This window comes from Polypterus senegalus, chromosome 8, assembly GCF_016835505.1.
Source record: "Polypterus senegalus isolate Bchr_013 chromosome 8, ASM1683550v1, whole genome shotgun sequence".
Classification (NCBI taxonomy): domain Eukaryota; kingdom Metazoa; phylum Chordata; class Cladistia; order Polypteriformes; family Polypteridae; genus Polypterus; species Polypterus senegalus.
In genome coordinates this window covers 175,175,369-175,592,868 of record NC_053161.1, presented here as the reverse complement: position 1 = coordinate 175,592,868, position 417,500 = coordinate 175,175,369, and the positions used below count along the sequence as shown (strand labels likewise).

General features: G+C 39.7%; 4 protein-coding genes, 3 long non-coding RNA genes and 1 pseudogene across 9 annotated transcripts; 4 read left to right on the top strand and 4 right to left on the bottom strand.

The window, feature by feature from the left end:
* Positions 1 to 4,557: 4,557 nt before the first annotated feature.
* On the bottom strand, positions 4,558 to 21,445 carry LOC120533465 (gastrula zinc finger protein XlCGF7.1-like). The gene is made up of 3 exons (XM_039760380.1): positions 21,372 to 21,445; positions 13,749 to 14,116; positions 4,558 to 7,517 (listed from the first exon to the last, which is right to left on the bottom strand). The coding sequence occupies exons 2-3, from the start codon at positions 14,077 to 14,079 to the stop codon at positions 7,018 to 7,020; spliced, it is 831 nt and encodes a 276-aa protein (XP_039616314.1). The 5' UTR covers positions 14,080 to 14,116; positions 21,372 to 21,445; the 3' UTR covers positions 4,558 to 7,017.
* Positions 21,446 to 31,103: 9,658 nt separating this feature from the next.
* LOC120533431 (zinc finger protein OZF-like) lies at positions 31,104 to 56,715 on the top strand. 3 transcript variants are annotated; one of them, XM_039760315.1, is made up of 4 exons: positions 31,104 to 31,185; positions 40,895 to 41,358; positions 43,194 to 43,274; positions 55,035 to 56,715. In XM_039760315.1, exons 2-4 carry the CDS (start codon positions 40,932 to 40,934, stop codon positions 55,751 to 55,753), a joined length of 1,227 nt encoding a protein of 408 aa, XP_039616249.1. In that variant the 5' UTR covers positions 31,104 to 31,185; positions 40,895 to 40,931; the 3' UTR covers positions 55,754 to 56,715. The 3 variants fall into 3 exon arrangements, with proteins under 3 accessions (XP_039616249.1, XP_039616250.1, XP_039616248.1); XM_039760316.1 differs by lacking the exon at positions 31,104 to 31,185 and adding an exon at positions 31,501 to 32,050; XM_039760314.1 differs by lacking the exon at positions 31,104 to 31,185 and adding an exon at positions 31,501 to 32,210.
* A 10,173-nt stretch (positions 56,716 to 66,888) lies between these two features.
* Positions 66,889 to 67,635, bottom strand: LOC120534719 (putative nuclease HARBI1). The gene has a single exon (XM_039762303.1). The coding sequence runs from the start codon at positions 67,633 to 67,635 to the stop codon at positions 66,889 to 66,891; it is 747 nt and encodes a 248-aa protein (XP_039618237.1).
* Positions 67,636 to 117,452: 49,817 nt separating this feature from the next.
* Positions 117,453 to 396,395, bottom strand: LOC120534718 (annotated as a pseudogene).
* LOC120533412 (gastrula zinc finger protein XlCGF26.1-like) lies at positions 146,946 to 227,409 on the top strand. Its single transcript, XM_039760277.1, has 6 exons — positions 146,946 to 147,046; positions 153,318 to 153,527; positions 157,202 to 157,653; positions 167,477 to 168,195; positions 177,774 to 177,788; positions 226,518 to 227,409. The coding sequence occupies exons 2-6, from the start codon at positions 153,508 to 153,510 to the stop codon at positions 226,881 to 226,883; spliced, it is 1,572 nt and encodes a 523-aa protein (XP_039616211.1). The 5' UTR covers positions 146,946 to 147,046; positions 153,318 to 153,507; the 3' UTR covers positions 226,884 to 227,409.
* LOC120533496 lies at positions 152,210 to 213,533 on the bottom strand. The gene is made up of 3 exons (XR_005634518.1): positions 213,510 to 213,533; positions 212,845 to 212,896; positions 152,210 to 152,235 (listed from the first exon to the last, which is right to left on the bottom strand). It is a non-coding gene; the product is annotated as an uncharacterized LOC120533496 (long non-coding RNA).
* LOC120533486 lies at positions 175,410 to 177,681 on the top strand. Its single transcript, XR_005634506.1, has 4 exons — positions 175,410 to 176,167; positions 176,271 to 176,423; positions 176,779 to 176,914; positions 177,204 to 177,681. It is a non-coding gene; the product is annotated as an uncharacterized LOC120533486 (long non-coding RNA).
* Positions 234,828 to 235,697, top strand: LOC120533493. The gene is made up of 3 exons (XR_005634515.1): positions 234,828 to 234,865; positions 235,221 to 235,356; positions 235,651 to 235,697. It is a non-coding gene; the product is annotated as an uncharacterized LOC120533493 (long non-coding RNA).
* Positions 396,396 to 417,500: the final 21,105 nt, after the last annotated feature.

The following is a 417,500-nucleotide window of genomic DNA, read 5'->3' as shown; positions in this document are numbered from 1 at the left end:
TATATATATAGATAGATATATATATAGATAGATATATATATAGATAGATATAGATAGATAGATAGAGATAGAGATATATATATAGATATATAGAGATATATATATAGATATATAGAGATATATATATATAGATATATAGAGATATATATATATAGATATATAGAGATATATATATATATAGATATATATATAGATATGCATAAATGACACTTCTTTTCAAAAATGTTTATTAAAACCATAAAAATTGTAGAAAATACAAAATTATGCACCTAAAAAGGCAACTAAACATAACCATATAACACCTACAATTAAATTCTGAAATCACAAGAAACAGTAAAAATCAAACATTATCCAATGATACTTCCTAACGATCTGAACACCACAACCCACAATACAGTTCAGAATGATGAGACTCTCTGTCTTCTGTAAAAAGGCACAGAATGGCCCACCAGCTGAATGTTATGGGGGCCAAACCCTCTGATTCTCATATTTTAAGTGGATATGGCGCACAACTAAACATGAATAAATACATTAAACAACAAAGAAAAAATCTGCCTTTGAGCTGTACGTTTTCAGCCCTGAAACCCCCCATTGCTTGTACTTCCTGTTGTTCTCCAGGTTTTTCCTATAAATCCAGGTACAGCCATGGAGGCCTCCTGAAATATCCTTTATGTTACGGTTTCACATTCCCTCCTTTGAGCAGCATAAAGAAAAGCAAATGATAAAATGATAAAAAGCACAGATACCTAAATGTAATTCTATGAGATGTCATACATTAATGTTATCCATGTGTGCCTGTGTGTGTGCCGTTTCAGTAGACAGACGTGTTCGCATTACAGTTGGACACAGCAGGTCACTTGAACTTATGAATGTGAACCGTTCAGACAGAAAAAAATCAGATTGTAGCAAAATATCAGAATTGAGCAATGGGGCTTGTGATGTGAACGTAGTCTTAGCGTCCAGTTTCTGGCAAAAGCTTAGGAACTGCAGGCCAGCCACATATCAGAATGTCAAGGTCGGGAATGCCAGCTGCTTTGTCATTTGAATTTTATTTTCAATGTGTAGTTTGGGAACTGCTGAGGTTTGATTCTTTCCATAGCTGTGCTCTCTGGGAGCAACGGCCTTAAGCCTTAGCCCTGCTCCTTCATTCATCCTTAAGTATTTTTGTGTTAATTTTGAATCAGATTCTCTCATGGCACAGTTCAATATTTTCAGTAGGTGTACATTATTTAAAAAAAAAAAAGAATGTTGCTGTTGTACACTTCTCATGCCTACATAAAAAAAATCTCTCACTAACCCCAGTTGGTTTTCTAGGTAGCTGCAGCTGGATCTGCCTAGGTTCAGGTCACCCACTAATAGAAAGTGAGTGAATATTTGAGGTTTAACCAGATTTCGAGAGCTGACACAATGACCAAACCTACACAGGAGCCAGATGGATTCCTGGTGTGTAGAGCATTAAACCCAGTAAACATGTCTCCTTGTAATGCTCCTCTTGTTTTTTTCACATTTGGGATTGTGATTTGTCACAGTGAAGCTACACAGCTGTCTGAAAGTCAACGGTAGGAGTGGGGAAACTGATCTGAACAGGGTGGACTTTATTCACTTGCACAAACCCAGCCACAGGGGATGCACAAACCAGTGTGTTTCTTTGTGCTGGTCCCAAGCCTGGATAAATGGGGAGGGTTACATCAGGTACCAGTGTAAAATTTTGTAAAATCAATATGCGGACAACAATACAAATTTCCATACCGGATCGGTCGAGTCCCAGGTTAACAACAACCACCACCAGTACAGTTAACGAACAGGGTACTGGTGGAAATTGGGCTACTGTTTGCAGAGGAAGGAGAAGAAGAGGGGGGAGACATGTCCAGAGGCATGACGAGAGGAAGAAGGTAAAGAGAGTGGAACTGTGTGTAGGAAACTTTGAATGGTGGCAGTATGACTGGTAAGGGGAGAGAGTTAGCAGATATGATGGAGAGAAGGAAGGTTGATATATTGTACGTACAGGAGACTAAATGGAAGGTGAGTAAGGCCAGGTGAATTGGAGGAGGGTTCAGATTGCTCTATCATGGTGTGGATAGGAGGAGAAATGGAGTAGGGGTTATTCTGAAGGAACAGTATGTCAAGAGTGTTTTCGGGGTGAAAAGAGAGTGTCAGGCAGAGTAATGATTATGAAGATGGAAAGTAAGTTGAGTGTGCGATGGATGAGAAAGATGATTTCTGCAGTGAGTTGGATGAAGTGATGAACAGTGTACCCAAGGGACAGAAAGTGGTAATTGGAGTGGATTTCAATGGGCATGTTGGTGAAGGGAACAGTGGAGACGAGGAGGTGATGGGTAGGTATGGTGTCAAGGAGAGGAATGAAGAAGGTCAGAGGATAGTGGATTTTGCCAAAAGGATGGACATGGCTGTGGTGAATACGTATTTTAAGAAGAGGGAGGAACATAGGGTTATGTACAAGAGTGGAGGAAGATGCACACAGGTAGATTACATCCTATGCAGAAGAGCTGATCTGAAGGAGATTGAAGACTGCAAAGTGGTGGCAGGGAAAGTGTAGTTAAGCAGCATAAGATGGTGGTCTGTAGGATGATGTTGGCGATTAAGAAGAGGAAAAGAGTGAGGGCAGAGCCAAGGATCAAATGGTGGAAGTTGAAAAAGGAAGAAGACTGCAAGGTTGAGTTTAGGGAGAAGGTGAGACAGGCACTGGGTGGCAGTGAAGAGTTACCAGACAGCTGGGAAACTACAGCAGATGTAGTAAAGGTGACAGCAAAAAGGGTGCTTGGTGTGACATCTGGAAAGAGGAAGAAGGAGAAGGAAACCTGGTGGTGGAATGGGGAAGTACAGGAGAGTATACAGAGGAAGAGGATGGCGAAGAAGAAGTGGGATAGTCAGAGAGATGCAGAAAGTAGACAAGAGTACAAGGAGATAAGGCGCAAGGTGAAGAGAAAGGTGGTTAAGGCTAAAGAAAAGGCATATGATCAGTTGTATGAGAGGTTGGGCACTATAGAGGGAGAAATGGACCGGTGGGCTAGACTGAGGGACCGAGCTGGGAAAGATGTGCAGCAGGTTAGGGTGATAAAGGATAAAGATGGAAACATACTTAAAAATGAGGAGAGTGTGTTGAGCAGATGGAAAGAGTACTTTGAGAGGCTGATGAATAAAGAGAACGAGAGAGAAAAGAGGTTGGATGATGTGAAGATAGTGAAGCAGGAAGTGTAACAGATTAGTAAGAAGGAAGTAAGGACAGCTATGAAGAGGATGAAAAATGGAAAAGCCGTTGGTCCAGGTGACATACCTATGGAAGCATGGAGGTGTGTAGGAGAGATGGCAGTGGAGTTTTTAACCAGATTGTTTAATGGAATCTTGGTAAGTGAGAGGATGCCTGAGGAGTGGAGATGAAGTGTACTGGTGCCAATATTAAGAATAAGGGGGATGTGCAGGACTGTAGTAATTATAGGGGAATAAAATTGATGAGTCACAGCATGAAGTTATGGGAAAGAGTAGAGAGAGCTCGGTTAAGAAGTGAGGTGATGATTAGTGAGCAGCAGTATGGTTTAATGCCAAGAAAGAGCACCACAGATGCGATGTTTGCTCTGAGGGTGTTGATGAAGAAGTAGAAAGAAGGCCAGAAGGAGTTGCATTGCGTGTTTGTGGACCTGGAGAAAGCGTATGATAGGGTGCCTCGAGAGGAGTTGTGGTATTGTATGAGGAAGTCGAGAGTGGCAGAGAAGTATGTAAGAGTTGTACAGGATATGTACGAGGGAAGTGTGAACGTGGTAAGGTCTGCGGTAGGAGTGACGGATGTGGGATTACATCAGGGATCGGCTCTGAGCCCTTTCTTATTTGCAATGGTGATGGACAGGTTGACAGACAAGAGTATATAGGAGTCCCCATGGACTATGATGTTTGCTGATGACATTGTGATCTGTAGCGATAGGTGGGAGCAGGTCGAGGAGGCCCTGGAGAGGTGGAGATCTGGTCTAGAGAGAAGAGGAATGAAGGTCAGTAGGAACAAGACAGAATACATGTGTGTAAATGAGAGGGAGGTCAGTGGAATGGTGAGAATGTAAGGAGTAGAGTTGGTGAAGGTGGATGAGTTTAAATATTTGGGATCAACAGTACAGAGTAATGGGGATTGTGAAAGAGAGTGAAGGTAGTGTGGAGAAGAGTGTCAGGAGTGATTTGTGACAGATGGGTATCAGCAAGAGTGAAAGGGAAGGTCTACAGGACACTAGTGAGACCAGCTATGTTGTATGGACTGGAGACGGTGGAACTGACCAGAAAGCAGGAGACAGAGCTGGAGGTGGCAGAGTTAAAGATGCTAAAATTTGCATTGGGTGTGATGAGGATGGACAGGATTACAAATGAGGACAATTAGTTGGTCAGCTCAAGTTGGAGGGTTGGGAGAAAGTCAGAGAGGTGAGATTGTGTTAGGGAGAAGGATGATAAGGATAGAGCTGCCAGGCAAGAGGAAAAGATGAAGGCCTAAGTGAAGGTTTATGGATGTGGTGAGAGAGAACATGCAGGTGATGGGGGTAACAGAACAAGATGACGAGGACAGAAAGTCATGGAAGAAGATGATCCGCTGTGGCAACCTCTAATGGGAGCAGTCGAAAGAAGAAGAAGAATGAATTCAGGGTCCCGCTGTGTGGCATGCACCCACAGACGTTTTTATACTCAATCCAGGCCACATTCAGGTTTTTGCCTCTCTTACGGCACCGGGTGATTATTTCTTTTAACAATAGTAGTTCTTTTCTTCAATATGACCTTTTTATTCTCCTTTTGTTTGTACACCCTGACTTACTATTACACTCGTCCATAAACTAGTGTTGGAATGTTAAGTACTTAAATAAGAAGTCGGGTATAACATGCACCCAGTTGATTTTAGTGAGCAGGAGCTCCTAATTGATTTCCGCGTCCTTTGATGTTACCCCAAGCCAATTAACTTCTTTCAATTGAATGTTTTCTTTTTCCATCTTTTCTCATCCATGTTGCTTCTTTGTGGCGTTCTTGAGCATCCTCATCTTTTCTCAAAAATATTTCAGTTTCTGTTGCCTGGTGGTGAAGTTCCTTCCCTGAACCTCCTATAGCACTTTTTGGGATTCCCCCAGAGTGGTCTGTTCTGTAAGCTTTTTGTTTGTACCTTCTTCACTTCTGTGCTTCTGCCTGAACTCTTCATTTTTTCCCCAAGGTGAAGTTCAAGTCCTCACATGTTTACATCCCGTTTTGTAATTTCCCTCTTTGTAGTTATGCTTTACAATCTCACATCTTCCATTTATGCTTTTCTCAATGCCACACACCATGCAGAATCGTTATTATTATTTGATTTCCATGTCATCCAGGGTGAAGTTCAACTTTGTCTAGGTTTCCTTCATTTGATTTACTTCTACGCTGTTACTTTAAAGGTGCCGAGTTTTGCTGAGTTTTGCTGCACACTGCAGGCTGCTCTCTGCTTCTGTCTGTTCAATGTTGTTAATTGTTTTTCTCCCTCAGTTCTGAACTTCTCCACCTTATTTGTAAACCCTGCGTTTGGATCTACTTAATGGTATTCTTAGTCACTTGTCTCTTCTGCACATTTGTTGATGTAGTCCAAGAGCTCTTCTTTCATTTCCTAGTCCTCTGTCTGCTCTTCTTGGGACGCTCTCTTTAGTTAGTTTCTTCCCTTTTAGATATGGGGGTGTGGGGGGGACTATTGATAGTCTTATTGGCTTTTGTCATTCTGGTTGCTCTTCTACATTGACCATTGGGCTGATCTTCCAATGATTTTTTATTTTTTTTTTTTATAAACTTTTTTTGTCACTTTCGGTCTACGGTACTTCCATTCCTGCATTTAACTCCTCCATTTATTGTTTGTATTTTCCTAGCTGAAAAAAAAAGGTTGCGTTTAAGGACATTTCACTTCCAGGTGATAATTTTCTAGTCACATATTTTTGGATTTGAGCCTTACGTTTTAATCTGTTTGTGAAAATATCAGCATTTTTCTTTAAAAATATATTCAGTTTGGATGCTGCTACCTTCACGGTGGTAAAGTAAATGCTGCTTTTTTCCATATTTGTTTTTTCGCTGTTCTTTGGGGTTTTCTTCAAATTTCTAATTACTACAATTGGAGACAGTAAATTTGGGTTAGTTATCCAATTTGGAAATCCCTGTTGTGAGCAAGCCACCCTGGTATATTCTTAAGTTAGGAATTTGGGATCAGTTCCATTGATATAACAGTACACGATGTCCTCTTTATCTTCAATTGACCACTAGGACTGGCATCTGGTCCTCTTAATATCTTACTCATGATACACTTGATCCTTTCATGACTCTGAAGAGTGCACTTGTGTGGAAACTCAGTCACATTCCAAACAGCAATGTGCTCCTCTCCAGTTAACTTCTCCAAATTCTCTTGGTGTGCTTACTATTAAGACAGGAGGGAACCGTCACTCTTGGTTCAGGACAGTTCAGTTGTACTACTTTATTTCTTACTTCCATAGGTTAACAGTAAGCATTGTGAGCAGGTCACCACTGTCTTGTGTGGACATGATTAGATGTTTACTTTTAGTCATAGTTACTCATGGAATGTTCATAAGGGGTTAAGTTCCTTGTCCACATGAGGCTATTCCAAAAGGGCTGCATCTTTAACACTATGTTTATGGTCTTGTCAATTGTTTCTTCTCTTCCAGTGGTTTAATTTTTTAAACTCTTGTTCCTACTATGTAGCAACCATCTGTACACAAACTGGTTGACTTTCTGTCATTCATTTTGTCAAAGCAGATGAGTAAGTTTGAATATGGAGCTCGTCTTCGGTTTACTTGATTTGTGGGTAAACACTTTTTCTACATGTGGTTCCTTAGAGTTTAATAAGGAAGTCTGTAGTCCAGTTTGCTAACCTAGAAGTGTAGTCAATTTCAGTTTCTGATGTTGGGATATAATCCCTCAGAATACAGCAGTTCTGGTAAAATTGTAACTAGGCAAGCAGCAGTTTTCTCACCTTGTTGTCTACTTTATAAAGATCATTTTTCAGCCAGTTGGTTATTCCAAAACCGTTGGAGAAGATAGAAACTGCAAATTGATTTTTAGCTTGGACTTTGTTACAAGCAGTGAGGGAGTCCTGGTGTGAATTCTGTTGTGTTTCCGAAGATCACTACTGCTACGGAATCGTTTGTCACATTCTGAACAGCAAAATGGCTTCTCTCCAGTGTGAATCCTTGTGTGTTTCTTAAGAGAACTGCTGTCACAGAATTGTTTGTCACATTCCGAACAGCAAAATGGCTTCTCTCCAGTATGAATTCTTGTATGGGTCTGAAGATTGCTCCTTTTCAGAAACTGTTTGCCACATTCAGAACAACAATATGGCTTCTCTCCAGTGTGTGTTTTGGTGTGCTTCCGAAGATCACTACTGCTACAGAATCGTTTGTCACATTCCAAACAGCGATATGGCTTTTCCCCAGTGTGAATCCTTGTGTGGATCTGAAGATTACACTTTTTTGAAAATTGTTTGCCACATTCAAAACAGCAGTGACGTTTGACTCCTGTATGAAGTTTAAAATGAAAAACAAAAGATTATTTCTCAATCCCCAGCCTCAATATTGACATTAAGGCACAAGATGTAATAAATGCTAGTTGAAATTATTAACAAGTTCTTCTTAAAATCCACAATAAAAATGCACTCAACTTGATCATTTTGCCAGTTTTGACAATTAGGGCATCAGCAGAATGACCGTTGTCAAAACATTTCAGTAACAAAATAAGCTGATCACGTGTGATTGACCCAACTGACGAGGTTATTTGGTCGCATTTTGATAGCTATATTAATGAACTGCACACTGTCATCATTTTCAAATAATATTTAAAATTATAGAACACTCATTTATCCATTTTAGGAGACATTTTATCTCTGGTTATACTGATATTGAATATCAACAGTGTGCCAAGCAAATCATGTGAAATGTATCTTTAACCTCCTTAAATCTCATCTTTCTACTGTAAAACATACAAAACACTAAAAGTACGAAGTCAGAAGTGCAGAAAGTATAATAATGACAAATAATAATAATGAATGATAATAAAAAATAAGGCTAATATTGTATATGCTGTCAAAATGTGTCATTTGTGTGGTATATCTTGAAGCGTAGTGAAACACACAATTCAACATCAGTCAGGACAATAGCAGTGCGATTCCTTGGAGATTTTCTTTCCAGACTGATCAACTTTTGAATAGCACACTGCACAGGTGCGAGTGTCACTTTCAGATTCATTAGAATCACTTTTGATTCCATTGTCCGTTTCAGTTTCACTGCCTGAAGACAGACTCACCTTGTCATCACTGTCAAGAGCGTGCAACACCTGGGCTGCTGAAAAACATTTCTTATGAGACGCCATTATGAGGCCAGGAGAAGACGTGTCTGCACCGTTGCCTGGATAACACTCGGGCCGGTTGCTTACACAAGACACACCTATATTGTTTCCCGAGCAACGCTTGACCCTAATGCTACTGGTAATTTTACAGCCCGAGTGATATTTGGGTCAAACGTTGAGGATAAATCCACTGAAATCCAAATTGAAAAAAGGTTATTTAATCACCAAAGTGTTAGTATTAGTATTAGTTCAGGCACAGGCTAAGATATGGGAGAAGAATTAGAGGAAGAGAAACACAGGATTTCCGCAATCTTTCAATTCACTTTTTTTTCGTCTATTGCTCCTGTTAAATGTGGTGTTCCTCAGGGATTAATTTTAGGTCCTAATTTATTTTCAATATATCTATCTTCATCCTACAGGAGCTACTTTTAGGAAGTTTATTGTTTCTTTTCACTATTATGCTGATAACATGCAGGTTTATATTCCTGTGTGCAACTCTGCAATGAATCGGTTGCATAACCGTTTTGAAGAATTAGGATCCTGGATGGGTGACAATTTTCTTGATCTCAATCAGAATAAAACAGAAGTGCTAATAGTTGGTCTTACAACCGAAGTTAAAGTTGGATTTAAATTTCTTGACACTTTTGTGGACTTTTATAAACCTCAAGTTCAGAATCTTGGGGTTATTTTTGACAGTAGCCTCACTTTTGAGAAACAGATTAATTCCGTGGTCAAGAGTTGCTTTTTCCAGCCTTATCTTTTAGTCTAAGGTAAGCCTTTTTTTTTTATCTCCTTGGGATCTTGAGAAAGCTACTCAGGGTTTTACCTTTTCTCGGTTTGATTACTGCAACTTGTATTCTGGGATCAACAAATCCCTGATACGCAAGTTGCGGTTGGTTCAGAGTGATTCTGCTTGTTTTTTGGTTGAGACAGGAAAGTTTGCGTCTGCAACTCCAATTTTAGCTTCTTTACACTGGCTGCCAGTTTTTTTCAGAAATGACTAAAATTTTGCTGCTGGTTTTGAAATCTTTACATGGATATGCTCCCACCTATCTGTCTGATGTGTTTTTTACTGGTCATCCAGGCAGCTTAGATCTACCGGTCTTTTGTCTCTTATGGTCCCTTGTACTAAATGCAAAACTAATAGGGACGGGGTTTTTGCAAACTCTGCGCCTCGTCTGTAGAATTCCTTACCTTATTACATTAAAGAGTCACCTTCAATTGATTTGTTTCAAATGAGGTTAAAGATCCATTTCTTTTTTCTAGCGTTCCGTGATTCTACCCTCTTAGTCATTGGTTTGTTTTAATTTACTGTTGGTTGTGCTCTTTTTTTATTGTAGTTTATTCCAATTACTTCTATTGTATGGTTATTGTGTGTAAATTGTAAAAACCAGCCATAGGGGATGCACAAACCAGTATGTTTCTTTGTGCCAATCCCAAGCCTGGACAGATGGGGAGGATTACGTCAGCAAGGACATCTGGTGTAAAAGTTTTCCGGAAAAATATACAGACAACAATACAAAATTTCCATACTGGATCATTCGAGGCCTGGGTTAACAATGGCTGCCAACCGGGTGCTGAGGACAACTGGGCTACCGTTAGCTGAAGGTGAAGAAGAGGGGGAAGGAGTGTCCAGAGGCAGGAGGAACATCAGGAGAGTGGAAGTGAGAGAAGGAACTTTGAATGTTAGCAGTATGACTAGTAAAGGGAGAATTTTAGCCAACATGACAGAAAGAAAGAAAGTTGATATTTTGTGCATGCAAGAGATCACATGGAAGGGGAGTATGTCCAAGGGTATCAAAGGTAGGTTCAAATTGTTCTACCATGGTGTGGATCGGGGAAGAAATGGGATAGGGGCTATCCTGAAGGAACAGTGTGTCAAGAGTGTTTTGTAGGTGAAAATATTGTTGGACAGAGTGTTGATTACGAAACTGGAAACTAAAGGTCTGATGACAAATGTTGTTAATGCATATGCCCCACAAGTTGGGTGTGAGATGTAGGAGAAAGAAAATCACTGGAGTGACATAGATGAAGTGGTGGAGCGTGTACCAGAGGGAGAGAGAGTGGTGATTGGAGCAAATTTAAATGGGCATGCTAGTGAAGGGAACAAAGGGGATGAGGAAGTGATAGGTAGGTATGGTGTCAAGGAGAGGAATAGAGAAGATCAAATTAAAGTGAATTTTGCAAAAGGGAAGGACATTCTATGGTAATGTAAATATGTATTTTAAGCAGAGGGAGGAAAACTGGGTGACTTACAAGAGTGGAAGATGCGGAACACAGGTAGATTATATCCTAACCAGGAGGGTCAGTCTAAAGGGGATTGGAGACTGCAAAGCGGTGGCAGGGAAAAGTTAACGTAGTCAGCATAGGATGGTGGTCTTTAGGATGATGTTGGAGATCAGGAAGAGGAGAAGAGTGAGGGCAGAGCGAAGTATCAAATGGTGGAAGTTGAAAAAGGAAGACTTCAAGGTTCAGTTTAGGGAGGAGGCAAGACAGGCACTGGGTGGCAATGAAGAGTTACCAGACAGCTAAGCAACTAAAGCAGAAGCAGTAAAGGTGACAGCAAGAAGGGAGCTTGGCGTGACACCTGGACAGAGGAAGGAGGACAAAGAAACCCGGTGGTGGAATGGGGGAAGTACAGAAGAATATAAAGAGGAAGAGGATGACGAAGAAGAAGAAGTGGGATAGTCAGACAGGAGACAAGGTAGACAGTTGATAAGGTCTAAGGTGAAGAGATAAAGTGTACAAGGAGTTATATGAGAGATTGGACATTAAGAAAGGAGAAAAGGACCTGTACCAAATGGCTAAACAGATAGACCGAGTTGGGAAAGATATGTAACAGGTTAGGGTGATTAAAGATAAAGGCTATTGGTCCAGATGACATACCAGAGGAAACATGGAGAGGTTTCGGAGAGATGGCAGTGGAGTTTTTAACCAGATTATTAAATGCAATCTTGGAAAGTGAGAGGGTGCCTGAGGACTGGAGATGAAGTGTACTGGTGCTTATATTTAAGAATAAGGGGAATGTGCAGAGCTGTAGTAACTACAAGGGGATAAAATTGATGAGCCACAGCATGAAGTTATGGGAAAGAGTAGTGGAAGCTCAGTTAAGAAGTGAGGTGATGATTAGTAAGCAGCAGTATGGTTTCATACCAAGAAAGAAAACCACAGATGTGATATTTGCTCTGAGGGTGTTGATGGAGAAGTACAGAGAAGGCCAGAAGGAGTCGCATTGCATCTTTGTGGACCTGGAGAAAGCAAATGACAGGGTGCCTCGAGAGGAGCTGCAGTATTGTGTGAGGAAGTCTGGAGTGGCAGAGAAGAGTGGTACAGGATATGTACGAGGGAAGTGTGAACGTGGTGAGGTCTGCGGTAGGAGTGACAGATGTGAGATTACATCAGGGATCAGCTCTGAGCCCTTTCTTATTTGCAATGGTGATGGACAAGTTGACAGACAAGATTAGACAGGAGTCCCCGTGGACTATGATGTTTGCGTATGACATTGTGATTTGTAGCGACAGTAGGGAGCTATTGAGGAGACCTTGGAGAAGTGGAGATATGCTCTTGAGAGGAGAGGAATGAAGGTCAGTAGGAACAAAACAGAATACATGTGTGTGAATGAGAGGGAGGTCAGTGGAATGGTGTGGATGCAAGGAGTAGAGTTGGCAAAGGTGGATGAGTTTAAATACTTGGGATCAACAGTACAGAGTAATGGGGATTATGGAAGAGAGGTGAAAGAGAGTGCAGGCAGGGTGGAATGGGTGGAGAGATTTGTGACAGACGCGTATCAGGAAGATGGAGGTGGCAGAGTTATAGATGTTAAGTTTTGTATTGGGAGTGACAAGGATGGGCAGGATTAGGAACAAGGACATTAGGGGTTCAGCTCAGGTTCAACGGTTTGAAGGCGAAGTCAGAGAGGCGAGATTGCATTGGCTTGGACATGTGCAGAGGAGAGATACTGGGTATATTGGGAGAAGGGTGCTAGGGATGGAGGTGCCAGGGAAGACGGAAAGATGAAGGACTAAGAGAAGGTTTATGGATGTGGTGAGAGAGGACATGCAGGTGATGGGTGTGACAGAGCAAGATGACGAGGACAGAAAGATATGGAAGAAGATGATCCGCTGTGGCAATCCCTAATGGGATCAGCTGAAAGAAGAAGTAGTATGTTCTATATAAGTCACTTTGGCCACAGCATTGATGAGGTGGTTTTAAATGTGCTCTATAAATAAACTCTGACATCGACTACAGAATAGCCTACGACACATTTCTGGGCAAAGAAAATCAAGGTTCAAAAAAGCACAACATTAACATCATGTCTGCAAAGAGAAACAGCTTGGAGAAAAAAACTGAGTTGAACACAGAAAACGAGAATAAGCCTAAGTTAATTTGTTCATTGAAACTGACACAACAATGAAAATATACAAGTGAAATAAAAGAGTGCTTAATAAGGAGATGTAGAGAGCAGTGCGCCAAAAATGACCCCTTACGTCTTGTGAATGTAGCTGATATTTTTAAACATTTGGCACACAAACATCTCAACCACCCTGACGTTCATTTGAGACATTGAAACAGTAAAGTGGCATAAAACAGTTGATTCCCGTTTGTCTTTCGCCGAGTCCTACCAGGCTGTATTACTAATCTGGGATGTTCATTGACATTATTTGGTGAAACTTTGACAATCCAAAGGGTGTATTTAGGGAGGTTCACCAGGTACTCAATCTGACAAGTCTATGGCGCTGAGGATTGAGCTTCTCTGCACTGCTATGAAGTTCGCTCATTCAACCCGACTTTACTCCTCTGTTCTTATCCTCCATAACTAACCTTAAACTTCTGTCTTAGAGGGTTTGGGAGTGAATGTAGAAAGTGCAGGTATAGTCAACAATCCCCAAGTGAACAAAAACTTCTCTCTCTCCATCTATCTAAGGAGGATGGGCCGGACATTTACACAAGAACTAAAGCTTTTACAAGATGGCAGGTTTCAGGGTCTTCTCTTAAACTCGCACTCCCACACTCACAGAATGCATTTCTATACATCCCAGAAGCATTCCTTCAAACACAACACTATTTGGGAATGACACCTTAGAACGGGGATCCTCATCCACAGTCCTGGAGGGTTGTAGTGGTGACATTCTCCAACGCCATAAAAACATTCTGGACAGTCTAATAAGCAGTGGCTTGAATCCTTTCACTGTTGCATATGAGTTCTAATCTTATGAACAAATTGCTTATATTACACTTGTTAATTCATCAATTTACTAAAAGAAAGCAAACAAATTCCCGCTTTTCAACATAAAAATATTAAACCCTGCAACATTTTCAAGTTTCACACAAAATATACAAAATCACTTTTTCAGGCCAATACGGCTCCCCTTAAAACCTCAAATGTATTTTCATTTTATACTTACTTATTTCAGAACAATGTGTCGGTTGATCTTCCCGAGTTCTAACACATGAAATTTCCTCAGTCCGGTTTACGTCAGACTGTAATGATTCAGACCTCGTCTTGACGTCGCCACACTGCAGAATTTTATGTCTGTGCATCTCGATGCTGAAAGACATCTCTTCAGCCTCTTCTTTAATGCCCACAGTTACCAGTTCATAATCCTCGTCCTTAATGCAGAGGTTCTCCTGGTTAGGGTCGAAAGGCTCCCCTTCACAGTCCTCTTCCTTAATACTGACAGTCCTTAACTCCATTGTATTTGTGTCAACCTCACACTCCTCCTTTTTCACGTCCATCTTGATGTTCCAGTAAAGAACAGCGGCTTCTTCCTTCCTGTTGAAAGAACACAATTTAAGTTCCAACAAAACTGCAGCATTGACCTATAAGAATATATAAAGGGTTGACATCAAGTCAGACGTTTAGAAAAACTCTGTGTTATAGCACATTGACAGTAACTCACCACTCTTTATAATGTCCTGACAGTGAGCTGGCTGGGAAATATTTGAGCAGAACTGGGAGATGAGCTTACAGTAAGTCAGTAAAAATGGGTTCAAGACAGGAAATTATAAATAGTAACCAAAGCAAAAACGTGAGATAAAATTTGAGTCAAAAATCAAACGAAACCTGCAAAGAGACTTTAACAGAGGCTTTCAAAGTAGATTTGCTATCTGCAGATCGGATAAAGAAATGAAGCCCTAGCCAGTCTTTTATCCCATCACACAGAAAACAAACAGACCCCAGAGGCCACGGATCTAAAGACGGGCACTCTAAATGTCAGTCATCAGGGACCTAAAATGGTGTCAAGACGTTACAAAAATAAAAACACAGCATCTAAGCTTTTAGGAATTTTAGGCAACTAATAGCAGAAATAACAACAATGTATTTCTTGTATAACCCAAATGTACACAAGGAATGTCTCAATGCTTTTACAGATCCTATTTGACTCTAAGATGAAAAGAAAAAAACTCCCAAAAGGAAGACAGAGAGAGGGAGAGAGACCCCCTGTTCTGTGCAGGTTGGGCATGCAATGGGTCTCCCAAAAAAAAAAAAAAAGGGGGTAAATACAACACGCAAAACATAACACAAGGAATCTTTGACTACAAGAAAACCCCAACTCTAGTACAAGATAATACCAAATCAAAGCAGAAGACATAACAAATTATCAGGTGTAAAAGAAACCTAGAAGTGGGGAAGGCAGCTGGAGGAGGACCACCTCATACTCTCGTGGCCCATCAGTATACATTACTTGGCTTACACATATTGTAGTTCAAATTACAAGTGCTGGATGGCAGCCCGTTTCCTCCGGGCGCTCCGGTTTCCTCCCACAGTCCAAAGACATGCAGGTTAGGTGGATTCTAAATTGGCCCAAGTGTGTGCTGGGTGTGTTTGTGTGTGTCCTGCGGTGGGTTGGCACCCTGCCCAGGATTGGTTCCTGCCTTGTGCCCTGTGCTGGCTGGGATTGGCTCCAGCAGACCCCCCGTGACCCTGTGTTTGGATTCAGGGGGTTGGGAAATGGATGGATGGATGACTGGATGGATGGCAGCCCACCAGATTTTCTTCACATATTCTTTTAACTTAAGATATGTAATAACAACTTGGTGCAAACCCAGGAACAGCTTGGGACATGCGGTATTAAGGTGAATTTACAGGCTGTCCTTATCTCGATCGCAACAATATTTTGTCATCATTTAACTTGGTCGGAATCCCAATTAATTTTACTGAATCAGCCCACAATCTAGGAGTTATCTTTGACTCTAGCGTGTCATTTAAAGCGCATATTACAAAGTTGTCCAAAACATGTTTCTTCCATTTTAAAAATGTTGGGAAATTAAGGCGCTTTCTAAATAAACAGGAGTGTGAGAAATTAATTCATGCATTTATCTCTAGTAGGATTGACTACTGCAATGCGGTGTTCACTGGCTATTCAAACTGTTCTTTATACAGCCTCCAGTTAATCCAAAATGCTGTTGCAAGAATTATTACAAGAACAAGAAAATATGAACACATAACTCCAGTTATTAAATCCTTACACTGGCTCCCAGTTAAGTTCAGGGCAGATTTCAAAATCCTCCTTTTAACATATAAAGTATTAAATGGCCAAGGTCCATCTTACTTGTCTGAACTTATAATGACTTACAAACCAGAACGCACATTAAGATCTCAAGATGCCGGTCTACTTATGATTCCTAGGATTAAAAAAGTAACAGTGGGAGGTCGAGCTTTTAGTTACAAGACCCCTAAACTGTGGAGTGGTCTGCCTGCTACTATAAGAGATGCCCCTTCGGTCTCAGCCTTTAAATCTCGGCTGAAGACTCACTACTTCAGTTTATCATATCCTGACTAGAGCTGCTGATTAACTGTACAGACTGCATCTCTGTTGTTAGTCATTAGCACTAAAACATAAGTAACATGATAATTATAATTTGTTACTAACCCTCACCTATTCCGTTTCTCTTCTCAGTACTCAAATGTGGCCCTAAGGTAAAGTCATCTCTGATGGAGGATCACAGAAATCATCGAGTAGAGAGATCCTTTCGTCGGATTGGCTGGCCCACTGCTGACTCAGCTGTGGAATGGTCAATTGGCTAAAGTCTCCAGGACCCTAAATAAATCCAAATCATATTATGTGATATCTTCTACTGTTCAATTCTGCTCCATACTTGTATATTGTTTTATTTTTATACTGTATTGAGAATGTTTTCTGTTTTGTGTATTGTATTCATTGTATTGTATTGTATTGTATTGACCCCCTTCTTTTTGACACCCACTGCACACCCAACCTACCTGGAAAGGGGTCTCTCTTTGAACTGCTTTTCCCAAGGTTTGTTCAATTTTTTCCCTACAAGGGTTTTTTTGGGAGTTTTTCCTTGTCTTCTTAGAGAGTCAAGGCTGGGGGGCTGTCAAGAGGCAGGGCCTGTTAAAGCCAATTGCAGCACTTCTTGTGGGATTTTGGGCTATACAAAAAATAAATGGCATTGTATTGTACTGTATTTTAGATTGCATCATTCACAGCCACTGCCATCACAAAGATTTTAAATACAAAAATCAAAGCAGCTAATTGAGTGGTGGGGGGATGCGACAAACAACAAAGACAGATATGAAGAAGAGTTGGAATTCAACCTCACAAACTTATACAGAGAGCAACAAAATTAGTTTTATAGGTCAACGGTCCAGAGCATGTACTTGGAATAATTAAAGGGTTCGACTCATTTAAGCCAGTAGGTTAACTGATGGGCTGTTTGCCTGCTACAATGGAGCTTGAGATAATTAGAAGGAATAAATGGGATCAGTGCTTCAGGAATCACTTCCAGGCACAGTACAAGCAGCAGTCTTTTTATAGAGGCTCCATATTTCTCATGATTTTTCTTTCTGAACGTATTTGCTACGTTTGCTATTGTTGACCTGGCTTGTTCATTATTAGTAGCTATTACAAATTGTATAAATTGATTCACATGGATTGTCACACGTGCATATGGGAGACAGCTTACAGGCGCAAATAAATGCATTTCTCAGCCGGGTGCAGGGTTAGCACTGTCCTCTAACACTTTCTCCTCTTTTCCCTCTGCAGACCATCAGAAGAACCCGTGGCCTAAAGAAATCACTTCCCTTGAACCCGAGTCCTGCCTACAGACTATATAACTTCCAGCTTGAAATCAGGTCTGTTGTCACACACGTGTACATGGAGAGAAAAAAAAAAAAAAGGATAATTCCATGCTGGACAAGGGGGATGGCAGAGTGCACAGATCCTTTCTCTCCACTCGGGCCCAAGAACACCACTTCTGCTCCTTGCCTTGATGACATCACTTCCTATTCTAGCCCAGATGACAATTTTCCCCTGCACAGCTTTAAATCTGCCATGTTTTTGCCTGCCTGCCTGTTCTGCTTTGGAGTGATGTCTGTAAAGACTTGTATTGAAAATTGAATAGTGAAAACAACTGTATTTTAAAATTGGTCGAGTTTTTACTAATGCTAGCTTATAATATCATGAACCTCTCCAGAAAATGTGGTCTTTGGTTTGTGAGTCATTGCTGAGCTATCATGACTTCTGTGAAGTGTGTGTCAAAACCTGCTGATGAACAGTAGTTAGTGATCAGTGAATGGTACAGGGTTATTAGGGCTCATGGAAACGAAGACTAAAGCCAGAAGTAGCAGTGAAAATATCATTTTAATTGAAATAAAAATTACAGTTAAAAATAAAATGACACCTTTTATTGGCTAACTAGAAAGATTAAAATATGCAAGCTTTCGAGGCAAGTCAGGCCTCTTCTTCAGGCAAGATGTAATACATTGTAATTAATACACTGTAACACGTGATACATTGTAATTAATACACTAAGACGTGATAAATTGTAATGAATACATTGTAACACATGATACATACGTCTTATCACATGATACATACGTCTTAGTGTATTAATTACAATGTATCACGTGTTACAATGTATTCATTACAATTTATCACTGTAACACATGATACATTGTAATTAATACACTAAGACGTGATACATTGTAATTAATACACTGTAACACGTGATAAATTGTAATGAATACATTGTAACACGTGATAAATTGTAATGAATACATTGTAACACGTGATACATTGTAATTAATACACTAAGACATGATAAATTGTAATTAATACATTGTAACACATGATACATTGTAATTAATACACTAAGACGTGATAAATTGTAATTAATACACTAAGACGTGATACATTGTAATTAATACACTAATACATGTAATTGCATCTTACCTGAAGAAGGGGCCTGAGTTGCCTCGAAAGCTTGCATATTGTAATTTTTTTAGTTAGCCAATCCAAGGTGTCACTTTGCTTGACTTCTCACTACATCCATAATGGCTAACACGGTACAACATCTTAGTACTTCAGTTAAAAATAAAATAAAAAGACAATAATGCCAAAATAACTAAAACAAAATAGAACTAATGGTAAAATCAGAATAGCTTTAGTTTTCTCTTCAGTTCACACTTTTGACTTCTTGAGAGACACTGGCCTACTAAAAATGGCCTTGAATTAAGTAACTCATATTTGAGATCACGCACTCCTTCATTGTATGTTTTTAGAATAAACACATCAGGTCTTTTCTCATACACTTGAAAAACACAAAAACTAAACTGAAACTAGATAAACTCTTAGACCGTATCTTTATATGAACTCATTAGTCGTCCGGTGGCAACTTCTAACTTCTTCCTCATGCTACTGTCAATCCCCTGTGCTTTAAGTTCCACATATGAGCTCTGCCCCACCGTTTTTCTTTTTACCGCAGATTCCCCAATCAATGACAAAGACAGGTTTAGAAGTGCCAATTCAACATTGTCAAATGTACCTTCATCTCCAGGGGGTTGAAGGACCAGCCATCAGTGTCAGGATCAGGGGGGTCTGCAAAGTCACGGCTTATCTTCTTGAGATGACATTTGAAAGGGTCACAGCAAGATTTCTGATGGAGTCTAAACAACCTCTGTCTACCGAAGACACTGTAAAAATGTATGCTGCTGCTCCACTAAAGATGAGGCTTTAATCTCCATAGGTAATCGACAGCATCGGTTATTGATTGATTCCACCTGAACGATTTTCACACTGCACTCCCCTCTGATTAAAGCAGGGCGCAGCATTGGCATTCATCAGCAGCCACATTGGGATGAGTCCTTTTCACAGCAGCCATTTTGACAGGCAATAGTCTGGCAAGCACAGGCATCATACTAATGACATTAATGACGCTTCTGTTCAATTTCAGTGCAGCATAACTGTAACCTTAATGAATGTCCTTACTTACACCTGTACTTGTAGTACTAGTTTATGGCAATATGGCTACTATGAAAAAGGCCCAGTAGTGACAAGAAACCACCTATAAGTAATGATAACTCAGCAACGACCCATAAACCAAAGACCAAATTTTCTGGAGATGTTTGTGACATTTAGAAAAAAAAAAAAAACCTCAGAAATTTTCAAATATAGGTGTTGGTTTTTTTTTTTTTGCTATGCAAGTTTTAATATAATCATTCATAACATGGTAATTATTCATTTCGGGGATAGCATAGTATTTAACTAAAATATAGAGGTAGAAAAAAGCTTTGAAACAATATGAGAACCATTTCTGTGCAACTTATATTTAGGGAACTATACCAATACCAATAAGTTCAAAGTTTGTTAGCTTAAATCTCCCTCAATAGTGATCCAAGCAAGAGCGGCGTTTGGGGGTGGCAAGTGGGGCGATCGGCCCAGGCATCGCTTTTGAGGTCTGCGTGTCCCGTTTGAGCGGATTTGTCAAGTTAAATTCTCCAGTTATATTTTGATGAAGTCTGCATGTTATCTTGCAATAATTTAGCTGAATACTGTAATGAGAAAACCCGGTGTATGTTAACATTATTTGTTATTAAATTCGCTCACAAGTTTATACTGTCCACACACACCGGTGACAGCACTTGACGTAAGTGCTTGACGTGAGGTTGGTCAGCCGTAGGCCTGCACACCCCTATGGCCGCCTCTGGATTCAAGTCACGTGCAATTTCAGTTCCACTCATATCAGCAAATCAACAAGCCAAGTTTCATTAAAAATTTGTGACGATGAGGTCCACAAGTGTGAGGATTTGACATGAAATGACCCGGGGAGCACCACATGGAGCAGTCCTGTCTCCTTCAATCGTCAGACTGCAAACACATCAGCAGGATACATCACTTGCAAAAGTGCTCTGATGACTCTGAACTTATGGGGTGTATTGAGAAAGGGGATAAGACTGAGGGAGAGGAGTCCGGGAGAGAACTTTGTTTTTCATTTAAAATGGCAGAACCTCAAAATATTGATGATTTTTTATCTTCAAAAATAAAGTGTATAAGCTATTATAGAGAGGAGGAAACTACAAAGTGTGTGCAATCTCAAGACGCAGATCAAGACTCGACAACTTTATTGGCTTGAAAATGTAACATATCGGTAGAAAATATTTATTTCCCAGTTGTGATTTGTGCTCTGGGGCTGCACGGTGGCGCAGTGGTAGCGCTGCTGCCTCATAGTGGGTTCGCTTCCTGGGTCCTCCCTGCATGGAGTTTGCATGTTCTCCCCGTGTCTGCATGGGTTTCTTCCCACATTCCAAAGACATGCAGGTTAGGTGCATTGGTGGTCCTAAATTGTCCCTAGTGTGTGCTTGGTGTGCCCTGCGGTGGGCTGGCGCCCTGTGCTGACTGGGATTGGCTCCAGCAGACCCCCGTTGTCCTGTAGTTAAGATAAAGCAGGTTGGATAATGGCTGGATAGCAGTGAAAAAAAATCACCCGAAAATTACTACAGCTTCCGACAAAGCGTATGGGTGGCCCGAGCGCTGGGGAAACGTACGCACTAACAGACACGAACAATGTGCTGGATGTTCGGATTCCAAAGCAGCACTCAGATTCCGGGCCAATATTTGCTCAAATTTTTCATTTGGATTCCAAGTTGTTTGAGTTCTGGGGCGTACAATATTGTATTTGTGTTTTTGCTGTCAAGCAGATGCTAAATTAAGTGGAGACTGTTAATTTGAATATAACACACAAGCAAACAATAAGCTGATATATATTTTTATCTTAGCACAACTTACCTAAAATTTGGACAATTTCTCGAAATTAGCAGCCAAAAATCCACGTGCCCGGCCACGACGACACTTCGCTTCCATCAGGCGGATGTAGTTTCCACTATGACTGCTAGATGGCGTGACTGGCGCTTCCAATATGATTCTTGGTACGTTTCGAATACACATCAACCGGTACTGGTGGGATACATACGCCACCTCGGCTGCATTCAGGCCGGAAGCGGTTGGAAGTGATTTTGCAACAGTTGTCTACAAGAGGTTACGATTATGCTGTGATGCTGTTCACCTATACTTGTTGAAACACGGCAATAGTCTCTAAAGTTTTGTAGATTAAAGTTGCATTAAATCAGTGTTCTATCTAGCGTCTTTTAGCCGGGCATTTAGTCGATTCATGATCTGTAGAGATGGCAAGGGACGAGCGGGCAGGTGGGAAAATACTTTAGAAGCACGATCACAAGTGGGAGAGGGATTATTATGATTATGATATTATTATTATTATGATCAGTATTGCCGATCACTCAATGGTTAACAAGCTAATAGCAGGGAATATGCGCAGCGGAGTTCACAAGCGGAGTATGGGGAGGTGGGCTTTCAAGAGGGGGCTGTACATGGTAATAGCGGGAACGTAACAGATTAATACAGCAGCAAGGAGTATGGGCGAGAGGGGGCTGTACATGCTAATAGCGGAGATGGAGCGGCGGTTCACAAGCGTAAAGGCTGTGGAGGTGGGCGGGCGAGAAGAGGACTAATAAAATGAATAAAAAAAGACTAGTGGAACAACTTATCAGATATCAGAAAAAGGGCGTCAGGAAGTGACATCTCTGTTCTCAGTGTCAGTGCAGTCTGTGTTCTTGTTCAGTACATAGCAAATCAATATATGCTGTATATGCGTATTGGCGCCGTCCTCATTCCCTACCACCTTCGCTAATCATTCTTGAGGTAGATTGAAGACTTAAGTGCCAGCTTAAGTGAAAAAATTAAAGAAAACGTAGTAAGTAATTGCAACACAAAAAATAACTTAAATCAGTTTTAACGCGAAAAGAAGAGAAGCAGCAGGCTGCTAGGGTGGAGAAAAGAAGAGCTGCTTAGGAAACAGCAAGCGCATCGACCTCTGAGCAAACGAATGGTAAACAGAGACAGAGAAAGAGGAAAACTAGGAATGCTCAAGTCAAGTGTATTCACTGCACGTTATCATGCAGTACGCCGTTACTGGTGTGTGTACACACACACACACACACAGTTGTTTAAGCATTAGGTGTGTTCTGTGTGCAAAAATCCTTGTAGCATTCACTGTTGTTCCTGTTAAAGTGACTCCCTCTACCGTTTTTATATTTGCTCATATTGAGGATTTTGTTAAAGTGACCCCATCTGCCGTTATTATATTTGGTCATATTTAGACCTACATCCCATATTGCAAAAGGTGTGCAGAAACCCTTGCAGCACACACTGTGGCCTGAGCAAAAGTTTTGTGACACTGAATTGCTGAGGGTTTTGTTAAAGTGGCCCATCTGCCATTCAATATTTTGTTCAGATCTTGCCCTGTCGTAGTGCAAGTGTGCATTGAATATCCAACAGGCTCTCACTTTCCCACTCAAAAGTCTTATTCATAGGTACTTTTAATTTTTTCCAAACGTTTTACCAGTATGAGTAAAAAAAAGTGTTCAGAAAACAACACTTCTCAGTTATTTCAGAAATGAGACGCCACAAACTAATGAAGGTGCAGCGTCAACTCCTGATGTGGCAATTTCAGACACAGTCTGCCAATTGATAAATCTAAGCACCACTTATCTGGCATAAACAAACAATGGTTTAAAGATTTTGATTGGCTAATGGTCAAAGAAAATGTTATGTGGTGCTCATTGTGCATGAAATATTCAAACAAACACCCCCGAAGGAGGGGCTACTTTGGGTAAACGTGCAGTGCACAAGAATTTGAAAAGAAAGCTTGGTGGACCATAAAAAAAGTAAAACACACATTGAGTCTGCTACTGACCTTTTAGGAAAGTGTGTACTAGAGCAAACTAGAATCGGTCAAATTGAAAGATCTGTATCTGTTAAATAACTTACAGAGAGATGCCTTTGTGGGAGCTTTAAGATCCATGTATTGGTTGGCAAAAAATGAGTCGCCACATACAACGTTATTTGAAAAGCTGTTGGAACACTGTAAAGAAATGGGTTGTTCCTTTTTATAACATCTCAATGTTGGTAAAAATGCACATTACACCTCTGAAAGAATAATGCAAGAGCTGCTGGATGTCTTTGCATCAGAAATAAAGTCTAACATACTGAAAAATATACATGCTGAAAATTTTTTCAGTATTCTGTGTGATGAAACCACAGACATCTCAGTTATAAAACAATTAATTATTTACATTAAATGTGTTTGCCAGGTCACTAAAGAGGTCAGAATTAGTTTTGTATCAACCTGCAATATGATTAATGGCAAAGCGGAGACTATAACCAACACACTGAGTGAGACATTGGACACTCTAGGATTGAAAACTGCTAATCTAGTTGGACTAGGGTCAGATGGAGTGGCTGTTATGATTGGGACACAGAAAGGTTTGGCAAAACTGCTTAAAGATAAAATATCTGGACTCTTGGTCAACTGCCACTGTGTAAACCGCCGATTGGCCATTGGAAGTGCCCAAGCAGCAGCTGCTGTACCTTATTTAACAAAACTGAATGACATCTTAAGGCAGCTGCTCTATTTCTTCCAAAATTCTTCAGATAGGATGGCTGATTTTTAACAGAAATCCAAAATACTCTGAACATTCCTCAGATTGAGCTGAAAATGGTCAGTGACACAAGATGGCTGTCTGATGACTTTGCGGTACAGTCACTACGACAGTGTACGATGAGTGTCATAGCTGCGCTGGAAAGAGAGGCCACTGAATGAAATGACACCACAGCTGAAGGATTAAGCAGATGTATTAAAACGTACAATTTTGTTTCCTCTCTGATGATGCTTTCAGACGTATTACCTTTGTTGTCCAAACTGTCTAAGGCTGGGCAAAGGCAAGATGTCAATCTTAACGAAAATGAGCCAATTTTGCTCCCCACAAAATTGTCCATCATGGAGTTGAAATACACTCCTGGGAAATATTTTCAAAGCCTTCATCATTGTTTGGCAGAGGAATGGTCAGATCTCTGCATTGTTTATACACAGAGTGATGTAATGCCATTCAAAACTGCAATATATGATAAATACCTAGAGACAGTTGTCAAGAACCTAAATGCAAGATTCCCTGACATGCCAGTTATTTTCAGCTTTTCAAAAATTTTCAATGCAGAAACTCACGATTGAAGTAAGTCTGCTGAAATTCTTTTCGATCATTACTCCAAAGTGGTAGCCCTCCAATTTTCAAATTTGAAAGTAGCAGGCAAGAATGGACAGTTGCATCAAAAATAACCAGAAGTCAGTAAAACAAAGACTTCAGTCCAAAACAGATTTTACTAAAAATGACAATGACATCAGAGCTCACAGTCGTTTCCAAATTTAGCCAAACTAGCTCATATTGGGCTAGTGATCCCAGTGAGCACAGCTGAATGTGAAAGGGGGTTTTCTGCCCTTAAAAGGATCAAGACATGTTTGAGAAATCGCATGAATCAAAGCACGCTAAATAATCTCATGCTGATCTCCTTGGAGTGCCCAGATCCTGTGGACTTTGATTATGGGAAAGCTGCAGACAACTGGGCCTCTAGGAAGAAAAGAAGAATAAATATTTAACTGAAGACACCTTCTGCATATGCAAGTTGGCTTTAAAGAATATTTTTAAATTTTTCTTCATTAGGTTTCCTATACTTTTTTTCATTATTTTCACTTTTCTTCCCTACTGCCACAATACGTGTGCCTGTTGGTCTATGTCATAACAATTGTTATTTAAAATATTTGTTAAGGTTGCCAGATCCTGAATTTGATACTTCTTGAATTTAATAAAAATATTCTGGCATGAGTGTCAAACCTTAAAAAAAAAGAAGTCATATTGAGCATTAGAAAATAATTAATAATAATTAACAAATAAAAATAGTGCACATTTAATTTTCCCCACCACCAAATTTCCCCATCCCCCCCACCCGGCTACTTTTTCCTGCCACCCGGCTGGAAAAAAATTTCTGGGGAGAACACTGGAGTGTATTTGATTGTTAATAAGGGGCATCATATTGATCATCCAGTCATTAGTTTATGAAGTAATTGTTGGGAAAAATCACAAGAAAGGTTTTGTTGGGTGTGTGGGTCTGCTGCATAATTGAAAATGTAACAGAATTACTGTATATTTTCAGTAAATCCTGACATACATGAAGCTAAAAAGGCTTCATGGTTATAAATAAAATACCAGATGGAGGACTTTATATCCTTGACTTCTGCCCACTCTGACAAGCTATTCTGGATCAAATGGCTCCTTAAAACTCCTTCTAGTAACTGGAACTGCATACTCGATATCAGGTTTAGTCAGGTTGGCAGGCATAGCTACCTGTGAAATCATCTGCTCGTCATAAACAAGTTTTAATGGGCCAGCTTTTACATTACAAAGGTCATTACTCTCTTTATGGGCCCCCCGCAACAATACACTTATTACCCTATTAAAAACAGATGCTGTTTTTTTTTTCTCTTATAATAAAGGAAACACACCAGTGTGGAGAGTTCATTGACTATAAATGGAGTTAACATATCAGACACGAGTTGTAATATTTGAACACGGCTCTTATTAACTCATAACACGGATACTCCAGTGACACATCAGTGGCCAAGTCGACCAAAGGACATGCTGGGGACTCCATCTGTAACAAAACAAAGTGGCACGACTGCAGCCCACAATACGGCACAGACACTAACCAGTTAATAAAACACGATACGAGACCCCCCCGACGTAAGAGATGCTTGTATATTCTGGAAAGGGGCTGAACGTTCTGTTCTTCACATAGATTTTTAACAGAGTATTTGTCAGCTAGTTTTGGAGAGGTCAGTTATTGAGAAAGAACTTAACAATTATTTTGTTCTCTTTTCAGAGCTGCTATATAGAATAACATTTTGATAATACAGCACCTCCATTAACTTAAATAATGAGATTATCAGTGAGTGTCTATCTGTATACATGGCCAAAGATAAGCACTAGATCAATAAATTATATCCATCCAGCCATTCATTTTCCAACCCGTTGAATCCAAACACAGGGTCACAGGGGTCTGCTGGAGCCAATCCCAGCCAACACAGGGCACAAGGCAGGAACCAATCCTGGGCAAGGCGCCAACCCACCGCAGGACACACACAAACACCAAGCACACACTATAGGGCCAATTTAGAATCACCAACTCACCTAACCTGCATGTCTTTGGACTGTGGGAGGAAACCCACACAGACACGGGGAGAACATGCAAACTCCACGCAGGGAGGCGAACCCGGATCTCCTAACTGCAAGGCAGCAGCGCTACCACTGCACCACCGTGCCGCCCTTAAATGATATTATCTAGCTAAATATATAGCCATAATATCGAATATACATGGTCTCAGATACACATTATACACTTAAGAGGAGGACACCATCTTTTACAGACTCTAGTCTTTATGCAATGTTTTATTGAATAATTTGACTACACTTTTAAGTTTGCAATCTGAATAAATTCAAAAAATTATTAGAACACTCTGGACAAGAACAGGCCATTCAGCCCAACAAAGCTCGCCAGTCCTATTCACTTGTATCCTCCAAGAAAACATCAAGTCGAGTTTTGAAAGTCCCTAACGTCTTACTGTCTACCACACTACTTATTCCAAGTGTCTATCATTCTTTGTGTAAAGAAAACCTTCCTAATGTTTGTGCGAAATTTACCCTTAACAAGTTTCCAACTGTGTCCCCGTGTTCTTGATGAGCTCATTTTAAAATACAAGTCTCGATCCACTGTACTAATTCACTTCATAATTTACAACACTTCAGTCAGGTCACCTCTTAATTCACTGTAAAGGCTCAGCTCTTTTAATCTTTCCTCATAATTCAACCCCTGTAGACCTGGAATCAGCCTAGTCGCTCTTCTCTGGATATTATCTTGCACCGCTATGTCTTTTTTGTGGCCTGGAGACGAAAACTTCACCCAGTACTCCAGATTAAGCCTCACCAGTGTGTTATAAAGACTTGAGCAGAACCTCCTGTGACTTGTACTCCACAGATCAAGGCGCTATATAAACGGATATCCTGTTAGCCTTCTTAATGGTTTCTGAACACTGTCTGGAAGTTGATAGCTTAGAGTCCACTATGACTCCTAAATCTTAATTATGTAAAACCACAAGGCTTTTCAACTTCAGCTAAAATGCTTTAGACTTTCAATGTTCCAGGAGTATATTTTTCCTTTTTAAGCTTGTACATTAAAAACTAAGAACTGTGGTCCCGATATTGATAATTGCAATTATGTTTGGTTTTTTTTAGTCATCACGGCCAAATCCCCCAGGCCGCCAGGTGGAGCCCTCCCTGCAGTATGGAGGTGCCTCGAATGCCAGCAGGGAATCATGGACAGTGAAGTTTTCCTTTACAGCCCTGCTGGATACCTTGGGGCCCAACAGAGGATGCTGCAGGGAGGCCCAGAGACTCGTACCTGCCCTATAACCCGGACGTACGTCTTAGTCACAGCAACAGAAGGAATGACGTACTTCTGGGATGAAAAGAAAACTTTTGATCTGACCTGGAAGTGCCAGGAAGTCACATGGACTCAGGGTTCGGAAGCACTTCCAGGTCACGGACTATAAAAGGACTGTGGGAGATCCCAGACATTGAGCCGAGTTGGGAGGAAGGGTGGCAAGCCATCTGGGAGTAGGATTGATTATTGTGTATGGTATATTTATGAGTATTGTGGAGTGGAGGGTGCACATTATTATTATAAAATAAATAATATTTGGACTTTTATCTGGTGTCTGATCTTTGGGTTCAAGGGGACAACAGTACCCCCTATCTGTCACAATATCTACCCAACTTGATCTCTATCCAGGGCTGGACTGGGAAGCTTATTTAAGCTGGGAATCCCAAGTCTATCCCCGGCCACACAATATTCAGCAGTTTTCTTGCACAGGCACAGACTCAAAAAACCAACAAACACCTTTTGTTTTCCCTGGAATTTTAGGTGAATGAGGAGACAGTAGATTCAGCTTTTCAAGTACATCTCACTCTTAAATATTAGTCTCAAGACAACCTCTGATCTGATAAAGTGTGGAACAGCACTTCATAAAAAAAAAAGTGAAAGAAGTGGTGAGACGGCCCTCTGCTGTTATGCACCTAAAATCTGGAATAGCCTGCCAATAGGAATTTACCAGGAGGAGCGCTTTAAAAAACTGCTGAAAACATCCATCCATTCATCTATTTTCCAACTTGCTATATCCTAACTACAGGATCATGGGGGTCTGCTGGAGCCAATCCCAGGCTGCACAGGGCGCAAGGCAGGAAACAAACCCTGGGCAGGATGCACACACATACACACTGGGGACAATTTAGGACCGCCAATGCACCGAACCTGCATGTCCTTGGACTGCCCTGCTGAAAACACATTACTTTAACATGGCTTTCTCTGAGCTTCATTTCAGTTTAATCCTGATGCTCTGTATATTCAATTAATTATCATTACTATTCATGATGGCTTCAAAATCCGTCCTAATCCCTACACTCTCTTCTGTTCTTTTTTCCGGTTTTCTGTGGTGGCGACCTGCTCCACCACCACCTGACCAAAGCACCGTGATGTCCTTACATTGATTAATTAAAGGCCAGATGTCCACATGACCGTCATCATCAAGTTCTTCCATGTGATCCCTGAATACAATGAGGACTGACTGAGATCATTTATGTTAGGTAGAATGCCCAGAGGGGTCTGGGTGGTCTCGTGGTCTGGAACGCCTGCAGATTTTATTTTTTCTCTCCAGCCGTCTGGAGTTTTTTTTTTTGTCTGTCCTCCCTGGCCATCGGACCTTACTTTGACTCTGTTAGTGTTCCCTTACTTTAATTCTTATTTATTTTTTTTCCTTTCTTCATCATGTAAAGCACTTTGAGCTCCATCATCTGTATGAAAATGTGCTATAGAAATAAATGGTGTTGTTATTCAGTCATCATAGCGCTAAGGTTTAGCTGTCAGAGCGCGACAGACGCACTTTCAAAATATTAAAATAAAATAAAAACAAGACATGTTCATTAACAAACTTAGCATGAAATAAAGAACAACAGGAGCATTTTAAAACATAAATCAAACCACTCACGTACGTGTTTCATTAAAAAATAAAACATTTCGAGTAGCCCATTCAGTCACTCTGACTGAAGAAAAAAAAACGTTAAAAATGCGACCATACGCTGCACTTCATTAAAATTTAATATAAAAAAAAACAGAATAAATACACGGTACCAAATACCAAAACCCCTACAACATCCAAATATAATTCAAAGTAAATTATACACTTTTAAACAATCTTCATATAGAACTTTAATCACAAAAGCACCAGACGTACGCACCTCTCATCAGAGCGCTCCTGTTTAACTGTTAAGAGCGCGAGACGCACGCGCAGTCAAAACAAGACTCGAACAAAAACAAGAAACCATCTAACCACAAACCAGAGAAGAAACCCTCCAACGTTAAACCGAAACGATTTGTGCCCACTACAGAGCAATAACGCCTGCTCGTTTTCCAGTAAAATAACACCGTTTATTTCACTGGTTGCTCTGAATCCCAGGCCAGGGAAGTTCCCGCTGATTGTAAACATCATTCCGACTCTGTCTCTTATCTATACATATCTAAAAAAAAAAATCACTTCGGGGATTAAAAATTAAACGATCCTACAATACATGTCTCGCACAAATACTCATTTAGTTTGAAGAGTTCAAATACACTCACGTAACTCAACGTAAAATGAGATCTTTACTTCAGTTGGATAAAATGTGTCTCTCTGAGGAGCTGTTCGGATGTTTGTGGAAATGTACAAGAATAAGGTTATTGTTAAACTGGTTGCCGGGCATTCCGGTTGACTTTTACTGGTGTTTTAATAGAAGTGAGGAAACAGGCGGAGGCTTACGTTGGACACTTAATCGCATTTTGCGTTTCAGGTTAAATTGCGGAAACACAATCAGCTTTTTTGGCATATTTGCGCTGTTACGTTGATCGGAAAAGGAGGTTGTGTGTGTGCTTTGTTTATCCGGTTTTTTTTTTTTTTTTTTGACGCAGCGGGCGTACTGCTTTCACGAATGTATCTTCGACTTAACGGTATGCAACGATAGACGTTTACTCACCAGACAGATAGATGATCAACCCATCTATCTATGGCAGTTTCTCAAAATTTCAATCTCCTCAAACCCAAATAATTCGGCGATCCCACGGTACACTGACAGAAGATACGCCGGCGACAACAAGAAGTGAGGCCACCCGATTAACTGTAAATGGCGAGTACAATGGGGAACAGAGAAATGCACTTGCCCGAGTTTCGAGTGGCGTGCTGTAACTCTGGATGAGGAGAGAAAAAAATATACAAAGTGCAGACCCGAAACTGGAACTACTTACATTCTGTCTCTAGGTGTCGTGATGCCTTTAAAAAGTCCGCTCGCTTGACAGCGACGATCCACCGTTTTGTCCCCTTCCTCCGGTTTACTAGAAGGTAAGAGACACGATGCGCGCGCCAACTTTAGTTTTCGTCGCCTTTGATGATGTCACAAGCGAGGCTTGTCGGGTATTGTCTGCAGTTTACGTGCACGCGCATTCGTGCACTCTCGAATCTCCAGACGGTCACGTCATTCTGGGCGACGGAAACAGAAGCCACGCTGTTGATTCGCGTTAGAAAGAACCCTACGGTATCACTGAGAGGCAGAGCGTAAGTATTTGTGTTCTGGTCATGACACTTTATGATCGTGAGAGGCTTTTATCCGCTCTACTTGGTTATTACATCAGAGGCGAGCAGCGCGTTCTTGTAAATTAACTCCCCAGTGGCGCGCGTGTCTTTGCTGTTTATTGGTGTGTCCGGGTGCTGCGCAAAAGCCCAAAACCAGTGTAACCTGGTCAGGTTTCAAAATGAAAATGTAACTGTTTTTTGTTGTGAATAAAGTTTTATTGAAAGAATTGGGACACCAGTTGTGGGGGTTGGGTAACGTTGAGTATATATATGGGTTGCCTTATTGAAGAAGGGACCGCCATAAACAGCAGATGTGATATAGTTCGGAGAGCTGAAACCAGGAAAAGAAAAGTATAGTTTCAGGCAAACCGCCGAAACAAGAAGAAAGAAAGAAAAGAGTTCGTTGCCAGAAAGAGTTGTAGTTTGAGGCAGCACGCCGAAACGAGACGTAAGGAAAGAGTTGCAGAAAGAAGTCGTAGTTGAAGCAAAACGCTGAAACAAGACAGAGGCGCTGTTGAGGCAAGACGCCGAAGCGAGACGGAGAGAACGACAGAGAAACGAGAGTCGTAGTTTGAGACAGCACGCCGAAACTAGACGTAAAGAAGAGAAAAGAGAGGCGCTGTTGAGGCAAAAAGCTAAAACGACAGAAAGAGAAAAGAGGGGCGCTGTTGAGGTAAAACGCTGAAACCAGAAAGAAAGAGAAAAGAGAGGCGCTGTTTGAGGCAAAACGCCGAAGAAAGACGGAAAGACAGAAATGGCGATCAGTGAGTAAAGAGGGTGTTTGAGAAAGAGGGAGACGGAAGCATAAAGGAGGTACCAGAGTATAATGAGGAAGATATCAACCAAGGTCGGTCTTTATTTTATTTTGTTTGTGTAAAGCTGCTTGAATAAACGTTCAAGTGAAGGGGCCAGTTTTTGTTTTGTTTGTGTGGCCACTACGCACCCGAGCTACGGCTGGGGCCCCAACGGAGCGAGTAACATTTACTGACTGCGTAAATAAGTCCTGGGTGAGCTCACCAGTAGTTTCGGACACATAATATATGTATTGTATAGATGTAAATAATTTAGCGTTTGTTTTATGTATTGTATGTATATATATATATTTGTAAATACTTTAAGTTTTGGGAAAACTGTTTATGTTCAAATTAAGTAAAGAGTTTGGTTTTATAACATATCTGAGTAACAGTGCTTGGATTGGGCATTACCGAGTTTAAAGTGGACTATAGTGAACCTGCCAACAATATAGGTGGCGACACCGTTATAAAGAGCTCAGGCCTTTGCCTACCGATGAAGGATTGGTGGTGAAAGGGGGTTACACCAGTAATGCCTCTCGATGATTAATAGAGAGGATAATAGACAATTGTTGTAACAGAATTAATTTTACGGTCTGTATGCAACTTCCATGTGTGTCTCATTGACATTACCAGCAAAAAACAATTTGCGTCCTCAGCAGGGTTATGAGATAGGCATTTGTTAGGAAAAATGGACAAAGAGTATGAAGAATAAAAACTTGCCCTTTTGTCCAATAACAGAGTGCAGATGGACGACTTCGCAGACTACGGGAGCGTCGCGGCGGCTGAGCCATTGACCGGCCGGGATGGCGTTATCGGTTTTCCACTCGTGCGCGTGCCTCCCGCGACCTCATAACGCTAGACGAGTGAGAGAACATGTGAAGCGTCGTAGTATCGGCTTGCCGCGGCTTAGAAATGGGATCCCGTATCGGCAGTGGCTCGGGGAAGGAAGGAAAGGAAAAAAAAGTGCTTTCTTTCAGTTTTAGGAGAGAAGCGCAGTCGCGTCACAAAAGCCGGCAGAGCTTTGCGCGCGCCGGCTGCTCACACTTTTATAGTAAACTAGCCGATTACACTGTTATTGGACAAAAGGGCTTCGCTCACTGAGTGCAAGGGGAAAAAAATTAAAATGTAGTCTATAAGTTATTAAACAGTAAAACATTAACCTGTAAGAAGTAAAGATAATGTGGCAGTTTCCGCGACAGTCACGTGGATGAATAAATAAAACTTCTCTGTCAGAACGCAACTGGCGGCGGACGGCTCAGCGCTGGAGGGCTGGGAGAGGGAGACGCGGAGCGCACTTCTATTGGATAGATCGGCGTGTTTGTGTTTACTTCTTTTCAATAACAGTAAAATAATTCTCGCACAAATAACAATTCGTAATAAAGATATAAAAATGGCGTCCACAAACAAAGTGATTAGTTCCTGTATTAAATGTTCTGTGGTCATACGTAATTTCCGTTTCAAACGCGAAAATAATTTTAGATTGTGCGGGGCGAGAGACGCCGCTCTTTGTAGACGCGTTCACGTAATCGTGCGCCTGTGGATGGATGACGTTCGAGGGCTTAATTGGTCGGTGCGAGGGTGCCGAATACAAAAGGGGAGTTTCCGGCCTCCGGTAGAACATTGTTTTGAGTTTACTGAGCTCTGCGACTTGTGCCTTGATTATTGTAAATATTTTTTCTTCTTATGTAAATATTTCTGGATTAGCTTTTATGGAGGTATTTATTGGGTTGTGGTTAATGGTGCACTGTTTATTTTAGTATATACACTTTTTCTATATTTTGAATATTCTTGTTTTTGGTAAATCCTGTATTGTACACAGTTTAGATGAGCTGCTTCCTGACTTGTATTACTGCGGAGGAAGGCAGCTTTATTTTGGATTTTTGTGTATACTAGGGGGCTCCGCCCCCCTGTTTGCTTCGCTCGCCCACCCCCGTGTTTGATTTACCTGATATACAATACAATAATTTTTTATTTTTTGTAAAGCCCAAAATCACACAAGAAGTGCCACAATGGGCTTTAACAGGCCCTGCCTCTTGAGAGCCCCCCAGCCTTGACCCTCTAAGAAAACCGGGAAAAAAATCAAAGAAATCTTGGGAAAGGCAATTCAAAGAGAGACCCCTTTCCAGGTAGGCAAAAAGGGGGTCAATACAGTACAGTACATAGAACATAATAAATCCTCAATACAGTATAAAAATAAAAATTCTAGAAGTATGGAGTAGAATGTCACATTAGATGATATCATATAATATGCTTTGGATTTGTTTTAAGTCCTGGATACCTCATTCATCAAGCTGCCTCCCCCATTTGGCCATTCCACAGCTGAAATAGTGCTAAACCGATGAAAGGACACCTCTTTCCCACGATTCCTGCAATCTTCCATCAGGGATGACTTTACCTTAGGCAGGCAATATACGCGTTGTGAAGGGGAGGTGTGTCTGAAAGTATGCTAAGGATATGCCGTCGCATCATCTGCTGCTGTCCTGCTGTTGGCGAGCTGCACGTTTTGCTTGTCTCTTGTCGTTGTTTTAAGAGCTGGGAGCACATGAAGCTTGTCTGACCGATGCAATCCAACAACTGCTAGGGTTAGATGTCTGTGGACCTGTTTTAAATGATGGCTCACTGGCTGGTCTTGCGTGACGTTCTAAAAACAATACTTGTCCCTTTTATTTCCGGCCCCGGGCGTGGTTAAATTCTTTCTTGCAGGATGTATAACGCGGTTCGCTCGCTCCCTCATATTAGACACCCAGAGTGTAGGCTGGTGTCCCCCAATTCCCACTACATGGGGGGGTCACAACCTTGTGTGTGTTTTTTTTTTTTCCTCCCACTTTCTATAGATGCTTGGGTTTAGTGGAATGGCAAACCTAAATTAGCTTGTTATGATTGTGGGTACCAATTCAGGTGCCCAATGATGACTCCTAGTTGGTGCCCTGCACAGTTTCCTGCCATATCCTAATGACTACAATTTGTGTTTGCATTGTACTAGTCAGGGTGCTGAGGTCAAGTTTGCCAGGTCCTTAACAATGCGTAGCCCAAGGACAGCTTAAAAAAAAAAATCGGCAAATTTGCCCCAAAAATGGACCAATACCTGAAGCAGATAAAATACCACCCTGAAAAGTGGAGGTGGCGTCAGATCAAGAGGGTTAGGTGCACACCATCAAAACCCTGGGGATCCCGTCAGAGGTGATTCAGAATGATAGAAAGGGTGTATAGCATCATACAGCTGTTCTCCCTGAGTGATGTTACAATCATTACGAACATACAGACTGAGGAGATCGTTCCTCCCCACACCATGCGACTCTTCAATTCCACCCCGTTTGTAAACGTTAACATTATATAAAGTTATTGTCTGTTATACCTGCATATTATCACTCTTTATTGTTTTCTATCAGTATGCTGCTGTTGGAGTATGTGAATTTCCCCTTGGGAATTACCTATCTATCTAATCTATCATATAGTGCCTTTCACATCTATCTATCAATCATATAGTGCCTTTCACATCTCTCTATCTCTATCTATCATATAGTGCCTTTCACATCTATCTATCATATAGTGCCTTTCACATCTATCTATCATATAGTGCCTTTCACATCTCTCTATCTCTCTATCTATCTATCATATAGTGCCTTTCACATCTCTCTATCTATCTATCATATAAGTGCCTTTCACATCTATCTATCAATCATATAGTGCCTTTCATATCTCTCTATCTATCACAAATTCAAATAGCAGCGGAAGGAGTGCCAGATGGATGACAAATATGGTAAAGATTGGGGGGTTGAAAAATAGCACAAAATAAATTTTTTTTTTTGAAGATCGGCAGGTTATTCATACAGGTGTCTGTCAGAAGACAGGGTGCAGTAAGCTGACCCAGGACAATTTCCTTTTTTTTTAGGAACGCGTCTGTTAGACACAGGAAAGATGACCTTTCCTTCTTTAGGGCCCCAAAGCAAAAACGGTTAGCCGATTTGCACAACATAAGATGAAATGCTTAGATAAGCGATATTCTGCTTTATTGGTAAGTAAGGGGAAGGGAGAGGGAGGAAAGATATGAAAAGCTGATCGAAAAAGGAGAACTTTGTTCTTCTGCTTTGCAACGCATGAATCTTGCTCACCGGTGACTGAATAAAAGAGCTGATTGATTGAACTACTGCTGTCTTCCTCGGAGAGCTCCATCCACACTGACAACACTGACAGGGACTTGCAAAGACATGCAAGTTTGGTGGAATGACATTGGAGAATTGACCTAAGTGCGTGTGTGTCTGTGATTGTGCTTCCACTCAGTGATGAACTGGCGCCATGTCCAGTTGTTGTAACTGCCTTGCGCTCGATGATTGCTGGCATAGGTACCCACTACCATGCAATTCTCTCTTGGGTATGTGAGTTAAAATGAAAGGATCAAAGTTTTCTGGAACCGCTTACTTTGGGGTAAAAAGGGAAAGTTCTACGTTGTTTCCATTAAGCTGTCATAGGCATTCAATGAGTGTAATTTATAGTAATACATTAATTAAATCCGGCAGCCTTCTTTATGGCATTTTTTCTTTTAAACTCTACTATCATCCAACCTTGTAATGGCGGTGCAATGAAGGATGTCATAGGAGTTCAGGTCAGGGCAATTAGAAACGTACTTCAGCAGTAGGGCAGCCCTTTGAAACGTATAATGGGAACAAGGGGTTTAAAGTCTGTTACAACAAACATAGTGATTGGCTGACCAGGTAGAAGGGTGTCTGTTACAACAAACGTAGTGATTGGCTGACCAGGTAAAAGGGTGACTGGGCAGCAACTTCATGATTTTTAATCATTTATCAGGCATAGATCTTTGTCTAATCTAGCAGTGAAGGTCAAAGGTGTCTATTACCGATGACACGTGTCACCCTAATATAGCAAGACCTTTATATCCCCAGCTCATTTTTTTTCCTTTGTGGTCAAAATGTAACATCTTATTAAAGGAAGAAATGTCGCCTAGCAGGACAATTCAGTAATCGGGCAGGAGAAAAAGCTGTTCATGGTGTCTTTTAATGACTCCTCAGCAAAATGCCTTGTAGGGAGAATTCATCAAAAGCAGTCAGTTACAGCCTGGCTAGAATGATCAGAGAAACAAAGAATAGAGGTTCATTTTATAAACTATTGAATTTACATACAGTGCCAATCAAGGCAGACATTTTACTCTGGCTGGTTCTTTGGTTTACATCCAAATGATTTATATAAAATAAAAGTCTATTATGTTATGTTCTGGTGGTTCTTATACCTTTTGAGATGCGTCACCACCCTTGAGATTTCTGTGCATATCACAATCGTCCATTCTCGTTGTTTATAGGACATCTGCTGATTTCTTAGTCCTCCTTCAGTACATTTTGTATATGACATCAACCTTTCTTCTGGCAAATTCTTTATTTACTTGGCCATCTCAGTATTTTTCCTAAACCAGCTCTTATATTTCAGTGTACATTTTGTTGTTCACCTGACCTTTATCTCGTTTCCTACATTTATTAACCCTTTATGCTATTTAAGATGAATGCCATGTTACCCTAAAATAATTCTTCCACACCTTTCAACAGCAACGATATTTATTTCTGTAGGACATTTTCATATAAATAATGTAGCTCAAAGTGCTTTACATGATGAAGAAAAGAGAAATAAAAGACAAAGTAAGGATTAGAATAAGTCAACATTAATTAACAGAATAAGAGTAAGGTCCGATGGCCAGGGGGCACAGAACTGGAGAGAAAAAATAAAATCTGCAGGGGTTCCAGGCCAGGAGACCTCCCAGCCCCCTCTAGGCATTCTACCTCACATAAATGAAACAGTCCTCTTTGGATTTAGGGTTCTCACGGAAGGGCTTGATGATGGTGGTCATGTAGACTTCTGGCTTTTAATCCATCAATGTATGACATCACGGTGCTTTGATTAGGTGATGATGGCACAGGCCACCACAGAAAACCGGGAAAGGAAACAGAAGAGAGAGTAGGGGTCAGTACAGATTTTAGCGCTACCATGAATAGTTATAATGAATTGAATATACAGAGTATCAGGATTAAATGGAGGTGAAGTTATAAAAAGGCCATGTTAAAGTAATGTGTTTTCAGCAGTGTTTTAAAGTGCTCTACTGTATCAGCCTGGCGAATTCCTATTGGCAGGCTATTCCAGATTTTAGGTGCAGAACAGCAGAAGGCTGCCTCACCACTTCCTTTAAGTTTTGTTCTTGGAATTCTAAGGAGACACTCATTTGAAGATCTGAGGTTACGATTTGGAATATAAGGTGTCAGACATTCCGATATATAAGATGGGGCGAGATTATTTAAGGCTTTATAAACCATAAGCAGAATTTTAAAGTCAATTCTGAATGACACAGGTAACCAGTGTAGTGACATCAAAACTGGAGAAATGTGTTCAGATTTTCTTTTCCCAGTTAGGATTCTAGCAGCTGCATTCTGCACTCGTTGCAAACGATTTATATCTTTTTTGGGTAGTCCTGAGAGGAGTGCGTTACAGTAATCTAGTCGACTGAAAACAAACGCGTGAACTAATTTCTCAGCATCTTTCAATGATATAAGAGGTCTAACATTTGCTATGTTTCTTAAGTGAAGAAATGCTGTCCTAGTGGTCTGATGAATATGCGACTTAAAATTCAGGTTACAGTCAACAGTTAGAGTTAAAGAACTTAGGGTTGTCTTGACTTTTAATCCTAATGCATCAAGCTTATTTCTAATAATCTCATTGTATCCATTATTGCCAATCACTAAAAGTTATGTTGTCTCTTTATTTAGCTTGAGAAAATTGCTATTCATCCAATTAGAAACACAAGTAAGACATTGTGTTAGTGAAATAAGAGTCGGGGTCATCAGGTGCTATTGATAAGTACAGCTGTGTGTCATCAGCATAGCTGTGGTAGCTCACGTTGTGCCCTGAGATAATCTGACCTAACGGAAGCATGTAGATTGAGAAGAGCAGCGGACCCAGGATAGAGCCTTGTGGAACACCATATTGGATATCCTGTGACTTTGAGATGTGATTACCACAACTAACAAAGAATTTTCTCCCTCTCAGGTAGGATTCAAACCAATTTAAGACACTGCCAGAGAGGCCCACCCATTGACTAAGGCGATTTCTAAGAATATTGTGATCAATGGTGTCAAATGCAGCACTCCGATCTAAGAGGATGAGAACAGATAAATGGCCTCTGTCTGCATTTACCCGCAAGTCATTTACTACTTTAACAAGTGCAGTTTCTGTGCTGTGATTTGTTCTGAAACTCGACTGAAATTTATCAAGAATAGAATTTTACTTAAGAAAGGCAGGTTAGAAATGGGCCTAAAATTTTCAAAAGCAGAGGGTCAAGATTATTTTTCTTTAGTAGGAGTTTAACTACAGCAGTCTTAAGACAGTCTGGGAAGACCCCCGTATCTAATGACGAGTTTACTATGTCAAAAATACTATCCGTTAGCACGCCCGATTCTTCTTTGAAAAAACTTGTTGGTATTGGGTCAAGGACGCAGGTGGAGGGTCTCAGTTGAGAAATTATTTTATGTAAATCGGGTAAATCTATCCTGGTGAGTGTTGGGGAGATGTACTATATTATTTCTAATATCATTCATTTTTTTGATTGAAAAATACAGCAATATCTTCAAGTTTCACTGGAGGTATTTTGGAGGCATTCCTTTTGTGTTATCTGGGTTTAGACGATCAATCGTAGAGAATAAGACTCTGATTACTAGCATTGTTATTTATAATCTTAGAGAAGTAGCAGCGTCTTTCAAGACAGACTGTGTTATTGTATTCTGTTATTTTAACCTTCAATATCTCATAGTGGATAGTTAGTTTAGTCTTCCTCCATTTACGCTCAGCTCTACGGCATGTTCTCTTTAAATCAGACACTCTTTGGGTCTTCCGTGGTATAACAATGCTAGAAGATTTTTTTAACTGCCTTTTCTGGTGCAACTATGTCAACAGCATATAACATCCACGTTACTATTTACATTATCCTCGCTATTATAGTTAGCACTATAAACGGACTGATTGGTTAGAATGTTTGTAAGTTGTAAGGCTGCTGATGATTCAAAGAAACGTTTTTTAACTATGCTTCTCATGAATGTTTTCTATCATTTCTATATTAAATCGTAAAAGAAAATGGACTGATAGACCAACATCAATGACCTGCTTTACATCAACTTTTAGTCTAATGTATGACCTGCTTTATGTGTAGGCTGATTAAAGAGCTGTCTCAAATCAATAATCAATTAGGTTCATGAATTCTTTTACTTTTTGGTCACACTGATTATCGTTATGAAAGTTAAAGTCGCCAACTATTAAGAGTTCACAAGTCGTGTATTCCAGCAAGTTAAGTTGCTCTTTCATCTGCACCTTTCTGACATGCATCTGTGTCTTAACACCATCTTGAGGCCTTACTTGTGTAAATACTCCTCCACACATTTCATAACGCACTTCCCAGACTCCAGCATCATTGTTTATTTAATCATAGCAGTGACTACTGCTAACCCACCATTTTACAAGATGCTCTTCTTCCAGCCTGTTGTACTGTCACTCCACTCCCAATGTTTTACTCCTGACAATTTGACGTGAAGAATGAGGAGTTGCTGTCAAACTGCTATGAACCGAAGGCGGAGTGATGGCTCTGAGGTTAGGGATCTGCACTGGCAAACGGAAGGTTGCCAGTTCGAATCCCGTAAATGTCAAAAGGGACTCTGCTCTATTGGGCCCTTGAGCGAGGCCCTAAACCTGCAATTGCTGAGCGCTTTGAGTAGTGAGAAAAGCGCTCTATAAATGCAAAGAATTATTATTGACTTGACATAAACTTTAACTGAGAGGGTGTTGTAAAATGAAATGTTTTTAGATCTGAATGATTTGAGTTTTGATGGAATTCAATCCTGTTCTTTCCACAGATAAAAAGAAAAAGTTGCCATTTAATATAACATTTAGATGGATATAAAAGAGGAGACGTGTGCAGCTGACCTAAATATCATGGAACAAAGGACTATAAATGTTAAGGAGGAGGACTGTGAGTGGGAGTGTGTCCGCCCTAAACAGGAGAGTCTGGGCATTAAGGATGAGGACTGTGAACTGGGGTCAGTGGGCATTAAAGAAGAGGCTGAAGAGAACTGTGTCAGCAGTGCAACTGACATCCATACACATGTGGAGAGTGTCAAGGAAGATGACCTTCATTATGGACATCCTGGTGATGCAGTGACCACGTTAGCCTCTTGTGAAAGCACACACTCTTCCTCTTCAGAGTCCTCTTTTAATGTGAAGTCTGAATCATTACAGTCTGACACAGAGGAGAATGAAGAAATTTCATCTCTCAGAACATGGAAAGATCAGCCGCTGCTTACAAAGAAGTCTAGAAAAAGTAAGTGAAAAATAAAAGGGTGTATGTTTTAGGGTTAAGGGTTATCCTCCTGAAGTGACAGTCTTGAACTTTTTAGGGGAAACCTAGAAATGCAGTGAAACTGATGAGTGTTATTGTGTGTTTAATGTAGTGTGAAAGTTCCTCTGTGATGTTATAAGTTAAAGCAGTTTGCTGCTCTTCATTTGAAGTTATAATGTGTGACAGATAGAGGGCGCTTGAACCATCAGATCAGACGCCAGGCACCAGATAAAAAAATCCAATAACTAAATTTATTGTAATAAATGTGCACAAAGCAGCCACCACTCCACAATACTCATAAACAATAATAATCACAATAATCCTCCACACCTCCCAGTAGCTCAGTCACCCTTCCTCCCAACTTGGCTCACTGTTGGAATCTCCCACAGTCCTTTTATACTTCTTGACCTGGAAGTGTTTCTGTCCGTCAGTCCTTGTGACTTTATAACACTTCCGGGTCGGGTAAAAAACTCCTTTTCTGCAGCCCGGAAGTACGTCATTTCCTCTGTCCCCTCGACTGGGAAGTACTTCCGTGCTACAAGGCAAATAGAAGTCCCTGGGCCTCCCTGCAGCGTCCGCCTGGCGGCCCCCATGGTATCCAGCAGGGCTGTGCATTAAAACTCCAAGGTCCATGTGGCCCTGCCGGAATTCGGGGCACTTCCATGTTGCAGGGAGGGCTCCATCTGGCGGCCTGGGGGTATTGGCCGGGATAACCTGCTGGCCATATCTCACAAATGTTACTCAAACACTCTAAGCCTGGAGTCCCGAATGAGGCACATTACCTGAGGTAATGTGACGCATTTCCTCGAAGGTGATCCGACTCATATGACCCTTATTGTTCGAGACCCGAGTGGCTGGACCAGGCCAAGGGGTCGCCCACGTAACACCTGGCTGCGGCAGATAGAGGATCATTTCCAAAGGGTGAGACTGGATCTCGTGTCTGCCTGGGGGGGTTGCCAAATGGGATCCTGAGCTGTTTCGTTGCATGGTGGGTGCAGCAACACACTGTACCAGTGTACACGCCCCAACTTGACTTAAGCCTGCCCTTGATAAAGAGTGCTACACGAAAGTACAGTTACAAGGACATTTGTGAATCTTTTGAGATTCCCTGGATTTCTGTGTTAGTTCTCCCTAATATTGTGGTCTGATCTTCACTTCAGTCCCAAAAACAGATAAACACATTCATCTGAAACATGAAACAAACAACTGGACTACTTCTCAGTCCTGCACACTTTGTTTAAACATTCACAGTCTAGTCTGTGATCCCCATCTTTATTGACGGGTTGACCCTCCTTTAGCAGCAATCACCTCCAGTAGACATGTCCTGTAGCTGCTGGTCAGCTTTCTATTTTAGCCCATTCATCCTTTCCAAAGGACTCTGTGCAATCCAGAGCTACAGTTTCCTTCTGATTACACCATCCTGTTGTTCATTTCCTTTTTTGTTTTGTAACGTGTGTTGTATTATTTGGTATTCATTTAAGCTTATAAGTAAGAAAGGGCTGTCAAGCAAGTAACAATAGAATCAATACAGTATGGTGTATATACTTAATCATGTTTCAATTTCTGAGTCATCTATTTCTCCATTTGTAAGGTATGTACTTGTCCTCCAGACATTTTTCACCATCTTTTACATCATATATTTACTCATACTGAATGTTAAAGCCTTGTAATTATATTTTAATATTGCCTTCTCCTATTGTAAAAATGCTCTGACAGGAGTATATTTTCACTGTATTGGCACATGCTCTCTGTATAAATAAAATAATAAATAGTTCTTTGAAAATAACTTTGTGATTATTTTTTTTTTCCGTGAACAGTTGGTGCAGCGAGGGGCTCACCCGTGACTACTCCAGAGCATTCGAAGGGAGGACAGTTGACCAAAAGAAAAAAAAAGGAAGGTAAGCTGAGAATGACTCGTTTTTATATTTGAATTCTTCAACACCCTATGTGAGTACTGTGGACCACCACTGTGGCCTTCCTTTAAAAGTGTGATAAGGATTGGTTGTATTCTTGCACTCTTTATTATAGATTTGTGTCACAGTTAACCAGCCATACCTGCATCTCTCTGATGTAAGTAAAAAAAAAAAAAATACATAGGTGGCACAAATAATTAGCAAAAATTAACAGAGGAAGGAAAAGAATCAAGTTGCAACGGATTTGCATTGGTGATTTGAGGAATGAAAGATTAAAGGAGGATCAGGTTAGAATGTTAGAAAAAATCGTAGATGAGAACAGGCCATTTAGCCCAACAAAATTCTCCAGTGCTATCTACTTAATTCTTCCAAAATAACATCATCAATAACAACATTGAGTTTTGAAAGTCCCTAAAGTTCGACTGACTACCATTCAACCTGGTCACTTATTCCATGTGTCTGTGGTTCTTTGTGTAAGAAAACCTTCCTCATGTTTGTGTGAACTTTCCCCTTCACAAGATTCCAACTGTGCCTCCATGTTCTTGATGAACTCATTTTAAATTCACCGTCTCGATCCACTGGACCGATTTGCTTCATAATTTTAAACACTTCAGTCAGGTCTCCTCTTAATCTTCTTTTGTTTAAACTGTAAAGGCTCAACTCCTCTTTCCTCATAATTCAACCCCTGTAGCCCTGGAATCAGCCTAGTCGCTCTTCTCTGGACCTTTTCTTGTGCTGCTGTGTCCTTTTTGTAGCCTGGGGACCAAAACTGCACACACGACTCCAGATGAGGCCTCACCAGTGTGTTATAAAGCTTGAGCAGAACCTCCTGTGACTTGTACTCCACACATCAAGGCGCTATATAACCTGACATTCTGTTTGCCTTCTTAATGGCGTCTGAACACTGTCTGGAAGTCGATAGCTTTGAGTCCACAATGATTCCTAAATCCTTCTCATAACGTGGACTCTCGATTTTCCGACCGCCCATTGTGTATTCAAACCTAATATTCAAACCTAATATTTTTACTTCCTATGTGTAATACTTTACATTCACTGACACTAAATTTCATCTGCCACAAATCTGCCCAAGCCTATATGCTACCCAAGTCCTTCTGTAATGATATAACGGATTCCACATTATCTGCTAATCCACCTATCTTGGTATCATCTGCAAACTTAACCAGCTTGTTACTTATATTCCTATCTAAATCATTTATGTATATTAAAAATAACAATGGCCCCAGCACTGACCCTTGCTGGTCACCACTATTAACATCAGCCAGTTCTGATGAGGTTCCTCGCACCATCACCCTCTACTTCCTGTGTCTGAGCCAATTCTACACCCATCTAAAAACATCACCCTGAACTCCCACTTCTTTTAATTTGACGCCCAACCTCTCATGTGGCACCTTATCAAATGCTTTCTGAAAGTCCAGATAAATAATATCATAAGCTCCACTTTGATCGTATCCTTTTATTGCCTCCTCATAGAATTCCAACATGTTAGTAAAACATGACCTTCCTCTTCTGAACCTATGCTGACTGTTCAGAATAACTCCTGTCCTTGCCATGTGTTGCTCAATCTTATCCTTTATAACCCCTTCTATTAATTTTCCTGTGATGCTTGTTAAGCTTACTGTCCTCTAGTTGCTCTGATCTGCCCTGTCACCCTTTTTATATAATGGGATGATATTTTCCATTTTCCAGTCCTCATGAATCTCTCCAGTGCGCAGTGACTTCCTAAAAATATGTGTCATGGGTTTATATCTGTACTCACTAGCCTCCTTAAAAACACGAGGATAAATATCTGGTCCTGGTGATTTGTTTGATTTCATCCTATTTAATCTGATCAGCACTTTTCCCTCTACAATTTCCAAATAACTCAGAACCTCAAGTCAAGTTAAAAAGTTTAATTATTTAGCACATTTAAGGCCACGGAAATAATTTCCAAAGTGCTGTACATGAAAGTAGAAAAATAAAGTAAAAAATTATATAGATATCAAACAGTAGATAAACAAAATAAACAGCTGACAAATAATAATTAGTAACACATTAAGAGGTCAAGCAAAGTGACACCTTTCATTGGCTAACTAAAAAGATTACAATATGCAAGCTTTTGGGGCCACTCAGGCCCCATCTTGAGGCAAGATGTAATTTGTAACACATAAAAACACATCGTGAGTAACTAAAAGCGAGAGAGAGAGAAAGTATGTTTTCAGCAAGGGTTTTAAAATTGACCACGTTTGGAGCTGATCCTATCTGAAGTGGTAGGCTGTTCCAAAGCCGAGGAGCAGTCACTGTAAAAGCACGATCACAAAAACAACAAAAAACATTTATTTCTATAGCACTTTTTCATACAAATAATGTAGCTCAACATGCTTTACATGATGAAGAAAAGAGAAATAAAAGACAAAGTAAGGATTAGAATAAGATAACACTAATTAACATAGAATAAGAGTACGGTCCGATGGGCAAGGAGGACAGAAAAACCAAAAACTCCAGATGGCTGGAGAAAAAAATAAATTTTGCAGGGGTTTTGAGGCCACCCAGCCCCCTCTAGGCATCCTACCTCACATAAATGACCTCAATCAGTCTTCATGGTATTGAGGGTTCTCATGGAAGAACTTGATGATGACGGTCATGTGGACTTTCGGCCTTTAATCCATCAATCAATCCATCAGGGTTTTAATCAGGTGGTGGTGGCGCAGGTTGCCACCACAGAAAACTGAAAAAAAGAACAGATGAGAAAGTAGGGGTGAGTACGGATTTTGGAGCCACCATGAATAATCATAATAATTAATTGAATATTCAGAGCATCAGGATTTTAACTAAGATGAAGCTATGAGAAAGCCATGTTAAAGTAATGTTTTCATCAGTTTTTTTTTTTTTTAAAGTGTTCCATCGTATCAGCCTGCCGAATTCCTATTGGCAAGCAATTCCAGATTTTAGGTGCATAACAGCAGAAGGCCGTCTCACCACTTCTTTTAAATTTAGTTCTTGGAATTCTAAGCAGACACTCAGGTTACGATTTGAAGTGTAAGGTGTAAGACATAAGATGGAACAGATTATTTAAGGCTTTGTAAACTGTGAGCAGTATTTTAAAGTCAATTCTGAATGACACAGGCAACCAGTGTAGTGACATCAAAACTGGAGTAATCTGTTCGGATTTTCTTTTCCTAGTTAAGATTCTAACAGCTGCATTCTACACTCGTTGCAATCTCTTTTTTGGGTGGTTCTGAGAGGAGTGTGTTACAGTAATCTAGTCGACTGAAAAGTGTGGATTAATTTCTCAGCATCTTACAATGATAGAAGGGGTCTAACTTTTGCTATATTTCTTAAGTGGAAAAATGTTGTCCTAGTAATCTGATTATTATGTGATTTAAAATTCAGGTCAGAGTTAAGTTACCCCTAAATTCTTTACCTCTGTTTTGACCTTTAATCCTAATGCATCAAGTTTATTTCTAATAACCTCATTATATCCATTATTGCCAATCACTAAAATTTCTGTTTTCTCTTTATTTAGTCTGAGAAAATTTACAGTTCATCCATTCAGAAACACAAGTAACACCTCCATGCTTCCACAGGTACAGTGCTATGTAAAAGTTTCAGGACCCCTGATAAAGATCACTCTCACTTAACACTAGAATTATCAGAGCCAACAAAAAAAAACTGACAGTTTACCTGCTTATCCAGTTTAACACTAGAATTACCAAAAACTTGTGAATCCGGCCCACCTTAACTCCCTTCACACCTTTCCATCAGCGTCTTTTGTCTTGTAAATATGTTGATAAGCCCAAGCAGCAAGCAGCCTGCTTTTCCATCCCCCCACCACCTCAGAATGGGCAAGAAGTTCTCCCAGTTCCTGCCTTGATTGATTATCTGGGAGTGACCTACCCAGAATTGTAAGGGGAAATAATTTGAAGTGTGTTTTGTGTCTACAACAATCTTTGTAAACACATCGTTAAAACAGAAACGTTTTTCATGTTTTAGTAATAAATAAGAAAATGTAGACATGAACTGTATAATGTGTGAAGGCTGATGGCCAAATATCAAATAAACACTTTAACAAAAGGTGCAAGTACAATATGACAGCTTCCGTGGTGCAGCAGTTAGAACTGCTGTTTTATAATCCGGAGGTCGTGAGTTTGAAACAAGCTCCTCGGCAAATTTACCATTTAGAGTAGTGAGCTGCTCTTCTCGTTAATATTACACAATACAAACATACATTTGATTTGTGTCTGTAACAGCCGCTGTAAATTAATAGCACTTGTAAAAGTTGGCTCTTTTTTTCACTTTTATTCTCTGTCACGATCACGATACAACACCCACCCCAGATCTGACGCAGTTACTTTTTATCTGAAACTGGGAATAACTGTAGATGTGAGTGGAGTTTTGAGACAATGGAACTGGAAATCCTCTGATCTGGAGGGATAAAAACTGACACACAAACGCTGGAATCTGCTTTATTCGTATCTCACCATCACTTGAATTTTTTTTATTTAGTTTTACTCACGCTGAATTAGTATGCACCTTATTGTCCATGATGTCAAAGCCGCACTGACAAAAAACAGACATGGGTGTATATATGATATTTGGAATAACTCATTTTATGACCTGTGTAGTACATTTCGGAAAACACTGTGGCACTGATGCAACGTTATTCATATTATTCATATTCATTTGCACGCCTTCTTGCACTTGTAATCAGTGACTGCATGTTTATTTTTTGATCTTGCCCGTGCAGTCTCCACTTTTTGCTGTATGGTGCCGTTTCTTTTGTACTCCTGGACATGCAGAGGAAGGAATAGTACAGAGAGGTCAGTGCAGTGCTATATGCTACCATCAGATTCAAATGTTAACAGTTCCCACACTTGAGGACCGTCCTTTTTACGTTTAGGACATGTGTACCTGTTGCAATGTACACACTTCTCTCTGTGCTGTGTTACTATTACACTAAAGAGGCTGGGGAAGCGGCGGTCATGGAACAGAAGCTTGGAGATGTTGCATCCTCATTTGCTTTATCTATTGCTTTTTCTTGTAAGAAGCAACGACGAAGCTCCTCTGCAAGATGAGCCATGAACACTCTTCTTTTCTCAGTGGCCCCCGTGCATGCCTTATATAGTACATGTGCGTTCATCGCTGCCGAGTCAAGCGTGTTATAGCACAAGCAACTGGCCACCTGCATGCTTCTGCTCACACTGAATAAGCTCACACCTTCTGGTGCCCGATGTCAGCGCAGCACCCGGGCACTGTCTTTACTTCCTCCTTGCTAATCTGTTGCACTTCCTGATTCACTATCTCCACATCATCCAACATTCTGTCTCTCATTCTCTTCATTCATCAGCCTCCCAAAGTACTCTTTCCATCTGCTCAACACACTCTCCTCACTTGTGACTACGTTTCCTTCTTTATCTTTTATCATCTTAACCTGCTGCTCATCTTTCCCAGCTCGGCCCATCTGTCTAGCCATTTGGTACAGGTCCTTTTCCTCTTCCTTACTGTCCAATCTCTCATGCAACTCCTTGTACACCTTATCTTTTGCCTTTGCCACCTCTCTCTTCACCTTACACCTCATCTCCTGTCTCTCTGACTATCCCACTACTTCTTCGCCAACCTCTTTGTCTGTATACTCGCCTGTACTTCCCAGTTCCACCACCAGATTTTTATCCTCCTTCCTCTATCCAGATGTCACACCAAGCCCCTTTGTAGCTGTCGTCTTCACTGCTTCTGCTGTCAATGCCCACCTATCTGCCACCCTGTGCCTGTCTTATCTCGTCCCTGAACTCCATCTTAGTCTCCCTTTTCCAACTTCAACCATTTGATCCTTGATTCTGCCCACACTCTCCTCCTCTTCTTGATCTGCAACATCATCCTAAAGACCACCATCATGAGCTGCCTACCTACACTTTCCCCTGCCACCACTTTGCGGTCTCCAATCTCCTTCAGACTGACTTCTGCATAGAAAGTTATCTACCTGTGTGAATCTTCCTTCATTCTTGCACGTCACCCTCCTTCTTCTTAAAATATGTATTCACCACAGCCATCTCCCTTTCGCAAAATCCACTACCATCTGACCTTCTGCATTCCTTTCCTTGACGTCATACCTACCCATCACCTCCTTATCCCCTCTGTTCCCTTCATCAACTTGTCCATTGAAATCTGCACCATTCACCTCTCTCTGTCCCTTAGGTACACTCTCCACCACTTTATCCAGCTCACTTCAGACAACAATACAATGCGGACAATAATACAGATTTCCATTATTTTTTTTATAAATTTTGAAAATAAACAATTTTCAGAAAATGGTTACACTACTAGCATCTAGTGAAATCGGGTGGCTCAATAAAACAGTAAGTGATTTGTTTAGCTCCCACCAAGAATAGAGGAGGTAAGCAGTGAATGAACCAAGCCCTTAAATCTTATGGTAACCTACTGACAATTCAAGTTACCTCATATGTCCCTTTTCTGCCTTTCCAGAATTGTCAATTTTCCCCACACTGTCATTAAGGCAAATTAAATCTACTGTATAATAAAATACTCAAGCCTCTGTGTCCAGTCTTCAGAGCAATGTGATTGGTGAGTTGGCTTTGGTCATGTGACAAAAGAGGAAGTGAGGTGCACAAAGCTGAGTAAAGGCATATGAGCTACACTCAGAGAGTTGGGTTCAAAGGCAGCAAGTATAAAACCAGACAGGAGGTGAGAAAGGCACCTCTAAAATAATGACAGACTTTGCGAAGCAGAGTTTTTGGGAATGTAACTGAGATGGAGCGACAGTGAAGAGATGTTAACATATAGTCATGTGAGAAAGAATGTACACTCTCTTACAGTTCTATGGTTTTACATATCAGGACATAATTAAAAAACATCTGATCCTTCCCGGGTTCTAAAATAATTTAAATATAACCCCAGGTGTAAAACAACACACAACCTATTCCACAGTGTCACTATTTATTTATAAAAAGAAGTCAAAATGGAGAAGGAATATATGAAAAGTAAAGTATACCCCATGATTCAATAGCTTGTAACCGCACCTTTAGCAGCAATAACTTGAAGTCATCATTTTCTATCTGATTTGAACAGAGGAGTTCCTGGTCAACTTAATGACTGCTAGGTGCTCAGGTGCTGAGGCTGAAAAATAAGCCCAAATCATCAGCCATCATCATCATTACCACTGTATTTGACAGTTGGTATGAGGTGTTTGTGCTGATATGCTGTGTTTGGTTTTCATCAGAGAAGGGGCCTCATGTATAACTCCGTGCATAGAATTCACACTAAAACATGGCGTATGGACAAAGTAACACACGTGCATGCGCCTGCTGTCCCACCCTGACTCCTCCCAGAATTTTGTATATTTTAATATGCAAATCAATATAAATATTGCCTTCCCCGTTCAGCATTTGGTTAAAAGACAATGGCAAAAGCACGTGAAAAAAAGAATTTCAGCGAATGCGAAGAGGAGGCAAAGAAAAAGGTACTATTTGTTGGCTTAAGCAGTGGTATAAGCAACAAAAGGAAGTTGATCAAGTGATACACAAACTCAAAAGGTCAAGTTCAGAAAGTCGCACAGTGCCCAAAATAATAAGAAGAGGTCTGATATCAAAGTCAACCTGAAAAGGTGAGTCGCAGCCCACCGTCTGAGTGTCATACGGAAGCGTATTAGAGTACAGAGAAAAGAAAGAAAGGTTGAAATGTTAATTTTAATATTGTAGTTTATTTTATCAATAAAGTAGAACGTCATACACTTGATCTTAAAATCAATGTTTAATTTACTAAAGTTTCCCCAATCCCATCGTAACTAAAGCAGCACGTTAAATACTTCATATTGTGTGCTCTTCTATGTATTCTGTGTTTATGGATCACTACGTGCTTCTTAAACCGGCTTTCTCTTACACCGACAGGACACACAATTCATTATATTCATTATATTACAGCTCTCTGAACAATTTAAGTACTAAGATATATACTTGATATCATTTTCATGATGAAATGAATTAAAGCATGTATTAAACATGGGGGCATGGTAGTGAGATTGTTCCTGCCTCCCACAAGATGCTTTCTGGGACGTACTCGACCCTCGATAAAATAATTTTAATGCAACTGTACTGTCTCTCAACCCCAATGCCTGTCCTTCCTTTTCTTTCTCCACGTAATGAATCCCCACATAGTCAGCTCTGTAATAAATCCTTTTACTCTCAAGTTTCCTCACAGAAAGACCTGAGATGGGTATATGTATACTCGTATGACTTCCACTGGGTGCTTATAGTTTGTTTCTTCTAGTGGATTACAAAGTTGCCTCAATGTGCTTTAGAGGTGCAAAGCAGAAGACTCACCATTATTTGTGTGTGTTGGGTACCAGACATTTATTTTTAGTATTTGTCCTTTTTAGATACTGTGAATTCAGTGCATGAAGGTGTACCATCACTTCAACATTTATGACCTCTAACAGGAATGATGATAATGTTTTGTAGTGTAGTTAACAAAATGTTACCATTAATCTTCTTAATTGCGCCTATCATATGTGATCTGTTTAGTTTTTCTATTCCAGCTTCTTTTCTAAAATGATTGTGCTTGTGTTGGGAATATCTGGAAAACATTTGTTGCGTAAGGAAAGCCACTCAACTTGTTCTCTTTCTTTTTTTATATTACAAATGCTTATTCAAACTAGTGCTGGATGGGTATACCGGTTCATACCGAAAACCGATTTTTATTTTTGTTATGATGTGGATTTTTTTTTTATACCGCAACACCGGTTTAAATTACCTAAACGACATTCGGAACGTGGCGCAGTGGGAAACTGTTCAAGTGGGGACCTTTTTTCACTGCTACACCGCTAATCACAGAGGTGTTGCCTGGGGGCTGTGTTTCACTGCTACACCGCTAAATAGGTAGTGGTAGTGTAGGTATTGTGCGGTGAAAATGGACAGAGAACATTAAGAAACTGAAGCTGTAGCTGACGCTAAAATTGAACATGATGACACAGAAGAACTTTTGCCGAAAAAAAGGAGTCATGTCCGTTACCTGGAGATACTTTGGTTTTAAAATGTCGGATGTGGACAATTATGTTCAAATGTGTAAATACTGTTTCTATACTACTGGATAATACTGCAAGCCAAGTTGTACTTGTTTTATTTGTTTTCAATACAGTGTAATGTACCTGGGTACTGTGTAATAGTGTGACGACATGTTGACTTTATTCTCGACATTTCTACTTTATTCTCACTGTTTAGATAGATAGATAGATACTTTATTAATCCCAAAGGGAAATTCTTGTTTATGTCAAGATTAAAGTCGACATCTTGACTTTATTCTCGTAATTTGTCATTAAAGTAGAACATCGTAAACTAAACTTCATCATAAAATGAATATTTAATTTACTAGATTTTCTCAAACCCTGTCATAAGTTATATAGCACATCAAATGCTCTATGTTGTTCCCCGAGCCATGTTAAATCGGTATGTGCTCCTTAAACTGACTTTCTCTTGTACTAAGGAGGCACCAGCAGCGATCGCCGCACAGAATACATTCACTTCATAATATTCCTGCTCTCGGAACATTTAGAATGCTACGATAAATACTTGATATAATTTTCATGATGAAATGCATTAAAGCAGGTATTAATCATGTGGTGGACATGGCAGCATGGAGGTTGCACTGCTGCCTCGCAGCAAGGGTGTCTCGGGTGGTCCCTGCCTTGAATTTGCATGTTTTTCTGGCGAGTTTACTCGGCGTGCTTCGGTTTCCTTTCAAAGTCATTTAGGATGTGGGGTTTTGTTATGCTATATTAACCCTGCTAGTGTATGTGTTGCTCATATTCACCCTACGATGTGCTGACGCCACGTTCAGGATTTCCTCCTGCCTTGCACACAATGCTTGCTGGGATGGGCACAACCTTCAATGGATGGCATAATTAAGCACGTATATCGAAGATATTTTTAAAGTTCTGAAAACTCTGTGGTCTAAGTTTATCACTAGTTTTAATTTCACAAAGACGTTTATCGTGTAGTGATTGGTTATGTGGAGAAAGAAAAAGGAAGGATAGGAACTGGGGGTTTGGTACATCAGACAGACAGCACGCGTACAATGAAGAAATCCCGTTCAGAAGAACATCCATTGAATTCTGTGTTCGTGTCTCCGACCACCAGATCACAAACCCAACATTTACACCATATTTAAGTTAAACCTTTGCGATACCCATTCATATATCTAGTTTTTTGGTGCCTTGTCACATCTGCCATAAAGTTCTCTACACTGAACATACACCTGGGCATCCCTTACTGCGAGGAAGCAGCACTACCGCCTCACTACCATGCATGTTTAATAGATGCTTTAATGCATTTCATCATGAAAATATCAAGTATTTATCTTAGCATTCTAAATTTTCAGAGAGCAGGAATATCATGAAGTGAATAGACTCTGTGCGGTGATCGCTGCCCGTGCCTCTTAGTGCGGAGGAAGTCAGTTTAAGAAGCGTAGTGATTAACAACTGGGTCGGGGAACACAACACAAAGCATTTAATGCATTAACTTATGACGGGGTTTGAGAAAATCTAGTAAATTTAAACATTGATTTTAGGATGAAGTTTAGTTTATGACATTCTACTTATAAAATAAACGGCGAGAATAAAGTGGAAATGTCGCCTTTAATCTTGACATAAGCGTCAAAATCAAAGTGGAAATGTCGAGAATAAAGTCAACATGTCTACTTTATTCTCGACATATAGTTTTTTTTTCTTCTGTGTCCGTATTTTTTTTTTTTCTTCACCGTGGCCCTAATACGATCCCGTAGGGCTATACCACAAATAGCATTATAAATGCAAGTTGCACTTTTATTATTTATGTATATAGCTTAGCTTGAAGCAATTTCCATATTAATGCAGTTTGCCTAAATGATGGTTCAGTTGGTAAAAATGACATCACCAAGTTGCACTTGTTTTTATTTTATTTTAATTAGGTGAATACTGTGTAATACACCTGGGCTTGAAGTCTTGAAGTAATAGTGCAACTATCAGTAATAATACTATTATTCATTTTATTATTATTTATAAGTTTAAACATTATGCAGTTTAATAACGGTAAAGTTGTTTAAAAAGTCACTTTAACGTGTCAGTGGACAGAGATTGTTAACATTAACAGAAAGTGTAGTTGGTTCACAAAATATATTTTCTATTTATTACTTTTCTAAGACCTATTCAGTGCAATACAACTTTTGACAAGCAACTTTGGATATTTGACTAAGTCTAAATGCCTCTTTGGATGGTTGAAAATATGTTGTCAAAATTATAGTTTAAGTTTTTGTAAAGTTTGTTCAATAAAAAGGTTCTATATTTTGACTGCATCTGTTATACAATGTGATTCTTTCTCTTCATTAGTGCCACCCCTTTGAAAACTATCACTTTATGGGGCCATGCAAACCTGTATTAATACTTGTGTGCACATTAAAATGATTTTTTTCTACAATGCTCATGTCAGTGGAATTGGTTATTCTTAGCCAGTCTGCTGCAGTAATTGCAGTGGAAAATGTGGTTAACATCCACTCATGTATGGGGAAAAAATACCGTTGAATACTGTGAAACCGGGATAATTTTGAAAAATACCATGATATAGAATTTTGGTCATACCGCCCACCGCTAATTCAAACGTTGTTCACAATTTCAACCAGCATATATTTAATGTTGTGACTTAATGTCTATATTAGAGCAGTGGATTAAGAAATAAACTTTTATTTTTTATTTTTAACTTTACACAGGAAACATATACCACTCCTCTTCACAGTGTGATGAACAAGTCAGTAAAAGGAGTACAGTTGGGAGCATCAACACAGCAGAGAAGCCATATTGCTGTTCTGAATGTGGCAAACAGTTTTCACAAAGAAGCTACCTTCAGAGCCACAAAATAAGTCACGTGGGAGAGAAGCCATATTGCTGTAATGAATGTGGCAAACATTTTTCACGAAGAGGCCATCTTCAGACCCACAAAAGAATTCACACAGGGGAGAAGCCATACTGCTGTTCTGAATGTGGCAAACAGTTTTCACAAAGGAGCTACCTTAAGAGCCACAAAAGAATTCACACAGGGGAGAAGCCATTTTGTTGCTCTGAATGTGGCAAACAATTCTATCACAAGAGTGGTCTTCGGAGCCACAAAAGCATTCATATAGGAGAGAAGCCATATGGCTGTAATGAATGTGACAAACGGTTTTCACAAAAAAGGAATCTTCAACTCCACCAAAGAATTCACACAGGAGAGAGGCCATTTTGCTGTAATGAATGTGGTAAACAGTTTACACAAAGAAACAACCTTAAGAGCCACAAAAGAATTCACACAGGAGAGAAGCCATATTGTTGTTCTGAATGTGGCAGACAATATGCCTCTTTAAGCAATCTGAAGAGACACACTGCACTTCATGTGAGAGAAGGAGGAAGCCTTGAAGGAGTAAATTGTCAGGTGAAGAAGGAAGAAATGTAACTCTCCCAGCTATTCAAGTCTTTATAAGTACCTTTACATATGTGGTCGGCTTGATTTGTATAAGATCCATACCCAGTCTCATCAAGGTAAACCTACTGTAATACTTTAAAAAGAATCCAAGAAAGTAATTAATTCTGGGCACTCATCTCCTCGGATAAACTGGTGCCTACCCTCTGCCTGAGCACCGTAGAACAAAGTAGGCATTGCTCATTCAACTAGGCCTTAGTGGCACTCTAGGCCTGTTAAGAAAGCAGATTTATCCGTGATGCATGCATTCAGCTGCAACTCCGCCATTTGCATCTCAAGCTAAGTGATTGAACTCCAGCTTGTACCAAGATCTGCCTGAACTTCTTCTGATAATAAAGGTGTAAATCTGATGTTAAGTTGACATCGTTCCAGATGCCTCTCTGCAGACGTCTTGAGGCAGAAGGCACAAAATAAACTCAAGCAAGAAGAAAAGAGCTGTAAATTGATGTATGATGACTCTGATGGACAGAACTCGCCCTTGAGAACATACTGATTTTGTAACTGGAAGTACCTTTAATCTAATCAGAAGAAGTTGCACATTGCCTTCAAACTAGTTACACTCACCCCATCCTGGATATTCTCTGGACACTCTCACTGAACTCCTTGGGTATTCTCTCAGAGGAGTGGGGACTCTTCAAAATGATTAAAAAAGTCTGAATGTTAAAGCTGATGAGACGTTCTGTATTTGTGGAGCAGAGAACTGATGATCTTTCTCATTTTGAAAATCTCTCTGCCAAGCTGTGGGCTGAAAAGGCTTAGAAGGGAAGGGAACGTCATCATCTAAACTCTTGTGCTGTTAAGTTGTAGATGATACAACAAAGGGCCCAAGAGCAAAAAGCAAGTGGAGAAATCGGCATCAACGAACACCACAAACAAAGGATTACGTAGTAAACAGGAGGAGTGCACTCCAATGCAAGGAGGATCCTCCACTTGAACTTGGAGAAGGAAAAACTCCACGGAACATCAGACATCACTGTTAAAGACTTGGTATCATTAAACGTTTTATCTGTGTCATAAAGTAGATCTCTAAATATCAATTAAACAGCCAGCCTCTCTGTTATATGTTTGTCAGTCTAGTGTGTCTGCATCCTGTCTTACATATCAAAATATATTATGCAGTTATTTCTATAATGCTTGTGTTTATCAATAAATTGTATTATCATGTGCTTAGGTTACCTTAAAATAAGTTTTAATGACTGGTGACCCGCCTCCTACAAGAAAGAAAGGTAGGTAGGTAAAGGAAAGAAAGTAGGAGCCTTACCGACTTATTTGAGTAATTACCAGTAAAGACTAATAATTACCCAAATTAAAAGTAATCGTTCCAATTCCAATGTTTATTGGTGTCCCAATGGGTGGGTGTCTTATTAATGATCAATTCCTACATCCCTTAGGGTACAGTAGGAGATGACGAGATGATGACTTCCAATGTGGTGGCAGAACTGATGGACAGTGTCTCTGGCCCCACCACAGTGACACTTTGGACATAATGTGTGATCCAGACTCTGAATTCATCCATTGTACTGCCCAGAGAGACAAGTTACATCATCCTGGTTCATCTTTATTAACTCGGCAATATAAATGGTTCATTCTGTTACTAATATTCTAAGGCTGAACCTTTCTGACCCTGGAATGCTGAGGATTCGTAAATGTCTACCAGCCTGAAGCATTTGTTTACACCACAAGCTGGATCTGCTCTTCAAGTTTCAATACATCTTCTTATATAATATGCTACTGTGGCTGTCCATTTGTCTGTCCAGGATTTTAAATCACCTGCAGCTCATAAATCGTTTGACCTATTGACCTGAAATTTCATACACATATACTACGTGACCTCTACTGTCTGCTTTCAGGGTTGATGATTTTTATTGCTCCTTTTATTTTTATTTTATTGTATTGTAGAATCGATTCTCTGCAGAATGGTGGCCGTGCGGTGCTTGCGTATGGGCGCCGTTCTCATCACTACCACCTTCGCTGTCTCTTCCCCTACCTCTTCATATCTTAAGTCATTCTTGAAGCAGTATTTGCAACACAAACACCGATTTAATCCGTTTTAATGTGAAAAGATGCCGACGAAAGAGAAGAAGCAGTGGGCTGCTAGGGTGGAGAAAAAAAGAGCTGCTCAGGAAGTAGCAAGTGCATCAACCTCTGAGCAAACGAATGCTAAACGTACAGAGAAAGAGGAGGAAAACTAGGAATGCTCAAGTCAAGTGTATCGTGCAGTGCGCCATTATTGGTTTAAATATAAACCGGTGGTACAACTGAGGGAAGTCTGACAAGCACACTGCCTCTTACAGGCCTGTTATCGTTGGCAGACTCTCTCTTATTATCCAAGCCATACACTCTTATGTGTGGTTGGTGGTGGTTTGTTGGTTATATTTAGATTCTTCTTGAGCGTTTGTAAAGTTTTACTTTCTCCTTTGGAACAAACAGACAATACTTTATCCATCCAAACCTTTTGCGGTTGTTTAAGGGTTTCTGGATGTTTCCAGTTGTAAATAGCTGTATGTTTAGCTCTATCCTCCTGAAATATCATAACCCAACAATAAAATTGAGTCAGTGTGAAATTCGAGGCATTTTAATAATGAATTCGTTTGGGGTTTTTATTTGAACTTTTGTAACTTCCCTGATAGGCTGGTTCATTTAAGTAGATGTGAACCTGCCATTGGCACTCTGGTGCAGTCCACAACAAATGGACTAAGGACCTTTGGTATGGGTGGTCTCGGTGTGATGCCAAGCATGAGATATGAATGTAATCTGACACTGGACCAATCTAACTGAATGAAATTCTGTGATTTATGAGTGAAATTGTGTGTGCTATGCTAGGCACACCAAGTGCTTTAGTAATTACGAAATATCATTCACAGTGGTATGACTCGAGGGTTAATGTGGAGCATTAGAAAGTTTTCCGTCAGGGATTAAAGTATATCAAATTCAAAACAATGGAAAAGTAAAAATAAATATGCATGTAGGTACAAATGTAACACGATTCACGTAGAACAACTCGCACAATTCCTCATCCAATCGGAGCATCCCTATCACCTGTTTCAGGCTTGCAGCCTCTCATGTGTGATGAGACAGCATGATTTATATTAATTAAAAAAAAAAATTTAAAAGGGTAAATCCACTTGTGATCAGGACGATCAAAACACATACAGAAGTGTTGAGAAGCGATTAGCACTGCCCTGCAAGTTCAGTGGTCAGACCCCCCAAAATCTTATACCGTGAAGTGATGTGTGCAGGTGGAGCTCCGTCCAATGCACAGACTAACTTTGCCATACGTAGTAAATGTTAATCAAACCAAGCATTCCAAAATTGAACAATATTAACAAATATTTACAAGAGTTCAAATGGTAGATGTCATGGGAGATAAACTAAATTGAAGGGATGTTTCATGTGGTGATAGTCTTACTGTGTCCAAAGTATAATACAGTCAGATGAAAAAGTTTGGGAACCCCTCTCAGCCTGCATAATAATTGAGTCTCCTTTCAACAAAAAGCAGTATAACAGTGGTATGTCTTTCATTTCCTAGGAACATCTGAGTACTGTGGTGTTTTCCAAATAAAGATTTTTAGTGAAGCCGTATTTAGTTGTATGAAATTAAATCAAATGTGAAAAAACTGGCTGTGCAAAAAATGTGGGTCCCCTTGATATTTTGCTGATTTGAATGCATGTCACTGCTCAATGCTGATTACTTACAACACCAAATTGGTTGGATGAGCTCATTAAGCCTTGAACTTCACAGACCGGTGTGTCCAATCATGAGTGGTAAAAGGTATTTAAGGTGGTCAATTGCAAGTTGTGCTTCCCTTTGACTCTCCTCTGAAGAGTGACAGACAGCATGGGATCCTCAAAGCAACTCTCAAATGATCTGAAAACAAAGATTGTTCAGTCTCCTGGTTTAGGGGAAGGCTACAAAAAGCCATCTCGGAGGTTTAAACTGTCAAGTTTCAACTGTAAGGAATGGAATCAGGAAATGGAAGGCCACAGGCACAGTTGCTGTTAAACCCAGCAGGTCTGGCAGGCCAAGAAAAATACAGGAGTGGCACATGCAAAGGATTGTGAGAATGGTTACAGGCAACCCACAGATCACCTCCAAAGACCTGCAAGAACATCTTGCTGCAGATGATGTATCTGTAAATCGTTCTACAATTTAGTGCAATTTGCACAAAGAACATCTGTATGGCAGGGTGATGAGAAAGAAGCCCTTTCTGCACTCACATCACAAACAGAGTCTCTTGTTGTATGCAAATGCTCATTTAGACAAGCCAGATTCATTTTGGAACAAAGTGCTTTGGACTGATGAGACAAAAATTGAGTTATTTGGTCACAACAAAAAGCACTTTGCATGGCGGAAGAAGAACACCGCATTCCAAGAAAAACACCTGCTACCTACTGTCAAATTTGGTGGAGGTTTGATCATGCTGTGGAGCTGTGTGGCTAGTTCAGAGACTGGGGCCCTTGTGAAAGTCGAGGGTTGGATGAATTCAACACAATATCAACAAATTCTTCAGGATAATGTTCAAGCATCAGTCATAAAGTTGAAGTTACGCGGGGGTTGGATATTCCAACAAGACAACGACCCAAAACACAGTTGGAAATCTACAAAGGCATTCATTTAGAGGGAGAAGTACAATGTTCTGGAATGGCCGTCACAGTCCCCTGACATGAATATCATTGAAAAACTATGGGATGATTTGAAGCAGGCTGTCCATGCTCGACAGCCAATAAATTGAACTGAAGAGATTTTGTTTGGAAGAATGGTCAGAAATACCTCCATCCAGAATCCACTCTCACACTCTATAGGAGGCTAAAGGATGACAGCGTCTAGAGGCTGTTATATTTGAAAAGGAGGCTCAACTAAGTATTGATGTCATATCTCTGTTGGGTTCCCACATTTATGCACCTGTCTAATTTTGTTATGATGCATATTGCATATTTTCTATTAATCCAATAAACTCAATGTCACTGCTGAAATCCTACTGTTTCCATAAGGCATGTCAGATATTAAAAGGAAGTTGCTACTTTGAAAGCTAAGCCAATGAGAAATGAAAATCCAAAGAATTAAGAGGGGTTCCCAAACTTTTTCATATGACCGTATGTACATTTTGAAACAACCGCGAGTGAAATGTGTTTAAAAATGGGTGGGAACAATTACACAATTTACAGACTGTCACATTTCTAAACCAATCCAACGCCTCATGAAGACGGTACTCATGATGGGTGCAGAGATCTTGAACTGGAAAAAGCAGAGGTGCGCTCGTCAAACTGGGCCAACAGACAGCAAACTTTTGATTATGGCAAACTTACTTCAACTGAATAAAGTCATTACTGTGGTCCACTGAGTTCAAACTTTCAATATCTGTGACCCATCCTTGAGCTCAGCGATGTCAGTGTTAGACTTATGAATTATTATTAATGCTCCTCTTTATGCTGTAGCCTATGATTAACCCCTAGTGTTCATAAGAAGTCAGCGCTGATGGTCTGCTAAATTCATAAGGTCACTTGTTGTTTACTGTACTTACATTATGGCGTCTTCAAATGGGAACATGTGCCGGTGACCACCTCTGAGGGTGTGGACAGGCGGTGGGCGTCTGACAGTCTGCAGGCCCTCATCACAGATGTTCTCGCTGCCCACACTTCTTTGTTCTTTTCAGTTAAACCTTTGACCCTCATCTCCTGCTGGTCAGAGCAGACTCTCCAGTTTCATGCCGTGGTGCCTCTCTGGCTATTTTGACCTTCCCTTTAAGAAAAACATTCACACAGATGTTTCAGTGACATTTTATAATAAAGTATTCTTTATAAGGTGAGTAACAGACTTTTGATAGTGCTTAGCACATCTTACTTGATGTAGATTCAAGTAGTTACCAATATAGTATCATATATTACACTTTAAGTCATTAACAAACATGATATGCTGCTTCATTACATCTTATACAGAACCTCATCTAAAACTGAAACTACATACAGTATCTATTGGAAATGTTTTTATGGAAAGTTATTAGCTGATTATACTTATGTTACTCATTTTTTAGATCAGGGGTCTCCAAACTACGGCCCGCGAGGCCCTCTCATCCGGCCCGTGGAGACTTTTTTATCTACGGAAAAAAACTACGGAAATTTACGTGTATCCTGCCAAGATCAGCCACCGCTTACATGGACGTTACGTTTTTACCGAATTAAAATAGAGGCGCGCAGTAGTGTGTTATGTTTTTCAACCGATCACTACATTGCAAAACCTTATTCGCTGCTTACTTTTTCTACTTCTGTTCACAGAGATGATATAACGCCATCTAGTGGCAGAGTTTTTAAATGGTTTGCTGCTTGTTCAAGACTTGATTATTTTGATCACAGTTTGCCAGTGGCGGTTGACTGCTGCGATGAGGAGGTGTTGGTGTCAGTTGGCGTCTAATTGCGAAACATGTTGCACTCTATTTTATTTAGTGATAATTTCCTTCGCGTAATTACTTACCAGTGTGTATAAAGTATTGGGAATGTCGTATAGTTTAACAAGAATTTTCCGAATATTCTGAAGAGGAAACATTAAAAGCAACAAACTCTCTACCATAAGTGGATATATTTGCAGACTATATTCAGGTAAGTTTAACTTAAGAAATCATAAAAATTTTTAAAAATTGTTTCGGGTCATTTGCAGCTATAATTGTGACGAAATTAGTTTGCATAATCAGGTTTTTTGAGCGATATTGTCTGCAAGATACTTTCAGTTTCATTATTTATTCATGTTGAAGTCACTTTATTTTAGTGGCCGAGAAGAGGAAAAGATGAGTGTCTGCAGTTTCAAGAAGAATGGAGTTTGAAATACTTCATCAAATCCGGTGAGAAAGCATTGTGTGTGATTTGCAACAGAACTGTGGCTGTGATGAAAGAATACAACCTGCGCCCTCATCATCGAAGCAAACATCCGGAGAAATATGCACAGTTGGAGGGTAAAGTTTGTGCCGAAAAATTTTCTAAATTACAAAATAACAACAACAACAACATTTATTTATATAGCACATTTTCATACAAACAGTAGCTCAAAGTGCTTTACATATTAAAGAATAGAAAAATGAAAGACACAATTATAAAACAAAATAAATCAACATTAATTAACATCGAATAAGAGTAAGGTTCAATGGCCAGGGGGGACAGAAAAACCAAAAAAAACTCCAGACGGCTGGAGAAAAAATAAAATCTGTAGGGATTCCAGACCATGAGACCGCCCAGTCCCCTCTGGACATTCTACCTAACATAAATGAAACAGTCCTCTTTGGATTTAGGATTCTCACAGAAGGGCTTGATGATGATGACGGTCACGTAGACTTCTGCCTTTTAATCCGTCCATCATTGTTGGAGCATCATGAAGCTTTGAGTAGGTGGAGGTGGTGCAGGCAAAAATCAACTTACATCTCAGAGGGCATTGTTCAGTAAATCCTCGAATGAAAATGAATCCTTAACTAAGGCCAGTTATAAAGTTGCCTACGTCCTGGTTAAAAGTGGCAAACCACTTACAGATGGTGAAGTAGTGAAGGAATGTTTGTTGGAGGTGGCTGAGGAACTTTGCCCAGAAAAGTCGAAACAATTTTAAAAATGTAGCTTTGGGTGCAAATACCATTGCCCGCCATGTTGCAGACATGGGTGAAAACATTGTGACTCAAATAGCGAAAAATGCAAGCAAGTTTTGCCATTTTTCAATTGCAATGGACGAATCGCTGGACGGATGTTCCACCTCTCAACTGCTTGTGTTCATTAGAGGTGTGGATGAAGACATGAACATAACACAAGAGCTGGCTTCCCTACATAGCATGTATGGCACTGTTACCGGAGAGGATATATTCAGTGAATTGAAAAAAAAACATTTGCTGATTATAACTTGGACTGGACTAACCTCAGTTGCCTGACTGTTGATGGAGGAAAGAACACAAGTGGCATAAAGAAAGGCTTGGTTGGACAAGTGAAGCAGTTGTGTAATGAGAAAAAACATTCCACAACCAATGTTCCTGCACTGTATTATTCACCAGCAAGCTTTGTGTGCTAAATATGTGGACATTAGCAGTGTTCTGAATCCTGTAGTAAAGATGGTGAATTTAATAAGGTCACATGGGCTCAACCATAGACAGTTCAGAGACATGTTGAAAGATACTGACACAGAATCACAAGATTTACCATATTACACAGCAGTAAGATGGCTAAGTTGTGAGAAAGTTAGGAGCAGAGTATTTGAATTAAGAAAGGAAATAGGGGACTTCCTGGAAAGTAAAGGCAAGCCACAGCCATTACTATCTGATGAAGAGTGGGTATGGAAATTGGCCTTTGCTGCAGACATAACTAGTCATTTAAATTTTCTGAACCTAAAACTACAAGGAGAGAAAAATCTAGTTTCTGATCTATACACCCACCTTAAGGCCTTCAGATCTAAACGTGTCTTGTTTTTGGAACAAGTACAGGCCAACAACTTGACGCACTTTTAGCAGCGCAAGGTCTTCATGGCTGAAGCAACAGCGGAGTTCCCCACGTCATTTGCATGCAAGATCATCAAAGACCTCCAGCTGCAGTTTCAGGAGCGGTTTTCTGACTTGGATTCAAAGGCAGAAGAAGTGAGACTGTTTCAAAACCTACTTGAAGCAGATGTGGCCAGTTGCCCAGATGAACTGCAGCTGGAGGTCATTGAGTTGCAAGCAAATGACTTCCTTAGGGACAAGTTCAAAGAAGGACTGGTGGGTTTTTACCAGTTTTTGCCCAAGGAAGACTTCCCTAATGTCAAAACTTTTGCATCAAGGTACCTTTCAATCTTTGGAACAACATACTTGTGTGAACAAACATTTTCAAGAATGAAATACGTGAAGAACAATTTGAGAACAAACTTGTCTGATGATAATCTCAGGTCACTGTTGATTGACCTCGAGTGTGTAGTCGGCCCCCAAACTGCTGTTTGATAGTTAATGCAGGTCTCGGGCTGAAAAGTTTGGAGACCCCTGTTTTAGATATATATTTTTTTGCCATCATATTTTTTCCCCACAATATTCCACACATCTGCTCCTGCACATTCCTTTAAACATCGATTGACTTTACCCGCTAGATGACAGCAAAGACCATAAGATGAACTGCGTGTGTCTCATTTCTTTAATACACTCCATCATATTCCGGCTGTCCTCTGTTGCAGTAGTTCAGAATCGTGTTGATTACCTGGGGGTCACTCGGCCGAATAAGTATCGCGTGAATCAGCCTAGTTTTCTAATCGAGGCTCAATTGGTTCCCCAAAGTCAAAGTGTTTCTTATTAACGCGAGACAGCTGAGACAATCCCGGGTGACCTGTGAGATTTAAGGATCCGTCAGAACTGATCGTCGACAACATCTGTAGTGGTGCAACATGACACAGAGGAGAGAGCAATATCTGTGACTTGGTGTGAACGTGATGCAATGGTGTATTATGGCATGGTTTGGGACATTTTGGAGTTTAATTGACATCACCCAATTATAAAAGGAAATCCTGAGATGAGACTTTTTCAAAGAGATAATTTCAAGTCCCGCTAGACGAGACTTTCGCCAGGGGATTCTTTTCAAGTTCCACCCTCCTCTCCACCATTTTCAACCACACACACGGCCCTGTCACTTCTCATTTGTGTGAATGCTTTTGTCAGACACAGTTCCTGCTCTCTCAGCTCTTATACATTTTGTTTTCCTCATTTTAAATTCCCAATTAAAGAAGACTTATTGGCCCAGTTTCCCGTTAAGGGCTTAAAATAAACCAGGACTAGGCTAATTCTACTTAAATTAATCCACACTAAACAACTGACTTTCTGAGATGTTGCTTAAGTTTGGATTAACTAGTTCTAGACTACAGAGTCTCAGATTAAGGTAATCAAGGACAAGTGAGATCATCTTTTGGAAACCCGATTAGATTAATGGCATGCACATGTGGCTAAGGAGAGGTTGCTATAAAAACCTGGTATGGCATACTTGTAATTCATTAGTCTTAAGGAGTGTGTGGAACAGGAGTCATTACACTTAACCAAAAAATGGATAAAGACAAAAGAAAACGCTCAAAAAACTTCAGTGAATTTGAGAAGACCCTTTTTAAACAAATTGTATCAAACTATCCTGTAATTGAAAACAAACAGCATGATTCAGGTACAGAAAACAAGAAGAAGAAAGCATGGATTTCCATATTGAATGAATTCAACTCAAATGAAAAAGTAACCAAACGGACACTCCAACAAGTTCAGGTATGATTTATTGTTGCCCCATTCTTACAAATCAGTAAATTATAAATGTTTTCATCAATGAAATGTAAAAAGAAAACAATATTATGTAGAACTCCAACTTCAGAGTGTATATTATCTTGTAAAGGTCCTGTGGAAAACATAAAAATAAACCTGAAAAACAACTGCTGCTACGCGTCAAGAGCGTTTCAAGACAGGTGGGGACTTCCAGTTCCACCAGACACAGAGGAGTTGGGGACTTGTTGGCTGGGATTATTGAAAGTCAGCAACCCCTGGAAGGTATTCCAGATGATGACCATTTGGACAGTTCAGGTGAGGAATCTTTCAAAGACTCATTTGATAGGACATGTCTCATTTACAGTAACATGTGTTATCCCATCCAACATACAGTAATTAAATGCAAGTCATGTCTTGTAACAAAAATGACGTAATGACCTTTATTGTTGAAGTCAAATGTAATACTAGATTTTTTCTTCCATACAAAGATGACCTGATCTTCACCCAGGACTTGGGGGGCGCAGGGAACAGTCAAGAGGCTCAAATGAATCCATCAGCAGCCAGCACCAACATGCAGCAGCATCCAGTCTCCCGGTAGCATTAGTCAGCATCCAGCAGTCTCTAATCCAGGCAGCAGGTCAAGAGGGAAAAGGATGACCATTCATGAGAAACTTGCCATAGAGTTCCATGAATGTAAATTAAAATATTTAAAAGAAGAAGAACATGAAGTCAAAATGAAAATTCTTCATCTTGAGTTGTCTATGAAAGAGAGAGAGATGAAGCAGCAGCAGTGTCAATTGTCTTTGGAACCAAACCTCAGTTAAATAAAAAAAAAATCCTGAAATTTTTTACCTGTCTATGCCAATCATTTATGTATCATTCAAGGCACATTTATGAGAAGTGCTGCAAAGCAAAAGCATCTCTGTAAGCAAGTCCATTTCTGTCATTGGCTAGCTCAGGGATGGGGACATGTTGGTCATCATCTTCAATATCAGGGTCTGGGCAGCCGCACCGTTTAAGAAAATTATGAAGCACTGCTGTTGCAATAATAACAATGCAGCACCTCCTAGGTTCAAACCGCAGTGTATTTCGGAGACACTGGAAACGATTCTTCCATACACCAAACATGCGCTCTATTAGCCCTCTGGTGAGAATGTGAGCTTGGTTATAGCGCTGTTGCTCTGGTCTGACTGGATGGGGATAAGGGGTGAACAAGAAGTTTGTCTGCGCATACCCACTGTCACCAAGTAGAATTCCAGAGTGTTGTCTTGCTTCAAACTGAGTATATAAAGAGGAGTTGTGGAAAATCCTTGAGTCATGAGTTGAACCTTTCCAGCGTGCAACAATATTGGAGAACTGCATAGTGGGAGTGCACACTCCTTGTACATTTACTGAAAACCAGTTTTTACAGTTTCTGAATTCCTCAGCATCTGCTGTAGAGGGACACTTGATGGGAATGTGGCAGCCATCGGTACAACCAATGACTCCAGGGAAGTTCCCATATTCATAGAAATCTACCTTGCAGGTGGCCTGTTCAGCAGCATTTGGGAACTTGATGAAATCCTTTTTCAGTTCACATATAGCACTGCAGACTTTGTGTACTATTTTGCACACTGTTGATTCACCAACACCACACATCCCCAGTTTCCTGATGGTAGGTTCCACATGCCAAAAACCTTAAGGTAATTAATATTTGTAAGGCAGGAGAAATAGGGGTGCCTCTGACTAAGTCACCTGTAAGCTTGGGCTGCAGCAAACCAATTATTTCTGTTGCATTTTCCTTTGACATACGGAAACGGTCAAGAAAATGTAAATCATCAAAATCATTTAGTGGGTTGCTCCTGTCTTTTAGCAACCTTCTTTCTGGTCTTGGTGGTGGTCTCTTACTGTCATTGAAATAGTCAAGGTAGTCCATTTTTTGCTACTGTGGACATGAGCCTTGAGGCAAGCAGTTTTTAATCTGAGGTTAAACCTGCTTCTGACCAGGTTTAATTTAAGACTTAATTTAGATCTGGATTAGGTCTAATTCTACTTCTAGAAATCCAATTGTTTAAGTCAAGACTAGTGCAAGTCTGAGACTATTGTAATCCATGTGTGAGAAAGCTACTTCAATAAATCCAGGTTTAAAATGACATTTAGTCTACGACTAGGCTTAATCCCTGTACGGGAAACCGGCCCATTATGTCCAAATCTTATTGATGAATTTCATCCTGAAGGGTCATGAACAAAAGAAATGAGTATGCGGGCAAACCATAGCACCGAGAAAAGATGAAGTCAAACGAATTAACGCGAAAAATGCCGATCGGTTTCACGGCAAATTGGTTAAATGCGTAACCATAGACCATGGTGAAACAGTTGGTGGTGATCATGTGGAAGATGAAAACATCAACTTACGATGTCACGAAGAATATCTGCAACAGATAAATACTGTCCGGTCTTCCACTGGCTGAATTACTGTTAAAAGAAGGATGTATCCAAGAAAGGTAATGTAGTACAACTTCAGGGGATCGCATTAAACACCAAAGGAGATCTTGATATGCCATTCGTATTAAAACGTTTACAGTTTCCCATTAGAATAGCTTTTGCAAAGACAATTAGCAAATCACAGAGACAAACATTCGAAAAAGTCAGTTTATTTAATAGAGAGAAAGAAACGAAATGGGCGGTGCTGCCTCGCAGTTAGGAGACCCGGGTTCGCTTCCTGGGTCCTCCCTGCGTGGAGTTTGCATGTTCTCCCCGTGTCTACGTGGGTTTCCTCCGGGCGCTCCGGTTTCCTCCCACAATCCAAAGACATGCAGGTTGGGTGGATTGGCGAATCTAAATTGGCCCTAGTGTGTGCTTGGTGTGTGGGTGTGTTTGTGTGTGTCCTGCGGTGGGTTGGCACCCTGCCCAGGATTGGTTCCTGCCTTGTGCCCTGTGTTGGCTGGGATTGGCTCCAGCAGACCCCCGTGACCCTATTCGGATTCAGCGGGTTAGACAATGGATGGATGGATGGAAGAAACGAAATTCACTCAAGAGTTGTGTTGTCACGATGTAAGTCCAAACACGGAATCAAAACTCAATGCGATGTTGACAAAATTTAATTCAAAAAGTTGATTTTACTGAAGTATTACAGTAAAACTTTAAGTTTAAAAAGTATTTGCGTGTTAATTTCAAATCCAAACAGAACGAAATCGTATAACGCAACGAATACCTCTAACGCAACATGAAACAATTTTCTTTCAATTTATTACGTTTTACTATTTTTTAATATGGTTAATTACTCACTGTAATGTAAAATAGTTAGTTTTATTATGCATATGTAACAATTCCCATGAAAATAATCTGTTTAAATTGTACATCCACATCCCCATATGCGAGCAGCAGAACCGCAAAGAGGCTCTCGTGTAGCGCAGGCACTGAGGTTGGCGCTCGAAGCGAGAAGTGGTCAAAGACCCCTAATAATATAGAAGAACACATAACAGTGTGTTTTCTCCGGCAGTTGATCAAGAAATAGTTTATCTGTAGTAACACAAAAAAAAAAAAATCGTCCGCTATAAACAAACAATCTGAAGAGGCTGCGTGCAAATCTAAAACAAATCAATGCCGGGATACATGGCATTTCTGTATATGTGCATTGCATAATTAAAGGTTAATTGTATTACTCAGATTAATGACATTTTTTAAAAAGTTTCCGTTGAACTGATCGATTTAGTTGTAAACGTAGTAGTTTGCAAGCGTCAGACTTGAAACACGTAAACTAATTACGTATGCAGTAGTGAAGTTTAGCGCACAGTGATTTTATAGTCAGAATCGCTGAAATGGCGCATTTCCTGTTCAAATATAGGGGAGAAAGACGAGGTGCTGCAGCGAGTCTCCCCTCACCTCGGACTGCGCTCTCCTTCTCCTCTCCGTCACACACGGGGTTGACGTGTGCAGTAGGCGCATGTCTGTTGCTGTCTTACTGTATGTTGCCAATATAATTGTTTCCAGACACGTTTGTTATACACCTTGATTTTCCAAAGTTTGGCTAATATCTTTAATGAATGTGTGTGACATATTTAGTTTTGTTGATCGGACATAAAACAGCAGTGAAAAGGTTCAAAGTGAGCCGACAGTACCGTGCCGGCCTGAAGGGGGCGGATGTGAGCCCAACAGGTGCTTGTTGCTGCCATAGACATAGAATAACTAGACGCCTCCTGACCAGCCGAATCGTACGTCAACGTCGCCGCCATATTGCGAGTGGCACTGCTGTGGAGTGAAGTAATAGAGAAGATGCCTCACGCATGTTCTGCTTGGGATTTTACAAACCGCTGTACGCTCCAAACCAGATCCCGGGGGATTATATTTTATAGGTAAGGCTGAACAATTGTTTTGGTTATATTTGGCCATTAGAAAATCTCGTTTTATAATCTTAACTTTAGCTACACCAGGCTAAGCTAGCAAAGCTATGCATTTATGTTCTTAAGTGAGCCTCCAAACAACGTTTTGGCTAAACTATTTAGTCACTAACTATGTAGATTGTTGTTAGCTGTTAACATTTCCCAAACCTGATGATGTGTTTTTTCTGAAGGAGCACATTGAGGAAACACAGTATGAAATTGACAACCATCATTTTATGTTCATGTCTTTAGTTGTCTGTCTTCCACAAACTAAGGCTGCACCATATTGTCAGACTGAATACTCTCAAATTACAGGATCTGAGGGAGCGAGAGGGAGTGTACGCTCCCGTTTGGAGGAGATCAGTGAGGTAGGGGGAGCTTTAAATGTTCAGAGCGGTATTTAGTATTGTATTCTGTAGTTAACAGGGAGCCAGTGAAGTTGAGAGAGAATCGGTGTGATATGTTCAGTGGATTTAGAACAGCAGGTTATTATCCTGGCAGCAGAATTTTGAAGAAGTTGTAAGCGATGGATACGTTTTTGTGGGATGCCAGATAGAATAGCATTACAGTAATTTATACGTGAGATGACTCAGGCATTAACCAATACTTCAGTACTGTGTTATGTAAGAACAGGATGAAGTCTAGAAATGTTTCAGAGATGGAAGAAGGCAGTCCGAGAAATGTTACTTATATGGGAGGAAATATGTAAACGATACTGTTTTAAACGTTATTGTTTTTTCATCAGAAAACCCGGTTTCCATGTCTACCTGTGTTAGTTTAAATGGCACTTTTGCGACTCGCGATAAGGCTGATGTGCTGACATATTATGTCGACTGGGAAACACAGTGAATGCGGCTTCTAGCTATATATGTCTATTGTTGCTGCTGTTCTTCTTGGCGATAATCTCCATTGAAGCGGAGAGACTTTTAAAACTAAAGGAAAGTAAGGAGGAACTTTTACAAGAAAGTGACGGAGATTTTCGTGGAGAAGACTAGGCGCATGGACTTCATTTACAAATAAAGGTAAGACCATGAACAGTTTTCAGTTTTATAAAAATGGGATCAGACTAAAAAAAAAACAGTCCAATAATTAAAAACTTAATCTTGACCTTAAAATATTTTTTTGTTTTTCTTGTTATCCTTTTGTCGATCCGTTTGTATTAAAATTGATTAAAGCATCAGAGTTAAAAGCTTTTAAAAACAACTAAATATTTCAGTTATGGTCAAAATTAAAATCCATTTTTTGTACCGCACTCTATTCTTTTATTTGTACTGAATGAGTACGAAGTGTGGAATTGCAACGGCAGATTTAGAACACAGGGAGGTGCCGAGCAAATGCGCTCTCTCGCCGCTATAAATGTGACGTATACGTGCCTTCCCTGTGTGTGTGTTAAGAATGCTGATGAGATATGAAACAGAACCAGTAGTCACTGTGCATGCTGGCTGCCAATTCAATAGTCAATAAGCTACTCTTTGGGTTCATATATTTGTAAATCAGACCCTGACGGAGTCACCAGCCATGAACCTCAGCGCTGATTACATGTGTGTCCACTTCCATGAGATTTTAAGGAGAGGAGCACATCGGCGTTGATCCTAGGAGGTCTTGAAGTGTCCATTACATTACTATGAGTGCTCCTTTAGTGTTGGAGGTTCACCGACTTAGAATCGCTACTTTATAATTCACTACTAGCCAACGTATCCGCCGTTTCCAGGTCTACAGGTGCTGGTCATAAAATTAGAATATCATGACAAAGTTGATTTATTTCAGTAATTCCATTCAAAAAGTGAAACTTGTATATTAGATTCATTCATTACACACAGACTGATGTATTTCAAATGTTTATTTCTTTTAATTTTGATGATTATAACTGACAACTAATGAAAGTCCCAAATTCAGTATCTCAGAAAATTAGAATATTGTGAAAAGGTTCAATATTGAAGACACCTGGTGCCACACTCTAATCAGCTAATTAACTCAAAACACCTGTAAAAGCCTTTAAATGGTCTCTCAGTCGAGTTCTGTAGGCTACACAATCATGGAGAAGACTGCTGACTTGACAGTTGTCCAAAAGACGACCATTGACATCTTGCACAAGGAGGGCAAGACACAAAAGGTCATTGCTAAAGAGGCTGGCTGTTCACAGAGCTCTGTGTCCAAGCACATTAACAGAGAGGCGAAGGGAAGGACAAGATGTGGTAGAAAAAAGTGTACAAGCAATAGGGATAACCGCACCCTGGAGAGGATTGTGAAACAAAACTGTGGGGGAGATTCACAAAGAGTGGACTGCAGCTGGAGTCAGTGCTTCAAGGACCACCACACACAGACGTGTGCAAGACATGGGGTTCAGCTGTCGCATTCCTTGTGTCAAGCCACTCTTGAACAAGAGACAGCGTCAGAAGCGTCTCGACTGGACTGCTGCTGTGTGGTCCAAAATAATGTTCTCTGATGAAAGTAAATTTTGCATTTCCTTTAGAAATCAAGGTCCCATAGTCTGGAGGAAGAGAGGAGAACACACAGAATCCATGTTGCATTGAGGTCCAGTGTAAAGTTGCCACAGTCAGTGATGGTTTGGGGTGCCATGTCATCTGCTGTGTTGGTCCATTGTGTTTTCTGAGGTCCAAGGTCAACGCAGCCGTCTACCAGGAAGTTTTAGAGCACTTCATGCTTCCTGCTGCTGACGAACTTTATGGAGATGCAGATTTCATTTTCCAACAGGACCTGGCACCTGCACACAGTGCCAAAGCTACCAGTACCTGGTTTAAGAACCATGGCATCCCTGTTCTTGATTGGCCAGCAAACTCGCCTGACCTTAACCCAATAGAAAATCTATGGGGTATTGTGAAGAGGAAGATGCAATACGCCAGACCTTTCAGTTGGCCAACATTTCTAAAAATCCTTTTTTTGCATTGGTCTTAATTGTTATTCTAATTTCCCAAGATACTGAATTTGGGACTTTCATTAGTTGTCAGTTATAATCATCAAAATTAAAAGAAATAAACATTTGAAATACATCAGTCTGTGTGTAATGAATGAATCTAATATACAAGTTTCACTTTTTGAATGGAATTACTGAAATAAATCAACTTTGTCATGATATTCTAATTTTATGACCAGCACCTGTATAGAATGCAGTAAAGAAAGAAAGCAGAGGTTAGCTGTCCCGTCTGTCATCCACATGCCTCTCTAACAGGTTTCTGCTCTCACGAGTCGGGAATTTGTTCTGAGTCCGATCAGATTCCTGAATTACACCAACTCCTTGCTGGCTTGTAACCATAAACACCGTCATGTCTGACTTATTCTTAGTTTATAGTACTTAAATTATAAATGACAGTCGACAAAGCAGGAGTTAACCTGCAGCCTTTGGGTGGCGCTGCAGTTCCACTTTCGATCGAGCCTCAGCCAACACCCCCCAGCAGAACTGCACACAATTCCTTTGTGTTTTCAGGTTCAGACGTTTAACTTCCTCTGAGAGAGCAGGTGGCCCTGGTGTGAAGACCGAAGCCCACTGGAAAAAAACAAATAAGAGACACTCGGGTCCCCGTCAGTCAAAGGCTGTGGGATTGTTTTGGAAATTCTAGTTTATAGAGCGAGAGTTTAGCTTCAAGGAACACACATTTTTATTTTCATATCTTATCCTTTTGCCTCTAACTAACAAAGACCAAAAGAAACGAATGCAATAATAATTTAAAAGTAATAATTTACTAATTCTTGGCATTTCCAAAAGACAGTATAGGTATTGAGCAACATATATATATGGAAGAGAAGGTCTGTGATACGGTTTGCATATTAGCAGTTATGATACGTGATTCATTTTCTCCCTTTGTGGATCTCCAACTGCTAATATATATATATACACACACACAAACACAAACACACACACACACACACTAGGGGGTTCTCCCCTGCTCCCTTCGCTCGCCAACCCCCCCCCCTTCACTATGTGCCAGGCACTTGGCGTCTCTGCTGCTCATGTTGTGAAGAGGGCGGCTGAACTCGCCCTTAGGAGATGCGGTTGCTCCTCCGAAACCCTCTCTTAGACGGTGATACCATGGGAAACAAATTGTTATTTTTTTTACCTCCTCTATACTCAATCAGCTGCTGTCTTGCTGTTGCTGCCGTGCCATATGACCTGCTTTTCGTGCGGCACTTCGAACATTTAAAAGCCTGTATAGCACCTGAATATTCAATCGTATCCTCGCAAGATTTTTTTTTTTATGATAGAGAGAAATGACTTTCTGTAGGCATGTTATTCATCCATCCATCCATTATCCAACCCGCTATATCCTAACTACAGGATGACGGGGGGTCTGCTGGAGCCAATCCCACCCAACACAGTGCACAAGGCAGGAAACAAACCCCGGGCAGGGTGCCAACCCAGCGCAGGGCACACACACCAAGCACACACTTGGGACAATTTAGGGTCGCCAATGCACCTAACCTGAATGTCTTTGGACTGTGGGAGGAAACCGGTGTGCCTGAAGGAAACCCACACAGACGAAGGGAGAACATGCAAACTCCACGCAGAGAGGACCCGTGAAGCGAAACCGGGTCAGTTACTACTAATTACAAACACAAACTATTAATACAATATAAATAAAATGTAAAATAAAAATCCAAAGTATCCATATGGTCATGTTGTACACCATGCTGAATTATATTAAAACGCTACCCACTGCACCACCGTGCTGCCCTCTTTTATTCATAGTTTGTTTAAATTTTATTTATCATTTTAATAATCAATATATCGTAAAAGCAAGTGAAAACAAAAGTTGATGTCTGTGAGGTGGAGTTGAGTCATCAAGAGGACGGACTCGGATGCTGCCTTGCGCTGAGCGAAGTACTGCGGGTAGAATGAAGAAGGAGAAAGCCTGGTTGTTTTCACTGTCTGTGTAATTGTCTCTGCAGTTCTTATAAGGCGGGTGAGAAAAGTTCGGTTTCGCTGTGTTGTGAATTGCCTGAAACCAGTGGCGTAGCTAGGGGCGGGCGGAGGGGGCATTCCGTCCTGGGCGGCACATTTTTGCGGGCGACATTATTGGCCAAAAGGCTCAGTACAATTCGTGTGTAAGCAGCAGGGTTTGGAAAAATATCACTCATGAATGAAAACAGTCAAATTCTCTGATTATTTTCCACAAACGCTTCAAAAAAATTTTTCAGACTTTCCTTCTGTGATGGCATCAAATACAGCAGCTGAAATTTATGAGGCAAACATAAAAATAATATAAAATAACTATGTTTATAACAAAAATAAACAAACATTACACTGATAAAAATTTCTAGGAAGATAAACAACTATTTTACAATTAATAATTTTCGTTTCGTTGTCAATCCGAATGCGTTCTTGCTCTGCGCAGAAAACATCCCCACCAATCACGTGTACACTACACTGGTTGTGGTTTTCGCAGCGTAATTAAATTAAACTTATAATTAGAACAAATTAATTATATGTAAAAAATTATTCCTGTAACTCTATAGATGAATACATCTATGCAAAATTTATCGTAAATTTTCTCTATATGTCATTTTAATTTTCTATTTTAATTTGGTTAACATATTCACAAAGCACCGCCCCGCCCCGTGCAGCATGAACTCGAGCTATACGCCACCACCTGAAACATCCATTGGGGATTAATAAAGTATCTATCTATTTATTAAATTCCCAGGACACCTTGTCACAATATCTATGAAAAGGATGTTTAATGATTTCATCCCTCAATCCAGTGATGTGCCCATTCTAGGAAGCATCGGGCACAAGACAAACACAATCCCTGGATGGGGCATCAACTCATCGCAAGGTGAATACAAGCACTCGCATACACTGGCGTCATTTTAGTGTCACCAAATCTGCATATCTTTGGAAGGAAACCAGAGCCCACTGTGGAAAATCAGCAGGAAAAACACGCAAACTCCAGGCAGGAAACACCAGCGACGTGACTCCCTGCAAGGCAGCAGTGCTACTGCTCTGTCACCGTGCCACACCAACATGTGTAATTATTAACAGTATTCATTGTTTAAATGAAGTTAACGACTAATCTGTAAAATGTAACATACATTTTTTAATGCATTTCCACATGAAAGTGATATCCAGTATAAACCTAAGGATTCTAAATGTGCAGAGAGCTGGAATATCATAAATGTAACGTGGGCTGTGTGGCGATTGCTGCTGTCCGTTCAGGATGAAGCCCCAGAAGCTCATAGCGATTAACAACTGGGTCGGTTTTAAGATGACATTTATGACGGTCTACTTTAATGATGAAGTAAACTACGAGGCTAAAGTGGATATTTCGAGGTTAAAGCCAAAATATCCGCTTTAATCCCAAAATTAGACCTCTTCACCATGTCCTTAATTTTTTCTCTGTGGCTCAAATACGCTGCTGTGCAATATGCGATTCTTGAATATCAAAGCACCACGAATGCATTTTTGTGTCGGCATTGTGCTTCACCACATCAAACCATTCAGCAGACATCGCAGCAGGCACATCGATCCCGGAGGATCCACAAAGCGGCTTTCTGGCACATGTAGATAGTAAACAGAGACTGTGAGGTCACATTCAGACATCCAGTGACCAACTTCAGTATTGTAACTTTGTGATTAGTAGATGTGTAAGATTTAACAACGTTATCTATTTTCCTTTATGTGTAATTTGAGAATTAAGAATAGTTTAACTTTTTATTGTCGACCACACACACTTGTTTGTATGCCTAAATCTGCAAATTAAACTTTGAATGTGAAATCTACTTTTCAAGTGTTTACTATTCCTGCACAACCACAAGTCCTTTAGTTGTTCCTCTCTTACAGTTCATGTCCGCACGCTCCCCTCTATGCGTTTCTTTAAGATCGTAATGTGAATTTTGAACGGCATCACCTCGTGTTTTTATGGCTGGAACAAAAGGCGACTCATTCACCACGGCTCTTGTTTTTGTGCCAACCACTTGTAAGGGGCGTATTTTCTGACCTCCTTGTATCTTCGATATCTATACTAATAAAAGGCAAAGCCCTCACTCACTCACTGACTCATCACTAATTCTCCAACTTCCCGTGTAGGTAGAAGGCTGAAATTTGGCAGGCTCATTCCTTACAGCTTACTTACAAAAGTTGGGCAGATTTCATTTCGAAATTCTATGCATAACGGTCATAACTGGAACCTACTTTTTCGTCCATATACTGTAATAGCGTGCAGCTCGGTCGCCGTGTGAGGCAGAGTTGCGTCTCGCATCATCACGTTTCCCACATAATTGAGTGCCTGCCCATATAAGGTAAATATTCGCGGGTGAAGGACTGTGCTTAGCATATTCATAAGTGCAGCTACTGCGGAAACCCTCCGATGATGAACAAGCCTTTGTACACATATCAATAGGAAAGCAAGGGGTAAAGCTTAAATTCCAAATAGTCTGTCCACTTCCTTTCATAGCTTTTCCAATGGTTGTTCTGCTTCCAGACATGTATTTTCATATTAAAGCATTTAACCAATCACATTTCAGCCATCATTTCTGCCAGGCAGAGAGGTCTTGACAATCCATTCTGCAGGCCCTCTAACACAAAATAAATGCCGATTAAACTATTGCTTCAACCAATCAGATTTTGAGTTGTTGTCAGTAGGGCCCTCTAGCAGGCGTATGGTAACGTCACCGTATTCAGATCCATTGATTGGATAGAAGCCAATATGAGGAACTCTAAGAGGCCACTGAACGCACTGCAGGCGCTCCGAGCGCAAGATCCTCACGCACTACCACCAACTCCATGGCAGGATTCTGGACAATATTATTTGCCAGACACAGACCAGATGACTTTGCAGGAAAATCTCATTGACTTCCTTCATCAGAAAAATCTGAATGAGAGCATGGGGCAGCTGTTCACATTGTTATATTTGGTGGTCACCATTCCCGTGTCCACTGCTTCTGTTGAGCGGACATTTTCAGCCCTAAAATGAATTAAAACTTATGCCAGAAATAAGACAGGGCAGGTTTGACTTTCAGCATTAGCTTCAATGGCGATAGAAAGGGACTTTTTGATGGAACTGAATCGCACGGATAATCTGTACAACAGAGTAATTGAGCTGTTTTTGAGGAAAGAGAGGAGGATGGATTTTGTTTACAAATAATCCAAATTTTTGGTGAGTAAAATGTTGCGATTTTCCTAAATAATATTGCAAGTTTATGAGTTAATATTCATGTTATTTATGTGTGTCGCGGCTGTAGCTGCAGTAGAAAGGAACTTGTTCACCCCTGGTTTGTCTATTCAATAAAGGCATTTATTGTGGCTACAGGAGTAATCTATCTGCGATGCAGCGGCTCTTTATACTGTATTTCTGCATATTAAGATGGTTTTTAAGCCTCAATGCTAAAGACCTGGCAAAGTCATGGAGAACATGGAAGGACGAGTTCAGATTATTCACAGAACTTGCAATGCCGGAGGCAGAGGAAAACACTAAGGTCAGATTATTCCATTATCGTATTGGAGAGAGCGGCAGAGAATTGTGTCAGGCGCTGACCGGTGATGTAAGACTTGATCAGTTAACCATGAGCTTGATGATACGTAAATTTGATGAACGTTACAACCCGAAAATAAACAAAACCGTAGAGAGGTACAGGTTTTTTTCAAGAAATCAGGGAAGGGGAGAAAATATACACGACTACGTCACAGATCTGAGAGTGTTAGCAGACACATGCAATTTCGGGGAGATTAAAATTTCCCTTATACGTGACCGTGAATTCTGATTTGGAATTTGCGGATAATATCTTTAATTATTTTATTTTAAAATTGGGGTTTAATTAGGGTTTAGCTGGATTTAGCTACATTTCGGACTGTTTCTGGAATGCAGCAGCTAGCGAGCTGATTGGAGACCGTAAGAGCCAATCAGAATTTTTGAAACCAAGTCTGTGATTGGTTGGTTTTGTGGCACACTTATAACGGTGTACAGAGAGTTGAGCACTTGCAGCAGAGAATGTTGTGAGCGCAAGCAACACATTGCGAGCAAGCGCAAATGAAAAAACTGAGCGAGAGGGGGTGCTATTGTGTGCGTGTATATGGATAAGTGCAAACACTGAAATACATTTTTTGCACGCAGCAATGAATTTTGTTCACTCAAATTCAGCTTTTGTACGCTCAAAATAAATTTCCCCTCAAAATGCAACACTTGCACTTGCAATCTTTTTTTACGTGCGCTCAGAATAGTGGCACTGAAATAACGCCATAGACCTATACTGCCCTGTGTTTCAGACACAGAAAATTGTTGGCAACATAGCAAGTTACGGATGTTTATTTTTATTGCTGGGAACACAGATTTTTTTCCCTTTGAAATGCAGTGAGTTCAAGTAAAAAGTCTCAAACCAAAAAAAAAACACAAGATACAGATAACCTTGAATACCAAACAGTTTTAATAATCAGTTGCCATGCCTTGCTCTCTCTCTCAGGGGTGGGGATCGATTTGTCCTTAACTCAATTTTTCATTTTGTAAAAACTTGATTGATTTGTATGGATTGCAATAAAATTAATAAAACATCAAAAAAAAAATCAGTTGCCTATGCATATTAAATTAAAGGTAAAATTCCGTTACAACGAAGTATTTTTATTTTAGTTAGTTAGTATTTTAACAGTTTCCCCATATGACAGGAGTCTATAGAAATCTCATTACTATGAAGTACATTTAGCAGATACTTTCATTACAACGAAGTGCACAAAAGATCTTGAAATGCCTGAATGAATCATCATCAGAGCAGTTAGTTCTGTGGTCGCAGCTCAGTTATGCACAACGATCCCAAAACACAAACATTGTAATTGTTTTCTTTCTGCAATCTTTACTCGTACTGTTTTTATTTTTTTGCTATTTTTGTTTCCTGTGGTTTCCAGTCACACCTTTTGCTTATTGCTCATCAACATATGAAAAACAACCATTGGATTTTAACTCACTGTCACCCTGCTATAGAAACGGCAGACACGGAAAAACGGTAACAGCTCATATTAGAAGAGGAAAAAAAGTTTACATTTTTGCAGCTCTCAATTGTGGCAAAAAGAAAGATGACGTCGAAAAAGCCGTTATGTGGTTCATTGAAGCTTGTTCAAGAAACATTCCTATTAATGTGGCACTCATTCAAGTAATTGTGAGGTTTCTAAACTCACTTGGGACCTTCCCCAACTAGACAGCATGCCAAAGAACGTCCTGAAGTGCGATCACCACGTCTGTGGAAGACAGTTTATCAGTTGCCGGAGTAACAGCAGGCTCACAGCTATGCTGCGTCTCTCCACCAAAGTAAGCAGAAAAGATCTCGATGGGTGATGCAAGGTTAGGAGCAGCTACATCGTAAATGCAGATAACAGCATTACTTTGTCACTGACCTGGCCACCACACTGTCTGACTGCTGTGTCTGTGTATAGGAGAGTGGCAGATCACGCTACAATAAATAAATGTGCCATTCCTGTTTCAATCTGAATAAAGCTGGTTTTGCTAAAGTACTGAGACTAAGCCTCGTGTTTTGGGGTGGAAGAGAAGGGACTTATAGCGCGACCCCGATCTTTTATGATTTGCTTCTGTGGCTTTTCACTGAAGTGCTGCGAGTGTGCTGTTGAACTGCCCCAGCAATGGACAAACAATCTTCCACAGACGCTGTAATCGCGCTTTGGGACACAATTCAGCATGTCGTTGCTGTTGGGTGGGGAGTGGGGGAGGGGATCCCAAGTGTTCAGAAACCTCACAATATAAAGAAGAAAAGTATGATTCGGATTCTAATTGATAACTGTGCTGCCCACAACATGCTTCCACACTTAGATAATGTTCATATTGAATCGCACCCAGTTTCACAGCAGTGCTTCAGCCATTGGATTTGGACATCATTCGCACCCTGTATTATGGTAAGGAAATGCTGAGAAAAATTATCGTCAGCATAACTTGCAGGCAGGAGGAGATTAAAATTAACATGAAAGAAGCTATTCAAATGATTGCAAACGCCTGGACACAAGCTAAAGAAAGCACTATAGTAACAAATATAGAATCTCTTTACAACAAAATGTTTTTTTGGGTCCCTGGGAGTTCGTTTAATGGAATTTTACCTGCATTTTAGTTTGTTTATTGAACAGTTTTGTGTAACAGAAACAAATGAAACAGTGAAACACAAATCAGTCAATGGCTCAAAGTAGGATTTTTATTTAAAATTTTTAGCCACACAACAATACAAATTAGTTGGCACTTTGGTTATGTCAAAAATTCTTTCTTTAAAACGATATAAAGAAGAAAAATAAGACATTATTGCGTTTCTGATTATTTATTCAGCCTGTTGCTAAGGCAGGCAGTTTAATTCCACCATTCGTTCCAGAGATGATATCCCAGATACAAAAACAAACGTTCACAAGAAAAAAGTGCTAGGAAACGTTACTTTAATGAGTAATGTAGTGAATTTAATTTAATATAAAATCTTAATCTCCTCCAGTTCAGCGCATTTCTTTTCCTCACTTTTCTCGATGGGGGGAAAAACAGAGTCGGATTAAAGCTTTACATCCACTGCATGTGTTGCTGCTGATTTAACTGATCGGTTACTTAACTGCACTTCTCGGTTTGCTACCAGCACTTTCCTTGGAGCTCACAATGGAGGGCACGTCACCTCTCTAAGGACAGTATCTCACAACCCAGTCTGAATGGTGGGATGCAATTTTCGTCTCTCAGCAGCCTCGGCTGAGTTCTCTAAGCTTACTGCACTGAGCCCGTTGTCTGAAAGGCCATAGCGGCACCCACAGATGGGTTGTCTGCAGTGTGCGAGTTGGTGTTTGGCTGAATGTGGAGATATCAGCTCAGATGTTCTGTTCTCATCTCTAATGAACTGGATATCGATGAAGGTTAGGCTCCTCCGCACACACTACCTTGGCCATTTTGGTTTCAGTCAGTCAGTTTAGCATCCGACTCAAAAGGTCATGTAAAGGAGGGATTTCATGGACGTCTAATAAATGTGCTAATTCACAGGGTTTAGCCAACAGAAAGCTGAGTGCAAGCATCACCGTCAGATGACTGGAGATGACAGACTGGTGAATTTGAGGATTTTGTAATTTATTCAAAGCAACAAACAATTTACAACAATAAACAAAAAAGCACACTGTAAGTAAATCAAGAGAGCAGAATGCAAAGTCTATAAGGAACAGGAAACCCCTTTTGACGAAGAGCATTATTTTACTAAACTTTCTTGTAATTATTATTATTATTATTATTTGACTGATGCCAAGGCGACTTACGACATGTGAGACATGATTGCTTAAATTTCTTTTGTTTTTTCAATATTAGCACAAGCAGGTGTAGTGACCTCCTCCAGGTGACACACGATCAGTGTCTAACAGTCATAACATATCAAATCCTTTTGAAATTCATTCTAAAACACGTCTTTGACAGGTTACCATTGCTAGTACCTTATGAAAGCTCTCTGAAAGAATATTTTTCTGGGTGGGAAAAAAATTCCACCGTTAGTTTTACATAATAACAGATCAGGAATTAACAATTTACCTCCAAAATAAAAAGGGTGAACTTCAGAACATTTAAATTCTTTGGGCTGATACACCAAGACAAAGGGGTTGATGCTCCCAGTGTAGATCTTCTCCAACTAAGCCCACTTCTGGAGGTGGCACCCAGTCTGAATTCTTTTGTGGCCCTGAAGATTCTGGTTTGTGAGACTCGTCGGCCACATCCAGTACAGCAATATGGCTTCTCGAGATTAATTCCTCCAAATTTTCTTGGCATGTGTATGTGTAGCAAAGTGTATTCGGATTTAATAATATTTTGTTTGTAGCTTTTAGCTATGAATTTCCCCAAATGCAATTGTTTGTGTGTCCTTAGTTTCATACCAATGGTATTTTGTAGCACAAATGCAAATTAATGTGACTCCCCACAGACTGCAGGCACCCTCAGGTGATGGTGGATGCTGTACAGGTTAAGTCTGCTCTCTCCAAGCCTTTTCTAATTTTATTCTATTGATTTGACATGAATGTTAATTGGTAATTCTCAAGTGTTCAATAACTAATGTAAAGAGTTCTTCTCTACAGTCTTTGTATGTTTTATTATCAAAAGCAAACAAACAAAAACAAAACTAAATTTAAAAAAAAAACAGCATTTCTTCTTTTAGTGGGCTGTCACAGCACTTTAATATAATTCAGCATTGCGTACAACATGACCATATGGATACTTTGGATTTTCATTTTTATTTTACATTTTATTTATATTGTATTAACAGTTTGTGTTTGTAATTATTAGTAACTGACCCAGGTTCGCATCCCAGGTCCTCCCTGCATGGAGTTTGCATGTTCTCCCCGTGTCTGTGTGGGTTTCCTCCCACAGTCCAAAGACATGCAGGTTAGGTGCACTGGCGATCCTAAGTTGTCCCTAGTGTGTGTGTGTGTGTGTGTGTGTACATCCTGCCCGGGGGTTTGTTTTCTGCCTTGCGCCCTTTGTTGGCTGGGATTGGCTCCAGCAGACCGCCGTGACCCTGTACTTAGGATATAGCGGGTTGGGTAATGGGTGGATGATTTGATTGATTATTTAATAAGCATTGGCGAGAAGCTGTTTGTATGGCACTCTGTTTTTTTTTTGTTATGAGGTGGTAATAGCAATGGCATAATGTAATTTGGTTAATATAGTTAAATTTATTGTACATGTTGTTAAAAATGTATGTAATTTCTAAGGCTTTAAATGTAAAAAGTAAATGCTGGTATTTATGTAAAATTATTTTATTGATTTGGAAAATAGCAAAAGGCAGGGTCAAAGGTCAGAAGAGATGAGAAAAGGAGGGGCGAGAAAAGAACTGGGCATTTGCGCTGAAAGCGAGGATTGAAATGCGGTCCATAGAAAACTTCAGTGAGGAGTTTAAAAAGAGAAAAAAAAAGAAAGAAGACCAGATTCCAGTACAGAATAAACAGTTGGGAAAGAAAACGTGAACATTTTGGTGGTTGGATGGACTGGTCGAGAACACTAAACCGGTGAGCTAGGGAGCACTGTCCGTGAAACGCCGAACACAGAAGATGTCGGCAGATATTGGATCACATTGCTGATATCAGATATTGTTACAACTGACCAACTATCACTGATAATTGATACTCGCTAGGAAAGAAACGAAAGCGGGCGCACATCTGCTGGAAACCAGAAAACGAGAGCCGTCTGCTCTATTACAGCATAAGAGGCCGTCGCCGAGTAACGTCGCAATCACCTTCAAGTAACAGGCCTGCAACGCTTATCTGTGGTACTTTTTACCTGACTTTTGTTTGGTTCCTTTTATTTAGTTTGCCGGCTTAGGTTTTATAAGGGGATTGCACTTGTTCATTGATATCTTTGCATTCAAAGTAAGGACTGCTGGTTCAACACTGATATAGATTTCTAGGATTTTTAAAGTTTATACTTTTGAATGGATGTGTTATGTATATATGTTAATAGTTAATTTATTTAAAGTAAACTATTGAACTTTTTTTTTTATATAATGGCAGGCTAAGCCATATAAAGAAAAAGAAAAAAAAAGGGAAATCACGTTTGGCAGGTGGCTGGAGTATCCTTATGTGGAGTATAGTAACGAATTGTAAAAATAATGGTAGAGTTATGTAAATTTACATTAGTAACAAGGGTTTGTTCCTTGAAACAGTTGTGCTGAGAACGCTAAGGTAAAAAGTTATAAATTTAGTAAAGAAGGAAAAAAGAAGAAAACAAACAATTCAGGAAAGAACCCTCAGTAAGAGCAGAGGGGTGCTACAGTTAGTTTTTGGAAAGGTATGTTGTTTTATTTTTTGTTATATAAAAATAGAAAAGTATATATTATATAGATGAACTATGAGTTATTATGTGAGGTTATGTATATTGTGAAGAGTTATTTTCTGATGAAAGGTGTATAATATATTGTAAATAGTTCTATGTAATACGTATGTTATGAAAACAGAGCTAGGCGCATGGTGGAGGCTGTAGGGCTTTGGTGAGAAGCGGTTTGTATGACGCCCTGTTCTTTATTTTGTTTCTGGAAAAGGAAAAAGGATATAAACTTCTTATTCACCTCTGTGTTGATTTATTTTTGACACAACACCAATTAGGATGGATTCCAGTCAGTTACATGTGCTTACTGTCCAGGCAGGAGTGAACCTCACCTCTTTAGTCAGGACAGTTCAGTTGTGCTTCTCTCCGGTGTGAATTTTGGTGTGTCTTTGAAGAGAACTCCTCTGACAGATTTGATTGCCGCCTTCCGAACAGCAATATGGCTTCTCTCAGAGACTAATTTGTCAGCAATAGTTTAGTTTGCTTACTTTTCAGGACAGGAATAAACCTCACTCTCGAGTCCTGAAGGGTGCTTGTTTTTCTGGACTGATTTTTGAACTGCTACCCTTTTAATTCTGGTGTGAACTCCAGTGTGTCTCTGAAGATTGCTTATACGTGAAAACTGTTTCCCACATTTATTACAGCAATATGGCTTCTCTCCCGTGTGAATTCTAGTATGGTACTGAAGACTGTTTATACGTGAAAACTGTTTCCCACATTTATTACAGCAATATGGCTTCTCACCAGTGTGAAGTCTAGTGTGTCGCTTAAGATCGTTTATACGTGAAAACTGTTTACCACATTCAGTACAGCAATATGGCTTCTCTCCCGTGTGTACTCTAGTGTGGATCTGACGAGCACCCCTGCCAGAGAATTCTTTTCCAGATTCCAAACTGCACTGATCTTTGTTTCCTGTACAAAAGTTTAAAAAAAAAGGGGAAAAAGAGCTTACTTTCAGAACACTGCCTTATTATTAACATTAACTCAAATTAAATATATGATGGCTGAAATTAGGAGCAACCTTTGATTAGCATAACCAATTATAAAACTTTAGCCGTACTTGGAAAGCATACTCAATTTGTTAATTTTACATTCTCTATTACAACTACTTAGCAGTGCCACTTGTATAAAACTTCCTTATGCTCGGCAACATGTGTAAGCCATTTCTCACAGAAAAGTTTGGATTTTTTTTTCATTTTATTAATTTTATTGTAATCATTCCATACTAATAGATCAATTTTTACAAAAAAATAGGATTGAAAAGAAGTCGCCCCCCACCCCTGAGATAGAGAACATAGCCAACAGAGTAAAACTTAAGGCTTGTAAACATACCTAAATTGATGAGTTTAATAGGGCAATAGAGATAAATGGAGAAGAGAAAGAAATGTGGAGATGATTGTTTCTTCGGTGCCTTAAGCGCTTATTCTAAAATATTATTGAGTTGATCCTGCCAGGGTTTTGGAAAAATTCTGTACAGATCCTCTAACTGAATATTTGATTTTTCCAATTTCAAATATTATAAAACATTGGTTTCCCACTGACTTAAAAGAGGAGATTAGGATTCTTCCAGTTTAGTAAAATAAGTCTGCGTGCCAAAAGTGTAGTGAATGCAATCACGTTTTGTTTGTCCTTCTCCACTTTAAACTCATCTGGAAGAACACCAAACACAGCTGTTAGTGGATTAGGAGGAGCTGTGAGACCAAGGTTGTCTTAAAGGCACTTAAAAATTTTGGTCTATAATGATGTTAATTTGTTTCAGGCCCAAAACATGTGACCCAGTGAGGGTGGGATTTGATTGCAGCATTCACAGTTTGGATCTTGCCCTGGAAACATTTTGAACAGTTTTAGGCGAGACAGATGTGCTCGATATATAAAATGTTCAGTTGAATAATTGTATGCTTTGTGCATGTGGAGTTCGAGTGAATTCTCTGCATTGCTATTTTCCATTCCTTTTCTGATATATTGATTAAGAGATCTTTTACCCATTGTCTTCTTGGATCACAAAAATGGAGGGACTGCAAGATCATTTTATATATTGCAGAGATGGTGTTTAAGTCCTTGAAATTGAGCAATATTTTTTCCAGCATGGACAAGGGTGCAAGATGAGGAAAATCAGGCAGGTTTTGTTTAACAAAGTTCCTAATTTGAAGATGGTGAAAGAAATGTGTGGCTGGAAACTTAATTTGGAATGTAATTGTTCATAGAATTATTCAGAAGTGAAATTGGCCTGAATGATGCACATTGTGATAAGTCCTTATTTTGTTTAGGAAAGAAGGCGATTAATGCTTGGCGAAAAGTTTGAGGTAGAATTTGATTGTCTCTAACTTCTGTAAATGTTGCGAATAGGAGGGGAGCTAGCCGAGTGGAGAATTTCTTATAAAATTCTGCAGGGTAGCCATCAGGGCCTGCTGCTTTCCTGCTTTAAAGTGACTTTATAGCATCTAGTAATTCTGATAGCGGCAGAGGTTTATCCAGTTCCTATGCACTAAAAGTACCTATTTGTGGCATTTGTAACGTATGCAGAAATGCATTAGATTGTGTGTTGTCTTCTTTAAACACAGTAGAATATAAAGATTTATAGTAGTCTCTAAATGTGTGCATTATATTTTTATGGTCAATGATTTCATCTTAGTTCGTGTTGGTGATTACTGGGATTGTATTGCGAGCTTCTTGCTTGTGGATTTGTTGAGCTAAAAGCTTATTAGCTTTCTCTCCGTGTTCATAGTAATGATGCCTGGATTTATAAATTAGTTGTTCTATTTCTTTAGTTGTCAAGAGGTTTAGTTCTGAATGCAGAGCCTGCCTATTCCTATGTAGAGCCTCGTTTGGAAGCCTGGCATGTTCTTCATCTACTCTAGTAATTTAGTTTTTTAGCTCTGATACTTTCTTGGTTTCTAATTTATTCCTGTGGGAAAAGATATGAAATAATCTGTCCTCTTAAGAAGGCCTTTAAAGTTTCCCAGAGTATTCCTGCAGAAACCTCTGAAGATGTATTTGTCTCTAGGAAGAAGCCGATTTGTTTGGATATAAATTCAGTAAAGTTCTCGTCTGGTAACAGAAGCGGGTTAAGACACCATCTGCGAGGTGATTGTGTGGGGCATAGTGACTTTAGCTCCAAGATCAGAGGTGCATGGTCGGAAATAACAATAGCATCGTACTTGCCAGATTTAAATCGTAGGCAAGAAATTATCAGCTATAAAGAAATAATCAATTCTTGAGCAGCAATGATGTACTGGCGAGTAGAAAGAATATGTTCTTGAGTTTGGGTTTAAAAACCTCCAGGGGTCTGATAAGTTGTGGTCAGTTACAAACTGTGTAATTGTCTTTGCAGTGTTAGATGTCATCCCCCCTGTGACAGAAGTCCTATCTAAGAGTGGATTTAAAACACAAAGTCCCCAGCCATTATAGATTTATGAGTGTTCACATTGGGAATGGATTCAAATACATTTTGCATGAATTCCTTATCATTGACATTCGGTGCATAAACATTTATCAGAATCATTTTAGAGTTAAGGGCGGCACGGTGGCGCAGTGGTAGCGCTGCTGCCTCGCAGTTAGGAGACCCGGGTTCGCTTCCCAGGTCCTCCCTGCGTGGAGTTTGCATGTTCTCCCCGTGTCTGCGTGGGTTTCTTCCGGGCGCTCCGGTTTCCTCCCACAATCCAAAGACGTGCAGGTTAGGTGGATTGGCGTTTCTAAATTGGCCCTAGTGTGTGCTTGGTGTGTGGGTGTGTTTGTGTGTGTCCTGCGGTGGGTTGGCACCCTGCCCAGGATTGGTTCCTGCCTTGTGCCCTGTGTTGGCTGGGATTGGCTCCAGCAGACCCCCGTGACCCTGTATTCGGATTCAGCGGGTTAGAAAATGGATGGATGGATGGATTTTAGAGTTAAATAAGTTGCCCATGGCCATCACATATATCCCCTCAGGATCAGATAGTACATCTGATGCTACAAATGAGACTGTTCTATGTATGAGGATTCCCACCCCTCTAGTTTTCTTTGTAAAGCTAGAATGGAACATTTGGCCAGTCCAGTCCTTTTGCAGCCAGAACTGATCCTTGCTTAGTAAATGGGTCTCCTGTAAAAATACTATTTTAGCATTTAAACCTGTTAGGCGAGAGAATACTTTCTCTCTCTTTAATTCGTGATTCAGGCCTTTAACATTCCAGCTCACAAAGTTAACTGTCCCATCATGGAGACATTGATTCTGAATTTTTTATGTCATTTTATAGTCATAACTGGAAGTGAGACAGCTTTAACCTTAATTTCCTATTCCCCAACAGGTAATTGCCATGCAGCCTATTGTTACGTTGGTAGTTATAATTATAAGGATTAAAAGGATAGATTAGATATAGCCTGCTCTCTCTCTCCCCTTATCCCCCCCATCCCACCAAAAAATTTGGATTTTTAAAACTAGAACTTGGCATTTAAATTGGCTTAAAGTTACGGCAAGTTTTCAGCATGTGTAAGTCCCATGCAGACTTTATTTGTGTTGGCATTTTAGCAACAGCTGGTGGAAAAACAAACTAAACAGAAAATCTCATTTCATTGCACATTTCACATTCTGATGTTTGACAGGCTACACAAGAAGTGAGTTTTGATGTATCACAATGCCATTTTGGTTCATGATGACTTAATTATAAGCCAATTTTGACTCTCTGCTGTCATCCTCTTTGAAGTGTGTGCTGAACATGTGCCTTCATTACAGAGACCATCACACAGAAATCACACAATCTCAGTTTTCTTACAGGTCTTAACAGCCGTGGTTATTTGGCAATGGCAGCTTTTCAGTCTGAACTGCCTGACTGGTGAGGAATCTCTCAGTCACCCTGAACCACATCATGCCATCTGTATGGGGTGGTGTATTTAAGATGTTACAGAGATACATGCAATATCCTTACTATCAGGATGTGCAAACTGTAATCAAAATGCAATCTGCAGCAACATCTTCTGTCCTCAGCAGTGGTGGTCTTCCTTGGTCTATATGTCCCTTTGTGATTACTGAGCGCACCTGTGCATTCTTCTTATTGATATTCCACACAGGTGATTTAGGTCATCCTAACATTTTACTGATGTCTCTAATGGTTTTATTATTGTGTTTCAGCCTTATAATGGCTTCTTTGACTATCATTGGCACAGCTGGTGTCCTCTTGTTGAACAATGGCCACTAAAAACTCCAAAGGGCAGAAGCAAGCCGAGGTGTCTTAGGCTTGCAAGACTACAGCAATGAAACATACCTGAGGAATCACAAACTCCTCTGACATCAATTGGCCCAAACATTACGGCGCACTGAAATGGGGGGGGACATGTAGAAAAAGTGCTGTCATTTCTACAGGGTGTGACTGAAATGTTTGCAAATACACTTTTAACGAAAATGTGTAATGTGATTTTAATCACATCTGAATTATTTAATTTGTAATTTTTTTCTGTTGAGCAAAGGGGTAAATGAAAGAAAATTGTTTCTTTGTCTGAGCCATTGCGGAGAGTACTGTATAAAACAGAATGCCATGCCAAGCATGAAAAAGGCACTTTCAATAATCAAAATTTATCAAGACATTTATCCACAATTTATACACCAAAACAAACATCAAAACATCTTCTTTAAATCACTAAGGAAAAGATATCAATGGATGAGTGACACCTGAGTGCCCAGGCCTATAGAAGCTGCTGTAACCTCTGAGAAAAATTAGAAAATTAGAAAACCTAAGGAAGAGCGCAGCTGTTGGTGTTTCAGCTTTATAGGGGAGTGGAAGTGACAACGCAGGACGTGTCACCTTTGTGACACACTGGTGACATTTATACTCACCATTATAATATTTATGGGAATCTACTGTCAGGACTTATTTGCATTAAGTAAAATAAAATTTGACAGGTTTTACTGTCTATTTGCTCTAATGTGTGTGTTCATGTATGGAATTATCATTGTTATGCCTGCAAACATCAGGCAGTCCAAGACTAAACTTAAAGAAGAGCGCTATAAACAGTGTTAGACCAGTGATTCATAATTCAATGATTTATAAAAGGGGATCGCGAAAAAAATATTGTAATGGCGGAATTTTAAATCTCAAACGTAAAAAAAAAAAATGAAATATTAAAGGCAAATATATTCACAGTACTATTAATACAATAATAAAAATGGGTCAACAAATCAATTAAAATGTCAAAGTCATGAATATTACCTCCGTAAGAATTCCGTAAAATTGTCGAGTCGCAACAGATAATCTGTAACGCGATGAGACGCTATGCCACTTGCGATGCGTATACATTCTCGTATGATCCGGAAACTTCCAATTCAGCAAACCGAGAACACCGAATGCGATCCAAATAACAAGAATCACGTTTGCCGATATAAAAATGCCGCGATCAGACGAGTGTAGAGTCAAATTGAATTATAGGACGCGCTTAAGAGCCACGAGTGATTTTAATAAGAAATTGGTAGTGCATAGTGTGTGTAAATAAATTACGATAAAGACTTTTTACGTAAACGTGCGCACATTGAAAGTGAATAATTATTACTCCGTAATTTCATTATGGAGTGATGGTTAAAAATGGGTAGTTTCATCAAGTCTGACAAAAGGCTGGACAAGCAATCAATTGCTTCTTCTTCTACTTCAGTCCCTGATTTGGTACCAACACAGGGTGACGATACTGAAAGTTGTAGTGAGCCAACGTCTTCCAGACTGAAAGGAAAGAAAAAAATAGGTGAACATAGTAAGTCAAAAGAGAAGAAACTAAAATATGACAGCGACTATTTACGAATGGGTTTTTATTTTACCAGGGATGAGTCAGAACCTAAACCGCTTTGTGTAAATTGTAAAGAAGTCCTGGCCAACAGCAATTTAAAACCATCACTTCTTCGTAGACTGCGGTGGGCTGGCACCCTGCCCGTGGTTTGTTTCCTGCCTTGCGCCCTGTGTTGGCTGGGATTGGCTCCAGTAAAGCCCCCGTGATCCTGTAGTTAGGATACAGCGGGTTGGATAATGGATGGATGGACTTCTTCATAGACACACTGAAACAAAACATCCAACGTACAAGGATAAACCTTAGTTTTATTAAGGTTTGTCTGTAAATGTCTTACAATTATGTTTAGGTTTTTCATTATGAATTAGTAATTATTTAATATGAAAAATAAATTTTAATAGACAATCCAATTTTATTGTTTTATTTACTATATTGTGATGACTACACAGGGGGTTCGCCAATTTATTCTGGTCTTTTGAAGGAGTTCACAAGGAGAAAAAGGCTGAGAATCGCTGTGTTAGACAAATTAATCAGCCTTGAAACAAAACTGCCCAGTTTTTGCTATTTATTTTGAAATTGGCTTGTAGTTTGTTGACTGGTCCAGCGATTTAATCACATGGAATATGTTAAGCTGAGGACACGCGTACAACTGACAGAGTGCACAAAGTGGAAAGTGGTGAAGAAAATAACTGCTGTGTGGAAAGATCTTAAAGTATCTGAAAAGTGATTGGAATGTTATATTTGAAGTTTAAAATGAAAAATGTTGGTGTTAGTTGTGGTGTATTTAAAGCAAAGACATTTGGAGCAACTAATTTGATGAAACGCTTGTAGGTACAACGCTCAGCTGAGCACATCGACTTTCAGCAATGCAGTGAAAGCAGGAAAACCGCTAAGGAAAGAAATGTGTATTAGCTGTCAATAATAGCACTGTTTGAAAAGAACCAGAAATATGACTAGGATAGTCATAGGATAGACAAAAAAAAAAAAACAAACAGAGTATCCCTCAAAAATAATTGCAATTTATCATTTTATATACTCAGTCATTTTCTATAGTAGATAGTTTAGGATTCCTATAACTTGGCTGCATGATATACACCGGCGAGAGGATGGTTCTTTTCAGACTTAGCATTACCCAAGACATACACTTTTGTGACATTTCATATGCAGTGACATGCATAAGTGTGGGGACCACCCTGGATCAAAATAACTGTTACTGTGAATAGTTAAGTCAATAGAAGATGAGTTGATCTCCAAAGGCCACCATTCTTTTCTGCAATTTAAACAAGATTTGTGTATTATTTTTCTTTTGTAGTATGAGAAAAGAAGGAAGTACCCCACTAATGTATGGGCACCCCAAGTGCTAAGAGGTTTCATAACTATACCCCCCCACCCTCCAAGATGTCAGACTTTATATTAGCTTCTTTAGTGCTTTGACGTGTTCACAATCATTATTAGGAATGGCCATGTGATGCAAATGTCAAAGCTGTATCAATTCTGACTCCTCACAGCTTGTCCCAGCAATCAGCAGCCATGGGATTCTCTAAGCAGCTGCCTAGCACTCTGAAATAAGTGGTGCCCACAAAGCAGGAAAAGGCTACAAGATGACAGCAAAGAGTTTTCAAGGAGCCATTTCCTCAGTTTGTAGCGTTATTAAGAAATGGTAGTTAGCAGCAAAAGAGGAGGTCAAGTTGAAGTCTGGAAAACCAAAACATTTCCAAGAGAACTGCTTATAAGATTGCTAGAAAGGCAATTCAAAACCCCTAAAGCTTCATGAAGATGTTTTGTAGTCACACTCTGGAGTGGTGATGTGCTGCTCTTCTGGTGCAGCGACACCACCACAGATATGACCTTCATGAAACAGCCATCAGAAAGAAAACTTCTCCTGTGTCCTCACCATAAAATTCAGAATCAGAAGTTTGCAGATGCATTTTGCAAACAAGTCCTGTGGACTGATAAAGTCAAAAGAGAACTTGGACACAATGTGCAAAGGTGGGTTTGGAGTAAAAAGGGGGCCGAATTCCATGACAAGAGCACGTCTCTGACTGTTAAGCAATAGGAGAAGATCGATTATCTTTCAGGCTCATGTTGCAGCCGGTAGCTTGGGGTGTCATTCAGTTTCTTAAATCGAGTGTGCGTGAGTCACCTTGATTTCAGTCTAACAATCAGAGACAGCAACAACAACATTTATTTATATAGCACATTTTCAAACAAACAATGTAGACTCCATCTTCATACAGAGAAAGGAAAGGTGGACAAAGTGACAGCCTTACAAAATTATTTTCCTTTGATTAAACAGAAATTGGAAATATTACAAAAATAATCTGATGAGAACAGGCCATTCAGCCCAACGTTTGCCAATCTGTTCCACCCAACCTCTCTAAAACAACATCAGTTTGAGTTTTCAAAATCCCTAAAAGTCCTACTTTCCAACACACTACCTGGTAATGTTGTCCGTTTTATATGTGAAGAAAAACTCTTCAATGTATAGCGGTGTTACTGGGGAATGAGTTTGTGTGAGTCGGGCCAAGGCTGGGTACATTCCTGGGATCCCCACTGAAAAAATAAATAAATCACCACCTTAATCAACAGTGGGAATCATAGCTGTGTTTTTAGTCTGCTTTATATGGAATTATCCCTTAACAAGTCTCCCAACTGTGTCCTCTTGTTCTTGTTGAACTCTTTTTAAAAGTAACAGCCAGGCTCCACTGCTCCAATTACTTTAATGATGTTAAACACTCATGCCTCCTCTTAATCTCCATTTGCTTAAACTGAAAAGGCTGAACTCATTTCATTTTTTCTGATAATTCTACCTGTCACCCCTAGAATTAGCAGTGCTAGAAAAAGTCCAGAGGAAAGCTATGTCTTTTTTGATCCTGAAGAGCAAAACTGTACACAGGACTCCAGCTGAGGCTTCACCAGTGTATTATAAGGCTTCAACATGACCTCTTTGGACTTGTACTCCACATATCAAGGTGCTATATAAACTGATATTCTGTTAACTTTAATGGCTTCTGAACACTGTCTGGAAGTTGATGGAGATGACTCCACTATGACTCCTAAATTCTTCATCGAGTGTACTTTGAATACAAAATTGGAGGTCTGAAAATTCTAACCATACACTTTTACTTCCTATTTGCAATACTTTACATTTTCTTACATTAAATTTCGTCTTCCACAAATCTGCCCAAGCCTGTATGCTGTCCAAGTCTCTCTGTAATAATTCAATAGATTCTCGATTAACTGCCAATCCACCTAGCTTAGTATCATGTGAAAACTTAGCCCGCTAATTATTTATATTCCAATCCAAATATTTATATATAATAAAAGTAGCAATGGCCCCAGCACTGACCCCTATGCGTCACCACTCTTATAATCACCTAGTTATCAGCCAAATATAATAAGGTTCCTTGCACCATGACTCTCTGCTTCCCATGTCTGAGCCAATCCTGCACCCTTCTACAAACATTACCCTGAACTCCAACTTCTTTTGGTTTGAATGCCCACCATCTTATGTGGCACCTTATCAAATGCTTACTGAAAGTCAAGATAAATAATCTCATCTGCTCCACTTTGATCGTATCCTTTTGTTGCCTCCTCACAGAATTCCAGCACGTTAGTAAAACACGACCTCCCTCTTCTGAACCCATGCTGACTGTCCAGAATAACTCCTGGCCTTGCCAAGTGTTGCTCAATCTTATCCTTAATTCCTTCCATTAATTTTCCTGTGATGCACATTAAGCTTACTGGCATATAGTTGATTGGATCTGCCCTGCCACCGTTTTTTTTCTATACAGTGGAACCTCAGTTCACGACCATAATTCATTCCAAAACTCTGGTCGTAAACCGAGTTGGTCGTGAACCGAAGCAATTTCCCCCATAGGATTGTATGTAAATACAATTAATCTGTTCCAGACCGTACTAACTTTATGTAAATATAAACTGCTCAAAAAAATTAAAGGAACACTTTGAAAACACATCAGATCTCAATGGGAAAAAGAAATCCTCCTGGATATCTATACTGATATAGACTGGGTAATGTGTTAGGAGCGAAAGGATGCCACATCGTTTGATGGAAATGAAAATGATCAACCTACAGAGCCCTGAATTCAAAGACACCCCAAAAATCAGAGTGAAAAAATTATGTGGCAGGCTAGTCCATTTTGTCAAAATTTAATTGCAGCAACTCCAAATTGTACGCAGCACTTTGTATGGCCCCTGTGTTCTTGTATACATGCCTGACAACATCGGTGCATGCTTCTAATGAGATGACAGATGGTGTTGTGGGGGATCTCCTCCCAGATCTGGACCAGGGCATCACTGAGCTCCTGGACAGTCTGAGGTGCAACCTGGTGGCATTGGATGGACCAAAACATAATGTCCCAGAGGTGTTCTATTGGATTTAGGTCAGGAAAGTGTGGTGGCCAGTCAATGGTATCAATTCCTTCATCCTCCAGGAACTGCCTGCATACTCTCACCACATAAGGCCAGGAATTGTCGTGCACCAGGAGCCACTGTACCAGCATAGGGTCTGACATTGGGTCCAAAGATTTCATTCTGATACCTAATGGCAGCCAAGGTGCCTTTGTCAAGCCTGTAGCGGTCTGTGTGACCCTCCATGGATATGCCTCCCCAGACAATCATTAACCCACCACCAAACTGCTCATGCTGAATGATGTTACAGGCAGCATAATGTTCTCCATGGCTGCTCCAGACCCTTTCACTTCTGTCACGTGCTCAGGGTGAACCTGCTCTCATCTGTAAAACGCACAGGGCACCAGTGGTGCATCTGCCAATTCTGGTATTCTATGGCGAATGCCAATCGAGCTGCATGCTGCTGGGCAGTGAGCTCAGGGCCCATTAGAGGACATGGGGCCCTTGGGTCACCCTCATGAAGTCTTTCTGGTTGTATGGTCAGAGACATTCACACCAGTGGCCTGCTGGAGGTCATTTTGTACGGCTCTGGCAGTGCTCATCCTGTTCCTCCTTGCCCAAAGGAGCAGATACTGGTCCTGCTGATGGGTTATGGGCCTTCTATGGCCCTCTCCAGCTCTCCTAGAGTAACTGCTTGTCTCCTAGAATCTCCTCCATGCCCTTAAAACTGTGCAGGGAGACACGGCAAACCTTCTGGCAATGACACGTATTGATGTGCCATCCTGGAGAAGTTGGACTACCTGTGCAACCTCTGTAGGGTCCAGGTATCGCCTCATGCTACCAGTAGTGACACTGACTGTAGCCAAATGCAAAACTAGTGAAGAAACAGTCAGAAAAGATGAGAAGGGAAAAATGTCAGTGGCCTCCACCTGTTAAAGCATTCCTGTTTTGGGGGTTGTTATGGTGTATAAAATCTGTACATTTTGGTTTCCATTATATTTTGTTCAAAACAAGACAACAGATGAAATTAACAAATTAAAGCAGGTTTTCTTCCCTTACACCTTACTTTTATAACACTTGTTCATAGCTTCATGCTAATTTTGGTTTTATAGCCTGGGAAAGGATGCTGAGTTGATACCTCAGGCTATTGATGGATGGACATCTGGAACAACAATTTGCTTTATGGCCTAGGACAGGAAGAACTACTATTTCTCCGAGTACATCAAAGGTTTTGTTGTGTGGGAAAACAGACAGTGAATTAATTCATCAATCATTTGGACAGCCAGCCAATCAGGTGCATGTGTTTTGAAACCAAGGCTTGACATTTCATAATAAATATGCCTTGGTTTGGAAAGAAGAGGAGAGAAGCAAAGGGAGAAGAAAGAGAAGCAAAGAAAGAAGAAGAGGAACGGACGAGGACGGCCCTGGTCGTCAGAAAGGCATCATGAACATTGATTGCTAAATCAAACGCCTCCCTGGGACATTCATCCTTGTCATCTGTAACTTTTTCGTAAGCTTTTTCTAAAGACTATATATATTCAGACTTTCCTATCACTACCTATTTTCTAGTATTCTTTGTTCTTGTGGTATTATTATTATTCTTGTAATAAATACCATGCTGCTTTTAACTTTCAATGCTTTGTCTTAATGTCTAGAGTGATTGAAGTAATAAGTTACATTTCTTTGAGCACCTGGTGACAGCCGGATTTTTGCCATTATTTCTGTGCTGCGAGGTTTATAAGGCTGAGAGTGAAGAGCGCTATACTCAACAGAAGGGACAAATACGATAAAGAAGGTGTTCTTGGCTGATGAATGGCCTATAGTCAAGAGTGCTGAGTCTTTGTATGTTTAAATGTATTCTTGTAGACTAAAAGTAATATTTAGGTCTGAGATATCACTAAAACATCGTATTGTTGTTCGTGCCGAAAATAAGTAAGTCTCTTGAAGTGCTGAATGACAGGCTTTTATTCCTATAGCACTTGTGTGGTTTAAAGTGCTAAGGGTTAATCAGCGTGTGTGTGTCATTCATGGAGCACTGTTGTGGTTAGGGTCTGTGTGTGTGTGTTCATCTTAAAGTGCAACAGTAGACCAACCCGATAACGAACTTGACGAGAACCCTTACCCTTGAGGAAACAGGTAAAGGGCAAGTAAAGAGAAATACCACGATAATACACCAACTAACAAATTAATTCATAAATATGACATTAATATATCGCCAAAATGTAGTTTATGTACAAATGAAAAAATGTCCCCTCAGATTTCTTTTACTTCTACTTCTATTCCAAAATGTTTTATAAAGATTTATTTCTGTTACTGTCTTGAATGACAAATCAATATCTCACTGTTTAATTCTTGTTCTTATACTGTATACAATTTTGAACACTAAATGTTAGAAAATGGAGTAACTGTGGTTTCCTTGCTTCATAAATTTCATATTCATAAGTGTAAAGTTCAGAACGTTAGACCCTCTGTTACATATTTCTGCATTAATATGCTAGAAATAGCTTTTAAAAATGGAAAACACTGAAATAACTAAAACATGTAAGATTCTGAGCTGCTTCATTAATAATTTGTAATGCTATTATCTGCATAACTTAGCTGTTGCTACTCTTGTATGTAATATAGCCTTCATCATTATATATTTATTAACTTTATTATGGAAAAACTAATGTAATGATGTAATCTGATATCAACATAATAAAAAATATCGATGGCTTTAGAGGGCACACTTTACACCCGTCGAGTGTCAGACGTGCTCTCCTAATTCTATTCCTAATTCGACACCAAGATTACATTGTTTTGCTTAATTATTAGCATGCCGTTTACTGCCCTTCCTTTTATAGACATAAAATACGACACACATTTCCTCTACATGTCCAATAATAATATTAAACTGGCAAGAACGAGAAAAAGCACAAGATGGGAATATTCATGACAACAGCCTGGGCATCAGGATGAGAATGTTCCTTGTCTCCCATTACGTGAGCTCGTCTGCCACCCCTCAGTTACACTGGCACACGTTACACTGGGGGGCAAATGCAATGGAGAATACCGACAATGTACACCCTCAGAAGTGGAATAAATCGACTGTATACGTAGAACATTTCAGATAAACGATGAATTTTGTTAATCATAAACAATGCAACAAACTATTATATGTGTTGTTACTTTTTATTTATACTCACCAAACGTTACATATCTACATGGGAAATGAACATGGGTAATATGTTTATAATCATTCTCACTAAAATACACTGTCAAAATATATTAATGAGCAAAGTGAGACACATTGGCCTTTAGGAAATATAAAAAAGCGTGTGCGCTGTCATTTAGGACAGAATGCATTGTTAACGTGACGCACTCTCTACTGACGCGATGTCACGAAAAAAAGAAACAGCGCAGTCCATGCAAACTCGAACAGTCTCCTTGATTTTTGACCTTACGATTAATTGTCAATATTAAATCAATAAAGTCATTTTAAGAAGATGACAAGTCTGCTATAGTCGGTTCAATTAACGCTCCTTTTAAAAAGTTTGCTTATACAGAATATAAAACAGAATCTCAATGATACGGGACTGGCGAGTAGTAACGAATAATATGTGACACTGAGAAATTATAATTCCTAATAATGGGAACAAGTAAAAACTACGACTTCCTAAAACGAACACTGTAAATATAGGCATTTCAATACATAATTTAGGAGACTTATGTGTGCATTTCAATATCGATTTAAGAACTACGTAGGCCACCTGTTGTACTATAAACGGTAGCTCAAGCAGCACTTAACAGTAAATAGTCTAACAGGACAATGACTGACTGAAACGAAGATGCTGCGCCGCTACAATAAAGGATCACACTGTCGTTCTGCATGTTTAGAAGGCGCTGATTGGCTGAAACTGTTTATAGCGAATTGTTCAAAGTTGGAAGTGCCGTATAGCGATCAGAAACAAAAAGACACATTTAGGCATGCTGGACAGTAGTTTGTTTTTCTAAAATACAAATTCAGTACGACACCAGGGTCTTCAAACACACAAATGTGAAGCTTATTACGTTTTACAGTGAAACTCTTTACATACACAATATAATTAGGGACGCGTGCCACATGCCCGACTACGGCGGCCCAAACTTCCCTCGATAGCTCGACTCGCTCGCTATCCGTCCAAGCTGAAAATATTGTTAAATGGAGGAACTGAAAAAAAAAAACACCTTTCACAAGAGGAGGATCAACGACGCGAATCCCTGGTGTTTTTACTGAGAGACAGTTGCAATACCACTGAGCCACCTAACCAGGATAATTAACGAGCTACGCACAACTGAACTACTACTACTGTTCTTACTGCTGCTGTTTTATAAATATGTTGTTTGATATATGCACGTTAAATTGGTTTAATTGACACCAGAGTATCATTGTTGTATTCTCCTAATGAGGACGAAAAAATTATATTTAGATTTAAAATTAAACGTTCCATAAAAAGGTTGCACGATTTACTTAATCTTTTTATATATTTAAAGTTGACAATATATCTTTGACACTATGTATCAGACAAAGGAAATCACAGAAATCCACAAGAACAATAATGAATTGTCAGCAACTACCTGAATTGTACTTTAATTATATCAACTGAAGTGTGAAATGTCAATATACAAAATATAACTAGAGAGTTAAGTGTCAGGTAGACTCTCAAAATATAGAGATCAATGCCTTTGAGTGTGTTGCGGCTTCAGAAAGATTCAGTAACCAGTGCGCATGTCTGCTGGAAGGTTCGACTCATTATTTATTCATCGAGCTTCCGTTTGAAGTACATATGGCATCAACAGAGTTCAAACACTCCACAGAATTCCCATTGAAATGAAAGTTTGTAGATGATCAATACATGTTAAATGATCGTGCCCGATAATACGTTGTGGCAAAAAATAAAACTATAAATTATACATCATACAAATGCCGACGTGTAGAATGCAAAATGCTGCAAAGAAGAGCTTTAGCAATACGGGTGACGACACATCTCTCACTATAATACTCTCATAAATATCCATTCTTCGCCTCATGCAACGTTTTCATGCAACTCTGAACGTATGTCATATAGTATACATCTATATATAATTGTTTTTGTCTTCATTACATACATACATACATAAAAAATATACATTATATACATACACACCGCTGAAAACAATAGTGGTAAAACGGTAGTGTTGCTGCTCCATAATAAGGCATGCCTGGGTTCGGGTCCAACATCCACCCACTGTGAATTGTCACCCAAAAGAGTCTATTTTTCTTTTTTTATCTCATTTAACAGAAAATTCCACTGTGGACCGGGAGCGAGCAAGGCGAAAACACTAGTAAAGATATATCAAATGGAAATAGGCATCTTGTTTTTGTCTGTAACAAAAAAAAATTGCGTGACGATTTCAACTGTTATTGTAGTTGTTGATGGCAGGTTTAGCGGTTTAAATTTTTAAATATTAAATTAATAAGGTGGAAGGGCGGCACGGTGGCGCAGTGGTAGCGCTGCTGCCTCGCAGTTAGGAGACCCGGGTTCGCTTCCCGGGTCCTCCCTGCGTGGAGTTTGCATGTTCTCCCCGTGTCTGCGTGGGTTTCCTCCGGGTGCTCCGGTTTCCTCCCACAATCCAAAGACATGCAGGTTAGGTGGATTGGCGATTCTAAATTGACCCTAGTGTGTGCTTGGTGTGTGAGTGTGTTTGTGTGTGTCCTGCGGTGGGTTGGCACCCTGCACAGGATTGGTTCCTGCCTTGTGCCCTGTGTTGGCTGGGATTGGCTCCGGCAGACCCCGTGACCCTGTATTCGGATTCAGCGGGTTAGAAAATGGATGGATGGATGGAATAAGGTGGAATGTGTTCTTACTTTGAGTGTTAATGTGTTAGTAACTGGGATTGCGCCTCTATAACTGGAAGATTACTTAGGAATGATACAGACTGGACAACTATATGTTTTAGGAAATGTTTTATTATTGCACTGTGCTGTGACTAAAAAACTTTTTACTGATCACCTGTCCGGACCTTGAAGATGTGTTCACGAGGGAGGGATGCTGCTGTTAAAAGCAAATGTATTTTCAACAGCAGGTCCAGATGTGTTTATCCCGCTGCTTTTTGTTGCCTCAGCACTCAATCTTTAATGCCGACCTTGATATGTGCGCTGCTCACATTGGAGTGTCCCGTGTGTGTCTGTGTGCCGGTGACTGATCTGCGCCGTGTCTCTCAGCCTCTCTGATGTGCTCCGGATTGACGCCTTTGAATGTTTGGTGCAGCAGAGCAAATTCAACCTGATCTACCACAGTGGCTTTGTTATCACCTTATTCGATGGAGGGGTTCATGGACATCAAATTGCAAAGAATAGAAGATGAATTAATGTAAATACGTGAGCTGCCGTCTGCAATTAGTCATCGCATTTTGGTGGCGATTCTAAGTGGTGATGATTCCCGGACAGATCTCTTATGCGATCCTTCCACAGTATCTCTCAAAATTATTTAGTTCAAATTGGTTATAAAGATTTCACTCCAGATAATTTTTTATTATTCCTAATTTTGATTAGTCTTTAATTCGGATCGAACTCGGGCTAGCACTACGCTCAGAATTTAAAATGCAACCACCTTTTCTTCGTAGCGAACCCGTTACTTTTGTGCTCCACAAAATATTGTAAAGTATTAATAAATGAAATATTTCAATACTTGATCGAACAATAACATCTGTGTTTTAAGGATTTCACCTTTTTTCCTCAAATGTGCTTACCTATATCATGGCAAAGTACAGGGATAAACCTTTATTTTCCGTCTACTCCGTTTTAATTAAGTCAGACCAAAGAAAACATTTAAGGCTATTAAATGTGATCTCAAGAAAAGATGAGGGTTAATTCTAATACTAATAACAGGAGCGATTATAATGATACAGTGCAAAAGTGAATATCCATTGAAAGAGCCGGGGATCCATGAGTGAGGTATCTTATTTTGTTTAACTCTTGCTATCGTATAGTGCATTCTGCCTGTCGGCGTTGGCAAACCCTTCTCTTCGTTGTCAGTCTGTAGCAGCGAAAAAATAAAATCAATAACAGTTTTAACAGACGTCATTGAAATAGATCATGAGTTTGTGTAACATTAATGAAAATGGCCAGTAGGGGTCACTAGAGAGTTGAGTGTCAAATGCTTCGAAGCTTCGATACGATTTCCGACACAATTGCTTCAAACGTTTTGATGCTTCGTGAGACTTCACTCCGCCCATCACTATTCAAAAGTAAAAGACACGAAACACACGTGCACGTTGTTGCCTGCCGATCACGCGCAAGCGCGGTCATGCATTCGGATTTCACCAAACAGCCACGTCATTCAAGACGACGGAAACAGAAGCCACGCATTTGTCTCGCTTTGTGTGATACATGAAACGGGAGGTAAATATCCACTGAGTGAAGCAGGAGATTGAATCAGTTAATAAATAATCATATGTTCTCCTCTGCGCTTTTGTGCAGCTGGAATACCAAAAACAGAGGCAATTAGCACAGGATACTCTCAATACAGCAGCCACAGGACACCTGCAGTTTTTGGGGGATGTTATTTTTCCTGAGGACTCTGCTGAACCCTCTTGGCCAGCTCAGCTGTGTTCACACCCCAGGACAGGTCTTCCATGATGTGGACTCCCAGGAAGCGGAAGTCTGACACCCTCACCACACAGCCCCCTCCGACGTACAGTGGTTTGATGTCCGTTTTCTTTTTCCTGAAGTCCACAACGAGCTCCTTGGTCTTAATTGTGTTCAGGAGCAGGTTGTTGTCAGTGCACCACGCTGTCAGCCGCTCCACTTCGTCCCTGTAGGCGGACTCATCCTCCCTAGTGATTTGACGATGGTGTTGCTGTAGTGGGCGGGGCCGCACTCGTGTGTGCAGCGTGAAGAGCAGGTTGCTCAGCACACAGCCCTGAGGAGAGCCAGTGCTGATGCTGATGACTGAGGAGATGTGAGGGCCCACCCTAACCCTTTGTGTGCAGTCTGTCAGGAAGTCTTTAATCCATAGACCGGTGGAATACGGGAGTCCCAGGCCTAGCAGCTTGCACCCCAATCTGTGAGGGAGGATGGTGTTTAACCAGAGCTAAAATCAATAAAGAGGAGACATGTTTAGCTCCCCTGGTGCTCCAGATGGGACAGGGTAGCATGGAGAGCAACAGCATCCTCAGTAGATCTGTTAGCCCTGTAAGGAAATCGGTATGCTTCAAAGGTGGGAGAGAAGAAGGACATGATATGACTGAGGACCAGTCTCTGAAAACACTTCATCAAGGGAGTAAGATGGAGGATTTCAGACAGGGAGGAACTGAGGCCTGGGACAATGACAGGTTAAAGATCTTTGTAAAGACCCCAGCCAGCTCCTCTGCACAGCTGCTCAACACACGTCCAGGGACACCGTCGGGACCTGCTGACTTCCTAGGATTGACAGCATGGAGCGAGCGTCTCACCTCGTGTTCCTCCACCCTAAGGGAGAGGTGATGTTGTTATGAACTGCCGCTGCGTGAAAATATACTCCCATCTAGGAGCATTTCTACATTTGGAGAAGGCAATATCAGCATATACTTACAAGGCTTTAACATTCAGTATGAGTAAATATATGATGTAAAAGATGGTAAAAAAAAAATTGTCTGGAGGACAAATACATACCTTACAAATGGAGAAATAGATGACTCTGAAATTGAAACATGATTGAGTATATACACCATACCGTATTGATTCTATTGTTACTTGCTTGACAGCCCTTTCTTACTTATAAGCTTAAATGAATACTAAATAATATAACACATGTTACAAAACAAAAAAGGAAATGAACAACAGGATGGTGTAATCAGAAGGAAACTGCAGCTCTGGATTGGACAATCGGAGTCCTTTGGAAAGGATGAATGGGCTAAAATAGAAAGCTGACCAGCAGCTACAGGACATGTCTACTGGAGGTGATTGCTGCGAAAGGAGGGTCAACCAGTTAATAAAGACGGGGATCACAGACTAGACTGTGAATGTTTAAACAAAGTGTGCAGGACTGAGAAGAAATAGTTCAGTTGTTTGTTTTATGTTTCAGATGAATGTGTTTATCTGTTTTTGGGACTGAAGTGAAGATCAGATCACAATATTAGGGAGAACTAACACAGAAATCCAGGGAATTTCAAAGGATTCACTAATGTCCTTGTAACTGTACGTTTGTGTAGCACTCTTTATCAAGGGCAGGCTTAAGTCCAGTCAAGATGGAGAGCATGCACTGGTCTAGCCTGTTGCCGCACCCACCACGCGACGAAACAGCTCAGGATCCCAGTTGGCCATCCCCCAGGTAGACATGCGGTCCAGTCCCACCCTTCAGAAATGACCTTCTATCGGCCACAGCCAGGTGTTACATGGGCAACCCCTTTGCCTAGTCCAGCCACTCGGGTCCCCAACAATGAGGATCATGTGAGCCGGATCACCCTCTGGGAAACGCTCCACATGGCCAGAGTGCCGTAACTGACGCTCCCTCACAATGCAGGTAATGTGCCTTATTCGGGACTCCAGGCTTAGAGTGTTTGAGTCCAGAATGCTGCTGTGTCAGAGAGGAGAGGATGTGCAGCATTGTTGATTATGTCGCGTCCCAACTGTTGCCATCAGACAAATGATACAGGAGCATCAAAACAAAGACTCATAGACTGAAAAACAGTTTCTACCCTGTTGCTATTAGGGCACTGAATGCCACCTAATCACCTCCAATGCAGCAGTGCAATAGATGACAACTTGTGCAATAGTGCTTCATGTATAATAAGGTCTTATGTTGAATGTTTGTGTTCTACCTCATTTCTTCTTAACCTTTATCCTTTTGTAATTTTATTTATTTATATTTTGACACCAGAGGGACTGCTCCTAATTTCGTTGTATTTGTTACAGTGACAAGGAGATTCTGATTCTGACATGCTCTCTGTGTAAATAAAATAATAGTTCTTTGAAAATACTCGTAACTTTGTGATTTTTTTTTTCCCCTGAACAACTGGCGCAGCGAGGAGCTCACACGTGACTACTCCACAGCATTCAATTGGAGGATGGTTGACCAAACGAAATAAAAAAAAGAAGGTAAGCTGAAAATGACTCGTCTTTATATTTGAATTCTTCAGCACCCTATGTGAGTACTCTGGCCTGCCGCTGTGGCCTTCCTTTAAAAGTGTGGTGAGGATTTGTTGTATTCTTGCACTAATTTATTATGGAACTGTGTCACAGTTACCCAGCCATACCTGCATCTCTCTGATGTAAGTAAAACAAAAATACATAGGCGGCACAAATAATTATTAAAAATTAACAGAGGAAGGAAAAGAATCAAGGTACAACGAATTTGCATTGGTCATTTAAAGAATTATTTGACTGGAATAGATGGAATTATTTGAATGAAAGAATAAAGGAGGATCAGGTTAGAATGTTAGAAAAATCCTAGACGAGAACAGGCCATTCAGCCAAACAAAGTTCTCCAATCCTATCCACTTAATTCTTCCAAAATAACATTAAGTTGAGTTTTTAAAGTCCCAAAAGTCTGACAGTCTGCTACACTACCTGGTCACTTATTCCAAGTGTCTATCGTTCTTTGTGTAAAGTAAAAATTCCTCATGTTTGTGTGAAATTTCCCCTTAACAAGATTCGAACTGTGCCTCCATGTTCTTGATGAACTCATTTTAAAGTCACCGTCTCGATCCACTGTACTAATTCCCTTCATAATTTTAAACACTTCAATCAGGTCACCTCTTACTCTTCTTTGGCTTAAACTGTAAAGGCTCAGCTCTTTAATTCTTTCCGCATAATTCATCCCCTGTAGCCCTGGAATCAGCCTAGTCGCTCGTCTCTGGATATTATCTTGCACTGCTATGTCCTTTTTTGTAGCCTGGAGACCAAAACTGCACACAGCACTCCAGATGAGGCCTCACCAGTGTGGTATAAAGCTTGAGCAGAACCTTCTTGGACTTGTGCTCCACACATCAAGGCGCTATATAACCTGACATTCTGTTTGCCTTCTTAATGGCTTCTGAACACTGTCGGGAAGTTAATAGCTTAGAGTCCACTATGACTCCTAAATCCTTCTCATAAGGTGTACTCTCGATTTTTCTACCACCCATTCTGTATTCAAACCTAACATTTTTACATCCTATGTGTAATTCTTTACATTTACTGACATTAAATTTCATTGTCCACAAATCTGCCCAAGCCTGTTTGCTATCCAAGTCCTTCTGTAATGATAACGGATTCCAAATTATCTGCAAACTTAACCAGCTTGTTACTTATATTCCTATCTAAATCATTTATATGTATTAAAAATAGCAGCGGCCCCAGCACTGACCCCTGCTGGTCACTACTCTTAACATTGGACAATTCTGATGAGGTTCCTTGCACCATCACCCTCTGCTTCCTGTTTCTGAGCCATTCTACAATCTACAAACATCACCCTGTACTCCCACTTCTTTTAATTTGATGCCCAACCTCTCATGTGGCACCTTATCGAATGCTTTCTGAAAGTTCAGATAAATAATCTCATCTGCTCCACTTTGATTGTATCCTTTTGTTGTCTACTCATAGAAATCCAGCATGTTAGTAAAACACGACCTCCCTCTTCTGAACCCATGCTGACTGTTCTCTACCACTTCTGTCCTTGCCAGGTGTTGCGGCGGTGCTTGATAGTTTGTCCCAAGTTTAAGATTCTACATACCATTTTATTGTAATAACAATCACAAAAGGAATTCATTTGTAATCTTAACATGGTGCTCTGTGGTGATTAACATTTGATCGCGTGCTGCATCACTGGAGTGGTATAGCAGCAGAAGAGACAAAAAATCAATCCTAAGGATTTATATGTGCTCCAAGTGTCTGTATGCTTGACTGGGGCTTCCAACCATCCTCATTTTCCCAGATATGTCCTCATGGACTCTCTGGGAGGAATTTAAAAAATGTTTAAAATGTCCGGAGTTTTGGCTCCTACAATTTGAAAATCTCCATATCCTTATCATTGGTAAAAATTGAAAGCCGTACACCAATCAGCATTTGCGGAAGTAGTGCAAACACTTTTTCCCAGAATCTTCACTTCCATTCTGGTAGTAAACAGTGCAGTGTCACAAACTTGACCGAAAGCCATTGCAAGGTTTGGGGCAGCCATCCCTATATTATTTCCTGGCTGCAAAATTTGCATAATGATAGCAGTGATATGCACGATTCAGAGTCCAAAGTAAAACTGAGGGTATAGGGGAAAGGTGGAGGCTTTTAAAGGCCAATATAGGAAATAACATCAGAGGGGTCGGAACCAGAAGGGTCTTCATTGTTAGGCTCGGGTCCGGAAGTGACATCAAAGCCAAACCCAGAAGGGTCTTCATCCCCAGGCTCGGACCCGGAAGTGACATCAAAGAGGTTGGAAACAGACAAGACGTCATTAGGACCAGGCGGAATTTCCTGTGAACGTCTGCAGAAATACGAGAAATGCTACGTCCCGGCCTGCCTTAGAATTACCCCTTTAGCTGCCTCTCATGCACACGGGTGTGACAGCAGATATTGACGAGAATAGTCGACGTCTGTCCAACTTGGTTTTTTCACTTCATCTTTTGAATTCAGCTTTATCTTCTTGGCGAGTACAGTTCATTATAAATGTTGTTCCTTTCCTTAATTATTTGTGATCCTAACTCACCGTAACTAAGTGAATTTATTCAAAATTGAAATTACAGTTTCACGTTTTCTATGCGAGATCTTATTTTCGATTCTTCTTTCAGCAACTTGGTTAAACAAGAAATTTTATACATCCAGGTATAGTCCATTGTATTTAAACGCGTGTAAGTACTGCTTTGGAAAATTTTTATAGAAAATACTGTTATTGCGGTCCTCCCTGCGTGGAGTTTGCATGTTCTCCTAGTGTCTGCGTGGGTTTCCTCCCACATCCCAAAGACATGCAGGTTAGGTGCATTGGTGATCCTAAATTGTCCTTAGTGTGTATGTGTGTGGGTGTGTGTGTGTGCCCTGCGGTGGGCTGGCGCCCTGCCTGGGGTTTGTTTCCCGTCTTGTGCCCTGTGTTGGCTGGGATTGGCTCCAGCAGACCCCTGTGACCCTGTAGTTAGTATATAGCGGGTTGGGTAATTGATGGATTGATATAATTATGTTGCGAAGACCAGAACCAGTGTAGTATACAAGTGATCGGTGGGGATGTTATCTGTGTAGAGCAAGAACACTTTCAGATTGATAACGAAAATTATAAATTGTAAATTAGTTGTTCATCTTCCTAGAAATTATTATCGGTGTAATGTTTCTATTTATTTTTGTTATTGCCTCATAAATTTCAACTTCTGTGTCTGATGCCGTCACAGAAGAACAGTCTGAAAATTATTTTTGAAGTGTTTGTGGATGAAAATCAAAGAATTTGACTTTTTTCATTCATGAGTGATATTTTTCCGAACCCTGCTGCTTACACATAAATTGTAATGAGCCTTTTGGCCAATAATTCTGCCTCTAAAAATGTGCCACCCGGAGCGGACTGACCCCTCCGCTCGCCCCTAGCTATGCCGCTGGTTTCAGGCAATTCACAACACAGCGAAGCCGCACGTTTTCTCACCCATCGTAATGATATTTCATACTGCCACCTGATGGAATCTTCCAGATCTACGTAAAGTACGCATGCAAGTATAAACAGTGCAACGATTGTGTAGTCATGTGAAGTATAAACCTGGCCTAACTGAAATTACAAGCTTAACAATTACTACTTAATTAATAAATTAAATATTCTGAGTTAACAGTGCCTTATAAGAACTGCAGAGACAATTAAAGTTCTCAAAAATAAAACATTCCTTTCTGGTTCTTCATTCTTATTTAACTTTAACAAGGGGATAACATATTGGTTTTAAGATAAACATATATATACGCTAACAATTTATTACGAACCAAAGCAAATGAAAAGGTATTATGAATTGCAATCCTATGGTGTACCCACTTTTATTCCCTTATGGAGACTTTGGCTGGCACAAAGATTTACAACATGTTCCCGATAAAAGAACTGCCAACCGAATCAGGCTTACTCAATGCCAATTTTACACGTACAGATTATCAATGAGGAATACATTTAATATTTTGCACTCCAGCAGCAAACTATTCCAACAGTACGTCGTAGATGCGTATGTTAAAACAGAAGGCACATGTCTCAACTATCTCAGATTACATCAACAAGATCTGCGCGTGGAACAATACAAAGGACGCACTGCAAGCAAAGGCTGAAAATAACGTACATGTAGGCAAAATGATCATATTACTGTCTACATTTGCAGGAAGTCCAAGATACATGCAAAAAAACTATCAGGATGCCATGGGCGTAGTACGTTAATTTAGAAAGCCTGATTTATTTATCGGGCGGCAAGGTGGCTTCCCGGGTCCTCCCTGCGTGAAGTTTGCATGTTCTCCCCGTGTCTGCGTGGGTTTCCTCCCACAGTCCCACAGGATTGGCGATTCTAAATTGGCCCTAGTGTGTGCTTGGTGTGTGGGTGTTTGTGTGTGTCCTGCGGTGGGTTGGCACCCTGCCATGGATTGGTTACTGCCTTGTGCCCTGTGTTTGCTGGGAATGGCTCCAGTGGACCCCCGTGACCCTGTGTTCGGATTCAGCGGGTTGGAAAATGGATGGATGAATGGATGATTTATTTATCACTTTCACATGTAATCCTGCTTGGCTGAAAATTCTACATGCACTGTCGGATACCCAAAGACCGGAGCCCAGACCTGATATTGTAGTACGAGTCTTTTAGATTAAGCTGCAGGAATTACTTAGAGACATTCTACAACAACATCTTTTTGGGGTTGTTATTGATTACATTTACGTAATCGAATTTCAGAAGTGTGGCCTTCCTCATGCCCACATGCTGTTTACTCTTCACAATAATTCTAAAATAAGAACCAAAGATGACATTGATAAATATGTCACTGCTGAACTCCCTAACCCTAACACTGACCCTAAGTTATTTGAAATTGTTACTAAATGCATGGTACACGGACCATGCGGTACAGCAGGTAACCCAACGGCATTGTGCATGAAGGATGGTACTTGCACCAAGCGATTCCCGAAAGATTACAAGGAACACACACAAGAAAACATTAATGGGTACAAAATCTACCGCAGTAGAGAAGGGCCAACTGCACAAATAGGCAAGTTTATAATTGATAATCTATGGATAGTTCTGTACAATCCTTGGTTGAGCAAAAAAATTCAATGCACATATTAATGTCGAAGTTTGCCCATCTATAAAGTCCATCTCTACAAATATGTTCACAAAGGTTATGATGCAGCTTCTGTTACCTTACAGCAAGAACATGCTAACGATGACTTGGTTCATGATGAAATCACGATTTTCTTGGACAGAAGATATGTTAGTGCTCCAGAAGCTATGTGGCATCTTAAGGAGTACAGTATGTCAGACAAATTTAACACAATAATACGATTACCTGTCCATCTTCACGAAGAACAAACTGTCTTGTTTCGTGAAGGTCTCGAACAAGAAATCTTAAATCGAGAAGCAACGAGAAAAACCATGCTAACAGCATGGTTTAACCGGAATAAGATGGATAATCATGCAAAATCACTCCACTATATAGGCATTCCATACTATTATACTTTCGATTCCAAGGCTAGCGTGTGGAAGCGATGACTCCGAAAAAGTAACACTATAGGTAGAATGCCAGTTAGGTCTCCTCAACGATGACAAGATTTGGCATGACACTTTTTATGAAGCCACACAAACTAAAACGCCCGTACATATGAGAGAACTCTTCGCTATCATTTGTGCCTTTGGGGAACCTGTCAATATCCCAGACCTATGGCAAACACAAACTGGCAATTTGCAAAGACCTGTTTACTAAATATTCCACTGACACTGCCCCGATGTACGCTGACTTAGAAATTAACGAAATACTCAAGTGCTATGGTATGAATCTTCAACAATTTCATCTCCCAGTAACCGAATTCATCCTACCTTATACTGCAACCTGTGTTGACATTCTCCACAAACAAAAAAATAACTTCAGATTACACACAACAACTCAACAACGATCAGCGAACAGTCGTACAAACAGTATTGCAGGCAATATACAATCCACCTGTTCATTCCAAGAAATGTTTCTTTCTCAACTGCCCCGCAGGAACAGGCAAGACCTTTGTATACAAAACATTCTGTGAGACATTCATATACATATACATTCATTCTGTGAGAGGTAGAGGAGACGTGGCAATAGCGGTTGCTTCAACTGGAATCGCAGCAACTGCTACCTGGCGGCCGTACTGCACATTCCGTGTTCAAAATACGTCTTCAAATCACACCAACATCAACCTGCAACATGAAGCCAAATACCAACGATGCCAATAATATGCTTGAAGCGAAAATTATCATCTGGGATGAAGCACCAGTGACACATTCTTATGCATTTCAAGCTGTTGACAGACTACTGTGAGATCTCACTCAGCAAAATGCACCTTTCGGGAATAAAACCATTCTTCTTGGTGGAGATTTCCTCCAAATACTGCCTGTTATCTTCTGAGGTTCTCGAGCCATCACCGTTGCCTCTTGCATCAACAAGCACAGGCTGTAGAACAAAATGAAGGTCCTAAAACTCACAAAAAATATGACAGCTCTCGAAGAGTGAAACTCAGTTTGTTCAATGGCTTCTTTAAATTGGGGATGGTAAAACTGGAGACATGGCAGAACTACCTTCTCAATGTTTACCACAACAACAAGACCCAGTTGCTCAGCTTTACGGTGATATTAATTTCTCGACTGTGACTCCACAAGAACTTGCTGCAAGAGCAATGCTGTGCGTCACAAATGACGATTCTCTATATATTAACAACAAAGTTCTTTATCTTATACAGGGTGAAAAAAGTGACCTTCAATAGTGTAGATACAGTGGTCAGTGACGATCCTAATGATCAACTAACGTACCGACAAGAGTTTTTACACACCCTCACACCAACTGGCATGCTTCCCCATATCCTTCATCTAAAGGTAGGAGCCGTAGTTATGCTCCTCCGAAATATTATGCCATCAAAAGATCTTTGCAACGGAACAAGACTCATCGTTACCCGAATACATACACATATTATTGAGTGCAAACTGTTCGCTATCCAAAATTCTGAAACAATCTTCATTCCCAGAATGTCTCTCCTTCCGTCCGACACCAATCTCCCTTCTAAATTTAAATGCACACAATTCCCACTCAGACTCACCTCCTCCGTGACTATCAACAAGTCCCAAGGACAAACATTTGCAAAGATTTGCGTTAATCTACAACAACCAGTCTTCAGCCACTGTCAGTTGTATGTGGCTTTTTCTAGGGTTAGGTCTTTCGACTCATTATCTGTCGTCTCCACCAAAACACCTAATTACAACTGTGTCTTTCAAGAAGTATTTCTTTCTTCTTGATTTCTCAATTCCTTTCTCAAAGTTTTCTGTTTCTATTCTTACACCGCTGCATGCTACGGTGGGCGTCGGCTAGTAGATAGATAGATAGATACTTATTAATCCCAAGGGGAAATTAAAATATCATGTGTCTTTGAGATATAATTCCCATAACTAGCAAAGAATTTTCTACCTGCCAAGTAGGATTCAAACCTATTTAGGATACTGCCAGAGAGGCCCACTCATGTACTAAGGTGATTTCTAAGAATATTGTGATCAATGGTGTCAAAAGCGGCACTGAGATCCAAGAGGTTGAGAACAGATAAATGGCCTCTGTCTGCATTTACCTGCAAGTCATTTATTACTTTGAGTGCAGTTTCTGTGCTGTGATTTGTTCTGAAACCCAACTGAAACTTATCAAGAACAGTATGTTTACTGAGATGATCATTTAGCGGCATAATAACTGCCTTCTCTAGAATTTTACTTAAGAAAGGCAGGTTAGAGATGGGTCTAAAATTTTCAAAACCAGAGGGGTCAAGATTATTTTTCTTTAGTAGGAGTTTAACTACAGCAATCTTGAGACAGTCTGGGAAGACTCCCGTATTTAATGACAAGTTTACTATGTCAAGAATACTATCAATTAGCATGCCCGATACTTCTTTGAAAAAACTTGTTGGTATTGGGTCAAGGACGCAGGTGGAGGGTCTCAGTTGAGAAATTATTTTATATAAATCAGGTAAATCTATCCTGGTGAGAGAGTTTAACTTGTTTATAATGGAGGACTGGGGCTTAAGAGGATCCACAGTGCTGGGGAGATATACTATATTATTTCTAATATCATTAATTTTTTGATTAAAAAATACAGCAATATCTTCACAAGTTTCACTGGAAGTATTTTGGAGGCATTCCTTTGAGTTACCTGGGTTTAGCAGATGATCAATTGTAGAGAATAAGACTCTGTGATTACTAGCATTGTTATTTATAATTCTAGAGAAATATCAGCGCCTCTCAAGAAGGACTGTGTTATTGTATTCTGCTATTTTAACCTTCAATATCTCATAGTGGATAGTTAGTTTAGTTTTTCTCCATTGACGCTCGGCTCTCCGGCATACTCTCAAGTCAGACACTCTTTGGGTCTTCCATGGTATAACAATGCTAGAAGATTTTTTTAACTGTATTTTCAGGTGCTATGTCAGCAGCAGCTCTCACCTTAGTATTAAATTTTTCTACCTTACTATTTAGATTATCCTCACTATTGTAGCTAGCACTATAAAGGACTGATTGCTTAGAATGTTTGTAAGTTTTGAAGCTGCTGATGAATCAAAGAAGCATTTTTTAACAATATGTTTCTCGTGAATGTTTTTTATCATTACTTCTAAATTAAATAGTAAAAGAAAATGGTCTGATAGACAAATATCAATGATATGAAAGTTAAAGTCACCGAATATTAGGAGCGTGTCATAGTTCGTAACCTCTATGAGTTTCTTTAAGATCGGCAGGTGAATTTTGAACACCATCACTTCTTGTTTTTATGGCTGGGACAAAAGGTGACTCATTCGCCAAGGCTCGTTTTTGTGCTAACCACTTGTAAGGGGCGTATTTTCTGACCTCCTTGTATCTTTGATATCATTAATAAAGCCCAGCATTGCTTCACATTGGTTTGATGATATCCCAGATGTTTAAATCACCACAGTTGCTGTTCCGTTCACTTCTCTCCCATACGTTTAATGTTTAATATATGCAGAAATCAAAGACATACAATGTGCAAATAAATATTATGGGATAGTACCTCAATTTCGCGTATACATGTGAATAATTTATTACAATTATCTGATCTATATTGGCCTATTTTTCTGACAGAGAAAATAGTTGACAACAAAGTAAGTTACGGATTGTTATTTATTTTTATTGTTGGGAGTACAGATTTTTTTCCCTGTGAAATGCAGTGAGTTCAAGTAAAAAGTCTCAAACAAATAAAACACACAAGATACAGATAACCTACATGAAAAATTATACTTAAGCACAGCAATGAAGTTGTTTTACTTTGTTACTTCCCACCTCTAATCCATTGCGTCATCGTTAACAAATGCTTTATCTTTTCTGTGCACAATTTTCCTCAAGTTTATCTCATAATTCGTTTTTCATGCCATCTTAGGTGTCAATGTGACTTTCGCTCCGTTATTTTCCTCCTGACTCTCAGCGAGTCCTCCCATCATATCTGTCGGAAGACGTCACTCAGTGCGCGACATGACTACCTAGTGATAATCATTATTTTTGAATTGATTACCCCACAAACACAAGCCAAAGCTTTCCTGCTACTGCAGCTGAGTTTTGTTTAAATCAAATGTTTCAGTTTTAAGCATATAAGTGCATCATTAAACACATGATGGTGCTTAGCTGACTACAAACAGACAGGTAATGTTCATACTCCCCAAATATACTGAGGCTTAACTTTCAGCTTTTTGGGGCTTAGTAGCTTCCATGGTTCTCTGCTTGTGTAGAGTTTTCATAGAGTAAGAAATTGCTCTCTTTATTGTACTTATTTACGATATTATCATTTGTAATGGTTCCAACTTATGTGTTTGCATGAGTACAACTGATTAAAAAATTCAATTGCAATTAATCGCTTAGTTCAAATTTGTAATTGAAAGTCAATGTGTATTAATTGCAATTTGCCATATTTTCTTCAAGCAATTAATAATTTTCTGTAAAGCAGACATAACTCAGTGATTTTCTAATACAAAACAGTTTTAATAATCAGTTGCCTATGTATGTTAAATTATATGTAAAATTATGTTACAACAAATATCTTTACAACTACATTTTCATAACAACAAAGTATTATCATGGTCCCGATGGTTTCTCCATATGACAGGAGTTTATAGAAATCTCATTACTACGAAGTACATTCAGCAGATACTTACATTATAACGAACTTCACAAAAGACCTTGAAATGCCTGAATGAATCATCCAAAGAGCTTTTAGTTCTGTGGTCACAGCTTAGTTGTGCACAACGATCCCCAAACAGAAACATTGTAATTATTTTGTCTTTGTTTGAACTTTCCTCGTACTGTTTTTTTTTTTTTTCCTTTTTTGTTTTCAGTGGTTTTCAGAGATACCTTTTTCTTATTGCTCATCAACATCAGAAAAACATCCATTGGAATTTAACTCATTGTCACCCTCCTACAGAAACTGCATACAAGAAAAAACGATAACAGTTCATATTAGAAAAAAAAAAAAAACTTTACATTTTTGAAGCTCACGATTGTGGCAAAAGGAAAAAAGACGTTGCCAGTGAATTCGGTAATTCGCCATCTATATCTTTCTTGAAAGACCAAACAAAAAAAGAAAAAAAAATCTTGGGTTGCAAAAGTATGTGAACTGCTGCATTTGAAGGCGTCAAAAAAGCCGTTATGTGGTTCAGTGATGCTCGTTCAAGAAACATTCCTATTAATGTGGCACTCATTCAAGAAAATGCGAGGTTTGTAAACTCTTAGGACCTCCAAAAACTCAAAAACACGCCAAAGAGCGTCCCGAAGTGCGATCTCCACGTCTGTAATAGAACTGAGGGTATAGGGGTCTATCCACGTCTCCACATCAGCATAACTTGTAGGCAGGAGGAGATTAAAATTAACACAAAAGAAGCTATTGAAATGATTGCAAACACCTGGACACAAGTTAAAGAAAGCAGTACAGCAACAAATACAGAACCTCATTACAACGAAATATTTTTCAGGTCCCTGGGAGTTTGTTGTAATGGAATTTTACCTTCATTTTAGTTTGTTTATTGAACAGTTTTGTGTAACAGAAACAAATGAACAAACAGTGAAACACTAATCAGTCTATGGCTCAAAGTAGGATTTTTATTTATTTTTAATTTTGAGCAACACAACAATGCAAATTAGTCGGCACTTTGATTGGTTATGTCAATAATTCTGTCTTTAAAATGAAATGAAGAAAAATCAGACATTATTGCGTTTCTGACTATTTATTCAGCCAGTTGCTTAGGCAGACAGTTTATTTCCACCATTAATTCCAGAGATGATATCATCAAATACAAAAATGCATGTTCACAAGAAAACAGTGCTGCTGAGTTCTGCAAACTTACTGCAAAGAGCCCGTTGTCTGAAAGGCCATAGCGGTGCCCACAGATGGGTTGTCTGCAGTGTGCGAGTTGGGATTTGGCTGAATGTGGAGATATCAGCTCAGATGTTCTCTTCTACATCGATACCCAGTTCACTAGAGATGAGGTTAGGCTCCTCCGCACACACTGCCTTGGCCATTTTGGTTTCAGTCAGTCCGTTTAGCTTCCGACTCGAAAGACCATGTAAAAGAGGGTTTCATGGACCTCTGAAAAATGTGCTAATTCACAAGGTTTGGCCAACAGAAAGCCGAGTGCGGGAGTCACCGTCAGATGACTGGAGAATATGAGGATTTTGTAATTTATTCAAAGCAACAAACACTTTACAACAAGAAGCAAGAAAGCACACCATAAGTAAATCAAAAGAGCGGAATGCAAAGTCTCTTGTGAACAGGATACCCTGTTTGGCCGAGGGTGTTATTTTATTAAACTTTCTTGAAATTATTATTATTATTTGACTGATGCCAAGGCGGCCTACAATATGTGAGACACAATTGCTTACATTTCTTTTGTTTTTTCACGATTATCACAAGCAGGTGAAGTGACCTCCTCATGGTGACACACTGTCAGTGTCTATCAGTCATAACATATCAAATCCTTTCGAAATTCATTCTAAAACACATCTTTGACAGGTTACCATTGCTAGTACCTTATGAAAGCTCTCTGAAAAAATATTTTAATGGGAGCGAAAAAAAATTCCACCATTAGTTTTACATAATAACAGTTCAGGAATTAACAATTTAACACCAAAATAAAAAGGGGGAACTTCAGAATATTTAAATTCTTTGGGGTGGTACGCCAAGACAAAGGAGTTAATGCCCCCGGTGTAGATCTTCTCCAACTAAGCCCATTTCTGGACTTGGCACTCAGTCTAAATTCTTTTGTGGCCCAGAAGATTCTGGTTTGTGAGACTCATCGGCCACATCCAGTACAGCAATATGGCTTCTCGAGAATAATTTCTCCAAATTGTCTTGGCGTGTGTTTGTGTAGCAAAGTGTATTCTGATTTTTAATTTGTTTGTTTGTAGCTTTTAGTTATGAATTTCCCCAAAAGCAATTGTTTGTGTGTACTTAGTTTCATATCAATGGTATTTTGTAGTACAAATGCTAATTAATGTGACTCCCCACAGACTGCAGGTACCCTCAGGTGATGGTGGATGCTGTACAGGTAAGTCTGCTCTCTCCAAGCCTTTTCTAATTTTATTCTAATCATTTGACATGAATATTATTTGGTAATTCTCAAGTGTTAAATAAGTAATGTGCCCCCCCCCACGGAGTTCTTATAGACAGTCTTTGTATGTTTTATTAAAAGCAAACAAACAAAAACAAAACTAAATTTAAACAAACTGTATTTCTTCCTTTAGTGCACTGCCACTGCATTTTAATATAATTCAGCATGGTGTACATGACCATATGGATACTTTGGATTTTCATTTTTATTTTACATTTTATTTATTTTGTATTAATAGTTTGTGTTTGTAATAATTAGTAACTGATTTGATTTATTGTTTAATACGCATTGGCGAGAAATTATTTATATGGCACCCTGCTTTTTTGTTTTTGGAAAGGTATGTTATTTTTTGTTATATAAAAATAGAAAAATATATATTATATAGATGAACTATGACTTATTATGTGAGGTTATGTATATTGTGAAGAGTTCTTTTCTGATGAAATGTGTAAAATATATTGTAAATAGTTCTATATCTAATACATATGTTATGAATGCAGAGCTAGGCGCATGGTGGAGGCTGTAGGGCTTTGGTGAGAAGCGGTTTGTATAATGCCCTGTTCTTTATTTTGTTTCTGGAAAAGGAAAAAGGATATAAACTTCTGATTCACCTCTGTGTTGATTTGTTTTAACACAACACCAATAGGATGGATTCCAGTCAGTTACATGTGCTTACTGTCCAGGCAGGAGTGAACCTCACTCTTTAGTCAGGACAGTTCAGTTGTACTTCTCTCCAGTGTGAATTCTGGTGCGTCTCTGAAGAGAACTCCTCTGATAAGATTTGTTTGCCACATTCCAATCAGCAATATGGCTTCTCTCAGAGATTAACTTGTCAACAATAGTTTAGTTTGCTTACTTTTCAAAACAGGCGTGAACCTCACACTCGAGTCCAGAAGGGTGCTTGTTCTTCTAGACTGATTTTTGAACTGCTATCCTTTTTATTCTGTTGTGAACTCTAGTATTTCTCTGAAGATTGCCCATCTCTGAAAAATGTTTACCACATTCGTTACAGCAATAAGGCTTCTCTCAAGTATGAACTCTACTGTGTTTGTGAAGACTGCTCATTTGTGAAAACTGTTTACCACATTCATTACAGCAATACGGCTTCTCTCCCGTGTGAACTCTAGTGTGTATTTGAAGATGGCTCATTTGTGAAAACTGTTTACCACATTCATTACAGCAATACGGCTTCTCTCCCGTGTGAACTCTAGTGTGGCTCTGAAGACTGCTTATACGTGAAAACTGTTTACCACATTCAATACAGAAATATGGCTTCTCTCCCGTGTGAATTCTTTTGTGACTACGAAGGTTGCTCATTGTTGAAAACTGTTTACCACATTCATTACAACAATACGGTTTCTCTCCTGTGTGAACTCTAGTGTGTCTCTGAAGACTGTTAATACGTGAAAAGTGTTTACCACATTCAGTACAGCAATATGGCTTCTCTCCCGTGTGAACTCTAGTGTGGATCTGAAGACCACTCCAGCCAGAGAATTCTTTTCCACATTCCAAACTGCACTGATCTTTGTTTCCTGTACAAAGTTTAAAAGAAAAGGGGGGAAAAAAAAAGTGCTTATGTTCAATCCACTGCCTTATTATTAACATTAACTCACATTAAATACATGATAGCTGAAATTAGGAACAACCTTTGATAAGCATCAGTAATTATATAACTTTAGTCGTACATGGAAAGCTTACTCAATTTGTTAATTTTACGTTCTCTATTACAACTACTTAGCAGGGCCACATGTATAAAACTTCCTTATGCTCGGCAACACCTGTAAGCCATTTCAAACACAAAAGTTTGGATTTTTAAAACTAGAACTTGCCGTTTAAATTGGTTCTGAGCATTTGTACGTCCCATGCAGACTTTATTTGTTTTGGCATTTTAGCAACAGCTGGTGGAAAAACGAACTGAACAGAAAATCTCATTTCATTGCACATTTCACAATCTGATGTTTGACAGACTACAACAAGAAGTGAGTTTTGATGTATCACAATGACATTTCGGCTCATTATGAGGACTTAATTATGAGCCGATTTTGACGCCATCTGTATGGGGTGGTACATTTAAGATGTTAGAGATACATGCAATATCCTTACTATCAGGATGTGCAAGCTGTGATCAAAATGCAATCTGCAGCAACATCTTCTGTCGTTAGCAGTGGTGGTCTTCCTTGGTCTACCTGTCCCTTTGTGATTACTGAGCTTACCTGTGCATTCTTTCTTCTTATTGATATTTCACAGAGTTGATTTAAGTCATCCTAACGTTTTACTGATGTCTCAAATGGTTTTATTATTGTTTTCCAGCCTCATAATGGCTTGTTTGACTATCATTGGCACAGCTGTTGTCCTCATGTTGAACAATGGCCACTACAAACTCCAAAGGGTAGAAGCAAGCCGAGGCGTCTTAGGCCTACAGAACTAAAGCAATGAAACACACCTGAGTAATCACAAACTCCTCTGACATCAATTAGCACAAACATTACAATGCCCTGAAATGGGGGAGACCACGTAGAAAAAGTGCTGTCATTTCTATAGGGTGTGACTGAAATGTTTGCAAATCCCGTTAATGAAAATGTGTAATATGACTTTAATCACATCTGAATTATTTAATTTGTAACTTTTTTAATCTGTTGAGCAAGGGGGAAAATGAAAGAAAAATGTTTCTTTGTCTCAGTCATTACAGAGAGTACCGTATAAAAGAGAATGCCATGCCAAGCATGAAAAAGGCACTTTCAGTAATCAGAATTTGTCCTGACATTTATGCACAATTAAATTAAAACCATTTTACACCACAACAAACAAGAAAATGGATTCTATAATTCACCAAGGAAAACAGCACAATGAATGAGTGACACCTCAATGCCCAGGCAAACAGAAGATGCTGTGACCTCGGACAAAAATGAGAAGCTGTTGGTGTTTCTGTTCTATAGGGGAGTGGCAGGTGACACCAGGACCGGTAAGCTTTGTGATACGCTGGTGACGTGTTTCAGCTCTATAGGGGAGTAGCAGGTGACACCAGGACCGGTAAGCTTTATGATACGCTAGTGACGTTTATACTCACCATTATAATGTTAACAGGTATCTGTCAGGACTTATTTATGTTACGTAAACTAAAATTTGCCAGATTTTACTGTCTATTTGATCCATGTATGTAATTATTATCTCTTTTATGGCTCCAAACATCAATCAGTCTAAGCCTAAACAATAAATACAACCGAATTAAACAGTAGTGTTACACAAATTAATCAGCATTGAATTAAAATTTCAGATTTTGCTGTTTATTGTGAAATCGGCTTGCAGTTGGTTGACTAGTCTACAGATTTAATGACATGGAATGTGTTAATCTGAGGACACGCGTACAACTGACAGAAACCACCGAGTGGAAAGTGGTGAAGAAAATAACTGCTGTGTGGAAAAATCTTAAAGTATCTGAAAAGTGACAGGAATGTTATATGTGAGGTTTAAAATGAACAACTTATTTGATGAGACACTTGTAGGTACAACACTTGCTGAGCGGATCGACTTTCAGCAATGCAGTGAAAGCAGGAAAACCGCTAAGGAAATAAAGGTGTTTTAGCTGTAAGTAATGGCACTGTTTGAAAAGAACCAGAAAAATGATCAGGACAGAAACAATCAAAGGATCACTCGAAAAAAATTACAATTTATAATTTTAGATACTCAGCCATTTTCTATAGTAGAAAGTTTAGTATTCCATCATTTAAGTCCTGTAACATGGATGCACAATATACACCGGCGAGAGGATGGTTCTTTTCAGACGTAGCATTACACAAGACGTACACTTTCATGACATTTCATATACAGTGACATGTGAAAGTGTGGGGACCCCCAGATCAAAATAACTTACTGTGAATAGTTAAGTCAATAGAAGATGAATTGATCTCCAAAGGCCACCATCCTTTTGTGCAATTTAAACAAGATTTGTGTATTATTTTTGTTTTATAGTATGAGGAAACGAAGGAGTACCCCACCCCAAGTGATCAGAGGTCTCGGATAACCCCCAAAAGATTTCAGACTTTATATTAGCTCCTTAAGGGCTTTGGCTTGTTCACAAACATCATTAGGAATGGCCACGTGATGCAAATGTCAAAGCTGTATCAATTCTCAGACTCCTCACAGGTTGTCCCAGCAATCAGCAGCCAAGGGCTCCTCTAAGCAGCTGCCTAGCACTCTGACAAATAAAATAATCATTGGTCACAAAGCAGGAAGACAGCAAAGAGTTTTCAAGAAGCCATTTCCTCAGTTTGTAGCGTTACTAAGAAATGGCAGTTAGCAGCAAAAGAGGAGGTCAAGTTGAAGTCTGGAAAACCAAAACAGTTTCCAAGAGAACTGCTTATAAGATTGTTAGAAAGGCAATTCAAAACCCCTAAAGCTTCATGAAGATGTTTTGTAATCGCACTCTGGAGTGGTGATGTGCTGTCCTTCTGGTGCAGTGAAACCACCACAGATATGACCTTTATGTAAGAGCCATCAGAAGAAAATCTGTGTGTGTCCTCACCATAAAATTCAGCATCAGATGTTTGCAGATGAACATCTAAACAAACCCGATGCATTTTGCAAACAAGTCCTGTGGACTGATGAAGTCAAAACGGAACTTGTTGGCCACAATGTGCAAAGGTGGGTTTGGAGTAAAAAGAGGGCTGAATTCCATGACAAGAGCACGTCTCTGACTGTTAAGCAATGGGAGAAGATCGATCATCTTTCAGGCTTGTGTTGCAGCCGTTAGCCTGGGGCTATTATTCAGTTTCTTAAATTGAGTGTGCGTGAGTCACCTTGACATCTGTCTAACAGCCAGAGACAGAAACAATGACAGTTATTTATATATCACATTTTCATACCATCGATGTAGAGAATGGTAGAGATACCCATCTTCATACAGAGAAAGGAAAGGTGGACAAAATCACAGACTTACAAAATTATTTTCATTTGGCTAAACAGAAATTGGAAATATTACAAAAAAATCTGATGAGAACAGGCCATTCAGCCCAACAACTCTTGCCAATCTGATCCACCCAACTACTCTCAAACAACAGCAGTTTGAGTTTTCAAAGTCCTACTTTCCAATACACTACCTGGTAATGGTGGCTGTTTTCTGTGTGAAGAAAAACTCTTTAATGTGTAGCGGTGCTACTGGGGAATGAAACTTCAACTCCAAGCAGTTGCCTATCTTCCCGTTTTGCTACTTGTGTTTTCTCGTTTAGTCTCCTGGAGATTGTCTCTTGTTTTGTGTGTATAGACGGTCTTGTGTTTTCCTGCTGCATGAGGACTGTCTGAGAATATGTTGTCATCCTGCGAAGAAAGTTGCGCTCCTGATCCCATTGACACGTCATCCTCTCATCAGGAAATACCGGTAGGACTGACCTTTACATTTACACTAGCAAAATACCCGCGCTTCGCAGCGGAGAAGTAGTGTGTTAAAGAAGTAATGAAAAAGAAAAGGAAACATTTTGAAAATAACGTAACATGATTGTCAATGTAATTGTTTTGTCACTGTTGTGAGTGATGAGTGTTGCTGTCATATATATATATATATATACATACATATATACACACATATATACACATACATCCACATATATATATACATATCTACATATACACACACATACATATACATATATACATATACACACACACACACACACATATACATATATATATATATATATATATACACATATATATATATATACATATATATAGTCTTTGGGGTGCGAGCAACTGTTGCTGGGGGTGCCAGAATCCATGAAGGAAGAAAAATGAAAAACTTTATTTGTACAAAATCTTAATTTATTTATCCATTCCTAAATAATTAAATGAGCAGGCTATTTCGTATCAGTGCAATACGCTGTTTGTTAAAACAGATGACTCCCGCTCTTACGTGCAAGTCTGCTTGGATATTATGAACTATCAGTATCTGTTCTAGTTCTATTTAAATTTTAAATAGAAGGAATTTTTATTTAGTCGACAGAATATTATTCCGGAATAAATCAACTCAAACCTTAAATAACTTATAATATTTTGCTCTCCATTAAAATATATCCTGTCTAAATTATATAAGTTAGAAATAAAGTAAACGTTAAAAGAACAAACATTCAAATTTCTTTACTCTTATGTAATTTTATATAAAAAATAAACTTAAATTTTAAAATATCCCAAAAGATTTTGCTCTCCATAAAACATTCGTCTCATCAATTGTACTTAGAATTTTCAGACCTCCCATTGTGTATTCAAACCATAAACTTTTAATTCCTATGTGTAATACTTTACATTTTCACAAATTAAATTTCGCCTTCCACAAATCTACTCAAGCCTTTATGCTGTCCAAGTCTCTCTGTAATAATTCAACAGATGCTTGATTATCTGCCAATCCACCTTTCTTGGTATCATCTGAAAATCTAACCAGCTTGTTACTCATATTCCTATCCAAATTTACTCTCTATATACAGTATATAAAATTGTAAACCTAAAAGTGTAATGATTTTCTGCAGTGATTTTATGTGACGTTTTTATGTCACATTTCAAATTGGGCTTAATTTAAAACCTACATATATACAGTGCATCCGGAAAGTAGTCACAGCGCATCACTTTTTCCACATTTTGTTATGTTACAGCCTAATTCCAAAATGGATTAAATTCATTTTTTTCCTCAGAATTCTACACACAACACCCCATAATGACAACGTGAAAAATGTTTACTTGAGGTTTTTGCAAATTTATTAAAAATAAAAAAGTTGAGAAAGCACATGTACATAAGTATTCACAGACTTTGCTATGAAGCTCAAATTTGAGCTTAGGTGCATCCTGTTTCTCCTGATCATCCTTGAGATGTTTCTGCAGCTTAATTGGAGTCCACCTGTGGTCAATTCAGTTGATGTGACATGATTTGGAAAGGCACACACCTGTCTATAGAAGGTCCCACAGTTGACAGTTCATGTCAGAGCACAAACCAAGCATGAAGTCAAAGGAATTATCTGTAGACCTCCGAGACAGGATTGTCTCGAAGCACAAATCTGGGGAAGGTTACGGAAAAATTTCTGCTGCTTTGAAGGTCCCATTGAGCACAGTGGCCTCCATCATCCGTAAGTGGAAGAAGTTCGAAACCACCAGGACTCTTCCTAGGGCTGGTTGGCCATCTGAACTGAGCGATCGGGGGAGAAGGGCCTTAGTCAGGGAGGTGACAAAGAACCCGTAGGTCACTCTGTCAGAGCTCCAGTGGTCCTCTGTAGAGAGAGGAGAACTTTCCAGAAGGACAGCCATCTCTGCAGCAATCCACCAATCAGGCCTGTATGGTAGAGTGGAAAGATGAAAGCCACTCCTTAGTAAAAGGCACATGGCAGCCCACCTGGAGTTTGCCAAAAGGCACCTGAAGGACTCTCAGACCATGAGAAACAAAATTCTCTGGTCTGATGAGACAAAGATTGAACTCTTTGGTGTGAATGCCAGGTGTCACGTGTGGAGGAAACCAGGCACCGCTCATCACCAGGCCAATACCACCAGCATGTTGGTGGCAGCATCATGCTGTGGGGATGTTTTTCAGCAGCAGGAACTGGGAGACTAGTCAGGATTAAGGGAAAGATGATTGCAGCAATGTACAGAGACATCCTGGATGAAAACCTGCTCCAGAGCGCTCTTGACCTCAGACTAGGGCAACGATGCATCTTTCAGCAGAACAACAACCCTAAGCACACAGCCAAGATATCAAAGGAGTGGCTTCAGAACAACTCTGTGAATGTCCTAAAGTGGCCCAGCCGGAGCTCAAACTTGAATCCGATAGAACATCTCTGGCGAGCTCTTAAAATGGCTGTGCACCGACGTTTCTCATCCAACCTGATGAAGCTTGAGAGGTGCTGCAAAGAGAAATGGGCAAAACAAGCCAAGGATAGGTGTGAAAAGCTTGTGGCATCACATTCAAAAAGACTTGAGGCTGTAATTGCTGCCAAAGGTGCATCGACAAAGTATTGAGCAAAGGCTGTGAATACTTATGTACATGTGATTTCTCAGTTTTTTTATTTTTAATAAATTTGCAAAAACCTCAAGTAAACTTTTTTCACATTGTCATTATGGGGTGTTGTGTGTAAAATTCTGAGGAAAAAAATGACTTTAATCCATTTTGGAATAAAGCTGTAACATAACAAAATGTGGAAAAAGTGATACGCTGTGAATACTTTCCGGAAGCACTGTATGTTTGGTATCATTCTTTTCAGACTTTATCAAACTTTAATGTGATATTGTTACATTTTCAGATTCTTAAAATTAAAAAAAAAAATATCAAGAACTCGTGTCCTGTGAAAGAAGACTTTGTGCCAAGAGATTTAACCATGTCCGGGACCGAAAATAAAAGACAAAGAGTAGGACAGCTAGTGTAGAAGCTTTTAAATGTTCAAACCACTGCATGAGATGCAGATCATGCAGCAGCACCTGATCGAGAAAAGAGTAGGTTTATATAAAAAAAAAAAAAACACAACTATTTCCCATTGTATCACCCTTTAAGAGGGGTTTTCAGAGGAGCAGCCGCGTTTTCTTGGGGTGGGTTCAGCCCTGCTCTTCACAGTGGCAGAGACACGACGTGTCTGGTAAGAAGCGCAGGTCAGCGCTTGGTGAGCGAAGCGAGCAGAGGACGAACACCCTAGTACTTTACATTTTCTTACATTAAAGTTAGTCTTCCAAATCTGCCCAAGTCACTCTGTAATGATTCAAAAGATTCTCAATTAACTGCCAATCTACTTAGCTTAGTATCATCTGAAAACTTAACCACCTTGTTATTTATATTCTTATCCAAATATTTATATATAATAAAAATAGCAATGGCCCCAGCACTGTCCCCTATGGGTCACCACTCTTACACTCACCCAATTATCAGCCAATTTTGATAAGGTTCCTCTCACCATCACTCTCTGCTTCCTGTGTCTGAGCCAATTCTGCACCCACCTACAAACTACCACTTTTTAGTTTGATGCCGACCCTCTCATGTGGCACCTTCTTAAATGCCTACTAAAAGTCAAGATAAATAATCTCATCTGCTCCACTTTGATTGTATCCTTTAGTTGCCTCCTCATATAATTCCATCATGTTAGTAAAACACGACCTCCCTCTTCTGAACCCATGCCAACTGTTCAGAATAACTCCTGTCCTTGCCAGGTGTTACTCAATCTTATCCTTAATAATTACTTACATTAATTTTCCTGTGATACACATTAAGCTTACTGTCCTCTAGTTGCTCTGATCTGCCCTGTCACCCTGTTTATATAATGGGATGATATTTGCCATTTTCCAGTGCTTCTGAATCTCTCCAGTGTGCAGTGACTTCCTAAAAATGTGTCAAGGGTTTATATCTGTACTCGCTAGCCTCCTTAAGAACTCAAGGGTGAATATTATCTGGTCCTGGTGATTTGTTTGATAAAGTAATGCAGCAGCACTGAAACAAGGATGGTGACAGAGGGAGAGATTGTGCCTTAAGTTAGCTGTGTGACCAAAATAACATGTCAGACGAGGGAGGTCTGATCAGTAAAAATGGTCTTTCCATGTCTTGCTCAATCCATCCATCCATCCTCTTCAGCTTATCCGAGATCGGGTCACGGGGGCAGCAGCTTGAGCAGAGATGCCCAGACATCCCTATCCACGGCCACTTCTAGCTCTTCTGGGGGAATCCCGAGGCGTGCCCAGGCCAGCCGGGAAACATAGTCCCTCCAAGCGTCTCCTGGGTCTTCCCCGGGGCCTCATCTCGGTTGGACATGCCCAAAACACCTCACATGGGAGGCGTCCAGGAGGCATCCTGATCAGATGCCAAAGCCACCTCATATAACTCCTCTCGATGCGGAGTTGCAGTGGCTCTACTCTGAGACCCTCCTGGATGACTGAGCTTCTCACTCTATCTTTAAGGGAAAGCCCAGACACCCTGCTGAGGAACCTCATTTCAGCAGCTTGTATTCGTGATCTTGTTGGACTACCTGTGCCATTTCTGTACGGTCCAGGTATCACCTCATGTAACCAGCAGAGGACACTGACAGCAGCCAAATGCAAAAAGAGTGACAAAACAGATAAGGAGGGAAAAATGTCAATGGCCTCCCTCCACCTGTGAAACCATTCCTGTTTTGGGGGTCGTATCGTTACCCCTCTAGTGCACCTCTTGTTCATTTAATAAACACCAAAGCAGCCGAATCTGATTAACAACCCCATCTCTCTGCTACTTAACTGACCAGATCAATAGCCCAGATGTTTCATTCACTTGATGCTATACTTGGATTAAAAAGAATTACTTTAATTTTTTACAGCAGAATATAAGAATGTTGTTCACAGAAGGATAACACCAAGGAAATCAGTATGATCTAACAAAAGCAACACTACACATCTCAAACTTGTAAAAGATCACCTTGATGTTCCAGAACAATGTTCTGTAGACCAACGAGGAAAAAGTTGAACTCTTTGATCAAAACATATGACACCATGTTTGGAGGTAGGAGACAACTGCACATTGATACTAAAGCCTCAAGACGAAGGGAGCATCATGGTTTGGCCTGCTTGTTTCTTCAAAGCCTGGGGAGCTTAACATGATCAAAGGGGCATTGAATTAAAAATGTTTCAAGAAATTTGACAGCAAAACATTAGGATAGCAGAAGCTTAACAAAAGTTGAGTTATGACACAGGAGAATGAGACCAAACACAGGAAGGAAAAAAAAAAAAGACAAAGAGTTAAACAAAAGGAAATTGGTACTCTGGAACGGCCAGTAAGAGACATGCGATGCTGTGGCCTTACCTAAAGAGAACTGATCACAAAAGGTTTGAAGAGAAGTTATGGATTAAAATTCAAGGCTGATCAGCAGCTACATGAAAATTTTGGTGGAGGACATTACTATTAAAGAACGGTCAACCAGTTTGTAAAGATATTAGGGTTACAGAGTGGACTGTGAATTGTAAAATGATTTGTTAAGGACTGACAACAAGTCGTACAATTATTTGTGAGTTATTAGCTTAGGACAATTGTGGTGGCATGTATTTGGAGCATAGTTGAAGATCAGACCACATTGTTAAGATGAATTAAAGCAGATATCCAGGGAATTCCAAAAGGTTCACAAACTATTTTTTGCAGCTGTGCATTTGTATAGCACTCTTTATCAAGGACATATTTAGGACTTTTGCATGAAAAATTGCAAAACTTTACATTGTGAATCTATTTATCTATCTAAACAGTGATGAAATCTCAAACTACATATAAGCACACAATAAAACACAGTATTACTCATAAAAACAGCAAGACCTGACCTTTGAAGGCCATAAACCCCAACCCTACCGTTTTTATTTTGCACTTACTTTTTCCAGATTTCATTGTAGATAGTGGTTGATTTTCCTGAGCTCTAACAGATGTAGTTTTCTTATTCCTCTTCGGTTTAGACTGTAATGAATCAGTCTTCACATTGACAGAAGGCTCTGGAGATGAACAGTGTCTGCTTTCAGAAGAGTCTAACCAGGTCACCACTCCATCTTGACACCCATCATGAAGGTTGTGTTCTTTTACACTGTCCAAGTTTGTATAGTTGTGTGTCTCAGTACTGACATACTTCTCTTCAGGTTCTTCTTTAATGCCCACTGCATGCAGTTCACTGATCTTCTCCTGAATCCACAGACTTTCCTGTTTAAGGTAGACGGACTCCAACTCACAGTCCTCCTCCATAATATCCATGATATCTGTGTCCACATCACAGCTCTCCTGTTTTACATCCATTGAGATGTTCCAGTAAACATCAGCTTTTTCTTTTTCTCTGTAAAAAGAACAGGAATTAACTTCATTAAAACTTCATCACTTAGATCTGAAGTCACTTGAATGTCATTTCACAACACTCTCTCTGTTAAGGTTTATATAAAGATTGACCGTTCATAGCATGCTGACAGTAACACATTACTCTATATTTCAAGTTATCAGATGTGAAACAATCTTGGGAGCGGAGGGAAGGTCCAAGAATCTGAAACAAGAAGACCAATCTGTTGTGAGTAACCTTAAGAAGAGAAACCAGATAAGTAGCAACCAATTACTAACCTTCATGAATATTCTAGTTGATAAGAGAAGAGAGGTTAGGTGGTATGCAGGGATGACTGCTATTGGTACCAATACTGCGGTCTGCAAGCTGGTATTGATACCAAAGTCAAAACCCTTAGTATCGATCTAAAACTACCTTGTAAAGCAAAGTTAGATTTGTCAGTCCATCTTTAGAATGTGGGAGAATGAATTAATGAATAAATAAATAAATAATAAAGGCAGAAACAGGGCACACATGAAAACTGCACATAGTAAGTAAACAGGCTAAGGTTTAAACTAACACTACTGGAGCTGTGAGGCAGGAAAACAGACTTCAAATTGTTAATAACTTCTTTAATACTTATTATCAGGCATTACCAGATATAAAATTGTGCAGTACGCTGGGATAGGAATAGGGAGAGAAAAAAATCCAATACCACTCAATGCATAGAAATGTATGTTATTTAAACTGGATTAAGCAATTTACATAAACCATACTGAGATTTCATCAAGTATTCAGAGCCTGTCACTTTCTGCACACTTTACTGTGTTGCAGGTTTAATTTTAAATGGATACGTTTAACACTTTTGCCCATCAATGTACACTCCATAACCAATGATGACAACATGAAAATACATTTTTAGAAAACTTTAAAAACTGTATTCTCTCATTTCAACAGCAGACGTATTCAGACACTTTGCTGTAGCTCTTCAGATTGTGTTCAGGTACATCCTGTTTGCTTTCATTCTTCTTGAAATGCGTCTAGAACCTCATTGGAGACCACCTGTGACAAACTGACTTGATTTGACATCGTTTAGAAAAGCACACATGTACCTGTGTATGTAAGGCCCCACGATTCAAACTGCATGCCACAATGAAACTTAACCCAAGCTGTCCAAGGAACTCTCTGTAGACCTCTGCAATCAAATTGTGGTCATGCATAGATAAGGACAAGGAGATAAAAACCATTTCTAAAGCTGTAAGCATTTCCAACGATACTCTGGCCTCAATAATTGTGAAATGGAAGACGTTTGGCACCACCAGGATTTCACCTACAATGTGCAGTCCAGCCAAACACAGTAACACTCCAAGATAGCCATTGGTCATGAAGGTGATCAAAAACCTAATAGTTGCTGTAACAGAGCTTCAGAAGTTAGGAGAACCGGTTAGAAGAATGAACATCTTGGCATCACTCCATCAATCAGGCATTTATGGTCGAGTGGCTAGATGGAAGTCACTATTGAGTAAGAGGCATATAACAGACCACTTCGAGTTTGCCAACTGACATTTAAAGGACTCTTAGAGCATGAGGAAAAAGATTCTCTGGTTGCATGAGACAGAATTTGAACTATTTGGGCAAAACTTCAAGCACTGTCTATCGCAAAAAAAATCAGGCACTGCTCCTGCCTAATATTATCCCTTCATTGAAGCATGGTGGTGGCAGCTTGATGCTATGGGGTGCTCCTCAACAGGGATGGAAAAAGTGGTCAGAACTGAGGAAATAATGAATAAAGTCAAATAGAGAGAAAGCATTGAGCAAAACCTGCTCCAGAGTACACACAGCCTCAGACTGGGGAGATGGCTTTCCTTTCAGTATGATAATGACACAAATAATACCACCAAGACAATAATGTGCTGGCTTTGGGGTAAGTTCCTGAGTGTCCAAGTGTGGTCCAGCTAAAGACCACACTTAAACCCCATAGAACAGCTGAGAAGAGACCTAGCAGATTTTCAGATGCTTCTCATACAATCTAACAGAGCTTGAGAAGATCTCAGGTCAGGTCAGGCTAGGGAGCATGCAATGGTAGAGCGTGTTACCACACCCACCACATGAAAAAACAGCTCACAATCCTTGTTGGAAACCCCCTGTTCAGTCCTGGGTATGACGTTAAACTGCATCCAGTCCTGCAAGTGGTCCTCCAACTTACAGAGAAAACTTGGGGGTTGCCAGCGTGATTGGCACTCCAGCCATCATAAAATAACTTCACAAAACTCCGAAACGGCACACAGGACTGAGAAGATCTGCCAAGATAAATTCAATAAACTGCCCAAATGATAATGATGAGAATGATAAGGATAGAGCTGGCAGGCAGGAGGAAAAGAGGAAGGCTTAAGAGAAGGTTTATGGATGTGTTGAGAGAGGACATGAAGGTGATAAGTGTGACAGAGGAAGAGGACAGAAAGAGATGGAAAAAGAAGATCCGCTGTGGTAAAACCTAATGGGAACAGCCGAAAGAAGAGGACTTACCAGAAGTGTAAAAGTAGTAATGGGTGGAGTGAAGCCTCAAGAAGCATCGAAACATTTCTAGCTCCCTCGTGAAATCTCGTAGCCATTTGCATTAACATTACACAAACCGATGATTAAGTTCAATGACGTCTATTAAACTTTTATTACTTTTATTTTTCAGTTGCTAAAGGCTGGCAATGAAGAGAAGGGTACAAGAGGAGTCTGAAATTTCAAGAGCTGAAAATGTATAGGAAATATGAGATAAGCATTAAGCTTTTGGTAGTAAGAATCTGCCATGAACAGTCAGATCTCTAGTCAGCCATGAGTTCATTGTTTTCTTAATGGAGTAACAACTGGATTAAGGTCTAGCATACGTTTTTCACTTGTTGTTGTTGTTGTTTTGTTGATTTTAATTTCCAAGTAAGTAACTGTGTTTTAACAGGAATTTCACATAATTTAGTTTGATTACTTTGTTTCTGCGCTAGTAGTTCACATTTGCTTGAAAATGTTTTAGTAACATCAAGTGCTTTATGCACTTCACTGACCTTTTCCAAAAAAAAAAAAAAAGTTGTCTGCCAGCTGTGAGATCCTTATATCTTTTTTTTTATTGAATTTAATACATTTATGTTCTGTTTGAGTGACCAACAAACTAAGATTTTGAGACGTAAGGAGAAAATGTGGTGGGTATGGGTGATAAGGGGCAATGTTGACAAATTCCTCTGTGAATTTCAAATTGTGGGCCGGTTCCATGAGAAACTTTAACTGAGCTATTACTTCACATATAAACCATCATAATTGCTTTTACAAAAAAAGAAAATAATTAAATTTAAAATTTTTGTAGGGTTCCCTAAATTCATAAATACATTTTTGTCAAAAGATAAATTCATGTCTTATTGTGTCAAATGCTCTTTGAAAATCTAGAAATAGAATCACTGGATGTCCAGAAAGCAATTCATTATATTCAGTCAAGTCTAAAATCAAACAGATATTATTAGAAATATAACTATCTTTAACAAAACTTGACTGACATTCGTCAACAAGGTCATTTATCCCACATTCCTTTGAAAGTTGCAAGTAAAAATATGAAATGTGATCTATAAACATTTTATTAAATTCTGAGGATATGTCATCATTCCCAAGTAATTTATTAACTTTTAAATTTTTGATGGCCTATTTCATTTATACTTATAAGCTGGAACCCAAATATTTCAATTGCCTCATCAAGATTACCATCTAATATATACGTTTTTTGGTAAACAGTTGATTGTAAATTCTTCAATTAATGCAGGATTCTCACAAAGGACTCCATCAATTATGAGCTTTCAAAGAATGTTGATTTTACCCCTCTGTCTTCTAGACTTTTTCTCCTTTTTCCAACCACAGTCTTCTTGATCTCACAAAGCCCCCTTTTGCCTGGTAAACATTTAAGTTATTAGCTTCTCTGTATCCAACTACATACATACATACATACATACATACATATACACACTTTTCTTGAGATTTAAAGAATATTTTTTTTTTAATTAAGCTATATTTCAGAAAAGACCACTACCAGTCAAAAGGTAAGCAGTAAATTGTCAGAGGTTTACATTTAAAGTTTAGATTAGCAACAACTGAAAAAGAGAACTTCAGGGAAAATTAATAGGTTACAACCTACAGATGTCCTGCAGCAATTTAAGTAAATGAAGATGTGAACGTTGAAGCAAACAATTTGCACAGGTGTCCCAACTTGTGTTGATTACTTACAAGCCCTCTGTGTGTCTTAAAGCAGAGTTGGACCAGACTGTGTTACTACACCCCCTGAAGTACCACTTGGACAATATTCCAGTGATAATGGAAAGAAAATGGCAATTAACAAATCAAATGAGGCAGCACATAATTTCCATTAGAGGTGTAGGCCGTTCATTTAGAGAAGTGTATAATGGTATTTGACTCTATCCCAGATGCTTTTTCCTCTTACCATAAAGTTGACCACATCAGTGTGAATAATGTATACAGTGGAACATCGGGTCATGAACGTCTCGGACCATGTACAAATCGGGTAACAACCAAAAGGTTTGCCAAACTTTTGCATCTGTTCACGACCACATACTCGGGTGACGAAGAAGCCAGTTTCCCTTTCAGCTCGTACGCGCCGATGATTTCCACACGTGTTCAGTCTCTCCCAGTGCAGAGAGAGAGAGAGAGAGAGAGAGAGAGAGAGAGAGAGAGCGTGAGAAGACAGTTAAAGAAGGCATTAAGGCCGAGAAGGCAGTGAAAGAATGCACCAGGCTTGTTTTTAAAGAGACTGCTTCAAGCATTGTTTAAATCTCGTATTTAATGAAAACTTTTTCGATTGGATTTTAACCTCCACTTCACTTCTGTTTTTATGGGATCATTTATTTATTAAAGAATTGTGAAAGCACTGCACTGTAATTTGGACTTTGTTTTTGATATTTGTTTTGTTGATTTTAATAAAAGCACTTGGCACTTTTTGCATCATCCGATTGCTCCATTGTAGTGCCTCACTGTCGTGCTCATCAGTAACATTACCGACGGTACCGGGTTTAAGGGCTCCCGGAAGCGAGATGGGAGCATACAGCAAGCCCGCATCTTCACAGATTTTACCTCAAAACTGTAATCTCCTCTCCACCCAGTTCCTCCTCACTTCCTTCATGCCAATACTCGACTCATGCAAGGTTAGTTTTCATGGATTTTTCAAATGTTCATTTTTTTCCCTGTACTTAAAACTCATTAAAAAAAGTGTTTACAGAGAGCGGTTCGTAAGGCTATAGCGTGAACTCTTGCAATGTTAGTTTTTCTTTTCAAGGTTTGCTCAGTGTTATTCAATATTTTTACTTTTAGTTTACTATTACCCGGTGCATTCTACGGTATAATTAACTATTTTTGTGAATAAAAATTAAAAAAAAAAATATATTTACATACAGCCGGAACAAATTAATTGTATTTACATACAATCCTATGGGGGAAATTACGGGTTACGACCAAATTAGGTTGTGACAAGAGTTTTGGAACGAATTACGGTCGTGACCTGAGGTTTCACTGTATGTATATATCTCATTACAATTTATTGTCTAAAAATGGACTTAACATATCAGACAAGATAATTGTATATTTCACTAATTAAATCATAGCCAAGTGACATTTCAATGGCCAACTTAACAAAGCAAATGCCGTTGACTCCATCTGTACCTTATTAAAAACAAAATGAGAGAATTCCTGCCTAAAAATATGTCACTAATACTAACCAGTTAATAAAACAGTACGCAACAAATCACTTGACATAAGAGATGCTTGTATGTTCGGTAAAGGGGCTGAACATTCTATCCTACAGGTTTATTTTTAAACCAAAAAAGAAAAGTAACCAATTGTATCATAAATATCTTAAGTCACCTTGAATAAAGGGATCAGCCAAATAAATAAAGATAAATGTAGTTGAGCGTTTGACTGCTATTTTTGGAGAAGTCCATTACTGAGCATGAATTAAATAATCGTAGTAAGTTCCCTTTTCAAAGCTGCTACTATATATACAATTACATGTTGATAATACATCAGTTAACTCAGTTAATAACTCTAACTACAATACAAGATATACTGTATATATATTTTGTTTAATTTGGTACACTGTATTAATCCCTGAGGCGATATTGTCTTTTCGCATGACCTATATGGGACAGAGTGTGGGGTTGGCCATTGTACAGCAAGAGCCCCTGAAGAAATGTTCAGGTTAAGGGCCTCGCTCAAGGGTCCTTCTGGTAGTCAAGAGATTTGAGTCGGCATCCTACCCAATACTAGCACATGTAAGAGATAAATACCATCATTTGCAGAGTACAGTTGATATGAACCAATCTATTATTAAATAAACTCAACTACACTCATAGGTTTGTAATCTAAACAAAAACAAAACATGAACTAAATCAACTGCTCTGTTAAGAATTCTTAACGTAATCTAAGTTTAGCATTTATTTTTCTGTGGGTAGCTTTTTCCGATTTTAACCTGTGTATTAAAAACCAAGAACCGTAGGCCTTATATTGGTTACTAGCAAAATACCTGCGCTTCGCAGCGGAGAAGTACTGTGTTAAAGAAGTTATGAAAAAGAAAAGGAAACATTTTAAAAATAACATAACCTGATTGTCAATGTAATTGTTTTGTGAGTGTTACTGAGTGTTGCTGTCATCAAGGATTTGATTATCATTATTTCTTTCAATCAGGCTCGTATTTGTAGGATGTGTTGTGTTCAAGTTACATTCCGTGTTTGTCAATCGTTGTAAAGATGACAGGTTTCTTTCATCGATTCGTTTCTTACTGCATCAATAAACAGCTTGTCTTCTTCTTTATCTGAGACGTGACACACTGCATGCACAGGTTTTTTTACACTGTCTTCCTTTAGCGGGACATTGACTTTTTCCACCGTGTGCTTTGTTTCCGCAGTAGCTGGATTTATGAATATGCTTATCAGACGCCTCATATTTTTTGCTGCCTTTTCAATTGTGTAATTCGGTTTTTGTTCAGCGCTCTTTGGAACTGTTGCCTTTTATCTGTGCACTGCGTCAGTTCACGTGAGCCGCTCGGTAAACATGCATCGAAGGTTCCCAGCTGTGCTGGTGCCATCTCGTGCTATGTCCATGGCTGTATTTAATGTTACCTTAGTCCTGGCACTTAAAACTTTCTCTCGCAGTTTCGCTGAGTTTGTGTCAAACACCACCCTGACTATCTCATCTTCCTCTCCATAAGAACAGTCCTTCACCCGTGAATATTTACCCGTGGCAGTTTGCTATTGGATTGCCGCTGACGGACGGCCTTATATGGGCAGGCACTAAATTACAAACGCCAGCGGCAGCCTGTCTAATATGGTTGTATATGTCACTCGCTCACTTCTTATTGTTTCGCTGCCTTCTCAATTATATAATGCATGTTTCCTTCAGCGCATTTTTGAGGTCTTCCTGGTTTTCTATGTACTGCGTGATTACGTGGGAGGCGTGATGATGTCACACGAAACTCCGCCCTCACGGCGTTGAAGCTCATCTCCATTACAGTAAATGGAGAAAAACTGCTTCCAGTTATGACCATTCACGCGTAGAATTACGATATAAAACCTGCCCAACTTTTGTAAGGAAGCTGTAAGGAATGAACCTGCCAAATTTCAGCCTTCCACCCACACGAGAAGTTGGAGAATTAGTGATGAGTCAGTGAGTGAGTGAGGGCTTTGCCTTTTATTAGTATAGATACATACATATATATATACACACATACATATACATATATATATATACACACATACACACATATATATATATATATATATATATATATATATACATATATATATATATATATATATATATATATATATACATATATATATATATATATACATATATATATACATATACATATACATATATATACATATATATATATATATATATATATATATATATATATATATACATATATATATATATATATATATACATATATATATATATATATATATACACATATATATATATATATATATATATATATATATATATATATATATATATATATATATATATATATATATACACATATATATATATATATATATATATATATACATATATATATATATATATATATATATATATATATATATATATATATATATATATATATATATATATATATATATATATATATATATATATATATATATATATATATATATATATATATATATATATATATACATATATATATATACATATATATATATACATATATATATATACATATATATATATATATATATATATATATATATATATATATATATATATATATATACACATATATATATATATATATACTAATAAAAGGCAAAGCCCTCACTCACTCACTCACTCACTGACTCATCACTAATTCTCCAACTTCCCGTGTGGGTGGAAGGCTGAAATTTGGCAGGTTCATTCCTTACAGCTTCCTTACAAAAGTTGGGCAGGTTTTATATCGAAATTCTACGCGTAATGGTCATAACTGGAAGCAGTTTTCTCCATTTACTGTAATGGAGATGAGCTTCAACGCCGTGGGGGCGGAGATTCGTGTGACATCATCACGCCTCCCACGTAATCACGCAGTACATAGAAAACCAGGAAGACCTCCAAAAAGCGCTGAAGAAAACATGCATTATATAATTGAGAAGGCAGCGAAACAATAAGAAGCGAGCGAGTGACATATACAACCATATTCATGAGTTCTGCTACTCCGGAAACAAAGCACGATGTAAACCTACACTTTAAATTAAGTTCATAGACAGGCTGCGCTGGCGTTTGTAATTTAGTGCCTGCCCATATAAGGCCGTCCGTCAGCGGCAATCCAATAGCAAACTGCCACGGGTAAAAATATTCACGGGTGAAGGACTGTGCTTATGGAGATGAAGATGAGATGGTCAGGGTGGTGTTTGACACAAACTCAGCGAAACTACAAGAGAAAGTTTTAAGTGCCACGACTAAGTTAACATTAAATACAGCCATGGACATAGCACGAGATGGCACCAGCACAGCTGGGAACCTTCGATGCATGTACACCGAGTGGCTCACGTGAACTGGACGAGTGCACAGATAAAAGGCAACAGTCCCAAAGAGCACTGAACAAAAACCGAATTACACAATTGAAAAGGCAGCAAAAAATATGAAGCGTCTCATACATACAAGCATATTCATAAATCCAACTACTGCGGAAACAAAGCACACGTTGGAAAAAGTCAATGTCCCGCTAAAGGAAGACAGTGTAAAAAAAACCCGTGCATGCAGTGTGTCAGGTCTCAGATAAAGAAGAAGACGAGCTGTTTATTGATGCAGTAAGAAACGAATCGATGAATGAAACCTGTTATCTTTACAACGATTGACAAACACGGAATGTAACTTGAACACAACACATCCTACAAATCCGAACCTGATTGAAAGAAATAATGATAATCAAATCCTTGATGACAGCAACACTCAGTAACACTCACAAAACAAATACTGTATATTGACAGTCATGTTACGTTATTTTTAAAATGTTCCCTTTTCTTTTTCTAGCTTTTTTAACACACTACTTCTCCGCTGCGATACGCGGGTATATATATATATATGTATATATATATAACCCGATCTACATACTCGAATAATGGATACTTTATTCGCCATCAGTGATTGTTTTGGTAAAGCCATACTCAGTGTATTCATTAGATGAACGGTAAAAAGTAAGGGCAAGGGAGGATGACTTATTGAGGCATGCAGGCTGTAGTCGCGCCAACTCTATCTGAATTGTGCGATCACATTTGAAAAAATATATCTTTTCAAGTTCTATTTAGTCCATGTGTGTCAAACTCAAGGGCCACATCCGGCCCTGCGTGTAATTATATCCGGCCCGCGAGATCATTTTATATACTGTATTATTGTTAATAAAGCCCGGGTATATGAAGCGCTGGTAACACAATAAACTACAGATCCCATAATGCATCGCTTCAGCTGCCTTGCCGAACAGTTACCGCGTTAATCAAGTCTAGCTTAAGATGCTGCAAGTTATTGCGAAGCTAGCTCACACGATGCTGAAGAGAAAAGTTGATTCTGAAAATAGAGCCTTTAAAAACCGATGGGAGGCTGAGTATATGTTTACTGAACCCGTGTGTCTCATTTGTGGAGCTAATGTGGCTGTAATTACAGAATTTAATCTAAGACGGCACTATGAGACAAAACATCAGGGTAACCTGAAAGACCTGAATGCAATGCAGAAGATACAGAAAGCAGAAGAGTTAAAGAAGAATCTGACACTTCAGCGGACGTTTTTACCCGTGCACAATCACAAAGTGATTTCAAGTGAAGCTGCTTTTATGGGAGACACAACCACTTGCCCCACTTTCCCTGTTGCCAAGTAATGTTAAACCAAGTCGTCACTACGGTGTTCCCAAATACGCACTCTGCTGATAAACTGAGCGCACTGAGTTTGCACGGCGCTTTGGTGACTTTGAAGAACAAAAAAAGTCCAAAAAAATGCTCCAGCGCCGTCTACATGCGGCTCGAACCTTGTGCACCTTATAAACATACATACATATATATATACATATATATACACATACATACATTTTTTTTTTACACACACACACACATATATACATACATACATACATATACATATATATATACATACATATATATATATATATATATATACATAGTGTGTTAAAGAAGGTACGAAAAAGAAAAGGAAAAATTTTAAAATAACGTAACATGGTTGTTAATGTAATTGTTTTGTCATTGATATGAGTGTTGTTCTCATATCTATCTATCTATCTATATATATCTATCTATATATCTATATATATATATCTATATATATATATCTATATATATATATCTATCTATATATATATATATATATATATACCCGCGACTAGCAGCGGAGAAGTAGTGTGTTAAAGAAGTAATGAAAAAGAAAAGGAAACATTTTAATAATAACGTAACATGATTGACATTGTCATGAGTGTTGCTGTCATATATATGCCTGCCTAAATAAGTCACCCTCGCTTTGCTCTTACTTTTTACCGCTCATTTAATCATGGCTAGTGGCGGAAAATTATAAAATAGAAGGAGGATGGCTTTACCAAAACAATTATTGATGGCGAATCGATTATTCATAAAGCTTGAATTGGTGATCTGTTTTTCTGTGTTAACCTCATATTTTTTCATACTTCTTCTCAAACTAAGGTGGTGCGAGGGTAAAATGAATCGGGATGCTGATCAATGTAATCGGTGTACCAGGAAATCATGCATTGACAAAAGCTCCCTTTGCTTGTAATGCAAAGTGTGATTAAATGCATTATTTTTAACTGCTTATGGAGCACATGCATCGAAGCTTCTCAGCTGTGCTTGTGCTAAAAGGAAATATTTTAAAAATAACATAACACGATTGTCAATGTGACCTTTTGTAAGTAGTGCCTGGAGGATTCAGTGTGGAGAAAGTCTAGAGACAGCATGTGTATTAACTTGTGGATTTTTCTGTGAGTATTTGGTGGCAGTCTGATGAAGTTGCTTCGGAAGACAGCGTTAGCCGCGGAGCTCAGCTCAGAGCTAAATGAGATGAATGGGAGGGGAGATGATGACGTGAGTCCCCCACCCGCCTTAACTGTCAATCCCCCACAAACACAGTCTCTCGGAATTTGCATAAGCACACCCTTCACCTACAATTTTAACTTAGTTACAAAGTGATCAAAACTCTCGTTTATATCCTGCGTCCTCTCATTAAACTTGTATCCCGCATTACCTGTGGGCATGTGAAACGCCAGCGGTAGCCTATGAACTTAATTTAAAGTTTAGGTTTACAGCTTGCTTTCTTTCCGAGGTAGCAGCACTCATGAATATGGTAGTATATGTCACTCACTCGCTTCTTATTGTTTCGCTGCCTTCTCAATTATATAATGCATGTTTTCTTAAGCGCTTTTTGGAGGTCTTCCTGGTTTTCTACGCACTGCATTGACAGTCAGTTCACGTGATTACGTGGGAGGCGTGATGATGTCACACGAAACTCCGCCCCACGTCTTTCCAGCTCAACTCTATTACAGTTAATGGAGAAAATACCTTCCAGTTATGACCATTAGGCGTAGAATTTCGAAATCAAACCTGCCCAACTTTTGTAAGTAAGCTGTAAGGAATGAGCCTGCCAAATTTCAGCCTTCCACCTACACGGGAAGTTGGAGAATTAGTGATGAGTGAGTGAGTCAGTGAGGGCTTTGCCTTTTATTAGTATAGATATCAATTGTCATGTCATGTATTCTTGGCATATGTAGATTTTTTTTTAATAAAAAGTAAATGATCCTACACTACATGTCTCACACAAATACTCATTTAGTTGGAAGAATTCAAATGCAGTATTTCAATTGTCAGCACTTTCTTGTTAGCCTGTGTTACATGAGCTTCAATTTGTGTTCAACATGGTCTGCTGGATTTTTGTTAGCTTTTTAATTTGTAATTCACAACACATTTTCTATGCTTCCTTTGAGAATTCATACAGACTTAAGATTAATTATGTAGAGTTTTGATTGAAGTTTTGATTCAACTTGTATTTTTCCTAAAACTTGTAAACCTGAAAATCCGCGAAGTAGAAACCATATGCTTGTATGGTTATTTTTATATATTTTAAGACCTTATAAACTCTCCCACACTGTTAACATTATTAGAGTCCTCTAGACATGAAATAACACCCTTTAGTCAAAAGTTTAAAATGTGCTCCATGACAAGACAGAGATGACAGTTCTTTCTCACAATTAAAAGAATGCAAACATATCTTCCTCTTCAAAGAATGCATGTCAGGAGCAGAGAATGTCAGAGAGAGAGAAAAGCAAACAACCAAAAAATCAATACGTGCTTTTGGGCTTTTAAGTATACCGAAGCATCGCGATAAAGCGGCATTTTTTAGAGGAACGTCCGTATCCTCTAGGCAAACAGCCTCTGTGCACACACCCTCCATCAGGCAGAGAGAGTGAGAGAGACAGAAACAAGCAAACAATCAAGCACCGCGCGGGAAGCATATCGTATATCATTGCTCTGATTGGGTAGCTTCTAAGTCATCCGCCAATAGCGTCCCTTGTATGAAATCAACTGGGCAAACAAACTGAGGAAGCATGTACCATAAATTAAAAGACCCATTGTCCGCAGAAATCCGCGAACCAGCGATAAATCCATGATATATATTTAGATATGCTTACATTTAAAATCTGCGATGGAGTGAAGCCGCGAAAGTCGAAGGTCGATATAGCAAGGGATCACTGTATAACAACTCTGATAAGTTGTCAAGCTTAATTATGACATTTCAAACAAATTCTTAGGAACAGAAATAACAAGTGATATTGGCCTGTGTTATGATTTGAACATCCCCAGTCCTGAACTAAGCTGGATTGGGGTAGGGCAGGCCTATTAAAAATATGGTGTGGTGGCTCTACATTTAAAAAAGTAAAAAATAATCACAGTACTATTAAACAGTGAGAGGACAAGATGTCATTATATGAACATCTGACCTCAAATTATGGTGTGCTCTTCATCCTCTGGACTGTCAGGCATTTGAAAGGATTTTGCAGGCAAGCATTTTGTCAAATCAGTAGATGTAAATACAGAAGAGCGGGTCTTCAATTTAGGAAATACATATTGGCTACAAATTAACAAGAGTTGTGAAAGCACATTTAAAGACGAAAAGATTATAAAAAGTGAGGGATAGCAGAAGGATTACGGCACACGAGGAACAGTTTTTAATAAGACAAACATCTAATCTTTATTTTGGAAGGCCGTGTCAACCACAGGTTTCCAACTTTTACTAAATTTATAAAACATGAAGAGAATTGAGCTGATCAGTACATTAGAAAGAACACTGCAAGTGTAAAAAACAAATACAACAATGGCAGGTATCAGGATGAGCTAAAAAATCTCAACTCACCGATTTAAAACATTAAAGAAGTTTTAAAAATCACACAGATAGAGACCCTATGAAAAATATAAGGATTAGACTTCTTCAGACCAATACACTGCTACAATGGCTACTCACTTACTACTAATTGGGGGTTTACTGTCAATGTAGCAGCTTCTGATGTCTACCGTGTGTAATCAAACATTTAGAAGGATTTCACAGTAATAAAAACTATTATTTATGAAGATTTCCTACTCAAATTCAAAAGACAGCTAAATATATATAATCCCAGTGAAGATGTGTAGTAAAATACTCAGTGAACCAGCATCATTATGTACTTTACTAATTTGCATAATCTTTTTCTGCGCTCTTTATTGAATTATTTTCTAATATAATCTACTTCTGTCCACAGCTATAACATCAACTTTGACCTCACAGTTTAAAGACTCAAAGAGTGTTGTGTATAAGGAGCATCATACGTGTGAGCAGAGAGCTTAGAAATAAAACTGTCTGGAAAAAAATATTCCATAATAATGGTGGACAGCAACTAAATAGTGCAAGCCTTAACGAATGTTTGCAGATCTTACTTCAAAGTTTCTGTAACAAAAGTTTATTGATGTTTCCAACAACACAAATCCAGTATTAAGTGTATCAGATCCATCATACAGAAGTAAATGTTTTACGCAAACACACAAAACCATAAGAAAAAAATATTTAAAAATAGTAATAAACTCCTACTAAATAACTTCTCCCAGTATTGAGACCTTGAGTGCCTCACTCATCCTTAGTGCTCCATTGTCTGGAGATCTGTGCTCCTCATTGACCAATGTACCATTTGTAACCCCCATGGGGAAGGTCCACCTAAAGAACAACCAATTACTGACCCTCATGAAGATTTTAATTAAATCAAGAAGAGCCTTGCTGAGAAGAGGGATGCCAGGCCAGTCTGTGGTGTTCACTTAAGAGTTCCTAGTGGCACAAAAAGGTGACCCACATACCCTGGCCGAGCTCAGTGTGATAAAACTACATGTAGTGAGCAGCCGCCATATGAGTTTTACCATCCACCTCATCTCTATATCTAGTACAAAGCTCACAGAAACTGATGTCATTGAGATATGGGAAGAAAACCAGTGTAGCTGTGCTGGGTAGGAACCGACTACGGGCCATCGTAGGGTACAACTGCATGCGTATCCACTACCTTAGTAAGTCAGGTTTGCCAGCCCACTAAACCTGGGAATCTTGAGAAATAAGGATGAAATAAAAATAAATAAGTAGGAGACACATGGAAAATGCATACAGACCATAAAATTAATTTTGCTGGAACTTTAAGGCAGTAACACCAACCACAAATCTCTATTAACCTCCCAATATTCATCAACATGCTTTACTGGTTTTGGATTTTAGCAGCAAAACAGACTTTCACATATAACACAGGCTATGAGAGAAACTAAACAACATCCGTTTAATTGTTCATCCATGCAATGCATGTAAATATACGCCGACTACATTGAATTAAGCAGGTTTCAGAATGCTAAACCGTGTATATAAATACACACATACTGATTATGGACGCCCGTCATTAACAGATATGAACATTACGTTTAGACTTCTCCAGGCGGGTTACCCGAGGAATACCAGCACGACAGCGCTACACCTTCTCTCCCTTTATACATTTGTTTTCGTTCTTGGTTTCGCGTGTACTTCGACTTTTCTCCACGGTCGTGGACTCCAGTTTGTTTTTGTTCGTGTTTGTCTTATTCTTATATGTGTAAAGCCCGACTGACTCATCGCTGCTTTCTGAAATGCCGCCCGATCACGAACACGAACACCACGGAATGATAAAGGAGAAAGAAAAGTACAAATTAAAGCGCTGTGTGTGTTAGTGAAATTGACGTGATAGACACAAACGGCCTGCTTACCTCTGCTGTACTTAGTTACTTTGACTGGAGCGGATGGAAACTCACGCATTCATAAACTGACGTGCCCAAACCACGAAAACTAACCCTCCGTCGCTCGATGATTATTTTCTTTCAAAACTGACTCCGTCTGGAGCAAATGAAACATACACATTCATAACATGACGGCCCCAAACTCATATCACTTACCTTCACCCTGTATGCGATGTGATACTTTTAAATTACGACCTACTCAGACGCCTGTTTCTTTTTGCTGCACACAAGCGAGAACCGCTCACCGACTTCCGTATCTGCCGCTTACGGTGACGTCACGGGTCAAAGTACTCCAAATACGTCATCCAGGGGACGAAAACAGTAGCGTCCCAAAACCTGTGCAGTCCGCTGGAGGCAGAAGAGAAAACGCTGTGCTCGTGTGGTTGAGTGACTCGGTTTTCTCACAATATTTCGAAAGAAAAGTAAGCGATCCTAGGTCGGGTACGTCACTTTAAGGAATGTGGGATTTTTCATTTTGCTTCACTTAATTTCTGTTTGTCATTTCTTTACCGCTTTCTACGGCTCACTGCACTTTACTTTCTCGATTCCCGTTTCTGCTTTAGAGCTCACGCGAACACCGCCACTGATTTCTATTAATTCTGTGCAGTCTGCTTCTTCAGTCCTGTGGGTAATACTTTGAGATAGAGAACGCGTCGCTTTCATTTATTTGTTTATTTTAAAGAAAAGCAGCACGGCCACAGTAACACACATCTTAGTCACGGTACAGCTTCCACTCATTATTTGTTCAACGAGCTCCCGTTTGAAGTAGGCTACATATGGCATCAACAGAGTTAAAAAACTCAACAGAATTCCCATTGAAATGAAAGTTTGCAAATGATCAATACATGTTAAATGATCGTGCCCGATAATACGTTGTGACAAAAAATAAAATTATACAACATACAAACGCCGACTTGTTTAATGCATAATGCTGCAACGAAGAGCTTTAGCAATACGGGTGACGACACATCTCTCACTATAATACTCTCATAAATATCCATTCTTCGCCTCATGCAATGTTTTCATGCAACACTGAAGGTATGTCATATAGTATACATCTATATATAATTGTTTTCAAATTCAGTGCATACATAACATGTATAAATTAAAAAAACATACATTATATGCCATCCCCTGAAGATAGTAGTGGTGCAGCGGTAGTGTTACCGCTTCATAATAAAGCATACGTGGGTTCGAGTCCCACGTCCACCCCCTGTGAATTATGACCCAAAAGAGTCTGATTTTCTTTTTTTTTTAACAGCAAATTCCAGCGTGGACCGGAAGCGAGCAAGGCGAGAACACTAGTAAAGATATATCAAATGGAAACGTGCATCTTGTTTTATGTCTATAACAAAAAAAATATTTGAGTAACGATTTCAACTGTTTTTGTAGTTGTTGATGGCAGGTTTAGCGGTTTAAATTTTTAAATATTAAATTGATAAGGTGGAGTAAGGGATGCTGTTGTTAAAAGCAAATGTTTTTTCAACATCAGGTCCAGATGTGTTTATCCCGCTGCTTTTTGTTGCCTCAGCACTCAATCTTTAATGCCGACCTTGATATGTGCGCTGCTCACATTGGAGTGTCCCGTGTGTGTCTGTGTGCCGGTGACTGATCTGCGCCGTGTCTCTCAGCCTCTCTGATGTGCTCCGGATTGACACCTTTGAATGTTTGGTGCAGCAGAACAAATTCAACCTGATCTACCACAGTGGGTTTGTTATCACCTTATTCCAGCTTTTCTCAACCTTTAAGTATTTGCGACCCGAGTTTTCATAACAGTTTTAATCGCGCCCCCAACATATTTTTGAAATGTAGATGCATATTTGATTATACCTACTTAACTTTTATTGACATTTATCTAACTCTATACAGTATTTATTGTTCTATTATCAGAATGTAGTTTTGTTACTTCGCGCCTACAGGTTGAGAACCACTGCCTTATTCAATGGCGGGGTTCATGGACGTCAAATGGCAATGAATAGAAATGGATTAATGTAAATACGTGAGCTGCCATCCGCAATTAGACATCGCATTTTGATGGCGATTTTTTGGTGATTCCCGAACAGATCTCTTATGCGATCCTTCGACAGTATCTCTCAAAATTATTTAGTTTAAATTGGTTATAAAAATTTCAATTCTGATCATTTTTTTTATTAATGTTAATTTTGATGAGTCTTTAAGTCGGATCGAACTCGGCCTAGCACTACGCTCAGAATATGAAAAGCAACCACCTTAGTTAGTTGAGCCATTGACAGCGTCATTTCGTTGTAGCTAATTCGTTATTTTCTAGCTCCACAAAATATTGTTATGTATTAATAAATGAAATATTTCAATACTTGATCGAATAATAACAACTGATTTAAGGATTTCACCTTTTCTTTCTCAAATGTGCTTACCTAAATCCTGGCAAAGTACAGAGATAAACCATTATTTTCCGTCTACTCCATTTTAATTAAGTCAAACCAAGGAAAACATTTAAGGCTATTAAATGTGATCTCAAGAAAAGATGAAGGTTAATTCTAATACTAATAACAGGAGCAATTATAATGATACAGTGCAAAGGTAAATACTAACTGAAAGAGCCGGGAATCCATGAGTGAGGCGTCTTATTTTAACTCTTGCTATCGTATAGTGCATTCTGCTTGTCGGCGTTATATATATATATATATATATTTTACACATCAGACACTAGAAGTTGCTGACGAACCCTTCTCTTCGTTGTCAGTCTGTAGCAGAGAAAAAATAAAAGCAATAAGAGTTACTAGCAGAATACCCGCGCTTCGCAGCGGAGAAGTAGTGTGTTAAAGAAGTTATGAAAAAGAAAAGCAAACATTTTAAATATAACGTAAGATGATTGTTAATGTAATTGTTTTGTCATTGATATGAGTGTTGCTGGCATATATATATATATATATATATATATATATATATATATATATATATATATACACACATCTATACACATATATACAGTTATATATATACATATACATATATACACACACACATATACACATACTGTATATACAACATATACATATCTACATATATACTGTATATACACATATATATAAATATCTACAAATATATATATTAGGGGTGGGACTCGATTAAAAAAATTAATCCAATTAATTAGAGGCTGTGTAAGAATTAATCTTGATTAATCGTATGTAATCGCACACGTAAATTTGCCCCAAATCGAAAATGTTTTTTTTTTAAATTTAAAACGGTTTTAGTGGGCGACAGAATCAAATAATAGACATGGACATGAATATTGTAAACTGAAGCTGTTTTAATTTCTGAAAAAAAGCTTTTAAACTGCATTTGAATTCAAAACAGAAACAAAAATATCATCCCTGGTTAAAATTGGGCAGACTTAAAAATAAAGTGGTAGTTTAAGTACTTTAAGTACATTTTCAGAATAGTATTGTCTTTAAATAATAATAACCAAAATTTCAACATAAAGTGCAGTTTTTCTTCTTAAAAAAATAAGTCAGAAACATAAAAGGTAATTTGACCAGCTTACTCTTTAAACTCTGAGTAACATTAGCCAAAATTATTTTGTACATTAGGCTAAAACAGTGTGATCATTGAACATTTTGTAATTAGATGTATTTAGAATTACTAACGGTCACGGAAGTCCAATGATCCCCAGTAAGAGCCACAAAGTCCGCTTTCTGTAATGCATCTAATTTTGCTTGCTTTTCAGTGTGCACAAAACCATGCTTTTATCAAGGCTTCGCTCGGGTAGTCGAAATGATCAGTCGTAGGACGCGCTTTATTCCGACTCTAACATTTTTGTAGCTGTGATGTGTGCATCAGTGTAATGGATGTACCAGGAAATCATGCATTGACAAAAGTTCCGTTTGCTTGGAATTGAAAGTGTGATTAAATGCGTTATTTTTTAACGCGTTATGGAGTACATGCATCGAAGCTTCTCAACTGTGCTTGTGCTAAGAAAGGGAAAATTTTAAAAATAACGTAACATGATTCTGCGTTAACCTAATATTTTTTCATACGTCCCAAACCAAGGAGATGCGAAGGTAAAATGAATCGGGTAACGCGCGTACATACTCAGTACACCCCCTCTCGGGAATCGAACCTCGAATGTCGGCGTTAGAAGCGAAGACTCTACAATTGCGCCACAGCGTGTGGCTTGTCTATGCTAAAGTATGTATTGTAGATCGGGTATATATATACATTTATATATATATATATACCCGTGTATCGCAGTGGAGAAGTAGAAGTTATGAAAAAGAAAAGGGAACATTTTAAAAATAACGTAACATGATTGTCAATATACAGTAATTGTTTTGTGAGTGTTATTGAATGTTGCTGTCATCAAGGATTTGATTATCATTATTTCTTTCAATCAGGCTCGTATTTGTAGGATGTGTTCAAGTTACATTCCGTGTTTGTCAATCGTTGTAAAGATAAGAGGTTTCATTCATCGATTAGTTCCTTACTGCATCAATAAACAGCTCGTCTTCCTTTTTATCTGTGATGTGACAAACTGCATGCACGGGTTTTTTTACACTGTCTTCCTTTAGCAGGACATTCACTTTTTCCACCGTGTGCTTTGTTTCCGCAGTAGCTGCACTTATGAATATGATTGTATGTATAAGGCGCTTCATATTTTTGCTGCCTTCTCAATTGTGTAATTCGGTTTTTGTTCAGCACTCTTTGGAACTGTTGCTTTTTGTCTGTGCACTGCGTCAGTTCACGTGAGCCGCTTGGTGTTCTTGCATCGAAGGTTCCCAGCTGTACTGGTGCCATCTCGTGTAATGTCAGCTAAGACCCGGCACTTAAAAGTTTCTCTCGCAGTTTCAATGAGTTTGTGCCAAACACCACCCTGACCATCTCATCTTCCTCTGCATAAGCACAGTCCTTCACACGTGAATATTTAGCGGCAGTGTTTGTATTGGATTGCCGCTGATGGAAGGCCTTATATGGGCAGGCACTAAATTACAAACGCTAGTGGCAGCCTGTCTATGAACTTAATTTAATATAAACTTACGGTTCACGCCGTGCTTTGTTTCCGCATATGCATCATTTGCTTCATAATGTTTTTCTGCCTTCTCAATTGTGAAATGGCGTTTTGTGCTCTTTGTTGGAGTTCTTCCTTGTGCTCTACGTACTTACGTAGGAGGCGTGATGATGTCACACGAAACTCCGCCCCCCGCGGCCATCTCCAACTCAAGACTCCATTACATTATATGGGGAAAAATAGCTTCCAGTTATGACCCTTATGCGTAGAATTTCGAAATGAAACCTGCCCAGAGGTGAGTGTCAAATGCTTCGAAGCTTCGATACGATTTCCGACACAATTGCTTCAAACGTTTTGATGCTTCATGAGGCTTCACTTCGCCCATCACTAGAAAACGTTCTTGGCAAATGCTTTCGCTCTCGCGCGAATTGTTGGTGGGCGGGGCTCTGTCTTGCTTGCCATGGACTTAGATATATATATAAGAGAGAGAGAGAGAGTACCCACAGAGGATAGGTGAAAAAGTATTGAAATCCTAAACACAAATGTGATGTTTCATAAAGGTTACAGTTCATATTCAAATACCATCAACGTGTCTACTCCTCAGTCTACTGAACCAGCAGGGATGTCCTAGGAATAGATGGAAAGGAAAAAAAAAGACACGTGAAAGTCAAACACTACAAGTGAATTACAAGTTTAAGAAATGGGTGTTTGGATGTTAATGAAAAATCAGGTAAATTGCAATTTCCACAAGATATTCTTGTAGCAAGCTGGCTGAAAGGAAAAAAAATATAAATGTCACTTGTAATTAAACTGAAAGGCTCTGTGCACATCGCGACTGTCAGTCTGACTCACGTATGATTTAGTGGCGCACTGCCCACTGCAGGAAAGTCTTCAACAGTTTAGATACGGCAGGCATCATCTGCACAAAACTACCATGTAATTCTATTAAAATTGACGGTACAAAAACAAAACATCACAGGTTTGGTATTACAATTTAGACACATTACTCCAATATGGAGCTAAACTGAAAAGAAAAAAAAGGTAATATCGTGCTCCACTGTAGTCAGTCTGAACTTTATCAAAAGCCTACTTCACGACAGAATAACTGATCAAGCGTTTCCTAGATGTTTATAAACGTGTTTTTTTCGTTTTCCAGGCATAGTCAAAGAGTTCTCGTGAAACTCGCCTTGTGGAATTTAAATAGTTGCCAGTACCGTTGAGTGCCGATCCACTTCAAGCCTGAATATAAATCAATTATTGCAGCGAAAGTGAATATTAATATAAACGTAAAGGTTCACAGTACAAACATAACCATGCAATACAAAGTTATCAAAAATACGAAAAAAACTGCAACTTTCAAACGTTTTCATTTCGTAGCACACTTACTTCCATTGTCAAAAATACAAGCAATTAGTTTCGTCGCTTCTTCTTCTTTTATCTAATGAAGTTTCATCGCCGCAGATACTTTTTTTTTTTTTTATCTCCTTTCGTTTAATGGAGTTTCATCGCTTAGTACAACGGCAGGTTATTTAAGAGGAACCTCAAAGAGGTAGGGATCACGAACTGTGAAACGTTTGAGTAAAGTTGCACTTGATAGACAACTTGAAACACTGATAATTGGACAGGTGAGTTTTTGATTGTCATAGAGTAACAATAATCTTATTCGTTGAAATTCTGAATTAGCCAATACTATCCACTTGCATTTACAGTTATCCCGCCTTCAGATCCGCCCATAATGTTTCCGGTCTGCAACAATACCCTTCTCGCCAAGCATCGTATGTGACGTCAACAATAGAGAAGAAAACAAAACTGGCGTGCACGTGCGTTTCGTGTCTTTAACTTGTGAGCAGTGAACTAGAGAAGTGGAACGAGACGGTTGAATCTCGAACACACAACAGCATGTTACCCAGAGGCAGAAGGTAAGTGATTCGAGTTTGAATTCTTAATTTTTCTGATGTGGATTTTGTTTCTATCTTTTAACTTATCTCCGAGTTACGGTACGCTACGCTACAGAGTGTTAAAGATTGTTCTCGACTGCATTTCTGTGTGTCCTTCGGTACTCGCCATTCATTGTTTTCTGTATACGACTCGCGCCACTTCGTGTTGCCGAGATTTGATTCTACTTCGCCATCCTTAACCGTATCTCCTGTCCGTGTTCTGTAGGATCCCAGAATTCTTTGAGTTTGAGGAGAAGGCAATTTCATAGTCAAACTACGCTTTGCTTTTTTTAGAGACGTAAGTAAAACGCCCACCGCAACACACAGTTAAATTAAAGATACACTCGTGAGGGCAGTGCACCAGTTCAGCCATTGTGTTCCAACGCGCACACAATCTCCTCCGATCAGTATCTAAGAACAAATCTGACCAAAAAAGAGCCGTTTGGGGTACCTTGATTAAAGGTGGGACTGAAAAATGAGAACAATTAGCCAACTTAAACCTCCTTGTGTTTCCGTTTAAAACGGCACAAATACTCAAACGATTACCTGGCAAGCGCTTTTACGATAATTTTTTTTTTAAATAAATCCCACAATCACCCGAACATCTCTTAAGAGAGACAATTACGTTTTATTCCTATGGAGTTTAGACCTAATTTTCCATTGAGTTACGAGCTCGGGTGTACAGGTATTTGAATTCTTCTGACTATTTGTGCGAGACCTGTAGTGTAGGATCGTTTACTTTTTATTTAAAAAAAAATGTGCACATGCCAAGAATACAGAACATGATAATTGATATTAGAAATATAAGGCCTACGGTTCTTAGTTTTTAATACACAGGGTAAAACCGGAGAAACCTACACATAGAAAATTGAATAGCAAACTTAGATTAAGTTAAGAATTCTTAACAGAGCAGTTGATTTAGTAAATGATTTGTTTTTGTTGAGATTACAAACCTATGAGTGTAGTTGAGTTTATTTAATAATAGATTGGTTCATACCCACTTTATTCTACTAATGATGGTATCCATCTCTTACATGTGCTAGTATTTGGTAGGATGCCGATTCAAATCTCTTTACTGCCAGATGGACACTTGAGCGAGGCCCTTAACCTGAAATTGTCTTCAGGGGCTCTTGCTGTATAATGGCCGACCTCACACTCTGTCCCATAAAGGTCATGTGGGGAGACAATATCGCTTTGGGATTAATACAGTGTACCAAATCTTAAAAAAAATACATACAGTATATCATGTAGTTAGTTATTGACTGAGTTAATGTATTTATTATCAACAGGTAATTGTATTCATGCTGAATAATGGACTTCTCCAAAATTAGCGGTCTAACACTCAACTACATTTACTTTTATTTATTTGGCTGATTCTTTTATTCAAGGTGACAAAATATTTATGATGAAATTGGTTATGTTTCTTTTTTGGTTAAAAATTTACCTGTAGGATTGAATGTTCAGCTCCTTTACCGAACGTACAAGCATCTCTTACGTCCAGGGACTTGTTGTATTGTGTTGGAGGACCAGTTGCTGGACCGTACTGAACAGGGGGTTGCCATCAAGGGTTGCAAACTGTTTTGTCATGTTGTGGGTGTGACAACACACTCTACCAGTGCTTGCTTCCCAGCCTGACCTGACATGATTTCTTCTCAAGCTCCGTTAGATTGTACGGGAAGCATCTGCAAATCTGCCAGTTCTCTCCACAGATGTTCTGTGGGGTTTAAGCGTGGTCTTTATCTGAACTACTTTTGGACACTTGGAAACTTGCCCCAAAGCCAGCGTATCATTGTCTTTGTGGTATACTTTGTCATTATCATACTGAAAGGAAAGCCACCTACCCAGTCTGAGGTGGTGTGTACTCTGGAGCAGGTTTTGCTCAAGGTTATCTCTGTATTTGACTGCATTCATTCTTTCTTCCATTCTCACCACTTTTTCCATCCCTGCTGCTGAAGAGCACCCTATAGCATGATGCTGCCACCACCATGTTTCAATGATGATGAGAACTGCCAGAGACAGTGTTTTTTGAGTTTTGCCCAAATAGTTCAAATTCTGTCTCATGCAACCAGAGTATCTTTTTCCTCATGTTCTCGGAGTCCTTTAAATGTCATTTGGCAAACTCCAAGTGGTCCATTATATGCCTTTTACTCAACTGTGACTTCCATCTCGCCACTCTACCATAAATGCCTGATTGATGGAGTGCTGCGAAGATGTTTGTTCTTCTAATTGGTTCTCCCAACTTCTGAAGCTCTGTTACAACAACCATTTGGTTTTTGATCACCTTCATGACCAATGCCTATCTTGGAGTGTTGCTCTGTTTGGCTGGACTGTACATTCCAGGTGAAATCATGGTGTTGCCAGTCTTCTTCCATTTCACAATTATTTAGGCCAGAGTATCCCTGGAAATGCCCACAGCTTTAGAAATGTTTTTTATCCCCTTGTCCTTATCTATGTCTGACCACAATTTGATTGCAGAGGTCTACAGAGAGTTTGTTGGACATCTTGGGTTAGGTTTCATTGTGCCATGCAGTTTGAATTGTGGGTCCTTGCATACACAGGTACACGTGTGCTTTACTAAACAATGTCAAATCAAGTCAGTTTGTCACAGGTGGACTCCAATGTGGTTCTAGACACATCTCACAGTTTTTAAACTTTTCTGAAAATGTATTTTCATGTTGTCATTGTGGGTTATTACGTGTACGTTGATGGGTAGTGTAAAATGTATCCGTTTAAAATTAAACCTACAACACAATCAAGTGTGCAGAAAATGAAAAGTCTCTGAATACTTGATGAAGCCTCCATACTGTTTATCCATATAGTATCCATCCAGTATTCAACCCACTATATCCTAGCTACAGGGTCACGGGGGGGTGTGCTGGAGCCAATATACGTTTTTTTTAAAGTGCTTAATCCAGTTTAAATGGCATACATTTCCATGCATTGAGTGGGATTGGATTTTTTTTTTCTCTCTCCCTAATCCTATTCCACTGTACTGCACAATTTTATATCTTTTGGTGCTAAAATTCAACTGGTAATGCCTGATAATGAGTATTAAAGAAGTTATTAACAATTTAAAGTCTGAGTTACTGCCACACAGGTCCAGTAGTGCGAGTTTAAACCTCAGCCAGTTTACTTCCCATGTGCAGTTTTCATGTGGGCCCTGTTTCTGCCTTTGTTATTAATAATAATAATATTTATTCTCCCATGGTCTAAAGATGCATTGACAAATCTAACTTAGCTTTGTAAGGTAGTGTTAGATCGATACTGAGTCTTTTGACTTTGGTATCAATACCAGCTTTCAGACTGCAGTATTTGTACCGAGTTGGTAAATAACGGCCATCTCTACATACCACCTGACCTCTCTCCTCTTATCAAGATCCTATTTGAGTAGAATATTAATGAAGGTTAGTAATTGGTTTCAACTTATCTGGTTTCTCCTCTTACGGTTACCCATAGTAGATTGGTCTTGTTTTAGCCTCTGGGATCTTCCCTCCACTGATAATTTGAAATAAAGAGTACTGTGTTACTGTCGGCATGCTATGAATGGTCAATCTTTACATAAACCTTAACAGAGAGGGTGTTGTGAAATTACATTCACATGACTTCAGATCTAAGTGATTACGTTTTATTGAAGATAATTCCTGTTCTTTTTATAGAGAAAATGAAAAAGCTGATGTTTTCTGGAACATCTCAATGGATATGAATCAGGAGAGCTGTGATGTGGACAGAAATATCATGGATATTAAGGAGGAGGACGACTGTGAGTTGGAGTCCATGTACCTTAAACAGGAATGTCTGAGCATCAAGGAGGAGAACAGTGAACTGCAGGCAGTTGGCATTAAAGAACAACCTGAAGAGAAGTCTGTCAGTATTGAGGCACACAACCATACAAATCTGGACAGTGTAAAAGAAGAAAACCTTCATGGTGGGTGCCAAGATGGAGTGGTGACCAGGTTAGACTCTTCTCAAAGCAGACACTGTTCATCTCCAGAGGCTTCTGTCAATGTGAAGACTGAATCATTACAGTCTACACCAAAGAGGACTAAGAAAACTACATCTGTTAGAGCTCAGGAAAATCTACCACCATCTATGGATAAGTCTGGAAAAAGTAAGTGCAAAATAAAAAATGGGCAAGTTTTAGGGTTGGGGTTTATGGGCTTGAAAGGTCTGGTCTTGCGGTTTTTATGGGAAATACCATTTTATTGTGTGATTAAATGTAGTTTGAGATTTCATCAATGTTTATGTAAGGTTTAGCAATTTTTCATGCAAAAGTCCTAAACATGTCCTTGGTAACGACTGCTATACAAATGTACAGCTGCAAAAGAAGGTTGTGAACCTTTTGGAATTCCCTAGATATCTGCTTTAATTCATCTTAACAATGTGGTCTTATCTTCAGCTATGCTCCAAATACAGACCACCACAGTTGTCCTAAGCTAATAACTCACAAACAATCGGATGACTTTTTGTCAGTCCTGAACATTTACAGTCCACTCTGTGACACCCTTTTTTTACAGACTGGTTGACCCTTCTTTAATGGTAATGGCCTCCACCAGACTTGATGTGGCTGCTGATCAGCCTTGAATTTTTTAATCCATACCTTCTCTCCAAACCTTTTAGGTTACTATTTATTCCTTTTTTTTAATTTATTGTAATCATTTCATACAAATAGATCAATTTTTACAAAAAAAAATAGGATTTAAAACAAATCGACCCTCACCCCTGAGAGAGAGCATGGCCAACAGAGTAATACATAAAGCTTGTAAGCATATCTAAATTCATGAGTTTAATAGGGCAATAGAGATGAATGGAGAAGAAAAAGAAATGCGGAGAGAGTTGCTTCTTTTTCTAAAATATTATTGATTCGATCCTGCCAGGTTTTGAGAAAGTTCTCTACAGATCCTCTAACTGAGAATTTTTAGTTTTTTTCCAATTTCAAATTGTTGTGAATAAGGCGCTATATAGTGCCCGACCTGGCGCAGACTCGCACAGAGGCACGTTGAAAAGGAACACAAAACTTTTATTTTTCTTCTTCAGCTGGAGGGCACGTCTTCCCCGTGAACCCTCCAGCCACAACACAGTCCCAAAGCAATTAAGTCACAGACTACACTCTTCCTCTGGCACCACCACTCCTTCCGGGCAACCTCATCCTATTCCTCCTGATTCTGGCCCGGAGTGGTGGCTGCTGGTTCCTTTTAAGTTCTCCCGGTGCTTGCTCACCTGTTTCCAATTGCACTCCCGGGTTGGGCCGAAGATTAGACTAGGTGGGCCCAGCGATCCATGCCGCTCCCCCTGGCAGCCACCCCAGATCCCCACAGGGTTGTGGAGAACTCCATCTCCCATGGAACCCTGTGGAAAACTGAGGCACCATCATCAACCAGGGAGGCTGCCACTAAGCGTCCCGGGGGAGATACTGAGGAGCCCATTACTGCTCCCCCGGAACATAAGCAGAAGCCACCCGCCACATAGTATAAAACATCGGTTTCACACTGACTTAAGAGGAGAGTTAGGATTCTTCCAATTTAGCAAAATAAGTCTGTGTGCCAAAAGTGTAGCGAATGCAATCACAGTTTGTCCTTCTCCACTTTAAACCCATCTGGATGAACACCCAAGGCAGCTGTTAGTGGATTAGGAGCGATTGTGACACCAAGGCTGTCTGAGAGGTAATTATAAATTTTGGTCCAGAATGACGTTAATTTGGTGCAGGCCCAAAACATGTGACCTAGTGAGGCTGGGACTTAATTGCAGTGTTTGCAGGTTGGATCATGCCCTGGAAACATTTTGGAGAGTTTTAGGTGAGACAGATGTGTTCGATATATAATTTTCAGTTGTATAATTGTATGCTTTGCGCATATGGATCTCGAGTGAATTCTCTGCATTGCTACTTTCCACTCCTTTTTTGATATATTGATTAAGAGATCTTTTTCCCAGTGTCCTCTTGGATCTTTGAAAGGAAGGTACTGTAAAATTTCGTATATTGCAGAAATTGTGTCTTAAGTCCTCAAAATTGAGCAATATTTTTTCCACCATTTGAGGAGAGTGCGAGATGAGGAAAATCAGGCAGGTTCTGTTTAATAAAGTTCCTTATTTGACTATAATGAAAGAAATGTGTAGCTGGAAAGTTAAATTTGGAATGTAATTGTTCATGGGATGCAAAGATGTTGTCTATATAATGATCTCTAAGCAATTTATTTCCAAATATTAAAACTGCATATGTTTGTGAAAGTTGAAAGAGGTGGTTCTCTTGCAGAGGTGCCACAGATACGCTTCTCCATCTTAAAATGCTTTCTACATTGGTTCCATATTCTGAGTGAGTGAAGCACAATTGGGTTATTAGTATATTGCCAATAACTTGCATTTATTGGGGCACAAAGCAGAGAATATAAAGAAGTACTGCAGGATTTTACTTCTAATGCGGACCAGGCCTGTGTATGTTCATCTGTTTGTATCCAGGTTTTTATAGCTTGTATGTTTGCTGCCCAGTAATAAAACTGAAAGTTAGGGTAGAGCCATGCAATCTGCTGCCTTAGGTCTTTGTAGGGTCGTTCTTTCGATATGTCGATATTTTGAGTTCCAAATAAATAAGGTTATGGTTGAATCTAATAGCTTTAAAATGTATTTATTGATGTATATTGGAATGTTTTGAAATTTTAAAAAGAAGCTTAGGAACATGGCTGGGCGGTATACCGGTTAATGCGAAAAAACGTTATGATATGGATTTTTCTTATACCAGAACACTGGTTTAAATAGCCTAAACAACGTTCGTTACATGATGCAGCGGGCAACTGTTTCAGGGGGAGCCTTTTCACTGCTGCACCGCTAAACAGGAATGCAGCAGAGTACATGCGTTAGTAGAGGTATTGAGCAGTGAAAATAGACAGAGAAAAGTTCGGATGTGGACCATTATGTTCAAATTTGTAAATACTGTTTCTATTCTACTGGATGATACTGCAAGCCCTTTTTTTTTTTTCTTCTTCAATACTGTGTAATTTATCTGGTTACTGTGTAATATTGTGACGATGCCATCTCATTGATAAATCTCATTGAAGCCAGTGGATGGTGGAAAGTGCTTTTGTTAAAAACGGTCAAAAGTAAAACCAAAGTGTCCATTGTGCAGTGTTCAGAAAAATACAGTACCCAAATAAAGAGCAAATCCATAAAACCAGTGAAACGTGGGGATAAAATCCATAATAAATAAATCCATTAAAATAGAGGTTAAAATGCAGTCTCCTCTCCAGATTGCATCACACCACCTTCTGTCTCCACGGTTCATCCTTTGCAGTACAAACTGCTTCTTGCCCACTTCTGTCTTGGCTGCCGCCACACTGCGATCAGGTGCTGGTTTGCTGCTTCTGCATCTCGCACAGCGCTTTGAACATTTAAAAGCGTGTACAGCAGCTGTCCTACTCTGTCTTTTATTCTCAACCCCGGGTGTGGTTTAATCTCTTGGCACAAAATCTCGTCTCACAGGACGTGAGATTTTATTTTTTTTTATCTTATAATTTTAAAAATGAAATCAGAATCTTGAAATCTACCAACATCACATAAAATGTTCGATAAATTCTGAAAAGAATGCCACCAAACATATATGTAGATTTTAAAATAAAACTGACTTAAAGCATGCCAGAAAATTGTTGCATTTTTAGGCTTAGGATTTTATATATAGAGAGTAGATTTGGATAGGAATATGAATAACAAGCTGTTTATGTTTTCACATGATAACAAGATGGGTGGATTGGCAGATAATCGAGAATTTGTTGAATTATTATATAGAGACTTGGACAGCATACAGGCTTGGGCAGATTTGTGGAAGAAAAAATTTAATGTAACAAAATGTAAAAGTATTACACATAGGAAGTAAGTGTCTGGTTTGAATACACAATGGGAGGTCTGAAAATTCTAAGTACACTTGATGAGAAGAATTTAGGAGTCATAGTGGACTCATCTCTATCAACTTCCAGACAGTGTTCAGAAACCATTTAAGAAAGTGAACAGAATATCAGTTTATATAGCGCCTTGATGTGTGGAGTACAAGTCCAGGTTATGTTGAAGACTTATAACACACTGGTGAAGCCTCATCTGGAGTCCTGTGTGCAGTTTTGGTCTTCAGTCTACAAAAAATACAAAGCAGTGCTGGAAAAAGTCCAGAGGAAAGCTAATTCTAGGGGTGAGAGGTAGAATTATCAAAAAAGAGTAAACGAGTTCAACCTTTTCAGTTTAAGCAAATGGAGATTAAGAGGAGGCATGAGTGTTTAACATCATTAAAGTAATTAGAGCAGTGGAGCCTGGCAGTTAATTAAAAAAAGTTCAACAAGAACATGAGGACACAGTTGGAGGCTTGTTAAGGGATAATTCCACATAAAGATCTCTAGTGGACTAAAAACCCCAGCTAAGATTAACACTGTCGATAAGATGGTGATTTATTTATTTTTTCATTTGGGATTCCAGGAACGCACCCGACTCTCACACACTCCCTCGCAGTGAACAAAAAGGAACCGGTAATAGAAATTAAAGAATATTAAATGAAAATGATCCTATCCCAGTTCCCCTTATGGCGATAAACAATAAACACGAATTCAAAAATAACAAACCACTAACAAAAACCACACACGATGAAGTCCATGATAACAGCAACTGATGAAATGAAATGATGGCGGTAGGTAAACCAGAGATCAGCACGCTGTATATGAATGTAAAGGTCAGTCCTACGGGTATTTCCTGATGGACGTCAATGGGATCATGAGCGCTCCTTTCTTTGCAGGATGACAATAAATCCTCAGAAAGTCCTCATGCAGCAGGAAGACACCAGACAGTACATTGACTCAAAATAGAAGACAATCTCCAGGACAAAACAAGAAAATATAAGTAGCAAAACGTGAAGGAAAACAGTCGGGCATCTCCAGATACCAAATACAAGACTTTTTGTCCTCTGTTGAACTTGCCTCCTTTCAAATGTTGTGCCTGCCTCCTTGTCCCCAGCAGCCCCTGCACCCTCAACACCCTCAGCAGACGACCAATCAGAGCCACTGCTGGGAGTTGAATTTTCATTCCCCAGTAGCACCGCTACATATTGAAGAGTTTTTCTTCACATAGAAAGCAGCTAACATTACCAGGTAGTGTAGGACGTTTAGGGACTTTGAAAACTCAAACTGATGTTGTTTTAGAGAGGATAGGTGGATCAGATTGGCAAGAGTTGTTAGGCTGAATGGCCTGTTCTCATCAGATTTTTTTTGTAATATTTCATATTTCTGTTTAATCAAAGGAAAATAATAACTGTGATTTTTGTCCACCTTTCCTTTCTCTGTATGTCATTGTTGCTGTCTCTGGCTGTTGGACTGATATCAAGGTGACTCACGCACACTCAATTTAAGAAACTGAATAATACCCCGAGGCTACCAGCTACAACACAAGCCTGTAAGATGATCGATCTTCTCCCATTGCTTAACAGTCAGAGATGTGCTGTTTTCATATTATTCGGCCCCCTTTTTACTCCACACCCACCTTTGCACATTGTGGCCAACAAGTTCTGCTTTGACTTCATCAGTCCACAGGACTTGTTTTTAAAATGCATCGGGCTTGTTTAGAAGTTCATCTGTAAACTTCTGATGCTGAATTTTATGGTGAGGACACAGAAGAAGTTTTCTTCTGATGGCTGTTTCATGAAGGTCATATCTGTGTTGGTGTCGCTGCACCAGAAGAACAGCGCATCATCTCTCCAGAGTGTGACTACAAAACATCTTCATGAAGCTTTAGGGGTTTTGAATTGCCTTTCTAGCGATCTTATAAGCAGTTCTCTTGGAAATGTTTTGGTTTTCCAGACTTCAACTTGACCTCCTCTTTTGCTGCTAACTGCCATTTCTTAATAACGCTACAAATTGAGGAAGTGGCTCCTTTAAAAACTCTTTGCTGTCGTCTTGTAGCCTTTTACTGCTTTGTGGGCACCACTTATTTTATTCCTCAGAGTGCTAGGCAGCTGCTTAGAGGAACCCATAGCTGCTGATTGCTGGGACAAGGTTTGAGGATTCTGAGAATTGATACAGCTTTGACATGATTGTGAACAAGCTAAAGCCCTTAAGGAGCTAATTTAAACTCTGACATCTTGGGGGGGTTGAGTTATCTGAGACCTGTGATCACTTGGGGAGCCCATACATTAGTGGGGTACTTATTGCTTTTCTCGTACTACAAAACAAAAATAATACACAAATCTTGTTTAAATTGCAGAAAAGAATGGTGGGCTTTGGAGATCAATTCATCTTCTATTGACTTACCTATTCACAGTAACGGTTATTTTGATCCGGGGTGGTCACCACACTTTCGCATGTCACTGTATATGAAATGTCACGAAAGTGTACGTCTTGGGTAATGCTACGTCTAAAAAGAGCCATCCTCTCGCCGGTGTATATCGTGCATTTAAGTTATAGGACTTGAATGATGGAATCTTAAACTTTCTACTGTAGAAAATGGCGGAGCATCTAAAATGATAAATTGCAATTATTTTTGAGTGATAGTGGTTGTGTTTTTTTTTTTTGGTCCAATCCTGATCATATATCTAGTTCTTTTCAAACAGTGCTATTATTGACAGCTAAGACACATTTGTTTACTTAGCGGTTTTCTTGTTTTCACTGCATTGCTGAAGGTCGATGCGCTTAGCTGAGTGTTGTATCTACAAGTGTCTTATCAAATTAGTTATACACCACATCTATTTTTTCATTTTAAACCTCACATATAACATTTCTATCACTTTTTAAATGCTTTAAGACTTTTTCCAAACAGCAGTTATTTTCTTCACCAGTTTTCACTCTCTGCTCTCTGTCAGTGCTGTGCGTGCCCTCAGATTAAAATATTCCATGTCATGAAATCGGTAGACCAGTCAACCAACTACAAGCCGATTTCACAATAGACAGCAAAAACTGGGCAATTTAAATTCAAGGCGGATTAATTTGTCTAACACCGCGATTCTCAACCTTTTTCTCCTTTTTAACCTCTTCAAAAAACTGGAATAATTTGGCTACCCCCCTGTGTAGTCAATACGATATAGTAAATAAAAAAAAAATAAAATTGAATTGTTTATAAAATTTATTTTCCATTTGGAATAAGAAAATGATTCATAATGAAAAACCTAAACATAATTGTAAAACATTTACAGACAAACATTAATAAAACTAAGGTTTATCCTTGTACGTTTTGATGTTTTTGTTTCAATGTGTCTACGAAGAAGTGATGATTTTAAACCGCTGTTGTCAGGACTTCATTTCAAATTAAGAAAAACAGTTTAGGTTTTGATTCATCCCCAGTAAAATAAAAAACCATTTGTAAATGGTTGATGTCATATTTTCATTTCTTCTTTTTCTCTTACTATGTTTGCCTATTTTTTTCTTTCCTTTCAGTCTGGAGAAAAGTTAGCTCACTACAACTTTCAGTATCGTCACCCTGTGTTGGTACCAAATCAGGGACTGAAGTAGAAGAAGAAGCAATTGATTGCTTGTCCAGCCTTTTGTCAGACTTGATGAAACTACCCATTTTTAACCATCGATCCATAATAAAATTCCGGAGTAATAATTATTCACTTTCGATGTGCGCACATTTAAGTAAAAAGCCTTTTCATGATTTATTTACACACACTATGCACTACGATATTTATCTTAATAAAATCACTCGTGGTTCTTAAGCGCATCGTACGATTCAATTTGACTCTACTCTCCCTTATCTGATTATGGCGTTTTTATATCGGCAGACATTATTCTGGTTGTTTCGAGCGCATTCGGGGTTGCCTGTTCGCTGAATTTGAAGTTTCCGGATCAAATGAGAATGTATACGCATCGCAAGTGGCATAGCGTCTCATCACATTACAGATTGTTATCAGTTGCAACGCGACAATTTTACAGAATCTTCCGTCGCAATGCGTAAAGTGACTGAGGTAATATTCATGTATTTGACATTTAATTGATTTTTTGACCAATTTTAATTATTGTATTATTAATAGTACTGTGAATATATTTGCCTACATTTTAATATTTCGTTATTTTTTATTTTTGGGATTTAAAATTCCGCAATTACAATATTTTTTTTTTGCGAACTCCTTTTATAAAGCATGTGAACCAATGATTGGGAATCACTGGTCTAACACTACTGTTTTAGTTCAGTTGTATTTATTGTTTATAGCGCTCTTCATTGAGCTTCGTCTTGGACTGCTTGATGTTTGCAGCCATAACAAAGATAATCCATTCATGAACACACACACACATTAGAGCAAATAGACAGTAAAACTGGCAAATTTTAGTTTACTCAACATAAATACGTCCTGATAGTGGATACTCATAAACATTATAATGGTGAGTATAAATGTCACCGGCGTGTCACCTGCCACTCCCCTATAGAGCTAAAACGCCAACAGCTGTGCTGTTCCTCGGTTTTCTAATCTTCTCATTTTTCTACAAGGTCACAGCAACTTCTATAGGCCTGGGCACTGAGGCATCACTCATCCATTGCTCTCTTTTCCTTGGTTAATTAAAGAAGCCATTTTGATATTTGTTTAGATGTAAAAAACTTTTAGTTGTGGATACATTGACGACACATTCTGATTATTGAAAGTGCCTTTTTCATGCTTGGCATGGCATTCTGTTTTATACAGTACTCTCCGTAATGACTGAAACAAACATTTTTCTTTAATTTACCCCTTTGCTCAACAAATTAAAAGATTACAAATTAAATAATTCAGATGTGATTAAAGTCACACTACACATTTTCATTAAAAGGGGATTTACAAACATTTCAGTCACACCCTGTAGAAATAACAGCACTTTTTTTTTTCATGGTGTCCCCCCACCCCCCTTATTCAGGGCACCATAATGTGATTCCTCAGACCTCGGCTTGCTTCTACCCTTTGGAGTTTGTAGTGGCCATTGTTCAACATGAGGACAACAGCTGTGCCAATGATAGTCAAAGAAGCCATTATGAGGCTGAAAAACAATAATAATACCATTAGAGATATCAGTAAAACATTAGGATGACCTAAATCAACTCTGTGAAATATCAATAAGAAAGAATGCACAGGTGAGCTCAGTAATCACAAAGGGACAGATAGGCCAAGGAAGACCACCAGTGCTGATGACAGAGGATGTTGCTGCAGATTGCATTTTGATTACATCTTGTACATACTGATAGTAAGGATATTGCATGTGTCTCTGTAACATCTTAAATTTACCACCCCATACAGATGGCATGAAGTTGCTCAGGGTGACTGAGATATTCCTCACCGGTCGGGCAGTTCACACTGAAAAGCCGCCATCACAAAATAACCCACAGCTGTTAAGACCTGTAAGAGAACTGAGATTGTGTGATTTCTGTGTGATGGTCTCTGTAATGAAGGCACATGTTCAGCACACACTTCAAAGAGGATGACAGTAGGGAGTCAAAATCTGCTTATTAAGTCATCATCATGAGCCTAAATGTCATTGTCATATATCAAAACCAATTTCTTGTGTAGCCTGTCAAACATCTGAATGTGAAATGTGCAATGAAATTATATTTTCTGTTCAGTTTGTTTTTCCACCAGCTGTTGCTAAAATGCCAACACAAATTAAGTCTCTATGGGACTTACAAATGCTGAAAACTTGGCGTAACTTTAAGCCAATTTAAACGCCAAGTTCTAGTATTAAACATCCAAACCTTTGTGTGAGAAATGGCTTTCACATGTTGCCGAGAATAAGGAAGATTTATACATGTTGTCCTGCTAAGTAATTGTAATAGAGAATGTAAAATTAACATATTGAGTGTGCTTTCCATGTGCGATTTAAAGTTTTATAATTGCTTATGCTTCTCAAAGGTTGTTCCTAATTTCAACCATCATGTTTTTAATGTGAGTTAATGTTAATAATAAGGCAGTGGGTTGAAAATAAGCTCTTTTTTCATCTTTTCTTTTAAATTTTGTACAGGAAACAAAGATCAGTGCAGTTTGGAATCTGGAAAAAAATTCTCTGGCAGGAGTGCTCTTCAGATCCACACTACAGTACACACGGGAGAGAAGCCATATTGCTGTACTGAATGTGGTAAACAGTTTTCACAAATGAGCGATCTTCAGAGACACACTAGAGTTCACACGGGAGAGAAGCCATATTGCTGTAATGAATGTGGTAAACGGTTTTCACAAATGACTATTCTTCAGAAACACACTAGAGTTCACACGGGAGAGAAGCCATATTGCTGTAATGAATGTGGTAAACAGTTTTCACAAATGGGCCATCTTAAGATACACACTAGAGTTCACACCGGAGAGAAGCCATATTGCTGTAATGAATGTGGTAAACAGTTTTCACTAATATACCACCTTAAGATACACACTAGAGTTCACACGGGAGAAAAGCCATATTGCTGTAATGAATGTGGTAAACAATTTTCAGGAATGAGTAATCTTCAGAAACACACTAGAGTTCACACGGGAGAGAAGCCATATTGCTGTCATGAATGTGGTAAACAGTTTTCACGTATAAACAGTCTTCAGTCCCACACTAGAGTTCACACGGGAGAGAAACCATATTGCTGTGATGAATGTGGTAAACAATTTTCACATTTAAGCAGTCTTCAGTACCACACTAGAGTTCACACGGGAGAGAAACCATATTGCTGTAATGAATGTGGTAAACAGTTTTCACAAATGGGCCATCTTCTGAAACACACTAGAGTTCACAACAGAATAAAAAGGGTAGTAGTTCAATAATCGGTCCATAAAAACAGGCATCCTTTAGGACTCGAGAATGAGGTTTACTCCTGTCCTGAAAAGTAAGCAAACTAAACCATTGTGGACAAATTAATCTCTGAGAGAAGCCATATTGCTCTTTGTAATGTGGCAATCAAATCTGTCGGATGAGTTCTCTTCAGAGACGCACCAGAATCTACACTGGGCAGAAGCACAACTTAACTGTCCTGACTAAAGAGTGAGACTCACTCCTGCCTGGACAGTATGCACATGTAACTGACTGGAATTCATCATAATTGGTGTTGTGTCAAAAACAAAGTCAACTCACAGGAGAATCAGAAGTTTTTTTCCTTTTTCAAAAACAAAATAAAGAACAGGGCGTCATATAAACCGCTTCTCAGCAAAGCCCTACAGCCTCCACCATGGGCCTAGCTCAGTTTTCATGACATACATATTACATATAGAACTATTTACAATATATTGTACACATTTCATCAGAACAGAACTCTTTACAATATACATAACCTCATCTAATAAATCATAGTTCAGCTATATAATATATATTTTTCTATTATATTCTACTGTAGCACCCCTCCGCTCTTACTGAGGGTTCTTACTTAAGTTTTTTGTTTTCTTCTTTTTTCCTTCTTTACTGACTTTAAATATAACCTTTTACCTTGGCATTCTCAGTACAACTATTTCAAGGAACAAACTTTTGTTATTAATGTTATTTACATAACTCTACCATTAATTGCACAATTTACTAGACCCCACATAAGGATACTACAGACACCTGCCAAACGTGATTTTTTTTTTTTTTTGTATATGGCCAGCCATAATTAAAAAAACCACAAGTTCAGTGGTTTAGTTTAAATAAAAGAACTATTTACAGAAAATTTATTAATCCCAAGGGGAAATTTACATACTCCAACAGCAGCAAACTGATAAAAACAATATTAAATTTAAAGATTGATAAACAAAAATGGTAGAAGTGCTATACATCACACATCCATAAAAAAGTATAAACTTAAATAATCCAAGAAATCTATAGCAGTGTTGAAGCAGCAGTCATTTGTTTGATTGCAAAAATATGAGTAAACAAGTACAATCTCCTTATAAAACCTAAGCTGGCAAACTAAATAAAAGGAACCAAACAAACGTCAGGTCAAAGGTATCACAGATGAGCGTTGCAGGCCTTTTACTTGAAGGTGATTGTGACGTTACTCGGCGACAGCCTCTTATGCTGTAATAGAGCAGAGGGGTCTTGTTTTCTGGTTTCCTGCAGATGTGCGTCCCCTTTTGTTTCTTTCCTAGTGAGTATCAATTCTCAGCGATAGTTGGTCAGCTGTAACAATATCTGATATCAGCAATGTAATCCAATGTCTGCTGACGTCTTTCGTGTTTGGCATTTCACAGACTTTGCTCCCTAGCTCACCGGTTTGGCGTTCTCGACCAGGCCATCCAATCACCAACACGTTCATGTTTTCTGTCCGACTGTTAATCCAGTCGTCTTTTTTTTTTTTCCTCTCTCTTTTTAAACTCCTTGCTGAAGTTTATCATGGACTGCGTTTCAATCCTCGCTTTCTGTGCAAATGCCCAGTTCTTTCTTTTCTCGCCTCTCCTTTTCTTATCTCTTCTGATCCCTGACCCCTGCCTTTCGCTACTTTCCAAACCAATAAAATAATTTAACATAAATACCAGCATTTACTTTTTACATTGAAAACCTTAGAAATATAATCACATAACTTTTTAACAATATGTACAATTATTTTAATTGCATTAATCAAATTTACAGTGTTGCTTGAACGTTTCTGAACCCTTTAGAATTTTCTATATTTCTGCATAAATATAACCTTAAACATCAGATTTTCACTCAAGTCCTAAAAGTAGATAAAGAGAAACCAGTTAAACAAATGAGACAAAAACATTATACTTGGTCATTTTGGAAAATGATCGAATATTAGATATTTTTGAGTGGCAAAAGTATGTGAACCTTTGCTTTCAGTATCTGGTGTGACCCCCCCTTTGCAGCAATAACTGCAACTAAATGTTTCCAGTAACTTTTGATCAGTCCTTCACATCGGCGTGGTGGAGTTTTTGCCCATTCCTCCGTACAGAACAGCTTCAACTCTGGCATGTTGGTGGGTTTCCTCGTATTAGCTGCTCGGTCCTTTCACAACAGTTTCATTGGATTAAGGTTAGGACCTTGACTTGGCCATTCCAAAACATTAACTTTATTCTTCTTTAAACTTTCTTTGGTAGAACGACTTGTGTGCTTAGGGTCGTTGTCTTGCTGCATGACCCACCTTCTCTTGAGATTCAGTTCATGGACAAAAGTTTCCTGACATTTTCCTTTAGATTTCTCTGATATAATTCAGAATTCATTGTTCCATCATTGTGGCACAGTTGTTATTTAACACGTGAGAACTACCAAATAAAATTCATGTCACATCAATCGAATAAAATTAGAAAAGGCTTGGAGAGAGCAGACTTACCTGTACAGCATCCACCATCACCTGAGGGTACCTGCAGTCTGTGGGGAGTCGCATTAATTAGCATTTGTACTACAAAATACCACTGGTATGAAACTAAGGACACACAAAAAATAGCTTTTGGGGAAATTCATAACTAAAAGCTACAAACAAACAAACTAAAAATCAGAATACACTTTGCTACACATACACATGCCAAGAAAATTTGGAGGAATTAATCTCGAGAAGCCATATTGCTGTGCTGAATGTGGCCGACGAGTCTCACAAACCAGAATCTTCTGGGCCACAAAAGAATTCAGACTGGGTGCCACCTCCAGAAGTGGACTTAGTTGGAGAAGATCTACACCGGGGGCATCAAGCCCTTTGTCTTGGCGTACCACCTCAAAGAATTTCAATGTTTTGAGTACCTGCATTTTATTTTGGTGTTAAATTGTTAATTCCTGAACTGTTATTAAGTAAAACTAACGGTGGAATTTTTTTCCCAACCAGAAAAATATTTTTTCAGAGAGCTTTCATAAGGTACTAGCAATGGTAACCTGTCAAAGATGTGTTTTAGAATGAATTTCAAAAGGATTTGATATGTTAGGACTGATAGGCACTGATAGTGTGAGACCAGGAGGAGGTTGGCACTTCACCTGCTTGTGCTAATAGTGAAAAAACAAAATAAATGTAAGCAATTGTGTCTCACACGTTGTAGTTTGCCTCGGCATAAGTCAAATAATAATAATTACAAGAAAGTTTAGTAAAATAACGCCCTTGGCCAAAAGGGGTTTACTGATCCTTAGAGACTTTGCATTCCACTCTTTTGATTTACTTACAGTGTGCTTTCTTGTTTGTTGTAAATTGTTGCTTTCAGTAAATTACAAAACCCTCAAATTCCCTTTTTTGTCATCTCCAGTCATCTGACGGTGACTCCTGCACTCGGCTTTCTGTTGGCCAAACCCTGTAAATTAACACATTCATCAGAGGTCAATGAAACCCCTCTTTTACATGGTCTTTCGAGTTGGAAGCTAAACAGACTGACTGAAACCAAAATGGCCAAGGCAGTGTGTGCGGAGGAGCCAAACCTCATTTTTAGTGAACTGGGCATCGATGTAGAAGAGAACATCTGAGCTGATTTCTCCACATTCAGCCAAACACCAACTCAAACACTGCAGACCACCCATCTGTGGGCACCTCTACGGCCTTTCAAACAATGGGCTTCATACCCTAAGCTTGAAATGCTTGTCCAAGGCTGCTGAGAGACGAAGATTGCATCTAATCATTCAGACTGGGATGTGAGATACTGTCCTTAAAGAAGTGACGTGCCCTCCATCGTGAGCTCCAAGGAAAGTTTTGGTAGCAAACCGAGAAGTGCAGTTAAGTAACCTATCAGTTAAATCAGCAGCAACACATGCAGTGGATGTAAAGCTTTAATCCTACTCTCTGTTTTTCTGCCATCAAGAAAAGTGAGGAAAAGAAATGCGCTGAACTGGAGGAGATTAGGATTTTATATTTAATGAGCAATGTGGTGAATTTAAGTAACGTTTCCCAGCACTGTTTTCTTGTGAACATTTGTTTTTGTATCTGGGATATCATCTCTTGCATCAATGGTGGAAATAAACGGTCTGCTTAAGCGACTGGCTGAATAAATAGTCAGAAACGCAATGTCTTATTTTTCTTCTTCATATTGATTTAAAGACAGAATTATTGACATAACCAGTCAAAGTGCTGACTAATTTGTATTGTTGTGTGGCTCAAAATTAAAAATAAACAAAAATCCTACTTTGAGCCATTGACGGATTTGTGTTTCACTGTTTGATTTGTTTCTGTTACACAAAACTGTTCAATAAACAAACTGAAATGCAGGTAAAATTCCGTTACAACGAACTCCCAGGGACCTAAAAATTTAGTTGTAATGAGATTCTGTATTTGTTACTATAGTGCTTTCTTTAACTTGTGTCCAGGCATTTGCAATCATTACAATAGCTTCTTTCACGTGAATTTTATTCTCCTCCTGCCTACACGTTTTGCTGACGATAATTTTTCTCCGCATTTCTTTGCCATAATACACTTTCAGGGTGCGAATGATGTCCAAATCCAATGGCCGAAGCACTGCTGTGCAATTGGGTGGGAAGAATTCAACGCAAACATTAAATGTGGAAGCATGTTGTGTGCAGCACAGTTATCAATCAGATGCCGAATCATCCATTTCTTCTTCATATTGTGAGGTTTCTGAACACTTTTGGGATCTCCCAACCTCATCGACATGCTGAATTGTGTCCCAAAGCGCGATTGCAGCATCTGTGCATGATTGTTTGTCTGTTGCTGGGGCAGAGCAACAGCAGGCTCACAGCTCTGCAGTGAAGCACCACAGAAGCAAATCCTAAATGATAGGGGTCACTCTCTAAGTCCATGTCTTCCACTTCAAAACACGAATCTTAGTCTCAGTACTTTAGCAATACCAGCTTTAAATCAGCTTGAAACAGGAACGTCACACTTATTTATTGTAGTGTGATCTGCCACTCTGCTTTAAACAGACACAGTGGTCAGGCAGGGTCGTGGCCAGGTCAGTGACCAAGTAATGCTGTTATCTGCATTTACAATGTACCTGCTCCTAACTTTGCATCACCCATCGAGATCTTTTCTGTTTACTTTTACAGAGAGACGCAGCATAGTTGTGAGCCTGCTGTTGCCCCATACAGACATGGAGTTCGCCCTTTGGGACGCTCTTTGGCATGCTGTCTAGTTGGTGGTGGTCCCAAGAGTTTGCAAACCTCACATTTTCTTGAATGAGTGCCGCATTAATAGGAATGTTTCTCGAATGAACATCACTGAACCACATACGACGTCTTCAAATGCAGCAGTTCACATATGTTTGCAACCCAAGATTTTTCTTCTGTTTTTGCTCTGTCTTTCAAGAAAGTTGGCGCAATTCTGAATTCACTGGTAACGTCTTTTTTCTTTTTGCCACAATCGCCAGCTGCAAAAATGTACATTTTTTTTTTTTCTTTTTTCTAATATGAACTGTTAGTGTTTTCGTGTCTGCCGTTTCTGTATTCTAAAATCCAATGGATGTTTTTCAATTGTTGACGAGCAATCAGCAAAAGGTATCAATGAAAACCGCAGGAAACAAAAATGGAAAAAAAAAAAAAACACAGTATGAGGAAAGATAGAAGAAGAAAAAAATTAATGTTTCTGTTTGGAAATCGTTGTGCACAACTGAGCTGCGAACACAGAACTAACTGCTCTGATGATGATTCATTCAGGCATTTCAAGGTCTTTTGTGCACTTCGTTGTAATGAATGTATCTGCTGAATGTACTTCATAGCAACGGGATTTCTATAGACTCGTGTCATAAGGGGAAACTGTTGGGTCTATAAAAATACTTTGTTGTAAAGATATTCATTGTAATGGAATTTTACCTGTAATTTAATATACATAGGCAACTGATTATTAAAACTGTTTTGTATTAGAAAATCACTGAGTTTTCTCTCTGTCTGCTTTTCAGAAAAATATTAATTGCTTAAAGGAAATATGACAAATTTCAATTAATTCACAGTGACTTTCAATTACAAATTTGAACTAAGTGATTAATTGAAATTGAATTTTTAATCAATTGTCCTTATGCAAACACATAATTTGGAGCCATTACAAATGATGACAATCATAAATAAAGTGTACAAAATACTGAGCCGTTTCTTGCTCTAAGAAGACTCTACAGAAGCAGAGGGCCATGGAAGCCACTAAGGTGCGGACATGAACTGTAAGAGAGGAACAACTATAGGGCTTCTGGTTGTGCTGGAATAGTTGGCATTCGCAGCAGGGTGTTGATTAAAACAAAGCCGCTTTGTGGATCCTCCGGTATCGATGTGCCTGCTGCGATGTTTGCTGAATGGTTTGATGTGGTGAAGCACAATGCCGACACAACTGCATTCGTGGTACTTTCATATTCAAGCATCGCATATTCCACAGCAGCGCATTTGAGCCTCAGAGAAAAAATTTAAGGACATGGTGAAAAGGTCTAATTTTGAGATTAAAGTGGATATGTTGGCTTTAACCTCAATGTTCACTTTAGCCTCGTAGTTTACTTTGTCATTAAAGTAGACCTTTGTAAACGTCATCTTAAAATGACTCAGTTGTCAATCGCTATGAGCTTCTGGGTTTTGCGCAAATAAATGAAAGTACTGTGAAATGTGAGCATAAATAAATGCCACGAAATATGTTTTTTGTTTATTTATTTATTTCATTTTGTCCGTGATGTTCCTCCAAACCTTCAAGAAATACGACTTGAAATAAAACTGTCACTTTCACTCGTCCAAGTTGGAAGGGTGGGCTTTAACACACCCTCTAGTTATTGACTGGTGAATCGACTTCTGTAGATCGGCTATGCCTTATTCAACATGGCTGTGTGTGAGATGGAAGTAAACGAGATAGCTCAAGAATTGATTAGAAAAATGTTTACTACTGCCTATGAAATGGATTCTGCCGAAGATATTACGAATTTCAGAGAGAGAATTGAAGAAATTACAATGTTGGCTGCCCTTTTAGACTCCGATATCGAAGAAACTATTTTTGAAAATATCAAAGAACTGGTGGGACAGACTCGACTACACTCCAGTTCAGGTGACGCAGTTCCCTGCTCTGGACGTCCATCCTTTGACATTTCAGCTGAGTCAATAGAACACCTTCTGTTATGCAGTTTAAAAGTACGACAGATTGCAGATCTATATGGTGTATCAGAGAAGATGCTCACAAGGTAAATGAGCCAGTTTGATATACGGTAAGCTGCAACGGCTGTATTAGTTTAGATACTTTGACGTGGAATGCCTAAAGCAGCTCCAACTAATATTTTGAACTGAGTATTTGACCCTTGATTTATGAGTATAAAGTCAGATGCATATTCGCAGCTGCTTTTTCAAAGAACTTTTCAGCTCTGAGCAGTGGAAAACATGATACTTTCTTATCTACCACACGGATCTGTGATATTTAGCATGCAGGCAGTGTGAAAGGCTTTAATCACTTTTGGCCATCAGACGTTTAGCAGTTTTATGATAATGAGCACCCTGATTTAACACTAATGCAACTGCAATTTAACCAAAGTGTGCTTTTTGTCAGAAAACTTTCACAAGTTAGATGGCCCAATGCAATTTAAGCAGTGTGATCCACGTTTTACAGGTAATTGAACTAGTTTACCCACATTGAACTAAGCAAAATCTAATTTACAGAAAGGATGTCTAATGGTAAACGTTATGTGGTCAAACCCTTTAAAGTGTCTGCTCTCACAGATTAGAGCTGCATAGTTGTGTGTGTAGCCAGTCAAATAACTTAAGTCACATTTATTTTGCAGTGTTTCAGACCTTTATTCCCAAATCTCTCTAACATTCAAAGATATCACCCAGACATGGGATACAAGATGATACATGGGCATCTGAAATCACAAGGAATACGATTCCCAGGTATGTTGTAATTATTATTCAGTAGCTGTTTTTGTGAGTTTAAGATTTTGCCATCCGCAAACTAGATGTAGAATTTACCACAAAAAATGTATTATCCATATAGTTGCCAGGGTGCAAAAATCAGTGTGCAGAGTGGATCCAGAGGGGGTTGTGATGAGAACCTTTAGGCTGCATACATTAAGACGCTGTCCGTATTCTGTTCCTGGACCTAATTGTCTGTGGCACATACTGTAGATGGCAACCACAAGCTGATCAGGTAAGCTGCAGCGGTCATAAATACACTTCAAATAGGGAAATATTAACCTTTCAGTTTTCTAAATCAGTTATCAATAGGCTTAAGTACTGTATAGCGATATGCTGTAATGAATCCAAATTTATAGTCCGCATGCATTTACTGTAGTTGATTTCAGATCATTATATATTGCTTTTATCATGCTTAGTACACGTCAGTCTGCTGAATCTGCTAGTGTTTATCCTGAAAATGTTTTCCTCGTCCAGGTGGAGGTTTGTTGTTCATGAAGGAATAGATGGTTTTAGTCGGCTTCTTGTATACCTAACAGTGTAAGCTAATAACTGTGCTGACACAGTCCTGAATAGTTTTCTTTCTGCAGTGAAACAATTTGGCTTACCATCTAGAGTTTGATCAGACAAGGGTGGAGAACTTGTTGGTGTAGCAGAACTCATGGTTCAGAGAAGAGGAGTCAATAGGAATTTACACATCGCAGGTAGAAGCGTACACAACCAAAGGTATATATATAATTTTGGATATTCTGAATGATATTGTTATTGTGCTATAAGGATAGCTTGAATAGTCCAAAGGCCGTCTACAGTTGCAGCTGGCCAGAGTTAAAGAACTGGAGCTCTTGTTCCAAATCTGTCGGCACAAAAATGAGAGACTTAAAATGTAGAAGTCAGTCTCTCATTTTATCCAATAACAGTCCTCCACAGGATATTACAGAGAGTGCCTGTCTGCTGAAGTGGTCTAAATTTCATAAGTTTTGACTTCAGAATATCTCAATTTTTTTCCACCCAACAGAATTGAGAGGATGTGGAGAGATGTGTGAGCATGTACTTGACCTTTTCTACTCCATATTTTTCACATTGGAAAGACGGCAACTTCTTGAGCCAGACAATGAGCTTCATTTGTTCTCACTGCACTGGAATTTCCTTCCATTAATACAAAGGAACCTTAATTCCTTCCAGAATGCCTGGAAGCACCACGGCCTGCAAAGTGAAGGAAACCAAACTCCTTTACAGCTGTGGATGGGACGCTTGGCACAAGATCTAGATGACCCCACAGAGGTACTGATTGTAGTTTGCATTATACTGAAATTTTCTGTACAATAACACATTCATGGAATCTAACAAAAGAATCTGGATTCTAGGGGGGGAATGAAATTTGATATTTTTCCCATTTCTGGGGACCACTATAACCAGGAGATATTGTCATGATCAATTTTCAACAAACTTCAGAATAAAAACAATGAGTAACCAGTTGGGAGTTTATACTTGTGGAAAAATATTAATACCCATACTGACTGTATTTAACATCAGTGTTCTGTATGTTCATGTTGACGGAGATGACTGTGTTGGACCTCATAGCCACCATAGCAGTGTATCTGTGCCTCGTGATCTCACTGATGCAGAAGCTGCCTCATTGCCTGCTCCAGCAGAGAGGTGTGACGATGCAGTGGCCAATTATGTAGAAAATGTGCAACTTATAAGAAGCATATTCAATTGATTATGGTGACAGTTTTTTGACTTTTCATTTTTTCAACTCCCACCCCATGTATTGTCCTTATTTCATGCGACTGAATTATGTTACCAAGCCTGTATATTGTCCTAGCAAGAGAACAAAGAGTGATTTGTGAAGAATAAAGACACTGAGAAAAGACTGTGTCCAAAGAATATTTTATCCTAATTTTAAGGTTCAGTAGTAACAAGGAATTGCATAGTACAACTAACCGTTCCAAAGTTATACAACTGTCCTATAAATGAAACACAAATCAACATCAAGAACAAATGTGTGGATAAGTAACATTTCAATGATCAGACAAGGCCAAAAGCAGAAAAAACCCTGCTAACTGAAGCTTCAAGTGAGGTCGCAAAGTCTGAGGAGTTCTGGAGGTGTGCTGGTATCCTCAGTTTTTCGAAACGTGGCTGATGTTATATAGGTACCAGTTGATAGCTCAACATTAAGCTCCTTTGGCAGGATCTCCCATCCCAACCAGAATTTAAGGAGTTCAGCCAACTCTCTTGATGTTGCTGCAAAATATGTGAAGTGTAAGAGATGATTTTTATCAGGAGGTAGTGCCTTCCTTGACACAGAGCAAAATATATAAACATACCATTTTCAATGAACATCCTCAAAAACTGCTACCTGAAAGAAGTTATAAATGGTGCAAAAACTACAACTTAAAGGTGGGTTACCGCTGGTCTGTATAGCGGGCCCCCCTAGGGGGGGCATGAAGATGTAAAAAAAAAGAAAACGAATGAAAAATATCAAAAATACATCTATTGAAACCAAAACAAATTAACTTAAACTACATTCTGATACTAGAAAAATAAATATAGAGTTAGATAAATGTCAATAAAAGTTAAGTAGGTATAATAAAATATGCGTCTATGATATATCTTAATTAAAAAAGAACAAACTGGTATTAGTGGGCTCCTTTCAAAAAAAACTTAGTGGGGCGCGATTAAAACTGTTATGAAAACTCGGGTTGCAAATTCTTAAAGGTTGAGAAACGCTGGTGTAGTCCATGTCTTTTGCCCTGGAGAACATCAGGGGAACCACATCTGCCGTAGCGGTCAGCAGGGGCCAAAGCATACTTTTCTTTAGGCCACGTCTCAACTGTTTTACCTGCCGTGTGGTCCTTCTTACAACCTGCGAAAGCAACTTTAATAAAACGTATGAAATCAATAGTACATTTTATGCAACATTAAATAGTGGATTGAGGGGAGGAGAGGAAAAGTGAAGGGTCACTCAAGGGAGCGTCAAATTCACAATAATGAGAAGGAGTCTGCTGAGCTAACACTCTCTAGAGAGCAGAAAATGGCATTGTTTGTTTGACTTTTATAAGTAAGTCATGTTGCTATGAATCACAAACTGGCTATGTAACATATACATCAATTTCAACCTTGCGTATGTTTTTAAAGTTATAGCATGTAGCACCATTTTATTGTGTAGCCACCTCCTGTTAGTTGTGGATACCGCTGGCAGATCCCACGACAGTGCAAGGTGTGATATTGTGTCCTCCTGGTCTGCTCTGTAAGTGCTGTATCTCCTTGCAGCTAGATTAAATAAAAAAAATACATTATCACCAATAACCATTCCCTGTAACATTCAGTTATTCAAATGAAGAGAAAAAGACAATGTATCAATGCTTTATGAGTAAATGCAAAAATAAATCTTTGAGTTTTAGCACATACTAGTTGTATTGTGGCTCTGTAGTCGAGGTCTGCACAGTCTTCAGTTACCACAGTTGCCAATTCTGGTTGACCTCCAAGTAATGCAGAACATGTATGATAGCAGGACTCAGTCCAACCAGACGAGGTCCATCCTGCAAGAATGAGGGGCCCAATATTTTTCCAGCTGCTCTCAACGAGACCCTCAGAAGTGCTTGGGATCCGGTGGTCAGGTTCTCCTTCAAAACAATAATGTCCGTGCTACGTTTCCTGATAAAGAACAAGCACAGCAGTTTAAAATCATCCACGTTATGATGAAACAAATAACCAGGAAATAGAGAAAAAAAAAATGTCACACTCACCGATATTCATATTGAAACCAAACTGAACCTTTCCCAGCAGTGTGCTAAAAAAGTGTCGGACCACATCCTTGTGGACGCTTTTTCTCTATTGTCGTTTCTCGTGACTGAAGACAGAGAGATATAATTAAAGTTAGTAAAAAATCTTTTATTAATACACACCAGGCAAAGGTAAGAATGACAGAGAAGCACAGTCCTAGGACATCTGCCCTTCATCTGCGCCAAGAAGTCGGTGTCCTAAATCTTTTATAATGCTAAGCGCAAAATTTGACCTTATGACTTTAGTTGCACAAGAATTTCAAGACATTACATCTTTACAATAATTTTGGATCAGCAGTTACACAATATTAAAGGTCATCAGTTGGGCACTTGTAACTTCTTGTTTGTTACAGAAAACAGAAGCTGCACTTGTCGCAAGACAGACTTTTCGTGGCCCTTGTCACGCACACCAGATTTGATCAATAACTGATTTTTATTTTTCCACATTCCCCCCTTTTTATCAATCTGGGCATGATAAAATAGTGAAGAAAATTCAGAAGGCGGAGGTAAGGGATGGGGAAGGAGGAGGAGAGGGGGAAAGGGATGAGGAAACTGAAGAGGCAATTTGGAGCATATGTTCCTCGTGTAGCATATAGGCCTTGGCTATAGAAGCAGTGAAATATTTGGATATTATATAGCGAATAAGAGGAACAATGCAACATCCGATAAGTAAAAGGACAATGAATACTACTGCCAAAGAAATAAATACTGATTTTAGCCTTTGGCCCCATGACCCAAAGGTGGATATGAACCATCGATCCCAAGGGTCAGAAATGCCTGAGTTAGTGGCAAGTTCATTGGAAAGAGATGTTAGGCTGGCTAGTGCTCGAGTAATGGACCCATCAGGTGCAGTATTATTAGGGATATATGTACAACAAGCATCACCAAACATAGCACATACTCCACCTTTCTCGCAAGTAACATATCTAGGGCCAAACGATTTTGCCAAGTCATTAGGGAGGTACGATCTAATTGTTCATGAATACCTTCTATAGCATTTCTAGTAAAATTAAGGAAACGCTGCTGGTTATAATATAAGTAATTAATCCAGTCAACGTTTTATTAATGGCAATCTGAGGTATGATAGATTCAAATCCAGCTGCTACCTGATCCCTTGCTTTAAACTTATCTGGGACTCCTCTGGGAACTCCTATAGAATCAATATATACTCCTGGGCCGTGCAGGGAGAAGCTGGAGGAAGAGTCTGGGAGGGAACGGGTTGGGGAAGGAAGTGGAGAGCTGGGAATTAGGGGTGATACAGAGAGTGTGAAGAGGGTAGGATAATAATCGAAAGGGCATAACTAGCTGTACAGGGGCACAAGTGCCAGACCAATCGAAAGGCAAGATATCAAACAGTTTTGACCTGCGGCACATCCACCAAATATCAGATCTAGGGGTAGTTTGGGAAAGCAAAAATTTTGAAAGAGTGGAATTAAAAGAGGTGGAATTGACATGGAAGGTTTGGGCGCAGAAGGAAGAAGGTAATTCTCCTACCCAAGCAGTTCCATTTGATTTAAAACATGTAAAATTTCCTTCATGGGACTGAAACATGGGGGTAGTCATATGACGAATGGGGAAAAAGAACAGATAAAGCGCAATTGGAATCAATAGAAGTTTTGGACGTAGTAAATAAGTAGAGAAGACAAGGCAGACCAGTAGGGTCAGAAATGTTAGATAGTGGGAAAGGGACTGTTGCTAGAGAAGAACGTGCAGCTGCACAAGCGTAGCAATGTGAACGGTTAACCTGTTTTGCTGAATAGATTACCCACTGCAACCATCTATTCTGGTCCCCATAACCAGTTTCTACTGAGAACGTGCTTGTTAAGGTGGTTAGATCCAAAGCCTGAACTAGGGTTTTTCCTCACTGCGGATGCAGTAGTGAAAAACTGAGTAGGAAAGGGGACAGAGGAGAGGGAGCAGGTGCCTTGACCTTAATTTGAAAAGTCCTCGGGATCATGACCACTTGCATATGCAGCTAAGACATAAGTTCCTGAATCATGCAAAGAAGGATTCTTTAGAGTAATGATTAATGGGTTACACTGATTCTTAGCACACTCATGAGAGGCATGTCCCTTTAAAATAGAGAATCGAGTCTTTAGGCCATACTGAGTAGCCTGCCAGGGTTCATAACCCCAGTCATTTGGTCCTGTGTTTGCAAACACATCACTCCAGAAGCCACATTCAGAGTCAGATGAAGCAAAACTTGAGTCAGAGTCATAAACCGGGTAGCTCACACAGACATATTTGTCAGGCCATTCCCATTGCTCCTGTCTGCCAGTACAGGGAACAATTGCACAAAAGTCAACCTGGAATGAGGCAGTTTCCTCAACCTGGAAAGTCAGTGTCACCCGTGAAGTGGATAATGGAAGAAAAAACAACAAGAGTATGTATATTATGGGTGCCATCTTTTGCAGTGCGGCGTGAATCCAGGCGGGCAATCCTTCAACCTTTACAGCGTGTGGTGTGGACAAAGAACTTGGAACGGTCCTTCCACCTAGGCTGATGCCAATGTTTCCTCCGGGTGTCTCGAACCAGGATCCAGGTGCCCAAGGGAATCGGCGAGTCTTAGATGGAGGGCTGGTTCTCCAAGCCTGATTAACCTGCTCGTGGATTCCTTCAGGGACGCCGGAGGCCTGTAAGACTAGAGAGAAGATCATTGTCCACGGTATGCAGGTTCACATTTCCTATAACCATGCCAACGGGCATGGGTCGTCCGGTCAGGATTTCAAACGGCGATAGCCCCAATTGCCGGTGTGTCCGCCCCTCAATCCCATTAAAGCCAGGGGTAAAGCATCTGGCCAGGATAAATTGGTTTGTTCACAAATTTTTGCAAGCTTAGCTTTTAGGGTGCCATTGCATCATTCCACAATACCCCACTTTGTGGATGGTATTTGCAGTAATGATGTACATTGATCTGTAGCCAGGTAGTCAATTCATTTATAATGGAATTCACAAAGTGAGTACCATTATCTGTCTGTAGCTTTTGCGGGATGCCCCATCTTGGAATAATTTCTTTAATTAGTGCTTTAGCAACCGTTTTGGCATCATTGCGTTTTGAAGGGAAAGCTTCTACCCATCGGGAGAACACATCGACAATCACAAGGCAATATCGGTAACCTTTAGACGGTGTTAGTTCAATAAAATCCATTTGGAGGTGTTCAAACGGACCCATTGGGTTAGGAGTAACGCGGGACTTACCTGAGTGCCTTTTCCTACATTAAACCTTTGACATAATGCACAGCGTCTACAGAATTGCTCTGCATATGTAGAGAAGCCTACAGCTTCCCAATGTTTTTCAACATCTTGAACCATGGCATCTTTCCCAGCATGGTCGAGGCCATGGGCTATTTTGCCATACCTGGAAAAGAAGCTTTTGGGAGAAAAGGTTTGTTAGTTTGCTGATGAGTCCAGACTCCATCAGAGAGGGATCCTTCTTTGGACCACTTTTTCTTTTCAATGTCCGTGGCTGCACTCTGTAAAGAAATAATTTGATTATCAGGGTCCTTGTCATTTCTCTGTTGGAATAAAGAGATTGGTGTGTTACTGTATGCAGCCTTTTTAGCAAAGTAATCTGCCAATTCATTTCCTTTGCTGACAAGGTCCTGTTTTCCTGTGTGAGCTTGACATTTAACAATCGCTAGCTTTGATGGTTTAGTTATGGCTTCCAAGAGGGATTCGATTAACTTTTGATGTTGGATGGGCTTGCCAGTACTGGTCTTAAATCCCTCAATTTCCATAATGCCCCATGATCATGGCAGACTCCAAAGGCATATCTGGAATCTGTATAAATTGTTATGATTTTTCCTTCGACAGCTGACATGCTCGGGTGAGCGCTATTAATTCAGCTGCTTGTGCACTTAAACTTGATGAAATTCGATTTGCTTCCAGCAGGCGGTCCCCTTGGACCACTGCGTAACTAGTTGAGGGTGCTCCGTTTTCCAATCGCAAAGAACATCCGTCTACAAAAATATTTTCTCCAATTTCTAAAGGTGTTTCCTGTAGATCTACTCGAGGCTTTACAACCTTTGCTATTTCTGTATGGCAATTATGCGGTTCGCCGTCGTTATTTGTTGGCAACAGGGTGGCTGGATTTAAAGTGGAGCATCTTTCAATTGTGACGTTTGACAAAGTACAGAGTACATTCTGATAGTGTATTGCCCTAGCAGTAGTGAGATGGGAGGTCTTAGCCTGTACTAAAATGGAATGTACAGCGTGAGGCACCTTTACTGTTAGGGGCTCATGAGCACTATATCTGTACTGGCTAGCACAGCTTCTGTTGTGGCAGCCACAGCCCTAAGGCAAGGCGGAAGTGCTGCGGCCACAGGATCCAATTTTTTCGAAAAATAAGCTATTGGCCTTTGTTTATCCCCATGTAATTGTGTTAAAACTGCAGTCATATATCCCCCCTTTTCGTCCACGAACAGAGTAAAGGGACGAGAAAAGTCCGGAAGGCCCAAGGCTGGTGCCACCGAAAGTGCATTTTTTAAGTCACAGAGAGCCTTCTCAGCCTGCTCGGTCCATTGCACCTGACCAGAAAGAGGAAGGCCAGGGGTGTTTGCTAAATTTGTAACGGCTGTGCTCTTTCAGTGAAATTCAAAATCCATTGCCGGCAGTAACCCAGAATGCCCAATACAGACATAACCTGTTGTTTTGTGACAGGTCTGGGAAGATTTTGAATGGTGTTAATGCGATCGCTAGAGAGAGCTCTTGTTCCATTTGTGATGTCATGACCTAAATATTTTACAGTTGTTTGAATTAATTGCAATTTAGCCTTTGAAACTTTATGTCCATTGTCCCCCAGAAACTGCAGTAGTTTTTTAGTGTCTTCTTCAGTAGCACTGCATAACATAATATCATCTACATACTGTATTAATGTACTACCCTGGTCTGGCCAGAACCCTTCTAAATTTTGAGCAAGCGCTTGTCCATACACACAAGGGGCTTCAGTATATCCCTGAGGCATGACAGTCCATGTCCAACGGCGGCTTTGGAAAGTAAAAGCAAACCAGAATTGCGAGTCAGGGTGTACAGGGATAGAGAAAAAAGCATTGGCTAAATCAATTACTGAAAAATAACGAGCAGAGGGAGGGATTGCAGAAAGAATAGTGGAAGGATTAGGTACAATAGGAGCTCTAGGAAAGATTGCAGCATTCACTTGTCGTAAGTCTTGTACAAAACGCCATGAACCGTCAGCCTTTTTTATAGGTAAAATGGGAGAATTAACTGGAGAATATGTAATTGGAATAATCGCACGCTTCACAAGATCGGAATGTACGCGGAGATGCCAGCCTCTGCTTCAGGAGACAGAGGATACTGGGCACGGTGCGGACGGAAAGAAGATTTAGGGTAGATCACCAGAGGCTCACAATGGGCTATCCTTCCATAATCATTTTTACCCTGAGACCACAAAGAGTCAGGAAGCGCTGAGAGCCAAGAAGGGGAAGTAGTTTGCAATGACAACGCAGAAAGGGAAGTGCAGCATAATGTACGATGTACTAAAAAATCAGTTTGAAGCACAACTTTAGTTATTAAATGGTCTGAGGTATCAAAAACACCTGAAGCAACATGTACCCAGTCTGTTCTATTAAGACATTGTTCTACCCATGGTCCGATTTCCACCCAATGACAGTGCTTGATTTAGCTAAAGAAATATGAGACACTGATCCCCGAGATAAAAGATACTCTGTGCACATGTAAGATGTACAAGCGGCCGCTTTGTGGAGGAAATGAAAATGCAGGGGATGTGAAGGGTTTCAGGGCAGGTTCCTGAAGAAAGAAAAGATTCTAGCCAAGGGGTGTCTACTTCTGCAGGGAAATATTGGGCAGTACAGTGTAAAGTGTCAGGGACCTGTAAGTGGGGAAAAAGACATGAGGGAAAAGAGTGTAGGGCTTTGAGGAGGATGGTATGTGGGGAAACATTTAAAGTCCAGGCTGCAAAAGAGGGTTTGGGGTGGAGGGCGGCTTGGCATAGTATCTTGGGGGAGGAACAGAAAAATCCTTGATCAGTCATAGAGATGGAAAAGGAGAGCTTTGTCATCAAATCCCGTCCCAGGAGGTTTACAGGGCAAAGTTGGTTCAGAAGAAACCGGTGCTGCAAGGCAGGTCCACCTGGGTGAGACTGGACTACAAGAGGTTTAGAGACTTGGAGTTGATGGGGCTGTCCTGAGGCAGTGAGCACAGTAACAATTTCTTTCGAGGTAGGGACCTTTGCCAGCGAGAGGGTGGACCGAGTGGCCCCAGTGTCAACAAGAAAGGCAATTTCAGTGCCATTAACAAGTAAAGTCAATAAAGGATCAGTCTCTGGGCTATGAGTAATTAGGGGTAACTGAAGTGAGTGGCTGGGGGTCCCTGCGTATTCCTATGCCCAATGCTGTTGGTCCGATACATCAGAAAAAACAGGCTGAGGAGTGGGTGGCAAGAATTGTTGCGGTTCTGGGGACAGTCCCCGAAATGTCCAGTCTCGCCACAGTTATAACAGGCATTAGAATAAGAAGGAAAGTGTGTAAAGTGGTTTGTGGGTTGTCCAGCAGTGAAGTCTCCGACACCTCGTCCTCGCCCCTTCCTCTCCCTCGTCCGGAAGCCAGCTCTTCGTCCTCTTGCTAAAGCTGCTCCTGTATAATAGTTCATCTGGGCAGCTAGTAGCTTAGTTTGAATATCAGAGTCTTTTTGCTTGGTCTGTTTTTCCGCATGTTCGGCGTGGCGCAGGACTTCCTCAAATGTGGCTGACTCCCACCCGATGCAGGAAGTCCGCACTTTGGTCTGTATGTCAGATCTCAGTCCTGAGACAAAGGGGAACTGCAGCACGGGTGCGATCTTCGCATTCTCTAGCCCAGAGTGGTTAGCCATTAAATCCTGAATTCTGTGTGCCCATTCATCAACTGTTTCGTCTTTCTTTGCTTCGCAGCGAAATGAGGGACCAGTCAGTGCCTTTTTATATTTCTCTTCTATGGCATTTTTCAGTGCCTGCCACTGTTGATCAAAACTGCGCTTCCACGGGACCATCTCTTCGGTGACACATCTCATCCCAAGTCCACTGTTGCCCGTTAATAGTCCCGTGATTAACGGTTGCCCAGGTAGTACCAAGTTTCCGTCTCAGTACCTGAGTCCATTCTGCGGCATTTGGTTTATACATGCCGTCATACATAGTCAGTTCAGCAACAAACTTTTTCCCTCCAACAATTTTAGGATCGGGCAAAGCAGCGACTACTTCATTTAATTCTTGAATGTCCCAGTTACGTGGATCATTACAGTAGGGGAATTTTGGGCTCCTATAGCCTGGGTGTGATCATAATGGGGATTGGGAACCTCAATTAAAGGGCACGAAAAGGTAACCATGGGGGTGTTTCTAAGTTTTGGGAAAGGAGGGCTAAAAACAGGTGCCATTTGTCGGTCCTTCCCATAGGACTGACTCCTCGTATGGTGAGACACGGGGGACTGAGAATTGAAAACTGAATGTTCCGCTTCCATATCGTCATCGGAGAGACCTGGCTCCGCACTTACTTGGGGTGAAGGTGAAGGGTAAGGGGGTGGAGGTTGTGGGTGAGGTGGAGAGGAACAGATGACAGGGTATAAGGAATCTTCACTAGTATTATTCTTTTTCTTACTTTTGGTTATCTGTGGTCCCGGATCTGTCTGCACTTTCTGTAGCGCAATTAGCAGTTCCTCTCTTTCTTTCTTAGATTTACCCTCATTTGTTTTTAGCAATTCATTCTGTTTCTGTACTGCTTCCAAATTCCTGTCTTTAATAACTAACTCCCACCGATCAAACATATCCATTCGACACGGTCCTCCATTACAACAACCTTGTGTATTTCTACATAAAATCTTTCTTATTTCCTGTATCTCACTTGCATCTCCTGTCCCTTCTAATGGCCAACGCCCACCGCTCTGCTTATTCCATTTTTTACATGCCCTTTTAAAATCCAATCCTGTGTTTTCTCTATTAACTTTCTAGGTGACCCTTTTTTGTGCGGCGTCTGCTGATCCTCCGAAAACAATCCTTCCAGCATAAAAGACTTCGAACCCCCGGGATGCCGGTTGGCAGGCTTGCTGTTATGTATTCCCATTTTTCCTTTGCTTTTCCCCAGCCCTGTGCCAGATTTATCTTTCTATCCTTGTCCTACTCGTCCCCTGTCCGATGAACTATTGGAATGCTGAGTGTGCCACTCACCCCCCTAACGTTCCCTTTAATATTCCCAGGGGAAGTATACTACACTATTTCCTACGTTACTGTCACAGTGCACGGTGAAAGCAAATATTTATTTCTAGTATGCGTACTTTTTATTACTCCCCTTGTTTTTTTTAACCTGTTATTCTTCTATTCTATGCTCTATCCTCTGTCCAATAGATTTGTCCGGGTTTATGGGTGTGCCACGCACCGGATCCCGTCCTAAATCCCCCTTTTTTAATTCCCAGAGGATAGTGTTCTATACTATCTTTCCCAACAGGAGTGACCTAAAACAAGGTATTTCTTTTCCATTTACTATTCCCGGTCACTTTTTATACTCTACAGCAAGCCCGCCCCCAGCTTATCTTTTTACGGAAACCTCCGGGTTACTTACCCCAGCCTGGGTGTTAGTCAGCTCTGTCAGGAAAATCCTTCTCAGTCACCGTGGTTGTACCAGAAGGAGACCGGGGACTCCTCACGCAGGAGTCGTCTCAGGACAGGGCAGTCCTAACTTTTATCGGAGCTGCTTACTCTGCTGCCGGTGTACACTGTAGCGGCAGTCTGCTTCAAGAAGACAGATCGCTGAGATCTTCCCGCTCGAGGAGTCAGCCGGCCGTCTCCTGCCCCACGTTGGGCGCCAGAAACTGTGGACGCTTTTTCTCTATTGTCGTTTCTCGTGACTGAAGACAGAGAGATATAATTAAAGTTAGTAAAAAATCTTTTATTAATACACACCAGGCAAAGGTAAGAATGACAGAGAAGCACAGTCCTAGGACACCTGCCCTTCATCTGCCAGAAGTCGGTGTCCTAAATCTTTTATAATGCTAAGCAAAATTTGACCTTATGACTTTAGTTGCACAAGAATTTCAAGACATTACATCTTTACAATAATTTTGGATCAGCAGTTACACAATTGTAAAGGTCATCAGTTGGGCACTTGTAACTTCTTGTTTGTTACAGAAAACAGAAGCTGCACTTGTCGCAAGACAGACTTTTCGTGGCCCTTGTCACGCACACCAGATTTGATCAATAACTGATTTTTATTTTTCCACATCCTCTCCTACAGCTGTGTCTCCTAAATTAATGACATCAGTGTTATCACTCGCACAATAGGATAGAAAAACACAAGATGTTCTCTAAAATGTGTTCACCGTACGATGTACTGATTACCTTCCAGGGTACAGGTAACTGGGGAGTCCCAATTTTGCTTTCTTTTATAAAAGTAAAGAAGAGATTTTTCACGATCTTCATCACTAACAGTTATATCCATTTTCAGAACAAGTGGTCTTTCATGTTCATTATATTTCAGCAAAGCCATTTTAAAATCCTTTGCTACTTGCTGTGGACCACTTCAGTTTTTCCAATATGTGCATACTTTAATCTTTGCACAAATTTTTATATAATGCATCCTAAGACAAACACCTTTGTAAAACTCAGCCCAAGAACATCTGCAGTCATTAGTTCCCATATCTATGAGACTAACCCATTTTCTCCTTCAAATCATCTCCAGTAATGTCAGGGTAAGGTTCTGCACGGTTCACGGTACTTGCTGAGGAAGATGGTCTGACTTCAGTTGCTGTGTAGGTGAGAGTTGAGAATGGTTGGCTCTGCTACCACTGGCTCATCACTACCCATACACGCCTGATCAGGACTCCTAAACAGCAAATTTAAATCATGAACATTAATCTAGTTTCAAACAACCGTTTACAGTTCTAGGTTAATACATGGAAGCACGGTATATAAAAAAGAGAATGAGCTGACATACCCTTTACAATTATGCCTGTGGTCTTTGATGAGGGTGAAGGGGAATGCTTGTTAACATGTTATACATGAACCCGGGGGTCCAGGTGCATTTTGAGGATTAACATCCTAATAAAAAAAAAAAAACACAATTTTGTGATACACGGATAACATCCCATGTTCCAAAGTGATAGGGTCCAAATATATGAGCTTTTTATGTACCGGTATTTGAATTTTAAAAATGTGAAAGTTCCTAATTGATCATATTAGAGTTCATGACATACAGAGAGATGTCCTTTGCTTATTATTTTCAAGTTATTTAAAAATTTTCCAAGTCGAGAATTTGTAATTTTTTCATTTTAAAAAGTGCTTCACAAATTCTTTATTGCATGAGGTCCAGAGTGCTAAAATGAAACTGACAGCACTAACAGGTAGACTTCTTTGCAGAGGACGAATATAAATTGCTGCTTGTCCAATCCTGGTCTCTGATGCTTTAAATTCTGTACTGCGTATCCCTCATTCGGACAGGGAATAAGTTCCAAATTTCTGCACCGTGTTGTTCCTACAATTTTTAGGACCTCAAACCCTCCAGCATCTGTAATCTTGGGGAAGACCTCGATGAGCTTTTTGTTAAGGACTTCTGGGTCAGCTTCATTTCCTGGGCAACAAGCAACATAACATAATAAAGGCTAAATATAAAAAGGTCCAAAGTTCTGCTCTAACCCTGGCACTATCACATTTGCTTTGTTGCTCCATCTTTAACCAACTGTACCCGATGCCACTCAATTTGATGATAGTTGAACAAAAAGATCAAATGTTTGTTGGTTATTCCTTGTGCAGGCAGGGTAATAATTTGTAATGTGAACAGTATGGGTGAAGTATGGGTGTGCTTCATCATCTACTTATCCTGTGCTTGAGACCTAAAAAGAGGTCCAGCAACCAATCAGGTGCAGAGAAATGGAAGAATGCGAGAAGACTGACTTTCCAGTTTGAATTACATATCACACATTTTACTTACCCGTGTCATTTCACATTAATGATCTTTTCACACAGCTGACATTATTCTGCAAAACCAAAATTATTTCTCTACTTCCATACTTTACATTACGTCATCTGGGCTACTTATTTGTGGTCTAATAATATTACATACCCGTGAAGGAGATCCAATTTTCTCCAAGTCCAGAGGCAGCAAGGCTCACTGACAAATACACTTGATATTTTGGTAGAAGTCTGGTCACTTAGACAATAGAAATTATGTGTGTACATTATGGGATGTACTTGGCTTGGAGAGGGCACCCTTCTGGTAGACCTAAACTGCCTCCTTGGGTTGTTTGAGCCCCCATATGAGGCAAATAGCCGTGCTACCTCTGCTGTTAATTAAAAGAAGAAACACATTTCATTTTTGACATGCAGCAATATAGTTGTTTACAAGATAAAATTGAATGTGGTCAATAAATGTGCTCATCACTGTATTTCTTTCACTGCAACACTGAGAGCCCAGTTAAATGTAGAGGAGAATCGTCCATTCTGGAATGTGGGCACCGTGTTTGGAGGATTGTTCAGGAAAGCTAGAAGTAGCAACATACTACAAATAACAGATGGACAAAGGATGAGAAGAGAAGGGTAAAACTGAATCAGGATACCAGGAAACACTATATATAAAAATATACTCACTAAACTGCAAGGAGCCACAGGCCTGAGAAAGAGAGAGCAGAAATAAATATTTAAAACCTAATTTAAACAGTAATCATGGGGGGTGGTGAAAGGCAAAGAAAGGTGTTGTTTAATTATGAAAAAAGGGAATGAAAATAAATCAAATTTTTATATATAAAAGTGGTAGAAAAAGCAGAAAAAGCAAAGGTAGTTAACTAACAATTACATAGAATAAAAATGATACAGTAAAATCTAGTCCTGACTTATCTGCGGGAGGACTTATCCACGAGTATATACGGTAATAACATTTTATTTACTCTTATTTGAAAGAAATCATTTAGGATACATTCAGTTACAGGACAGAAAGCAACAACTGTAAAAAGAATTGTAAAGATGATTGTCTCATAAACATTCAATTTCTTTACTAATTAGGGCTTAATTTTAAACGTTGCATTTTTCGTTATAAGTCATTGCATTACTTAAGGAGTGCCTTGTTGTCCCGAACAAGTAAAACTGTGAAATATCCAGAATGGTCAAACATGGGCTGCCAACTCTCTTTCTCTGGAAATAAAGACATTTGGGTTGAAAATGAGGACTTCTGAGGAGGCCTTTCTCAGTGATGTCATAATACGTCTTTATACTGTCTTATGGGTTTTTAAAATGATATAAACCTTTAGAAGCAGTTTATCACTTGTTATGGGTGGCTGGGGGCCCTGCCTTGGAAGGACCAGGGGAACAAATGTAGACTGAGCATCACCTCCCCAGAATGCTAGATGTTAGCCCCTCTGGATGGCAGCGATACCTCAGTCCCTTGCAGGGCTTCATGGGAATTGGAGTTCGCTACAGCCCTGTTGGGATCCGGGGGGCCGCCAGGATGTGCTGCAACTGTCCCTAAGCCCATGTGGGCAGTTCTTCTGCCATAACCGGAAGTGGGTCAACAAGCACCTGGAGCACAAGGGACCACAAGGGACCAGCAGACACTACTCTAAGAGCCAGAGTGGTGAGGAGAGGAGAGGAGAGGAGAAGAAAAGAATAATAGAAGGAATGTGATTGGGATTTGTGCTTTGGACTGTGTTGTGCAAACTCGTGAGGATGGGGAAGACGTTTTCATACGAGCAAAGAAAACTAAAAAGCCTCTTTGTTTTTGTAAGTGAGCCTCTCATGTCTGTCTGTGCTGAGTCAAGCACTGGAATAGCGCCATCTATTGTCACACACTATAATTATTAGGTGATGATCAAAATCATAGTCCCTGGCAAACTAATAAGCCATAGATGTCAAACTCAGGCCTTCAGTAAAATTATATTTGGCCCTTTGAGAAAATATCAAATGTCTACTAGAGCTGGCCCGCCAGTAGACAGCACATGAACCGCTAATACTACAAATCCCAGAATACTCTGCTGGTGCATTGGCGTGTCATTCTTAACCCACAAGCACCCCCTCCTCTGTTGACATTCATTAGCGACCTAATGCTACCAGTCACATTAGGCCACCCCTCTCAAAAATGGCCAAATGAAAGGTGGAAAACAGAATCTTTCTAGAAATGTGGGAAGCAGAATATCTGTTCACAAATGTAAAGGACAGACCTGTTTTTCTTGTGTGCGGAGCAAACATAGCTGTAACCAAAGAATATAACATAAGAAGACACTATGAAACGAAACACCATGACAAGTACAAGGACCTGGACATAGAAGCTCCAGAAAGTAGAGGAGATGAAAAGAAGTTTGGTTTATTGTGGCAGTAGAGTCTGCAAAATCTGCCCGGCCCTTTAATGAGGGAGAGTTTGTCAAAAAAGTGAATGATCAAAGTTGGCGACGTCGTGCCCAGAGAAATGGCAAGCATTTTTAAACGTGAGCCTTAGCAGAAACACAGTAACTTGTCGTGCCACAAATCTATGTGAACAGCTGATGGAAAAGGGAAAATATTTCATTGCATTCTCCCTTGCTGTGGATGAGAGCAGCAACATATCTGATACTGCCCTGCTGTCAGTCTTCATCCGGCGAGTGGACTCAAATCTGTGCGTTACGGAGGAACGTTTGTGTTTAAAATCAATGTATGGCACAACCACAGCAACAGAAATCTCTGAAGAGGTTTCCAAATGTGTAACTCAAATGAGGCTACCTTGGGATAAACTTGTGGGACTAACGACAGATGGTGCGCCCGCGATGTGCGGTCAAAAGAGTGGACTGATGGCCAGGAATCAGGAGAAGATGCGGGGAGAGAGAACTGTGCAGGTGAGCTAACTGTTTATCACTGCATCATACATCAGGAATCGTCGTGTGACAAAGCCCTGAAGATGTAACATGTTAAGAGCGCCATAACATGAGTAGTTAACTTTATAAGAGCTAAAGATTTGAATCACCGCCAGTTCAAGTCTTTTCTGGAGGAGTGTTGCTTGGAATACGCAGACGTGTCGCATCACACAGAGGTGAGATGGTGAAGCAGAGGAAACGTACTGAGCAGATAGTTCGAGCTGCGTGAGGAAATTTGCCAGTTTCTAGAAAGCAAAGGGAAAGACACAGCAGAGCTCAGGGATAAAGAGTTTCTGTCTAAGCTGCCATTTCTCTGTGACATCACGAGCCATCTCGATGTGCTGAACCTGCAGCTTCAGGGACGGGCCGTGTCATCACAGACGTGTACGCTGCAGTGCGGGCTTTTAAAACAAAATTGTGCCCGTGGGAGACTCACATGCTGCAAGGAATCCTGGGCCATTTTCTTTGCTGTCAAACCATAAAAACACAGATCTCTACCGCCGTGTTCCGAAGTGCACAGTTTGCTGATAAACTCGGCTTACTCAGCGCTGAGTTTACCCGGCGATTTGCCGACTTTGATGCCCAGAAATGTAGGTTTGAACTGCTTAGCAATCCATTTGCAGTTGACGTGGAAAGCACAGCAAGTAACTTCCAAATGGAGCTGATTGAACTCCAGTGTAGTGACTCGCTGAAGTCAAAGTACGACGCTGTGGGTGCTGCAGTTTCCACGTTAAATCCCTGACACAATGGCAAGACTCCGTACACAAGCTGCTCAAATGCTCTCAATGTTCAGCAGCACATATCTGTGTGAGCAACTATTCTCCTTGATGAAAATGAACAAAACATCACACAGGAGTCGTCTCACTGATGAACACCTTCACTCAATCCTGGGGATTTCCTCAGCTCAGAGCCTGACCCCAAAGAGGCATAAGATTTTTGTTATAATTTTATTTAAGAAATGAATGCCACAGATACATCTTTAATTTGACATTTCATTTCACATGTGTTTATAGTATTAAGCTTTGCTTGTTCCAGATTCAGTGTTTAAGCAAAACTTAAGTTTGTCTCCATATGAAAAGGTTCATTGTTACATCTGATGAAAAGGAAAGACTTCCTTAATTGTAGACATTTTTTCAATAAATATCAAGGTTGGCCGCGACTTTGTCCAAGTTTTTCATTTTGGCCCACTGTGTGTTTGTGTTTGACACCCCTGTAATAAGCCATTCAATATTCTGAAGGTCAAGCTTCATAAATGAACAGACTTCATTCCTTCCATTCTTATTGGGATAGCTGAACTGTCATAACTGTGTAACAAACAGGTACACGTGGTAAAATAACTTCTAGCAAAATAAGAATAATTTGACTCTTTTCAATGTAGTGTTATTTACATTAATCAACATTCTTTTATAGATTTCAACTGAAGCAATGTTTCTCAGTAAATCTTGGATAAATATGACTAGAAATCTTTTCATAGCCTGCTAGTGAAATTGAATCTTGTGAGCATCAGCCCCTAAATTGAGTCTGTTGTGGCCTTTTGAAAACATTGATATTTGCTGTTCATGTGCTCTGTGAACTTACACTTTCTTTTCAGCATAATGGGTATTCCTGAATTTAAAGAAATGAAAAAATTATGAAAATATTATTACATTACTTGAAGCAGTGACTTATTACTTGATCATCAGATAACTAAAATGATTTTTCATTTAAATGACTGAATATTTTTTTTCTTTTAAGTAACTAAAACTTAGACTCATCACTCTAACTATATATTTAATTCACTAAGGGCATGCAAGATAGTAAGCCACGCCCGCCAACTCACAGAGCCCCTTTCGCCAACCCTAGCCCGCCTACTGCGTCATGGTTTACGCACGACAGAGCCACGCATGCCAACTGTAACCATCCTCCCGCGTCCAGTGTCACTCTCGAGGCATGTGCATTGCCTGCTCATGTGCCCGCACGCAACAACTCACCAAACACAGCCTTGGTCGCTTTCGTCTGTGCAAAAGTCTACGTACATGTCTGAGCCACGTTGACTCATCACCGCACGCAAGACAGAGAGCCACGACCACCAACTCACAGAGCCCCGTCCATGGGTTACACACGAAGAGCCACGAATGCCCACTCTAACACTCCTCCCACGTCATGGGGAATGCACAAGGCCCCGCCCACCAACTCTCACCCTCCACAGGCTTCCAACATCGCTCTCGAGGCATGCGATCTATATTAAGCGTCACCAACGAAGACTCAGTACACCTTAATAAACAGGTGCTGAAACTAATCCCTAACGATGATGTAACTTTTACCAGCGTTGACTAAAACGTCACAAACGATCCTGCAGATCAACTTGCATTCCCAGAAAAATTTCTTAATAGTCTTACTCCCACTGGCATGCCTCCGCATAAACTCAAAATTAAAATTGGTTCAGTCATCATGCTTTTCAGGAACCTCATGCCAGCAAAAGGTCTCTGCAATAGCACTAGACTTTCTGTTACCAGCATTCACCACAATGTACTGAAGTTTAAGACGATCACGTCTACTACCTCACAAATTGTCCTTATTCCCCGGATTTCCCTGACCCCATCAGATTCTAATTTGCCTTTTACTTTTACACGCAGACAATTTCCTGTTAGATTGGTGTTTGTAATGACTATTAATAAGGCACAAGGACAAACATTCAAAAAAATATGCCTGTATCTGCCAAAACCTGTTTTCACTCACGGACAATTGTATGTTGCTCTCTCCAGAGTTCCATCTTTTCATTCACTGACAGTCGTATCCTCAAACCCTCCCCATTTGGACAAATGTGTCATTCAGGAAGTGTTCACCCATCAATAAATAATTATATGCTGCGTATGCTACACCGCGGGTTGGCTAGTTATAATTAAAAAATCTTGGGAAGAGAGACGAGACGTGACTTTCTCAGAGAGACACTTTCACGTTCCATGAGACAAGACTTTGTGCCAAGAGATTTAACCAGGCTGGGGGATGGAAATAAAAGACAAAGAGTAGATGACAAAGTAGAACGTCGTAAAGAATTCAAAAGTGGCGCGATACACAGGCAGAGCAGGTTAGAGACAGTGAAAGTATGAAAATTCGAAAGTCTCAAAAAATGATAGTAAAGATCACATTAGCGATAACAAATGGAAATTATTACTCTGTGAAATAACGGAACAGTGAAAAGAGATCAAATATATTGTTCAGATTTAAACTTTTAAGTCAGAGACATGTAGACCGTCTACTTTGTGTTGTCATCAGTAGTGTTTCTTCCCAATGAAGAGGCGTATCTGCAAGAATTAGAAGATTTGTTGTTTGGTGAAAGTGAAATCCCATTAAGAGAAAATTTCATGGCCCGCGAGACAAGAGCTTATGCAATGAAATTTGGAAAAGTCTTGAACAAATCTATAACATTTACAACCACGGACACAGTTCAATCACTTCTCATTTGTGTGAATGCTATTGTCAGATGCAGATTGTGTAGCGAGAAAGAAACGATATTTACTCACGGTCAGTTATACGTTGCATTGTCACAATATAATTCCAAACACAGAATTAAAATACAATGAGATATTGATGAAAAGGTAAAAGCGAAAATATGGCCATAGGTGATATGACAGAAGTATGTAGATATTGTTTGGCTTTAAACTATAAGTCGGAGACATGTAGATCATCTAATTCATGTTGCCGTCAGGGAGAAGTAGTGTTTCATCCCAATGAAAAGGCCAATCCACGAGAATTAAAAGTTTTGTTGTTAGATGAAAGTGAAATCCACATACGCGAGCGGCAGAGATACAATGTTGCTGGTGTGTAGTGCAGAAAGGGGAGTTGGTGAGCGAAGCCCTCTAGTTCATTTATAATTATAAATCCATTTTGGAACAATGGGTGGTAATAACAGTATTCATCCATCCATCCATTCATGATCCAACCCACTATATCCTAACTATAGGGTCACGGTCTGCTGGAGCTAATCCCAGCCAACTAAGGGTGCAAGACAGGAAACAAACCCTGGGCAGGGCGCCAGCCCACCGCAGGGCACACACACACACACTAAGGACAATTTAGGATCACCAACGCACCTAACCTGCATGTCTTTGGACTGTAGGAGGAAACCCACGCAGACACGGGGAGAACATGCAAACTCCACGCAGGGAGAACCATAATAACAGTATTTTCTATTAAAATTTTACAAAGCAGTACTTCCTTGTGCTTAAATATGATGGCCTGTACCTGGATGTATGAAATTTCTTGTTTAACCAAGCTGCTAAAAGAAGAATTGAAAATAAGATCTCGCATAGATAACGTGAAACTGTAATTTCAATTTTGAATAAATTCACTTAGTTATGGTGAGTTAGGATCACAAATAATTAAGGAAAGAAACAACATTTATAATGAACTGTCTACTCGCCAAGAAGATAAAACTGAATTCAAAAGATGAAGTGAAAAAACCAAGTTGGACAGACATCGACTATTCTCGTCAATATCTGCTGTCACACCCGTGCGCATGAGAGGCAGCTAAAGGGCTTGAATCAGGGTAATTCTAAGCCAGGTCAGGACGTAGCAGAGTGCACCGACTCTTTTTTTGTCTCGCTTTTCTGCAGACTTCACGGGAAAGTCAGCTTCCGACCTGTTCGCCGTCACTTCCGGACCCGAGCCTATGGATGAAGACCCTTCCGGTTCCGACCCCTCTGATGTCATTTCCTATATTGGCCTTTAAAAGCCGCCACCTTTCCCCTATACCCTCAGTTCTATTTTGGACTCTGAATCGTGCAAATCAGTGCTATCATTTTGCAAATTTTGCAGCCAGGAAATATACGGATGGCTGCCCCAAACCTTGCTATGTCTCTCAGTCGAGTTTGTGACACTGCACTGTTTACTGCCGGAATGGAAGTGAAGGTTCTGGGGAAAACCTGTTTGCATTACTTCTACAAATACTGATTGGTGTACAGCTTTCAATTTGTACCAATGATAAGGATATGGAGATTTTCAAATTTTAGTTGCCAAAATTCCGACATTTTAACGGGGCCGGCTCTACGCTGGGGCAAGAGGGGGAAATGCCCCCTTAAACAAACATCCTGCCCCCTTAAATCAAACTTTTAGAAGTTGAGAAAGAAAGTAATAGATTACCCACAAATTAAATATGGACAAGATTTACTACAGTAGCTGAAAAATCCACAGGAAAAGGCACAAATGAGATGATAGGTTTCACCTCTTGTTCGCTCTTTCCCTCCGTGCTCTGTGCGCAGCTCACACAGCACTCCGCAGAGATCCCCCACTCACCCTCCCCCCAGCTTAACATCCAATCACTGTTAGTATGCAAATGACCCGGTGTCAGGTTTCTCAGTAGGCAGGGTAGAGCAAAATAAGCTGCGCAACGGCGGGAGGCTTTGAGGAAGCAGCAAACCTCTGTCGTCAAAATCATAGCGACTCGTGAGACTATTAACAACTAAAAAATCCATCAATATTTGTACAGTCAATGGGGGACTAGTCAATTGTTCTTCTCACAGTTTCAGTCTGGTAGAGCAGTGCTTCTTTCTCGATCCCACAAGCACCACTGTGAGCCTGTCTGCTGCATACTGTAGAGCCGACTGGAGGACCTGTGTCTGTCTGTCAGACCCAACACAATGCCTCGCCCCAGCTTTCAACTCTGCACTCAACAGTTTTCTTGTTTCATATACTGATGTAATCACAGCGATTTTAGTAAAGATTATTCACTTTCCTCCCCAGCTTCCAGCAGCTCACAAAGGGAAGGTTAATGCTGTGAGATACATCCTTTTTTCCAAGCCTTTAAAAAGTGTGTTGCTACCCCTGCCTGTACCAATAGCAGTAGCAATGATTCTGCTGATGGTACATCAGAGACAGCAGCTAGCATGTCTACTCCTGTGGCATCAGCAGGCACTGGTTCTCCTGTACCTCTGCCAATAATTGCTGCCCCAAAGCAACCCGCTCAGCTACCCAGTGACTTAAATGGCAATACACCATCCCAGCCAATACTGGGTAGTTACCCCAAACGTGTATTTGGTGGAACAACATTAAGATCATTCAGTCCTGCTTGGTACTGCACATGACCATGGCTGGAGTACTCTGTTGTGCGGGATGCATGCTTCTGTTTCCCCTGTCGGAAATATGGCAGCACTATTAATGAGAGGGATGTAGTTTTTACCTTAACTGGTTTTAACAACTGGAAAGCAGCACTTGATCGATACAAGGGGCTACAGAGACATGTGTCCAGCCACAACCATGTGCATGCTTCAACCATCTGGACTGAGCATAAAAGCAGAGAGGCCAGAGGGGGGACTGTGGATTCAATGTTGGTTGGTAAAACACAACTTGAAAAAAAACATTACTATGAGAGTACTACTACTGTAAGTATTGGCAGTGCTATAAGGTTTCTCTTTGTAAATGAGTTGGGGGTCCGTGGGACTGCAGAAACCTTGAGACATAATGCAGCGGGTAATGATGATGACATTGCTTCAGGTATTTTTCTAAAACTGATGGAATATACGTTAGAGATGGATGAGAAGCTAGCAAGCATTCCTAAGGGTGTCCCAAAAAATGCAAAATAGACATCTAAGGACATCCAAAATGAAATTATCCAAACACTGGCTGACATGGTGCTTGGAGAGGTCAGGAAAAAATATGAAAGTGCTGATTCTGCAGGGTTATGCCTCAAAAGTGATGGGACCAGGGATAGGTGCAATGTGGAAAATGTGTCTGTGATAATACGGTTTGTCAGAAATTCCATGCCAGAGGAGCATCTTATTGGGTTGCTTGACTTGCAACAACTTGATGAAGAGTACATCACCTCTGAGATCCTGTTACACCTTTCTGATGCTGGCCACAGTGCTGACAGTATACTTAGCCAGTGTTATGATGGGGCTTCTGTGATGAGTGGGGTTAGAGGTGGGGTACAAGCTCTGCTCCAAAACAGGCTTGACGGATATGTCCCATACATCCACTGCTACAACCACCAACTGCACTTAGTGGTTCTGCATGCCATGCAAAGTGAGCCATGTGCAAAAAGATTTTTTAGCCTATCGAGTTCACTCTACAACTTTTTTCTCCACCACTATGTGCTCAATAAACACGATGCACCTTGTCTAAAAAGGCTGCTTGAGATCAGATGGACAAGCCACTATGAGGTGACAAAGTGCACTGTGGACAATCAAGAACAAATCCTTAGTATCCTATCTGAGATGACAGAGGATGATGATGCTGCAGTTGACCTGTGCACCGAGGCATCAGGCCTGCTATGCCAAATTAAGAGGCATCACTTCTTTGAGATTGGTAAGTTCCCAGTGCAGGTGCTTGGTGTCTTGAAACCAGCAAATGCTTTTCTACAGTCTCAGTCAGTCGATCTGTGCAGTGCTTCTGAGGTTGTTAGTTCAGCACTGGACTCCTTAAAAAACATCCATGAGCATGACTGTTGGGGAGTGTCATCTCCTGCTGAGGATGAGTCACATCCAACAAAGAGAAGGAGGACAATGAAGAAACACCTGGGTCAAAGTGTTGTGCTGTCAACCTTGGGCTATACACACTCTGGTGACCCTACCGTTTTCCCCCCATCAGTCTCTGAAAAGATCCCTGCTCAACATCCTTGACAGGGCCATTTCAGAAATGGAAACTAGATTTTCACGCAAGAATATTGACCTAATTAGAGCCATATCTAGTCTTGCACCCATATCTAGTGCATTTCTAGATCCCACCCTGTTGCACCCTCTGGCTGTGATGGCTGGCACTGTAGCAGATGTTGTAAGTCTGAAAAATTAAGTTCTTGTGGCAAAACAGATGCTGCTCAAAAAATATTCAAAGGAAACAGACCTGTCCACTGTGTGTAAACTCCTCCAGGAGTACAAGGAAACCTATCCTGAGTTGCATAATTTGTGTGTAACAGCCCTGGTCATTTGTGTGTCTTCAGCATCGTGTGAGAGTTCCTTCTCCACTTTGTCACGTGTCCTAACCCCCTATGATCACACCATCTTACATAACAGAAAGAGGAATTTGGTGATCTTGGAGACTGTTGTTGTAGAGTGGATTGAGGAGAGAGGAGAGTGGAGCTGTTCAGTTGCAAACCGAGAGTTCAGTTACTTGTAAAACAAACAAGCTTAAAACAAGACAAAAAAAGAAGAAAAAAAGTTCAAATGTTCTGTTATAAATCTGTTGTGTTCTACAAATTAGTTTGAGAATTGTAGGAAAAGACAATTGCTTTATGGATACGTAAAAAGAAAGGTGGGAGTAATTCCTAAAGGTGGACGTGTAAGATCATTTTTACAGGTGGACAGTCAAGATAAAGTGACTAAGAAACGGAGTTTCTATTTGTAAAATACATCTGCGATGATAGTCTACTAGTGCCACTATCTTACACCATAGCATTGTCGAGTGCAGTATTAAGACTGCACTGTATTTTTACCACCGTCATTTATGATTAGTGGTTTTGAAAAAATAATCATAACAAAAGTTTGGATATGAGATATTTATCGTTACTAAACAACGTCTGAAAAAAATTTAAATGAACATAACTATACAAATTTGTGTCCGCCTAATTTTAATGGATTGACGTGGACTTAAGTGTGGACTCTACTTCTTTAAGTCAGTCAGATAAAAACAAATATTTGACTCTTGTTGTTTACTCAAATGTCCAAATAAAATAGTCGCCTACATTTAACTTTCACCTTAAAGACGGGCTATAAACGAATTACAATTTTAAACGTTGAACAATCTGTCAGAGTTAAATCTTTACTTCTATAATACACAACCCTGAAATGTGATTATTACTTTCATTACTATTTATCAACATTTATTTAAGTATTTCTAATATTCCATTGTAGCCCCTTCTGCCTGCAGATCAGCCTCTGTTCTTTGTTTGCTGATGTCTGTCAAATATTCTGTGGTCTTCATGTCTGTTCTCAACACACCAGCAGCTCTAGTCAGTTTCTTGCCTGTGGATCTCGTATTCAAGTTTGTTTTTTTAGCTGTATTATGATTACAGAATATTACAAATCACATACTTGACACTCTCATGTTCATGTTTCAGGGAATAGACAATGTTAAGAAAGCTGGCAATAAAATTGTAACTTTAAAGAATCCATTCGCTGTCTCTAAATGTTATCAATGTTAAATGTAAGAAACACAGTTAGTGCTAATAGTCACATTTCAATTATTATTTTTATTATAAAGTTTACTATGTTAAACGATCTGTGAAGAGCAAATATTATGTCTTAAACAGAGTAATAATTTTGCAGTTTTTATGACTGTGCACCTGTTAATCAGGGTATTCAATTATTTGACTTAATTGGACCTTTATTACTTTTGGGATTTTAAATACCTCTTTAAGATCATCAAATATATGTTTATTATAATACATACTAGCTGATTACCCAGTGGCATCGCTCACTGAGTGCAAGGGATAAAAATAAAATGTAGTATATAAATTATTAAACAGTAAAACATTAACATGTAAGAAGTAAAGATACATTGAGCAGTACTGGGGTGGTTTCGGGTAAACTACATTTTAAAGACGGTATAACACAACAGGTAAGTAGCACTAACAGCAGCTTAAATGTATTTGGATCATCTCTCGGTAGCAGATCCCTTGTGAAAGGTGCTACACAACCGCTGTGGTATAGAAATTACATTTTCTATGTGATTGTCCAAATTTCTGCCTGACAACATTGCACTATGTGCCTGTGATTTACTTCTTATAATAATTCATCACAAAAGTAACCTTGAATTTTGCGGGGTTTTAGTGACCTGAACTCACCTTAAGGGCAGTAAGTAGTCATGCAGCGTCTTGCTTCGATGGCGCCGATTGCACTCATTCACAAAGATTTCCACTCTCCCAGGAGCCGATGGGGCACTCAAGTATCACAAACAGTGGAAGAAGAGAGGACGCCGCCCGAAACTGCGAAGCTCTCGACCCGGCGGAGCAGGCCGACATTCCGCACCTCTGAGCGTCCACTTTGTTCTCATGACCACTAGTTGCTGAAGGCGGTCTCGTCTTCACATTGTTTACAGCTCAGTGCAGTTAAAAAGTAGAAAGATCCAAAGCTGTTTTCCTCCTCTCTAATACTATCAAGTACTGCCAATTAATTAACTTACAATGTGGCATTTCTGTGACAGTCACGTGGACGAAAATAAAACTTCTCTGTCAGAAACACCTGGCGGTGGACGGCTCAGCGCTGGAGACCAGAAAAGAGGGCTGGGAGAGGGCGATGCGGGGCGCACTTCTATGGGATAGATCGGCGTGTTTGTGTTTACTTCTTTTCAATATCAGTAAAATAACTCTCACACAAATAATATCAATTTGTAAAGACAATATAAATATGGTGTCCACAAACGAAGTGATTAGTTCCTGTATTATAATAAGTTCTCTGGTCATACGTAATTTCCGTTTCGCATGGTCATGCGTAATTTCCATTTCAAACACGAAAAGAATTTTATACATATATAGATTACTTATGCAAAAGTTACATTTAGAGATTAAAACGTGACAGATGTTTGTTTGTACTTCATATCTCATTTATCCTCCATTTGACTCCATCAGGTCCCAGTGGTGTGCTGAACACATCAGCCTGTCTTTAGGGTCTCTGAGACTGGAGGAGGCCAGGAGTCCAACTGTACAGCAGGCACTGATTGGCATCAGCATCACGACTGGTAACAAGATAGAGATGGCAGATAGTTCAGGTGGCCATCATCCTATATGTCTACACAATCAAACTGCATATTAAGAGCACACCGAGTCTGTATACTCCAGTATGGCCCTGACATAACAACCTGTACAGCTGTAAATGACTCCACTTTACTGGTCAGTTTAGCACACACTGCACTGAGTCTGTCAAGTCTGAACCATTAAATAATTCAGTCTGAACAGCTGGGAATTTATTTTGGCAATGCTATTTCTGATAAGGCATTTTTTTCTTGTTTGTCATAGTTTAAACTGAAAAACTGGTTTACATCAATGTAGTTTTCTATAGGATAGATATCCTCTTTAATAAAACCCTTGTGTGCGTCCAGGTGTTCGTGTGTGTGTCTCTTCTGCTGAAGTGTGCATGCGCAGGGCCACACAGCACGTGTTCAGTCTCTTCCTGTGTATTCCCTGTGCAGAGAGAGAGACAGACACACACACAGGTGCGCGCAAGTCACACACACACACGACAAAATTACAGGCATTTTACGGAAATACAAACCAGTATTACTGAGAGAGAAAATTAAAAGGCACACAATACAGTGACACATATTACAGCCACATACAAGGTCCCTTGCCATTTAATATAGACTGTTCATACAAATGTTTATGCACTACTGTTCTTGCGCCCGTTATTTTGACGGGCTTAATGTCTAGTGTATATATATATATATATATATATATATATATATATATATATATATATATATATATATATATATATATATATATATATATGCTAGTCAAAAAATTAAAGGAACCCTTTTAATGAGAGTATAGTATCAAGTCAATGAAACTTCTGGGCTATTGATGTGGTCAGTTAAGTAGGAGAGGGGCTTGTTCCTCAGTTTCAGCTGCTTTGTTGCACTGGGGTGTGCAACAATGAGAGAGACGACCCCCAAAACAGGAATGAATGGTTTAACATCTGGAGGGAGGCCACTGACATTTTTCCCTCCTCATCTGTTTTGTCACTCATTTTGCATGTGTCTACGGTCAGCGTGACTATTGGTGGCATGAGGCCATACCTGGACCCTACAGAGCTGGCACAGGTAGTGTGGAAGACGAATGTTCTCTTCGTTCCCTTGTACTAATTCATGTCTGAGAAGTAAGCTTTAAAAACCATGTAAAACCATGCTTTGTTTTAGCTAACGGAAAAATATTTGTGCAAAGGACTCAAGGTCTAAGCATTCCACACATGAGTCTGCCTTATCACGTTTTCTCTTAGCTTACATCTGAACGCCATAACAAAAGGGGCCAAGAAATCAAGTTGTACAAGGGGCGTTGAAGAGACTCAAGGATTGTGTATAATAAATGTGTTGACTGTTGCATTTTATAATGATACTAGCAAAATACCCGCACTTCGCAGCGGAGAAGTAGTGTGTTAAAGAAGCAATGAAAAGAAAAGGAAACATTTTGAAAATAACGTAACATGATTGTCAATGTAATTGTTTTGTCACTGTTGTGAGTGATGAGTGTTGCTGTCATATATATATATATATATATATATAAATATATATATATATATATTTACACACACACATAAACATATATATATACATACACACACACATATATAAACATATATATACATATACATACATATCTACATATACACACACACAGCTATTTCATATCAGTGCAATACGCTGCTTGTTAAAACGGATAACTCCCGCTCTTACGTGTAAGTCTGCGTGGATATTATGAACTATCAGATTTGTTCAAGTTCTATTTAAATTTTAAATAGAAAGAATTTTTATTTAGTCGACAGAAATATCTTTGGTAGGAATGGTAAAAACAGACAGGAATATTATTTGTGAATAAATCAACTCAAACCTTAAACAACTTATAATATTTTGCTCTCCATAAAAATATATCCTGTCTAAATTATACAAGTTAGAAATAAAGTAAACGTTAAAAGAACAAACATTCAAATTTCTTTACTCTTATGTAATTTTATATAAAAAATAAACTTAGATTTTAAATATCCCAAAAGATTTTGCTCTTCATAAAAATATATCCTGTCAAAATTATACAAATTCAAATATGAACATGCTGCATAACAAAACCTAGAAATATAAATAAAATGTGTTCCTTTCAGCAATAACAAATCAAATCATTCAGTTGTCTTTGCTCATATGTCATTTTAGAGCTGGACGCCTGGCATCTTTTTTTGGCCACAGGTTCGTTTCTGTTTGCTGTGAGGTTCTGTGTTGTGGAGATTCTCAGGATGGATTGCAGGTGCTCATCAGTGAGGCGACTCCTGTGTGCTGTTTTGTTAGTCTTTATCACTGAGAAGAGCTTCTCACACAGATATGTGCTACCAAACATGCACAAGGTTCGAGCCGCATGTAGACGGACTTTTTGTTCTTCAAAGTCACCAAAGCGCCGTGCAAACTCAGTGCGCTCAGTTTATCAGCAAAGTGCGTATTTGGGAACACCGTAGTGACGACTTGGTTCAACATTACTTGGCAACAGGGAAAGTGGGGCAAATTGCACTGGTGCATTTGTGTCTCCCATAAAAGCAGCTTCACTTGAAATCACTTTGTGATTGTGCACGGGTTAAAACGTCCGCTGAAGTGTCAGATTCTTATTTAATTATGCTGCTTTCTGTATCTTCTGCATTGCATTCAGGTTACCCTGATGTTTTGTCTCATAGTGCCGTCTTAGATTAAATTCTGTAATTACAGCCACATTAGCTCCACAAATGAGACACACGGGTTCAGTAAACATATACTCAGCCTCCCATCGGTTTTTAAAGGCTCTATTTTCAGAATCAACTTTTCTCTTCAGCATCGTGTGAGCTAGCTTCGCAATAACTTGCAGCATCATAAGCTAGACTTGATTAACGCGATAAGTGTTCAGCAAGGCAGCTGAAGCGCTGCATTATGGGATCTGTAGTTTATTGTGTTACCAGCGCTTCATATACCCGGGCCATTAATAACAATAATACAGTATATAAAATGATCTCGGGCGGATATAATTACACGCGGGCGGATGTGGCCCGCCCTTGAGTTTGACACATATGGACTAAATAGAACTTGAAAAGATATATTTTTAAATGTGATCGTGCATTTCAGATAGAGTTGACGCACACTACAGCCTGCATGCCTCAATAAGTCATCCTCCCCTCGCTCTTACTTTTTTACCGCTCATCTAATGAATACACTGAGTATGGCTTTACCAAAACAATCATTGATGGCGAATAAAGTATCCATTATTCGAGTATGTAGATCGGGATATATATATACATATATATATACCCGCGTATCGCAGCGGAGAAGTAGTGTGTTAAAAAGCTAGAAAAGAAAAGGGAACATTTTAAAAATAACGTAACATGACTGTCAATATACAGTATTTGTTTTGTGAGTGTTACTGAGTGTTGCTGTCATCAAGGATTTGATTATCATTATTTCTTTCAATCAGGTTCGTATTTGTAGGATGTGTTGTGTTCAAGTTACATTCCGTGTTTGTCAATCGCTGTAAAGATGACAGGTTTCATTCATCGATTTTTCTTACTGCATCAATAAACAGCTCGTCTTCTTCTTTATCTGAGACCTGACACACTGCATGCACGGGTTTTTTACACTGTCTTCCTTTAGCGGACATTGACTTTTTCCACCGTGTGCTTTGTTTCCGCAGTAGCTGGATTTATGAATATGCTTGTATGTATCAGACGCTTCATATTTTTTGCTGCCTTTTCAATTGTGTAATTCGGTTTTGTTCAGCACTCTTTGGAACTGTTGCTTTTATCTGTGCACTGCGCCAGTTCACGTGAGCCACTCGGTGTACATGCATCGAAGGTTCCCAGCTGTGCTGGTGCCATCTCGTGCTATGTCCATGGCTGTATTTAATGTTACCTTAGTCCTGGCACTTAAAACTTTCTCTCGCAGTTTCGCTGAGTTTGTGCCAAACACCACCCTGACCATCTCATCTTCCTCTCCATAAGCACAGTCCTTAACCCGTGAATATTTAGTGGGAGTTTGCTATTGGATTTCCGCTGACGGACGGCCTTATATGGGCAGGCACTAAATTACAAACGCCAGCGCAGCCTGTCTATGAACTTAATTTAAAGTGTAGGTTTACATCGTGCTTTGTTTCCGAAGTAGCAGAACTCATGAACATGGTTGTATATGTCACTCGCTCGCTTCTTATTGTTTCGCTGCCTTCTAAATTATATAATGCATGTTTTCTTCAGCGCTTTTTGGAGGTTTTCCTGATTTTCTACGTACTGTGTGATTACGTGGGAGGTGTGATGATGTCACACGAAACTCCGCCCCCACGGCTTTCAAGCTCATCTCCATTACAGTAAATGGAGAAAAACTGCTTTCAGTTATGACCATTACGCGTAGAATTTCGATATAAAACCTGCCAAACTTTTGTAAGGAAGCTGTCAGGAGTGAACCTGCCAAATTTCAGCCTTCCACCCACACGGGAAGTTGGAGAATTAGTGATGAGTCAGTGAGTGAGTGAGTGAGTGAGGGCTTTGCCTTTTATTAGTATAGATATAGTGTATCTAAAATATAAACACTGACACACACTTAATGTCAAGACCTTAGAATAACAAGTTTCTGGCAGTGAGTTATGGTTTTAAAATAGTAAACCTTCACATATGCAAGCAACAGAAAAAATATTCTAAGTGCACAAGCAAACCTGCTTCTACTGTGCTAATAGCAAGGTAAGTCAGTGTTTTGGTGAGCGTTTCAAAACAAATCACACAATGGACGTGTACTAAATATGCATCAGAACAGCAAGAAGAGTAAACATACATTCCATACGCTGTTTATGTTGACATTGACATGTATTTACATGGTGCTGCTACACAAAACATTTTTTCTTGCACAAAATAATTCAGTATTTCTTGTATTGTAAATGTGACTCCTAAATAAAGATAAGTAAGACCCTTATTGTTGTAGACTGTTTGGAAGTAAACAGCAAAGTCTTGATCAGGATGCTCAGTTTCCAAGCTGTGGGATTACCGGCGAGTCCATCAAAGTGCCGTTTGTAGACGGTGTTGATACAAGAGGAGGCTCTGCTCAAATCTATCAGTTCTAGTTGTGTTAATATGCGAGGTGATTGGTCAGCACAAATTAAAACACTCATTATTGTCACTACCAAAAACAAAATTTTATTAATAAATATTCAGTATAAATTGTAGAACCATTTCAAGAAATACTTACAATTAACAATAATGATGGGTCAGTTGAACTGAAAGAAAAATTAATCTTCTTTATGAATTCTAACAAACAGATTTAAAATCGGGGAATAAACTGAAGTACGCCCACTTCTATATATTATATATAAATAATACGCAATGGGGATATTCATGTTTGCTTGTAAAAGTTCAAAAAGGTAATAAAACTGTACAAGGCTGTTATAAAAATTAAAGAAAAAATCCAGATGGCATGAATTGGCTAAAACAGATACAAAGAATGTCATATATACAGAACTTAATCAACAAAGTGTCCTTTATTATTTACAGCAATAGTACACAACTCTGTTATGCACAGTCAGTTTAACACTCAGAAATATAAAAGGCCAAAGACAAATAAAGCAAGTGACTCGTTTAATAGAGGAGGCGCTGCGATGGAATCCCAGGTTGAAAAGCCTCAGTGATGCTGCCTGTCTTTGTACTCCAACAGCTGAAGCACAGGTTTGTCTCTTCGCTCACTTTAAAAAAAGTAAAAAAGATTTACTTTAACCAATACTAAAAGTGTATTAATGCATATTTTAAATTTCACTTTAAACATATATTTACATTTCTATGTATTTAGTTTATATTATTGTCTAAATTCACTACAAGTAAAATGGTATTCTGATTAACAGAAAGATGATGCTGATATGAAACAGAAAGGACCGTCTGCTCCCAACACCACATGACGTCCCACTCACTGTCTGCTGGTCCATCAATGAACAGACCTTCTGCTTCTTACTCATGGAGACACTTTCTGTACTCAGAGATTTACTGAAGTCAAATGAGCCACCGGCATCAGCACATCCAGAATGACGTGAACTCTGTTGATCTTTTCAAAAGTACCTACAGCTCTTGACAGAGCTTCATCAGGTAGTTGTAGAGGCCATCTGTCAGCTCCTCATCTTCTACTGTATAGAGGTCATTACCCGGTGAACTTCAGGATCGTCATCTTTAATGATCATTATTTGGATGACATCTTTGAGATACAACAGCCTGTTGGACAAGCAAATACAAGAGTTTGGTACTATAAAGTCATCATAGCTCTCTGCTACTAGATTACAATAATAAAGTTTTACTTGTTATCTGAGCTAAGTTGCCAGCAAGTGATCATCTGCTCCATGGCCCTTTATGATGAACTCCAACAGTTTTTCATGTTGAGTCCTCCTGGAGGCCCTGCTGATCTCTGCAGCCTCATAAACCTGAGCTCCTTGTTCTCGAGTCCGCTGCCCTTCTTCAGCCACACAGCCAGCCTGCTCTCCTACACGGTGGACACACAAATAAATACATCAGACTGTCACATGAAGTGATTGCCTTGTGCAAGCTATCTGGTTTTGGTCTGAACACTCCAGTTTTCTCATGAAAGTGGACACTTTGGAATTCAAACTGTTAAAATTACTATCTCAATAGTTTTTTTTAGGATACATCAATTATTTCTGAGTATTATGAATACCCCAATCTGGACACTACCTAAAGTAATATGCAAGTCACAGACATGTCATCCTAAGATAAAAAGGATAAATAAAATACTCTCCATTATTACTGGCACCCCTTGTAAAAATTAGCAAGAAGGGTTACAAAAAAAAATCCAAGTTTGCTGAAGAAATGTCTCCTTGCACGGAAAAAATGAGAAACATCTGACTTTTAATTGAAACAATTTTATTCAAAGAAAAGCTCTCATCAATAATATTTTTAAATTTTTTATAAGGGGTGTCATTAATAGTGGAGGGCACGTTCGATGAATGCTACAATTAAAGGTATGCCACATATGAAGAAAAATATTATCAGCATCTTTAAAAGACTGGCAGTAAAATTAAAGGGGGTGGCGCAGTGGGTAGCGCTGCTGCCTCGCAGTTAGGAGACCCGAGTTTGCTTCCCGGGTCTTCCCTGCATGGAATTTTGCATGTTCTCCCCTTGTCTGCATGGATTTCCTCCCACAGTCCAAAGACATGCAGGTTAGGTGCATTGGCGATTCTAAACTGTCCCTAGTGTGTGGGTGCGCGCGCCCTGCCCGGGGTTTGTTTCCTGCCTTGCGAACTCTGTTGGGTGGGATTAGCTCCAGCAGACCCCCGTGACCCTGTAGTTAGGATATAGCGGGTTGTATAATGGATGGATGGAAAAATCAAAGGGTTCCTCTATAGTCAGATAAAGAGTAGGCTACTAGCCAACCTGCGGCGTAGCTAATACGCCGCATAATTATTTAGTGATGGGTGAACACTTCCTGAAAGACACAGATGTCCAAACGGGGTGGGTTTTAGGATACGACTGTAAGTGAATGAAAAGATGGAACTTTGTAGAAAGCAACATACAAATTGTCCGTGACTGAAAACTGGAGGACCGCCGCCGCACCCGCACCCCCACTTCCCAGAGCGAGGGACGGGGCTGGATGGCGTCCCTCCAAGAAGTTGGATGTCGACCGCTCGGGGGTCGCTGTACTATTTAGCAGGAGGGAGTCTCGCTCGTTATCGGAATTAACCAGACAAATCGCTTCACCAAATAAGAACGGCCATGCACCACCATCCACAGAATCGAGATAAAGCTATCAATCGGTCAATCCTCTCTGTATCCGGGCCGGGTGAGGTTTCCCGTGTTGAGTCAAATTAAGCCGCAGGCTCCACTCCTGGTGGTGCCCTTCCGTCAGTTCCTTTAAGTTTCAGCTTTGCAACCATACTCCCACCCCGGAATCCAAAGACTTTGGTTTCCCGGCCGGTCATGGGAATAACGCCGCCGGATCGCCAGTCGGCATCGTTTATGGTCGGAACTACGACGGGATCTGATCGTCTTCGAACCTCCGACTTTCGTTCTTGATTAATGAAAACATTCTTGGCAAATGCTTTCGCTCTCGCGCGAATTGTTAGTGGGAGGGACTCTGTCTTGCCATGGACTTTATGTATGTGTGTGTGTGTATATATATATATATATATATATATATATATAGATATAGAGAGAGAGCGAGAGAGAGAGAGAGAGAGAGAGAGAGAGAGAGAATAAGTGAAAAAGTATTGAAATCCTAAACACAAATGTAAAGTTTCATAAAGCTTACAGTTCATATTCAAATACCATCAACGTGTCTACTCCACAGTCTACTGAACCAGCATGGATGTCCTAGGAATAGAAGGAAAGAAAAAAAAAGACAAGTGAAAGTCAAACACAACAAGTGAATTACAAGTTTAAGAAATGGGTGTTTGCAATTTACCTGATTTTTCATTAACATCCAATTTCCAGAATATATTCTTGTAGCAAGCTGGCTGAAAGGAAAAAAAATATAAATGTCACTTGAAATTAAATTGAAAGGCTCTGTGCACATCGCGACTGTCAGTCTGACTCACGTATAATTTAGTGGCGCACTGCCCACTGCAGGAAAGTCTTCAACAGTTTAGATATGGCAGGCATCATCTGCACAAAACTACCATGAAATTCTATTAAAATTGACGGTACAAAAACAAAACATCACAGATTTGGTATTACAATTTAGACACATTACTCCAATAAGGAACTAAACTGAAAAGAAAAAAAGGTAATATCGTGCACCACTGTAGTCAGTCTGAACTTTATCAAAAGCCTACTTCACGACAGAATAACTGATCAAGCGTTTCCTAGATGTTTGTAAACGTGTTTTTGTCGTTTTCCAGGCATAGTCAAGGAGTTCTCGTGAAACTCGTCTTGTGGAATTTAAAGAGTTGCCAGTACCGTTGAGTGCCGATCCACTTCAAGCTTGAATAGAAATCAATTATTGCAGCGAAAGTGAATATTAGTATAAACGTAAAGGTTCACGGTACAAACATAACCATGCTAAACAAAGTTATTAAAAATACGAAAAAACTGCAACTATCAAACGTTTTAATTTCGCAGCACACTTACTTCCATTGTCAAAAATACGAGCAAAGTTTCGTCGCTTCTTCTTTTGTCTAATGAAGTTTCATCGCCACAGCTACTTTTTTTTTTTGTCTCCTTTCGTTTAATGGAGTTTCGTCGCTTAGTACAACGGCAGGTTATTTAAGAAGAACCTCAAAGAGGTAGGGATCACGAACTGTGAAACGTTTGATTAAAGTTGCACTTGATAGACAACTTGAAACACTGATAATTGGACAGGTGAGTTTTTGATTGTCATAGAGTAACAATAATCTCATTCGTTGAAATTCTGAATTAGCCAATACTATCCACTTGCATTTACAGTTATCCCGCCTTCAGATCCGCCCATAATGTTTCCGGTCTGCAACAATACCCTTCTCGCCAAGCATCGTATGTGACGTCAACAATAGAGAAGAAAACAAAACTGGCGTGCACGTGCGTTTCGTGTCTTTAACTTGTGAGCAGTGAACTAGAGAAGTGGAACGAGACGGTTGAGTCTCGAACACACAACAGCATGTTACCCAGAGGCAGAAGGTAAGTGATTCGAGTTTGGATTCTTAATTTTTCTGATGTGGATTTTGTTTCTATCTTTTAACTTATCTCCGAGTTACGGTACGCTACGCTACGCTACAGAGTGTTAAAGATTGTTCTCGACTGCATTTCTGTGTGTCCTTCGGTACTCGCCATTCATTGTTTTCTGTATACGACTCGCGCCACTTCGTGTTGCCGAGATTTGATTCTACTTCACCGAGAAACTTCGCCATCCTTAGCCGTATCTCCTGTCCGTGTTCCGTGGGATCCCCGAATTCTTTGAGCTTGAGGAGAAGGCAATTTCATAGTCAAACTACGCTTTGCTTTTTTTTTTTTAGAGACGTAAGTAAATCGCCCACCGCAACACACGGTTAAATTAAAGATACACTCGTGAGGGCAGTACACCAGTTCAGCCATTGTGTTCCAATAACTCCATCAGATAAGAGAAAGCGCGCACACAACCTCCTCCGATCAGTATCTAAGAACAAATCTGGCCAAAAAAGAACCGTTTGGGGTACCTTGATTAAAGGTGGGACTGAAAATGAGAACAATTAGCCAACTTAAACCTCCTTGTGTTTCCGTTTAAAACGGCACAAATACTCAAACGATTATTTGTCAAGCGCTTTTACGATAAATTATTTTTTAATAAATCCCACAATCACCCGAACATCACTTCAGAGAGACAATTACGTTTTATTCCTACGAAGTTTAGACCTCATTTTCCATTGAGTTACGAGCTCGGGTGTACAGGTATTTAAATTCTTCTGAGTATTCGTGCGAGACATGTAGTGTAGGATCGTTTACTTTTTATTAAAAAAAATGTACACATGCCAAGAATACATAACATGATAATTGATATAACAAATATAAGGCATATGGTTCTTAGTTTTTAATACACAGGGTAAAACCGGAAAAACCTACACATAGAAAATTGAATAGTAAACTTAGATTAAGTTAAGAATTCTTAACAGAGCAGTTGATTTAGTAAATGATTTGGTTTTGTTGAGATTACAAACCTATGAGTGTAGTTGAGTTTATTTATTAATAGATTGGTTCATAACCACTTTATTCTACTAATGATGGTATCCATCTCATACATGTGCTAGTATTTGGTAGGATGCCGATTCAAATCTATTTACTGCCAGAAGGACCCTTGAGCGAAGCCCTTAACCTGAAAATGTCTTCAGGGGCTCTTGCTGTATAATGGCCGACCTCACACTCTGTCCCATAGAGGTCATGCGGGGAGACAATATCGCTTTGGGATTAATACAGTGTACCAAATCTTAAAAAAATACATACAGTATATCTTGTAGTTAGTTATTAATTGAGTTAATGGATGTATTATCAACAGGTAATTGTATTCTTGCTGAATAATGGACTTCTCCTAAAATATCGGTCTAACACTCAACTACATTTACTTTTATTTATTTGGCTGATGCCTTTATTCAAGGTGACAAAATATTTATGATACAATTGGTTATGTTTCTTTTCTTGGTTAAAAATAAACCTGTAGGATAGAATGTTCAGCCCCTTTACCAAACATACAAGCATCTCTTACGTCCAGGGACTTGTTGCATTGTGTTGGAGGACCAGTTGCAGGACCCTACTGAACAGGGGGTTGCCAACAAGGATTGCAAGCTGTTTTGTCATGTTGTGGGTGTGACAACACACTCTACCAGTGCTTGCTTCCCAGCCTGACCTGATTTCTTCTCAAGCTCTGTTAGATTGTATGGGAAGCATCTGCAAATCTGCCAGGTCTCTCCACAGATGTTGTGTGGGGTTTAAGTGTGGTCTTTAGCTGAACTACTTTTGGACACTTGGAAACTTGCCCCAAAGCCAGTGTATCATTGTCTTTGTGGTATACTTTGTCATTATCATACTGAAAGGAAAGCCACCTACCCAGTCTGAGGTGGTGTGTACACTGGAGCAGGTTTTGCAAAAGGTTCTCTCTGTATTTGACTGCATTCATTCTTTCTTCCGTTCTGACCACTTTTTCCATCCCTGCTGCTGAAGAGCACCCTATAGCATGATGCTGCCACCACCATGCTTCAATGATGATGAGAACTGCCAGAGACAGTGTTTTGAGTTTTGCCCAAATAGTTCAAATTCTGTCTCATGCAACCAGAGTATCTTTTTCCTCATGTTCTCGGAGTCCTTTAAATGTCAGTTGGCAAACTCCAAGTGGTCCATTATATGCCTTTTACTCAACTGTGACTTCCATCTCGCCACTCTAACATAAATGCCTGATTGATGGAGTGCTGCCAAGATGTTTGTTCTTCTAATTGGTTCTCCCAACTTCTGAAGCTCTGTTACAGCAACCATTTGGTTTTTGATCACCTTCATGACTAATGCCTATCTTGGAGTGTTGCTCTGTTTGGCTGGACTGTACATTCCAGGTGAAGTCCTGGTGGTGCCAATCTTCTTCCCTTTCACAATTATTGGAAGCCAGAGTATCCCTGGAAATTCCCACAGCTTTAGAAATGTTTTTTATACCCTTGTCCTTATCTATGTCTGACCACAATTTGATTGCAGAGGTCTACAGAGAGTTCCTTGGACATTTGGCTTAGGTTTCATTGTGCCATGCAGTTTGAATTGTGGGTCCTTACATACACAGGTACACGTGTGCTTTTCTCAACGATGTCAGATCAAGGCAGTTTGTCACAGGTGGACTCCAATGAGGTTCTAGACACATCTCAAGAAGAATGAAAGCAAATAAGATGCACCTGAACACAATCTGAAGAGCTACAACGAAGTATCTTAATACTTCTACTGTTGAAATGAGAGAATACAGTTTTTAAACTTTTCTGAAAATGTATTTTCATGTTGTCATTGTGGGTTATTACGTGTACATTGATGGGGAAAAAGTGTAAAATGTATCCGTTTAAAAATAAACCTACAACACAATCAAGTGTGCAGAAAATGAAAACTCTCTGAATACTTGATGAAGCCTCCATACTGTTTTTCCATATAGTATCCATCCAGTATCCAACCCACTATATCCTAGCTACAGGGTCACGGGGGTCTGCTGGAGTCAAATAAGAGAACTGTTTGACTTGTGTTAGGTAGATTGCCCAGAGGGGACTGGGTGGTCTCTTGGTCTGGAACCCCTACAGATTTTATTTTTTTCTCCAGCCTTTGGAGTTTTTTGTTTTTCTGTCCACCCTGGCCATCGGACCTTACTTATTCTATGTTAATTAATGTTGACTTATGTTTATTTTTTATTGTGTCTTCTATTTCTCTATTCATTTTGTAAAGCACTTTGAGCTACATTTTTTTTGTATGAATATGTGCTATATAAATAAATGTTGATTGATTGATTGATTGATATACGGTTTTTGTAAACTGCTTAATCCAGTTTAAATGGCATACATTTCCATGCACTGAGTGGGATTGTATTTTTTTTTTTTTTCTCTCTCCCTAATCCTATTCCACTGTACTGCACAATTTTATATCTTTTGGTGCTAAAATTCAACTGGTAATGCCTGATAATGATTATTAAAGAAGTTATTAACAATTTAAAGTCTGTGTTACTGCCACACAGGTCCAGTAGTGCAAGTTTAAACCTCAGCCTGTTTACTTCCCAGGTGCAGTTTTCATGTGGGCCCTGTTTCTGCCTTAATTATTAATAATAATATTTATTCTCCCATGTTCTAAAGATGCATTGACAAATCTAACTTAGCTTTGTAAGGTAGTGTTAGATCGATGCTGAGTTTTTTGAATTTGGTATCAATACCAGCTTTCAGACTGCAGTATTTGTACCGAGTTGGTAAATAACGGCCATCTCTACATACCACCTGACCTCTCTCCTCTTATCAAGATCCTATTTGAGTAGAATATTAATGAAGGTTAGTAATTGGTTGCTACTTATCTGGTTTCTCCTCTTAGTTTTACCCATAGTAGATTGTTCTTGTGGGATCTTCCCTCCACTGATAATTTGAAATAAAGAGTACTGTGTTACTGTTGGCATGCTCTGAAAGGTCAATCTTTATATAAACCTTAACAGAGAGGATGTTGTGAAATGACATTCAAGTGACTTCAGATCTAAGTGATGAAGTTTTATTGAAGTTAATTCCTGTTCTTTTTACAGACAAAAAGAAAAAGCTGATGATTACTGGAACATCTCAATGGATGTGAAAAAGGAGAGCTGTGATGTGGACAGAAAGATCATGGATATTAAGGAGGAGGACGACTGTGAGTTGGAGTCCATCTACCTTAAACAGGAATGTCTGAGCATCAAGGAGGAGATCAGTGAACTGCAGGCAGTTGGCATTAAAGAAGAACCTGAAGAGAAGTCTGTCAGTATTGAGGCACACAACCATACAATTCTGGACAGTGTAAAAGAAGAAAACCTTCATGGTGGGTGTCAAGATGGAGTGGTGACCAGGTTAGACTCTTCTCAAAGCAGTCACTGTTCATCTCCAGAGGCTTCTGTCAATGTGAAGACTGAATCATTACAGTCTAAACCAAAGAGGACTAAGAAAACTAGATCTGTTAGAGCTCAGGAAAATCGGCCACCATCTATGGAAAAGTCTGGAAAAAGTAAGTGCAAAATAAAAAATGGGTAAGTTTTACGGTTGGGGTTTATGGGCTTGAAAGGTCTGGTCTAGCGGTTTTTATGGGAAATACCGTTTTATTGTGTGATTAAATGTAGTTTGAGATTTCATCAACCTTTATGTAAGGTTTGCAATTTTTCATGCAAACATCCTAAACATGTCTTTGGTCAAGAGTGCTATATAAATTTACAGCTGCAAAAGAAGGTTGTGAACCTTTTGGAATTCCTTGGATATCTGCTTTAATTCATCTTAACAATGTGGTCTGAACTATGCTGCAAATACATACAACCACAGTTGTCCTAAGCTAATAACTCGCAAACAATTGGACGGCTTTTTGTCAGTCCTGAACATTTTAACATTCGCAGTCCACTCTGTGACCCTCCTATGTTTACAGACTGGTTGACCTTTCATGGCCTCCACCAAACTTCATGTGGCTGCTGATCAGCCTTGAATTTTAATCCATACCTTCTCTCCAAACCTTTTTGGTTACTTTTATTCCTTTTTTTATTAATTTTATTGTAATCATTTCATACAAATAGACCAATTTTTACAAAAAAAAATAGGATTTAAAACAAATCCATCCTCACCCTGAGAGAGAGCATGGCCAACAGAGTAATACATAAAGCTTGTAAGCATATCTAAATTGATGAGTTTAATAGGGCATTAGAGATGAATGGAGAAGAAAAAGAAATGCGGAGAGAGTTACTTCTTATTCTAAAATAATATTGATTAGATCCTGCCAGGTTTTGAGAAAGTTCTGTACAGATCCTCTAACTGAGAATTTAGTTTTTTTCCAATTTCAAATTGTTGTGAATAAGGCGATACATAGTGCCCGACCTGGCACAGACTCGCACAGAGGCACGTGTAAAAGGAACACACAACTTTTTTTTTCTTCTTCAGCTGGAGGGCACGTCTTCCCCGTGAACCCTCCAGCCACAACACAGTCCCAAAGCAATTAAGTCACAGACTACACTCTTCCTCTGGCACCACCACTCCTTCCAGGCAACCTCATCCTCTTCCTCCCGATTCTAGCCTGAAGTGGTGGCTGCTGGTTCCTTTTATGGCCCTCCTGGCAGTGCTCCCGGTGCTTGCTCACCTGTTTCCAATTGCACTCCCAGGTTGGGCCGAAGGTTAGACCAGGTTGGCCCAGCGATCCATGCCACTCCCCCTGGCGGCCACCCCACATCCCCACAGAGTTGTGGAGAACTCCATCTCCCATGGAACCCTGTGGAAAACTGAGGCACCATCGTCAACCAGGGAGGCTGCCACTAAGCGTCCCGGGGGAGGTACTGAGGAGCCCATGGCTGCTTCCCCGGAACATAAGCAGAAGGGGCGTCCCGGCTGGGCAGGGGACACGGCGGCCCGCCATATAGTATAAAACATCGGTTTCCCACTGGCTTAAGAGGAGAGTTAGGATTCTTCCAATTTAGCAAAATAAGTCTGTGTGCCAAAAGTGTAGTGAATGCAATCAGTTTGTCCTTCTCCACTTTAAACCCATCTGGATAAACACCAAAGGCAGCTGTTAGTGGATTAGGAGCGATTGTGACACCAAGGCTGTCTGAGAGGTAATTATAAATTTTACTCCAGAATAACGTTAATTTGGTGCAGGCCCAGAACATGTGACCCAGTGAGGCTTGGACTTTGTTGCAGCATTCACAGGTTGGATCATGCCCTGGAAACATTTTGGAGAGTTTTAGGTGAGACAGATGTGTTCGATATATAATTTTCAGTTGTATAATTGTATGCTTTGCGCATATGGAGCTCGAGTGAATTCTCTGCACTGCTACCTTCCACTCCTTTTTTGATATATTGATTAAGAGTTCTTTTTCCCAGTGTCCTCTTGGATCTTTGAAAGGAAGGAACTGTAAAATAATTTCGTATATTGCAGAAATGGTGTCTTAAGTCCTCAAAATTCAGCAATATTTTTTCCACCATTGAGGAGAGTGCGAGATGAGGAAAATCAGGCAGGTTCTGTTTAACAAAGTTCCTTATTTAACTATAATGAAAGAAGTGTGTAGCTGGAAAGTTAAATTTGGAATGTAATTGTTCATAGGATGCAAAGATATTGTCTATATAAAGATCTCTAAGCAATTTATTTCCAATTCTTTTCCAAATATTAAAACTGCATATGTTTGTGAAAGTTGAAAGAGGTGGTTCTCTTGCAGAGGTGCCACAGATAAGCTTCTCCATCTTAAAATGCTTTCTACATTGGTTACCTATTCTGAGTGAGTGAAGCACAATTGGGTTATTAGTATATTGCCGATAACTTGCATTTATTGGGGCACAAAGCAGGGAATATAAAGAAGTACTGCAGGATTTTACTTCTAATGCGGACCAGGCCTGTGTATGTTCATCTATTTGTGTCCAGGTTTTTATAGCTTGTATGTTTGCTGCCCAGTAATAAAACTGAAAGTTAGGGTAGAGCCATGCAACCTGCTGCCTTAGGTCTTTGTAGGGTCGTTCTTTAGATATGCCGATATTTTGAGTTCCAAATAAATGAGGTTATGGTTGAATCTAATTGCTTAAAAATGTATTTATTGATGTATATTGGAATGTTTTGAAATTTTAAAAAGAAGCTTAGGAACATGGCTGGGCGGTATACCGGTTCATACCAAAAAACATTTATTTTTGTTATGATATGGATTTTTCTTATACCAGAACACTGGTTTAAATAGCCTAAACAACGTTCGTAACATGGCGCAGCGGGAAACTGTTTAAGGGGGGACCTTTTTCACTGCTGAACCGCTAAACAGGAATGCAGCAGAGTACATGCGTTAGTGTAGGTATTGAGCAGTGAAAATGGACAGAGAACATTCCTAAACGGAAGCTGTAGCAGATGATAAAGTTGAACATGATGACACAGAGGAACTTTTGACAAAAAAAGGTGCCGTGTCTGTTTGAAGATACTTTGGTTTTAAAAGTTCGGATGTGGACCATTATGTTCAAATGTGTAAATACTGTTTCTATTCTACTGGATAATACTGCAAGCCAAGTTGTACTCATTTTTTTTTTTTTCTTTTTCAATTCTGTGTAATATATCTGGTTACTGTGTAATATTGTGACGACGCCAGTCCCCTACAGACTCCCTCTTCCCACATGGTAGTCTGTTGAATCAACACCGTCGACAGTTATGACCAAGATGAGCTGATAAATCTCATTGAAGCCAGTGGATGGTGGAAAGTGCTTTTGTTAAAAACAGTCAAAGTAAAACCAAAGTGTCCATTGTGCAGTGTTCAGTAAAATACAGTACCCAAATAAAGAGCAAATCCATAAAACCAGTGAAATGTGGGGATAAAATCCATAATAAATAAATCCATTAAAATAGAGGTTAAAATGCAGTCTCATCTCCAGATTGCATCACACCACCTTCTCTCTCCACGGTTCATCCTTTGCAGTACAAACTGCTTCTTGCCCACTTCTGTCTTGGCTGCCGCCACACTGCGATCAGGTGCTGGTTTGCTACTTCTGCATCTCGCAAAGCGCTTTGAACATTTAAAAGCGTGTACAGCAGCTGTCCTACTCTGTTTTTTTTATTCCCAGCCCCGGGTGTGGTTTAATCTCTTGGCACAAAATCTTGTCTCACAGGACGTGAGATCTTATTTTTTTTAGCTTATAATTTTAAAAATGAAATAAGAATCTTGAAATCTACCAACATCACATAAAATGTTTGATAAATTCTGAAAAGAATGCCACCAAACATATATGTAGATTTAAAAATAAAACCGACTTAAAGCATGCCAGAAAATTGTTGCATTTTTAGGCTTAGGATTTTATATATAGAGAGTAGATTTGGATAGGAATATGAATAACAAGCTGGTTACGTTTTCAGATGATAACAAGATGGGTGGATTGGCAGAAAATCGAGAATCTGTTGAATTATTATAGAGAGACTTGGACAGCATAAAGGCTTGGGCAGATTTGTGGAAGAAAAAATTTAATGTAACAAAATGTAAAAGTATTACACATAGGAAGAAAGTGTCTGGTTTGAATACGCAATGGGAGGTCTGAAAATTCTAAGTACACTCGATGAGAAGAATTTAGGAGTCATAGTGGACTTGTCTCTATCAACAGTGTTCAGAAACCATTGAGAAAGTTAACAGATTATCAGTTTATATAGTCCAAGGAGGTTATGTTGAAGCCTTATAACACACTGGTGAAGCCTCATCTGGAGTCCTGTGTGCAGTTTTGTTCTTCAGTCTACAAATAATACAAAGCAGTGCTAGAAAAAGTTCAGAGGAAAGCTAATTCTAGGGGTGAGAGGCAGAATTATCAAAAGATTTAAATGAGTTCATCCTTTTCAGTTAAAGCAAATGGAGATTAAGAGGAGGTATGACTGAAGTGTTTAACATCATTAAAGTAATTGGAGCAGTGGAGCCTGGCTGTTAATTTAAAAAGAGTTCAATAAGAACATGAGGACACAGTTGGAGACTTTTTAAGGGATAATTCCACATAAAGATCTTTAGCGGACTAAAAAACCCGGCTAAGATTCCCACCTTCGATAAGATGGTGATTTATTTATTTTTTCAGTTGGGATCCCAGGAACGCACCCAACTCTCACACACTTCCTTGCCGAGAAAAAAAGGAACCGGTAATAGAAATTAAAGAATATTAAATGAAAATGATCCTACCCCAGTTCCCCTTATGGCGATAAACAATAAACACGAATTCAAAAATAACAAACCACTAACAAAAACCACACACAATGAACTAAGTCCATGATAACAGCAACTGATGAAATGAAATGATGGCGGTAGGTAATCCAGAGATCAGCACGCTGTATGTGAATGTAAAGGTCAGTCCTACTGGTATTTCCTGATGGACATCAATGGGATCAGGAGCGCTCCTTTCTTTGCAGGAAGACAATAAATCCTCAGACAGTCCTCATGCAGCAGGAAGACACCAGACAGTACATTAACTCAAAACAGAAGACAATCTCCAGGACAAAATAAGAAAATATAAGTAGCAAAACATGAAGGAAAACAGTCGGGCAACTCCAGATACCAAATACAAGACTTTTTGTCCTCTGTTGAACTGGCCTCCTTTCAAATGTTGTGCCTGCCTCCTTGTCCCCAGCAGCCCCTGCACCTTCAGCAAACGACCAATCAGAGTCACTGCTGGGAGTTGAATTTTCATTCCCCAGTAGCACCGCTACACATTGAAGAGTTTTTCTTCACATAGAAAACAGCTAACATTACCAGGTAGTGTAGGATTTTTAGGGACTTTGAAAACTCAAACTGATGTTGTTTTAGAGAGGTTAGGTGGATCAAATTGGCAAGAGTTGTTGGGCTGAATGGCCTGTTCTCATCAGATTTTTTTTTGTAATATTCCAGATTTCTGTTTAATCAAAGGAAAATTTAATCTTATATGGCTGTGATTTTTGTCCACCTTTCATTTCTCTGTATTTCATTGTTGCTGTCTCTGGCTGTTAGACTGATATCAAGGTGACTCACGCACACTAAATTTAAGAAACTGAATAATACCCCGAGGCTACCAGCTACAACACAAGCCTGTAAGATGATCGATCTTCTCCCATTGCTTAACAGTCAGAGACGTGCTGTTGTCATATAATTCGGCCCCCTTTTTACTCCACACCCACCTTTGCACATTGTGGCCAACAAGTTCTGTTTTAACTTCATCAGTCCACAGGACTTGTTTGCAAAATGCATCGGGCTTGTTTGGATGTTCATCTGCAAACTTCTGATGCTGAATTTTATGGTGAGGACACAGGAGAAGTTTTCTTCTGATGGCTGTTTCATGAAGGTCATATCTGTGTTGGTGTCACTGCACCAGAAGAACAGTATATCACCACTCCAGAGTGTGACTACAAAACATCTTCATGAAGCTTTAGGGGTATTGAATTGCCTTTGCCTTTCTAGCGATCTTATGAGCAGTTCTCTTGGAAATTGTTTTGGTTTTCTAGACTTCAACTTGACCTCCATTGTTGCTGCAAACTGCCATTTCTTAATAACGCTACTAACTGAGGAAATGGCTCCTTAAAAACTCTTTGCTGTCTTCTTGTAGCCTTTTACTGCTTTGTCGGCACCATTTATTTTATTCTTCAGAGTGTTAGGCAGCGGCTTAGAGGAGCCCATGGCTGCTGATTGCTGGGACAAGGTTTGAGGAGTCTGAGAATTGATACAGCTTTGACATTTGCATCACATTGCCATTCCTAATGATTGTGAACAAGCCAAAGCCCTTAAGGAGCTAATTTAAAGTCTGACATCTTGGGGGTTGAGTTATCTGAGACCTGTGATCACTTGGGGAGCCCATACATTAGTGTGGTACTTATTGCTTTTCTCGTACTACAAAACAAAAGTAATAAACAAATCTTGTTTAAATTGCAGAAAAGAATGGTGGGCTTTGGAGATCAATTCATCTTCTATTGACTTCACTATTCACAGTAACGGTTATTTTGATCCAGGGTGGTCCCCACACTTTTGCATGTCACTGTATATGAAATGTCACGAAAGTGTACGTCTTGGGTAATGCTACGTCTAAAAAGAGCCATCCTCTCGCCAGTGTATATCGTGCATCCAAGTTCTAGGACTTGAATAATGGAATCTTTAACTTTCTACTGTAGAAAATAGCGAAGCATCTAAAATGATAAATTGCAATTATTTTTGAGTGATAGTGGTTGTGTTTTTTTTTTTGGTCCAATCCTGATCATATGTCTAGTTCTTTTCAAACAGTGCTATTATTGACAGCTAAGACACATTTGTTTACTTAGCAGTTTTCTTGCTTTCAATGCATTGCTGAAGGTCGATACAACACTCAGCTGAGCGCATCTACAAGTGTCTCATCAAATTAGTTAATACACCACATCTAACATCTCAATTTTTTCATTTTAAACTTCACATATAACATTCCTATCACTTTTCAGATACTTTAAGACTGTTCCAAACCGCAGTTATTTTCTTCACCACTTTCCACTTTATGCACTCTGTCAGTGCTGCGCGTGCCCTCAGATTAAAATATTCCATGTCATGAAGTCGGTAGACCAGTCAACCAACTACAAGCCGATTTCACAATAGACAGCTGTAATGAAAGGTAATTTTCTCTATGACGGGAGGAAGGAATAAAGAGTGCAGATGGGTGTTGGTCGCTTCAGTTAAAAACCAGCTGCAAGGATTTTTTTTCGAAAACAGCCAGGAATGTTCTAAAGATACAGCCAAGGCTATGTAAGGAGTTGTTTTTCACTTCGAGGGGCTTCATTGCACGCAACGCTTATTATTGTGTGTCTTCTGATACTAGGCACCGTCTCGGTCAAGGCCAAGTAGAGGAAAAACAACACCGTGTCCTGTGGAAGGGTGTGTACTGAAACTGATCACTTCTGTATACACTGCTTGCACGTAAGACGCTTTTGGGCAAGGACACTCAATTAGTATATAAGGGAAGGTTCCGCCCTCAGTTTCTTTGGAAGCTCAACCGTGGGGAACGTGTGATACATCAAAACTAATTTAATGATATTTTCTGTTAAGTTTGTTTTTCCACCAGCTGTTGCTAAAATGCCAACACAAATTAAGTCTCTATGGGACTTACAAATGCTGAAAACTTGGCGTAACTTTCAGCCAATTTAAACACCAAATTCTAGTATTAAACATCCAAACGTTTGTGTGAGAAATGGCTTACACATGTTGCCGAGCATAAGGAAGTTTTATACGTGTTGTCCTGCTAAGTAATTGTAATAGAGAATGTAAAATTAACATATTGACTGTGCTTTCCTTGTGCGATTTAAAGTTTTATAATTGCTTATGCTTCTCAAAGGTTGTTCCTAATTTCAACCATCATGTTTTTAATGCGAGTTAATGTTAATAATAAGGCAGTGGATTGAAAATAAGCTCTTTTCTCCTTTTCTTTTAAATTTTGTACAGGAAACAAAGATCAGTGCAGTTTGGAATCTGGAAAAGAATTCTCTGGCAGGAGTGCTGAACAGATCCACACTAGAGTTCACACGGGAGAGAAGCCATTTTGCTGTACTGAATGTGGTAAACGGTTTTCACAAATGGGCCATCTTAAGAATCACACTAGAGTTCACACGGGAGAGAAGCCGTATTGCTGTAATGAATGTGGCAAACAGTTTTCAGATTTAAGCAGTCTTCAGAGACACACTAGAGTTCACACGGGAGAGAAGCCATATTGCTGTCGTGAATGTGGTAAACCATTTTCAGAAATGAGTAATCTTCAGAAACACATGAGAATTCACACTGGAGAGAAGCCATTTTGCTGTACTGAATGTGGTAAACAGTTTTCACAAATGGGCCATCTTCTGAAACACACTAGAGTTCACAACAGAATATAAAGGGTAGTAGTTCAAAAATCAGTCCCTAAAAACAGGCATCCTTTAGGACTCAAGAATGAGGTTTACTCCTGTCCTGTAAAGTAAGCAAACTAAACCATTGTGGACAAATTAATCTCGGAGAGAAGCCATATTGCTGTTTGGAATGTGGCAATCAAATCTGTCAGAGAAGTTCTCTTCAGAGACGCACCAAAATTCACACCGGAGAGAAGTACAACTTAACTGTCCTGACTAAAGAATGAGGTTCACTCCTACCTGGACAGTATGCACATGTAACTCACTGGAATCCATCCTACTTAGTGTTGTGTCAAAAACAAATCAACACAGATGACAATGAGGAGTTTATATCCTTTTTCCTTTTCCAGAAACAAAATAAAGAACACGGCGTCATTCAAACTGCTTCTCACCAAGCCCTACATCCTCCACCAATGCGCCTAGCTCTGTTTTCATAACAAACGTATTACATATAAAACTATTTACAATATATGGTACACATTTCATCAGAAAAGAACTCTTTACAATATACATAACCTCACCTAATAAATCATAGTTCAGCTATATAATATATATTTTGTACATGGCCAGCCATTATTTAAAAAAAAACACAAGGTCAGTGGTTTAGTTTAAATAAATGAACTATTTACAGATACTTTATTAATCCCAAGGGGAAATTTACATACTCCAACAGCAGCATACTGATAAAAAAATATTAAATTAAAGATTGATAAACAAAAATGGTAGAAGTGCTATACATAACACATCCATACAAAAGTATAAACTTAAATAATCCAAGAAATCTATAGCAGTGTTGAAGCAGCAGTCCTTTCTTTGATTGCAAAACTATGAGTAAACAAGTACAATCTCCTTATAAAACCTAAGCTGGCAAACTAAATAAAAGGAACCAAACAAACGTCAGGTCAAAGGTATCACAGATGAGCGTTGCAGGCCTTTTACTTGAAGGTGATTGCGACGTTACTCGGCGACAGCCTCTTATGCTGTAATAGAGCAGATGGGTCTTGTTTTCTGGTTTCCTGCAGATGTGCGTCCCCTTTTGTTTCTTTCCTAGTGAGTATCAATTCTCAGCGATAGTTGGTCAGCTGTAACAATATCTGATATCAGCAATGTAATCTAATGTCTGCTGATGTATTTCGTGTTTGGCATTTCACAGACAGTGCTCCCTAGCTCAACGGTTTGGCGTTCTCGACCAGGCCATCCAATCACCAACACGTTCACATTTTCTGTCCCGACTGTTAATTCTGTGCTGGAATCCAGTCGTCTTTTTTTTGTTTTTGTTTTTTTTTTTTCCCCTCTCTTTTTAAACTCCTTGCTGAAGTTTATCATGGATTATGTTTCAATCCTCGCTTTCTGTGCAAATGCCCAGTTCTTTCTTTTCTTGCCTCTCCTTTTCTCATCTCTTCTGATCCCTGACCCCTGCCTTTCGCTACTTTCCAAACCAATAAAATAATTTAACATAAATATCAGCATTTACTTTATACATTGAAAACCTTAGAAATATAATTACATACCTTTTTAACAATATGTACAATTATTTTAATTGCATTAATCAAATTTATAGTGTTGCTTGAACGTTTGTGAACCCTTTAGAATTTTCTATATTTCTGCATAAATATGACCTTAAACATCAGATTTTCACTCAAGTCCTAAAAGTAGATAAAGAGAAACCAGTTAAACAAATGAGACAAAAACATTATACTTGGTCATTTATTTATTGAGGAAAATTATTGAATATTACAGATTTTTGAGTGGCAAAAGTATGTGAACCTTTGCTTTCAGTATCTGGTGTGACCCCCCCTTTGCAGCAATAACTGCAACTAAATGTATCCGGTAATTTTTGATCAGTCCTGCACATCGGCGTGGTGGAATTTTTGCCCATTCCTCCGTACAGAACAGCTTCAACTCTGGCATGTTGGTGGGTTTCCTCATATTAGCTGCTCGGTCCTTTCACAACAGTTTCATTGGATTAAGGTCAGGACCTTGACTTGGCCATTCCAAAACATTAACTTAATTCTTCTTTAACCATTCATTGGTAGAACGACTTGTGTACTTTAAGGTCGTTGTCTTGCTGCATGACCCACCTTCTCTTGAGATTCAGTTCATGGACAAAAGTTTCCTGACATTTTCCTTTAGAGTTCTCTGATATAATTCAGAATTCATTGTCCCATCATTGTGGCACAGTTGTTATTTAACACGTGAGAACTACCAAATAAAATTCATGTCAAATCAATCGAATAAAATTAGAAAAGGCTTGGAGAGAGCAGACTTACCTGTACAGCATCCACCATCACCTGAGGGTTCATGCAGTCTTTGGCGAGTCACATTAATTAGCATTTGTACTACAAAATACCATTGGTATGAAATTAAGGACACACAAACAATTGCTTTTGGGGAAATTCATAACTAAAAGCTACAAACAAACAAACTAAAAATCAGAATACACTTTGCTACACATACACATGCCAAGAAAATTTGGAGGAATTAATCTCGAGAAGCCATATTGCTGTGCTGAATGTGGCCGACGAGTCTCACAAACCAGAATCTTCTGGGCCACAAAAGAATCCAGACTGGGTGCCACCTCCAGAAGTGGACTTAGTTGGAGAAGATCTACACCGGGGGCATCAAGCCCTTTGTCTTGGCGTACCACCTCAAAGAATTTCAATGTTCTGAGTACCTGCATTTTATTTTGGTGTTAAATTGTTAATTCCTGAACTGTTATTAAGTAAAACTAACGGTGGAATTTTTTTCCCAACCAGAAAAATATTTTTTCAGAGAGCTTTCATATGGTACTAGCAATGGTAACCTGTCAAAGATGTGTTTTAGAATGAATTTCAAAAGGATTTGATATGTTAGGACTGATAGGCACTGATAGTGTGAGACCAGGAGGAGGTTGGCACTTCACCTGCTTGTGCTAATAGTGAAAAAACAAAATAAATGTAAGCAATTGTGTCTCACACGTTGTAGTTTGCCTCGGCATAAGTCAAATAATAATAATTACAAGAAAGTTTAGTAAAATAACGCCCTCGGCCAAAAGGGGTTTACTGATCCTTAGAGACTTTGCATTCCACTCTCTTGATTTACTTACAGTGTGCTTTCTTGTTTGTTGTAAATTGTTGCTTTCAGTAAATTACAAAACCCTCAATTTCCCTTGTTTGTCATCTCCAGTCATCTGACGGTGACTCCTGCACTCAGCTTTCTGTTGGCCAAACCCTGTAAATTAACACATTTGTCAGAGGTCCATGAAACCCCTCTTTTACATGGTCTTTCGAGTTGGAAGCTAAACAGACTGACTGAAACCAAAATGGCCAAGGAAGTGTGTGTGGAGGAGCCTAACCTCATTTCTAGTGAACTGGGCATCGATGAAGAAGAGAACATCTGAGCTGATATCTCCACATTCAGCCAAACACCAACTCAAACACTGCAGACCAACCATCTGTGGGCACCTCTACAGCCTTTCAAACAATGGGCTTCATACCCTAAGCTTGAAATGCTTGTCCAAGGCTGCTGAGAGACGAAGATTGCATCTAATCATTCAGACTGGGATGTGAGATACTGTCCTTAAAGAAGTGACGTGCCCTCCATCGTGAGCTTCAAGGAAAGTTCTGGTAGGAAACCGAGAAGTGCAGTTAAGTAATCGATCAGTTAAATCAGCAGCACCACATGCAGTGGATGTAAAGCTTTAATCTGACTCTGTTTTTTTCCCCATCGAGAAAAGTGAGGAAAATAAATGTGCTGAACTGGAGGAGATTAGGATGTTCTATTTAATGAGCAATGTGGTGAATTTAAGTAACGTTTCCCAGCACTGTTTTCTTGTGAACATTTGTTTTTGTATCTGGGATATCATCTCTTGCATCAATGGTGGAAATAAACTGTCTGCTTAAGCAACTGGCTGAATAAATTGAATTATTGACATAACCAGTCAATGTGCCGACTAATTTGCATTGTTGTGTGGCTCAAAATTAAAAATAAACAAAAATCCTACTTTGAGCCATTGACGGTGTGTTTCACTGTTTGATTTGTTTCTTTTACACAAAACTGTTCAATAAACAAACTAAAATGCAGGTAAAATTCCGTTACAACAAACTCCCAGGGACCTAAAAATTTAGTTGTAATGAGATTCTGTATTTGTTACTATAGTGCTTTCTTTAACTTGTGTCGAGGCATTTGCAATCATTTCAATAGCTGCTTTCGTGTGAATTTTTATCTCCTCCTGCCTACAAGTTATGCCGACGATAATTTTTCTCAGCATTTCTTTGCCATAATACACTTTCAGGGTGCGAATGATGTCCAAGTCCAATGGCTGAAGCACTGCTGTGAAATTGGGTGGGAGGAATTCAACGCGAACATTAAATGTGGAAGCATGTTGTGTGCAGCACAGTTATCAATCAGATGCCGAATCATCCATTTCTTCTTCATATTGTGAGGTTTCTGAACACTTTTGGGATCTCCCAACCTCAACGACACGCTGAATTGCGTCCCAAAGCGCGATTGCAGCGTCTGTGCAAGATTTTTTGTCTGTTGCTGGGGCAGGGCAACAGCAGGCTCACAGCGCTGCAGTGAAGCACCAGAGAAGCAAATCCTAAATGATAGGGTTCACTCTCTAAGTCCATTTCTTCCACTTCAAAACACGAAGCTTAGTCTCAGTACTTTAGCAATACCAGCTTTAAATCAGCTTGAAACAGGAACGTCACACTTATTTATTGTAGTGTGATCTGCCACTCTGCTTTAAACAGACACAGTGGTCAGGCAGGGTCGTGGCCAGGTCAGTGACGAAGTAATGCTGTTATCTGCATTTACAATGTACCTGCTCCTAACCTTGCATCACCCATCGAGATCTTTTCTGTTTACTTTTACAGAGAGACGCAGCATAGCTGTGAGTCCTGCTGTTGCCCCATCCAGACGCTAAGTTCGCCCTTTGGGACCATCTTTTGCATGCTGTCTAGTTGGTGGTGGTCCCAAGAGTTTGCAAACCTCACATTTTCTTGAATGAGTGCTGCATTAATAGGAATGTTTCTCGAATGAACATCACTGAACCACATAACGGCTTTTTCGACGTCTTCAAATGCAGCAGTTCACATATGTTTGCAACCCAAGATTTTTCTTCTGTTTTTGCTCTGTCTTTCAAGAAAGTTGTCGAAATTCTAAATTCATTGGTAACGTCTTTTTTCTTTTTGCCACAATCGACAGCTGCAAGAGTGTAAAGTTTTGTTTTTTTTCTAATATGAACTGTTATAGTATTTTCGTGTCTGCCGTTTCTGTATTAAGATGACAATCAGTTAAAATCCAATGGATGTTTTTCAAATGTTGACGAGCAATCAGCAAAAGGTATCAATGAAAATCGCAGGAAAAAAAATGGCAAAAAAAAAAAAAACACAGTACGAGGAAAGATCGAAGAAAAAAAAAAATTACAATGTTTCTGTTTGGAAATCGTTGTGCACAACTGAGCTGCGAACACAGAACTAACTGCTCTGATGATGATTCATTCAGGCATTTCATGGTCTTTTGTGCATTTCGTTGTAATGAAAGTATCTGCTGAATGTACTTCATAGCAACGAGATTTCTATAGACTCGTGTCATAGGGGTAAACTGTTGGGTCCATAAGAATACTTTGTTGTAAAGATATTCATTGTAACGGAATTTTACCTGTAATTGAATATACATAGGCAACTGATTATTAAAACTGTTTTGTATTAGAAAATCCCTGAGTTTTCTTACTGTCTGCTTTTCAGAAAAATATTAATTGCTTGAAGGAAATATGACAAATTTCAATTAATTCACAGTGAATTTCAATTACAAATTTGAACTAAGTGATTAATTGAAATTGAATTTTTAATCAATTGTCCTTATGCAAACACATAATTTGGAGCCATTACAAATGATGACAATCATAAATAAAGTGTACAAAATACAGAGCCGTTTCTTGCTCTCAGAAGACTCTACAGAAGCAGAGGGCCATGGAAGCCACTAAGGTGCGGACATGAACTGTAAGAGAGGAACAACTAAAGGGCTTCTGGTTGTGCTGGAATAGTTGGCATTTGCAGCAGGGTGTTGATTAAAACATGTGCCAGAAAGCCGCTTTGTGGATCCTCCGGGATTGATGTGCCTGCTGCGCTGTTTGCCGAATGGTCCGATGTGGTTAAGCACAATGCCAACACACAACTGCATTCGTGGTACTTTCATATTCAAGCATCGCATATTCCACAGCAGCACATTTGAGCCTCAGAGAAAAAATTAAGGACATGATGAAAAGGTCTAATTTTGAGATTAAAGTGATTATGTTGGCTTTAACCTCAATGTTCACTTTAGCCTCGTAGTTTACTTTGTCATTAAAGTAGACCGTTGTAAACGTCGTCTTGAAATGACTCAGTTGTTAATCGCTATGAGCTTCTGGGTTTTGTGCAAATAAATGAAAGTACTGTGAAATGTGAGCATAAATAAATGTGTCACGAAATATGTTTTTTGTTGCTTATTTATTTATTTCATTTTGTCCATGACATTCCTCCAAACCTTCATGAAATACGACTTGAAATAAAACTGTCACTTTCACTCGTCCAAGTTGGAAGGGTGGTCTCTTACAAACCCTCTAGTTATTGATTGGTGAATCGACTTCTGTAGATTGGCTATGCCTTATTCAACATGGCTGTGTGTGAGATGGAAGTAAACGACATAGCACAAGAACTTATTAGAAAAATGTTTACTACTGCATATGAAATGTATTCTGGCGAAGATATCACGTATTTCAGAGAGAGAATTGAAGAAATTACAATGTTGGCTGCCCTTTTAGACTCCGATATCGAAGAAACTATTTTTGAAAATATCGAAGAACTGGTAGAACGGACTCGACTACACTTCATTTCAGGTGATGCAGTACCCTGCTCTGGACGTCCATCCTTTGACATTCCAGCTGTGTCAATAGAACACCTTCTGTTATGCGGTTTAAAAGTACGACAGATTGCAGATCTATATGGTGTATCGGAGAAGACGCTCACAAGGTGAATTAGCCAGTTTGATATACGGTAAGCTGCAACGGCTGTATTAGTTTAGATACTTTGACGTAGAATGCCTAAAGCAGCGCCAACTAATATTTTGCACTGAATATTTGACCCTTGTTTTATGAGTATAAACTCAGATGCATATTCACAGCTGCTTTTTCAAAGAACTTTTCAGCTCTGAGCAGTGGAAAACATGATACTTTCTTATCTACCACACTGATCTGTGATATTTAGCATGCAGGCAGTGTAAAAGGCTTTAATCACTTTTGGCCATCAGATGTTTAGCAGTTTTATGATAATGAGCACCCTGATTTAACACTAATGCAACTGCAATTTAACCAAAGTGCGCTTTTTGTCAGAAAACTTTCACAAGTTAGATGGCCCAATGCAATTTAAGCAGTGTGATCCACGTTTTACAGGTAATTGAACTAATTTACCCACATTGAACTAAGCAAAATCTAATTTGCAGAAAGGATGTCTAATGGTAAACGTTATGTGGTCAAACCCTTTCAAGTGTCTGCTCTCACAGATTAGAGCATAGTTGTGTGTGTAGCCAGTGAAATAACTTAAGTCACATTTATTTTGCAGTGTTTCAGACCTTTATTCCCAAATCTCAGATGACGAGTTGGATGCCATTATCTCTAACATTCAAAGACATCACCCAAACATGGGATACAAGATGATACATGGGCATCTGAAATCACAAGGAATACGAGTCCCAGGTATGTTGTATTTATTATTCAGTAGCTATTTTTGTGAGTTTAAGATTTTGCCATCAGGAAACTAGATGTAGAATTTACTCTAAAAAATGTATTACCCGTATAGTTGCCAGAGTGCAAAAATCAGTGTGCAGAGTTGATCCAGAAGGGGTTGTGATGAGAACTTTGAGGCTGCATACATTAAGACGCCGTCCGTATTCTGTTCCTGGACCTAATTGTGTGTGGCACATACTGTAGATGGCAACCACAAGCTGATCAGGTAAGCTGCAGCGGTCATAAATACACTTCTAATAGGGAAATATTAACCTTTCAGTTTTCTAAATCAGTTATCAATAGGCTTAAGTACCGTATAGTGATATGCTGTAATGAATCCAAATTTATAGTCAGCATGCACTTACTGTAGTTGATTTCAGGTCATTATATATTGCTTTTATCATGCTTAGTACACATCAGTCTGCTGAATCTGCTAGTGTTTATCCTGAAAATATTTTCCTCGTCCAGGTGGAGGTTTGTTGTTCATGGGGGATTAGATGGTTTTAGTCGGCTTCTTGTATACCTAACAGTGTAAGCTAATAACTGTGCTGACACAGTCCTGAATAGTTTTCTTTCTGCAGTGAAACAATTTGGCTTACCATCTAGAGTTTGATCAGACAAGGGTGGAGAACTTGTTGGTGTAGCAGAACTCATGGTTCAGAGAAGAGGAGTCAATAGGAATTTACACATCGCAGGTAGAAGCGTACACAACCAAAGGTATATATATAATTTTGGATATTCTGAATGATATTGTTATTGTGCTATAAGGATAGCTTGAATAGTCCAAAGGTCTTCTACAGTTGCAGCTGGCCAGAGTTAAAGAACTGGAGCTCTTGCTCCAAATCTGTCGGCCCAAAAATGAGAGACTGACTTCTACATCTTAAGTCTCTCATTTTATCCAATAACAGTCCTCCACAGGATATTACAGAGAGTGCCTGTCTGCTGAAGTGGTCTAAATTTCATAAGTTTGGACTTTAATTCAGAATATCTCAATTTTTTTTCACCCAACAGAATTGAGAGGATGTGGAGAGATGTGTGAGCATGTACTTGACCTTTTCCACTCCATATTTTTCACATTGCCAGACAGTGAGCTTCATTTGTTCTCACTGCACTGGAATTTCCTTCCATTAATAAAAAGGAACCTTAATTCCTTCCAGAATGCCTGGAACCACCACGGCCTGCAAAGTGAAGGAAACCAAACTCCTTTACAGCTGTGGATGGGACGCTTGGCACAAGATCTAGATGACCCCACGGAGGTACTGATTGTAGTTTGCATTATACTGAAATTTTCTGTACAATAACACATTCATGGAATCTAACAAAAGAATCTGGATTCTGGGATGAAATTTGATATTGTTCCCATTTCTGGGGACCACTATAACCAGGAGATACTGCCATAATCAGTTTTCAACAAACTTCAGAATAAAAACAATGAGTAACCAGTTGGGAGTTTATACTTGTGGAAAAAATATTAATACCCATACTGACTGTATTTAACATCAGTGTTCTGTATGTTCAGGTTGACGGAGATGACTGTGTTGGACCTCATAGCCACCATAGCAGTGTATCTGTGCCTCGTGATCTCACTGATGCAGAAGCTGCCTCATTGCCTGCTTCAGCAGAGAGGTGTGACGATGCAGTGGCCAATTATGTAGAAAATGTGCAACTTATAAGAATCATATTCAACTGATTAGGGTGACAGTTTTTTGACTTTTCATTTTTTAAACCCTCCCCCCCATGTATTGTTCTTATTTCATATGACTGAATTAAGTTACCAAGCCTGTATATTGTCCTAGCAAGAGAACAAAGAGTGATTTGTGAAGAATAAACACACTGAGATAAAACTGTGTCCAAAGAATATTTTATCCTAATTTTAAGGTTCAGTAGTAACAAGGAATTGCATAGTACAGCTAACCATTCCAAAGTTATACAACTGTCCTGTAAATGAAACACAAATCAACATGAAGAACAAATGTGTGGATAAGTAACATTTCAATGATCAGACAAGGCCAAAAGCAGATTAAACCCTGCTAACTGAAGCTTCAAGTGAGGTCGCAAAGTCTGACGAGTTCTGGAGGTGTGCTGGTATCCTCAGTTTTTCGAAACATGGCTGATGTTATACAGGTACCAGTTGATAGCTCAACATTAAGCTCCTTTGGCAGGATCTCCCATCCCAACCAGAATTTACGGAGTTCAGCCAACTCTCTTGATGTTGCTGCAAAATATGTGAAGTGTAAGAGATGATTTTTTTCAGGAGGTAGTACCTTCCTTGACACAGAGCAAAATATATAAACATATCATTTTCAATGAACATTCTCAAGATACCTGCAACCCGGCACTTGGTTTCCACACAGAACTCTTCATCATCGTCATCGCTACAAGCATCGGTCAGCCAGTTAATTCTCTCTAGAATCCTGTTTAAAGAGAATATTCACACAACTGAAAATCACAAACTGCCAAGTTGAGTATTTCGCTTGTCGCCAAACCCAGTTAATATGCCTATTCTGAAAGATTTAAATCATCCTCAAAAACTGCTACCTGAAAGAAGTTATAAATGGTGCAAAAACTACAACTTAAAGATGGGTTACCGCTGGTGTGTAGTCCAGTGGTTCTCAAAGTGTATGGCGGGGCACAAAGATGTGGAAAAAAAAGAAAATGAAGGAAAAATATCAAAAATACATCTATTGAAAGCAAAACAAATGAACTTAAACTACATTCTGATGCTAGAAAAATAAATATAGAGTTAGATAAATGTCTATAAAAGTTAAGTAGGTATAATAAAATATGCATCTATGATATATCATTAATTAAAAAAGAACAAACTGGTATTAGTGGGCTCCTTTCAAAAAAAAAACTTAGTGGGACGCGATTAAAACTGTTATGAAAACTCGGGTTGCAAATACTTAAAGGTTGAGAAACGCTGGTGTAGTCCATGTCTTTTGCCCTGGGGAACATCAGGGGAACCACATCTGCCGTAGCGGTCAGCAGGGGCCAAAGCATACTTTCCTTAAGGCCATGTCTACTGTTTTACCTGCCGTGTGGTCCTTCTTACAACCTGCAAAAGCAACTTTAATAAAACGTATGAAATCAATAGTACATTTTAAGCAACATTAAAAAGTGGATTGAGGGGGGGAGAGGAAAAGTGAAGGGTCACTCAAGGGAGCGTCAAATTCACAATAATGAGAAGGAGTCTGCTGAGCTAACACTCTCTAGAGAGCAGAAAATGGCATTGTTTGTTTGACTTTTATAAGTAAGTCGTGTTGCTATGAATCACAAACTGGCTATGTAACATATACATCAATTTCAACCTTGCGTATGTTTTTAAAGTTATAGCATGTAGCACCATTTTATTGTGTAGCCACCTCCTGTTAGTTGTGGATACCACTGGCAGATCCCACGACAGTGCAAGGTGTGATATTGTGTCCTCCTGGTCTGCTCTGTAAGTGCTGTATCTCCTTGCAGCTAGATTAAATTAAAAAAATACATCACCAATAACCATTCCCTGTAACATTCAGTTATTCAAATGAAGAGAAAAAGACAATGTATCAATGCTTTTTGAGTAAATGCAAAAATAAATGTTTGAGTTTTAGCACATACTAGTTGTATTGTGGCTCTGTAGTCGAGGTCTGCACAATCTTCAGTTACCACAGTTGCCAACTCTGGTTGACCTCCAAGTAATGTAGAACATGTATGATAGCAGGACTCAGTCCAACCAGACGAGGTCCATCCTGCAAGAATGAGGGGCCCAATATTCTTCCAGCTGCTCTCAACGAGACCCTCAGAAGTGCTTGGGATCAGGTGGTCATGTTCTCCTTCAAAACAATAATGTCCGTGCTACGTTTCCTGATGAAGAACAAGCACAGCAGTTTAAAATCATCCACGTTACGATGAAACAAATAACCAGGAAATAGAGAAAAAACAAAATGTGTCACACTCACCGATATTCATATTGAAACCAAACTGAACCTTTCCCAGCAGTGTGCTAAAAAAGTGTCGGACCACATCCTCTCCTACAGCTGCGTCTCCTAAGTTAATGACATCAATGTTATCACTCGCACAATAGGATAGAAAAACACAAGATGTTCTCTCAAATGTGTTCACCGTACGATGTACTGATTACCTTCCAGGGTACAGGTAACTGGGGAGGCCCAATTTTGCTTTCTTTTATAAAAGTAAAGAAGAGATTTTTCACGATCTTCCTCGCTAACAGTTATATCCATATTCAGAACAAGTGGTCTTTCATGTTCATTATATTTCAGCAAAGCCATTTTAAAATCCTTTGCTACTTGCTGTGGACCACTTCGGTTTTTCCAATCTGTGCATACGTCATTCTTTGCACAAATTTTTATATAATGCCTCCTAAGACAAACACCTTGGTAAAACTCAGCCCAAGAACATCTGCAGTCATTAGTTCCCGTATCTATGAGACTAACCCATTTTCTCCTTCAAATCATGTCCAGTAATGTCAGGGTAAGGTTCTACACGGTTCACGGTACTTGCTGAGGAAGATGGTCTGACTTCAGTTGCTGTGTAGGTGAGAGTTGAGAATGGTTGGCTCTGCTACCACTGGCTCATCACTGCCCATACACGCCTGATCAGGTCTCCTAAACAGCAAATTTTACATCATGAACATTAATCTAGTTTCAAACAACCTTTTAACAATTTTAGGTTAATACATGGAAGCACGGTATATAAAAAAGAGAATGAGCTGACATACCCTTTACAATTATGCCTGTGGTCTTTGATGAGGGTGAAGGGGAATGCTTGTTAACACGTTATACATGAAACCGGGGGTCCAGGTGCATTTTGAGGATTAACAACCAAAAAAAAAAAAAAAAAAAAGCACAATTTTGTGATACACGGATAACATCCCATGTTCCAAAGTAATAGGATCCAAATATATGAGCTTTTTATGTACCGGTATTTGAATTTTAAAAATGTGAAAGTTCCTAATTGATCAGATTAGAGTACACGACATACAGAGAGATGTCCTTTGCTTATTATTTTCAAGTTATCTAAAAGTTTTCCAAGGCGAGAATTTGTAATTTTTTCATTTTAAAAAGTGCTTCACAAATTCTTTATTGCATGAGGTCCAGAGTGCTAAAATGAAACTGACAGCACTAACAGGTAGACTTCTTTGCAGAGGACGAATATAAATTGCTGCTTGTCCAATCCTGGTCTCTGATGCTTTTAAATTCTTTACTGCATATCCCTCATTCGGACAGGGAATAAGTTCCAAATTTCTGCACCGTGTTGTTCCTACAATTTTTAGGACCTCAAATCCTCCAGCATCTGTAATCTTGGGGAAGACCTCGATGAGCTTTTTGTTATGGACTTCTGGGTCAGCTTCATTTCCTGTGCAACAAGCAACATAACATAAGAAAGGCTAAATATAAAAAGGTCCAAAGTTCTGCTCTAACCCTGGCACTATCACATTTGCTTTGTTGCTCCATCTTTAACCAACTGTACCCGATGCCACTCAATTTGATGATAGTTGAACAAAAAGATCAAATGTTTGTTGGTTATTCCTTGTGCAGGCAGGGTAATAATTTGTAATGTGAACAGTATGGGTGAAGTATGGGTGTGCTTCATCATCTACTTATCCTGTGCTTGAGACCTAAAAAGAGGTCCAGCAACCAATCAGGTGCAGAGAAATGGAAGAATGCGAGAAGACTGACTTTCCAGTTTGAATTACATATCACACATTTTACTTACCCGTGTCATTTCACATTAATGATCTTTTCACACAGCTGACATTATTCTGCAAAACCAAAATTATTTCTCTACTTCCATACTTTACATTACGTCATCTGGGCTACTTATTTGTGGTCTAATAATATTACATACCCGTGAAGGAGATCCAATTTTCTCCAAGTCCAGAGGCAGCAAGGCTCACTGACAAATACACTTGATATTTTTGATTAGGGTTAGAACAATTAGAACAATTAGAACAATCTAGACGAGAACAGGCCATTCAGCCCAACAAAGCTCGCCAGTCCTATTCACTTGCTTCCTCCAAGAAAACATCAAGTCGAGTTTTGAAAGTCCCTAACGTCTTACTGTCTACCACACTACTTGGTAACTTATTCCAAGTGTCTATCGTTCTTTGTGTAAAGAAAAACTTCCTAATGTTTGTGCGAAATTTACCCTTAACAAGTTTCCAACTGTGTCCCCGTGTTCTTGATGAGCTCATTTTAAAATACAAGTCTCGATCCACTGTACTAATTCCCTTCATAATTTTAAACACTTCAATCATGTCACCTCTTAATCTTCTTTTGCTTAAACTGTAAAGGCCCAGCTCTTTTAATCTTTCCTCATAATTCAACCCCTGTAGACCTGGAATCAGCCTAGTCGCTCTTCTCTGGACCTTTTCTAGTGCTGCTATGTCCTTTTTGTAGCCTGGAGACCAAAACTGCACACAGTACTCAAGATGAGGCCTCACCAGTGCATTATAAAGGTTGAGCATAACCTCCTTGGACTTGTACTCCACAGATCGTGCTATATAACCTAACATTCTGTTAGCCTTCTTAATGGCTTCTGAACACTGTTTGAAGTTGATAGCTTGGAGTCCACTATGACTCCTAAATCCTTCTCATAAGGTGTACTCTCGATTTTTCGACCGCCCATTGTGTATTCAAACCTAATATTTTTACTTCCTATGTGTAATACTTTACATTTACTGACATTAAATTTCATCTGCCACAAATCTGCCCAAGCCTGTATGCTATCCAAGTCCTTCTGTAATGATATAACGGATTCCAAATTATCTGCTAATCCACCTATCTTGGTATCATCTGCAAACTTAACCAGCTTGTTACTTATATTCCTATCTAAATCATTTATATATATTAAAAATAGCAGCGGCCCTAGCACTGACCCCTGTGGAACACCACTCTTAACATCAGCCAGTTCTGATGAGGTTCCTCGCACCATCACCCTCTGCTTCCTGTGTCTGAGCCAATTCTGCACCCATCTAAAAACATCACCCTGAATTCCCACTTCTTTTAACTTGATGCCCAACCTCTCATGTGGCACCTTATCAAATGCTTTCTGAAAGTCCAGATAAATAATATCATAAGCTCCACTTTGATCGTATCCTTTTGTTGCCTCCTCATAGAATTCCAACATGTTAGTAAAACACGACCTCCCCTTCTGAACCCATGCTGACTGTTCAGAATAACTCCTGTCCTTGTCATGTGTTGCTCAATCTTATCCTTAATAATTCCTTCCATTAATTTTCCTGTGATGCTTGTTAAGCTTACTGGCCTATAGTTGCTTGGATCTGCCCTGTCACCCTTTTTATATAATGGGATGATATTTGCCATTTTCCAGTCCTTTGGAATCTCTCCAGTGCACAGTGACTTCCTAAAAATACGTGTCAAGGGTTTATATATGTACTCACTAGCCTCCTTAAGAACACGAGGATAAATATTATCTGGGCCTGGTGATTTGTTTGATTTCATCTTATTTAATCTGAGCAGCACTTCTCCCTCTACAATTTCCAAATCCCTCAGTACCTCCTTAGTAGTTGTGTTTACCTCTGGCAGGTTATCCACTTGCTCACTTGTAAACACCTCAGAAAAATGTAAGTTTAGGGCATCTGCTATTTCATTGTCTGTATCTTTTAATTCCCTTTACTATTCCTGATGAACTTGACCTCCTCCTTAACTGTTCTTTTACTACTAAAATACTGAAAGAATCTCTTGGGGTCTTCTTTCGCCTTATCTGCTATATTCCTCTCCAACTGTCTTTTAGCCTCTCTGATATCCTTCTTAATGGTTGCCCTCATGTTCTCATACGCTACGGTTCTCTTTGCAGTCATTAGTCTTATATACCTTATACAGCAGTTTTTTCCTTTGCAACTTCTTTTTTAAATCTTTATTAATCCATCGTGGAGATTTTTTAGTTTCCTATTACTTCCAAATTTAGGTATGTATCTGTCCTGCATTACATGTAAAACATTTTTAAACCTGTTCCACTGCTCCTCGACTGTCTCCACATTTAAAAGCTTATCCCAGTCTATCCTACTTAGACTTTGTCGCATCTGCTCAAAATTAGCCCTACTAAAGTTCAACTTAACAATTTTAGTCTTTGCATCTGTACTCTTACAAAATACTGAGAATTGTATTACATTATGGTCACTTGACCCTAGTGGTTCAATCACCTCTACACCCTCAATTCTATCCTGATTATTACAGAATACTAAATCCAGATAGGCTTCACCCCTTGTTGGTGCTTTAACATGCTGTGTTAAAAACAGTCGCGATTACTTCTAAAACTCCTGCTCTTGTGCTCCTCCATCTGTAAGGTTATCCCAGTTAATATTTGGATAATTAAAGTCCCCCATGACTATAATATCCCCCTGTAAACTTGCCTTTTGATATTACTAAAAAGATGTGTGTTGAAATTACTGTCTGAATTGGGTGGTCTATAACACACTCCTAAAATGAGACCTTTTTCCCTAATATTTTCCAGGCGAAGCCACATGTCCTCACTAAGATGGGGCTCATCATCCAACTGAAGATGACTTACATTTAATTCCTGTTTGGCATAAACAGCAACCCCACCTCCTTTTCTGTTCTGTCTATCCTTCCTAAAAAATGTGTATCCCTCTATGTTACACTCATCCCCATCTTTGTTATTTAGCCAGGTTTCCGTTATTGCTATAATATCATAATTGTGCTCAGCTACATACAACTCCAACTCACTTACCTTATTTTTGATACTTCTAGCATTAAGGCAAGCTATTTTTAATGTGTTAATCCTTCTATCTTTACGTGTTTGCTTAAAATTTACATTACTATGCATTTTTATTTCTACACCATTGTTTGTTCTTCCATGTATAGATCTAAATCTGGCCTGTCCTAAACTCCCTGCCCCCCCATTCCCTAGTTTAAACAATCCTCGACTAGCCTACACATACGCCTCCCCAATACATTGGTGCCCCTCCGGTTCAGATGTAACCCGTCACGGCGGAACAGGTCCCATCTGTTCCAAAAGGAGTCCCAATGCCAATGGTAGAAGTCTGGTCACTTAGACAATAGAAATTATGTGTGTACATTATGGGATGTACTTGGCTTGGAGAGGGCACCCTTCTGGTAGACCTAAACTGCCTCCTTGGGTTGTTTGAGCCCCCATATGAGGTTAATAGCCGTGCTACCTGTGCTGTTAATTAAAAGAAGAAACACATTTCATTTTTGACATGCAGCAATATAGTTGTTTACAAGATAAAATTGAATGTGGTCAATAAATGTGCTCATCACTGTATTTCTTTCACTGCAACACTGAGAGCCCAGTGAAATGTAGAGGAGAATCGTCCATTCTGGAATGTGGGCACCGTGTTTGGAGGATTGTTCAGGAAAGCTAGAAGTAGCAACATACTACAAATAACAGATGGACAAAGGATGAGAAGAGAAGGGTAAAACTGAATCAGGATACCAGGAAACACTATACATAAAAATATACTCACTAAACTGCAAGGAGCCACAGGCCTGAGAAAGAGAGAGCAGAAATAAATATTTAAAACCTAATTTAAACAGTAATCATGGGGGGTGGTGAAAGGCAAAGAAAGGTGTTGTTTAATTATGAAAAAAGGGAATGAAAATAAATCAAATTTTTATATATAAAAAGTGGTAGAAAAAGCAGAAAAAAGCAAAGGTAGTTAACTAACAATTACATAGAATAAAAATGATACAGTAAAATCTAGTCCTGACTTATCTGCGGGAGGACTTATCCACGAGTATATACGGTAATAACATTTTATTTACTCTTATTTGAAAGAAATCATTTAGGATACATTCAGTTACAGGACAGAAAGCAACAACTGTAAAAAGAATTGTAAAGATGATTGTCTCATAAACATTCAATTTCTTTACTAATTAGGGCTTAATTTTAAACGTTGCATTTTTCGTTATAAGTCTTTGCATTACTTAAGGAGTGCCTTGTTGTCCCGAACAAGTAAAACTGTGAAATATCCAGAATGGTCAAACATTAGCTGCCAACTCTCTTTCTCTGGAAATAAAGACATTTGGGTTGAAAAATGAGGACTTCTGAGGAGGCCTTTCTCAGTGATGTCATAATACGTCTTTATACTGTCTTATGGGTTTTTAAAATGATATAAACCTTTAGAAGCAGTTTATCACTTGTTATGGGTGGCTGGGGGCCCTGCCTTGGAAGGACCAGGGGAACAAATGTAGAGTGAGCATCACCTCCCCAGAATGCTAGATGTTAGCCCCTCTGGATGGCAGCGATACCTCAGTCCCTTGCAGGGCTTCATGGGAATTGGAGTTCGCTACAGCCCTGTTGGGATCCGGGGGGCCGCCAGGATGTGCTGCAACTGTCCCTAAGCCCATGTGGGCAGTTCTTCTGCCATACCCGGAAGTGGGTCAACAAGCACCTGGACCACAAGGGACCACAAGGGACCAGCAGACACTACTCTAAGAGCCAGAGTGGTGAGGAGAGGAGAGGAGAGGAGAAGAAAAGAATAATAGAAGGAATGTGATTGGGATTCGTGCTTTGGACTGTGTTGTGCAAACTCATGGGGATGGGGAAGACGTTTTCATACGAGCAAAGAAAAATAAAAAGCCTCTTTGTTTTTGCAAGTGAGCCTCTCGTGTCTGTCTGTGCCGGGTCAAGCACTGGAATAGGGCCATCTATTGTCACACACTATAATTATGATGTGATTATCAAAATCATAGTCTCTGGCAAACTAATAAGCCATAGATGTCAAACTCAGGCCCTCAGTGTAATTATATTTGGCCCTTTGAGAAAATATCAAATGTCTACTAGAGCAGGCCCGCCAGTAGACAGCGCATGAACCGCTAATACTACAAATCCCAGAATGCTCAGCTGGTGCATTGGCGTGTCATTCTTAACCCACAAGCACCCCCTCCTCTGTTGACATTCATTAGCGACCTCATGCTACCAGTCACATTGGGCCACCCCTCTCAAAAATGGCCAAATGAAAGGTGGAAAACAGAATCTTTCTAGAAATGTGGGAAGCAGAATATCTGTTCACAAATGTGAAGGACAGACCTGTTTGTCTTGTGTGTGGAGCCAGTGTAGCTGTAACCAAACAATAACACATAAGAAGACACTATGAAACGAAACACCATGACAAGTACAAGGACCTGGGGCCTCATGTATAACGCCGTGCGTAGAACTCGCACTATAACATGGCGTAAGCACAAAAGCCGAAATGTGCTTACGCACAGAAAAATCCAGATGCAGGAATCTGTACGTACTCCAACTTCCACGTTCTTCCGTTACATAAATCCCGATTAGCGTGAAAACTAACGCTCGTGCACGCGCATTATGTAACGCCCTAAATCCTCCCAGAATTACGCCTGTTTGAATATGCAAATCAATACAAATCGCCCTTAAGCGCAGCCTTCTGTGAAAAGACAATGGGAAAAGCACGGGGGGAAACATGAGAATTTCAGCGAATACCAAGTGGAAGCAAAGGAAAAACATGAAAGTTCACATCCACAAAATCGCACAGTGCCGGAAATAAAAAAGAAGTCACATATCAAAGTTGCCGTGGAAAGCCGAGTTGTAGCCCACCGTCTGAGTGTCATATGAAAGCTTATTAGGGTACAGAGAAAAAAGGCACACGGTGGGGAAAAAGCACGAAATGTCCACTTCAATCTCGACATTTCCACTTTAATCACGTAGTTTATTTTGTCATTAAAGTAGAACATCATAAAATTCATCTTAAAATCGTTTAATTAACCAGTTTCTTAAATCACATCGTAATTAAAGTAGCACGTTAAATACTTTGTTTTGTATTTGATCTTCTATGTGCTCTATGTGTATGAATCACTACTTGCTTCTTAAACCGGCTCTCTTCCTCCAACTGAACACAGAATCAATTACATTCGTGATATTACAGCTCTCTGAATAACTAAAATACTGAGATGTATACGTGATGTCATTTTCATGATGATAGGAGTTAAAGCACGTTATTAAACATGTTTCACTTCGATTAAATAATTTATTGCAGCACTGTTTATCTTTCTGTTTTATATTCAATATATATTGGCGTGGCCGCCCCAAGAGTCCTTGCTTTTCTTTCCCCAAGTAACCGATCGCCATACAATCAGCTCTGTAATAGACTTTAAGCCATCTGTAAGCTTAGCGCCGATTCTTCAAAACGTTTAAAGAACATTGAAATATCTTCGTAGTACATGTTTAATCATTCTATCCTTAACGACACTCCCAGTGAAGAATTATTTAAATGAAGTTAAAGTTTTATCTGTATAATTTAACAAACATATTTTGCTGCATTTCACCTTAAAAATGATATCGTCATCATATGTAAATACGCGCTTTATAAAGTGGCTCAGGTTGTGCGATATTATAACTATAGTGCAAGTTTACAGTGTGGTGATTTGTACTTATAAGTACAAACAGTTCTACAAGGAGCAATTGATTGGCTGCATTTAAAGTTCTTGGGATTAAACTGTTTTGAACCGCGAGGTCCGTACAGGAAAGGCTTTAAAACGTTTTGCAGTGGCAGAGACAGCGTGTCCTTGAAGCTGTATACCGATAATTCTCTTTCCGATCAGCTGCTGCTCTGATTCACACTCAGATACAGTGATATAAATACTCCGAGTGGTGCAGTTAGAGAAATATGGAAAAAGATGATCCGCTGTGGCAACTCCTAACGGGAGGAGCTGAAAGAAGAAGAAGTAGGAGAAGGAGAAGAAGGAGACGTGAGAGTAACAACGCTAAAGCAGTTATGGTATTTGGAATACTATGGCTGTTCCCTGGACCATTATATTGTTACAAGTTAATTACAATCAGATGCATTACACTAATAAACAATATGCGGTTAGTTTCGGTGAATTTATAAAGCCGCGTCAGGAAAATAATGAGTATGCACACAGGAACAGTAACACTGCTTTGACGCTGGATGCAGCCAGTCTGCAAAACCGAGCGGAGAACTTGCGTACGACAAGATATGAGGTACCGTGGAAAAGTGCGTGGCTTTACGCCAAGTGTAGGTTTTATACATCGCGATTTGAACGTGGAAAAGTTCTTACGCAACATTTCTGTGCGTACGCACCGTTTATACATGAGGCCCCTGGACACAGTGCAAAAGCTCCAGAAAGTAGAGGAGATGAAAAGAAGTTTGGTTTTTACAAAGTGAGGCTGCTATAAAGGCTCGTTTTATTGTGGCAGTAGAGACTGCAAAATCAGCCCAGCCCTTTAATGAGGGAGAGTTTGTCAAAAAGTGAATGATCAAAGTTGGCGACGTCGTGTGCCCAGATAAATGGCAAGCATTTTTAAACGTGAGCCTTAGCAGAAACACAGTAACTGATCGTGCCACAAATCTATGTGAACAGCTGATGGAAAAGGGAAAAGATTTTAATGCATTCTCCCTTGCTGTAGATGAGAGCAGCGACATATCTGATACTGCCCTGCTGTCAGTCTTTATCCGAGGAGTGGACTCAAATCTGTGCGTTACGGAGGAACTTTTGTGTTTAAAATCAATGCATGGCACAACCACAGCAAAAGAAATCTTTGAAGAGGTTTCCAAATGTGTAACTCAAATGAGGCTACCTTGGGATAAACTTGTGGGAGTAACGACAGATTGTGCGCCCGCAATGTGCGGTCAAAAGAGTGGATTGGTGGCCAGTATTCAGGAGAAGATGCGGGGGGAGAGAACTGTGCAGGTGAGCTAACTGTTTATCACTGCATCATACATCAGGAATCGTCGTGTGACGATTTTGAGCGCCATAACACGAGTAGTTAACTTTATAAGAGCTAAAGGTTTGAATCACCGCCAGTTGAAGTCTTTTCTGGAGGAGTGTTGTTTGGAATACGCAGACGTGTCGCATCACACAGAGGTGAGATGGTGAAGCAGAGGAAAAGAACTGAGCAGATATTTCGAGCTGTGTGAGGAAATCTGCCAGTTACTAAAAAGCAAATGGAAAGACACAGCAGAGCTCCAGGATAAAGAGTTTCTGTCTAAGCTGCCATTTCTCTGTGACATCACGAGCCATCTCGATGTGCTGAACCTGCAGCTTCAGGGACGGGGCCGTGACATCACAGACGTGTACGCTGCAGTGCGGGCTTTTAAACCAAAATTGTGCCCGTGGGAGACTAAGATGCTGCAAGGAAACCTGGGCCATTTTCTTTGCTGCCAAACCATAAAAACGCAGATCTCTACCGCCGTGTTCCGAAGTGCACAGTTTGCTGATAAACTCGGCTTACTCAGCGCTGAGTTTACCCGGCGATTTGCCGACTTTGATGCCCAGAAATGTAGGTTTGAACTGCTTAGTAATCCGTTTGCAGTTGACGTGGAAAGCACAGCAAGTAACCTCCAAATGGAGCTGATTGAACGCCAGTGTAGCGATTCACTGAAGTCAAAGTACGACGCTGTGGGTGCTGCAGTTTCCACGTTACATCCCTGACACAATGGCAAGGCTCCGTACACAAGCTGCTCAAATGCTCTCGATGTTCGGCAGCACATATCTGTGTGAGCAACTGTTCTCCTTGAAGAAAATGAACAAAACATCACACAGGAGTCGTCTCACTGATGAACACCTTCACTCAATCCTGAGGATTTCCTCAGCTCAGAGCCTGACCCCAAAGAGGCATAAGATTTTTGTTTTAATTTTATTTAAGAAATGAATGCCACAGATGCATCTTTAATTTGACATTTCATTTCACATATGTTTATAGTATTAAGCTTTGCTTGTTCCAGATTCAGTGTTTAAGCAAAACTTAAGTTTGTTTCCATATGAAAAGGTTCATTGTTACATCTGATGAAAAGGAAAGACTTCCTTAATTGTAGACATTTTTTCAATAAATATCAAGGTTGGCCGTGACTTTGTCCAAGTTTTTCATTTTGGCCCACTGTGTGTTTGAGTTTGACACCCCTGTAATAAGCCATTCAATATTCTGAATAGGTCAAGCCTCATAAATAAACAGACTTCATTCCTTCCATTCTTATTGGGATAGCTTAACTGTCATAACTGTGTAACAAACAGGTACACGTGGTAAAATAACTTCTAGCAAAATAAGAATAATTTGACTCTTTTCAATGTAGTGTTATTTACATTAATCAACATTCTTTTATAGTTTTCAACTGAAGCAATGTTTCTCAGTAAATCTTGGATAAATATGACTAGAAATCTTTTCATAGCCTGCTAGTGAAATTGAATCTTGTGAGCATCAGCCCCTAAATTGAGTCTGTTCTGGCCTTTTGAAAACATTGATATTTGCTGTTCATGTGCTCTGTGAACTTACACTTTCTTTTCAGCATAATGGATATTCCTGAATTTAAAGAAATGAAAGAATTATGAAAATATTATTACATTACTTGAAGCAGTGACTTATTACTTGATCATCAGATAACTAAAATGATTTGCATTTAAATGACAGAATATTTTTTTTTCTTTTAATTAACTAAAACTTAGACTCATCTCTCTATCTATATGTTTAATTCACTAAGGGCACGCAAGACAGTAAGCCACGCCCACCAACTCACAGAGCCCCGTCCGCCAACTCTAAGACCATATGATACGCTCGACAGAGCCCCGCCCACCAACTCTAACCCACCTACTGCGTCATGGGATACGCACGACAGAGCCACGCATGCCAACTGTAACCATCCTCCCGCATCCAGTGTCACTCTCGAGGCATGTGCACTGCCTGCTCATGTGCCCGCAAGCAACAACTCACCAAACACAGCCTCGGTCGCTTCGTTTGTGCAAAAGTCTACGTACATCTATGAGCCACGTTGACTCTTCACCGCACGCAAGACAGAGAGCCACGACCACCAACTCACAGAGCTCCGCCCATGGTTTACGCACGAAGAGCCACGAATGCCCACTCTAACCCTCTCCCAGTCAGGGGAATGCACAAGGCCCCGCCCACCAACTCTGACCCTCCACAGGCTGCCAACATCGGTCTCTAGGCATGCGATCTATATTAAGCATCACCAACGAAGACTCACTACACATTAATGAACAGGTGCTGAAACTAATCCCTAACAACGATGTAACTTTTACCAGTGTTGACTCCAACGTCACAGACGATACTGCAGATCAACTTGCATTCCCAGAAGAATTTCTCAACAGTCTTACTTCCACTGGCATGCCTCCACATAAACTCAAAATTAAAATTGGTTCAGTCATCATGCTTTTCAGGAACCTCATGCCAGCAAAAGGTCTCTGTAATGGCACTAGACTTTATGTTACCAGCATTCACCGCAATGTACTGGAGTTTAAGACTATCACGTCTGCTACCTCACAAATTGTCTTTATTCCCCGGATTTCCCTGACCCCATCAGATTCTAATTTGCCTTTTACTTTTACACGCAGACAATTTCCTGTTAGATTGGTGTTTGCAATGACTATTAATAAGGCACAAGGACAAACTTTCAAAAAAATATGCCTGTATCTGCCAAAACCTGTTTTCACTCACGGACAATTGAATGTTGCTCCCTCCAGAGGTCCATCTTTTCATTCACTGATAGTTGTTTTCTCAAACTCTCCCCATTTGGACAAATGTGTTATTCAGGAAGTGTTCACCCATCAATAAATAATTATATGCTGCGTATGCTACGCTGCGGGTTGGCTAGTTATAATTAAAAATCTTGGGAAGAGAGACGAGACGTGACTTTCTCAGAGAGACACTTTCACGTTCCATGAGACAAGACTTTGTGCCAAGAGATTTAACCAGGCTGGGGGATGGAAATAAAAGACAAAGAGTAGATGACAAAGTAGAACGTCGTAAAGAATTCAAAAGTGGGGCGATACACAGGCAGAGCAGGTTAGAGACCGTGAAAGTATGAAAATTCGAAAGTCTCAAGAAATGATAGTAAAGATCACATTAGCGATAAAAAATGGAAATTATTACTCTGTGAAATAACGGAACAGTGAAAAGAGATCGAATATATTGTTCAGATTTAAACTTTTAAGTCAGAGACATGTAGACCGTCTAATTCGTGTTGTCATCAGTAGTGTTTCTTCCCAATGAAGAGGCATATCTGCAAGAATTAGAAGATTTGTTGTTTGGTGAAAGTGAAATCCCATTAAGAGAAAATTTCATGCCCCGCGAGACAAGAGCTTATGCAATGAAATCTGGAAAAGTCCTGAACAAATCTACAACATTTACAACCACGCACACAGTTCAATCACTTCTCATTTGTGTGAATGCTATTGTCAGATGCAGATTTTGTAGCGAGAAAGAAACGATATTCACTCACGGTCAGTTATACGTTGCATTGTCACGATATAATTCCAAACACAGAATTAAAATACAATGAGATATTGATGAAAAGGTAAAAGCGAAAATATGGCCATAGGTGATATGACAGAAGTATGTAGATATTGTTTGACTTTAAACTATAAGTCGGAGACATGTAGATCATCTAATTCATGTTGCCGTCAGGGAGAAGTAGTGTTTCGTCCCAATGAAGAGGCCAATCCACGAGAATTAAAAGTTTTGTTGTTTGATGAAAGTGAAATCCACATACGCGAGAGGCAGAGATACAATGTTGCTGGTGTGTAGTACAGGAAGGGGAGTTGGTGAGCGAAGCCCTCTAGTTCATTTATAATTATAAATCCATTTTGGAACAATGGATGGTAATAACAGTATTCATCCATCCATTCATTATCCAACCCACTATATCCTAACTATAGGGTCACGGTCTAATGGAGCCAATCCCAGCCAACACAGGGTGCAAGGCAGGAAACAAACCCTGGGCAGGGCGCCAGCCCACCACAGGGCACACACACACACACACACACACACTAAGGACAATTTAGGATCACCAATGCACCTAACCTGCACGTCTTTGGACTGTAGGAGGAAACCCACGCAGACACGGGGAGAACATGCAAACTCAACGCAGGGAGAACCATAATAACAGTATTTTCTATTAAAATTTTACAAAGCAGTACTTCCTTGTGCTTAAATATGACGGACTGTACCTGGATGTATGAAATTTCTTGTTTAACCAATCTGCTAAAAGAAGAATCGAAAATAAGATCTCGCATAGAAAACGTGAAACTGTAATTTCAATTTTGAATAAATTCACTTAGTTATGGTGAGTTAGGATCACAAATAATTAAGTTAAGGAACAACATTTATAATGAACTGTCTACTCGCTAAGAAGATAAAACTGAATTCAAAATATGAAGTGAAAAAACCAAGTTGGACAGACGTCGACTATTCTCGTTAATATCTGCTGTCACACCCGTGCGCATAAGAGGCAGCTAAAGGGCTTGAATGAGTATAATTCTGAGCCAGGTTGGGACGTAACAGAGTGCACCGACTCTTTTTTTGGCTCGCTTTTCTGCAGACTTCACAGGAAAGTCCGCTCACCTGTTAGCCGTCACTTCCGGACCCGAGCCTATGGATGAAACCCTTCCGGTTCCGACCCTCTGATGTCATTTCCTATATTGGCCTTTAAAAGCCGCCACCTTTCCCCTATACCCTCAGTTCTATTTTGGACTCTGAATCGTGCAAATCAGTGCTATCATTTTGCAAATTTTGCAGCCACGAAATATACAAATGGCTGCCCCAAACCTTGCTATGTCTCTCAGTCGAGTTTGTGACACTGCACTGTTTACTATCGGAATGGAAGTGAAGGTTCTGGGGAAAAACTGTTTGCATTACTTCTGCAAATACTGATTGGTGTACGGCTTTCAATTTGTACCAATGATAAGGATATGGAGATTTTCAAATTTTCGTTGCCAAAATTCCGACATTTTAACGGGGCCGGCTCTACGCTGGGGCAAGAGGGGGCAATGCCCCCTTAAACAAACGTCCTGCCCCCTTAAATCAAACTTTTAGAAGTTGAGAAAAAAGTAATAGATTACCCACAAATTAAATATGGACAAGATTTACTACAGTAGCTGAAAAATCCACAGGAAAAGGCACAAATGAGATGATAGGTTTCACCTCTTGTTCGCTCTTTCCCTCCGTGCTCTGTGCGCAGCTCACACAGCACTCCGCAGAGATCCACCACTCACCCTCCCCCCAGCTTAACATCCAATCACTGTTAGTATGCAAATGACCCGGTGTCAGGTTTCTCAGTAGGCAGGGTAGAGCAAAATAAGCTGCGCAATGGCGGGAGGCTTTGAGGGAGCAGCAAACCTCTGTCGTCAAAATCATATCGACTCATGACATAACTGACAACAACTAAAAAATCCATCAATATTTGTACAGTCAATGGGGGACTAGTGAATTGTTCTTGTCACAGTTTCAGTCTGGTAGAGAAGTGTTTCTTTCTCGATCCCACAAGCACCACTGTGAGCCTGTCTGCTGCATACTGTAGAGCCGACTGGAGGACCTGTGTCTGTCTGTCAGACCCAACACAATGCTTCACCCCAGCTTTCAACTCTGCACTCAACAGTTTTCTTGTTTCATATACTGATGTAATCACAGCGATTTTAGTAAAGATTATTCACTTTCCACCCCAGCTTCCAGCAGCTCACAAAGGGAAGGTTAATGCTGTGAGATACATCCTTTTTCCAAGCCTTTAAAAGTGTGTTGCTACCCCTGCCTGTACCAATAGCAGTAGCAATGATTCTGCTGCTGGTACATCAGAGACAGCAGCTAGCATGTCTACTCCTGTGGCATCAGCAGGCACTGGTTCTCCTGTACCTCTGCCAACAATTGCTGCCCCAAAGCAACCCGCTCAGCTACCCAGTGACTTAAATGGCAATACACCATCCCAGCCAATACTGGGTAGTTACCCCAAACGTGTATTTGGTGGTACAACATTAAGATCATTCAGTCCTGCTTGGTACTGCACACGACCATGGCTGGAGTACTCTGTTGTGCATGCTTCTGTTACCCTGTCGGAAATATGGCAGCACTATTAATGAGAGGGATGTAGTTTTACCTTAACTGGTTTTAACAACTGGAAAGCAGCACTTGATCGATACAAGGGGCTACAGAGGCATGTGTCCAGCCACAACCATGTGCATGCTTCAACCATCTGGAATGAGCATTAAAGCAGAGAGGCCAGAGGGGGGACTGTGGATTCAATGTTGGTTGGTAAAACACAATTTGAAAAAAAAACATTACTATGAGAGTACTACTACTGTAAGTATTGGCAGTGCTATAAGGTTTCTCTTTGTAAATGAGTTGGGGTCCGTGGGACTGCAGAAAACTTGAGACATAATGCAGCGGGTAATGATGATGACATTGCTTCAGGTATTTTTCTAAAACTGATGGAATATACGTTAGAGAAGGATGAGAAGCTAGCAAGCATTCCTAAGGGTGTCCCAAAAAATGCCACATAGACATCTAAGGACATCCAAAATGAAATTATCCAAACACTGGCTGACATGGTGCTTGGAGAGGTCAGGAAAAAATATGAAAGTGCTGATTCTGCAGGGTTATGCCTCAAAAGTGATGGGACCAGGGATTGGTGCAATGTGACAAATGTGTCTGTGATAATACGGTTTGTCAGAAATTCCATGCCAGAGGAGCATCTTATTGGGTTGCTTGACTTGCAACAACTTGATGAAGAGTACATCACCTCTGAGTTGCTGTTACACCTTTCTGATGCTGGCCACAGTGCTGACAGTATACTTAGCCAGTGTTATGATGGGGCTTCTGTGATGAGTGGGGTTAGAGGTGGGTTACAAGCTCTGCTCCAAAAGAGGCTTGACGGATATGTCCCATATATCCATTGCTGCAACCACCAACTGCACTTAGTGGTTCTGCATGCCATGCAGAGTGAGCCGTGTGGAAAAAGATTTTTAGCCTATCGAGTTCACTCTACAACTTTTCACCACCACTATGTGCTTGTCTAAAAGGCTGCTTGAGATCAGATGGACAAGCCACTATGAGGTGACAAAGTGCACTGTGGACAATCAAGAACAAATCCTTAGTATCCTATCTGAGATGACAGAGGATGATGATGCTGCAGTTGACCTGTTCACAGAGGCATCAGTCCTGCTAGGCCAAATTAAGAGGCATCACTTCTTTGAGATTGTATTGAAATATATATATGCTAGTCCAAAAAATTAAAGGAACCCTTTTTAATGAGAGTATAGTATCAAGTCAATGAAACATCTGGGCTATTGATGTATGTTTCCTGCAGAGGCATTAGCTCTCTTGGAAATGTGTTCTTTTAATATTGTGGCTTATTAAATAATTAAACAATATCATAATATACCAGAAAAGGCGATATCCCTCCCATAGTGATTACGGTACAAGAATCACATGAGACAAAATATCTTTTAGCTTACATTTACTGACGCTTTACGCAGTTACAGACGAGGAGGCATATGGACAGACTTTATCCAGGTGGGAATCTGGATCAACACAGTCAGCCATTTTTCCGTCCCTACGCTGGGAGGGTTTCCAACACCTATGTTGGCACAGCCTCGAAGGGTCTGGCCACTGTCCAGACCTTTTATATGGTTCTTGCTTCATTTGCTGGTCTTCTCGTTTCCAAACAAGGGCTGAATTCCTCCCCCACAAAATACAGAAATATCATAGTGCTTACATGTCGATTCTCATTCTCCCAAGAAGGAAAGAAGGTTTGTGATGATAGAGGACAGAAATACCTAACCTGTGTTTAAGCTGACTACACAAGCCTCCAGTTGTCTTTGGCTATCTAATCCAATGCTTGGTCAGCAATTCTAACTGCTGAGCCTCTGTGTGCCACGGTTAACATGCACATGTAAATAAAACTCATAACAGTATTGTCCAGATACAGTGACATAAAGAAAAATGTAGTATTACAATGTGGTCAGTTAAGTAGGAGAGGGGCTTGTTCATCAGTTTCAGCTGCTTTGTTGCACATGCAACAATGAGACAGACGACCCCCAAAACAGGAATGAATGGTTTAACATCTGGAGGGAGGCCACTGATATTTATCCCTCCTCATCTGTTTTGTCACTCATTTTGCATGTGTCTACGGTCAGCGTGACTATTGGTGGCATGAGGCCATACCTGGACCCTACAGAGCTGGCACAGGTAGTCCAACTTCTCCAGGATGGCACATCAATACCACATGGCATTGCCAGAAGGTTTGCTGTGTCTCCCAGCACAGTCTATTTGGCATGGAGGAGATTCCAGGAGACAGACAGGCAGTTAGTCTAGAAGAGCTGGACAGGACCCCTCGTAGAAGGTCCTTAACCCATCAGCAGGACCCACCGGTATCTGCACCTTTGGCCAAGGAGGACCAGGATGAGCACTGCCAGAGCCTACAAAATGACCTCCAGCAGGTCACTGGTGTGAATGGCTCTGACCAAAGAATCAGAAACAGCCTTCATGAGGATGGCCTGAGAGCTCTACGTCCTCTAGTGGGCACCGTGGAGGTCGATTGGCATTTGCCATAGAATATCAGAATTTGCAGGTCCACCAATGGCGCCCTGTGCTTTTCACAGATGAGAGCAGGTTCACCCTGAGCACATGTGACAGACGTGAAAGGGTCTGGAGAAGCCATGGTGAACATTGTTTTCTGTTACATCCTTCAGCATGACCGGTTTGGTGGTGGGTCAGAGATGGTCTGGGGAGGCATATCCATGGAGGGACATGCAGACCTCTACAGGCTAGACAATGGCACCTTGACTGCTATTAGGTATCAGAATGAAATCCTTTGACCCATTGTCAGACCCTATGCTGGTTCCTCCTGGTGCACGACAATGCCCGGCCTCATGTGGTGAGAGGATGAAGAAATTGATACCATTGACTAACCTACACGCTCACTCACCTGAACTCAATCCAATAGACATTATGTTTCGGTCCATCTGACACCACCAGGTTGCACCTCAGACTGTCCAGGAGCTCAGTGATACCATGGTCCACATCTGGGAGGAGATCCTCTCGGACACCATCTGTTATCTCTTTAGGATGTTGTCAAGCATGCATAAAAGCCCGTGGGAGCCATACAAACTACTGAGTACAATATGGAGTTGCTGCAAAGAAATTTTGGCAAAATGGACTTGCCTGCTGCATCATTTTTTCTCCTTGATTTTCGAGTTGTCTTTGAATTCATGCCTCTGTAGGTCGATCATTTTCATTTCCATCCTTTCGTCACTAACAAACACCATAATAGTCCAGATATCCAGCAGAATTTTTTTTTCCCAGAGATCTCATGTGTTTTCAAAGTGTTCCTTTAATTTTTTCGAGCAGCCTATTATATACACATACAGTAAATATTTATATAAATAAACACTGACACACACTTAATATCAAGACCTTAGAATAACAAGTTTCTGTCAGTGAGTTATGGTTTTAGAATAGTAAACCTTCATATATGCAAGCAACAGAAAAATATTCTAAGTGCACAAGCAAACCTGCTTCTACTGTCCTAATAGCAAGGTAAGTCTGTGTTTTGGTGAGCGTTTCAAAACAAATCACACAATGGACGTGTACTAAATATACATCAGAACAGCAAGAAGAGTAAACATACATTCAATACGCTGTTTATGTTGACATTGACATGTATTTACATGTTGCTGCTACACAAAACATTTTTTCTTGCACAAAATAATTCAGTATTTCTTGTATTGAAAATGTGACTCCTAAATAAAGATAAGTAAAACCCTTATTGTTGTAGACTGTTTGGAAGTAAACAGCACAGTCTTGATCAGGATGCTCAGTTTCCAAGCTGTGGGATTACCGCGAGTCCAGCAAAGTGCCGTTTGTAGACGGTGTTGATACAAGAGGAGGCTCTGCTCAAATCTATCAGTTCTAGTTGTGTTAATATGCGAGGTGATTGGTCAGCACAAATTAAAACACTCAGTATTGTCACTACCAAAAACAAAATGTTAATAATAAATATTCAGTATAAATTGTAGAAATATTTCAAGAAATACTTACAATTAACAATAATGATGGGTCAATTGAACTGAAAGAAAAATTAATCTTCTTTGTGAATTCTAACAAACAGATTTAAATCGGGAATAAACTGAAGTACGCCCACTTCTATATATTATATATAAATAATGCGTAATGGGGATAGACATGTTTACTTGTAAAGTTCAAAAAAAGTATTAAAACTCTACAAGGCTGTTATAAAAATTCAAGAAAAAATCCAGATGGCATGAATTGGCTAAAACAGATACAAAGAATTTCATATATACAGAACTTAATCAACAAAGTGTCCTTTTATTATTTACAGCAATAGTTAAATCAAATATACACAACTCTGTTATGCACAGTCAGTTTAACACTCAGAAATATAAAAGGCCAAAGACAAATAAAGCAAGTGACACGTTTAATAGAGGAGGCGCGGAGATGGAATCCCAGGTTGAAAAGCCTCAGTGCTGCTGCCTGTCTTTGTACTCCAAAAGTTGAAGCTCCAGTTTGTCAAACTCTTTGCTCACTTTAAAATAAAATTTAAAAATTACTTTTACCAATACTAAAAGTGTATTAATGCATATTTTAAATTTCACTTTAAACATATATTTACATTTCTATGTATTTAGTTTATATTATTGTCTAAATTCACTAAAGTATAATGGTATTCTGATTAACAGAATGATGGTGCTGAAAAGAAAAGAAAGGACTGTCTGCTCCCAACACCACATGACATCCCACTCACCGTCTGCTGGTCCATCAATGAACAGACCTTCTGCTTCTTACTCATGGAGACACTTTCTGTACTCGGAGATTTACTGAAGCCAAATGAGCCACCGGCATCAGCACATCCAGAATGACGTGAACTCTGTTGATCTTTTCAAAGGTGTCTACAGCTCTTGACAGAACTTCATCTTGTAGTTATAGAGGCCATCTGTCAGCTCCTCATCTTCTACTGTATAGAGGTCATTACCCGGTGAACTTCAGGATCGTCATCTTTAATGATCATTATTTGGATGACATCTTTGAGATACAACAGCCTGTTGGACAAGCAAATACAAGAGTTTGGTACTATAAAGTCATCATAGCTCTCTGCTACTAGATTACAATAATAAAGTTGTACTTGTTATCTGAGCTAAGTTGCCAGCAAGTGATCATCTGCTCCATGGCCCTTTATGATGAACTCCAACAGTTTTTCATGTCAAGTCCTCCTGGAGGCCCTGCTGATCTCTGCAGCCTCATAAACCTGAGCCCCTTATTCTTGAGTCAGCTGCCCCCCGTGCAGCCACACAGCCAGCCTGCTCTCCTACACGGTGGACACACAAATAAATACATCAGACTGTCACATGAAGTGTTTGCCTTGTGCAAGCTATCTGGTTTTTGGTCTGAACCCTCCCGTTTTCTCATAAAAGTGGACACTTTGGAATTCAAACTGTTAAAATTACTACCTCAATAGTTTTTTAGAATACATCAATTATTTCTGAGTATTATGAATACCCCAATCTGGACACTACCTAAAGTAATATGCAAGTCACAGACATGTCATCCTTAGATAAAAAGGATATATAAAATACTCTCCATTATTACTGGCACCCCTTGTAAAAATTAGCAAGAAGGGTTACAAAAAAAAAATCTCCTTGCACTGAAAAAATGAGAAACATCTGACTTTTAATTGAAACAATTTTATTCAGAGAAGCAAAGCCCTCACCAAGAATTACATATTTTTAAAATTTTTATAAGAGGTGTCATTAATAGTGGAGGGCACGTTTGATGAATGCTACAATTAAAGGTATGCATTAAGAAAAATATATTATCAGCGTCTTTATAAGACTGGCAGTAAAATTAAAGGGGGTGGCGCTGCTGCCTCGCAGTTAGGAGACTCGGGTTTGCTTCCCGGGTCCTCCCTGCATGGAATTTGCATGTTCTCCCCTTGTCTGCTTGGGATTCCTCCCACAGTCCAAAGACATGCAGGTTGGGTGCACTGGCGATTCTAAATTGTCCCTAGTTTGTGGGTGCGCTCGCCCTGCCTGGGGTTTGTTTCCTGCCTTGCGACCTCTGTTGGGTGGGATTAGCTCCAGCAGACCCCCGTGACCCTGTAGTTAGGATATAGCGGGTTGTATAATGGATGGATGGATGGAAAATCAAAGGGTTCCTCTATAGTCAGATAAACAGTAGGCTACTAGCATACGCCGCATAATTATGATAGGTGAACACTTCCTGAAAGGCACAGATGTCCAAACGGGCTGGGTCTGAGGATATGACTGTAAGTGAATGAAAAGATGGAACTTTGTAGAAAGCAACATACTTTAATGATTTTGAATGAACACACACACTTGTCTTAACAGAGCTCAGGAGTCACTTTATTTTCACTCGGAACGGAGCACATGTCAACAGAACAGCTAGTCGTGCTTCCGACTTACTAACAACACACGTTATGACGTAATGACGTTTTCTTAAAGGTATACACTCATTACATCTCCCCTTTTCAGTTTTTCTTTTTCTTAACAGAACAGAATTGAATATTAACATTCCTGGTTACTGATAAATTATCAACACCTTCCAACAAAACCTTATTTCCAGTTTTCTCACTGCTTACTCTAACCCCATAGAAGAACATTCTTACTTAAATCTACAAACCCTTATGACCAATATATTACCCTTCACCTTTCACCATCTGTTTTTTTTTTTCTTTCACAAATCTAATCTGTCCACTGGTCTGCTCATTCTGCCAGATCTAGTCACGAATAGTCCTTTGTGGGTCTTTGGGGCCTGAGACAAAGTTGTCCCCATATGCACTGTAGACGTAGGCAGCTGTTCATATATTTGTTCTGGTTGAACTGGAATTTGATTTCCCTCCGCTGGGGCAGGGCAGAGCTGCAAGTGACGACGGTTGCATCGCAACGTTGTTCCTTGATGTGTCTCAATGACAAAAGATCGAGGAGTTGTACTCTCGCCCCTGACCACAGTAGCTGTTCCCCAGGTCTTTTGATGATCCAACTTTGTGAGCACCGCATCACCTGACCTAGCTCCATTGTGACGATTAAAGTAGAAAGCTTGCTTTTGCTTTTCCATGGAATCTTTTCTCCTCACATCTTCAAGATTTGGCCACTGAGGCTGAAGATGTGTCTCAAGCAATGGAAGTGTTGCTTTAATCTTTCTGCCCATAAGGAGTTCAGCCGGACTTACACCCGTTGTGATGCAAGGTGTGGCCCTGTAACTCATCAGAGCCAGAAGAGGATCTTTCTGTTGCAGAATTTTCTTCGCAATCTGCACCCCTCTCTCTGCATGTCCATTTCCTTGAGCGTGGTGTGGACTGGATGTGATGTGCAAAAAGTCAAATTCCTTTGCAAATTCCTGGAACTCAGCACTCACGAACTGAGGACCATTGTCCGAAACTATTTCATCAGGGCAGCCAAACCTGGCAAATAGTGCCTTCAGTTTTAACACTATTTCTGAGGTAGTGGTTGCTGGCATGTGAAGGATCTCAAGAAATCGAGAGAAATAGTCTGACACAACAAGGTAAGTGTGCTTATTATACTCACACAAGTCAATAGCTAGCCTTTTCCAAGGTCTGTCTGGAAGGGGTGTCGAGATGAGAGGCTCCTTTTGCTGTGTCTGTTTCATCTCAAGGCATAGTTGACAGGACTGAACCTTTTGTTTTATTTCTGACGAGATGCCTGGCCACCACACCAATATTCTGGCCCGCTCCCTACACTTTGTCAGACCTTGATGTCCATCATGTATCCTGTTTAGAATATCTGCTCTCAAGACGTCTGGAATTAACATACGGCTTCCTCTTGTCAGTATTCCATTGTGCTCAGACAGCTCGTTCTTGAAATGGAAAAACTGTTGAACTGCCGCTGGAACGTTGTCTATATATTTTGGCCATCCTGACCTGATATACTTCAGTACAATTTGCAGGTTATTGTCAGCCTTTGTAGCTGCCCTAATGGTTTCAAGTTTTGGTGGGATTGCAGGCATGCATTCAGCAACAGCAGCAATGTAACACTCCACGTCGGTGTTTGTGTTGAGATCATTTTCCTTGTATGCTAGTGGGCTTCGGGATAGTGTATCAGCCACCACCAAAGTGTTTCCTGGAGAATATTCTGCTGTCAGTTTAAATCTCATTAGCCTCATAAGTAGTCTCTGACATCTTAATGGAACACTGTCCAAGTCCTTCTTATTCATAAGAGGCACTAACGGTTTGTGATCTGTTACCAACTTGAAGTTTTCAAGGCCTATTAGGGACTTTTCGAATTTTTCACAAGCCCAGACGCTCGCCAGACATTCTCTCTCAATCTGGGCAGATCTGGATTCTGCCTCAGACAAACTGCGTGAGCAGTATGCTACCGGTTTCCAGTCTTTCTCATGCAGTTGCAATAATACACCACCTATGCCATAACTGCTGGCATCAGCTGACACAGCAGTAGGTAGAGTCACATCATAGAACTTCAAAACTGGAGAAGTAGAAAGGATGTCTATAATGCGCTGAAATGCTGTCTCCTGGGGACTGGCCCAGGTCCATGTAGCTGTTGACCTCAACAAGTCATACAGTGGTTTGCCTTCTGTTGACAAATTAGGAATGTACTTGCCTAGGTAATTAAACATCCCCAGTACCCGTTTTAGCTCCTGAACATTGTATGGAGGTGACAGCTCACGGACTGCTCTGACCTTCTCAGGATCGGGTCTCACACCTGATTTGTCGATCAAGTGACCAAGGAAGTGAAGCTGATGTTGTCTCAGCAGACGCTTTTCACGGTTCAACTTCAACCCAGCAGACTCAATTCTCTTTAATACATCGGTAAGCCGTTTGTCATGCTGTTCCATGGCGTCTCCATACACCAATATATCATCCATATACACCGATACTACATCAAGCCCTTGTAAAGTTTCCATCATCTTCCGCTGAAATATTACTGGGGCACTGGTGATGCCGAAAGGAAGACGTTTAAAGGAGTACCTTCCAAACGGTGTTATGAAAGTGGTTAGTTTGCTGCTTTCTGGGTGTGACGGTATCTGCCAAAAACCTGGGGCAGCATCCAAAGATGAGAAGACTGTTGCACCACTCAGTTTTGCAATTATCTCCTCTGCAGTTGGAAGAACATATCTTTCCCGTTTAACAGCTTCATTCAACTTTTTCAGACCTACACAGATGCGAACCCTCCCGTTCTGTTTAAGCACCGGCACAATGGGTGCACACCAGTCCGTAGGGTCTGTCACTGGCTCAATGACCCCATTCTCTTCCATGCGCTGAAGCTCCTCTTTTACTTTTTGTATGAGAGACAGTGGAACTCTGCGCGCTGTGTGTACCGCATATGGCTGAGCATTGTCCTTAAGCTGGATTTTAACAGGTTCTGTTTTAAGAGTTCCATGCTCACCAAATGCATTGTGAATTTCCTCAATGCGTTTCACCACTCCCATTGAGGATGCAGTGGATCGGCTTAACAAATTGTTCACATTTTGTCCATGGATAACATACACTGGGAATGTGTACACATTTCCTTTATATGTGGTACTGACTTGAAATTTCCCCAAGCACTCAAGGTGTCCTCCAGGACTACACAGTGTAACACTAGACCGCTCCAACGTTCTCCTGGGATTAAGCGTGCAGAATGTTTCTTCACACATGATGTTTGCATCTGCACCAGTATCAATTTTAAATTTAACTGGTGTCTTTCCAATGGAAATTTGCACAGTCCACTGCTCATCATTATTTTGTGAATTTGTAACAGCTCCCAGGAAATATGGTGTCTGTGCAACAGTTTCTGTCACTTCTCTCACTGATTTACTGTGGCACATTCTTTCCCAGTGACCCACTTTTTTACATTTATTGCATGTTGATTTTATTGCTGGGCATTTTTCCTGATACTTGTGTTTAATCTTCCCACATCTTCCACATTTTGGTTCTCCTTGCTCTTTGTCAAATTTTCTTTTAGGTTTCCATTTCTGTTTTCCTCTGTCTGCTGCTTTCCCTTGTGCTATCTCTTGTACTGCAGCGCACGCCTCCCCCTGCTGGTGAACTTGGAGCGCTACCTCTTCACATTGGCGCACGCTTTGAATAGTTTGAGCTAACGTGAGGTCGGACAATAACTGCAGCCTGCGCGACAGTTCTTTATCGAGTATGCCCACAACTATCCGATCCCGAATGTGTTCATCTCTGCATTCTCCGAAGTCACAATGTTCCGATAAATCATACAGAATTCTAATAAAAGTTTCTGCCTTTTCCCCCGGGGCTGTACTCTTTGATAGAAACAGGCTCGCTCGTGAATCACATTCCGTTTAGGGAAGAAGTACTCGTCGTATTTTCTTAACACAACGTCGAATCTCTTCTTGTCACCTTCCTCATCAAAGGCGAACGATTTAAATATGTGTTCGGCTTCGTTACCCATGGCGTAGATTAATGAACTGACCTGGACTTCACCGTCTTCTTTATCCAGTTTGGTAGCACTCCTAAAGCGCTGAAAACGTAGCTTCCAGTCAGCCCACTCATTCGGACGATCAAATGAAAAACATTCCGGAGGACTGAACGTCGCCATATTTTCGAGGTAATGCGCTCGTCAAACACTTCTGACACCATGTAATGATTCTGAATGAACACACACACACACTTGTCTTAACAGAGCTCAGGAGTCACTTTATTTTCACTCGGAACGGAGCACATGTGAACAGAACAGCTAGTCGTGCTTCCGACTTACTAACAACACACGTTATGACGTAATGACGTTTTCTTAAAAGAATAAACTCATTACACATACAAATTGTCCGTGACTGAAAACTGGAAGACCGCCGCCGCACCCCCACCTTCCACAGCGAAAGACGGGGCTGGATGGCGTCCCTCCAAGAAGTTGGACGTCGACCGCTCGGGGGTCACTGTACTATTTAGCAGGAGGGAGTCTCGCTCGTTATCAGAATTAACCAGACAAATCGCTCCACCAAGTAAGAACGGCCATGCACCACCATCCACAGAATCGAGATAAAGCTATCAATCGGTCAATCCTCTCTGTATCCGGGCCGGGTGAGGTTTCCCGTGTTGAGTCAAATTAAGCCGCAGGCTCCACTCCTGGTGGTGCCCTTCCGTTAGTTCCTTTAAGTATTAGCTTTGCAGCCATACTCCCACCCCGGAATCCAAAGACTTTGGTTTCCCGGTTGGCTGCCCGGCCGGTCATGGGAATAACGCCGCAGGATCGCCAGTCGGCATCGTTTATGGTCGGAACCACGACGGGATCTGATCGTCTTCGAACCTCCGACTTTCGTTCTTGATTAATGAAAACGTTCTTGGCAAATGCTTTCGCTCTCGCGCGAATTGTTGGTGGGCGGGGCTCCGTCTTGCTTGCCATGGACTTAGAGATATATATAAGAGAGAGAGTACCGACAGAGGATAAGTGAAAAAGTATTGAAATCCTAAACACAAATGTGAAGTTTCATAAAGGTTACAGTTCATATTTAAATACCATCAACGTGTCTACTCCACAGTCTACTGAACCAGCAGCGATGTCCTAGGAACAGATGGAAAGAAAAAAAAAAGACACGTGAAACAACAACAACATTTATTTATATAGCACATTTTCATACAAACAGTAGCTCAAAGTGCTTTACATATTAAATAAAGAATAGAAAAATGAAAGACACAATTATAAAACAAAATAAATCAACATTAACTAACATTGAATAAGAGTAAGGTCCAATGGCCAGGGGGGACAGAAAAAAAAAACTCCAGACGGCTGGAGAAAAAAATAAAATCTGTACTCTGTGCATGCAAATGGGAAGCTCTGCACTCCACCCGCGACTCCACGCTGTAGGAAGTAAACAAACAAAGGCAAACAACACTCGATCCGGCTCCCACACACAAAGCACAGCGACGGCAGCCCCCACCCGCAGCCACAGACTCCTCAGCACGCGAGCGACTCTCCACACCAGTGTCTAGATGTGGACGGCGTATGTTCCCCCCCAAAAATCTAACTGCATTCTCGTACCATTGCTTGCGTACTAAAGTGTCAGCAGGCACTTTTTGTGGCATTCCACATATTTTTTGAGCATGCCTGTGTCGATCAAACACAGGCAGCTCTGCAGTCTACTTGTGACTTTACGCTGTAGGAAGTAAGTAAATAACTCAAGGTGCTTTTATGTATGTAACATATAAATGTTCAAGTTTTGGGCACATGTACCGTCCAGATCCAAACACCAGCGTGGAGAGTCGCTAGCTCACCGCAAAAGTCCACAGCCAAAGGCGGAAGCCGCCGCCGCTGCACCCGCTTGCAAGAGCCAGATCGAATGCCATTCACCTACCCACCTCCATTTATCCATTTACTTCCTACAGCGCGAAGTCACAAGTAGAGTGCAGAGCCCCCCATGTACACACACAAAGTACAGCGATGGCAAAAGTGCGACATGCACTGCCGCCCCGATGTAGAATCGTCCTCGCCATCCGAGTCCACCTCCGCCACAGCGCGCATCCATGCGAAAACAGCAGCGTCAAATGCGAGGGGTTTTCGTGAACGCGACTGAGAGAATAAAACGGAATAAAAAAAAAAAAAAAGCTAACCTTCACAAGCATCACAAATCCACACCGGCTGTTAGAGATGGAACCAAATGCATGCCTCAACTCTAAATCAGTAAGAACAAGAGCAGCTCACCTCCCAAAACGGACTCGTCCGGAGCCGAAACCCGCGAAGCCTTCACCACCAGTAAACAATTGATAGAGTTGATGGAGAGGTGCAAAGCGATCCAAGTTGGGATGGATCTGTGAGACTCTGGTAATTCTAGTGTTCTACTGTATTTATTAAGATTTTCAAAAACAAATTACATCACTTTTCTACATAGTCACCTTCCTTTGCAATGCAATTTATCCCATCATCATACCAACTTTTTAATGTTTAATGTTTTTGCCTTCATCATTTCCAACAAAATATAAAAGTGCGGAAACTTTTTGAACATCCATTGTATTATCATATTATATTGTCCAAGTAGTACTTCATGTGTAAATTATACCAACACACAGCAAGAGAAAAAAAGATGGCTCCCAGCATTCTAATATGATGGCTAGTGATATGTGGTAACTGACATTATATATAGTGGTGACTTGAGAATGATTAATGAGTACATTACATGTAACAAGTATGCACTTCTGTATTGCCACTGCCACTTGTGTCTCCCCTCCCTCCAACTGATATTGACACCTTTATAAATTCCACCCTGAGTAGGATAAGTTTCTGCCTGATTGAATTTTGAAATACATATGTAAGAAACAAAATAAAAACGTTAGCAATCAAAAATATCAGTGATAAATAAGAAAGTAAGTAAGAAAGTCAAACACTACAAGTGAATTACAAGTTTAAGAAATGGGTGTTTGGATGTTAATGAAAAATTGGGTAAATTTCAATTTCCAGAAAATATTCTTGTAGCAAGCTGGCTGAAAGGAAAAAAAATATAAATGTCACTTGTAATTAAACTGAAAGGCTCCGTTAACATCGCGACTGTCAGTCTGACTCACGTATAATTTAGTGGCGCACTGCCCACTGCAGGAAAGTCTTCAACAGTTTAGATATGGCAGGCATCATCTGCACAAAACTACCATGAAATTCTATTAAAATTGACGGTACAAAAACAAAACATCACAGATTTGGTATTACAATTCAGACACATTACTCCAATAACGAACTAAACTGAAAAGAAAAAAGGTAATATCGTGCACCACTGTAGTCAGTCTGAACTTTATCAAAAGCCTACTTCACGACAGAATAACTGATCAAGCGTTTCCTAGATGTTTGTAAACGTGTTTTTTTCGTTTTCCAGGGATAGTCAAGAAGTTCTTGTGAAACTCGCCTTGTGGAATTTAAAGAGTTGCCAGTACCGTTGAGTGCCGATCCACTTCAAGCCTGAATATAAATCAATTATTGCAGCCAAAGTGAATATTAATATAAACGTAAAGGTTCACAGTACAAACATAACCATGCAAAACAGTTATTACAAATACGAAAAAAACTGCAACTTGCAAACGTTTTCATTTCGTAGCACACTTACTTCCATTGTCAAAAATACAAGCAATTAGTTTCGTCGCTTCTTCTTCTTTTATCTAATGAAGTTTCATCGCCGCAGATACTTTTTTTTTTGTCTCCTTTCGTTTAATGGAGTTTCATCGCTTAGTACAACGGCAGGTTATTTAAGAGGAACCTCAAAGAGGTAGGGATCACGAACTGTGAAACGTTTGATTAAAGTTGCACTTGATAGACAACTTGAAACACTGATAATTGGACAGATGAGTTTTTGATTGTCATAGAGTAACAATAATCTCATTCGTTGAAATTCTGAATTACCCAATAATATCCACTTGCATTTACAGTTATCCCGCCTTCAGATCCGCCCATAATGTTTCCGGTCTGCAACAATACCCTTCTCGCCAAGCATCGTATGTGACGTCAACAATAGAGAAGAAAACAAAACTGGCGTGCACGTGCGTTTCGTGTCTTTTACTTGTGAGCAGTGAACTGGAGAAGTGGAACGAGACGGTTGAGTCTCGCACACACAACAGCATGTTACCCAGAGGCAGAAGGTAAGTGATTCGAGTTTGGATTCTTAATTTCACTGATGTGGATTTTGTTTCTATCTTTTAACTTATCTCCGATTTATGGTACGCTACGCTACAGAGTGTTAAAGATTGTTCTCGACTGCATTTCTGTGTGTCCTCCGGTACTCGCCATTCATTGTTTTCTGTATACGACTCACGCCACTTCGTGTTGCCGAGATTTGATTCTACTTCGCAATCCTTAGCCGTTTCTCCTGTCCGTGTTCTGTAGGATCCCCGAATTCTTTGAGCTTGAGGAGAAGGCAATTTCATAGTCAAACCACGCTTTGCTTTTTTTAGAGACGTAAGTAAAACGCCCACCGCAACACACGGTTAAATTAAAGATACACTCGTGAGGGCAGTGCACCAGTACAGCCATTGTGTTCCAACGCGCACACAACCTCCTCCGGTCAGTATCTAAGAACAAATCTGGCCAAAAAAGAGCCGTTTGGGGTACCTTGATTAAAGGTGGGACTGAAAATGAGAACAATTAGCCAACTTAAACCTCCTTGTGTTTCCGTTTAAAACGGCACAAATACTCAAACGATTACATGGCAAGCGCTTTTACGATAATTTTTTTTTAATAAATCCCACAATCACCCGAACATCTCTTAAGAGAGACAATTACGTTTTATTCCTATGGAGTTTAGACCTAATTTTCCATTGAGTTACGAGCTCGGGTGTACAGGTATTTGAATTCTTCTGACTATTTGTGCGAGACCTGTAGTGTAGGATCGTTTACTTTTTATTAAAAAAATGTACACATGCCAAGAATACAGAACATGATAATTGATATAACAAATATAAGGCATACGGTTCTTAGTTTTTAATACACAGGGTAAAACCGGAGAAACTTACACATAGAAAATTGAATACAAAACTTAGAATAAGTTAAGAATTCTTAACAGAGCAATTGATTTAGTAAATGATTTGCTTTTGTTGAGATTACAAACCTATGAGTGTAGTTGAGTTTATTTAATAATAGATTGGTTCATACCCACTTTAACCTACTAATGATGGTATCCATCTCTTACACGTGCTAGTATTTGGTAGGATGCCGATTCAAATCTCTTTACTGCCTGAAGGACCCTTGAGCGAGGCCCTTAACCTGAAAATGTCTTCAGGGGCTCTTGCTGTACAATGGCCGACCTCACACTCTGTCCTATAAAGGTCATGCGGGGAGACAATATAGCTTTGGGATTAATACAGTGTACCAAATCTTAAAAAATAATACATACAGTATATCTTGTAGTGAGTTATTAACTGAGTTAATGGATGTATTATCAACAGGTAATTGTATTCATGCTGAATAATGGACTTCTCCTAAAATAGCGGTCTAACACTCAACTACGTTTACTTTTATTTATTTGGCTGATGCCTTTATTCATGGTGACAACCAATTTTATCATAAATATTTTATGTTTCTTTTTTGGTTAAAAATTAACCTGTAGGATAGAATGTTCAGCCCCTTTACCGAACATACAAGCATCTCTTACGTCATAGAGACTTGTTGCATTGTGTTGGAGGAACAGTTGCAGGACCGTACTGAACAGGGGGTTGCCAACAAGGATTGCAAACTGTTTTGTCATGTTGTTGGTGTGACAACACGCTCTACCAGTGCTTGCTTCCCAGCCTGACCTGACCTGATTTCTTCTCAAGCTCTGTTAGATTGTATGGGAAGCATCTGCAAATCTGCCAGGTCTCTCCACAGATGTTCTGTGGGGTTTAAGCGTGGTCTTTAGCTGAACTACTTTTGGACACTTGGAAACTTGCCCCAAAGCCAGCGTATCATTGTCTTTGTGGTATACTTTGTCATTATCATACTAAAAGGAAAGCCACCTACCCAGTCTGAGGTGGTGTGTACTCTGGAGCAGGTTTTGCTCAAGGTTATCTCTGTATTTGACTGCATTCATTCTTTCTTCCGTTCTGACCACTTTTTCCATCCCTGCTGCTGAAGAGCACAGGTACATGTGTGCTTTACTTAACAATGTCAAATCAAGTCAGTTTGTCACAGGTGGACTCCAATGAGGTTCTAGACACATTTCAAGAAGAATGAAAGCAAGTAGGATGCACCTGAATACAATCTGAAGAGCTACAATGAAGTTTCAATACTTCTACTGTTGAAATGAGAGAATACAGTTTTTAAACTTTTCTGAAAATGTATTTTCATGTTGTCATTGTGGGTTATTACGTGTACATTGATGGGGAAAAAGTGTAAAATGTATCCGTTTAAAATTAAAACTAAAACACAATCAAGTGTGCAGTAAATGAAAAGTCTCTGAATACTTGATGAAGCCTCCATACTGTTTTTCCATATAGTAACCATCCAGTATCCAACCCACTATATCCTAGCTACATGGTCACAGGGGTCTGCTGGAGCCAATATACGTTTTTTTTAAAGTGCTTAATCCAGTTTAAATGGCATGCATTTCCATGCATTGAGTGGGATTGGAATTTTTTTTTTTCTCTCTCCCTAATCCTATTCCACCGTACTGCACAATTTTATATCTTTTGGTGCTAAAATTCAACTGGTAATGCCTGATAATGAGTATTAAAGAAGTTATTAACAATTTGAAGTCTGTGTTACTGCCACACAGCTCCAGAAGTGCGAGTTTAAACCTCAGCCAGTTTACTTCCCATGTGCAGTTTTCATGTGGGCTCCTCTTTTACTTTTTGTATGAGAGGCAGTGGAACTCTGCGCTATGTGTACCGCATATGGCTGAGCATTGTCCTTAAGCTGGATTTTAACAGGTTCTGTTTTAAGAGTTCCATGCTCACCAAATGCATTGTGAATTTCCTCAATGCGTTTCACCACTCCCATTGAGGATGCAGTGGATCGGCTTAACAAATTGTTCACATTTTGTCCATGGATAACATACACTGGGAATGTGTACACATTTCCTTTATATGTGGTACTGACTTGAAATTTCCCCAAGCACTCAAGGTGTCCTCCAGGACTACACAGTGTAACACTAGACCGCTCCAACGTTCTCCTGGGATTAAGCGTGCAGAATGTTTCTTCACACATGATGTTTGCATCTGCACCAGTATCAATTTTAAATTTAACTGGTGTCTTTCCAATGGAAATTTGCACAGTCCACTGCTCATCATTATTTTGTGAATTTGTAACAGCTCCCAGGAAATATGGTGTCTGTGCAACAGTTTCTGTCACTTCTCTCACTGATTTACTGTGGCACATTCTTTCCCAGTGACCCACTTTTTTACATTTATTGCATGTTGATTTTATTGCTGGGCATTTTTCCTGATACTTGTGTTTAATCTTCCCACATCTTCCACATTTTGGTTCTCCTTGCTCTTTGTCAAATTTTCTTTTAGGTTTCCATTTCTGTTTTCCTCTGTCTGCTGCTTTCCCTTGTGCTATCTCTTGTACTGCAGCGCACGCCTCCCCCTGCTGGTGAACTTGGAGCGCTACCTCTTCACATTGGCGCACGCTTTGAATAGTTTGAGCTAACGTGAGGTCGGACATTAACTGCAGCCTGCGCGACAGTTCTTTATCGAGTATGCCCACAACTATCCGATCCCGAATGTGTTCATCTCTGCATTCTCCGAAGTCACAATGTTCCGATAAATCATACAGAATTCTAATAAAAGTTTCTGCCTTTTCCCCCGGGGCTGTACTCTTTGATAGAAACAGGCTCGCTCGTGAATCACATTCCGTTTAGGGAAGAAGTACTCGTCGTATTTTCTTAACACAACGTCGAATCTCTTCTTGTCACCTTCCTCATCAAAGGCGAACGATTTAAATATGTGTTCGGCTTCGTTACCCATGGCGTAGATTAATGAACTGACCTGGACTTCACCGTCTTCTTTATCCAGTTTGGTAGCACTCCTAAAGCGCTGAAAACGTAGCTTCCAGTCAGCCCACTCATTCGGACGATCAAATGAAAACATTCCGGAGGACTGAACGTCGCCATATTTTCGAGGTAATGCGCTCGTCAAACACTTCTGACACCATGTAATGATTCTGAATGAACACACACACACACTTGTCTTAACAGAGCTCAGGAGTCACTTTATTTTCACTCGGAACGGAGCACATGTGAACAGAACAGCTAGTCGTGCTTCCGACTTACTAACAACACACGTTATGACGTAATGACGTTTTCTTAAAAGAATAAACTCATTACACATACAAATTGTCCGTGACTGAAAACTGGAAGACAGCCGCCGCACCCCCACCTTCCACAGCGAAAGACGGGCTGGATGGCGTCCCTCCAAGAAGTTGGACGTCGACCGCTCGGGGTCACGGTACTATTTAGCAGGAGGGAGTCTCGCTCGTTATCAGAATTAACCAGACAAATCGCTCCACCAAGTAAGAACGGCCATGCACCACCATCCACAGAATCGAGATAAAGCTATCAATCGGTCAATCCTCTCTGTATCCGGGCCGGGTGAGGTTTCCCGTGTTGAGTCAAATTAAGCCGCAGGCTCCACTCCTGGTGGTGCCCTTCCGTTAGTTCCTTTAAGTATTAGCTTTGCAGCCATACTCCCACCCCGGAATCCAAAGACTTTGGTTTCCCGGTTGGCTGCCCGGCCGGTCATGGGAATAACGCCGCAGGATCGCCAGTCGGCATCGTTTATGGTCGGAACCACGACGGGATCTGATCGTCTTCGAACCTCCGACTTTCGTTCTTGATTAATGAAAACGTTCTTGGCAAATGCTTTCGCTCTCGCGCGAATTGTTGGTGGGCGGGCTCCGTCTTGCTTGCCATGGACTTAGAGATATATATAAGAGAGAGAGAGTACCGACCGAGGATAAGTGAAAAAGTATTGAAATCCTAAACACAAATGTGAAGTTTCATAAAGGTTACAGTTCATATTTAAATACCATCAACGTGTCTACTCCACAGTCTACTGAACCAGCAGCGATGTCCTAGGAACAGATGGAAAGAAAAAAAAGACACGTGAAACAACAACAACATTTATTTATATAGCACATTTTCATACAAACAGTAGCTCAAAGTGCTTTACATATTAAATAAAGAATAGAAAAATGAAAGACACAATTATAAAACAAAATAAATCAACATTAACTAACATTGAATAAGAGTAAGGTCCAATGGCCAGGGGGGACAGAAAAAAAAACAAACTCCAGACGGCTGGAGAAAAAATAAAATCTGTACTCTGTGCATGCAAATGGGAAGCTCTGCACTCCACCCGCGACTCCACGCTGTAGGAAGTAAACAAACAAAGGCAAACAACACTCGATCCGGCTCCCACACACAAAGCACAGCGACGGCAGCCCCCACCCGCAGCCACAGACTCCTCAGCACGCGAGCGACTCTCCACACCAGTGTCTAGATGTGGACGGCGTATGTTCCCCCCCAAAAATCTAACTGCATTCTCGTACCATTGCTTGCGTACTAAAGTGTCAGCAGGCACTTTTTGTGGCATTCCACATATTTTTTGAGCATGCCTGTGTCGATCAAACACAGGCAGCTCTGCAGTCTACTTGTGACTTTACGCTGTAGGAAGTAAGTAAATAACTCAAGGTGCTTTTATGTATGTAACATATAAATGTTCAAGTTTTGGGCACATGTACCGTCCAGATCCAAACACCAGCGTGGAGAGTCGCTAGCTCACCGCAAAAGTCCACAGCCAAAGGCGGAAGCCGCCGCCGCTGCATCCCGCTTGCAAGAGCCAGATCGAATGCCATTCACCTACCCACCTCCATTTATCCATTTACTTCCTACAGCGCGAAGTCACAAGTAGAGTGCAGAGCCCCCCATGTACACACACAAAGTACAGCGATGGCAAAAGTGCGACATGCACTGCCGCCCCGATGTAGAATCGTCCTCGCCATCCGAGTCCACCTCCGCCACAGCGCGCATCCATGCGAAAACAGCAGCGTCAAATGCGACTCTTTGGTGGTGGGGGTGGGATCGTGAACGCGACTGAGAGAATAAAACGGAATAAAAAAAATAAAAAAAGCTAACCTTCACAAGCATCACAAATCCACACCGGCTGTTAGAGATGGAACCAAATGCATGCCTCAACTCTAAATCAGTAAGAACAAGAGCAGCTCACCTCCCAAAACGGACTCGTCCGGAGCCGAAACCCGCGAAGCCTTCACCACCAGTAAACAATTGATAGAGTTGATGGAGAGGTGCAAAGCGATCCAAGTTGGGATGGATCTGTGAGACTCTGGTAATTCTAGTGTTCTACTGTATTTATTAAGATTTTCAAAAACAAATTACATCACTTTTCTACATAGTCACCTTCCTTTGCAATGCAATTTATCCCATCATCATACCAACTTTTTAATGTTTAATGTTTTTGCCTTCATCATTTCCAACAAAAATATAAAAGTGCGGAAACTTTTTGAACATCCATTGTATTATCATATTATATTGTCCAAGTAGTACTTCATGTGTAAATTATACCAACACACAGCAAGAGAAAAAAAGATGGCTCCCAGCATTCTAATATGATGGCTAGTGATATGTGGTAACTGACATTATATATAGTGGTGACTTGAGAATGATTAATGAGTACATTACATGTAACAAGTATGCACTTCTGTATTGCCACTGCCACTTGTGTCTCCCCTCCCTCCAACTGATATTGACACCTTTATAAATTCCACCCTGAGTAGGATAAGTTTCTGCCTGATTGAATTTTGAAATACATATGTAAGAAACAAAATAAAAACGTTAGCAATCAAAAATATCAGTGATAAATAAGAAAGTAAGTAAGAAAGTCAAACACTACAAGTGAATTACAAGTTTAAGAAATGGGTGTTTGGATGTTAATGAAAAATTGGGTAAATTTCAATTTCCAGAAAATATTCTTGTAGCAAGCTGGCTGAAAGGAAAAAAAATATAAATGTCACTTGTAATTAAACTGAAAGGCTCCGTTAACATCGCGACTGTCAGTCTGACTCACGTATAATTTAGTGGCGCACTGCCCACTGCAGGAAAGTCTTCAACAGTTTAGATATGGCAGGCATCATCTGCACAAAACTACCATGAAATTCTATTAAAATTGACGGTACAAAAACAAAACATCACAGATTTGGTATTACAATTCAGACACATTACTCCAATAACGAACTAAACTGAAAAGAAAAAAGGTAATATCGTGCACCACTGTAGTCAGTCTGAACTTTATCAAAAGCCTACTTCACGACAGAATAACTGATCAAGCGTTTCCTAGATGTTTGTAAACGTGTTTTTTTCGTTTTCCAGGGATAGTCAAGAAGTTCTTGTGAAACTCGCCTTGTGGAATTTAAAGAGTTGCCAGTACCGTTGAGTGCCGATCCACTTCAAGCCTGAATATAAATCAATTATTGCAGCCAAAGTGAATATTAATATAAACGTAAAGGTTCACAGTACAAACATAACCATGCAAAACAGTTATTACAAATACGAAAAAAACTGCAACTTGCAAACGTTTTCATTTCGTAGCACACTTACTTCCATTGTCAAAAATACAAGCAATTAGTTTCGTCGCTTCTTCTTCTTTTATCTAATAGAGTTTCTTTGCCGCAGGTTCTTTTTTTGTCTCCTTTCGTTTAATGGAGTTTCATCGCTTAGTACAACGGCAGGTTATTTAAGAGGAACCTCAAAGAGGTAGGGATCACGAACTGTGAAACGTTTGATTAAAGTTGCACTTGATAGACAACTTGAAACACTGATAATTGGACAGATGAGTTTTTGATTGTCATAGAGTAACAATAATCTCATTCGTTGAAATTCTGAATTACCCAATAATATCCACTTGCATTTACAGTTATCCCGCCTTCAGATCCGCCCATAATGTTTCCGGTCTGCAACAATACCCTTCTCGCCAAGCATCGTATGTGACGTCAACAATAGAGAAGAAAACAAAACTGGCGTGCACGTGCGTTTCGTGTCTTTTACTTGTGAGCAGTGAACTGGAGAAGTGGAACGAGACGGTTGAGTCTCGCACACACAACAGCATGTTACCCAGAGGCAGAAGGTAAGTGATTCGAGTTTGGATTCTTAATTTCACTGATGTGGATTTTGTTTCTATCTTTTAACTTATCTCCGATTTATGGTACGCTACGCTACAGAGTGTTAAAGATTGTTCTCGACTGCATTTCTGTGTGTCCTCCGGTACTCGCCATTCATTGTTTTCTGTATACGACTCACGCCACTTCGTGTTGCCGAGATTTGATTCTACTTCGCAATCCTTAGCCGTTTCTCCTGTCCGTGTTCTGTAGGATCCCCGAATTCTTTGAGCTTGAGGAGAAGGCAATTTCATAGTCAAACCACGCTTTGCTTTTTAGAGACGTAAGTAAAACGCCCACCGCAACACACGGTTAAATTAAAGATACACTCGTGAGGGCAGTGCACCAGTACAGCCATTGTGTTCCAACGCGCACACAACCTCCTCCGGTCAGTATCTAAGAACAAATCTGGCCAAAAAAGAGCCGTTTGGGGTACCTTGATTAAAGGTGGGACTGAAAATGAGAACAATTAGCCAACTTAAACCTCCTTGTGTTTCCGTTTAAAACGGCACAAATACTCAAACGATTACATGGCAAGCGCTTTTACGATAATTTTTTAATAAATCCACAATCACCCGAACATCTCTTAAGAGAGACAATTACGTTTTATTCCTATGGAGTTTAGACCTAATTTTCCATTGAGTTACGAGCTCGGGTGTACAGGTATTTGAATTCTTCTGACTATTTGTGCGAGACCTGTAGTGTAGGATCGTTTACTTTTTATTAAAAAAATGTACACATGCCAAGAATACAGAACATGATAATTGATATAACAAATATAAGGCATACGGTTCTTAGTTTTTAATACACAGGGTAAAACCGGAGAAACTTACACATAGAAAATTGAATACAAAACTTAGAATAAGTTAAGAATTCTTAACAGAGCAATTGATTTAGTAAATGATTTGCTTTTGTTGAGATTACAAACCTATGAGTGTAGTTGAGTTTATTTAATAATAGATTGGTTCATACCCACTTTAACCTACTAATGATGGTATCCATCTCTTACACGTGCTAGTATTTGGTAGGATGCCGATTCAAATCTCTTTACTGCCTGAAGGACCCTTGAGCGAGGCCCTTAACCTGAAAATGTCTTCAGGGGCTCTTGCTGTACAATGGCCGACCTCACACTCTGTCCTATAAAGGTCATGCGGGGAGACAATATAGCTTTGGGATTAATACAGTGTACCAAATCTTAAAAAATAATACATACAGTATATCTTGTAGTGAGTTATTAACTGAGTTAATGGATGTATTATCAACAGGTAATTGTATTCATGCTGAATAATGGACTTCTCCTAAAATAGCGGTCTAACACTCAACTACATTTACTTTTATTTATTTGGCTGATGCCTTTATTCAAGGTGACAACCAATTTTATCATAAATATTTTATGTTTCTTTTTTGGTTAAAAATTAACCTGTAGGATAGAATGTTCAGCCCCTTTACCGAACATACAAGCATCTCTTACGTCATAGGGACTTGTTGCATTGTGTTGGAGGAACAGTTGCAGGACCGTACTGAACAGGGGGTTGCCAACAAGGATTGCAAACTGTTTTGTCATGTTGTTGGTGTGACAACACGCTCTACCAGTGCTTGCTTCCCAGCCTGACCTGACCTGATTTCTTCTCAAGCTCTGTTAGATTGTATGGGAAGCATCTGCAAATCTGCCAGGTCTCTCCACAGATGTTCTGTGGGGTTTAAGCGTGGTCTTTAGCTGAACTACTTTTGGACACTTGGAAACTTGCCCCAAAGCCAGCGTATCATTGTCTTTGTGGTATACTTTGTCATTATCATACTAAAAGGAGAGCCACCTACCCAGTCTGAGGTGGTGTACTCTGGAGCAGGTTTTGCTCAAGGTTATCTCTGTATTTGACTGCATTCATTCTTTCTTCCGTTCTGACCACTTTTTCCATCCCTGCTGCTGAAGAGCACAGGTACATGTGTGCTTTACTAAACGATGTCAAATCAAGTCAGTTTGTCACAGGTGGACTCCAATGAGGTTCTAGACACATTTCAAGAAGAATGAAAGCAAGTAGGATGCACCTGAATACAATCTGAAGAGCTACAATGAAGTTTCAATACTTCTACTGTTGAAATGAGAGAATACAGTTTTTAAACTTTTCTGAAAATGTATTTTCATGTTGTCATTGTGGGTTATTACGTGTACATTGATGGGGGAAAGTGTAAAATGTATCCGTTTAAAATTAAACCTACAACACAATCAAGTGTACAGTAAATGAAAAGTCTCTGAATACTTGATGAAGCCTCCATACTGTTTATCCATATAGTATCCATCCAGTATCCAACCCACTATATCCTAGCTACAGGGTCACGGGGGTCTGCTGGAGCCAATATACGGTTTTTGTAAACTGCTTAATCCAGTTTAAACGGCATACATTTCCATGCATTGAGTGGGATTGGAATTTTTTTTTTCTCTCTCCCTAATCCTATTCCACTGTACTGCACAATTTTATATCTTTTGGTGCTAAAATTCAACTGGTAATGCTTGATAATGATTATTAAAGAAGTTATTAACAATTTGAAGTCTGTGTTACTGCCACACAGGTCCAGTAGTGCGAGTTTAAACCTCAGTCTCTTTACTTCCCATGTGCAGTTTTCATGTGGGCCCTGTTTCTGCCTTTATTAATAATAATAATATTTATTCTCCCATGGTCTAAAGATGCATTGACAAATCTAACTTAGCTTTGTAAGGTAGTGTTAGATCGATGCTGAGTCTTTGAACTTTGGTATCAATACCAGCTTTCAGACTGCAGTATTTGTACCGAGTTGGTAAATAACGGCCATCTCTACATACCACCTGACCTCTCTACTCTTTTCAAGATCCTATTTGAGTAGAATATTCATGAAGGTTAGTAATTGTTTGCTGCTTATCTGGTTTCTCCTCTTTAGGGTTACCCATAGTAGATTGTTCTTCTTGTTTCAGCCTGTTGGACCTTCCCTCCACTGATAATTTGAAATAAAGGGTACTGTGTTACTGTCGGCATGCTATGAACGGTCAATCTTTATATAAACCTTAACAGAGAGGGTGTTGTGAAATGACATTCACATGACTTCAGATCTAAGTGATTAAGTTTTATTGAAGATAATTCCTGTTCTTTTTACAGAGAAAATGAAAAAGCTGATATTTTCTGGAACATCTCAATGGATATGAAACAGGAGAGCTGTGATGTGGACAGAAAGATCATGGATATTAAGGAGGAGGACGGCTGTGAGTTGGAGTCCATCTACCTTAAACAGGAATGTCTGAGCATCAAGGAGGAGAGCAGTGAACTGCAGGCAGTTAGCATTAAAGAAGAACCTGAAGAGAAGTCTGTCAGTATTGAGGCACACAACCATACAAATCTGGACAGTGTAAAAGAAGAAAACCTTCATGGTGGGTGCCAAGATGGAGTGGTGACCAGGTTAGACTCTTCTCAAAGCAGACACTGTTCATATACAGAGGCTTCTGTCAATGTGAAGACTGAATCATTACAGTCTAAACCAAAGAGGACTAAGAAAACTACATCTCTTAGAGCTCAGGAAAATCGGCCACCATCTATGGATAAGTCTGGAAAAAGTAAGTGCAAAATTAAAAATGGGGAAGTTTTACGGTTGGGGTTTATGGGCTTGAAAGGTCTGGTCTTGCGGTTTTTATGGGAAATACCGTTTTATTGTGTGCTTAAATGTAGTTTGAGATGTCATCAATGTTTATGTAAGGTTTAGCAATTTTTCATACAAAAGTCCTAAACATGTCCTTGGTAAAGACTGCTATACAAATGTGCAGCTGCAAAAGAAGGTTGTGAATCTTTTGGAATTCCCTAGATATCTGCTTTAATTCATCTTAACAATGTGGTCTTATCTTCAGCTATGCTCCAAATACAGGCCAGCACAGTTGTCCTAAGCTAATAACTCACAAACAATTGGATGACTTTTTGTCAGTCCTGAACATTTACAGTCCACTCTTTGACCCTCCTATTTTTACAGACTGGTTAACCCTTTTTTAATGGTAATGGCCTCCACCAGACTTGATGTGGCTGCTGATCAGCCTTGAATTTTTTAATCCATACCTTCTCTCCAAACCTTTTAGGTTACTATTTATTCCTTTTTTTTATTTTATTTTAATCATTTCATACAAATAGATCAATTTTTACAAAAAAAATAGGATTTAAAACAAATCGACCCTCACCCCTGAGAGAGAGCATGGCCAACAGAGTAATACATAAAGCTTGTAAGCATATCTAAATTGATGAGTTTAATAGGGCAATAGAGATGAATGGAGAAGAAAAAGAAATGCGGAGAGAGTTGCTTCTTTTTCTATTCGATCCTGCCAGGTTTTGAGAAAGTTCTGTACAGATCCTCTAACTGAGAATTTTTAGTTTTTTTCCAATTTCAAATTATTGTGAATAAGGCGCTATAAAGATCTCTAGCGGACTAAAAACCCCAGCTAAGATTAACACTGTCGATAAGATGGTGATTTATTTATTTTTTCATTTGGGATCCCAGGAACGCACCCAACTCTCACACACTCCCTCGCAGAGAACAAAAAGAGACCGGTAATAGAAATTAAAGAATATTAAATGAAAATGATCCTATCCCAGTTTCCCTTATGGCGATAAACAATAAACACGAATTCAAAAATAACAAACCACTAACAAAAACCACACACGATGAAGTCCATGGTAACAGCAACTGATGAAATGAAATGATGGCGGTAGGTAAACCAGAGATCAGCACGCTGTATATGAATGTAAAGGTCAGTCCTGTGTTGGTGTCGCTGCACCAGAAGAACAGCGCATCATCTCTACAGAGTGTGACTACAAAACATCTTCATGAAGGTTTAGGGGTTTTGAATTGCCTTTCTAGCGATCTTATGAGCAGTTCTCTTGGAAATTGTTTTGGTTTTCTAGACTTCAACTTCACCTCCACTGATGCTGCTAACTGCCATTTCTTAATAAAGCTACAAACTGAGGAAATGCCTCCTTAAAAACTCTTTGCTGTCTTCTTGTAGCCTTTTACTGCTTTGTGGGCACCACTTATTTTATTCCTCAGAGTGCTAGGCAGCTGCTTAGAGGAGCCCATAGCTGCTGATTGCTGGGACAAGGTCTGAGGAGTCAGAGAATTGATACAGCTTTGACATTTGCATCATGTTGCCATTCCTAATGATGACTGTGAACAAGCCAAAGCCCTTAAGGAGCTAATTTAAACTCTGACATCTTGGGGGGGTTGAGTTATCTGAGACCTGTGATCACTTGGGGAGCCCATACATTAGTGGGGTACTTATTGCTTTTCTCGTACTACAAAAAAAAAGTAATACACAAATCTTGTTTAAATTGCAGAAAAGAATGGTGGGCTTTGGAGATCAATTCATCTTCTATTCACTTAACTATTCACAGTAACGGTTATTTTGATCCAGGGTGGTCCCCACACTTTCGCATGTCACTGTATATGAAATGTCACAAAAGTGTACGTCTTGGGTAATGCTACGTCTAAAAAGAGCCATCCTCTCGCCAGTGTATATCGCGCATCCAAGTTATAGGACTTGAATGATGGAATCTTAAACTTTCTACTGTAGAAAATGGCGGAGCATCTAAAATGATAAATTGCAATTATTTTTGAGTGATAGTGGTTGTGTTTTCTTTTTCTTTTTTTTTTTTGTCCAGTCCTGATCATATGTCTGGTTCTTTTCAAACAGTGCTATTATTGACAGCTAAGACACATTTGTTTACTTAGCGGTTTTCTTGCTCTTACTGCATTGCTGAAGGTCGATGCGCTCAGCTGAGTGTTGTATCTACAAGTGTCTCATCAAATTAGTTAATACACCACATCTAACACCTCAATTTTTTCATTTTAAACCTCACATATAACGTTCCTATCACTTTTCAGATACTTTAAGACTTTTCCAAACAAACATTGTTCTTTAATTTACCCCTTTGCTCAACAAATTAAAAAATTACAAATTAAATAATTCAGATGTGTTTAAAGTCACATTGCACATTTTTATTTAAAGGGGAATTACAAACATTTCAGTCACACCCTGTAGAAATGACAGCACTTTTTTTTTCATGGTGTGACCCCCTTACTCAGGGCACCATAATGTGATTCCTCAGGTGTTTCATTGCCGTAGTCTTGTAGGCCTAAGACCCCTCAACTTGCTTCTGTCCTTTGGAGTTTGTATGGCCATTGTTCAACATGAAGGATAACAGCTGTGCCAATGATAGTCAAAGAAACCATTGTGAGGCTGAAAAACAATAATAAAACCATTAGATACATCAGTAAAACATTAGGATGACCTAAATCAACTCTCTGAAATATCAATAAGAAGAAAGAATGCACAGGTGAGCTCAGTTTTCACAAAGGGACATATAGACCAAGGAAGACCACCAGTGCTGAGGACAGAAGATTTGCTGCAGATTGCATTTTGATCACAGCTTGCACCTCCTGATAGTAAGGATATTGCATGTGTCTCTGAAACATTTTAAATGTACCACCCCATACAGATGGCATGACGTGGCTCAGGGTGACTGAGAGATTCCTCACCGGTCAGGCAGTTCACACTGAAAAGCCGCCATCACAAAATAACCCACAGCTGTTAAGACCTGTAAGAGAACTGAGATTGTGTGATTTCTGTGTGATGGTCTCTGTAATGAAGGCACATGTTCAGCACACACTTCAAAGAGGATGACAGTAGGGAGTCTAAATCAGCTTATTAAGTCCTCATCATGAGCCTAAATGTCATTGTGATATATCAAAACTAATTTCTTGTGTAGCATGTCAAACATCTGAATGTGAAATGTGCAATGAAATATTTTCTGTTAAGTTTGTTTTTCCACCAGCTCTTGCTAAAATGCCAACACAAATTAAGTCTCTATGGGACTTACAAATGCTGAAAACTTGGCGTAACTTTAGGCCAATTTAAACGCCAAGTTCTAGTATTAAACATCCAACGTTTCTATGAGATATGGCTTACACATGTTGCCGAGCATAAGGAAGATTTATACATGTTGTCCTGCTAAGTAATTGTAATAGAGAATGTAAAATTAACATTTTGAGTGTGCTTTCCATGTGCGATTTAAAGTTTATAATTGCTTATGCTTCTCAAAGGTTGTTCCTAATTTCTTTTCTCCTTTTCTTTTAAATTTTGTACAGGAAACAAAGATCAGTGCAGTTTGGAATCTGGAAAAGAATTCTCTGGCAGGAGTGCTCTTCAGATCAACAATAGAGTTCACACGGGAGAGAAGAAATATTGCTGTACTGAATGTGGTAAACAGTTTTCACAAATGAGCGATCTTCAGAGACACACTAGAGTTCACATGGGCGAGAAGCCATATTGCTGTACTGAATGTGGCAAACGGTTTTCACTAATATACCACCTTAAGATACACACTAGAGTTCACACGGGAGAGAAGCCATATTGCTGTAATGAATGTGGTAAACAGTTTTCACATTTAAGCAGTCTTCAGAGACACACTAGAATTCACACTGGAGAGAAGCCATATTGCTGTAATGAATGTGGTAAACATTTTTCAGAAATGAGTAATCTTCAGAAACACACTAGAGTTCACAACAGAATATAAAGGGTAGTAGTTCAATAATCGGTCCATAAAAACAGGCATCCTTTAGGACTCGAGAATGAGGTTTACTCCTGTCCTGAAAAGTAAGCAAACTAAACCATTGTGGACAAATTAATCTCTGAGAGAAGCCATATTGCTCTTTGTAATGTGGCAATCAAATCTGTCAGAGGAGTTCTCTTCAGAGACGCACCAGAATTCACACGGAGAGAAGCACAACTTAACTGTCCTGACTAAAGAGTGAGACTCACTTCTGCCTGGACAGTATGCACATGTAACTGACTGGAATTCATCATAATTGGTGTTGTGTCAAAAACAAAGTCAACTCACAGGAGAATCAGAAGTTTTTTTCCTTTTTCAAAAACAAAATAAAGAACAGGGCGTCATATGAACCGCTTCTCAGCAAAGCCCTACAGCCTCCACCATGGGCCTAGCTCAGTTTTCATAACATACATATTACATATAGAACTATTTACAATATATTGTACACATTTCATCAGAAAAGAACTCTTTACAATATACATAACCTCATCTAATAAATCATAGTTCAGCTATATAATATATATTTTTCTATTATTTTACTGTAGCACCCCTCCGCTCTTACTGAGGGTTCTTACCTAAGTTTTGTTTTCTTCTTTTTTCCTTCTTTACTGACTTTAAATATAACCTTTTACCTTGGCATTCTCAGTACAACTATTTCAAGGAACAAACTTTTGTTATTAATGTTATTTACATAACTCTACCATTAATTGCACAATTTACTAGACCCCACATAAGGCCACCTGCCAAACGTGATTTCCTTTTTTTTTTTTTTTTTGGTATATGGCCAGCCATAATTAAAAAAAAACACAAGTTCAGTGGTTTAGTTTAAATAAATGAACTATTTACAGATAATTTATTAATCCCAAGGGGAAATTTACATACTCCAACAGCAGCATACTGATAAAAAAAATATTAAATTAAAGATTGATAAACAAAAATGGTAGAAGTGCTATACATCACACATCCATACAAAAGTATAAACTTAAATAATCCAAGAAATCTATAGCAGTGTTGAAGCAGCAGTCCTTTCTTTGATTACAAAACTATGAGTAAACAAGTACAATCTCCTTATAAAACCTAAGCTGGCAAACTAAATAAAAGGAACCAAACAAACGTCAGGTCAAAGGTATCACAGATGAGCGTTGCAGGCCTTTTACTTGAAGGTGATTGCGACGTTACTCGGCGACAGCCTCTTATGCTGTAATAGAGCAGAGGGGTCTTGTTTTCTGGTTTCCTGCAGATGTGCGTCCCCTTTTGTTTCTTTCCTAGTGAGTATCAATTCTCAGCGATAGTTGGTCAGCTGTAACAATATCTGATATCAGCAATGTAATCCAATGTCTGCTGACGTCTTTCGTGTTTGGCATTTCACAGACTGTGCTCCCTAGCTCACCGGTTTGGCGTTCTCGACCAGGCCATCCAATCACCAACACGTTCATGTTTTCTGTCCCGATTGTTATCTCCGTGCTGGAATCCAGTCGTCTTTTTTTTTTTTTTCCCTCTCTTTTTAAACTCCTTGCTGAAGTTTATCATGGATTACGTTTCAATCCTCGCTTTCTGCGCAAATGCCCAGTTCTTTCTTTTCTCGCCTCTCCTTTTCTCATCTCTTCTGATCTCTGACCCCTGCCTTTCGCTACTTTCCAAACCAATAAAATAATTTAACATAAATACCAGCATTTACTTTTTACATTGAAAACCTTAGAAATATAATTACATAACTTTTTAACAATATGTACAATTATTTTAATTGCATTAATCAAATTTACAGTGTTGCTTGAACGTTTCTGAACCCTTTAGAATTTTCTATATTTCTGCATAAATATGACATTAAACATCAGATTTTCACTCAAGTCCTAAAAGTAGATAAAGAGAAACCAGTTAAACAAATGAGACAAAAACATTATACTTGGTCATTTTGCATAATGATCGAATATTAGATATTTTTGAGTGGCAAAAGTATGTGAACCTTTGCTTTCAGTATCTGGTGTGACCCCCCTTTGCAGCAATAACTGCAACTAAATGTTTCCGGTAACTTTTGATCAGTCCTGCAGACCAGCTTGATGGAATTTTTGCCCATTCCTCCATACAGAACAGCTTCAACTCTGGCATGTTGGTGGGTTTCCTCATATTAGCTGCTCGGTCCTTTCACAACAGTTTCATTGGATTAAGGTTAGGACCTTGACTTGGCCATTCCAAAACATTAACTTTATTCTTCTTTAAACTTTCTTTGGTAGAACGACTTGTGTGCTTAGGGTCGTTGTCTTGCTGCATGACCCACCTTCTCTTGAGATTCAGTTCATGGACAAACGTTTTCTGACATTTTCCTTTAGATTTCTCTGATATAATTCAGAATTCATTGTTCCATCATTGTGGCACAGTTGTTATTTAACACGTGAGAACTACCAAATAAAATTCATGTCAAATCAATCGAATAAAATTAGAAAAGGCTTAGAGAGAGCAGACTTACCTGTATAGCATCCACCATCACCTGAGGGTACCTGCAGTCTGTGGGGAGTCACATTAATTAGAATTTGTACTACAAAATACCATTGATATGAAACTAAGGACACACAAACAATTGCTTTTGGGGAAATTCATAACTAAAAGCTACAAACAAACAAACTAAAAATCAGAATACACTTTGCTACACATACACATGCCAAGAAAATTTGGAGGAATTAATCTCGTGAAGCCATATTGCTGTGCTGAATGTGGCCGACGAGTCTCACAAACCAGAATCTTCTGGGCCACAAATGAATCCAGACTGGGTGCCACCTCCAGAAGTGGACTTAGTTGGAGAAGATCTACACCGGGGGCATCAAGCCCTTTGTCTTGGCGTACCACCTCAAAGAATTTCAATGTTCTGAAGTACCTGCATTTTATTTTGGTGTTAAATTGTTAATTCCTGAACTGTTATTAAGTAAAACTAACAGTGGAATTTGTTTCCCAACCAGAAAAATATTTTTTCAGAGAGCTTTCATAAGGTACTAGCAATGGTAACCTGTCAAAGATGTGTTTTAGAATGAATTTCAAAAGGATTTGAAATGTTAGGACTGATAGGCACTGATAGTGTGTGACCAGGAGGAGGATGGCACTTCACCTGCTTGTGCTAATAGTGAAAAAACAAAATAAACATAAGCAATTGTGTCTCACACGTTGTAGTTTGCCTCAGCATGAGTCAAATAATAATAATTACAAGAAAGTTTAGTAAAATAACGCCCTCGGCCAAAAGGGGTTTACTGATCTTTAGAGACTTTGCATTCCACTCTCTTCATTTTCTTAGTGTGCTTTCTAGTTTGTTGTAAATTGTTGCTTTCAGTAAATTACAAAACCCTCAAATTCCCTTTTTTGTCATCTCCAGTCATCTGACGGTGACTCCTGCACTCGGCTTTCTGTTGGCCAAACCCTGTAAATTAACACATTCATCAGAGGTCAATGAAACCCCTCTTTACATGGTCTTTCGAGTTGGAAGCTAAACAGACTGACTGAAACCAAAATGGCCAAGGCAGTGTGTGCGGAGGAGCCTAACCTCATTTCTAGTGAACTGGGCATCGATGAAGAAGAGAACATCTGAGCTGATATCTCCACATTCAGCCAAACACCAACTCAAACACTGCAGACCACCCATCTGTGGGCACCTCTACTGCCTTTCAAACAATGGGCTTCATACCCTAAGCTTGAAATGCTTGTCCAAGGCTGCTGAGAGATGAAGATTGCATCTAATCATTCAGACTGGGATGTGAGATACTGTCCTTAAAGAAGTGACGTGCCCTCCATCGTGAGCTCCAAGGAAAGTTCTGGTAGCAAACCGAGAAGTGCAGTTAAGTAACCTATCCGTTAAATCGGCAGCAACACATGCAGTGGACGTAAAGCTTTAATCCGATTCTGTTTTTCTGCCATCAAGAAAAGTGAGGAAAAGAAATGCGCTGAGTTGGAGGAGATTAGGATTTTATATTTAATGAGCAATGTGGTGAATTTAAGCAACGTTTTCCAGCACTGTTTTCTTGTGAACATTTGTTTTTGTATCTGGGATATCATCTCTTGCATCAATGGTGGAAATAAACTGTCTGCTTAAGCGACTGGCTGAATAAATAGTCAGAAACACAATGTCTTATTTTTCTTCTTCATATTGATTTAAAGACAGAATTATTGACATAACCAGTCAAAGTGTTGACTAATTTGCATTGTTGTGTGGCTCAAAATTAAAAATAAACAAAAATCCTACTTTGAGCCATTGATGGATTTGTGTTTCACTGTTTGATTTGTTTCTGTTACACAAAACTTTTCAATAAACAAACTAATATGCAGGTAAAATTCCGTTACAACGAAGTCCCAGGGACCTTAAAATTTCGTTGTAATGAGATTCTGTATTTGTTACTATAGTGCTTTCTTTATCTTGTGTCCAGGCATTTACAATCATTTCAATAGCTTCTTTCGCGTTAATTTTAATCTCCTCCTGCCTACACGTTTTGCCAACGATAATTTTTCTCCGCATTTCTTTGCCATAATACACTTTCAGGGTGCGAATGATGTCCAAATCCAATGGCCGAAGCACTGCTGTGCAATTGGGTGGGAAGAATTCAACGCAAACCTTAAATGTGGAAGCATGTTGTGTGCAGCACAGTTATCAATCAGATGCCGAATCATCCATTTCTTCTTCATATTGTGAGGTTTCTGAACACTTTTGGGATCTCCCAACCTCATCGACATGCTGAATTGTGTCCCAAAGCGAGATTGCAGCGTCTGTGCAAGATTGTTTGTCTGTTGCTGGGGCAGGTCAACAGCAGGCTCGCAGCGCTGCAGTGAAGCACCACAGAAGCAAATCCTAAATGATAGGGGTCACTCTCTAAGTCCATGTCTTCCACTTCAAAACACGAAGCTTAGTCTCAGTACTTCAGCAATACCAGCTTTAAATCAGCTTGAAACAGGAACGTCACACTTATTTATTGTAGTGTGATCTGCCACTCTGCTTTAAACAGACACAGTGGTCAGGCAGGGTCGTGGCCAGGTAATGCTGTTATCTGCATTTACAATGTACCTGCTCCTAACCTTGCATCACCCATCGAGATCTTTTCTGTTTACTTTTACAGAGAGACGCAGCATAGTTGTGAGCCTGCTGTTGCCCCATCCAGACGTGGAGTTCACCCTTTGGGACACTCTTTGGCATGCTGTCTAGTTGGTGGTGGTCCCAAGAGTTTGCAAACTCACATTTTCTTGAATGAGTGCCGCATTAATAGGAATGTTTCTCGAATGAACATCACTGAACCACATAACGGCTTTGTCAACGTCTTCAAATGCAGCAGTTCACATATGTTTGCAACTCAAGATTTTTCTTCTGTCTTTCAAGAAAGTTGGTGAAATTCTGAATTCACTGGTAACGTCTTTTTTCTTTTTGCCACAATCAACAGCTGCAAAAATGTACATTTTTTTTTTCTTTTTTCTAATATGAACTGTTAGTGTTTTCGTGTCTGCCGTTTCTGTATTAAGATGACAATCAGTTAAAATCCAATGGATGTTTTTCAATTGTTGACGAGCAATCAGCAAAAGGTATCAATGAAAACCGCAGGAAACAAAAATGGAAAAAAAAAAAAACACAGTACGAGGAAAGATAGAAGAAAGAAAAAATTAATGTTTCTGTTTGGAGATCGTTGTCCACAACTGAGCTGCGAACACAGAACTAACTGCTCTGATGATGATTTATTCAGGCATTTCAAGGTCTTTTGTGCACTTCGTTGTAATGAATGTATCTGCTGAATGTACTTCATAGCAACGAGATTTCTATAGACTCGTGTCATAGGGGGAAACTGTTGGGTCCATAAAAATACTTTGTTGTAAAGATATTCATTGTAATGGAATTTTACTTGTAATTTAATATACATAGGCAACTGATTATTAAAACTGTTTTGTATTAGAAAATCAGAGTTTTCTCTCTGTCTGCTTTTCAGAAAAATATTAATTGCTTGAAGGAAATATGACAAATTTCAATTAATTCACAGTGACTTTCAATTACAAATTTGAACTAAGTGATTAATTGAAATTGAATTTTTAATCAATTGTCCTTATGCAAACACATAATTTGGAGCCATTACAAATGATGACAATCATAAATAAAGTGTACAAAATACTGAGCCGTTTCTTGCTCTAAGAAGGCTCTACAAAAGCAGAGGGCCATGGAAGCCACTAAGGTGCGGACATGAACTGTAAGAGAGGAACAACTATAGGGCTTCTGGTTGTGCTGGAATAGTTGGCATTCGCAGCAGGGTGTTGATTAAAACATGTGCCAGAAAGCCGCTTTGTGGATCCTCTGGGATCGATGTGCCTGCTGCGATGTTTGCTGAATGGTTCGATGTGGTGAAGCACAATGCCGACACAACAACTGCATTCGTGGTACTTTCATATTCAACCATTGCATATTCCAGAGCCGCGCATTTGAGCCTCAGAGAAAAAATTTAAGGACATGGTGAAAAGGTCTAATTTTGAGATTAAAATGGATATATTGGCTTTAACCTCAATGTTCACTTTAGCCTCGTAGTTTACTTTGTCATTAAAGTAGACCGCTGTAAACGTCATCTTAAAACGACTTAGTTGTTAATCGCTATGAGCTTCTGGGTTTTGCGCAAATAAATGAAAGTACTGTGAAATGTGAGCATAAATGAATGCCACGAAATATGTTTTTTGTTGCTTATTTATTTATTTCATTTTGTCCGTGACGTTCCTCCAAACCTTCATGAAATACGACTTGAAATAAAACTGTCACTTTCACTCGTCCAAGTTGGAAGGGTGGGCTCTAATACACCCTCTAGTTATTGATTGGTGAATCGACTTCTGTAGATCGGCTATGCCTTATTCAACATGGCTGTGTGTGAGATGGAAGTAAACGAGATAGCTCAAGAATTGATTAGAAAAATGTTTACTACTGCCTATAAAATGGATTCTGCCGAAGATATCACGTATTTCAGAGAGAGAATTGAAGAAATTACAATGTTGGCTGCCCTTTTAGACTCCGATATCGAAGAAACTATTTTTGAAAATATCGAAGAACTGGTGGGACAGACTCGACTACACTCCAGTTCAGGTGACGCAGTTCCCTGCTCTGGACGTCCATCCTTTGACATTTCAGCTGAGTCAATAGAACACCTTCTGTTATGAGGTTTAAAAGTACGACAGATTGCAGAACTATATGGTGTATCGGAGAAGATGCTCACAAGGTGAATGAGCCAGTTTGATATACGGTAAGCTGCAACGGCTGTATTAGTTTAGATACTTTGACGTGGAATGCCTAAAGCAGCTCCAACTAATATTTTGAACTGAGTATTTGACCCTTGTTTTATGAGTATAAACTCAGATGCATATTCACAGCTGCTTTTTCAAACAACTTTTCAGCTCTGAGCAGTGGCAAACATGATACTTTCTTATCTACCACACTGATCTGTGATATTTAGCATGTAGGTAGTGTAAAAGGCTTTAATCACTTTTGGCCATCAGACGTTTAGCAGTTTTATGATAATGAGCACCCTGATTTAACACTAATGCAAGTGCAATTTAACCAGATAATGAGCACCCTGATTTAACACTAATGCAACTGCAATTTAACCAAAGTGTGCTTTTTGTCAGAAAACTTTCACAAGTTAGATGGCCCAATGCAATTTAAGCAGTGTGATCCACGTTTTACAGGTAATTGAACTAGTTTACCCACATTGAACTAAGCAAAATCTAATTTACAGAAAGGATGTCTAATGGTAAACGTTATGTGGTCAAACCCTTTAAAGTGTCTGCTCTCACAGATTAGAGCTGCATAGTTGTGTGTGTAGCCAGTCAAATAACTTAAGTCACATTTATTTTGCAGTGTTTCAGACCTTTATTCCCAAATCTCTCTAACATTCAAAGACATCACCCAGACATGGGATACAAGATTATACATGGGCATCTGAAATCACAAGGAATACGAGTCCCAGGTATGTTGTAATTATTATTCAGTAGCTGTTTTTGTGAGTTTAAGATTTTGCCATCCGCAAACTAGATGTAAAATTTACCACAAAAAATGTATTATCCATATAGTTGCCAGTGTGCAAAAATCAGTGTGCAGAGTGGATCCAGAGGGGGTTGTGATGACAACCTTTAGGCTGCATACATTAAGACGCCGTCCGTATTCTGTTCCTGGACCTAATTGTCTGTGGCACATACTGTAGATGGCAACCACAAGCTGATCAGGTAAGCTGCAACGGTCATAAAAACATTTCAAATTGGGAAATATTAATTTTTTTTTTTTAATTTTTATTTATTAATTTTATTACAATCAATACATAGCAATGAAGTTTTTACAAAAAAAAGAACTATGCTAAGAACAGATCGATCCCCACCCTTGAGAGAGAGAGCAAGCCAAACGGTGTAAAATTTAAGGCTTGTAAAAATACCTAAATCAACAAATTCTCTGTGCTTTATAAATCATTTCAAAATATTACTGATTAGATCCTGCCATGTTTTGAAAAAGTCTGCACAGATCCTCTAACTGAGTATTTGATTTTTCCAATTTTAAATAATATAACACATCAGTTTCCCACTGACTTAAAAGAGGAGAGTTTGGGTTCTTCCAGTTTATCAGAATAAGTCTGCGTGCCAACAGTGTAGTGAATGCAATCACAATTTGTTTGTCTTTCTCCACTTTAAGACCCTCTGGAAGAACCCCAAACACAGCTGTTAATGGGTTAGGAGGGATTGTGAGTCCAAGACTGTCTGAGAGGTAATTAAAAATTTTTGTCCAGAATAATGTTAATTTGGTGCAGGCCCAGAACATGTGACCTAGTGAGGCTGGGGCTTGGTTGCAACGTTCGCAGGTTGGATCATGCCCTGGAAACATTTTGGAGAGTTTTAGTCGAGACAGATGTGCTCGATATATAATTTTGAGTTTTATAATTGTATGCTTTGCATATGGAGCTTGAGTGAATTCTCTGCATTGCTACTTTCCACTCCTTTTCTGATATATTAATTGAGAGGTCATTTTCCCAGTGTCCTCTTGGATCTTTGAAAGGAAGGGATTGTAAAAGGATTTTATATATTGTAGAGATGGAGTCTAACTCCTTGAAATTGAGCAATAATTTTTCCAGCGTGGATGAGGGTGCAAGATGAGGAAAATCTGGAAGGTTCTGTTTAACAAAGTTCCTGATTTGAAGATAGTGAAAGAAATTTGTAGCTGGAATGTTAAATTTGGAATGTAATTGTTCATAGGATGCAAAGCGTTGTCTATATAAAGATCTCTAAGCAAGTTAATTCCAAATTTTTCCAGATATTAAAACTGCATATGTTTGTGAGGGTTGAAAGAGGTGGTTCTTTTGCAGGGTGCCACAGAAAGAAGCTTCTCCGTCTTAAAATGCTTTCTACATTGGTTCCAGATTCTAAGTGAGTGGAGCACAATTGGGTTATTAGTGTATTGCCGATAACGTGTGTTTATTGGAGCACAAAGCAAGGAATACAAAGAAGTACTGCAGGATTTTACTTCTATTGCGGTCCATGCCTGTGTATGTTCTTCTATTTGTGTCCAGGTTCTTATCGACTGTATATTTGCCCCAGTAATAAAACTGGAAGTTAGGTAGAGCCATGCCGCCTTCTGCCTTTTGTCTTTGTAGGGTCGCTCTTTTGATGCGTGGATGTTTAGAATTCCAAATAAATGAGGTTATTGTTGAATCTAATTGCTTAAAGAACGATTTATTAATGTATATTGGTATGTTTTGAAATAAAAAGGAGCTTAGGAAGAATATTCATCTTAACAGTGTTAATTCTTCCAGCTAGTGTGAGATGAAGGGTTGACCATCTATGCAAGTCTTGTTTAATTTTTTCCATGCAGACGACAAATTTTGTTGATAAAGAGCTTTATGTTTACTTGTGATGTTTACCCGAGGTATTTAAACTGTTCTGCAATGATAAAAGGAAGGGTGTCTAATCTAATATTATATGCTTAGAATTCACCGGAAAGAGTACACTTTTATCCAGATTAATTCTGAGACCAGAGAGCTTTTGAAATTCAGTGAGGGCTGCAAAGACTGCAGGCACAGAAATTTGCTGGGACCGATATATACAGTACCATGTCATCTGCATATAATGAGATTTTCTGTTCCAGTCCTTCTCTGCTAATCCCCTTTATCTGATCAGTATTTCGACAATGTATTGCCAGTGGTTCAATGGCAATTGCAAACAGCAGTGGTGACAAAGGGCATCCTTGTCTTGTGCCACGTTCTAGTTTAAAGTAGTCTGAGCAAATGTTATTGATGCAAACTGAAGCTTCTGGGTTAGTATACAGTAATTTAATCCATGCACAAATGTTGGGCCAAACCCAAACTTCTCCAAAATAGTAAAAAGGTATTTCCATTCAATCATGTCGAATGCTTTTTCTGCATCCAATGATAATAATATTTCTGGGGTGTTTGATTTAGTTGGTGAGTATATTACATTAAACAGGCGTCGAAGATTTGAAGATAAGTGTCGGCCCCTAATAAATCCAGTTTGGTCTTGTGATATTACTGAGGGGAGCACTTTCTCCATCCTTCTAGCTATGATTTTAGAGAGTATTTTAACGTCGTTATTCAGAAGTGAAATTGGTCTGTATGATGCACATTGTAATAAGTCCTTATTTTGTTTTGGAAAGACAGTGATTAGTGCTTGGCGAAAGGTTTGTGGAAGAGATTGGTTATCTCTGGCTTCTGTAAATGTTGCTAATAGGAGGGAGCTAGCTGAGCGGAGAATTTCTTGTAAAACTCTGCAGGGTAGCCATCAGGGCCTGCTGCTTTTCCACCTTGGAGTGACTTTATAGCATCCAGTAATTCTGATAATGACAGAGGTTTATCGAGCTCCTCCACACTAAAAGCGTCAATTTGTGGTATCTGTAATTTATCCAGAAATGCATTAGATTGTATATTGTCTTCTTTAAACTCAGTAGTATATAGGGATTTATAGTAGTCTCTAAAAGTGTACATTATATTTTTGTGTTCGATGATTTTATCTCCATTCGTGTTAGTAATTACCGAGATTGCGTTGCACACTTCTTGCTTGTGAATTTGTTGCGCTAAAAGCTTATTAGCTTTCTCTCCATGTTCATAATAATGATGTCTGGATTTGTAAATTAGTTGTTCGGTTTCTTTAGTTGTCAAGAGGTTTAATTCTGAATGTAGAGCCTGCCTCCTCTTATGTAGAGTCTCGCTTGGTAGTCTGGCATGTTCTTCATCTATTTTAGTAATTTCCCTTTTATCTCTGCTACTTTCTTCGCTCGGATTTATTTCTGTGGGAAAGATATGAGATAATCTGTCCTCTTAAGAAGGCCTTAAGAGTTTCCCAGAGTATTCCTGCAGAGATCTCAGGGGATGTATTTGTCTCTAGAAAGAATTCAATTTGTTTGGATATAAATTCAGTACAATTCTCGTCAGCTAATAGAAGCGGATTGAGCGCCATCTGGGGTGAGTGTATGGGGCTTAGTAATTTCAGCTCCAAGATCATCGGAGCATGGTCTGAAATAACAATAGCATCGTATTTACAAGATTTAATCTTAGGCAAGAAGTTATTATCTATAAAGAAGTAATCAATCCTTGAGTAGCAATGATGTACTGGTGAGTAGAAAGAATATGTTCTTGAATTTGGGTTTAAAAACCTCCAGGGATCTGATAAGTTGTGATCAGTTATAAACTTTGTAATTATCTTTGCGGTGTTAGTTGCGTTCCCCTGTGGAGGAACTCTTATCTAAAAGTGGATTTAGAACACAATTAAAGTCCCCAGCCATTATAAGTTTATGAGTGTTCAGATTGGGAATGGATGCAAATAAATTTTGTATAAATTCCTTATCATCAACATTAGGTGCATAAACATTTATCAAAATCATTTTACAGTTAGATAAGTCTCCCATGACCATCACATATCTCCCTTCAGGATCCAATACTACATCTGATGCTACAAATGGTACTGTTCTATGTATGAGAATTCCCACCCCTCTAGTTTTCTTTGTAAAACTAGAATGGAACATTTGGCCAGTCCAGTCTTTTTGCAGCCGGAACTGATCCTTACTTAGTAAGTGGGTTTCCTGTAAAAATACTATTTTAGCATTTAGACCTGTTAGGTGAGAAAGTACTTTCTTTCTCTTTAATTCGTGATTCAGGCCTTTAACATTCCAGCTTACGAAGTTAACTGTCCCATCATGGAGACACTGATTCTGAGTTTTTGGTGTCATATTATAGTCTTAACTGGAAGTGAAATAGTTTAGGTCTTAATTTCCTATTCCCCAAGAGTTGTTGCCATGCAGCTTATTATTACGTTGATAGTTATAATTATAAAGATTGAGATGATAGATTAGATATAGATCAAGCCTGCTCTCTTTCTCTTCCCCTTAACCCCCACCCTCCTTGTTGCCTCCCCAGGTGAGGCTAAAACCCACTTCATGCAGTCCCAGTCCTCTGACATACCCAGAGACAGAGCACGTCCAAAGCACATCAAGCCCCCATGCAGTGGCGCTTTAAGGTTAAAAGATAGAGATATCTGTTACCAATATAGTCTTTAAAAGAGGAAAAAGAAAAAAAAAAAGAAAAGAATTTTGCACTTAATATATATATATATATATATATATATATATATATATATATATATATATATATATATATATATATATATATATATATATATAATCTTCATCAATTTTAGTGCATTAAGATGATATCCCCAGATAATAAACCCAGGTGATGGTGTTAAAGATGTGTCCAAAACAAGCATAACAAGTCTTAATGCAGTAATAGCAATAACAGCAAACCAAGGGTATGATATTGAACAGTCTCATTTAGGGTACACATGAAATAATTAGAAAAAGAAAAAGAGGAGGAAAACGTAATTAAGCACAATAAAACATAAACATTTAGCCCTAGTAATACTAAGTAATGATAAGTAATAAGTAAGTAATAATAATATAAGAATATGAGAATATATGCTGATAAAAAACCCGTATTTTAAAAACAAATAGATCAGACAGTAGATTATTAATCCTAGCTTTATCATTTACCGCCATGACTCACAATTATGTATCAGAATAGTCCCGGGATCAGCTTTCTTAACTCATTTTCTGCCTCCTCCTTGCTAGCGAAAACATAGAAATGACCCTGCCATTCCACTTTCAGTTTTGCCGGATACAGGAGGCCGTATTTGACATTGGCTTGCCGTAGCCGCTGTTTAATATTATAGAAGGCGGCGCGTTTGATAGCTGTTGCTGGAGAGAAGTCAGGGAAGACGCGAATGTGGCAATCTTCATATATAATATCTTCCTTTTTTTTCCTGAGGAGTTCCATCACCTCTAACTTAAATGATAATCGTTCAAAACGAACTATAAAAGATCTTGGTCGGGTCTGACGGTGTTTGATCGCGTACGCGTAAGCCGCTGCTATCTCAGATTCTGCTTTAAAGTCGCCCCCGATTATTTTAGAAAAAAGTTCAGTTGCGAATTTCACAGGGTTTAAACTTTCTCGATTCTCCGGCAGGCCTTCAATTCTGACATTATACCTTCTATTCCCATCTTCTAAAGCAGCCAGTCTGTCTCCAAGTTTTTCTCCGAGTTTTTTACATTCCGAACTGACATTTACTGCTCTTTCCTCGGCACTGGCAGCTAGATGTTCGAAAAGGGGAGCGAAGGTGCGATCGTGAGTGCAGATGTGGATAGCTCGCCGATTGGAGAGGATTACCTGAAACTGGAAAAGGCCGGGAGGTCCGCGGCTTCAGTTACGCAATTACGCGGGACTGGAGCAGCGGGGACACCGGCTTCAGCAGAGTCTGCTGCTTCATCTACGGCACAAGAAGGCACATTTGAGCTATCTGAACTGAAAGTGTTGCTCGCTGAGCTCACGCAAGATATAAAGAAAAGCGAGAAGGCTAATGAGAAAGCAACGGCAAAGGCACTTGAGAGACTGAAACAGGAATTAAAACAGGAAATCCAACAGGCAAATGAAAGGCTGAGTCAAGAAATACAACTTGAACTTCGACAGGTGCTGGGTAAAATTGAAGAGCGCATTGAGAAAAACTCGGCTAAACTGAGCACGCTTGCTGATCGATTGGAGCATCTTAGTGAGACATTCACGAATCGGATCGAAATAGTTTCTGTATTCTTAAACCATCTTCCAGTTCCACAATCCCCTGCAGTCACTGTCACATTCAATGTTCTCTGCTCCTTAACCTGTCTTGTTACCCAAAGCATCAACACTCAGTTTCATTCAAGGCTTTACCGTCCTTCCTTTCATAGACATAAAATAAAACACATTTCCTCTATATGTCCAATAATAATAGTAAACTTGCAGGAACGAGAAAAAGCACAAGATGTGAATATGTATGACAAAAGCCTAGGCATCAGGATGAGAATGTGCCTTGTCACCCATTACGTGAGCTCGTCTGCCATCCCTCGGTTACACTGGCACACGTTACACTGGGGGGCAAATGCAATGGAGAATACCGACAATGTACACCTTCAGAAGTGGAATAAATCGAGTGTATAAGTAGAACATTTCCGATAAACGATGAATTTTGTTAATCATAAACAATGCAACATAACTATTATATGTGTTGTTACTTTTTATTTATACTCACCAAACGTTAAATATCTACAAAATGAACATGGGTAATATGTTTATAATCATTCTCACTAAAATACACTGTCAAAAGAGCAAATTGAGACAGATTGGCCTTTAGGAAACATAAAAAATAGTGTGCGCTGACATTTAGGACAGAATGCATTGTTAACGTGACGCACTCTCTACTGACACGATGTCACGAAAATAAAGAAACAGTGCAGTCCATGCAAACTCAAATCCTCCTTGATGTTTGACCATATGATTAATTGTCAATATCAAATGAATAAAGTCATTTTAAGAAGATGACAAGTCTACTATAGTCAGTTTAATCAACGCTCCTTTTAAAAAGTTTCCTTATACCGTCCAACCTTGTTAAATGGAGGAATAGAAAAAAAACCTTTCACAAGAGGAGGATCAGCGACGCGAACCTGAGCGACAACACCACTGAGCCACCTAATCCGGATAATTAACGAGCTCTGCACAACTGAACTACTACTACTGTTCTTACTGCGGCGGATGAAATATGTTGTTTTACATATGCACGTTAAAATGGTTTAATTGATACGAGAGTAACATTGTTGTATTCTCCTAATGAAGACGAAAAAATAATATTTATAGATGTATACTATATGACGTACGGTTTTGAACAAAATTAAGTGTTCCATAAAAAGGTTGAACGATTTACCTAATCTTTTCATATATGTATATATAAAGTTGATATATGACAATATATCTTTGACACTATGTATCAGACAAAGGAAATCACAGCAATCCCCAAGAACAATAATTAATTCTCAGCAACTACCTGAATTGTAGTTTAACCATATCAACTGAAATGTGTAATGTCAATACGAATTACAAAATATAACTAGAGAGTTAAGTGTCAGATAGACTCTCAAAATTAAGAGGTCAATGCCTTTCAGTGTGCTGAGGCTTCACAAAGATTCAGTAACCAGTGACCATGTCTGCTCAAGCCCTGTCATGATCAATCTCGTACTACGCATGTCTGAGGCTTCAGTAGCCCTGTCATGATCTCAGTAGTACGCATGTCTGAGGCTTCGGTGCCCCGTTCAAAGCCTGTCATGACGCAATCTCAGTACTCTGCACAAAGCTTTGACTCATTATTTTTTCATCGAGCTCCCGTTTGAAGTACATATGGCATCAACAGAGTTAAAAAAACTCAACAGAATTCCCATTGAAACGAAAGTTTGTAGATGATCAATACATGTTAAATGATCGTGCCCGATAATAAGTTGTGGCAAAAAATAAAATTATAAATTATACATCATACAAACGCCGACTTGTTGAATGCATAATGCTGCAAAGAAGAGCTTTAGCAATACGGGTGATGACACATCTCTCACTATAATACTCTCATAAATATCCATTCTTCGCCTCATGCAACGTTTTCATGCAACACTTAAGGTATGTCATATAGTATACATCTATATATAATTGTTTTCGTCTTCAGTACATACATACATGTATACATTAAAAAACATACATTATATAACATTCTCCTGAAAATAGTAGTGGTGCAGCGGTAGCGTTACCGCTTCATAATAAAAGCGTACGTGGGTTCAGGTCCCATGTCCACCCCCTGTGAATTATGACCCAAAAGAGTCTGACTTTCTTTTTTTTTTTTATTAAACAGCAAATTCTATCGTGGACCGGAAGCGAGCAAGGCGAGAACACTAGTAAAGATATATCAAATGGAAACATGCATCTTGTTTTATGTCTATAACAAAAGAATATTTGAGTAAAGATTTCAACTGTTTTTGTAGTTGTTGATGGCGGGTTTAGCGGTTTACATTTTTAAATATTAAATTGATAAGGTGGAATGTGTTCTTACTTTGAGTGTTAATGTGTTAGTAACTGGGATTGCGCCTCTATTACTGGAAGGAATGATACAGACTGGACAACTATATGTTTTAGGAAATGTTTTATTATTGCACTGTGCTGCGACTAAAAAACTTTTTACTGATCACCTGTCCGGACCTTGAAGATGTGTTCACGAGGAAGGGATGCTGTTGTTAAAAGCAAATGTTTTTTCAACAGCAGGTCCAGATGTGTTTATCCCGCTGCTTTTTGTTGCCTCAGCACTCAATCTTTAATGCCGACCTTGATATGTGCGCTGCTCACATTGGAGTGTCCCGTTTGTGTCTGTGTGCCGGTGACTGATCTGCGCCGTGTCTCTCAGCCTCTCTGATGTGCTCCGGATTGACACCTTTGAATGTTTGGTGCAGCAGAGCAAATTCAACCTGATCTACCACAGTGGGTTTGTTATCACCTTATTCCAGCGTTTCTCAACCTTTAAGTATTTGCGACCCGAGTTTTCATAACAGTTTTAATCGCGCCCCCCAACATTTTTTTGAAATGTAGATGCATATTTCATTATACCTACTTAACTTTTATCGACATTTATCTAACACTATACAGTATTTATTGTTCTATTATCAGAATAGTTTAAGTTAATTTGTTTTGCTTCCAACAGATGTTTTCTTTTATTCACATCTTCGCGCCCCCCTTTTTGTTACTTCGCGCCCCACAGGTTGAGAACCACTGCCTTATTCAATGGAGGGGTTCATTGACGTCAAATGACAATGAATAGAAATGGATTAATGTAAATACGTGAGCTGCCATCCGCAATTAGACATCGCATTTTGATGGCGATTTTGGTGATTCCCGAACAGATCTCTTATGCGATCCTTCCACAGTATCTCTCAAAATTATTTAGTTCAAATTGGTTATAAAGATTTCAGTTCTGATCATTTTTTTATTACTGTTAATTTTGATGAGTCTTTAAGTCGGATCGAACTCGGGTTAGCACTACGCTCAGAATTTGAGAAGCAACCACCTTAGTTAGTTGAGCCATTGACGGCGTGATTTCTTTGTAGCTAATTCGTTATTTTCGTGCTCCACAAAATATTGTAAAGTATTAATAAATGAAATATTTCAATACTTGATCGAACAATAACAACTGATTTAAGGATTTCACCTTTTCTTTCTCAAATGTGCTTACCTATATCATGGCAAATTATAGGGATAAACCTTTATTTTCCGTCTACTCCATTTTAATTAAGTCAAACCAAAGAAGACATTTAAGGCTATTAAATGTGATCTCAAGAAAAGATGAAGGTTAATTATAATACTAATAACAGGAGCGATTATAATGGTACGGTGCAAAAGTAAATACTGTCAGTCTGTAGCAGTGAAAAAATAAAAGCAATAAGAGTTATAACAGACGTCATTGAAGTTGATCACGAGTTTGTGTAATGTTAATGAAAATGGCCATACGATTTCCGACACAATTGCTTCAAACGTGTTGATGCTTCACGAGGCTTCACTCCGCCCATCACTAGTTATCCGGGAGAGACTCGGAGTAGAGTCGCTGCTCATCCGCATTGAGAAGAGTTAGTTGAGGTGGTTCGGACATCTGGTCAGGATGTCCCGTGGATCCCTCCCTGGGGTTTTCTGGGCATGCCCCACTGGGAGAACACCACGGGGCAGACCCAGGACACGCTGGAGCGATTATATTTCCCGGCTGGCCTGGGAACACCTCGGGGTCCTCCCAGAGGAGCTGGAGTAGGTGGCCGGGAAGAGGGCAATCTGGGCTTCCCTGCTTAGGCTGCTGCCCACGTGACCCGACCTCGGATAAGCGGTGGATAATGGATGGATGGATGGATAGTTGTTTTTAAAAGCTTTTAATTCTGATGCTTTAATTAATTTTAATACAGACTGTTCAACAAAATGATAAGAAAAACAAAAAAAAAAAAATATTTTAGTTAAGGTCAAAAATAAGTTTGTAATTATTGGATTGTTTTCTTCTTAGTCTGATCCCATTTTTATAAAACTGAAAACTGTTCGTGGTCTTACCTTTATTTGTAAATGTAGTTCATGCGCCTATCCTTCTCCAAGAAAATCTCCGTCACTTTCTTGTAAAATATGGCGTTATTTCAGTGCCACTATTCTGAGCACACGTAAAAAAATATTGAGCGCACGTAAAAAAAGATTGCAAGTGCAAGTGTTGCATTTTGAAGAGAAATTTATTTTGAGCGTACAAAAGCTGAATTTGAGTGAACAAAATTCATTGCTGCGTGCAGCGCTCACAACATTCTCTGCTGCGAGCGCTCGACTCTCTGTACACCGTTATAAGTGTGCCACAAAACCAACCAATCACAGACTTGGTTTCAAAAATTCTGATTGGCTCAGGGACATGTTGTTTTCGTGCTGCTGTTCAGTATTCGACGACATAAAAGAGAGCTACTCAAATATAATTTGGAGAGTCAGTTGGCATGGTTGTATAATGCAACTACATTATACTACACCAACGATAGTCTTAACAAATAATATATTTTAAAATAAAATAATTAAAGATATTATCCGCAAATAGGGGTTTAATTGAGTTTAGCTGGATTTAGCTACATTTCGGACTGTTTCCGGAATGCAGCTGCTAGCGAGCTGATTGGAGACCGTAAGAGCCAATCAGAATTTTTGAAACCAAGTCTGTGATTGGTTGGTTTTGTGGCACACTTATAACGGTGTACAGAGAGTTGAGCGCTTGCAGCAGAGAATGTTGTGAGCGCAAGCAACACATTGCGAGCAAGCGCAAATGAAAAAACTGAGCGAGAGGGGGTGCTATTGTGTGTGTGTATATGGATAAGTGCAAACACTGAAATACATTTTTGCACGCAGCAATGAATTTTGTTCACTCAAATTCAGCTTTTGTACGCTCAAAATAAATTTCTCCTCAAAATGCAACACTTGCACTTGCAATATTTTTTTACGTGCGCTCAGAATAGTGGCACTGAAATAACGCCATAGTAAAAGTCTCTCCGCTTCAATGGAGATTATCGCCAAGAACAGGAGCAACGAGCACCTTTTGGGCTCACATGCGCCCCCTTCAGGCCGGCACGGTACTGTCTGCTCACTTCGTGCCTTTTCACTGCTGTTTTATGTCCGATCAACAAGACTAAATCTGTCACACACATTCATTAAAGATATTAGCCAAACTGTGGAAAGTCAAGGTGTATAACAAACGTGTCTGCAAACATTAGATTGGCGACATACAGAAAGACAGCAACAGACACGCGCCAACTGCACACATCAACCCCGTGTGTGACGGAGAGCGCAGTCCGAGGTGAGGGGAGACTCGTCGCTGCAGCACCTCGTGTTCCTCCCCTGTATTTGAACAGGAAATGCGCCAATTCAGCGATCCGGACCATAAAAATGATCAAAACTATTGGAATCATACAGAAAGCAAATTTATAGCACAGACCAGTGGACAAATTGATTTGACGTTATCATTATTATTATTATTTTTTTTTTACCTTTCATGATCACAACACGTCCCTGCATGTTAACATGTGGCGCTTTTGAGCCACCAGCACAAATGAGGTTTGGAAAGAAAGCCCCTTGGCATTTTTGATATACATTATATCACGACAATTTATATCTTCTCCTGTTTGTGTATTTAGGCAGATTTCCCATAAACAAAATTGATGTGTGATTGTGTTTTTGGCAAATATGCCCACAAAATCTCCAAGCTTAATTATCTTTGCTCCCCTTGACTCTGTACTTAACTCCATCGAGGGTTTCCTAATTAAGTCTTTACAAACATTAGAAATGAAAACAAACACTCTCAGGCTGTCATGCTATCAGGTACAGCAAGGTCCATCTTAACAATACGTGAAAAAAAATGTCTTAAAGGGCTTAAGAAACTGTGTAACGATGCCGGTCCGCTACAGACTCCGTTTCCAACATGGGAGTCTACGGAACCAACACCGTCGATAGTTATGACCGAGATGAGCTGACAAATGAGGACAATTCACAGAAGATGATGCCAGAGGATGGTGGAAAAAGTGCTCAAGTGCTTTTATTAAAAGTAAAAACACAAGTAAAAACAATAATCAATAGTGCAGTGTTCAAAAAGAAAGTGCATAATTAAATCCATACAAATCCAATAAAAAGTGAGAATAAAAATCAATCAATAAATAAATCCATTAAAAATCCGAGGTTAAAATGCAGACCAACTCCTCCCAATCTCACCCCACCTCCTTCTATTTCTCCCCGGCTCACCCATTGCTAATGTTGCCAGCGGAGAATCAGCAGCCACGAGCTCCTTTATGGCCACCTCCGGACACTTCAGTCAGACAGTCCGAGGTCGGCTCTTCTCCCTTCTTCCTTCACACTCACGTGGTCGCACCACAGAAGCCAGAGGGCACCTGCCTTACTCGCCACACTCTAAACAAATATTCAGTGGGGCGAACTAGCAACTAGAGCACCACAGCTAACGCTCCATCACTGGGCCCCATCGTGCTGCTTCCTCCTTTCAGGTGGACAGATCCTCCTGCTAAGACTGCCTTTCATGTCTTTTAACCTTCTTTTCACCTTTTCTTTGATTTCTCCTGATCTCTTGTGTCGACCCATATATATATACCCCTGTCTCCGTCGGCACAGCGGCTTAATCTGGATGAGCATATAAACTCTGTCATAAGAAACTGTTTTAAGAATCACTTTAAAAAAATTAAGCCATTTCTTTGTTTTGCAGGTTTGGAAAAAGTTCATTCCGCCTTGACTACAGTAATTCAGTGTACAGTGGTGTCACTCAAATTCTTCTCTCTCACTTGCAGTTGGTCCAAAACTCTGCTTTGAGGCCCTTAATGGTGTCATATAAGCATGAGCACATAACTCTGATTTTAGCTTCACTCCATTGGCTTTACATCAATCTTAGAATCTATTTAAAATTTTTATGGCATACTTTTAAATGTTCAAATGGTCAGGCCATCAATCTTAGAATCTATTTAAAATTTTTATGGCATACTTTTAAATGTTCAAATGGTCAGGCCCAAGCTTATCTTTATGACCTTGTTGTGTCTTATGCCCCTTCTCGATCCCGGAGATCATCTGACCAGTTTCTACTGGTCTTGCAACGATCAAGGTGAAAGACATGACATGATCATGCTTTTACGGCGACTGCTCCTCAGCCCTGGAACAGCCTACCACTTCAGATAGGATCAGCTCCAACATGGTCAATTTTTAAATCTTTGCTGAAAACATACATTCTCTCTCTGGCTTTTAGTTACTCATGATGTGTTTTATGTGTTACTAATTACAGATTGCCTGAAGAAGGGGCCCAAGTGGCCTTGAATACTTGCATACTGCAATTTTATTATTTAGCCAATAAAAGGTGTCACTTTGCTTGACTTCTCACTGTGTTACAAATTATTATTTGTCAACTGTTTATTTTGTTTATCTACTGTTTGATAGCTGTACAATTTTTGACCTTATATTTCTACTTTCATGTACAGCACTTTGGAAACCATTTCCGTGGCCTTAAATGTGCTAGATAATTAAACCTTTTAACTTGACTTGAGGTTCTGCGTGATTTGGAAATTGTAGAGGGAGATGTGCTGTTCAGATTAAATAGGCTGAAATCAAACAAATCACCAGGAACAGATAATATTTACCCTTGAGATCTAAAGCAGGATAGCAAGTACAGATATAAACCGTTGACACGCATTTTTAGGAAGTCACTGCGCACTGAAGAGATTCATGAGGACTGGAAAATGGCAAATATCATCCCATTATATAAAAAGGGTGACAGGGCAGATCCAAGCAACTATAAGCCACTAAGCTTAACATGCATCACAGGAAAATTAATGGAAAGAATTATTAAGGATAAGATTGAGCAACACATGGCAAGGACTAGAGTGGTAGAGAACAGTCAGCATAGGTTCAGAAGAGGGAGATCGTGTTTTACTAACATACTCGAATTCTATGAGGAGGCAACAAAAGGATACGAACAAAATGGAACAGATGATATTATTTATCTTGACTTTCAGAAAACATTTGATAAGGTGCCACATGAGACCTTGGGCATCAAATTAGAAGTGGGAGTTCAGAGTGATGTTTGTAGATCGGTGCAGAATTATCTCACACACAGGGAACGGATGGTGATGGTGTGAGGAACCCAACCAGAACTGGCCGATGTTAATAGTGGTGACCAGCAGGGGTCAGTGCTGGGGCTGCTGCTATTTTTAATATATATAAATTATTGAGATAGAAATATAAGTAACAAGCTGGTTATGTTTACTGAGGATACCAAGATAGGTGGATTAACAGATAATTTGGAATCCATTATATCATCACAGGAGGACTTGGATAGCAAACGAACTTGGGCAGATTTGTGGACAATGAAATTTAATGTCAGTAAATGTAAAGAATTACACATAGGAAGTAAAAATGTTAGATTTGAATACACAATGGGTGGTAGGAAAATTGAGAGTACACCTTATGAGAAGGATTAAGAATGCCATGAAAAAAGCTAACAGAATGTCAGGTGTGGTCGCTGAAAGCTAGGAATGACAGGAGACGGACACCATTGTAAAGTAAAAAGCCATTTATTTATTCTTGGTGAGAAGGAGGCTGCAGCAGCTGTTAGCTCAGTTTGCTACAGACAGCTCCCCATCAGCAGGGAGTTTCCTTCTTTTTATACCCAGCTTGTTTCCTAAACAAAAAGAGAAAGTATGGCAGTTCATTTAAGGTCATACAAAGTTTGCAAGTAGCTTAAGTTAACACATTAGATCAGTACGTGCAGAAGTACACGGTAGTCTTCAGATAAGAGGAACTGTCAGCACACCCACAGTCCCAGGCTCCCCACCCAGCATAGGCTATGCAATTCAGCTATGGCTAGTTTTGCAAGACAGTTACAGGGACAGCACTTTGCAACAAATGTACTTACCCATTCTTCTGCACCATCAGGGTTACAACACTTCAACAGCTATGTGGCAGTTACAATTTAAGAATCTTTTTTCAGCTTATAAAAGGATTAATGTTAAACTGTTGGTTAATTCACAACACATTCTTATCTATAGCTTGCATTTCGCACATAATGATCATCACCCATAATAATTGATTATACAGTATCAAAAGCTACGTTAAAAGTTATTTTAGTACATGTATCTTACCAGAATACACTCTTACAGCTTGGCGTCTATATTGGGTTACATTTTGTTCGATTGGCTTAATTCAAATTATTCTTTCTCAAGAGTAACATGGATTGTGGAAGAGAGGTGAAAATGAGTGCAGGCAGGGTGGAATGGGTAAAGACAAGACGCAAGATATAAAGAAAAGCGAGAAGGCTAATGAGAAAGCAACGGCAAAGGCACTTGAGAGACTGAAACAGGAATTAAAACAGGAAATCCAACAGGCAAATGAAAGGCTGAGTCAAGAAGTACAACTTGAACTTCGACAGGTGCTGGGTAAAATTGAAGAGCGCATTGAGAAAAACTCGGCTAAACTGAGCATGTGCCTTGTCACCCATTACGTGAGCTCGTCTGCCATCCCTCGGTTACACTGGCACACGTTACACTGGGGGGCAAATGCAATGGAGAATACCGACAATGTACACCTTCAGAAGTGGAATAAATCGACTGTATAAGTAGAACATTTCCGATAAACGATGAATTTTGTTAATCATAAACAATGCAACATAACTATTATATGTGTTGTTACTTTTTATTTATACTCACCAAACGTTAAATATCTACAAAATGAACATGGGTAATATGTTTATAATCATTCTCACTAAAATACACTGTCAAAAGAGCAAATTGAGACAGATTGGCCTTTAGGAAACATAAAAAATAGTGTGCGCTGACATTTAGGACAGAATGCATTGTTAACGTGACGCACTCTCTACTGACACGATGTCACGAAAATAAAGAAACAGTGCAGTCCATGCAAACTCAAATCCTCCTTGATGTTTGACCATATGATTAATTGTCAATATCAAATGAATAAAGTCATTTTAAGAAGATGACAAGTCTACTATAGTCAGTTTAATCAACGCTCCTTTTAAAAAGTTTCCTTATACCGTCCAACCTTGTTAAATGGAGGAATAGAAAAAAAACCTTTCACAAGAGGAGGATCAGCGACGCCGAACCTGAGCGACAACACCACTGAGCCACCTAATCCGGATAATTAACGAGCTCTGCACAACTGAACTACTACTACTGTTCTTACTGCGGCGGATGAAATATGTTGTTTTACATATGCACGTTAAAATGGTTTAATTGATACGAGAGTAACATTGTTGTATTCTCCTAATGAAGACGAAAAAATAATATTTATAGATGTATACTATATGACGTACGGTTTTGAACAAAATTAAGTGTTCCATAAAAAGGTTGAACGATTTACCTAATCTTTTCATATATGTATATATAAAGTTGATATATGACAATATATCTTTGACACTATGTATCAGACAAAGGAAATCACAGCAATCCCCAAGAACAATAATTAATTCTCAGCAACTACCTGAATTGTAGTTTAACCATATCAACTGAAATGTGTAATGTCAATACGAATTACAAAATATAACTAGAGAGTTAAGTGTCAGATAGACTCTCAAAATATAGAGGTCAATGCATTTCAGTGTGCTGAGGCTTCACAAAGATTCAGCAACCAGTGACCATGTCTGCTCGAAGCCCTGTCATGATCCAATCTCGGTACTACGCATGTCTGAGGCTTCAGTAGCCCTGTCATGATCTCAGTAGTACGCATGTCTGAGGCTTCGGCGCCCCGTAAATATTGTCTGAGGTTTTGGAGCCTGTTCGAAGCCCGTCATGATGCAATCTCAGTACTACGCATGTCTGAGGCTTCAGTAGCCCCGTCATCATCTCAGTAGTACGCATGTCTGATGCTTCAGTAGCCCCGTCATGATCTCAGTAGTACGCATGTCTGAGGCTTCGGAGCCCCGTTCAAAGCCCGTCATGACGCAATCTCAGTACTCTGCACAAAGCTTTGACTCATTATTTTTTCATCGAGCTCCCGTTTGAAGTACATATGGCATCAACAGAGTTAAAAAAACTCAACAGAATTCCCATTGAAACGAAAGTTTGTAGTTGATCAATACATGTTAAATGATCGTGCCCGATAATAAGTTGTGGCAAAAAATAAAATTATAAATTATACATCATACAAACGCCGACTTGTTGAATGCATAATGCTGCAAAGAAGAGCTTTAGCAATACGGGTGATGACACATCTCTCACTATAATACTCTCATAAATATCCATTCTTCGCCTCATGCAACGTTTTCATGCAACACTTAAGGTATGTCATATAGTATACATCTATATATAATTGTTTTCGTCTTCAGTACATACATACATGTATACATTAAAAAACATACATTATATAACATTCTCCTGAAAATAGTAGTGGTGCAGCGGTAGCGTTACCGCTTCATAATAAAGCGTACGTGGGTTCAGGTCCCATGTCCACCCCCTGTGAATTATGACCCAAAAGAGTCTGACTTTTTTTTTTTTTTTTATTAAACAGCAAATTCTATCGTGGACCGGAAGCGAGCAAGGCGAGAACACTAGTAAAGATATATCAAATGGAAACATGCATCTTGTTTTATGTCTATAACAAAAGAATATTTGAGTAAAGATTTCAACTGTTTTTGTAGTTGTTGATGGCGGGTTAAGCGGTTTACATTTTTAAATATTAAATTGATAAGGTGGAATGTGTTCTTACTTTGAGTGTTAATGTGTTAGTAACTGGGATTGCGCCTCTATTACTGGAAGATTGCTTAGGAATGATACAGACTGGACAACTATATGTTTTAGGAAATGTTTTATTATTGCACTGTGCTGCGACTAAAAAACTTTTTACTGATCACCTGTCCGGACCTTGAAGATGTGTTCACGAGGAAGGGATGCTGTTGTTAAAAGCAAATGTTTTTTCAACAGCAGGTCCAGATGTGTTTATCCCGCTGCTTTTTGTTGCCTCAGCACTCAATCTTTAATGCCGACCTTGATATGTGCGCTGCTCACATTGGAGTGCCCCGTGTGTGTCTGTGTGCCCCGTGTGTGTCTGTGTGCCGGTGACTGATCTGCGCCGTGTCTCTCAGACTCTCTGATGTGCTCCGGATTGACGCCTTTGAATGTTTGGTGCAGCAGAGCAAATTCAACCTGATCTACCACAGTGGCTTTGTTATCACCTTATTCCAGCGTTTCTCAACCTTTAAGTATTTGCGACCCGAGTTTCCATAACAGTTTTAATCGCGCCCCCCAACATTTTTTTGAAATGTAGATGCATATTTCATTATACCTACTTAACTTTTATCGACATTTATCTAACACTATACAATATTTATTGTTCTATTATCAGAATAGTTTAAGTTAATTTGTTTTGCTTCCAACAGATGTTTTCTTTTATTCACATCTTCGCGCCCCCCTTTTTGTTACTTCGTGCCCCACAGGTTGAGAACCACTGCCTTATTCAATGGAGGAGTTCATGGACGTCAAATGACAATGAATAGAAAATTAATGTAAATACGTGAGCTGCCATCCGCAATTAGACATCGCATTTTGATGGCGATTTTGGTGATTCCCGAACAGATCTCTTATGCGATCCTTCCACAGTATCTCTCAAAATTATTTAGTTCAAATTGGTTATAAAGATTTCAGTTCTGATCATTTTTTTATTACTGTTAATTTTGATGAGTCTTTAAGTCGGATCGAACTCGGGCTAGCACTACGCTCAGAATTTGAGAAGCAACCACCTTAGTTAGTTGAGCCATTGACGGCGTGATTTCTTTGTAGCTAATTCGTTATTTTCGTGCTCCACAAAATATTGTAAAGTATTAATAAATGAAATATTTCAATACTTGATCGAACAATAACAACTGATTTAAGGATTTCACCTTTTCTTTCTCAAATGTGCTTACCTATATCATGGCAAAGTATAGGGATAAACCTTTATTTTCCGTCTACTCCATTTTAATTAAGTCAAACCAAAGAAAACATTTAAGGCTATTAAATGTGATCTCAAGAAAAGATGAAGGTTAATTATAATACTAATAACAGGAGCGATTATAATGGTACAGTGCAAAAGTAAATACTGTCAGTCTGTAGCAGTGAAAAAATAAAAGCAATAAGAGTTATAACAGACGTCATTGAAGTTGATCACGAGTTTGTGTAACGTTAATGAAAATGGCCATACGATTTCCGACACAATTGCTTCAAACGTGTTGATGCTTCACGAGGCTTCACTCCGCCCATCACTAGTTATCCGGGAGAGACTCGGAGTAGAGTCGCTGCTCATCCGCATTGAGAAGAGTTAGTTGAGGTGGTTCGGACATCTGGTCAGGATGTCCCGTGGATCCCTCCCTGGGGTTTTCTGGGCATGCCCCACTGGGAGAACACCACGGGGCAGACCCAGGACACGCTGGAGCGATTATATTTCCCGGCTGGCCTGGGAACACCTCGGGGTCCTCCCAGAGGAGCTGGAGTAGGTGGCCGGGAAGAGGTCAATCTGGGCTTCCCTGCTTAGGCTGCTGCCCACGTGACCCGAACTCGGATAAGCGGTGGATAATGGATGGATGGATGGATAGTTGTTTTTAAAAGCTTTTAATTCTGATGCTTTAATTAATTTTAATACAGACTGTTCAACAAAATGATAAGAAAAACAAAAAAAAAAATATTTTAGTTAAGGTCAAAAATAAGTTTGTAATTATTGGATTGTTTTCTTCTTAGTCTGATCCCATTTTTATAAAACTGAAAACTGTTCGTGGTCTTACCTTTATTTGTAAATGTAGTTCATGCGCCTATCCTTCTCCAAGAAAATCTCCGTCACTTTCTTGTAAAAGTCTCTCCGCTTCAATGGAGATTATCGCCAAGAACAGGAGCAACGAGCACCTTTTGGGCTCACATGCGCCCCCTTCAGGCCGGCACGGTACTGTCTGCTCACTTCGTGCCTTTTCACTGCTGTTTTATGTCCGATCAACAAGACTAAATATGTCACACACATTCATTAAAGATATTAGCCAAACGGTGGAAAGTCAAGGTGTATAACAAACGTGTCTGCAAACATTAGATTGGCGACATACAGAAAGACAGCAACAGACACGCGCCAACTGCACACATCAACCCCGTGTGTGACGGAGAGCGCAGTCCGAGGTGAGGGGAGACTCGTCGCTGCAGCACCTCGTGTTCCTCCCCTGTATTTGAACAGGAAATGCGCCAATTCAGCGATCCGGACCATAAAAATGATCAAAACTATTGGAATCATACAGAAAGCAAATTTATAGCACAGACCAGTGGACAAATTGATTTGACGTTATCATTATTATTATTATTTTTTACCTTTCATGATCACAACACGTCCCTGCATGTTAACATGTGGCGCTTTTGAGCCACCAGCACAAATGAGGTTTGGAAAGAAAGCCCCTTGGCATTTTTGATATACATTATATCACGACAATTTATATCTTCTCCTGTTTGTGTATTTAGGCAGATTTCCCATAAACAAAATTGATGTGTGATTGTGTTTTTGGCAAATATGCCCACAAAATCTCCAAGCTTAATTATCTTTGCTCCCCTTGACTCTGTACTTAACTCCATCGAGGGTTTCCTAATTAAGTCTTTACAAACATTAGAAATGAAAACAAACACTCTCAGGCTGTCATGCTATCAGGTACAGCAAGGTCCATCTTAACAATACGTGAAAAAAAATGTCTTAAAGGGCTTAAGAAACTGTGTAACGATGCCGGTCCGCTACAGACTCCGTTTCCAACATGGGAGTCTACGGAACCAACACCGTCGATAGTTATGACCGAGATGAGCTGACAAATGAGGACAATTCACAGAAGATGATGCCAGAGGATGGTGGAAAAAGTGCTCAAGTGCTTTTATTAAAAGCAAAAACACAAGTAAAAACAATAATCAATAGTGCAGTGTTCAAAAAGAAAGTACATAAATAAATCCATACAAATCCAATAAAAAGTGAGAATAAAAATCAATCAATAAATAAATCCATTAAAAATCTGAGGTTAAAATGCAGACCAACTCCTCCCAATCTCACCCCACCTCCTTCTATTTCTCCCCGGCTCACCCATTGCTAATGTTGCCAGCGGAGAATCAGCAGCCACGAGCTCCTTTATGGCCACCTCCGGACACTTCAGTCAGACAATCCGAGGTCGGCTCTTCTCCCTTCTTCCTTCGCACTCACGTGGTCGCACCACAGAAGCCAGAGGGCACCTGCCTTACTCGTCACACTCTAAACAAATATTCAGTGGGCGAACTAGCAACTAGAGCACCACAGCTAACGCTCCATCACTGGGCCCCATCGTGCTGCTTCCTCCTTTCAGGTGGACAGATCCTCCTGCTAAGACTGCCTTTCACGTCTTTTAACCTTCTTTTCACCTTTTCTTTGATTTCTCCCGATCTCTTGTGTCGACCCATATATATATACCCCTGTCTCCGTCGGCACAGCGGCTTAATCTGGATGAGCATATAAACTCTGTCATAAGAAACTGTTTTAAGGATCACTTTAAAAAAATTAAGCCATTTCTTTGTTTTGCAGGTTTGGAAAAAGTTCATTCCGCCTTGACTACAGTAATTCAGTGTACAGTGGTGTCACTCAAATTCTTCTCTCTCACTTGCAGTTGGTCCAAAACTCTGCTTTGAGGCCCTTAATGGTGTCATATAAGCATGAGCACATAACTCTGATTTTAGCTTCACTCCATTGGCTTTACATCAATCTTAGAATCTATTTAAAATTTTTATGGCATACTTTTAAATGTTCAAATGGTCAGGCCCAAGCTTATCTTTATGACCTTGTTGTGTCTTATGCCCCTTCTCGATCCCGGAGATCATCTGACCAGTTTCTACTGGTCTTGCAACGATCAAGGTGAAAGACATGACATGATCATGCTTTTACGGCGACTGCTCCTCAGCCCTGGAACAGCCTACCACTTCAGATAGGATCAGCTCCAACATGGTCAATTTTTAAATCTTTGCTGAAAACATACATTCTCTCTCTGGCTTTTAGTTACTCATGATGTGTTTTATGTGTTACTAATTACAGATTGCCTGAAGAAGGGGCCCAAGTGGCCTTGAATACTTGCATACTGCAATTTTATTATTTAGCCAATAAAAGGTGTCACTTTGCTTGACTTCTCACTGTGTTACAAATTATTATTTGTCAACTGTTTATTTTGTTTATCTACTGTTTGATAGCTGTACAATTTTTGACCTTATATTTCTACTTTCATGTACAGCACTTTGGAAACCATTTCCGTGGCCTTAAATGTGCTAGATAATTAAACCTTTTAACTTGACTTGAGGTTCTGCGTGATTTGGAAATTGTAGAGGGAGATGTGCTGTTCAGATTAAATAGGCTGAAATCAAACAAATCACCAGGAACAGATAATATTTACCCTTGAGATCTAAAGCAGGATAGCAAGTACAGATATAAACCGTTGACACGCATTTTTAGGAAGTCACTGCGCACTGAAGAGATTCATGAGGACTGGAAAATGGCAAATATCATCCCATTATATAAAAAGGGTGACAGGGCAGATCCAAGCAACTATAAGCCACTAAGCTTAACATGCATCACAGGAAAATTAATGGAAAGAATTATTAAGGATAAGATTGAGCAACACATGGCAAGGACTAGAGTGGTAGAGAACAGTCAGCATAGGTTCAGAAGAGGGAGATCGTGTTTTACTAACATACTCGAATTCTATGAGGAGGCAACAAAAGGATACGAACAAAATGGAACAGATGATATTATTTATCTTGACTTTCAGAAAGCATTTGATAAGGTGCCACATGAGACCTTGGGCATCAAATTAGAAGTGGGAGTTCAGAGTGATGTTTGTAGATCGGTGCAGAATTATCTCACACACAGGGAACGGATGGTGATGGTGTGAGGAACCTAACCAGAACTGGCCGATGTTAATAGTGGTGACCAGCAGGGGTCAGTGCTGGGGCTGCTGCTATTTTTAATATATATAAATTATTGAGATAGAAATATAAGTAACAAGCTGGTTATGTTTACTGAGGATACCAAGATAGGTGGATTAACAGATAATTTGGAATCCATTATATCATCACAGGAGGACTTGGATAGCAAACGAACTTGGGCAGATTTGTGGACAATGAAATTTAATGTCAGTAAATGTAAAGAATTACACATAGGAAGTAAAAATGTTAGATTTGAATACACAATGGGTGGTAGGAAAATTGAGAGTACACCTTATGAGAAGGATTAAGAATGCCATGAAAAAAGCTAACAGAATGTCAGGTGTGGTCGCTGAAAGCTAGGAATGACAGGAGACGGACACCATTGTAAAGTAAAAAGCCATTTATTTATTCTTGGTGAGAAGGAGGCTGCAGCAGCTGTTAGCTCAGTTTGCTACAGACAGCTCCCCATCAGCAGGGAGTTTCCCTCTTTTTATACCCAGCTTGTTTCCTAAACAAAAAGAGAAAGTATGGCAGTTCATTTAAGGTCATACAGAGTTTGCAAGTAGCTTAAGATAACACATTAGATCAGTACGTGCAGAAGTACACGGTAGTCTTCAGATAAGAGGAACTGTCAGCACACCCACAGTCCCAGGCTCCCCACCCAGCGTAGGCTATGCAATTCAGCTATGGCTAGTTTTGCAAGACAGTTACAGGGACAGCACTTTGCAACACATGTACTTACCCATTCTTCTGCACCATCAGGGTTACAACACTTCAACAGCTATGTGGCAGTTACAATTTAAGAATCTTTTTTCAACTTATAAAAGGATTAATGTTAAACTGTTGGTTAATTCACAACACATTCTTATCTATAGCTTGCATTTCGCACATAATGATCATCACCCATAATAATTGATTATACAGTATCAAAAGCTACATTAAAAGTTATTTTAGTACATTTATCTTACAAGAATACACTCTTACAGCTTGGCGTCTATATTGGGTTACATTTTGTTCGATTGGCTTAATTCAAATTATTCTTTCTCAAGAGTAACATGGATTGTGGAAGAAAGGTGAAAATGAGTGCAGGCAGGGTGGAATGGGTGGAGACAAGTATCAGGAGTGATTTGTGACAGACAGGTATCAGCAAGAGTAAAAGGGAAGGTCTACAGGATGGTAGTGAGACCAACTATGTTATATGGGTTGGAGACAGTGGCACTGACCAGAAAGCACGAGACAGAGCTGAAGGTGGCAGAGTTAAAGATGCTAAGATTTGCATTTGGTGTGACGAGGATGGCCAGGATTAGAAATGCGGACATTAGAGGGTCAGCTCAAGATGGACGGTTGGGAGAAAGTCAGAGAGGTGAGATTGCTTTGGTTTAGATGTGCAGAGGAGAGATTCTGAGTATATTGGGCGAAGGATACTAAGGATTGAGCTACCAGGCAACAGGAAAAGAGGAAAGCCCAAGAGAAGGTTTATGGATGTGGTGAGAAAGGACATGCAGGTGATGGGTGTAACAGAGCAAGATGGAGAGGACAGAAAGATATGGAAGAAGATGATCTGCTGTGGTAACTCCTAATGGGAGCAGCCAAAAGAAGAAGACGACAACTCAATACAGTAGAAGATTCTTGCCTCAAGGAGCAAAGGTCCTGCTATATTCTGGCTATGCTAGTAGGTAGGAAGCTTTCTTTTTGTTTGATTTCTGGCTCCACGACATACACAAATACTTTCTATTTTTATATGTTTACAAACATTTTAGAATTTGATAGCTTTGAACCTTTTATTGGTGCTAACGTGAATTCTTTTATTGACTCACTTTTAGATAAGGCTCCTTCCACAATCAAGCAATATATTCCTCCTGCCTCTTCTGCTCTTGTGAAGTTTGTTTACAATGTAGCTCTGGTTGCATCATTTATATTTTAAACCCAAAAGTGAAAGTACATGATTTTTTTTCCCTACTTCCGTGTTTCTCAAACTCAATCCTGGGAACCCACTGTGGCTACAGGTTTTTGTTCCAACTAACTTCCGTTTTTCATGGGACTCTTAGCCTAATTAAGTGAGTCATTATTTCCCTGTTTCTGTGAGTTGGAGTCAATGTAGAAAATTCAAACTAAGTTTGGTAGATTTTTATTAAAATTTAACAAGCAGTCATATGGAAAATATGTAGTTTTTTTAAGCTGTTAACATTACTTTCAACTGAATTTTCATTCTGCTTTTCCAGGTGCTCTGGTTATTTTATCCATTATTTACTAATTAGTGAGTCTGACACTGAAGTCGTTGCTGCTTTCATTACCTTGGGTGTCTGCTGTGCTGGTTGTTAATTGTCACTATGAGGGTTAAATGAAGGGAGCAAACTACACAGGAAAAGGAGGAAAAAATACAGAAACAACAAAAGAGAGTTTGGCATTTACAGCCTTGGAAAAAATAGAAACATTTCTATATGTATTATAAATGTAAAAACCATACTGTTGTGTTTTTCTGAATGCAGAATAAGAGAAGTGTGAAAAAAGACGAACTAATTAAATGAGATCAATTGTTGTCGATTATTATCACCGATTGTGAATCTGGTTGGAACAAAAACCTGCAGCCATAGTGGTACCCTAGGATTGAATTTGGGAACCACTGACAAGGATAATAAACTGATATCATAATTATTTACATTTTTAATCGACTAATCTCTAGCATCTCCACCGTCACAATCAACTTCTTTGTCCGTTCATAAAGTGTCTATGTTAGTATTCACCTCCTGCTTTGGTTTTCTAGGCCTGCGAACTAGGATATTAACGTTTTCCTCTTAAAATACAGATTTTTTGACCATCTTGCCATGAGTTTGAATAAATTTATTGAGATGAATGGAAATTTGGTTCTTGACCCTACTTTTGCATGGATAATATTTTTTTACATTTATATAGTGCTATTCTAGCTGCTCAAAGTGCTTTCTTAGCGTCTTTAACTCTGCCACCTCCAGCTCTGTCTCCTGCTTTCTGGTCAGTGCCACCGTCTCCAACCCATATAACATAACTGGTCTCACTACCATCCTGTAGACCTTCCCTTTCAATATTGCTGATACCTGTCTGTCACAAATCACTTCTGACACTCTTCTCCACCCACTCCACCCTACCTGCACTCTATTTTTCATCTGTCTTCCACAATCTCTGCTACTATGTATTGTTGATCCCAAGTATTTAAACTCATTTGCCTTCTCCAATTATACTCCATGCCTCCTCACCATTCCTCTGACCTCCCTTTCATACACACATGTATTCTGTCTTTGTGGTCCTACTGACCTTCATTCCTCTCCTCTCTAGAGTATATCTCCACCTCTGCAGGGTCTGCTGAACCTACTCCCTAAAAATACATGCAGACAGTAAGAATAATACAAGATGAAAATATAGTTAGCAAAAACAAACATTAAATGACAAACAAATAAAACTACGGATTTTTCATGATAAAACTGTTGGTTGTTTTTACGGAGCGCACCAGAAACGCTCACATTGTGAACTGGATGATAATATACATTCAAGAATGCACAATTGTTACAATCTGTTTTATATATAAGATTATAGGACTAGCTAGGTCTCACATAAAGAAGATGAGGTTAGAAAGATAGAGAGAGAGAGACTGGAATGTTTTAAATCTTGCCACGGAATTAGACAGTTGGATATCCAAGGTGAGAAACTAAGCAGTGATTTTGACGCTGCAGCACTATATGTAACGGAATTTAAACGTCTTGTCGAGGCTCATGATCTTTCACCTGACCAACTTTATAATGCTGACGAGACTGGTTTGTACTGGAAGGCTTTGCCGTCAAAAACGCTCGTATCAAAAGAAGAAAAGTCTGCTCCAGATCACAAGACCAGTAAGGAACGAATAACAGTGCTAAGCATCATGAGGCACCAACATTGATGGACTGAAAGCCAGAAGTCTACGTGACCATCATCATCAGGTCCTTCCATGAAAACCCTAAATACAAAGAGGACTGTTTGACTTATGTTAGGTAGATTGCCCAGAGGGGACTGGGCGGTTTCTTGGTCTGGAACCCCTACAGATTTTATTTTTTTCTCCAGCCTTTGGAGTTTTTTTTGTTTTGTGTTTTTCCTATCCACCATGGCCATCGGACCTTACTAATTAATGTATGTTAATTAATGTTGACCTATGTTTATTTTTTATTGTGTCTTCTATTTTTCTATTCATTTTGTAAAGCACTTTGAGCTACATTTTTTTGTATGAATATGTGCTATATAAATAAATGTTGATTGATATTCTCCATTACATTTGCTCCCGAGTGTAACGTGTGCCAGTGTAACCGAGGGATGGCAGACGAGCTCACGTAATGGGTGACAAGGCACATTCTCATCCTGATGTCCAGGCTCTTGTCATAAATATTCCCATCTTGTACTTTTCTCGTTCCTGCAAGTTTATCATTATTATTGGACATGTAGAGGAAATGTGTTTTATTTTATGTCTATGAAAGGAAGGATGGTAAAGCCTTGAATTAAACTGAGTGTTGATGCTTTGGGTAACAAGACAGGTTAAGGAGCACGGAGTGTTAAATGTGACAGTGACTACGGGGATTGTGTAACTGGAAGATGGTTTAAGAATACAGAAACGACAAAAACTTAGTCTTTCAGTAATTCTATTTACGTCAATTATTTACTCTGTTGTGCTGCACTTCGGAAGATTACTTATTTACCCCCCCAGCGCAGCCTTTGATAAGATGAATTCACAACTAAAGGAATGTTCATGACAAAGTCAGGTGCTTTTTTGAAAGTTTGGCTCCAGATGTGCTTATCCAGCTGCTCCTTCTTCTCAGTACTTGAGTGATCTTTACGTTCACCTTTGGATGAATTTGCAAAGTTTCTTTACAACTTTTTTGTCTCATTAACGCAGAAATCCCGAGGCTTTCCTAAAATTGCAGAAGTCACTGTTGATGGCGCTGATTCTGTTTTAAAGACAGTTGGGATTAGTTATGCAGAACACGCTTTTACTCACATTGCTTTTTGGAAATCAATAATACAAATCACTGAATAGTAAAAACGTTTAATGAGGAATGTCTTGCGCATATACTGGTGTAATGACCACGTCGGCTTTAGTGAAGCATTTCTTAGCCTCTGTGATATGATCGACATGGGGTAGAATAGATTCTGGATTGTTATAATACGTGCTACCTTACGCAAAATATGCTCATCGATTTGTTACAGATTCTTGGTGGACACGATTCCACACCGAGGAAAAAGGTGCTCCATGTAAATCGTTCATAATGTCTCCAAAATATATTTGTTAACTTTCAAACAAGTACTACTTAACTGTTTTATACAAAATCCTTATTTCAACATATGCGAGCACCAACTAGAATTTGAACTCGGGTTAGCGTATTTTATCAATATAGCACAGACAACCGATTTTACGCTTTGAGCCAAAGCACTTCAGCAGACTAGTTACTGACCAAATCGACTGCTGACTGCACGGATATCAATGACGTCATTACGCTAGCGTGCTCAAAATCACGTGACGGGCGCATTTAAAGCAAGCCTCGAAGCGGTGCTTCGATAGCTCGACACAGTGTCGAAACCTGAGTATCGAGAGGCCCATCACTAAGTTTTCATTAATCAAGAACGAAAGTCGGAGGTTCGAAGACGATCAGATCCCGTCGTGGTTCCGACCATAAACGATGCCGACTGGCGATCCGGCGGCATTATTTCCATGACCGGCCGGGCAGCCAACCGTGAAACCAAAGTCTTTGGATTCCGGGGTGGGAGTATGGTTGCAAAGCTGAAACTTAAAGGAACTGACGGAAGGGCACCACCAGGAGTGGAGCCTGCGGCTTAATTTGACTCAATACGGGAAACCTCACCCGGCCCGGATACAGAGAGGATTGACCGATTGATAGCTTTATCTCGATTCTGTGGATGGTGGTGCAGGGCCGTTCTTACTTGGTGGAGCGATTTGTCTGGTTAATACCGATAACGAGCGAGACTCCCTCCTGCTAAATAGTACAGCGACCCCCGAGCGGTCGACATCCAACTTCTTGGAGGGACGCCATCCAGCCCCGTCCCTCGCTCTGGAAGGTGGGGGTGCGGCGGCGGTCCTCCAGTTTTCAGTCACGGACAATTTGTATGTTGCTTTCTACAAAGTTCCATCTTTTCATTCACTTACAGTCATATCCTCAGACCCAGCCCGTTTGGACATCTGTGTCTTTCAGGAAGTGTTCACCCATCACTACATAATTATGCGGCGTATGCTAGTAGCCTACTGTTTATCTGACTATAGAGGAACCCTTTGATTTATCATCCATCCATCCATTATACAACCCGCTATATCCTAACTACAGGGTCACGGGGGTCTGCTGGAGCTAATCCCACCCAACACAGGGCGCAAGGCAGGAAACAAACCCCAGGCAGGGCGCGCACCCACAAACTAGGGACAATTTAGAATCGCCAATGCACCTAACCTGCATGTCTTTGGACTGTGGGAGGAAACCCATGCAGACAAGGGGAGAACATGCAAATTATATGCAGGGAGGACCCGGGAAGCAAACCCGGGTCTCCTAACTACGAGGCAGCAGCGCCACCCCCTTTAATTTTACTGCCAGTCTTTTATAGACGCTGATAATATATTTTTCTTCATGTGTGGCATACCTTTAATTGTGGCATTCATCGAACGTGCCCTCCACTATTAATGACACCTCTTATAAAAATTTTAAAAATATGTAATTCTTGGTGGGGGATTTGCTTCTCTGAATAAAATTGTTTCAATTAAAAGTCAGATGTTTCTCATTTTTTCAGTGCAAAGTGATTTTTTTTTTTGTAACCCTTCTTGCTAATTTTTCAAGGGGTGCCAGTAATAATGGAGAGTATTTTATATATCCTTTTTATCTTAGGATGACATGTCTGTGACTTGCATATTACTTTAGGTAGTGTCCAGATTGGGGTATTCATAATACTCAGAAATAATTGATGTATTCTAAAAAACTATTGAGATAGTAATTTTAACAGTTTGAATTCCAAAGTGTCCACTTTTATGAGAAAACTGGAGTGTTCAGACCAAAACCAGATAGCTTGCACAAAGCAAACACTTCATATGACAGTCTGATGTATTTATTTGTGTGTCCACCGTGTAGGAGAGCAGGCTGGCTGTGTGGCTGCACGGGGGGCAGCTGACTCAAGAATAAGGGGCTCAGGTTTATGAGGCTGCAGAGATCAGCAGGGCCTCCAGGAGGACTCAACATGAAAAACTGTTGGAGTTCATCATAAAGGGCCATGGAGCAGATGATCACTTGCTGGTAACTTAGCTCAGATAACAAGTACAACTTTATTATTGTAATCTAGTAGCAGAGAGCTGTGATGACTTTATAGCACCAAACTCTTGTATTTGCTTGTCCAACAGGCTGTTGTATCTCAAAGATGTCATCCAAATAATGATCATTAAAGATGACGATCCTGAAGTTCACCGGGTAATGACCTCTATACAGTAGAAGATGAGGAGCTGACAGATGGCCTCTATAACTACAAGATGAAGTTCTGTCAAGAGCTGTAGACACCTTTGAAAAGATCAACAGAGTTCACGTCATTCTGGATGTGCTGATGCCGTGGCTCATTTGGCTTCAGTAAATCTCCGAGTACAGAAAGTGTCTCCATGAGTAAGAAGCAGAAGGTCTGTTCATTGATGGACCAGCAGACGGTGAGTGGGATGTCATGTGGTGTTGGGAGCAGACGGTCCTTTCTGTTTCTTTTCAGCACCAACATTCTGTTAATTAGAAAACAATTATACTTTAGTGAATTTAGACAATAATATAAACTAAATACATAGAAATGTAAATATATGTTTAAAGTGAAATTTAAAATATGCATTAATACACTTTTAGTATCGGTAAAAGTATTTTTTATTTTATTTTAAAGTGAGCAAAGAGTTTGACAAACTGGAGCTTCAACTTTTGGAGTACAAAGACAGGCAGCAGCACTGAGGCTTTTCAACCTGGGATTCCATCTCAAGCGCCTCCTCTATTAAACGTGTCACTTGCTTTATTTGTCTTTGGCCTTTTATATTTCTGAGTGTTAAACTGACTGTGCATAACAGACTTGTGTACTATTGCTGTAAATAATAAAGGACACTTTGTTGATTAAGTTCTGTATATATGACATTCTTTGTATCTGTTTTCGCCAATTCATGCCATCTGGATTTTTTCTTGAATTTTTATAACAGCCTTGTAGAGTTTTAATACTTTTTTTGAACTTTACAAGTAAACATGTCTATCCCCATTACGCATTATTTATATATAATATATAGAAGTGGGCGTACTTCAGTTTATTCCCCGATTTAAATCTGTTTGTTAGAATTCACAAAGAAGATTCATTTTTCTTTCAGTTCAATTGACCCATCATTATTGTTAATTGTAAGTATTTCTTGAAATGGTTCTACAATTTATACTGAATATTTATTAGTAAAATTTTGTTTTTGGTAGTGACAATACTGAGTGTTTTAATTTGTGCTGACCAATCACCTCGCATATTAACACAACTAGAACTGATAGATTTGAGCAGAGCCTCCTCTTGTATCAACACCGTCTACAAACGGCACTTTGATGGACTCGCCGGTAATCCCACAGCTTGGAAACTGAGCATCCTGATCAAGACTGTGCTGTTTACTTACAAACAGTCTACAACAATAAGGGTTTTACTTATCTTTATTTAGGAGTCACATTTTCAATACAAGAAATACTGAATTATTTTGTGCAAGAAAAAATGTTTTGTGTAGCAGCAACATGTAAATACATGTCAATGTCAACATAAACAGCGTATGGAATGTATGTTTACTCTTCTTGCTGTTCTGATGTATATTTAGTACACGTCCATTGTGTGATTTGTTTTGAAACGCTCACCAAAACACAGACTTACCTTGCTATTAGGACAGTAGAAGCAGGTTTGCTTGTGCACTTAGAATATTTTTTCTATTGCTTGCATAAGTGAAGGTTTACTATTCTAAAACCATAACTCACTGCCAGAAACTTGTTATTCTAAGGTCTTGATATTAAGTGTGTGTCAGTGTTTATTTATATAAATATGTACTGTATGTGTATATAATAAGCTGCTCACAAAAATTAAAGGAACACTTTGAAAACACATGAGATCTCTGGGGAAAAAAATTCTGCTGGATATCTGGACTAATATGGTGTTTATTAGTGACGAAAGGATGGAAATGAAAATGATCGACCTACAAAGGCCTGAATTTAAAGACAACTCGAAAATCAAGGAGAAAAAATGATGCAGCAGGCAAGTCCATTTTGCCAAAATTTCTTTGCAGCAACTCCAAATTGTACTCAGTAGTTTGTATGGCTCCCACGTGCTTTTATGCATGCTTGACAACATCCTAAAGAGATAACAGATGGTGTCCAAGAGGATCTCCTCCCAGATCTGGACCATGGTATCACTGAGCCCCTGGACAGTCTGAGGTGCAACCTGGTGGCGTCAGATGGACCGAAACATAATGTCTATTGGATTGAGTTCAGGTGAGTGAGCGTGTAGGTTAGTCAATGGTATCAATTTCTTCATCCTCTTACCACATGAGGCCGGGCATTGTCATGCACCAGGAGGAATCGGCATAGGGTCTGACAATGGGTCAAAGGATTTCATTCTGATACCTAATAGCAGTCAAGGTTCCATTGTCTAGCCTGTAGAGGTCTGTATGTCCCTCTATGGATATGCCTCCCCAGACCATCTCTGACGCACCACCAAACCGGACATGCTGAAGGATGTAACAGACAACATAATGTTCTCCATGGCTTCTCCAGACCCTTTCACGTCTGTCACATATGCTCAGGGTGAACCTACTCTCATCTGTGAAAAGGACAGGGCGCCATTGGTGGACAAGCAAATTCTGATATTCTTTGGCAAATGCCAATCGACCTCCACGGTGCCCACTAGAGGACGTAGAGCTCTCAGGCCACCCTCATGAAGGCTGTTTCTGATTCTTTGGTCAGAGCCATTCACACCAGTGGCCTGCTGGAGGTCATTTTGTAGGCTCTGGCAGTGCTCATCCTGGTCCTCCTTGGCCAAAGGAGCAGATACCGGTGGGTCCTGCTGATGGGTTAAGGACCTTGTACGAGGGGTCCTGTCCAGCTCTTCTAGACTAACTGCCTGTCTGTCTCCTGGAATCTCCTCCATGCCAAATAGACTGTGCTGGGAGACACAGCAAACCTTCTGGCAATGCCATGTGGTATTGATGTGCCATCCTGGAGAAGTTGGACTACCTGTGCCAGCTCTGTAGGGTCCAGGTATGGCCTCATGCCACCAATAGTCACGCTGACCGTAGACACATGCAAAACGAGTGACAAAACAGATGAGGAGGGAAAAATGTCAGTGGCCTCCCTCCAGATGTTAAACCATTCATTCCTGTTTTGGGGGTCGTCTCTCTCATTGTTGACCTCCCCCCCCCTGTGCAACAAAGCAGCTGAAACTGATGAACAAGCCCCTCTCTTACTTAACTGACCACATCAATAGCCCAGAAGTTTCATTGACTTGATACTATACTCTCATTAAAAAGGGTTCCTTTAATTTTTTGGACTAGCATATATATATTTCAATACAATCTCAAAGAAGTGATTCCTCTTAATTTGGCATAGCAGGCCTGATGCCTCGGTGCACAGGTCAACTGCAGCATCATCATCCTCTGTCATCTCAGATAGGATACTAAGGATTTGTTCTTGATTGTCCACAGTGCACCTTGTCACCTCACCTCATAGTGGCTTGTCCATCTGATCTCAAGCAGCCTTTTTAGACAAGGTGCATCGTGTTTATTGAGCACATAGTGGTGGTAAAAAGTTGTAGAGTGAACTAGATAGGCTAAAAAACTTTTTGCACACGGCTCACTCTGCATGGCATGCAGAACCACTAAGTGCAGTTGGTGGTTGTAGCAATGGATGTATGGGACATAACCCTAAAGCCTCTTTTGGAGTAGAGCTTGTACACCACCTTTAAACCCACTCATCACAGAAGCCCCATCATAACACTGGCTAAGTATACTGTCAGCACTGTGGCCAGCATCAGAAAGGTGTAACAGCATCTCACAGGTGATGTACTCTTCATCAAGTTGTTGCAAGTCAAGCAACCCAATAAGATTCTCCTCTGGCATGGAATTTCTGACAAACTGTATTATCACAGACACATTTGCCACATTGCACCTATCCCTGGTCCCATCACTTTTGAGGCATAACCCTGCAGAATCAGCACTTTCATATTTTTTCCTGACCTCTCCAAGCACCATGTCAGCCAGTGTTTGGATAATTTCATTTTGGATGTCCTTAGATGTCTATTTTGCATTTTTTGGGACACCCTTAGGAATGCTTGCTAGCTTCTCATCCTTCTCTAACGTATATTCCATCAGTTTTAGAAAAATACCTGAAGCAATGTCATCATCATTACCCGCTGCATTATGTCTCAAGGTTTCTGCAGTCCCACGGACCCCAACTCATTTACAAAGAGAAACCTTATAGCACTGCCAATACTTACAGTAGTAGTACTCTCATAGTAATGTTTTTTTTCAAATTGTGTTTTACCAACCAACATTGAATCCACAGTCCCCCCTCTGGCCTCTCTGCTTTTATGCTCAGTCCAGATGGTTGAAGCATGCACATGGTTGTGGCTGGACACATGTCTCTGTAGCCCTTGTCTCGATCAAGTGCTGCTTTCCAGTTGTTAAAACCAGTTAAGGTAAAAACTACATCCCTCTCATTAACAGTGCTGCCATATTTTCGACAGGGGAAACAGAAGCATGCATCCCGCACAACAGAGTACTCCAGCCATGGTCGTGTGCAGTACCAAGCAGGACTGAATGATCTTAATGTTGTACCACCAAATACACGTTTGGGGTAACTACCCAGTATTGGCTGGGATGGTGTATTGCCATTTAAGTCACTGGGTAGCTGAGCGGGTTGCTTTGGGGCAGCAATTGTTGGCAGAGGTACAGGAGAACCAGTGCCTGTTGATGCCACAGGATTAGACATGCTAGCTGCTGTCTCTGATGTACCATCAGCAGAATCATTGCTACTGCTATTGGTACAGGCAGGGGCAGCAACACACTTTTTAAAGGCTTGGAAAAAAGGATGTATCTCACAGCATTAACCTTCCCTTTGTGAGCTGCTGGAAGCTGGGGTGGAAAGTGAATAATCTTTACTAAAATCGCTGTGATTACATCAGTATATGAAACAAGAAAACTGTTGAGTGCAGAGTTGAAAGCTGGGGCGAGGCTTTGTTTCGGGGTCTGTCAGACAGACACAGGTCCTCCAGTCGGCTCTACAGTATGCAGCACACGGGCTCACAGTGGTGCTTGTGGGACCGAGAAAGAAGCACTTCTCTACCAGACTGAAACTGTGAGAAGAACAATTGACTAGTCCCCCATTGACTGTACAAATATTGATGGATTTTTTAGTTGTTAATAGTCTCACGAGTCGATATGATTTTGACGACAGAGGTTTGCTGCTTCCTCAAAGCCTCCCGCCGTTGCGCAGCTTATTTTGCTCTACCCTGCCTACTGAGAAACCTGACACCGGGTCATTTGCATACTAACAGTGATTGGATGTTAAGCTGGGGGGAGGGTGAGTGGTGGATCTCTGCGGAGTGCTGTGTGAGCTGCGCACAGAGCACGGAGGGAAAGAGCGAACAAGAGGTGAAACCTATCATCTCATTTGTGCCTTTTCCTGTGGATTTTTCAGCTACTGTAGTAAATCTTGTCCGTATTTAATTTGTGGGTAATCTATTACTTTCTTTCTCAACTTCTAAAAGTTTGATTTAAGGGGGCAGGACGTTTGTTTAAGGGGGCATTGCCCCCTCTTGCCCCAGCGTAGAGCCGGCCCCGTTAAAATGTCGGAATTTTGGCAACGAAAATTTGAAAATCTCCATATCCTTATCATTGGTACAAATTGCAAGCCGTACACCAATCAGTATTTGCAGAAGTAATGCAAACAGTTTTTCCCCAGAACCTTCACTTCCATTCCGGTAGTAAACAGTGCAGTGTCACAAACTCGACTGAGAGACATAGCAAGGTTTGGGGCAGCCATCCGTATATTTCCTGGCTGCAAAATTTGCAAAATGGTAGCACTGATATGCACGATTCAGAATCCAAAATAGAACTGAGGGTATAGGGGAAAGGTGGCGGCTTTTAAAGGCCAATTTAGGAAATGACATCAGAGGGGTCGGAACCGGAAGGGTCTTCATCCATAGGCTCGGGTCCGGAAGTGACGGCGAACAGGTTGGAAGCGGACTTTCCTGTGAACGTCTGCAGAAAAGCAAGAAAAAAAGAGTCGGTGCACTCTGCTACGTCCCGACCTGGCTCAGAATTATACTCATTCAAGCCCTTTAGCTGCCTCTCATGCGCACGGGTGTGACAGCAGATATTGACGAGAATAGTCGACGTCTGTCCAACTTGGTTTTTCACTTCATCTTTTGAATTCAGTTTTATCTTCTTAGCGAGTAGACAGTTCATTATAAATTTTGTTTCCTTAATTATTTGTGATCCTAACTCACCATAACAAAGTGAATTTATTCAAAATTGAAATTGCAGTTTCACGTTATCTATGCAAGATCTTATTTTCAATTCTTCTTTCAGCAGCTTGGTTAAACAAGAAATTTCATACATCCAGGTACAAGCCGTCATATTTAAGCACAAGGAAGTACTGCTTTGTAAAATTTGAATAGAAAATACTGTTATTATGGTTGTCCCCGCGTGGAGTTTGCGTGTTCTCCCCGTGTCTGCGTGGGTTTCCTCCTACAGTCCAAAGACATGCAGGTTAGGTGCATTGGTGATCCTAAATTGTTCTTAGTGTGTGTGCCCTGCGGTGGGCTGGCGCCCTGCCCAGGGTTTGTTTCCTGCCTTGCACCCTGTGTTGGCTGGGATTGGCTCCAGCAGACCGTGACCCTATAGTTAGTATATAGTGGGTTGGATCATGAATGGATGGATGGATGAAAACTGTTATTACCACCTATTGTTCCAAAATGGATTTATAATTATAAATGAACTAGAGGGCTTCGCTCACCAACTCCCCTTTCTGCACTACACACCGGCAACATCGTTTTTCTGTCGCTCACGTATGTGGATTTCACTTTCATCAAACAACAAAACTTTTAATTCTTGTGGATTGGCCTCTTCATCGGGACAAAACACTACTTCTCCCTGACGGCAACATGAATTAGATGATCTACATGTCTCCGACTTATAGTTTAAAGCCAAACAATATCTACATACTTCTGTCATATCACCTATGGCCATATTTTCGCTTTTACCTTTTCATCAATATCTCGTTGCATTTTAATTCTGTGTTTGGAATTATATTGTGACAATGCGACGTATAACTGACCGTGAGTAAATATCGTTTCTTTCTCGCTACACAATCTGCATCTGACAATAGCATTCACACAAATGAGAAGTGATTGAACTGTGTGCGTGGTTGTAGATGTTGTAGATTTGTTCAGGACTTTTCCAAATTTCATTGCATAAGCTCTTGTCTCGTGGGGCATGAAATTTTCTCTTAATGGGATTTCACTTTCACCAAACAACAAATCTTCTAATTCTTGCAGATACGCCTCTTCATTGGGAAGAAACACTACTGATGACAACACGAATTAGAATGTCTACATGTCTCTGACTTAAAAGTTTAAATCTGAACAATATATTCAATCTCTTTTCACTGTTCCGTTATTTCACAGAGTAATAATTTCCATTTTTTATCGCTAATGTGATCTTTACTATCATTTTTTGAGACTTTCGAATTTTCATACTTTCACTGTCTCTAACCTGCTCTGCCTGTGTATCGCGCCACTTTTGAATTCTTTCGACGTTCTACTTTGTCATCTACTCTTTGTCTTTTATTTCCATCCCCCGTCCTGGTTAAATCTCTTGGCACAAAGTCTTGTCTCATGGAACGTGAAAGTGTCTCTCTGAGAAAGTCACGTCTCATCTCGTCTCTCTTCCCAAGATTTTTAATTATAACTAGCCAACCCGCGGCGTAGCATAAGCAGCATATAATTATTTATTGATGGGTGAACACTTCCTGAATGACACATTTGTCCAAATGGGGAGGGTTTGAGGATACAACTATCAGTGAATGAAAAGATGGAACTCTGGAGAGAGCAACATACAATTGTCCGTGAGTGAAAACAGGTTTTGGCAGATACAGGAATATTTTTTTGAAAATTTGTCCTTGTGCCTTATTAATAGTCATTGCAAACACCAATCTAAAAGGAAATTGTCTGCGTGTAAAAGTAAAAGGCAAATTAGAATCTGATGGGGTCAGGGAAATCCGGGGAATAAGGACAATTTGTGAGGTAGCAGACGTGATAGTCTTAAACTCCAGTACATTGCGGTGAATGCTGGTAACAGAAAGTCTAGTGCCATTACAGAGACCTTTTGCTGGCATGAGGCTCCTGAAAAGCATGATGACTGAACCAATTATAGTTTTTAACACTCTTTGAAAAGTGACTCCCGCCCCACCGGCCTGATTGGTTAGGGAAAATGTCAAGAGCATTGTGATGGATCTCTCTTATTCGGGTCTGTGAAAGGTACTTCGGCATAAAAAAACCTAAGGTCTCAGGGAGTATGGTCGCTGTGAATAGTGAATACAGAAAAAAGAATACAGAACACACGCCGAACTCGTCCTATTTCTTTTGAAAAACCTAGGTGAATTTTGAACATCATGTCCGGTTAACACTGCGGAACACGGGCGCTAGATCTCCGTCATATAGACCATTACAAGAACCATAGCACCCACAGGAAGTTGGACAATAAAGTGCAGATCCTTTAGTATTTATTTTGGTCATAATCTAAAATATCTTAGATTATATCTATTTAGTTAGCATGTCGGCACTGTTCATTTTCAACATCGGTGGTATATTTCCCTGACCAGGGACTTCTTGTCAAAAGGTTAAAATAAAACAGAGATCCGAGATACTCTTTGTCAGCCCTTGCATTCTGATTCTTAAAGCTCTGTCAAACTATTGCTTATTTCAAAGCAAAATGCCACCAATCATTTTGTTTATAACTAAATTAAATAAACCTTATAAATAGATCCTGGTGCTTGATAATACTTAACCCTAATTGATATCATTAAATGATATTTCTGTGTTTTATCCAGATTTAATATTTTTAATTTGCCTTTTAAGCTTTATTTAAAATGAACTCTTTAGGACACATTCAGACTATTCAAGACTGCATGTCAAAAAGCTTATTATTTATTTCAAATGTATCACGGCAGTTTTCAAATTGTAATCACTCCACTTTTTCATGTGGTTATTTACTTCATAAATAACTATTTATTTTGCACAAAATGTCCTTATCATCATGACTATCAGTCTAGTTCATATGCTAAACTCCAATATTTAATGCTCTTCCTGAATCAGAAGGAACACAAACCTAACTTTTACTGCCAGATAAGATTCTAACAATAACCGGCTCATGTTAATTAGCCTCATACTAGCAGATGTTAAATAATGTTTTCCCCAATTCTTTGAAATCCCGTGGAACTGCCTACATAGATGACAGTTTATCTGATAATATATCGCAGAACACGTAGGTTCTGTTGTAGTGTGCGGTGAGCTTGGGGTGATCCCTTGTTGATCCGGTCTTAAGATGTTTTTTAATCTCCTCTGTGACTTAGTATTTGTACATTTTAGTTTTTACTGCCTTATCTTTGTGATATGAGCGAGTCATTGTTTCATTTTGGAATAATAATGTCGAGCTTAACTCTGCCCCTGACTATGATCCCTGCACAAACCCTGGTCCTTGGACTCGTATTCAAGACGTTTGCAGACACTTGTTGACTTTTGGAATCACAGTTTAAACTTACGTCCCTTCACCCTGAATGCTACTAAAACCAAGTTTGCTTTTTCACAAACAGAGGGGAAAAGCAGTTTTCAATGACAGCTGTCCTATGTCACCTGGACTACCTAAAACAAAGAATAAAACCTCACAGTTTTAGTAAAATTTGAATCCTTCTGCTAACACATATAATAGATGTAACTATTCGCTAAAACATTTTCCATCCTGATTGGCCTAACGTGTCCAAAGCCTAATCGTCATCAGCCCTGTAGTGTATCTGCTCCTATAACCAGCTATAACCGTTCTTATTTCCAGGGGTTCATAACTGATGTAAAATGGAAGGCTCTTACCAAGCGTTCACAGAATTTCTAAAACGTTGTATTATACAAAGACCCCCGAGTACCAAAGTGTTTATAACCTGTTGATGAAAATGCTGTTTTAAATTAAAGCCTGAACAAGATAACTGTTTTCTAATCATCGTATAAAATGCTTAGTAAATAAAGAGAGACTAAATACAATTTATAATAAAAATGGAACACCGATGGACGGCTGAATAAACAAGGGAATCTAACTTAGCTTGAAATGCCGCAGAGTGTTTTACAAAATAAAACCCTACACAGTGGTTCTCAAACTCGGGGTGGAACCAGCTAGGGGGTGCGAAGTAACAAAAAGGGGACTCGAAGATGTGAAATAAAGAAAACAAGAATCGAAAATATGAAAAATACATCTATTGAATCCAAAACAAATGAACTTAAACTACATTCTGATACAGAAAAATAAATATAGAGGTAGATAAATGTTGATAAAAGTTAAGTAGGTATAATAAGTGTCATGAGAATATAATCTGATTTTTTCATGATAAGCAGGCCAAAGATTTGGCCGTTTGAGAAAAAATAATCGTACAGGTGTGTTGTAAGCAGAATCTGAATGACTTGGGCTGGCAAGAAAAGATATACGATAGAAGATATTTGATGTCTCCAGTTCCTTTAGGGACTTATGGCTATTATCATTTAAAATGAGTACAGAAATTAAGTTCTATGCTATGTTTGGGGTGGATGTGATCAGAAAGGCACTGATAATTTCCAAGACCGGTCAAGAAAACTGTTGGAAAAAGGGATTTTTCTTATAATGCTTTATTTTCATGTTAAAGCAACTGGTCATTGTACTGGGCTACTGAAAATGTATTTTGTTCACTAATGCTTTAGTGTTTAATTAAGAATTACCTAAATATTTGATCATTAGTTTAAGCAGAAAGAGTAATTAGCTCTGCTATTTTAGTTCAATGAACTTCGGATGCGCAACAGAGCCCGCTGAATCCAAACATGGGTCGCGGGGTCTGCTGGAGCCGATCCCTGCCAACACAGGGCAAGGCAGGGAACCAGTCCCGGGCAGGGCGCCAACCCACCGCAGAATCAAAAATCATAATTGGGCTTTTCTGTTTTTAGCTTTTTAATTAAAAATAGTAAAATAATTTCTAATTATCCCCCGTGTTAATAGAAATAATTTTAGTTTTGAGTAGACAGAAAATATCAACATTTGTGCCAGTGTAACAGTGAGTGCTTTTAAATGCACGTACAAAACTGGGATAAGGTGTGCAACCTGCTTTCTTATAAATCTCCGTTTAAATGCACAAGTGTACTTACAGAGTTTTCCTTTTTCAAAATGCTCCTAGGTGATAGAAACGAGCTAAGAAAAAAAATTTAAAAATCACTGACCGCAGCAAATCCTAAAACACACGTGGAATCAGTCTCTCTTGTGCGGTGTGTGGTTACTTTTAAAAATAACTTCATTATATTACTCACACGTTTAAAATCACCCGGAATCTGGGCTACTGTTCCGTATTAAAATAATTACATTTAATGAAATGAATGAAAACCGTTACAGTAAGCTCCTGGGGCCTCATGTATAACGCCGTGCGGAGAACTCGCACTATACGCACAGAAAAATCTAGATGCAGGAATCTGTGCGTTCGCCAACTTCCACGTTCTTCCGCTACATAAATCCCGATCAGCGTGAAAACTAACGCTCGTGCACGCGCATTATGTAACGCCCCAAATCCGAAAAGCGAGTTGTAAGCCCACTGTCTGAGTGTCATATGAAAGCTTATTAGGGTACAGAGAAAAAAGCCACACGGTGGGGAAAAAGCACGAAATGTCCACTTAAATCTCGACATTTCCACTTTAATCACGTAGTTTATTTTGTCATTAAATAGAACATCATAAAATTCATCTTAAAATTGTTTAATTAACCAGTTTCTAAAATCATATCGTAATTAAAGTAGAACGTTAAATGCTTTGTTTTGTATTTGATTTTCTATGTGCTCTATGTGTGTGAATCACTACTTGCTTCTTAAAACGGCTCTCTTCCTCCAACTGGACACAGAGTCCATTACATTCGTGATATTACAGATGTCTGAATAACTAAAATATTGAGATGTAAACGTGATGTCATTTTCATGATGATAGGACTTAAAGCACGTTATTAAACATGTTTCACTTCGATGAAATAATTTATTGCAGCAGTACTCAGGGGCGGCTCTAAGCTTGTGGTGGCACTGGGCAGAGGAAGAATCGGTGGCTCCTTCGCCAGCCAATGTCATGCACGGTGGATGGCCACCTATGTTGCAGACACTACGCCTCGTGCTCATGACACAAGCATTTAACTTTTGCCGAAATTTGTCGCTGTGTTTTTAGCTGTGTTGTTATTTTCTCTTTCTGTTTTATATTCAATATATATTGGCGTAGCCGTCACTGCAGTCAGTGCTTTTCTTTCCCCAAGTAACCGATCGCCATACAATCAGCTCTGTAATAGACGTTAAGCCATCTGTAAGCTTAGCGCCGATTCTTCAAAACGTTTAAAGAACATTGAAATATCTTCGTAGTACATGTTTAATTATTTTATCCTTAAAGACACTCCCAGTGAAGAATATAGATTATTTAAATGAAGTTAAAGTTTTATCTGTATAATTTAACAAACATATTTTGCTTCATTTCACCTTAAAAATGATATCGTCATCATATGTAAATACGCGCTTTATAAAGTGGCTCAGGTTGTGCGATATTATAACTATAGTGCAAGTTTACAGTGGGGTGATTGTACTTATAAGTACAAACCGTTCTACAAGGAGCAATTGATTGGCTGCATTTAAAGTTATTGGGATTAAACTGTTTTGAACCGCGAGGTCCGTACAGGAAAGGCTTTGAAACGTTTTGCGTGGCTGAGACAGCGTGTGCTTAATGCGTATACCGATAATTCTCTTTCCGATCAGCTGCTGCTATGATTCACACTCAGATACAGTGATATAAATACTCGAGTGCTGCAGTGAGAGTAATATGGAAAAAGATGATCCGCTGTGGCAACTCCTAACGGGAGGAGCTGAAAGAAGAAGGATAAGTGAGAGTAACAACGCTAAGGCATTTATGGCATTTGGAATACTATGGCTATTCCCTGGACCATTATATTGTTACGAGTTATACAATCAGATGCATTACACTAATAAACAATATGCGGTTAGTTTCTGTGTATTTATAAAGCCACGTCATGAAAATAATGAGTAATCACACAAGAACAGTACCATTGCTTTGACGCTGGGTGCCGCCAGTTTGCAAAACCGAGCGGAGAACTTGCGTATATACGACAAGGCATGAGGTACCGTGGAAAAGTGCGTGGCTTTACGCCAAGTGTAGGTTTTATACATCGCGATTTGAACGTGGAAAAGTCCTTACGCAACATTTCTGTGCGTACGCACCGTTTATATATAAGGCCCCTGGAGTCTGTCTCTAACCGGTTGTTCAAATGAGAGTTTATAAAGCAAAAATGTTTCGTTGTCTCAGCCTTCAAAAACAGGCGGCTCCGTTCAGAGAGAGGCCGTTGCTTAACAGTAAGCATTTCACAAGCGGGTCCCTTCTGCAGGTCGTTCAGAATACTTTTATTATGTCAGAGTTAATGCACCACCGGCCTGCGCTTTAAAGCCACTCCTGAATATTCTCAGAGGAGAGTCCCCTGTTTGAATTTTCAGACGCCGAGACAAAACTACTGCGATTGGTCAACCCTGAGGAAGCCCCTTGAGAAACTTCTTCACTGTGTAAAGGACTAGCTTCTAAAAACAAAAAGTCCTAAGCTTCCAAGGTTTGCCTCGGTTCATTAAAAAACACGCGTGTTCTCTCTTTAAATCAATCCATCCACACATGCAACCGCAGCTCATGCGTTATCACCCTGCAGACTTTATTCCGCTAGATGTTTGTCCATATAAAAAATTCTATTTTACGTTAGCTAAACAGAATCTCGAACTAAATAGGTTATTTTGTAACTACCTGAAACCTCAATCCCTACACCAAGATAAACTTTATCAAAACAGACACCCTAGTTCTTAACCCTTAACCCATTTACCAATGAACAATACACTGGAGACGTTTACAAGTCGCCCGGACTTTAGACACAAGTGCGTGCCCAAGCTCGCGCACACACACACAATGCGCGTGCCCAAATGCACGCACACACGCACGAGTGCTCTGAAGCACTTTGCAAGCCTAAAGAATTTTTAAAAATGTGTCTTACCTGAATCCGTATAATAGATCGGAGACTCTTCGGGGATATAACCCTCTAAAAAATATATATATATAAAAAAGGATTCAAACTTCCATTTTTAAAAATATATTCGTTTAACGCTTATAAGAATCATGAATAGTCTGCATGAGTTATATTTCATCCTATACAAAGATAAAAGAAATATTTTTCTAAGAAGTTCATATAGATGTTGGGGGCTATGTGCTTTGGAAACAGTTGAAAAATGACCGACGTATTTGTGGCTTGCCAAAGGGTGTTTTAAAGGCCTCTAGTTAAACCAGCACACTCCACTATAGCCTCGTGTGCTTCCTTATAAAGCTCCGTTTAAACGCACAAGTGCATTTACAGAGTTTTCCTTTGTCAAAAGTCTCCTAGGTGATATGAGCTAAGCAAAAAATTAAAAATCACTGACCACAGCAAATCCAAAAACACATGTGGAATCAGTCTCTCTTGAGCGGTGTGGTGTTACTTTTAAAAATAACTTCATTATATTATACTTATATAACGTTTTAGGTTGCTCATTTTGTAAGGGACGGCAGACATGGGCTGGCATCTCGACATGTACAGGATGTCATTCATTAAACTCAGCCAGGAGGAGAATGTAATTAAGGAAATTAGGGTTTTGCTCTTTTTAGTAACTGTCTTTTGTCTGATTTTAGACGCCCCAGGAAAATAAACCCTAAAGTTAAGCTCTGTATATATGTGAACATTTTGGTATCAGCCACCAATCAGCCCAGGCTAGATATTTTAGACGTCTCAAACATTATTTAAAAGGGAACTGCGGCATACGTCTGTGTGATTTTTACAAGGCTTATATATCAAAATATATTTAAAAGGGGATGAAAAAAGTTTTAGATCATTTATAAAGCATCTCTCTTTATAAAGATGTATTATGGAAGTGTTTTATGTTTGCCAATCATTTGAACCGGACACAAGCCACGCTCGTTGCACCGCGTCTTTGGGATGTCTCCTAAGAACATCCTTTGTTTTACAAGCGGCATTCCACAAGGTAAGGCAATTTTTGTTGCTAGGTGCTCTGAATCGCGCCCCATCCTTTCCCCCTAACCGGTCACACAAACACCTGCCATCTCTGGGCTGTGAAGCGCATTTCTTTATCCCCGAAGGTCCGATCTGTTTAAGGCTATGGCTTTAAGATTCAAGGGACAAATGCTAGCGTGGTTTCGAATACCGCTTCAGGTAAATATTTGTGCTCCGTACTCTCTGGGATTATCTGAATACACTTCTAACTTTTAGAAAACTATTCGCCTTGCTTTCGCGATCTGTTTCCTTAGGGGCAGCTGATTATTTAAAATGGGAGATGATGGATGGAACAGGGCTTTTTTTAAAGATATACAAAATATACATCCGAGGCTAGCGTCTCAAACGTTCTTTAAAAGGTCCCTGTTGCCTATTATTTAACTGTGCGGGTGATTTTTAAATCCTTTAACTTTAAAAGTTACACACGTAACTTGTTCTCCCGGACTGAGCAGCTGCGCGATCGTGCGAGCTTGATGCGCGCTCCCGTTCCGGGTTAGGGTGGGGGGGTTGACAAGCATGTGCTCGCAGAACACAACAAGGGGTGGGGGTGTTTGTGTCAGCAGAGCTCCGGCCTCATACAGTTTGCAGCAGGGGGGCTGTCTACACAGAGCCTGTCAGTTTTGAGAGAGAGCAGGGCCTGCTAAAAAGCCGGGCTGCTTGATTTCTGTGAGGTGGGAAACTTGAATCACCGCTAAGGCTGTTTTTTTTACTGCAGAATCTGTCTGTGAGATGGAAAAAAGCAGCTTGACTAAGTTTGAAGCAAAGATGAAATGTTTTAATTGCGTGTTCATCTTAAAAAAGTAGATAGAACAAAATGCTTCGCTTTTTATACCGGCCTTTCAGAACTGGCAGGGACGTGTGGGGGACTGGGAAGTGTAGACACAGAGCCGGCAAATCGTCTTTCGACCTTGACTGCATGTACGCTTGGAGCATCGACCCAGTCGCATCTCGGGGGTGCACGCAGAGGCTGTCTCAGCTCTCACGCGTCAACTGTGTAGAGTGTGTGAAGGGACAGCTTGTCAGTGCAGAGAATGTCTGGGGGCTTGACTTAGATAAAATAAAATAAAAACTTTTTACAAGCGCTGAACTAAGGTTTAGATCTTTAAAGTCGTAGATTATTTTAAATAATAGATAGATACAGGAGTTCTTACCCAAACCGTAGAGGCAGGCAGCTCTGCCCCTTGAAACGCTTGTGTGTCTTCGAGAGAAGTGGGGCACCAACAGGTCTGTAAATGGCCTGGATTTGTCAGGACATGCCCGGTCAAGGAGGGGGGGCTGCTCTTGACAGTTTGTTTAATTAAGCACCTGTGGGATGAGTTCAAACAGAGGTCAGACATCCATCAAATTCACCTTGACAGAAAGTAGAGCCAATCAGGTTAAAGGGGGCAGACATCCATCAAAAGGCCCTTGACAGAAAGTAGAGCCAATCAGGTGCCGGTGGGCGGGTTCAAGGAGGGGCAGACATCCATCAAAAGGCCCTTGACAGTTTCCTGAACCAATCAGGTGCCGGAGGGAGGGGTCGAGGTCACGTGGGGGGAGACATAACTTCCGGTATTGCATCAGCAGGGCGGGACTTCCGACAATGCGTCATAGGGGCGGAGCTTAAGGGTCATCAATCATAGGGCGGTACTTCCGGTCCAGAGTCCAAAGGGGCGGGGCTTAAGGGTCATAAATCATTGTGACAGAAGGTCCATGCATATAACTACTCAAAAACAGAAGAAAAATCTTGGGTTAGAAACATATGTGAACTGCTGCATTTGAAGACGTCGAAAAAGCCGTTATGTGGTTCAGTGATGCTCATTCGAGAAACATTCCTATTAATGCGGCACTCATTCAAGAAAATGTGAGGTTTGCAAACTCTTGGGACCACCACCAACTAGACACCATGCCAAAGAGCGTCTCAAAGGGTGAACTCCACGTCTGCATGGGGCAACAGCAGGCTCACAGCTATGCTGCGTCTCTCTGTCAAAGTAAACAGAAAAGATCTCGATGGGTGATGCAAGGTTAGGAGCAGGTACATTGAAAATGCAGATAACAGCATTACTTGGTCACTGACCTGGCCATGACCCTGCCTGACCACTTTGTCTGATTAAAGCAGAGTGGCAGATCACACTACAATAAATAAGTGTGATGTTCCTGTTTCAAGCTGATTTAAAGCTGGTTTTGCTAAAGTACTGAGACTAAGCTTCGTGTTTTGAAGAGGAAGACATGGACTTAGAGGAGCGACCCCAATCATTTAAGATTTGCTTCTGTGGTGCTTCACTGCAGCGCTGAGCCTGCTGTTGACCTGCCCCAGCAACAGACCAACAATCTTGCACAGACGCTGCAATTGCACTTTTGGACACAAATCAGCATGTCGTTGAGGTGGGGAGATCCCAAAAGTGTTCAGAAACCTCACAATATGAAGAAGAAATGGATGATTCGGCATCTGATTGATAACTGTGCTGCACACAACATGCTTCCACATTTAATGTTCGTGTTGAATTCCTCCCACCCAATTGCACAGCAGTGCTTCAGCCATTGGATTTGGACATCATTCGCACCCTGAAAGTGTATTATGGCAAAGAAATGCGGAGAAAAATTATCGTCGGCAAAACGTGTAGGCAGGATGAGATTAAAATTCACATGAAAGAAGCTATTGAAATGATTGCAAATGCCTGGACACAAGTTAAAGAAAGCACTATGGTAAAAAAATACAGAATCTCATTACAATGATATTTTTAGGCCCCTGGGAGTTCGTTGAAACAGAATTTTACCTGCATTTTAGTTTGTTTATTGAACAGTTTTGTGTAACAGAAACAAATCAAACAGTGAAACACAAATCCGTCAATGGCTCAAAGTAGGATTTTTGTTTATTTTTAATTTTGAGCCACACAACAATGCAAATTAGTCGGCACTTTGACTGGTTATGTCAATAATTCTGTCTTTAAAACAATATGAAGAAGAAAAATACGACATTGTGTTTCTGACTATTTATTCAGCCAGTCGCTTACGCAGACAGTTTATTTCCACCATTGATGCAAGAGATGATATCCCAGATACAAAAACAAATGTTCACAAGAAAACAGTGCTGGGAAACGTTACTTAAATTCACCACATTACTCATTAAATATAAAATCCTAATCTCCTCCAGTTCAGCACATTTCTTTTCCTCACTTTTCTTGATGGCAGAAAAACAGAGAGTAGGATTAAAGCTTTACATCCACTGCATGTGTTGCTGCTGATTTAACTGATCGGTTACTTAACTGCACTTCTCGGTTTGCTACCAGAACTTTCCTTGGAGCTCACGATGGAGGGCACGTCACTTCTTTAAGGACAGTATCTCACATCCCAGTCTGAATGATTAGATGCAATCTTCATCTCTCAGCAGACTTGGACAAGCATTTCAAGCTTAGGGTATGAAGCCCATTGTTTGAAAGGCCGTAGAGGTGCCCACAGATGGGTGGTCTGCAGTGTTTGAGTTGGTGTGTGGCTGAATGTGGAGATATCAGCTCAGATGTTCTCTTCTACATCGATGTCCAGTTCACTAAAGATGAGATTAGGCTCCTCCGCACACACTGCCTTGGCCATTTTGGTTTCAGTCAGTCTGTTTAGCTTCCAACTCGAAAGACCATGTAAAAGAGGGGTTTCATTGACCTCTGATGAATGTGTTAATTTACAGGGTTTGGCTAACAGAAAGCCGAGTGCAAGAGTCACCGTCAGATGACTGGAGATGACAAACAAGGGAATTTGAGGGTTTTGTAATTTACTGAAAGCAACAATTTACAACAAACAAGACAGCACACTGTAAGTAAATCAAGAGAGTGGAATGCAAAGTCTCTAAGGATCAGTAAACCCCTTTTGGCAGAGGGCGTTATTTTACTAAACTTTCTCGTAATTATTATTATTTGACTGATGCTGAGGTGAACTACAATGTGTGAGACACAATTGCTTACGTTTCTTTTGTTTTTCACTATTAGCACAAGCAGGTGAAGTGACCTCCTCCTGGTTACACACTATCAGTGCCTATCAGTCCTAACATACCAAATCCTTTTGAAATTCATTCTAAAACACATCTTTGACAGGTTAACATTGCTAGTACCTTATGAAAGCTCTCTGAAAAAATATTTTTCTGGTAGGGGAAAAAAATTCCACCGTTAGTTTTACATATAACAGTTCAGGAATTAACAATTTAACACCAAAATAAAATGCAGGTACTTCAGAACATTGAAATTCTTTGAGGTGGTACGCCAAGACAAAGGGCTTGATGGCCCTGTCGTAGATCTTCTCCAACTAAGTCCACTTCTAGAGGTGGCACCCAGTCTGGATTCTTTTGTGGCCCAGAAGTCTGGTTTGTGAGACTCGTTGGCCACATTCAGCACAGCAATATGGCTTCTCGAGATTAATTCCTCCAAATTTTCTTGGCATGTGTATGTGTAGCAAAGTGTATTCTGATTTTTAATTTGTTTGTTTGTAGCTTTTAGTTATGAATTTCCCCAAAAGCAATTGTTTGTGTGTCCTTAATTTCATACCAATGGTATTTTGTAGTACAAATGCTAATTAATGCGACTCCCCAAAGACTGCAGGCACCCTCAGGTGATGGTGGATGCTTTACAGGTAAGTCTGCTCTCTCCAAGCCTTTTCTAATTTTATTCGATTGATTTGACATGAATTTCATTTGGTAGTTCTCACGTGTTAAATAACAACTGTGCCACAATGATGGAACAATGAATTCTGAATTATATCAGAGAAATCTAAAGGAAAATGTCAGGAAACTTTTTACCATGAACTGAATCTCAAGAGAAGGTGGGTCATGCAGCAAGACAACGACCCTAAGTACACAAGTCATTCTACCAAAGAATGCTTAAAGAAGAATAAAGTTAATGTTTTGGAATGGCCAAGTCAAGGTCCTGACCTTAATCCAATGAAACTGTTGTGAAAGGACCGAGCAGCTAATATGAGGAAACACACCAACATCCCAGAGTTGAAGCTGTTCTGTACGGAGGAATGGGCCAAAATTCCTCCAAGCTGGTGTGAGGGAATGATCAAAAGTTAACGGAAACGTTTATTTGCAGTTATTGCTGCAAACGGGGTCACACCAGATACTAAAAAAAAAAAAAAACTAAAAACTAAAAAGACTACTAAGGAGGTACTGAGGGATTTGGAAATTGTAGAGGGAGAAGAGCTGCTCAGATTAAATAAGATGAAATCAAACAAATCACCAGGCCCAGATAATATTTATCCTTGTGTTCTTAAGGAGGCTAGTGAGTAGAGATATAAACCCTTGACACATATTTTTAGGAAGTCACTGTGCACTGGAGAGATTCCAAAGGACTGGAAAATGGCAAATATCATCCCATTATATAAAAAGGGTGACAGGGCAGATCCAAGTAACTATAGGCCAGTAAGATTAACATGCATCACAGGAAAATTAATGGAAGGAATAATTAAGGATAAGATTGAATAAGACATGGCAAGGACAGGAGTTATTCTGAACAGTCAGCATGGGTTCAGAAGAGGGAGGTCATGTTTTGCCAACATGTTGGCATTCTATGAGGTTGCTACAAAAGCATACGATCAAAGTGGAGCTTATGATATTATTTATCTGGACTTTCAGAAAGCATTTGATAAGGTGCCACATGAGAGGTTGGGCATCACGTTAAAAGAAGTGGGAGTTAAGGGTGATTTTTTTAATTGGGTGCAGAATTGGCTCAGACACAGGAAGCAGAGGGTGATGGTGCGAGGAACCGCTTCAGAACTGGCCGATGTTAAGAGTGGTGACCAGCAGGGGTCAGTGCTAGGGCCATTGCTATTTTTAATATACATAAATGATTTAGATAGGAATATAAGTAACAAGCTGGTTAAGTTTGCAGATGATACCAAGATAGGTGGATTAGCAGATAATTTGGAATCCGTTATATCATTACAGAAGGACTTGGATAGCATATAGGTTTGGGCAGATTTGTGGCAGATGAAATTTAATGTCAGTAAATGTAAAGTATTACACATAGGAAGTAAAAATATTAGGTTTGAATACACAATGGGCGGTCGGAAAATCAAGAGTACACCTTATGAGAAGGATTTAGGAGTCATAGTGGACTCTAAGCTATCAACTTCCCAACAGTGTTCAGATGCCATTAAGAAGGCTAACAGAATGTTAGGTTATATAGCACGATCTGTGGAGTACAAGTCCAAGGAGGTTATGCTCAACCTTTATAATGCACTGGTGAGGCCTCATCTTGAGTACTGTGTGCAGTTTTGGTCTCCAGGCTACAAAAAGGACATAGTAGCACTAGAAAAGGTCCAGAGAAGAGCGACTAGGCTGATTCCAGGTCTACAGGGGTTGAATTATGAGGAGAGATTAAATGAGCTGAGCCTTTACAGTTTAAGCAAAAGAAGATTAAGAGGTGACCTGATTGAAGTGTTTAAAATTATGAAGGGAATTAGTACAGTGGATCGAGACTTGTATTTTAAAATGAGTTCATCAAGAACACGGGGACACAGTTGGAAACTTGTTAAGGGTAAATTTCGCACAAACATTAGGAAGTTTTTCTTTACACAAAGAACGATAGACACTTGGAATAAGCTACCAAGTAGTGCGGTAGACAGTAAGACATTAGAGACTTTCAAAACGCGACTTGATGTTTTCTTGAAGGAAACAAGTGGATAGGACTGGCGAGCTTTGTTTGGCTGAATGGCCTGTTCTCGTCTAGATTGTTCTAATGTTCTAAAAGCAAAGGTTCACATACTTTTGCCACTCAAAAATATGTAATATTCGATAATTTTCCTCAATAAATAAATGACCAAGTATAATGTTTTTGTCTCATTTATTTAACTGGTTTCTCTTTATCTACTTTTAGGACTTGAGTGAAAATCTGATGTTTAAGGTCATATTTATGCAGAAATATAGAAAATTCTAAAGGGTTCACAAACGTTCAAGCAACACTGTAAATTTGATTAATGCAATTAAAATAATTGTACATATTGTTAAAAAGTTATGTGACTATATTTCTAAGGTTTTCAATGTAAAAAGTAAATGCTGATATTTATGTTAAATTATTTAATTGGTTTGGAAAGTAGCGAAAGGCGGCAGTCAGGGATCAGAATAGATGAGAAAAGGAGAGGCTAGAAAAGAAAGAACTGGGCATTTGCACAGAAAGCGAGGATTGAAACGTAATCCATGATAAAATTAAGCGAGGAGTTTAAAAAGAGAGGGGAAAAAAAGCACAGCACAGAATTAACAGTCGGGACAGAAAATGTGAACGTGTTGGTGATTGGATGGCCTGGTCGAGAACGCCAAACCGGTGAGCTAGGGAGCACTGTCTGTGAAATGCCAAACACGAAAGACATTGGATTACATTGCTGATATCAGATATTGTTACAGCTGACCAACTATCGCTGAGAATTGATACTCACTAGGAAAGAAACAAAAGGGGACGCACATCTGCAGGAAACCAGAAAACAAGACCCATCTGCTCTATTACAGCATAAGAGGCCGTCGCCGAGTAACGTCGCAATCACCTTCAAGTAAAAGGCCTGCAACGCTCATCTGTGATACCTTTGACCTGACGTTTGTTTGGTTCCTTTTATTTAGTTTGCCAGCTTAGGTTTTATAAGGAGATTGCACTTGTTTACTCATAGTTTTGCAATCAAAGAAAGGACTGCTGCTTCAACACTGCTATAGATTTCTTGGATTATTTAAGTTTAGACTATTGTATGGATGTGTTATGTATAGCGTTTCTACCATTTTTGTTTATCAATCTTTAATTCAATATTGTTTTTATCAGTATGCTGCTGTTGGAGTATGTAAATTTCCCCTTGGGATTAATAAAGTATCTGTAAATAGTTCATTTATTTAAACTAAACCACTGCACTGAGAGAAAAGAAAAAAAAAGGAAATCACGTTTGGCAGGTGTCTGTAGTATCCTTATGTGGGGTCTAGTAAATTGTGCAATTAATGGTAGAGTTATGTAAATAACATTAGTAACAAACGTTTGTTCCTTGAAATAGTTGTACTGAGAATGCCAAGGTAAAAGGTTATATTTAAAGTCAGGAAAGAAGGAAAAAAGAAGAAAACAAAAACTTAGGTAAGAACCCTCAGTAAGAGCGGAGGGGTGCTACAGTAAAATAATAGAAAAATATATATTATATAGCTGAACTATGATTTATTAGATGAGGTTATGTATATTGTAAAGAGTTCTTTTCTGATGAAATGTGTACCATATATTGTAAATAGTTCTATATGTAATATGTATGTTATGAAAACTGAGCTAGGCCCATGGTGGAGGCTGTAGGGCTTTGCTGAGAAGCGGTTCATATGACGCCCTGTTCTTTATTTTGTTTTTGAAAAAGGAAAAAAACTTCTGATTCTCCTGTGAGTTGACTTTGTTTTTGACACAACACCAATTATGATGAATTCCAGTCAGTTACATGTGCATACTGTCCAGGCAGGAGTGAGCCTCACTCTTTAGTCAGGACAGTTAAGTTGTGCTTCTGTCCAGTGTGAATTCTGGTGCATCTCTGAAGAGAACTCCTCTGAGAGATTTGATTGCCACATTCCAAAGAGCAATATGGCTTCTCTCAGAGATTAATTTGTCCACAATGGTTCAGTTTGCTTACTTTTCAGGACAGGAGTAAACCTCATTCTCGAGTCCTAAAGGATGCCTGTTTTTATGGACCGATTATTGAACTACTACCCTTTTTATTCTGTTGTGAACTCTTGTGTGTTTCAGAAGATGGCCCATTTGTGAAAACTGTTTACCACATTCAGTACAGCAATATGGTTTCTCTCCCGTGTGAACTCTAGTGTGGTACTGAAGACTGCTTAAATGTGAAAACTGTTTACCACATTCATGACAGCAATATGGCCTCTCTCCAGTGTGAATTCTAGTGTGGGACTGAAGACTGTTTATACGTGAAAACTGTTTACCACATTCATGACAGTAATATGGCTTCTCTCCCGTGTGAACTCTAGTGTGTCTCTGAAGATCGTTTATACGTGAAAACCGTTTACCACATTCATTACAGCAATATGGCTTCTCTCCAGTGTGAACTCTAGTGTGTATCTTAAGGTGGTATATTTGTGAAAACTGTTTACCACATTCATTACAGCAATATGGCTTCTCTCCAGTGTGAATTCTAGTGTGGGACTGAAGACTGTTTATACGTGAAAACCGTTTACCACATTCATTACAGCAATATGGCTTCTCTCCAGTGTGAACTCTAGTGTGGTCGATCAGAATTCTCCTCTCTGAAAACCGTTTGCCACATTCATTACAGCAATATGGCATCTCTCCCGTGTGAACTCTAGTTTGGATCTGAAGAGCACTCCTGCCAGAGAATTCTTTTCCAGATTCCAAACTGCACTGATCTTTGTTTCCTGTACAAAATTTAAAAGAAAAGGAGAAAAGAGCTTATTTTGAATCCACTGCCTTATTATTAACATTAACTCGCATTAAAAACATGATGGTTGAAATTAGGAACAACCTTTGAGAAGCATAAGCAATTATAAAACTTTAAATCTCACATGGAAAGCACACTCAATGTTAATTTTACATTCTCTATTACAATTACTTAGCAGGACAACATGTATAAATCTTCCTTATGCTTGGCAACATGTGTAAGCCATATCTCATAGAAACGTTGGATGTTTAATACTTGAACTTAAAGTTACGCCAAGTTTTCAGCATTTGTAAGTCCCATAGAGACTTAATTTGTGTTGGCATTTTAGCAACAGCTGGTGGAAAAACAAACTGAACAGAAAATGTCATTTCATTGCACATTTCACATTCAGATGTTTGACAGGCTACACAAGAAATGAGTTTTGATATATCACAATGACATTTAGGCTCATGATGAGGACTTAATAAGCTGATTTAGACTCCCTACTGTCATCCTTTTTGAAGTGTGTGCTGAACATGTGCCTTCATTACAGAGACCATCACACAGAAATCACACAATCTCAGTTCTCTTACAGGTCTTAACAGTTGTGGGTTATTTTGTGATGGCGGCTTTTCAGTGTGAACTGCCTGACCGGTGAGGAATCTCTCAGTCACCCTGAGCCACGTCATGCCATCTGTATGGGGTGGTACATTTAAAATGTTACAGAGTTACATGCAATATCCTTACTATCAGGAGGTGCAAGCTGTGATCAAAATGCAATCTGCAGCAACATCCTCGGTCCTCAGCACTGGTGGTCTTCCTTGGTCTATCTGTCCCTTTGTGATTACTGAGCTCACCTGTGCATTCTTTCTTCTTATTGATATTTCACAGAGTTGATTTAGGTCATCCTAATGTTTTACTGATGTATCTAATGGTTTTATTATTGTTTTTCAGCCTCACAATGGTTTCTTTGACTATCATTGGCACAGCTGTTGTCCTTCATGTTGAACAATGGCCACTACAAACTCCAAAGGATAGAAGCAAGTTGAGGGGTCAGGCCTACAAGACTAGGGCAATGAAACACCTGAGGAATCACATTATGGTGCCCTGAATAAGGGGGGGTCTGGTACACCATGAAAAAAAAGTGCTGTCATTTCTACAGGGTGTGACTGAAATGTTTGTAATTCCCCTTTAAATGAAAATGTGCAATGTGACTTTAAACACATCTGAATTATTTAATTTGTAATTGTTTAATTTGTTGAGCAAAGGGGTAAATTAAAGAACAATGTTTGTTTGGAAAAGTCTTAAAGTATCTGAAAAGTGATAGGAATGTTATATGTGAGGTTTAAAATGAAAAAATTGAGGTGTTAGATGTGGTGTATTAACTAATTTGATGAGACACTTGTAGATACAACACTCAGCTGAGCGCATCGACCTTCAGCAATGCAGTAAGAGCAAGAAAACCGCTAAGTAAACAAATGTGTCTTAGCTGTCAATAATAGCACTGTTTGAAAAGAACCAGACATATGATCAGGACTGGACAAAAAAAAAAGAAAAAGAAAACACAACCACTATCACTCAAAAATAATTGCAATTTATCATTTTAGATGCTCCGCCATTTTCTACAGTAGAAAGTTTAAGATTCCATCATTCAAGTCCTATAACTTAAATGCACGATATACACTGGCGAGAGGATGGCTCTTTTTAGACGTAGCATTACCCAAGACGTACACTTTTGTGACATTTCATATACAGTGACATGCAAAAGTGTGGGGACCACCCTGGATCAAAATAACCGTTACTGTGAATAGTGAAGTCAATAGAAGATGAATTGATCTCCAAAGCCCACCATTCTTTTCTGCAATCCAAACAAGATTTGTATATTACTTTTGTTTTGTAGTACGAGAAAAACAATAAGTACCCCACTAATGTATGGGCTCCCACAGGTCTCAGATAACTCAACCCCTCCAAGATGTCAGAGTTTAAATTAGCTCCTTAAGGGCTTTAGCTTGTTCACAATCATTAGGAATGGCAACGTGATGCAAATGTCAAAGCTGTATCAATTCTGACTCCTCACAGCTTGTCCCAGCAATCAGCAGCTATGGGCTCCTCTAAGCAGCTGCCTAGCACTCTGAGGAATAAAATAAGTGGTGCCCACAAAGCAGTAAAAGGCTACAAGAAGACAGCAAAGAGTTTTTAAGGAGGCATTTCCTCAGTTTGTAGCGTTATTAAGAAATTGCAGTTAGCAGCATCAGTGGAGGTCAAGTTGACAGCCTTCTCCTATGTCCTCACCATAAAATTCAGCATCAGAAGTTTACAGATGAACATCTAAACAAGCCCGATGCATTTTACAAACAAGTCATGTGGACTGATGAAGTCAAAGCAGAACTTGTTGGCCACAATGTGCAAAGGTGGGTGTGGAGTAAAAAGGGAGCCGAATTACATGACAACAGCACATCTCTGACTGTTAAGCAATGGGAGAAGATCGATCATCTTACAGGCTTGTGTTGTAGCTGGTAGCCTCTGGGCATTATTCAGTTTCTTAAATTGAGTGTGCGTGAGTCACCTTCATATCAGTCTAACAGCCAGAGACAGCAACAATGACATACAGAGAAAGGAAAGGTGGACAAAAATCACAGCCATATAAAATTATTTTTCTTTGATTAAATAGAAATATAAAATATTACAAAAAAAATCTAATGAGAACAGGCCATTCAGCCCAACAACGCTTGCCAATCTGATCCACCTAACCTCTCTAGAACAACATCAGTTTGAGTTTTCAAAGTCCCTAAATGTCCTACACTACCTGGTAATGTTAGCTGTTTTCTATGTGAAGAAAAACACTTCAATATGTAGCGGTGCTACTGGGGAATGAAAATTCAACTCCCAGCAGTGGCTCTGATTGGTCGTCTGCTGAGGGTGCAGGGGCTGCTGGGGACAAGGAGGCAGGCACAACATTTGAAAGGAGGCCAGTTCAACAGAGGATGAAAAGTCTTGTATTTGGTATCTGGAGTTGACCGACTGTTTTCCTTCCCGTTTTGCTACTTATATTTGCTTGTTTTGTCCTGGAGATTGTCTTCTGTTTTGAGTTAATGTACTGTCTGGTGTCTTCCTGCTGCACGAGGACTGTCTGAGGATTTATTGTCATCCTGCAAAGAAAGGAGTGCTCCTGATCCCATTGACATGTCATCACCTCATTAGGAAATACCCGTAGGACTGACCTTTACATTCATATACAGCGTGCTGATCTCTGGAATACCTACCGCCATCATTTCATTTCATCAGTTGCTGTTATCATGGACTTCATCGTGTGTGGTTTATGTTAGTGGTTTGTTATTTTTGAATTTCTGTTTATTGTTGATCACCATAAGGGGAACTGGGGTAGGATCATTTTCATTTAATATTCTTTAATTTCTATTACCGGTTCCTTTTTTTCTCTGCGAAGGAGTGTGTGAGAGTTGGGTGCGTTCCTGGGATCCCAAAGGAAAAAATAAATAAATCACCATCTTATCGACAGTGTTAATCTTAGCTGGGGTTTTGAGTCCGCTAGAGATCTTTATGTGGAATTATCCCTTAACAAGCCTCCAACTGTGTCCTCATGTTCTTGTTGAACTCTTTTTAAAGTAACTGCCAGGCTCCACTGCTCTAATTACTTTAATGATGTTAAATACTCATGCCTCCTCTTAATCTCCATTTGCTTAAACTGAAAAGGTTGAACTCATTTACTCTTTTTTGATAATTCTGCCTCTCACCCCTAGAATTAGCTTTCCTCTGGACTTTTTCCAGCACTGCTTTGTATTTTTTGTAGACTGAAGACCAAAACTGCACACAGGACTCCAGATGAGGCTTCACCAGTGTGTTATAAGTCTTCAACAGAACCTCCTTGGACTTGTACGCCACACATCAAGGCGCTATAAAAACTGATATTCTGTTCACTTTCTTAATGGCCTCTGAACACTGTCTGGAAGTTGATAGAGACGAGTTCACTATGACTCCTAAATTCTTCTCATCAAGTGTACTTAGAATTTTCAGACCTCCCATTGTGTATTTAAACCAGACACTTACTTCCTATGTGTAATACTTTTACATTTTGTTACATTAATTTTTTTCTTTCACAAATCTGCCCAAGCCTGTATGCTGTCCAAGTCTCTGTATAATAATTCAACAGATTCTCGATTATCTGCCAATCCACCCATCTTGTTATCTTCTGAAAACGTAACCAGCTTGTTATTCATATTTCTATCCAAATCTGCTCTCTAAATATAAAATCCTAAGCCTAAAAATGCAACAATTTTCTGGCATGCTTTAAGTCAGTTTTATTTTAAAATCTACATATATGTTTGGTGGCATTCTTTTCAGAATTTATCGAACATTTTATGCGATGTTGGTAGATTTTAAGATTCTTATTTCATTTTTAAAATTATAAGATAAAAAAAATAAGATCTCATGTCCTGTGAGACGAGATTTTGTGCCAAGAGATTAAACGACACCAGGGGCCGGGAATAAAAGACAGAGTAGGACAGCTGCTGTACACGCTTTTAAATGTTCGAAGCGCTGTGCGAGATGCAGAAGCAGCAAACCAGCACCTGATCGCAGTGTGGCGGCAGCCAAGACAGAAGTGGGAAAAAAGCAGTTTGTACTGCAAAGGATGAATCGTGGAGACAGAAGGTGGTGTGATGCAATCTGGAGAGGAGACTGCACTTTAACCTCTATTTTAATGGATTTATTTATTATGGATTTTATCCCCACGTTTCACTGGTTTTATGGATTTGCTCTTTATTTGGGTACTGTATTTTTCTGAACACTGCACAATGGACACTTTGGTTTTACTTTTGACTGTTTTTAACAAAAGCACTTTCCACCATCCACTGGCTTCAATGAGATTTCTCAATCAGATGGCATCGTCACAATATTACACAGTAACCAGATAAATTAAACAGTATTGAAGAAGAAAAAAAAAAAATGGGCTTGCAGTATTATCCAGTAGAATAGAAACAGTATTTACACATTTGAACATAATGGTCCACATCCGAACTTTTCTCTGTCTATTTTCACTGCTCAATACCTCTACTAACGCATGTACTCTGCTGCATTCCTGTTTAGCGGTGCAGCAGTGAAAAGGTTCCCCCTTAAACAGTTGCCCGCTGCGCCATGTAACGAACGTTGTTTAGGCTATTTAAACCAGTGTTCTGGTATAAGAAAAATCCATATCATAACGTTTTTTGGTATGAACCGGTATACCGCCCAGCCATGTTCCTAAGCTTCTTTTTAAAATTTCAAAACATTCCAATATACATTAATGAATAAATTTTTAAGCAATTAGATTCAACCATAACCTTATTTATTTGGAACTCAAAATATCGACATATCTAAAGAACGACCCTACAAAGACCTAAGGCAGCAGGTTGCATGGCTCTACCCTAACTTTCAGTTTTATTACTGGGCAGCAAACATACAAGCTATAAAAACCTGGACACAAACAGATGAACATACACATGCCTGGTCCGCATTAGAAGTAAAATCCTGCAGTACTTCTTTATATTCTCTGCTTTGTGCCTCAATAAATGCAAGTTATTGGCAATATACTAATAACCCATTTGTGCTTCACTCACTCAGAATATGGAACCAATGTAGAAAGCATTTTAAGATGGAGAAGCTTATCTGTGGCACCTCTGCAAGAGAACCACCTCTTTCAACTTTCACAAACATATGCATTTTTAATATTTGGAAATAAATTGCTTAGAGATCTTTATATAGACAACATCTTTGCATCCCATAAACAATTACATTCCAAATTTAACTTTCCAGCTACACATTTCTTTCATTATAGTCAAATAAGGAACTTTGTTAAACAGAACTTGCCTGATTTTCCTCATCTCGCACTCTCCTCAAAGGTGGAAAAAATATTGCTCAATTTTGAGGACTTAAGACACCATTTCTGCAATATATGAAATTATTTTACAGTACCTCCCTTTCAAAGATCCAAGAGGACACTGGGAAAAAGATCTCTTAATCAATATATCAAAAAAGGAGTGGAAAGTAGCAATGCAGAGAATTCACTCGAGCTCCATATGCGCAAAGCATACAATTATACAACTTAAAATTATATATCGAGCACATCTGTCTCGACTAAGACTCTCCAAAATGTTTCCAGGGCATGATCCAACCTGTGAATGCTGCAACAAAGTCCCAGCCTCACTAGGTCACATGTTTTGGGCCTGCACCAAATTAACGTCATTCTGGACCAAAATTTATGATTACCTCTCAGACAGCCTTGGTGTCACAATCGCTCCTAATCCACTAACAGCTGCCTTGGGTGTTCATCCAGATGGGTTTGAAGTGGAGAAGGACAAACTGTGATTGCATTCGCTACACTTTTGGCACACAGACTTATTTTGCTAAATTGGAAGAATCCTAACTCTCCTCTTAAGTCAGTGGGAAACCAATGTTTTATACTATGTGGCGGGCCGCCGTGTCCCCTGCCCAGCCGGGACACCCCTTCTGCTTATGTTCTGGGGGAGCAACCATGGGCTCCTCAGTATCTCCCCTGGGACGCTTAGTGGCAGCCTCCCTGGTTGATGATGGTGCCTCAGTTTTCCATAGGGTTCCATGGGAGATGGAGTTCTCCACAACCCTGTGGGGATCTGGGGTGGATGCCAGGGGGATCGGCATGGATCGCTGAGCCCACCTTGTCTAATCTTCGGCCCAACCCGGGAGTGCAATTGGAAACAGGTGAGCAAGCACCGGGAGCACTTCCAGGAGGGCCATAAAAGGAACCAGCAGCCACCACTCCGGGCCAGAATCAGGAGGAAGAGGATGAGGTGCCTGGAAGGAGTGGTGGTGCCAGAGGAAGAGTGTAGTTTGTGACTTAATTGCTTTGGGACTGTGTTGTGGCTCGAGGGTTCACGGGGAAGACGTGCCCTCCAGCTGAAGATGAAAAATAAAAGTTGTGTGTTCCTTTTACACGTGCCTCTGTGCAAGTCTGTGCCAGGTCGGGCACTATATAGCGCCTTATTCACAACAATTTGAAATTGGAAAAAAACTAAAAATTCTCAGTTAGAGGAGCTGTACAGAACTTTCTCAAATCCTGGCAGGATCGAATCAATAATATTTTAGAAAAAGAAGCAACTCTCTCCGCATTTCTTTTTCTTCTCCATTCATCTCTATTGCCCTATTAAACTCATCAATTTAGATATGCTTACAAGCTTTATGTATTACTCTGTTGGCCATGCTCTCTCTCAGGGGTGAGGGTCGATTTGTTTTAAATCCTATATTTTTTTGTAAAAATTGATCTATTTGTATGAAATGATTACAATAAAATTAATAAAAAAAAGGAATAAATAGTAACCTAAAAGGTTTGGAGAGAAGGTATGGATTAAAAAATTCAAGGCTGATCAGCAGCCACATCAAGTCTGGTGGAGGCCATTACCATTAAAGAAGAGTCAACCAGTCTGTAAAAATAGGAGGGTCAAAGAGTGGACTGTAAATGTTCAGGACTGACAAAAAGTCATCCGATTGTTTGTGAGTTATTAGCTTAGGACAACTGTGGTGGTCTGTATTTGGAGCATAGTTGAAGATAAGACCACATTGTTAAGATGAATTAAAGCAGATATCTAGGGAATTCCAAAAGGTTCACAACCTTCTTTTGCAGCTGTACATTTGTATAGCAGTCGTTACCAAGGACATGTTTAGGACTTTTGCATGAAAAATTGCTAAACCTTACATAAACATTGATGAAATCTCAAACTACATTTAATCACACAATAAAATGGTATTTCCCATAAAACAAGACCAGACCTTTCAAGCCCATAAACCCCAAACCCTAAAACTTGCCCATTTTTTATTTTGCACTTACTTTTTCCAGACTTATCCATAGATGGTGGTAGATTTTCCTGAGCTCTAACAGATGTAGTTTTCTTAGTCCTCTTTGGTGTAGACTGTAATGATTCAGTCTTCACATTGACAGAAGCCTCTGGAGATGAACAGTGTCTGCTTTGAGAAGAGTCTAACCTGGTCACCACTCCATCTTGGCACCCACCATGAAGGTTTTCTTCTTTTACACTGTCCAGATTTGTATGGTTGTGTGCCTCAATACTGACAGACTTCTCTTCAGGTTGTTCTTTAATTCCAACTGCCTGCAGTTCACTGTTCTCCTCCTTGATGCTCAGACATTCCTGTTTAAGGTAGATGGACTCAAACTCACAGTCGTCCTCCTCCTTAATATCCATGATCTTTCTGTCCACACCACTGCTCTCCTGTTTCATATCCATTGAGATGTTCCAGAAAACATCAGCTTTTTCATTTTCTCTGTAAAAAGAACAGGAATTATCTTCAATAAAACTTAATCACTTAGATCTGAAGTCACGTGAATGTCATTTCACAACATCCTCTCTGTTAAGGTTTATGTAAAGATTGACCGTTCATAGCATGCCGACAGTAACACAGTACTCTTTATTTCAAATTATCAGTGGAGGGAAGATCCCACAGGCTGAAACAAGAACAATCTACTATGGGTAACCCTAAGAGGAGAAACCAGATAAGTAGAAACCAATTACTAACCTTCATGAATATTCTACTCAAAGAGGATCTTGATAAGAGGAGAGAGGGCAGGTGGTATGTAGAGATGGCCGTTATTTACCAACTCGGTACAAATACTGCAGTCTGAAAGCTGGTATTGATACCAAAGTCAAAAGACTCAGCATCGATCTAACACTACCTTACAAAGCTAAGTTAGATTTGTCAATGCATCTTTAGACCATGGGAGAATAAATATTATTATTAATAATAAAGGCAGAAACAGGGCCCACATGAAAACTGCACATGGGAAGCAAACTGGCTGAGGTTTAAACTCGCACTACTGGACCTGTGTGGCAGTAACACAGACTTTAAATTGTTAATAACTTCTTTAATACTCATTATCAGGCATTACCAGTTGAATTTTAGCACCAAAAGATATAAAATTGTGCAGTACAGTGGAATAGGATTAGGGAGAGAGAAAAAAAAAAATCCAATCCCACTCAATGCATGGAAATGCATGCCATTTAAACTGGATTAAGCAGTTTACAAAAACCGTATATTGGCACCAGCAGACCCACGTGACCCTGTAGCTAGGATATAGTGGGTTGGATACTGGATGGATACTATATGGATAAACAGTATGGAGGCTTCATCAAGTATTCAGAGACTTTTCATTTTCTGCACACTTGATTGTGTTGTAGGTTTAATTTTAAACAGATACATTTTACACTTTTTTCCCCCCCATCAATGTACACGTAATAACCCACAATGACAACATGAAAATACATTTTCAGAAAAGTTTAAAAACTGTTTTCTCTCATTTCAACAGTAGAAGTATTGATACTTCGTTGTTGCTCTTCAGATTTTGTTCAGGTGCATCCTATTTGCTTTCATTCTTCTTGAGATGTGTCTAGAACCTCATTGGAGTCCACCTGTGACAAACTGACTTGATTTGACATCGTTAAGTAAAGCACACGTGTACCTGTGTATGCAAGGACCCACAATTCAAACTGCACGGCACAATGAAACCTAAGCCAAGATGTCCAACAAACTCTCTGTAGACCTCTGCAATCAAATTGTGGTCAGACATAGATAAGGACAAGGGTATAAAAAACATTTCTAAAGCTGTGGGCATTTCCAGGTATACTCTGGCCTAAATAATTGTGAAATGGAAGAAGACTGGCAACACCATGATTTCACCTGGAATGTACAGTCCAGCCAAACAGAGCAACACTCCAAGATAGGCATTGGTCAAAGTCAAAGAATGAATGCAGTCAAATACAGAGATAACCTTGAGCAAAACCTGCTCCAGCGTACACACCACCTCAGACTGGGTAGGTGGCTTTCCTTTTAGTATGATAATGACAAAGTATACCACAAAGACAATGATACGCTGGCTTTGGGGCAAGTTTCCAAGTGTCCAAAAGTTGTTTAGCTAAAGACCACGCTTAAACCCCACAGAACATCTGTGGAGAGACCTGGCAGATTTGCAGATGCTTCCCATACAATCTAACGGAGCTTGAGAAGATATCAGGTCAGGTCAGGCTGGGAAGCAAGCACTTGTAGAGCATGTTGTCACACCAACAACATGACAAAACAGCTTGCAACCATTGTTGGCAACCCCCTGTTCAGTAGGGTCCTGCAACTGGTCCTCCAACACAATGCAACAAGTCTCTATGACGTAAGAGATGCTTGTACGTTCGGTAAAGGGGCTGAACATTCTATCCTACAGGTTAATTTTTAACCAAAAAAGAAACATAACCAATTTCATCATAAATATTTTGTCACCTTGAATAAAATTATCAGCCAAATAAATAAAAGTAAATGTAGTTGAGAGTTAGACCGCTATTTTAGGAGAAGTCCATTATTCAGCATGAATACAATTACCTGTTGATAATACATCCATTAACTCAGTTAATAACTCTGTAACTACAAGATATACTGTATGTATTTTTTTAAGATTTGGTACACTGTATTAATCCCAAAGCGATATTGTCTCCCCGCATGACCTTTATAGGACAGAGTGTGAGGTCGGCCATTATACAGCAAGAGCCCCTGAAGACAATTTCAGGTTAAGGGCCTCGCTCAAGTGTCCATCTGGCAGTAAAGAGATTTGAATCGGCATCCTACCAAATACTAGCACATGTAAGAGATGGATACCATCATTAGTAGAATAAAGTGGGTATGAACCAATCTATTATTAAATAAACTCAACTACACTCATAAGTTTGTAATCTCAACAAAAACAAATCATTTACTAAATCAACTGCTCTGTTAAGAATTCTTAACTTATTCTAAGTTTTGTATTCAATTTTCTCTGTGTAAGTTTCTCCGGTTTTACCCTATGTATTAAAAACTAAGAACCGTATGTCTCATATTTGTTATATCAATTATCATGTCATGTATTCTTGGCACCTGTACATTTTTTTAATAAAAAGTAAACGATCCTACACTACAGGTCTCGCACAAATAGTCAGAAGAATTCAAATACCTGTACACCCGAGCTCGTAACTCAATGGAAAATTAGGTCTAAACTCCATAGGAATAAAACGTAATTGTCTCTCTTAAGAGAGGTTCGGGTTATTGTGGGATTTATTAAAAAAAAAAATTATCGTAAAAGCGCTTGCCAGGTAATCGTTTGAGTATTTGTGCCGTTTTAAACGGAAACACAAGGAGGTTTAAGTTGGCTAATTGTTCTCATTTTCAGTTCCACCTTTAATCGAGGTACCCCAAACGGCTCTTTTTTGGCCAGATTTGTTCTTAGATACTGATCGGAGGAGATTGTGTGCGCGTTGGAACACAATGGCTGTACTGGTGCACTGCCCTCACGAGTGTATCTTTAAATTAACCGTGTGTTGCGGTGGGCGTTTTACTTACGTCTCTAAAAAAAAGCAAAGCGTGGTTTGACTATGAAATTGCCTTCACCTCAAGCTCAAAGAATTCGGGGATCCGACAGAACACGGACAGAAGATACGGCTAAGGATGGCGAAGTAGAATCAAATCTCGGCAACACAAAGTGGCGCGAGTCGTATACAGAAAACAATGAATGGCGAGTACCGAAGGACACACGGAAATGCAGTCGAGAACAATCTTTCACACTCTGTAGCGTAGCGTACCATAAATCGGAGATAAGTTAAAAGATAGAAACAAAATCCACATCAGAAAAATTAAGAATTCAAACTCGAATCACTTACCTTCTGCCTCTGGGTAACATGCTGTTGTGTGTGCGAGACTCAACCGTTTTGTTCCACTTCTCCAGTTCACTACTCACAAGTAAAAGATACGAAACGCACGTGCACGCCAGTTTTGTTTTCTTCTCTATTGTTGACGTCACATACGATGCTTGGTGAGAAGGGTATTGTTGCAGACCGGAAACATTATGGGCGGATCTGAAGGCGGGATAACTGTAAATGCAAGTGGATAGTATTGGCTAATTCAGAATTTCAACGAATGAGATTATTGTTACTCTATGACAATCAAAAACTCACCTGTCCAATTATCAGTGTTTCAAGTTGTTTATCAAGTGCAACTTTACTCAAACGTTTCACAGTTCGTGATCCCTACCTCTTTGAGGTTCCTCTTAAATAACCTGCCGTTGTACTAAGCGATGAAACTCCATTAAACGAAAGGAGATAAAAAAAAGTATCTGCGGCGATGAAACTTCATTAGATAAAAGAAGAAGAAGCGACGAAACTAATTGCTTGTATTTTTGACAATGGAAGTAAGTGTGCTACGAAATGAAAACGTTTGAAAGTTGCAGTTTTTTTCGTATTTGTAATAACTTTGTTTTGTTTGGTTATGTTTGTACTGTGAACCTTTACGTTTATATTAATATTCACTTTGGCTGCAATAATTGATTTATATTCAGGCTTGAAGTGGATCGGCACTCAACGGTACCGGCAACTCTTTAAATTCCACAAGGCGAGTTTCACAAGAACTTCTTGACTATGCCTGGAAAACGAAAAAAACACGTTTATAAACATCTAGGAAACGCTTGATCGGTTATTCTGTCGTGAAGTAGGCTTTTGATAAAGTTCAGACTGACTACAGTGGTGTACGATATTACCTTTTTTTCTTTTCAGTTTAGTTGGTTATTGGAGTAATGTGTCTGAATTGTAATACCAAACCTGTGATGTTTTGTTTTTGTACCGTCAATTTTAATAGAATTTCATGGTAGTTTTGTGCAGATGATGCCTGCCATATCTAAACTGTTGAAGACTTTCCTGCAGTGGGCAGTGCGCCACTAAATTATACGTGAGTCAGAGTCAGACTGACAGTCGCGATGTTCACGGAGCCTTTCAGTTTAATTACAAGTGACATTAATATTTTTTTCCTTTCAGCCAGCTTGCTACAAGAATATTTTCTGGAAATTGAAATTTACCTGATTTTTCATTAACATCCAAACACCCATTTTTTTAAACTTGTAATTCACTTGTAGTGTTTGACTTTCACGTGTCTTTTTTTTTTCCTTCTATTCCTAGGACATCCCTGCTGGTTCAGTAGACTGTGGAGTAGTCACGTTGATGGTATTTGAATATGAACTGTAAGCTTTATGAAACTTTACATTTGTGTTTTGGATTTCAATACTTTTTCACTTATCCTCTGTCGGTACTCTCTCTCTCTTATATATATCTCTAAGTCCATGGCAAGCAAGACGGAGCCCCGCCCACCAACAATTCGCGCGAGAGCGAAAGCATTTGCCAAGAACGTTTTCATTAATCAAGAACGAAAGTCGGAGGTTCGAAGACGATCAGATCCCGTCGTGGTTCCGACCATAAACGATGCCGACTGGCGATCCGGCGGCGTTATTTCCATGACCGTCCGGGCAGCCAACCGGGAAACCAAAGTCTTTGGATTCCGGGGTGGGAGTATGGCTGCAAAGCTGAAACTTAAAGGAACTGACGGAAGGGCACCATCAGGAGTGGAGCCTGCGGCTTAATTTGACTCAACACGGGAAACCTCACCCGGCCCGGATACAGAGAGGATTGACCGATTGATCGCTTTATCTCGATTCTGTGGATGGTGGTGCATGGCCGTTCTTACTTGGTGGAGCGATTTGTCTGGTTAATTCCGATAACGAGCGAGACTCCCTCCTGCTAAATAGTACAGCGACCCCCGAGCGGTCGACGTCCAACTTCTTGGAGGGACGCCATCCAGCCCCGTCCCTCGCTCTGGGAGGTGCGGGTGCGGCGGCGGTCCTCCAGTTTTCAGTCACGGACAATTTGTATGTTGCTTTCTACAAAGTTCCATCTTTTCATTCACTTACAGTCGTATTCTCAGACCCAGCCCGTTTGGACGTCTGTGCCTTTCAGGAAGTGTTCACCCATCACTACATAATTATGCGGCGTATGCTAGTAGCCTACTGTTTATCTGACTATAGAGGAACCCTTTGATTTTCCATCCATCCATCCATTATACAACCCGCTATATCCTAACTACAGGGTCACGGGGGTCTACTGGAGCTAATCCCACCCAACAGAGGTCGCAAGGCAGGAAACAAACCCCAGGCAGGGCGAGCGCACCCACAAACTAGGGACAATTTAGAATCGCTAATGCACCTAACCTGCATGTCTTTGGACTGTGGGAGGAAACCCATGCAGACAAGGGGAGAACATGCAAATTCCATGCAGGGAGGACCCGGGAAGCAAACCCGGGTCTCCTAACTACGAGGCAGCAGTGCCACCCCCTTTAATTTTACTGCCAGTCTTTTATAGACGCTGATAATATATTTTTCTTAATGTGTGGCATACCTTTAATTGTAGCATTCATCGAACGTGCCCTCCACTATTAATTACACCTCTTATAAAAATTTTAAAAATATGTAATTCTTGGTGAGGGCTTTTCTTCTCTGAATAAAATTGTTTCAATTACAAGTCAGATGTTTCTCATTTTTTAAGTGCAAAGTGATTTTTTTTTTTTGTAACCCTTCTTGCTAATTTTTCAAGGGGTGCCAGTAATAATGGAGAGTATTTTATATATCCTTTTTATCTTAGGATGACATGTCTGTGACTTGCATATTATTTTAGGTAGTGTCCAGATTGGGGTATTCATAATACTCAGAAATAATTGATGTATTCTAAAAAACTATTGAGATAGTAATTTTAACAGTTTGAATTCCAAAGTGTCCACTTTTATGAGAAAACGGGAGTGTTCAGACCAAAACCAGATAGCATGCACAAGGCAAACACTTCATGTGACAGTCTGATGTATTTATTTGTGTGTCCACCGTGTAGGAGAGCAGGCTGGCTGTGTGGCTGAAGAAGGGCAGCTGACTCAAGAATAAGGGGCTCAGGTTTATGAGGCTGCAGAGATCAGCAGGGCCTCCAGGAGGACTTGACATGAAAAACTGTTGGAGTTCATCATAAAGGGCCATGGAGCAGATGATCACTTGCTGGTAACTTAGCTCAGATAACAAGTAAAAGTTTATTATTGTAATCTAGTAGCAGAGAGCTGTGATGACTTTATAGCACCAAACTCTTGTATTTGCTTGTCCAACAGGCTGTTGTATCTCAAAGATGTCATCCAAATAATGATCATTAAAGATGACGATCCTGAAGTTCACCGGGTAATGACCTCTATACAGTAGAAGATGAGGAGCTGACAGATGGCTTCTATAACTACAAGATGAAGTTCTGTCAAGAGCTGTAGACACCTTTGAAATGATCAACAGAGTTCACGCATTCTGGATGTGCTGATGCCGAAGGCTCATTTGACTTCAGTGAATCTCTGAGTACAGAAAGTGTCTCCATGAGTAAGAAGCAGAAGGTCTGTTCATTGATGGACCAGCAGACGGTGAGTGGGATGTCATGTGGTGTTGGGAGCAGACGGTACTTTCTTTTTCTTTTCAGCACCAACATTCTGTTAATCAGAATACCATTATACTTTAGTGAATTTAGACAATAATATAAACTAAATACATAGAAATGTAAATATATGTTTAAAGTGAAATTTAAAATATGCATTAATACACTTTTAGTATTGGTAAAAGTAATTTTTTTTAAATTTTATTTTAAAGTGAGCAAAGAGTTTGACAAGCTGGAGCTTCAACTTTTGGAGAACAAAGACAGGCAGCAGCACTGAGGCTTTTCAACCTGTGATTCCATCTCAGCGCCTCCTCTATTAAACGAGTCACTTGCTTTATTTGTCTTTGGCCTTTTATATTTCTGAGTGTTAAACTGACTGTGCATAACTGAGTTGTGCACTATTGCTGTAAATAATAAAGGACAGTTTGTTGATTAACTTCTGTATATATGACATTCTTTGTATCTGTTTTAGCCAATTCATGCCATCTGGATTTTTTCTTTAATTTTTATAACAGCCTTTTACAGTTTTAATACTTTTTTAGAAGCAGGTTTGCTTGTGCACTTAGAATATTTTTTTTGTTGCTTGCATATATGAAGGTTTACTATTCTAAAACCATAACTCACTGCCAGAAACTTGTTATTCTAAGGTCTTGATATTAAGTGTGTGTCAGTGTTTATTTATATAAATATTTACTGTATGTGTATATAAAGCTGCTCACAAAAATTAAAGGAACACTTTGAAAACACATGAGATCTCTGGGAAAAAAATTCTGCTGGATATCTGGACTAATATGGTGTTTGTTAGTGATGAAAGGATGGAAATGAAAATGATCGACCTACAAAGGCCTGAATTTAAAGACAACCTGAAAATCAAGGAGAAAAAATGATGCAGCAGGCAAGTCCATTTTGCCAAAATTTCTTTGCAGCAACTCCAAATTGTACTCAGTAGTTTGTAAGGCTCCCACGTGCTTTTATGCATGCTTGACAACATCCTAAAGAGATAACGGATGATGTCCGAGAGGATCTCCTCCCAGATCTGGACCAGGGTATCACTGAGCCCCTGGACAGACTGAGGTGCAACCTGGTGGCGTCAGATTGACCGAAACATAATGTCTATTGGATTGAGTTCAGGTGAGTGAGCGTGTAGGTTAGTCAATGGTATCAATTTCTTCATCCTCTCACCACATGAGGCCGGGCATTGTCGTGCACCAGGAGGAACCAGCATAGAGTCTGACAATGGGTCAAAGGATTTCATTCTGATACCTAATAGCAGTCAAGGTGCCATTGTCTAGCCTGTAGAGGTCTGTATGTCCCTCCATGGATATGCCTCCCCAGACCATCTCTGACCCACCACCAAACCGGTCATGCTGAAGGATGTAACAGACAGCATAATGTTCTCCATGGCTTCTCCAGACCCTTTCACGTCTGTCACATGTGCTCAGGGTGAACCTGCTCTCATCTGTGAAAAGCACAGGTCGCCATTGGTGGACCTGCAAATTCTGATATTCTATGGCAAATGCCAATCGACCTCCACGGTGCCCACTAGAGGACGTAGAGCTCTCAGGCCACCCTCATGAAGGCTGTTTCTGATTCTTTGGTCCGAGCCATTCACACCAGTGGCCTGCTGGAGGTCATTTTGTAGGCTCTGGCAGTGCTCATCCTGGTCCTCCTTGGCCAAAGGAGCAGATACCGGTGGGTCCTGCTGATGGGTTAAGGACCTTCTACGAGGGGTCCTGTCCAGCTCTTCTAGACTAATTGCCTGTCTGTCTCCTGGAATCTCATCCATGCCAAATAGACTATGCTGGGAGACACAGCAAACCTTCTGGCAATGCCATGTGGTATTGATGTGCCATCCTGGAGAAGTTGGACTACCTGTGCAGGCTCTGTAGGGTCCAGGTATGGCCTCATGCCACCAATAGTCACGCTGACCGTAGACACATGCAAAACGAGTGACAAAACAGATGAGGAGGGAAAAATGTCAATGGCCTCCCTCCAGATGTTAAACCATTCATTCCTGTTTTGGGGGTCGTCTCTCTCATTGTTGAACCTCCGTGCAACAAAGCAGCTGAAACTGATGAACAAGCCCCTCTCCTACTTACCTGACCACATCAATAGCCCAGAAGTTTAATTGACTTGATACTATACTCTCATTAAAAAGGGTTCCTTTAATTTTTTGGACTGGCATATATATATTTCAATACAATCTCAAAGAAGTGATTCCTCTTAATTTGGCATAGCAGGCCTGATGCCTCGGTGCACAGGTCAACTGCAGCATCATCATCCTCTGTCATCTCAGATAGGATACTAAGGATTTGTTCTTGATTGTCCACAGTGCACCTTGTCACCTCACCTCATAGTGGCTTGTCCATCTGATCTCAAGCAGCCTTTTTAGACAAGGTGCATCGTGTTTATTGAGCACATAGTGGTGGTGAAAAAGTTGTAGAGTGAACTAGATAGGCTAAAAAATCTTTTTGCACACGGCTCACTCTGCATGGCATGCAGAACCACTAAGTGCAGTTGGTGGTTGTAGCAGTGGATGTATGGGACATATCCGTCAAGCCTCTTTTGGAGCAGAGCTTGTACACCACCTCTAACCCCACTCATCACAGAAGCCCCATCATAACACTGGCTAAGTATACTGTCAGCACTGTGGCCAGCATCAGAAAGGTATAACAGCATCTCAGAGGTGATGTACTCTGCATCAAGTTGTTGCAAGTCAAGCAACCCAATAAGATGCTCCTCTGGCATGGAATTTCTGACAAACCGTATTATCACAGACACATTTGCCACATTGCACCTATCCCTGGTCCCATCACTTTTGAGGCATAACCCTGCAGAATCAGCACTTTCATATTTTTTCCTGGCCTCTCCAAGCACCATGTCAGCCAGTGTTTGGATAATTTCATTTTGGATGTCCTTAGATGTCTATTTTGCATTTTTTGGGACACCCTTAGGAATGCTTGCTAGCTTCTCATCCTTCTCTAACATATATTCCATCAGTTTTAGAAAAATACCTGAAGCAATGTCATCATCATTACCCGCTGCATTATGTCTCAAGGTTTCTGCAGTCCCACGGACCCCCAACTCATTTACAAAGAGAAACCTTATAGCACTGCCAATACTTACAGTAGTAGTACTCTCATAGTAATGTTTTTTTTTCAAGTTGTGTTTTACCAACCAACATTGAATCCACAGTCCCCCCTCTGGCCTCTCTGCTTTTATGCTCAGTCCAGATGGTTGAAGCATGCACATGGTTGTGGCTGGACACATGTCTCTGTAGCCCCTTGTATCGATCAAGTACTGCTTTCCAGTTGTTAAAACCAGTTAAGGTAAAAACTACATCCCTCTCATTAATAGTGCTGCCATATTTCCGACAGGGGAAACAGAAGCATGCATCCCGCACAACAGAGTACTCCAGCCATGGTCGTGTGCAGTACCAAGCAGGACTGAATGATCTTAATGTTGTACTACCAAATATACGTTTGGGGTAACTACCCAGTACTGGCTGGGATGGTGTATTACCATTTAAGTCACTGGGTAGCTGAGCGGGTTGCTTTGGGGCAGCAATTGTTGCAGAGGTGCAGGAGAACCAGTGCCTGCTGATGCCACAGGAGTAGACATGCTAGCTGCTGTCTCTGATGTACCAGCAGCAGAATCATTGCTACTGCTATTGGTACAGGCAGGGGCAGCAACACACTTTTTAAAGGCTTGGAAAAAAGGATGTATCTCACAGCATTAACCTTCCCTTTGTGAGCTGCTGGAAGCTGGGGTGGAAAGTGAATAATCTTTACTAAAATCGCTGTGATTACATCAGCATATGAAACAAGAAAACTGTTGAGTGCAGAGTTGAAAGCTGGGGCGAAGCATTGTTTTGGGTCTGACAGACAGACACAGGTCCTCCAGTCGGCTCTACAGTATGCAGCAGACAGGCTCACAGTGGTGCTTGTGGGATCGAGAAAGAAACACTTCTCTACCAGACTGAAACTGTGAGAAGAACAATTGACTAGTCCCCCATTGACTGTACAAATATTGATGGATTTTTTAGTTGTTAATAGTCTCACGGGTCGCTATGATTTTGACGACAGAGGTTTGCTGCTTCCTCAAAGCCTCCCGCCATTGCGCAGCTTATTTTGCTCTACCCTGCCTACTGAGAAACCTGACACCGGGTCATTTGCATACTAACAGTGATTGGATGTTAAGCTGGGGGGAGGGTGAGTGGTGGATCTCTGCAGAGTGCTGTGTGAGCTGCGCAGAGCACAAAGGGAAAGAGCGAACAAGACGTGAAACCTATCATCTCATTTGTGCCTTTTCCTGTGGATTTTTCAGCTACTGTAGTAAATCTTGTTCATATTTAATTTGTGGGTAATCTATTACTTTCTTTCTCAACTTCTAAAAGTTTGATTTAAGGGGGCAGGACGTTTGTTTAAGGGGGCATTGCCCCCTCTTGCCCCAGCGTAGAGCCGGCCCCGTTAAAATGTCGGAATTTTGGCAACGAAAATTTGAAAATCTCCATATCCTTATCATTGGTACAAATTGAAAGCCGTACACCAATCAGTATTTGCAGAAGTAATGCAAACAGTTTTTCCCCAGAACCTTCACTTCCATTCCGGTAGTAAACAGTGCAGTGTCACAAACTCGACTGAGAGACATAGCAAGGTTTGGGGCAGCCATCCGTATATTTCCTGGCTGCAAAATTTGCAAAATGATAGCACTGATATGCACGATTCAGAATCCAAAATAGAACTGAGGGTATAGGGGAAAGGTGGCGGCTTTTAAAGGCCAATATAGGAAATGACATCAGAGGGGTCGGAACCGGAAGGGTCTTCATCCATAGGCTCGGGTCCGGAAGTGACGGTGAACAGGTCGGAAGCTGACTTTCCCGTGAAGTCTGCAGAAAAGCGAGACAAAAAAAGAGTTGGTGCACTCTGCTACGTCCTGACCTGGCTCAGAATTATCCTCATTCAAGCCCTTTAGCTGCCACTCATGCGCACGGGTGTGACATCAGATATTGACGAGAATAATCGACGTCTGTCCAACTTGGTTTTTTCACTTTATATTTTGAATTCAGTTTTATCTTCTTGGAGAGTAGACAGTTCATTATAAATGTTGTTCCTTTCCTTAATTATTTGTGATCCTAACTCACCATAACTAAGTGAATTTATTCAAAATTGAAATTACAGTTTCACGTTATCTATGCGAGATCTTATTTTCGATTCTTCTTTCAGCAGCTTGGTTAAACAAGAAATTTCATACATCCAGGTACAAGCCGTCATATTTAAGCACAAGGAAGTACTGCTTTGTAAAATTTGAATAGAAAATACTGTTATTATGGTTCTCCCTGCGTGGAGTTTGCGTTTTCTCCCCGTGTCTGCGTGGGTTTCCTCCTACAGTCCAAAGACATGCAGGTTAGGTGCATTGGTGATCCTAAATTGTCCTTAGTGTGTGTGTGTGTGTGCCCTGCGGTGGGCTGGCGCCCTGCCCAGGGTTTGTTTCCTGCCTTGCACCCTGTGTTGGCTGGGATTGGCTCCAGCAGACCGTTACCCTATAGTTAGGATATAGTGGGTTGGATAATGAATAGATGGATGAATACTGTTATTACCACCCATTGTTCCAAAATGGATTTATAATTATAAATGAACAAGAGGGCTTCGCTCACCAACTCCCCTTCCTGCACTACACACCAGCAACATCGTTTTTCTGCCGCTTGCGTATGTGGATTTCACTTTCATCAAACAACAAAACTTTTAATTCTCGTGGATTGGCCTCTTCATTGGGACGAAACACTACTTCTCCCTGATGGCAACATGAATTAGATGATCTACATGTCTCCGACTTATAGTTTAAAGCCAAACAATATCTACATACTTCTGTCATATCACCTATGGCCATATTTTCGCTTTTACCTTTTCATCAATATCTCATTGTATTTTAATTCTGTGTTTGGAATTATACCGTGACAATGCGACGTATAACTGACCGTGAGTGAATATCGTTTCTTTCTAGCTACACAATCTGCATCTGACAATAGCATTCACACAAATGAGAAGTGATTGAACTGTGTGCGTGGTTGTAGATGTTGTAGATTTGTTCAGGACTTTTCCAAATTTCATTGCATAAGCTCTGGTCTCGCGAGGCATGAAATTTTCTCTTAATGGGATTTCACTTTCACCAAACAACAAATCTTCTAATTCTTGCAGATACGCCTCTTCATTGGGAAGAAACACTACTGATGACAACACGAATTAGAATGTCTACATGTCTCGGACTTAAAAGTTTAAATCTGAACAATATATTCAATCTCTTTTCACTGTTTCGTTATTTCACAGAGTAATAATTTCCATTTGTTATTGCTAATGTGATCTTTACTATCATTTTTTGAGACTTTCGAATTTTCATACTTTCACTGTCTCTAACCTGCTCTGCCTGTGTATCGCCCCACTTTTGAATTCTTTACAACGTTCTACTTTGTCATCTACTCTTTGTCTTTTATTTCCATCCCCCGGCCTGGTTAAATCTCTTGGCACAAAGTCTTGTCTCATGGAACGTGAAAGTGTCTCTCTGAGAAAGTCACGTCTCATCTCGTCTCTCTTCCCAAGATTTTTCAATTATAACTAGCCAACCTGCAGCGTAGCATACGCAGCATATAATTATTTATTGATGGGTAAACACTTCCTGAATGACACATTTGTCCAAATGGGGAGGGTTTGAGGATACAACTATCAGTGAATGAAAAGATGGAACTCTGGAGAGAGCAACATACAATTGTCCGTGAGTGAAAACAGGAATTTGGCAGATACAGGCATATTTTTTTGAAAATTTGTCCTTGTGTCTTATTAATAGTCATTGCAAACACCAATCTAACAGGAAATTGTCTGCGTGTAAAAGTAAAAGGCAAATTAGAATCTGACAGGGTCAGGGAAATCCGGGGAATAAGGACAATTTGTGAGGTAGCAGACGTGATAGTCTTAAACTCCAGTACATTGCGGTGAATGCTGGTAACAGAAAGTCTAGTGCCATTACAGAGACCTTTTGCTGGCATGAGGTTCCTGAAAAGCATGATGACTGAACCAATTATAGTTTTTAACACTCTTTGAAAAGAGACTCCCGCCCCACCGGGCTGATTGGTTAGGAAAACTGTCAAGAGCATTTTGATGGATGTCTTTTATTCGGGTCTGTGAAAGGTACTTCGGCATAAAAAAACCTAAGGTCTCGGGGAGTATGGTCGCTGTGAATAGTGAATACAGAAAAGAGAATACAGAACACACGCCGCACTCGTCCTATCTCTTTTGAAAAACCAAGGTGAATTTTGAACATCATGTCCGGTTAATACTGCGGACACGGGCGCTAGATCTCCGTCATATGGACCATTACAAGATCCATAGCACCCGCAGGAAGTTGGACAATAAAGTGCAGATCCTTTAGTATTTATTTTGGTCATATTCTAAAATATCTTAGATTATATCTATTTAGTTAGCATGTCGGCACCGTTCATTTTCAATATAGGTGGTATATTTCCCTGACCAGGGACTTCATGTCAAAAGGTTAAAATAAAACAGAGATCCGAGATACTCTTTGTCAGCCCTTGCATTCTGATTCTTAAAGCTCTGTCAAACTATTGCTTATTTCAAAGCAAAATGCCACCAATCATTTTGTTTATAACTAAATTAAATAAACCTTATAAATAGATCCTGGTGCTTGATAATACTTAACCCTAATTGATATCATTAAATGATATTTCTGTGTTTTATTACAATACAATACAGTTTATTTTTGTATAGCCCAAAATTACACAGGAAGTGCCGCAATGGGCTTTAACAGGCCCTGCCTTTTGACAGCCCCCCAGCCTTGACTCTCTGAGAAGACAAGGAAAAACTCCCAATAAAACCTTGTAGGAAAATGGAAGAAACCTCGGGAAAGGCAGTTCAAAGAGAGACCCCTTTCCAGGTAGGTTGGGCATGCAGTGGGTGTCAAAAGTAGGGGGTCAATACAATACAATATACACAACAGAACAATTCCTTAAGACAGCATAATAATAAAAATTTTTTTAGAAGTACGGTTTCACAGTAGATGATATGACATAATTAGGTTTGGATATTTTTAGAGTCCTGGAGACCTCATCCATCTAGCTGCCTCCCCATTTGGCCATGCCACGGCTGAAACGTTGCTCCGATGAAAGGACCCCTCTTTCCCATGATTCCTGTGATCCTCCATCAAGGATGACTTTACCATAGGCAGGCAAACAACTTGGCAGGTGGGTCGTGGCACCAATGGCCACATTTGGGTACCGAGAAAAGAAACAGAATAGGTGAGGGTTAGTATTCAAATATAATTATCATGTTACTTATGTTATAGTGCTAATGACTAACAACAGAGATGCAGTATGTACAGTTAATCAGCAGCTCTAGTCAGGATATGCTAAACTGAAGTAGTGAGTCTTCAGCCGGGATTTAAAGGCTGAGACTGAAGGGGCATCTCTTATGGAAGCAGGAAGACCATTCCACAGTTTAGGGGCCCTGTAACTAAAAGCTCGACCTCCCACTGTTATTTTATTAATCCTTGGAATCCTAAGCAGACCGGCATCTTGAGATCTTAATGTGCGCTCAGGTTTGTAAGTCATGATAAGTTCAGACAAGTAAGCGGACCTTGGCCATTTAATGCTTTATATGTTAAAAGGAGGATTTTGAAATCTGCCCTAAACTTAACTGGGAGCCAGTGTAAAGATTTAAGAACTGGGGTTATGTGTTCATATTTTCTTGTTCTTGTAATAATTCTTGCAGCGCATTTTGGATTAACTGGAGGCTGTATAGAGAACAGTTTGAACAGCCAGTGAACACCGCATTGCAGTAGTCAATCCTACTAGAGATAAATGCATGAATTAATTTCTCACAATCCTGTTTATTTAGAAAGCGCCTTAATTTCCTAATATTTTTAAGATGGAAAAACATGTTTTGGACGACTTTGTAATATGCTTTAAATGACATGCTAGAGTCAAAGATAACTCCTAGATTGCGGGCTGATTCAGTAAAATTAATTGGGATTCCAACTGAGTTAAATGACGACAAAATATTGCTGTGATCAGCGTCATTCCCTCCAACAATTAACATCTCTGTTTTATCTGTATTTAAAGACAAGTAGTTCTCATTCATCCATTCCTTTAATTCACTAACACAACTAATTAAAGACAACATCGGAGAAACTTCATTTGATTTAAATGAAAGGTATAACTGGGTGTCATCTGCATACGAGTGAAAATTAACATTATGTTTCCTAATGAGAGATCCCAGTGGAAGCATGTAAAGTGAAAACAGTAAAGGTCCCAGTACTGAGCCCTGCGGACACCATATTGAACTTCTGTGTATAATGATGGAGTACTGTCAGCACATTTCTGTACATACTGGAATCGATTTGATAAATAAGAACTGAACCAAGCGAGCACGGGCCTGTAAGCCCAACATCGTTTTCTAGCCTGTGCAGTAAAATAGAATGGTCAATGGTGTCAAATGCTGCACTTAAGTCCAACAACATAATTACAGTGGAATTTCCTTCATCAGAGGATATCAGAATGTCATTTACAACCCGTGTTAGTGCCGTTTCTGTACTATGACCAGTGCGAAAGCCAGACTGGAATTTCTCAAATAAATTGTAATGCGTAAGGTGTGACTGAAGCTGACTGGCGACTACTTTCTCTAGTATTTTAGAGAGAAATGGTAAATTTGAAATAGGCCTATAGTTATTTAGTATGTGTGGGTCTAGGTCTGACTTTTTAAGTAAAGGTTTAATGACTGACACTTTTAGTGCATCAGGTACGTGCCATGCAGTAATGAACTATTGATAATGTTAGAATAGGGCTGCAAGAACATCCATTGCACTTTTACTAGTTTTGTTGGCACTGGATCTAGGGAACAAGTAGTGGGCTTCATTTTAGTAATTAAAGTTAAGACTTCCTGTGAGTTACAGGATTAAAATTATTAAAGTGCTGAATGCAATGTGACAGGGTCTGCTAAGCTAGTATTTGGTTTGTACTGTGATGCTGAGATCTGGGATCTTATATTTTTAATTTTCTCATTGAAGAAGTTCATAAAGTCTGTACTGCTAATATCTGTTGGTATTTTGCACTGTTGATCTGAATTCCCATTTGTTAATTTAGCCACTGCTCTAAAAAGTACCCTAGGATTTTTATTATTGCTATCTATTAATGTAGAATAGTATTCTGAGCGAGCTTTAAAGAGGGCCTTTTTATATTTATTAACACTCTCTGTCCATGCAATTTGAAAGACATGTAGCTTTGTTGTTCTCCATCTGCTCCAGTTTTCGACACTCTAATTTAAGAGCTCGAGTATTTTCATTAAACCAGGGAGAGTTTCTATGTGCTTTGATCACTTTTGTTTTAGGGGAGCCACTGTGTCCAGAGCATCTCTCAAGGTCACATTATAATGTGATATTAGCTGATCTAAATTGTTTTCCACGTTTACATTTGATGTTAACTGATCTAAATGGTTTTCCACAATTACACTCGACTTACTCAAGGTATCTATAAATTTTGAAGCAGAATTACAATCTAGATGTCGCACTGTCTTTGTTTTAATCTGTGAGTGCTGGCATGGGCAGAACTAAATCAAACGTAATTAAGAAGTGATCGGAAATAACTACATTTAATGGAGTAATATTTAAATTTTGAATTTCAACTTTGTAAGTTATAATTAAATCTAATGTATGGTTATGATTATGAGTTGGACCTTTGACAATCTGACAAAATCCTACTGAATTTAACAAATAAGTAAAACATTTGCTAAAAGTGTCAGTTTCCACATCAATGTGTACATTAAAATCCTCCATCAGAACTACGTGATCATAATTTATAGCCAAATCAGACAGAAGGTTGCTAAATTCAGTCATGAACAATGAATATGGCCCTGGTGGTCTGTAGACTAGCACTATAATTGTGTTGGAATCTGTTTTAATATTTAAAATGAATGCCTCAAAGGATGTAAAGTTGCCTAAATTTTTAGGAGTGATTTGCATTTTGTTACAATGAATTATTCCAAGGCCTCCTCCTCGACCAGAATCTCTAGACTTATGAAGGAACAGTATCCATCTGGTGACGCCTCAGCTAGGGAACAGTGTCACATTTACTAAGCCAGGTTTCAGTAAGAAGACACAGATCAGATTTTGTACTTAATATTATATCATTTACCAAAACAGCTTTAGTGCCAAGAGAGCGAATGTTCAATAAACAGCATTTAAAACTGCATGGTTCTTTCTGAACTGCTGATATATTTTTGTTTTAATTTGAATTAAATTTCTATTACAGATGCCCCTGGTGGAGTGTCTGGTTTTATCCCTTGGTCTAATTATACACCTTATTTTTGGTTATCAATTAATTTATGGTTTGTTCAAGACTAAATTTACTGGATGCCCCACAACAAGGATTATGGGTAACAGCTTCAGGAAAATAACAGGTGGGATAAACAACAGCCTGTGATTTAAGATCACATGACTGCGGCCTGGATGGTGCTCTAATCAGTCAACCAGGCAGTTTTGCTGCCATATTTTGGGATAATACATAAGATCCCTCCAGTTAGGATGAAGACCATCTCTTCTGAAAAATCCAGGCCTTTCCCAAAAATCATCCCAATTGTTCACAAATGCTATGCTTTTATTTGCACACCAGGTTTCTAGCCAGCAGTGAAAGGAATGCAATCTGCTATAAATCACATCCCCTCTATACAATCTTGGTAAGGGACCAGATACAATTAAATTCCGACATTTTGTTTTAGCTTTGGTGCATAGAGAGATGAAGTTCCGCTTTAATACCTCAGATTGCTGTAAATAAATATCATTAGTGCCGACATGCAGCAATAAGGTAGATACTTCATCGGCAACACGGTCCAATGCGGCCTTTATGCCAGAAATCTTGGCCCCTGCAAGGCACTTAACATTAACTGCTGGTTTAACATAGTTTGGAATTCTAACATTCCGCACTATGGAATCGCCAATTATGAGCACTTTATTATTCTCAGTTTCCACAGGCGCGCTGCGGAGAGCTGAGAACCTGTTCTGGGTCCGAATTGGTGACCTGGGTGCTGGGGACTAAATTTTGGATTCTTAGACCCCCGTCTTACTGTTACCCACTCGCCCTGTGGCTGAATTGGTGCTGCTGATTTCGGCCTTGCACTGACTACAGTGGGACCTGGAGAGACTGAAGCCGAATCAGATGTAGCCGAATTGTCTAAACAAACCGAGTCGATCCAATTTTCGGTTTGCCTAATCGCTATCAGATTCCTAACGCGGTCCTCCAATTCGCGTATTTTCCCGACCAACTCTAAATTAACTAAACATTTTTGGCAGGTGAAGCTATCTGCACTGTCGGCCGGAAAACCTGAGCTGTACATACTGCAGGACACACAACATATAAACGTGCCCTCGATGGGCAGAGAGCAGATAGAACTTACATTAAATGTTGAAGTCATCTTTGCCGTTTTATAGGTGCTTCGGCGCTTTCCGTGTTCAGCTGAATCGCCGTCGCTTTAAGTTTCCACCACCCGCTAAGCGATCGACTTTAATTTCTCACTGCCGGTTATTTCTACTGGTCAGCTGCCGGCTTTACCTCAGGTGAACTTACTCGTGTGCTTTCGAAGGGCTACGTGCCTGTGGGAGACGCCGCTCTCTGCTTCCGCTCGCTGATCCGCTCTCTGCTTCCGCTCGCTGATCCGCTCGCTGATCCGCTCTCTGCTTCCGCTCGCTCACAGTACAGTACACAGTACAGTACACAGACGATTCACAGCCCCTTCTCTCAGCCAGTCCTTCCACCTCCACTCCTCCTCAAGCTTTGTCCTCTTCCTCCCAACTCCAGGGGTCAGACATCCATCAAATTCACCGTGACAGAAAGTAGAGCCAATCAGGTGCAGGGGGCGGGTTCAAGGGGGGACAGACATCCATCAAAAGGCTCTTGACAGAAAGTAGAGCCAATCAGGTGCCGGTGGGCGGGTTAAAGGAGGGGCAGACATCCATCAAAAGGCCCTTGACATTTTCCTAAACCAATCAGGTGCCAGAGGGAGGGGGCTAGGTCACTTGGGGGGAGACATGACTTCCGGTATTGCATCATAGGGGCGGGGCTTAAGGGTCATCAATCATAGGGCGGTACTTCCGGTCCAGAGTACAAAGGGGCGGGTCTTAAGGGTCATAAATCATTGTGACAGAAGGTCCATGCATATCACTACTCAAAAACAGAAGAAAAATCTTGGGTTAGAAACATATGTGAACTGCTGCATTTGAAGACGTCGAAAAAGCCGTTATGTGGTTCAGTGATGCTCATTCGAGAAACATTCCTATTAATGCGGCACTCATTCAAGAAAATGTGAGGTTTGCAAACTCTTGGGACCACCACCAACTAGACAGCATGCCAAAGAGTGTCCCAAAGGGTGAACTCCACGTCTGGATGGGGCAACAGCAGGCTCACAGCTATGCTGCGTCTCTCTGTCAAAGTAAACAGAAAAGATCTCGATGGGTGATGCAAGGTTAGGAGTAGGTACATTGAAAATGCAGATAACAGCATTACTTGGTCACTGACCTGGCCATGACCTTGCCTGACCACTGTATCTGTTTAAAGCAGAGTGGCAGATCACACTACAATAAATCAAGCTGATTTAAAGCCGGTTTTGCTAAAGTACTGAGACTAAGCTTCGTGTTTTGAAGTGGAAGACATGGACTTAGAGGAGCGACCCCAATCATTTAAGATTTGCTTCTGTGGTGCTTCACTGCAGCGCTGTGAGCCTGCTGTTGACCTGCCCCAGCAACAGACAAACAATCTTGCACAGACGCTGTAATTGCGCTTTGGGACACAAATCAGCATGTCGTTGAGGTTTGGAGATCCCAAAAGTGTTCAGAAACCTCACAATATGAAGAAGAAATGGATGATTCGGCATCTGATTGATAACTGTGCTGCCCACACCATGCTTCCACATTTAATGTTGGCGTTGAATTCCTCCCACCCAATTGCACAGCAGTGCTTCAGCCATTGGATTTGGACATCATTCGCACCCTGAAAGTGTATTATGGCAAAGAAATGCGGAGAAAAATTATCGTCGGCAAAACGTGTAGGCAGGAGGAGATTAAAATTCACATGAAAGAAGCTATTGTAATGATTGCAGATGCCTGGACACAAGTTAAAGAAAGCACTATAGTAAAAAAATACAGAATCTCATTACAACAAAATTTTTAGGTCCCTGGGAGTTCATTGTAACGGAATTTTACCTGCATTTTAGTTTGTTTATTGAACAGTTTTGTGTAACAGAAACAAATGAAAAAGTGAAACACAAATCCGTCAATGGCTCAAAGTAGGATTTTTGTTTATTTTTAATTTTGAGCCACACAACAATGCAAATTAGTCGACACTTTGACTGGTTATGTCAATAATTCTGTCTTTAAAACAATATGAAGAAGAAAAATAAGACATTGTGTTTCTGACTATTTATTCAGCCAGTCGCTTACGCAGACAGTTTATTTCCACCATTGATGCAAGAGATGATATCCCAGATACAAAAACAAATGTTCACAAGAAAAGTGCTGGGAAACGTTACTTAAATTCACCACATTGCACATTAAATATAAAATCCTAATCTCCTCCAGTTCAGCGCATTTCTTTTCCTCAGTTTTTTTGATGGCAGAAAAACAGAGTCAGATTAAAGCTTTACATCCACTGCATGTGTTGCTGCCGATTTAACTGATCGGTTACTTAACTGCACTTCTCGGTTTGCTACCAGAACTTTCCTTGGAGCTCACGGTGGAGGGCACGTCACTTCTTTAAGGACAGTATCTCACATCCCAGTCTGAATGATTAGATGCAATCTTCATCTCTCAGCAGCCTTGGACAAGCATTTCAACCTTAGGGTATGAAGCCCATTGTTTAAAAGGCCGTAGAGGTGCCCATAGTTGGGTGGTCTGCAGTGTTTGAGTTGGTGTTTGGCTGAATGTGGAGATATCAGCTCAGATGTTCTCTTCTACATCGATGTCCAGTTCACTAAAGATGAGAGTAGGCTCCAGCGCACACACTGCCTTGGCCATTTTGGTTTCAGTCAGTCTGTTTAGCTTCCAAATCGAAAGACCATGTAAAAGAGGGGTTTCATGAACCTCTGATAAATGTGTTAATTTACAGGGTTTGGCCAACAGAAAGCCGAGTGCAGGAGTCACCGTCAGATGACTGGAGATGACAAAAAAGGGAATTTGAGGGTTTTGTAATTTACTGAAAGCAACAATTTACAACAAACAAGACAGCACACTGTAAGTAAATCAAGAGAGTGGAATGCAAAGTCTCTAAGGATCAGTAAACCCCTTTTGGCCGAGGGCGTTATTTTACTAAACTTTCTTGTAATTATTATTATTTGACTTATGCCGAGGCAAACTACAATGTGTGAGACACAATTGCTTACATTTCTTTTGTTTTTTCACTATTAGCACAAGCAGGTGAAGTGCCAACCTCCTCCTGGTCACACAATATCAGTGCCTATCAGTCCTAACATATCAAATCCTTTTCAAATTCATTCTAAAACACATCTTTGACAGGTTACCATTGCTAGTACCATATGAAAGCTCTCTGAAAAAATATTTTTCTGGTTGGGAAACAAATTCCACTGTTAGTTTTACTTAATAACAGTTCAGGAATTAACAATTTAACACCAAAATAAAATGCAGGTACTTCAGAACATTGAAATTCTTTGAGGTGGTACGCAAAGACAAAGGGCTTGATGCCCCCGGTGTAGATCTTCTCCAACTAAGTCCACTTCTGGAGGTGGCACCCAGTCTGGATTCTTTTGTGGCCCAGAAGATTCTGGTTTGTGAGACTCGTCGGCCACATTCAGCACAGCAATATGGCTTCACGAGATTAATTCCTCCAAATTTTCTTGGCATGTGTATGTGTAGCAAAGTGTATTCTGATTTTTAGTTTGTTTGTTTGTAGCTTTTAGTTATGAATTTCCCCAAAAGCAATTTTTTGTGTGTCCTTAGTTTCATACCAGTGGTATTTTGTAGTACAAATGCTAATTAATGCGACTCCCCACAGACTGCAGGTACCCTCAGGTGATGGTGGATGCTGTACAGGTAAGTCTGCTCTCTCCAAGCCTTTTCTAATTTTATTCGATTGATGTGACATGAATTTTATTTGGTAGTTCTCACGTGTTACATAACAACTGTGCCACAATGATGGAACAATGAATTCTGAATTATATCAGAGAAATCTAAAGGAAAATGTCAGGAAACTTTTGTCCATGAACTGAATCTCAAGAGAAGGTGGGTCATGCAGCAAGACAACGACCCTAAGCACACAAGTCATTCTACCAAAGAAAGTTTAAAGAAGAATAAAGTTAATGTTTTGGAATGGCCAAGTCAAGGTCCTGACCTTAATCCAATGAAACTGTTGTGAAAGGACCGAGCAGCTCATATGAGGAAACCCACCAACATGCCAGAGTTGAAGCTGTTCTGTACGGAGGAATGGGCAAAAACTCCACCACGCCGATGTGAAGGACTGATCAAAAGTTACTGGAAACATTTAGTTGCAGTTATTGCTGCAAAGGGGGGGTCTCACCAGATACTGAAAGCAAAGGTTCACATACTTTTGCCACTCAAAAATATCTAATATTCGATCATTTTCCAAAATGACCAAGTATAATGTTTTTGTCTCATTTGTTTAACTGGTTTCTCTTTATCTACTTTTAGGACTTGAGTGAAAATCTGATGTTTAAGGTCATATTTATGCAGAAATATAGAAAATTCTAAAGGGTTCAGAAACGTTCAAGCAACACTGTAAATTTGATTAATGCAATTAAAATAATTGTACATATTGTTAAAAAGTTATGTGATTATATTTCTAAGGTTTTCAATGTAAAAAGTAAATGCTGGTATTTATGTTAAATTATTTTATTGGTTTGGAAAGTAGCGAAAGGTGGGGGTCAGGGATCAGAAGAGATGAGAAAAGGAGAGGTGAGAAAAGAAAGAACTGGGCATTTGCACAGAAAGCGAGGATTGAAACGCAGTCCATGATAAACTTCAGCGAGGAGTTTAAAAAGAGAGGGAAAAAAAGACGACTGGATTCCAGCACGGAATTAACAGTCGTAACAGAAAACATGAACGTGTTGGTGATTGGATGACCGTCGAGAACGCCAAACCGGTGAGCTAGGGAGCACAGTCTGTGAAATGCCAAACACGAAAGACGTCAGCAGACATTGGATTACATTGCTGATATCAGATATTGTTACAGCTGACCAACTATCGCTGAGAATTGATACTCACTAGGAAAGAAACAAAAGGGGATGCACATCTGCAGGAAACCAGAAAACAAGACCCCTCTGCTCTATTACAGCATAAGAGGCTGTCGCCGAGTAACGTCGCAATCACCTTCAAGTAAAAGGCCTGCAACGCTCATCTGTGATACCTTTGACCTGACGTTTGTTTGGTTCCTTTTATTTAGTTTGCCAGCTTAGGTTTTATAAGGAGATTGTACTTGTTTACTCATATTTTTGCAATCAAACAAATGACTGCTGCTTCAACGCTGCTATAGATTTCTTGGATTATTTAAGTTTATACTTTTTTATGGATGTGTGATGTATAGCACTTCTACCATTTTTGTTTATCAATCTTTAAATTTAATATTGTTTTTATCAGTTTGCTGCTGTTGGAGTATCTAACTTTCCCCTTGGGATTAATAAATTATCTGTAAATAGTTCATTTATTTAAACTAAACCACTGAACTTGTTTTTTTTTAATTATGGCTGGCCATATACAAAAAAAAAAAAAAAAGGAAATCACGTTTGGCAGGTGGCTGTAGTATCCTTATGTGGGGTCTAGTAAATTGTGCAATTAATGGTAGAGTTATGTAAATAACATTAATAACAAAAGTTTGTTCCTTGAAATAGTTGTACTGAGAATGCCAAGGTAAAAGGTTATATTTAAAGTCAGTAAAGAAGGAAAAAAGAAGAAAACAAAAAACTTAGGTAAGAACCCTCAGTAAGAGCGGAGGGGTGCTACAGTAGAATATAATAAAAAAATATATATTATATAGCTGAACTATGATTTATTAGATGAGGTTATGTATATTGTAAAGAGTTCTGTTCTGATGAAATGTGTACAATATATTGTAAATAGTTCTATATGTAATATGTATGTTATGAAAACTGAGCTAGGCCCATGGTGGAGGCTGTAGGGCTTTGCTGAGAAGTGGTTTATATGACGCCCTGTTCTTTATTTTGTTTTTGAAAAAGGAAAAAAACTTCTGATTCTCCTGTGAGTTGACTTTGTTTTTGACACAACACCAATTATGATGAATTCCAGTCAGTTACATGTGCATACTGTCCAGGCAGGAGTGAGCCTCACTCTTTAGTAAGGACAGTTAAGTTGTGCTTCTGTCCAGTGTGAATTCTGGTGCGTCTCTGAAGAGAACTCCTCTGAGAGATTTGATTGCCACATTCCAAAGAGCAATATGGCTTCTCTCAGAGATTAATTTGTCCACAATGGTTTAGTTTGCTTACTTTTCAGGAAAGGAGTAAACCTCATTCTCGAGTCCTAAAGGATGCCTGTTTTTATGGACCGATTATTGAACTACTACCCTTTTTATTCTGTTGTGAACTCTTGTGTGTTTCAGAAGATGGCCCATTTGTGAAAACTGTTTACCACATTCAGTACAGCAATATGGTTTCTCTCCCGTGTGAACTCTAGTGTGGTACTGAAGACTGCTTAAATGTGAAAACTGTTTACCACATTAATGACAGCAATATGGCCTCTCTCCAGTGTGAATTCTAATGTGGGACTGAAGATCGCTCATTTGTGAAAACTGTTTACCACATTCATTGCAGCAATATGGCTTCTCTCCCGTGTGAACTCTAGTGTGTTTCTGAAGATGGTATATTAGTGAAAACCGTTTACCACATTCATTACAGCAATACGGCTTCTCGCCCATGTGAACTCTAGTGTGTTTCTGAAGATTACTCATTTCTGAAAATTGTTTACCACATTCATTACAGCAATGTGGCTTCTCTCCCGTGTGAACTCTAGTGTGTCTCTGAAGATGGCCCATTTGTGAAAACCGTTTACCACATTCATTACAGCAATATGGCTTCTCTCCCGTGTGAACTCTAGTGTGGATCTGAAGAGCACTCCTGCCAGAGAATTCTATTCCAGAGTCCAAACTGCACTGATCTTTGTTTCCTGTACAAAATTTAAAAGGAGAAAAAGAGCTTATTTTCAACCCACTGCCTTATTATTAACATTAACTCACATTAAAAACATGATGGTTGAAATTAGGAACAACCTTTGAGAACCATAAGCAATTATAAAACTTTAAATCGCACATGGAAAGCACACTCAATATGTTAATTTTACATTCTCTATTACAATTACTTAGCAAGACAACATGTATAAATCTTCCTTATTCTCGGCAACATGTGTAAGCCATTTCTCACACAAACGTTTGGATGTTTAATACTAGAACTTGGCGTTTAAATTGACTTAAAGTTACGCCAAGTTTTCAGCATTTGTAAGTCCCATAGAGACTTAATTTGTGTTGGCATTTTAGCAACAGCTGGTGCAAAAACAAACTTAACAGAAAATATCATTTCATTGCACATTTCACATTCAGATGTTTGACAGGCTACACAAGAAATTAGTTTTGATATATGACAATGACATTTAGGCTCATGATGATGACTTAATAAGCAGATTTTGACTCCCTACTGTCATCCTCTTTGAAGTGTGTGCTGAACATGTGCCTTCATTACAAAGACCATCACACAGAAATCCCACAATCTCAGTTCTCTTACAGGTCTTAACAGCTGTGGGTTATTTTGTAATGTCGGCTTTTCAGTGTGAACTGCCCGACCGGTGAGGAATATCTCAGTCACCCTGAGCAACTTCATGCCATCTGTATGGGGTAGTAACTTTAAGATGTTAGAGATACACGCAATATCCTTACTATCAGGATGTGCAAGCTGTGATCAAAATGCAATCTGCAGCAACATCTTCTGTCGTCAGCAGTGGTGGTCTTCCTTGGTCTACCTGTCCCTTTGTGATTACTGAGCTCACCTGTGCATTCTTTCTTCTTATTGATATATCACACAGTTGATTTAGGTCATCCTAATGTTTTACTGATATCTCGAATGGTTTTATTATTGTTTTCCAGCCTCATAATGGCTTCTTTGACTATCATTGGCACAACTGTTGTCCTCATGTTGAACAATGGCCACTACAAACTCCAAAGGGTAGAAGCAAGTTGAGGTGTCTTAGGCCTACAAGACTACGGCAATGAAACACACCTGAGGAATCACATTATGGTGCCCTGAATAAGGGGGGTGTGGGGTGGACACCATGAAAAAAAAAGTGCTGTTATTTCTACAGGGTGTGACTGAAATGTTTGTAAATCCCCTTTTAATGAAAATGTGTAGTGTGACTTTAATCACATCTGAATTATTTAATTTGTAATTTTTTTAATTTGTTGAGCAAAGGGGTAAATTAAAGAAAAATGTTTGTTTCAGCCATTACGGAGAGTACTGTATAAAACAGAATGCCATGCCAAGCATGAAAAAGGCACTTTCAATAATCAGAATGTGTCGTCAATTTATCCACAACTAAAACTTTTTTACATCAAAACAAATATCAAAATGGCTTCTTTAATTAACCAAGGAAAAGAGAGCAATGGATGAGTGATGCCTCAGTGCCCAGGCCTATAGAAGTTGCTGTGACCTCGTAGAAAAATGAGAAGATTAGAAAACCGAGGAACAGCACAGCTGTTGGTGTTTTAGCTCTATAGGGGAGTGGCAGGTGACACGCCGGTGACATTTATACTCACCATTATAATGTTTACGGGTATTTACTGGCAGGACTTATTTATGTTAAGTAAACTAAAATTTGCCAGTTTTTACTGTATTTGCTCTAATGTGTGTGTGTGTTCATAAATGGATTATCTTTGTTATGGCTGCAAACATCAAGCAGTCCAAGACGAAGCTCAATGAAGAGCGCTATAAACAATAAATACAACTGAACTAAAACAGTAGTGTTAGACCAGTGATTCCCAATCATTGGTTCACATGCTTTATAAAAGGAGTTCGCAAAAAAAAAAAATATTGTAATTGCGGAATTTTAAATCCCAAAAATAAAAAATAACGAAATATTAAAATGTAGGCAAATATATTCACAGTACTATTAATAATCCAATAATTAAAATTGGTCAACAAATCAATTAAATGTCAAATACATGAATATTACCTCAGTCACTTTACGCATTGCGACGGAAGATTCTGTAAAATTGTCGCGTTGCAACTGATAACAATCTGTAATGTGATGAGACGCTATGCCACTTGCGATGCGTATACATTCTCATTTGATCCGGAAACTTCCAATTCAGCGAACAGGCAACCCCGAATGCACTCGAAACAACCAGAATAATGTCTGCCGATATAAAAACGCCATAATCAGATAAGGGAGAGTAGAGTCAAATTGAATCGTACGACGCGCTTAAGAACCACGAGTGATTTTATTAATATAAATATCGTAGTGCATAGTGTGTGTAAATAAATCACGATATAGACTTTTTACTTAAATGTGCGCACATCGAAAGTGAATAATTATTACTCCGGAATTTTATTATGGATCGATGGTTAAAAATGGGTAGTTTCATCAAGTCTGACAAAAGGCTGGACAAGCAATCAATTGCTGCTTCTTCTACTTCAGTCCCTGATTTGGTACCAACACAGGGTGACGAAATTGAAAGTTGTAGTGAGCTAACTTTTCTCCAGACTGAAAGGAAAGAAAAATAATAGGCAAACATAGTAAGACAAAAGAAGAAATGAAAATATGACATCAACCATTTACAAATGTTTTTTTATTTTACTGGGGATGAGTCAAAACCTAAACTGTTTTGCTTAATTCGAAATGAAGTCCTGACAACAGCGGTTTAAAACCATCACTTCTTCGTAGACACATTGAAACAAAAACATCAAAACGTACAAGGATAAACCTTAGTTTTATTAATGTTTGTCTGTAAATGTTTTACAATTATGTTTAGGTTTTTCATTATGAATCATTTTCTTATTCCAAATGGAAAATAAATTTTAATAAACAATTCAATTTTATTTTTTTTTATTTACTATATCGTATTGACTACACAGGGGGGTAGCCAATTTATTCCAGTTTTTTGAAGAGGTTAAAAAGGAGAAAAAGGTTGAGAATCGCGGTGTTAGACAAATTAATCCGCCTTGAATTTAAATTGCACAGTTTTTGCTGTCTATTGTGAAATCACCTTGTAGTTGGTTGACTGGTCTACCGATTTCATGACATGGAATATTTTAATCTGAGGGCACGCACAGCACTGACAGAGAGCAGAGAGTGAAAAGTGGTGAAGAAAATAACTGCTGTTTGGAAAAAGTCTTAAAGCATCTGAAAAGTGATAGAAATGTTATATGTGAGGTTTAAAATGAAAAAATTGAGGTGTTAGATGTGGTGTATAACTAATTTGATGAGACACTTGTAGATACAACACTCAGCTGAGCGCATCGACCTTCAGCAATGCAGTGAAAGCAAGAAAACCGCTAAGTAAACAAATGTGTCTTAGCTGTCAATAATAGCACTGTTTGAAAAGAACTAGACATATGATCAGGACTGGACAAAAAAAAAAAAACAACCACTATCACTCAAAAGTAATTGCAATTAATCATTTTAGATGCTCCGCCATTTTCTACAGTAGAAAGTTTAAGATTCCATCATTCAAGTCCTATAACTTAAATGCACGATATACACTGGCGAGAGGATGGCTCTTTTTAGACGTAGCATTACCCAAGACGTACACTTTTGTGACATTTCATATACAGTGACATGCGAAAGTGTGGGGACCACCCTGGATCAAAATAACTGTTACTGTGAATAGTTAAGTCAATAGAAGATGAATTGATCTCCAAAGCCCACCATTCTTTTCTGCAATCTAAACAAGATTTGTATATTACTTTTGTTTTGTAGTACGAGAAAAACAATAAGTACCCCACTAATGTATGGGCTCCCCAAGTGATCACAGGTCTCAGATAACTCAACCCCTCCAAGATGTCAGAGTTTAAATTAGCTCCTTAAGGGCTTTAGCTTGTTCACAATCATTAGGAATGGCAACGTGATGCAAATGTCAAAGCTGTATCAATTCTCTGTCTCCTCAGACCTTGTCCCAGCAATCAGCAGCTATGGGCTCCTCTAAGCAGCTGCCTAGCACTCTGAGGAATAAAATAAGTGGTGCCCACAAAGCAGTAAAAGGCTACAAGATGACAGCAAAGAGTTTTTAAAGGAGCCATTTCCTCAGTTTGTAGCGTTAAGAAATGGCAGTTAGCAGCAAAAGAGGAGGTCAAGTTGAAGTCTGGAAAACCAAAACAATTTCCAAGAGAACTGCTCATAAGATCGCTAGAAAGGCCATTCAAAACCCCTAAAGCTTCATGAAGATGTTTTGTAGTCACACTCTGGAGAGATGATGCGCTGTTCTTCTGGTGCAGCGACACCAACACAGATATGACCTTCATGAAACAGCCATCAGAAGAAAACTTCTCCTGTGTCCTCACCATAAAATTCAGCATCAGAAGTTTACAGATGAACTTCTAAACAAGCCCGATGCATTTTACAAACAAGTCCTGTGGACTGATGAAGTCAAAGCAGAACTTGTTGGCCACAATGTGCAAAGGTGGGTGTGGAGTAAAAAGGGGGCCGAATTACATGACAACAGCACATCTCTGACTGTTAAGCAATGGGAGAAGATCGATCATCTTACAGGCTTGTGTTGTAGCTGGTAGCCTCGGGGTATTATTCAGTTTATTAAATTGAGTGTGCGTGAGTCACCTTGATATCAGTCTAACAGCCAGAGACAGCAACAATAACATACAGAGAAAGGAAAGGTGGACAAAAATCACAGCCATATAAAATTATTTTTCTTTGATTAAATAGAAATATAAAATATTACAAAAAAAATCTAATGAGAACAGGCAATTCAGCCCAACAACGCTTGCCAATCTGATCCACCTAACCTCTCTAGAAGAACATCAGTTTGAGTTTTCAAAGTCCCTAAAAGTCCTACACTACCTGGTAATGTTAGCTGTTTTCTATGTGAAGAAAAACTCTTCAATATGTAGCGGTGCTACTGGGGAATGAAAATTCAACTCCCAGCAGTGGCTCTGATTGGTCGTCTGCTGAAGGTGCAGGGGCTGCTGGGGACAAGGAGGCAGGCACAACATTTGAAAGGAGGCCAGTTCAACAGAGGACAAAAAGTCTTGTATTTGGTATCTGGAGTTGCCCGACTGTTTTTCTTCCCGTTTTGCTACTTATATTTTCATGTTTTGTCCTGGAGATTGTCTTCTGTTTTGAGTTAATGTACTGTCTGGTGTCTTCCTGCTGCATGAGGACTTTGAGGATTTATTGTCATCCTGCAAAGAAAGGAGCGCTCCTGATCCCATTGACGTCCATCAGGAAATACCCGTAGGACTGACCTTTACATTCATATACAGCGTGCTGATCTCTGGCTTACCTACCGCCATCATTTCATTTCATCAGTTGCTGTTACCATGGACTTCACCGTGTGTGGTTTTTGTTAGTGGTTTGTTATTTTTGAATTTTTGTTTATTGCCATAAGGGGAACTGGGATAGGATCATTTTCATTTAATATTCTTTAATTTCTATTACCGGTTCCTTTTTTTCTCTGCGAGGGAGCGTGTGAGAGTCGGGTGCGTTCCTGGGATCCCAAATGAAAAAATAAATAAATCACCATCTTATCGACAGTGTTAATCTTAGCTGGGGTTTTTAGTCCACTAGAGATCTTTATGTGGAATTATCCCTTAACAAGCCTCCAACTGTGTCCTCATGTTCTTGTTGAACTCTTTTTAAAGTAACAGCCAGGCTCCACTGCTCTAATTACTTTAATGATGTTAAATACTCATGCCTCCTCTTAATCTCTATTTGCTTAAACTGAAAAGGTTGAACTCATTTACTCTTTTTTGATAATTCTACCTCTCACCCCTAGAATTATCTTTCCTCTGGACTTTTTCCAGCACTGCTTTGTATTTTTTGTAAACTGAAGACCAAAACTACACACAGGACTCCAGATGAGGCTTCACCAGTGTGTTATAAGGCTTCAACAGAACCTCCTGTGACTTGTACTCCACACATCAAGGCGCTATAAAAACTGATATTCTGTTCACTTTCTTAATGGCCTCTGAACACTGTCTGGAAGTTGATAGAGATGAGTTCACTATGACTCCTAAATTCATCTCATCAAGTGTACTTAGAATTTTCAGACCTCCCATTGTGTATTCAAACCAGACACTCACTTCCTATGTGTAATACTTTTACATTTTGTTACATTAATTTTTTTCTTCCACAAATCTGCCCAAGCCTGTATGCTGTCCAAGTCTCTGTATAATAATTCAACAGATTCTTGATTATCTGCCAATCCACCCATCTTGTTATCATCTGAAAACGTAACCAGCTTGTTATTCATATTTCTATCCAAATCTACTCTCTATATATAAAATCCTAAACCTAAAAATGCAACAATTTTCTGGCATGCTTTAAGTCAGTTTTATTTTAAAATCTACATATATATGTTTGGTGGCATGCTTTTCAGAATTTATCGAACATTTTATGTGATGTTGGTAGATTTCAAGATTCTTATTTCATTTTTAAAATTATAAGATAAAAAAAATAAGATCTCACGTCCTGTGAGACGAGATTTTGTGCCAAGATATTAAACAACACCCAGGGCTGAGAATAAAAGACAGAGTAGGACATCTGCTGTACACGCTTTTAAATGTTCGAAGCGCTGAGCGAGATGCAGAAGTAGCAAACCAGCAGCTGATCGCAGTGTGGCGGCAGCCAAGACAGAAGTGGGCAAGAAGCAGTTTGTACTGCAAAGGATGAACCGTGGAGACAGAAGGTGGTGTGATGCAATCTGGAGAGGAGACTGCATTTTAACCTCTATTTTAATGGATTTATTTATTATGGATTTTATCCCCACGTTTCACTGGTTTTATGGATTTGCTCTTTATTTGGGTACTGTATTTTTCTGAACACTGCACAATGGACAGTTTGGTTTTACTTTTGACTGTTTTTAACAAAAGCACTTTCCACCATCCACTGGCTTCAATGAGATTTCTCAATGAGATGGCATCGTCACAATATTACACAGTAACCAGATAAATTAAACAGTATTGAAGAAGAAAAAAAAAAAATGGGCTTGCAGTATTATCCAGTAGAATAGAAACAGTATTTACACATTTGAACATAATGGTCCACATCCGAACTTTTCTCTGTCTATTTTCACTACTCAATACCTCTACTAACGCATGTACTCTGCTGCATTCCTGTTTAGCGGTGCAGCAGTGAAAAGGTTCGCCCTTAAACAGTTGCCCGCTGCACCATGTAACGAACGTTGTTTAGGCTATTTAAACCACTGTTCTGGTATAAGAAAAATCCATATCATAACGTTTTTTGGCATGAACCGGTATACCGCCCAGCCATGTTCCTAAGCTTCTTTTTAAAATTTCAAAACATTCCAATATACATCAATAAATAAAATTTTTCAGCAATTAGATTTAACCATAACCTTATTTATTTGGAACTCAAAATATCGACATATCTAAAGAACGACCCTACAAAGACCTAAGGCAGCAGGTTGCATGACTCTACCCTAACTTTCAGTTTTATTAATGGGCAGCAAACATACAAGCTATAAAAACCTGGACACAAACAGATGAACATACACAGGCCTGGTCCGCATTAGAAGTAAAATCCTGCAGTACTTCTTTATATTTCCTGCTTTGTGCCCCAATAAATGCAAGTTATCGGCAATATACTAATAACCCAATTGTGCTTCACTCACTCAGAATATGGAACCAATATAGAAAGCATTTTAAGATGGAGAAGCTTATCTGTGGCACCTCTGCAAGAGAACCACCTCTTTCAACTTTCACAAACATATGCAGTTTTAATATTTGGAAATAAATTGCTTAGAGATCATTATATAGACAACATCTTTGCATTCCATGAACAATTACATTCCAAATTTAACTTGCCAGCTACACATTTCTTTCATTATAGTCAAATAAGGAACTTTGTTAAACAGAACCTGCCTGATTTTCCTCATCTCGCACTCTCCTCAAAATGGTGGAAAAAATATTGCTCAATTTTGAGGACTTAAGACACCATTTCTGCAATATACGAAATTATTTTACAGTACCTCCCTTTCAAAGATCCAAGAGGACACTGAGAAAAAGATCTCTTAATCAATATATCAAAAAAGGAGTGGAAAGTAGCAATGTAGAGAATTCACTCGAGCTCCATATGCGCAAAGCATACAATTATACAACTGAAAATTATATATCGAACACATCTGTCTCACCTAAAACTCTCCAAAATGTTTCCAGGGCATGATCCAACCTGCAAACACTGCAATGAAGTCCCAGCCTCACTAGGTCACATGTTTTGGGCCTGCACCAAACTAACATCATTCTGGACCAAAATTTATAATTACCTCTCAGACAGCCTTGGTGTCACAATCGCTCCTAATCCACTAACAGCTGCCTTGGGTGTTCATCCAGATGGCTTTGAAGTGGAGAAGGACAAACTGTGATTGCATTCGCTACACTTTTGGCACACAGACTTATTTTGCTAAATTGGAAGAATCCTGACTCTCCTCTTAAGTCAGTAGGAAACCAATGTTTTATACTATGTGGCCGCAGTGTCCCCTGCCCAGCCGGGACGCCCCTTCTGCTTATGTTCCGGGGGGAGAAACCATGGGCTCCTCAGTACCTCCTTAGTGGAAGCCTCCCTGGTTGATGATGGTGCCTTAGTTTTCCACAGGGTTCCATGGGAGATGGAGTTCTCCACAACCCTGTGGGGATCTGGGGTGGCTGCCAGGGGGAGCGGCATGGATCGCTGGGCCCACCTGGTCTAACCTTCGGCCCAACCCGGGAGTGCAATTGGAAACAGGTGAGCAAGCACCAGGAGCACTTCCAGGAAGGCCATAAAAGGAACCAGCAGCCACCACTCCGGGCCAGTATCAGGAGGAAGAGGATGAGGTTGCCCGGAAGGAGTGGTGGTGCCAGAGGAAGAGTGTAGTTTGTGACTTAATTGCTTTGGGACTGTGTTGTGGCTGGAGGGTTCACAGGGAAGACGTGCCCTCCAGCTGAAGAAGAAAAATAAAAGTTTTGTGTTCCTTTTACACGTGCCTCTGTGCGAGTCTGTGCCAGGTCGGGCACTATATAGCCTTATTCACTACAATTTGAAATTGGAAAAAAACTAAATTCTCAGTTAGAGGATCTGTACAGAACTTTCTCAAAACCTGGCAGGATCTAATCAATAATATTTTAGAAAAAGAAGCAACTCTCTCCGCATTTCTTTTTCTTCTCCATTCATCTCTATTGCCCTATTAAACTCATCAATTTAGATATGCTTACAAGCGTTATGTATTACTCTGTTGGCCATGCTTTCTCTCAGGGGTGAGGGTCGATTTGTTTTAAATCCTATTTTGTTTGTAAAAATTGATCTATTTGTATGAAATAATTACAATAAAATTAATAAAAAAAGGAATAAATAGTAACCTAAAAGGATTGGAGAGAAGGTATGGATTAAAAAATTCAAGGCTGATCAGCAGCCACATCAAGTCTGGTGGAGGCCATTACCATTAAAGAAGGGTCAACCAGTCTGTAAAAAAAGGGTGTCACAGAGTGGGCTGTAAATGTTCAGGACTGACAAAAAGTCATCCGATTGTTTGTGAGTTATTAGCTTAGGACAACTGTGGTGGTCTGTATTTGGAGCATAGCTGAAAATAGGACCACATTGTTAAGATGAATTAAAGCAGATATCTGGGGAATTCCAAAAGATTCACAACCTTCTTTTGCAGCTGTATATTTGTATAGCAGTCTTTACCAAGGACATATTTAGGACTTTTGCATGAAAAATTGCTAAACCTTACATAAACATTGAGGAAATCTCAAACTACATTTAATCACACAATAAAACGGTATTTCCCATAAAAACCGCAAGACCAGACCTTTCAAGCCCATAAACCCCAACCGTAAAACTTGCCCATTTTTTATTTTGCACTTACTTTTTCCAGACTTATCCATAGATGGTTGCCGATTTTCCTGAACTCTAACAGATGTAGTTTTCTTAGTCCTCTTTGGTTTAGACTGTAATGATTCAGTCTTCACATTGACAGAAGCCTCTGGAGATGAACAGTGTCTGCTTTGAGAAGAGTCTAACCTGGTCACCACTCCATCTTGACACCCACCATGAAGGTTTTCTTCTTTTACACTGTCCAGATTTGTATGGTTGTGTGCCTCAATACTGACAGACTTCTCTTCAGGTTGATCTTTAATGCCAACTGCCTGCAGTTCACTGCTCTCCTCCTTGATGCTCAGACATTCCTGTTTAAGGTAGATGGACTCCAACTCACAGTCATCCTCCTCCTTAATATCCATGATATTTCTGTCCACATCACAGTTCTCCTGTTTCATATCCATTGAGATGTTCCAGAAAACATCAGCTTTTTCATTTTCTCTGTAAAAAGAACAGGAATTATCTTCAATAAAACTTAATCACTTAGATCTGAAGTCACGTGAATGTCATTTCACAACACCCTCTCTGTTAAGGTTTATGTAAAGATTGACCGTTCATAGCATGCCGACAGTAACACAGTACTCTTTATTTCAAATTATCAGTGGAGAGAAGATCCCACAGGCTAAAACAAGACCAATCTACTATGGGTAACCCTAAGAGGAGAAACCAGATAAGTAGAAACCAATTACTAACCTTCATGAATATTCTACTCAAAGAGGATCTTGATAAGAGGAGAGAGGTCAGGTGGTATGTAGAGATGGCCGTTATTTACCAACTCGGTACAAATACTGCAGTCTGAAAGCTGGTATTGATACCAAAGTCAAAAGACTCAGCATCGATCTAACACTACCTTACAAAGCTAAGTTAGATTTGTCAATGCATCTTTAGACCATGGGAGAATAAATATTATTATTATTAATAAAGGCAGAAACAGGGCCCACATGAAAACTGCACATGGGAAGTAAACAGGATGAGGTTTAAACTCGCACTACTGGACCTGTGTGGCAGTAACACAGACTTCAAATTGTTAATAACTTCTTTAATACTCATTATCAGGCATTACCAATTTTAGCACCAAAAGATATAAAATTGTGCAGTACAGTGGAATAGGATTAGGGAGAGAGAAAAAAAAAATTCCAATCCCACTCAATGCATGGAAATGTATGCCGTTTAAACTGGATTAAGCAGTTTACAAAAACCGTATATTGGCTCCAGCAGACCCCAGTGACCCTGTAGCTAGGATATAGTGGGTTGGATACTGGATGGATACTATATGGATAAACAGTATGGAGGCTTCATCAAGTATTCAGAGACTTTTCATTTTCTGCACACTTGATTGTGTTGTAGGTTTAATTTTAAACAGATACATTTTACACCACAATCAACGTACACGTAATAACCCACAATGACAGCATGATAATACATTTTCAGAAAAGTTTAAAAACTGTATTCTCTCATTTCAACAGTAGAAGTATTGATACTTTGTTGTAGCTCTTCAGATTGTGTTCAGGTGCATCCTATTTGCTTTCATTCTTCTTGAGATGTGTCTAGAACCTCATTAGAGTCCACCTGTGACAAACTGACTTGATTTGACATCGTTAAGTAAAGCACACGTGTACCTGTGTATGCAAGGACCCACAATTCAAACTGCACGGCACAATGAAACCTAAGCCAAGATCTCCAACAAACTCTCTGTAGAACTCTGCAATCAAATTGTGGTCAGACATAGATAAGGACAAGGGGATAAAAAACATTTCAAAAGCTGTGGACATTTCCATGTATACTCTGGCCTAAATAATTGTGAAATGGAAGAAGACTGGCAACACCATGATTTCACCTGGAATGTACAGTCCAGCCAAACAGAGCAACACTCCAAGATAGGCATTGGTCATGAAGGTGATCAAAAACCAAATGGTTGTTGTAACAGAGCTTCAGAAGTTGGGAGAACCAATTAGAAGAACAAACATCTTCGCAGCACTCCATCAATCAGGCATTTATGGTAGAGTGGCGAGATGGAAGTCACAGTTGAGTAAAAGGCATATAATTAACCACTTGGAGTTTGCCAAATGACATTTAAAGGACTCCGAGAACATGAAGAAAAAGATACTCTGGTTGCATGAGACAGAATTTGAACTATTTGGGCAAAACTCAAAAAACACCGTCTCTGGCAGAGCTCATCATCATTGAAACATGGTGGTGGCAGCATCATGCTATAGGGTGCTCTTCAGAAGCAGGGATGGAAAAAGTGGTGAGAATGGAAGAAAGAATGAATGCAGTCAAATACAGAGATAACCTTGAGCAAAACCTGCTCCAGTGTACACACCACCTCAGACTGGGTAGGTGGCTTTCCTTTCAGTATGATAATGACAAAGTATACCACAAAGACAATGATACGCTGGCTTTGGGGCAAGTTTCCAAGTGTCCAAAAGTAGTTCAGCTAAAGACCACGCTTAAACCCCACAGAACATCTGTGGAGAGACCTGGCAGATTTGCAGATGCTTCCCATACAATCTAACAGAGCCTGAGAAGAAATCAGGTCAGTTCAGGCTGGGAAGCAAGCACTGGTAGAGCGTGTTGTCACACCAACAACATGACAAAACAGCTTGCAACCCTTGTTGGCAACCCCCTGTTCAGTACGGTCCTGCAACTGGTCCTCCAACACAATGCAACAAGTCCCTATGACGAAAGAGATACTTGTATGTTCGGTAAAGGGCTGAACATTCTATCCTACAGGTAAATTTTTAACCAAAAAAGAAACATAACCAATTTTATCATAAATATTTTGTCACCTTGAATCAAAGAATCAGCCAAATAAATAAAAGTAAATGTAGTTGAGTGTTAGACCGCTATTTTTGGAGAAGTCCATTATTCAGCATGAATACAATTACCTGTTGATAATACATCCATTAACTCAGTTAATAACTAACTACAAGATATACTGAATGTATTTTTTTAAGATTTGGTACACTGTATTAATCCCAAAGCGATATTGTCTCCCGCATGACCTTTATGGGACAGAGTGTGAGGTCGGCCATTATACAGCAAGAGCCCCTGAAGACATTTTCGGGTTAAGGGCCTCGCTCAAGTGTCCATCTGGCAGTAAAGAGATTTGAATCGGCATCCTACCAAATACTAGCACATGTAAGAGATGGATACCATCATTAGTAGAATAAAGTGGGTATGAACCAATCTATTAATAAATAAACTCAACTACACTCATAGGTTTGTAATCTCAACAAAAACAAACCATTTACTAAATCAACTGCTCTGTTAAGAATTCTTAACTTATTCTAAGTTTTGTATTCAATTTTCTATGTGTAAGTTTCTCCGGTTTTACCCTGTGTATTAAAAACTAAGAACCGTATGCCTTATATTTTTTATATCAATTATCATGTTCTATATTCTTGGCATGTGTACATTTTTTTAATAAAAAGTAAACGATCCTACACTACAGGTCTCGCACAAATAGTCAGAAGAATTTAAATACCTGTACACCCGAGCTCGTAACTCAATGGAAAATTAGGTCTAAACTCCATAGGAATAAAACGTAATTGTCTCTCTTAAGAGATGTTCGGGTGATTGTGGGATTTATTAAAAAAAAATTATCGTAAAAGTGCTTGCCAGGTAATCGTTTGAGTATTTGTGCCGTTGTAAACGGAAACACAAGGAGGTTTAAGTTGGCTAATTGTTCTCATTTTTCAGTCCCACCTTTAATCAAGGTACCCCAAACGGCTCTTTTTTGGTCAGATTTGTTCTTAGATACTGATCGGAGGAGGTTGTGTGCGCGTTGGAACACAATGGCTGAACTGGTGCACTGCCCTCACGAGTGTCTCTTTAATTTAACCGTGTGTTGCGGTGGGCGTTTTACTTACGTCTCTAAAAAAAGCAAAGCGTGGTTTGACTATGAAATTGCCTTCTCCTCAAGCTCAAAGAATTCGGGGATCCGACAGAACACGGACAGAAGATACGGCTAAGGATGGCGAAGTAGAATCAAATCTCGGCAACACGAAGTGGCGCGAGTCGTATACAGAAAACAATGAATGGCGAGTACCGAAGGACACACAGAAATGCAGTCGAGAACAATCTTTAACACTCTGTAGAGTAGCGTAGCGTACCATAAATCGGAGATAAGTTAAAAGATAGAAACAAAATCCACATCAGTAAAATTAAGAATCCAAACTCGAATCACTTACCTTCTGCCTCTGGGTAACATGCTGTTGTGTGTGCGAGACTCAGCCGTCTCGTTCCACTTCTCCAGTTCACTGCTCACAAGTAAAAGACACGAAACGCACGTGCACGCCAGTTTTGTTTTCTTCTCTATTGTTGACGTCACATACGATGCTTGGCGAGAAGGGTATTGTTGCAGACCGGAAACATTATGGGCGGATCTGAAGGCGGGATAACTGTAAATGCAAGTGGATAGTATTGGCTAATTCAGAATTTCAACGAATAAGATTATTGTTACTCTATGACAATCAAAAACTCACCTGTCCAATTATCAGTGTTTCAAGTTGTCTATCAAGTGCAACTTTACTCAAACGTTTCACAGTTCGTGATCCCTACCTCTTTGAGGTTCCTCTTAAATAACCTGCCGTTGTACTAAACGATGAAAGTCCATTAAACGAAAGGAGATAAAAAAAAAAGTATCTGCGGCGATGAAACTTCATTAGATAAAAGAAGAAGAAGCGACGAAACTAATTGCTTGTATTTTTGACAATGCAAGTAAGTGTGCTACGAAATGAAAACGTTTGAAAGTTGCAGTTTTTTTCGTATTTGTAATAACTTTGTTTTGCATGGTTATGTTTGTACTGTGAACCTTTACGTTTATATTAATATTCACTTTCGCTGCAATAATTGATTTATATTCAGGCTTGAAGTGGATCGGCACTCAACGGTACTGGCAACTCTTTAAATTCCACAAGGCGAGTTTCACAAGAACTCCTTGACTATGCCTGGAAAACGAAAAAAACACGTTTACAAACATCTAGGAAACGCTTGATCGGTTATTCTGTCGTGAAGTAGGCTTTTGATAAAGTTCAGACTGACTACAGTGGTGCACGATATTACCTTTTTTCTTTTCAGTTTAGTTCGTTATTGGAGTAATGTGTCTAAATTGTAATACCAAATCTGTGATGTTTTGTTTTTGTACCGTCAATTTTAATAGAATTTCATGGTAGTTTTGTGCAGATGATGCCTGCCATATCTAAACTGTTGAAGACTTTCCTGCAGTGGGCAGTGCGCCACTAAATTATACGTGAGTCAGACTGACAGTCGCGATGTTAACGGAGCCTTTCAGTTTAATTACAAGTGACATTTATATATTTTTTCCTTTCAGCCAGCTTGCTACAAGAATATTTTCTGGAAATTGAAATTTACCTGATTTTTCATTAACATGATTTTTCATTAACATCCAAACACCCATTTCTTAAACTTGTAATTCACTTGTAGTGTTTGACTTTCACGTGTCTTTTTTTTTCTTTCCATCTATTCCTAGGACATCCCTGCTGGTTCAGTAGACTGTGGAGTAGACACGTTGATGGAATTTGAATATGAACTGTAACCTTTATGAAACTTTACATTTGTGTTTTGGATTTCAATACTTTTTCACTTATCCTCTGTCGGTACTCTCTCTCTCTTATATATATCTCTAAGTCCGTGGCAAGCAAGACGGAGCCCCGCCCACCAACAATTCGCGCGAGAGCGAAAGCATTTGCCAAGAACGTTTTCATTAATCAAGAACGAAAGTCGGAGGTTCGAAGACGATCAGATCCCGTCGTGGTTCCGACGATAAACGATGCCTACTGGCGATCCGGCGGCGTTATTCCCATGACCGTCCGGGCAGCCAACCGGGAAACCAAAGTCTTTGGATTCCGGGGTGGGAGTATGGCTGCAAAGCTAATACTTAAAGGAACTAACGGAAGGGCACCACCAGGATTGGAGCCTGCGGCTTAATTTGACTCAACACGGGAAACCTCACCCGGCCCGGATACAGAGTGGATTGACCGATTGATAGCTTTATCTCGATTCTGTGGATGGTGGTGCATGGCCGTTCTTACTTGGTGGAGCGATTTGTCTGGTTAATTCCGATAACGAGCGAGACTCCCTCCTGCTAAATAGTACAGCGACCCCCGAGCGGTCGACGTCCAGCCCCGTCCCTCGCTCTGGGAGGTGCGGGTGCGGGTGCGGCGGCGGTCCTCCAGTTTTCAGTCACGGACAATTTGTATGTTGCTTTCTACAAAGTTCCATCTTTTCATTCACTTACAGTCGTATCCTCAGACCCAGCCCGTTTGGACATCTGTGCCTTTCAGGAAGTGTTCACCCATCATAATTATGCGGCGTATGCTAGTAGCCTACTGTTTATCTGACTATAGAGGAACCCTTTGATTTTCCATCCATCCATTATACAACCCGCTATATCCTAACTACAGGGTCACGGAGGTCTGCTGGAGCTAATCCCACCCAACAGAGGGCGCAAGGCAGGAAACAATCCCCAGGCAGGGCGCGCGCACCCACAAACTAGGGACAATTTAGAATCGCCAATGCACCTAACCTGCATGTTTTTGGACTGTGGGAGGAAACCCATGCAGACAAGGAGAGAACATGCAAATTCCATGCAGGGAGGACCCGGGAAGCAAACCCGGGTCTCCTAACTGCGAGGCAGCAGCGCCACCCCCTTTAATTTTACTGCCAGTCTTTTATAGACGCTGATTATATATTTTTCTTAATGTGTGGCATACCTTTAATTGTAGCATTCATCGAACGTGCCCTCCACTATTAATGACACCTCTTATAAAAATTTTAAAAATATGTAATTCTTGGTGAGGGCTTTGCTTCTCTGAATAAAATTGTTTCAATTAAAAGTCAGATGTTTCTCATTTTTTCAGTGCAAGGTGATTTTTTTTTTGTAACCGTTCCTGCTCATTTTTACAAGGGGTGCCAGTAATAATGGAGAGTATTTTATATATCCTTTATATCTTAGGATGACATGTCTGTGACTTGCATATTACTTTTGGTAGTGTCCAAATTGGGTTATTCATAATACTCAGAAATAATTGATGTATTCTAAAAAACTATTGAGATAGTAATTTTAACAGTTTGAATTCCAAAGTGTCCACTTTTATGAGAAAATGGGAGGGTTCAGACCAAAACCAGATAGCATGCACAAGGCAAACACTTCATGTGACAGTCTAATGTATTTATTTGTGTGTCCACCGTGTAGGAGAGCAGGCTGGCTGTGTGGATGCAGGGGGGCCGCTGACTCGAGATCAAGGGGCTCAGGTTTATGAGGCTGCAGAGATCAGCAGGGCCTCCAGGAGGACTCAACATGAAAAACTGTTGGAGTTCATCATAAAGGGCCATGGAGCAGATGATCACTTGCTGGTAACTTAGCTCAGATAACAAGTAAAACTTTATTATTGTAATCTAGTAGCAGAGAGCTATGATGACTTTATAGTACCAAACTCTTGTATTTGCTTCTCCAACAGGCTGTTGTATCTCAAAGATGTCATCCAAATAATGATCATTAAAGATGACGATCCTGAAGTTCACCGGGTAATGACCTCTATACAGTAGAAGATGAGGAGCTGACAGATGGCCTCTATAACTACAAGATGAAGTTCTGTCAAGAGCTGTAGATACCTTTGAAAAGATCAACAGAGTTCACGTCATTCTGGATGTGCTGATGCTGAAGGCTCATTTGACTTCAGTGAATCTCTGAGTACAGAAAGTGTCTCCATGAGTTAGAAGCAGAAGGTCTGTTCATTGATGGACCAGCAGACGGTGAGTGGGATGTCATGTGGTGTTGGGAGCAGACGTTCCTTTCTTTTCATTTTCAGCACCAACATTCTGTTAATCAGAATACCATTTTACTTGTAGTGAATTTAGACAATAATATAAACTAAATACATAGAAATGTAAATATATGTTTCAAGTGAAATTTTAAAATATGCATTAATACACTTTTAGTATTGGTAAAAGTATTTTTTTTTTATTTTATTTTAAAGTGAGCAAAGAGTTTGACAAGCTGGAGCTTCAACTTTTGGAGTACAAAGACAGGCAGCAGCACTGAGGCTTTTCAACCTGGGATTCCATCTCAGCGCCTCCTCTATTAAACGTGTCACTTGCTTTATTTGTCTTTGGCCTTTTATATTTCTGAGTGTTAAACTGACTGTGCATAACAGACTTGTGTACTATTGCTGTAAATAATAAAAGACACTTTGTTGATTAAGTTCTGTATATATGACATTCTTTGTATCTGTTTTCGCCAATTCATGCCATCTGGATTTTTTCTTCAATTTTTATAACCGCCTTTTACAGTTTTAATTCTTTTTTGAACTTTACAAGTAAACATGTCTATCCCCATTACGTATTATTTATATATAATATATAGAAGTGGGCGTACTTCAGTTTATTCCCCGATTTAAATCTGTTTGTTAGAATTCACAAAGAAGATTAATTTTTCTTTCAGTTCAATTGACCCATCATTATTGTTAATTGTAAGTATTTCTTGAAATGGTTCTACAATTTATACTGAATATTTATTAGTAAAATTTAGTTTTTGGTAGTGACAATACTGAGTGTTTTAATATTTGCTGACCAATCACCTCGCATATTAACACAACTAGAACTGATAGATTTGAGCAGAGCCTCCTCTTGTATCAACACCGTCTACAAACGGCACTTTGATGGACTCGCCGGTAATCCCACAGCTTGGAAACTGAGCATCCTGATCAAGACTGTGCTGTTTACTTCCAAACAGTCTACAACAATAAGGGTCTTACTTATCTTTATTTAGGAGTCACATTTATAATACAAGAAATACTGAATTATTTTGTGCAAGAAAAAATGTTTTGTGTAGCAGCAACATGTAAATACATGTCAATGTCAACATAAACAGCGTATGGAATGTATGTTTACTCTTCTTGCTGTTCTGATGTATTTTTAGTACACGTCCATTGTGTGATTTGTTTTGAAACGCTCACCAAAACACTGACTTACCTTGCTATTGGGACAGTAGAAGCAGGTTTGCTTGTGCATTTAGAATATTTTTTCTGTTGCTTGCATAAGTGAAGGTTTACTATTCTAAAACCATAACTCACTGCCAGAAACTTGTTATTCTAAGGTCTTGACATTAAGTGTGTGTCAGTATATATTTATATAAATATTTACTGTATGTGTATATAATAAGCTGCTCAAAAAAATTAAAGGAACACTTTGAAAACACATGAGATCTCTGGGGAAAAAAATTCTGCTGGATATCTGGACTAATATGGTGTTTGTTAGTGACGAAAGGATGGAAATGAAAATGATCGACCTACAGAGGCCTGAATTTAAAGACAACTCGAAAATCAAGGAGAAAAAATAATGCAGCAGGCAAGTCCATTTTGCCAAAATTTCTTTGCAGCAACTCCAAATTGTACTCAGTAGTTTGTATGGCTCCCACGTGCTTTTATGCATGCTTGACAACATCCTAGAGAGATAACGGATGGTGTCCGAGAGGATCTCCTCCCAGATCTGGACCAGGGTATCACTGAGCCCCTGGACAGTCTGAGGTGCAACCTGGTGGCGTCAGATGGACCGAAACATAATGTCTATTGGATTGAGTTCAGGTGAGTGAGCATGTAGGTTAGTCAATGGTATCAATTTCTTCATCCTCTCACCACATGAGGCCGGGCATTGTCGTGCACCAGGAGGAACCAGCATAGGGTCTGACAATGGGTCTAAGGATTTCATTCTGATACCTAACAGCAGTCAAGGTGCCATTGTCTAGCCTGTAGAGGTCTGTATTTCCCTCCATGGATATGCCTCCCCAGACCATCTCTGACCCACCACCAAACCGGTCATGCTGAAGGATGTAACAGACAACATAACGTTCTCCATGGCTTCTCCAGATCCTTTCACGTCTGTCACATGTGCTCAGGGTGAACCTGCTCTCATCTGTGAAAAGCACAGGGCGCCATTGTTGGACCTGCAAATTCTGATATTCTATGGCAAATGCCAATCGACCTCCACGGTGTGTCGGGGTCTGTCAGACAGACACAGGTCCTCCAGTCGGCTCTACAGTATGCAGCACACAGGCTCACAGTGGTGCTTGTGGGATCGAGAAAGAAACACTTCTCTACCAGACTGAAACTGTGAGAAGAACAATTGACTAGTCCCCCATTGACTGTACAAATATTGATGGATTTTTTAGTTGTTAATAGTCTCACGAGTCGATATGATTTTGACGACAGAGGTTTGCTGCTTCCTCAAAGCCTCCCGCCGTTGCGCAGCTTATTTTGCTCTACCCTGCCTACTGAGAAACCTGACACCGGGTCATTTGCATACTAACAGTGATTGGATGTTAAGCTGGGGGGAGGGTGAGTGGTGGATCTCTGCCGAGTGCTGTGTGAGCTGCGCACAGAGTACTGAGGGAAAGAGCGAACAAGACGTGAAACCTATCATCTCATTTGTGCCTTTTCCTGTGGATTTTTCAGCTACTGTAGTAAATCTTGTCCATATTTAATTTGTGGGTAATCTATTACTTTCTTTCTCAACTTCTAAAAGTTTGATTTACGGGGGCAGGACGTTTAAGGGGGCATTGCCCCCTCTTGCCCCAGCATTGAGCCGGACCCGTTAAAATGTCAGAATTTTGGCATCGAAAATTTGAAAATCTCCATATCCTTATCATTGGTACAAATAGAAAGCCGTACACCAATCAGTATTTGCAGAAGTAATGCAAACAGTTTTTCCCCAGAACCTTCACTTCCATTCCGGTAGTAAACAGTGCAGTGTCACAAACTCGACTGAGAGACATAGCAAGGTTTGGGGCAGCCATCCGTATATTTCCTGGCTGCAAAATTTGCAAAATGATAGCACTGATATGCACGATTCAGAGTCCAAAATAGAACTGAGGGTATAGGGGAAAGGTGGTGGCTTTTAAAGGCCAATATAGGAAATGACATCAGAGGGGTCGGAACCGGAAGGGTCTTCATCCATAGGCTCGGGTCCGGAAGTGACGGCGAACAGGTCGGAAGCTGACTTTCCCGTGAAGTCTGCAGAAAAGCGAGACAAAAAAAGAGTCGGTGCACTCTGCTACGTCCCGACCTGGCTCAGAATGAGTGGCTCAGAATTATACTCATTCAAGCACTTTACCTGCCTCTCATGTGTAACGGTGTGACAGCAGATATTGACGAGAATAGTCGACGTCTGTCCAACTTGGTTTTTTCACTTCATATTTTGAATTCAGTTTTATCTTCTTAGCGAGTAGACAGTTCATTATAAATGTTGTTTCTTTCCTTAATTATTTGTGATCCTAACTTACCATAACAAAGTGAATTTATTCAAAATTGAAATTACAGTTTCACGTTATCTATGCAAGATCTTATTTTCGATTCTTCTTTCAGCAGCTTGGTTAAACAAGAAATTTCATACATCCAGGTACAGGCCGTCATATTTAAGCACAAGGAAGTACTGCTTTGTAAAATTTGAATAGAAAATACTGTTATTATGGTTCTCCCTGCGTGGAGTTTGCGTGTTCTCCCCCTGTCTGCATGGGTTTCCTCCTACAGTCCAAAGACGTGCAGGTTAGGTGCATTGGTGATCCTAAATTGTCCTTAGTGTGTGTGTGTGTGTGTGTGCCCTGTGGTGGGCTGGCGCCCTGCCCAGGGTTTGTTTCCTGCCTTGCACCCTGTGTTGGCTGGGTTTGGCTCCAGCAGACCGTGACCCTATAGTTAGGATATAGTGGGTTGGATAATGAATGGATGGATGAATACTGTTATTACCACCCATTGTTCCAAAATGGATTTATAATTATAAATGAACTAGAGGGCTTCGCTCACCAACTCCCCTTCCTGCACTACACACCGGCAACATCGTTTTTCTGTCGCTCACGTATGTGGATTTCACTTTCACCAAACAACAAATCTTCTAAATCTTGCAGATACGCCTCTTCATTGGGAAGAAACACTACTGATGAGAACACAATTAGACGGTCTACATGTCTCTGACTTAAAAGTTTAAATCTGAACAATATATTCGATCTATTTTCACTGTTCCGTTATTTCACAGAGTAATAATTTCCTTTTGTTATCGCTAATGTGATCTTTACTATTATTTTTTGAGACTTTCGAATTTTCATACTTTCATTGTCTCTAACCTGCTCTGCCTGTGTATCGCGCCACTTTTGAATTCTTTACGTTCTACTTTGTCATCTACTCTTTATCTTTTATTTCCATCCCCGCCTGGTTAAATCTCTTGGCACAAAGTCTTGTCTCATGGAACGTGAAAGTGTCTCTCTGAGAAAGTCACGTCTCGTCTCTCTTCCCAAGATTTTTCAATTATAACTAGCCAACCTGCGGCGTAGCATACGCAGCATATAATTATTTATTGATGGGTGAACACTTCCTGAATGACACATTTGTCCAAATGGGAAGGGTTTGAGGATACACCTATCAGTGAATGAAAAGATGGAACTCTGGAGAGAGCAACATACAATTGTCCGTGAGTGAAAACAGGTTTTGGCAGATACAGGAATATTTTTTTGAAAATTTGTCCTTGTGCCTTATTAATAGTCATTGCAAACACCAATCTAACAGGAAATTGTCTGCGTGTAAAAGTAAAAGGCAAATTAGAATCTGACGGGGTCCGGGAAATCCGGGGAATAAGGACAATTTGTGAGGTAGCAGACGTGATAGTCTTAAACTCCAGTACATTGCGGTGAATGCTTGTAACAGAAAGTCTAGTGCCATTACAGAGACCTTTTGCTGGCATGAGGTTCCTGAAAAGCATGATGACTGAACCAATTTTAGTTTTTAACACTCTTTGAAAGGAGACTCCCGCCCCACCGGCCTGATTGGTTAGGGGAACTGTCAAGAGCATTTTGATGGATGTCTCTTATTCGGGTCTGTGAAAGGTAGTTCGCATAAAAACCTAAGGTCTCGGGGAGTATGGTCGCTGTGAATAGTGAATACAGAAAAGAGAATACAGAACACATGCCGCACTCGTCCTCTCTCTTTTGAAAAACCAAGGTGAATTTTGAACATCATGTCCGGTTAACACTGCGGACACGGGCGCTAGATCTCCGTCATATGGACCATTACAAGATCCATAGCACCCAGGAAGTTGGACAATAAAGTGCAGATCCTTTAGTATTTATTTTGGTCATATTCTAAAATATCTTAGATTATATCTATTTAGTTAGCATGTCGTCACCGTTCATTTTCAACATAGGTGGTATATTTCCCTGACCAGGGACTTCTTGTCAAAAGGTTAAAATAAAACAGAGATCCGAGATACTCTTTGTCAGCCCTTGCATTCTGATTCTTAAAGCTCTGTCAAACTATTGCTAATTTCAAAGCAAAATGCCACCAATCATTTTGTTTATAACTAAATTAAATAAACCTTATAAATAGATCCTGGTGCTTGATAATACTTAACCCTAATTGATATCATTAAATGATATTTCTGTGTTTTATCCAGATTTAATATTTTTAATTTGCCTTTTTAAGCTTTATTTAAAAATGAACTCTTTAGGACACATTCAGACTATTCAAGACTGCGCATGTCAAAAAAAGCTTATTATTTATTTCAAATGTATCACGGCAGTTTTTTAAATTGTAATCACTCCACTTTTTCATGTGGTTATTTACTTCATAAATAACTTTATTTTGCACAAAATGTCCTTATCATCATGACTATCAGTCTAGTTCATATGCTAAACTCCAATATTTAATGCTCTTCCTGAATCAGAAGGAACACAAAGCTAACTTTTACTGCCAGATAAGATTCTAACAATAACCGCTCATGTTAATTAGCCTCATACTAGCAGATGTTAAATAATGTTTTCCCCAATTCTTTGCAATCCCGTGGAACTGCCTACATAGATGACAGTTTAGCTGATAATATATCGCAGAACACGTAGGTTCTGTTGTAGTGTGCGGTGAGCTTGGGGTGATCCCTTGTTGATCCGGTCTTAAGATGTTTTTAATCTCCTCTGTGACTTAGTATTTGTAAATTTTAGTTTTTACTGCCTTATCTTTGTGATATGAGCGAGTCATTGTTTCATTTTGGAATAATAATGTCGAGCTTAACTCTGCCCCTGACTATGATCCCTGTACAAACCCTGGTCCTTGGACTCGTATTCAAGACGTTTGCAGACACTTGTTGACTTTTGGAATCACAGTTTAAACTTACGTCCCTTGACCCTGAATGCTACTAAAACCAAGTTTGCTTTTTCACAAACAGAGGGGAAAAGCAGTTTTCAATGACAGCTGTCCTATGTCACCTGGACTACCTAAAACAAAGAATAAAACCTCACAGTTTTAGTAAAATTTGAATCCTTCTGCTAACACATATAATAGATGTAACTATTCGCTAAAACATTTTCCATCCTGATTGGCCTAACGTGTCCAAAGCCTAATCCTCATCAGCCCTGTAGTGTATCTGCTCCTATAACCAGCTATAACCGTTCTTATTTCCAGGTGTTCATAACTGATGTAAAATGGAAGGCTATTACCAAGCGTTCACAGAATTTCTAAAACGTTGTATTATACAGAGACCCCCGAGTACCAAAGTGTTTATAACCTGTTGATGAAAATGCTGTTTTAAATTAAAGCCTGAACAAGATAACTGTTTTCTAATCATCGTATAAAATGCTTAGTAAATAAAGAGAGACAAAATACAATTTATAATAAAATGGAACAAAGATGGACGGCTGAATAAACAAGGGAATTAACTTAGCTTGAAATGCAGAGTGTTTTACAAAATAAAACCCTACACAGTGGTTCTCAAACTCGGGGTGGAACCAGCTAGGGGGTGCGAAGTAACAAAAAGGGGACTCGAAGATGTGAAATAAAGAAAACAAGAATCGAAAATATGAAAAATACATCTATTGAATCCACAACAAATGAACTTAAACTACATTCTGATACAGAAAAATAAATATAGAGGTAGATAAATGTTGATAAAAGTTAAGTAGGTATAATAAGTGTCATGAGAATAAAATCTGATTTTTTCATGATTAGCAGGCCAAAGATTTTTCTGTTTGAGAAAAAATAATCGTACAGGTGTGTTGTAAGCAGAATCTGAATGACTTGGGCTGGCAAGAAAAGATATACGATAGAAGATATTTGATGTCTCCAGTTCCTTTAGGGACTTATGGCTATTATCATTTAAAATGAGTACAGAAATTAAGTTCTATGCTATGTTTGGGGTGGATGTGATCAGAAAGGCACTGATAATTTCAAAGACCGGTCAAGAAAACTGTTGGAAAAAGGGATTTTTCTTATAATGCTTTATTTTCATGTTAAAGCAACTGGTCATTGTACTGGGCTACTGAAAATGTATTTTGTTCACTAATGCTTTAGTGTTTAATTAAGAATTACCTAAATATTTGATCATTAGTTTAAGCAGAAAAAGAGTAATTAGCTCTGCTATTTTAGTTCAATGAACTTCGGATGCGCAACAGAGCGCCCCGAGGAATCCAACACGGTCGGGGTCTGCTGGAGCCGATCCCTGCCAACACAGGGCGCAAGGGGCTTTTCCGTTTTTAATTTTTTAAAAATTTTAAAAAATTTAAACAAATTTTTTTTTTTAAAATCCCCGGTGAAAAAATAAAAAAAAATTTTAAATTTTGAGAAAAACCAAAAATTAACATTTTTGGGGTTGTGTGGTTTTTTAAAAAATTCTTTAAAACTAAAAGGTTTTGGAACCGGGGCTTTCTTAAAAATTTCTTTAATGAAAAAGTCCCTTACAGAAGTTTTTCTTTTTCAAAGGGGCTCCGGGTATAAAAGGCAAGAAAAAAAAAAATTCACGCCGCGAACCAAAAACAAGGTGGAATCGTCCCCCCTTAAGCTTTGTTTTAAAAAAACCCCTTCATTAAAATTAATTACACGCTTAAACCCAACCAAAAACGGGGCCCCACTTTTCTTATTAAAATAAACATTTAATAAAAAAAGAAGGGGGGAAACCCCAATTTTTTTAACCCCTTTTCCTTTTTAATAACGTGTTTTTTGGAAAACCCCATCAAAAACATCAAAGAAATTTAAATTTTTAAAAACGCACGAAAAATTCCAATGCGGAATTTTTTCTTGGTTTCGGGAATCCCCCCGTTTCTTGGGCTCTTTCCCAACTGAAAAAGCCAACACGGTTTATTAAACCCCCCAAAACCTAAAAATTGGGGGAATGTCTGAGGTCATTTTTTTGGATAAAAAGGTTTACAGGGTTAAAAAACAATGTTTCATCAGGAAAAAATTTACCAAAATCAGGGGGGTTTTTTAAATTTTGGGGGGTATTGGGCAAAAAATCTTCTTTAAAATTGTTTAATTAACCATTTTAAAACAAGCCGAAATTTAAAGTAAACTTAAATTTTGCCTTTGTTTTATTTGATTTTCTTTTGTTTTATTTTAATAATACGTTTTAAAAACGGCTTCCTTTTTTTTTCCCAAAAACCCCGATCCCTTTAAAATTCTTTTGAGGAAGGGATGTTTTGGAATTTTTAAAATTAAAAAATTAAAATTTTTGTAAACTGAATTTTTTTTCCAAAAAGAAATTTAAAAAATTTGTTTTTAAAAATTGTTTTTTTTAAAATTTAAAAAATTTTTGCGTTTTTAACAAAAGGGGGGTCCTTGTTGGCATTTTGGGCCCAAGGGTTGGGTGGTTTTCCCAAGGCCAATTTCATGGGGTGTTTGGAAATTTTAAGACAACCGCCCCAAAAGGGCCTTTTAAACCGTTTTTAAAATTTTGGGAAAATTTTTGTCTGGGTTTTTTAAGGGGTTTGAAATTTTTTCCGTTTTAAATTCAATTTTTTCCCGAAATTTTCCCGCAGCCTTTGCTTTTCCCTCAGAATGGATATACAATCGGGGCTCGTAAGAATTAAAGTTTCCCTGTAATTTAAAGGGGGAATTTTTAAAAAGAAAAGAAATTGAAAAAATCCTAAAAATTTTAGGGTTTTAATTATTTTTTTCCTTTAAAAGCCCCCCCATTTAAAATAAGTTTAAAATTTAAAAATTGGGTTTAAAAGTTTTTTGAAAATTTTAAAGAAGTCTTTTAAAAAAATGAAAATTCAAAAAGAAACAGTCCTTTAAAAAAATTTGGGGGCCCCCTTTAAAAGGGGGTTGCGATATAATAAAGGAAATTTTTTACGTGGGGGGGTTTTACCCCAAAATTATTTTAAAGCTTTTAACTTAAAAATTTTAAAATTTTGGGTTAAATTTTTTGGCCCCGGAGGTCCCGGTTGCAAAAGGTTTTAAAAAAAAGCTTTGGTTGGCGGTTTGAGAAGGGGGTTGCTTAAGGCTTTTCAAAGGGGGTTTCTGCTGTTCCAAAATCCCAATTTGGGGATTAATTTAACCCCCGGCCCCCAAACCACCCGGTATTTAGGGAAGCCCCTGTTTGTTTCCGACGCCGGGGCCTACCCGTTGGTCAACCCGAGGGCCCCTCAAAACCTTAAAAACTTTTAAAATTTTTTCCTTTCTTAAAAAAAAAGTCCTTCTTTTCTTTAAATCAATCCATCCCACTTTGAAACCCGCGGCTCAGGTTATCACCCCGCAGCCCTTTTTCCCCTTAGATGTTTGTCTATAAAAAATTTATTTTACGAAGAAAAACAGAATCTCGAACTCAGGTTATTTTGTAACTACCTAAAACCTCAATTCCCACCAAGATAAACTTTATCAAAACAGACCCCCTAGTTTTTAACCCCTTAAACCCCCATTTACCAATGAACAATCCCGGGAACTTTTAAAGTCGCCCGGATTTTAGACACAAGTAAAGGTCAAGCTCAAAGAAAATTGGGGGCCCAAATGATGCCCCAAGGCCGGTTTTTTGAAGATTTTAAGAAAAATTTTAAATTTCAAACCCATAATAGAGGGGAAAATTTTCGGGAAAAACCCCCTTTTAAAAATATATAATAAAAAAGGATTCAAACTTCCATTTTTAAAAATATATTCGTTTAACGTTTATAAGAATCATGAATGTCGGGCAGGGAGTTTTTTTTTCACCCCATACAAAGAAAAAAAGAAATATTTTTCTAAGAAGTTCAAAAGATGTTGGGCTATGTGTTTTGGGAAAAGGAAAATGCCCACGTTTTTGTGGTTTCCAAAGAGTTTTTTAAAGGCTTTTAGTTAAACCAGCACACCCCCCATAGCCTCTTTTCCCTTTTATAAAGCCCCTTTAAAGGGCACAAGTGCATTTACAGATTTTTCCCTTTTGTAAAAAGTCCCCCTAGGTGAAAAGGAGCAAACAAAAATTAAAATCACTGCCCAAAGCAAATCCAAAACACATGGAATCAGTCTTTTTGAGCGGGGGTGGTGTTATTTTTAAAAATAACTTCATTATATTAAAATTTTATAAACTTTTTTGGGTTGCTCATTTTGTAAGGGACGGCAGACAGGGGCTGGCATCTCGACATGTACGGGATGTCATTCTTTAAAACCCCAGCCAGGAGGAGAATGTAATTAAGGAAATTGGGTTTTTGGTTTTTTTAGTAACTGTTTTTTGTCTGATTTTAGAGCCCCGGGAAAAAAAAACCCCAAAGTTAAGCTCTGTATATATGTGAACATTTTTGGATCAGCCACCAATTAGCCCAGGTTTGATATTTTTGACGCCCCCAAAAATTATTTAAAAGGAATTCGGGATACGCCCGTGTGATTTTTTTCAAGGCTTATATATCAAAATATATTTAAAAAGGGGGTAAAAAGTTTTAAAATTTTTTAAAACATCTCGTTTTAAAGATGTATTATGAAGTGCTTTTTTCCCAAACATTTGAACCGAACAAGCCACGCCGTTGCACCGCCTTTAAAGCCCCCAAAACATCCTTTTTTTTTACAAGCGGATTCCCCGGTAAGGAATTTTTTTTGCTAGGTGCCTTTAATCGCGCCCCCTTTTTCCCCTAACCGGTCACACAAACACCTGCCATCTCTGGGGCCCTGAAGCATTTCTTTATCCTCGGAGGTCCGATCTGTTTTTAAGGGGTATGGTTTTAAGTTTTAGGGGCAAATGCTAGCGTGGTTTCAATACCGCTTTAGGTAAATATTTGTGCCCGTACTTTGGGGGTTATCTGAATACATTTTTAACCCTTTTAAAAAAATATTCCCTGCTTTTCCGACCCGGGTTTTCCTTTTTGGGGAGCTTTATTATTTAAAATGGGAGATGGAAAGGAAAAGGGTTTTTTTAAAAAATACAAAATATAAACCGAGGCTAAAAGGCCCAAAGTTCTTTAAAAAAAAGGGCCCCCGTTGCCTATTATTTAACTGTGCGGTGATTTTTTAAACCCTTTAAATTTTTAAAAATTACACACGAATTTGTTCTCCCGAATTTGGGATTGGGTCGAGGAGCTTGATGCGCCCCCGTTCCGGGTTAGGGGGGGGTTGAAAAAAGTGCCGGAGAACACAACAAGGGGTGGGGTGTTTCTGGCCCGCAGAGCCCGGCCTCATACAGTTTGCAGCAGGGGGGGTTTTACACAGAGCCTGTCAGTTTTGAGAGAGAGCCTCCAAAAAAGCCGGGCTGCTTGATTTCTGTGAGGGGGGAAAATTGAATCACCGCTTAAGGTTTTTACTGCAGAATCTGTTTTGTGAGATGGAAAAAGGGTTTACTAAGTTTGAAGAAAAGAAAGTTTTTTTTGCGGTTCATCTTAAAAGTAGGTTTAAAAAAAGCCCTTTTATCCGGCCCTTTTGGAGGGAGGGGGGGGATCAAAGTGTGACACAGCCGCAAATGTCGCCCCGACCTTTACTGCATGTACGCTTGGGGCCACCCCGTCGCATCTCGGGTAAAGAAGGGTCTCAGCTCTCAATGGGCCCAAATGTGTAGAGGGGTGTAAGGGGCAGTTTTTCAGGGGCAGAGAATGCTGGGGCTTGACTTTGAAAAAAAAAAAAAACTTTTACAAGCGCTTTAACTAAGGTTTAGATCTTTAAAATCGAGATTATTTTAAAAAAGATAGATACAGGGGCCCCTTTTTCCAAAAACCAGAGGCAGGCAGCCTCCCCTTGAAAGCCAAAGGGCTTCGGGAGGGAAATGGGGACCAACAGGGGCTGGGTTGGGTTTTATTTTTCCCGGGCATGCCCGGCCCAAGGGGGGGGGCCGCTCTTTACAGTTTTTTAAACAACCTTGGGGGTGGAAACAGAGGCCGACATCCATCAAAACCTTGACAGAAAGTAGAGCCCAAACAGGTGCCGGGGGGGAAAAGGGGGGGAATCCATCAAAAGGCCCCCACAGAAAATAGAGCCAATCAGGTGCCAGGTTAAGGAGGGGCAGAATCCATCAAAAGGCCCCGACAGAAAGTAGAGCTAACCCCCTTAGGTTAAAGGGGAGATATTTCTAAAAGGCCCCCGACTTTTTCCCCAACCCAAACAGGTGCCCGAGGGGGGGGCCCCCCTTTTGGGGGGGACAATTTTAGTATTTTAACAGCAGGGGGACTTCCGCATTGCATCATAGGGGGGGGGCTTAATTGTCATCAATATAGGGCGGGACTTCCCGTCCAGAGTACAAAGGGCGGGGCTTAAGGGGCATAAATCATTGTGACAGAAGGCCCCTGCAATAACTACCAAAAAAAAGAAGAAAAAACTTTGGGGGCAAAAAATATGTGAACTGGTTTCATTTGAAGACGCCGAAAAAGGGATTTGTTGTTCAAATGATGCTCATTCAGAAACATTCCCATTAAGCGGCACTCATTCAAGAAAAAGTGAGGTTTGGTAAACCCCTTGGGACCACCAAAACTAGACAGCATCCCAAAAAGCTCCCCAAAAGGGTAAACCGCCTGGATGGGGGAACAGCAGGCTCACAGCTACGCCCTCTGTCAAAGTAAACAGAAAAAATCTCGATTGGGGATGCAAGGTTAGAGCAGGTACATTGTAAAAGCAGATAACAGCATTATTTTTGGGCACTGACCCCCACCCCCTGCCTGGGCCACTGTGTCTGTTTAAAGAGAGTGGCAGATCCACTTTAAAAATAAATAAGTGGATGTTCCTTTTTTCCCAAACTGACGGGAAATTTGGGTTTTCAAAGTACTGAGACTAAGCTTTTGGGTTTTTAAGTGGGAAAAAGGACTTAGAGCCAATTTTAAACATTTTTGATTTGCTTTTGTGGTGCTTCACTGCAAGGGGGAGCCCTGTTGACCTGCCCCAGCAACAGACAAACAATCTTGCCCCAGACGCTTGCAAAAGACCCTTTTGGGGCACAAATCAGCATGTTGTTTAGGTTGGGAGATCCCAAAAATTTCAGAAACCTTTACAAATGAAGAAGAAATGGATGATTCCCGGGATCTGATTGATTTAAAAAGTGCCGCCCACCAATTGTTTTTACATTTAAAGTTCATGTTGAATTTTCCCACCCCAAATTTCACAGCAGTGCTTCAGCAATTGAGGGCATCATTCAACCCCGAAAGTGTAATATAAAGAAAAGGGAAAAATTATTTTTCCCGGGATAACTTGTAGGCAGGGGGGAGATTAAAAATTACCGAAAAAAGCTATTGGGAAAAGGGGTTAAATGCCCCGGGCACAAGTTAAAAGAAAGCACTATAGTAACAACAGAATTTAATTTCAATTAAATTTTTTGGCCCCTTGGGGGGTTCATTGTAACGGAATTTTACCCACATTTTAGTTTGTTTATTGAACAGTTTTGTGAAAGAAAAAAATGAAACAGTGAAAAAACAAATCCATCAATGGCTTAAATAGGATTTTGTTTATTTTTAAGAGCCAAAACAAGGAAATTAGTCGGGAGTTTGACTGGAAGTCAAAATTCTGTCTTTTAAAAAATAATTTAAAAAGGAAAAAAAAAAGACATTGTGTTTCTGACTATTTATTCGAAAATCGCTTTCGCAGACAGTTTATTTCCCCCGCTCATTTCAGAGATGATATCCCGATACAAAAAAAAATGTTCAACAAGAAAAAGTGCTGGGAAAAAGTTAATTTAAAATTTAAAAATTCCCCCATTATCATTTTTTAAAATAAAACTTAATTCCCCCAGTTCAGCCATTTTCTTTTCCTCACTTTTCTTGATGGAGAAAAACAGAGAGTAGGGTTAAAGTTTACATCCACTGCATGTGTTGCTGCTGGGTTTAACCGATAGGTTACTTAACTGCAATTTTGGTTTGTTTCCGAACTTTCCTTGAGCTCAGATGGGGGGACGCCCCTTTTTAAGGAAAACCCCCCATCCCAGTCTGAAGATTAACCCTGCCTTTTCAGCAGCCTTGGGCAAGCATTTCAAGCTTTGGTTGAAGCCCATTGTTTGAAAGGCTGTAGAGGTGCCCACAGATGGGGGGGGTCTGAGTGTTTGAGTTGGTGTTTCTTTAATGTGGGGAAATGGGCCCCGATGTTTTTTTACATCGATGCCCAGTTCACTAAAAATGAGGTTTGCCCTTTCCGACACACTGCCTTTTTGGGCCCTTTTGGTTTCAGCCCGTCTGTTTAGCTTCCAACCCCGGGGTAAAAGAGGGGTTTTTGAATTGTGAAAAGTGGAATTTTCAGGGTTTGGCCAACAGAAAATGAGGGAGTCACCGCAGATGACTGAGATGACAAAAAAGGGAAATTTTAGGGGTTTTGGGAATTTCTAAAGCAACAATTTACAACAAAAAAAGAAAGCCCCACTGTGGGGGAAAAACAAAAAAGGAATGCAAAGTTCTAAGGATCAGTAAAACCCCCTTTTTCCCAAAGGGGGTTATTTTTCTAAACTTTCAATTAAATTAAATTTATCCAAAAAAATACAACGGGGAGACAAAAATTTTTTACATTTATTTTTTTTTTTTCACTTTTTAGCACAAGCAGGTGAAGTGCCAACCTCCTCCTGGGCACACACTATCAGTGCCCTCAGTCCTAAAATCAAACTTTTTTAAATTCATTCTAAAAAACATCTTTGACAGGTTACCATTTTAAATACCTTATGAAAGCCTCTTTAAAAAATACTTTTGGGAAAAAAAATTTCCCCCGGTTTTACTTTAAAAACAGTTCAGGGAAATTTAAAAATTTAACACCAAAAAAAATGCGGTACTTAGACCATTGAAATTTTTGAGGTGGATTGTCAAGACAAAGGGGGATGCCCCCGGGGTAGATCTTTTCCAACGTTTCCCGGAGGTGGCACCCAGTTGATTCGGAGAAGATTCGGTTTGGGGACCCCCGGGCCAACCCCGAAACAATAAGGTTTTTAGATTAATTCTCCAAATCTTTTTGGTGTGTTTGGGAAAAAAAGGTATTTTGATTTTTTAAATTTTTTTGTTTGAAATTTTGTTGGAATTTCCCCAAAAACAATTGTTTGTGTGTCCTTGGTTTTTATACCCAAAGGTATTTTTAGGAAAATCTAAAATGCATTTACAGACTGCAGGAAATTTTAGGTGATGGTGGATGCTGTAAGGAAGTCTGTTTCTAAGTTTTTTTAACTTTTTTCGATTTATTTGACATGAATTTTATTTGTTGTTTCACGTGGGAAATAAATAACTGTGCCACAATATTTAAAAAATGAATTCTGAATTATATCAAAAAATTAAAAGGGAAAAAGTCAGGACATCTGTCCAAGGGAAAAGAATTTTAAAAAAAGGTGGGGAATTTTAGCAAGACAACGAACCCTTTTTCACACAAGTCGTTTTACCAAAGAAAGTTTAAAAAAGAATAAAGAATTTTTTGAATGGGTTGTCAAGGTCCTAACCTTTTTTCCAATGAAAATGTTTGAAAGGACCCCCCCAGCTCAAAGAGGAAACCCACCAAATGGGGGAGTTAAAGCTGTTTTGAAGGAAGAATGGGCCAAAAACTCCAAGCTGGTGTGAGGGGGTTTCAAATTGGGAAAATTTAAATTGGTTTTTTGCAAAGGGGGAATAAGATACCGGGAAAACAAAAGGGTTCCCTACTTTCCACCCCATATGTAAATTAAAATTTTCCTTAATAAAAAAATTACAATATAAAGTTTTTTTTCATTTTTTTTTAACTTTTTTTACTTTTTTTTTTGAACTTGAGGGAAAAATTAGATGTTTTAAAGGGCATATTTATGCAGAAAAAAAATTCTAAAGGGTTCATAAACGTTTCCAACATTAAATTGATTAATGAAATTAAAAAAAATTTTTTTTATTTTAAAAAAATTATGTAACTATATTTCTAAGGTTTTCAATGAAAAAGTAAGGGGTTTTTTGTTAAATTATTTTTTTGGTTTAAAAAGAGCGGGCGGGGCGGGGATCAAAGAGATGAGAAAGGAGGGAGAAAAGAAAAAACCGGGCATTTCGAAAAGCAAATTGAAGAAAACCATGATAAATTTCGGGGGTTTAAAAAGAGAAAAAAAAAAAAAAAAAAAGACGACGGGATTCCAAAAGAGATAACAATGGGACAGAAAACATGAAGGGAGGATGGTTTCGAAAACGCCAAACCGGAGCGGGGAGCACAGCGTGAAATGCCAAAAAAGGGCGCCGAACATTGGGATTAATTGTTGATATCGATATTGCTACAGCTGACCAACTATCGCTGAAATTGATATACTAGGAAAGAAAAAAAAAGGGGACGCATCTGGGAACCCGAAAAAAGACCCTCTGTTTTAATTTAAACATAAAAGGGCTTCGCCGATAACGCGCAATCACCTTCGAACAGGCCCCAAACGCCTTTTTGTGATACCTTTGACCGACGTTTTTTTTTCCTTTTTTTTGTTTTCCAGTTGGGTTTTTTAAGGGGATTGCACTTTTTTTCTAGTTTTGCAATCAAAGAAAGGGCTCTTTTTCAACACTTAGATTTTTTATTATTTAAGTTTATATTTTTTTTTGGAAAAGACTTACCATTTTGTTTATCAATCTTAATTTTATTTTTTTACGTATGCTGCTGTTTTGGGTATGAAATTTCTCTTGGGGTTAATAAAAATCTTTAGTTCATTTATTTAAACTAAACCACTGAATTTTTTTTTTTTTTTTAATAATGGCTGGGTTTCCAAAACAAAAAAAAAAAAAAAAAAAATCCTTTGGGGATGGCTATAGTATCCATGTGGGGGCTTTAAATTGTGCAATTAAGGTAGAGGTTTTTAAAAACATTAGTAACAAAAAGGTTCCTTTAAAAGTTTTATGAGAATGCCAAGGTAAAGGTCATATTTAAAGCAAAAAGGAAAAAAAAAAAAAAACAAAAAATTTGGTAAAAACCCCGAAAAGGGGGGGGTGCTAAGTAAAAATAAAGAAAATATGATTTATTGATGAGGTTTTTATATTGAAGGTTCTTTTTTGATGAAAATGTGTCAATAATTGTAAATAGTTCAATTAATATGTTAGAAACTGAGCTAGGGCCCCCGGGGGCTGGGGGTTTGTTGAGGGTTAATGACGCCCTGTTTTTTTTTTTTGTTTTTTAAAAGGAAAAAAAAATTGAAAAAAATGATTAACCTGTGAGGGCTTTGTTTTGACACAACACCAAAAAATTATGAATGAATTCCCCCCGTCCCAGT

Coding starts and splice junctions, on each gene's coding strand:
- LOC120533465 (XM_039760380.1), bottom strand. CDS start 14,079: ATGGACGTGAAAAAGGAGGAGTGTGAGGTTGACACAAATACAATGGAG. Junction 7,518..13,748: donor GACACATTGTTCTGAAATAA/GTAAGTATAAAA, acceptor AACTTCATACAG/GAGTCAAACGTCACTGCTGT.
- LOC120533431 (XM_039760315.1), top strand. CDS start 40,932: ATGGATATAAAAGAGGAGACGTGTGCAGCTGACCTAAATATCATGGAA. Junction 41,359..43,193: donor TACAAAGAAGTCTAGAAAAA/GTAAGTGAAAAA, acceptor TTCCGTGAACAG/TTGGTGCAGCGAGGGGCTCA. Junction 43,275..55,034: donor CAAAAGAAAAAAAAAGGAAG/GTAAGCTGAGAA, acceptor AACTTTACACAG/GAAACATATACCACTCCTCT.
- LOC120534719 (XM_039762303.1), bottom strand. CDS start 67,635: ATGTGTGGTGTTGGTGAATCAACAGTGTGCAAAATAGTACACAAAGTC.
- LOC120533412 (XM_039760277.1), top strand. CDS start 153,508: ATGTTACCCAGAGGCAGAAG. Junction 153,528..157,201: donor ATGTTACCCAGAGGCAGAAG/GTAAGTGATTCG, acceptor TTCTTTTTATAG/AGAAAATGAAAAAGCTGATG. Junction 157,654..167,476: donor TATGGATAAGTCTGGAAAAA/GTAAGTGCAAAA, acceptor AATTTTGTACAG/GAAACAAAGATCAGTGCAGT.